The sequence below is a fragment of the Gymnogyps californianus genome, chromosome 5 (assembly GCF_018139145.2).
Source record: "Gymnogyps californianus isolate 813 chromosome 5, ASM1813914v2, whole genome shotgun sequence".
In the NCBI taxonomy this organism is placed as follows: domain Eukaryota; kingdom Metazoa; phylum Chordata; class Aves; order Accipitriformes; family Cathartidae; genus Gymnogyps; species Gymnogyps californianus.
Window position 1 is genome coordinate 11,297,296 of NC_059475.1, and position 576,716 is coordinate 11,874,011.

The 576,716-nt window shown below is 38.7% G+C and overlaps 3 protein-coding genes across 13 annotated transcripts; 2 read left to right on the top strand and 1 right to left on the bottom strand.

The window, feature by feature from the left end:
- The first annotated feature begins 24,244 nt into the window (after positions 1-24,244).
- On the top strand, positions 24,245-54,642 carry DKK3 (dickkopf WNT signaling pathway inhibitor 3). Its single transcript, XM_050898361.1, has 7 exons — positions 24,245-24,433; positions 26,526-26,663; positions 27,169-27,252; positions 46,717-46,809; positions 48,874-49,018; positions 51,537-51,693; positions 53,929-54,642. Exons 1-7 carry the CDS (start codon positions 24,245-24,247, stop codon positions 54,170-54,172), a joined length of 1,050 nt encoding a protein of 349 aa, XP_050754318.1. The 3' UTR covers positions 54,173-54,642.
- Positions 54,643-58,390: 3,748 nt separating this feature from the next.
- USP47 (ubiquitin specific peptidase 47) lies at positions 58,391-116,775 on the bottom strand. Of its 7 annotated transcripts, none has more exons than XM_050898358.1 (28): positions 116,730-116,775; positions 98,632-98,835; positions 97,668-97,781; positions 96,381-96,519; positions 94,638-94,734; positions 93,961-94,106; positions 93,068-93,147; positions 92,073-92,222; positions 85,243-85,338; positions 85,000-85,152; positions 83,409-83,576; positions 80,982-81,113; positions 80,194-80,270; positions 79,823-79,878; positions 75,539-75,651; positions 74,529-74,633; positions 73,298-73,502; positions 72,748-72,863; positions 71,571-71,690; positions 69,500-70,277; positions 67,534-67,709; positions 67,273-67,353; positions 66,086-66,201; positions 64,577-64,695; positions 62,040-62,170; positions 59,861-59,908; positions 59,640-59,770; positions 58,391-58,626 (listed from the first exon to the last, which is right to left on the bottom strand). In XM_050898358.1, exons 1-28 carry the CDS (start codon positions 116,766-116,768, stop codon positions 58,452-58,454), a joined length of 4,065 nt encoding a protein of 1,354 aa, XP_050754315.1. In that variant the 5' UTR covers positions 116,769-116,775; the 3' UTR covers positions 58,391-58,451. The 7 variants fall into 7 exon arrangements, with proteins under 7 accessions (XP_050754315.1, XP_050754312.1, XP_050754313.1 ...); XM_050898355.1 differs by having other exon boundaries at positions 73,295-73,502; positions 83,409-83,573; positions 97,668-97,784; XM_050898356.1 differs by having other exon boundaries at positions 97,668-97,784.
- A 77,656-nt stretch (positions 116,776-194,431) lies between these two features.
- On the top strand, positions 194,432-474,183 carry GALNT18 (polypeptide N-acetylgalactosaminyltransferase 18). 5 transcript variants are annotated; one of them, XM_050898152.1, is made up of 12 exons: positions 224,209-224,344; positions 224,486-224,751; positions 343,256-343,448; positions 355,506-355,672; positions 392,144-392,327; positions 393,254-393,451; positions 395,972-396,086; positions 413,075-413,260; positions 418,638-418,775; positions 422,775-422,870; positions 455,334-455,498; positions 473,712-474,183. In XM_050898152.1, the coding sequence occupies exons 2-12, from the start codon at positions 224,517-224,519 to the stop codon at positions 473,856-473,858; spliced, it is 1,824 nt and encodes a 607-aa protein (XP_050754109.1). In that variant the 5' UTR covers positions 224,209-224,344; positions 224,486-224,516; the 3' UTR covers positions 473,859-474,183. The 5 variants fall into 5 exon arrangements, with proteins under 5 accessions (XP_050754115.1, XP_050754109.1, XP_050754113.1 ...); XM_050898156.1 differs by lacking the exon at positions 473,712-474,183 and adding an exon at positions 462,400-462,460; XM_050898155.1 differs by lacking the exon at positions 473,712-474,183 and adding an exon at positions 460,059-460,394.
- Positions 474,184-576,716: the final 102,533 nt, after the last annotated feature.

The following is a 576,716-nucleotide window of genomic DNA, read 5'->3' on the forward strand; positions in this document are numbered from 1 at the left end:
TCACATTTCTAGATGTGTTGAAAACTACCATGTGCCTAAGACAGCACAGTCAGTAAGTGTGACTAAATAGTCATTAAATTCCTAATCTGAAATTCTCCAGTACAGAAATCCCATCCTGTTGCTTATCTGCTAATAAACAACAAACAACTGTGTATGAAATATCACCAATCCCAAGCATTCTAAAATCATGGCTCAGGCCCCCCAGTCAGAAGTTTTTTCACAATAAACATGCTTTTAATTTGCTTTTCACATACAACTGAGCAGGTTATTAAGTGCTTTTCTGCACCCACAAGAGCTTGATATGTAAGCTATTCTCATGTTTAATTTAAGGAAAAAAATCCAGAAGCTGGAGCTCAACAAAAACCACCAGAAATCATGACACTCATGATATTGTGAAATCTAGTGACGAGACATATGGAAAAATGAAGTGATACCTGACATTTAAAAAGCTGCTGATTTAGTTTCGTCGTGGCATGTCAAATACACCTATCCAACAATTTTAGCATGCATGATAAAAGGGCTCTTTTATCAAAAGGAATTAAGGTAAGACAGGCAGGCTAAAAAACAGAGTCCTGAGAGATCAGAACGAAAAAGAAAACAATTTGCTTGCCTGCAGGAAAGGGAAAACCTCATTTAACTAAACATCCAGCAGAAAAGGTAGCATGTACATAGCTTGACAAAGTCCATCAATGGTACAATTTATCTTCTTGATTTCACCAAATGGTAAATGATTGTACATACACATAAGGACAATCAGCTACATTCTGTTCTTAGCTGTAGTCACGCAACCCAGGCGTGAGCAACTAGAGCTTAACCAGTGATTGCTTTTCTACCTCTCTCCGTTCAAACATGTTCATTGTTTATGTGGATGTAAAAGACAGCAGTATTTGTCCCATATTTCTTCCATTGCTGCATCTCAAGCCATTCTTGTAAGACAGATTCAAGGTACTGTGGAGACAAGAACAACTGATACTTGGATTTTAAATTGGGGATTTTAAATGGGCTCTCCACTTCCCTGAAGAAATGCTGTAAACATAAGCCATAACTGCTCAGCCAGTACGAACAGGCTGTAGTCCAGCCCTGTACTCACACGTAGCCTCCATTCACTACAGCAGGATTTCACAAGAGCAACTGGGGGCAGAGTGCAGCCGTTGTGTTTCAAAACATTTGCAGAATGTTTGGATATAATTCTTTGAAGAGGATTTAATTTTCTTAATGAGTCTGAGTAAATCATTAGCCTCCACAGTTGCACAGGGAATACTTCAGGAGATTTCATGAGGTATACTTTAGAGAGCAAAACAACACAGACAGTGTCATACTTGCTGGACACAAGATCTCAGAACAGAGTGAGCTGTTCCTCTAATATTTCTACTGCATGGTGTATTTTTAAAATACTGAACAAACCAATCGCACTGATTGATTTTACTGTACCAGAGACTATACATAAATTTTTTCTTGACAATATAATTAATATTCCTTCTCATATCATGATTTTACCATAAACATGCATATTGAAGTGCCTTCATTCCTGGAACCAAATTAAGGAATTATTTTGATAAGTGGAAACGTGGAAGAGTGGAAATCTTAAGCAGATGCCTTTGGAGCCAGGTTCTTCTCAGTGTTCACTCGGCATACAACATTTACTTGCGTTCTTTTAGTGACCAAAGATCTGAATATTGTGCTCTGGAAAACGACTGTCACGGTGCCTGGATGAATTGCATTGGCCATGAGTCCACCAGTTCTGGAGTCCAAGTGAAGGAAGCATGATTTAGTTGTGCCGTTCTCCACATGCTTCTCTCTGCCTGACTCACCTTTCTGATACTTTCCCCGCCCCAACTGGTCATACTTGCACTCTGCCATCTGCTCAGCCTATCTCAGCAAAACCCATGTCTTGTGCAAGCAGCAGTCTGTTGCAATCTCTCAGTGGGAAGCAGGAGGCCCATGGGAACAGCGGGCATCCTCCAAAACACTTCCTAAAATAACCACATCTATGACTATGACCCTGTTGTAAGAACTGGCTTTCCTGGGCTTTATTCCTCTTTGCCTCCTGTCTGCCAGCAAAGAACCTGACCCTTTCAAATCAGCACCGACTTACGTGGCAGGGAGCTATAGGAAAGCTAGCACTTCAGGTTAGCACTCCCTTTCCCCTGCTTTAACCTTTATAATCAAATATCAAAAAGAATGAAAACAAACTGTGGCTGCAGTCATTGGTGCATTACATTTTCTGTTCTCACCAGCACATTTTATAGGTCACTGTTTGGCCAATGAAACATAACATGGTGTTGCTTTACCACTTCCCCCTTGCCCCCCTTTTTAAATTTGAAAACAGGTATCTTCTTCCAAGCTAAATACTTTTAACTACTGAACTTCACAGAAGAAGGTCACAAGCTGACTCATCAACAGCCGTAATAAACGTGTTGTTAAAGATCCTGGACAGGACATCAGATCATATAAGTTATATAAATGCCATGTACAGAGATACTCACCACCCAAGAAAACAGGAGTATGTGTTCTTAAGGTTTACTATGATTTATGAAGTAATAAACATATTACTCCAGGCCAAAATGTCCTGGTCCTCATCTTCCACTGCTTATCATCCATGTACATTTATATACATCTTCTACACCCCATGCACAGACTGAGCTTTCAAATAAATCAGAGCAGAAGGGGGTTATATCCTTTTGTGTGAGGCATAAACACACAACAGTTGACTTTTGAAGCTGACATGCTAAGTTCACTGAGAGAGAGAAGGACAGTTGTTAAAAAGAGTCTAAGAAACAACTGTAAAGATGCCTTTATCCAAACAATTTATATTCCAAGCATTCAAAACACAGAAAAACTGTCCTTTGCAGTTACTATTTGGCACCACCAGCTGGATGGTCTGAGGAACTAAGATACAGGTTTTTACTGCTTAAAACTGGAAATACCGGCAACGTGATCTTGTAGTTATGGTCCCATACGCTATTTTGTCTTGCTGGTAAAGCGTCAGTTGTAAATACCTGGTACCTTCTGCACAAGAGAGTGACCCTGCTGAATTTTATTCGTTGTGTCGAGCAGCAGTCAAGTGAAATCTTGGAAATACCGAAGGATGCCCATCTGTATGTTGTGTGCCTCTGGTGAGATCTCATGCCAGTGGATGCAATATATACCAGGGTCCCACATAGAAAGGGATTGTCCATCTCACCTGCCTCCTCACCCCTATGGATGCAAGTGTTAGTGCAGAAGGACCTTGGTCTCACTGCTTCCAGCCATACCAGTAGTATGTTCTGGACAAGCAGCCGAGCACCGTGTGTCAGGGCAGATGCTCTAGTGTTGAGAACGTTTCACTTGGACAGATTGCTGTAGCACGTTGTCGTTTCCTGCAGGGCTGTTTCTTGCATCTGAGCTAGTAGAGGGTGCTAACAGTGACACTGGGAAAGTAAGGGAAAAAGTTTTAGAAATCTAGCTGTCACCTCACCAGACTTTTTTGCAAAGCCCATCCTAGTCCAGTTGGAGTCTATGAAAAACTTGCACTTTGTTACTGTCATAAGTACTTGGCATATGTCACTCCTTAGGAGGAGTACACAATGTGAACTAAGTAGGAGCAAAATGCCTGATTCCATTTTGCCTGCTGGCAGAAAAATCCTGAAAGGATTAAGTTGTGGGTAAAAGAATATACTAGAAGTGTGTAACCTAAGTGATGCAAAAACATTACTTCTTAATACAGAGCAGCACAAACATATCAATTGCTCAGCAGGGTTCTGCTGTCCTTATCCCTTTGCCAGGGGTGATGAATGGCATGAAAGGAAATAAAAATGACCTCCTGTAGATTCAGAATAGGTGTGGTGGTGGCAGGAGATTGTATCTCTACTCCCAGTCCTGGAGGCAAAACTCCTGCATACAAACGTCCATTTTGTCTGAAACTGGATACTCCTCTCTACTTAAAAGACAAAGCAGTTCTGTTGCAAGCACAGGAAGGGAAGGGTGAGTAACTGCCTGAGATACGAAGTTTTATGTCCAGTGAGTTCAAAGGCATCATCCCTTCTCCCAATGACTTTTGGTCTGAGCAGATTTGGCCCCTAAAGCTTTGCAAGAATCATTTCCCCTTCCCAGACTGGATTCCTGTGCAATGTATGGTGGAGGTACATAGTCCAGCCCTGAGGAAGCAGGTCAAGTGGCACAGTGACAAAGACTGAGGATGGAAAAGGGTTAGAGAGGCTGAGTCAGTCATAGTAAGCAATGATTAACTTCGGGGTTCTTTGCTTTTGACATTCAGATCATGTAAAATCATGGGATCACTTCAGTGCCAGTCAGCCCCATGTCTGGGCCCTTCCCTTCATAACAGGCACCATGGACAAGACAGATCATACCAGCAGAGTAAAAAGCAAAAGCTGAAAATGAGTAAAAGGTATTCACAGTAACTTCTGCTTCAATGAAAACATTGGTATACCTGTAAACAAATAAACTATAAAATTTGGCACAAGAGGGACCCAGGACTGGAACAGCAGGAATGCTGCAGATCAAGATTAATGTGCATTGGCAGAGCTACGCGAAGAAACATGCACAGCACCTGTCTCCACGGTGCCTGTCTTGAGCTAATGACGTTAATCTCCTGATTTCATAACCATAGTATTCAAACCTGCATTTTGAAACGGTACCTTGTAGATTGTAATGTAAACTATTTTGAGGGAAATTTCGCTGAGAAGAGAAAACATGCGTACATGTGACAAGCCAGCTGAATAAGAAAGTAATATATATCTATAAATGTGTTCACAGAGAAAGGATCTTACCTATTCTTAGGAATATATATACGTGTATGTGTGTGTGTGTAAAACTATGTATGTTCTATACATGTTGATAATAGGATAAGCATTAAAAAGTGTGACAAGAGAGATGAGGACTTTTTACAATCCCAGTCACCTGAGGTGCTGCATAGTTCCTCTCAGAAACCCTTCTCATCTTCTGCCTAAAATCCCAGAATATGCTGCAGCCTGGCCTTAAGACAGAAATTCCTAGCCTGGATGGGATGCTGGAGATTCTGAAGCCTTGCTTACAAATATCAGCAATAGGCATCTGATTAGCTAGATGCCATTATGTTATTCAACCATCCTTAAATAACTATTACGCTATTTCAGCCACTAATCCTTTCTGAGAAAGACAAGTAAGAAAGCATTAATTGGGCGACCATTACATGAGTACTATACTTTCTTTAGGACTGAATGTACTGCAGGTTTTGCTGTGCTGTATTCCTTCCTGAAATATTCCTCACTAAGCCCTAACTCTATTAATGTCGAAACTCCTACTAATTTTAGTGGGTCTAGAAACAAATTTTCTTTTTTCACCAGCTAAGAACAACTCCCTCAAAAAGATAGGGGAGAGAGTAGATACAGGATTTTGTAGCCATGTCTCACGTCAGGATAAAACTGTATTTTCACATTGCCCTTGCATGTTTTGTCTTGAAGATAATAATGAATACTTACAAACATACCAGCTCTCAAATCCCAATGAACTCCTTCTTCTTATGTAAAATATATTCTGAGAAAAGCAGTACCTTTAACTGTGGGAAGGGTATGTCAAGCCTGAAAACTTTTCAGTGTCTTTCATTTCTTTTAAAACTCATTCTGAAAATTTCTGGACAAACCATCAGAGATATTTTAGCTTATTTAGGCATAATGGACTCAGTATACCCTGTAGTGAGAACAGCAGAACAGTCTATCATTGAAAGACCATATTAAATATTGTACGTGTTTTTAGAATACCCATGTAAAATCTGAAATAATTTTACAGATAATCGGAGGTTCCTACTTTCTCTCAGGAAAACAGATGTGCAACCACTATAAAAACAGTGGACAGGGTGTCCTGGTATGCCAGAGGAGTGTCCTCAGCCCAGTGATACCCACTAGATGGGGATATTTCCATAGGACATTCCTGGATGGCGCTGGCCTCCCCAGCAGTGTTCTGTGCACCACGCCTGTACCAACACCCGCTCATATTCACATTTCAGATTCTCGAGTTTTGGATACGATCAGAGTTAACTTGTTACAAATACTAATTCAGAGCAGTGACATGCAGTTTGGGACAGCCTGGGGACATTTTCTCTTTAAAGAGCAGCAGATCCAAATAATTTTTTTACATTAGAAAGAACAGATTAACGTGCCTGTGTACACACACACACACACACACACACACACATACTTGCACACATAGATGTATTCAAGAGCCTAAATGGAGCACAGATTCTACTGCTTCTTAGTTGGAGTAGCACTTCTATAGCCTTTAACAGTTATGCAACTCAGACATGCAAGACTTTGGGCACAGACTAATTTTTCAATGGCCCTTATGTGTTTGGTATTAGTTAAACTCAGTTACAATTTTAAAAAATATTTCAGGTTTGCTTGAAAATCAGACAATTTGATTTCGTTTATGTGTGTGCTTATGTGTATGTGATGTGCAAAAGACTGCACGATGAGTGAGAGACATCTAGTATATTAAACAGTCATCAATTACAGTGAAAAAGGCACCAGAATGCATTAATGCTGTTTGCTTTTTGTAATTTCAGTGGTCTGATTTTCCAGGACTCCTTAGTACAAGCTACAGAGATCAACTAACCGTGGTGATTAACCAGCCACAAGAAGCATGGCTTTTCCTATCTGGTACTCCTAGTTCTTTGAAAGGCAATATTCACCCCCAGTTTAAATCTTCCGTGGCTCACTTTCTCCTGTATGTGTTCAGCCAAGGCTGATTTGACCATGTGCAAGATCCTTTCCCGCAGCCTGGTATTTTTTTCAGTCTGTAAGAATCTGGTCAGTACTTCCTATGCAATGGGGTCCACAAAGAATAAAGAGTTACAGAAATGCTGAGCTTTATGAGGTCTTATGTTATGTATAGGTGTTAACTTCAGAACTGGAAATATCCCTTATTTTCACCCTATGTTGCACGGGTTTGCGGAGCTTTGGGGATCTGCTAGATCCACTCACTTTCTGTTTGCAAGGATCATAGAATCATAGAATCATTGAACCATTCAGGTTGGAAAAGACCTTTAAGATCATCGAGTCCAACCGTAAACCTAACACTGCCAAGTCCACCACTAAACCATGTCCCCAAGCACCACATCGACACTTTTTTTAAGTATCTCCAGGGATGGCGACTCAACCACTTCCCTGGGCAGCCTGCTCCAATGCTTGACAACCCTTTCAGTGAAGAAATTTTTCCTAATATCCAATCTAAACCTCCCCTGACGCAACTTGAGACTGTTTCCTCTCGTCCTATCACTTATTACTTGGGAAAAGAGACTCATGCCCACCTAGCTACAACCTCCTTTCAGGTAGCTGTAGAGAGCGATAAGGTTTCCCCTGAGCCTCCTTTTCTCCAGACTAAACACCATATAGTCATGATTTTGAAAGATTTCTGTGTTCTTTTACCAGTATTTCATCTGTGCTCTCTCCACCTCTCAACCTCTCTGTGTTCCTAATGTGTCATACGCGAAATAACTGAAGAACTAGTTGTTTGGTATTTTTTGAAATCACTTACAATTAAAATGGTCTTTCCGTGAACCTCAGGGAAACCAGGTCGTATATGAACTCCACAGGTCCTGTATGAACTTCATACACTCCACAGCACAAAACAGATTCCAGAGACCTAGGAAATCATCACACACACCACTGAGCTGAATCACTATATAAATGTTACCTTCGTTAGCTATTTATTCTCTTACCCCTACAAGCTGGATAAGAGCACAGGAACCCACACCTCACTATCAACAGGGCCACACTGCTCTCTTTTTTGTCTCACCCCTTTTCCATTGCACTGATAACTGTGGATTTTTGCCAGCTGCAAGTAGTTCTTGGCTGGCATTTGAGAAATAACTTGGCTGGTGGCTGGGAAAAGTATGTAGGGATGATCCACCAGAACAAATTAACTCCTTGGTCTCTGCTATATTTCTTTGACACAGTTAGCTTTCCTTTAAGTATTAGGTGCTATTCAAATTCTCTGAAGTGCCTTCCTTTGTCCCCCTCCTAATTTGTTTATTCAAAAATATTTCAAATGGCAAATTAGAGGCATGCATTAAACTAGAGTGTATAACATATGGAAAAAACAACTTACGGCCCCATCTCATTACTTGTATACACCATGAGTAAGAAAACTGACAATTTATCCACAGCCTGCAGTTTTTCTGAAATAAACCATCAGTCAGTAGTTGATGCAAGCTTAATTCTGGACAACTTTCCAGCATCAGTGATATAACCCAGTGGAACTGCCAGAAAAAGTTGTCCAAGACAAGCTAAATCAAATTTTTATTATAAGGCAAGATGCTCTTTGTAAAATCATGTTTTCAGAGAAATGTTTGCCCAGTCTCTTTGTTTATCAGCAAATTGATACTTCTTCAAACTGTAACACTCATTAACTTAAAAAAACACTAGTGTATTCAATGTGTTGTGGGGACATCTTATATCTCAGTTTGAGTACACACCATTGCGAGAAAACAATCAGAAACTCCATTTTAAAAGTTGTTCTTGGTACTTACATGGTGTTACACGTACTTTAAAAAAATGCCTAAGTTAACTTCATGCATGTGCAATGTTGAGATCCTTTCTCAAATATGTAGAGTGAAAGCCTTCCAAAGACCAAAATACCATTGGTGAAAGCTTGCTATGAAGTAGGTAGGCAGTATTAGATATAAACTACAAAATAGAACGTTATAATCACAGTCCAGCAGCTGTGACCAAAGGAAAAACATTCAGCACCACGGGAGAGGCAGGATGGTAGTACCAGGCACACAGTTCAGCAGTCTTTACATTAAAGCAATGATGAGTCTGTGCATGGTGCCGACTCTCGGGTGCCATGCAGCCCTCTGAGACGTGCTCAGGCATCAGGGAGCTCAGCCTTGCAGTTCAACAGAGGTTACAGAATCCCTTAGATTAAAAACCATTTTGTTTTCCTATAGAGCCGAAAAGAGAGTCATGCACAGGCAGTTGAGAATCTAGCCCAAACCAGCATATGAAATTATACAGAGACAACAGTAAAGACAGTGATTTCTAATGATTAATTTTTTAACTCTCACTGTCATTTACAACAAAATATTAGTCACTAGAAAATGCTTTTGTTACAGCTTTGTTGTGTTCCACACTGCAAGTATGACCCTCTCTTATCTTTTTATAAAAATGCTAGCAGTATCATGGTTTGTGTTGTTCAACAGCAATTCTCATTTTCACAGTCCCTTATCACACAAACACATCTTTATGCTTCCACATCATTCCCACCACAGGAGGGGGAAACAGTTTTAATCAAAGAAGCGCAGAGCCTACAACAACTGTTTTGACTGTCATTTAAAAGCCAACCTCACCAGCTGAATAGCTGTAGAGATACCGATCATACCAGATCAATCAGACCCAGTTCTGACCCAGGCTTAGGTCCAGGAATGAGCTCAGTGTGCTCCACTGATCAGTCTTCAGCCCACCCCTCCTACCCTAATTTCAGAGACGTCTGTCCGTGCCAGCCCAAGCCCTGAAAGGGAATCTCAAAAGAAACAAGAGGGAGGCTGTAACTAAAATCAGCACCAAAAGTTTGCATGTTTCTTAGTTTTCTTGTCAACTTCAGAATATCTCAAATAAAGAACTGGATGCCACACCAGTGAAAAATAATTAATTAATTAGGGGAGTAGCGTAGATGTGCTACACCAATGTTATGGCTTCTAGTTTAATGGCATGCTTTTTGTGTCTAAACACAGGCTCCAAATGGAGCAGCCAAGAGAAAGAAAGAAAGGAGAGCTTATTCAACACAAACACATATAGGAACGACAGACCAGTCCATGGAAACATTCTTTGCAGGAGCTGGCAAAAAAGTATAGAGTGGTCATTGCTAAAAAAATTCAGAATGGATTAAATATAACATAGCTGCAAAAGTCGATAACTTAGGGTGAAATCTTTTTCCTTCAAAGGCTGACACAGATGCATGTGCATGCAGCAAATGTATACAAATCCACCCACTTGTGTGAATTATGCTGGAAAGAAACAGATGCATGTTAAAAAGTTGTAGGAAAACCCGTGCTTTGCGTAGTGTGTAATTTTACTGAAGTATATTAAAACCTTGAGATAGATGGCTTATTAACCTATCTTTTGCCCTAAACGATGGCAATACTGTAGCCTTCTGGGCAATGAGATCTTGCCACATCTGTATTACATATATATCATAGAAGGGATGAAGGATATAGCGCGATCAGAAATAATTGTGCTTTGCTTTTGCAGAACTTGACATATCAATACCATTTTGAAAGTGTTTGTCTGACTGGAGGCTTGGGAGCAGCCAGTCAGAGATATAAGAAAGGATGCAGTCTTGTGAAAGATAGAAGCTAAAGTATAAATGCTTTGTTCCAGCTAAGTAACAGTGACATCTTCCTAGTCAGCTCCCGGCCACAGGGCTGCCTGCCTTGGGCTGCGTGAGTCTAGAAAAAAAGTGAAAACTTAACTCGCAAATCACAAGGCAGTTGCCTTGAAATATGTAAGGATATAAAAATCATTATTGTAAATCAGAGCAAGATTCTTTGCAAGCTCAGTGGACTCTTTGTTCTGATACGGAAAAAACTGAAACTTCTTCCTGGGGCATTTGCTTTATTACTTGGTTTACTCCCATAAGTACTTACAGCAAGATGTGTTTTCATGACACAGATAAAATAGAATTATCAGGTAATATGGTCCAGTTTAAAGGTTACCAAAACCCAAATAAATGAAACCTCTTTTTATTTCCTTCCACAATTTTGTTCCAGAGTAGAGACGTTAGCAAAAAAAGTTCTCAACACAGAATAGAATTAACTCAAGTTCCTACAGGGCTGTGCCCTCACTGTTTATTGCCACACTGCAGGAATTGTTTTCTGTCATTGCTACCTTACAGGTCAGTCAGCTTATAGGGATCTGTGGAGCTGTCAGCCCACTTTGCAGATGTCAAACTCCTTGTTGTCCCAGGACAGGCTCTGCACAGTCATTAGACTACATTGCAACTGGAAGGGCAATTAAAACCTGAAGCATTCACTGTAGCTAGCAAAAAACCATTGTAGTAAATGCAAAAGTTCAAGGCAAGTGTAGGAAACCGTTCTATCATCAGATGAAGCTGCATTAAAACAGAAATCACCTTTTAATATGCTGGACTATAATAGTGAAGAGGTTCTGTAATATATGCCCTTTCAACATCCATCAGTGCCATTGACAGGTGCCATTAGGAGCCACTGTTCACAACAGGAACATCCAACATAGTGCACATATGAAATGGCACACCAAAAGAAGTAGCGGTGTAAAGAGAACGAAGCAGTTAGTTACTTTAATTCATTATTTATCATAAGACATATAAAGAATGCTTAGGAAATTTACTACTGTTATATTCATTTTATTGAGGGACTAATCGTTCATGCTTTAAATACATTAAAAATTATTAATGTGCTCTCAGCATATACATACACACAAACACAGACACATACATACATACATACATGTATATCTACTCCTTCAACCCAAGAATTACAGTCCTATATTCCTCATTGTCCAGCAATCCTTGTAAGGTAAGAAGAAAGTTAGGTAAGAGTTTTAAAATAATCCTGTATGTTCTTTGTTTTTCAGTCAAGAGCAGAAACCTGTTAAATTAGTAATCACAGTAGGTAGCATACTAAAATCAGTTGAACAAAACAGCCTACAGATTGATTAGTTGAAAAAATTACAGTTAAATACCTTAAAATACATGCAAACTTTGGAATTGAATGTAATTTCCATTATGAAATGGTATTATAACTGAAGAGATATTACCTAAACAAAACAGAAGCAGGAATACATTTTATTAAAATAAAAGTTATTAAAATTGAAATACAGAAGGAAAATATGTCTTCAAAGTCCAATCTTAAATCCTCAGGAAGCAGGAAGGAGAGAAACTGCAAGCTGATTTTTAGGCAAGTCTGAAACAGAAGGCCAACTCTGGACCTGCTGACTAATGTCAGCAGAGATCTTCCCTGGGGGCAGCCGCAACATGATGCCAAGGGAATAAAAGCAGAGACTTGCACAGGGGTATTAGGGTGGGCACAACAAAGAAAGCTTTGAAAGAAGATGATGGTGTGTCCCTTACCCAAGCTGGCTCCTAGGTGCTAGGCAGTCCATTTGACCACAGAGAGAAGGGTGTGACCCAGAAGAATTCAGAAGTCATGTGAAATCTGGCCTCTACCAGATTGCATAGCATTGCCCTAAAAAGGCTTTCAACAACGCGGTCAGTACAAGGGTTGTCTCCTAACCCCAAAGTAGGGCACACAAATCAAAGATCCTCAGCAACTGATATTCTTCATAAGGGACAAGGATATAACCTGTAGCCTATTTGCAGAAAGAAGTTCAAAGGTGCTGAAATAAAAAGTATGCTCTTGGAAGACTAATGCACTTCCAAAAGCCACAGAAGTCACATTAGTCAAAAATTGAAGGGCTTCATAGGTGAAAAGAACGTGATTTGAGTCACTGGCCCAGTAAATGATTCACTCATCCTGCGCAAACCCACAATGCAGATGAGTCCTTCGTTGCACTGTCTCTGTGTAGTTGTCTCACATCTGCTCTGCACCCGTTATCTCATCTCATTAAAGCATGATCTAGAAAGTTACCATGACTTATTTTGCTGCAGGCTGACAACCATGTTGATTCATTAGTTTATTTCAAAATATGACTGATAGTTGTATGTCTGTGTTCGAATCAGTCATTGATTGCCTGGCTGTCGGACACATCATTAATGTTCCCTCAGTTCCCCCAGATTCTGTCTTCGTTACTTTGCACAAATGGTAATTTCTTTCATCCATTCATTCATTTTGGGCCAATTATGGGTGTTTCTTCCTCTCTCGCATAAGACCATGTTAAAGTGGCCATTGTTAATACTTTTGAGAAGTTCTTGATGAATTTTAGTTGAAATCAGTATATTCTCTTCTTTCAATAATTGCTCTCTTTCCATAACTTGTACTTTTAATTCCAGTTGTTCCCTACAGCTAATGAACATGCGATTTTATTGTTTTTTCTTTGTTTAAAGCTTAGTCACATCATGTGTCTTTTTTTATTCTTTCTGACAACCTGTTTCTAAATGATAAATTTGGTGATACAACGTAAACTTCTTCCAACTATTCTTACTTTCCCTATCTTTGCACAGCATACTATCAGCAACAGGAATGTATCTTCAGGGCTTGCAGCTTCCTGGCAAGTCACATTTTTGTAACTTTCAGACTAAGTGCAAAAGCTAAATGCTTGTCAATAATGCTTTTTAACAGTCTGTGATCCTCTTCAACCATTGCTGCGCAGCCACACATCTACTGATAACATTTATGGCACCTGGCAACAGTGGCGAATCACTCCTCCTCCATTTGAGCCGCTTTGGTGTCACCACTCTGCCACTCCTTCCAGCTGCAGTGTTGCACCATCTCCTGTTTGTAAAGCTTCTCCTTTTAGTGCTTATTTGTAGCTTCTGATGATCGGTTTTAACAGTGTTTTATGGACAATGACAACCTTCATGTTCTGGGAGGTCTTGTCCCAATTGCTTTCATGGTACCACTTGCTGTTTATTTTCACAGTTCTTGCAGCAATTCAGCTACTCTTGTTGCCACTGCTATCCATATGGCACTCTTCTAGCACATTTTACCTCTCCTCTGGGTCATTTGTGATGTTAATGTCACCTAGATTTTATTTTGTACAGGGCTGACAGCTCCTCTTCCTAAAATGTGACCACAAAAATTTATTTGCGCTCCACAGTACCACTCTGGCCCACTCACAGTTAAGTACTTGAAAATAACTTGCAAAACAAAGTACTTGCTGTAATTTTCGTAGTTTGGTCATTGCCTCTGCTCCCAGATCCCTTCTGATTCTTAAATAACATAGGATTCAGGCCTCCCTCAAAAGTAGAATCCTCCCTTGTATTGAAGTACACAGAAGTATTGGATTTTTTAAAAATCAAGATGCTTAGTAAAACTTTTCCATGTAGATGACCCAGTCCCAATTCTGTTATTTTTGTAGGTTTATATTCCATTATGTAAACAATAAGAATTTAGTTTCAAAATCTGCAAGAGATATCACAGTCCATTACTTTAAATTCTACATTACTTTAAATTTTAAAATATCCTGAATTTAAAAGAAAACTCTGTTTAAAAATATTTTGTGTGCATAATAATTTTGTATTAAAGCTAAATAATAATAACAGCCCCAGTAGATTGCAGATAATGTGAATTTAGAGGGATATGCAGTAATATTTTTTTCAAATGGTGTTCCATATGGATTCTGAACTTTGCCCTTCATATTTCAATAGGAATTTAAGTAAGCGTCTTGCCAGAAGAATATTGGGAAAAAAGCTAGAAAATAGCCGCTGAATACACATTCAAGACAGCATGCTGTTTTGAGTTCTTTTATCTTATCTCAGAAAGTACATCTCAGAATATCTATGAGTGTTGCCAGCTCCTGCAATTATTTGTTGCTGTTTTTGCAAGGGGGTTGGAGCCAGTGATGCCAGAACTGATGCCTTCTCCCAAATGCCACTTTTTAGTGGAATCTCACTCCCATGCTTGGAGACGAGCAGCAACCAAAATGCTGTAGGAGAGAGGCAGATCTCTCCAAGGCAGCAGGTGAGTGGAGGGCATGGTAGGAGATGCAGAGAGGGACACAGGGAGGGTGTATCCCAAGTCTTAATGGTCTGTGAGGAGGCTACCAGGGTCCACCACCTTTTCCTTTCCCTTTCCCTATGCTCTTCCTGTGTCCTCAAATGTAAGTGAGAACTTGAGTCACCTGTGATCATTTCTCATCAGAAAAGGAAAATTGCAAGAGAAATTCAGTGAACTGGCTTCCACAGAGGAATCCTTGTTTTGTTGGCTTCAACAACCACCTTGAAAAGCAGATAATGTGGGGAAATAGTGTGCTAAAGTAAAAAACCATACCCGTGAAAAAAATGGGTCATATAATGATTCACAAACTCAAGTAAGGCACGATGCAGGGAGCACCTATTTTTTCTTAATGAAATACATTTCTTTGTTCTGAATCGTTCAATGGCTTTTTCTTGTCTACTTTAACAAGGACCATATGCAAGTTAAATATCAGTGTATCAATGACTTTGTACTTGCACTAGCAACTTTGAAGATACCCAGTCAGCTGAGAATACTGGCTAGTCCTAGTTTGAGCAAATGGATTAGAGCATCTTTAATTCATGAATTTTAAAAGTCAGATCTTTCCAACTGAAGGATTCATATGTTCTTGTAACCTCAGGGAAGCAGCCAGCTGTGAATGGCTAACCTTTATTGTGGGATTTCTGTCCTCTTCTATTTAATACACAAACTTATTCACCATAACAACCACTAAAAACTGTGTGGCATGAAACAGTAAAAAAACAAAAGGCAGCAATACCCATCCTTGAAGGAATACTAATTCAAGCAAACTTCAATTCCATAATGGAAAGATGTACAAAATACCATAATTCAGAATGGCAGGCAATTTTAAAACTGGAAATATCGGAGCTGTTCCTCTTACATGGATATAAATAATGATAAATCTGCTAAAATCTGTGAAGGTAAAGTACAATGCCCAATTTTAACTTCAATTCTTTTCTGTCTTTTGTAAAATAAATAAATTGTAATGCCCTGTTATGTTAGATACACAGACACAGGGGAAATACATTCATAAGATATATTTAGCATAGGAAATGGAAAATCAGAATATAGGAATGACTGGATTTCTTATAAGGTTTTATCACATTGTTTGCATTTTTCTTTATTTTGAAATGACAATGACATTAAGCTAAGTTTTGACTATGTACTAAACCAGAAAAATTGAATAATGATGCTCAATTACAATGTACTATTTAGAGAGAGTGGAAATCTGGTGGAGAAAAGCTATATACATTACAGAAGACAAATTACCTTGTTAGGTCTTAATCAACTATACCTGATGTTTTTGATGATGTTTTAATATACAATTTTGTATTTCTCCTGACTTCATAAATGTTTAAGATATGTGGCTAAACACCGTCTAGCATAATATTGACATAGCTTCACTAAATCTACAAGAGGGAAGATTGGATCTTGTATGATTAGGCAAATCCTTAGACAACCTACTGGCTAGTGAGTCATCTATGAAATTGTTGCTGCCAAGCTGCAAACTTCATGTGTATTTTGTCATTGCTTACTTGCTTATCGTTTTCAGAAAGGCTTGAGGAATAAATGGTTGTGTAACCTTTGGGGGATTTCTTGAATGCGTAGCATCTGCAAAGATCGAAGTGGATGGCTGATACATGATCTATAATGTTTTCCTAACACAACTATTATCTTTGCAGTTTTTGGTAGCAGCAAGTGCAATTTGTAGCATAAAAGAGGAGAAAACTGGCCAACGTACGACACACATTCTTGGCCAAGGGATGAAAACATTTTTATCCTCATATACAACCAAAGCACTATTACACATTAGATTCCCTATGTTTTGTTAAAAAAAGAGGCAAGCAAACAATTTTTTCCTCAAATTAAATGTCTCTTTTTGTGTATTACATATATGACAAAAGTTCTCCGTTTCTCACTGTGCATTTGGTTCTTTCTTCTCCTTTGTCCTTTATTCCATGCAAGCACATTTTCTATTTTCATTCTCCTTTATACTAGCTTCAGGTTTCCCTTCCCCCAGTCATTTGCTTTTCTGAACTAGCTTTTTTGTTTCCCTGCTAAAGCTTCACTGTTTCGTCCATATGACTTTCTTTCATACAATCGCTCCTAAGCACTTTTTCTCTGCAGCTCTTCCTTCACACTGCTTCTCTCTTCCCACGTCCCAACCCAGTCTTCTCACTATTACTTCAAAAAACCTCCCTGCTGCTCTAGGGGTTATCTTTTCAATTCTCCTTGTATGAGTTCCTGTCTACCTTACTTCAATTCATTTAATCTCTTACTATATTTGGTTACTTCTCTTGCAGGCACCTTCTTTATGAGTTACTGTTGGCCCAATTTCACAGCAGCTCTTTGCCCATTTCTTGATTTTTTTGTCCCAACTCTCATATATACATGTTATGTTTGCCTATAGCACAATTTCGAGAAGCAGAATAGGGGACCTCCAGCTAGGAGATGAGATCTGTACCAAGACTTAGGTCATGCCTAACTTCATGTTACAAAGTGCTGAAGCTAACAGGACTGGTCACCAAGTAATGCCATGAACAGACTAAAATATTTGACTCTAGGATGGCTTCTCTCTACACATATCACCTCTGAGCAAAAGGGGACCTACTTCCCTGTGCTATCCAGGCAATACAACTCAACAGTGGCCTGGAAGGATCCCCTCTGACAATGACAGAATGGCTTAATATTTATTGATACCCAACCCTCTTGCTTTTTGGAACTAGTGTCAACAAAGCTATCAACTACCTATCTACTACAAACTGAGTGGAGACATTGATTCATTTCATATAAATCACTAAAAACTTTCTTACTGATTACTTACTGATCTGAAATACACTCTAAAAAAGATCAGGAGATAGAGGTTCTGTATTTCACTCCCAGTTTTCTTAACCACCAAGTCTTAAAAGAATGAAATACTATGACAGTCCTCATGAGAGTGTTTGTAGCTATGGACTGTCTGTTGACACTCTCCCCCCTTCCCAACAAAAACATACGTGCACACTTCTGTAAAAAGAATTTACGTTTTCATTTATCAGACAATATTGGTCTTCCTGGATAGTTAGAATAATTTGGCACGCAGAAGTTTTAAAGTGTAATTTGATTGTATAGAATCATAGAATCATTTAGGTTGGAAAAGACCTTTAAGATCAAGTCCAACCATAAACTTAACACTGCCAAGACCACCACTTAACCATGTCCCTAAGTGCCACATCTATACATCTGAATGCACAAGGACAATACATTTGAGCAGCAAAAAGATTTCCATCCACTGTCATGGACTTATGCATTACAAACAGAAATAAATACTTTCTTATAACTTTCAGAACCTTATTGCCACAGGTCATTATTTTTAAACAGAGCCAATGGCTTGGAGTGGCATTTAAAGTATCTAGGACATGTACTAGAATACAGCCATTTGCCTATGTACATAATTTGCACTTGTGATTGTAGAAAAGAGTCCTTACCAGGCTTTGCAGTTTGTGTAAGTCAAAGCAAATTCAATATGCTGTATTTCCGTGGTCTGGAAAGCAGATACAGTTTAGAGGTTTCATCTGGTTTCTTGTTGTCACATAATGTCTGGTAGGTGACTCACTGCTCCATCTGCTCTGGTCATGAGTAACTGAGACAATACAAGGCACACTAAAAAAATAGGCATTGTTGATTAGTTAGGTCTTCACCAGGAGTACCTTAAAGTAGTACCTGGAGTACCTTAAAAGGAAAATACAGTCCACAAAGCAATAAAAATGAGATCAAAGCATGTTCATATTTCAAATGCACAGCTGCTATCTTGATAAATAATGTGCCATTAAAACTGAACAATATTTGTATTTGCATAATTCTGCTTTTCCCGAGTAAAGTACAGCTGCCACATGATGACTGTGTTTGAAAAGACTGTCAAGGATTTACTGTGTGCTGATAGGTCAATATTTCATAAGTCCTTGGCATATGATAATCTAACTTCTAGAAAATTTTATGATCATTCGTGAGAAGGCCAAAAGGAGATAATAGAGCTCCACTCTAAACTCTGCAGCTGTGAAAGTAAAACTAATACAAGTCCCTTTCTTCCTTAAGAAAGTAAAATTAGGCAAACCACAAATCTCTTCTTCAATCTGTTAAATAAAGGCCCACAAGGTGTTCACCTACACCTGAACGTTACTCTGGTTCTGACAAGGCATGAAGTTAAATACAATAACTGTTCATAATCAAATCTATGTGTGATACTCTTGCATTTTTTAAACAAGGTCTTACGACTTTGTAATTTAATCAACTTACAGAGCAAGTTAAATTAAACTAGAATGAGGCACAGTTATTCCCAAACAGTATTAAATTAGGAATTTTTCAGGACCCGTAATTCCAGGAAAACTCTGTCTGTTGATATTCCTCTCATTGCAGTCAGGTTTCTCCCAAACATATGTTAGCATTTCAGTGTCCTTAACACCTATTTACTTGAGCAAGACCTGACAAAACTATGATCATTAAATGATTCTGCTCTAATTGCTTTAAATCCCTAATTCTTTCATAAATCTTTCCTAAAGTTCCTAGATCTCAGATTGAGCTTAAAAATTTTATATATGTTTAACGTATAAAAAGGGTCAGAAAGTTAAACACTGAGCTGAACCAGCAACATAACTCTGTGGTTTTTTTATCCTTACAGTTATTCAGTCCTGACATTTACAAGTTTCCACACTGTAAAACCTCATGTGAGTAGAAAAATATTTTTACTACAACTCAGAGCTTTGTAAGTCCAAGCAATCTGATAAAACAAATGACCAGTAAAAAGAGTAGACAATAAATACTGTTATCACATCTTGATCCATCTGGATAGTGTCTCTCCCATGGAAAACCCCTAACTGATACTGTTCTAATAAAGCAATCAGTTTTACGGGGGACTTAAGCTTACTGCTGACATGCTAAACAATATTTTTCAAGACTGTAGTATGGATATATAAATTCACTGTAGACCATAAGCATTCAGTTTGTCACTTGTTGTTATTCCACTTTGTCAGTTAGCTGCACTCAGTTTCATTTGCCCTTGGCTGCTGTCACACCTGGCCTTTCAAGCTGCTGTTAGCAGGGGCTCATTGGCACAATACAGTCTCCTGCAGGACATCAACTATGATCCTCCACTGACCACTCGTCACTGAACTGGCCAGCTTTCCTGTGAGACTCATACCAAAATCATCATGGGCCAAAAGCCACAAATGGCTGCTTTGGTGTAGGTGTCCTGCATACTTGGGGAGTAAGGGAAAGGAGCACTGCAGGGAGTAAGGGGAGTAAAGGGAAGTTCGCTCTGCAGGTGACAGGGTCAGCCCGGCAGCAAGGGCGATCCCTTGGCAGTATCAGCCTCAGCAGCCCTCCTGGCCCGACTCCGGCCGTATGGTATGGCCTCTGCGGGGAAATTCACATCAACAGCTGAGACACATACGGCTTAAAATGGTAGAAACTGCAAACTTCACTGATGTTAATTCCCTCTCCTAACTCTGCTCTCCCTCTCTCATGCTCTCCTTTCCCCTTCAGCAGGGAATTTAGGCTTTCAGTTTCTGGAATTTTTGCCTGCTGGTGATAAATTTTGTCTTTGTTGTACAGATGTTTGATGTTGTTTATACTTACATACTTCGGAAGGCTGCCTTTTCTTCTCATATTATAGGTTGTACATTAGCCAGACATCTTGCTATTCTTTTTTTCTGCAGCTAATTGATTGATTGTTCGCAGTACAATTGTTGGAAAGGGAAAAGAACTCAATTAATTGGTAAATGAAAATGCAAAATAACAGATGTTTGAAACACAGAAAAGAGAATATAATATACTGCCTTTAAATGAATAAACAATGTGTGGGAAAAAATAAATCAAACATGCACAACTCCCTACCCTGCTGCTTTCAGGAACATGGTCTTTTGTCTCAAAACTCATCCAACCAGAAGGTGGTTTCTATTCTCCAGAATCACTGATTCAAATGATATCTGCCTTTGACAAGAGTGCATTCAGCATGACAGGGGGGCATTTTTGCCTCAAATCCACCTTAACGGTCTTGTATTGAGCCTGACCTAAGTCTTATAAATTCTTTTTATGTAATATCTCTGGGATATGCTTTTCCTAACTATGTTTCCAGCTAAAATTATTCCAGCTTATTATGTCCTTTCTAAATTAATAAATGTCTAAGAATAAACTATATCTTGGCAAAAAGATCATATGTGTTTTTGTATAATGTAGGTTTTTTTGTAATACATGTGTTCAGGAAGAGATGCTCTTTAGCTGTGTTAGTTTGTCTTAGAAAAATATCAGCTCTCTGGGCTGCACCTTAGCTATGAAAATTTGTTATAGTCCAAAACGTATTATCTGACATCTTTTACCTAATATAATTTTAAATAAGACTTTGCACTAGTCAAATATAAGAGCATACTATTCATAGTTAATCCTATGTCATCAGAAGCACGCTTTTCAACAGAAGCAGTTATTTTCAACACAGACATGGCTTGCTTTCTGCTGTAAAAATGCAGTAGAGATAACCTGATTACAGGGTTATGTTACATTAAATACAGATGAATTTTTATCTTTTTTGATTTTTTTGTGGTTGTCACTGTTGCTTTAATCATGCAAGATAAAAATGGTAGAACAAATGACCAGAAGAGGTGATCAATACTACAAGCTCCTTCTGATCCTCAGTAATTCTGTTTAGAGACAGAGTGTAAATCCCACTGAAATTTATGGGAATTTTTCCACTAACCTCAGTGGGAGATAATCTAGGTTTAACATTTTCAGTATAAGTAATTAAAGTACCTAAGGCCCTGATCTAGGTTGTATGTCAGTATAATTATACAAGTGTAGCTATTTTCTGTACTATTGTATACATAGCTATAAAGGTGTAATTTTCTACATCGGCATTCAAATCCTGCTGAAAGAAAAATGAACCAGTAACAGCTCTCATCTTAGCTGCATGCTGTGCTATGACTTAACTGTAAATCAAAAAAGTACCTGGGTACTAGAATAGGAGTACAGACTTGGGGGTTTATAGCAATGCAACCATATTAGAATAAATGTGCACCCCCAAAATTTTCCATGTAGATAAATCCTTTTGCGTAGACACTCAGGACTGAGCCAAGAAGGAAGATAAAGATTAATCATTACAAATCCTAAGTTTTAGGTGCACTACCATCTATGACAATTTTTCTCTCTTAGTTTGCAACGTCCCTATACCCAGCAGATCAAGTGATACTGAGGGGAAAAGCACCTAGCTCCAAATGCAGGGAAGAACCTAATCATGCCAGGAATCACATCAGGCTGCTAGCATAGCACCGTGCCCTAATGTATATACCTGCCTTTCAGTAAGGCTAATGAGCTCAGGCACATCATGGGGTCACCGTGAACTAGACCTGGTTCATGTCTCGCCAGCCCAACGTATGAGCAAGGCACACCACCCCTGTGCCCATGGCTGTCCTTGCAGATACAGTTACGGGTGCAGGGGACTTCAGCAGCTCCAGGGCGAAGTGCAAATCTAACCAGGTGCTCTAGGGTGCTGCAGGTTGAGCTTAGAAGACATCATTTGCCTCACCTGGCTATAATCATAGTCAGTCTAAGGCCTTGTGTACACAAGGAAGTTATTATGAAGTAAACCAAGGTGACAGTGGAAAACCAGAAGAGCTATTCTGCACTGACTTCAGGTGCAGATCTTCCATTCTGGGATACAAGTGCACCCTTACCTCTCAGCTCAATCCCTGTCAAAGAAAGCTCATTCAAAGGATATGACAGGAAAACTGAGTTAAAATCTGTGAAAACAGTCAGAAGTAACTGTGATTGCATTGTAAGCATATTCCACAGTATTTCTCCATATTGAAAGATGAATGTAGTCTTAATTCACTGCAACAATACTGAATAAAGCATATGCTGCAGCATCTTGTTAATTGGTCAAACAATGCATGACTTTATATCCTGTCAGACCTGTCAACATCAGGGTTGGTTTTTTTTAAACCACATTCAAAAGGCAGCATGGGAGTGTCTTGCCAAGCCAGGGTCTGGGACTGTGGCCCTCATCTCACTGCAAGAGAGGGAGACTTTAGCTCTTTAGACCTACCTCTTCTAAAGTATTTAGGCAATTAGCACTTACATATGTTTAGACTGTTTGGAAAATTGGTTTGAGGCCCAAATTTACAAAGATGTTACAAAGAAGTATCTAGCTTCTATTCTGTTTCCTTGGGAGTCCGATGACCTTTGGGAATTTGGGCCTCAGGTCTTTTTTAAAATGTTTTCATTGTGTGTGATCTAACTTTCAGTCACTCCTCAAAGCTAAGAAAATTACAATTCTAAATGTTACTTAAGTGTTTCCTATACTTTGTCAATATTATTAAGCTGATTTGAGGCAATGGATGAACTGGAAACCTAACCATAAAGACAGAGGCGGAAGAGAAGAGTATGTTGTCTGAACATTTCTCTGCCAATACAGGATTGTATAATATGCCATACTTCCTGCAATGTGATGGAACATAGTTAAACTATTAATTCATTCCAGATAATTCCTAACATTCTTTATTAAATTGTGTAGTCCAAGAGGTTTACATTCTAAAAAAATCAAATTATTGTACCAATAAACTAAGATTTATGGTGTGTCCAGAATGAAACCTTCTGTGGCACTGAACAGAAGTATGATGTGCTGTGGCTGGGAGACTGAGGGAAGGATTTCCCTCTGGGGACACAGGGGCCTTCCCTTCTCCACTTCTCTCTACTGCATTTCTGCTAGCATTCAGAGGTGACTGAAACTGCCTTAGACTGCCAATAACACTGGATTTTATATTGGTGATTATTGTAATAATGCACTTGCAGGAAATTTTCAGGACTTAAATAGTTTCTGCAGAAATACTTTACTATTACCTCTCACCCAGGCTCCAAAATAAAATGAGACTTAGAGGTCAGTTCTCTCTTGGCACAACAATGTTGCCCTGGAGCAGCAAGCTGATGGCTGCAAAAACTGTCCATGAAATTCTTGTGGTGCAGCATGAAGAGGAAAAATAATGTGGAAATTGGGGAAGATGCACACAGATACAAAATTATGATGCTGTCTGAAGTTTTTTAGAAAAACGTTTGAAAGGAAATAATCAGGGAGAGTGGGGTGCTGGCCAGCCAGATGCAGGCTGTGTCACCTCTCAGAGACCTAGCTGATCCTCGGAGCTGAAAACATCTTTTTGAAAACCTTCGCTGAAGACTGGAAAGCAAAACACATAATGGCGATGTCAAGCAGCTCCCACCATCCCCTTCGCATTAAACCTGTTCAAAAAATCAACAGAAGGAAGGTCTCGGGTCTGAACGGGAAACTCGTACTGCTGCTTTCCCTCAGCCTCTCTCCCCCCCTGCCCTTCCCGCTCCCCGCGGGGCGAGGCTTTCTGCCCGGGGTCCCGCGCCCTGCCTTGCATCTCTTACGCCCAGGGCTGCGGGCTCCAGCGGGGGGCTACGGGGGCCGGACCGGCGCTGTGGAGCCGGCGGGGGGCTGCGGGGGCCGGGCCAGGCTAATGTGGGCTGGCGTTGCGGAGCCGGCGAGAGGCTGCGGAGCCAGGCCGGCGCTGCGGAGCCGCCCGCTCCCGCCCCGCCCCACCTCCGCGCCGCCAGCCCGCACCGTTGAGGGGCAGCGGCGGGAGCGGCGCCACCGGGATGCGGCGGGGAGCGGGACCGGGGCCGCGGCGGCGATGGCTGCTGCTGGCGGCCCTGCTGGGGTCTCTGTGCTGCGCCGCGGCGGGGGGCGGCGGCCGGCGGCGGGCGGCCAGCCTGGGCGAGATGCTGCGGGAGGTGGAGGCGCTTATGGAGGACACGCAGCACAAGCTGCGCAACGCGGTGCAAGAGGTGAGGGGGCGGCGGAGGGGTCCGGGGGGACCCCGCGGGGTGGAGGGCCCCTTCCTCCCTCACCCCGCCCGGGCCGGGCCGGGCCGCACCTGCGGGCAGCGCCGCGCGGCGCGAGCCTCTCACCCGCGTTCGTCGATTCCTGTCAGCGGCCGCCTCCCCGCCTCCCCTGAGCGGGGCCGGGCCGATGCGGGCGACAAAGAAAGCCGGCGGCCGGCCCTGCCCGCGCCCCTCCGTGAGGAACCGCTGCCCGAGGCGGCGACCTGCGCGCTTCTCGGCTGGGGGAGCGCGAAAATCCTTTCAGCTCGGTGTCCACCGCCCTAAGCTCGCCCGGTGCTGCCGCCCTCCTCAGGCAGGGAGGCGGGAGGTGTGGCGGGTACCGGCGCGGCCGCCTGCTGCGACGGAAGGTCTCCCCTCTGCTTCTGGCGCTATTTCTTCTCGCAGGCAGGCTTTCCCGCCCCGTTTCTCACAGCGCCCACGCCATCTCCGCGCCCTCCGGCTGCTGTGCGTCCCTGCGGCTCGGGGTTCGCCGTGTGTGTGGATTGCGGCGCTGGGGATTGCACTGGAAAGCCACCCTCTTGCAGCAATGCAGGCAGATAGTGAGGCAAAAATGCAGGCAAATAGTCCGTCTGGATCCTAAAGTGAAAAAGTAACAGTATGTGGCAAGGGGAGGAGTGAAGAGTTGTTTTATTGTCTTTGTACAGCAGGAACTGAGACACAAGAGGTTATCCCAAACCAGGATTCAAAGGTGTAAGACAGTCGTGAAAACACCTGTGGAGAACCGGCTGGCTTTTGATCTAATTCTGTGTCTTGATCTCAGATTGCTTGCCCAGAATCGCACAGGACCTGTTTCAAAGCCAGCAACTGAGTCTAGACCCCGAGCCATTGTCTCGTAGCGCTATCAAAAGACCTTGTTCCCGCATTCCCCTTACTTCTGCGACTTTTTTCCTTTCATGTTAAGAATCTTCCTTCCAAGTTCTCTTTTCCTCTCATTCAAAAATACGTAGTCTGAAAAAACCTTTTACTGACAACGCACTGGGGAAACAGACCTTTGTTTACTATAATTAGATAATTTCTGAACTTTTACTGTCATCTGGACAGTTGCTGAAATCTACCTCTGTCATCCACTTCATTTAGACTGCAAACACACTGAGACAAACCATTTTTTTTTAAAGTATTTACAGTGCTGAAAATATGCTTAGTTATAAATAAGGATGTAGTCAAAATTTCTGCCTGTTTTACCTTCCTATAGTCAGTTCTGGATTGAGGAATGGTCTGTATACAGCACAAAATGTGTATTGTCTGAGCTGCGTCTTAGCAGATAAATGCTTTACACTTAAAAAGATTTGCAGCTGTCGTTTAAAATAAACAGGCACACCACAAAGAGAAATTTTGTCTTGGGAAAAATTCTGTTGTTCAGCCTGGCTGAACTTGTGGCCTCCTAGCTCTGTTACAGCAGTTGCAAATAACAAAGGGACACAGCTTCTTCAGAGTTTGTGTTGTTTACAAGACTCATGCCCTTTTGCTGAGCTTACTCTATTTTCTGATTCAGAGAGCACTCCTGTTCTGTGTTGAGTCTTCATCTGGCAAAGAAAGACAGTGGGAACTGAAACAGAGAATGAAATTCTGAATGTATGCGCCCTGATCTATAGGACTGCTTCTGTTGCCTTCAAGGGGCTTTGGCTATGTCTCTGTCCTGCCAGAATATTTTCTCCTCTTTGTCAGATGGGAAAGTGTGTTGTAAGTGTTTAGTGGTATTCTGGGAAAAATAAAAAGCTGGGCTCTTGATCGGCATCAGCCTGTGCAGATACCAAATTGTCACTAGTCTGTGCACATTTTTTCCTCACAGGAACTGACTTTGGCTTAAACAGTCCAGAGCTCAAGGGTTTAGCTCACCACTGTTTTTCTAGTCCATTAAAAGCGCTGCTGTGGTCACTGTCTGAAACAGCTGAGTAAGCATTCCCATACAGGGGGATCTGTACTAACAGCATCACATAATTAAACAGGGTGTTACTGAAGGCTGCACAGGAAGCGTTGCTTGTTCTCTTTTGTGTGATTGTTGCTAATTTTCAGTTGGTTTATTTAAATTTGGCAGATGGAAGCTGAAGAGGAAGGGGCAAAAAAACTGTCAGAAGTAAACTTTGAAAACTTACCTCCCAACTACCATAATGAGTCCAACACGGAAACCAGAATTGGTAATAAAACTGTTCAGACTCATCAAGAAATTGATAAGGTATGAGAAAACATATATAGCAAGCTGCTGGTTCTTACACACATTTTCTTCAAAAATAAGAACAATTTTGCATGTTTTGGGGAGAAATAAGATAATTTGGAGCATAAACTTTCCTGATGATAGTTCTTTGGGGTTTTATTGTATCTTATTTGCTTGCCTAATCACTGTGTAGGGGCACATGTCATAAAAGGTTAATGTGAAATAATTTATTTTGAAAAAAGTGCTTGCTAAAAATAGAACAGAGGTACAGCTATTACATGGGTCATAAAAGAATGACCATCTCCCGCTCAGTTAGCTTCATTACAGTGACATTTTAAATAGATAAGGAGGTAGCCTTGTCATCTACATTTCCCCCCCAGATTAGGATTTTATACGAGTGACAGCAAAATGGGAGAAAAAGGAGGGGGTGGAGGTGGGTTAATTATTGCAGAACGCAGGACTGAGAGTAACAAAGGACTAATAAAAAAATGTAGTTTGATATTTTGTTCTTCTTTTGCCGTATCAGGTTACAGATAACAAAACTGGATCAACAGTTTTTTCTGAGACAGTTATTACATCTATAAAAGATGGAGAAAACAAAAGGAATCATGTAAGTGAACACATTTTTTCCTTTTGAAAATTAAACAAATACTTTGGATTCATCATTCAGAAGGTAATACAGTTCATCTAGCGAAATTTCTGAATGCTTTAAAACACAAAAACATGGGGTTAAGCAGTCAAAAATGTTTTTGTTTTTAAATTAATTTAACTTAGGAATATTATATATGAATTGGAAGCAGACTTTCAGTGTTGTGGTTAACTGAGGTGCTTGATCTGAATATTCAATTTGTCTGTCAAATGTAAATGTTGTACTCAAACAGCAAAGACAGTTACACAGCCCTATCCAGTGAGTGTGAATAAACCCTTAGTATAAGAGTGCTTCATGTATGTCCTCTCTGTACTCTTGGGTTTCATAAAAAAATTGCTTTATAGACTTTCAACGCTAGAAAATAACCCCCAAATTGTCTATCGTGAGGAGTCTGTGGAACAATATATGGCTCTATTTGCTTTTCAGCCTAACCTAGTGATGGACAACTGGTTATGAAATGTCACCTTGGGGAGGGGGAGAGGGGCAGGACAATAAATCCCCCTCCCCTCTGGAAATATGGTTGTTTAAGGATTCTCAAAGAAGTTTAAAAGATCAAGGGTATTCTTGACCTGAGTCTTGCAAACACAGGTACATTTGCTAAACATCAGTAGTCCCATGAGAAATTCGGCATGTACCAGTACTTAGAACAACTGTTAGGTTTTCTTCAGTTATAGTCTTACCAAAATGGACTTTTTAATGCTCTTACTAAGACGGGACTTGCCAGTGTTTCCTCTGATAGATGGCTTCATCTGACTAATAGTTTGTGGTTTAATCTACTTTAACATGCCCTGGCTTTTTTTAGAGTAGCTTTCTTCCAGTTCTTTCACAGAAGCAGCTCTTTAACTATTTTATAAAACATTAAAAAAAAGAAAAAATTATGGTGGTAGTTCCTGTTTTTAATGGAAATAAAACCTGAAATTAGTGCATCTTTTCTGCTATTATCCTCTACGTTTTCTCTCTTTCAGCTCATGTTTTTATACTGCTATTAAAGTTTGAGAATGGCAAGTAGCAAAGTAAAGTTGCTTGTGTATGCTATACTTTTTTTTTACTATTTTGCAAAGTTTATAGATTAAGTGGTAAGTCAAGGTACAAAATAAATTGCAACTATTCTAAGGTGCAGCTTGGTTTTATACAAAGTGTTAACATATTCCACAATGCTTTTTAATAATGAGATATGTGTAATGAAGGCAATCCAAATGTTTTTTTCAAGCAAACATGGTAATCATCTTCAAACCCAGTGTACAAAGGCAAACTTTTCAACCTTCTTAGCACTGGGATACAACACGGGAGTTGTTTCATAATGTATTTGGCTTGCTTGTGGTGTCTAATCATTCTTCACAGCTGTAAAAAATATTTCTAAATTAGCTTTCTCCAATGGTCATACAAGTTCCTTATAAGCTTCATATATCAAGTGACATCTGCATTTTCCTTATGGGAAGGTTGCCTCACTTACCAAGCTAGTGCTGCATCCAGAACCAATACCATTGTTAGTCTTCCAGCTGAAGAATTTGAGGGCTGAATACAAATTTTTGTCAAACTTAATGGTGGCAGTCTTTATTCAGTTATGAAGTAAGCATAATCAGAACTGATCACGTTAACTCCTAATCATTTAAATCCTGGGGCACTTTATTCATCAACATCCTTACTGCAGCAGCTGCTGAAACAAAACTACATTTGTTAATGTTTATTTCCCCTCTCACACTCGTTTTGAACTTTCAGCATGCCCATGGTACAAACACCTTATTTAGAGGTTGCCAAGTTAGAGAAAAAGCTAAATGGGAAAAGCAACCAACAGATGTATTTGGTTGTTATTTAAGGAGAGCGGGCAAACACGCATATATTAATTTGACTAAGAGATGCCTAACAGAAGTAAATCTGAAAATACTTGAAAAATTTAAACGTTAAGGAGGAACATGAATTACTTAGTGTACTACAAGGGTGAAGAACTATTGTAGGAGTAATGGCATGAGATTGAGAATTGGAAAATTTGGGTTACAGCAAAAAAAACGTGCTGCCGAGGAGAGATCTACCAAGTGGAAGAAAAATTTTGTCCAAATTAAAAAGCACTATTGCTTAGATCTGTAAACTTAAGACAAAAGTATTGGGAAAATGAGTTGCAGAAAACTTTGCACTGGCCCCTTAGGTCATTTTTATATACATAAATTTTCATACTTGAAGTGTTGTGTGACGTTGTGGGATGTCCCAGTCACTTTCCAGGCCGTAGGCTTCACAGACCGCTGGATGGTGGAAGAGTATTACTGCTTCTTTGCTGCTTATTTTAAATGTTAGCAACAAAGTAATACATGTATAGGTTTTGTATTTGCCAGGCAGTTAAAAATGGAAACCTTTTAAATTCTGTTTGGAGATTATCTCAGTGGATCTCTAAATACAGCTAGTATATGCTGTTCTGTAATACACATCTTTAATACCCATCAGTGATTCATCCTGCTGTGTAGTATAATGCAACAAGAGGTTTGTATAATTGTAGCTATAAGTATTGACAGTCATTTGAAAAAGGCACTGGTGACATTTTGTTCTGGGGATGGAGAATTTGGTAGCAGAGGCTGTAGGGAGCCAGCCATTGGGAACAGGAGCTCTGTTCTGATGCTGTCCCATAGCCTTCAGATTGGTGCCTCTTTAGAACAGCACTTTTGTTTTTATTTTCAATCTGCTAAATAAAAGAAATGGGCACATGCTATCACACAAGCTCAACTTTTATGCTTGTAGGGAAACTGAATGCTGAAAACCGAACCTGTTTCATAGGTTCAGTTTATAGGCTTAGCTTATAAAAGTTAAGGATTCCCAAAGCTCCTGCACTTTAGGTACAAGATTGGGTGGTAAACATAAGAATCCATTGAACACCTTAGCAAACCACCTGCTCTGAAATGTAAACTCTATATAATTTATTACTGCAGTAATTAGTAATAACTGGAACCCTACAACCCTCAGTTCACATTTATTCTCTGAGCTGAGTTAAAAGCCACTGAAATCACTGAAAGTTTTCCCAGTGACATTTTTGGGCTTTGAGACACGACACAAAAGGCTCACAGGTAGGCAAAGATGTGTCTTGCGGCGGGTCTGTGTTGCAATAATAAATCCACATACTGGCTGGAATGAAATTCGGCACTGGAGAAGCAGCTTCATGGAAAATAGGTTGTGTCTGCTTTTTAAATCACAGTGCCTGTGCAACCCCTATGTTCTCCTGCAAACAGGTACAAATACACATATATATATAATACATATAAATATATGTAAGTATATACACATACATATAGTACAGATACATTATTACAGAAACATAAGGCATAATCTTCCACACACACACTTTTCCCTCTCAGACAGTATTTCTTCTTGGCTTTGCATCATGAAAGTATTCTCTTTAGACTGTGTTCTTTGTTACTGACTGGCTCACTTGACAGTATTTTGATGGCCAGAAGACTATCAGTATTTTAAGTCTCCAGAAGAGGAATTGGGCTGCTTGCCATTTCTGGCAATGCAATCCAGTTCTTCAGAGGTGCTGCATTTTTTGGAGGCGCCATTTACATTCCCAGACTAACATTCACTTTCTCAGATGTCAGTGAGGACTGACAGTCACCAGCATAGATGTCAGGCTTTGATCCAACAGTCTTGTATCTTTAAAGGGGCCGAATACAGGCAAGAGGTTGCTGGATGTGCATGTTTTTATGTCTATGCAGGGTTTTACATCCACTTGCTCCTGGGTTTAAGGCTCAAATACTCTGTAATTTACTTCTCTGGGGAACATTGGTTAGCTTGCAAATTAATAAGAGTATTTCCAGTAGTAAGCTCAAGTATAGAACACAGATAAAGTAACAGCACTCTTTATTGCCATATGAAAATCAAACTCTTTTCTAGCTTGTTGACTAGTCCTATTTCAATTGTGAAACATTAGCCTAACCAATGAAAAGTAAGCATGAATAATAAAAGGAAAGAAAATTGGTACTGGTAAGATTTGCTGCACAAAGATCAGTTGCATTTCTTCTCAGTTGCGTTCAGAGTAGTATTTTATATAAGCTCTCTCTTCTGATTCAAAGCTAGTGTCTAAGATTTTTTTTCTTGTCTGTATTAATTTGATAAATAAAAATAGCAACAGCTTTTCTTTAGCAAGTTTGTTTTTCTTTTTTTCAAACTTTAATAGAAGTACATCTGGTTGCTTTCAATTCTCTTTCTTGAAAGAGATTTTTGAAGATGCTAATATCTAGGGAGAGTGTACCAGGGAACTAGAAGAGTATCATGCATTTCTCATTTGGCTTTGGCACTATAAAACCCATTCCTTTCTTTTGCCTGTCCTTGATGGTAGAGGATCTAGAGGGCATGACTGAGCCTTCTCATTAGTTACACAGTACAGGTCAAAGTTTCTTTGTGGGTGAGTAAGGAGAGGTGTCTTCAGTGTGATTCTGTGCAAGGTGCTTGCTCTTTCTCTGCAAAGGTGGGTGTTTGCCTGTATGCACACATGTATTTGGCACCCACCTTCTGCAAATAAAGCAGCTGGTTAGTAAGTAATTTCAAACACTCTCAGGTCCTTAGGAGAGAGGCCCCGTGATACCAGGCCTTTATTTCCATGGTTAGAGGCTGCTGTTTGGATCCCTGCAGCTCTGGGCAGGGAGGACTGTATCACTGTGGAACTGCTTTTACAACCTGACTTGGCAGGTTCTGGAAGTGACTGTAAATCAGGTCACTGGTTTACGTGTAGAGATAGAATGGATAGCATCCCCATTATAATGGCCTTATTTAAAGCATTTTTCAGCCTTTATCTTTGGTCTCACAGTAAAATAGTAAAAAGAAAGAAAATAGTAGAAGAATTAAACATTAATCTCTGGGGTTCTATTTCCCCCTTTTCTAGAGAAAAATCTGTTTTAAATGGCTAAGCTGTAGCACCTCATAACCAAGCTTCCCCTTCTCTGCAGATATCCAGAACTGCTAAAGTAACTGCCTGATTTCTATTTTTGAGCAACTTTTATATGATTTCACTAGGCATGTTCTCAGCCACATATACTGGAGTAACTCTCTTTGAGATTCATACTGCTCCAGGGAGAGGAGTCCCTACCAGAGAGAAAAGGAGCTTTGAAAATTGAGAAGGAAGCATTAATGGAATGGAAATTGCAATTTTTCCATTAGCACCACTGCAGGAGAGCAGCTGATGGCAGAAATTTGAACACGCAACATCTTGATGTTGACTTCTACTCCCTTTGGCATGCTAGTGTCTCAGGGAAGACACTTGTTTTGGGCATCCCAGTCCTACATTTGGGTCCAATTTTTTTGTTTCATTTTTCATAGAACTTTTAGTCCCTCGTGACTTGCACTCAACAACCTTAAACTATCAATAGACACACTAAGTGCATTCCTGAGTTGAAATCCTGGTCTCCGTCTAGCCAAAAATCCCATAATATCTAAATCTGGTAGTCTTTGTGTACTTAATTTAATTCATTAGCACTCTTAGTTTGCTTTTCTGTTAACTGTCCAGCCTGCTCTGTTGATGTAACTCATTACATGAATCATGTCTTGACTAGTACAGTTCTTTTCAAAACAGCCCACCTTTTAGGTAGTTCTTAGTGTAGAACTAGATAAGGCAAACTGTACTTCCTAGCTCATGCTCCAGGAGAGAAGTAAGAGATCTGAATGAACTGTGTCACTGTTTTTCAAGTTTATATACTACACAGTTACTTGAATAGATTATTACAGTTATAATATAGGCTAAAGCTTTCTGAAAAAAAAAAAAAGCATGAATAGCTTACAATAGCAATCAGTTAAAAAAGTGAACCATAGTTTCACTAGCCTTTTGTAAGCAGAATACCTGCATGCTATTGCACTCTCTTTTGTCACATTCAGTTGATATTTTTTAAGTAGTACCTCTCAAGTGTTTGCAAGTCATAGCTTACATTTTTAAAACAAAACACCTCTTGTGGGCTAGGTTCCCATCCAGTCCCAATCCACCTAAACTCCTGCAGGAAAACTAGTAGGCTTTTTTTTTATCTTACCATGCATGAAAAACTATTGCTTTTCACTAGCAAATCTACCCTCAGTTCTTTCAGTCTCTTGCACAACCTCTCCAAGGCAGTGTGACGTGTGTTTTGCCCTTCTGATGTTTTAAGTTTGCTAACCTGTCTGGTGCTAGCAATCTGCTCATAGTCCACACTTACTCCACTGGAAAAGATACGAAGTAGCCATGCAAACTGAAGCTAGGTGTTGAGCTTTTTGAGCCCAATTAGTGAAAGAGCATTCTGATGGTGATCCTGAGAGGCCTGAATACCTGTGTCTTTGTTTTGAAACAAGCAAATCCATCCCCTGGCTTGTTTTAGAGAGCCAGGGCTCTTCAGCCAGGCAGGGGTCAGACATTCTGAACATTTTACTGAAACCCCTTTTTTTTCCCTTTTCAGTTTCAGTCTTGGCGATGTAGAATATGAAGCTGAGGGGAAGGTGCAAATAGCTCATGAGGACAAGTAGCTTGTGTTTGTTAGAGTAGAAAACGATGTGGAGAAGGGTGCAAAGGGAAAGAGGATGTAGCCAAAGATGAGAAGAATTGTGCAATTAGTATTTTGAATTGCTCTTGTTAATCTGGAATACTTTTAGGTTATGAATCTTGTTGTAGAGCAAGGGACATATCCTTCTTGTATGAAAGGTGTGATGGAGTGTGCGCATACCTCTGACTGTTCATATGTAACTCCATAAGAAGCAAATGCTTCTTAGTGATGCAAAAGCTATTAAGAGATTTAATTTAGCTCATGGATGATAGGATGGCCTTATTGTCAGTCACAGTGTATCTCTAAACCCAACATTTTTACTGGTCATCTGATGTTCACTGGACTATAGCCAAAAAAATCTGAATGTTAGCTCAATGAATGGAAAGACTTTTCATAAGGAGTTTGAAAAACATATGTCGCCTCTGATCCTGCATGAAGAAACTTCTCCGAGGAAGAACGTGGGAAGTCTCTGTAATTGCCAGCTGAGGTGTGTGTCATACAGCTCAGTGTCCACATCTTTATTTACTGAACTTAGTCCATTCTGAGTTGGCTTGTTTTCTCAGAGAGAATGCTGTGTAGAAAGTTATGGATCCACACAGAGAATCAGGAATGGATAGTGTGTACAAATGTAAGATGTTTTTGTAATACTATAGTGCTGCAATGGCCATGATGTGGAGAAAAGTGAGACTGCAGTTTCCATGGACTCAGATATCATGCTTGGTGACCCTGAGCAAACAAGCAGGTGTAAACAGCTGCTAGACCTTATCAGAGTGAAGAGAAGCAAGGTGCCTTTTGCTGAGAGGTGAGGCAAACCAGGCAGGTGTTTTGGCTGAAAACACAACAACCAAAGGTCAGAGAACACAGATTATTATCACATTTCTTTTGTCTTAAATAGTGGCTTGGATTTACAGGCAAATAACTGATGCAACAGCAAAGGGGTTACTCCTAATTAAAGGTATCAAATCCTGCTCTTGTTTGTATCAGTAGGAGTCTGAAGTAATTCAGATAACTTTAGTAAATTTACTTTGCTAGTAACGAAAAAAATTTAAAAGAATGACTAGGATTTCTTTCATATTTCCTATTGCTCTAGCTTAGTCTAAGTTTTTTTCTGTCAAGTTAGATAAACAAAACTCTGTAGTACTAATAGATATTCTGAAAGTAACGTTCTTCATTAGTAATTCAGGTCTATGCTCGTGTTTAGAATTGTTTTAAAATTTGTCAGATCCTCATGTGTAAAAATGTGGTATTTCTATTCCAGTTAAACGACAAAGAAAAACAATACTTTTATGCAAAATCAAGTTGGCTGAAGAACTGCCTCACCATTTTTATCCATCTGGACTGTTACCCTTTAAGTAGCTAAATATTGAAGAGAGAAAGATTTTCTTGGAATAAATTTCTCCTCACCAAAAATAAGCTATTACTGTAACACAGTAACAGTGCCTAGAATTGATTCAATGTTCTAGGTGATGGTTAGTAAAAACACAACAGTAAACCAGTAAGTTTATCTCCAGAAGGCTACAAAACAGACTTTCTCTTAGAGAGTCAGTGCCCACCCACTCTTCATCAGTGTCCATCTGAGAGCCATGCACCACTTCTAAAGCTTACAGCATTCTTGTTAGTTGTGGAAATAAATTCTGGCTTGTCTGAAACTTTTCATCTGTGGGGAAGTACGCATCATGTTCAGTTATCTGCCTCTTCCTTGTTTGCATATTGGTTGGTACAACTCTTCTGCAAACAAGCCGTGGTAAGGGAGTAGTATGAATCAAAGAGCAGTTGTTTACCTTTTCCCTGGTTTTAGTTCAGTCTTCTCACAGATAACATGCTGAGTTTAGGGAACCAAGGCTGTCCAAATGTCTTTTACAGATCATGTCCAAGTTGTAGGGAGATATAAAAACCATGAATGCTTTTACTTTCTGCCTCTACTAGATCTACCAATTTATCCTAAGAGAAATTAAATGTTTTTTTATCATCTCTGTAAGGTAACAGATACAGTCAGGAGAGTGAATCTTTTCTGTGGGCTGGTGACAATTGTGTGATCTACTGATGTCTGTTAAGAGATCATAGTATGGACTGTCTTTAGACAGCAGTGAAAGTTCATCAGCAATGTTTCTTTCCTCAGGTCAGACCCATGTAGCAAAATTAATCACATGAGAGGAAAAGCTTTAAGGCAAAGAGAAATTTTTTCCACAGGTTTTAATTGCATGGTTTAAACCATTGGCTCCAGCAGATGCTTATTTGAGATTTTAGCTGAAACCATGTTATCTAATTAAGCAGTAAGCTTTAGCTGATAGGGTAACAACAGTAGCAAAGGCTTTAGGAAATACAGGCTACAGTTCTGGATGTAAAGTATAAATATTTTGTCTTTTAATTTTTTATTTACATCTGCTATAATCTTAGAACGATTGAGATACAAAGGATACAGATGAATGGATTAAATCTGCAGCTGGTTTACATCTGTATTGTCATATGTACGGTGGCAGAATGGTACCAATTTACCGTGGCTGGGAGGTTGGCCCAGTTACACATAGTTCCATATATGATGAGCCTAAGTCTTCTCTAACCTTTTCCTGGACTGTAGGAGGGGTGGATTCATGAAAATCAGTAGAATGACACTGGTTTTACACCAGTGAGTAGGTGAAGACAGAATGAATGTGATCTCTGATCGCTTGGCCTTCTGTGCAGTTGTTTATGGTCAGGAAGACAGGTGAGATGCTACTAGTCCAGCTTGATGGTGTTTTGTACTATGATTTACTAAGGTAAACCACAGAAATTGAAGGAAAGTGGTGAATTGAAGTGTGTTTCTGTTTAGTTCTGTTTCATCAAAGATTTGGCAAATGTGAGAAAAAAAGCACTGTAGAATGGTGGCTTCAAATGTATTCCCTTGAGAAATGCATTTCTGTATCAGCTGAGTAAGTCTCACTTTGTCCTTCCTCCCATCTGATTCAAAAACAGCATTTTGGCATCTTTTGCGGAGCTGGTGTCTGCCTGGCCTTTTGAGGGACTTGAGTCACTTTGATAGTTAGCACTGAGGAATACCACACCATTGAATGCATTAGCTGTCAAATCATGGTTGTTCACCACTGCAGCTTGTAGAGAGAACCCCCCTCCATCTTTTCTACCTGTCCCGATTCTTACCTTAATAACAAGGCCACTTCTCCTTTCCAATTAGTAATATATCATAATATAGCATAATTGGTAAAAAGATCTACAGGGTGGGGTGGGAGTTTCGGATTTGTTTACTTGTTATTCTGTCTGGAAATGACTCAGAGCCTTTTCTGTGAATTTATATCACATGAGGACTCCCTCAAACTTGTTCCCTTAAAAAGTCCACTCATCCCAGGGGGAGGAAGAAGCATCTTATGGCATGTAGAGAGGCTGACATCATGGTGCCAGGCAAAGGGGAACCTTAGTGGTCTTTCTGTGTCCAAGGTATTTTGTAGCCATCAGCAAGGGAAAGTTTTGGTCCCCTAGTAGGTGTTTGTCTTGGACTTCATACATGATAAAAATCTGTAATACTTTCGTGTTCTTTTGTCCTTTTTGGAAGGACATAGAGTATGCTGAAGACCCTTTTTCATTTCTTCTTCATGGGAGTTTGTTTAGGAAATGGAATGAATATTCATGAATAGTCATCCTCTCATGTTGTTGATAACCTCTAGACACGTGATTTCAGACAGAGAATTAAATAAAGGAAAAAAAAAAAGGCTCTGTTGTAATCCCAACAAATGCCCCAAAGAGGAGGTCTGGAAGAAGCCTCAAAAAGTCAACATCTGCCACCCAGATGCCTACTCCATCCTTAGGCAGACATTCATCTCGTGTTCTCAAAATCCTCGAGTGCTGGAGACAATTTATTCCAATGCTTTTCTATGCTCACTCTAAAGTCTCTATTGCTGTAATTTAAACCCCTTCTTCTTCCATCTACAGCTCATGGAAAATAAATTATTCCCTTTCCTCTACAGTAACAGCAGTCTCCCACACTGTAAACTCTGCTATAGGCAAAATCCATTGTAGATGAATTCTTACCCATGTATTTCTGTTCTAGTATTATTATCTTTGGCTGACACCTTAAACACATTAAATAAGTCTTTTGAAACTGGAAACTACCAAAAAAGTATATCATATAAGAACAAAGCACATAAGATTCAGGGACTGAAATAAGTTCTGTGAGGGACTGGGCGCAGGTTGGCGTCTTACTCTCAGTGTGCTACTCTTAATTTAGTGATTAAGATTAGCAAGCAGCTATTAAGTACAGAAATCTTGTTTTCAACTGTTTTTCTTTTTGCACAGCTGTTTCACATCCTTGCTGTGTACTGCTACTCTTGTGTTGTTTTGCTTTTATAAATTTTCAAAATTTACATAGTTTGGTAGTGAATCATGGAAACTTTGTAGCTGTCAATTGTAGAGAGAAGAGACGCCTGCATTAAAATTCAGCCCCGGGCACACAATTACATCAAAGCTGTATCTTTATATGATTACTGACTACTTAGAAATAATGACACTTTAGAGCTTTGTAGCACAGTTTTACAGTGTTTCCGTAACTGTTACTGTATTTCAAAACATTCAGAATAAAAACCAAGATCTTTTAGACCACAAGGGTTTAGACACATCTTCTGGTTATCAAAGGTCGAAGAATTGTTGTTTTCCAATTAATAGATCCACAGGTAGATGCATTTCTTTATTAAGACAATTAATTGCAAAATCATTAGGAAAACTTTGTTTATAAACATGCATCAGTATTTTGACCTCATTGGATAATCTCATACTATGTGAAAAAGCTTTTCTTAACAGGGAGCAATTAAACATGGAACACATGGCTACTGGTTTTGGGTCTCAGATTGTCTAACTTCAGAATATTCCTTCTCTGTCTGATTATGGATATAGAAGATTATAGAGTGTCTGTGTATTTAAAAAACAATGGATTGAGTGTATAGGATGGCACCAAGTTTCCAGAAGGCCTAAGGGAAGATTTTGTGGTCAGAATTTCTACGATCCTGCTCTGCCTACAGTACACCTGACAAACAGGAGAAAACAAGAGAAATTTCATATTATAACCTGTCCTGCCTGCTCTAGGGCAAATGTGTGGGATGAGTGAGACTTCTGCTATTGCAGACAGTCACTGCAATATGTAGCCCTGTATACATATACATATATATGTTTGTGTATATACATATACACAGACCTTTGCTCCTTTCTTAGTTGGATAGCTCTTAGTTTCCAGACTACGTTAATTACCTGTCAGATTATAATTTGTAGGGGTTTTCTACCAAATTTGAACAGGTCTTCTAGTGTGCCTCCTCTGATACAGTTGCAAAATAGATTGAAATAAGTACTTTGCACTGTGTTTCCTACTCAGGAGCATTTGCAGAGGCTGTAGTCTTGCCAGGATTAAATTATTACATTGCTTACTGAGAAAAAGAGGGGGTGAGGGAAGAAAATAAAGTGACTGCTTCTGCAGAGTGACCTGCCATGAGATTATTACATGACATACAGAGATTTTGACCATGCGTGAACAGAATATGATCTGATAGAGCATCTAAGCATCATTTTTCTCATTATCCTGAGGCATTTGTCAGGAATCTTTTATTTTTTGCTTTTGTGTGTAGTTTCTTCTTTCATTGAAGTCTCAATTCCTTGAAGCTGTGGATAATATGACATTTTATTTATTTCTTTTTTGACCTGGAACATTAACTGCGTAAGAGTTTGATCAGTGACAGGATCACTGTATTTGTGGTGAGAATAAGCAGATGGTGTAGAAAGGGATGGACTTCTTACACTAGCTTTGGTGGTGGGCACTTTATTGGGTGACTACAACCTGCCTCAATTAATTCCCTAGGCTTTTTGATGGCGTGTTAAGGCTAACGTGGCTATGTTGCTTTTGGTACCTAAAGCCAAGCTCAAGTGCCTTTGGGCCATCTTCAGTTATGTCATGTAGACATATTTTGCATTCATTCATATTGCATCATGTGGAGAGCCAGAAATGAAGTTTTTCCAATTAAAATGTTTCTATTTTCTTGACGGGGGGAAAGGAAACACGTGGGATTAATTCTATGGAGAAGTTCAAGATAAAACTGAGGGAGTCACTTGTATTTTCTTATTTATTAGTTTTGAGCTCAGAAGTCACATTCCTGTTGAACAGCCACACAAATAGCTGACTTCCCCACATAGCACTGGGAGGTGACTAATACCATAGCTTGCAACTCACATGTCTGCTCTTTTTAGTATGTCTTTTTTTCACAGTAGTCCTTGTTTTTATGAGTGCTCTGTACTTGGCAGGACAGCAGTAAGAGGTTTGGTCTGCTGGAAAGTATTACAGAAGTTTTGAGGTATTTCAAGGCAAATTAATTCATATCTCATTAAAGACAAATGCATTATGTGCCCTGTCTAGACAACTAAGAGATTAGGAACTGGAACACTACTGCAATTCAAACTATGGTAGTAGTTTCCATAAAACAATATTCCATTCTATGTCATTCTGCCATTTTTCTCATACATGTAGTACATGTAGGATATAAAACAGTTTTTATGCTTTTTTTTTCCTTACTACTCAGCAGGTTTTGCCATCTGCTGCAGTAATGGAGACCAGCCCTACCTGAAATGACTTGTAGAAATTAAAACAAAACCTAGAAGGGGATATGTAAACACAGAAGTAAATATTAACTCTTAGAATTGCTAATTGCTAAGAAATGTCAGTTTCAACGTGAACAAGTGGTTTTGCTAGAGCACTTCAGCTATGGCTGAAATTATCATTGTCTCCCAGATACAGTTGGGTGAGCTCTGGAACTGTTTGGGAAGGATCTGTAGCTACCATTTATGGAGGTTAACATTGAGTTTTACTTGAGTTACAGGTTTTTGAAAAGGAAATTTCTTTATATCAGTAGCTTTTAAGAAACACGTAAAGCGGCTTTTTGTTCAGAGAAGCTTTTGAAGCATAGTTGTCCCAGTAGACTGCGAAAGGTGCCCCCATGCATTTCCAAGGTTGTAACTAAAAAATATTTTCTAATTATTGCACCAACTGCTTTTGTAGCATTGCTTCCTATGTTGTGTACCTGCTGGCAAAACTTCCTTACCTCTCCAAAACCGGGGAATTTTTCCTCTATACTTTATGGCTTGTGAACTTGAAGTCCATGGAGGGTTAGGAATGAACACTTTGGAATGGCTGTTTTGGCTTACAGCTGTACAGACAGTGCCAAGGCAAAAAAAAAAAAAAAAAAAGCCTGCTTCTCCTTCAGCTCTTAGGCAGTTTCAAAAGGTTTGTAGTCACAAACTGCAACTGAGTCAGAATAAGCCAGCAAACTGGGCCATATAGCTTACACAAAGAGGGGAAAAGTGCTTCTCCTATTTGAATCCCACTTACTGTTCTCACGTCAGAGCAGTCCATGACCTTGGCAGACAACTGCTACTGCGTTTCTGCACTACAGCTGCCCCTGACCCACGGGGGCGTTTTCTGTTCCATATACCACTGCCCCACCCCTAGTGTTCTGTGTCTGGCTTTGACAGATGTATTAATCATCACTGAGAAGTTGTATATAAAGTCATCAACAGTGCCTTCCTCTGCTTTCTTGTGTTCTAAGCTAAAGTGTAAAGAGCCCAGAAGGAAAGGAGAGCTCATTCCGGACAGTCATTTGCCTGTCCCTGACAAATATTGGCTGAAGATATGAGTAGTGAAGGGAGAGTTTTGTTTAAAGTTATCTTTGAAGAAGGACTTTTTGAGAATGTGGGAGGTAGGGTGAGTGTGAGTGGGGAGACGGAATAGACAAATCAAATGTCAATTTTGAATTTAAAATCAATTATTCCATTTTGAAAGTCAGACAGTATCAGAAGAGACTTGAGCATATTTTCTATTCTACACTTAGGGTGTTAATTAGGAATTAAGGGGAAAAAGAGCAAAGCAAAATGAGCATGATTGCAGTACATACTATATCACCAGCGAAACAGAGTATTAAAAATATTGCCATAGTGAGGTACAGAAACCAGATGAACAGTGCAAATGAAAGTGGGTTTCTATGTGAAAGTAGGTTAACTCTGGCGTTGTAGTTCTGCTTTCATAATGTGAACTGAGAAATTCTTTGCTTCTCCCTCTTTATCCTTAGTGTGTTATATAGGCAGAGGATAATGTGGTCCACACCACAGTTGGCTACACTCCACCAGTCAAGTACAGTCTGCCAAAATAGCCCATAGCGCCTTCTAGGTCAAAGGCGTGCTATTGGGTGGACTGTGAAGATTGTCGTGTCACATTGAAAGAAAACTTTTTTCTTCTGTGCCTTTCCATGTGTATGTAAACATTCAGCCCGAAGGAAAGTACTCTTGTCAAAACCTGTTATACCAGTTCTGACCTGTACACTCCCGCGTCATCTTGCACTCAGGCGTCTTTCAGTTTTTTAGTAGTTGTGGTCCTACCATACTTCACTATCACTAACATCAGTCGCTTTTTTACTAACCATTCTTTAGGAAAGCAAACGATAGCTTGACATAATCTGCCAAAGACAAGAAAATTGAAGTTTCTTTCAGCAGCAGTTGTTTTAGCAGTCCTATAATACGGGGAAGCTTTTCTACGAGTTTCAGTGTTTTGTTGGTGGTTTTTTTTCCCCTGTTGGTTTTGGAATAGATCCTAACCCCCAAATTGCTTTCAGGTGTTGCAGGATATTCACTGCAGAGTACAATATTATAATAAGAGCCCACAGGATGCTGAGTATGTACTTACAGGTACATAGCATGCTCTTCTCCATCCTGGCTTCTGTTGTTTATGGGTCCTAATATACCCATTAATAAATAGGCAATCCTGCTTTCACTCTGCATTGTTCTTTAGCACTTAAACAGCATATTCCTTTGCTGCTACATTAAATTAACTGGTGTAACATCGTAATGGATTTCAGAGAGATGTACACCATTATAAGTGTAGCTAATTCTGTCTTTAAGCTATCTGCTCAACTTGTATGCTCTGCTGCATGTCAGAAGCCAGCACCTCTTCTCCTCAGTTTACACAGTTGCTCCTGCAAAGACAAAATGTTCTGAGAAATAACTTAGTTTGCAGAATTCCAGAAAAAAAATTGATTGTTCAGAATCTATTGCAGCTGATGAAGATGTTCAGGTTTGCTCCTTGTCTAGCAACTGTTGTGTCTTAAGGTAGCCTGATTAGAAAAGGTCTGTAGCCTAATTAAATTAAAAAAAAAAAAAAGAGAGAAAAAAAGGATAAACGGTTACACATCTGCATGTGTAAGCATTACTGAGTTCTGCATTGAGTATGAATTATAATACCTGGTGAAGGAAGTTGGGTTTGGAGTGTGGCACAAAATTTCACAGAGAGCATATGAAAGCAAGCTTTTTCCATGCCAGGAAAGAAAACCGTGAAGGGATTTTTTCCCCAACTGAAAACCCTCATAAAACTGGAAGTCTGAACTGGTGGGACACAATTCAGTAAGAGGGGAAAAAGAAGTTTTTTGGTGGGGGACTCATTATTGCAGGAGAAAGCAGTGACTGGAGAATTGCAACTTTGGTGTTAGGTGGTTTTAGAGCTAGAGAGAGAGTTATTCCATGAGCTTAAAAATTATTATGGCAAGATTTCTCCTTTGTGGAGAGGGACAATTGGAAAAACTGACTACACTGAGACCTGGCTGCTTGCCTGAAAGCGGATGGAACAGGAATGAAACAGTATAGTTTATTCTGAGTATGGTTTATACAGAGGGATTCATAAAAGAAGCTGACAAAGCTACAGACAGAAAATTGGCCAGAAACAGCATGGCTGCTGAAGAGGAGAAGTAGCTAACTGCTAACTTGGAACCACAAAACCTCAAACATACTATGTAACGTTTGGATTTTGACCCACCTGATTATGCAGCAACACAAACAAACAAGCAGAACACACACTGTACTGGAATAATGAAGCTGCAAAAACATTATGATAATTTATAGCAGCCTAGACCCGGTGATACTAATGTCTTAAAATAGCTGAAATGCCTGCTTCTTAATTATAAACATATAACCTGAATGTCATGTCATTGACTTGAAAAGAATTGGGCCCTAGACTGTGTTTGGCTTCTGTTCTATGGTCCGGGTAATCAAACTGTTTTAAAACATCTTAGGTGACCAAAATGCATAACTTAGATGAGGCATTGCTCTTCATGCAGAGCAGTCTTGTCTCACATAGGGCAAGAAGCTTCCATAAGGTTTAATCTGGAGAAGATCTGAAGACAGTATAGCGGTTTAATAATGTAACCTTTTCCTCTTTTCAGTAATTTAAGAGCTTCACTTAAACTTCTTGCTGAGCTAATTTTCAGCCCAGCTGAAACACAAAACCCAACTGGGATGGGGTGGAAGAAGTCAGCAGTTTGGGGAGAAACGATCTAAAAAATTAGAAATAGAAAATTGAAAGCTTAGTAGAAACTTTCAATAAAGGTTGCACAGATGACAGTTGATCTGCTCCAGCAAGTGAGATTAATATCTGCCAAAGAGCAGTCAAGTGGTTTCTTCAGAGAATTCAGGGATTTTTGTATAACTCCTTTTTCTTTTTTCTTTTCTTTTTTTTTTTTTAAATTAATTGACTAATAGCAAAAAGATAGCATCAGCCTTATGATGGTACAAACCAATGATGGAGTACAAGTGACTCAGAATGGTACTATGATTTATTCTTCTGTTGGCTAGATTGTTTCCAGCCTGGAGAAAACACATTTTAGAGAACAGGGTTAATCACATGATTTTTAAGAGGTAACCATTAGATGGGAAGAGAAAACACCCCCTCTCTGTGAACCAGACACATCAGGGGTGCACAAACATATACACTTACCCTCTGTATTATCCTCACTGCCATACCTGCAGAGTTGTGTTCTGACAAGAACTTCTGACCAGTTTGTATGTTCACCCTGCGCAGCATGGATGAAAGGTGAGCCATCTCTACCACAGTGCTTGTGGGACCTCTGGGTGAAGAAACTTCAGTCTGAGTTGTGATTCAGATGGGAACTCAGGTGTCCCTCTCACATGAACATTTTTATTAAGGCCATGAAATGATTCCAGGTTTCAAAAGCTAAACGTGTGCTCAAGCAGCTTGCTAGCTTGAGGCCTACTCTAGTGTCTTAGCTGGGTAGCAAAGGTTGATGTATTAGGGAACTGTGGGGCTTTTTTTTCCCCTAGGATGTATGCGGCTCTTCAGTACTTGTCAATCTTAAATTAGTGTTCAGACCTGTCTGCTGAATGCTTATGTGCAGCAAACAACGGGGGCGGAAACATTGAGTTTGTTATGTGCATTTCAGAAGTGTGCAATGTGGAAATCAAGTTCTTCGACAGGCTAGAACATTACTAAATGTAAATTAACTCCATCGACAGCAGGGAGATGCCAGAGGAATGATGTCAGCTGAGAATCTGCTCCTGCATATTTTGCAATATTCAAATTAAATTAAAGTAAGGATTTAAAATTTACATGTGTAGGTATTTAGACATTTGCAGCTGTGAGCTTGCAGGTGATGGGCTATGGTGATAGGTACATGAGAGATATGCCATCAACCAAGAAAAAGAAATCAAATGGTGTATGACATCTACTGCTTCCCAGAAGTACTGGCTGTAAGGTAGTGCTGCTGTTACCATAAAGTCCCAGGAACGTTTAACATTACCAGTCCGGTGGAAAGAAGCACTGCATTTCTCAGCATAGAAGTTGTTGCTGACAAAAATGCTCAGGCACTGCAAAGATTGCCTGAGAAGAATTTGTCTGCCCCTTGCAAAGGGGAGCAGAGGAGCAGTTAAAAGGAAAAGGAAACGCATTTCCCTTCTCCCTTAGGGCTGTCCTTGCTGGCTGAGGGAAGCTAACCATGCTGTGGAGTTTCTGAGGTCAGCACTAATGTTGCTGGGGAAGAGAAGGGAGGACAGCATAAAGCAACCTGGCCTGGGATCAAGAAAGCTGTTGCAGAATGGTGTCCCACAGAGCATAAAGATATTCTTGGCTGCTGCAGCTGCTGTAGTGTAGCCTCTTTCCTTTGGTCTTGCCCCCTATCTGAAAAAAAAAGCCGACAAGTAATGAATCACAACTGTACTCTAATACAAGTTGTCCTGGTTTCGGCTAGGACAGAGTTAATTTTCTTCCTAGTAGCTGGTACAGTGCTGTGTTTTGGATTTAGTAGGAAAATAATGTTGATAACACACTGATGGTTTTAGTTGTTGCTAAGTAGTGTTTATTCTAAGTCAAGGATTTTTCAGCTTCTTGTGCCCAGCCAGCAAGAAGGCTGGAGGGGCACAAGAAGCTGGGAGGGGACACCGCCAGGACAGCTGACCCAAACTGGCCAAAGAGCTATTCCATACCATATGACATCATGCCCAGTATATAAACTGGGGGAGCTGGCTGGGAGGGGTCGATCGCGGCTCGGGAACTAACTGGGCATCGGTCAACGAGTGGTGAGCAATTGCATTGTGCACCACTTGCTTTGTATAGTTTAATTCTTTTAGTATTACTATTGTCATATTATTATTATCATTATCATAGTTTTTCATTCCTTTCTGTCCTATTAAACTGTCTTTATCTCAACTCACGAGGTTTTTTTCCTGATTCTCTCCCCCATCCCAGGGGCGGGGGGACAGTGAGCGAGCGGCTGCGTGGTGCTTAGCTGCCTCCTGGGGTTAAACCACGACACAAGTAGAATAGATCTAATACAAATGTCTTCAGCACCCTCCCCCCCAAACCAAACCCAAAAAGCCTGCAGAACAAGATAATTTAATTTCTTGAGGTTGCTGTTATTAATATTTATACAAGAAGTGAAGCCACCTAACACTTTGAGGCCACAATATTTAGGTATGCCAGGGAGATAGCATTGTTCTGTTACAGAACTGTGGTTGTATGAAGAACCGAAGCAAGCTTTTTTTCTTGGTTCCCAAATAAGAAATATAATCAATCAAGACCTTCTGGTATTTCAAGAAGAGGTATGGATTTCTGTCACACAGTGGCAAATTACACTTTTATCCTTTTCTTCAGGAGTGTATCATTGACGAGGACTGTGAAACAGGGAAATATTGCCAGTTCTCCACCTTTGAATACAAATGTCAGCTCTGTAAAACCCAGCATACAGTAAGTCCTGAATGAGATGTGATTTTATGTGGCCTTTAGAAACTCAATATATAAGTTACTGTTGCTAATGTCAGCAAGTCAAAATTGATAGAAAAGAAGATGCAAAGCTTTCTGCATGAGGTTAAAAAATGGAAGTGTAGAGTGTTTTGGGTTGGGGTTTTTTTTTCTGCCTGTTAACACAACTAAGTTTTAAGGTTTTTGTTATCATATGCTTTAAAACCTGCACTCCGCTCCTCCTGGCTCAAGCTTGACTTGTTAGGTAGCCTAAGGACAGTGTGAACTGACACATTGTGGGCAAAGAGGAAATACTGTGCCAGCTCCTAAGGCTCAGCTGACAGTTGGTCATTTCCCGCTCTTGATTCACAAAGAGAACTGCAGCAGCCTGCGCTCTTCCCTTCGTTGACAACTTGTACAATGCTGTAGTGCAATTGTTACTGTAAATGATCCTCTTACATGGATCATTTACAGTATTTGAATCTGTGAACCTCAGGAAGCAGTAAATTCCTGTCTTTTGAGCTGAAAGATAGATATTCTTGGTAGTAGCTATGGTTAGATTATCTTCTGTAGGTGACAGGTGCCTGAGAAGTTCAGGCTTTTTCTGTGGTGAAAATCCAGCCTGAGAGCAGTCTGTCGAAAAAGGCCTTTTATCTGACTGTCTCTCTTCATCTAACTTCTGCTGATGGCCTCTTGTGAAACAAATTAATTCCTCAAAGCATTTGCAGACAGTTAAGTCTACAAGCAAGCAAACCTTGCTGTAAAGTCATGTAATCAATAGGATTATTATAATGTAAAAGCACCAGGCTGTTCCTGAAATGATTTAAACACTTATCTTGATAACTTCAGGGAGCTCTGTTGACTTCAGTGGACTGAATGCTTGCTTAAACACAAGTCCTGAATATATGCTGAAGTGTCATTAAGAAAGGTTATTCTTCGTATTTTAGAAAATGTTAAACTGATAATTTTTCACGTTAACATGGAATAATTAAAAATCAAGATTGGGACGACCTAACACCTACTCCCCTCCACCCCCCCACCCCCCTTCTTTGCAGTCCTCAGTATAACATTTGTAGGACAAAGAAAGTAAAAATTGGGTCCTAGCTACACTCCTGTTGTAAGTGAGCTCAGACTGAAGATGGTGGGATCAGTTCCCTGACCTAGAACCCCCACAATTACAAAACATTTTTCTTTTTAATTAGCAGGTCTTAATAGTGCTAGCGTAGTCCTACTTCTTGCCCTGTGTTAACCACTTCCTGTGGGATCCACTGGAAGAGAAATTCTGATTTTGTACAGCTGCCCAGACAGGGCTTTACATAGACAGAAAAAAGCTGTTAGGATGCTGACCTACTAGGAATCTTTAAGATGTTAATCAGACTACCTAAAAAAAGAAACAAAGTGACACACCACTTTTATTAGGTTTATTTATTAGGTGTGCATAGTTGAAACACTGGGACAATTGTCATACAAAGCTATCTTTAGCTAGAGATTTGCATTTCTGATTTGCAAAGAGAATTTTTTTTCAAAGATTCTCGGTTACAAATGAGGTCTGGTTCTTACTACAACTAAAAATTGGATTTTAGTAAGATTTTTTTGCTTTGCTCTTTGAAAGCAATCCTTCTGAATAAATTGTAAATTCCTGAATGCATTTAACAATGGAAAAAAATCAGTACTGTTTTCCATTGATAATGTTTCATTAATTTTTTTTTTCCTTGATTGCAAAAGGCTACCCTGAAATCCATATTACACTATAGGATGTCTGGGTGCTGATCAATTTTGATGTAAATGCCAAAATAAGACTTCAGGTTTTGTAAGATTGAAAGTATAATAGTATAGGAGTGCTGTTCCTCTGCTGCAGAGGTTCCTGTTTGGCAAATAGTTCTATGTGTGCTTGAAGTTGAGAACCTATGCAGTTCTGTTTAAACAGTGGGAATATGACATGCATATATTTAAAGCACATATATGCCATTGTCTTCAGGACCAGGGTCTAATTCTATGTTTAGCCATCTGTTGATCTATGCAATTAGTGCTAGAGTGACAGCTTTGTCACGTGCTTTTTCCATTTGCAAGCATTGCTCACGGGATGTTGAATGCTGTGGAGACCAGCTTTGCGTTTGGGGTGAGTGCAGGAAATCCACTTCAAAAGGAGAGAACGGCACCATTTGTGAGAATCAACATGACTGCAACCCTGGAATGTGCTGTGCTTTTCAGAAAGGTACAGAGGTTTTGCTTTTTATCCTATTCATTTTATAATACAGGAGTGTTAATATTTAGCTCTTTTGCCCAGGTGAAGTGGTTAAATCTCTACAGAATCAATAGGTCATTCTCCCTTGGCCTGTGGAGCGCACTGTGTTAACTTCATTATAAAACTTTAACAGAATTAGGAGTGAGAAACAGTCTGATAGGGGTGCACAATGGTGAAAGAAAAGCCTACTGCACGCTACAGATGAGACCAGCATGAGAAGCACAAAAATCTACTGTTTCTAAAGGACAGTCTCAGACATTTAAAAGTAGCCGAGCTCTGTGTCAAATTTTCACCCAATAGAGCACAAATAAGAGAATTAAAAATGTACAAAATAAATTAATGAGATTACTGAAAGTGGTTTTTCCTTCATATCAGCAAGCAGACCATCAGAATCAGACTGCTGATACATTTCATATTCTGAGTTTTATATAAGCCTTCCAGGGCACCACGCTATGCAATACTGACCAGCCAGCCAAGATATGTAGAGGAATGATGTTCCAGATTATGTTGTCAGCCCACATGGGAACGTGAAACTTGATTTACAGAAGGGAGGAGAGGAGGAGAAGGTATCGGGCCTGAAATCAGTCCTAAATCCTGCTTGGTCAGGGCCCAGCTGCTTCTGCTGTTTTATACCCACTAGTTCCTCACTGCTTTTATCATAGTTCACCTTAATTTTGTAGTGACTGGATACAATTCCAACCATCTTTCTACACCAGGTAGATACTTTTCTAGATAGCTTTTTTTCCCCTGGCTCTTGTTACGAGCAAGAGGTGACCTTGTACCTTGACTGATAGTTGGGCTGCCTGTTCTACCTTCAGCCCACTGGTGGATCAGGCTACTAGGGCGTTTCAGGAAAACAAAGGAGAAAGCTCAAACACCATTTAAAGGTTCAGCTTTTCCTTGTCAATTTTGAGCATTACATAGTAGACCTTCGATGTTAAGTTCGATTTCAGCAAGTTTTGGTTAGAGCAGTTTTATTTTCCTCTTCATCAGGTTTCTGCCTAAAGCATTTACAGGTTTTGCCAAGCTCTATCAGAGATTTCTTTGTACTCCGATTCTGAAATGAGATAGAAAGGGCACTTTTAATAAATGCCTATTACTTCTACCTTGCAGGACTTTGAATCTCTGCTTATGCTGCAGAGATGAGTAAATCAGTAGTATGCATCCATTGGTGTTAGTAGCACTTGGCTAGTCTACTGTGAGGGTAATACTGCTTCTGTAGGCCTGATTTCCTATGGGATCCAAACAAGCTGTGTCTTCATGATGATTATTTCAGCTGCAGAAGACATTCACACTAATTTGAGTATAAGTTAGTGCTTGGCTTGAAATGAAATTTAGTACAAACCTGTAACTCAGGAAGGAACAATACAATAGATAAGAATATTGACTAAAATTGATGGAACACTGTTATTAAAACTTTAAATAGAGCTGTTGATTAATATCAATGGATTTTTATTCTCTACAGTTGTCTGCTTTAGCAGTGCTTTAGGGTTTTTCAGGTTAGGCCTAACCTCAAGGCCTTTCTCCATCACTAGAGTATTGCAAAAGGTTGTCCTAATAAAGATTGGGCTGTCTTTACATGTGTATTTTTTTATACAAAATTGTACTAAACTATGGAGCATTCGCTGCTTAAGATATAATCTGTTTTGGAATTAGGAACTGATAAGTCATATACATTAAAGCATATGTGTGTGTCTGTGTATATACACACATACATGTTTTGACCAAGCCTGTTTTAAAAACTTAAATGCTGAACTCTTCACATATTTTATTCTGCCATACCACAAAAAATGAGGTGAATGAAGGCAAGAGGAGGAAGGGAGGTTTGATAGGAACATCTGGAAAAGCTGAATTCAGGATTGACACTGTAAGTTACTAGCATTAGGAAACCCAAATGATATATCCTTTTAAATAATTTCTTAGGTTGAAATTCACCCCTGTGCAGAAACAAGGGTGCCAAGCCCCAAAAGCCATCAGACAGCTTTGCCTATTGTAGAATTACTGTAAGAAATTAAATGGCTGAGTAGTTCTTGTAACCTCATTATTTAGTCTCTGAACAATTGCTCTTTATTTGTTAGCTCTGCAAAGAAATAGGAAAAATAAGAGAGTTCTAAAATAGATATTTCTCTATTCAGATTTTAAACCATTAATGCTATGCATTGCAAAGGATTCATTGTAACGTTAGTCATCTTGGTTTTAGAATAGTCTTTCAAATCTCCAAGGGATGGAGTTGTGCAGTACTACTGTATTGACAGTAGTACTTCATGAAGAAGTAGGAGTTGATCTTGCCCATTAAGCATAAACTTCAAATGTCTTACTCCCACCTAGTGGAAAGAGCATTAATTTATGGCTCCCTAATACATAAGGGGACTTAAAAAGAGGTCCAGTAGGTCTTTTTATATCTTGTGTGTAGACTTAAAGATTAGGTCATCTCAGTTTAGCAGACAGCTAACAACAACTCATAAAATTAATTTACTCTGGCATGCAGAACTACTGTTTCCTGTGTGCACTCCATTACCTGAAGAAGGTGAACCCTGCCATGATCCTTCCAACAGACTTCTCAACCTGATCACCTGGGAACTGGAACCTGATGGAGTACTTGAGCGATGCCCATGTGCAAGTGGCTTGATCTGCCAACCTCAGAGGTAAAGATTAAAACTGGGCAAGCAAACTGCTTGGAATTTTTGAGGGGTCTCTTTCTGCGGTAAACAGATACAGAGCTTGCAGATTCTTCCACACTATAAAGTGTTTTGACAGCTTTTCTCATCAGTAGCATTGAAACTTTCTCAAACTTACTGCTGTGTCCCACACAGATGTGCCTAATTGAATCTGGCAACACCTTAATCCAGTGTGAATTAAGTTTGTGTATCAGGCTGGAACTGCTTTTTAATCAAAGTACTAACAGCTGTTGAGATGTATCATTCCAATTTAATTCTCTACATATAGCTCTTGTCTACCAACTTTCTATGTGAGGTTGGGCTTCTGTTAGACATTTTGCTTGCTTTCATACATAAGACATATTAAAGACATTTTAATACATGCAGTAAGTATAAACAGGCATGTTCCTGTACTACTGATCAGCTTTACAGAAGGTCACTTAAGGTATCTCGCTTGCACTTTCCTTCAGTTTCAAACTAACCTGAGAAGCCAGTTTCCCTATCGCTGACTTAAGATCCGCTGTTCAGACTTGAAACACTTCATACTGTGCAGACTTCTTCAGTCAGTATCATTGAGCTTCATGGAACAGGAAGCGGGCTGACTCCATATTTTCTGCCAGAAGCTAAAACTTTTAATATATCATGCTTTTAATCATTCTTTAAAAGGACAGTTATTTGCATTATCAGCAATTTCATTGGGAGAAAGTGAGATCATTTCAGTTTTGCACTAAAAGCATTTTTAGAAAACCTACATGTTATCTATGAAATAAGCTGTCCAAGTTTGTTCTTACACTACCATTTTCACTATATTAACTTTCAACAAGACAGCATAGCTGTGACAGAGATGTAGATGAATATTTCTCTTCTGTGTCCAACTGTTTCTACTTTTTTCCATGCATGAAAAGTAATTGGACAACATTTTGTTTCATATGTGATCTAAGGAAGCAAGCAGAGTTGATTGCATCCTTTCAGCACCAAAATTTTAGTTAATGTGCAAGTACCATTAACCTCAGGGAAGGTATGTCAGCAAATGTCATGTCCAGTAAGCAGGAAAACATTTCAGATGAGGATACAGAAACACAGAAATGAATTGGGGTGTGAATATAACTGAACTGTCCAGCTTTACTCACAAAAATTACTCATCTGTTTAGGGTTATCACAAATACAGTAATACAGTACATACCACCTGCCTGTGACTCGCATGGACAGTAAAGCTGCTTCTGTGAATTTACATGGTGAATTTGAAGATTCAGATAACATTTTTTATTAAAAGAAATAGCCCATCTCTGCTTGAAGTGGCCCTTGGCTAAATATTACTAGTGATAAATACTGAAACTATCAGATTATATCCTAGAGAATATGAGGACAGTCTGCCCACAAATGGAAGTCTTAGAACTCCTAGAAAGCAAAACATACAAGAATTCAAAATGTACACAAAATAAGCTTCAGGAACATCTTTAGTTCATTTACCCTTTGTTTCCAGTGAAAGAGGCTGCAGCTTTAAGCAGCTGTTGAGGGGTGCCTGGCACAAGCAGTGGTCACCTTGCACTCCGTCACAGGACCTGTAGCCCTGTTCTGTCCCATGCAGTGCAAAGAGATAGCGGGTGCACCATGATCAAGTTCTATTCCCCTGCCTCCCGTCAACAAATATAAATCATTCTTGTTCCCTTTTAAAGTTCCTACAAGTGTGGGATGTTTGTTTCCAGGCAGCTGAAGCTACTTTTCAAAACAAAGACAGCAGCAAATACAGCTATTACACTATCCTATTTAGAACCAAACATATAATGCTCACAGTTTTCTCAACTCTATGGCTTGATGGCAAACAACATTTTTTCTGCATTCCTCTTAAGCTGGAGTATCACGTTTCTTAACTTGGTATTATGACATGAACAGAAAGGACTAGTCATCACGATTGCTTGTAGGCAGAAGGGCCAGATTGTGCTGAGGTCCACTGCCATCTTGTGTCCCAGTATCAAACACTTTTTGCTATTAGGATCTTTGTTCTAGCTCTGTATGTGAAAATCTCATCTTTAACTCTCCAGCTGTCAAGCATGTAAAAAAAAAAAAAAAAAGAGATGTTTATGAAGTCAGCTGTGGTAGATCTGACAGTATTATGCATTTAACATGCTTTCATGTGGGGAGGGAATGAAGACTTATTAAGGAACTAGCAAAAGAACATGAAGAGATGTACTATATGACCAGATGTCTCTCTTTTTCCAACAGCCACAGTACTACATCTGTGTGTGAACTATCTGCCAATGAAACCAGGAATAACGAAAAAGAAGATCCCTTAATCATGGATGAGATGCCATTTCTCAGCTTGCTACCCAGAGATATTCTTTCCGATTATGAAGAAAGCAGTGTCATTCAGGAAGTGCGTAAAGAATTAGAAAGTCTGGAGGACCAAGCAGGTTTGAAGCCTGAGCCTGACTCAGCTCACAACCTGTTTCTGGGAGATGAAATTTAAGTCCCAACACCAGACAGTTTAGTTAGTTACTTCTAGAAATTTTTGTCTAGTGTCTTGCTTCTATAAACCCTAAGCACATACTGCTGGATAGAAGTGCAATAAACAAGGTCTTCAATGAGCATCCTTTTCTGTGCACCAAACCTGCATGTTCAAATTATTGTTGAATTCATTCAATCCTTGGACCAAACTTTCTGTCAAAGACAAGTGAGAAATATATCAGTGTTTCTTCTGGATTAGTACTTTCCCCTTGTACATTAGAAATAGACTTATCCATACTTGTACTCATTAAAAATACACATAAGCATAAATAATCTTAAGTTATTAGTGACTGTAGAAGTGACTTTTGAGTATGTATGTTTAGAATCGTTTATTTTTCTAGGGTAAGAACCATCTACTTCGGACTGTTTTAGTCATTGATTTTAAGCATTGTTTTATTTTTTCTTTAGAAAATATAATCAGTGAAGCTGCAACATACAGATTCTGGGTGTCATGTCCCCCCCACCACATACACATTGTGGAAGGACAGAAACGATAAAGGATGCTTACCCTTTTAGATGAATATACCCAGAGCTTCTTTCCAGTTGTGTACAATGGATGCTATCTGTCCTGCAGCAGCCTTCATGAACTGGTGCTCCATAGCTAGAGTAGCCCTTGAGTTTTATACTTTCATATACAATGGTCGTTGGCCTCCCCCACTACGTAAGGGGCATACTGTCACAAAAAAAGCCTACATTTTCCATATAAATAACAAATAGTGTGTACATACTTATATCCATAGAACACATTGGTTTCTATATAGGAACTTTCAACTTGACTGTTGAGGGCGCTCTCTCTCAAGGGCAAAATACACTATTTAAAATTGCAGAACAGACAGTTAACTGGGCTGAATACAAAGAATATAGATTCTCTGTTGTACAGTGAATATGTAAAGTATCAATATATAGGAGAATAGTGCAGCTGCAGTTACAAGGCTATGCCTAAGCTAGAGCTAAATACAGTGCCACATATATGGCAACATTCTGCACTACATGAACATACCTTCTTGGGTAATGTTGATTAAAGGATCTGTGGACTATACTCCATCATCACCTACCCTTTTTGAGAGATAGAGGCAGTGAACATAAATTCATTACTTCAGTTTAGCAGTAAGACAACGTAAATAGCTTCTTGCATTTAGAGACTTGGGCTTCTCCTACTTGATTCCATTACATCCAGAGAAAATTCTTTGAGAAATGGTTTGTGCTTTTAATACACTTCATGGGCATAAATCTATGCGTGTTACAAAATGTGATTATCATTACCATCTTCAGAGGTCATTGATTTAAGAAATCAATCGCAAGCTAAGACTAAAACCTGATCCACCAAACTCCCCAGCTCCCAGCTGTCTCAACAAACAGTTGATACAATGGCTCTTCCACTATTACTGGGTTTTTGGGGTATAGATTTCACCATCTGTTACTGCACATGGTAAAAGACAACATGAGGCTCCAGCCAAGTAACTTTCTGTGGAGCTTCTTCCCAAATAATCCCTACTGCTTATGGTTAATTTGGAACAGTAGAGCACTGATAACTTAACAAGAGCAGCTACAAGACTGTGCTACTAGCCTGCAAGTCTTTCACCACTTCTGGTCTGTGAAAGCTTTTCAACAAATTCCTTGAGTACCAGAATTAATGTTAATAACCATTATCATTATCAACAGGAAGGATATTTCATCAGAACGGTCTGACTTTTAGTTTAAGGATTCATAGCTACCACCAATTCTCACACCAACACATGCACACGTACACATGCTCTCAGAGTTCACTGGATTTACCTTTCCTTTCTATCCCTAATAAAATTACTGTGCTTTAGACAGCCCATCTATACAAAGAGAAGGAATTAAATATCATTGCAATTTTCCTATTAAAAAAAAAAACTTCCTGAGAGCATTGTCTATAAATACTGCCCTACTTACGGACAGCATTATTCTCCCTTCAAGTTTCTTGATGCCTCAATCCCTGAAAGATAAAGTGTTAGTATTCATCAGAAGTTCAGTAAGACTTCTGCTGAACTAAGCAAATTAGAAACTCAAGGCTGTTTGTTTCTTTAAAATGCCCATGCTCAAACTCAAAAATGTTTGAAATGATCAGAATGTAAAGCAGATGCTGAAAAATGAACCACTCAGAATATATTCCGGTACACTTACGCAGAAGGAAGTGCACCACTGGACAGGAAATCATTATAAGGATGCCCCGCAGTCCTCTCTCCGGATTTCTGCCAAGACTTAGAGGTTTAAAATTAACTTCTTCAAAGAAGTTCTCAATGGAAGTTTCCCAAATAGGGCTAGAGATTAAGCAAGCAGTTTTTGGAATTCTTTTCTTAACCCTACTTTATTCCATCTCTAGATTTTTGCCTCTCCAAACATCCAAATTTGAAGAAAATTCATGACCCATTTGACAGTTCATTTTTTTCTCTCTTCCAAAACCTCCAAGGATCCTTCAGCAGTCTATGTACATATGTAAATGGTAGTTTAGTGAAGTACTTTACCTACTGGACAGTACTCACTCTATGCTTCCTTTGCTTCTGCTTCCACCTCCTCTATGTTGAACAAGAGGTGGCACAGGTCAAACAGAAGAGGAAGAACGAGGGAATTCCTCTGCACAGTGCCTGCTTCTCAAGCTGCCAGACTCCTCAGGATTTTTAGGTTGCTGTGGGTCAGCATGCAAGGAAGAACTGAATGTTCAGTTATTGAAAACCTTTTTTTCTCTCTGGAGCAGAACTTAGCTGCCAATCATATCCGGAGCTTAGAAGTTTCACTGGTGAGGAATTCAACTCTGGAAAAGGAAACTTATAGTTGAAGACAAATTTGGTGTGAATATAAGTAAAGAGGAGCAGCAGACAGGCTATAAAACACGTCCTCTAATACTGTGTACACGGGGGGGTGAGGGTGCATATACACACATATATGCACACAGCCTTACAAGTCTGTATTTCCATTAAATAATTCCGTAATTTTTCAAATAAAAACCACAGCATTTAATGACTAAAATAACACAACAGAATGAACAAATGTTTTATTGGCATGTTCATTGTTGTAAACAGCATCTGGCATGAAAAAGTTTACCAAAATCTTTTGATTGTTATAAATTAGGTGGTTTTCCAAAAACTACGGAGAATTGTTCTCTATTGATCTTTATGGACCAAAGCAAAAAATTGCTGTTCCTAGGCTTTGCAATGAAATCATGTTGACTGCATCAGTCTTTGCACCACAACCTGAACTACCAAGTCTGTATGTTGAGGTGTTAGAGGTTGCCCCAATATTTGACTACACGTAGCTATGGAATCAACTCTGGGAAAAATAAAACGACTTTCAGTGGGTGGAGAAGATGCCAACTTGTAATAGTCTCAAAAACAAAATGTACAAAAAGTAGCTGAACAAAACAAAAACTTCATTAACAAGGGGAAATACAACCCTAAAGTACCCAGCATCATCAAACATAAAATGAATACAAATTTAAATAGGCAACTATACTTCCAAATGTACACAATGAATGTTGATATCTGAAAAGAAATACCATGGTAAATAGCTGAACTGCAGTTCTGTTAAATGGATAGGGCAAATTTTATTTACACATTGAACGCAATATAATAGAGCTGCTCATCGGCTTCCGTAACCTATTAAAAACCAGTTTACCTTACAACAGCACTTCTGCAAAATGAACCAACGCCTGCTGGCAGCTTTCTGCAGACACCTCTCAGACTACCTGTTTTATGGAAGAATATTCTAAAACCTTACACTTGCAGCACTTCCATTCCATCTTCGACCCTTTGCTGCTGCTTTTCTAGAACCAATGTGTTAACATTGACTTCAGACTCTCTGATGAGGTAATGCGTGTATCAGTGAAACAAACAGAAAAAAGGATTCTTTCATGGCCTTTGCACAGCTTTTATTATTAAGCTATGAGTATCCTGTTTGAGGCTAGTTTCACTAGCTACTGTATGCACACTGTCCTCAAAAATTTCCACTCGTTTCCCTCCCCGCCCACTTTTTAGTTCTAATCTTTTATTTGCACATCCCTTTTAGCTTTACAGTACATTTGACTATAGTGCACAACATGATTCCAAGTCAAACAGTGACCCAACGGGGCACTGCGCTTCTGATTGGTAACACAGCCCAATCAGTGCTGGTGTCAGCGCTTTACACCTAATGAATGTCCTGCCGTAATGGCACTACACAGTAGTAGTGAACCTTTTTATTTTAAACAAAAAAATTCCCCAGGGAAAATGCTATAGCGAGTATCAGTCTTGAGTCAAATCTTTATTTGGTGCTCCATCCAGATAAATTTTTAGTGCTTTTTCTTTACGAGGAGAGTAGGTTACCCGGTGTCCAGTTTTCTGGAGTCTGCTGCTTTCTTTTTTCATCAGTTCATTTCTCTGCTCATCTGTTAATTCCATTAATTCTTCAGTCTTATCCCTGAAGTGTAAATATATGTTAAAATTCAGATTAATACAATAACCATAATTAGATTTCTGTCATTTCTCCCTTGGAGCAACTTAGTAAAAACTGCAACTAAGCATAATACTCCTTACAGATTATTTTCTTCTTCTCCAGAAACTAACAACCTGTCTAAACCTGCTTTTCTAACAGAGACATTCAGTATTCTAACTGACAGAAGGCCCAGAGGAAAGCGGCAAGAACAAGCCTATACTCCTCCATCTACCTGGTAACTCCTATTCTTTATAGACAACTACGACTCTGCTCTTTATTCGCTCATGGTGCCAACCGCTGGAAGCAGCATGTCAGCCAGCCCCTACTAGAAACTACCAGCTGATCTCCCAAATCATTTTCTTCAAGGCCAGCCCATTATCAACCAGCTGTTTCCCCCAAACTCATGTGTAATTATGAAAAATACTGTAGGAGCAATGTGTTCACAAGGTTGCCCCACCCGCCAAGTTTAGCAGAAATGGCAATATTCAAGCTCTTAGTCCTCAAATACTGCCTTTGGGCTACCGCCGCCAGCTGAGGAACATTTTTCACGTTAACAAAATTTTTATCATAACAGCGTTTTTTCCAGAGAAGCCATACTAATTTCTCAAAGAAATAAAATCAGAAAATAAAATCCTTGCTCTCTAAAACCTGTGGCAAGACTCTCACAGACTCCACAAGGGATATGGTTCTACTTGAAGAGATTAAATCCAGATATACACTCAAGCATAGCAACTAGGTTTGCATTCAGCATTATTTTCAATGGTTTGGGAGGGAGGATTGAGTCAAAGGGTGCAGTGTTTGTTTTCTTAAACAATAAACATAATTAATATTCAGGTTTTTAGGAAGCTGAGGAGCACAAACATTTCAGCTCAATGTTTTAAACCCTCTTTCCGTTAAGACAATAGAAGAATATTTTTATGCTTCTGTTGATTACATCACCCCCAAATGTCATACACAGACTTTTTGCACGGTTTATTATACTGTAATAAAGTACATACCTATAAAATATTACTGCACCATCATCACAAATGTACAGAGGCCAGACATTCAATGTAGATACTTTAGGATTCCAGTCCAAGTCTTGGTGAATCTCTAGTATGGAAATGTCACATGGAAACGTTCCTCTACCCTGAGAAGCAGCAATTACTTAGTGAATAAAATAAAACTCAATCACACAGCCATGCCATTAAAAGGTAAAAATAGACAAAATCTTACTTACCTTAGCAAATTCTATGTTTTCTAAGGGTATTCCACTTATTTCACTCAGCTGTAAAGTGAAGAAAAGTGGTGGATTTAATACTATTCCACAACAACGTTATGCAATGTCTACATAAAGTCAATAGACCTGCCAAATCTAGAAGTCAATTAAAATATTCAAAAGTCCTCCAGTGATCCAAAGTATTAGTACAAAATTACAGTGACAAGGTACAAATTTTTTACATTTTGGAAGTTATTAGTGTGTCACAAGTGACACTTGCTGTGATAGTATTTCATCACACTTCTGTAAACAGTGGAGAGGTGACAGAAAAAAGTTATTAGAAACAATGAATAACATCCAAGTTCCAAGATACGAAGAGACCAACTGCCTCATGGTCCATCAGTTAGCCCTCAGCAGTTTCCCTGTATGAAGTGAAAGCTATTATCCAGTCAACCTGGGAGCAGGCAAAGCTGTAAAATATGCACGACTAAAACCCATCTAAAACCCGTCTCCACACACGTGCACTTCCCGCCATAAGCACCCCACAATTCCCCAACAAGCACCACTGGCTGCTCTTCCCCCTTGCAACTGCTCCTGCCGTGCGCCTCCCCGCTGCCGAGTGCGTCGTCCATCCCCTGGCCCCTGCTGCCGCTGCCCGGTCCTAGCACCCGTCACAGGGTCACCCAGCTGTGCTTGGCACGGCCTTGGCGCAGCGCTCCCTCCGCTGAGCAGTCTCACAGCGCACACGTGCTCATCGCTGCCTCGCCCTTAAGTGCGGGCTGCAGTCTCGTCTCCGCAGCAATGCGGACACTAACTTCGATTTGTGTTTATCTCTGGCCGCTTATTTTCCAAAAACTTGAAGAGATTTCCTCTCTAAGACTCCTGTCTCTTTCAAATCCACTGTTAAAACAGATGTGTTCAAATTAAACTGATGGTGAGAAAAGACTAACAGCCAGTGTGATTTTCTAACTCTCATTTCCTTAGGAAACTAGGATAAATAAACAATACTGACAAAAGCCAGACAAATTCTGAAATGTATTAGCCCTACACTCTGCTAATAAAATTTGTCTGAGAGAGAAGAGCTGGCTGGCTGAACACATCTGTTACTACAGATGTGTCAAATTCAAATTTCTCTTATTACTGGTGAGAGTAAAAAGATTAAGGCCTCTTGGAGAGAACGCTGCTAAAATTGCTCCCTGCACATCAATTCTTAAGACAAGAAAACAAGAGCAGCCAACTCTTTCTTCAGTTACGAGTGCAGAGGACATCTTGAAGACGGCATGCAAGAACCTGTAGTCATAACTTCATTTCTACCTGAAGAATACAAGAAACCAGTCCATAGCTTAATCTGTGTACATACACAAATCCAAGGCTGTTACATTCTATGGTAGCTGAACAATGTTCCTCTTGCCAGCCTATGAACTAAGCCCTAACTTACAAATGCTGAGTGTTTTAGTAAGGTAAGACTTTGGCAGACTTCCCTGATACTAGGATTTTTGCTGGCCTCAACATCCAAAGTGGCCTTCTTACATCTGGGTATTGCCACACATAAATAACCGTTTCTCTAAGAGTGGAACCCTGCGATATACTGGATTAATGAAACAGTCTTAATAGGAGACACACCTCTACTCTAGATTTCTGCTAGGATGGCACATGTCTGCTTACCTGTTAGAGGGTTCTGGCCTTAAGGAAAAAAAAAACCAAACACAAAAACATACCAATGCCATATTTCTTTCCAATCAAAATATAGTTCAATCTACTTGGTACAGTTACACTGTCCCTGAGCAACAGCTCTCAAATTCAAATACGAAGAGGCTGAAAGGTTTGGTATTTTGGAATACCAAAATACTAGCTTGAAAAAACAAAGTGACAACAGTTACGCTTTTCTTTCACCTGTGTTTTTCAAGGATAAGGGACACAGGTAATATTATGCTTCTTAAACTTCAAGATAAGACTTTTTTTGCATGCATGCATTCACCTGAATACTTTGATACCAGACCATTATATGAAACTAAGTAGTAGAGCTGATAATTCATATGGCTTTGATAATAGAATGGGACAGGTTCTCAGTTCCTGGGAAAAAAAATAATCACCATGCAATAAGATTTTTGTAGCTATGACATCTCTGTGCTTCCCAACAGGGGACATCAGTAAAGCTCTTAGATACCACAAGAAACTTGCATCATGTTACACATTTTACCTTCTCTTTTAATTCTTCAACACTGCTGCTTTCTAGTACTACTTCCTGGAAAGAATCTAGTTTCATCTCTGATGGCCTCCATCGTCTCGATAAAACAGCAAGTTGTGACATGGATTTCATCTTTTCTACTCCTAGGAAAGAAAGAGAAATTTATTATATTAGCATCACAAAATATCCTATTTAAAATTAAGGGTTTTCCATAGCATAAACATACTCAAATATGGAAAACTGCACTACATATACATACACAAACTAAGTAACCCAGTGAGTGTGCTGCAAGTAGTCCACCAAAAAAAAAAAGGGGAGTGGGGTGGGGGGGGGTGGGGACAGACTAGGATTCAGTTGAACTTTTCTTTGTTATCAACTCCTTTCAAGGATTTTTTCATAGGCAGCATCTCTTAGAAGCCATGCCATTTATTCTTCTTCAAGGCACATTTTTCCATCACACCCAACTTGGTTATACACACAGTATCTACCCACCTAACCAGAGGCTGACCGCCAGATCTTGCATTTGCACAAGACCTTCCTCAGCAGTCTGATATTTATTCATGTGCTTCACTTCCTTTACCAAAATAAGCTTTCCACATTTGACTTCTAGATTTCACACACTAACTACACACTTGTTATTAAAGCCTGCTTTACACCTACCACCTTGAAGAGTTTTAGTATGTACTGCCTCCAGCCTTTTTATATCAGTTTCAGGTAACAGAGCTTTCTCTGGCTGACAGGGTAATACTGTTAATGTTACAATCAGACAAGCAGAAGTGATATCAAAGGGCTGATTTTATTTTTATTTTAAATCAGTCTATAATTTTGTAATTTAGCATGCTGAACTTGTGGCTTAAACTTTTATGTCTACCATTACATACTTGTTTTGCATGAAACCACCACCACTGTTTAAGCTTCTCCCTAAATACCTTCTACAGTCTTGCCTATGACCACATTTATGCCACCTTTCAACACTAACCTATTGTCCAAAGTGAAGATACAGCCACCTAATGCTTCTTGGCATTTATTTCAAGTCTGAAGCAATTACATAAACTTTCTTCAGAGCCAGAGAATAACTAAGTTAAATATGTCTGCAACAGTGTGATGTAAAACTGCTATGCTAAGAAACTTAGCAACTTATGCTAAGTTGCATTATTTACCTGCCTAATGTCTTCAGTGTTTAGCTGAAGAACAAGACAAAAGCAATGGTGATGGTGGAAGGCCTTACAAACCTTGATTTAAAGCAGCTGCCTTTACACTCATCCAACAACCTCTGTGCTAGCAGCGGGTACATACAACTTAATTTTCACAGAACATAGTGGGATCTAGCTGCATCTCCTACTACTGGATTAAAGTAGCACCTTTTGGGCAGAGCTAGACAGTTATACAAAATATTACAGAATACTTAGAGGCCCTGTAGTCTATAATATGGCATGTCTGTGAAGTAGGTGGGCTCCAGTGGTCTAAAAAGCAGCACCTCCAAGACCTACTCAGTACAGAAACAGTACAGCAATTAATCTAATCCAAAAATATTTAAAACTGTAAAGTTTTAACTGAAGTGTGAGCTGATACATATGTTTGTAGGAATCTGCAGGCCTGAACCTCCCATGTTCATTTCAAATTTTGGTACTTGCATTGGCACAATTTTGTTAAAAATTAAAAATACCAGGATTGAACACAGCTGCCAAAATACTGGAGTAACAGCTAAATGAGACTTCTTAAGCCAGGTATGTTTGTGAGGAAAGTTCCTGAGTGAATGGAATTCACATTCTTCATCTATCCATTAACAGCAATATCTGTTAATCTAGAGGAAAAACAGCATGGCCTACTTTTTTCCCCACTAAATTGCGCTTTTGCATTCAGAATCAACATTTTAAGTGTATATGCAAAGGATAGCTTAAATGCCATATTTTTAATGATATTTAAGCAGAATTTAAGAAACAATCTGCTCTCTAACATTTGATTCCAAAGCTGTTTTGATGAACAAGGTCTGTTAAAAAATTTAGCACTTCATGACAAAAAGATGAGTGTTTTTTCATTCCTGTCTGAAAACTACTAAATGACTGAACAGCTGTGCTGACTTTAAAAACAAATTATATATGTATTATGTATATATACACACATATATTTCAGCTACCTATGAACACCACCACCACTAGTCCAAAAATTAAATACAAATAAAAGCATAACATATAGGCATTCCTACAGTTTTATGTACAAGAAAACACAGACATGCGAAAAACTGCCTACAGTACTACAGTGTGTCCAAAAGCTTCCAATAAACCTACAAAACAGCACTGCTATTAGACCTTTAGTACATTGCAGCCCCAGGAAATCTGCACTTGCACAATCCCCCCCCAGCTTCATGCAGAGCTTTTATTATTTTTAATTCTTTTTGCTTCTATTTTTTTCCTAATAAAATGCTATTAAAATGCCAGTAATAGTCTTTAAAAAAAGGAAAAAAGGGAAAGTACGTTTTCCAATGTTCTCTAAAGAAAAAAAAAATCTCTTATCATTATCTTTACTTTTTCTTGGCACTATATCATTACCATCAAGTATTTCTAAGAAGACCTCCCAATTGCTTGAAATATTGATATCTTCTTCATAGATATGATAATCCAGAAACACAGTGCCTGGGTTCTTCCAGGTTTTCTTTCGCAGGCGAAACCTGTAAATACATCACGAAGAAAACACTGAGTTTCTATCTGCTCGTAAACACTTACCACTGCCAGAGATCAAAACTGAATTACTTTCTGACAAAGCTGAAATACAACTCATTTATGCAAGGTTTGGTTAGGTTTATCAGGAACGAGTTTAACATTCTGAAACAGTCCTGACAGCAAGGTATCACTACTGGCTCTTAGTGCTGAATCGTTCATAAACACAAGGAAAACAAGTCTGTATTGTGCTTGTTCAGTGCAAGAAATGTGTAGGGATTTAGAGGAAGAAAACAGTTTCGTATTTAGGATAAGAAAACAGAATATTCTCAAACACTTCTGACAATTTTGCTGCTCCTCTTTTTTTTTTTTTTCTTTTTTTTTTTTTTGAGGGAGAAGTGGGGAGGAAGGGGAGAGGTGGAGGATTAGAAGAGGATTGGTGTCCGATTTATGTACTTAGTTCTACTGCATCAATCCTGTCACAATATAAAAGCATGAGCTTTGATTTAGATACAGAGGTAAATAAAGGTATAAACAACTAAAATGAGATTAAACACGAGTACAAAACTTTACTTGTAATGGTTTCTCCACACACAAAGGTAGGCATAAATTTTGTGATGTGCCCCATAACTATACAGCACTAGAGAACATAACCCATGCGGGCAGTCAAAAATCCTTTGGCCCAGTCATGGTGAGGAAAGGAGAAAAACCTGGTCCAGATCTAGATTTCTGCTCCTTTTCTCAACAGGAAAGGGCCAACACTTGTATTCCAATGTTTTGCTCCAGCCTGATTTTAGGTATATGTCAAGGCCCCACCAGCTTGCTTACCACATCTTACAGGTTTTTCTTAATTCCAGTGAATACAGAGTGTCAGCTATTTCACAGTAAATACCACATCACTTGTAACTGACAGTAGGGAGTATGTGGAATCAAGGGCCCAAAGCAAGTTCAGCCTTGATGAGATAACCGATTACGGGTAAAGGGAAGACGGTACTGGATCAGTGCTGTACACATACCCTATGATAACGCACAAGGCAGTTTGCTGCAGTGATCTACACTGGGCCTGCCTCTAGAGAGAAGGTGGCTTTTTTGTCAAATGATTTACTTAATACTCTCCTTTCTGAAGACAATCATCCTTAGAGAGAATAAAACTTCTCAGATCTAAACCTGTAGATATGTTGCACACAGGCATTTCTATGTAAATATTATTCCCTATATCATTCTATATGAGATGAAAGCCAAGAATTGCTAAATTGATGTTTGTATTCACAATCTGATTCAAAAGACCACAGTAACTTATTTCTGCTCCTTTCATAACTTCCTTTCCCCACAAGATTAAAAAAACCCACATTTTAAAGTAATACTTAATCAGGTAACTTCAACGGATTGCAGTCTCTTTACCTGTCAATTGTCAAGTCTAGGCCACATTGTTCTCGAAGCTGGGGAAGCAGCTCCTCTTTTGACTGTCGGACAGTCATTCCTTTAGCAAAAACTGCATCTAGAAGAAACTTGCACGGCTGTGAACGTAAATAGAAAGGGATTAAAGACAAATTTTTTGAACAGAAAAAAGCAGATTTGCCTCCTGTTCATGTTTTGTGACCAGTCCCATCCACCTAGCAAAATAACCATTAGAATGCTTTTCATAAACAAGGTAGGCAATGAATTGATTAAAATTAGGTCTAACTACTTTGTGTAGCAGCAGCCCTTTGACAGATCATTCAAACACTCTGAATGCATGCCACTGCAGAAATAGTGTCTTGTGTCTGTATTATTAATTGCTACCATTATAGTAACATTCTAAACAATTTGAAAGGAGCTTTTAATTTAAGTAAGCCATATGATAATAAAAATGCCACTTTCTTGGCTTTCATTGGTCAGACAGACCAGAACTCCATGACTGGAAGTTACTTTAAATTTATCTTATTCCCTGCTTTATCAGTTCAGCTTCAGTCTCTTATGCTTATCCATTATTAATATGTATTCTGCAGTTTGGTTCAAAAAAATAAAACCAGAGAGATTAAGGTACATACAAAGTCAATTTTTAAAGACTGCAATCTATATAGTGAAGTTACATTTATACTTTCCATGTCCCAAAAGATGTAACAAGCAAGTAAGCTGCATTATTGCAAGAGAGGCATTTTCGTTTCAGGCTTGTCTTACGCAGAGAGTACTATTATCCAGCTAACCATTCTGATAAGCACTGTCTGCAGTGCATGAATGCGACAAATTATATCAGTACAATATTACTGGAAACTGCAACCATGAGCAAAAACAGTTTCTTATTTGGAAAGAATTCTACATGACTTTCATGCATTTAATGAAAACAAACAAACAATTATTTTCATCTGTCCTCCATTTACACTGCAGAAATAGAGACACTTAAGAGAGATACTGTAGATCACATTCCAATTGTATACTTGGAACAGCATAAACAGAAATAATCAAGTTCCCTTTCTAAATCCAGGAAAACTGGCAGGAAAATGCAGAGAAGAGGGACTTTCTTTTTTTCCAAGATTTCAGAGAAAAACCTTGGTCAAGGCACATATTAATATATTCATGAATCAACCTCGAAATATTCAACGTCCTACCTCTGGCTCATTTACCAAAAGTTGATACACTTTGACTCTGTATTCACCCTTCTTAAGGGCTCTTCCAAGTCTAATAGTTATCTAGAAGGCAAAAGGAGTATCTGTTAGAATGGATATCAAAATCAAAATTACACTTTGTAACACACGACCAATGTAATGATTTCACCTGACAAGTTAACAAAAAGTTGTAAACTGTGTTCTGAAGTTTGTCTATATTGTACCAATATATTTTCTAATGATTCAAAATAACTTCTGAATAACCTTATTGTCATCAGAAAATGACGAAAGTGTCTCATTCAGCCGAACACTCTCAAACTCTTGATTGCTGGCGTAGACTCTAAAGACTTTGAAGTGAGAAGATGGAACTCCAACAAAAGGCTCCAAATGTTGCTTGAAGGCAGACAGTGTAATTCTTTTATCAACATGCACCATCAGCCCTAAGCAAAAATAAAGATTAAAATGGCATGAAACGCCGCACTACCAAAAAAGAAAAAGCACTCTAGTGTATTATTTCCATATATTCACAGTTATGACTTGCAGAAAAACAGTACTGAAAAGTCAGAATTATAGTTAATGGCCACATTTACATTTTATCTGAGGGTGTTACTGTAACCTTTAAGAGCTTTGCTGTATTTTAAGTGTTTATGGGTAGATATTCCTGGAAGACATAGCAGTTCCAAACTGTCTGCAATCAGTGGTGGAACAAAGTAGTATCTTCTTCATTCATTAAGACAACAAATAGAGAGAATCAGATGGAGCGTTTGCAGATAATCCCCCTACAGGTTTCCCCTGCCTCAAAGTGGAGACAGAAGTGCTTCCGAGTTGGGGCTGGCCAGGCACATGCCACCAAACCTTTTTTCCTCCTGGCTTTCAGGATTAAAAAGTTGGGTTAACTCTGTGTTCTAGAAGGCCAGAGGATATCACAAGGCATGCTCAAGTCTAGATTAAGGGACTTTTTCACAGAATAGTTTCGTAATTAAGGAAAAGCCACTGTAGTAATATGAAATTCTGGAAAGTAAAGTAAATAGTTTATCTTTAGAAATTGTTTTTCTTTATATATGCAATTTGGACTACACTACAAACTACAGTATGATTATATTGTGTCATGACTCATTAGAATAAGAAAATTGTTATTCAGAATATTTAACTGAACAAATAAATTATTTGAATTATAAATCCGTTCATGTCGTCATACTAAAAACACATGAAAGTTTTCCCCTCAGAATAATCATTTATACAGCGTACTATGAAAGCATCAAAATTACTGTAAACAAATAATTCCTGCATCCAACTAGTCCTACCAAAAAAAGGGAAAAATTAAAGTAGTTCAAGATTAGCCCCAAAGAAAGATCCTTCCAAGCTAAAGGAGTAATTTTATTAAAACTTCAGTAGCTGCAATTAAATTTCTCTGTGGTTTTAAAAATGAAAATATTTGTTCACCAAAAATAAATAAATAAATAAATAATTCAGCAAAAAATATTTTACTCTATTATTATTACATCAGGATTTCTGGATTGACAGGAAAACCTTTGCCTTTCAAAATATTTATGTTATATCCTGTTATTCTTTAATTATTCTTCTGTTAGTTATAAAACATACGCAGGTACTGAGCATTGTTTAAATGATTTATCTTTATGACAATTAATATACTACTTAGGCTCTTACACTGAACTTGTTCAGACATTTTCATGTCAGCCATACACTTCGTTGTACCTATTGTACTTCAGTCAATGAAAAGCAACAGTCTACTGAATTAAATGATCAATATCAAGTATGTTTGAATTTTCTTTACAGTCAAATGACTAGGAGTTTTCAGATTTGTTAATCTAAATATTAACAGAATTATTGCTCTGTGAACCACAGTAAATAACTGCATTCTGAAACAGGTGAATCATCATCATCAGATGCAACTGTTTTCCTTTCACTGGAAGACAACTCAGCTTGCTCTCCAGAAAACACTTTCAATGTGAGGAAATGAATGTATCATAGAGGTAGCTTTTAATTTTCTTAAAAACAAAAAAGCAAGACACTGTTCAAATATGTAATCACTTATTACAAGATCAAAATTAAGCTAGATTTTTGCTGAATGCAACACCATGTCCCATCTTTGCACTTTCATTAGCTTTAACTTGACATATAATCAAGTTTTTCAATAGTTAACACAGCGTACGAATTAAATAGTAATAGAAGCTGGCTTATTTTAAGGCACTTAAAAAAGAATACATACATTTTTGCCCTTCTCCCGAACCTTCATCTGCAGTGTAGGGTTCTGACTTAAAGTACATATATTGTGCTTCTCCTCTGCTCTTGCCACTTTCATCGTATTCACTGTCTGTTCCAGAATCTTCTTCTGCTGTGTCCCACGTTTCTTTCTTCCCCTGATTTGCTTTTGATCGCCTACTACTTGTGATACTATGAGAATCAAGTCCATTAGCCAAGGGAAGTGGGGCATTGTCCACGTTGCATAAAGTATCACTGCTATGACTGGAGCTGAGGATATCACTGTCCACTGAACTTGTACTCCTGTCGTTATTTACATCTGAATCTGACCGTTCCTCAGACTGGAGATTTTCTGGATCGGAAATCTGAATTTGGTTTTCAAGTTCTCTGTTTTCTGCTGATGCTGAAGAGTCTATTTCATTTAAAGGTGATTCAATGTTTTCAAAATCACTGGCTTCTGTGCTTTTGCTGCTGTCTCCATTATCCCCCTCCTGCTGCTGCTGCAAGGACAAGCTTTTAAGCTTTTCAGTGCTTTCTTCCAGAATTGCCTCTACAGATTTCATATTACCTACAGGTCCTTTTACTCTTTCACAGGCTTCATCCAAGTTGCCTGAATCTCCACTAGACTTCTGATAAACTGCTCGTCTAAATTGAGATCCAGGTGATTGCTCTGGTAATGAAACATACAGTCTGATTGTATTTGCATGACGATCCAAAAGTTTCCATAAATGAGAATCTGTATATGCCACATGACGATCTAAAGACTCTGAGCTTTCAATAAATACCTGAACATAAAATAAGTGTTTTATCATGTAGTGTTATTTTAAATAAAAGTAAAAGCAACAATAGCAAACAGATAGAACTGAGCACACATTAGAAATTATGTCACTAAGAAACATTCCATTTTATAAAAAATTAAAATTAAAATACATGTTCAGAAAAAGATAGACTAAGGAATCTGTAGTTTAATAATGATTTCACTTTTCCTTATTTTCATAATCATGTTAAGATTGGAGTGAACTGTAACCAGACTGACCAGCTACAGTGAACACTTTTATATTCAGAAGTGTATTTATATATCACTTCATGTGCACCCTTCACCTGTACACTAGTTATGGTAGTAATGAGACCCACAACTACAGCTGGCAGTCTTTCTTTATTTTCCAGTATAGCATCATAAATAAGGAATCTTTAAATGTAGACATGGGTAAGCAATAGTGCAAATTAGAACACAAGGGAACAAATTTCTCTTTTCCCTTTGCCAAAGGCCACTGTGTTGTAGTGACAACGTGAATGCAAATGGGCTTGAAGTAACTGAATAACAAGTCAATGCCATTGTTTTGGTCAGCTATAAGCCATCAAAGCCTTCGCTAATCTTTCTTCATCGAGGATAGTGTGTTCTTGAGCTTAAATTTCAGAGACAGAGGATGTGCAAAATGTGCTAAAAGATGTGCTATTACTACTGTAGTAAAAAGGGCAATGCTACAGATGTTTATTTAAGTTATTTAAGTACTAAGTTACTCTTTGTCTGAATGCATTACATAACTATTATTGGAAACATTTATTAGAAGTCTTTTTGGGAAAACAATATAAATTTGGCTAGGGGGAATTTGCATAGTAAAAATTACTGAATTTAAGACAAAAACCCACCAAAAACTTCTCTTAGTTTTGACATTTGTTTCTTAAGAACTTTAATACTGAGAGCAGACAGCTGTTCAGAAGTTTTAGAAAACAAATTAAGCAGGCTTCACAGTAATATGCCAACCTTTGTTCCCTAAGGGTTGACTTTTAAAAATCTTCATCGTAAGGTTGTTAACCTCAGCATCATTTGAACCACTCAGTACCAACCAGATGTCTGATTCTAAATCTGCTCTACCTTGTTATATACACTTGGTTTCATACAGCCTATAGTATTCATCAGCACAATATTTGCTAGTTAAAAAACCCACACAGTACACAGTGAAATACGTGACAGTTATCCATTATAAATTCTATACAGATATCCATACCTTTTATATAACACAACGGTGAAGTCTACAAATACATGAAATGAACAATTTAAAAACCAGAGCATGTACCTTGTTGCTTCTGAAAAAGCCTTCAGCTTTCAGTGTTTTGCTGGAAACATTCAGAAGACGCAAGTCATTGTAGCAACGTTCTAATACTACCCGCATGGTTTCAGCAGGCAGGTGTGTAGCCTAAAATAAGATATTGACAGTAAGGCAACATGCACATTACACGTAATTTCAAATACTCGAACAAGTATTTCATTTTTTGAGATTATTCATAGGGAAAGGAGAAGGTTTGTTTATTGACTTATCAATTGCAAAAGACAACGTGGGGGAAAACCTCCCAAGCCTGTTCAGTCCCAGCTCCTTTCCTCCATCCTTTGATATGTAGCAAATGTTAGTTTTTCCAAAAGGTCAGTTGACTAAAAGGGCTTGGCTTTGCAGAGAACTGGCAAATTGTTAATGACCAGTAATATAAGGAATCAGTCTTATTTAGGGTATGAACCAACTGAAAATAAAAAAAATATTCTTGAGCATCAGGTTTTGCACACTGTTCACTTACTTCTTAATTAGACTGAATTCAAATTACTGAAATCATGTTTCATAACAAATATTATGAAGTTACACCAACCACTGAACTATTTTACACAGAACTGACTAAAACTTCTATCTTCCAATTCAATGGAAGCAGTAACATCCCATGGTTTAAGACCATGTAAAAATCAATCTGCATCTTAATAACAAGTGGCTGCTGCGATGAAGATGAGGGTTTGTAGGGAGAATGTGGACAGCTTTGGATGTTAAATTTCAATTACTGAAGCCAATGGGGGAAGTTACATGTCGGATTCAGTTATATGGTAACAGTTCACTAGTTCTGCCACGGACTGGATACTCAGTGAGGTGGTTCAAGTTACTAACCCAAAAGAACATGAACCCAACTCTTCAGCTTCACCAAAAAACTTATTATCTGGTAAGCTAGTAAGCAATATGGCCAGACAGTGACTAAGCTTGTGCAAAAGCCAGGGCAGACTCTGGATGGAAGCAAGAAGCAGACTGCTGCTTTTAGCAGCACTGGGCAGATAGACAAGCTCCACTGTAACAACTAACCTAACCCTACCAGACATGACACACAGTATGAACTGCAAAAGGTGCAGGCTCTCATTTTGGATATTTAAATTATGACACATTTCCACAGTAAGAATGAATGAAAACTCTGTAACACAAGTCCTTAATGACTGTAAATTACCTTTGAAATTAGCTGTTTAAATTCTGAAACTGTTTGATTTAAATAAGCTCGTACACTTATTGGAGGAGCAACAGATTCAGTCTTTAGGTCAACTACGTGAACCTTTACCATGACCTCTGTAGGGAAGAGGAAAAAGAAAACAAAGCCACATATATATAAGAGAGAATTCAACAGGCAAAGAAAACACACATATGCTTGTCTGATGTACTGATTAAGGGGTTGCATTAAATACATACAAATAGTAATTAATTTGAAAAGCAGTCCAATTTCAGAATTTCATTTTCAGATCAATTTTAATGCCAGAGGCAAAAATGTTCCACAGTTTGACAAATTTTAGTATACCTTGCAACTGCTTCAATTAGAAAGAAGTTGGCAACACAGCACAGTACATAGTTCTGAGTACTGACTTCGTAAAATTTAGTACAACAAAGTTTTTCTTCTTTCACACACTATAACAAAGTTCTACGTTTTACAAGTTTTATTTTCATGTCATCACGCAACATACGATTTTAGTCTATCCTTGTCTATATGTAATTACATGTCTTACCACCAGGTTTATAGCACTGGAAAATCTGGTCAGGTTTTCTTGTTTCCAACAGTAAGTCAAACATGTACGTTGATTTGACACCTCCAAGTAATAAACCCATTGGTGTATCCTCTTCTCCTTCATAAGATCGTTCCAAGTAGTCATGAAACTCATCGTATTTGACAAGACGACAGCAATCCAAAGGAACGGCCTCTTCTAAATCCATTAGCTAAATCATGCACACACAAAAACCCCCCAAACATTTAATAATGGTTTATTTGTGAGTTTAGTTTTTCCCTTGTAAGCTAGAAATACCTCAGTACATGTACATCCAGGAATCCTTTGAATTCACAAATTTCAATTTGGTTTTAGAAAAAACACACGCATACATCATATATATTATATACATACACTTACAATATATATATACATGTTTTCAAAATCAAAAAGGAAGCCTGCATCAAAATGCAGAGAAGAGGAAAGTTTGAGAAGTATGTATATAAGCACATGAAGTCAGGTCCCGGAAGTATATTGAGAGGAATACATTGTGTATCAGTTATACCAAATGGCATCTCAGAGGCCTGAGGAAGTCATATCCACCAATTATCTTCCATGCATTTCAAGGAGATATTAACACATTCCAAATCTGTAACTGCCTTGCTGGTACTCTCCCAGCCAAAGACATATATGGCAAGAACCAAAGAGTACAAGTAGGTAAGCAAGAATAGAAGTCTTCAACTTCTACCTGTTTGAGGAAGGCAACAATCAACAGATGCTTTGGTGCCCACTGATGTTATTGTATTAGCTATGCAGGAAGTTACTTCAAAGAATTCTCTTACTACATATCTAATACAACATTTTCACTGCAATACAAATATAAGCATTCATAATTCTTTCAACTTACTGAGGCTATGGTGAGTCTAACAGCAGGTCTCACTATCTGATTTTAAAATAAGGGTATGGAGAATCATACTGCCTTTTAAAAGGGCAGGCTATATCATTCCAATCAGAAATCATCTGATGGCTACTAACAGAAAACTCAGTCAACAATCCCCAACTAGAACACCTCTTAAAAAAAACCACCCTACCACAAAAAAACCCCAAAACAACCCCCAAAAAACAACCCACAACAAAAAACCCCACAGCCAACCCCCCACAAACACTCCCACAGCATTAGAAATTTAAAAACTGAAGATACACAACAGCAGAAAAAATTATATCTAACAATTAAACTATTCTGTTATGCACAGCAGACCTTGTAAGCTATTTCCACAGCTTCCTTCAGTGTCCTGTCCTTATGAACCTCTAATTTGTTCTCCATCATTATTTGTTTTGTAGGATGCATGCAGAACAATTTAATCTATGAAATACAAAAGGAAGAAAAACGATCATGAAGGCATTTCCAAACACCTTTCATATTAGAGTACATTTAAATTTACAACCCTATATTCAAGCAATCTAATATAAAATACATCTTTACCTCTACTTCAGCTATAGGACAGTTTCCTTTCAGCTGGTTACACAACTGCAGATAGAAAACGTCAAAGGCACAGTAGATAGCACTAGTGTGTATACATGTGTATCTATATCTTTTTGCAAGCTAGGGTACAACGTCTATAACCAGAACATCTTTAAACTGTAGGCAGCGTGCAAATCCAAAACAAAACGCACGTAGGAACAATGAATGTGAAATTCCTTTTTCAGATACAGAGTTACATATTTCACAACCATAGAGAACCTTCTAATAAAACAATCACTTGATTCATAGGTAGACCAGCTGACTGTCATGGTTGTAAGTCATAGATGTCATATTTTGTTTGTTACTATTGAATCTATGGTTGGAAAAAGATTCTGCTCTTTCTGCCAAATAATTATTTTAAATTAGTTTAAGAAACATCATTTCACAAAGCAAAGGGCATATGAAAAGATTTAACAGTACGAAACACCTAACATACAGCATTACATACTCCTTGGAATTCATTTTGCTGAAATCAATTGATGTCAGATTAACTATAGTTTTGTTTTGGTTTTAATACCAATTCAAATTCACATGGAAGACATGAACTCAACAAAAAATCTCTGGTGAATACCTCTAACAGATGCCTCCACTGTGTGCAGGCTTCCAATAGGTGTACAATTCATTTTAAAGAGTTATAATACATTTATCACAAAAGAGTCCTTGTATTATAGTAAAAAATTACTATTTAGTGTAGAAACATTTCTTGCTAGAAATGTATTGTTACTTTATTCAGCACAAATTCTAACCTTGCAAGTGTTGCGCTCAATTTCACGTTGCCTCTTTTCTTGTTCTTCCAATTCTCTCTCTTTCTGTACCAACTGTTTAATATGCTCTGGATACTCATGTGCCTCAAGAAACTCTGCCAGTAAAAACAAAGCAATAGTTTTAAAAAATAATTTTTTCCAGAGGGCAACAACTTAGGAATTATGGGTATATTTAATAGTTATCTTTCTTGTCTTCTTTCCTCTCTCTTCTCCACCCAAATTTCCCACTATACTATGTCCTGTTCTCTTTTTCATGATTTAAATGAAACCAAAGTCAGCCTTTTATTCCCCCTAATTATACATCAGCAACACAAAAAAATGCTATTAGCACAAGATTAATATTCCAGTATCAGTAAGGGAAGCTTTGCTGTTGTAAAGAAATACACTAAGACTGATGACTGCACTTCAGTCTGTTTTTACAATAAAGGTAAATTCTGTTCTAGAAAGTGAATTAGCTGATAATAAAAGTCACAAGGTATCATCTATATCATGATAAAAATAAATATTGCACTTAATACAGATTAGTGTACTTCATGAGATTTTGTTTCATACAGAGAAACAAGAACAGAACATGCAATACTTCATCAAGTTTAAAAAAAAAATCAACTTTTGCAAATACAGCTGTCTTCCAATCCTGGTGCCACTCCTATCGCAAGGAATTGGGCAAATAATTTTTCAGATTCAAAAACGGGTTTGGCATGTTCAAGAAATCTGAAATAGCAGATTCAGTTTCTTTTACTTGCTTGTTGAGGAATTAACAATCATAGCACTTACAGGAAAATCTACTTCCAAAGACAGCTCTTGACCCAGACTCTGTTTATGGCTGCTGTTTATTATGTTTATTACAATCACTTCTTGTTCAGAATTAATAATATTGCTTCAATGATTCAAATATTGAAATATTATTTTTTGTTGCTCTGAAGACTTACTATATCAATCTGTTGATAAAAGGCTGTTTTGACAGTATCCTTCTTGTGTTGAATCCACTTCAAAACTATATAAAGCATCTACCTGATTTTAAAGTAACAGTATCTGAAGTGATATATTTTTATAACTGCACTGTCCCCTGTATCATGAATTCTCAGAAACAAAGAGAAGCCAGCAAAATTGATTTTGTGAGATACTTAGTTTTTCTCCTCCCTTTCTCCTCAAAGAAAATACCATTGTTCAACTTTATGGAGAAAATAGAAAAGTAAAAGAAAATAGTAGAAAAAACTAGAAAAGTAGAAAATAACATCTGAAAGTACTCTATGTATGATGAAATAGATTGCTGCTAAAAATAAATGTGGTTTGTGTTTATTAGGATGTTGAAATAATATGACAAATTTGCTCCAAGTATCATAAAACACTTTTTAGAACATACTGATGTAGAAGTAGTTGCAAGTCTACTTTTATTAATTTTAGGATTTTTAAAAATAAAATTTAGTATAAGCTTAGAGGTTTTTAGTTTGTATTCTAAAAAACATTAAAGCTTGTTTTACTCATCCTTGCTGTCCTGGCTTCAGCTGGGATAATTTTCATTCTAGTAGCTGGTATAGTGTTATGTTTTGGATTTAGTAGGAAAATAATGTTGATAACACACTGATGTTTTTAGTTGTTGCTAAGTAGTGTTTATACTAAGTCAAGGATTTTTCAGCTTCTCATGCCCTGCCAGCAAGAACGTTGGAGGGGCACAAGCAGTTGGGAGGGGACACAGCCAGGGCAGCTGACCCAAAATGGCCAAAGGAATATTCCACACCATATGACATCATGGCCAGTATATCAACTGGGGAGAGTTGGCTGGGAGGGGTGGATCGCTGCTTGGGAACTCACTGGGCATCGGTCAGCAAGTGGTAAGCAATTGCATTGTGCATTGCTTGCTTTGTATATTCTAATTCTTTTAGTATTATTATTGTAATTTTATTATTATTATCATCATCATTATTTTTCTTCCTTTCTGTCCTATTAAACTGTCTTTATCTCAACCCACGAGGTTTGGGTTTTTTTTTCTTTTGATTCTCTCCCCCATCCCACTGGGTGGGGGGAGTGAGCGAGCGGCTGTGTGGTGCTTAGTTGCCGGCTAGAGTTAAACCACGACACTTGCACTGCTAATTTCTTTTCTTATTCTTAGGAACAGTCATTCTCAGTTTCTCATGTGGAATTCAAAATTTTACCTCATAAGAAGCAGTTAAGGAAGCAGACAACTATTCATCTCCCTCCTAAAATATTTACAGCAGCAGAATAAGATAAATGTTATTTTCAAAGATCTTCAATTCCCTCCTCTACTGGACACGTTACAAGCTAGTGTGTTACAAACTCTCTCAAGTATACAAGTCTTTTCTATGCTTGTATGCTCTTCAAAAAGAATGAGTATGCCCCAAAAGGAGCTACACAATGCGAGGTGCCAAAGGTTTCAGTTGTGAGATTCTATTCTATTAAGTAATATGTAATTTCAGTTTACCAATTAAGAATAAAATAAATCCAGCTATCAAAATACTCTCCCTAAAAAAGGATGATTTTAAGATTCTTGAGAGCTTGAATCTATTCTTTCGGACACCCAACCTCTTGAGCACTTAATGAAAAAGAAAAAAAAAAAAAAGGAGGAATGCAGAGGTATTAGAGGTTTTTTACCTGCCTTTGAAAGTTTATGTGGCTTCTCATCTGCTCAAGCTATTAGGAAAAATTATTCACTGACTAGATCTTCTTCTGCACTTCAGTGCATTAAAGTTCTGGCAATTGAACTATATACACCCCGAAAACTTCGAACAGTCTACACTATTTATCAGCCTAACTTCAACCAGGCTACAAACCGACAAATTTCCCTTTATAAGGGCAGACTGCTGAATTTTTCCTTTAAGAAAAAAATAAATACAGCTTTGATACTGTAAGCAAATTAATCTTTGGCTAGATTCAACCAGTTAGAATATTAACAAAATACTTGGTTCTTCCAGGCACACTGCTGATGAGAGAAAGTGTGGCTAGCCACTGCTCTTCTGGTTTCCTTTCTACAGCTGTGCTTCTAACAAGGGATTAACAAAAAGGGGAAAATAGCAAACTAACATGCTTCCTTCTATTCTGATATTAGTTAAAAAAAGTTCTATCAAACTTTCATTTACTACTGCATCATTTAGGTGCGCTCAGATTTTAAATGAGAAACGTTACGTGTTTCAGCCTGGAGAAGAGAAGGCTCTGGGGACACCTTATAGCAGCCTTCCAGTACCTAAAGGGGGCCTACAAGAAAGCCGGAGAGGGACTTTCTGCAAGGGCATGTAGCGATAGGACAAGGTGTAATCGATTTGAACTGAAAGACGGTAGATTTAGATTAGATGTAAGGAAGAAATTCTTCACAATGAGGGTGGTGAGGCACTGGAACAGGTTGCTCAGAGAGGTTGTGGATGCCCCATCCCTGGAAGTGTTCAAGGCCAGGTGAGATGGGGCTTTGAGCAACCTGATCTAGTGGAAGGTGTTCCTGCCCATGGCAGGGGGGTTGGAACTAGATGATCTTTAAGGTCCCTTCCAACCCAAACCATTCTAGGATTCTATGAAATAATACAGTATTATTAAAAAAAAAAAATCTACAACGAGAAATCCTGAAAGTTTACAGTTATTAGTAATATGAACAGTCTAAGACCCTATGAAATTAGCCAATACTTGAATGAAGCCTCCAACCAGACATTCCTGTTTTGAATTAAAATAGAATCTTCATTTTCCACTGTATCATATTTCAAAGATTAATCAACCTGTCAGGTATTACATAGGGCCAGGCATCCTCTAAGCCTCGGTGAACTAAATCAGAGATGAGGGGAATAAAAGACCGTGAAATCCAAGATTTGTTTCTGCCTATATAACTTATAGTATATTGTCTCACCTCCTAACTGAAACACAAACAATAAGGGCTGGTTATAAAGTGTAAAACTTTGTCATTATGAAGTTCTTACATACTTATTTTTAAGAAAATTTTTTTATTCTATCAATCATGACACTATATAGCATTACATTACAGTTTATTCAGTGTCACCCAGTATACCTGTTTTTCATTTCCATGATATCCAAAATACCAAAAAATTACACAATTTATTTTGTGACAACCTCCTAATGATCCATAAAGGTTTACTATAAGAAGAGTAATGAAAAGCTATGAAAGGCTTCCTTTATGAAAGTTACTTTAGCTTACCCTAAAAATACCAATACTACCATCCCTCACAAAAATCGGTACTCATCACATGTAAAACATCTCCTTATTCCACAACAGAATCTTACTATTTAAGAACTCCAAAGCATACTTACTTGCATTTCTCGTTGGATCCTTCAGTCTATATATCAGCATGTATGCGTTTGTGGAGCTGGTGGAGAAAAGAATAGTTATCTGAATTTATCAGATAGGAGGACAATATTGACTTCAAAAGTTGTTTTGGTTTTTTCCCCAGTAAGGAGTTATGTCATGTATATCTTAGCAATACACTAACCAAAAATGATTTTCAAAAATAAATATGACATTATTTCAATGATCTGAAACAGCCATCAGGATAGTTCTTACAATTATTTGAAGCATCTACTATTAATTTTAAGCTAACATGTTAAGCACATGCATCTTGGCCATTCATTTGATTACGCTAAACCACCACCAGAAAGAAAAGTAATATTACAGTACTACTAACCTAGCAAAAGCACTGGAATAATAGCCTCTGCTTCCAGAAGATCCACCATATGTTTTCTTAATATCTTCCTGAGTTATCTAACAGAAAACCAACTTAATGATTATTTGAGAAACTGGCACTAATCAAGACGCATTTATTCTCATTAGGAAAATGGCATTACATAATTAACACACAATATTAATCATTCTAATTTTTAAAAATATTTCTGCTTATTTGCTGACTGCAAAAAAACCTGTTTCCAAGTGATCTGCCTCTTCATTTTACAACGAATGTAAACTTTTTTTTTTTAAAGCAGGAACCTGTTAGAAAAACAATATCCAGGTTCTTGATTGTACTAATGTTTCTGGATACATGTAACACCTGAAATGCATCAGCAGGACAGGTTTAACAGCACAATCTGGGTTGTAATATGTCTACAAATACACTTCTCTAAGTAAGAAGTACTCTTCACATGTATAAAAGGCAAAATTCTAAATTCAGCCTGGTCTGTACACGAATAAAGGCCTCTTTATGAACCATCCCCCTTCACCATCAAGAAGAATCACTCCTCCCCCCCAACACACAAAAGCCCATACATAAATAAGAAAACCCCTAGAAATCAGTTAAGCTAATGAGTGAAACATATGTATACGGCAGGACATTAGGATGAGAAGATGAAACGAAGTAAATGCTTGAAATACCTGCACATAAAACCAGATTCACTATATGTAAGTGAAAAATCACATATAAAATAGGAACTTATTGGTTCATCTATGAGTACACAAGATAACTAAAAATACTATTTTTACCTTGCTAACATGCTGATCATTAAAGCTGTACCACTGGTCATCACTAAAAGATTTTATACAGGCATAATAATGGCCACCAGCAGCACTTCCAGAATGAACCATAACAGAAAAGAGCTCATACAGTAAAGAACTCTGGGGAGAGAAGAAAAAGGTGTGATATATATTAAGTAAAGAAAAGGTAACCAAATTATCATTTTAGAAAGTTTTAAAACAATTAAACGAACCCAAATATATAAATAGTTATATGTTACAAAACAGGTCTGTGTAACAGAAACACATTAATGCAATAGACACTGAACAAAATCAGAACTCTGATACGCTAAACATTATACAAGAGTATGTAACAATGGAAGTAAAGAGAATTTCCCCTTTTGCTGGTGGGAAGAGAGAGAGAAAAGACCAAATGACTTAAGAAAAAAAACCCAAAACATGGAAACATTTTTGAACTGGCTTAATGCATTACTGTTACTTCTTTTCTGTACAACCTCTGAATTTGTGAATTCTTAGCTAGATAGGTATTAAACATATCTCCACACAAAAAACAAAAGTAATGACCAACTTGCCTGTAGCTACAAAGTTTAGTCTTATTTGCTATCACCCTTCTCTGCATTCTTGAAGATTGCTTTTTGCGCCTTAATGTATACCGCAAACCAGCAACACACCATTCAATGCTTATCAGCACTCTGCATTAATTTATTACACCACTCGGAGTTTGCTGTCATAAACCTTTCTTTTCATAGATAAAAGGATGGAAATAAAGGGTACTAAGGACATACCTTCAGTGTTGTGTATACATTAAAAATAAAACTGAACAATACTGACTCACACAAGTGTTACAAGAATAAAATATTTTTAGTTTATATAGAGGAAATGCTCTGTAAATTCTTAGCATAGACTGCATCCATTATTAAGATATCCAAACCAAAAAGCTAACAACATGGCTTGACAACTAGTTTGCCTTGAGAACAAGTAGTATGAATTAACTGGCCAAAGGTACTGTCAATACTAGGACATGATATTTGCATTACAGATACATTACAATACTTTGTCCCTGTTCCAGTCAAGTGACTATCTATTAATTTCTTTCTTTTTTTCCAGCTAAGATTGACAGTATTCAGAACATTTATCAAAAAAACCTCTCAAATCGTTTAAGGTAAATTTAAACAGGGACAGATGTGCAGATTAAAACGCAAGACAGCCATTAAATAGTTATGAAAGTAACAGTTACAGCCAAACAGCTTCCTAACAAGTCTGAATAAAAACCATTGGCCAAATTTCAGATGAGCTCACTGAATAACAAGACATTAAGTACATACTGTAGACATTACCATAAAACTCAGGATTTTTGATTAATTTTGTATTGGCAAGAAAACTCAATCAGGTTTCTTGAAGATCTCTGCTAATCTTTATGTCCCACAGAAGGATGACTGCTATTCTAGACCAATTTGCTGCTCAATTCCTTTATATTAACTCAAGATGACTGAATGAATATTTAACACTTAGACCCAAGGCCTCATCTAAATGACTGCTTTTATAAGGACAAGAAATGGATGGCAGAGACTGATCAAAACTTTCCAATCTTCTCCTACTAAGCTGCAAGACACTTTTGCAGCCAAAGCTAGTAGGCCTTTGACAGTTGGCCTCAAAGAAAAAACACTGCTCACAAGACAAAACAGTCTTCAATTCGAGGGTCTACTGCCAAAACAAGTTATCTGGGAATTCTCAGTCTGATAAGCTGGGAAGACCTTTATTCTCAGGTGACCTCCAAATCAGTTGCATGCTTTCCTCTGCTGTAGTGTCAATTTTTGGAATTTGAATAAAAACACACACTCCCACCCCCTCACCCCACCCCCAATATCAGAATTAATTATATTTTTATCATTTACATTTGTGGTGGGTTGACCCTGGCCAGCAACTAAGCACCCACCCAGTCAGTTACTCACTCCTCCCCTTGACTGGGATGGTGGAGAGAATCAGAAGAGCAAAAGTGAGAAAACTTGTGGTTGGAGATAATGACAGTTTAATAAGCGAAGGAAATAGGAAAAAAAAAAATGATGCAACGATGCAAAGGCATTACTCACCACCTCCCACCAGCAGACCAATGCCCAGCCAGTCTCTGAGCAACAGCTACTTCGGAAAGCCCCCAGTTTTTACTGCTGAACATGACATTACACAGCAGGGAACATGGCATGGAATATCCCTCCGGTCAATTCAGGTCAGCCATCCCAGCTATGTTCCCCTTCCATCCTCTTGCCCACCCCTAGCCCTACTCATTACAGGGGCAGAATGAGAAACAGAGAGTTAACACACTGGTGTGCTGTCAACGCTGTTTTAGTCACAAATCCAAAACAGAGCACCACACAGGCTGCCATGAAGAAAATTAACTCCATCCCAATCAGACTCAGTAAAGCATTTTTTTAAACATACCTTTTCACTGCCAGCTTTAGAAATTCTTTCTGCTGCACTATTGCTTTCAAGGCAGATTCCTTCATCAACTCCATCATCATTTGAAAAATCATTGCTCATCTGATCACTGTGACAACTGCCTTCATTTTCAGCTCCACTATCAGTGCAACTCTCAGTCTGAGGAGACTTCTTAAAAAGAAGACATACATACTAACATTATACAACTTTTAAAGTTACATGGAACAAGAAATAACAATACGTTTGTGAAATGAAAAAATTCCAATCTGCAAAACAATGAAACTCCTCAAAAACCTAGAGACCTCTGCAATTCAGCATGGAGAACGGACTTGTTTCTGCTAGTAACTGTCTTCAGTCCACCTCTTAGTTCAGTATTTTCTGGTCTTGTATGCAACTGAATGGTAATTACCTGTTTTCATACTTGGCAAAATTCTATCTGTTACTAGCCTATTCCATTTACTAGTTAATTCAATTAAATACCTGGAAGTCTAATATCAGATAATAAATCCTATTGTAACATGGCCCTCTTAATCAGAACCGATTTGACTGGAAATATTTTCATCCACAGTCAAAGATTTTTCTCCATTTCAACTCATTGGACAGAGTCAAGGTATTACAGTAAGACTGATTAGTGTTCTCTTAGCTTAAAAGCATGATGTCAACAACACTATGAATGCAGTTCATTTAGTACACGTCAGTATATCCACCTCTTACCTGATCCTCTTTCCTCTGGATAATTCTTTTGATTTTCTGACAGTTGTTAATTTTGTCTCAAGTTCTATTCTCCCAGATCAATCTTCATTCTCATTTAGCGTCCCCCCACCCCCCGTAACACTTTGAGAGGCATCAAATTGCTTAAATGGCATACTTCATAAAACAAAGGTTTGTATAGAGCCAGAAAAGCCTCTCCATATGCGTATCAATGCAGTATTTCTCTTATACCACTACAAGCTAGCAGTGTGACATAATGTTTTCCGGAATGGAATTAGAGGAATAAATTTAGTCTTTAATGCAGAAGGCACATTAAATACTTCTTGGTGAATGTAATTGCACAACATGAATTGTGGCCAAAATCAGAAGAGTTAAAAGCCAGAAGAAAATTGAAGTGAAAAATAAAATTTAAAAAATTTCATTTCTACAGTATACACAACACTGAGTCAGAGGGAAGGAATTAGTGATTAATGTTTTCTGGACTAACTTCAGTGTTCAGAGTGTCAAAACTTTACATCACCTCTTGTGACCAAAACAGATTCAGACACAAGTTTAAGAAATATGTTTCATTCTGGATTTGCAGGATATGTAGAAGCCCTGAGACTTGTGCTTTTAAATCACTCCTGTGAAGATACAAGAAATCAGAAACAGCTTCTTTATGGAAGCATAGAAACCCTATAGTGATTAGAGAACATACTTCCTTTTCAATATAACAAAAATCCACGTGGACAGATTTAAAAACTTCAAATTAAAACATTGCATGGCTAAAGAATATTTAGATAAATAATGTTGTTAAAATGGGTTTATTAGACAGACATTTTCAGTTTCTTAATGAGAAACTTCAAGAAAGTTAAAGACTTGTCTCTGAAACCAAACACTTTACCTCATCTTCAACATCAATGAAGACACTCATGTCTAACTCCTCAGGAAAAGTCATACGATCATTGAGTTTAATTCTGTGCATAGTGGTATAATCGAAGTCAAATCTCTTCAGCTGTAATGTCAGCAGATATGGAAAATGCAAGAACCGCAGACCCTAAATGAAGAAAAGACAAGATTATGCTACCATTGTCAGGATTGGTATTTACCAAGAGTAATTTTTGCAAATGATTTGGACAGTCTTTACCTTCCTTGCATCACATTTCTTCTTACATCGTTCACAAAAATACTGATTGGGGCCATCAAGAATCTCAGGCTGAATGAAAGCATGCAGTGCTTCTTCCTAATAATAAAAAGACAGTACCTGATTTTTAAAGATGTTTGCTATGCAGGTATAAATCAAAACAATAAATTTACAATGAGACTACAAACACATACAAATTACTTCAATTAAATCTACAACCAAAATTTGATTGACATAAACTTTGATACAGACACAGAGTCAGGAAAACATGACTAGAAACCAACCTTTCTACCCAGCCCAAGGTTAAACAGTCAAACCACAATTACTCCTAAATATATTTCATTCAGTATTTGATGAATCCAAATTGTCTTTGTTTTAATAAACATACAATATAAAATGACATTTACTCCTGTTATCTTGCACATCACATTTAGTCATGTCTGTTCAGTCAACTACTGCGAAAACAAGCTTATTTTTTAACCCTGCTTTGGCCCTGTTCTGCCAGAATTCTGAGATGGTTCTTCTGCATTTCAATACGCGTTTTTCCCAACAAATACCATCCAATTATTGTGGGGGAGGGGAGAGGTGGCAGGAAAAAATGTTACTCGGTTCCTCAGTGCCCTGCCTAAAGACAGCCTTAGTCCCATTCTACAAAGGGACCTAAGAAACTACATTTGAAGATACTACTTTTAAGTGAAAGGTTGGGAAGGACAGAGGAAGAGTATTTGAGCTTCACTCCCAAAGGAGTGAGAATCAGATACAGCCATCTCCTATAAAGACAGAACTAGCTTCCTAGCGTAAACCTTATGAGGTAACTGACCAATAACTGGAATCTTGTCCTCTGACAGCTGCCTAAAAGTTCTGTCACTAATGCTTAAATCCAGGAGTTTAATGATTTCTACTTTGCTCCTCTCTACAGCAAACAATATTCAAAATACAACCAAACTGATCATTAGTCCTCCCCCTAACATCGTTTGCAACAATGATATTGCAGAAGCTGTACATACTTGAGAACAAACTTGTTAAAACAAAATTCACTAAGAATATTGATATGGGTTCAGTGAAGAATTTTACCCAGAGATTTTAAAAGTTAAAACCTTTAACCTAGTCAGCCTGCAAGCCAATAGGCTCTGGGTTTCTGAACTCCGAGTGGAACCCAGAAGCTCTCTGTTCACCTATGGAGGTGAAAACAAATACAACTTGCATATTTAGACATTCAGTTTAAAGCAAAGAAGATCAACAGAAACAATGTTTTTAAAATTGTTATCTCTTACGAAGGACTGTAGCTGTTCTCTGAAGTCTGAATAAGAAGGGGCTTAACTGGGCAGAGTAAACTCACCAATAGTAATGTGGCTGGCACAGAACTTAAGATTACTATCTAAACCATGTTGTTTGATAAGTCACACTGTGGGAGGAAATCAAGGATATGCCGAGTTCTTCAAAAAGCCTCCAATTCTTCCCTTCTCCCTTCTTTCTTCCTGAGAACTCAGGGAAGCAGCAAGAACAATAATAAAACAAATGTTCTACAAAAGCTCTGTTGCTGTTCTAGGAGAAAGGACTTTTTTTAAAAAGGACTGTATTCCAGGTGACAACTACTCACAAATGAAAAATGTGCCAAACTCAATAGAACAACTGTCCATTGAAGGCAGTCATCTCATTTTACCATTTCTGGATCCAGCCAGAAAAGCCTTTGAACAGCCCTGAATCACAGCTCTTAGGCAGAGAAACTCTCTAGACATGTGAAAACATTTTAGAGTGTGAATTGAACTGCTGTCTATGTATTTACTTCCTAAATGCTACAGAGGCTGAGTTGCTTTTTACTCAAGGGCAACTGTTGTGGTTTAATCCCAGCCAGCAACTAAGCACCACACAGCCGCTCGCTCACTCCCCCCTGGTGGGATGGGGGAGAGAATCGGAAGGGTAAAAGTGAGAAAACTCGTGGGTTGAGATAAAAGACAGTTTAATAGGTAAAGCAAAAGCCCCACGCACAAGCAAAGCAAAACAAGGAATTCATTCACCACTTCCCATCGGCAGGCAGGTGTTCAGCCATCTCCAGGAAAGCAGGGCTCCACCACGTGTAACGGTTACTTGGGAAGACAAATGCCATCACTCCAAATGTCCCCCCCTTCCTTCTTCTTCCCCCAGCTTTATATGCTGAGCATGACGTCCCATGGTCTGGCATATCCCTTTGGTCAGTTGGGGTCAGCTGCCCCCGCTGTGTCCCCTCCCAGCTTCTTGTGCACCCCCAGCCTACTCACTGGTGGGGTGGTGTGAGAAGCAGAAAAGGCCTTGACTCTGGGTAAGCCCTGCTCAGCAATAACGGAAACATCCCTGTATTATCAACACTGTTTTCAGCACAAATCCAAAACATAGCCCCATACTAGCTACTGTGAAGAAAATTAACTCTATCCCAGCCAAAACCAGCACAGCAACAAAAAACTAATGTTTAGTAAGATTATGCACTGAAATGTGAGGAATCTCATTCTAAAATATAAGAAAGACGACTAAGCAAGTTATAGCCCTGCTTAAAAAGGGGAAGAAACAGATTACCGCATTTTGACTATTCTGTAAACTAGTTAAGGAATTAATATTCAGAACTATTTAAATGAAAGCAAAAAAGTTAATAACCAACACAGAAAACATGAAGTGTAGAAAACATCACATAATGACCACAGAACTATCTCTTATGAATCAAATGCCAGTTAAGACAATAAAAATATATTTCAAGTGTAAGAAAAAAGTCACAATTCATGCATCAATATGAAGATGAATGAATGGGAATATATGAATGATGGGACATAAATCATTATGTAATGCTTACATAGACTCATGTGATGTGCAATTTAACAAGGAAACATACTATAAATTTTTACATATGGAAAAAAGTGATGATCCTTCAGACCCCCAAAAAATGAAGTATTATTACATTACTCTTGCGGTTTCACTGCTTACCACACATAGCAAGCTGTGCTTTGAAAAACCTGATTAACGCTCTTGAGAACTCCATTATTTTTGAGCTACATGAATATCCATGTATTTTTCAATCCTTGTATAAGGAACATCACTGTTCCTCAGGTTTACTCATTTGTGTCTCCTCCAGTTTTCTCCTATATAATCTTTACACCAAAGTTAGTTCTGCTGATTAGGATGTTCCTTAATACAACTCCTATTCTAACGCAGTTCACCATTTTCTACTCTGACAGTTTACTCAGCAAAACCAGTGACAAAGCTTCTACACTGCAACCTATCACATGACATCCCCCATTTTTGTGGGACTCTACTTTTAGAGTAAATGTTACCTTTGAAGTTATCTTCAAAGAGGTAACTATTATGTAGCCTTAGAGCTACTAAGCATTTCCAACATCCCCAACACACACACATTTCAAAATATACCATAAATGATCAAGCAATAGATTAATATGACAAAGGCTATTTGAACTTTTTTATAGTTCACAGAATCAAAAGAACAATATAGGACGAAAGAGACTTCTGGAGATCATCTGATCCTGACTCCCTGCTCAAAGCATATCCAACTTAAAGCACATCGCTCAGGGCCTTGTCCAGCCAAGTTCTGAGTATATCCAGTTTTTAATATTCTGATTATGAGATTTATAACACTTAGCATACTAAAATGCCATTTCAAACTAGTTATTGTCTGGCTAAAGATAGGCACTTTGGACACACTCTTCTCCACAAAAACTCATTATGATATAGTCAGTAGTTTGACAGGTATCTTACTGCAAGCATTTGTAAATGTGTAAATTGGTAAAACTCGTGAACAGGAGCAGTAGAACCTTTATGAAAAGTTACATAATAAATAGCAATAGGCAAAACTGTTCTTGGAAAAAACTAGAAACTAATTGCCATCAGATTTTCAGAACTCATCTAGTTTTCCCATGTCCAAAGAATATGCTCAACTAAAAATACAAGACCTTGTTGTTACCAATCTAGCTTAAAAAAAGGTAAATATCACATCATCCATATTCTAACTGCCTTCAACATTTTTAGTTCAGCAATGACTCCACAGAAGTCCATATTAATTTCTGCCCAAAAAAGGTCTACTTGTATGCATACTTACACCCTCAAAAGAAAACAGAACTGTACTTGCTACATCTCCAGAATACTTGCATTAATAGTCTTCTGGAAGCAATTTCCACTGTTTTCTAGTAACATAATTTCAGCATGCCAGCTAGTTCCCCGTTGCACCCACTCTTCTTTCTGTTGTTCTTCATCTTGCAAAATTTTTATGTTTTGCAGTCAGAAAAATCTTTTTAGCTTATGTCTAATGCTGTTAAATTCAGGTATTTATACAAAAGATACTAGTACCTACAAAAATCAGTATGTGAATTGCTGCTCCTGTTTACCTCCCTGAAATAAGCTATATATTTTTATGTCTATATTTCTACTGACCTCAAGAAAAGACTGATTCAGGTTTTTTTAAACCATGCCCTTGAACAATGCAGATAGTTTCTGAAAAAGTACTTACACTATCTTGAGATACATACTGACAAGATCTCAGTGCCCCAGAGCTGTCCTAGTGAGTTTGTAGCTATGTAGTCTTACTACATGAACTTAGGGGATGGAGTGAGGAATCAGAAAAAAATTTCAAAATGCAAACCTTAAAAACATACTGATGAATTTCAGAATTAGTTCGTGTTAGGAAATAAAGAAAGCATAACATTATCCTTCCCAGTTCTTCAATGTTCCCATATATTTAGAATTAATACATATATATTTATAGATAAATGCAACATTTCACATATCTACATTTTTTTGATAGTACACAATGTCGAACAGTGGGATAATACACTTTATGTGGCATTCTACAGATTAACCTTACTTAAAGCTCATACATCCATTCTCTCATTAGAAAGTAATGGAAAATCACTTACCTCTAACTAGAGTTCTTTGAAGGTAGTATCCTCCTTAGATCCCCTATCTTGGGTTGTGTCGCCTGCTGCAAGTTCCCTCAGGAGCTGACTAGCAAGGTCTAAAGAGTTTTACATTCCCTTCTATAAGCCCTATTAGCGCATGTGTGAAGTTTTTGATCTCTCACTTATACCCTTTTACCTACACCTACTAAATCACCATCATCTATGGATCAATGGAGGATACTACCTTCAGAGAATTCCATTTAGAAACAGGCGATTTTTCCCTTCTCCAAAAGCAAGTATCCTCCATATCTCCCCACTGTTGAAGACTACAAAACTAAAAATTACATCTGCTATAGATAATACAAATGCAGGGAGGAGAATCAACTGAATATGATCAGAATACGAATTAAAAAGGCTCAAAAATTGAAGCATCAATACAAATTGCAACCATGTAACTCCGTAACAAAAATCTTAAAACTGTTTTCCTCAATGTAGTAAACCCAGTAAATGCTGATTTACAGGAGAAATATCAAATACTACTAAAAGTAATCTGATATTTAAGTTCTTAATTGTTCAAGCTTTCTGTGTTTTTACAATTATACGAAGTCTTTTTTTTTTTAGCATTCCACTATAGACTTCTCTACCAAAGAAAAAAATTTTGATTTGAGACACATGTACAATGCATTGTTAAATGCGGAATACAACTACATGAACTGAATAGTTTTCATTACTTTAAATAGATCAGAAAAATCTCATTATTGAATAAAAATTACAACAAAAAATTTTGGTTTAGGGAATACTTCTAGAAATTAGTTTTAAAAGGTGAAAAGGGAAGCCATCTACATAAAGTATCAATCTGTATCAATACAGCATCAATTAGCTGGCTAGTTCTAAAAAATTTTGATGCAATCTTAAAAAGAATTCAAAAGACTAACTTGAATCCTTTTTGTGAGATCTGTGTCTCCCATCTTTACTACTTCTCATGACTGGTATTTAAAGTATGAAGTACTTTGAACCTACACTGCAGTTTAACCTAATTCTAACAATTCTTTTCTTAACAGAATTACTGTTAAGAATTACAGACTATTAGTGCTTAAAAAATATTGCTAGCATACTAAATACAAAAGGAAAAATACTTTACATATAATAAATAATCCTGGTAAGCCAATTACACAACAAGTGTTTGTTTAAAACAACCTTTACCAAAAGACTTGTTTGATTTATTCTTATTCATTCTCACAACTTCATCCGTAGTACAGGTATTTTAAGCCACAACAGTGGAATTTCACACTTTGTAATCACTTCTTTTCAGGGGGGTGGAAAAAATAAAACAAAAAGTCTTCCACAGATTTACTAAGCAATATATATGCTTGCCAACATCAGTAATGCTGGAGCAAAAGTGACCAAGAACACTGATGTACGATAGGATTTTTTATTATCATTAAATCGCTTGTTAAAAGCATATGGTATTTGAGACGTGAACTTTAAAAAGCACAGCAACAACATGGCAATTAAACTAAAAATTTTAAGTCAACATTCTGTTCTTTCACTAAGATTTTCAACAATGCTATGAAAATTTAGCAGATGTGCCAATAAAGAGAACAACCCGAATAAAACTTAGTGATCTCATAAAAATATCTCGAGTAAATGCTGAAGATTTTATCAGGAAGAAAATAATCGATTACTGCAGCCCTAAGGCAATAAAGCTGCATTTCCCCTCCCCTTATACATGCACCAGTAGGACTCATTGAAGGGCAAAAGAAAAAAAACAAAACAAAAAATAAACCAAAAAGCCAAAAAAAATCTTCTAGAACTTGCTAGCTGGTTCACTGCACAAAGACGAACACCCCAAGATGGAGTATCTAGGATGATACTTACCATGTAACAAATTATACCACTGTCGCATTATGTATTCTATGTGTGTATGGATGCACTATTAGTCAGCATAATAGTACACACCACGCTAGCAAATGCCTGGTTGGAGCCATACGGCCGGATGACCAAAGGAATATCCAGGTAGGTGTCGATTCTCCAGCCTTCATAGCCACATTCTAGACATCTTACATAGTCCTTCAGTTTGCCTTGATACAGTTGATTTATAAGATCAGCCTGAAACAGATATTCAGCAGAGCTTTAAACAAATGAAACAGAACACATTTCCTTTCTTCAGTTCTGCAAGAAAATGCCTTTTTTTAATTAAGTCTTAATTGCAGAGCTACACATTTAGAATACCATTCCCCAGCAGGACATCCATCTCTTGATTTCTTGTTTTCCCCCGCCCCACCACTGCACAAAACACGTATCAAATGAGCTTCTCCAACCATGTTATATAAGCTTCACAGTGTACTTTACAGTCACATCTTAAGAGTGACTACAAAACTACCAAAATTGAAGTTTGTTTTAAAAACAAGCCTGATCTTGCAGACATTGTTAACAGATTGATACCGCAGTCCTTCCCTGTGTCTCCAGAAGTAGGTGCAAAAAGATAAAGGAACTATTTGCCAATCTACAAATCTGAAAATTGGCCTACAACAAGTTGGCTGCTTATCAGAATGTAGCATGTGTTATGAATATATTCCTAACTTTCTCCTACATTAGATGAGTGTGCTTGAGCTTCAAGAGCCCGCAACATAGCCTAATACTGACAGCAAGGAAGCTATCACAGGAGTTACACAATCACTTTCTGTGCTTCAAATAAAGACTAAGTATCCAGAGTTCAGAATATTCCACTTTTAATTGGGGGAGGAAAACATAAGCAACACACTCTTGAAAGTTGTACATTATAATAGCTTAACTATTGCATCAAACAAGAAAACTGGCAACTATTGCAGACTTCCAATAACCTGGTATTTAAAATTCAGTTACCATTTTTCATAATCATCCTTAAAAAAACCCAACAAAACCCCACAATGCCACACCACTGAATGAATGGAAGGAAGTTTTTACACGCTTACCTGTTCTGTTTGCTTCCACTTCTGCTCCAAAGCATCAAACATAACTCTACAAAGCTCCTGTACATCATGTTGCTGCCATGCTGTTAGAAATTGAAATTAATCTTAATTAAAACAAGAGATGTTATTAGCCCCAGTACTAACTGTAGCCTGAAAATACTTCCTCAAAAGCTACCAATTTTAAGTCTGTACCTATTATTTACTACATTATTCACTATCGGGCCAGTGTTCAATTCCACAAGCAGCTGCCTCTCAAGTTAGAAAAATAAGCAGCCAGCTTGCTCACAATGTTTATACATAAACAAGAATTGCATGCATAAGCAAGAATATGTAAAAAAATACAGAAATGCTAATATGCACTGTTATAAAATAAACTGGCTCCGACTTATTTCCCACTTTGCGCTGATTCTCAAACTCAATTTTCAACTCCTTATCATCATGTGATTACTCCATGGAAAAATCAGCAGGTTATAGGGCAAAATTATACCATACAAGTGTCAAAAAGCCAAATAGAGTGTTTGATTTTATGGAATTATCCATATTATTTTCTACTTAAGTGGAACATGTGCATTTGACATTTGTGATTCAAAACAGATGCAAGTTTCTCATAGCAAGCTACTTCTTTAAAAACAATTAACAACTGTAATGATAGCTTAATTACAAAAATATAATGCTTTTGACTTTAACAGCTTAAAACTCACAGACATCATTTCTTTAAAAATCAAACACACACCACAACAAAGTAGCCATTTAGGCTATTTTGTTTCCATTGAAACAAAGTGGATTCTAATAATTATTTTGAATTATTCTGGTATTTTTCCCTATCAACAGCAGTTTAGGCCCCTAACAGGCAGCTGCTGAAGCAAATCACACAAGCTTAATAGCTGCATTATTACCCTCACTACTATCCCATCCAAAACTCCGTGTAACATCTGTTGTTTCAATTGCTCTTTTTTTGCTGGTCTGCAGTAAAACAAACAGTCTTTGAAGCTGGTAGGGGATACTTGTCACAGGATCCTCTTCAGATTCTTCAAATTCCCATCTATTCACAACACAAGATATTTGACAATCAAAAATGCTTTGAAAACATTACTCAAAAAGGTATTTAAATTAGCATTTATTACATTTCAAGAGGTCTGCCAGATCACAGAGGTTAACTGAAGCTCTGTTTCTTGGGAAAAGTCAAATGAAATTGCTTTCCATTTCTGCAGTAAATGACAATACTATTCTTTAAATGTACAAATTAACACAAATTAATGAAATAATTTTGAAGCCATTCACTGCACAAATACAGACATGAACTGCACTTAGTAATAATTTTAAGTTTGATGTTTTCAAGATGGAGCAAATTCTTTAAAAACCTTGTCCATGCCACAACCAATAACATATCTTAGTATTTCACTAAAAATCTGAAGCTTTTAAGCAGATATAATTTATGAGTCTATCCAGCTTGACTTCAAGTACGCTTTTCAGTATCCAAACAAGGAAATTTTGACAGGAAGAATTCAAAAGGGTCTCCTACCAATATATACCAGCACAAACTTAAGAACAGGTTTTGATTCTATATACTCACTTATATAATGCATTTCTAAATTCAGGAGTCATGAAAAGTGTTTGTAGAAGGCTGTTCAAGTAGCAAGTCATTGCTTGATTTACTAGCCCCACATAACCTAAAAATACAAGAAGAATGAGATGGAAATAATGCAAAAAGATGGGAAATCACTTTAAGAGTTAATGTTTTATTTTTCTTGTCAAATGTCTTATCACAGAATTGTTAAGAACTGCATCTGTTGTCATTTATACTATAAAAATTGAGGGAATATTACAATTGCTCATTTCTGAGAGCAATAGAGAGTAATAGTTTACACAACAAATAATTTCCCTGAATGACACAAAGCTGTTTTAGTGATCATGAATTATGTTTCACAATAATAACCAACATTTAATGTTCAATACTGCACCAATAGGGACATAGGTAACTGTAAATATTTTAATAGTAGATTTAAATATTTTACAGAAGAAACTAGAATTTGTTAAGAAACAATTATGTACTAGCTTATTGCCTGATGTAAACTAAAAATATCCTAGTTATAATGTAAATATAATTTGTATCTGCATTGGTTTGTACTATCATCTCAGAACTATAAAAAAAAAATCTCTAAGGTGCCCACACACACGTATCTTCTAAAACCTTCTCCCATAATAACCAATTAAAACAGCTACTAAAAATCAGTGTCATTTTTATTAGCTGAAAAGGGAATTATTTACTTATAGTCATCTTACTGTAATTTTAAGATTTTCTCCAAAACATACAAAATTAACAACAGTTCATAAGTAAGCAGCATATACTGAAGCATAGTGTAATGAAGAAATTAAATGCGCCTATTTATACTCTGAAGCTCTTAGTAAGTATTAAAAAAAAAATCTCAGTTCCATACTAGTAATGAAAAGGCAGCTACTCCATGCAGAACACAGGCACTTTCTGTGAAGAGACTGAGTTAGAACACGTGTATTTTATTTATTACTCTACTCTATACAGATCATCTTTTCACAGTTACATTAAATGAAAAAAGGCACATGGCAGATAAACTTCCTTATCTCTCAAAAAATCTTGAACATGCACGAATTGGTGTAATATGAATGTTGTCTTTGTGTCTGCTCAACAAATTTAGTATCGGGAGTTTGTCTCATTACTGAGCTGTAACTTGCTGTCTCCTCCTGTCCCCCTGTGCAGCAAAGGCACCCAGCCAGCCTCCCGGGATCTGCCCTGGCACTTGCCTGCAAGGCAGAGCTGCACTTCCCTTCCAGAGGGAGTCTCTGCTTGCTGGTGGGGAGCCAGGCAGCAGAGGATGAATCTCTTGGGGAATCATGGAGCACGCAGAGAAACTGCAGCCGGGGGCTACAGTAGGAAGACTTTAGTCAACACGCGGAGTGCCAAGATTTGGCAACAGCCCCTCTATAACAGAGTACCAAGTACTCATTAAGCTGTGAGTGAACACAGTCTGAGGTGAATACTTTTTGGTAATACAATCCTGACTACTCAACTAGGGATGCAGCAGCAGATAATACTGAAAAGGAGGGCCCCTGACAGAGAGTGTGAATTGCACTGTCCAAGTAAGAAAAGGATGGATACAGCTCTTCTGTTCCCAAAGTGATATGAGAATACTGTAGAAAACATGATGGAAAATGTAGTAGTGATGTGAGTTTTTTTAAAATAAATTGCAATTTATTTAAAAAAATCTTGAAGTGCTGCTATTTGAAAATATGCTAAAATAATTACAAATTAGCATTGCCTTTACAAGAGAGAACACTATACCTGTCTCCGATTTGCTCAGGACTGAAGAATAAGAATAGCTTTGACTGACATAGTCATTGGTACAGCCAACAGAGCCTTCTCTAGGAAGAGGGCCTATAAATCTGTCTTGTGCACTGTCGTCTGTTGTACCTGACTCCTCCTGAAAACATAAATACACTGATTTTACGCAAAAATTAAGACAACAAATTTTTACTGAAGCACCTACAAGTTTTACTGCTTTCTCTCATGGCTAAGAAATCAATTTTGCTAAGCATATCACACAAATTTTACAAAATTGCAGATATACAGTTGCTTGTGTAACTTTAATTCTGCCCTCCAAATTCTCAACCCCTTGAGAAACCGTTCTTTGCATTAGTGGAAGCAAATGCACTTTAGAATACTGTATAATCAAATACAATACTATAATGCATACAACAAACAGGTTTGTAATTTAGCATCTCCTGTGTCAAGTTTTCTGCGCTGAAATACAGAATGAGATTTTTTTCAGATCTAAAAATTACAATTCAATATTCTTTCAGAATCACCCTCAAATTCTGATCTTGTGCACAATTATTTAAACGTGGGGTTTTTTTTCCCTTTGCAGATAATTAAGTCCACAACAAAGGCTAAGTAGGCCAGCATTATGCTGACATGAGAGCTGAGTAATAAATCTTAATATATCACTAGTCTATCCAATCTGTGATTTAAATAAACTGCAGCTGTGTTTATCTTTCACTGCATCACATATTTGAGAAATAGGAAATTTCAAATATTTTGTTATGGCAGACAGTTGCTTCTAGTAACACTGACAACTCTTCCTTTATTTTATCCATTTCCCCCCCCCCGGTAAATTTGGAAGCAGGTAACTGCTGTTGATACAGGACTGTCGTTTCTGAGAATTCTGTCAGTGGCCTAATATTGCTTTCAAACACCCAGAAGAAAAGGATTAGGTATATGATTAAACCTGTGTTGTTAAGACTTATCTCTAAACATGTCAAAGATTAATTAGTTATATAACCTTAGGAAATTACTCACAGCAAAGCATTACATAAATATTTGACAAGCATGAATAAAAAGTGACAGCAAATCATTACTAATGGAATTGGTCCTACTCAGGAGAAAGCTAGAAGTGTAAAATAGTAGTCTAAAAGTCTGTTGAGAAGGTTCCTGAAGCTTATTGTATGAAATACACAGCCCAATTTTATTTCATTTTCTGCTCTCACAAGAGCAATACACAGAACATACATCTCTCACATCTCTCTCCTCCCAACACTATAGGTTATGTAGCTGAGTGAAGATTTTACTTACCGGCATTATATGAGGCTGCTCACCATCTTTGTCTGTCAAATGCAGAAAGTTCTTCTTCCCTGGCTCAAAACCAGCATCAAGAATAGTTTTGTCACTGTTCTGATCTATTGGAGTCTGCTAAAAGAAAAAAAAAAAAACAAAAACCCACCACTTTTTATTTTTTAAAACAGATCTATACACAATTAACAGATTCCATCCAAGTACATTGCTTGAAGTAGCCTCTGACACAGTAAGATGAAATGAAAATAAATAATTTTCCAGTATAAACAAAACATACTCATCATTAATACTGAAAGAACTTGGGAACAGTTTAAGAAACAGTGTAAATTAAGTATTTTAAAGAAAAAAAAAAGAAAAAAATTTCAGGAAGCATAAACATGACCTGAAATAAATTAACGTCTATTTCTTAAGGAATCTTACGAAGTTCTCTAGGAGCATCTATAGAAATCATATTAACTGAAACCAACACTGATTTACAATAAAGCACAGAAGTGATATTAATCATAATTTTTTTGTATATAATAAATTCAAATAGGTGTAAGAAACATGGGAAGTCACTACACAACATGCTTCAGTTGAGAAGAAAACATTTCTCAAACAAGACCACAGGAAACAGAGGAGATGAATTATCATGGGTATTATTATTAAAAATACATACTGATAATGAAAAGTAGCATTACATCTGAATGATCATATTAGTTTCTTTTGTTTAATGATTAAATACATATATCAATTAAGAGCACATTTTGAGACTAAAATGTAGATATAATACAAAATAAAATTCAGTCAAATCAAAATATGTTGTCAGTCTGCTCTGGTGCACCTACTACAAATTTTTACAGGAATTAAGAACAAATTTTTACAGGAATTAAATGAGCACTACACAAAACACATAGCACTTTTCTATAATGTGAAGATTTAAATGTTTGCTATCAAGAGGAAATAAAAAGCACTTTTGCCATACCGTATCAGTTACATTATCTCCATTTCCCCACATTAAATCAAAAGTTCCATTCACGTAGCCCACTTTTGAAGCCACATCTTCAAACAGCCTTTTAAGTGGTGTGGAAGCGGGCAGGTTCAAGGTAACACGCTCGTTCACTGTTTTGGAATTTGTGGTATCTTGTATTATACACAACACCCTGGGTTCCTCAGCAGCGCTTTCCACCTGAAATGACAGCAGACAACAATTCATGAGTAAAGTTAAGAACGTTCTGGAGCTTAACTGAAAAAAATCAAAACAAGACTTCGCCAATAAAATGTAGTATACTTTTACAACCTAAGGATCCTAAAACTGCACTTTATTTTTGAAAGCAGGCATAAAAAAATTAAGAACCTTCCAGTTTTGGAAAACATATGTAAAAACAAGTTCCATTTTTACAGAACAAGAATGAATTTGTATGGGTGGATCACTGTGTAGAGAGAGAAACCGCTCAAGTTCTGCACAGAATTTCAGCCAGTAAGCAGACAGACTGCTTCAAATCAGGAACAGACTTTCAAATCATCACTTCAAGCTCATATTTTGCTTTGACATGATCATAAATCCTGCTGAGGTAGAAGTATACCTTTTGTGATTTTTAGGAATGCAACCCAGAAGATCTGCAAGCTTCCAAATAATCTTGGAAGCTGACCATTAAACAAAAAGTTTCATAATCAAGCCACCAACTTTCTTCTACTAAATCCACTGCTGCATGAGTCAGAGGAGAAATTCTTCTGCCTGAACAGAGTAAGAAAATTAACACTGCCAAACGGCTACTAGACAAGAGATTTTAAACAGCAACTTCAATATATCTGAAATCAGAAAAGTAACAATCTTAAATGAAGGTGGCAATGGACTAGTGATAAAATTTTACAGACCCAGGTAAGCCAAGAAAATGGCATTTTCCCAACGCTTTGTAACACTGAAAACCCAGGAAGTCCAAAGATCTAAGCACAATCAATTAATTCTCTCAATTATCCAAAGTTGTAGAACAATAAGGAATAACTAATATTTAAATATAGCTCACACAAGAAAGCATCAGCTCAGTAAATGGAATAATTAGTCCCCAAGGACTCAGCCTTTTCAACTTGTAACACACAGAAAGCATTAGTAATGCTTGTCAGAGCACCCAAATCTCAGTCCATGGCTACAGGGTACATCATCTAAAAAGGCAAAAAGATACATGCAGTACTATCACGATTTTCAGTGGATAAAAACATTAATAAATAGCAAGAACTGTGTTCATGCTGAAACTGTCAGCCATGTCATAAGCATCTTCTAGAGAATAAAGAACTACAAAGAAGATCTAAACAACTTCAGCATCCCTTCTATTTCTACACAACCAGCCTCACAACACAAATGACCATCACCGAAGTGGTATAGTCCCTTATGAGAGCTCTTACATCACCAAACCTTTTAAAAAGGAACAGAAACATTTTAGCTGATGCTGCATCCCTTCATTTTACAAAATTTCAAGGTCAGCTGACAGTCTTCACACAGCTATAAAATAAAATGTTAGCTGACTGCAGTGTCTATTCCTACCTTCATCAGGAAAAAGTTGTCAGAGAAGGGCAAATAAAATCACACACCCTCCAATCTGTATTACGTTAGTTTGCTTTAGACTGTGATTTTTCTTAAGACTTTAAAGCCCAATTTGTCCAAGTTTATCAAATGTAATGTCCTGTGTGGAAATCTTCATTAACTGCATGCTCAAAAAGATTCAAGGCGCCATTTCCAGCAAATCTGCAACACTTCATCTTCATACATTTAATCTTTACTGGAGAATTTTAGGTTTATTAACTACTTTCCAAGAAGACAGACAAAACTATTCCCGAAACATTAACCACACATTAAGAAGAAAACATAATTTAGAAGTCAAAGTAATTTTGACATATGATATCCTCACTTTCATCCACAGCACCCACAGAGACACACAGGGCTGTACTTCAGTAGACTAAAATTAAATTTCACCAGTGATTACTTCTCCTGGGTTCCTTCCTTTAAATTTCCCAGCATAGCTTCATCTTCAATTTTTTTTTTTTTTTTGCTAAACGACAAGCACACAATTTGTCTCTTTCATTGTGTGGTTACCAAAGAGAAGATGAAGCTTGTTCATTGGTCTACTTTCTTGATTTTTCTGGAGAAGATGAGCAGCAGCTAAAACCCAACAAACTAGTAAGATCAGCCTACATTTATGACCCAGATTCCCCAGCAATGATAAAGGCTTGCTCTGGGTGGAAGCCCACCCTCCTCTATAGAACAGTGCAGAGAGGTTAAGAGGCATTTGCTACTATTCATACAGCTTCATCTAGGAAAATGTAAGTTAACACAGACTTAATGATTCCCACAGTAATTTTGTACTGATCCTACAACTTGACCTGCTACTGTATATGAGCATGTCAGGAACAGAAGTTCTCCATTGGAGACTCAATTCCTTGTTGTCCTACTGCCTTTACATAACCAACACCTTAACTCCCCTCCTCTCTGCAGAAGATACCTATAAATTTAACTCCTCCTACTCACACTTTCTTCACTACCTTTGATAGTGAATCAGTTATGACTTTATTGGAGTTTCTACTGAAAATAATTAGACACATAGTATCTGATGGATGGTAATAACATTAAGCAAACAAATTACAGAAGATTACAGAAGATTTGGTGGTTGGGTTGCTGCATGTTCCATGCCAGACAAATCCTCTCTTCCTTGTCCACGGATGTAATTCTGACAGACTGAACTGGTTTAACTCAGGGTTAGTATAGCAAAGGGTATTAAGCCATCATTCGCGCTGCCACTGCTTCAAGTCATTCATAGTAAACACATAGAGCAAAAATAACCTCCGTCCAACTCTACTCATCACAAGCATTCACATATACCATCTGAACTATCAGACAACAACGTAAACATCTTGTTTGTGGCTACTTGACTAGAAAAATAGTATAAAAGGCAATATTGGCCAGTGATAGGCCTCTAAACTATTTTGACAGGCTGTTATCAAACTGAGTCCACAAAGTAAACACAAAACTTAATTTTAATCATTACATAATCTGATGTGACAGCTACACAATCCCATTTTTTTAATTAAAAGCTACAGAGGGCCAAAAACCCACACACCACTGTAAAAGCACATAAACACATACTCAGTTTGAAGCTTCTACCGTTAAGACTGCGTTTAATACATACATAATCTTTGTATTCAAGAACATGCACAAAAAATTCAATAGCTCATGCTCATGTTAAGAAATAAACAAAAGCTACAGCATCATGCTGTTACTATGTATCTTGGTTATAATTGTATAAAGTCGATTTCATCTGTCTACCTGTGAAAATTTCTTCTTCATTTCAGCAAAGATACTTTGTCTGCAACTCCAAAACATATCCTATAGTATATAAAGACAAAATTAACAGGTCATAATCCTTTAAAACAGTAAATTGACTTTTTTTTTGCATAAAGTCAGTTTTATAGTATAAGTAAAATATTATTACTGAGTTCCAAACCACCACTCACAGAACAACTTTAAAAGGAATAGTCTCCAAATATTGTAACAAGTTCTCTATTAACACGAAGTTCAGTACACTCTATTTTAACATTTAAATTGTCATAGGAGCAGTGTTACATAAAATGTTAGTTAAGTTGTAATACACGACAGACTACATTTCCTAAAGTAAAAAAAGAAGCGAGTGGGTAAGAAAATGTAAACAATTCAAGATACAAATTCATACTAACAAATTCCTTCATTACATTAAAAAAGCCTTCCAGATGTAGGTAAACATTTTATCTCAAATGGCTCAAGCACAAGATTAACATATAACCCTGTAATTCAGTTTATTACTGCATTTATAAATTATGAAGCTATCCAGTTTCATATGAAACTGTTTCTTCATGCCTGAATTATTTCCTGTAGGAAAGTTTTCATTAATATGAACCGATTTTGAAGTACGCAGCTGAAAGTAATAAAGAGATGAAGTTACTGACTCTTCTTATTCCTAACACTCTTAAAAAAAGCCTGCCTTAGTATCTCTGTTGTACCATCAAAAATGCAACAATAAACATTACCTGTACAAAACCGTTTTCTGACTATGGACAAACATCAAATTAACTAGTTTCTGAATCTGAACCATTACACTTTGTATTTTTCCAGAAAGGAAAAACAGGAAGTAAGAATGAAGATGCTAATAACATCATTGCTCTTTTCCAAATTTCTTCAGCTGCGCCCTCAGTCAAGATTATTAAAACATAAAACACTGACATAATCTTTACTGACATGCCCTATTTGCCCCACCAAATGACCTACAAAAATAGCCCAAATTAGACCACTGCATTTAACTTCAGGAGGATGACACACAAGGCAAGATTTCTTTCTTTGCATACAGAGAACTGAAGTTCCAGTTCTGAAGTTTTAATAATCCAAGATTAGCAACTGTATCTAGCAATTGTTTTCTTTACACACCAGTTTGTAATTTCAGATTTGACAGAGGTTTTAAAAACTAAAAAAACCAACCAAACAAAAAACCCCACAGAAAACACACACTACTACAATTTAAATGTTTTGTTCCTTACTAGCTTTACCTGCTGTCAATTGAAAGTTACATACATTCTGCTAAAGTGACTTAAATGTTAAGAGAGTGCCCGAAGCATAATTTTGAAACTGCTGATTTATAATATTATGATAGTCATCAAGTATATGGCCCTGTGCCGAAGACTTAAGTCTTCCAATTTTCCTCCTAAACAGCATCTCCAAAAAGCCCTTACTTTAGCCTGAATTCCTTCTCCCCAGAGACAGGCAAGTTAAGTCCAGTACACACAGGGGCATGTGTAATTTTCTCATGTGCTATTTTACTTGGTGCATGCAGTGGAGGGTGGAAGGGGAAGACAGGCTCCAGGCATCACCTGAACTGCATAGAAATATCTACAGGTTGCTTCTTTTATAAGAATGCTCTTATTCTGGGTTCTCAGCTCTTGATTTCTTGGTAAAGGACTGCTGGAAGAGTTTCAATAGTTATTTCACTCTAAACAAATTCTGAATGGCAAGAGTTGATTTTCAATATTCCACATAACACAAACGAATCAAATTTACAAATTGTACTTTTTATATGATGTTCAGGAATTTTAGAAGTAACAAAGAGCCTTCAGCTGCTCTGACAAGACAAATCACAAATCACACAGATGTGTCAATCCTTCAAATGTAGCATTGCCTACTTTTCAATTAAAGCATTCACTCTACCACTCTATAAATATACTTTATAATAACCACTAGTTCAATTCTACATTTTACAGAAAAGCTCCTTTCACCATGGAAATTTATGCTTTAAAGTACAATTAAGAGAACAAAGATTGTACTATACATAAAGTTGCCTAAATTTTACCCTGATAAAAATGACTCTGGAATTCACCAAACCAATTATTTATTACACCTCACAAAATAGATGAGCATATTAACTACACAGCTCAAGGGCTTCAAACTAACATACACATGATATTCATAGGTACATACAAAAATATCCTATTGCCTTTTCCTCAGAAGAGATAAGAGCAACAACTCAGGTAGCAATCACATCTGTCCTGTACTTGTGAGAAGTCCTCAAAGCCAGATGTTGCTACTTTGCCATACTGTGACACAGTATACACATCACCAGTAGCTTAGTAAAACAAGTTGCAGACCCTCATCTGCACAAGCATCTAAAAAGGCAAATGACTGTTACTTAAGGCTACAATTTAGGAATTTAATCATAGGATGGTTCCTATGATTATTTTACCACAGAAATCTTCTCAAGCTAATCTTTTGGTCAATAAATATTTGAAATTGTAATTTCAAATGTTAACCTTTTAAAAATGGTGAAACACTGACACTTGCATCCCAAGGCCCTCCATCTTCTACACTCTTCCATTTCTAGAAAGGAGATGATGTTCTCAAACCTGCATGTAGATTTCTAACTATGTATTAGACCAGACTTGCAAAAGACTCTTTATAATACAAACATGCAATCAACACACAGGTCTGACATGGGTGGACATTCTAGAGCGCCATTCTACATTAGCATTTACCCCATATACCTTTCTAAAAAAATACTTCACCTTTTTTACACGAAAGATCTGCATCTAAATTGTAGAGCATAAAACCTATTGTAGCACTGAAGTAATTCAAGCTGTAATTCTGAATATACTAACAAAGGAAGCATTGTTATTAGTGCCATCTGCAAGACTGAGACATTAGCTTTGACCATATAGGTTCTGTATTTGTTGAAAATAGAGGAACAAAAAAATTAGTGTTACTAGATCTGTCAAAACAATATTCAAATGCAAAACTGTAGTGGTTTTAACACTGCATTTAGATGTGGCTTGCTATTTTTCAGCTTTGAATCACTGAGTTCATTAAAATTCTATAGCAGCATTTTACTAACCTTATGAGGACAAATCAACACAAACATTTTGTTTTTCAAATGACAGAAGATTCTCCCAAGATTTTAACTCCTGCTTCAGTTCTTTTATAAAATTATTTTCAGAGATTGAAAGTGAAACCTAAAGCTAAGCTCAAACTTCATGTAGATTCTACCCAACGTTTCCAAATTCCAGTATTTCCAACAGGCAAAAATATTGACAGCATGAATTAGTAAGTAAAATCACAAGTTTCAGGTCAAGAGTTTAAATAACAGATGTGCGAAGTTTGACTGCCAAGTAAAGTTAATGGCCTATTCAGACTTAAAATGATCACCAGTAGAGAAGTTCCTACATGTCCACACCCTATAAATAATTCTCACAAATCACTGCAATACAGAGGAAAGACAAAGAGATCAGTAGCAAGTGGCAATGGCAGCCATCATGCTTACATTCACAAAATGACTTGGATGAGTAAGCCTAAGACAGCAATTCTCAAACTTCATGTAGCTTCAGCAACTTAAGACTACTATATGAAATGCACACAAGTGACTACTGCCTATCACATTACTGCTGGTCAAACTTTGGGGCGTACATTCCAAGTTTATGTAACTGATTGGGTGCACATTTCCGGCAATTACAAGTATAAAGTGAAATTTGGTAGCTTCAATCACAAAAAAGTAGTCTGCACTTGTACCTTTTACTTTTAAAGCATCATCACATAGAAATATTCAGATATTAATTACAGTTCAACTGAACAGAAGTTCGTTTCAACTCTCTTTCTCAGCAATGACAAATGGCTATCACATCAGCTCCCTGAGAAACCACAACCATATTTCAGGAATTCCTTCACCTATTCAAAGAGGTCCAACCCATTAAACACCACACTGGATGCATGCTGACAGCATTACATTCTGCACAAAATGTGAAGGCCAAAGACCTTTCAAATATACAGCAAGTAAGGGGAGAATAATCTGAGAGAGCTAGGTTACCATCTCCACTCCAAGAACTCTCTCTTTACTATGTGCATTTTGAACTATGGACTTCAGAGAGTCCTTACAGCCCACAACCAGGCTAGTCACACTCCATATTTTTCCCAGGCCAACAAAGCTCTTTTTACAGAGGCCAACTTCCCTGATACAGCCAGGTGAGCAGGTCACTCCCCTGGGAAGTAAACAAGGGGTGATAAAGGTCCTCAGAATGAGCGAAGCATTGAGCAGGTGGTCTCCATCACTTTGGACACTGCTGTAGTTACTCATCTACGGAAGAAAAGAGAAATCTGACTCACATTTGGCTTTGTTATAGAGGAAAGAAGGAACTTCTTTTTGAAAGACAGCTTACTAGACTAATTCTGTCAGAGCATTGTGAGTTTTTACTCAACACAGGTGCCTCACTGCAGCCTAGTTTGAGTTAATGAGGGAACAGTGCACTTAGAACTCTGTTACAAATGCCTGAACCAAAATATACTTTACAAAGAAGTATTTTATAGTACACTTGTGGCAAACTGAATACACTTTTTTTAAACACTGATCCCAGGAGATCTCAATAAACAGAATCATTTTGAGCTGTTAACTTGATATATCTTGTGTTGGAACATTTCCTGAGGCAAAATAATTCTGAACAACCTTTAGACACAATTATTTAATTTTGAATCTGACTGACTTTGTGGCATCAGATTTGTGAGTACCTGAATAACATAATTTATCCTCAACTTCAAATTCTTCATTATACCTGGAGAGACTTCAGGCAAAATCCAACAACTGTGCTTTGAAGCCAGTGAAACTAAACAGAGGTTTTCTGTCCCATTACTAGTGAGGAAAAAAATACTTCCCACCAAGCCTAAAATACCATCCACATTCAAGAATATGTACCAACTCTGACCACCTTCCTAATTACTGAAACTTTGCCCCCTCCCTTTTTTTTTTTCCCTGGGATGGGATATCAAGGATTCACAAGACTTAGGGAAACCCTTTCAGTCTATCCTTTTGACTAGGAACAAGACTGGAAAATAGGAAGGAAAACTACCAAAAGGGTGTGTACTGGGCCAGGCTGGCGTAGAGATAATTTTAGTCATAGAAGCCCCTAAGGTGCTGTGTTTTAGACTTGTGACTGAAAAAATGCTGATAACACAATCATGTTTTAGCTCTCACTGAACAGTGTTTGTACAGCGTCAAGGCCTTCCCTGATTCTTACTCTGCCCCCGCAGTGAATAGATTGGGGGTGCACAAGAGGCTGGGACGGGACACGACCAGGCAGGTGACAGAAACTAACCAAAGAGATATTCCATGCCATATAACACCATGCTCAGCAACAAAAGGGAAAAGAGGAGGTTTAGTTAGGTTTCATCTTTGCTTGGGAATTGGCTGGGCATCGGTCTACCCATAGGACATGGTGAGTGATTGCCTTTGCATCCCTTGTTTTGTTTTTTTTCCCCTCTATTCTTCCACTTCTCCTTCACTTATTAAACAATTTCATCTTGACCCCCAAGTTTTCTTGCTTTTACTCTTCTTTTCCTCTTCCTCCGTCCCACTGGGGGTGGGAAGTGAGCGAGCAGCTGCATGCTGCTTAGCTGCTGACCAGGGCTAACACACAACAGGGTGATTTTAAAAAAAAATAATCTTGAAAGTGATATCATTAGTGTTTTAATTTGGCACAACTGAAGTGTGGCTTTATTTTTTGTTTGTGTTTTTACCCTCATTGCTTATCAACTTTTAATACCCATTCACCTCTGCTGGATCACAAAGATTTCAAACAACTTCTCCATCCCCACAATTACAGTTAGAGAGACTTCAAAGACAGTGCAAGGAAAGGAGAGTCAATAAAAATTGACAAAATATTTTTTAAAATTGTCACTAGAGTAAAAATCTGAGAGACTTAAAAAGACACATACAGGCTAGTCCAATTATGTCCCCCATTACAAAGCCTGAACTCCAATTTCAACCTTGTGAACCCTCATCTATTTCAGTTCACACAAACTGCTTCACTGTTTCACTTAAACACATTTGCAGCATTATGTCCTTGGTTATACTGTCTCCCCCTCTACTTCAATCTATGGCATTTAGCTATGCTTTCCTCTCATAGTATTTGATATACTTTAAAAGAACGAAATTGCTGCCTGAGTGAGATACCTCATTAAAACCACTGCAATTAAAAAATAATTATGATACCCTTATACAATAAAATGAACATACTCGTCTATTTTCCAGCCTGCTGTAGATACACAATAACTGCTAGAGATCATGGAAGAAGGCCGGGGCCATACTGAGACTAATGGCCCTGGCTAAGTGAACCCTAAGAATGCTTTCCTATGGTGGATGACCCGATGCAGAAAGGAGAAGTACAAAATAGAATTCTGTAGCAGGGCCTCTGTGATCTTGCTCCTTTTGGAAAAACAGGTACATGTTTTACCCTCTTCTCTGTCTCACGCAGATTATGGATTCATCTGTTGTTTTCAAAGACCACCTCCTCAGAAATGCTTCTCTAGTAACAAAATTTTGATTTAAAAAAATTAACACAAGTGTTTCCCACCTCACTGAAACAGAGTTGCATGCCAGCTGTTAATTGTCACTCCTGTAAAATGCATACGGACAAATTATTTTTATAATACATACACACTTCAAAGTCAAATACTTCCAACTTTCTAAACATGAAAAATAACACCATGCCTCAGAAATAAAGAGTATGTTATGAGAGTATGTTATGAGGCTAGCATTTACCTTTGAGAGTTTGTTTCTACTATTATGGATTACTGGGTCATCTGTAAAAAGCGTTTATACAAGAAATGACAACCAGAAAAAGTTGGTATGGGGCTAGAGATAAGTACTTGTATCCAGAGTGTTCAAAAGACTATAGAAAAGGATATGGCAGTGGGGGTACATGTCTGGGGACAGCTGAACTAGAGATCAAAACACTTACTTTTCAGTTTTACAGAAGCTATTTTCCATCCAAGTTCTGTATTTTGAAAGACTTTAAATGTCTTAAGAACGTCTTGAAGAACCAGTCTTCTTACGCTTATCTCCTAATGGTCTTTTAAATATGGTAAATTAAGGTGATTCAAGATTAATTACTTCCCTTAAAAATCAAACGTAGCAACTGTCAATAGCGAAAGAGTACAAATATTTCCTGGTCATGCCTACAGATCACACAAGAACTCTAACAGTTTCCTGTTATTAAGTTAAGGAAATTAAGGGGTAACAAAGAATACAACCACAGTAGCAACAGATGGAGTTTTAAAATCTAAACAGTTTTCTCTTAACCACTGGACACTGAGTATTTCACTCTCTTATTCTTAAAGGTTATAATTTCAACTGATCGTATTTTCTTTCATCCTATGACCCTGAATTGTTTAATTTCCAAGGGCTTTCATAACCAGACTAAAATAATTGTGAGAATTAAATGTAAATTAAGTTCTCTATATTTGCAAACTATCTGCCAGCCTCTATATATTCATTACAGTACAAACTTTATATTCAGATCTGAAACAGCCTCATCTTTATATGGCTTCCTTTTGTTTGTGTCTTCTCTCCACCTTCTTAATCAAGGAATGCTCCTTGTTTTTCCTTCAAAAAAAAAAGTGAAAAAAGGGGATGCAAGAACATCACGAGATACTTATTACACTTTTATATATTAACCTATAATCACATCATTTGTTGCCTATGGAGAGTCACAGAAGCAGAGGATGTGCTTTCACACTTGCCCTCTATTCCTTCAAGTATGGAACTACCATGAACTTTACTGAAACATTTTCCTATGCTGCTAATATTCTAAAGGACTTTCTGCTGGACTGAGCTACAAATGCAACGTTAACATAAAAACAAATTAGAGTCTGAGCAAAAATAATAATAAAAGAAGAGTTTTCTCTTTTTGGAGAATTTTGAAATGAAGGTTTACTTCACTACAAAATCACCAACAGACATGTATGCTAAAAAATTAAATTACTGTACTGTTTAGAGATTAAAAAAATGTGAATACAGGGGTAATTTTTAAATCTTTAATAACTCTCTGATTTTAAACTGTCCACCTGCTGCTGGGGAAGGATAAAGAGAAGCTGAAGAGTGAGATGGGTCTGCAGGGATTCTTTGTGTAGTTCTCTAGCAATATTGCACAGAATGAAGGATAACAGCTAAGAATGTAAGCACCCATGAAGCCTGGGCATAAACTCTATCTGCTACCACTACCGCAAAGGGCTCCAGGGAGAACATGGAACTCTGAAGCACAATATCTTCGTCTAAAGGTATAGATACGACAATGTACATAGGAGAAAGGACCTAGATGATTTTTCCGTATATTAACTGATGAAAATATTTTATTTACAAAAAACAGATACTACTTTAAGTTGTCATATCTGCTATTTTTTTCTTTTCCTTCAGTCATTGTTACTGATCTTTACACAATACCTACACAAATAGTAAACATACCTGCCTTCCATTCCTTTAGCTCCTGCTGTACTCTGCCAGACTTCTTCAACAAATGCTATTTACATGTTTTCAGACATTATTTACAGTGAAAACTTTCATAGTATATCAAGTATATTTCTCACATAGCTTCAAAATAGCATTCACCAATCCAATGCAATTCATGCATGCTTCCTCATGTTACTTAAAAGGCTTTCATCACATGTGATTATTGAGAAGATATACCTGAACTGCAGCACAATAACCAGTTCTAAGCTATTCACAGAACTGCCAATCTAAAAATAATCTGTTGTCATTTTTCAGAAGCACCTAAAGTATCCTTGTGGTCACAATCTCAAAGATTAAACTGAATCAAGTGATTTTTACCAATTTTACCCCTTAATTTTTTAGAACATGGCCAATACGTCCTTTTTAGAAGTTATTTCATCTGCCAATGCTGTGTAAGACCATTTGTTCAGTGCAAGCTGCTGACATGCCAAACATTGCAAAAACCAAAGAAAATACTACACATTTCACAGTGGCTGAAACTGTGATCAAGTTGGTTATCATTTTATCATAAGTTTACAAAAAAATTTGAAGACTTACTGGTATTTTCAATTATCAGTTCTTTAGTTACTACTGGCATTGTTTTGAGAATATTTTGTTCAAGACAAGAAAAATAACAAAATGCTAAATAGACAGCTCACCTGAAGGTATACCATATTAATTCTCAAAGGGATAAAGTGTAAAATATCAGCTTTAAGTGTTCACAAAAGGGATCAAAATTTTTTTCAAATTTAATAAAAAGGCTGGATATGTATATGTAACTCAATCACTCAATTTTCTAGAGACATAACTTTCACACTTAGTTTCTTACATAAAACCCAATCTATTTTCAAATACAACAGAAAAAGTGGAGCTGTGACTGGATATATGAACATCTGTACATATTTTAGTGCATTATTGTATCAATTGTAATGTACTAGGGAAAAGGTTTAAAATAACATCCCCCCTCCCGCTCCAAGTTTAATTCTGACAGGACTAAAACATGTAAGTCAAAGGCAACACGACATCAAGGTACTGGTCTATTTCAGTAAGTCTCTGCAAGTTTTAATCTTATATTAATATCAATACATTCTATAAGCAAAAGGAAGTTGGATAATAATGATTTTCATCAGTATTTGTGTAGTAGGATGATTCATATTTTAAAACTATGACGCAAGGCCACATTGATCTAAATCCACAGGTACTTAGGTTTTAAAAACAACAGAAAATAGTATTAGTGGACTTTATTTAAAAACGGCAACAAACAAAGCACCAGAAACTTTTTTGTTGTATACTGAAATTCTGAGCTCAAGAAAGACAGTGCAGAATGTAACATTGACAGATAAAGTATTCTCTGCCTCCAGATAACTACTTCACAGCTTAGGAAAGAGTTCATTACTAGTTTGAGAAACAGTATGTAGCTGCACAAAAAAAATCAAGGATTATATTTATACTACTGTACTTATTTGATTTAGAAACTTTAATCACCAGTGACTCACAAAACACTTGAAAAAAATGCATTTCTTGTTCATGGTGATGTTCAAAATGTACTACCGCACCAAAAAAAAAAATTAAAGTGATATGTTATTTAGTTGTCAGATTATTCTACTGAGTAGTAACTTTAGCTAGCAGTATTTAAAGACTGAGGTTCCAGTACCAAGTACTACTTAAGAGGTAGCTGGTACCTCTTAGGCAAAAACTTTTCATCAGATTATCTCGAGGTGCTATTGGATAATTATTCTGATCATCTTATACTGCAGATTAAATACCCAGATGTATATAGCAAGGGGAACTAAACTGTGACTGAGAAGCCCAGTGGCTGAACTAAGTAGGGAAAGATCTTGCATTCTACTTTCATGCCTTTTTCACCAAACTAAATTACTACCTGAAGAGCATTCAGAAAGCGTTTGTTTGCAAGGAACAAATGACTTGGTGGAATTCTGTATGGATTTTCTGTTTGTTTCCTGAATTTGATTTCCAGAATATCTGCTCAGTCAAAGCAGTCAGTTTCTCTATTTGTCACAATCATAACTTTAAGTTTTACAACGGAGCACACTAGAAGGAAAGCAGGAAAAACTAATAAATTACACAAGGTGTAACCACTTGTAGAATCCCTTAATACACAGGAATGAAAGAACAAGGATGTCATCAGCATTGAAAAGAACAGCATCCCTTTACTAAACAGAATTGCAAAATATCTTAATCGGATTCCTGCTCTTCTAATGAAGAAGTTAGAGTGATACCCATCAAGAAACATATTTTATTTGTTCAATGCAGAAGACTAAAATGGATTCATTAGTGTAGGGATGAAAAGACTCACATTAGTTAGCTGAGAGAGAACTCACACTACCTTCTTTGATTTAATGGCAGCAAGTACAAAGCATATACATATATATTTACCCTGACAGGTGTACTTTGGACAGTTCATGCTGGAACATGTTGAGAAAGTATCTGCACAGCATTTATTTAATTAGTGGCACAGACACTTCAAAAACCTCATAGCAGAACATACTTTGTATATTCTGACCAATTCTTTTTATATTCTGACCGATTCTGGGCAATATTCACTAAGTTCTGATACATCTTGATTTTCAAGAAAAATCTTAGTAAAGTTCACTTACATTACCAGTAAACAAACATATGCATCTAACTTTCTCATCAACTGTGTTGATCAGAATATTTTACTATTTTCTATTTGAGGTAGATTTGCCCAAAATAAGTTTCAAGTCTGCTTCTCCTCTAAGAAACACTGGAAGCCACAGAAGTGTCTTCCCTTCTAACAGCACCACCTTCTTCTTATTTCCATTATTATCTTAATTATACTATTCCCCCTCCCTCCCCAGGGTTACTGTTTTACTAAACTAATGGGGGAAAAATTGACACCTAATAACAAAGCAATTTTTAAAGAACTTGCTTAGCATTTACTACCAGGGCGCACCAATGTCTTGTATGTTACTCAACGCCTTCTGTTTTATTGGCTATAAAAGAAGACTAAATTGAGTGACTTATCTTCAGAGAGAAAAGGAATTGAGGATTGGCAGGAAAAGGAACATGGACCAGTTCACACTGAACCCCAAATCTAGTGAACAGGGATTCTCATTGTCCCCACCATAAGGGATTATTGGTCACACAATTACAGGAATAGTTGAGAAAGCATTAGGCAGTGGTAGGGATGCAAGAACAAATTTACTAAATGCCTGTATAACTTGAGCAAAAATCTTAATATAAAAAGAAATCCCAACACTGGGTTATTAGAAACTGCTTTAATACATCTGTTCCAAATAAAAAAGAACTTTATGCCAAAATTATGAGCAAGAGAAAACAAGAAGGCCCTGATTACCCGTACTTCAGAGATGCAGCTGAACCTATGCAATGTCCAAAAGAAAAATTTTCTTAAGAGACTAATAAAAGATATTCTAAGTGCAGCAGTGAACTACTAGTATTCTGTATCCATGAAAACATGCTATTACTTTTTACAAAAGCTAGTGAAAAAAATCCATGCAATACTTTAAAAACAGCAATCTGAGCTCCTGTTAGCATACACAGATATATATACACACACACACAAACATGAACTGAAGACTTATAAACAACCTAATACCTATCTTTCCATTCTTGAAACACAGAGGCTGTTAATGTTATAGATAACTCCTACTACCATATCTATCATGGCATCACGTAAACTTGTAGACAAGAACCAAAATCCTTTTCCCATCCGCTCATCTTTAGCGGACATTGGTTCACACCCCAGTTTAATCTTTGAAGCAGCACAAGACAGTGAGCTGTACAAGCGATACCACTCAGCCGGTTGGGAAGGGACAAAAAACATGAACTGTAATCCTTTATCCACCCCTAAAGGGCAGAACTGAAACTCCAAACGATCTGCTTTGCCTCCAGCTGCTGATAACGGCATAATAGGAATATTTAGGAGAAGGCTGTTGAGAACTCAGAGACATGGAGAATTCTGTTCACCTGTAACTCACAGTGTTCTCTGCAATGAGACTATTAATGAATCTCAGAAGGACTAAATGTGAATGCTGTAGCATAACATTTGTTAAACTTCCTATCACTGAAATAAAAATGAGGATATACTGAAAAACATTGGAAAAGTTGAAGATAAACTTCTATTACAACATATATATATAATCAGATGGGCTTAACACAAACAGTTAATCTGTTTTCCTCCTCAGTTTGATTTTTCATATATTCTGTTCAGTTTCATTTACTTACAAAACACATAGGGGCACAATAAAAAACTTGAGGAAACTTGCTGAGAAAAAGCAACTCACACTAGCGTTATCAATGTACAAAGTTTATAGATTTCACACTGTGTATTTAAGATATGGATATCTATAATAACATGTATTCATCTTCCTTTACCCATACGTCCCCTCCCTACAGATAAAAGTGCATTCAAAATCCTAGTCCAATGAGTCAGTTAAAAATACACATCTGAATCATATGTATATTCTGAATACAACTTTAAAGCCAACAGGGATACTATTAATACATATAACTAAAGAAACAGCCTCAGCTAGCTGCTTTTATTAATCACCTTGTCTGTTCCAGTTAACCACAACTAATGCCACAAGGTTTCTCCTGCCAGTCTCCTTTATCTCAATGTTTGTTTGTTTTTAAAATGAAATATTTAAGTATACTAGCTACTATCTTCTATCCCTGGTCTTACATTTTTGGAGATTTCGTTTTTTAAAGCAAATATTTAAGCATACTAGCTACTATCTTCTATCCCTGGTCTTACATTTTTGGAGATTTCGTTTTTTAAAGCAAATATTTAAGCGTACTAGCTACTACACTCCACCCCTTGTTTGAAGTTTCTGGAGATTTCTCTTTCCTGTAAAAAGACTTAACATAGTCCTATAAACCTTAGCATTTTAAGAAAGCAAATAAGAGGTAAAATTACCTTTGTCCTACATGCATCCTGTACAATTGTATGCACAAAAATTTGTTTCTAAAATTCAGTATTGGTATTTGTTTCACAGTTCTGCTGAAGCATACCATTTAAGGATCAGCACCTCAATTTGCTAAACTCTACAAAATTAAAGTCCTTGCCTCACAAAGCTTCCTGTAAGAATACACAACAGAACAGGTAGATGTAACAAACCACTGACATTTGATGAAAAACAACAGGACGGGTTTGAGTAATTTATCAGAAGAGTAAAACTGTCAGAAAAGTTGGCTGAATATGTAAGTGTACCTGCTCATGAGATAAAGTTTCTGCTAATACTACTCTATGAATAACTGTTTCCAAACATTTCACACCATCACTCAAAGACTCCTTTTCCTGAACAGTATCGCTCTTACTTGACACGTGTCATTTGCCTATCGCTGCAGGACAGAAGCTTAGCCTTCCTCTTTCACGCAGGCTCTTATCTTTAGCCTATGGCCAAAACCAAGCCTTCTCCCTTCCTCCTGCAGCAGACATGAGGGGCCCACAATAAAGAAAACTCAATCCCCTGCTGACCCGGGCCACATTTTCTCCGGCACCTACCGCAGGCACTACCGCCCGTTTTCTGCAGCGCTTCGTACCGGCGCCGGGGAGGGACGGAGCTGCCCCACAAACTCGGCAGCGGCCCCCCCGGCTGCCAGTTCGCACGCCGGTCCCTTTCCCTCAACCGAGGACGCCCTCGGTCACCCAGAGACCCGCCTCGCCGCCGGGGCCTGCTCTTTGCTCTGCCCCCTCACCGCAGGGCCCTCACCCAGAGCCTCCGCTCCTCCCCAGCCCGGAGGCGGGCTGCCCTCCCGGAGGGCTCCACACAAGACCTCTGACACGGGGAGCGGCCCGGCCCGCGGCCGAGCGCAGGCGCCGCCGGCCCGGCCCCAGCCCCGCCGCCACGCAGGCCGGCCTCCCCGCATGCCGTGACACAGACAGGTGCAACTCCCCGGCCGCCTCCGGGGCCTTGCGCAGCCCAGGCTCGGCCCCGGCCTCCTCCCCCCCACACCAGCCCACACGGAAAAGCCTCCCCTTCCCCCCCGCGCACCTCCATTCACCCCCGGCCCGGCCGCCCGCGGGCCACGGGCTGCCCGGCCCCCTTACAAAGACGGGCCCTCCCTCCCGCCGGGCCTCACAGGGAGAGCAGCGAAGCCGAGCCAGGCCGGGCCTCCTCCGCCGCGCCCCCCCAACCCCCCCCCCCCCCCCCCGCCCCGGCCGGCTCCGGCACCCCAGGCCTCCCGCACGCCGCAGGGGCTGCCACCACCTCCCCCTGCGGCGCCCGGCCCGACGGTCCCCCGCCCCGACCCCGCTCCGCCTCACCTCTTTGGGGACGAGCTGGTTCTCCTCGCTAGGCACCATGGCCGGTGGCGCGGCGCGGAGCCCGCAGCAGGCTGAGCTGAGCGTCGTCGTCAGCAGCGGGAGGCGGGGGCACGCCAGCGGCTCATCCTCCTCCTCCGCCGCCGCCGCCCCAGCCGGCGAGGGCAGCGCCACAGCCCCCACCCCCTCCGCCACCGCCAATCAATGGGGAAAATGGCCGCCACCGCCGCTCTCGCGAGAGCCGAGCCGGCCCTCCCGCGGCGGGGCGCGTCCTGCCGCCGTGCTCGCCTTCGCCGCGGCGGCCGTCGGCGCGCTCCGCCGCCCAGCGCCGGGCTTGCCCGGCGGAGGTGCGCCGTTGTCGACTAAGTACGAGGAGCGGTGTAGGAGACGCAGCGTGTAACCCCTGCAGGCGGCCAGGGCAGAGCCGCGCCGTCCCGTCTTCCCGCCCGCTGCCGCGCCCCGCACTCGGGGGCCGTAAATGGCGCTCGGCTGTCGCCGCCTTCCCCTCGTGTTACCCTGCCCTAGAGAGCAGCGACGGGAAGCGATGTCCGTGGGGAGGCTGGCACGGACCATAGGGCAGGCCGGGCGGGGGGGAGGATGCTGCTGCTGCCGCTGTTTTGTCTCCTCGCCCCATCTGTGGCGCCGCGGGGCCCCCGGGCTTGCAGCGGGTGCAGGAGAGAGTAGCAAGTAATTAACATTAAGTTGCACTAGGTAAGTGGGGAGGTAGCGTGTCCAGAGGTTATGGCCTGCAGGTGCGGGAGAGAGCTTATAAGGGCCTCTCGTGGGCGTGGGGGCCTTCAGCCGCTTGTAAGAGCATGGCCCGCCAGCTGTGCCGTTAGTGTGCTCGGGTGTTGGGCCTCTGTCCTGGGGTAATGGGAGGCACAGGAGCCAGCTAGCCCCCGGCACCACGAAGGCCTGCTTTCCTTCACACAGTTTTCCTGCTCTGCCACCTGTGAGGGGCCCTTGGCAGAGCCAAGGGGTGCGGGGGACACGGGCTGCCGTTTCAGTTTGTTTCAGTCGTGTTTTTTTCCTCACATCTGGGTGTGACTTGGTGGTGCTTGGCTGCGGGGTTAGGAGACTGGCAGGAGTGGAAGAGTAAGCACAGCCTGATCCCGCTAACATGCAGGCCCAGAAGTTGTTCTTTGAAGTCATACTGTGAAGTTAAGCATGTGCTTGCTTCCCTGTAAATTTAGGGTTAATAGTTCATTTTCAAATGAAATGCAAGGCTGTTTCTGTGGCATCACTTAGTTGTTGATTTTTGTCTACAACAAGCTGAAATATAGCTGTTTTTCATGCCACCTAAGGCACACTAAAAGCCAAATATTAATCACTAGAATGACTAAAATGCACATTAGTAGAAAAGTAACTATACATTAATGTCTACTTCACTACAAAATAGTTTTTAAGTGAAAAATGTTCTACTTGGCTAATGAAGAAGAATGGTACATGGTAGCTGTACATTTTTGTACAACTATTTTTGTCATTATTTTAGTGTCCTCTTGTGGAAAAATGCAGAATTGAGGATACTTTTTGGTTTTGTTCCCAAGAAACTTTGTGGTTTGGGGTAATTTTTGAAACCCTTTGTACTGAAGGTTATTGGGAATCTATTGTGAAGATTTAGTAAAATTAAATGACCTCTTCTCCCTTTTCATGTTTAAAGTATGTAACTTCTCAGGTTCCTCTCCGTTACCCACTCTGCTTTCTCAAAGGTGAGATTAAGTAGCACGTTTTGGAGTCAGGATATGTTATTAGTATTTATATTAGTATAGTATTTTAACACTTTAAAAAAAGGCTTCAGAGCTGTCATTTCTGTGAATAACAACATCAGTAGTTTTATTTTCATCTTTCAAGTGTGTGTATTATGGTAGGTGCTCAGTTGGGGTTTTTTTTGGGGGGGGGTTCAGTTCTACCCCTTGAACCATGCCCAGAAATCCTCTCATTGAAAACTTACTCAGAGCAGTTTTTAAGTGTATTTCTGACCTGTTTTTCATTACATAACTTAATGGGATCAAGTTATTTATATAGTAAAGGTCAGGACGTTCTTTGAGACAGGAGCTCTTGCCCTCTAGTTTTAAAATATGTTGCACCTGAAAGCCCTTCACCTTAGACATTTGAGCTCTAATATGATGAAATCAAGCATCAAGGCAGGAACCTCGGAGTCTCTTGCTTTTACTGATACTTTATGTTAAGCACAGGGTTGTGTAGAGCTACCCCTCTCCGAGAGGGAAAGTATGTAAAATAGTTGGGTTTTTTAATAGGAAAGACAGTATGGAATTAATGAACTCATGTCTTTTAGAAAAAAGGTTTTTTATCAGCTGTGTGGTTGATTAAAAGATTTGGGATTTAATTGGGGTTTTTTTGAGGGGGACTTTTGTAAGCATGTCAGTGTGAGAAAAGGTATGATTGCAGAAGCAATGAAAAATGATGTTGACATTTGTAGATATTTGAACAAACACAGCTGCCTGGTGATATTCTGTTGTCCAGTGGTGTCCAAAGATCCATGAGATTAGCGAGCAAGTACTTGAGTTGAAGAGCCAGAACAGATACATAAGCTTGCAATAGAAGGCAATCCAATCATCAAAGCACTGGCTGGGAGCCTGCAACAGTGGTATGTGACTGATGGGCCTGGTGTTACTTCCCCCCCCCCCCCCCCTTTTTTTTGGCGAGGACACACACCGAAACCTCTGGCACTTGGGGGATTCTTCCTCTGTTTTGTAAGGAATCCAGAATTCAGGAAGGAGAAGCTTTCAGAGATGTTACTTTTGAAAGTTCTTTTGACTTCCTAAACTGTTGCGTTCTTACGGGGTTTTTTTGCTGCCATTTGTGCTTAACAAGGGGCGAAGCTATGGGACTCAATGACTTTAATTAAAATACATTGTTCTATTGGGATAAAGAGGTAGCTACCACAAATAGGTGCCTACTAGATAAGAATCAGGAGTTTGTTTTTTAAAGAAATATTCTGTTAGATCCTCCTGCCAACCTTTAAAACTGTGCAAACATCTAGTGTAGCATGTGTGCATGAAAAATCTTTAATGGAGTAGTAATCTCTAGTTAATAATTAAATCTCCAGGAGCTTTTGTAATTTGTGGATGCTACAGTATTTAATCTCTTTATGTGAGACTTCTTAAAGAGGAATATTCAGAATTTTAGTTTCATGAAGGGAATCCTAGCCTTATGTAAAGACTGATTTAACATACCACAGGTTTAACTTGTTATTAGTGTGAAGAAGAAGAATTGATATCTTGGACTAAAAATGATGCTGGATTTGTAGTTACAGGTAAATTTCTTAGGCTGTTGATTGTCAAACTATTGTTCAGAGATGCATTAATGAGAGTCACAAGTGTGACTTCAGTCAATGACACTTGGCTAGTTTTAGTTAATACAGTACTTATCACACTAATGTATGCATCATATTAATGGAACTGTAGTTATGCAACATCAGTATGCTAGAGTAAATAGCAGGCCTTCATTGTAAGAGATGATGAACTTTTAAATTAGTCTGTGGGAATGGGATACCTTCCCCCCTCTGCAGCCTCTTTAAAATTTACACTTTAATCATTTCTCCTTCTCTGTAAGAATTCACTCACTCCTGTCCCAACATCCATATCCAGGATTTGACAAATAGTGAAAAAAGTTTTAAAAACTAAATGGAGGGAGTGCTGCCATCTAGCTCTTTCATATGCGCAGTTACATGCTAAGAACTCTAGGGGTGCAAAATCTTAAGAAAACAGGTAAATGTCAGAATACAAAGTAATGTTGTCTTTCCCAAATTAATATTATCCTACCTGTTTGAAATAGAAAGTCTATGTAAAGAGGATTGTGTAGACTAATACCATTGATTTGGGATGTCTTCTCTGAAACACTTCAGTTTTGATTTTTCAAATAGGCTGTTGGTGGGAGATCCATTTCCCATTTCAGAGGTTGGTGGCCATATTTGTAGAGCCAGCAGTGCAGTGCTTGTTTTCTTCTGTATTGTTCTGTGAAAAAACAAACAAACAAAAAACCCCACCCCACCCCCCAAAAAAACCCAAAACAAAACTCCCCAAAACCCAAACCTGAAGTTTGCAACCATTGGCAAGTTGCTGATGAATTATCAAAATGACATAGCCATTCTGTATTTGCCAGCAGTAGAAATGTAGCCAATGCTGATGCAGTGTCCTTTTAGAGCTCTTCTGCACTGTCAGCACTTCAAGGAAAACCAGCTGAAGGCCTCTCCCCTTTTCAATCTTTGGCAAGTCCATGTCTACTGATAGAAGAAGAGATGTGTGAAAGTTCAGGATATCACAATCCAGCAGTTCATTGCACTGCTGGTTACTTTGCTGTTTGAGCCTCAAGTAGCTTTTCCAGAATTGCACAGAAAGCTTTGAAGCATTTCTCTGAAAATCTGCAGCCTACTGACTGCACCATCCAGTCCTTACAATAAGGAGAAAAAAAAAAAATCAGTAAATTTGGCCCTTATATGGATGGAGTGAAGGTAGGGTGAGGGGAGAACAGGGGAGAATTATTAGGGAGAACAAGTAGAATTAGTACAAGGTAAAGAAGGGAAAATTATAGAATTCTGCATCTTTAAAGGTGCTTTTTGCTAGATTTCCATTTCTTTGATCTTAGCTCCCCAAATATGAAGCAGATTGTTGTGGTTTAACCCCAGCTGGCGACTAAGCCCCACACAGCCACTGGCTCACTCCCCCCTGGTGGGATGGGGGAGAGAATCAGAAGAGTAAAAGTGAGAAAACTCATGGGTTGAGATAAAGACAGTTTAATAGCTAAAGCAAAAGCTGCACACGCAAGCAAAGCAAAACAAGGAATTCATTCACCACTTCCCATCGGCAGGCAGGTGTTCAGCAACCTCCAGGAAAGCAGGGCTCCATCATGTGTAACGGTTACTTGGGAAGACAGAATACCATCACTCCGAATGTCCCCCCTTTCCTCCTTCTTCCCATGGCTTTATATGCTGAGCATGGCGTCCTATGGTGTGGAATATCCCTTTGGTCAGTTGGGGTCAGCTGTCCCAGCTGTGTCCCCTCCCAACTTTTTGTGCACCCCCAGCCTCCTCGCTGGTGGGGTGGTGTGAGGAGCAGGAAAGGCCTTGACTCTGTGTAAGCACTGCTCAGCAGTAACTGAAACAGCCCTGAATTACCAACACTGTTTTCAGCACAAATCCAAACCATAGCCCCATACTAGCTACTATGAAGAAAATTAACTCTATCCCAGCCAAAACTAGCACATTCTCCACCCCTTATTCCATATGTTATGCTCAAGTACCACACTATCAATACAACCTCGTTAACCACCATTCCCCTTCCCATCCTTTGATACAATACACAGATATCATTCCCTTAGTCTATGGACCACCCCTGTAAAGTGTCCATAAAATGTCTATAAAATGTCCATTGAGTTCATTTAGTCCATGACTTTGGGCTGCACTGTTATGGTGGTCACTCAGGACAGGAGGGGCGGTGTGTTGCGTGGAGTTATTGGGCACCAAAGCCACCTCAGGTTGGGTCACTGCTGCACTTGCACTGCTTCTTGTAAGGCTTGTCCTCTATTGGTTCAGGTGGTTCCTGCTATAGTAATTCCTATAACATGCAACTCAAATCATGGGTTACAACAATTTAAAGGTGTTTCCATTACAATCTCCACCCCTGGTCCCTTTGGGCCAGGTTATAGGGTTTAACATTGCAATGAATTCCTCCTCTTGCTCCTAGCCTGGCCAGCAACAAGGGGTTCTTGCTATAGTAATTCCCATAATATGCAACTCAGATCCCAGGTTCCAACAAGTTAAAGGTATTTCCATTACCATCTCCACCCCGGTCCCTTTGGACCAGACCATCGGGTTTAGCATTGCAATGAACCCCTCCCCTTGCCCCTGCTCCGGCTTGGACTTATCCGCAGACTGCAGTCCCTTAGGGGTGTACCTGCTGCGGCACAGACGTAACCACGGCCGCAGGCGCTTCAAGATGTACCTGCTCTGGTGTGGACTTATTCACAGCCACAGACACTTTGGAGTGTCCTGCTCCTGTGTGGACTCATCCATAGGTCACAGTCCCTTCAACTTGAGTTCACACTGTAGTTCCAGCCTGTCCAGTACAGCAGCACAGAAACAGCAGCGATGCCCTGGCCATCTGCCAGCCCAGGCGCATTGCCATTGCTGTTATCAAAATGTTCCCAGGCACAGCAGAGTAAGATGATAAGCAGTACAGCAGCACAGCAAGCAGCGAATGCAAAAAGCAGCCACTAATGAGCACTAGACCTTAATATACAGTAAGGCAAGCAAGGCCCGTGGCAAGCACAGGAGCCTGCCAGTTAATAGCTAAACAGCAATAACAGCTATAAATTTGATCTAGCACATTCCAATCAAATCTGTCGTTATCTGGAACCCTTTGAGCCCCACGTTCGGCACCAAAAAGGACTGTCGTGGTTTAACCCCAGCTGGCAACTAAGCACCACACAGCCGCTCGCTCACTCCCCACCCCGATGGGATGAGGGAGAGAATTGGAAGGGTAAAAGTGAGAAAACTCGTGGGTTGAGATAAAGTTTAATAAGTAAAACTGCGCACGCAAGCAAAGCAAAACAAGGAATTCATTCACCACTTCCCGTCGGCAGGCAGATGTTCAGCCATCTCCAGGAAAGCAGGGCTCCATCACACGTAATGGTTACTTGGGAAGACAGAATACCATCACTCCAAATGTCCCCCCCTTCCTTCTTCTTCCCCCGGCTTTATATGCTGAGCATGACGTCCTATGGTATGGAATATCCCTTTGGTCAGTTGGGGTCAGCTGTCCCAGCTGTGTCCCCTCCAAGCTTCTCGTGCACCCCCAGCCTCCTTGCTGGTGGGGTGGTGTGAGGAGCAGGAAAGGCCTTGACTCTTTGTAAGCCCTGCTCAGCATTAATGAAAACATCCCTGTATTATCAACACTGTTTTCAGCACAAATCCATACCATCGCCCCATACCAGCCACTATGAAGAAAATTAACTCTATCCCAGCCAAAACGAGCACACAGGCCAATAAAAGGCTAAAGAGCAAATTAATATCTTTGAAAAAGGAACACTGATTATTTTTAATTCTTCTGTAACTGTTGTTAGAAGGGGTCTTTTATATTTTAGCATTTTGGACTGTTTCTTGAATGTGTTAAGCACTGGAATCAAGGTATTAATTTAAAGATAAGGAATCATTAAATAATTTTCTATGATCTGTATCTTTCAAAAGAGAGAGATTATAGTCTTCCATATCTAAAGAAGTGTATGCAGAATTTTAGGAAATAAATCAGTTTCTAAGATTTGAGAATGCTGTGGGAAATAAAGCTTTAAATGGGAGATTTACTATGGAAAAAGTATTCTTTCACTTTAGAAAGACCATTGTAGTAGGTCTTGTTGGTCTAGTAGGTAGGTAAGCAGCCCTCTGAAGTTAATGAGATTAAGAAAAAAACTCAGTTTACTAAACCTTGTGTTCTGCTGTTCTTAAATAGTGTTTTCTGCTATAATCTTTGAGCATGCAAGTGCTTTTCTGTCCTCTGACATGGTAATTCATGCCAAGAGCTTTTCAAGCAAAACCAGTAGGGGATTATTTTAATTAATTATAAATCAGCAGCCAAGATTCATTGACATTTCTGTTAAAGATTATCTTTTTACTGTGGTTTCAAGACACTGAGTGTTCAGATATTAGCTTAGGAAGTTAGTTTTCTTTTCTATGATAGCATTCATCTTATGTATGAATTCCCAAAGGAGTTTGAGGCTGAAATTACAGTTGTAAAGAGAAATAGAAATCCTGTAGAGAGTTTTGCAGGACCATGGATTCCTTTATTAACACTGAATTCTTTTATCAGCTTGACTTATGATTTTCAACACTGTGTACTTAAAACCACAGAGCAGTTTCTAGCATTAGTAGTCTAAACAAAACACAGTTCCAGGGTGTTTGACCTCTTGATGCACTTGTCGAAACCTTCCTGGTTTCATTGGGAGTAAAACACATGCACTAGCAGGCCAACTTCCACTTTGTGCGGTGAGGGTTTGGAAACAGATGTGGGCTGTATCATGCAGAGTTTGAGATACAAGCAAATCTCACACGGAGTTTGCTGGCTTAGGCTCATGGCCAGACTGTAACTCGTCTATCTAAAATGTGTGCAGTAGCTTGGAAATCTGCTGTCTTTTTAAATGTGCAGACTAGTAGAGTGTACTGCATACATCCTTTCTGGAATATGGGCTAGTATGTTATCTAACCCCCTCCTCTAAGGCTGGGGGGTGGCAGGGGGGAGGGCGTCTCTATGCACAGCAACACAGCAAAGGCTTACCTATGGGAAAGCAAGAAGAAAGGAGAGTTGCCTTGAATGCATACCATGATGGTAATGTCAGTCACCAAAATGGTTCAGTTATTTCAGAGGTTCAAAAAAAGCTCACAGTGACGTAGCCAGTATATTTAAAAACATTGAATTAACACTTATCGCACATGAGGAATTGCTGTTGGAGGGTCACGGTAAGGGTGCAAAGGCAGCACTAAATAAGACTATGTATGTAATGTGCAAAAATAAGAGTAGCTTAGCTTCACATGGGGCTGCTCTCAGTGTGGACACTCCAAGTATTTGTAGCTGCCCTTGGGACCAGGGGAGTTAAATAGTTCAGGTTTGCATTAGGGGTTCCCAGTGACCCCTCAGATTAAATCTGGTGATGTTTAATATTATGAGCAAGTGCTAATTATACTGCTTACAGCTCTTTGGGCAAGCAGGAAGTGGTTTCCCATCCTCAGCAAGCCCTAGCGCACATGGAACATGCCTTCATCCCAGATTTAAGTTCCTAGGTGGCCTTCCCCTGGATGAAACATGTTTTCTTCACCTTTTATTTGTAAGGTGTCATGATTATCAGTGTAAAGCAGTAGCTCGCAGCTGCCTGGGCTTCACCCCATCCCCTCACTGAGGGGAGGGAAGGAAGTGCAGCAGTTGGCATCTTTTGAATGTGCTGTCTCATGGCTTTGAGCGCAAGGGCAGTACCTGCAGCAGGATCTGTGCCCTGGGCTGCCTTGTGGTGCGGTCTGCCTTTGGCCTCTCTGCACTGCCCAGGAATAGAGACCTGCCAGCCTTCTCTACTGGGGCAGGGGTGGAAAGCAGGAGGGAGCTGTCACCTCTCTTCCCATTTCTCCATGAATGCTGCTTACTGACAGTGCTTTACACCCCTCTTTCTGCTTTGCTCTGTGCCCTCACTAATAATTTTCTTCCACTGGTGATGGGAGGCACTTTGTATTTTGAGGAGTGTTGGGGTGGGCTGGGTTATTTTATAACTGTTTTAGGATCATGGGAGGGGAGGAGAGTTGCTCTTCATCTGTGGTCATTCCTCGTGCCAGGGCTCCCTCCTGTCCATCACAGGAGGGCCATGTGTCTACAGCCCGGTAGCTTCCTGCTTGTGCAGTCTGCATAGCATAGCAAACATTGTGTCCCCACAGTGGCAGGGGCTCAGAGTGTCCTGCAGTGAGATGTCTCTAAAGTAGCTTTTGGGTAGTATGTGCATAGCTGTTGGGAGGCTTGGTCTAAAACGTGCTGCTGGCTCTGTGGTTCTCCGAGCTCAACCTTGTCCTCGTTTTGCAATAGGCTGTCCCCTGAACATCTGCAGCTTTCTTGGGCTTTAAAGGCTAGTCTGCTGTGGGGGTAGCTGAGCTCTTTCTTGCATGAATTAATGTAGCTTTACCTTTGGCAGCAGCAAAGGGAGCTGCCAGAGGTCTTACATAGTGTTTAAAATGTCAGCTGCCAGTCTGGAGCAGCTGCCAGCACTGGAACTCTGGCAGGGGCAATGCTGTCACAGGGCGAATGCAGGGAATGTCAGTGTGGACACAGCGTGAGTCAGGCTGAGCAGGGACTTGTGTGCAGAGTATCCTGACATTGGTAAAATGCCCTTTGAAATCTCCCAGCAAGTTGTCTCCTATGTTGCTTGGGTCATATATAAGGAAATGCTACTGGCTCTTGACTGTTGTGTTTTGTATTCAGACCTGACTGTAAGTAGCCTGTCAGAGTGTGGGGTCTACATTGATAAAGTAATCCTGCGGAACTGGTAGTCTCTCCTGTGGCTGAAAGATAAAGGCAAAGCACTAGACAGTGAGAGTCTAAAGAAAGAATGTAGTTCACAATCATTTTGTTCACATGTATCTCAATTTTAAGCTTTTTTAATTGACTTTTTCTTTTAAATGTTCGGAATTCATCTGTCGGTTGGACTGAATTAACATGGGAAAAATAATTAAAAAAAATTCGTATCTACTGTCCTTGCTTGTCATCATTGCCTTTGTGAGAAGATGCCTCTGGAGAGCAGGTGTGTTTCCTGAACATTTTCATTAGAAGGCTTGGCTGCCGAACTTTGAAATGTGTGCACATTTATGCTAATTTGAATCTCCTATTTGCTGTTAGTGCAGGAAGTAAATTTCTTTTTATACTGTTACTTCTTTGCAATGTATTGTGCCAGCTGTTATAAGTTAGATGCATACCCATTTGCCTATCACCTGTGATTTAAACCAGGCTTGTTAATTGGGCCTGTTAAATGTAAGCTTGTCTACCAGAGATGCCCAGATAGGTAGAGACAAATTCCAGATCATTTGGATTGGATCCAAATCCATTCATGAGACTTAGCTTTTCAGCAGAGGGTTCTTTTATATGGCAATGTTAAAGGAAGAGGGCTTGTTGGGGTTTTTTGTTTGGCTGGTTAGTAATGTAGGGTGCATCCATGGAACGCAGGGGTGCGTGAATTAGAAGGGTCTCAATGCCAGGCTCATAGATATAATAATAGACTGGGTACTGTAGTATTTACCACAGTGTTTTACACCTGGAATTAATCTATGCCCTTCCTTGCGCTGGAAATGGGTGGCTTTCATGCCCTGTGCCTTTGCATATATGCTGGTTTTGTGTTCCTTATGGTAACAAAAGATTTACACTAAGCAGCCCAAACCAATTTTAAATACTAACAGGCATATAGAACTGTGCTTTAGATACCACCAGTAATGGAAATACTGGAAACCAAATTCCAGACTTGCTGATGGGAATGCTGTCTACCAGGATAAGAGTGAGCCAAAAGCATCCGTGAAGTTTTTGATGTTCTGGGTTTACTTCTATGTACAGGAAACTTGCATATACAATAAAGCCCCCATCCTGTTCTGCATCCAAGATCTGGGTTGTATTGCAGATTTTTTCCTAAGTCTAGGAGGGTTTCTGAAATGGGGAAGATGCAAGCCTTAGATCATCAAAACTGCCCAAGAAATTATAAACAAAGATAATAAAGTCAGTCATATTTGTCTTTTAGGTTTTTTGTCTGTTCTGACCATTGAATTCCAGGAAAAATAAAAGCCTGACTATAACATACTTTTCTAACTGCAAAATTTTTGCTAATACCCTGACCATCCTTCAATCTGGTCTTCCCTATTTTATTGCTACTCCTTCAGCCTCTTCCTGTTCTTGCTGGCCCCAGATTTTTTCAAAGACAGGCTGAAACTATAGTGGCCTGTCTTTTGTTAATCTGCTTTTTGTATTCCCATGTTATTTATTTTCATGTCTTTGAATTTATTCAGGATGGCACTCATGTAGTATACAAGTTTCAGGCATGAAGAGGTTAATGAAGCTTTAACTACCTCATAAAAACATTCATGTTCTTGGCAGCCTTGGGATGGTAGTTATTGCCTGCAGTCACATACAAGGACTATTATCCTTTTTGATTGCCACATTTCTATACAGCCAAACTAGATTTAACAGAATCTTTAGGGTCTTTTTGTACATTCCTCAGCAGTAATAGCAATTTTATGGTGCCTCTTTTGAAAATTGAAAGGGCAACTTTTAGTAAACAGTTAATCAAACCAAGAATTCCTATGTTAAAATGAATAAAATAGTGTTCATGACAAGGTGTTTTGAAGATGTTTTTGTGATTTAATTTTTGGAAATAATAAATTCGTGGCATAAGGAACAACTCTCAAAGCCTCACTGCTAGCTGGATTCTGTTTCTTTGGCTGCTTAAACCATGGCTTTAACTTAGAATGAAGTAACTAGCTAATTTTTTTTTTTAATCTGAGGAAGGGGAAAACGTGAAAGCAGTAAGAATTAAAGTGGACAGGCTATTTTTTTAATCTCCAATGGAAGTGAATATTTTGGGGAATTTCAGCATAATTACTAGTTACTTGTGCTGTGCTGGCTAGTTCAAATCCATCATGTGACTGAGAATGATGCCACTCAATGCACTTGGATTGCTTAATGACTTTTTTCTAGGCAATGTTATGTTGTAAAACAGTAGTTAGGTAAGATGTTTCAACCACAGTTAGTTTGGTACTAATATGCAGTATGAAGAAATCTTGTTAAAGCGGTAATACCTGTGGGACATTCACAGGCAGAACTAAAGAGCTAGATACAAAGTAAAAAAAGAAGGCAGTGTTTCTTACGCAGTACTCACTTCATCTGTATAAAGTCTTGAGATGTGAGAAGTATGATTTTGAATACATGGCTTTGTTGTTTGGTCCTGTTGTTCCCATGACTATTTGCTTGTATACATTTCAGGAGTCTGTAACTGCTACTGTGAAATACATAAGATGTTTAATGTATCAGAGTGTTGCTGCAACCTTAAATCTTAGAAATAGCTGAGATTTATGATTTTGAACTATCCACTTACATTTCATTAGCTATTTTGCATCTTCTTACATTTTTAAGGGAGGAGTGCTTTTACTTATTATATGCTACTTTTTATTTATTAACATTAGCTAGTACTAATTAGCAAACATATTCTGTCATAGCTGAAATATCTAAACTTAGAGGTTTGTATCAAGTATGCCAGTCCTGAGATAATTAGAGTATGGGTGAGCGCTGCTATTTTGAACCCAGAGAAGGAAATCTCTGATTTTTAAAACTTGAGAGTAACTCGGGCAATCTTTTCTACTGTAAACTAGATGTATCTCTACATTAAAAGAAGCTAGATGTTAGAATCCTGTTGTGAAATGTTAACTGCAGCATGATGTCCTTTTGTTTCTTTGAATTTATAACATGTCTTAATCTTGTTTAAAAAAAACCAAACAACTTAAGATTTTCTTGAGAGCACAATTAGACCTTCCTCTATCACTATCCTAAGAGGCTTCATGTGAGTAGATTAACATGTCTCTGGGTATGCAGAGATACTATTTTTATTTTAACAGTATGCTCTAACATCATATTAACAATGCTTCCTTGTGCTTAGTGAACATTATCATCAGAAAGCATGTGAAAAGAATATGGAAATTCCAGATATGGGAACAGCATGACATAGCTGCGTGTGAACATTAGACTTTACTATGCATGGTGTAATTCATGACACTTAAAATTTTGCACATTACTGTATATACTAGATTTTTTTCACATCAATTTCAAGACTTTTCTCTTTTCCTAAGCTCTCCCAGTTAAACCCAAAAGAAGGAACTAAACTTGCTTATTTTATGTAAATCTGAAGCTTAGCTTGATGATAGAGAACCCTCCAGAAAAGGACATGGCAAAGTGAAAGACAAATCCAAAAAGTTTGGAAAAGAATGGGAGGCAAAGGGAGAAGAAAAGAAAAATAAATCTAATCTCTATAAAATAAAAGAGAACCTGGATGCATGAGGGGGATGCATGGGTAGCCATGACACTGATCATAAAAGGAATAAACATCTTTAAAAGAACAAGCATGATACAGTCCAGCTGCTTGTTTGTTTGTTTGTTTCTGTATCCAAAGAGATTCTGGGAAGAACGAAAACACTTCTCCATGGGCCTTTATAGGAAAGAAGGCAAAAGCAATAAAGCTACTTCCTGGTACTGCAGTAAATAGTGATAATTAAGAAAGCTTTTGATAAGAAAATCTACTATATTGTAAAAATGCTAAAACATTAAGTTGAGCAAACCCATCTCTGCCTCCTTTCTTTATCACAACAGTCTTTTGTTGCTGAGAAAACTGCACCTAATGTACTGAATCACAGAGACAGCTCTAGGTGTCAGACACCTTGCAAACAGGAGGTTCATGATTCTGCTGTGAGCTGTTTTGGTGGTGGAATCAGAGCGAGGTTTGAGAACAGGAAATTGCATAAGGACGTCTCTGTTGGCTATTTACTAGTAGCCAATGCCACTGGAATAAACAGCTGTACTGGCAGTACAGTGTCTCTTTTGTCATCTGGTCTAGCAGCACTGGAGATGAAAACTTAAAGCTCGGGCCTTGAATTCAGCGAAGGAAGCCTAAGGGATAAGGGAGCTTGTCATATGACTTTGAAAACTGAAGCAATATGCGGTAGTTTTGATCATAGACAAGGGCTTTTTAAATCCAGAAGTTGTTTTTGCCAGTATTGCTCTGTAAACAAAACTTTAATAGACAAACATAGACATTGAAAGCCTTGCCCCACCCTACCTCCCCCCAAAACCACCTCCCACCTCTCTTCCCCTATGCTGTAGAGGTATTTTACAGTTTTCTTAGGGGTCTTTGGACAGATGATCTCTTCACCTGTGATGAAGAGAGTCAGGTTTCTCATTGCAGTATGACAGCAAGATGGGGAAGAGGAATTCCTCAACAAGAGAGTGTGCAATGCAAACAGAGACCTTTCTCAGTTCTCCAGCCTTAGCCACCTATTTATTAAGTAGGAAAATATCTGCAGACTGACTCAAACAGTGACTAGACCTCAGTTTGCCTTGCAGAATTAGAACAAGTGGTGATAATACAGGAGTGCTTTCCTCATTAGAAGCTACTGGTGATGGTTTCACATTTTTTCTAAGCATATGTAAACATTTGGATCCACTAAACATCCTCCTGCAAGTGTAGTGTTTTCACAGGAAAGGGAAAATCTTGATTTCACCGAGTCACAGATATTTAATGAGGTAAATTATGTTCAGATACTTAATTAATTAATCTTCTTTCTTTACAGTGAAAGGTAATTCAGATGCTGAGTTTTCTAGAACACCATGCATTAATCCAGTGCCAGAAAACAGGGGGAAAAAAAAACCACCAGGAATTTAATAAGACTAAAACATCCTTGTTGTTCCACTGCTGACCAAACTAAAAGGAATGTATTTACATGGATTCACTGGAGGTTGTTAAGGCTGACTTATTTCAGTATAGTAAATGTAATGAGTGGGTTGGAAAGAAGTATGCTCTTATATTGAAATTATTACACCTCTAGCAGAGATAAACAATGCTTGATTTACCTTACTGAGGCCTGTATTCTCCCTAAGCCTTCTGGACAATAATGTCCAGAGACCTCTGTGCTCCATTCTACATCATCAGCCAGTTAAGATGTGTTATAAGAATACACCTTTTCATAGTTTCTGAGATGGGAATAGTTTAATTAGGTTCTTAGCTGAATAACTGAAGTTCAGTGACCGTGTTTCAGTGTTAATGTTAAGTTCTGTATTGGAAAGAAAGGTCAACTTAATAGGGAAGGATTTTGTCAGCACTATAGAAAAACCTTTATGCTGTTATTTTATGACACTGTAGGAATTGTCCTTGGTACCACGTCATGTGTGCATTTTGAGTATCTTTGAAGTCCTAGAATAACTTACTGTAGGTTACATTTAGACCCTTTTTTTTTTTTATTTTCAAGGAACACCTGGCAAGTCTGTGTTTCTGTGTAGTTATAGTGTTTTGACTTTGTTTTGGGGAAAGGAGAATAAGAGAGGCAGAAAGTTGAACTGAATGAAACTTTGTTGGATTTAGGTCTAGCAAATTTAAAGGAGTTTAAAGTAGGAGAAAGAAATGCTGTGTGTTCTTGCTATTTTAAAAAATAATTTAACACTAGTCCAAAAATAACAAAGATATTATGAAAGCATTTTACTTGTCTTGTTAATCTTTTATTTTTGTGGCAAATTAGTTTCTTTTTCATTAAAAGAATTCATACTAGCTTTTGATTTAAACATTGCAGCTATTTAAATAAAGTTCTTATTTACTGCTACTTGTATGTTTTCTACAGAGCTCTATATTAATTTGAAATTCAGTATTTCATTTATATGCAGGGAACACAATCCTTCTCCTTCATCTAGCAATCTGCACCACCCGTATATTTTTTTTAATCTTCACATGTAACCTTCTTAAATACTTAAGGCATAGCTCCAACAGAACAGTGGTAAGCTGTTCTTGTGTTAACTTTGCACTCCCTCTTTTCTAGGTCTTAGTGAAATACTCAAGGTGCTTTACTTTTCATAGTCTGAAGACCTTGTTATTCAGATGATAAGGCACTTGTGTTTTCTAGTCCGACTTACTACTGGTTTTGAAAGTGCAAATAAATATTCAAGAAAGGATAAGGTATTAAATGCACTTTGTTCAATTTGTAAAATACAGTATCTTCAGATTCCTACGTATCTAGATCTGTCAGATTCAATGTTGCTGATGAAAGGGAAATCATGTGCTGTCCCAGATGTTAAGAATAGATGGGAAGGCAACACAGGGATCCAGAGAAAGGAGCAATGGGGAAGTGCAGTTTCATAGCTCTGGTTTTCTGATCTCAGTCAGGTTTTGTGTGCCTATTCCATTTGTAGTATTGAGGCAAGTAACCTGTTCCCTAAGCTATCGCTGATTTGTGTGCAATGTTTGTGTGTAGAGGGAATATGGAATACCTGGGATAGCATAGTCACCGTGGCCAAAATACAAGCTTCTGTAACAATCTCTTATTACAAACTTGCTATCTCCAGTAAACTAGATTTTGTTTTGTCTGAACAGATACATGATAAGCCTTTTATTATTTAAAATGGGGTAAGAGTACCTGAACTAGCAAGGCCATACTGAAAGGGGTTAACATCCTTCATTGACAACAGTGAAAGTGAGACTTGTTAACAAGTTGAGCATAAACAGATTTGGTTAAATACTGATGGCAGAAGCTTTCCTAATTAAACAGGTAAGATGAGGATAACGTGGGAAATAGAGAAGGCAAGAGAAGATATTTTAAAATTTGGGAAAGTTACTATCGAAGTGCAGAAAAGGTGCGGGCATTCTTACGTTTCTACACTTCTACTCACTGCTACTGTGCCAACTTATCTGCTTGCTCTTTTTGATCTACTTTTGATAGAGTTCTTATGTACAGATAGTATTTTACGATTCTTATATAGCAACATTTTCAGAGTAGAAATTCATCCTTTGTTCAGTTAGCACTTAACATATTGGAATTTGGATGTTTAGATATTCCTGTAATAAGTTTAATAACTTTAAGGAGTTATTCCTCTGATAGTTTTTCTAAGTAGTCATTAAGCTATTCCTCAAAAGCTTGGTGCTCCAACCTTATGGAAAGGACTGTTTATTTATCCCTTATTTTTTTATAGAGACTTTGCAATTAATTTGGTAGCACTTTGAAGTGAACAGGCAGAAGGATGAGACCTCAGTTAAAAGCAAAGGCCCATCCAGATGGTCTCTTCAACATGAAGTCACTTATGTGTTATGGTCTCTTCAACATGAAGTCACTTACGTGTTTCCACCTAATTCTGGTGGGACTGAACCAGATACAGGGACTGAACAAGAGTATTATAAAGACAGTTTCTTTGATCATCTCTTCCTATACGTCAATTTCTAAATTTCTAAAATATGCAGGGTGCATGTACGTTTTAGTTCAGATCGGCAAAGTGTTTTCGGAGTAAATCTCCTAGTTAATACTATATACTGTTGTTTGGCTCTCTTCATCAAGCAGTCTCTTCAAATGCATATAGTCTGTGGATGCAAAGTCCTCAGCACCACTGATTGGTTCTACAGACCTTGTGTTGGATGGGTTGCACTATCTGCAGATTCCCTACTGTTATAGAGAAGTTCTGCAAGTGATATCCTACATTCTCCAAAATTCAAAGTAATATGGGATTCCTTTTTCCTTTGCTTCTATGGTAAAACCTTTCAACAGTTTTTGGCTCCTCTGTGATTATTTCGCTGTGTGTACTCAAAATATTTACTTGCTGTGCAGATATATTTACTGCAGCTAGGAATGGTAACCAAAGAAGAAATGAGTAAAGAGAAAGTAGTTCAATATGCAGTATAAGCCTAAAGTCCGAAGAATAGTTCCAGTGAAGGTCATTTATTCTAGGAATCAATGTTGTTGAGCAGCCTAGTCATCAAAAATATAAATTGTCTTTTGTTTTGTTAACTTTTCTTTGTACTTTCTTTTCTTTAATGTATGTTGCTTTTCTTAAATCTCATTTTGGGCAAATAATGTTCTTTTTAGCAGTGATATTGGTTGTGTGTAACTTTAACAATTGTGGACATGTTCAAGGGATCTGTAAGAAAAGATCTCTTTAAAAACCTCAGTTTAGATAAGTAGTCATTCTTTACTTGATGTTTGCAATACATTAAACTATACCTGCAAGGTGAAATACTTGGTATTTTAACTTAATTCTTTGAGGGAGGACCAACTATACCCTGAATAGATCCGAATTCTTAGCTTTTGATTCAGGAAATAATTTCTTTTCAGAAACTCTCATGGAGATTCTTCTTAGAACTCTGCATTCCTTATCACACTCTTATAAATGGCTAAAAATATTTTCAACATGCACAATACATCAGATAATAGATGTATGGAAAATTCTTACTACAGTATTCTCAAAATGCACTCTGTGAATCTGTTGGAATAAGATGTGTCATATTTAGTCATGGTTTTGGATGAGCAAGGAGCTATACCTTAAATTATATGGATATTTTAAATTGCTGAATTTCGTTACTGAAAAATGCTTATAAACATTCTCTTGCTGAACAGTTTTGTGGTAAGAATTCTTCCAGTTTCAGGAAGTGATTTTTCATTTTGCTCTGATAATAAAGAAGTCCAGTTAGAATAAAAGCCAGCCAGTTAAAATCTGAATATTCACGATGGATTTAGAGGCTGATGATAGTTGCTTCTCACTGCAGGTGTGCTGGATATTTGGCTGAACTCAGCTTGTAGATGCTTTTGTAGATCTCCCAACAAACATACAGCCATAACTGACACTCCTTCAAAAGAAGAAAGAAAAAAAAAGAGGCTTTGAAGAAAAAAATAATAGAAGTAGAGTTTTGTAACACTAGAAGTAGCTTAGTCTTTTCAGCCCCTTTTCACTTCAAAGAGAGTTGTGAATTTTCACTGCTTGCCAAAAAAAAGGTGATTCCGACATGGGAATTCATGTTGGAAGGTCAGATCAGCTCAGAGGAGCTCAGGGACTCAGACCTCTCAGCTCTTGTTCTGGTGCCCAAACTTCTGCACTGCTTGGAGCAGAGTTTGGGTCATCCAGGTAGTAAAAGCTGTTAATGGCACTTCTAGGAGGCTGTCTTCTTGGGGTTGACAGTGAACCGAAGGCTGCAGAGGTGGGGTGGGGGGCATAATGACACCCAGACTCTACTAGCTGATTCCTCTGCTGGGCATTTCCTGACTTTGGAGATGTTCTTAGTTGGTTAGTTAGAGAAGCTTTATGGCTTTTCATTGTTTGAAGGAAGCACAGTGTATACATACCAGGAGCGACGTCATGGACTGTTATAAAACTGATCTAACTAGAAAGGTAGTGAAGCACTGACATTCTTAGTTTGGACTGTACCATAACAGGTGTATTTATTTTTTTAATGTGTCCTTCTGTATCAATGAAAATCTACAAAAAATCAGAAAAGACAAATCCTATATATTAGATCATTAGCTTTGAATTTATTTCTTAAATTCATCCTCATTTAATAGCCTCTATTACTAAGTTCCTACTGCAATTATCCCTTCCTTTGAAGGGCTTCTGCAGATCCCGACCACTTCTAAAGATGGGATTCTCAGTAGAAGGCTAATTGGTCTGCTCAGCTATGTGAATTTGTGTAGTGTAACAGAAATCTCATGCTTTATAAAACATCTCACCCATGCAAACGTGTCCTCTGTACTCCACAGTTCTAATGCTTCTGATTTTTTTAATAGGTTCAAGAAAGCAAAGTAACCTCGGGTGTGTAGGAGAGGCAAAATATATGAGGGCAGACTAACATTCAGAGGTGAGATACACAGATAAAACACATTAAAACCAAAGCCCCTTAACTTTAAAGGGACATTGTCAATGCTTACAATGTAAGGTTGCTTTGCAAGTGAAATATGTACATCTCCTGAGTCCATTTTTTTAAGAGCTCTCAGACTCCAGCAAAGAAAAAATCTCAAATTGTCAGCTGGGTAACCAGTATCAGGAAATATAATGAGCAGTTTTTGTTTGCAGATGTGGGTAAACTTACACATGCTTGTGACATCATCCCTCCTCTCTCCTCATACCTGCTCTTAGACCAGAAGCATTCATATTTACAGGAATTAAAATGGTTTTGCAGAGCATCAAAGGATTCAGAGGCTATTACCCATGAATCCAAGACAGCTTTGCAGAGGGAGGAGAAATACAGCATATTCTAATCTCTCCTTAAACACGATTTGTTTTAGGCAGTGGTTTCAGATTGAATAAATAACTGAGAACAGACTTTAGAGACTCCAGGCACCTTAAGTATATTGCATTAAAAAAATTAGGAGGCATTGTTGTAGTGAATAGAAGGCAATATGTTTTACAGAGAAATGGGTAGGATATGTCTCTTGATTCAGTATGCTTCCAAGCAATTACTAAGAGCAGATCCTGCTGCTAATTCAAACAACAAAAACATTTTCTAATTATATAGGGCCAGATTTTCTGGTTTACAGTTTCCCAGTGAAGAACTCTTCTTTGGGAAGCCTAGGGTAGAATTTGCCCTCCTCTGCCTGTCCTTCTGCAGGAGCATGGAAGTAGAAAAAGGTGTTCTTGGCTCACACGATGCATGCTGAGGTGGTGATGCAAGCTAATAAATATGTTACACCTAGTTTTTAACTAGTAAGTGCCAGAATGTCTCATAATTGGGGCTGTAGTTCCTTTCCTTCAGAGATACCAACACATTTTACATTTGTGTAAGTAACTGTGTTACTCAAATACACATAGCAAGATGGTGTTTCATACTGTTTTTCAAAGGAATAAATGAAGACCCAGAGCTGTAATAGACTGTGACAGAGCAAGAATAAAATCTAACATTATGCAGCAATGATGGAAACCGGTAGTTCTCTGTCTACTAGCCAGTTGCTTCAACTGGAAAGTAACAGCTTCATTTTAGTAACACCTGTAAGGAATTATTTTAATAACTCCTTGTAATATCTTATAACAAATTTACATATTGGGAGAGTGGAGCGGTTACTGCCTATAGCTACAACTGTAAACCCAAAATAGCATGAAGCTGTTTCTGATGTGAGGGGTTTGCAGGAAGACATGGATTTTCATAGAATCATAGAATGGTTTGGGTTGGAAGGGACCTTAGAGATCATCTAGTTCCAACCCCCCTGCCATGGGCAGGGACACCTTCCACTAGACCAGGTTGCTCAAAGCCCCATCCAACCTGGCCTTGAACGCTTCCAGGGATGGGGCATCCACAACCTCTCTGGGCAACCTGTTCCAGTGTCTCGCCACTCTCACAGTAAAGAAGTTCTTCCTTACATCTAATCTAAATCTACCCTCTTTCAGTTTAAAACTGTTACCCCTCATCCTATCACTACACTCCCTGATAAAGAGTACCTCCCCATCTTTCCTGTAGGCCCCCTTTAAGTACTGGAAGGCTGCTGTAAGGTCTCCCTGGAGCCTTCTCTTCTCAAGGCTAAACAACCCTAACTCTCTCAGCCTGTCCTCATAGGGGAGGTGCTCCAGCCCCCTGATCATCCTCGTGGCCCTCCTCTGGACTCGCTCCAACAGGCCCATGTCTTTCTTACACTGGGGTCCCCAGAGCTGAACGCAGTACTCCAGGTGGGGCCTCACAAGAGCAGAGTAGAGGGGGAGAATCACCTCCCTCGACCTGCTGGCCACGCTTCTTTTGAGGCAGCCCAGGATGCAGTTGGCTTTCCGGGCTGTGAGCACGTGTTGCTGGCTCATATTCAGTTTTTCATCCACTAACACCCCCAAGTCCTTCTCCGCAGGCCTGCTCTCAATCCACTCATCGCCCAGCCTGTATTTGTGCTTGGGACTGCCCCGACCCACGTGCAGGACCTTGCACTTGGCCTTGTTGAACTTCATGAGGTTCGCACGGGCCCACCTCTCAAGCCTGTTAAGGTCCTTCTGGATGGCATCTCTTCCCTCCAGCGTGTCGACCGCACCACAGAGCTTGGTGTCGTTGGCAAACTTGCTGAGGGTGTACTCAATCCCACTGTCTATGTCACTGACAAAGATGTTAAACAGCACTGGTCCCAATACCGACCCCTGAGGAATGCCACTCATCGCTGGTGTCCACTTGGACATCGAGTTGTTGACTGCAACTCTTTGAGTGTGACCATCCAGCCAATTCCTTACCCACCAAGTCGTCCATCCATGAAATCCATGTCTCTCCAATTTAGAGACAAGGATGTCATGGGAGACAGTGTCAAATGCTTTGTACAAGTCCAGGTAGATGACGTCCATTGCTCTTTGCTTATCCAGCAATGCTGTAACCCCGTCGTAGAAGAGGGTTTGCAACCAGGAAGAGCGGGTGATTTTTTTTCTAGCAACATAGGAAATCTTTAGGCATGCTAATAAAATTAATTTTAGGAGATTTTCAGTATTCCCAGGTGAAAGTTGAATATGCACGCAGACTCTGTGGCATATGGTCATTGTAATACTATAAATTTTCTTCTTACTTTCACTTTGATAAAATGAAACATTTTAAAATTTTATTTTCTGCATTACACATTTTAATCATGGAAATAGAAGATTGAAATATTCCATTCACAAAGGTGAAGTCAGAATATTTTGATCTTATTAAAGCTACTTTATTTGTTTTCGAAACAGATTCCTGCTGAGGGTGTGTAACACTTGTTGAAGTGACATTTTCAGCTGTAAAAACATTGTTAGAAAATTTCACTCTAGATTTAATAGCAGTTGGTGTTTCCTTAGCTCATGCTATTAAATTCAGTCCAGCTGTAGGTGGTCATAGTTCTTGTCTTGAAATCTCTGTGTGTGCATTAGAATTAGAAGATAGAGAATTAGAGAAATATAAACTATTGTATTAGCATTAGAGACAGAATGTAGAGGAAGGACGTTAGTACACACTCCTGACTTCCTGGTGAGAAAACACAGGTGAAAACATCTCTCTGTATACAATGGCCTGCTATTTGGTCAGTGACTTAAGAAAAGACTTTGTTCCCTTAAACTGCACTCTGTCCCTTCATCCCTAATGTCAAGGATGGATGTACGTAATTTTGAGAACTGAGTTAAATATCTGACCTTGAAAAATCCTTTTTTTTTTAATTGCTTGGATTTTGCAATCCAGCAATACAAGACACCAGCTGCATAGTGAAAGCTAAAAGAAAGGAAGTGGAATTCACCAACTTTTAGCATGGGCTGTCTGTAGTTCCTTTGCTTTCATTTTCACCTGAAATGCAAGTTCACTTAGTTTTGAATTTACCACTGCAACGTTGAATGTTCTGCTTGCTACTGAAGATCGAGGTTACTTTCAAGAATTCTTAGTTCTTGGACAGTATTGCTTATCATCTCCACTGTGTTTTCAGACAAAGACCTATTTATGTCCAGTTCACATCCCTGTTGATTCCATACCTCTGTGTCTCATAAACCCCTAGTCACTTAGGATAAATGTAGAAAACTACAACTTTGGTTTAAGCATTTCCGTCGCAAGATGGCAGCATTGCTTCAGGGAATAAAATTGCCTGCACTGTTCAGGATGACTTGAAGTTTTTAATATTTCCATTTTATCCAGCGTGTGAGAGAAACTCTGACAGATGTGTTCATTTGTGTTATCTGAGTTTACATATCAACATTAGTCACGAGACTGGATGAGTTTCATTCATTTGCTGCTATGTTTGCAGGCTTTGTGATGAAAATAAGTTACCAGGACTGTAATGAGTTTTGTGAATTGTATTGAAACTATATCATTATTTTGATTCTTTGTCATTATTATAGTGACTGTAGTTAATACTGTAGTTGCATTTCTGAGACGTCAGCTGCAAACCTGGAATTTGATTGTTTCAATTGCAGTAAGCAGAAATATCTTACAGGAATTTTTATTTCAGATTCATATATGTTTCCCTTCCTGTCCACTGAGTGCCTTTATTTTTCAGGGCTTGAAGCTGCTCTCTTTGAAGTCAATAGCTGAGTCAGAATTTTAGGGTAAGTCAGTCCTGTAAGGAGATAGGAACAGCAAATAAGAAAGGTGAATAAAGTAATTTTTGATTTTTTGTATTTTGTTCCCTATATAAATAATCAGGAATGATGAAAGAGCTGCTGTTTGAACCATTAGAAGCATCGACCTTTAGTTACCCCCAGGCAATCCCTTTATTTGATTTCAGGGCAGCACTGATTAACTTCTAAAGGAATTAGGTCAAGTTTATTTCTGATTCTAAAAACAGGTGTACCAATTTGGCCTTACCTATAAGGAATAAAAAGCTTGGAAATACAGGAATCCTCACTGTGCTGTCTTGGATGCAGTTGAGCTTCCCAAGAATATAGATACATATTTTTTCTTTTAGTTATCATTTTGCCTGTGATTCTGATTTTACAGCGTGAGTTGTGAGCTGAAGGATAATATTTTCTAGTTCATACGGCTGTTTTATAACTCTGTTCAGATATTCCACTTGGCAAAAATGGTAACAAGACCATTTTCATTCTTAAATCGGGAAAGCATTTTCCGTGATTGCCTGGAGAAATGTCTCTTTTATACTTAAAGTACTGAAGGAAATATACGTTGCTATCCTGAGTAGCAATGGTTATTATTTCAAGGAAATATTGGGTGATATGTTATAACACTTTAACAAAAAAAGATGTAAAGTCTTGTATTTTCATTTTCTTGAAGATTTTATGCTGAGCACAAAAAAAAAAAGCTTGTCTTTCTTTTAATTTCTCAAAATCCAACATGCTAAGATATGGTTTTACGGAGAGGTGGTCACTTAGTTTGCACTTCTAGGACTAAGGTAGGTTTAGTCTGCAAGTATAACTTTCTACTAACAGCCCAAGTTGTTCAACTTAATGTTTAGAGATATTAAAATTCATATCTTTATACTTTCCCAAACTGGAATGTATGAATTGAGTATTTAATTTCTTCTTTAAGGTACCTAGAGATTTTTATTGGTGCAATTCTGCTCATCTTCAGCAATTGACAGTACAGCCTCCCAAACACTAACTTACCATTAGCATCATTTACATTTCTGGCTTTGAACACATTTTCTAAAATTGCTGAAGGAAGAAAGCCATGGATATAAATGGTATTAAGAGAATTAAGTCAGGCCCTTGTGTGATAAAGAATGCTGAATTCTGCTCTTTCCTTCCTACCCTAGCATAGAGTCTAAGTAAATAGAAGAAATGTACGTGATGGTATCTTCATTTGTAGAGGCTGGTGTCTCCACTTTAACATATCTTTTGGGATGTTGTAAGAACTGAACTGGAACACGTGGATAGCAATGTGTGAGAGCTTTGGAAAAGCAGGTTCAAACACTGGAAGTTGTTTTGGCTCCTGCAGGTCAGCACACCTCCATCATCCCAACTCTCTTTGGTTAAAAAAGAGAGCAAGCATGAATCTAACCTCCTGGTCACATAAAGCCTGTGATATTCTCCATGAGCCCTCTGCTGCTTGCCTCCTCACTCACTCATCCTGGCAGTAGAACAAGTCTGGCCTTATCTGCTTTCAAAGGAAATTGAAAGACATTCTGCTTTAAAGAGGAAGATAATTCAAGGGCTAGCCTGTAGCAGAAAATTAAGAGAGATTGTTTAAGGAAACTAAATAATTGAGGTTATTGGTGATGAAATGCAATATTGATCACATGCGAATCTAACCCACACCATTAAAAGTCAGAAGCTATTTTTTTAGTAGACTATATGAAATGAATTTCTCCTCTTTCTAGTGGATGAGAATTCTTGTTATAAATGAGTCTCACTGGTTTAATCAGCAGTGACCATATGTGTGGTCCTTTATTCTAGAAGTATTGATGTACATGTTTAAGTCAATTTGTTTTTTTAGAATGCATTTAAAATGTGTTTGGCTTTTACTGTGTTTTTCAGGGCTATTTAGAAGTGTCCTTGAAAGACACTGGTGAATGAGGTACTCTTAACCTTTATAGCAGCACTTGTAAGAAAAACCTAAACTTTTATGATGTAGCTTTTATCACTTGTTAATTCCATAAGCATTTGTGTCTACCTGACCCACAAACAGATAGAAGATTTCATTTTTAAGGACTCAAAAGTCAGTACTTTTCACATATGCTTAATAGAAAGCACAAAAAGAAAGAAGAGAGATGTTATTCCCTCTAAGTATTCAGAGAACATAATAGAAAAGCATGTAACAAAGACGATACGCATCTTAAATGGTTTAATGAAATGCTGAATTTTGGTTTTATTCTCATTTTGAGTATGGCCTATTTATTTGCAGTCCTAGAATAATATTCATCCAAGTTTATATTATGATCCATATATGCAGTTTTCATAGGATAGCTTTGTAGTTGTTTGCCACTCTTGAAAGCCATGTTGATTGACTAAAAATCATCAGAAGTAACATACAAAGAACTAGAAACATCTCCTTTTTCAATCACTTCAGTCATGAAAGAATTTGCAAAGATACTGTTGAATATGACCAGATTACCAAAATTTACTTCTTACTCAGAAACAGTGAAATGTTCTGCTTCAAATTCCCATCGTGTTTTACTTCTCCATGCTTTAAGGATTTATGTTGGCATTACAAAGATAGGCAGAGATGAACATTTAAATTTCAGTTGGTTCATATCCTGATAAAGGTGTGCCATTAGAAAACAGATTCTTCAAAAGCATATGTTATGTTGTAATGTTCATAAAAATGCTGTTCAGTAGCTGAGTACTGCTCAAAATCATTGGATGGGTCTGCATTTGGCTTCTGTTTTACTGCAAATAAGATGTATTGAAACCCCAAACTTTTAATTAAAGTTTCTGACCATTATATAATGCAAATGTGTCAAAAGAAAACTTACTCTGAAATGGATAAGTAGACATATGGCCAAAATGTCATTAATACTTTTGCTCAAAAACATAATTAGAGGAACATATGTTGTATTGTGAATAACAACATTTCTACTAATAAAGGAAAGGATTTATTAGAAGTAATCTTTGGGCCAGATTCCACTTTCTCTTTCTGCTACAATAGATGTGGCATAAACTTAAAGCAGAAAAATGTCAGAAAAACATGAGCTATTGCTTACAAAGATTTTATATTGGCATGTTTGAGATTAGTATCTGTTCCATTTGATGTATATACATTTTTAAGTGGTAATACATGTGGTAACTACAATACATATTACCTAGTCCTAAGCATTGCCTATTATATTGGCTTACCTGGAAAGTAGCACAATAAATAATTTTTATGCTTTATGCAGTATTGCTAAGAAGAAATTTGGTAATATTCCATCATTTGGAGGTTGGGGAGAATTAAATAAAAACCTAAAAGCAGTAGTATTAAGGTAAAGTGCATTTAAGGATAGGCTGTTAATGTAGACGAATATCTAAATTAATCATATAAAAAAGAATAATTCTAATTCAAGAGAGTTGAAATGAGAGCTGTCCTGAAGAGTAAAATTTTGTGATTTGCTCAAGCAAAGGGCTTGATATTTATCTATGATATAGGCTACTTCAAAACCCATTTTCAGATAGAACACGAGATTGTTTTAACAGAGGAAAGCAGGGCAAAATGCTCTGAGTAACAGTTTGGCTTGTTTACATCAGAAGAACCTGTATAAAGTAAATTCTCTTTATTAAGTCCTCAGATCTTTGGGCTGTTTATTCAGAAATAATCCATAACAAATTAAGCAAAACAGAAGTTTGTAGGCTGTGGAATAGCTTTTCAGGAAATATGAGCTGTTACTGGATACAGCAGCAGTAAGCCTTCCTAAGAGACAAACTTCTTTATGGTACATACCTTTCTGATCAGAGCCATAAAGAGAGACATAATTTTAAGGTTACAAATTAATTATTTTAGATATTAAAAGTATATGTCCTAAAATTATATATTAAATATATATTTATAGTTCATCACACTTGACAGGTGAAAGATTGTAGATACATACATTCAGTTGCATAGTTGAAAAAGATGTATAAAAGAGAAGGAAAAACAGATCAACTGTGAATAACAGTAAATTGGGAGATATTGGAGAAGAAGCTGAAGGGTCTTAGAATAAAAAAGAAGGTAAATTAAAAGTCATAAAGGAGTTTGCAGATAAAAATGAAACCAGGAGAAAGGCAGGATGAAGGCAGAAGTGTCTGCATGAATCATGAGTAATGGAAAGAGTGGACAGAATATATGGGAATATGTGATTGGAAAAAAGGGCGGGGGTTGACAATATTAGGAAGCTTTCAGGAATCTGGGCAGAGGTGTAAAGAAACAGGAAGATTTAGGAAGCTTTCAGTTTTTAAAATGTAAACTTAACTGAAAGAAGTCTTAACATCCCAGAATCCATATAGGCCATTTAGGACTCCATACAATCCTAGCAAAGGGCAGATTATTTTGCTCAGTTTGCATGCAGGCCTATGTGGAAGCAACGTATTAAGGAATCGCAGGAGGGTTCTCAGCAGATTTGGAGCAGGAATAGAAGCTGTACATTGGAATGCAATGGTTTAATTGTTTATGGTTGGGCTGTTGCAGAAATCCTAGATTATAAAAATACCTGTCACTGAAAGATACTTGCAATGAATTTTCTTGTAGGTGACAAAATTGAGCTAAAATATCTGACAGTATCCTAACACTTCAGTTGAAGCAGGCTAAAAAAAGAATGTGCCTTACAATGTTCTAGAGGCAGTTGCTTCTTTGTTTCTTTCTCAAATCCCTGTGCAAGAGTAAAGACTGAAAAGCAGAAATGCCTTGGAGTATTTGCACCAGAAGTGGTCAGCAGAAGGTGCGCACAGAAGGAGCAGTCAGAAGAGAAAAGGATATTTGTTTCTTGCACTAAGTATGGAAGGCTGTATTAGTTTCCACCATTATCAATAGCAAGCTTAAGTGGACAGATATTTTTGAAAGTGAAGGGCAAAAGTACAGCTATTCAGAGACAGAGGGTACTAGAAATAGAGGCTGGAGGAAAATTAGGAGAACAGTTTGGAATAGAAGAAATGGGGTAGCTAGGTGGTACATGAACTGTTAAGGAATGATGAATTAGAAAATATGGGTAAGAGGCAAGAGGATCGAAGTGGGAATCAGAAAATTGGTGGAAATGGAGAGAAGAGAAAAACAGAATGGTCATGGAACGGTGAAAGTGAATGAAAAGTAACTATAGGGAGTTAAGGCACAGAAGAGAGAGAATAAGCAAAGATGTTATAATTATTGCATGTAAGAATAAACAATGTTATGCTCTGCGTGATCCCCAAAAGGACTGTCACAGAGCATAGTCTGTGATGTCTCCTAAAAATCCTTACTGTCTGCTCAAAGGAAAGCCTGCTAGGACTTCACATCACAGAGACTTTTCCATGCCTGAAGTAGAAGAGGCTAGGCAAATCCAGAGAGTATCCATGGATTAAGAGGAGCACGTATAATAATGTACCGTCAAACAGTTCCAGTCTGCATACTTTCCTATGTACATTTGTAGATACCACTCCTGCTTCTGGCATCTTCCTCTGCTGTGTTTTGATTTCCAGGGAATCCATTCCTGCAGTGTAGCTGTAGGATGGCCCCTGGTTTTCACCAGAACTAATCTCCGGTTAGTTATGGTTAACTCTTCTTGTCTGCTGTCCCAGCTCCTGTCCTCTGGGATTCTCCTACTAGTATTTGTGTCTCAGGTACCCAACCACATGGTTATGTGCACTTGGAAACAGAGGGAAGGGGTTGATTTTCGTACAGAGAAGTGGAGCTAGCATAGAGAGCAACAGTTTTGACACAAGCTGAACACATCTTTCTGTTTCAGTTTTTTGACTCCCAGTAGCATATTTAACTAAGCTAATGTTATTAAAGTTATTAAAACTAAAACAAGGCGTGGGCTCTGAAAACTTCCCTGCAAGATACAGAGCTGTGCTACATATGCAGGAAGAGCTTTTGTAATTCCAGTCTCAGAGAGGGGAAAAATGGAGCTGTGTACAACTGATGTATATCGATGCGTGACCTTGATACTTTCATTGCCAACAACCAAAGTTTGCAGGCAGCATGTTTTGTGGAGAATATTTGAAGTAAGATTGGAAGAACAATCAACTGAGAAACAGAAACCTTGACTGTATTGTGATAAAAACAAGCACTAACACCTGCTGTGAGTCTAAAGCCTTTAATTGTGTTTTTCTGAAAGATAAAAACTCCCCAAACTATCCAGTATCTGAAATAACTTTCAGTATAATAGCAAAGAGTAAGCAAATGCTATGCCTTTCATTTACCAATTGACTTTACATTTTTGAGAGACTTTGCTCAAGAGTAGTAGGTGCATGATGCAGTATAGGTTTGTAACAATCTATGTAACATGCTAATCCCTTGCTAAGAAATTAATTGACATAAGAAGACTGTAGCACCTTTATGATTTCTCTTGAATGAGTAACATGTAGTGGTGAAAGATATGTATGGTACTAGCTCAGAGATTGCTAGAGGAAATCTCCAATGGTATTTGCATATAATAACCTGAAATTCTGTCTTAATGCTGACATGTAGAGTTAAGATTTACTATTGGGGTCCTGACCTAAGACACCTGATATTTATCCTGAATACAAAGTGGATTTTTTTTAACCATTTAATGTTTCTGGAGACAGTTTCCATGTGTTTTCCATGTTACTCAGTTAGTTCAGCTCTGAAATGTGCTGCTCAATGGCATTGAAGTATGTTGTTCTGATTTGTTCCATTTGCAGGTGAGGAAATAGATCTTCTAATTAACCAGCCAGAAATTCAGCGCTGGAACCAGAAATAAAGTTAGTTCTTTCTAATTTGTGTCAAGAGGAATAAAGACTTTGCAGACTACATTCTGCCTTCATGGCAAATCTTGTCTTCTAACTACAGTTGAATAGGGTGGTATTCGTAAGCATTTGAAATGAACAGTGAAGGTTCTCTGAAGGAAATGCTCTGTGGATTATATAAAGAGTTTAGGTTCCTAACTGTGGAGACAGTAGCTTAACAAAGATAGTGTGAATATTTCTGTTTTGGTTCAGACCAGCTGCAGATGGGACACCATCAAATATATTGTTTAAACAGGCTATAAAAACAGAGCCTTGCTAAATCTAAGCATTGTGATGATTCCAGCGACCTCACTGAAACAAGTTATTTTTGGCAGGAAACAAAGAAGATAGGACTTGGGATCTGCACTGAGAACCTAATTTTCTGTTTATTTAGGGAACAGGAAATGAGAAGCAACGTTACAACTCAGGATAAAGCTAGCACAAAACAATGAGGATGAAGAACTAAGATAAAACTGACCTCTCTTCAGGGGAAGAAATCAGGCTGATAGATGTGTCTGGATGACTTGGTGGAGAAGAGATGATAGGAAAGTTTGTTTTTGTTTTGGATTGGATTGTTGTCTGGAAAAGGCAACCAGTGAGGTCCTTGCGGGGGAGTTTTGTTTAGCTCTCTTACCCATATTTTCTATATAACATCTTGTACTTTCTGAGGTCCCTTTTTAAAGCATTGTTCCAGATAACATTTATAGTCCTGTCACCTAGTGTTTGGAAACCCTGTGTGAAATTTTGATAGTAATGAAACGCCTCTTGTTAATTTAAAATACAATGATAATTAAGTTTATAAATTTCCAATATTCTGCGCTATTGAATGTTCTTAAACTAATCCATTAGTAAGGATGAAAGAACTGTGATTCTGTGATCTATGCAATGTTTTCACTGCTATTTCAGCACCAGTACTGAATTTGTAACCAGGAGAACTGAAGTTATGAAATTAACTTCGAAGTAGAGCAAAAGGCTAAGGAACATAGAATTTGAAAATGGATCTTGACAAATTCAAGGAAGGAGTTATGTGGCTGGCTAGGATGTTCTTGAATATTTTAAATGGATTAGGAGGAGTTGTTAAACTGAGTGTGTTTTATTTTTAATGAATTATCTATTAGTTGAGGATTGCCACTAATTACCTGAAGGATCGAAGAAGGATTCTTTCCCCTGTCTCTCCCTCAAGCATTCTTATTTTTTCATAATTACATTTGTTGTTTCTTTGGTTTATCTTTGCTGGGAACTAAAGATGGAAGTCTGAACATGCTATACTATCATTCCTATGGGAAATTTTCAGGATCCTGTTTGTGTTTTCCACCCATTCTTGGCAATGCCATCTGGCTTGCAGTTGCCAGATTTGAAAGGAGTAAGGAATTCTTTTCTCCCCCCATCCTCTCATCCTTGTTTACACTGGCAGAGGCTGTTGGGATTTTTATTTTTCTGTGCTCTTCTGTTTTATGGAGTAAAGTTCACTTCCTGGGCTTAGTTCAACTGCTTCACTGTAACTCCCTGACAGTGCAAGACCTATAGTGCTGCTAAATACGCTTGCTCTTTATTTCTGTGTGATGTTTGAGGGTTTTTTTTTTTCATCTTTTATACTGAAGATATACATTACAAGCTGTCAGTGTTTTTCAGCTGCTGTGTATGTATGTATGGGCAGAATGGGCGTTGATGTTAAATTTTAATTTAACATCTACTACATATGTTTAGGACTTCAGGGAAAACTCAACTCGGTGGTCAAGGTAGTCCCTCCCATAATTTAGGCTCCTTTTCTGCTAGGAAATATCTCTGCCACAGTCATACAAGCAGCAAAATCAATATTGTGCTTTAATCCTGAATGCATTTAAAATTTTGCTTTGAAAAATCTGACATTTTAGGCTATTTCTTTGCTATGCAATACTGTAGGCTGTACACCCTCAATCCGGTTTATATGATTGCACCAGTAATAGAATGGAACTGTTTAAAGTCAGATTTCTCAGTAAAGGAACTAGAGTTCCAGTGAGAAAATACATGAGGATCAGTGATCTTAAAACTATTGCCCAAAAGGCTTTCAAAATCTAATAATCCTAACATTTTTACTTTTCAAGAAGATCAAAGCACTCCGAGCCTTTCAAATACCTGTGTGATTTAGAAAGCAAGGATTAATATGCAAACGTGAAGGCTTTGAGCTAACTGAATATGAATTACTTTCTGAATATGCTACTATTGAGAAGTGTGAACATTAAGCACATTGGATATTACATAATTGATAAAAAATGGCTCAGTTAAAACAAGGGATTGCGTGACTGTTGATGAATGGCTTAAAGTCATATTGATTTCTTAACGGTCTCTGTCAGTATGTAGTTAATTTTTGAGATGTAAGGTGATATTAGGGTATTGGATAGGAGGTTGCAGAACACTATGGTAGTGTAATACCAGCTCTGCCAGTGTTGCTACATTCAAGCATAGTGCAATTTGGCAGGGGTGGGGGGAAGCAACTATTTTTTTGTGCTCTGCTTTCAGCAATTCTATTTATATTTTTATAATTTGCATGATTTCTCTTATAAAAGTCATAAACAGTATGATCTGTTAAACTTCTAATGTGCAGATGTGCTTGTTCAGGGACTGTGCTGAGACAGTGAATAGGAGAGACCACCTCTGTCATGCAGCTCTGAACAGGACACAAAGCTGGATTTATTCTTGCATGACATGAAATCCTAACTTTGCTCTGGCTTCCTGCAGCCACCACGTGGGACCTGGAAGCTGAGGAGAACCTGTGGTGCAGCACTAAAAATGTCTCAGTTCCAAAACCTAAATGAGAGAATGAGGCTTAGTTGATCACCAGCAAATATGAGCCTGGTGCTTAGTAAAATGGGGTCTTTAGTGACTGTGATACTTGCTTACTAAAAACAATAAACATTGATATGTTTCCAGACTGAAGAAACAGGACAAAATGAGCAGGAAGAACCTATGTTGCAGATCAGGTAGAACTGATTTCACTGCAGTTAAGTCACAGAGTAATTTCTGTTGAAAGGGATGCTTGGCATCTGAGAATTAGCAAGCTCCTCTCTAAAGAACTGGCAGACTTAACGAGGGAGCTAAAAATATGAATTATTGCAGTGTGATCTAGCGTGAAGATAGCTGCCAGTCATTGGCTAGCATGGAAGCGGCCCAGAGGGGCCATCTTAATGTAAAATGTATTTACACAGGATGCTTCAGAGCAGTAGCATATTTGCAAAGAGAAGACTATTACATCACACATCTGTTAGGTGAGTCAGACACATTGGTGAGCGCCAGCAGGGAAGAAAGGAACTAGGGATACTCAGGACCTGAGGACTGATGATCAGCCAAAAGGGAAGAGCCCATTTATATGAGGAGCAGTAGCACAAACTAACACCTGCATTGACAGAAGTTTAGGACCAAATTCTTGGGTCTCATGTGAGTGCGCAGGCATGCAGTGTGAGAGCAGAGACAGCAGAAGCAACAGTGTTGAATACTTGCTGAAATGGTAGAAGGGCAAAGCAGAACTGCAGTCCTACTGCCTGGGAGCACGGAGCCCACCTGAGAGAAAGCGCAGGGAGATAGAAGTTGCTTTCTTCAGTCTTACCAGAAGAGATGGATTAGGGGCAGGACAGAGTCAAATATTTCTCAGCCATTTCCCTGGCAAACCAGAGAAGTTGTTTTATTTGACTTGCCTACAGAAAGACCATACGTGAGCATTAATAGATGCATTACCTTAAACACGCTTGAACTAGAATCACTACAATACATTTTGCAAGTACAGCTTGCAGCAAGTATAGATTCTGTGTATAGATGCAGAAAAGGATGCAGTTCTTGAACCTGTTTTATTGCTTTTGTCTTTGATGATGTGACATTAGAAAGAAATGTGATACCATAGAAATATTTTTCTGTAATAAATGACTACATCAAAAGTATTTATAAGGTAAAGCTGAAAGATAAGTATGGACTCAGAGCAAGAAGACTCATCAGAGAAAATGTGTAGCAGATGTTTAATGTATACTATGATGTGACAGACATTTTTCTTGTTTCCTATTTCAAAATATATGAATAAAATAACATATGCTGAATCAGGTAAGAATAAACTGCTAGTGCTATACAGCTGTCCTTGCTGAAGGATAGCCTTTATCTCACATAATTACATTTACAGTTGTATTACAATAGAGCTGTATACTAATGGGTTATTTGGTCATAAATCCAAAAGCCATACTGAGGCTATTATAATGTTGAGGGTGTCTGGCGTAAGTCTCCCTGGTGCACTTTCTGGTCGCCATCTGGAAGGAAGCCAACTAGATGCAAATCAGCTGTTGTGGGAATAAGAGCCTAATGTGTGTAGGGGTCACACTCCAATGTAAAATATGTATGGATTTATCAGTGGGAGTCATTACCAACATACCTTACTGCTTCTTTTTTGCTTTATTGTGTATATTAGCTCAAGTGGAAAATCAAGTGACAGATTAATGCTATGCATTTGCAAAACCCCTTTGAGAGGAGCAGACGCTGTTGCCCATAAATTTAAACCTTTGAAGAAGTTAAAATGGGTGAAGGTGAAACAAATATTATTGTGCTTATCAACATACTACTGCACTCTACAGGGCTTGATTCTCTTCCCCCTTGAAGTCAATTGCAAAGCTTCTATTAACAATCGGCGCAGGCTTGGCCTATTTCTGATCTATAGAGGGGCTACACAGAGAGCTCTTCAGTGTTTCGATTAAGTACAGAAAGAGAAATTTAAAAAAACCCAAAACACCACAAACAACCTACATGTTATTTCCAAAGCATGGTACTGAAATCTATTTTAGAATTAAAAAGGGGCTAGGGAGAGGGTTGTTGATATTCTGTTTATTGCTGCAAAATAAGTCATCTAGTGGGGAGGGGTGAGTTTTGATAGCTGGCCTTGGTGCACTGTTACCATGGTGAGTTGCAAACAATTCCTGTCTGGATTCTGGTGGTTTTGTGCACTTGCTAAAGTTAACGCTGTTACTGAGTGCATTATTTAGTTCAGATTTCCTGGCTTATAACTTGCTCGTTGCAGAATTCTGGCACTAAAGTTTCAGTCTCTGAATGGTTGGCTCCTGATAAAGCAGTTTGAGGTGGTGTCCTATCCTTAAATAAGCATCCTCTGGAAGGTGTGAAATGTACCAAATACGGGAAATGGAAAAAAGCCTCTGGCATTCCATGAGATTTTTGAGTGTTCCTGACTGAGTGTTTGCCAAGGCTCATTCAAAATAAATCAGATGGGTTACTTTTTAATAGTTCATGGGCAGTGACCCATATAAGAAAAACTTCTTAAGAAATCATCAGTGTTTCGTTTAAAATTTAAGTACTTCACTTGTGTTACTTATCTTAAAGAATTTTTGGAAAGGGACCTGCTACAAACAGATTATTAAGCACATTGTAAATTTATATTTGCTGCCTTCTTGCTATCAGTTAACTGTTTCAGGTGGGACAGACCAACCTGGTAAGGTTTGAGCTTCTGTTGTTGGAGAGAGGAACCAGGATATGACCTGAAGGGCATTAATCCACAAAGATGCAAATAAACATGGAAAATGGGAGCTGTCCATACAAGGACAAAAACTGGAAGCAATGAACTCTAATGTTTATCTGTTCTAGGACTGGAAGCAGGCCGACAGAACAAAAATCTAATTTGGAAAACGGCTGGTCACATCTCAGATTCTGGGTTAATGTACAGACCTTAATCTCTAAGAGAAATCTGGAAGTCAGCCCTGAAGCCAGCTATACAGGCTGGCTGGATATCCAGCCTGTAAATGCAGTGGAGTTGCAAATAGTAGTGAACTTTATAGAGCTGTTTAGTTTTGGTTTATTGTTGGTGGATTTTTTACTGTCCTTGCAGATGGAAGAACAATAAATAAGTCATCCTGTTCGTTATGCAGGACGTTATGTGTCACTTGGACTTGGAGAAGTGCTGGATTTGAGACAGATCCGTGGAAGGATCTGCTTTGTCTCACTGTGCTCCCTTTGGTTTCACCTGCCCCCATGGCAGTGTGGAAAAAATGAGTTCTGACTCCGATGTTTGTATGGCTCAGGTTGGAAATGGATTAATGACAGACTGCAGTAATTGGCTCTTTAGGACTTGAAAGTGGGAAGGAAACAAACAACAGTTTGTCACCAAAGTTCATGGCTAGATAGGCTCTTGATATGGTGAGGAAGCAGATATGTAAGTGAAGCAGTACATCCTCATTGTATATAACATTGTCTGGATAGATGGCTCTTCAATTGTATGTCCTACATTATTGTAGGCAAGGAAGTCCTGAATTCAGATTTTCATATCTTAATATGATATAGAACGGTGTAGGTTTTTTCTTACTTTTTTCTAGGCAAGAGTGCACATGTTCTCCCAGAGTAAAATATTTAGGATATTGTAAATAACTACTCAGCAATGCATAGTTGTTTGCATTAAAATGGAACTATGAGAATAATGAATGTTGACTTGGAATTGCAGCCAGTATGGTAATGAAATAAGGCCCCATGAGATACAAGTAATTTGCAAATTGAGGTTGTTTTCAATTAAATAATGATCTCCCTGGCTGATCTGAGGAAAGGGGCATGTCAGTCAATCAAGTAGGAAGAAGGACTTTTAAACAAATGTAAACTAACATAAATGTTAAATTATGGATTCATTCCATACGTACATAGTAGTAAATCCTCACTAGTAGACAGCTGTCAAGACTGCCTAGAAAACTTTGGTTATAAGGAAGTCTCTATAGGCTCGATTTCCTTTTTTTTGCTACAACATTTATCTTAAATGTGATCATTCTCCTGCTTTTGTTCTACTTTTGGGAAAGCTATAGGTAATTCTTTTTGTGTAAATTCCAACAATACATCAGTTTATCACAATGCTTGTGTTAGTCAGATATACTTGTAATTACTACAAGTTATTCAGATGCTAAATAGGTGCATGTATTGGGCAGCTTCTAGATCAGTTTTGACTTTCTTAACTAGAGCCTTACAAAAGAGTAGGCATAAGTAATATTTGAAAGAAGATTCATCCAGTGTATCCCTAGAGTTTTAGTAAATGAGTATTTTTACCTGAAGGAGATGTGGGAGAATCAAAATGCATCACAAACCTCTGTGAACCAAGAGAGTGTTTCTCCCCTTCTGTATAATCCTGGTTGTGTTCTGCTGTGGAGTTTTAAGCCAATGTTTGTTGCCACTGGGTTTCCTCTGGCAGAAGATTTGACCAGGGATCTGTATAACTATAGAGCATCTGGTCTGTTTCTTTACCTCCCTTAATTAAAATCAGATCTATTTGTTAGAAAACATTGTGGAAAACCTAGAGGCACCAAGTGGGAGCCTCCAATACAGAAACTCACTGCAACCCTCTGGAAACTTTGAAGCTCAAAACAATGAAAATCTCTGCAGCTATGGCAAAGCAGAGTATCAAAGAATAGCAAAGTCACCCTGACAGGTCAGTAATCTGCAAGTAGATACAAACAGAACCTGAATTCTCTTATTGTGCCAACTGGGTCCAGTAAAGTGTTTTATTTTCTAAATAGAAATTTATCCCATGATGTGGTTGATCAAATATACCTGTCAAAAAGCTACTCAAACAAGAAGTACTTAGCTATCCTTTTTCAGTAACTGTGGCTTTTGCAAAATTTCTGTTCTGTCTACATTTTTCCCTAAGTATGACATCATATTAATGGTAAAAAATTTGGTTGAATGAGAGCGCTACAAAACTGTCTGAGTGTATAGTATGGATTCCATAAGCCCTTAGTGAATAGAACTTGAATTTGGCTTCCTGCTAAAACACACCAGTCTCTCCATAACTGTAGAAATGCTGATATAAGTTTGCTAGCCTTGACTTCTCGCTGCCTCACTATTTATGGAGTTACTTATGCCTCCAAACAGAGTGTTTAAAATGCTGCTAAATCAGAACACCTGTTTGGCCACACCGGTGGTAGCATGGAGGCAAGTAACTTTATAGGTGTGACAGTGGAGCATGGGGCTGTAATCCTTTTTTCAGTAAGGACATTACATTGTAGAATTGCCTGTGAATTACTTGAAGATGGCTTAACGTTACCTCTTCTTTGTACAATATCAAGTCAGATATCTGGCACTGGCTGGGTGTCCCCTGCAAGGCTGCTCTCCGTTCCAGTGGTTCTCCTGTGCAACTGGCTGTAAACGGGACGTGATGTTTCTTCACACACCTTTTCTCTTGGCATTGAACACTATAGCTGAGAAGTGCAGGTGGAAGAGGAATTTGCTCCTTGCCAGAGGAAGCTCCAAAATGGAAAAAGGCTGAGCTAGGTGATTCACAGGGAGTTTTATTTTGGTTTTTGTTTGTTTGTTTTCCCTGAACGGCTGCCGTCATTATGTGAGAGTCCAGGGTCAGAGTACTGAACCCGCTGTTCCTGCTCAAGGTGGACCTAGCCTGGGATTACAGTGTTCTCCTCATGATAGTTTGAAGTTGCAGATTTATGATCTCTCTCTTTCCTTTAGACTTCTGTTCTTTGAAAACTGATCATAAAGCAAGAACATTAACTGAAAATTAGTGGGTTTGGAGTATTTTCTTGAATCAGTATCTGAACGGTAAAGCTGAGGGGCTGGTATGTCACGTGTTTGACTGGTCACTTCAGTTTGAAGTGAGTATGATATCACTGAGTATGATATAAATTAGGGTTATGGCTGAACTGTGGAGAGTTAAGGAAAAATTCAGTTAAACTTCAAACATTTTTTTCTCTCTGCATATGAATGTGTATATTCTTTAAATATTAACTAGATGTTCTGTATTATAGTAGTCAAGGATGATTGTTGCTAACCATTCATCTTTTGCTTCCTTTCCTATATATAAGAAACAATTGCTATAGCTACATTTTAAATTATTAATCTGAGACTAGATGGCCACACAGTTCTTTTTCCTCTCTCATGCCTGAGCTTCATAGCCTGACAGAAAGACAGGTGGCCTAGAACTACTGTGATGAAGGAAGCATAATCAGGGGCGAGGGGTCAGTTACAGTGAAATTAGATAGACAAATAACCACGGGTTCAAGGATATGCTTAAATGAACAGCATAGTTTGTACTATCTGTTGGCAGTTATTTTAAGATGCATAAAATGCTGAGTTCACAATGTCCTAATTTTGCAGGGATAGGCTGTATAGACCATAAATCCTATGCACACTATTGAAAAGGGTCAGAATCTGATTTACAGGTCTGATTCAAAGCTTGCTGAGGTCAATGGAAATCTCTCTGTTAAGTTTAGTAGGGTTTGGATCGTATCTTTAAAAAAAAAAAAGTGCTGAGAGAGTGCTAAGATTAAATGAGAGAAGTAAAAGTTATCCCAGGATACATCCACTTTTGGTACATCTATCATTGAAACAGGAAAAAACAGTTTATAAGAGTGATAGACTATCTCTTACAGTTCCATTTTAACTTTATTTCAAAATACAGTGAGACTAATGAGTGAAGATGTGAGACTATTCATTACCTGCTGTTGTACAATAAATGGAGGTGCATGTTTGCCCCAGGGATCTGCATGAATAGTAGATTTGGGAGGACATTCCCTGCAAGAATGTCCTTTCCAGTACAGAATAAACCAAAAGTGCTGTCGGAGTTATTTAGCCCATTGAATATACAATCCTGTAGCTATCCTCTGGCTAAAAACATGGGATTACATTTTCTGGTGATGAAAATGCATGCCGCTCCACTGACACTAGTGAGCCGTATCATCACATTCTGCAAAGAACTTGGTCTGTTTTTATTTGCTGCTGTTGTTTAGTTGTAAAGGTCCCGCTCGGGACTTGGGCTTATTTGTCATACATGCTGAAGAAAACAAATGGTAAGATGAATGCGGTGAAAGGCACTGTACGAAATAATCATTAATGCTAGTCTGCATCAGCTTGCCTTACAAAAGAAAAGTGGTCCTTAAATCAAGCACCAGAAATAAGATCCTTTTAAAAGAAGGAAAAATAGTCAATTTTGTGTTTCCTCTTTTGCAGCAAAATATAAATTTTAATGCTCCTATAATCTCAGGCCAAGACAGACTTTTGTAAGTAAAATGGGACATAAGTGCATTTAGTTCTGCTGTTAGTAAAAGTAAATTGTGTAGCTGTCAAGTTGTGGCACGTCTGTGAAGTGCTGAGTAAAACCATTGCTGGGAGTGATGAAATTAGTGTGCCAAAGGAGAGGGAAGAATGCAGATCCATCAAGTGAACCTGTTAAAATTTTGAAGCAAGTTTAAAACAGTATAGATGCCTTGACCATCTGCTGAGGAGTATGTGTGGACATAATTGCACAGAACAACTGTCATTTCATTTTTTAAAAAACCACCTCATTTTACAGGAAGTGTGCAGCCAAAGGAAGCAGCTTCTCCCTCCCTCCAAAGCCCATGTCCTTGAAATAGCTGTATGTTCTTTGTTTAACACTCAGTTCCAAACGATCTGATTTATTCATGGCTCTTCTGTTGTGTGTAAGGATTTACATCTAGCCTGTCCTTTAGAAGAAGTTGGAGCCTCTTGCAGTTTAGCATGCCTGAACAGTACATCAGAGTTTATCACAAAAGTACTGAGATACTCTTAACTGTCATGATGCTCCCAGGGCTTTGTTCTTGTGGCTTATATCACTAGAACCTTTGGCAGAATTATATCTTTGCATTACGTGGCTGCTTGTCCATTATTTTTATTACAGAAAAAGAGAGTGTGAGCTTAGATCATGGGAGTATCACTATCCATTTCAGTGCATGTCAGAGCTGTAGAAGCCACAGAGATGTATTGGTAAACAGGTGAGATTTAATAGAAGCTAATGAAGGCAGTGGACATTTTCTTATGCTCAAGTATGCCTTAATGGACAATTTAAAGTATTTAAATTCACCAGTGGTTGCAGTAAATTTCAACCACCATTTTAAAGGAGGGATTTTTCACTCCAGCTTCCTAAGCACAGACACAGTTTTAGGTGGAAGCTCAATTTTATGTGGTAGGAGTAAAAAGTAAATATCCCATGACTGGCCTCTGTCAAGTGATTAAATGTTTCTGAGCGTGGAGCATTGCTGTGAATTGTTCCCAGTTGCTGGGTTTGTCATAGTGCCTTCGCTTATTTATGATTTATATAATGAAAAAACTAGAGAGATGTGGGTAAGTAGGTAAAATAGTATTGTTTGTCTCACACAGACATTTTTGCATCTACGTTTTACATTTCTGTTACTTGGGTGATGACTTTTGGTCTCTGTATTTTTCTTTCTTTTGGAATAGAACATGTATTTGCAGAGACTGATGTTTTTCAAAAGTAGATCCATTGTAAGCATAGGAAATCAATAAAAAAAAAAATGTTTAGAGAAAAATGATACAGCTGAAGAAAGTGTCTGGGATCACCCTGAGAGAAATGTTTAGGGTTTTTTTTTATTTTACTGTCTTAGCAGTTTTTGCTAGTGTTACTTTAGCCATATGATTTTATCAATTTGACTTCAGCTTACTAAAATAGAAATATATATAGATAGATACATAAATTCTAAAGTCATCAAAGTGTTTCTCCCAAGATTCAAAAGTGAGTCAAGAAGCCAATGACCTAAGGCTCCTTTTTTCTCATAGTTTTCTTTTCGTTACGTTATTTGTGTAGGCATTGTCTTTTTGCAGCTGGCTTTTTAAAAGCTGAATTATTTTAATTCCTTCTGAAACAATGAAAACTGATTTAAATATTGTATATATAATATTATTATTGCTTTTTTGATCTTACTGAATTAACATTTTATGTAATATGCTAAAGGAAGAGAAACAGTGAATGCAGAAAAAATTATAGTCAGACTTGTTTTCCATGCAGATGTCTCATAATACTAGTGACATGGGCCCTTGTAACACGAGGCTAGTTCCAATATTTGAGCTTTCTCTTCAGAGGTTTTTTTAATGACAGTGCTCTTTTAGGAAGGAAAGGAGCAACGTTTGTTTCCTTTGCACCACATTTGTGGCTGCATTGTAAATATAAACTAGCTCTTGGTGAGATCTGCTGGCCTTTGTCCTCAGATCTGTGGGATGCAACAGGTAAGCTTTTAAGGTAATAGGCAGGTTTTTACCATGTGAATGAAGCTTTCTGTTTCTCCAAAACCCTTCCAACCACGGAAACTTTCCAGTAGGTATCTGGAAAGCCAAAGTAAGCAACTGCAATTCCTGCAGAAGATAGTACAGAAATGAGAAAAATAGAAAATAAAAATCACTACTGGCTCTCCGGTAAAGCCAATGTTCATTGATTCAGCCACTTGAATATCTGGCTGTCACTTTATGCACCTTTGTTGAACATGTAGATCTGCAGAGTCCACATTGAGCACTGCTTAACTGTGAGGATATGTTTTCCTTGTGACTGTTCCCAAGGCACTTGAAGTGCGTCAGAAGTGTTGGCATGCTCACTTACGAGCTCTGGTCATTCCTGCTGGGGATATTTAAAAGGTTATTTTTCCCAGCTCTTCACCAGAAGCTGCTGGGAGCCTGTGCAGCTCAGGTGGCAGAAGGGCCGTGTGTGGGCTTCTGGGCTGCTGCCATTCCTAGCCTGAATAATTAAGTTAGACCACCACTGATGATCTTGTATATTAAAATATTGATCTGGGAGCTGCAACAGTTGGGAGATCAAATTTTCACAGCCCCTGTGAAGCTGAAGTGATGCAGAGATCACTGTTCCCAATTATGTCAGCTAAAACAGAAGGACTGCAAATTGGTGCCACAGATCAAAAATGTTTCTTTTGAGCGTCAGAGCAAGATTCATGAAGAACTGCTCTCTTAAGGAAGCTCAATCCATGAATTCTTAAGAAGACTGGGCTGCTGAGAGCTGGGGCTTTGCTACTTGAGGCATTATGCTCTACAAACAGATGCTCAGACTGGTACAAGTTTGGAGATAGCTTGAGACTGGTACAAGTTTGGAGATAGCTTGTGACTGTCCCTCCTGTTGAATTTTAGTCGAGCGACAGTAATCTGCCTTTCCTCCTCCTCTATGAGTTAAATGTAGTGTAAGTAACTGACTTGAATATTGTGAGTTTTTTGTTCTCTGAATTCTCTGAGTTTAGAAGTTGGATGCAGTGACACTGTTGCTGCTGGAGACATTAAACAGTGAGTAAAATGGAGAATCCTTAGTGACGTGATGCACAGAGCACTGTGGAAACAAAGGATCCCTATGGGATGACTCGTGTAATGCTTCCTCTGTGAACTTTTCCAAGGAAATGGAATTAGTATGAAACTGTTTTGGAAAAAAATATTTTATAAATTAATTTTAATGTGCGTCATCCTTGCAAATCAATAAAACATAGAAAAGCTTGCCTGTAGGGTCTGTTACATCATACTTACACATAGTAATGTATTAAATGAAGCTAAAATAATCTACAAAGATGTCTGTGACATATTTAATCTTATTTAACATTAAGGAAAATTGTAGAAGGAAGTGCAAAAATCTCTTTTTATACTGAAAATCTTGAGACAAATTTGCCTACATGTATAAACAGTCTCTGGGGTCTTGGGGGAGAAATAGTTTGAATCCTCCCTCTTTTCACTTTCTGCTTTGTACATCTCCATTCTTCTATTCATACACACTCATTGCTTAAAGATCATTTGTATGCCATTTAAAACTGGTCATTTAGTTGCACGTGGATTGCTGTAGGAGAGGGATGTTTGGAATTTGTGTTAAGCATTGAAAGAGGTTTGATAAGGATCTTGATTTATTAATTATGTTGTCAATATTTTTTGTGAAAATGGGAATTTTTCAAGAGGTTTTACTAAAAACAGTTTTCCCAGTTCTTGAACAGCTCCAAATACCACATTTGTAGTTCACAACATACCTAGGGTTATAAGGAAATGTATTTCATGCTTGAAATACTCTGTGTCACCATGTGCAGAGCCAGATGCAGCCCCAGTCTAAATGGGAAAATAGGTACCCACATCTGTATCTGATGCTGTGAGCACAGGCAGCACTCCTTGATGGCAAGGAAGAGGATGGAAAGTTTGCCTGTAACACCCTCAGGGAAGTTTCTGCCTGACCGTATCGCTCAGTCATGGGCTAGGTTGGAGATACATCTTCATTTCTGACTTCCAGATTGCATGTTGTTTTTTAAATAGTTAGGCAGTTAGTTCGTATTTTATAGCTTTTTTTCATTTACTTTCTTTCTGAAAACCCTTTCCAATGCCAAAATGAGCTCACTTATGTTTTCAGTCCTCATTCTTTAGATTCCTAGAGTACCATCTTTATTAAAAAACAGAAAATATACTTTGGAAAGGTCTGCTCTGATTCTTAGCAGCAAAGATCTCTTACGCAGACTGTATGTCAACTGCTTAATAAGGGCTTTTTATACTGTCTCCAGACATTATTTGCTGGTCACCCTTGGAGATACAGCACCAGCTGGACTGTAATTCAAATATCGTACATAAATTGTGTTTCTGGTTCTAAGATACATCTTCTCAATTCTTCCATTCCCAGTATAGAAGCAGGGAGGAAGCCTTTCAGTCTGATCCAACATAATTTAAAAAAAAAATCTTTCACGAGTCACTGTCCAGAATTATTTCAGTTTTCTTTGTACTGCTGATGGTGACCAAAATCTGTGTCAAGACGTGCCCTTTTTTTCCCTTCTGGTTAAAAGTGTATTTAAAGACCATGTTTAATACGTCAATGTGTTCTGTATTTATAGCTGTTAACTATGGCATCATTCCAAGTTCTATTTTAGGACAACTTTTGTCCAGTTTCTATGTGGTGCTCTATTTTTTTTTCCCCCAGTGAGATGGGGGCTTCTGTTTCTCTGCTGGTATTGTAAGTCTTATTTTAAGCTTCCTGTAAAAGCTCAGAAGATGTATCTTTATCATTATGGTGATTATCTGACATTGTTGAATCTTTTAGTGTTTAGAAGGTAAAGCTGCTCATCAGGCTTTTTGGTCTAAACCTTCCTCTTCTCATATTGATCTTTTAAGAAATGATACCTTGCTTCTCCAATTGTTTCTAGTATTTTGGTATTTCACTGGGATGTTTGGTTTTTATTTTTTATCCCAGATTTCCCAGGAAGTAAAGATGACATTTTTATCTAAAATATATACCAGAAACTTGCTGATGAGGTTGTGGTATGTATGTTTGTGCCTTCCTACAGGGATTATTTTTGAGCTAGAGGTTTCCAGATCAAGTTACAGAATAGGCTCCAGATGGTCTGGAATCCTTCTTTAACGATCTATAGCTAATTAAACATTCAGCAAAAACTACTCTGTTTCTAAAACTGAGCACAGTCTTTCAGAAAAGCAGCATATTGATTTTTAGCTTTACTTTCCATAATTTATATCTTTTGTTTCATTACTTAGTGTTTTTCATTGCTGGTCCTTACATCTATTTTAGTAGTCTCTTTTATCCTGTAGTGCAAGGGCTGCTAGGCGCCTTGTATCTTACTTTTCAGTCAATAAAAGAAATTAATAATATCTTTGTGGGCTATAGCTTTTTGTTTTTCTAAGTTACTGTGAAGGGGAGAAGAGTAACATTGTGCTGTGGCCTACACTTGCAGTAATCTCTACTTGCCAATCGATATCATGGAACAAGAGAAAGGGAGGTGGATCTGTGCATTATGCTACGGAAGGTGAAGTAGATTGTGAAAACGGCATTCATTTACTCTCATGGGCCTGATTTTAGGGTAAAATATAATTAAGCTATATGCTGGCTTGGACTAAGCAGTGTCTTTTTTGTATCTGAATGCAAACAGAACAGTACAGTTAGTACAGGTAGTCTTTCTGACTACCTGTAGTCAGAGAGACATATCAAGGAATAAACACTTGCACTCATCTCTAAGGAGAGCAGATTCTGCTCCTTAATGAATAGGATCAAACCAGGGTTCCCAATGAGATTTTTCTGTCACACAGTCAAATCAGGATTAAGTATTATCCATTATTTATTAAACAGTGGAAGTTATTAAACAATGACTATTATTTATTCCACTCTGGAAGCATTGTTATAGAAGTGTTTCCTCACTATTCTAGAACTGAGGGGCCACGACTGTGAGAATATTTTTGTAGTGCAAAAATAGGCAAATATCAGTAAAAGTTAATAAACATTCTCTCCGCTTCTTACATGCCCAAAGATTGTTCATAGCACTATCCCTATTGTAACTCCTTGAACAAAGTTTGACTCAGATTAACTCTAGATCTGATTCAATAAAACATTTTCAGGCTTCTGTGACAGAGTTAGGACCATGCTTATTATATAAATTTGCTGATTAGAAGCCAGCGTATTCTTCAGTTCTTAAGATAAGCTTCAGAAACAGATATTGGATCCACATTATTTTGCAGTTTTTCCATAGGAATGGTTAGGTGAGTTAAGAAAATAGCTACTGAATGTCTTACAATGAAGTACTAATATTCAAAAGCCTGCAGAGTGATTGGTACATAGCACGCTGCTTCTGAAAACTCAGGTCTCTTCATGATATTTTGCTGAACGTTGAAACATGGTGTGCTCTGGGAATAACACGGTAGTTTTGGAACAACTTAGGTACACGATCATCCCTCTAAACATTACCTTAAGGCATTTTAGTAACACTTAGAAATTTTCTTACTACCAAGATTTCTGTTGAATAAGTGTCTGATACCAGTATGAACTATTTCTGCTGAACCATTATCAGGTGTTGTGATAGAGTTAGAAAATGGTACAGAAGGACACCACCATATCCAGAAAATCTTTGACACTAAGACAATTCTGCATCGCTGCCGCTGATGTTAATGGTGACATCAGCAGAGAGAGACAGCCTTAAATGAAAATAAAGGAGAGGAATTTTGAGGTTTGTCTCTTTTAGAACGCAATGTTCCCGGGACATCCGAATAACTTCTAGAAATATCAATAGGATCCCACTGGACCTACCTTTTTGGAAGAGTGCTTAAACATGTATTTGATTCCGAACACAATGTTACTGCTGGCTTCCCTTATACTGCCTGTCTTTCTGAAGTTAAGCATGTGTATTTGTGTTTTAAAGAAGTGAGGCTTAAAAAAAAATCCTGTGCAAGTCATTGAGATAGGTAGGTGCTGTCTTGAAAATATTTTTCATTCGCAGTTGATAACTGGACATAAATTGACCATAGCAGTCCAAGGCGTAAAGCTTTCACATTGTTACACGTATATTTACTCGGTTGTCAAGGTCAGATAAATCGCATTTTAAAAAATATTTATGAATTACTTTAAAAATGCCTTAATATATGAAAAATTATATCCCTTATAAATGTGAAAATAAAGTTGTGGGGTTTTTTTTAATAGTATTTTAGTTCTAGAGGCCTATGGGCCACTCTGTGGCAAAGAAAATAAGTTAGCTATCAAGACAGTCTCTTACAGGATCTGATTTAAAGTGTGTGAAAGTCACTGGGAGGCCTTCTGTTGACTTAGGAGTTCAGAGGCTACGTGCTGTTCTGGGACTTCTTTCAGGTTTGACTGTGAGAGCATATTTATTTAACTGGAGGAAAAGAGAAGTTTGAGAGTAACTGGCGGCAAATTCAGACATGTATAGAAATATGCAGTGTATTGTTTTCAGTGTAATTGAATGCAAGCTAGACTTTATAAAGTTTCTGGAGTGTTCAAGTTATGACATTGCAGTTGAGTTGCTTTTTAATTAAAAATTTAATGTACATAACATCTTAAAACTAGTTGGGTGAGATCTGAAAATTTATGACTCTTTAGCCTACAGCAAATTTTAATCACTGATCTCTGGAACAAATTCTGTTGTAAATAAAACATTGCAGGGACGTATTATGAAGGCAGAAAAACTTTTTCCTGTGGTACTGCACTACTAAAAGTTAAATAATCTTTTGTTTTTAATAAAATGGGTTTTCTCCCTACTCAAAGGAAATGTGTGAAGAACTTTCCATTGGATCGCAGAGTGCAGTCAGTGAATGGCTCTCTGGGATATGAAGTGCTGGAAAAGCATTCTGGGTACAGGCAAGCAAGGCAGGCTTCTCAGTTAATCTCTGGATGTTAGGAGCCAGCGCCCAGGATTTACTGCATCAAATACATGGTAAACATTGAGGAAGGACAGAACAGAGAAACAGCAGTACAATGTATTGGGTTGATTGTAATTGTCCAACTGTTTGTCTTTAGGAACCAGAAAGGGTATTTAAGAGCAGAAAGGAGGAATTTCACTTTTGTAATCTATCTTGTTTCCATCGTGGCCATACATGTCAAGAAAAACCATGATATTCAGGGGATTTGTGGGAAAAGAACAGAAATTGAAGCATCTCTCAGTCTCCAGGTCCCAGATAGGCCAGAGATAAAGCTAGGAGAGCTAGAACAACAGCTGTTAAAATAAAAAGGAGAGAGAGAAAGTTCTGAAACTGCCACTGAGAAGCCTGGTTCAACATGCTGCATTGCTTATCCAGTCCAGACCTAACTTATTGTTCATATTGATTGTAAAAGTAAATCAGCATCCTATATGTCTATGCACGTGTAATAACTGATTTCCACATACAGGCTTGCTCTTTTCTGTATACCTACAGGTGTACAAATACACTTTAGGTGTACAGTGATAGCTGATGTCCCAGTTTACAAATGGGATGTCTCCAGTATTTATTTTTAACCCTTATTACTAAAGGGGCTTATAAGAGAGATGGGGACAGACTTTTTAGTAGGGCCTGTTGCGATAGGACAAGGGGTAATGGTTTTAAACTAAAAGAGGGTAGATTCTGACTAGATATAAGGAAGAAATTTTGTACGATGAGGGTGGTGAAACAGTGGAACAGGTTGCCCAGAGAGGTTGCAGATGCCCCATCCCTGGAAACATTCAAGGTCAGGTTGGACGGGGCTCTGAGCAACCTGATCTAGTTGAAGATGTCCCTGCTCATTGCATTTAAAAGGGGTTTCAAATAAGAGAGTCTTTTAGAGATACTTAGCAATAATTAACTCCAAGACAAATTAATAGCATTGTTTATGCTGTCAGTGTGAACAGTGGGAAAGAAGACTGCGTAATCCCCAGATATCGCCAATAGAAATTTAGACTGTAGATTAGAAATGTAGATTATCCTGACCTGAGCCAGCCGTCTGCAGAAGAGCTGGCAGAAAGAATGGAGGGCATGGAAGATGAGGAGTATCTGTGCAATGAAACCCTGCTCTCTGATCTCACCATGGGAAGGGGCGGTCATGATTTAAGGCAGACAAAGGACGAGGTGACTGGCATCAGTGAAAACGAGAGGGACCTTTATCACAGCCAAAGCGTTGAGGAGTGCTGTTGTTAGCAGGATGACGATCCTGCTGTCATAGCGGAGAACGCTGGATTCCACTCTGAGAGCTGCAGTGAAGCAGAAGAGCCAACCCAAGAGGACCTGTCTGTCGAGCCTGAAAATGAAAATGCAGCACTGGAAAAGCAAAAAGCCAGTAACTCAGATGAAACAGGCATATGGAGAAAGTGCACCATGAAAGGACTTGAGTAATAAGGGCAATAGTGGATGTCATCTAGATGGTGAAGGTAGAGGTCATAAACTGTCATTTGTGTGTTTTTTGTTCCTGATAGACACTTCTCTGCGTTCATCTCCTTGTACCAATTTCATTCCCATGGTAACAATCAGTCACATCATCTACCTGAACTGGAAGCCAATGCCCTCTTTCCTGCAGTCTTGTCATGGCTTACCATGACATTGCCAACAGCGCTTTGTCCTTGCTTTTTAGAGACTGGTATCTTAGAGCAGATTATTCGGTTCAGATATTTGTGATTCTTTCCTTTCTGATTCTGAATAAACCATCCTTATTTTTGCCCTTTGTCATCCCAGAGTTAACCAAATGTTTCTTCTGACTTTCTCCAAAATACCTATTTGTGTGCTACCAGTTATGAAAATTAATCAAATCCATATATATTTATGAGATTATCAGAAAGCTGGAGGAGAAAGTATGCCTTCTTTCTCTTACCTGAATGTTAACTGATCAGCAGAACAGACCATATTCACACACGTGACTCTTTCTCAACTATGTCATTGCTGCTGTAAGCCCGAGAAACTGTTGTCACTACAGTCCACAAAATTCATACGCTACCCCAACCCACAGCCCGCTTGCCAGCTTATTGCATGCTGCAGGACCAGTAGCCTAATCTATGTTGTGTTCCAGGAAGAGCGTGAGCAAGACTGAAGTGTTATCAGTTCTTCTTTGTCTTTGCCATAGCTGTGGTGAAACTTCTTAGTCAAACTCCCAGATGAGCGCAGGAATCGGACCGTACTTTGTGTTAAAGAAGAACACTAAAAACATGCCCAGGTATTAAGAAAAAAAAAAAGCAGTGAGAAGGTTTGTCCTTAAAAGTAGAAAATAGGGCAAGGGTGAACCTCAGACTGAAAAGAAACCCTGCCACCTCCAGGCCCCAAGGACCTCCCTCGGTGGCCTCCGACAGACTCCTCGCGTGGCGCTGGCACAGCGGCCCAAAGAACACCAGGCCCTCTCCTCCCCTCTCCCTCGGGGCTCCATGCGGAGGAGATGGCACCTCCCCACGCTCCAGGGGCAGGGCAAGGGGACGGGGAAGAAGGGCCCACGCAACACTTGGCAATCAGCAATTCTTTTATGGAGTGCTGGGAGACCTTGGGCAGTCCGGCTACGCCTCCCTTTCCCGCCAGCGGGATGTCTGGAAGCTTCGCCCCCTCCCAGCCACTGTCAGGCATGGGGGGCTGCGCCACTTGCAGGGAGCTGGGTCGGTGGGGGGTCACCGAGGACTCCCGACCCTCCTGGAACACTGTTGCCACCATCTCATCCAGGGGAGCCCAGGCGCGGGACGAGGAGGGGGCTGGAGCCCAGGCACACGGGGGGAGGTGGAGGGCAGTCCCTGTGCCCAAGGGACAGCAGAAGGGCTCAGGTGAGTGATCCCCAGGAAAGGGGCCCTCAGCCCCCCCGACCCTGCTCCTTCTCCCAGATGAGGGCATCGTTCAGGCCACAGGCCCCCCAAATCCCAGAACAGCCATATTTGGCCACATGCATTGCCATCACGGTGGCCTGATGTCATGAGCTACCTCACTGCCATTTGTTCTGGACCCCATAAATACAGGGACCCTGGCAGCTGGCCCACAATTCGCTGAGCTTCGAGGCCCTCGGATTCTAAGGATGATTGGATCAGTGATGAGTGGTGTCCCTCAGGGGTCCATATTGGGACCAGTACTGTTTAATATCTTCATCAACGACATAGACAGTGGGATGGAGTGCACCCTCAGCAAATTTGCAGAGGACTCCAAGCTGAGTGGTGCAGTTGACACCCGAGGGATGGGATGCCATTCAGAGGGACCTGGACAAGCTTGAGAAGTGGACCCATGTGAACCTCGTGAAGTTCAACAAGGCCAAGTGCAGGTCCTGCACCTGGGTCAGGGCAACCTCTGCATCAAGACAGGCTGGGGGATGAAGGGATTGAGAGCAGCCCTGCTGAGAAGGACTTGGGGGTACTGGTGGACGAAAAACTGGACATGAGCTGGCAATGTGTGCTCACAGCCCAGAAAGCCAACCATATGCTGGGCTGCATCAAAAGAAGTGTGGCCAGCAGGTCGAGGGAGGTGATTCTGCCCCTCTACTCTGCTCTGGTGAGACCCCAGCTGGAGTACTGCTGCGTCCAGCTCTGGAGTCCTCAGCACAGGAAAGACATGGACCTGTTGGAGCAGGTCCAGAGGAGGGCCACAAAAATGATCAGAGGGATGGAACACCTCTCCTATGAGGAAAGGCTGAGAGAGTTGGGGTTGTTCAGCCTGGAGAAGAGAAGGCTCCGGGGAGACCTTATTGCGGCCTTTCAATACTTAAAGAGGGCTTATAAGAAAGATGGGGACAGACTTTTTAATAGGGCCTGTTGCGATAGGACAAGGGGTAATGGTTTTAAACTAAAAGAGGGTAGATTCTGACTAGATATAAGGAAGAAATTTTGTACGATGAGGGTGGTGAAACACTGGCACAGGTTGCCCAGAGAGGTGGTAGATGCCCCATCCCTGGAAACATTCAAGGTCAGGTTGGACGGGGCTCTGAGCAACCTGATCTAGTTGAAGATGTCCCTGCTCATTGCAGGGGGAGTTGGACTAGATGACCTTTAAAGGTCCCTTCCAACCCAAACTATTCTATGATTCTATGATTCTCATAGATAAACCCCACAGCAATACTTCAAAGTGTGTAGTTGCCGGAAAAATTGGTTGGATGTTCCTGCAATGTAAATGCTTAGCTATAAGTTAAGGATTTTAAGAGTTGGGCCTTAACTACTGTGAACCTGTAGGTCTTCCACGTGGTAGAAGTTCTACTGTAGTGTGAGTTAGCAGAACATATGTCTCCAAAATACAATAAATTTGTGCGGAAATACCTACAACTGTAACTCAGGTGAGTTTCAGTAAGGTAAGTGCATTCAAAAGGAAACAACAGAAAAGCAACTTCTTGGATAAGTGCTTAAATTAGTTTTGCTTGCCAGAAGTCATTAATTGCACCAGACTTTATTATCAGGCGGTCCACATTTGCTTCATGTTTATATTTGTACTATGTTTATGTGCAACTGAAAAGGCCTTAGTATTAGATTTGCAGTGTGTAATGCTAATGAGTCTTATGAGAAAAAGTATTATAAATTTACATCATGTTGGTTAACATGATTTTGAAGGCGGAAAAAGGTCTCAGGAATTACTGGTAAAAATTGCAGACAGGGATGTTTGTTAGTAAAACTTCCCTTCCTGTGGGTGTTGAAATATTGCTGTACAGGCTGGGGTATTCCAGTAAATCTTAGTGAGTCTGAAAGTCAGTAGCGTACTGTTGTGCGAAGCGCTTGCAATGAATCTTGTCATCTGTAAATCCAAGTTCTTTCTTTTAAAGGTCAAAACTGCCAGGAAGCATTGGTGCACCTGGTATTAACTTTCATTATTTCCATTGGCATTGAAAGAGGAGATACAAATCATCAAGTGTTTCCAAAATTAGATACAGTATTACAATCTTTCCTAGGTCCTTGAGTCTCTCCTATGACTCATTTCTTTGTGTGCATTTCTGTTCACATTAGTACAAATAGAGCCTGTATTTTTATCCCATTCCTGATGAAATTTAGAAACTGAATTAAGCAGAAAGGGTGTATTTCAGTCTGGGCACCTTCATCATCTTAGCCCTGTTGTTAGGGGAGTGGTGGTTTTGCAGAACTCCCTCTGACAGATCATCAGATAAATGCTTCTCACCCATAGAGGGGCTGAGCTGCTTTAACTTAACTGTAACTTCATCTCAGTGATTAAAATTATGTCCTCCTCACTGAGCAGAAAAAGGCTTAATAACAGGGTGGTTTAAAACATTGTCCAGATACGATGTACAGAAAGAACAGAAATGATAAATAAAATGAATGAGGAATATTTCCTACTCCTCCTTTCTTTTTAGTTAAGCTTCTTTAATCATGTTGGGGAAGTCTCTGCCCAGTATCATCCTGCACTACTGTTTGTGGGAACAGTCTCACATAAATCTGTGAAACTTGTATGACCAGTGTTTTCACTGAGAACATTGAAGCGAGCACTCTAACGAAAGGCATTTGAACCACAGTTATCACCTGGGTCATGCATTGTCTGTCTGCATTTTCTAAAAATGATGGGTTTACTGCTCTGAGCAGGACTGATAAGAGCTAGCTGCTATCAGAGTGATGGAGTTTAAAGGTGGAAACCAATGAGGGTCCATAATGGCTTTTCTCCTTTCCAGTTTTAATCATCAGTAAATTTCACTCTTATGAATGAAGTTAGATTGCCATTGAAAATCCTAACTTTTTTTCTACTTCAGTAGACTTCAACTTTTAATACTGTTCCTATAATTCTTGAACACCCCAAGACAAAGTTGACCTCTTTGGGTAAATCCTGATGTAGTCTCTGGTGTGGCATGTGCTACTTGTGAAATCACCACTGTTGTCACTCACATGTGGATAGCAACCAATAGATAATAAATGTATCGTTCTAGTTGTATATGTTAATTTTAATAATTATTAAGTCAAAGCTTCATGACTATATAAAAAGTAAAAGGAGCATCACCAGTGTTGTTTTGCAGGTTAATATCACACAGATCAGGAGAAAGTTTTTCATAAAGAAGTCATTTTCTTTGCACACTATCCACAGGATTTTGTGGTATGTTTTGGTTTGATCGTGGGTCTTTTGGACTACACTAGAAAAAATTGGATGTACATAATGGTCTTCATAATGTTGCTTGTCTAAGAAGGCATAAGCACTCTGGTGTTGATCCATGGAAACATATTGCTGTTCTGTATTTTTAGTTAATACTTAGATGATGACAGTGTGTGGTGGGCTGCCAGGTATTTTAGGGCTAGTAGTAAACATCAGGGAAATATTACTGTAGAGGATGTGAATAGCAGCTTATAAGTGGGTTGTCCTGTAACACCTATGACCATATGATTCTGAAAGATGTATAAAATACTCGTGAGGCTCATGGGGCGGGAAGCTGATCAGCATTTGAACTATTTATATAACCATTAGAACTAGAATTGTTTTCTCTGGGTCGTCTTAAATGTAGAAGCAACAGCTCTGATGTTTCTAGGAAGTGTAACTCTATCCTGTATGCCTAGAACAACTATGTAGTAAATGAACAGTAAGCCCAAAAGGTTTCACACTTAAATGAATATGAACATGGTATTATAACCAGAGTATGTACTGTGGATGTCCAGGATCTCCGAGGCATATGTTCTCCACCGAGTATACTTACTGTGTAGTAATTCCTCTCACTCTGGATAAGACTGGGGAAAAAGCATATGTCTACTTTTTCTAACAATATTCCTTCTGCAGTTGTTAGGAAAAAAAACCAACAAACCCCAACCCTGTCTTTTTACAGCAGTTTCATATAACTTAATATTAATAATTCTTATTTTTCCCTATAGGCATTAACACCTATTTAGCTTTTATGAGCCAAATAGTTGAACATAAAAGTGAGCTCAAGTTGCTGAACTTTGCCTGCCCTAAATCTGACTTCACTGATTATTATTGAGCTGAATGTTTTCTGCTTCTGAGAATGTTAAATTAGTTCTGAGCTTGCCCAAGCAATGCTCACTGGGAGGGTCGCAGATATTTCAGTCTGACTTTCTTGTCTTCTTCCCAATTATATTTAGGGAAATGTTTCTAAAAGTGGTTGCCTATGAGATGGAAAAAATCATGTATGTTTGCAAAGGTGGGGCTTTACACACAGTACTAGATTGAATCTCAAGAGTTTAGTTTCTGATTCAAGTGAAGTATTGTATGGTTTCATTCTGAACATAGATCTGTATGCAAAGAACTTTTCTCAAAGTTGTTTCTCTCTCTCTCGGTTTTTGCATCCCAGGTCTTCTTTGAGAGATCTTGAAATATTACATTCTCTGTAGGGTATTAAACTTCTGTAAAAGCTTTGGGTCACCTATGTATGAAGAATGAAATCTTGACTTGCAAGAAAATCACAAGCAAGTTGTTTCAATAGCCTGTTAACCTTGCATTTTATCTGCAATCTAAGTATGCTTAGCCTTGTCTCTGAGCATACCTCTTGGTACTTGGCATACATCTTTGAACTAGATTCTTGGGCTTGGCCTATTAACCCTGGGTATGTATTTGTATATTAAGATCAAATAACCTCTAAAATTTGCATTGGCTGAAATGAACAGACCGAACAACTTTAGCTGGTTGTTTTCCAGGCCTTGAAGAACTCCAAATTGTCAATATGTAGAGGTGCACTGATGGAGCACTCTGTCACAGATTTCCCAGTATGTAAAGGTAATTAATACATTAATTATGTTACAACCTTTTGTATGGTCTGAAGTGCACAGTAACTTACAGCTCTTTTAAAAATGTGTTCTAATACATTATCTTAAAAATCTAAAACCTTGACCATGTAAAACTCATAGTTCCAGCATTTGTGGGGGGTTTTTTTGTTGTTGTTTTTTTTTTAAAATCTGGATTGCCTTTCTCTTCCCTGCAGTTTAGATTATAAATCAACCCCTGGTGTTGGTAATAATCCTACAGTGGAAGGGGATTTTTTTTGGCACTTGTAATCTTAAATAGCTAAATAAAGTAGAAAAAAGTTGTAATGAAAAAAACTAGCCTTTAGCTGAGACCTTTTTATACTGAGCTTTAGCCTGGAGCACATTCTTATAGCTGAATTATAAACCTGTAAAACAATGTTTCTTGTAAAGCAGAGCCAATGATCTACAATAGCTGAAAGCAGACCTTACAGTCTAAAACATCCTAGAATTGGTTTGAAATACTTAATACATATTTTAAGCACATAAATTCTAGAGCTGTGTGAAGTTTCACTGGCTGTTTGATTCTCTGGGGGACATGTTTTGGGTGACTAATGACTATTTGTTGAAGTCAGTAAAAATTAATTCAGCTCGTAAGAAATGCATTTCTGGTGAGGGACTCTGGAATCATCTTTAAGAAGTATTATTCTTTAAAACAAAAAGGGAGTCTCTTATTTAAAATACATGCTAGTCACAATTCACCATCTTAATATCACATCACAGAAATTTTGGACATGGAGAGGACCTTGTCTGTCATGCAGCTCACATTCTTCCTCGTTCAGCTGATTCTATATTTATTAGTGCTTTGCTAATATAACTGTATTTTTTATTTAAAAGCTTCTGATATTTTAATCACTGTTAATTAAAAGGTAGCTTCAAATAAATAGGATGTGTAAAACAAGGGCTCATTCAACTTTAGCTTAGGCAGCATTCTTCACTGGGGCAGAACTTCCACCAAAATCAGTTCAGCTTAGCAGCGCTCAGCTCAAAATCAGGTTAGCTTGAGTAGCGAGTGCAAAACCATGTCCTGCCCTAGGAAAGCTGCTTTACTGATCTATACTAATGACATTGACTGGCCAAGATTATGAAGCCAAAATCCTATTTACGATTCAGCTGGAAAAAAAGAGGGAACAGGGAACCCTTCCTCCTACTTGCCTTCCCAAGACAGGAAGGAACATCGAGGACATCTCTTTCCCCTGAATTTCTTAGCCTTTGTTCAGATTTGTGACCCAAGCCAATGAGGACGGGAGGAGATAGGCCAGCCCCATACCAAAATCCATCTGGGCAATTGCCAGGGAGCCCAGGCTGTGTGCTGCCAGCCAGTCCCGTGGCCGCCCTGGTCCCGCCAAGCGAGAGGAGCAGTCCCTGCCAGAGCATGGCCTGGAGCAGGGGGGGTGCAAGCTTGTGCTTAACCCCCATGCTATAGCCCCTCACTGGGACTTATGCAAGCAAGGAATGAACAGGCCTTAAATTCTACATTTTGGCTTAATGTTCTTGTTCTTATGAATGGTTACTCAGAGACAGTCAGGTGAAGCAGGAGAAGGAGGGGTGCGGGCAGCATTGGTACAGTTTTTTTCCTTAGAAAATGCTACCCCAAGTAAGATGATTTCAGTATATCCATAACAGACAGGGATTGAGGCTAAGATGGTGACAAGGAAAGAATGATATTGTCAGTTACTTTTAATAAAACTTTTCTTCAGTGATAGATTAGAGATATGAAACCATAAATGAGACTGTCGACTGACAAGGCTTTGCCTGCAAATGCAATATTATGAAGGTAAGCTTTTGGTAACATTCTCTACCTCAGGCTACCGGCAGATTAAGCAAGTAATTTCTATTGCTATTGACACTGATGCAGTATTGTTTCTTTCTCATATCTTTTATACGCCTTGTCAGTAAAAAATACGATAATTCCCTTCACAGTCACCAGAGGTGGTTCTACAAGGCATCAGAGGATGGTGAGTCACCTTCCTTGCTCGCAGCAGAGTGGGCACTCATGGCTAGAAGAGCCTATGTCCAGGAAATCACTGATGACATGAAGGGCTGTTACAGGCTTCTGCTTGGGATGCACATAGCTAAAACAATAGAGGATAGCAGACAAAAATCAGTCTTCCCATCTATATTCTTTACATTCAATATATTAGTTAAATGGCCACAAGCTTGTGAATTTTGTTTTAAAAATGCTCTTTTTTCCACTTTGTGATATATGAAGAGAAGCTTAAGTGGGGAGGATTTTAAAGCATTTTTTAAGAAGTTCTAGCAAGCAGTAGGGGGAAAATGGGATCTTGACATAATCAATGCCAAGGAACATTCTCTAGAAATTAAATAGAAAGGACTTGTATGCAAAATCCCCAGCTCTGGCGATAGAGAGGAAACAGCTTAATAGAGAGGAAACAGTTTAGAGAGAGGAAACAGCTTAATAAATATCCTTGCCCATGGCTGTTTTTCAAAGACGGGAGAGGGTAACTCACATAATGGCTTACACCAGCCCTACTTCTAGCCCTGACATGAGGAATATATGGCAGTATAAGAAAAATAATAGCCCAAGGGTGAGATGGGGATGTAGCTGAAGTATACTGTTCTGCAGCTGTTTCCCAGGGCCTGGAAAGGGGTTCTGAGAAATAAAGTATAAGCTAGGGCTAACTAAGCCTGTACCAAGGCCTAGGAGGAACCACAGCCTCACTCACAGCCTGAGGAACACAAAGGGGGTTTCAGAACCGCTTTTCTCATGCTCAGTTTCTGTCCTGAGCACCTCATTTGGAATAGAAACAATTTCTTATCCAACTCTAACTGCAAAACAAATTGCTTGAAGGCTATCAAGTGTATGTGGAGGACCTGAAAGCTTTGACAGATGAAAACTAACTTTGCACATTTCTATGGGAAATGCAATGGCAGAAAGAGTTTTCAAGATGGATAGTATCTATGGATAATACCTTATTTTTGTACGTTTTGTTTTAAGATTTCTAGTTTTCTCTGTGTTCCAGTCTGCTGCAGTCACTGCCCTCTTCAGACAAAACCTGGGAGAATGAATCTGTCATAACGTGACATGACAGGCCCGTGACATGACAGGCCCATGACATCTGTGTTGGAACGTTATTCTCCAGAAATGAGAAACAGAGCATTAAAGAAGCCTTGTTCATGTGGTATACCAATCACTCCCTGACAACCTCCCTTTTAGTTCATAAAGAGACTATTAGGGATGGTGATGAACCATGCTAGTCCATTTACTAGCATAACAGGAATTATTAACTCTAATAAATGTATTATTATGTAGCCATTAGGTATCAGTTATAAAACTGCTTAATGTCTGCATGATTACTTGTAAATGGATTTGGAAAGGAGCTAAATTGGTTATTTATTGACCATACTGAACAGCATTATTTATTGACTTGGCTCAGTAAGTTTGATTTTTCAAGCCAAAATGAGATTCTAACTTTGTAACGGTCTAGCCAGTGTGTAAGTTGATTCAGGAAAATGACATTTTTCTGAAAAACTGCTAAACTTATGGTAAATAGGATTCTAGAATGAACTGAGTTTCTCTTTCCTTTCAAGTTTATTAACTAATTACTTTTAAATGTGCTCCTGAGACAAAAATCTGAGAAACTAGAGAATTTAATACTAGCTACATTGAGATATTGCTTCCAAGTAGCATGTGGTCCTTTGAGTCAGCAGTAGACAAGGCTATCATCAGGTGTACGCAGACTGTATCGCTGTAAAGCTAGGGCACACATCACTTTTGTCTGGGATCTCTGCTTGGTAGATCATTTGCTGTATCAATACTTTAAAATTTGCTGCTACAATACTTTAAAAGACTGAAGCAAGTAAACAAGTTTAATTTCATGGGATGTAGCCTTCTCACTGAAGTTGATCATATTTATCTCCACTATATAAAAACTGATTTTGGTCTGATTATTTTCTAGAAAAGAAAGACTGAGGGTACAGCCTACTGATTTAATTCTAACAGAGAAAGGCAAGGCAAGAAGAATACTGAGGCAAAGTCATCAAGTGCCAGAGTTCAGTGTTTGCTTCTTCAGTAATATTTAATGCAAGTTAAACATTTAGTGCATTTAATCCAACAGACAGACATTGCAAATGCATATGCTCCGAGACTATCAGAAGAAGAAAGCAGCATTTTAGCACTCTGGAAATATGTTGAATTGCTTTTAAATACAGAAGACTGCTGACTTTCATGGACATAATAGGGACTTTGGAAGCTCTTGCATTTTGGGGATTTTGGGGTTTTGTTCAGTAGTAAAAACAAGCTGTTCTTGTGAAGCAGAACAGTATTATTTGACTTCTATTTCTGGTGAGTACAGAGCTCAGATTCTAATTAAATATCGTGTAAAAAATTTCTACAAATTGTGGTAGGAAGGGATAGAGAATTGACATCATAGTGAAAAGACTGCACTTGATGAAGTTGAGCATATTAAAGTCCTTCAAAAGGTCAGAGGGTATGCAAAAGCTCATGAAGGTTGATACTTAAAAGGCATTGCAGAATTTAAGCAAGCGTTTGGATATGATGTGCTGGCAGGGTGAAGCCACTTTTCCCTCACTGCTCTTGCCTGCTCTTTTCTGTTTCCTTGCTCTTGCCTTGCAACAGGAGATAGGACAAAGGCCATACTGTGGTGTGTTCTCGACTATTACAACAGATACAGTAAGGACAATCACTGCTTTAAAAACAAAAGCAACCACAAGAACAAAAGACCAATATTATGAGGCCAATCCCATGTGATTGGTGTCTTTTTATTTCCCCTGGGCTGCAGACAAGGTGGCAGAAGGTGTGCCTGACTTGTTTCTAAAGCCACAGCTTCTGGGAAAGGATTTGAAGGCCTACAGAGATATTGCTGAATCTCTGTGAGTATTTGGCCTTTTCCTTGCTGCGTCTGCCAGTATTTAGTGAAAGATGGAATAGAGGTCTGGTGTTCCAGTTGTTTAAGACTTAGAAATGGTTGGAACTTTTTCAACTATATGCTTTTTCTTTTAAATTAAAGACTAAACTTTTTACATGACAGAATTAGTTTCAACCACAAAAAATAAATTTATATTTTTAACAATGTTTGTGTTGAAATCCACCCCCTCCCCCCAATGAAAGCCTACTATTATGTGCAATAAAAGAACATATTTGCTTCAATGTTGAAACAAACCTGGAGCAAAAAAATGCATCAAACCCAAGCTGAATATTTTCAGGTAATTGAAACAGAATGCTCATCTAAAGTTAGACTCTCCTCACCCCAACTTCTATCTCCAAAATGCCTTGAGTTGTCCAATTTTAATAACTCTTAAAAACAGAATCTCAAATACTTATGTCATGGCTGAAGTTTTAAGGTTTTACTTTTAGAAACTGGTTTGTGCCTTACAAAAATAAATTAATCATGAGTGAGAACTGAAGTTATCATTTGAAAACCTTTACTATCTTACAGATGTTTACAGGCTCAAGCCTATGTGCAGCTGCCAGTTGTCTGCTGCAGGCTGCTAGATAGCATCTATCCTTTTCCAATGCAGCTTGCTTTCTCTATTTCACAGCATAGAAGAGTTAACTAGCAAATGTCCTGTTAAATTTGCAAGGATGGGAAGAGGGAAGGAGAAAATCTAGACAGAAATGGTATGACATGCCAGAAACAGTCTTACAAAGAAAAAAAAAGGCAGGTAGTATGACAGTGATGTATTTAGATGGAGGGAGAAAAGCAGTTAAGGAATCTTTTGGGAATTATAGAGGAATTATACACATTACCAGCACTTTATATCTTGTACAAACAATTATAGACATTGGTAGCTTTCTGAATTCTGTAAATACAGAAGCACCAAGTGATTGCAAAGAATTTTGTTTTTGCTATATGGCTGGAGAATCCTTTCTTGTTTTAGTGCATTGAAGCACTGTTTTTAGCTCCCTTGTACTGGCTTCTTTCTGTTTTAAATTGAGCAAAATGTAATAAAAACCACGTGGGTGCTCCCTACAGATGAAAGCAAGGGCACCCAACATTAATGTTATAAGGCTCTGTCACCAGAATTCAAGGACTGTGTCATGTAGCTAGAAATCATAGTGGTCAGATTTTCCGTGGGCTGCTGACAGGAAAATGTAACATATGCTGTATTTCACAAGTACTTATATTTTCAATTCTGCATCAGAGCTTGTTGCCTATTATTTGCTTGTAGTTCACTGTTAAGGCTTGAGGAACATTTTTCTTGATTTACAGCTCTATTAAACTGATAAATCAATCACTTGTGTGAGGGGAGGCAGTTTGCTGCCATTTGCTTTGCCAACACACTGCCACCCACAACAGTATTCACAGGTCCTCAAGGATATGGTAAGAGGGAGGAAGCTTTCCCTGTAACTTAATTTTTAAAACATAAAACCGGATCCTGGTGCTCTGAGCAACTTTAATGAGAATATTTTTGAAGAGCTGTCAGCTGCTAATCCAATATTTAACTTGCTTTGTTTTTACATTGCTGTTTAACAAAATAGCTGCACTATAGTTTAAGAGGTAAAAGACCTTTTTTAAAAAAAGTCCGTGTTAGGCTTTTTAAATTCTAATTCCCAAAAGGGGAGAAATCAAACCAAATATTCTTGGGAGTTACACAGAATATTTTTGCCACTGTTTAAGTTGTCTTGCGACTGTACTCCGGGATTTGCTTGTCTTTCCTTGAGTGTATGCTTACTTCTGGAACAAAAGTGTCAAGGCGATTCTTTTTAGAAGCGTCTTGAGACTTTTGTCTGTGGTGCTTAAGTTGCTCTGCTGTATGACCATTGGTTTAAGTAGTGGTAGACTTTTTTTTTCTTTAACCACACAGTAGTGAGGTTACCAGAATCAAGTAGGTAGAGTTCACCGTACTGTGCAGGAGACTTCCAAGCTCTACTTATGAGTTGCAGAACAACAGTGCCAGGGTCTGAAGTAGAGCAGAGGAGTGTCTGTGGGAAAGGAAAGTTCTTGTTGGAGCTTCTTTTCTAGCAGTGGACAGTACAGATACAGCAAAAGAAAGGTCCCTTCTTGTTAACTCAAACTGAACAAACACAGCCAGATTCCTTCTGTTAAGTAATTTTGCGTAGTCAAGTAGAAAGGATCATATATACTGTGCTATCTGTTCTAAAACTAGTAGTCTTTTCCTTAGACAATATAGATAACTTTGGTTTTAAATTTTATTATTCTGATCGACCAGTTTTGTCAAAATCAGCTTACTATGACATATTGCCTCTTAGTTAGAATGATGAATTTATACAAGCTTTATTGAAGTTATTCTTCTTTTGCATGGGTGTAATTAATGGGAGACCTGGCTGAGCGTCTTGGAAAGAGAGAATGTAAAAACATAAAATGAGGAAGCACGTAGTCTGTCAGCAGGGTTTCTCATATAAATAAGTTTATGTTCATGTTATGTTTCATCATTTACCATAATGTCAGGATGAATCCTTTCATGCCTACATAGGATTTAAATAAAATTAGTGAGAACTTTTGTATAACTTCTGTAGTAACACTGAAGGGAACAAATGAATGTAATGTGCATAATTTTTTTCCTGTGATTGCAGTGAGAGACTTAGTTGTTGGTCTTTTATTTGCATTTGACACATAATTCACTTCTCTAATATTTTCCCATGCCATTCCCCCAGTGTTCTGCATTAGACAAATCTGCGTCTTCAGGTAAGTGCTATTTTCAGCAGTGCAATTAGAATATTGCAGAGAGCAAGAAGGAATGCCTCTCTTGGTCTCCTGCTAGGTTGGGTTGTGCCAGTACTGTAGGTTATAAAGCACATGCGACTGCTTGGAGCAGCGAGCTTAGTGACTGCAGTTTCCTTATCTAGGCAGCCATTCAAAACATTGGGATGGTCTGTTTGTTCTTTGTATTAAGAAAGTAGATTCTGACAAAAATTTAGGTTGTTCAAAATGTATCCTGTATATACACCAATGAATGAGGCAAGATGGAAGAGAAGAAAAACACCTCAAAAAGGAAAACGCAAGTCTGGGTGCAATAAAGTGATGTTTTGTACTGCTGTACTTGTTAACAAGCCTTGCTTGACTTTCATATCCAATTCAGTCTTGTAGTCCTTATTTAGAGAAAAACTTTCAGGGATAGCAGTAAGATTCTCGGCGCTTTTGAAAATCAGGAGCATAATTAAAAGTTTGTCTAGCTTTCAGTAGCCAGCTATGAACAATCTGTACTGTGTGATAATATTCTAAAATGTTTATTCTAAAGCTTGGGAAGAGCTACGGATGTCATCTATCTGGACTTCTGTAAGGCCTTTGACACAGTCCCCCACAACATCCTTCTCTCTAAATTGGAGAGATATGGATTTGATGGATGGACTGTTTGGTGGATAAGAAATGGGCTGCACGGTTACATCTAGAGAGTAGTGGTCAATGGCTCAATGTCCAGATGGAGATCGGTGACAAGTGGTCACTGACTTAGGGGTCCGTATTGGGACCAGTACTGTTTAATATCTTCATCAACGACATAGACAGTGGGATCGAGTGCACCCTCAGCAGATTTGCAGATAACATCAAGCTGAGCGGTGCAGTTGACATGCCTGAGGGATGGGATGCCATTCAGAGGGACCTGGACAAGCTGGGCTGCATCAAAAGAAGTGTGGCCAGCAGGTCGAGGGAGGTGATTCTGCCCCTCTACTCTGCTCTGGTGAGACCCCAGCTGGAGTACTGCTGCGTCCAGCTCTGGAGTCCTCAGCACAGGAAAGACATGGAACTGTTGGAGCGGGTCCAGAGGAGGGCCACAAAAATGATCAGAGGGATGGAACACCTCTCCTATGAGGAAAGGCTGAGACAGTTGGAGTTGTTCAGCCTGGAGAAGAGAAGGCTCCGGGGAGACCTTATTGCGGCCTTTCAATACTTAAAGAGGGCTTATAAGAAAGATGGGGACAGACTTTTTAATAGGGCCTGTAGTGATAGGACAAGGGGTAATGGTTTTAAACTAAAAGAGGGCAGATTCTGACTAGATATAAGGAAGAAATTTTGTACGATGAGGGTGGTGAAACACTGGCACAGGTTGCCCAGAGAGGTGGTAGATGCCCCATCCCTGGAAACATTCAAGGTCAGGTTGGACGGGGCTCTGAGCAACCTGATCTAGTTGAAGATGTCCCTGCTCATTGCAGGGGGAGTTGGACTAGATGACCTTTAAAGGTCCCTTCCAACCCAAACTATTCTATGATTGTGAATTCTGAATGTGTCTCATTTCACTACATCAAAACGCATCTTTAGAGAGAGAGTTGTTTTTAAACCCTCTTCTGTTCTGCCTCTTCACTCGGCTGCTCTGTTACTGTCTATCCTAAACTGACTCTCTGTACACTGTGCAGTGAATTATATAATCGTTCCTTTTCAGTGAAGATCAAACATAAGAAAACCTATTCTGATTTTTAAAAGTCTGCCAGGTTCTGGTGTGCCTTTGCAACCACATCACCAGTGAAATTGTCAGAAGACCATGGTGTGTGAAGACCTGTATGAGCTGCATCTTTTGCCATCTGTTCTGCTATTAAAACAAAATCTTTTGCTTTCCTGACATTACTGGAGATACCGCTTCCACAGGTGGGAACTTATAAACTGAGGTCTTGTTACAGGACAATATGTTATTTGCTCTGATGAAATATTTAGGTAGTGGTGACCCATCTCTTTAACATAACTTCTCTGGGCTGTTGCTGAAAGGAGAATTTAGCGTTGACCACTTCATTCTGTTGCTTTCTTTGTGCTGGCATGAGCTTACGTGCTATATATGGCAGCTGTGCAGAGTAATCAACAATCTGAAAAATAAGTTGAGAAACTGGTATGTTTAATTGGCTTGAGCTCACCTCCCAGCCTCATGAATACTGGAGCTTACACAGAGAAGGTGATGGGACCAAGTGGCTGTGCTCAAGGCAAAGGGCAGGTGATGGGATCTTGCTTCTGAAAATTGCATCATTGTGGCAGGAAAAATATGGTGTTCGGCTGGGCAAAGAAAGGCGATGAGAAGAAATATGTGGAAATGCCCAGTGTATTGAATATCAATATTCTTTATGTCACTAAGTTTCAGGAGAGACAGCATGCAAACCATGCTTGGATTTTGAGGGATGTGCAAGAACTCTAAATCTGGATAGAAAGATTTAATTTTGAGAGAGTGAGAGTTGCTTATTGAGGATAAAATGGATATTGCAGGACTGAAAACTTCACTGAAACTTTCAGCTCATTAAACTCTAAGACATTAGTTTCATTCTTTGAATCAATATGTATATATCCAAGAAAATCCTTCCTTTATGATGTATGGGTATGATGCTGAAGTCAAAACACACATGCTGTCTGCAGGCCATACAGAGGTGAGAGATGACAGACTCACCGAGCTACTTTTTTTATTAAATGTGTGGTGCTTGAAGGGAAGTGGTACAGATTATGATTATTTTAATTTTATGGATCAGTAAGTATGTTTCCCTGTTGCACAACAAGCACTTCAAAACTGATCAGTCTTCCTGCACTGTAGGCTTCAGATTCACCATTGCTTACAGTACCCAGCACTGCTGGCTGTTACCATCCTGGAAAATGTCACTTTTCAAATATGTTGTCAAATTGCAGGTCATACATGAATCAAAACACACCTAATCCCTTAAACAGCCAAAGTACTTTCTTGTAAATCTTTTTGAAATTATCCTTGGCCCATGAATGCAAACTGTGGCATTAAGACACAGACTTGCTTTCAAAGTTATAAATATCTTAGTTCTTATTGTCGTCATGGAATCTGTGGCATATTCCTACAAGGAGTAATGTGCTTGTCACACCAGACAATACAATGAATGTTTTGTTTACTCCTTCTCCATTCTGATTCTTAGTTTATAGCAGTGCCTCGTCCAGGTGTGATGGAGGCTTTATGACATTTCTCTGACATGAAGATAAGACCATTAACTCTCACCTGTCTTTCAGAATGCTTTCTGCAGCTCTGGCTTCCCTTACCTCTTTTCACTAATCTGATCTGACTGCTATGGAAATCCTTTTTATATTGCAACAGATACTCCAAACCACAAATTGTACAGATTTGGAACATTAATTTATTCATTCCTAGTGTTCATCTAGCCCATGACAGTTACCATATGACTGAGCAGCTCTGGGAAGTGATTGGACATTTTCAAATGGTGTACTTTCTGTTGAATAAGATGATTTTTACCATATACCTTTCACATCGTAAATCAGATATGCCACTGTATATGGTTTGATGAATAACTCCACAAGTCAAACTAAAGAGACAAAATGAAGAGGGGCAAAATAACTTGCCTATTCTAGTCATAGGAGTGGTAATTCTTTCAAGAGGTGCAGAGATAGGATTTTGTTTTAAAGTTGAATTGCTGTTGGCTACAAGTCATTACTGTTTGTGGTATGCCTTTGTATAGATGCTATACCTTTAACAGTCCTCCCCCTCCTGAAAGTGCCTGTGATTTCAGAAGCTAGGGCCCAAATGAGAACACAGATGTGCAGCAGGTTAAAATGTATCTATCTGCTCTGCTCTTAAGGAACCATTTCTGGGATAGGATACTCTTTTTTATTTTTAATTTTTTTTATTATTAACCAACTAACCTGAACTTCCCCTTCTACACACATGCTGGAGTGTGGTTGTCACCCTGTATGGTGAAGCTGAAGGACCAGTGAATATGTTTTTTGCCTGGTATTTATCTGAACTTTGCAAACAGGCGCTGGTTGTTTAACACCCTATTATTCCCCACCTTCTGGATGCTGCCCCACATCCTTTTTTCCCTCTCTGAATCATTATCTGTAACAGCTTGGCATGAATGACGCTTCATGGGACTCAGTACAATTCCTTTTTCCTATTGGAATTTCTCCTGGGCATGATGGAGATAAATTGATAGAGTTTATGGGAAAAGCTTTCACTACAGTACTGATACTGTTATTGTCTGGACAAATACTGGACAATACAGATGATACTTGCGCTGCCTGCTAATAATCTGGCAGCTGCCTGTTAATAACCTTTCATAAGTTTCAAACATTTTAGAAATTCTGTGCTCTGGTAGCAGTCTAATCTGTAATAGATGCGGAGTTTTTAAGATGATGATGATCAATTGTTGTTCATGAACAGAAATTAACACAATATTCAGTTAGGAATTATTTACTTTAGATATTAGGATAAGAGATTTACATACATTAGGAACTGGGGAACATTTCAGAAGAGGACAAACAGGAAGGAAGTGTTGAAACCTTGGTTAGAATGGAGCAAGGCTGCTGGCCCTTAAAACTTCAAAAAGTGCTAAAAACTGGGAGGAAGCTGACAGATGTAGAGGAGCACAGATGTCAGATGGCTGTGATCCCCCAAAATGGCCATGGCTAATGTTCAGTGCATGTCTGAAAAGGCTGGGAAGAAAGCAGCACAATTGCAATAAGTAGGGAAAGCAAATCGGACTCCTTCCTATGTCAGTTGACAATGTGACTAGTATAGTTGGCAACAGACCAAGGGCAAAACTTGCCAGTGCTAGAAGCCTGGAAAATGAGATGGAAGAGCTGGGATGCTTGGTTTCATATGATGAGCCTGACAGAGAGGCATCTCAGAGACCTTGCAGAAAGAGGGTAATCGGTGGATGTGATGTTCCCAGGCTATCAACTTTACACAAATTGACAGAATAAGATGTGCATGTGGAGGGGTTGCATTGGTTTTGCAATCTAAAATGAAGTGTAACAGAATGAGATTATTGTTGAAAAAGAGAAAACGGTATTAAATCCCTGTGGTTGGAAGTATCACACTGTAATAATAAAAGTGTAGGGTTAGGACTGTATAATTAACCCCACCCTCAATCAGGATATAGACGGAGGATAGAGTTTAGACAACCTGCAAATTCAGGACAGGTACTAATATTGGGATGTTTCATCTACCAACAGAATTAATGCCTCATCGTCTATGACAGGACATAGAAATACATTTTTTGGAGGTAGTAAATAGCTGCTTTCCAGAACAACTAGGCTTCGATCCCAGAAAAGATCTGTTCTGGCTTTGGTCCTGAATAGCGCACAGGACCAGCTCAAGAAGTATGTGGGAGAGCTGATCTGTAATAGCAATTACAGTACGATTAGGTTTAACCCTGCAGCAGGAGAGACTAAACAAAATAAATCCAGAACACAAGTGTTCAATTTAAAGAAAGGGAACTGCATAATAATAAGGCAACTGGTCAAAAGGAAGAGAAAGCATTAAGGGAGGAGCAGGCTAAAAAGCAAGAAGCCTAGAGGTAGCCTAGACACTTTTCAAAATTACTGTATTAGAATTCAAGACAAACTCCGTGCTGAAATTTGAAAAGAAAACAGAGTGCTCCAGTAAAAACCCTCCATGGCTCAATAGAAAATTAAGGTGATTATGATGTAGAAAGGACTGGCATTTTTAATGGAAAGTTTGTCCTCCAGAAGAGAACAGGAAAGTCCATAACTCATGGCAGATCAGATGTAACCAGGAAATTAAGAAGGCTAAGAGAAAATTTGAGGAGAACCTTGCATAGGATACAAAAAATTTCATACTTAAAAGTTATTTCAATATAAGAAAAGCAGGAAGATTGCAGAAGTCTGTCCTGTCCACAAAAATGGCTCTAGAAAGGATGTCGGGAATGATGGACCATGAGTCTGACTTCCATCCTTCAAAAGATGGTAAACTTGATGTCCTGGTTTCAGCTGGGACAGAGTTAACTCTCTTCTTAGTAGCTGGTACAGTGCTGTGTTTTGGATTCAGTGTGAGAATAATGTTGATAACACTCTAATGTTTTAGTTGTTGCTAAGTAGCACTTGTCTTAAGCCAAGGATTCTTCAGTTTCCCATGCTCTGCCAGAAAGCAGGTGTGCAAGAAGCTGGGAGGGAGCAGAGCCAGGACAGCTGAGCCGAACCACCCAAAGCGACATTCCATACCATGGAACATCATGCCCAGTATATAAACGGGGGAGTTGGCCGGGAGGGGTGGATCGCGGCTCTGGCATCGGTCAGCGGGTGGTGAGCAATTGCATTGTGCATCACTGGGGTTTTTTCCCTTTCCCCCCCCCCCCCCTTCTTTTTTTCATTATATTCCTTTTCATTACTATTATTATTATATTTCATTATTATTATTATTGTTAGTATTATATTTTACTTTATTTATTAAACTGTTCTTATCTCAACCCACGAGTTCTACCTTCTTTCCCGATTCTCCTCCCCATCCCACTGGGAGTGGGGGCGGAGTGAGAGAGCAGCTGAGTGGTGCTTAGCTGCTGACTGGGGTTAAACCACAACACTTGATAATAAAGATTAAGATTACTGAGCATATAGATAAACTGTTGGGAAAAAAGATCTCCATCAGAATTGGATAAACATGAGAAATAAGAGAAATCTGAGTTTCCCAGCCACCCTTTCAGTTACCTGAATTGGCTCAAGGTGCCTGTGGTTACTATACCAGGTACTCGCACGTGCTATGCAGTCTCACCCATGATGACTTTTGTCTGTCTTGTTTTCATTAGTCTAAAGCAAGACAAAAATCTGTATTTTCAGGAGTCACTAGGGAAATAAATTATGTTTCTCCAGGAAGAAGGTCAAATAAGAAGGGAGTGAATAGCAGGGTATCTGTATCTGTAAAGATGTAGAGTGTGCGTGTTGTTGGTGAGGAAGGACTGGGTGGTGCGTAGACCAGATGGCAAAGGAATTTTGGAGAATGTGTCTCGTACATAGGAGGCAGCAAAGCAGCTGGAAGGATGGATGGAGACAGAATCGTGTGTGTATGAAATGTCTGTGGCATATGCAGGAGCAAGGAGTGCGTGTAATATATGAAGGAAAGGAATTCCTTAGATGGGTATTTTCTTGTGTGGGGCTGTCGTGGCTGTCCTTCCTACACGCAGCTGACCACCTGGCCTCCTGGGCTGTTATGTGTGGACCCCATGCCTGCTTCTTTCCCAGTTGGTCTAACTGTAGATCTGTGCCTGTCGTTATTGCACTCATACAAGAGGCATGGATGATGGGCAAAAGGGATGGTGAACATAAAGCAGAGACTGAAGGTAGCTTCAAATGTATGGACAATGAGGACTCTGTGTTCTTGGATCTTGGGTTTTGCCTGCTTTGGACTTATAAATAACCCTTGACAACACTGAGCAGCTCCTTAAGAGATAACATTTTTACATTTGTAACTGCAGAGGCTGCTGTGGTAACTAAATATACAATGAGGTCATAAGGTCTAAACAGAGCTCAGGATCTTAGTAAAGTCGATAAATTTAAAGGAAGCATATTTGTAAAGTGTTTGGACAAATAAAACAAATACTACACTGCAGTTATTATGGAATGGTCAAAGCTAGCATCTCTGGTATTCTAGAATGTGCTCTTCAAATAGCACATTTATTACTCAGAGGAGGGTTAAACAGTGAATTCATTTGTGACTAATACCACAGACCCATCAAGGAAGCATACATGTTTTTCGATTGTCTGAATTATCATTCTTATCTAAACGGATCTATTGATCATTAATGATCTAGAAACCCTTAGGGCATGACAGGCAAGTGAGAAAAATCCAATAAGCTCTCCACCATTGCAGAATACCAAAAAGCGAAAATGCTAGTATTGTGTCCTTATAGCATGCCTGGGAAACACTGCATGAATCAGTAAACAGGATCTTCTGGATGTTACAGGCTGACCTTCAGTTCTCTTAGCATATACAAAGATCTACTCAGTACAGACTTTCATTCAAACAGTACCTATTTTCAAACAATGTATTATAAATTAAAATTATATTTATGAAGATAATGGAATGTGTAACACATACAAACATACTAATTATTATTTAGGGTCTTAAGAATGTCTTTAACAGGAACACAGCATTCCCGACACTATTTTTTTTAATTATTATTTTAAGCAAACTCAAGCATTTTTAACAAATGGGTATGTTCACTTATGTGAAATAAAGATATTGCCAATGAAGACATGACTGAATGTCATGATTACCTTCCATGTGTTACAGAGTTAAAAATCCTGGTGTGTGACCCCCTACTACGTGACAGTGAATGGGATGAGGAAAACCTAATTTGATTCTTCCATCAGATGTCACCAAAGATCATAATTTTCTGTTGGCTTTCAGACATTTAAGCATGTTTATCTGTTTATTAAGAAGCAAGAAGTTCCTGTTTTAAGGAACTGCATTAATAAGAGGACCTCTTAGATTTACCAGTAAAAAATAACGGTATTATACCATAAGTTGTAATATCAAGAGGGATTGCTGGTCAAGGGTATCTGGGGCTAGTCACTCAAGGCCTGATTCAGACAAAGGGTCTTGTCTACTGTCCAGTGTCTATCCAGTAATTTTTAATGTGTTTCAGACCAATAGAACAGTCTCTCTAGTTCTAGAGCTCTATTGGAAAATCTCACCACTTCCACCAGAAATGCCACTGGGATTAAACCACTTTAATTAAAGCATACTAATTTTGATCTTTTCCTTAAATAATGCCTTTTTCTAAAATATTTTGCTTTGTAGGTGTCAACAGTATCAAAGTTGATGTGTGGTCATAGAGTTTAAGGGATAAAACTTTCTGTAGATTTCATCCTCCCTATAATAACCAGGCTTGAGGCCAAGAGCCTGTCAGCCCTCTCCATATCAGTGCAGCACAGAAGACATTTCTCAGCCATGTCCGGCACTGCAAGCAGGACAGCATGTCAGTTCCGATCAGCTGTACTAGGAGTCAAGCGTTTTAGTATGGGCGTGGTGCTGCTCTAACCTGCCTTTGGTACCCAAATTAGTTTATCCTCTGATGTGGACAGCATGAGCTGTGTTTGCTATGGAGTTACTGGAATAGTCAAATTAACTCTGCATTATGCTCCATTGCATGGTACAGACATGCCCTCTCTCTGCTATGAAATCATTTGTATGTAAGAGGAGAGGGAGGAAGATTCATACCCACTAAAGTCCAATATTCCTCCTTTAAAGCAATAATGGAATAGTGTGTGCTGAGTACAGTACTGGCTTTTGCCCAGTGAACAAATAAGAACAAAATCAAATAGTGGATAGCAGTTCAATAAGAGAGCAATCAATCTGTCTTAACTCCGAATAAGGCATGGGTCATGTAGAAGAAATAGAAGAAATACCTTAATGATACTGTATTCTTCATAATGGTTTACTATTTTTTTTTCATTTTTGAATAGTGATCTGCATGGTTTTTCTTGTACTCAGGTGCATATACACCTGAGTGTATATACAGAATAGCAAATGAAAGAAAGCTTCCGATGTACTTTTTGCATACAACTATGTTTGTCTTGGGTTACTTATTTTGTCCAACATAAACAGTGCTTTTCAGGATGATATGCCCCAAATAAACTTGCCAGATACCTTTTAGACAACACACTAGAAAGAAGACCTAATCCTGTGAATACAAATCAACCATGTTTTATTAAGCTAACCTACTATTTAATATAGTGTAGAATAAAGCAGTTTAAAAATCTGCCAGGAATGAAACAAAACAAATAGAAAAAGGGAACAGGTGATATGGCACAAGAAGCAAGAAATAAGGCTTGATGCCAAGGAGGACATGACAGAATTCTTGACTGGAGAGAGGAAATGGGCTCTGCACAGTAACTGGGAACCTTGAAGGAGCGAACGATGATGTGAGTGGAGGAGAAAGTGGAGCGGAGAAGATCCTAATCCAACAGCATCAGGAAACAACACAAGAACTCAGTCTCCCTGCTTACTTGCAGTAGCTATTAAATAACTTTTGTGCATCTTGTACTTCTGATAATTGTCACACAGTAAGTGATGTGATACCTTACTCATTTTAGGGGCTTCAGATAAGCCAGATCAGTGATTCACCCTGGTTATAAGAACTTCTTTGCACACCTCCAAGAACCAGTCAGTGACTGGACCAAAAATGTTCCCTCTGTTGGGTGTTCTGGCTGGGGAGTATTCCCTTCTTCAGCTGGCCAAGTTGGTGGGTGGTTGTGCTAATTACTTGGCATGCAACAAAAGTCTAAAGAAGCCTTTTGTTTAATTTTGGATAATAATAAAACATTCTCTTTGATTAATGCAGATGTCTAATTCATTAATCCATATCCACTGTTGTATTTTAATCGAAGTGTGTGATACATATAGATTTCTGCTTCTTGAAAAAACAAGCACTTCTTTCTTTATTATTTTCTGATAAATTAATAACGAGTATTTTGCTACCTCTTTGATGTTGCTGGAATCAGATTCTATGTGTGGCTTTTACTTGGACCACTGTATTTCAGGTCAATTCATCTTGTTTTGTCTGATTCTGATATAACTCAAATGTTTTCCCTTTTAGTCCTCTGGTAAATTGTTATTGTCTTACGCCATCATCTTTTTCCTGCTTAGATGCAAGCATTAGGATAGACATGCTGCATTTGAAGAAATCGACACCCTTCTGCAAGTACGGCTCACTATAGCATTATTAATTCTGTACTTAGCAGATTAAGATAAATCACACACTGGGTATTAGAATGAAGCTTTGGGATTTAAGGATGTAAGGTGAGGTTGGCACCTCCTTAAGAGGAGTTATGAGGTTAGAGGGAGTTTGCTACTAGAGATCTTCAAGGAATTTTCTTGGGGCCAAACGTGATGCTTTCATTAATGACCTTTGTGCAATAATGAAGAGTTTGCTAATGAAACCTGCTGTTGGCATGCAGCTGGGAAACATTGTTACTGTGCAAGAGAATTACAGTGTGATAAAGAGGAACTGAATAACCTTGAGGACAGGCAAGAGATAAAAGAGAAGAAATTCAGCAGCTGAGAGAACAGGTTGATGCACTTAGAGACTGTTTGTAAGAGCTTTCTCCTATGAGACAGTAGCTGCCACCTAACCCAGTCAAGGTCAGGATCCACTGTCAGTCACTATTCATGTGAAAAACTGCTTACAGCTTGAACATCATGCTACTTTTACCAAATCAAAGCTGATGCAAGTTTTACAAGTTATATATTTCCCTGTCTTTCCTACTTGCACAGCCCTCCTGGAAACACAAGGGAGGTGGCAACACCCAATAGACACTGAATAGCACAAGCTTGTTTCACCTGCTTAGCACAAGAAGAAAAGAGAGGCTTAATTTACTTGCCCATACAATTTGGAGACAGAATCTGAGTCTCTCAGGAGACTATGTTAGCAAATAGGATCAAGAATATTCTGTTGCAAGTTTTCTGTATTCTCCAGTTGAAATACTTTCACTATATATAAAATAACTTAATACTAATTGCAACAGGAACTGCACTTGGTCTTACAAACAAATCATCCAGCTACCAAGCTGTGGGGTCATTTTCACTTTCTGGCCCAAAGACTTATCAAAGTTCTTGTTTGGTTGGTTTTGACAGGTAACTGCCTTTCTCAGTGTTAAACTGACTGGCAAATCCATTCCTCAGCAGACAGGTTTCTTGAAGAAGGGCTTGAGTGTTTGAAACTGCTCGTTTTTTCCCAGCTGCATTAGGTCATCTAATAAAAGGTGTCATATGCCTTGACAAACGTTGCTTCCTATTTTCTAGGTTTCCCAGCTGGCTTCTGTGCTACTGCTGAAAGCTGGGGCCTAGTTCCCACTCGCCTCCCATATGCTACTTCTATCATTTATATTGCATTATGGTGAAACTTGACCAAAAAAAAAAATGTTACTGCCAGGTCAATTGACAAATGGTGATACTAGAACCAGAGAAGGGATGGAAATGTCTAGTAAGCAGAGCGGTGCTGCCCCTTGGGCCAGCATTGGCCTCGTGGACGTGATGAAACTGTGCCCAAAAGATCCTTGTTCATCATTAATGTGTTGGAAACACATAGTACTGTGCTGCTTATGTTCCTGTTGAATTCGGACCACAGTCTTTGCACGCCAATTTTAATTTAGAAGAAAAGACCAATGAAAATGCATTTGAGATGTCCATTGTAACAGCAACAGCAGTAACTCATAATCTCTGCCAACAATAAGTACTGTATCGATCCACAAGAATGGGACCCTGGGAACAATATGCTGCCCAAAAGCTGGGTACTTATCTTTTCTGATTCTTTCTTAAATATCTTCCGGCTGTGGTCCTGCAGTGGCATCTCTCTCTCATTACTTTTCACAATTGAAAGGCTTTCTCCCCTTCTCATGAGATCTTTTGTGCTGTACAATAGGGCTCAGGTTTACTGTTGTTTCAAGTTCCCTTGTGGATTTTTTCCTTTTCAAAGAGTTTCAAAGTAATCCTTCTTTCCTGATCTTTCACAATCACTAAAACATTGGAAGAGCATACAGACTGTGACAGAAAACAATAAAGTTAAGGCAATTCTCAGCTGAGGATGATATGGTACCATATGTCCATCACATACATTTAGGCATTAGAGAGAAAATTAAGCAGCTTGTTAAAGTTGCAGCATTGTGCCTGGGTGTTGGAAGGACATACAACACTTCCCATCATTAAATGAGGATTTAATGTTTGGGGTGCTCAAATGCTTCTCATTTTTTCTAAAACAAACCTTCATTAGCATGTTTGTTTAAACAGTACAAACTGTCCTGTCCCCGCTGACAATGGTGGCTGTGAGGGTTTGGTTGCAGCTGCCAGTCCGCTGCGATAGGCACTCAGACGTCATCTGCACAACGTGTCTGCTTTGCTTTGCACTGGGAAAATATGATTTTTAAAGGGTCAGATTACTGACTGGTGAAAAGTGGAAATAGGTTCATAAAACCGGTGGTAGTAGGTGCAAAACTGTGCCTCTGTTTTAGTTCTTTAATTGCTTTCCACAGAGTTTTATTTCTGCTTGCAGGACATTTTTATTCAAGGGTAGTAAGATTCTGGAAATCAGTGTTTGTAATGGAAATTGTGACCTGACTTTAATGTTAGTCTTGCTGGCTGTCTGCTGAAAAAGCTGTACCTTAAGAAATACTGACTATGACAAATCTGTCTCTACAGTGAAACACAAAAAAAGAAAACACATGTATAAATATAGAGCCTGGTATGGGACCAGAACAGCAAGAAACTTGAGGAGGAAAGCCTTAAAACTCTCCTGTGCCAGACCCTGGAAGTAACAAGCAATATTACCATGTTAATGACACTTAGCCTATACAGACAAACTCTATTGTCCCTACAGGACCATGTTGTGGAGTGCTCAAGACCCTGACTTCAACAACTGCCCTAGAGAAAAAACAACTTTATTTTTGCTTTGTATTCACCTGCAGTTAAGTTAAAGTGTGTGCTTCGTGTTTGCTGAGGGATATCCAGCAAAATGCATGCACCTGTGTGCAGGGGAGCCCAGCTGAGCCTCCACGGGGAGCGGCCGGCAGCTGGGCTAATGGCCGGACCAACCTGGCCCCATGCTGCCAGAACTTTCAGGGCTGTCCCTGCACCTGTCACAAGGCAACGCGTGAGGAAGAGCTCTGTTGCTTTTGCTCCAAAAGGAAGCGTGGTCTTGAAAAAGACAGTTGTTGAGGTCTTGCTGCTTTGCCTGGAGCTCCAGGACATTTTTGACCCAGAAAGATGGAGTCACGTGATTTCAGAGGAGAGAAAGCAGCTGTGCTACCCAGAGAAGTTGCTGGTAGGTGATGAGGCTAAATTATGGGGGGCAGTATGATCAACCCTCTTTTAATCTCTAGAGTGAAAGTGGAGTGTTTTGCTTTTACATTTTGATACTGCTTTTGTGGTCAGGACTTCTCTTTGTGTAATGGGTGAAGGGCAGCGGGGTGAGGCTTTCTCCTGTACGGTTGGGCAGGCAGCTCAGCCCCACCGCTGCCTGGCTGGGGAGCAAGGCGCCCAGAGGACGCAGGAGCGCTCTGCTGCCCTCGCTGTTGCAACCTCCCCAGGCGTCGTGCCTGCTTGGCCTGCTTTCAGAGGGGGGCCGGCAGCCTTCTGCGGGGTCCGGGCACCCCGGCCTGCGCGCCTGGAGCTCTGCGGGAAGGCTGCCGCTAGCAACAGTCCCTCATACCGACGCCGGTAAATCCGGACGAGGGCCGCAAGATGGCGACGGCGGGCGGCCGCCCCGCCTCGCGCTGTCGCCTCAGGGAGCGCCTGGGTTCTCTTCGACCGGGGAAGCAGGTGCGGTAGCTCCGGGCTGCCGTCGGCGGGAGGAACTAGCGCTGCATTCTGAACTTCCTAAGTCCCTGAGCACTTGAAACAGTAGTTTTGCACTGTGTATGAGCACAACCCACGTTAAACTCTAAATGCTGCGTGTGGTTTCTAGTCCGGGATTCTGGGTTCAGCTTCCATTTTTAATGCCCCTTTGCCTTAAAGCTGTAAGCAAGCTTCTTTTGAAGGGATTGACAACATAAACACTTCAATTTGTAAGAGTAAGGAAAAGCACTTGATCACAGCTTTAAAGCAAGGCTTTCCTGTGTTGTTTGTTCTTACACAAAGACATGATAATATCAACAAGCCCAGGATGGTTTTTTGGAGTATCTTGAATTTGTCTGGTGGTAGTACCTGAGGAAAAGTGTTTCCTGGGGGAGAAAAGAACTTCTATCCTGTTTACTTTTAATTCTTTAAGAGGCTTGAGAGAGGAGAAAGCTAGGTGTGGAGGTTAGGTTCTTCCCCTCGCCCCCAAAAAAGGTTTCTTACAAGAAAGAGAAGAAACTTTCGGTGGACAGTTTGAATAGGTGGTTCAGCCTAAGCGGGAAGCCTGTAGGTAACTGGCTGAATTCAGTCTTTACCAAGGACACTAAAACCAGGTTTGTCCGTCTGTAGTAGTTCTGTTCCTGTCCTTATCATCTTCATTAAGGTAGGTATGGCCTAGAAGACATATTAATATTATGCCTGAGTCTTTATGAAGGATCTTGCTGCCAAATGTAGGGACCCACAGCAGGGTGGCAATGAGGCTATGAAATTATTACATCTGAAGTAAAACCAACTTCAGAGCTGGATGGTAAGGCTGGGGAGGAGGATGTGAGCAGTTCTTTCAAGCCTGGCAGGAGAAACTAGTCTAAAGTGAGGATAGCTTAAAATCTTCAGTTATGACTGCCGGAGAAACACCTAAAACAGCCTTCTGATGTGAGGAAAATGCCAAAAAATGCGGTTAGCTAATGGTGTCCAGTCAATTTTTGAAAATAATCTGAGTTGCTGTGTCTGAACCGAGTTTCCTGTCATCCCTAGAGAGTCTATTCTAACTCTAAAACCTTATTTTAAGAATTAACTCAACATTTCAAAACAAGCTGTTGGAATTTCAGTGGTGCTGCAATTGGCCATCTGCTATTTTTCTAATTCTAGCTTATGTTCGAATAAATCTGGCTCATTTTCACAAAAGTATGTTCTAAGACTTGCGTGTTCTGTCACTGCATGATTCTCTTGGTTTTATTCATAGATTGTGTGGGTACTTGGGAATGGGGTCTCAGGGCTGAAAAGGTTTCTGAGGTTTGTTCTTACCCTTCCCTTTTTCCAAATTTAAGAAATGGTTCTAAATAGCACGTTTTATTATTCTGAAAGGGAAGTGAGAGGAGGATTGGTCATGGTAATCTCTGATTCTGTGTAGCTTTTTGGTGATTTGACTTCCACAAAGAGTACTCTGCTATCATAACCACTTACACTGCTCTAAATAAAAGGATATGCTCAGGGTTTTCTTTCTCTCCCTTTTTTTAGATGTTGTTGCTGTTATGAAAGCATGAACTGCATAACTGATGGGCAGATTTCCAAAATGTATGAATGCTTAGCAAGGTTAACATTCCAGAGGAATAACAATATGGAGCACATCTTGATTCTGGTTAACCTAGCAGTTGTCAAGAGTTGGCTCTTCTCTACATTCTAGGTTACTGTAATGATTTCCTGTATTTCTGGGAGATTTGCACATACCATCTTTTAAGTTGGTTTTCCTGTTACTGTATCCAATTAGATATGGGCTTGTGTTCTAATAGTTGTACTGAAGTTTCACACAAAGAATAGGGATGTTTGGATCTGAGTCCTTCCCTGGTGTGTTATGCCCAGTCCTTTGGCATCTAGGTCCAGGTGACTTCTGTCCCTGTCTTTTGGATCACCTACTTTTAGTGTAACTTAAGTCTATCATAATATTACTTACACTTTACCAGAGAGTTAGCTTCATGAAATGCTGCAGGAAGGACATACTTTTACTCTTTTATGGGCAGAACACCTAATCCTGTTTCCAGTCACACAGTTATAATGTACTTTGGGCTGCCTGAGAACAGAATCACAGCCATAAGAGAGCCAGAGAAGGATCTATGTTTTAACTGTTGTACTATGAAACACCAGGTACATTATGTGTGAATGCTATTAATTGTTAAAAAGCAATTTAATAGTAAGCTTTGTACACTGAAGCAAAATAAACATGTTTTCTTCCTCCCCTCCATAAAACCAAAGCTGGCTATCTGGAGACTTCTAAAATGAGCTGGTATTAGGGAGCTCCTTGAAGAAAAATTAAATGTGGGGTAACTAATAGAGTTTATTTAAACTTGGGAAATTGTATTGCCTGTTCCCAAGCACAGTAAGCTGTAATACTTACTCCATAAGAGAGCACTGAAATCACTTGACTGTTACAGACTTATGCGATAAATGTACATCATAAGTTGTTGTGGTTTAACCCCAGTCAGCAGCCAAGTACCACGCAGCTGCTCTCTCACTCCCTGCTGCTCCCAGTGGGATGGGGAGGAGAATCAGGAAAGAAGGTAGAACTCATGGGTTGAGATAAGAACAGTTTAATAACTAAAGTAAAATATAATACTAACAATAATAATAATGAAATGTAATAATAATAGTAATGAAAAGGAATATAACAAAAAAAAGAAGAGGGGAAAAAAGAAAACAACAGTGATGCACAATGCAGTTGCTCACCACCTGCTGACCGATGCCAGAGCCACGATCTGCGCCTCCCGGCCAGCTCCGCCCTGTTTATATACTGGGCATGACGTTCCATGGTATGGAATATCCCTTTGGCTAGTTCGGGTCAGCTGCCCCGGTTGTGCTCCCTCCCAGCTTCTTGTACGCCTGCTTTCTGGCAGAGCATGGGAAACTGAAGAATCCTTGGCTTAAGATAAGCGCTACTTAGCAACAACTAAAACATCAGAGTGTTATCAACATCATTCTCACACTAAATCCAAAACACAGCACTGTACCAGCTACTAAGAAGGGAGTTTACTCTGTCCCAGCCGAAATGAGGACATGAATGCACTTCTTGTCTAGCTGTAAACCTGTAGCTGACACTGTACCTGCAAAACCACACCTTTTAACACCCAAAAAGGTCAACCGTAGCTTTATTTGTAAGCTAGTACCTGAGATTGCCATGTAATTTACACTCACCCCCTGATGGGGGGAGCTTGTTTTCCTCATGCCTAGTATATGAAGAAGTAGCCAGGTTACAGAGCAGTCAAGTTCTCACAGTTCTACAGAAGCTGAGCTTTTTACTGCTGTGGCTTTGTCACTGCTCGTCACTATACAGTCTCACCCTTTCCTTTGCAGTGACTCTAATGCATGGCTGACTCTGCAGTGAATTGACTCGGAGAGCTGAACTGTCTGCCAGAAATCCTCCTGAGCTCACTTCTTTTTGGGTTAGACAGGTGTCAGTTCTAGAAAAAGAGCTGACATGCATAGCCTGGAGTAGGCAGTTCCTGCGTTGACATGCGTATCTGCCCTAAACATTGTCCTCTGAACAAGGGATAATCAGACTAAGATGGAAGAGAGGCGACTGAGGTGGTCGATAAAGAATGCTTGCTGACTGTCCTCTAATACAACTATATGCATCAGATGGTGGAAGTTTGGGAGAAAGAAACAGAACTAAGGAGGGAAGCTACTCTGTGCATATGCATTGAACTCATCTGTCAAGGGTTGGGCCTTCTCTACATTCCATGTTACTTTAATAATTTCCTGTATTTCTGGGAGATTCAGTCAGGGCTGTAGGACACCAGAGCACTACCTATGACTCAGGAACTCTGCCTACTGTAAACCTCTGGAGGCTGGAAGAATATTTTGGAGAAAAAAAATAGTCTGTTGCGTGCTCCATATATGCTCTTTCTGGGCTATTTGCTGTTGGCTGCTGTAGAGGACAGGTACTAAGTCAAACAAAGACTTGTTTGGACCTGGGTTGTTCAGAGACACTGTGTCTGAACACTTAGTGGGCTTAGGAAAGGAGTCAGATTCCCAGGAGTTCTGCTGCCTTACTCATAGATGATCTCCTGTAGTAGGCTGGCTGTATGCAGGTGCAAGGGGCTCCTTTTGTACCCTGCTGCAGTTAACACCTGCTGGGTTTTAATCCTCTGAAGTGCTGAGTGCACTTTATCTAGAGATAAGTAACCTCTGTACTTCAGGCATCTAAAATAAAGTAGGTGGCTATAGGTGCTACAAAGGAAGCAAACCTTGGCTGCAAGAAGGAAATGGATTCAGTCTGTGTTTTCTTTCCCAATACTACATTCCTCATTTTTTTTTTGAGGGTCATATGTAACACAGTGCCTGTGCTTTATATATGGATGTGCATACAGGCATGTACGTGACCTCTGTGGGTGGTGAGGTGCAGAACGAAATAATACTAAAATACATAATTTTGAAATGTACTTCTTGATAGTACTCAGTACCCAACTGGAATAGTGCAAAACCAAAAAACTTTTAAGAGATAAATGAAAAGCAAAACATGAAATGAGAAGAGCAGCCTGCCAAATGCTGCTCAATTGTGCTCTTTGGCAAGGTGATTTCTGTAGGTGTTGACCTTTCAGAAGCTAGCATTTTGGTTAGCAAATGCAAGGAGCACAAATACTTGCAGTCAGCAGAAGGTTTGCAGTGTCAGGCTACCATACGGAGGAGCAAAGAATTCAGTACTATCTACATTCCTTCTCATTTGTGAATTTTCAAGTGCTTTGCATCATTTAAGTCCAAGTATTGCCAGATGTTGAATATTTTCAACCACCAGTGAAGTCACTAGGAGGTGAGGTCAATTAGGACATAATAAGATGCTGAGCTCATAAGGTCAGCCCTATTCTGACTCTTCAGAAGAAACTCCACTGAAAGACAATCGTGTCACTTTAGTCCTCATCTTCTCCTGTATTTGTTAAAAAAGGCTACTACCTAAGCAGAGAAAATCTGTACAGGTAAGTCTTAAGCAAAGGAGAATGGTTATTAAAGAGCGGTTATTGTTAGCATTGTCTTGGACACCGGTATAGTCTGGATTAGCATAGTCATGTTGTGATTAATGGCCTTATCAAAACTCAGAAAAATTACAGAACTTACACAAAGGACTGCAATATCCGCTACCACCACAGAACTTAATAACAAGGCAAAGCATGAAACAGTGTTTGATGTCATTAATAAAATCTATCATGGGATGCAGAGAAGTATTTGAAACTGCATCAGTCCTTGAGGAAAAAGCAGGTAAGACAGCTGTGGTGATAGAATAGATACCACATTAAAGAAAAATTAACATATCTTTGGGGATCTTTCTAGCAGGAGGTGAAGGGAAGCTTTTCTTCATGAAAGGAAACTGCAGTTGTCTGAAAGCATAGATAACATCACGGTTAGAAATCTTCACTCTTAAAGCAAGCATTCTTAAAATAGACCCCCTTACAGGTGCCTGCATGTTTTACGTAACCAGTGCTAACCGTTCAAATAGCAGTTTCAGCTGCAGTTTTGTTTTTACCTTTGTGTCAGCTAATGACTCTGTATAAAGAATGCACCCGCTATTTTCCTCATCTATTTCAGCTGATAATATCCCACAGTAATGAAAATCCGGTGAGTGTTCAGGTCCTTAGTTCTTAGTTGTAGCTAAACCATACCATAAAACTTCTTACATCTTCAGAACTTTGAGTCATTGTATTCTTGTCTGGCCTAAATAATTGTCTGGCTTTGCCTTTCCTTGAGCACTGAAATATGCAAGTTTTGTGGCCTGTTCATTCTGTGTTGGCTTCATCCCCTTAAAAGATGGGCATGCTTTTGTGATTACATGATTGCACATACCTGTGAAATAGAAGGCAACAGGCATACTGATCAAGTCGTGCAAGTTATGAGGCACAAGTGTCAAACATTACATCTAGAAATAGCCTAAGATCATCTCTGGAAGGAGGCTAATTTTAGGGTCCTGCTGCTACAATCACTTACCAGATAAGATGTGCCCAAACTTGAAGAGAAAGAAGTCCATGCTGCCACTGGCATCAAATGAATATATGTGGCACTGAGATAGAAGCAAGCCTTTCAGTCACTTGAAATTTGGCACGAAATAGAGAGGCGGAGATTGTAGAAAAGGCACAATGGTTGTCTTGCAAAGGTAGACAGTGCAAAGTTGAGAGAAGCAGGAAGGTCTACAGTATGCAAGATGTCTACAGATTTTTAACCCCCCAACACTGGTAGAAAATACCGAGCACGAAAAAATTCCAAGATTCCCTGTGAGAGGTTCCTGCTGTTGCCCAAGTTCTTAGTAACCTGACCACCATCTGTGTTAGTGCTGCTGATAATGATGGTCACCATGTGTATAGTGTCCTTGTCTTGAAGGAAGGAATCCTCTCACCTGAGTTTGGCTAGTAGTATAGGTATGATCAAGTCCTCCACTGGTTCAGGAAGTAAATATTTTTGAGCCCAAATATTCTTGTACTAATGCAGTCTGCTTGGTCTCATGGCTTTGGGCATTGATGAGATCATCTTGATCATGTTCAGAGGAGGGGCAGAGGTCGATTTCCAGTGTTTCTTCTGTCAGCAAATTGGTGATACTCTGTCCTTCCTAACACTGTAAACTGGCACTGAAACATCTAGTTCTTATCTCATTAATGAGGAGATATTTTCATTGCTGTAACTGAATGACTTAAAATAATTGAGAGCTCACTGGGCACATGGCCAAAGCTCTGAGCTAGAAAAATCAAATCATTTATGGATTTTTCTCCTTATTCAGCCTACTTGAACCACCTACTGATGCAAGGCCTGGAGGTCACAGGCTGTCATGAAAGCTGAATGTGAGATTATTTGAAAGGAATCTCATCAAGTGGGCTTAGATTCATGTAAAACGGTGGTATATTCCCTTACCCCAGCTAAGCTCATCTTTCTACAGAGCTTTCTAAGCTCGTCTTTCTTTTTTCTACTTTCTATTTGTCAGTCTGAACCGTCCAGTTGCAGAGGACTTGCAGAAGGACGACATAATGAGTTGTATTTTGAACAAGAAACCTCACAACTCATTAGTAACAGTCAAGTGTGCTCTATCAGTATGTGGGCTACATCTGTTGCTTGCTTCTTGAAACATTTCCTCAGCTGGGACCTGTTCACTGACTTCTGAGATGCTTGCCAGAAAAAAATGCCAAATGCTTCTAAGATCCTGAAGAATGCACATTAGCTGCCTGTGATAGGGTCCATTTCACTGCATGTCTGAAGGAGGAATATCTGTCTGATAGTAACCGTGTTCCTCTGAGGCAGTGAAGTCATGCACCTCCGTTATTCTGGCTTGAAGAGATCTCTGCAACCAGAAGCTGGGTTCTAGCTGGAGTGGTGAATGATACCAAGGTTGCTTCAACTCTTGGACTATTACCATTAGCACAAGAAGGAGCGGAGTATGGGAGCTGTGTGCTGACCTGAAAATGAAATGCGTGGATGTTCTCACTTGATTTGCTTACTCTGCCATCAGTGTGGTTTTAATGCTCTTTTTTTTTAGTATGGCACCATTCTTGGGCACTGTTAAACATAGCGCATATGTCCATCAGCATAATTCTGGTTCATTCTCTTCCAATTCTCCTGATTATTTTTCAGGAGGATATTAAAAAAAATTCTGAAAGGAAAACACACCTGCTAGGTGAAGACAGATTATTCAAATGTCAGGAGAGAACCTCCTCCATATGTACTGTAATAAAAGCAAAGAATCTTAAAATAGACTTCTGTGACTTGCATAATAATTGAAATACAGTTTACTAGGGAGGCAGCATCAATGTAACTAAGGAACCTTCCTTGTCTGATGGCCCTGGATGAAGAAATGGTATATGAAAGTGCTTCAATTACTGCTTGAAGAGTATAATCTGTGTCAGTCAGATCGAGAACACATTACACATCCTCTTTCTCACCATCTGCCCAACAATCCGTTGAACTTAATCTGCAAGAGATAGAAAAGCAGCCTTCAGTAACTTGAGAACATGACATTTATCACATTTAATATCTACTGAAGAAAAAGTCTGTTAATAAAAGGGTGCTGAGTCTACCACTAAAATAATAATGGAGAAATTCTTTGGGTTTCTGTCTTCATTTTTGTGTAAAACCGTCAATGAAATGCTATCATCTTGCTTGTCAGTGTGTAATTGTCTTTTAATTATTGGCTGTTAAATAGTCATTTTTTCACGTTTACTGGTTTCAAAGGCAAAATCTTTTCATAAGACTTTCCCAGCCTGGAGGAAGTGAAACTGCTTCACTGTCTTAAACCATAGATGTATCTTAGGTGCATCTTGTGTTCACCACAGTGAATTCATTGTGTGTTGCCTGATGATGAATGAAGGTACACGCATAGACTTCAGTCATCGTCATATCATAATGTCAAAACCTAGTGTCCTGGTTTCGGCTGGGACAGAGTAAACTTTCTTTTTAGTAGCTGGTACAGTGCTGTGTTTTGGATTTAGTGTGAGAATGATGTTGATAACACTCCGATGTTTTAACTGTCGCTAAGTAGCGCTTAACTTAGGATAAGGATTTTTCATTTTCCCATGCTCTGCCAGCAAGCAGGTGTGCAAGAAGCTGGGAGGGAGCACAGCCAGGGCAGCTGACCCGAACTAGCTAAAGGGATATTCCATACCATGGAACGTCATGCCCAGTATATAAACAGGGGGGAGTTGGCCGGGAGGGGTGGATCGCTGCTTGGGCATCAGTCAGTGGGTGGTGAGCAATTGCGTTGTGCATCACCTGTCTTTTCTTGGGTTTTATTTCTCTTTTTTTTTTGTTATATTCCTTTTCATTACAATTATTATTATATTTTTATTATTATTAGTTAGTAGTATATTTTATTTTACTTCAGTCATTAAACTGTTCTTATCTCAACCCATGAGTTTTACTTGTTTTCCTGATCCTCCTCCCCATCCCATGGGGGCGGGGAGGGGTAAGCAGATGCGTGGTGCTTAGTTGCTGGCTGGGGTCAAACCATGACACCTAAGTATTCCAGCTGAATAATTTGGAATGGGAGGGAAGGATGAGGGAGGAGCCGATGTTGATTTTATAATTGTCAGCTATGGCTATCTTGCAAAGGGTTCAACTTCCCTGAAACCTTCTATGTGAAGCAGCAGCACAACACTGCAGGGATGGTTCTTGGGGATAGAAGTCTTTGGGAAGCAGGGGCATGTTCTGTCTCTTGCCTTTCTAAAGACTGGTGTGGTAACATCCTCTTTATGACAAAAAACAGGTATATACATTGATCTGGACTCTGAACGCTAGTAGGGAATAACTAAAGGCATTGGCATGAGAAATGTGTTGATGAGGCAACGTTTGAAGATTTGATTCATCAAGCATTGGAAGTTGGATGAATGAGGGACCTGTTCATCTCCCAAGATGCTGGCTCCCTTGCCCAAAGCTCCCAGTATGCTGCCGTGGTTCTCCTGCAGTTGAACAGATGTATAACACAGGTCTGCACTCAGCGTAGCATAATGTGGTAACAGAAAGCAGACGGGAACTGATGGTAAGAGCAGTCATCAGCCCAAGTGGTGGGCACACACTTCTGCTTTACAAGCATGCTGTGTTACCTGTAGTATATTTATATGGTTAATGCCATCCTGGGCTTAACTGAGCTTTTGTTTTGGTTTGGTTTTTTAATTTTATTTCAAAGGATAAATTAAAAATATTTTCTGTAAGCTAGTTTTTCTTTGGCAGCTTCTCAAATGAAAACTAAGTCTTGATGGCTAGGATCAGATTCCCTTAGATACATGAACACAAAATCAGATCCTAGAAGGCAGGGAAGTCATGCTGTTCTATCCCATTATTGTGTGCAAGGAAGGTATTTCAAAGACTTTTTCTATTAAAATTTACAGAAGAAAAGTCAATTTTTTGCTAAAGTCTTAATGACAACACTAACCAGTCAAATCCTGAAATTACTTTAATGAGAACTTAGTTGACAATGAACAAACATTCCACATGGTGATCAGTACTTTTACAAGTCATTCACCAAGACTAGTGGCGTGCTTCTACTGATGCTGGATCCAACTGCAAACGTTGCTATAAGCTTCAAGCTCTTAGGAGGCCAGGAACCCAAGACTTTCAGGGGACTTTTTTCCTGGAAAACACTTGGACTCTCTTGATGAGATGATTTTTTAAAGCATAATATTGAGGACAGGCTTAGCTATATTAAAAGCAATTGATTCTACTGGGAAAATTTCAAAACATAGTATATGCCATTGACTTTAAGCAATGTATAAAGTTTTCTTTTTAAAAAATATTATTAAATAATGTTCTTGCCAACTGTTTGGAACTTCATGATACTGACTCATGCTTCATCAGCTTCTCAGTATTCAAGTGAACTTTGTGGCTAGTTTTTGTTTGTTCTTTTTCTGTCTAGAACTGCATATGCAATGGTGAAAAGACAACACCTGCAAAGTTAAAAATCCTGAAAGAAAGGATGGCTTTCAGCAGCTCATGTTAAAATGTGCTCATCAGACTTTAGCTGTTAAGCCATAGTATCTGAAAATTCTTACTTTGTTGTAGGATGAAAACATAAAGCAACCTGTCTCTGTTGGTTCTGTCTCAGATCCAACACATAGTAATAGGTCAGCCTTTCCTGTATGCTCTGGCTACAGCAGCGCTGAAGTAATTGAAATGTACGTGAATGCATGTGCATGCACATGCAAGTAACAGGAGTCTGTGTTGTGGGTCTATGATGAGCACCCGTATGTTAACTGGCGCTACTGAAGTCTTCTCCTGCACAACAGGAAATTTTCTCTTACAGAGAGAAGTCCCTTTGCAATTTTTGCTTGTGTTATTACGGGTCATCTCTGTATCATAGTGACTGCACAATATGGAAAAAAGTGTAAATTTTTTTTTGGTAAACCTGAGATTCTTATTAACAGTCTTCTGGGTTGTTTTGCCTATGATGCCTGTCAAAAACAAACTGTAGAGGGAAGAGCAGGGGGGAGTCTTAAAATCAGTATTGAGAGAAACCTAACTTGAGTGAAATCTAATTTGAGTGACATGTTCATTTTCCTATTTCTTTTAAATAAGAAGGGTGAAGTTTCTGTTGCAAGTAAAGAAAACTAAGTTGACCTATGCTGATTTGTCAGTTAGGATCAGTCCTTACTGTGTGCATAAAATTAGTTCAAGGAACAAAGAGCTGGGTACTCTGTATCCTTTGGACCTGTTCTACAGTGTACATGAGCACTCAAAACACAAATATTCTTTATGGCAAACAAAAGTAAAAATGGGTGCTTTGTTGCATGAATGTGTAGAATACCAAATACAACAAAAGCTAGGAGAAGCTACTTTTCATTTTGTAACTTTGATGTAGTCATACATTTTTCCTGTTGTAATTTCTTGCAAGTTTTGTAAATGGTTTTTTTTTTTTGGTTGTTTGTTTGAGGGGGAGTACTAGCCACAGAAAGCATACTTTAGTGTCACAAAAGAAACATAGTACGTAAAAAGGTAAGAGTCATGGTTTCCATGTATGACACTATAGGCTTGATCTGAAAGGGCATTCCATTAAAATAGGTTCTTGGTGTTTCTGGGCAATCTCAGGTTTAACAATATTGTAATTCTCTAACTGTCCGACAATCCTATTAATCTGAAATAAGAAAACTTTCTATTTCCAGCTGCAACTAGGAGAGAAAATCAGCAACGTTTACAGCCAGTGTACATGGATTTCATGTTTACGTGTGGTTAGTGGAGACTGCCCTCTGGGAAAGATAGTGCTATAAGATGAAGACGTGTAACCAGTGAAGGACAAACATGCAACCTTAGATTCCTGAATAGTAATTTTGCAGCTTAGTGATTGCAGAATCCCTTTCTTCATACTTGAGCTGTCAGCTACATATGTTTGGAAAAATTTTTTTCTTTATTAGATGCAATAAAATTTACTGTCCATTAAGTTTCTTCATGAATGAACTCTGCTTCACTCAGAAAACTGTGTAAATATGCACCCTCTACTTTACAGTCTTGCCAAATCTTTCATGTTCCAATCCAACCAAGCTTCAACCAGTTAATGAAATTATTGGTCTCTGATACAGATTCATTGTGTTAGCCTACTGGAAAGAAAGCAGTCTAGTGAAGTGCTCAGCAAAGTCCAATGGCAGTGATGCATGAATTAGTGGTGTTAAGCCTCCTTTAGCCTCCATCTGTATTCTCTTTCAGCTCTGCTAGATATTTATCTAGCAGGAAGAAAAAAATGCAGCTTTTGGCAATGGCATCTAGCAAAATTTCAGTAGGGGTTCTAGATTTCTAGTGCCAGTGACACAAGTTAGAAGGTGGCATTCACAGCAACTTCAGTGGTTCTTATCTTTCATGAATGAAAGTAGAGAGATAATTGTAGTTGCAGAGTTTGAGAGGTTTTCCCTGTTTTGTTTTGGTTTTTTTTTAATTTGTCTCCACTTGGCATAGTAATTGCTATAGTTAGGTTTTATCTGATTTAGCTGCCTAACTGGAACTCATTAAAACTCCTAAAACATTGGGGGAATTTTAATGGTAGGGGTGGGGGAAGTGGACAAAGGGAAGGAGAGAGAGGAGTGGATCAAGGATTTTAAGGGACATCGTCATCTTTTTGAAGGGAAACTGAAAACAGAAACTCTAAGCATGATTTCTTTGCCAATTCTAAAACTTAGGTAAGACTTTAGGTGTCACAACTCTCTTCTCTATAGAGAATTACTTAACATTTAACAATACTACTATACCATATGTTAATCTTGTTTGGAGTATCATTCCTATAATAAGTGGGTTATGGTCAAAGATTTATTTATGTAATAGGAAATAGTTGAATTCATGGTTTCTTACATATGTGAGGCTATCAAGCCTTCTATGGTAGGTGATGGAAACCTTCATTGTTAACATTAGAATTAAAAAAAGGTATATAAAAAAAAAAAATTCTGACCCCCCCGAAGATGTGCCCCTTTGGGTAATACAGTGTTTCTCTGTAAGTGGTGGCTGAGGCTGGATCATGAGTTGGTGCCACTCATCCCCGTTGTTCTTAATGAGTACTTTCAGAATAGTGTCCACAAATATGTCAGAATACTGAGTAGTATAATTGGTCTGAAATACTTACTATATCATCTCCAATTTGGGATGTTTCTGCTGGTGTTCCTTCCAGCCCTCCATGAAAGCTCACAAACACAGGGGGAACATGTCCACTGGTTTAAGATCAGTATGGTCCATTCAGGTTAACAAGGCTGTGCCAGTCTTAAGAATTGTTGCTTAAGAATTTTACTCTCTGCTGTTCCACAATTTTTTGAAACCTATCCACCTAGTGGCATTGATGGACAATAGTAAATAATGCATAAAAGATTCTGTTCATGCCAGTATGATGGATTTGCCAAGAGCAATAGCAGTTGCAGTTAGTAGGGTTTTTCCAGTATGCCATGATCGCTGTCATAAAATAGCATGCTCTCTCCTTCCCCCTCAAAAAAAAACCCCAAAAAACAACCAAACCCTGCCCTTCTTTTCCCCCACCCAGTATAGTCAAGGCAAAACCCTTCTAGCTCTGTTCAAATAGTTATGCTCACTGGAGGATTCAAACAAATTTCAAGCAAACTTCGCTGCTTTGTTGCTCTGAATATTCCAGTCTGGACTGAATCTTGGCATAATGTGCACCTGTATGGTCCATAAGAGGATCTTTTCTCTCCTCTGATCTTGATGCCACCTCTCTAATTGTTGAAGCTGGTGCTTCTTAATTGCTCTCCTGTTTATTAACAAAAGTGGGATTTTTTTTTTTTTCTTCCTTTCTTTAATGAGAGTCTTGCTCTAGGAATTCCTGATCTTTTCCCATGAACACTCTTTATACCTCTATAACTACTTTGGGGGGTTGTGCTGTTGCCTGTAGACCTCAGTAAAGCTTTTCTCTGTTGTAGGGATAAATTTTTTTCCTCAGCGCTTCTTGAGATAGTCCCATTTAACAAGGGTTTTGTATATTTTCCTACTGCAGCATCAAATTTCAGTGCTCCCTAAATTCCTGTCTAAAATCTGCAGAAGCTTTGACCTCTTTTCTTCTCTCTTCTAGTTGTAAGCTCTGTCTTAAGGAAGTCTTATTCTTGTGCTCTGATGCCTATATAATGCTCCTTCTCTAAGTCAATAGCAGAAACTAAACTGAGCTGTTTGAGCCTCTGCTGCCTGAGGGAGAGGAGCATGCTTTGTTGATCAAAGCAGTAAGCACGATCATTAATCTCTCTGTGAGGCAGTGCCATCATTAGGGAAGGACAGACGGACACAGAGACTAGGGAGTGTTTTACCTTAGTTATCTGATCTAGATACCTTGCTTGGCAATCAAGTAACAAGGAACAGGTATGGGGGAACACCTGCTGTCTAAGGTGATCCCTTCTGTGGATTGTGAGTGGCTGTATTGCTATAAGAGAAGTTGTAACTCAGCTCCTTGTCCAATAAACAAAACAAGGAAATAAACTTTATTTAACCTAATTAAACTCCAGCTGCAGAACAAGATGTATTCAACTTTGTAGTGTTCTCCAACACCGAAACAGTGCAAGAACTTTTTATCCTATCTGATATGAAAGATATTCTATTTCTAGTTCATGAAGATGGATATGAATCATGTGGCATCTTATGTCTTGATTTAGGGTATCCATTAAAGATGGCTTACAGGTTGAAAGTAAATGTTTCAGTTATTTTCTAAAAGCTTAGGTTTTGAGATACAGGAAAGGAGTGGGTTTTTTTTCTTTTTGTGGTGGTGTTCTGGTTTTGTTTTTAAAAGTGTGATAGACTTACTACAGTTTCAAAAAAGTCTTGTTAATATTCTACAGGGTTGTGAACCTACTCTTGGATTAGTTTCTTTCTAAACTGGTCCATAGATTCTTTCCTCTTTATTGCAAACAAGTATGTCCTTTGACTGACTGATTTCTTTTTATTTCACTGTAAGAATGTCAAGCTGTTTAGAAGTAATACAGCATAAATATACAGCATTAAAAGTACCACTTCATTGGAAAAAAATAAGTTAGCATGGTGGTAATAAAATAATATTTTGATTTTTTTTTTTTTTTTTTAAAATTAAAATGCCTTTTCCCACAAAAAGGAATGCTTTCTGTGGAAATGCCTGGGGGGGGGGGAACCCGCACCCAGTTTTTAGGCAAAGGCTTTAAAATCAGACTTGAGACTAATGCTTTTCATCTTTGTTGAAATTGTCCCTGGGAAGAAATTAATGTTTCTTAATGAGCTATTAATTGTATTTGTGCTGCATGTTGCCTAAAGTTTATGGCTTTAAAGAAATCATGTAGTTACTTTAGTCATATTTGGGTCTCTTGTCTCTTTTTTTTTTTTTTTTTAACCTCATTTGAATAAATTAGTATCTTCTTAACAGTAGACATGAATTAGTTTGAAATATTTTCTGTTCCATGTTGTCCAAAGTAGTAATATTCTCTAGCCTTTGATCAACAAAGTGATATTTTGTCTCACTATGACAGTGCTAATGATAAAATTTTGATCTGTTAGCCAAAATGTAAGCTATTTCATTGCATATACCCACACGTCAGAGGAGAAAGAGGATTTTCTTTCTTGCTGCTGGATTGATGTATGTTCCGTCATTTAAACAAAACAAAAATAATGAAGCAATGCTGGCATTGTAGAGATATTCCATGACTCTTTTATGAGACAGAGACCTGGAAAACATGCTTCAATGAAGGAAGCTTGCAGCACTACTCTTGCTCCTCCTTTTGCATTTGTTACAGCTATTAAGTTGTTTTGCTTTAAGGAAAATAACAAAAAATAACAAGGACAGTTATTTCCTATAATTCCTAATAACAAAAAATAACAAGGAAAGAAAAAAAAATTATAAAAATGAGTCCAGGAGGACTGGCTCACTTTTTCCAGAGTTTTCTGAGGGGCTTGGCATTTATATTGCCCTTGAAGATTTAAGGACATTTAACGTCTATGTTCAGGCCTTGTAAAAAGGACCTTGCAATTGAACTTTCAAGATAGTAGAGGTATTATAGGATGATGTCAGTTTGACTTTTCTGGAAAATGCAGCAAATCTAAGTTGCTAGCACCATAGAAGAAGTATTGCCTGTCTCAAGAGTTCTTCTCTTTGCCACAAACTGGCTTTAAAACATATTACCAACAGATGTCCTATTACATAACACCAAAGTCACCTTCTTGCTGTATGCTGAGTGCCATTTGATGATCAGAATGGATCAGAATGCACTTACAAGCATGAAAACAGATCTACTGAGAGAAATGGATAATGATGTACTTGTGTTCAGATTCTGAGTAGTAAACAGAAGGTCCTGCTTAACAAAAACATCAATGATAATAACTCCCAAATTATGGCTACCTATTTTTCCTATCATCAAAAATGGCAACTAGAATTATTACTGCTCTTAACAGCTAGCAGTGTATTCTGCAGCCTGGCATCACTCAGTTCTGCAGATATTTTACAGAAATGTTATTTGACTGATGAGTCATCCTCAGAACACAACATTTTAATGAAATGATGCTTGGCATGTGATAGATAAATCTAAGTTAAAACTGGTGGAAATTGCTTGAGCTGGGGAAAAAATTATATTAAAACATGGCTGGGTTTTTTTTCCCAAGTCTTTTACAGCAGGAAGTGAAATAAATGAATATCACCAGAAAATAAACAGCAGATTAGATGCTTCTCTTTAGTCCTTTCAGTGGTCCTTCCCTTGAGAGAAAAAACAAAGCATAGAGTTGTATCTTGTGTCACTGGTGAACACTTAATACTAAATGTAAAATTTTTATTGCACCTTGTTTTTTCCCTTTGCTTACAGGTTGAGTTGTTTTCCTATTTTTTCTCATAATCCTCCACCTTCTGTCTACCCTTTGTTCTTTACTTTCCACTGCAAGAGCTTAAACTGTTCCTTGTATGGATTGTTTACCATGCAAATCAGTATGTGAATCTTGATTCTGTATCATCTTGTTCCTGAGGGACTTCAGTTGAGAAGTCCAGATGCAGGAGGAGGAAGGGCTGTCATCAGTTAGGAAGTTACTAGTAGTGACACTTTACACTACTTTTCTATGGCATTAGTGACCCATCAAGACCCACCAAGAACTGACATTAATTCTCAGAGTTGAAAACTTTATTTCTGAAGCATTTGCAGTGGAACCTTTCGAACACCCTGGTGAAAGAAACAGAAGTTTGCTGAGGCAGGCCCTGGCGGGGGCAGGGGGTGGGGAAAGCGTGAGGCTGTTGTAAATAACACGTGAGCCCTGAGCAGAATTTCTGTTGCTAAAGTAACTATGTTATTTACAAGCTACAGAGAAGCAGTGTCTGCTGCGGTTTCCAAACTTTACAAATTGGCATCTATGGTCTATATTGCACTTCTTTATCAACAGCTAGGTAGAAACACCATCCAAGTTGTTTAGCCTTAGTGAATTGTCCTCATTAAGTTTTCTAGTCTGTTCAGTAGTTACCACTAACTAAAAGGCTGATGGCAGGATTCAACTTGTCTTGTTTTCTTCAGTAGTAGCTGGAGCATTCTTGGCTCTAAACTGGGAATTGGTTTCTACGATTGCTATACAACTGACTTTGGAGTATCTTACGGCTACCTTGCCAGTTGGAAACGTAGCCAGCTTGGACACCTTGCATTCACTAGGGACTTGTCTAAATTGTAAAGCAACAAATTGCATCCTATAACAATAACTACAACAAATTATAAGATCTTTTAATGAACAGGACATTAAATAAAGGAACTCAGACTGTTAGCTGATAGAGACTCATGTTCTTTTATGGTTTCAACAGATTTATGCTGATTCATTTCAGCTGAAGTTCTTTGCCCGTCTCCCCATTGTGTTGAAAAAGGCTGCTGTGGTTAGCGCTATTTTATGGTTGAGGTTAACCTGAGTTCCTGCTGTGAAGATGGCATTAAACACAACAGTTCTGGCCTATGTTCATTGCTGGTATAATGATATCTAAGTCTCAACGTGAAGTGATGTTTAAGATCAGTGAAATTTGTGTTTTAGCACAGTGCTGTTTGTAGATGTCACGCTGCAGTGGTCTGAAGATATGTCAGCTACACTATTCTAGTTGATGGTTGAAGATTTCAGCTCTTCTAGTCTGAATGTTTTTGGCAAGAAGCCAATGGAATGTAATCCTATACAGGAAAATATCTAATGAAACCAACACCATAAAACTGGGTAGTTGAAAACACACAACTAAGAGGTGCTAAGGAGGAAGAGACGTGGTATGATTTAAACGGATTGCACCTTACTCTTAAACCCGTATTATCTTGTAGCATTTTTGAAACTGTATAGGTTGGCAAACACAAGCAACAGCAGGCTTTAAAGTGTCTGGATGCCACCTCAGTGGCTGAAAAATAATTACTTAGATGTCCTCCAAGACTTCATAATAAGTAGTTGGCCAGGTTGCTGGATTTCAAAAATTGCCATTTAATTCATTAAAGCTGTGGCAACCTAAGGAACTGAACCAATGTCTCTTATGTGGACTATTTTGAGGTAACTAAAAAAAAAATAGAATTTATAAAAATCTCTGAAACTCTTACACCCCTTCCTGTTGTGAACTTATACTTTCTGATCCCATCTCCTGATTAGTACTACAGATCTAGTGCATAAATTTATACTTCTGAATATCTTTTGCTCATGAAATTTCCATAGTAAAGTCATTCTGCAGTTGACTTTATTCTTTAAACATGTGGTGTTTGGTATTTCAATAACAGGAAGGATTCCAATAGTTGCTTGAGCTCTTACTTTCTGTTCTAGACCCCAGGAGCCAGTAATGTTTTTATGGAAGGTCTCTGTAGGGCAGAAGGGAATTTGGAAGAGACTGTTCCAGCATGTATGAAGCAAATACTATAATGAACAGGAAGGTAAACTGGGATGCCCACACAGGGAAATTCAGCTGCTTGTTTCTTTAGAAGATCTTGTAGTATTGCTAATTGGTGGTAACTTACTCTGTGACTGGACATACTGTGTGCTGGCATTAGCAGACGCAAATAGAAATTCATGCCCTTTCCTGTCTTGAGCTTTATAAAAGTAGGTGATTTTATAAAACAAAATTATTTTCTTAGTGTGCAGGCTATTTAAGACCAACAAAGGAATAAATAGTTTGATGTTTTTCTGACATCCAGTATGAATTTGGCAACGAACAAAACGGTAGCCATAATGACAATGTGAGTCCTGTTTAGTTCTGAACTTGACTAGAAAAGAAAATACAAGGAAGGGTGAAACCACTTGAGCACATTTAAAAAAAAAAAAAATTATTATTTTTTTTATGTTCTCACTTGCAGTCCTCCAGTCAAAAAAGCCTGGGCATTTCTGTAATCCTGTCATATGATCATTAGAGTAAAAGCTGTGGGTTAGTGAACTGCTGGGTGCCTGTTACAAAATACTTTTTGTAGCTTTTATGTGGCCTAAAGAAGCTGTGGATTGTGTGTGTGTGTTGTGCTGATAAAAATTCAAGCTGTAAGTTAAGCTGTAAATAATGTTACAACTGGAGCCTAGTTGATACTTGACTGTATCTGAAGCCAGCTTCTAGACTGGAAATCTTCCAAATTATGTAACAGCATTTTATTTCTACCTGTTGTACCATCAACGCACAGAATTACAATGAAGCAACGTTCTTCCTTGCTTCAAATAACTCACAATCACCTCAAGCTGTCATCCAGTGTTTTTGCACGGTTATGGCAGTATTTCCAGTTGCATGATAACTCTTCGCTCTAAAATCCTTATGTTGTTTGTTTTCACTCCAGCTTTTCATGCTTACACCTTCAGTGGCCCAGTCCTTTTAATCTAAGCAAAATCTCAGTGAAACTGGTGCTCCATTTCTTCATGTTACAAGTACCAAAGTATTTTCCTTGCCTTTTTTCTTTTTGACCAACTTATAATTCTTTAGGCTTAAAGAGATATGGTAAGTCTCTATAAAAGTTAATGCTACTTTATGCTTTGAGCTTGCTTTGATTTGTTAAATCCCTTTGCTAGTACCTGATTGGTTTTGATTATCTCGGTAACTGAGAATTTGTTGATTCATATGGACCATTCAGAGATTTGGTCAAGCCTAGGTCCTTCAGGCCTTTCTTCATTTATACAAATAACTCTCACTTATGCTGTGTTTCTCACTTTTGAAACCAATGTCTGATGGGGCTGCAGTCATTGTTTTTATGTAAGATCTCCAAATTGCATTGCAGACTTCAGGAAGCTTTCAGTAGGTAGTTACTTTCCCTTCAGCCAGTGTTCAAAGGCTATCGTTCCTTTGGCGTATTGGGGATCTCTGCTGCTAATTGTGCCAGGTATGATGTAGAATAGAAGAGCTGATTTTTCAGGAAGACAAAGACACTTAATTTTTAGAAGTAAATGCTAAGATTTTGGTGGTCTAGATCTGATTCAAGGAACAGTTCAGATCTGTTGAACTATTCATGCTTCATGCTTGATCTTCGTGCTTGAAACATGAACTTATTTGTGCTTCATCTCAACATGTTGAAGGATGTTCGTAACCTGTGTTGACTTCTTAATGCCAGTGTCAAACACTGAGATCTTTTGATTTGTGGCTCCACGAAGGTGTGACAAAATAAATATTTGCTGTCTGTTCCCAGAGGAATGCAAGTTTTAATTAATGGTATTTTTAAAGTGCTTTTTAGAGCCACGGATTCTGAAAATGTAAACTAGGAACTTTTATCTTTAACTGATGTAAGCATACTGAAGCCAATGGTTATATGGAAGCCTATTACGCTTATAATCTAATCATAAATCCTTTTCTGACCCTCTTTTGGAAGATGCAACTGATACAAGCCTACCTCAGGATGATGGATTGAGATAAGAGACTGCATTAAAAATGAACTTTACTGCCATGTTGTAACTCAATACTTCCGCACTTTTGAACAGTTCTAAGATGGAAGGGGGTTAGCTTGATTTGTTATGCTGAAGACCATAGAGCATATGTATTCTACTGAACAAAATGCAAGGAATGTGATTGTTGCACATCAAAAGAGTATGTGCATATGACTCAAATGTATACCATCTGGAAGATTGTTATTTAGTAAGGAAAGAATCTCGTTGGAACTGCATGTGAGATTCTTAAAATGTTTTTTTATGAGTACCAACCTTTCCTTTATTTAAAAAAAAAGGGGGGGGGTGTTATAAGTTGTCTGAAGTTTATTCTTTGAAATATACTTTTCAGCAGTTCTAAAACCAGGAGTGCTACGTGAAGGACTAAAGACTTACGTATAAATTTCTGAATCATATACTGGGTGAGCTGTACCGGCTGGTACTGAACTGGCTGTTGAAATAACTCTTGGCTCTAATCCATTGCTTCCTCTGGGGGCTTCCTTTTGGATTACTTGGATAACTTTTTAAAGTGTCTCTCTTTTTTTTAAACAAAAAGAAAAGTCTTTTGGAAGTATTAATACATTGCTTACTTCTGTTAGACATTCTTGCAGCACAGACCAGTGTGATATTCCAGGCCCAACCAAATAAAAACTTCCACCTCTTCTCATACTGTGAGAATTGTTATAATATCAAGCTGGACTGAAAGCTTTCTTGTTGTGAAGTCAGTTTTGTTTAAAAGCGGCACAAGGGCTTTTTTGTTTGTTTCAGGGTTGTTGTTATTGTGTGTTTTATGCACTGAAAGGATCAGAGAAGAGTTTACTCCTGGGCATCATCAAATCCTTTAAAAAACAAAAACAAACAAACAAAAACACACCCAAAACTGAAGACTTTTTCATCTACCTGAAAAAGAGAATGAATTGCTAACATACTCTAGGTATTTTAATGTAAATTGTTGGTTTGCTTAAGCTGTGGCTGCAGTACCTGATGAAAGAAGGTGTTATCCAGAAAATTGTTTCAACAGTCACAAATTGTAGAATCCATGTTTCAGCTGAATTACATGCCTAAATGTGAAGTTAGCAAAAGAACATCAACAGAGGGTGTTGTGCGTTTACTCTAACCACTGGCTGAAGGACAGCTGGCCAAAACTAATTTTTAAAAAGACTGGGATAATGTTGATTGGGAAATGGAAGAATTAAACCAACTGATTTCACCAGCATTGTCCTTCAAGGGTGTCTGTCCTACTTAGCATTAAACCAGTAAAGCAGAATCATCCGGATTCTTTATAATTTGTGGTTGAACAACAAACTGAGCCTACAGAAGTCATCCATTTTTTTTTCCTAACCATCAATTCAGATTAAAAAGGACAATTACTTTAATGTTCCATTCTCTCTTATCTCTGTTTTGAGTTTACAGTCACTTCTGAGGTTCTATCCCTTAACTCAGTAGTGGGTTTTATTACCTGTCTTTACTCTGACATAATGCTCTTGAATGCCTCAGTGTCCGTTCCTCTGAAACAAAATGAAGCTCCAGGCCTCCAGGAAGAAAAAAAAAAATCCTTATAAGAAGGCTGAAAATCTGCAATGCTCCTTTTCCTCCTATTCCTGTAAGACAGAGGGTGATTGTTTCTTCCAAATTCTATCTAGATAAATAGTTCTCTTATGAGCAATTGAAGGAAGTCACTTTCCACCTATTTACTGAATTTTTTTGAGACATCAGAGAACATATGGATAATGGTGATACAGTTGACGCTAGATTTAATTGGTACTTGGACTGCAAAGCCTTCCTAGGAGTTTGCTCTCCAAAGGCTCTTGATGCCCATTATGCATAAGGAGAAGCTCCATTCATGCATTAAAAACTGATTAAGACAGAAAGAACAAGAATAGGAAGAAATAGTTAGTTTCCAAAAGAAGATAGTCATGAGTAGGGGAGGTTGGGGTCTGTGTTGTTCAGCATATGTAGACGTGATCAGACAAGCATGTAAATAGTGAGGATACCATATTCACTATAGTAATTTCTAAAGCTAACTTCAAAAGCTGGAGAAGCCATGACCCTGAATGACAAGTTGATGAAATAGCAAAATGTGAGGTAGCCGATACCTAGAAAGACCTACAAAACTATATCTAGTTTATTACTGGGCTTTATGTAACTGAGGAGATCTTCGTGACTAGTTCACTGAGGTTAACTTGAGGCTTGGTGACAGTTGAGAAAACTAACAGTTTAGGAATTATAAAGGAAGGAGCTGAGAACAAGATACTGTATGAAATGATGCATCAATCTGGGCTGCCATGTCATCCCATCTCAAAAAGAAGAAAAAACAGGTGAAAGTAGAAAAGGACAAAAAGTAATTGAAGTATGGAGTTCCTGTCATGTGAGAAGGGGCTGCATATACGAGACTCAGATTGGCCAAGAGTCATCTAAGGAGGAGTATGATAGGCCTACACAATCACAGATGGAAAGATGACTGCAAAGTGATTGTTCATGTTTCTTTGGAGTATGAGAAAGTACAGGTTCAAAAAGGGATTAATTTGTGAATTTGTAATTGTTTACATAGCTAGTGTAAGCAATTGCTTGGTTGCAACCACCAACACAGAAAGTCTTTAAGTCATTAAATGTGTTGAAGCTTTGCCAGACAAAGCCTGGCAAAAGGACTATTCTTGTCCCTCAATGTTCAGAGCTAGACAGTATTTGGAAATAGGCTATTCAGCTACATCAGTTTTTGGTTGATATAGTACAATGATTTGTATTATTATAGTTAAAGATAGAAAAAACAGCACTGAGAACTGGGTTGAGAAAGCCAAGATTTTTAGATATCACAAATGATTTCATGTTTACTAATTTTTTGCTTCTGAACATAAAAAGATTCAGAGATTGAGTGGGCCGCAATCTCTGGAAATCTGTTTCAAATGTATCTGAGGTTTAACACCCAAAAATGAAGATACTTGAAGTTGCTTAAGGACAGGGTTGTCATTGGGGGGTGGGGGGTAGACACATGACTGCTTTGAAAAGAACAGAACATAATGCTTCTCTGAGTAACTGTAGACATGCCACTTGCAAAGGACCATATGTTGCATCTTTTACTCATGCTGGTGAATTTCTGGTCACACGTGATTCACTTGAGATGGATTAACTGAGAGTTTTGCGGCAAATAGTGCTGTGTAATCCTGCCAGAAAAAATAAATCACGCCAGTGCATAAAAGTAACTAATAAAACAGCATAGCAGAGATCAATTAAAGTATAAAGTGATTTTTGATGTTTTGGATAGAAAAACACTTTGGAAGGACAAATGGACAAGATAAGCCTGGCAAACACTGAGAAATGGAAAATGCCACCTGGAAACAAAAAATACAGACATAAATTTTATAGCAACTGTATAAGAGGCATGGCAAAGGTCTTCTAAGGCATTAATCTGGTGATGAAGGAGAAGACAACATGCACCCATTTGCCCCCATCTCTTGCAGGTTGCTTTTGTACATAAGTTTCCATTAGATGTTTTAATGTTCCTGTACCTCTGTTCTGTTCCCTTTGCATGAGGTGTTTTCTTTTTGCTTTATGTGCAGTGAGAGCTCAATCCAGTGAGAGCTCAATCCAGAAGACAAGATCCAGTTCAGTTTTCAACTTGAAACAGTACACACTCTCTCTTGTTTCTGTATCTTCTGTATTGTTTCATTTCTTCCTTTCAGTGCTAGGTGAATGATTTTGAGATGATGCTTCACGGATGTTAGTTATCCAAATACCATTGAATGTCTGTGAGTTGGGCACCACATGACCTTTCCTCCTTAGGAGACTGCAGTATGGTGAAACGGGGCTGAATTTCACTGTAGTTGATGATTTGCTGAGCAGTCTTTGCCAAGCAGTGAAAAATGAGGAGTCCTGCGTAACCTAAATGAACTGATGATTCATAAAAATGTCACAAAGGGTGATGTGTAATAGAACTAGTGTAAACTTAAAAGTGGTTATTTTTAATGAGGGATGGGAAAAATGACAGGGAAAAACAGAAAAGGAAAAAAGCAGATAGGGACCCAAAGAAGGCAAGAGAGAAAGAGTAGCGGGGAAGAGAGAAGATGCTAGAGAAATAAAGATCATGTTAATGTATCCCAGCATAACAAGGAAAAAGCAATTTTTATTTTTCTCTTGTCTTCCTCCACCCCACTTTTCATCCATTCAGCTTTTTTTTTCCTATTTTCCTTCCCTTTTTTTTTTCATTCAGTTCATGTTCATTATCTACACCATCCGTATAAGAAATCCCTTGCTTCAAAACCCAGCTCCAGAATATGCAAAGGTATCTCTGCAATACCCGCATATCTCTTTTTATGATTTAATAAAAGTTTCAAGATTGGTTTAAATTTAGTGAGAGAGATGACTAGGGACAATAGATACCAAAGATCATCAGATCACTTCCCTGGGGACTGAACTCATGACCTTTACCTTCAAAATACAGAAAACTATCTCTTTTGGGGAGCTAAAAACCCAGCTTCATAACTTGAACTGTTGGGAAGAGCTCATCTGCAGAAGCGATAACCTCTGCTGAAGAGACAGATAGTTTTTGATTCATGTGTGTGCAGATACAGACATCAGAGCTTAAAAAAAATTACCTACTCAGGGTAATTCAGACTTTTCTACATGCATTTGGTCATCTCTCTCCACAATGTAAAATGCTGTTGCTTCTTGAGTGCTTTTGGAATTTTTTATCATCTTTCCAAACAAAAGATGTGATCATCGTGGGTGAGAGGGAAGGAATAATAGAAGAAAATCTACTCAGACTAGATAATAATGAAGATTATATCTCCACAAACTAATAGGATTTCAGCTAAGAATATGAATACAATGCAATCAAAATAATGTTAAAAAGTTAAGTTTTTCATTAATTTCTAATAAGGTATAAGAAACCTGTTCTTGTAAAATGGGATGTAAATACTGTTGGTTCTGATGTTTCGCTACTGCTTTCTTCAAGGGTCCTCTTACTACTAAAAATGTTTTAGCCCACATCAAAATGCACCAATAAAAATGTAGTTCTTAAACGTATCTTTCTTTCAATCATTTCCCTTCCCTGAACTGTAATGATAGGTTAAAAAATACTAATTGAATTACTTTCCTTACAGAACACTTTAATGCAAGATAAGTGGCGGCTGTATTTACTAGGTTAAGAGGTTAATATTTCCTTAGGACTGGTTGAAATGGTGTCTTATTAGAGTAGTGTAGTTGGGGGCAATCCATATTGAAGCCTGGGATACATACAAATTTTAAGAAACTTTTTTCCATTATCTAGAGTGAAACAGAAGTGAAGTAATTTGCATAGCATGACACAGCAGATCAGTATCAGGACAAGGATAAAATCAGACACCTAGTTTAATGACCTGCACAGGAGATGGTACTGCCTCAAGCACCTGAAGTATAACTTTCAAAAACATCACTGTGATTTAAGAGAACAAATTTCATAGACCTTGTGCTCCCCTATAATTTAAATGTTCAAAAAAAGAACCATTTAGGGTTTTTATCACCTAATTTTCTCCCCAACTATAATGTGAGGCTGGCAGCATTTCTATTCTCCTATTGTTCCTTTTCCTGTTTTTGTTCCAATTAAATTATAGAAGTGGACTGCTTATGTATTTGTATAATACCTTGCACAAAGGAGTCTCATCTGGATTGTAATACTATACAATAAATCAAAATGAGAAAACCAACCAATTTCTAAATGGCATACACTTGGATACCTCCAACTTTGTATAAACTCGTAAAAGATGACTTCTAAAGAGACCAGTCCAGAATATTATTACCAGAGACATGAAAGTAAGCGTATTTTTAATGTATTAAAGCATCTGGAGGTTCTGCTATGAAGTCAGAGTTTTAACACTAGCTTCAGTAAAATCAAGGCTCAAATGAGGAGACAGGGAATTACTGTTCTGCTGTTGAGGAGTGCAGCTTTGATAGTAGGAGAATGTAGTTATAAATGAAATTATATTTTAAACATGATCAGAAAACTGTTGGGAGCAAAGGGCTAATGAACTATTAATAGTTACTGTAATAAAAGGTTAATCAATTATGTGCTGTTATAAGCAACCCATTAGGCCTGTGAGACACATTAGCCATCTTTTTTCAAACCTTTATGTCACTTATGGATGTGCTGACAGTCATTAGTAACAAGTACTGTTCATACTTGTTTATAAAAGCAGTTAGTTGTTCGTTAATATTTTATAAACTTCCATGGGAAATATGACTTATTAATGATTGTTATTTGTCCCTTATCTGGATTGATTTCAGATAAGTTTTGCTTTAAATTGAGAAGTCCAAGGCTAAGTCCTGGATTCTATCTAAATTGCCAGGGCTGAAGAATTCGTATTTTGTGACTGCAGGCAGAGTTTACAAAGATTAAAGCAAGTTTAGATAACACTATTATTAAAGACTTCAGTGATACGTGCTTACTGCTGTCAGTTGCCACTAGATGCGAAGCTGTAACACTGAAGTACAAAGATAGGAAATAGGGAAATAAATGATGCTGTAGACGAATGTTCATCGCAGACCAAGCAGGATAATTGACTTATGTGATGGAGCTGTACTAGTATATTCTGTCAATATTTTGTCTTTTATAAAGCTTGAAATTGCTCACTGACTGGTTTGTCTAGCAAACTTTCCTGTATTACTAAAAATATTTTTTTCTTAACATGTAAATGTGTACTCTTTCCCACGCAAATACCTTGTGTTATATTTTCTAATTTCCAAATGAGTTCTGCTGGGCTAGCCTCCTTTAGTGTTATCACTGGGGAAGTACTTATAAATGGGCCGAAATTTCAGTTAGTTTTCAGAGAGGCTTAGAAGACTGAGGAGACAGCTTGTTTTTTTGAGTTTCATTGGCAGAGTTTACTGCAGCGTCTATTGGTGCTGGTTTTGTATGTGTTTGAGTATCTGTAGTTTTTACTGTTTCTATGGAGTACCAACTGATGGAAAGGAAGAAGTCATTCTGCCTTTTGGCAGGACAGTTGCTTGCCTTCTCTCTTGAATACTGGATCTTGCTTATAATTCATTTTAAAAGTAACAACCCCAAACCCTAAGACAAATCATCTACTTTTACTTCTATTAAGATATTGAAATGTACATTCAAGATATTGCAGGGTTTGAATGCTCACACATGTATGTTTCAGAGTAGTAAGTCCTGGTATCTGCTGTGCTTTCTGCACACAGACAGGATAACCCTAGTGTAGGGATCAGTTGTGGAGGGTGACTGCATACTACAATATGATCCACAGCATTTGTTACTTCTTGCTTTCACTAGATAGGAAGTACTTAAAATAATTTTAGTATCTTAATTAACAGGTGCCTCATTGTTCCTAATACTGGTCATGCTAATGTTACATTTCTGTCTTGAGACTATCAAAAGAAAATGATTTCATTTAGTATGAAAGTCCCTATCTAATAGGAACAGAAGAGATTCATCTATTGTGTGCCTTCTCTCAAATGAGTGTGATTTCATACTGAGAGGTATTTGCCTTTTTAGTGTGTTTCCAAAAGTGTATGCAAAATGGGAGGTGAAGAGAGGAAAGCAGCATGGATATGCTGAACTAAATTGTGAGTTACTGATATTGTTCCTGATGCTGAAGCTAATTCTGGACAGGGTATACTCTGATATAGTGTCTTCCTGTGGAAGTGGGGAGGCGATGGATGGATACTGGGGCTTGCTGGTGTGGATGCAAGCAACAATTAGCTATTAATAATATAACCTCCCCAGGGAGGGGGCACGCAAACAGGCTAAAAGACAAACATAGTGTAATAGTGGGTGGTCGCCGGGTGTCTGGAGCTGCGGAACCGATAGCTCCGATGAGCCAAAGGCTTGTCTCCGGTGTCACCCCCTCCAGGCAAATGGATGACTTTCTGTGTGAGCATATATCTTAATGATACCGGCTGCTCTCTCCAGCCAAGCAGCCGAGCGTTCACCTAGCAGCAAACGGGAACTGGCTGCTGCTTCTTCCTATCTAGGCTGGAAATTCTTTGCAGCCAGCTACAGAAATAGCAGGGAGGCCGCCGTCCCCGCCCTCCCGCCCCGGCTTGCAGCACGGCGGAGGGGCCCCAGCGCCCCTCTGTGTGTGTGTGCGCGCGAGGAGCAGGTGGGCCCCGCGGTAACCCCGCCCCGCGCGGGTCCCCGTCGGCCATACGGTGATGGCAGCGATCTCCGTGCCAGAGCAGGCTCTTTATTGGAGGAGGGGGCTGTCAATCCGCGGCCGAGCAAGCCCCACTCTCCGGCAAGCTGCTCCCAAGGTCTGATTCTGGAGCTGTGGCCGGTTGCGATGGGAAGCGGCGTCGGAGGGAACAAAGTTTGCAACACTTGGGCACTTGGCTGCTGGCGTCCTTGATGCCCCTGGCAGGAGCCGGCGCCTAAAAGCAGCGGGCAGCCGGGCGGCTGGCACGCCTTGCTGGTCTGCTGTCGGCACTGCTATCGCAAAGTTTCAGCTATTTCAATGTACTCAAATCCAGGATTCTAATTGTCAGCCCTCCCCACCCCCACCTCTCCTTCTAGGTAGGCGACAAATATTTTTATTCTGTGGATTAGAGAACTTTTTGCATGGAAATTTACTGATTTCTGAGTGGTCTCCGTTTCGGGGAAAGGGGGGAAAGGATTTATTTTCATCGCAGTTTATTTCTGTTTTCTGGATCACAGGATTTTTGGAGCTATATGGAGGGATCTCAGGATGGTGTGCACCAGGAAAACCAAAACTTTAGTGTCCACTTGCGTGATTTTGAGTGGAATGACTAACATCGTCTGCCTGCTGTACGTGGGCTGGGTCACCAACTACATTGCCAGTGTTTATGTGAAAGTGCAGGAGCCGATCTCAGAAAAAAAGTTAGAGGAAGACAAAGGGGACACTTTAAGGATTATAGAAAGGCTGGACCATTTGGAAAATGTCATCAAGCAGCACATCCAAGGTACCACCTTACCCCCCGCTTGCTTTCCCTCCCCACCCCGCCGCTTGCCGTGTGCAGTCTCCATCCCCTCCCGCCGCGTTTGTTGTGTGCGCCTGTGACATTTCTGTCGCGATCGGGGAGAGCCATTCCTCAGCCCGGAAGAGCCGGGGGCTGCGCGGAGGCTGCGGTGCGTGTGGGAGTCCCCGGCGGTCCCCTCCCGGTGCCTGGCGAGAGGAGCGGCGCAGGCGGGCGGCGGGGGGGGACGACCTGCCCCGCTCCCCTCCCTCCGCACGGGGCGGCCTCCGCACAGGCTGGCGAACGGGGGCCGCCGCCTGCGGGAAGTCGCCCCCACCCCGCGGAGAGCGGGCCGTGGGCGCCGGGGCGGCAGGGGGCGGCTCGGTGGCGGGGCGAGCCGGGCGGCGGAGGGCTCCGGGGCGGCTCGGCCCGAGCACCCGGGCGCTGGGCAGCGGCGGCAGCGGCGGCAGCGGCAGCCCCGCCGGGCTGGGCTCGGCCTGGTGGTGTAATAAACCTGATCTCAGCTCGGTGCCTGTCTGTGTCTTGCTGAAGTAGGGGGTCCGTGGGGAGGGCTCGGCGCGAAGGGCAGGGGAGCCTCTTCCCATCTGGCTGTTACCGTCATTGTTTTTTATTTGTTATTTTTCTTTTCCGAAGTGGGTTGCTGCGAGGGGAATTTTTGTTCTCCCTGTGTAAGCCTGACTGCTAATCCGTGCTGAGAGTCTGTGTGTGTCCGGGTGTGCTCAAGGTTTTCCCTTAGTGCTGCTGTAGTGCTGGGAGCCACTTGGGATTATAACTGGGGCAATCTCTCATTTGTGTAATGCCTTTTTAATTTCATCTCCTTTTAATGGGAGCTCTGGGAGAAAGGTTGAAGTGGGCAAGCGGTAGGGGAGAACATGATTATTTCCTGGGAGTTTGGGATTTTACATGACTTTGCTTTGCTGGGTGATCTTTAGTGTCTTCCTTTATATTTTCATTATCTGCATGGCATCATATAGTCATTCCCTCAGTCTGCTAAGTGGGTTGGATAGTAAAGAGGCTGAGGGCAGGGGTAGATGAGAGCTCTTACAAAATCTAGAGGGACCATGTTTCTCTGCTTTTGCATAACCTCTACTGAATATTCAAATCCCAATTCTAGTCACTCCTAAATCTGAAAAGGGAGAGCAAACCATTTGGTAAAGGATACCTATTACCAGTGCAAAAAATCTCGCTTGCTTCTAGGCAGCTTTGGCCAACTGATCTTCTGGGAATACGAAGAAAGGTGGAGAAGGCAGGGTGGCTAATCCCGTGTGAATTGGGCTTCCCTTGTTTGTCAATACTCATAAGTTTGCAGCACTATTGAAGCCCAGCTACTTTGCTGTGATTTGTATTAATATTTTTTTTAAATATGACACATCACCATTCAGTTTGTATATGCCTTCACTTCTCAGTCTAGTCGTCTTGGGTAAATTAGTAAAATACTACTTTTTTTTTCTGGTGGATGAGTTATAGCAGCTCCTGCAAGTTTTAAATTCTCTCATGCAGTCCTTAAGTTTTTCTTGATTCCTGAAATGGATTTTAAAAAGGAAATATATTCTTGTCTGTGTGCCAGTGGAGTGCACTGTGGAAGCATGTATGAAGGCAGGGATTTTTCACAAGGCGCTGTTAAGAGTTAGATACATGAAATTAATTGACTTTCCATATGAGGTTGGAGCATAACTCCTTCAGGTTTGTTAGTGTGAAGCTCAGATACTCTTATTTTTTTTCAAGGAAAATAACGATGTCCATATAGGCATGTTCCTTTGGTCAGTGGTTCTTCTCAGAGTAGTAGAGAAAGGTATACTTAAATCAGGGGAGAGTATAGCATGGATTAGAGCATAAACTTTTTTTGTGACTTTTTGTGACTATGCATAAACCAAACCAGAAGATATTTTCCTTAAATAACATTTGTATGAAAGTTGAAGAGAGTCTTCTAAAAATAATTAAGTGAACAGTTTGGTGATAAATACTAAAATATATTTAGGGGAAAAAAATAAAGTTTACAAAGTTCTCACACCCCATTGAAACCACTTACTCTTTAAGATAAATAAATAAATAAAATAAAAATCACAGATCATTATCCCTAAGTGGATCTTCTGTGCTTTTACTTGCCAAATGATAACAACTGGGGTTCACGAGGAACTCCTGTGGCAGAGATTGCAGAATAAGATGTTATTTTAATCAGATTTTGCTTAGCACTGTGAGATGCTGTGAATTCTGGGTCATAGTGCAGAACTCACTGAAGTCATTGGAAGGAATATCCCAAGCTTGACTGGGTTTGGGATGAGCTTGAAGGTCAGCTTTAAGAAATGATAAGTTTGAGATTCATTGCCATAAATTGGGTAAACCAGCTGCCATAATGGTTCTGGACAAGGTTATAAGGATTATCTGTAGTTTGCTATTAAACTTTTCCTTGAACCACTTTTTTTTTTTGTATTGGAGAGAGGTATCAATAGCTCAGATGTTCTGCAGTGCTGAACAGGCATGAAATTAGCAAGGGTAATAGAATTGCATTCCATAGGATATCCTGCAAATACCAGAGCGCTTTAACTGCCACATTTTACACATGGGGTTACGCTAATATTTCATTTTAATTTGTTTTCTGATTGCATTGTTTAATTAGGTGCAATCTGGGAATTCCTTTAGCATATAAATTGCAGTCTTGTAATATTTTATCAAGTGTCCTGGAAATGAGAAGGAATAAGAGGTGCCTTCATATAAAACACTTTTCAAAGTATGTATTTTTAAAAAGACATTTTCATGGAAAGAAAAGTATCAGACTGAAAAGAGATTTCCAGATAAGAGAAGTTCAGAGAGAATGAAAGTATGCATGCCTCATGTTCGGAAAGAACAGTATGGAAAGGAAAATATTAGTATTGGTACTGGTATTGGCCAAGAATGGAAAAGCTTGGATGCATGAGTGTGTACCTGCCGTATTGCACATCTTACACCACTGTGTATTCACACTTCTGCAAATGTTGAGGGATATCATTTCTCTGCACACATTTTCTGGGTGCTGGAAATGGAATAAGAGCATGTGTGTCTGCTCTACCTGTGTGGTACTTCTCTGCTTCCTTCTTTCCTCATTATGTGTTAATTTATGCCTTGTAGCCTATGGGTGTGCTGCGCAAGAGTCATGCGTCTGTATACTGACTTCTGTGGTAGGCAGTTTGAGGCAGGATTGGCAGCATTGCAGTCTAGTTGGGCAATATGGAACACAGAAAGAAGTATTTTGTGGAGAGGAAGTGTGATGCTGGAACTTGAGCTTAAGCCTGGGAATCACGAATTCTTGGCTTGTGGCCTGCCACAGTTTACAAGATGGTTTTGGTCAAATCACTTTACCTTTTTACAATGATGATGACCTGCATGCTTTCCTATGGCAGTGTGTTGTGGTGGTTGTGGTGTTAATTACATCTGAATGCTACATGGCTAGTAATAAAGAGATTCTGCCCCCCCCCCCCCCCCCCCCCCCCAATCTTTAGTAGCAGGCATATGTTTTATACTAGCAGGCAACCCACTGAGAGAAACTTTTAGTTTCCTCTTCCTTTTGAGATTGCAAACAAGATGGTGTATTTTTTGAGATTAATTGTGTGTGTGTGTGTGTGTGTTTTTGCGTGTGTGAAAGAAACCGAGGAAAAGACCAGTGGATAGTTTTATGCAAAATGCAGTCCTTTTTAATATCTAACAAAGGTGTGTGGCACACGTATAATCTAGTGCTATTGAGCTTTATTACCAGAAAGTATACTTTAAAGGGCTAAGGTTAATGAATATTGTGTGAAATGAACTATCTGTGGTTCCAACCTAGGATTTGAAATCAGTTTTTCTCAATTTTATTTGAAAACAGTATATTCTGTTGAGTTCACAAGGAACATACCGGTTCAAAAAACCCCAAACACTCTCATTTTATTAAAATCAATACAAGAGTGCTTCAGACAGATCACAACACATTGTTCATCTTAATAATGCATCATGCATTGGCTCTGTCACTAAAAAACTGCCCTAAGTGCATGTGCAGTTGGAAGATCATGTGAGCAGGCAGGCTGCTCTTAATCAGATACTTAGTTTGTAACAATGACAAGAGGAAAAACACTAGCAAGAAGGGAGCAACTTATTGTTTTCCGCAGCCTAGCTTTGGGCCATCATAGGTGATGAGATGAACCTTTTTCTTGAAAAGCTATGCTATGGTTAAGCTGATATCACTTAAAACACCTCATGCATACCGTCCTGTTTGTCTTATTATGCAATATCATTGTAATATTTTTCAGCCTTCGTAGTTCTAATCAGATGATGTTTGCATTCCAGCATTATCTTAAAAGATTATGGACTATGAAGTCTATGAAATGAACTTGCTTCCTTGCCCCACCCCCGGGACCTAAACAGAATTAATAAATTACATGCAGTTAATACATAGAGTAGATCTAAGTTAAAGTTGTAAACACACAGTTCATTTCTGGACCTTGAATTCTTAGTTAAGATCAAGGGATGATTGCTAAGACATCTGTGTTGTACTAGGACTTTGGTCCCTCGTCTTTGCAAGCTGCTGCATCTGTTGTCATAAATGGAATGTCAAGCACTGTGTGGACTCATTTGGGAAAATTTGTAAGAGAGATGTATGTGTTATCTCTCAACCTGCTGCTTAGGATGATTTGTTCTGTGGATTTACTTCAGCTAATGTTAGGTATCCCATAGCTGGATATCTAATCACCCTCTGTGGTCAGTTGGGGGAGGGAGAGATCTCCAGTGTGTGATTCGTTCCCTGTGTCTTAGACAGGTGTTAGGGTGGAATGATTTGCTTTCAGAAGTTGCGTATTTTGAGTTTGGGAACTAGGTCAACCCAGATTCTTAATTTTAGCCATCTGAAGGTTTGGGTGAGTAAAGTCCGTGTTTCATATCTGCCCTTTATTTATTTCTTGATCTCAAACGTAAGGAAGAATGTAGTATATAAACCTTTGGTTTGTGATAGCTGTCCTTTGCAGCCTGGCTAGCTAGCTGGGTTCCATAAAGTCAGGCTCACTAGGATTCGCATGGCCATTCCACCATGTCTCTTACTCTTGTGGTACTTCCCTTTTGGGAATAATTAATTGTTAAATCCCCCCAGCTTATTTCCCTCAAGCTCAAAAGCAATTAGGCATGTTTGTCACTCACTGCAGTGTATTTATTCTACTGAGAAACAAATCAGCAGTAGACAGTAGCCCTGGGAACACAGCTCTTGCTCCACTACAGAGGGCCCTATATTCACAGTCTCTGTACAAGTAGAGAGACCTGCTGTCCCAATGTAACTAATTGCAAGAGAAGGAACTACTTGGATATGTAAGACATGCAGGACTAATCCCATTATTTTTTCTCTTTAGTCTGTGACTCTCAAGTCATTCTAGATTGCTGCATGTCAGTGCAGATTAATTTGAATTTAACTTTCATGTTCTTCCATGCTTAGGAATAGGTGCACTAAAGAAAAGCTTAATATAGTGATTTCAGCTAGAAGACTTAAATTGCTGTAAATTTTCAAGTATTGCTGGAGGTGCAGGTATTTGAAGGACCATCTGCTGAAGACTTAATGATGTTAGTTATGTTGACTACAACTTGATAATTTATTATTACTATTATTAAAGTTGATTTTTAAAGCTAGCTCTTAATATCTTTAGTTCTCTTCTAACTATATTCTTTCTTGGTGGTTCTTCCACTGAGGATTTATTTTGGCCACTGCATCCTAACCATAGCAAAACTGGGGAGTGGTAGTCTAGCCTTATTAAGGTAACTGTATTTTGTTACTGGAGATTGAATGATTCCTTTCATGATTAAAGTTGTTTTTTTCAGAATGAGTTATTTTTCCTTTTTTTTCCCTGATTGTCAGCTAGATTGCTCTATCAATTCTTCAGGTTTCTACAATGGGAATAGCATACCAGTTGTAATTTTTTTTGAGATTGTGTTTTTTGAGCCAGAAACAAGAAAAGTTTTATTTGGCTACAAAGTGAGAGTGAACAGTAGCTTTGTAGTTGGGTAGGGAATTGACCTGGATTCTGTTTCCTTCAATCTAGGCAATTTCTGTAGTCCACATGAAAGTCTTCAACAAAAGGTTAAAAAAATGAATCAGGAGCAGAGGCTGGAAACTGTGGCTTCTGTGCCCTCCACAAGTTCTCTTATTGCTAAGCTAGAGAATTTTGCCTTTTCTCTCTGAAGAAGTTCACTTTTGTTAAAGTTTGTTATCTGTGCATAATGAATGGCACAGCTTCAGTGGAAAGAGTGGATTGTGTACTGCAATCTTTGAGCAGATGATTTATGGGCTGTGCAGAGATGGAGATAGCTATTCTGCTTAAGGTTCTGGACTCAGCTCAGTGCTTCATTTATGCTGGCTAGATGTCACTTTGGAAAATGTTGCTCAGGTTGACACAAGCAGCCTGCAGCTGTGCAGAGATTCAAACTTAGGTCTTTTGACTTTCTGCTAGACTGTTATTCCCATTTTAGTACTAATAAGTGATTTTATCTGCATGACCAAAATATAGATAAATACATATGAAAAGAAACATAAAGCAAGATCTACACATAGCTGCTGGGAATTGTGTATTATGTGTGAGATCAGCTTGGTCCCAGTGTCATGCTCTCTCATAGCAATATCTGCCTTAGCAGTCCAGTGTAAAAAACACTCTTCCACTTGGGCATACCGTGGCTGGGGGTTGATTATGATCTGCCAATTAACTGTTGTGCATACAAGGACAGGCAAAGAGAGCAGTGGGAGGTGTGACTTCTCTCAGGGTCTAAAACTCAAAAGAGCCTTTGCTCAGAGGACCCTGGTGCTGAGGCTGCCATATGATGTGAAACGTCTGTTCTTGTTTACTGGGTCAGGAAAAGATGGCTATATCTGTACACAAGGTACACTCTCTGTATTTCTGAAACAAATGCAAGAGTGTTATTGTACGTTGAGTTCAAGACTATGTTTTAAGAGGTGGCTCCTACATGCTAATGATACTTACTCTCTGTGTTTAAGGAACAGGACAAAACTCTAGTCACATCTCAGTATATTGTTTGTTTGTGGCTGATACAGTTTATTTTTCTCTCTTGCATGAGCTGAGTGCTTATGAAAGAGTCTAGTACTCTGCATCCAGTAGTACAGGATCTGGACCTGCAAGCGCATGTGTGCAAAATATGAGGCTTTCCATTATATTATAAAAAGAAACTACAAACGCTTTTTTATCAATGAGCCTGGCATGGGCTATGCGGTTTCTCCATTGTCTCTAGGGCCAAAAGGCTGAAGTTGTTGCGTGCCTCTACCTAACGTTGCTCCCCTGCCTGTGAGAAGCCACAGAAGCAGTTTAATTTAATTGTGTTCAACAGAAAGGTCTGGTCATCAACATTATACTATGAAAGCATGAATAAGCTGCAGTATGATAGGATAAGCTAGTATTATCCATCTGAATGTTAGAGACATGATACGTAAAGAAAAATCTATGGTGATATAAAAAAGTGAATATTGGGCTCAGATCTTGAGACAGCAGTGGCAGTTGTGAAGATGGCTTAGCTGCCTTCCTGAGGATGATGGGGAATCCTTGCTTGCCATTAGAACAGCCCAGGAACTTGATCATCAGCTGTTAATGTATGGAGTGTGGCAAGGGACATAACGGGACATGAATCGTCTTTAGCTGTTTAACGGCTGTCCTCGTTTATTGTAGCCATAAGATCACGTTGTTAGTTACGCTTGGCCCAGAGATTGGAGACTGGACTTAGTGCAGCGTGCTGTGGTGTCTTGGGATTGTCCCTGAGTCCAGAGCACGTATTGTGTGACTGCTGACAATAAGTAAAGTAATTTACTGGTCCACAACTAGCAAAACTACTTCTTTAATGAAATTAAATTTCTGTCTAATGCAAAAGTGAAAACTAATTTCATATCTTGTCATGCCTCCTCTGAGATGAACTCTTTTTCATTTGTCTGCTATATTATTTTCCTTTTAATTGCCCTTATTTTTTTTGTATTTAAAAATGTCTTCTAGTCTTCCTTGTTTTGTTCACTAAGCCATATTATGATTAAAGTCCAATGGCACTTCCATCATCTATGGAGGAATCTTTCTGTGCTGCCCTTGGCCTTCCAGTGCTACCTCTGTAGCCGCTTTAAAAACTTCTGGGCTCCTTTATTTTAGGGACTTGAGAAATAGCTCAGTAACAGGCTGTTTGGTGGGGCAGTGTGGACAGATACACTGAGCGGATGCTGAAATTGCCAGGTACCTGAAACTTAATGCTCTTGTCTTCATGCTGCTGTTACCATTAAATCTATTCTGACTCCAGTTGTGCGTGCAGGTGTGTTCTCTGTGTAACAACATTGTTTTCATTTTCTTCATGAATTTTCTCTGCTCAACTGGTGTTTTGTAACCAAGATGCTGTGGTATCCTGAGTTTCCTGAGGCAAAGGCAGAGATCTTTAGGAGCCAAAACCTTGACTGTAATTATTACAGCTCTCCAGCACCTTCTCTACTTGGCTTTGAAAATGAACAAATGAGAATATTCTAATTTATTTTTTATAATATGGAGATGGAAGGTCCAAGTTGCTACCTTGAAATTGTCTGCCTTTAAAACGCCAGAATGTGTCTTCTCAAGTCCATAATGGATTCTTACTATATTCTCTACTTAAGTTATATGATTTTTTTTAAATTTACTATTTCTATGACCATAATGCTGTGGCAGCTAGCTGAAATCCCACCTGTATTGGCATCAGTGCTGTACAAATATGTAGTGGAACCCTTGACTTGGAGATCTTCATCTCCATGGATAAGATCTGCAGGAGCTCGGCAGAGGAGAGGGATATAGAGAACTGATATGGCCAAATTTATACAGACTGTTGGTGGCAGGTTTGATTCACTGCTGGAGTTGCTCAGATGAATCAGACAGAAGGTCTTCTCTTCTCCCATAAGTAACAGCCTAGAGAGAGTGTGTGAATCCTGCAGTAGGCAAACGTCGCAGTGTCGTGTAGTAGCCACGTCTGTTCTCCCACCATAGATCTTGGCCTCACGTATGAACTTGAGACTTGGCAGGAGCTCTGAAGTATGAGATTAGATATCTCTCCCAACATGCATGTTATAATTAGCACATCTTAAATACCACCTAATTGCCTAAGTCTCTGGTTGTATCTTGAAAACTCGTGATCTCAGTGACCTTGTGTCAGTAATGTCGGTGGGGGTGTGGAAATCCTATTGTAGTTTTGGTTTTGCCGTTTCCTACCTCCTAAATCAAACCCCTTATTTTAAATGTGACTGTTTGGATTTTCCTTTTATTAGAGCTGTCACAGGTGATCTCTGAGAAAAGAGGATTTCTATAAGCAGCTTTCTGAAGAATATAAGAAAAAGAGGTAGTATTTCTGTTTTTTTTTTCTTCATAGATAAATGGTCATTTTAGTCTTCATTTTAGGGAGATAATATAGATTTTTAGACTGTGTTACTTGCCCATATGTAATCTGGATATAGCTAGAGATCTATTTCATGAATCACCCAACTAAAGCAGTGATTTACCTGTCCCTGCTTTCATGGTGGATTCAAATTCCTTTGAAGCTTTTCTTTCTGCATGGAGTCATGACTTGCCAAAGGCTTTGCAAGAAGGTTTGGCATGCTGTAGGTAAAAGAAAAACTGGCAGATAAACTTTTCCAGCACAGCAGACTCAGTGAGTCTCTACCCATCCATTACAGGATTATCATTGCAATAAAGTTATGGTTAGAGAAAACACCTTTTGGGATTTCTCTGTGCACAGAATAAATAGGGCTTGCAAAAGAGAGCACAGAATAGTTTTTAAAATAACTTTGTTCTATTTGTTTGTTTTCCTCTGAGGTATTTATAATTTTACCAGCTGTATGTTGCATGATCACATGATGCCAGCCTTTCCCTCTTCTACTTGTGCTAACAGGAATATTTTAAGTTGCTCAAGCAAAGGGTGGGGGAGTAGTATGCCGTAATTTCTATGGTATTTCTGATTAGAAGACGTGTTCACTTCATGTGTAACAATTTGGAGGATGGAGGAGGGTCAGGGAGGAAGGAAGTATAGAAGAAGCTAAAGGCTGCATGAGAATACCTGAATGTTTTATTCCTTTTTAGTTAACACGAAACTACAGTTATTGAGTGGAAACTATTGAGTTTCCACTAGCGTTATTGAAACTGGTGAAACTAGTGCTGTTGTGTTTCCATGGAGTGGAAAGAAGCAACACACCATTTCTGATTCTGTTCTGAAAGCCTTTTACTTTCTTGTCACTCTCAAAACCAGTTTCACATCTAGTAGGTTATTACAAATATTTGCTTGTTAATTAAAACCAAATCTAGCATTAAAAAATGCAAGACAAATCTATTTGATTTAGTTTATGTAAACCTCTTAAAACGTGTAGTATCTTTAATGAAGTAAGAAATATTTGGCTTGCATACAGTCAGAATATCATAAGCAAGATACTGGTCTTGGCACCAAAATTGTATTGCTATTCGTCTCCAATATTATAATCATGTATTGTTGTTTTGATCCTGGTTTTTCAAGAGGCAGTAGAGTTAGTACTCTGTGACTTTACAACATGATGTCAGCCATAAAGGATTATGACATCATTAAACTTAGATGTAATTGAATGAGATATTTTAAGCTTGTGTTTAGCTAATATTTTCACATGGTTGTAAAGCTGTGTAAGTTTAAAATTAATTTCAGACTGTTAGACATAAATCAAGCAAACCAACAATAAGAAAACCCCACAAGTTCCAAAGGGATGTATAAGGCCATACATAATGCCAGGAAGACTAGTGAATTTATGCACTAAAAGCAGCAAGGCCAGAAAAAGCAGTAGCAAAATGATGACAGAAGACTTATGTTTGGATGGATCATTCGCACTTGTGGCTTTCATTTCTCTAAACGCAGGCATTGTAACAGGAATGCTTTTGGGATAGAAACATTTTAATCTCATTGATTTATTGTTATACTTCATATAAATGCAATTCTATCAACACACATGAGTTTTTCAGCACAGCTTATGTCTTTCTTACACGAAAATAGTTTAAAAGCACCTTCATAGTGCTAATTCTACTATTCTGTTTTCATTTGAATACTGAGAAAAATTTTGCATGCAAATGAATATGGAAATATATATGCATGTTTGATATATAAAAAGTATTCTATGTATGATAATATCTCTCTGTATAAATGTATGTATGTATTTTTAATGGTTACACTAAGGATCCATATGTCTTGTCTTGAAGGCGGGAAGTCTTCACCGTTGCCTGATACAGGCTGACATGGAAGAGTTTGTAAATGGTAATACAAGCACTGAAGCAAGAACTTGATTAGAGCAAATGGGAGCATGTTTGCATAGTATCTCGTTATGGTGACAACAGGAACAGACTCCTGCAGTCTGGAAATGCAAAGGACAGAAGTATTGCCTGAAGTGCGTTAGAATCAGGTTTTCAGACAGTTGTTAGTGCTTTCTGCAGTAATTGAGTAATAGCTGATGGCTAGAGTGAACCCTGTACATTTCATCACTTATTAGTGGAGACTGTTTTCAGGATGATTGACTGCTGTAGAAGCAGGTAGACTACTGGGTCATAGAGTGAATGGGGAGCCACACTATTGATTTCTCATTTGAAGAAGCAAGCAAAGGTAAAATGTTTTATATTGCAACTTCTAGCTCTTGAGAGTAGATTTTTAATCATTCAGCCCTGGATTCTTTTTTCATAATTAAGAAGTAAGCTGGTGTTGGAGAGTTTTTAAATTTATGAAAGAGTAAAATTCCTTTTTATGAGGAAGCCTGGAGACTTGAAAACACGTAAAAGGAAATTTAATGTCATAATGTGTGAAACATTCCTTAGCTGCTTGCAATAACAACATGTCAATATGTTTTTGTCTGCTTGACAATATGTAGGAAATGCCTTTGATTTTGTAAAATTGCATGTAATCTCTCAACATTTCTTTTGATTCTATTGATTAAAGCTTTTCTGCCTTGCCTAGAGACATTAAATAACAAACCATCTGCTAAAAACGGATTGGCAATGTTCCTGACAATTAACATTAAAAAAAAAAAGAAAAAGTTTAGTCTAAATATATTTCAAAGAATGTTCCTATTTGTGTTCTGAGATGAAGAGGAAAACAAAAGCTTCTGTTATAGTCTGCCAAAAGGTTGCAGTACCTGGTCAAATACTGGTATTGTCTTCATACCGTGGAGAAAGAGATGACCATGGCAAAAAAGCACACAGGTACCAGATGATGTAGTGTAAGAGTGTCATTACAAACACTGTCCCACGTGGTTGTGTGTTTACCACCTGTATCAGTTATACAGCAATCGATGGATAATCAGCCATTCAGCCCAAAGTACTCTTTGTGTGGCTGCCAGCAGTGAAACATGCTGATCGCAGTTGCGAGCTCTGTGGACATAAGTGTAGGTTATAGAGTAATCCCCATCCCCCCAAGTTCTGTTAATATAATGAGGTGGTAAATATAAAACTGACATGATCATGGAGAGTGATTTTTTTTTTTTTTTTTTTTTTTTAAATTATACTTTGTTGTACTCGCCAATGATTTTCTGATTACATTTGTTACTATCTGTGTGTGAGCAGCTTTTAGGCTGTGAGTGGCTATGCTGAAGTTGAGAACATGCCTATATGAATAAGAACTCTCAGTATGTTTGCAGTGTTGGGACGACAATAGGGAATAAGTTTCTTGGCAGGTTAAGACAAAGAGCTTGTGCATTTAACCTAGCTTTTGTGGCTGGTTTTGCCAGGTAAGAGTGCCATGTAACTTTCATAAAAAGTCGATTAGCTGCCCTAGGGAAAGAAGGTACAGGGAGGAAGGTGTACTCAATACTCTGTGTGTGAGCACAGATTCAATGGAAGATAATTCTGGATACTTGCTTCTCCAGCAATTGGATTATCATTTTAACTGTCCAGTTAAGACAAACTTTAAATAGTAAAGCCATCTATGCAGGTACCATGCATTTGCACCCTTTCTGCTACTAAAAAGATAGGAGGTCGTTATGTGAAAGTGAGAACAAGGAAGTCCTGGTAGGGGCTGTTCTGTCTTGAGATTTTCCCTTACATTAAAAACCTTAAGATATTGATAGGTATTAAATTATTTTTTTGGATTACATTCTTGCCACATAACAGAAGTTCCCTGGGCTGAGTTCTCGGTCAGTGTGAATGTACTCAAAATTCTTTCCTCTGTTGGACTCGCATAAATTGCTGTCATTGCCATGCTGCTGTAATTCATACATCTGAGGTATTGTGGGGCTTGGAAGTGAGTGGAATGATATGTGCAGAACAGTATAAAAAGCAATAACTCATTTCCTCTGTCCCCTCTGCTGCCTCAGAATTCTGCCCTGGATATCCACAGGCCAGGTCAGGATCAAGAAGGGTGGCTCTTACTTGCCTCACATCTATGGAGTTACTTTTTGCCTACCACCATGTAAGCAACTGGGTCTGCAGCATAAAGAAGGGGATGGGAAAGAAGAATCAAAGTATCCACAAGTATAAAAAAATAATGTAATTCTTAAAGAGATTATGTAAAACACTAAGTCAAATTACAGGCAATGGCAAAAACTTAGCAGTGTGTTCTCTGTTGTCTGTCTATTTTTGAAATTTGTGCTTAGCCAGCGCCTAGCTAGCCAGGCTGTTCTTGCATGTCAGTGTGTAGCCATATAATTGTCTGGCTGTTTTTGCAAGGAACATGGTGCAGAGAATGTGAGAGTTTTAGCCACAATGACAAATTCTGACAGTGCAAGGTATGACAGAAAAAAATGATAAGATAACAATGTAGGATGTAGCAGCTTATCTTTGCTACATTAAGCTAATAAAAAAGCATATTGTTTACTTTTAAAAAAATTGGTTTTAATGTATCTCTTTTACTGTCTATTTAAAGTGACTTTGAATTTGCCTTTCTGCTATTTGATGAAAACAGATGTTATTTTCTCCCAACTTCTCGACACCTGGAACTGGCAAAATTCCCCAAGCTTGTTCAATGATCATCCAACAAGCAGGGTTTATTCAAGCAATTTACCTACAAGGGCCAATTCAACACAAGGTGGAAAAAAAATACCCTTTTCAATGAATTTAAAATGAACTCAAGAAATCCTACTCATTTCATCATAAAGAGTAGCTGTGTCTTTTAGATTAAAAAAAAAAAGGCAATTTTATGAAGTCGTACTCATGCCCTTCTTCAGTACATGAAGTGTACGGAGCTCAATAATTTTCTCAAGACTCAAATTTAAACATGATAAACCATAAGCTGTTGTTGCTTCTTAGGAAGGAAGATCAACAAAAGCTCCCTCTTTGTAGGGTGTTTCTTCTCACTGAACTGCACACCTGTATAAATATAGTGCTTGAATCATTCCCAGTTTACACCAGAGAACAGTGAAAGGAGCGAGATGGGAATTAGCCCTCTTGAGGTAAACTGGTGGGGTATTCAACAACTCTGGCATAGCTTTAATGCTGTTGGCACAACCCCTCCTTTCCTGCGGCATCTGGAACCTGCGGCATCTGGAACCTGCAGTCACCTCAAACAGTGCGAGTAACACTGCGAGTAGAAGGCCCTGGCTTAAGAAAGTTACATTTTTAAATTTCACATCTTTCAGTTCAGGCTTCATAAGGGGAAGTTGTATATTCTCCTTGAGTGGACAAATGAAAGTATCAATCACGATATTTACCTTTAGGAAAATTGAGACCTGAACGTGGTGTTTTGGCCACATAACTTTTCCCAGCACTGTGTGGGATATCTGTTTTCAAGATACCTCATGTCTAGCAGTGTTCTTGTTACAACTTGCCTTAGCAGCTCTAAAACCAAAATATAAACTGAGTTAACTAGAGATACAAACAAGGTTGCAGTCAAGCAATTAGAATTTGGATGAAAATTTAAATAGTTTAAAACACTGCAGCGGTGCCATGTGGCAGAATGTACTTATGGCCCAGTGAAGAGCACAATGACTTCCCCCCCCCCCCCCCCCCCCCCCCCCCCCCCCCCGCATTTTGCTAAACTCTGCCAATGTCTTTGTTTTCTAGGAGTGTTATTTTTACCTCTGTTATTAACCTTACTCTAAACTTTGTGGACCTGTATCATAATAAGTTAGGAGTTTTCAGCTAGTGGACTTTGGGAACCTATGGATAAAAGTGGTTAGGAAAAGGTAAGTTCAGTCATGGGATGTCTCTTACAAATGTGTAGGAGTTCCCATGCTGCCTATCTCTTTGAAAAAAGATTAAACAAAGAGATTTTTTAAAAAAGACTAGGTGACTGCTAAAAAGATATGTTAAACTATGTAATCAGCCAAATTTCAATGAGCACTTATAATGTCAAATAGTGTAAGTGGGAATGAAAATTCATTTTTCCCCATCAACTTGATCCAGTTAACTAAAAAAAGAACCCAGAAATAACAGTTAACCCTTGCAAGTGGTGGCAGACTTCCTTCATGGTGCTGGAGGCTCCTGTTGAAGAATCTCATCAAAGGGACAATGATCTTGCTATAGCATTGACTTCTAATAGAATGTCTTTCTGTGAAACTTGTGTTCAAGTTAATTCTACTTCTTCAACATATTTTCGTTCTTTAGGATCACCTTCAAATTTGTGAGTTTTCCTTCTTCCAAGATAGCTAAGTCCCTATTCAGTTCACAGTTTCCATGTGTAGAACAAACAGGCTGTATGTATAGATAAGGTCTTTTTTGGTAGGTTCTCTCACAGACAAGATGTCTAAATACTCTAAAGCTTTTGTAACATAAATGTCTGCCCCCTCTTATTTAGTCTGCTATTCTTTGCCAGGCAGAGTAACTGTGTGCTGCTTAACCAGGAAGCTTGCATGTATTCTAAAAAGGGAGAAAAGAACAGGGTGGACATGGGCTCATTTGGAGCCTTACTCTGTGTGCCAGTTAGTGCAGTTGCCCCTATGTACCTTTACGGAGGGTGGACTCATGCACGCATCAACAAAATAGTTCACTTTATTGCGATACTGTCAAATTATTCTGGCTTGTGTGTGTATGGTTCTTTCCAGTTGTGCAAATTAAGCTCAGAATTTGCATTATTCGTGGTTTTAATTAAAAATTTAAACTCCCATTTCTTGTGTGTTTGAAGGTAAGGTTAGTCGCCTTATGTTCTTGTTATAACTCATTTTCCAGAAGTCTGGAAGCAGCCTGTGTGTCCAACACACTTTCTTTCTGCTTCTTGAAGTAGAAGTTCTTCAGCTTTGTGGTTGCAAAGCCTTACATTGTGGTCCGGGTGGGTATGATAGATAAAAGTTTCAGTGTTTGAATTCATGGAGAGTAGTTTCTTTCACCATCTGAAGATTTTTCCTGTTTGCTCAGGATGTGTGATACCCTCCTATAATAAATTAGCATTTTACAGCTGAGGATGACATTTTGGCATGCTTCAGAGCACTACTTCACCACTTAAGTTAGCCAGTTGATTTTTACATAATCATTTGCCATTATACAGGAACCTGAACTTGAGAACAGATCTTCAGTAATGTTCTTTGCCGCTGGGCAGAGGAAGGTAAGAATATCAGTAAGACTTGCTGATGGCCAAGCTGCAGTTAAAAAGTTTGATGTACTATTCCCTGACATCTATGTTTTTTAATTATTCTTAAATTAAGGTCAGCTTATAGGATAAAAGATATTTTCAGTGTAGTCAACACTGTCTTCACTCTGTATTAAGGTGCAAATGCAGGCCCCTGGACCAGTCTAGAGGGGAATTATAACATCTATGTGGATTTGCAGTTCTTAGTTTGCAGAAAGCTATTCCAGATTTCAGTTTGGATCTCCACAGCCATTAGAGCAGGATCATTATTGCTAATAGAGTGATCAGTTACAGGAAAGATGAGTGTCTGGTGAAAGCCTGCCACTTCCTGGGAGGCTGGGTTAATTCTTTCAATTAATGGTCCTGCCTCCTTTTGAGATTACTGGTGGTTGTTCTGCCAGTAGGTGGGGATGATTTTTCTTTCATTCTGGCACAGGTGACATGTTTGGCTTGCTGAGCTGATTGATATCCCTAAACAAAAGCTTCAGTGTTTACTGTTCTAGAAGGAGGCTTGTCAAATTCAATCAGTCATTATATTTATGTGGCAAATTGTGTTTGGGATACATTGTAATCAGCCTGTGTGTGAATATTTTTATGAAAGAAAGCACAGAAACTTGACACTGTTTGGGGCCCTCTGCAATGAACAGAATTGCTAAAAGAATGTTTGCAGCAGGAAGATAAGCGTTGTTACATTTTTAGTAAGTGCATTTTTTGCTTTGATAATGGAAATTCTTTCCCTGTTTTTGTTACGAATCTTCTTTGTCAGGGGACATATTTGTCTCCTCTTGCCTAGGGTCAAATTATATGCTAACTGCTTTGGTAAAATGCCAGTTGACCTTCTGACAGTTTTGTATGTAGGCACTGAGACTGGCCATTGGGACTACGGCCCTTCTGTTGTTCTTTTCTGTCACTAGGTTGGATGAAGTTCCTTTCCTTGCTTTGCATTGCACAAGGAATACTACCTTATACTTTTAAATTAATAATTAAGAAATAAGGATTTGCAAGAAAGGTGCTGTACTTCTTTTTGAGAGCAGCTTTTTATGGTACAGAGGTAGTTTTATTCCACCTTTTTGAAATTGTGTGCTATTTCAAGGTGATTAAGCAAGCACATTTGCAGGATAGTGTTACCATGTCCTGTTCAGAAAAAAAAAAAAAATCGTGAAGTCTGGCATAGCAGACTTCTAACTCTGATAGTCCATCAGTTTCTGGTGTTGTCAACTCTGCTACTTTGTATTATGTTGGCAAAATTTCAGCTAGCAAGCTTTTGTAGAGTTACGAATTGTCTTGACAATGACTGAAACGTCTAAAAAATCTTATTTAATTTGCTGACTACAGTATGGTTGCTTTGTAAACCATATACTTTCTGTGATTTCCTGTGATTTAATTTAGTGCTATAGCAAAGGTTTTATATCTTGTTAGAACTTCCTCAAATAAAGTCTTAAAAATCACTGTAAAGGCAACAAAGCTATTAAGAATTGTAGTAGTACTATACATGAACAAGAATTCCTGTTCTTTAGAGTAAGCTGATACTTATCACAGTAAAATCCAATTTAATTCATACCTTAGTAAGAATTGCCTAGCAATTTACTGACAGAAGGCAATTGTTTTTATTTTAAAATTTCACTTTCATTGAAGTCTTTACATGTAGATCACAAAAAACCCCCCAAAACCAAAACCCAAACCAAAACAAGCCCTTAAATCTTTGACTAGAGGAACAATAAAGATAATTCTGGTAGGTAACTAGGAATATTTTGTGAATGACTACAGGCTTTAAACATAACACTGTAAGGAACTACAGTTTAAAAAGTCTTGAGGTTAGCATTGATTTAATATAGTAATGACAGATATGAGGGATGTAAATAGAAATTCTTATGTGTGAATACATAACCTCTGAAACCCACGTTTGCCAATTTTTCAAGGAATGTCTGATCTTAATGTATATTATTGATTGGGTTTTCAACCCAGAAGCTCTGTTTAATTATTAATACATCTCTCTCCAGGAATCACCAATTTCTAATGTGTGCTTAAATGCAAAAAATCTTTCCTTCCTCCCACTGCCTCTGAAATCCCTGAAACACTGAACCTTATGCCTTCATCTGACTAAGATGGTGTTTACTCAGAACTGCAGTATGACTTACAGAAGAGCTGTATTGCGGTTTACTCTGTTAATATCTTAATTCCATTAAGCTTGTGCTAATGGCCTCAGTTCCTTGAATACTTCCCTTCTAATGGAATGATTGAAGCTATTGATTCTTCAGCTGACTTTATTGTATGCCTTAAGATACAAACAAAGTCAGGGTGTCAGCTCTTTGTTCTGCAGATTTATTCCAGAAGTGCTTCTGTACAGTTCAGAATAAGTATTCCAAGTCAAAGGTGTCTACCCCCAAGTTTCACTGAGTTTTAGGTGCTAAAGGAGTTTAATAAATGGGCTTTACTGAGAAGGGAATTTAATTAATGGAAATGCTCATTCTGTACATCCATTTCTTCTTCCACACATAGAGTTTCCCATAATGACTGTCCAGAATATAAGCAGCCAAGATTTGCATGTTTGATTTTCCTGATCTGGAAAATGTATGCTGCATTAGATTAACCTCCCATCATGCACAATTCCCTACTAAAAGTTACTTATTTCAATTTCTTTTCCTTGTATTGGACCTGGAAGCTTTCCAGACAAAATATTTTTTTCTGAATTGCATAGTACTTTACTCTTTCTTTAATCCTAGTGACTCCTGCAATCCTACTGACTTGGTCAGTAAGGTAGTAGTCAGCATGAGTGAGATTAGTATAGTCTGCTCCACTATGCATTTTAATAGAAATTAATTCCACTCTGACCCTGTTGTTTTTCCAGACCAATCTGTAGCCTGTTCCTTGAGTAATTTTTGGAAAGCTATGGCTGGAGCAGTCACTGTTGAGTTTTTATGAATACAGAAAAGCCTGGGTGGTTTATTCTGTATATTCCAGATTATTATGAACATGTAGTATTTTCCTTCTTCTTACAAGTTTTCCTTTCTCAGTCATGTAAGAATAAGAAAATTAATGTGTGTGCAGAACATAGTTAAAATTTATTATGACAGTGGAATTGAAGAGTTCAACTTGTCCCTGTGTGCCAGTTAAGATGGAGAGGGCAAATGTTAGTCATTCACCTTGGGAAAAATGCATTTATTCCCTTGCAAAAAAGTCCGAGGTAAACTTTGAAAAACATTTTTATGAAATAACCGTCTTGAGAGAGAATTCCAGTGCGGCGTTTCTACATCTTTATTTACTTGTGCAGCTGAGAGGAAGAAGGAAAGAAAAATATCCACACGCAAATGTATTTGTACAACAAAATGGAGAAAAACACATACTAGGAGCTTGCTTTCTTCCTAGTACATTTACTGAATCAAATCAATATTTTTACTGTGATATCTTTTAGAATTTTGCCTGAGGTTTTTAAGTCGATCACAACTTAATGGAAAAAAAAACCCCACATCAAATCCACAGACTTGGCCAAGAGTCTGTCCCCTCCTTTCTTTGACTTGATAAAGGCCAGGATATATTTTAAAAGGTATACGTAGCCTGGAGTTGACTTTTGAATTGAATTTCTTCTGCCTTGAATGCATGCGAGAGTCGTCGTTTGTAGCTTGGGAACAGTATATAGAGTAGTTTTCTGGGTGTGGCATGCATTTAACATTTCTTACTTTTATTGCTTGCTTGTATGAGGTTTGTCATGATTTGCTGTTTTAGGCAAGTGTTGAATTAAGATTATCAGTAGGAAAACAGAGTATTTCTCTCCATTTCTACATTGTATGGTGTTGACCAGTAAAAGGAAAGAGGAAGACGAAGTCCCAGTGTTGCAGAGGGTCTTCTGTTTCTCTGTAGTCTCTTGCTTTTCTTCCTGAAAGTTTCTGTGAGACTGAAACCTACCTTAGTGCAAAGTTTTGTAATAATACTCCAGTGACAATTAAATGTACTTGGGTCTTTTGCTAATTCCTTGCACAAGTCTGCTGAATGCTACCCTAAATGGTTGGATTTTGCATGAAAGCACAGAAGATGGAAAAGATGACAGAAATGACAAAACCTCATTTCTTGTTCCCCCCCCCCCCCCCCCCCCCCCCCCAAAAAAAGATAAAAGAAAACCCAAGAACTTAGTTTTTAAAGGAAGTGTATGCTTAACTGCTTCAAATTCATTCTAATATGGTTTTGGTTAGCAGTTTGGGTGACTTTGGGTCTCACTAATATTTAACTACTTTGTTTAGCTTGAGTAACTGATTATCTTGCATGATAACTTTAAAATTATTTGTTTTAAATCAGTGCTGTACAGGAACTCTTCTGAAGCACCAACAGTCTTTATTCTGCAGAATGAAAAGGAGCAGAACCATGCCCAAAGTGGACACTTTTAAAAAGGGCCTCCACAGGTCTAGTGTGAGCTCTGCTTATCTTTCTTCCTATTCAGAGATGTCTTTGTTCACAATAGAAAAGAAAGGGAAAAGGCTATGCATTGTATTAATTGTTTTGCCGTAAACCCTAAACAGCACTGTTTTTCACTTCCATTTCCCTTATGTGAGCATTATGGAGAGTAAGAGAAGGATTTAGCTGACTGAAAGTTTGTGTCAAGACTCCCTGTAAAGGAAGAGGCTCAACTCAACCCAACATAGAAGCATCTAGATTTCTCCATAAAAGCAGCTGCTTCTCTCCACAAACTGTAAAGGGGACTGAAGTTTAATAACCCACGTGTAGATGCCTGCTTTAAAAGGAGCTTAAGCTGACTAACCCACATGTAGATATCCACTTTGTAAGTGTTTACAGTTAGATGAGATGAACCCTGCTTTAAAGGTTTGTCAGTCTAAATCTCTTGAAATCAATAGAGCTAATTACGTGAGGTTGGCCAGTTTTAAGCTATGTCTTCTAACAAGTAAATGAAGCTTGTTTTTTCTTCTCTGTATCAGCTAACCAATATTTTGTTGTGCGTTATGTTAGATATTAGCTGCTCTTATGAGGTTGTGTAGCCTTTTTAGGTTGGCTCAACCAGCCATATATAAGCTGTATTGTTGAAATAAATGCAGTCCCAAGATGTTTATCTCAGTATTTTAGCATGAATATCGTTGTCTGTTGTAGATGTGAAAGTATATATAAATGCATTGACATAATGGCTGTGTTCTAGTTGCATCTGTAATAATCCTCTATTTCACTGGTAGTTAACTGTCTTCATTGTATTGAGCCTTTTACTTGGGATACTAAGGCTCATTAAATAAAACCCTCTTAAACATTAGACTTAGGATGTGTTATGCACAGTTGTGGTAATGCTGCAGAATCTGGACCAGAAAGTAATATATGACAGGAGGCTAGTAAGCAAACAAAATATTTCTGTGCAGATTGGAGGTATTAATTCATATTGTATAAGAACTACAGGAAATTATTTCTATTGCCATTTGGGAATTCTGAGTGACAAGCTGTTATGAGTGCTAAAACCCGATTTATAGTAATGCTTCAGTTCTAGCTTTTCCTTTAGGCTGCTGCTTCCACTGGCTACTGGGAATATTAAATTGGATTCATTTATTTCGTGCAGATTTCAGTGCAGCATCACAGAGATGATATGTTGTGCATGTGGCACAAATTCTCATGGTTTTTTTTTTCTTTTTTTTTTTCTTCTTTAATTTTGAATCCTAAAGCTATTTTGGTGCTATTTGATGTGAGATTTATATATAAATAGGTGCATAGAGCTTCATGGTGGATATTATCCTTTGAAACCTAAAGAGCTTTCAGGTAAAGTAGCAACAGTTTGACAGCTCCCAGGTTGATGCAAGAGGTGAGAGGGAAAGGAGCCCAGTGGTGGGTTAGCAGGGGTATTACGGTAGTGTCTGGGTCAGCTCAGCCTATTCTGTTACAAGCTTACAGTTAGGTTACAGCTTAGCTTAAAAAAAGTCCCAGTATTATAAAGAACTAGTACCGAACAGGAGGGATTTGTTGTGTTTCATTCTTTATTTTGGAAGTTACTAGGAACAGGAAGTCTTTCGTCTGTGGTACAGCAGGGACAGAGGCAGTGTGTCCCGCTGTGCTGCCACAGTGTGGGTTTCTGGTTTGTAGTGTACAGCTGAAGTGCACTTCCCTTACCAAGGTGATCACTTCTGCTCGTGGAGGGTGGCTGTATGAAGTTACCATGTTGTCCCTTCTCTGATAGCGTGGAAAAAGTGAAAATGCAAAGCACAAGGGATCAGGACCCTTGACTTCAGTGGGAAGCAGATTTTGGCTGTTATGGGCACCCTCAGTGCAATTTGGGTGGTTGCCATCCTCTGTTTATATAACAGAAAAACGAAATCACACACTCTGAAAACAACTTAATTAGACTTGAGTCTCTAGGGCTACTGATCCGATGCCTTTCACAAACACTGAATGATTTATTCCATTAAAAAAATGAAAGCAGGAAAAATAATAAAAATGGAAGGAAAAAGAAAGCTTTTAAATGCTGCCATTTAGAAGGAATTTGTAATGTAAAGATCATGGAATTTTTGGATTTTTAAAGGCTTTACATCTAAAATGGGACAAAAAGCTTGAAGCATGAACTGTTTCACAGATAACCTGAACCTCTGTTGAGGTTGTTTTAGTATTTTGTGTGTCATCTCTTACCCGTTGGAGATTCAAAAGGGCAGCTGTTCTTCAAGCCAATACCATATGCTAGCATTTGAATGTGCATATTGTTTTTAAGGAGGATAAAAGCCCACAAAACAACGATGAACTAGAAGCAGCTGATATGCTGTAATTAACATATTTTAAAATTCTTTAAATAGTCTCCAGCTCTGTTGAGATCAAGTGAAAAATAAATTTTAGTCTACATAGTTAAGAATACATTATGCTGGGTGTAAATCAGCCTGCCTTTTTAATTATCAGGATTTTATATTACAGTCATCTCAGTGGTGGTAAATTGAAGCCTTAACTGGGTCAGGCCTCATTGTTCTAGGCATTCAGAAATCATACTATAAGTACCTGCTCCCAGAGAATTTAGGCTTTGCCCGCAGCATGCAATGCAGTGGTGATAGGATACAGGGGCTGGCTGTGATACCAAACGAGAGTGGCTGTGTTGTGCTGCTGTATGCCTGGACTAACCAGACCTACTTCTCGGCAGGCTGCTTTCCTAATGGGGGCCATCCCTGCCTCTGGAGATCGAGCCTTGCCCTGTGCTATACCAGCAGACCAGCCTGTTTGCAGCTAGTTTGGACTTCTCTGTGTTGGGTTTTAAATACTCCTTTAAAATCAATGCAGTCCAAGAAGGGTGGTTCCAGTAGTTACAATGCTAGCCTGCAATTTAGGAAACCTGGATTTAATGAAATTCCATAGGTGTATATATATTTTTTTAATCTGCAGATAAAACAAGCTAATGAGCTGGACTGGGTAATGACAAGATGAATATATACAGGCCTGTGCTTTAGAACAGCGTAACATTATGCCTAGTTGCCAACTGGTTGTCACAACTTGTTACCTGCCTTGGCAATATCAGATTACAGTTTTTGATGTGTTTATGACAGGAGAGAGTCTGAAGGTCGTGCAAGTTGCACCTCAGTGCCTTTTTATTAAATATTTATCTTTCATATTTTTTTTATTTCCCTGAAGATCCCTTTTAAAGTTTTTCTGTCAGATTAATTTTATTCAGTGTATTTATTTAATTCTAGAATGGCTCCACATAAAATGGGAAGATTCAAGGCAAAAAAAAAAAGGCAAGCAAACACAGAGAGAGAAATAAGATTCTTGCACATTGTACACCTTCAAGTTAAATGGACCCATAATTTGAGACATTGGGCAAATTAAAGCTGGTTGGTTCCATCCACTTAACTGTGGTTGCATACAGACAGTTAAACAGTTGCTGCTTGTTATAAGTAAGATACTAATTAGGGGTGCTTAAACTATGGGGGAAACAAAATATGGTATGTCTCATGAAGGAGTTTTTTCTGGTCATAGGATTCATTTAATATTTAATAAGAAAATTTATGGACATCACAGAATGAATTAATTCAAATTATTTTTAAGACTCTTCTATGAGCTTTTTTACATGTGGCCACAGCACAGGTGATTTGTCCAGAGGTTGCCACCAAAATTTTAATCTAAAAGTTTTGTGAGCATGCAGCCTTTGACACCTTTTTTCTTCAGGACTTCTTCAGTACAGAATTAGTTCAGTTCATGGTGTTCCAAACTCTTAACAGCATTAGATGCATCAATGGAAAAAAAGTATGTGATGATGTTTGCTGGTGTGAAATTAAGGCCATCCAAGAAATCGGTGACCAGTACCATAGAAAACAAATAACCTGTTTTTCAGGGGCAGATGTGACATGATGGCTTCATTTGATTTCAAAAGTTTTGTTGATTAGGTCAGATTATTAAATTCTGTCCCTTTTATTTGTTTCCTAATTGAGGCTTCCTGCCCCACTAGTTTGAAATAGGAGGGGGAGAAAAGTATGTCTGTGCACTAACTGTGCATCTGTACTTTAGGCCACCAGATCTTTTTTCTTCATTGGCTGCCTGTTCCTAGAAGATACAGCAAGATACTGGTTTAGGAATCATGATGGTTAGGAGTGAACTACGTTGTTTAAATTCTACTTCTGATAAGGAACGTTTGTTGAATTTCTTGGTTTGATGGGGCTGAAGAAACATAGGCTTTTTCTGAGCTCTCTGTGGAAGAAAGTGGTAGTAAAAAGTTTTTAGTCCAGAAACAGGTTATGCTCTTTGCATATGACATTAAGGAAGAATAGGTACTCTTCACCTATGTAGCCACGCATGACAATAAAATTGTCCCCAAATGCGATGGGAACTCCTGCGAGTATCGTGATACAAATAAACAATTTGTGTTAAGAAATTAATTCTGCACAGTTGGGGCTTTCCTATAAAAATCTTGTGGGATCGCCAAATTTTGGTAGACGTTTCAAGGCAACAAGCTATCTCTCGTTATTTTGAGGCTGGCAACTGCGGTTGTCTGGGACTTTGCAAGAGCTGCTTATCACAAAGTGTTTTTCCTTGTGCCAGCCATAAAAGTTGTTATTGAAATGAAAGATGTTACAAAGATTCATCAGAAGATTTGCTATGCTCTGACTTTATTGAATTTCTCACCTCAGACAGACAATGACCGATGTACTGACCTTGTCTCATGGGATTTTCTGTAGATTGTCTTCTGTACTTTTTCTCCTTCTTTTGTCCTTCATCCTTCCTTTAAGTCCTGGTAGCTAACTGTCAGTACATAGAGATATTCATGGATGATAAGCCCTTGAGATTTTTATCCCAGCAACACCCAAAAACCAAGTATAAATTCTGAGTTTCAAATTGGTGTAAAATATAGTGAATGCCCCTGTAGACGAGATAAAAAAAATGGCTGTGGTTGATGTAGGGTTTCCTTTTGCTTGCTTGCCTCCTGACTGCTGCGTGTTGGTACTCACCTCACTGCTGCGGTCTTAGCTTAGGTAATTGGGCAGTGCTAGCTTGAAGCACCTGCCATTTCTGGACCCCTGACTTAATTAAACAAACAACCTGCATTCACCTTCAAGAAGGTATGAATTCTCTAAGAAAATTAGTTTTATTTTGATGCTACAGTTTTGGCAGACTGAAGAATCGAATCCTTCCCATTTGCAGAATGGGCTTGGGAAGGAAGTGGCTTCTCTAAGGAAATCATTCAAAGCCTGGGAGATGTTAGTATTTTTATGGTATTGATTATTAATAAAGTCAAGGGAAAAAAAGTATGACTACATATTTGGTTTTTAAAGGAAGTTCAATTTGTTTGCAAAACGTCACCATTATTCTTATTAACAGATTGGCACTATCCTTCTGGCAGCTAGGACTGTCTGCACAAAAATAAAACATGGGTTCTTGTCGTGGTTTAACCCCAGCCGGCAGCTAAGCACCACGCAGCCGCTTGCTCACTGCCCCCCCACCCCTGGGATGGGGGAGAGAATCAGGAAAAAAAACTCGTGAGTTGAGATAAAGACAGTTTAATAGGACAGAAAGGAATGAAAAACAATGATAATGATAATAATAATAATATGACAATAGCAATACTAAAAGAATTAAACTATACAAAGTAAGTGGTGCACAATGCAATTGCTCACCACTCGTTGACCGATGCCCAGTTAGTTCCCGAGCCGCGATCCCCCCTCCCAGTTAACTCCCCCCAGTTTATATACTGGGCATGATGTCATATGGTATGGAATAGCTCTTTGGCCAATTTGGGTCAGCTGTCCTGATGGTGTCCCCTCCCAGCTTCTTGTGCCCCTCCAGCCTTCTTGCTGCCTGGGCACGAGAAGCTGAAAAATCCTTGACTTAGTATAAACACTACTTAGCAACAACTAAAAACATCGGTGTGTTATCAACATTCTTTTCCTACTAAATCCAAAACACAGCACTATACCAGCTACTAGGAAGAAAATTAACTCTGTCCTAGCCGAAACCAGGACAGTTCTAATCGTGCTTGTAATAAAACAAATGTCCCCAGTTAGTGTCTGCCAATTTCTGGTATTTCTAGAGTGCAAATCAGTTAAATCGCTACATGCTACAATGTCTAGGTTAGTACCTAAAACCCCAGGCTCTTAGTTTAATAACAGTGAGGACTTAGCAACGACAGTTTTCTTTGAACTCTGCATTTCCCTTGTACATGGTCTTCTTAGAGTCTGGTCTTGCAAGTCTTGCAATTAAAGTGTCACTGTCATTGCAATGGAAGTTGTCAACGCAGAGAATGAGAGACTGATCTTCTAGTTTGTGGTTTTAAAGCAGTCTGAATCCCTTTTTATAAAGTAAAAGAAAATTGCATATAAATATGAAGAGCTTTTTGTATAGCTGGGATGTTACACAACAATAAATCTGACATGCTTCCTGTTGTATAGAATATATTAATATCTTATTTACGAGCACTCAAAACAGATAGAATGATCTTGATTTCATTAAGCAGTCAACAATTAAAAAAAAGGAGAATTCCAGATTAAATGTAGATGAAGTGATTTGAATTGTAAAATAGAAGAAGAGAGAAATTCAAGGTGGTATAAAGCTTGACAGTGTTGCTATCTTATAATGTCAAAAATCTTTTAGCAAGCTTCTTGAGATTATCATGGAAACTGTTCTGCACACTAACCACTAATGACAGAACAGTTCTCTTGAAAGACAGTGCCAATAAGAATTAACTGGAAAATTAATTATAAAGCCCAATTAAAATTCGGGAGAATATTTTTTGTAACATCTGGCCCATCAGTCAGAATTTCCCTTTAGAAATCTTGATGTTATTGTGACATTAGATTTCCTAAACTCTTTTTATGGTCCTACCGCACCATTATGGATAGAAACAAAATCGACAATAACATCTTTTGCTGAATGCATAATGAAACTACCTTGTCAGGAAAAATAGCTTCTAGTAATATCCCTTATTCTACAAATATTTAATATATACATTATGGATGTATATATGAAATGTGTAAATATGTACCTATAGTTATTATGTTCTGTTAATATTCCTGTGTAACAAAATCGGTTTACTACTATTACCTTAGTCTGGTGCAAAGTGATCTCACGGTTAAATTACAGTGCTTTGGTAGTGATCTGCTTGAGAAGGACCTTTTGCAACTTAATTTATGGATGTTTGTAAAGGACCTGGTTTGTCTAGGAATGGAATGTTAAAGAATAAATAGAAAACTTGGAAGTGGACCAGAGTTTGATTAAAATGTGTAATTTTTTTTTTGCCTCAGAGGGGAAAGCTTTTTACTTGAACACTTCCAGAATTCAGTTTTGTAAAGAGGTGCAAATTGACTAGTATCGAGGGCGGCACAGAAAATAGACGAGTTTGTGTGGATTTAACTTTGTAAAAAGTGTTCTACTGATAAATGTGCAAAAGGTGGTGAATATCAGAGCATAGGTAATCTGGAAGAAATGACTTCTAACACAGGTAGAGGTTGTTTGAATATTAAAAAGACATTGGTTGAACTTGGTGTGCCATATTTAGATGCTGGAGGTTCAGCCTTGAACCTGCAGGTAAGAGTCTGCAGTTGTTGCGTGTTCCATGGGACCAAATTACCCTGTGTGGGTCTCGGACTTCAGCAAAGTCGCCCAAGCTCAGTCTCTGATTGCCTGGAGTTGAGTTCTGGAACGTTTTCTCCTGCGGAAGAGCTGCTTTTCCTTCATGACCTCTGACTCACTTTGTTCATGTTTTGTAGCACGTACTCGACCTGTTTGGTCTTCTGTTGCCTAAGCTGGCTATGCTATTGGGCTGTCATCTGCACTGTTTCAGTATTTCTGCTTTGAAATGCAGGGACTTGGTCATTCTGTGCTTTTTCTTGTGTGCAAGCTTAGAGTAAAAATTTTTGCATGGTGCTTAACAGCTGTGAAAGGGTGGTGGTATTCTAGAATTAGTCAACATAATTATTTCAGTGTACTGGATTGATAGACTGGGTTTTGAGTGATGTCTGTCTGTTCATTTGTACCATTTTGAGTTGAGGATCCCTTCCTCTCACACGCGTACATTGAATTTAGGAGCATACATTCATACTCACTCACATGTAAATTAATGCTGACATTAAACTGTCCTATCTGGCATGTCTGAATAATTAATGAGGGGAAAAAGAGAATTGTGCAATGGAGCTTCTGTTTGGAGTTCCCTAAATTTAAATTTCTACTTCTGAATTTATCACTGTACATTCAGCTTCATCTCAGTCTCCTTACAAATCCTCTTGCTTCTGGTCATCACCACATAAAATTAGTGTTTTCACATAACCCTACTCTAAAGCCTTAAATTATCTTAAATTTAAATGCTTAGGAAATAATTTTGTTTCAACTGGGAACCACATAGTAAATTGAAGGGGAAAATTAAAAATCTAAGTTGTCTATGTTGTATAACATTAGCCCATGGAATTGTTCTAACTTTTACTGTGTGGTGCTGAAACTTGTTATTCAAAACATATTACGCATATAGGCATACACACATTTTAATATTATTTTTTGAAAAATATTATGATGCCCAGAGTGACAGGTATATGAATGAATGAGGGCTACACTTTGGGTTGACTAGCATTGCTAGGTAGGAGGTTAGGATGGAGGAGTGGAGAGTGGCTCCTTCCATGCAGCTCTTTGATGGCATCAGGTGGGACCCTTGTGAAAGCGGCCCAGCCTGGTGGCAAAATGGGTCTGTGATGTGACAGTCTCTCCCCGATGCAGCTCTTGAGTAGAGAGCATGAAGGCTGTGCTTCCTGCTTAGGGCTTCAGATAGTCATGATTCAAACCTTCAAGACTAATCCAGCTCTCAGTGGGAGATTTTTCTCAGGTGCAGTCTAGCTTCAAATCTTACTATACCAAAAGTAAACTCTGAATCTCAGCAAAAGATGCTCAGAAGTAGAGCAGGCATCTTCCTAGTCTTAGGGGACAGAACTGGAATGGTAATTTGTAAAAAATCTACAGTGAACAGGAAGTATAGCATGTCACTCTTACTGCATGTGCACTCCATATTTTTTATATGAAACAATACTTTGTTTTAAAAGTTCCCTTAATTTGGCCAGAATATTTTTTTTTTTAACTAAGGACAGTTAAAGAATTAGAACTAGACAGACTTTTGCACTGCAGTGCCAGTTTTTCCTTGGACTAAATACTGCTCTGCATCATGGGAGTAGCTGCTGACAGCTGTAGTGCTAAACATTTTAGTGGTTCTTCATTCAAATTTATTTGAATTTTCTATTCAGTGAAAAATATCATTTCAGCCTTACAATTCAACTGTCAGTCTGGGGTGAAAACAAATCTCATAAATTAAGTATTTCCTGTGTGACAGAGATACTAGTATCTGTAGTTTTACTAAATGCATTATATAGTACCAAGGTCTTCAGTTAATTTTGTAAGTATAAACAGTGTTTTCGGTATAAACAATTATGCTATGAACCATGTATAGCTATTGGTACCAACCCTATTATACGAAAAGAAGAAAGATGCAGCTTAGTTGAGAAAGCCATTGAATGTTTGGAAGAAATTTAACTTGCAAGATTCTGGGATTTGGGGGTTGGTTTCTTCTGGTAGGTCATACTAACAAACTGCAGGTTTTGCCTGTGAAAGATATGGAAAGGTTTTATGAAAAAAATCTTCTGTAGGCAGTAACACAGAGGCCTGGAACAAAATTTTAAAATGATGGCTCGAATGAAAGATGATACCTTTATCTGGTATTCGTTAGTTACAAGAGAGTGTGTATTAGAGTTTGCCACTGCTAGGAAGACTTAGTTTGTATTCAACCAGCAATCAATTTCACAGATTCAGATGGCTAAAGAAAATGTTACTTCAGTGTTATTTGTCAAAAATGTGTACTATACCATTTTTTCAGGCCTGTCTTTGAATTTATGGAGATATTAGACACACATCTTGAGGGTAAGTGAAAAATAAGGTTGAGAAGATTGCGTGGTTCATTTTATCTAATTGGAATTCATTTAAAGCTCTTCATTTGTTCAGCCAGCTCTGGTAGAGATGTACCTTCTTTGCAGGGCATTGCATCTTAGAATAGTGCCTCTTAAATCATTGAGATTTCTACTTCTTACAAATGAACACATTTGGGCTTTAAAAAGAGAACTGTGGTTCGGGACTGCTGAATAGTCTCTATGCGCAGGTTTTTCTGCTGCATGATCTCTGTACTCTGCTCAAATTTCCTTTCAAAGTTTTTCACTTACATTGAATTTCAGTCTTTAACAATTTTTTTTCAAGACTGTCAAAGCTACTTATTTCCTAGGGGTGGCTTTGAGGAACTGAAAGAAAATATGCAGTATTAAAAATACAAATATATGCACTTTAAACTAAACATTAAATGCTACACAAAACAAAATAATATTGGAAGTAGAAACTTGATGAAGGCTAGAGGAAGAACATTTTGAGAAACAGCAGTTACACCATTTGTGGAGAACTCAAATAGTTAATAGCAAAGAAAAACTCCACTTAAGTAAGACAGCGATAGCAATAGCAGTATTAATAGAACAGTATCTTAAAACACTCTTGCTTTTAAATAGTTCATCAGTAGTTTGCACAGAGGTGACTCAACAAAATGTGTGTAAACACAGAGTATGATGAATAGAAGAGGGTTAGTGGAGGATTATGATACGTACAGTGCCCTCTATGCTTTTCTGCTGTCAGTCAGTGCGGATAAAGGTAAGATTATTAGCTACAGCCACTTAGATTTTTCTTGCAATCTGTGTCTATCTCTAGTGGGAAAATCACTTGAGCTCTATTCATTGCTGTGTTGTGCCTGAAAAAGCAGAGAGAGGTTATTCTGACTTTGGGTTGGTCAACATGGGATGGCTGGATGATGTTAGGTAGGTTTAATGATTTGGGACCCTTTTGAAAGTGCTGGTTTAGGACTCTGGAGTGTAAGACTGGTAACGTGATTATGGATCTCCGATTTTTCTTCCATGGAAGGCCTATCTAAAAAGAAACATGTTCCTTGTATTACTAGTAGTGAGTTCAGGTCTAGCGGTTGTCTTGTTATCTCACATCCATTGGTATAATTCAAAGCGTACTGAAAGAATGAAAAAATTCCTTCTGTTTAGTTCAGTGAGTGCTGAACCAGATGTTAGATGTGTCACTTCTGCCACTGACTTCTGGTTTTGCTAATTATTAGTAAGAAAAATGTTTTAAGTACTTTGGTGGAAAATGATAAAAAAAAGTGTGGAACAATGCAATTTATGAATCAAATCTATAAAACTGTCTGCATTTATTCCTGTGGTGAAGCAGATCTTTCAGATTGACATGGTTTAGTTACGGAGTACTTTGAGGCAAATTGAGGTTCTGACTTTTGGAGGCACTTGGTTGCAGTACTGCCATTCATACTGATGGGCAACGCCTCTGATAGTCGCATTCAAACTTGTGCAAGCACTTGCCTGAATTAAATGCTCACAGGAGGGTAAGAGCTGGGGCAGAGCTGAGTTCTGGGGCTTCCAAAGAGCAGCCCTGTTAGTAAGGGGGTTGTGAGGCACTACTTGAGCACATTAAACCCAAGGTGCTGTTTGATCTCTGTTCTGCCCTCCTGCACCTATTTGCATTTTCATTTGCCAAGGTGCTGAGGTTTCAGTGGTTAATAGGGTGACTGCTCTATGTAATTAGAACATCAGGTATATATTTTTCTAGTGTTTTGATTTGAAGTGTGTTAAATATTAGGCAATCATCAATATATTGCCTCTGATATCTATTGAAATGCATATTTAAATCTTGTGCTAGTGTGGTGGGCTGACCCTGGCTGGATGCCAGGTGCCCACCAAAGCCGCTCTGTCACTCCCCTCCTCAGCTGGACAGGGGAGAGAAAATATAATGAAAGGCTCATGGGTGGAGATAAGGACAGGGAGATCACTCACCAATTACCGTCATGGGCAAAACAGACTCGACTTGGGGAAAAAAATTAATTTAATTTATTACCAGTCAAATCAGAGTAGGATAATGAGAAATAAAACCAAATCTTAAAAACACCTTCCTCGCACCCCTCCTTTCTTCCCAGGCTTAACTTTACTCCCAAGCTTTCTACCTCCTCCTGAGCGGCGCAGGGGGACAGGGAGTGGGGGTTGCAGTCAGTTCATCACACGTTGTTTCTGCCACTCCTTCCTCCTCAGGGAGAGGACTCCTCACACTCTTCCCCTGCTCCAGCGTGGGGTCCCTCCCACGGGAGACAGTCCTCCACGAACTTCTCCAACATGAGTCCTTCCCATGGGCTGCAGTTCTTCACGAACTACTCCAGCGTGGGTCCCTTCCATGGGGTGCAGTCCTTCAGGAACAGACTGCTCCAGCGTGGGTCCCCCGTGGGGTCACAAGTCCTGCCAGCAAACTGCTCCAGCGTGGGCTTCTCTCTCCACGGGTCCGCAGGTCCTGCCAGGAGCCTGCTCCAGTGTGGGCTTCCCACAGGGTCACAGCCTCCTTCAGGCATCTACGTGCTCTGGCGTGGGGTCCTCCATGGGCTGCAGGTGGATATCTGCTCCACCGTGGACCTCCATGGGCTGCAGGGGGACAGCCTGCCTCACCATGGTCTTCACCACGGGCTGGAGGGGAATCTCTGCTGGGGCACCTGGAGCACCTCCTCCCCCTCCTTCTTCACTGACCTTGGTGTCTGTGGAGTTGTGCCTCTCACATATTCTCACTCCTCTCTCTTGCTGCGATTGCTGCTGCACAGTAACTTTTTCCCTTTCTTAAATCTGTTATCCCAGAGGCACTACCACCATTGCTGATTGGCTCGGCCTTGGCCAGCGGCGGGTCCGTCTTGGAAGCGGCTGACGTTGACTTTGTCGGACATGGGGGAAGCTTCTAGCAGCTTCTCACAGAAGCCACCCCTGTAGCCCTCCCACTACCAAAAGCTTGCCACGCAAACCCAATACAACTTGTCCACAGTAATTTGAAAAATAAAGTAAATATTTGACTTTTTCAAAAGTATTACTTCCTCTTAATCTCTGTTGAAATTTAATACAGTGGTTCTCTTAGTGTAGGTTTTCAATTTCTAATTAAAAAAAAAGGTAGCTGAAAAAGGTGTTTAATGAATTAGGCTTCATAGTAGCTATATCAGCAGGTATCTGTGAGTCTGGCTTCTGAAAATGTCCGTAAGTTCCGTAAGTAAACAGTGTAGGGTTTTTCTGATCTGGTTGGTTGGGGTTTTTTTTTCCATTTAAATCTTGGTAGTCCTCCATTATATAATCATTTCACACCACCAATGAAAATAAATTTGAGGGGGGAAAGAGTCATCAAAGCAAAATATCCTTCACTAGTAGGTAAGACAGGATCCTTGCAAAGGAATTTGACCTTGTTCCTATTGGGTAACTCCTAGAAGATTTTAATAAGTATTAAATATGCACTCCCATAAGCTAGCAGATTGACTGAAGGGACAATAGATGAAGATTAGTACCACTTCTGGGGGACAAAGTTTTCTTGGCGTCCGTCAGCAGTAAGGGCAGCTGTGCTTGCTATATCATGTTCAGGTTAGCCCAAAGAAGACAGGGCCTATATTTTTGAAGAGCAGATTTGGATGCGATAGCTGAAGCAGTAATGGTCCCTGACTGTTGTGGAAGTCATTATGCTTTTAACAGGGATGGTGGAAGAGGTGTATCCAGTCCTGAGACACCACAGGCTCTTTGGGGGTAGCAAATGCTGGGAGAGGGACGTGGAGAACAACTGGTTCTCTAACCACTTCAGCCATCTCAGAAATAGTTGTGAGTTTGGGTTGTATTCTTCTGTAGTGAAACTGCCCAAATGAATTCAAGTGATGTTGGAAACTTGGACAGTGTGGAATTGTGCCCTATTTTTAGAGACACAGTGTCTCTCTGAACCATGCTTAGCTGTTTAGAGGAAGGGAAAGGAGCTATGTACGTGCAAGTACAACACTAACTCTTCTGGCTGTTTTAGGGATATGTTTACTCCCGCTGTTATGATGTCTGAATGCCTCACACATTGTAATGTATCTATCCTCACAACATTCCTCCTGAAACAGGAAGATGCTGTTCATTGCCATTTTTCTGATAGGGAGCAGAGATGCATGGGTATAGATGTCATATGCCTGAGGATGTCTATAAAAGTGCTGCAAATTGAATCTGAGTCTCTGGACTCTGAGGTTGATACATTTAATTGCCGTCACATCTCTCCCCGTTTGAGCTGTCCTGTGTTGTTGTGAAACCGTAATCATGCTGAAGTGGGCTTGTTTTTCTATTGCTTTCTAAACCTTCTGCATGTACCTGAGCATTGCTGAAGTACTTACAGTCAAAGAAATTATGCATGCCAAGGTACGAATTTTTCACCCTTAGATGTTTTTGAGAACCTAACCTTGAAATGCACATTTTGCACTGAGCTGAGAAATTCTCTTTTGTGAAGAGAATCTACTGAGTGTAGATTTCTACCAAACTGCAGAACTTCTTTGACTGATGAAATTCTGTTTTTCTGGGATGTGACTTACATCTTTACCTGCTTTATCTTCCCAGTTGTCAATTTAGATTTTTTTTATTTATTTTTACTAACTTGTAACAGATTTTTTTGGTGGTTGTTTAATGAGGGTCTTAGCTTGTTACCATCCTGTAAATGGAGAAAGCTTCTGAAAGTGGATCAAATTAATGACTGACCAACCAATCTTCTGCTTGGGTGTGTGAAGCTACTTTAATATTACAGAAAGAAAAATATTTCCATAGCAACCTATTAAAAGCACAGAATGTTTTTGCTATGTAGGGTTTTTGTTGTTGTTGTTATATCCTTACAGTGGAGATTTCTGACTGCTGTAACTGAGCCATAAAAAAAAATCTAGTGATAGCACAGCAATGTTAGTTTGTTTAATTAGAAGTTTGTACTGCGTATATACTTTTAAGAATGAATGTAAGCAGCTACTAATGAAATTAACTCAGGTTTGTAAAACATTAAATTTTAAAATAGCTACATAATTTTTTTTCACGTTATCCAGCATTGCTTCTGAGCCCTGATATACCAGAATCATCAAACTTGTGGAGCGGAAGATGATAAAACAAAAGGATGTTAACCATCACGTAGGTATGTTCAAACAGCTGGATGAGCTACTCTCTGGTCTCCCAAAGCAGGAATATGCTTCAGCATTTATTTTCATTAAGGGGTGGATGTGCAGCTACTGTACCTGTGGTAGAGTGCCTCAGGATAATGGAGTGAGCCTAAATATTCAGGTTCTGCTTTGGTTACGTAAGGTGGTAATATATTCCCAGTCAAGGCAGCCCTGTTCAGTCTTATTTTTCATGGTGTTCCAGGTCATTTGCTACACCAGTCCTTATGGGTGGGCAGTAATAACAAGTAAGACTCTGAACTTTTCCAGTCATATGGAATGCTTTGATATGTTGCCAGATTAAACAAAAGTGAGCAACAAGATTGCATTTGGCTACATAAACAGAATAACAAAACAGTGCTGCTCGTGAGTAGCTTCTTGGTTATGACCCTGTTGGTTAGGTTTCCTGTTGCAAGATGAGAAATTTCTGTTGCTTGCCTGGTGGGTCTTCAGTTTCATACCACTCAGCCTCTCTTTTTATTAATTTTTGCTGCCAAATTATATTATTATTAACATCCAATTTTCTGTATTTAAATGTCTGTGTCATGGAGGAACCCAAGAAAACTATTTTGTTTTTTAAACATCTTTCCTGAGAAATTCTGTATCTGTTCAGCATCGTCTCTTGCTTGTTACCATACTACCCAATCCTTTGTTTCCTGTCTTATGCCTCTTTACAGTATCCCAGATGCAGTATCACTGCTCTGACTGAATTTACATCTCTTTGTATCAATGGAGACATGGTTTAGTGGTGGACTTGGCAGTGTTAGGTTTACGGTTGGACTCGATGATCTTAAGGGTCTTTTCCAACCTAACTAATTCTATGATATGGGGGAATAATAAAGAAACAGAAAAGGCAGTATGTAATTTAAAGGCTTCATTTGTTTTAAGAGAGACACAAAATGGTATTTATTTGGCTTAAAGAAATTGCTTCTTTGTTCATTCAGCTTATTTTGGTAGTAATAACTGAAATACGTGAATTTTGCCCCAAAGAGTCTTGCAGTTGACTTCTCTACTGCACTCTAACCCTTTTACCATTGCAAAACTTAATAGCCTTGCATAAATTTTTAAGTAGATAGTGGTCTCTCAGAAAAGAGTTGATTGAAGAAGTGTGGCCTCATTTTACATGTGGTGAAGTAACTGATTGTTGTGGTTTAACCCCAGCCAGCAACTAAGCACCACACAGCTGCTCGCTCACTCCCCCCACGGTGGGATGCGGGAGAGAATCGGAAGGGTACAAGTGAGAAAACTTGTGGGTTGAGATAAAGGCAGTTTAATAGGTAAAGCAAAAGTCCCACGCACAAGCAAAGCAAAACAAGGAATTCATTCACCGCTTCCATGGGCAGGCAGGTGTTCAGCCATCTCCAGGAAAGCAGGGCTCCATCACACGTAACGGTTACTTGGGAAGACAAATGCCATCACTTCGAACATCCCCCCCTTCGTTCTTCTTCCCCCAGCTTTATATGCTGAGCATGACGTCCCATGGTGTGGAATATCCCTTTGGTCAGTTGGGGTCAGCTGTCCCAGCTGTGTCCCTTCCCAACTTCTTGTGCACCCCCAGCCTGCTCGCTGGTGGGGTGGGGTGAGGAGCAGAAAAGGCCTTGACTCTTTGTAAGCACTGCTCAGCAATAACGAAAACATCCCTGTATTATCAACACTGTTTTCAGCACAAATCCAAACGATAGCGCTATACTAGCTACTGTGAAGAAAATTAACTCTATCCCAGCCAAAACCAGCACCCTGATTACCAAAGAACATGAGAAGGCAGGGAGTGTTACACTAATCCTATCATGTCCCTGTTACGGTTATGTGGAGCACTTGCTGATTTAGTTTGAATTGATAAAACTTTTTTTTTTTTAATTTGATGTCACTATTTATTTAATTAAAATTGCTAAGGGAGAGTTCAGAACAGTTGGGTTCACTGAGTGGGAGTGTGACTGTTTTGCAGCAAGTTACTCAGTATAACTAGAAGATACTGTTAATTTTGGTTTTGCACTTCTCTGTAGATTCATAGGCTGGTGTATTTTGAGATCAATACAGAAAATGCATACTTGTCATTCCTCAACTCGGCCATAATGTCACACCACTGGTATCAACCAAATGATACCATATTACATTTGTGTCTCTATTTAGCTTAGGAAAGTCATGGTGGTTGTTGAGGCTGCTTATGTAGCAATAATGCTGTGTTACATGTATGCTTGACTGGTGTTTGTATACTGATATGACTGACAAATCAAGATATGTGCATTAATTAAATTTAGAACATGATTTGCAGTTTCTAACTGTGTAGTTTATATGAAATATTATTTGCAAACTGCAGGAATTCAATTGTATATAATTTGCTTTTCTGAACCTTGTTGACAGTGAAACTTTAGGCTGAGAGAGGTAGCTGTCTGTATACGTTGGGCTCTTCATGTGGCCCATTTGTGAACCTCCAGCTTAGCTCAGCTGCTGTTAGCTCTTTTGGGATTGGTGTCCAGAGACATCTTTGAAGAGCTGTCAGTTTAGCTGGCAGGTGTTTGTGCTGCAGTGGCATTATCTCTGTGCAGTGCTGATCCCTATTTTAAAATAGCTGTGACACCAGTAAGCCCTCAGGCTAAAAATTCTGAGAGTAAATTCAAATAGCTTGATCTTAAAGGCTGCAGTATATCAAGGGAAAACTTGGCTTCTGGAGATCACTGTTAGGTTAGTAAATGGCTAACATGTTGCAGTTTGTCTGCTTGAATTGAGACTCCATCCATAGTTCAATGATCTTCTCATAGTTATTTGTAAGGCTTCTTCCACAGGAATCCTGGTACCCTACTCCTTCCATTCATATTGTGGGGTTCTGAGAAATATTTTTTGTCATTTCTGAAAGAAGAGTTTACTCTCTTATCTTTTTAAGCTGAAGATTTTTTTTTTTTCTCTTACCAACTCTTCTCTCACGGTTATTTACTATTAATGGATCTTCTTTATTTTCCTTTTTAGTGTTGGGGTAGTTTGCTACTAATTACCTGCGTCTTATACCTGGAATATGTCTGTCATGGTTTAAGTCCAGCTGGCAACTAAGCACCACATGGCCACTCGCTCACTCCCCTCCGCCCTAGTGGGATGGGGAGGAGAATCAGAAGAAAAAGGTAAAACCTCGTGGGTTGAGATAAGGACAGTTTAACAGGACAACACATGGAGAGAAGAAGCAATAATAAGAATAATACTAATAAAAGAATGTATACAGCAAGTGATGCACAATGCAGTTGCTCACCACCTGGAACCTGATGCTCAGCCCATTCCTGAGCTGTGATCCCTCCTCCCCCAGGTTATATATAGAGCATGACGTCATATAGTATTGAATATCCCCTTGGCTAGTTCGGGTCAGCTGTCCTGGCTGTGCCTCCTCCCAGCTTCTTGTGAAAATTAACTCTATCCCAGCCGAACTCAGGACAATCTACGTGGCTGAAACCACAGGGTATGGGAAATCACACTGTAGAGAAATAACTGGATTTGTGAAAACAAATACAGGCATATTTAAGCTAAAAATGCAGTCAGAGCTTTGTTCTCGGAAGATAATTTTACTCATATTACTTTTGAGCATGCTAGTTTTTCAAGTTGATACTCTCCTGCTAGCTTTCAGGGTGGTGAAAATGTGTTAAAATGAAATAGACAATGTTTTTGGCAGTAATACGTAATGCCAAAAAATTACATTGCTTTGTAGGTTAAGCAGCTGAACTTCATCCCATGGTGAAATGCATGTTTAGTGTGATTTGGTGTGAACAGAAACCAAGTTTCATGGCTTTGTAGTTCAGTTAGCATCGCATTCCATTATAGTGACTAGGAGCCCTCAGCCTTCTTTCCTTTGAGTTAAATCCAGACTTTTCTAAAGCTCAAAGGAATGTGTACTTTTTCTTGTTTTATCTTTATGCTCAGGATCTGCTAATACTCCCACAGCTGCCTTACATATTATTCTACTCTTCTCAGAGGTATCCAGGCAATTCCACTTTTTTTTTGTTGTTGTTTTCTCTGAAGAATTTTGAAGATCCAAAAACAGAAACCCAAAGGTTAGTTCAAGTGATGACAGAAGGTCTTTGTTCAGGTTTGCATCAGTTCTGTGTTCTGCCATAGACTTTTAAGGTCCTTGATCTCTGCCTGAACTCCCCACATGTAAAATTTTTGCTTGTTTTCATGAGAGAATGCTAAATTCTTATATGATACCCTAATGGGACTCACTGGTGTGCCTTTACTGTGGTTAGCTGCTGGCTCTTTTCTCAGTTCTGTGTTTTCACTTTGTCATTCAGACCCCCCAAGTCTTCTGGCTGATCAGAAGTCTATTAAATGTGGTTCTGGTTGGAAAGGAATGGTAATGATGTAGGAATGTAATAACTAAACAGGAGATAGATTTCACTGCATGCTACAGGTGAATCTCTTTGTGGTCATCAAGAGCTGTGCTATGACCAGTACTGGAGAGCAAGAATGTTAATCAGTTTATAATTATAGAAGTATTGTATGTGAAAATTGAAAAGTGTCTTTTACATTCTGAGAAAGAGTGATCAAGGGACCCATCATGAATGTGCTAATGCATTTTGTAAGAGTGAGTGTGTTCCTGCAGCACAATCTAGGCCGCAAATGAGAGGCATGCCAGGCAGTTTTGCATGGACGACAAAATTATTTGAATATAGCAGATGTGAAACTTAAAGGCAAACTGCTGTGAAGCAATTTCTCTGTTCTGACTAGCGCTCTTTGTTAGTTAATAATATCTGTGTCTTCCATAGGTGTATAAATATGTGTAGACCATCAGTAGCACTTGGAAGTATCACTAGAAATAGCAATGCTGTGTTTCAAATATGCCAAAGGTTGGAGATAGATGCATTCTGATTCAGCCCTTATAATTGGGATTAATATACATGGTTTTTCAGGTATATATTTTTTTTTTTTCACAGAACCTACTTGCAAAATTGTGCTCCAGAAGTCTATTACATCAAGCAGACCTTGCATGTATGAATCAATTGTATGTTTCCATAAAACAGTACAACTATTCCTCTCCTAATCAAAATAGGTTTTAAACAATGTGTGAAAGAGAACAGCATTATGGATTTGAATATTAACATATGTTCAATATCAAAGTTATTTGGCTTGATATTATATCTTAATTCTGAAAGTTTTAACCAAAGCTCTTGCCTGTTTTCATGTCTGTGTAACCTGAGGCAGGCAGAGTCCAGCTCCTTCTTGCTGTGGAATAGACAGCGCCTTGAACAAGTGAAAGATGGAGAACTTCGGAGACATTTAGGTTTGGCTTATGAAGTCCAGTAACATGTGCTGAAGTTGGGATCTGTCCTTTCTTTACTCAGTGGTGATCACACAGGTTTTCTGTGGGACAGTATGCTGTTTGCAAATCCTGTGGGGCAGTATATATGTGTATGTTAAAGAAGGTGTTCTGGCTAGCAGATCATATTGTGAAAGAGAGTCTGTAGCTTTTTCTTTGATGCCTTTTGCTTAGTTGCACACCTCCTGAGGCATTCAAACTAATGAAAGCTGAGAATACCATAGCTTTTTTTTGTTTTTGTGCTTTTTAAATCAGTCTGTTAGTTTGCTTAAAACACTTTTATGGTTTAAGGTAAATGACCAGTTACTCTAGGCTTTCATAGCATCTTTAACTAAACACTTTTCAAGTTATATTTCATAACCCCTACATTTCAGTCAACAGAGTAAATGCTGACAGGTCTTGGGGAAAAAGCATGGTTTTTTTTCTTTTCCCCATTGTAAATTTAGTAGGGTTCACTTCCTCATCATTCATGGTGTGTCAGCATGAACCCAAACTCCTCTGCATCTCTGCATCTTTTTTGGAAACTTCGCCTACACAGTGGGCATCGTTTGTCTCTGTCCTAATTCCCTTCTGACTCTAAATGCAACAGGAACATTTGCAAAGAATAAACCTTTTCAGTGTATTGACAAAGCTTCTTCTGTAATTGTGTTAGCTGAACCAGACAATGAGGCTGAAATCCTTTTTGAATTAGGGTTTATGTAACTCTAACCCAATTCCTGGCTAAGCCTTGCAGACTGATCCACAACAGTGAGCACTGACTGCTCGTGTGTTTTGCTGCAGTCTGAAATGTGTGGCCTAATGGACTAAGCCTGGGATTGTTCGGTCTGCTTTTACCAGCTTGGTTTTGCCCTGCTTTGCAGTCATTTCCTTGTGGCAATGTTACCTGGCAGAGAAGGAGAAAAGGCTGTTGTACTCGTGTGTGTAGTCATTTCCAAATGTAACAGCTTAGGATGTGGAGAGGAGGCTAGAGGACCGTGGTTGACTGCTAGATCAACTTGGTTGTTGCTCTGCTTTCAGAAGCTCTACGTGGATAGAGCTAAACTCACGTGGAAAAGTACAGTCCACTCATATATGTTTTCATCTGAAAGCATTCTCTCTGAAATCAGGCTGACCACTAACAGAGCACCTGTGGCACCGTGTGAGAAGGGGTGGAGGACCCTCACCTATCAGTGAGTAGACAGATCATTTACAGCCTTAGGAGTAAAGGCCTTCTATGCTTTGCTCTCTTTAGCCTCCTACTGTTATGTTCCTTGACTGTTGTATTGTTTGGAAAATGGTGGTGAAAAATAATAGAGCAGTGGCATAGGCAAAGAGATTAAATTTTACATGTTCTTCTGTAACTTTATCAAAGCTGTAGTAAGGAGTGAATACACAACCAAGTTGAATGGAAACGATAATTACACCAGTGTCTCAAAATAAAACCACAAAGAAAGAAGTCCTCCCAGACCTGCATCCTGACTTTACTGAAGCTCTAGAGTTGTTTTTTGGTTCAACCTTGCTTCTATTTCCAGAATACTATTGTAATGGTGTGTTTCCTGGCTACACAGAATTACCCAAAGTCAGTTGCACAGTGAGTGAAATACCTGACGCTGGTTATTAGAAAAGAGGAATTGGTTTGAAGATACAGATACCTTGATGGGTGTGAACACCAGTAGCACTTGTTATACAAATGATTTGAGTTTCATGCTTGGTAAAGATATTAAAAAAAAAAAATATATAGTTTTATGAAGAAAATCCTGACGGTCTGCATTCTTTGGCATTTTATAGACTTTGGTATGTGTAATTTTTTTAAAAAGAAAATATTTTTAAATGGCCAGGCCATTTTTTAGTTTTCAACTTTTGCAAAGGAATAGTAGTTAGAATGTTGCATTCTTTCTTACTGTATTTATTGAGAAATATTACAAAGTAAAAATTGAAGTTACAGCAAAAAAGGAACTTTGTGGAAAAAAGGGGATATTTTCTTGCCAGATGTTACTATTTAACTTTTTTCAGTTCCTGAATATGAAAATTTCAGTACAAAATAAAAAATGTAATTGACCTATTCAGTGTCTCTAAAAATTTTAGTACATATCCAGTGGCATTTAGTTTTGGACAAAATTTTTGGTAAGCAATTAGTAAGAAGAAAATCAGCCTACTTTTTCACTCATTTATTATTTGACCCTATACTTGGTAATTGTAAATCATCATGAAAATTTCTGAAAATTAGAGAACTCCCAAAGCTTCCATAGTCTGTATTTGAAGACTAGTAATAAACTCCCTATTAGGTTATAACTGGTGGTTTTTCAGCTTCTGAGGAAAGAAGGGATTAATTGGAAATGTCAAGTTGGGTTTGTTGGGTTTTTGAGGGGAGAATGGGAGGGGTGAAGGGGTTATTTTTCCTTCCACAGTTTCAGAGATAAGAATCTTTCCAGGTGTGATGAGTGTAAATTTGTAGGTGCGTTTAAACCGATCGTTGAGATTTACATACATAAAAGATTTTCTCAGAAATCGTTGAGAGATCTGTGGAGTTGAATGAGATTCTTATGAGAGTTAAACTGGCAGTGCCAGGCAGCACCTAGTGTCAAGCTACTGCTCAGGAAGAAAATGGAATAGAAAACTCCATCTGGCATCTTGAATAAGTTTACCATGTGGTAACTGAATCTGTAGTTTGAGGATGATGCTGATGATGTTTTTGTGATACTAGCAAAATATTTGGAAATTCATATTACAGGTTTACAGGAGGGATGTGTGATTTTGTTTTTTTTTTTTAATTGTACATGGTATTTATTAAATATTCTGATGAATTATTCTGTCATCCTTTTGCCTTGCTGAAAAGCTGACTTTCAGATTTTGAGTTACTAAAAGAGGTGCTGTAAGCATATTTCCCAAAGGTTTACAGTGGTGTTAGGTAAAATACAGGCAGTCTTTGACAGTGCCGAGGAAAACAAGTCAATCCTTGTTTTCAGTGTCACTGGACACTGACAGCAGCATGTCTGAATTAATATACAGAGCAGCAGCTGTATTCCATAAGCCTAATAGTCTCTCCTTATTGTTTTGACTGAGAATATTGATTTCCACATTCAATCTTTTCTCTATTTGCAGTTGTTCGCACTGCTAATCTAATGTGATGGTGTGAAAAAATGTACTGGAGCTTTTCTTTAAGATTTCTTAGGGCTTAATGTCTTTCACCTGCTGGGCTTTTGCCTAGAAAATGACTGCTTGTTGCAGTGCAATTTTGCATCACTTTTCTTCATGTTACATACAGATTTTATATATATTTAATATATATAATATGTAGATATAAATATATACATATATTACATGTCTATTATAATATGCATATAATATGAATATATTATAATCATAGACATACAATATATTTTTCTATATAATGTAAGTTTTTGTCATGTATTTCCTCACGTTTCTTTTCATCTATGGATGTATATACCTAATTTCTATGAATAATGACATCTTTTATGTATCTTCGCTCTTGAGTTGTTCTGTAGAGAGTATTACAGCAAAATTATCCTCTATAAGGAGTACTTCCCTGTAGTAATTTACTCTGCAGTGTGTAACCTGCTGGGACTTTACTGTGCAAATGCTAAATTTGCTGGCTCAACCCCATATTTTTCTGAAATAATGTTTTTTTCATTGCTTTGGAAAAAAAAGTTCTGGCAGGGTCAGTATTCACTTCTTTCCTCACCTATTACCCCTCTCCTTCCATTACGAAAAAAGAAAGCAAATTACCTTCCTTTGGTTGGATAAATAAGTCCTAATTACTGCATTGCTTCATCTCAGTAAGGGAACTGAATGCCCACATGCAGATAAAATAAAAAAAACTTGCTGTGGGGATGCAAAAAAACCTGCAGAGGTAGCCCTGTGTTTGAAAATATCTTTACGGTTCTCGTTATAAGGTCTGTTGTTTCATTCCTTAGCAGTAGTCAGCTGGAGACAGAAACATTGGTAGCTGAGATATAGTTAGATCCATGTCCGAAGGCCGAATACTTTGGCCATATGCATTATTTGCTTTGGAGAAGCTACAACACAAATATCTGGACTACAGTAGGAGATCTTGATGATGAAATGGGAGGCTAAGGAAAGTTACTGTCTTCTAATATTTTTGAATTACAAAATATGTTGAATAACATTGCTTAAGAATATGCTGTAGGCAACAGAAGAGTCTTAAAATTACCCTATTTTAACGCAAACATTTTCCTTCCTGAGTTTTGTAATAATTTCTTATGATCAGTTTTTAATTTTAAGCTGAGTAGCTTGACAGCAGCTGTAACAAGTAAATGCAGTTAGTGTGATTTTGAATTTTCTTGTGGCTTTGTTATGCTCTGGATTCATTCTTGACTTCTGTGTTATCATAAGGGCTATGTAAAATACGCTCTTTTCTCAATGTATCCACCCATAGGGCAAATGGATTCTGTTTGTAAGTTTGCAACTCCATAAAATGGGTACAATTCCTGTATATAAAAGTGCTTTGTGTTACTGAAGTGATGTGTAAATGCCAAGAGGGTTTTTTTATTTCTCTGTGTATATTTTTGTCAAGAGTATGACATCCGATCAGATCACTGGATTCTTGTGACTGGTGACAGACCAGCTATATAGCGTTTGACAAGCAGTGCATTACAGTTATTAGACTTTCATTATACATCATCAGTGCAAAGCCTACTGCATGGCGTGAGAACAGCAGAAATCACTGATCTGAAATAGAAACTCTCTCTCAGCTCAGGCCCATAGTAAGTACCTAAATGAGATGATCCGTAGTACTGTGCTAATCAGTATGGATTCAGCTCCCCGCTGCAATCATTTTCTGGTGCTCTGACTGGATCCTTCATTTCAGATGCTTGCACTTCTGAACGAGATGGGACAGATGGTGCCGTTGTTCCCACCCCCCCGGCAGACAAGACAAGCTGTATTGTCGGCTGAGCTTCCCCAGACTGCTCGGTGAAATAGAGGTGCAAATTCCTTAGCTGTTCACTGATCTGGCAGTCTGTGCTCACTTAGGGCATCCATCCCAAGTTTCTACAACCATAAGGAAACAAATCCATGCGAGTGTTTTGACTGAGGCTTCAGAAATCAATTTCAGTTACCATTTTGGCAAGCTTGGGGAGGGAGCCAGAGCTCTGCATTTGTAAAAAGGTAGGGTGAGAGAGGAAGAATGAAAGCTTAGTGCAGAGTTTGGTTTATTTATTTACTACTTTTGATCATAGATGTCACTAAATCAAGTGAGATGATACATTTTATTTTGGAAATATTGATAGCCTTCAAGTTGTCACTGTTAACTATAATCCGCTCATCATCTTTGTTTTTAAGCTTCTCCTTGCTGTCATTTTCCCTCTGATAGCATGAGGTATTCTAGAGCTTTAATAAGACTGCTTTGAAAGCTTTATTTTTGTCATTTTGTTCACGTGGCAACCAAGTCGTCTCATTTTATTAGCCAGCTAGTTGTTCATAAACTAGTGTTGCTTAGTTTGACCACATAGCGGCTGCTTCTTGCTATCTAATTGCTTTCCAAAGGTGAACAATATCTCCTTTTGTTTTTTAAATAAAAGTGTGGTTTTTTTAAAAGTGTTACAAAAAGACTGTATAGCAGAGGGTAAAGACTTGAGATCTGAAGAGGATCAAATTTTTTACTTCTGTGGTTGCTTGCACTTATTTCAGAGAGGTGTATGGATGATCTTCAGAATAGGAATAGAGAGAGTGAGTTAAAAACTGCTAGGAACTAACAGGCCATGTAATATTCCCCTTTCTGCTCACTTAAGTATTTAAAAGTATGCAAAAAATGCCATGTATGATAGAAGAAGATATACTACTATGCCACTGGAAAGAAAAGGCTTTGTATGAAACTAGAGTAGGAGTGAAGAAAAACAATAGGACACTGTGTTTGGGAGAGAAATCAGACAAGTTCTCTTTAACCGTGTTATTTTCAGACCTTGTATACCAGAGGATTTGAGAATGGTTTTCTGAGGGATCTTCTCCAAAAGATTACTTGTACACAAATCTCAGAGTTTAGAAAGGGGAGGAAGATGATTTGGTTTTTGTTGAACTGAGATTGAGAGCTTAATTCCCCTCTGCTATGGAACTCTTGTTTGATTTTACCTAGAGAATAGGGTCAGTAACACCAATTTAAAGAACATTTTGTGATGTTACATTAACATAAAGCTGTTGGAATCTACTTCTATTTGATAACATGCAAGTAATACGGCACAGATGGGATTTGAAGAATAATAAGGCCCAGAAATGTCATGAAATTTTGAAAATATTCATAAGGAAAGCTGTTCAGAAATCTGAGAGCTATATGAGAGAGCAGTGTTCAGTTGTAAGCCAAATTTAGAGCTAATGTGAATTGGTGTAACTTCACAAAGACGGATGAAATTACGAGTCCTTAATTTCTGCACTGACGTATGAGAATTTAACCAAATTAACAACATTTCTGACTTTCTAAGAATATCACCAGAACAAGTAGAGATTTTGCATCAACAGTGTTGTCAAAGTAGCTAAGTTTGGAAGTGTGTTATTTTGACTTTTTAGTATATTATGATGGAAACCAAGACGTGCAGCAGGAAGATTTTTTTTTTTCTTAAACACTGAAAACACAGTTTTCCTATGGTGTACTTTAAAGAGAGACCATAGTGTGTGTTCTGTAAATTGTCTTTGAACATTCTGATCAGAGACAAAACAATTTTCCTGGCTAATTTTTGTACTTGCTTCTTGAGGTGTGAGAATGCTAAACCAAACTGAAATCTGAGGAAACACTAAACCTGGACTTTTCTATGAGCAGTAAAAAAACCTGTAGAATATTGAAGTTAGAAATGGTATGAACACAAGGCTACGAAAAAAGAAAGGATCTTCATTTGGAGTCAGTGGCAGCAAAGCTCCCCTTGTGTTACTGTGATGCCTGATTACTGTGCCAGTTTTATTGCCTTCTGTGTATTAACATGAATTAAAGTGAATTAACAGTGGCTCAGATCTTAAGTTTACCTTACAGGCAGAAACAGAAGAGCCCTTTTGATGGATTTACTGTAGTCAGCTAGGCTGAAGACAAAATGGAGCAACAAGAGATGTGGAAGAGAGAAGCAACGAGGAGAGAAATTGGGATGTTGCTGGAGATGATGAGCATTCAGTTAACAATAAAAACTAAACTTGGACTTTATTATGCAGCTGATTTTTGTTAATATAGAATAAGTGAAGCTGCGGAGCATGAACGAATTACCTTTCAGAAAAAGTGAGTTTTAAGAAAGGGCTAGAATGTGAGGCATGTAGTCATGTGTCAGAGGTAAAATACCAACATGTCATTACCCTCAGCTGCTATCCTGTCTTATTTTATATCTTTCCTGTTTTGGTAGAGGCCAGAGGCTTCCACTGAATGCTACCTACTGTGTGAAGCCCTCTACAAACCTCAGTGATGGTTCCTGCCCTGAAGAATTTACACTGCAACAAACAAATCATAGTATGCAAATGAAACAAGCAAGTGGATGGGCAAGAGGACAGAAAAAAATGCAGACAAGATGAGAGGGTACTTTATTATTGACCTTGCTATGTCCACAATTCCTTTCAACAATCGTGTTATCCCACAGAAGGCTACCTTATTTGTCTCTTCAGATGGCAGTAGGCTGAGGCCAGTTGAGCCTTGTCAGATTGCCACCAACTTTCATTAAATTTGAAAGCGATTTTGAATCAAATGTTGTTTGGTGACAGATTCTGGGAAATTTTGGAGGCTTCTGTCTGGATTGTATCTTTTGTAGGCAGTGGTATGGCGCTCTTTGTAGTGTTTCTATCCAGTCTGTTTTCCTGTTACACCACTTTTCATTACCTAAGAACATAAGAAAGGCTGTACTGGATCAGACAAAAGGTGTCCTGTCTTGAGCAGCAAGTATAAACAACAAGAAGAAAGAATAAGAAGGTGGCAAGCATGCACGATAATGCCTTCCGTTTCCTTCTGAGACTTCAACAATTTTCAGCCCATGGATTTACTGAGATAAGCGTGGTTTCTGTGTTTAATAACTACCTGTGGTTTTCCATGCCCTGAACTTGTCGAACCTCCCCTTCGATCTGTGTAAACTTCTGCTCCTTACCACACTGGACAGTCACCTCCAAAGCTAAGCTATAGCATAACATTTCTTCTGCCAGGTCTTTTTTTTGGAATCAGTGATATTTTGTACAAATTTGATAGTCTGGCTAACAGACAATAAAAACGCACTTCACTGATCTTGTTCACATTAACTTGTGAAAATATCTAAGGTAATAATAATTTTGTTTGGGTTTTTTTGGTCACTCTTCCATCCCTGTGTCATGTAAATCTCACCTGTGCCTATTCACATTTTGCTCAAAGAAACTTTGATTTAAATGAATTTTTTAATATTACATCTTTCTTTATATAGCTAATGCTAGCATTGACAGCTAAGGATGGCATGCAAAAGAGGGTGACTCACTCTTCAGTGTGGCATTCTTGATGATGCTTTACATTACATAAAAATTATTACTGTCTCAGTGACTCTTGAATATACATCACTAGGTACTCTGAATTTTTCTCAGTCAGAACTGTGTGTCTCAAATATCTGTAAAGCTTAGGAGTGAAGAGTAAATGAAGTTCAGCTGCAGTCTCTCCTAGATGTTGTTAGACTTATTTCAAATGGCTTTTTTATGGCTTTGATTTTTATTATTCTTTGTTTCTCAAACTTGCATTTCTTCACATATTCTTTTCATATAACCTGCTCTCTACCTCCAAGGATGAAAATCTATTTGCTAAAAAGAAGATCAGCCAGAAAACTAACAAAACTCTTTGCTTTTTTTGTGAGATTTCACTACAGGTGAGAAGATAAGGCTGTATACACCGAAAAGGTTTCTTGTAGAGATGAATGCTTGCACAGAAACACAGCCTGCTTGAGATTTTGCTGTGTAATGCCCTCGTACATATTTCATCTAAATGTACATTAAATTTTACAAAAGGTAGCAAAAAAAGCATAAGTAAGTAGTAGTGTGATTGAGAAGCCAATGATGTCTGCAAGAGAATGCTGGTGATGTCATTCTGTTTGCCTTAGGCTGTTATTAATAACGTGCTGCCCTTCATTCCTGGAAGAAATGTAGAAGCCTCAATGCACTGAATGTGTAATTCTGGGGCTGATAGGTTGCAGTGCAAGCTTTGCATTCAGAGATAGCGTCTCACTGCTCTTGTTGCAATGCCACTTTTTCTTCTCATCCTGCATATTGGGGATCCATTTTTATTAAGTATGGGAACCTGTGAAGGAAGACAGTGCTAACTGTTGGTCTGCAAATCTGTGAGCTTGAGAGGAAAGGATGTCACAATTCGTTGAAAAAGCAAACATTATTGTGGCATTCTGATGCCTGTCATTTGATATCCCAGATGAGATAAATGAAATGTTGGAAAACGTGTAATGTTAGAAAACATATAAAACCATATTTTGAACACCTTCAAACATGCTTCTAAACAAAAACTGCAACTCTTCTCCCAGGATGGTCTATGTAACCTATGGTAGCAACACTGCAGAAAGTAACTCGTTACAGATTATTGAAATAAAGGTGTTTGAATAATTACTTGTTGATTTAGGCCTGCCTTGATCTAGTGAAATATTTACTGATTTCCATTTTGAGATAGCTCAGTGCTTTTACTGACTTTAAGTGTATGAGTAGCTATGAAGTTAGGCTGCTATTGAAAGGGTTTTTTGGACTGAGGCCTGGAAGACAATGAACAAATAGCATACAGCTGGGTAACTACTACTGTTTGGTCTTGCTAATGTACCCTTATGCAGTATGTAGTTGGCTTTGTGCCTTTTTCCCCTATTTTAAAGAGGTATAGCATTATGAACAAATTTTCTGAATAATGCTAATTGCATCAGTGTGCACAATACCACGTGTTATTTTAAAACTGGCTTGTTTCAGTAATGAATAATTATTAGAATAATTATGCTTTGTTGAAATCTGTCTTGAATCTGTGAAACCAAAAGAAATAACGTAAGATCTGGTATGATTTCAAGATACACCTTTCTTCTTTTTCTGTCTCTGTGTTTAGTTATCCTTTCCTGCTATTCCTTGTCAGTGATTTGGCAGCAGTGTTATGATAATAAGTGGAAAAATCAGCTAAGAAGAATAATTGTCACTAAGCAAAAGGAGCTTGTTACATGAAGTGCCTACTCAAAATACCCCTTTTTATTATTTTTTGTTTTTATATTCCAAATTTTTGTTACTTTTCTAGTTTAACATACTGCATGAAATGCAACGGAGAAACAGAGTAGGCGGATCATTAGAAAGACCTCTGAGGTACATGAGGAGGACATACTGGGGAGGATGAGCCACTGTAACATGCTCAAAAATTGTAGAAGGTGGAGTACTCAAGTGTTGTTATTCACAGCGGAAGCTGATGGATTGGGTTGTTTCTGCGTCATGCCCTTATTAAGGTCCTAGAAAATGTGCTTGAGTGTGGGCCTAAGAGGGTCTTCAGGATTTATTTATGAAGGCTTTTACAGTATTACTTATTTTTAGCTTATGAAAGACATAGAGACATTTGCAGAGGCAATTAGTCAACCTCATAGAGTTTGAGGCTAAAATCGGTATTGTAACCAATCCTCCAACTGGTTGAGGTTTCTTGCTGCTTATTACTTTTATTCATAAGTTGATTTAAAAAACCCTAGGTGTATAATACTTGAGAATAATTTTTAAAACCAGTCATATCTGAATGCCTTCTGGTAAAGCAACTTCTGAAGATTGCCTTGTGAACTGCACTGAACTTAGTATGGAACTGGTAGAGTAGGGGTTATTAAATCATTTGCAATGAAAGCTGTGTTTGAGTAAAGTGTATGTTAGCTGAAGCAAAGGTTGAGTAATGGTGGGTTAAATCTTGCTTTTCCACTCTTTGTCTTTGCTTAGTGCTCTCTGAAAAGGGTTAGTCCCTTACTTAAATTAGATCTTTGAGGACTGATCTTTGGCTTCAAAATGTTGCCATGGGCCAAACTGTAGGGGCAGTTTGTTGCACTAGAAATTGTTTCTGGGCTAAAAACTCTTTCTCTTGCTACACTACACTTTTCTTTCAAAGCTGCTAGGGAGTCACACGTTTAGCAGAGGAACTGGTTGTCTCTAAGGCAGCTACACTGATTCCAGGGCCAGCTTTTACAAGTATGTGGTATAAAGTCCTGCTCCATTCTGTGTGATTTGTAGGCTCTTGGACGCAGAGAGATAGCAGGCATGTGTTAGTGATACTGCTATTACGATAGTACTGTGCCTTCTGATGTGGGCAATGACATGATATCAGTGATACACAGTGCTGCTGCTGCTGCAGTACCAATAAATTTATGATGCTGTGCCTCAGCCTAGGCCCCCAGCCCAGCTTGTCTCTTACCCCTCTCTCAGCCGTTTTACACAGAGCTTGGGGTGCAGGCGTGGGGAGAGCAGCTCGGTTGCTGAGCAGAGAGTTAGGCTGCTGGAGAGCCAGTAAGTTCCCCCGACACACACCAATCTATGTCCTTGACACTTTTTAAATAGCTTTTGCCCTTCTGGGAAGAATTTAATAATAATGCAGCATTAGTGCTATTGCAATACTTTTGTTGTTAATTTAGAATGATCAAAAGGTATTTCCTATCCTGTGTACAGAATGGGTTGCTGATCGGGAGCACCAAAGCACTAGAAATACTAAAAAGCATACTATGAGACTGTAAACTTACTGAAGTGTTTCTTAAAGTCCATTATTGTTGCAGCTGAACATGTTGCCTGTCTTCAGCTACTGAAACTTGATGTCTTTATGCTTTTAGCATTTGCTTTCATTCATTTTTTCTTTGGAGAAAGCTGATTTTGTTCTGCATTTCTGACTGCAGATCATCTTTTCTTTAGAGTCTGTTTTCTGTTTGCTTGACAGAATATAGTCTAAGGGATGATAAAACATGTGGGCTACATGCTTTCAGACTGGAAGGCTAAATGTTCAGGAGCTTGCAGTGTTTTTGCAGTGTCTGCTATGTTTGCAGGTGACAGCCTTGAGTTTCCAACAGTTGTTTTTGCAATGTTCAGTGCATGTGTTGGCAGTGGTGAGAAGCCTGGAAACAAGAGCCAGCAACAGATGGACAACTTGTTACTTAAAACACTTAAGATGTCTGAACATGAATCATATCTCTCTGCAGAATGGCTCATTATTTTCTGCAGGTTTAACTGTAAATGACAAGCTTGTGGGCTGTTTTTTTTCCCTTCAGGTTTGACTTGTTCTCACCTTCATCTCAACACCCTTTTATCCCTTTCTTAACCAATTCTATGCACTAGGGAAATGGCAAATGTTATTGGTGTAGCTGGTAGGGGATGTGGGAGAGAAAACAAGACATTTACTTAACCTTCAGCTCTTCTTCACTTCTTCAAATTCAATTACCAAGTACATTAAGGTTTTCTGTTTCAAGAATGGCTGCTTAATATGTAAGTAGAGGACAGAGATATTTTCCCCCTCTTTGACTTGATTTATACTTCAAAGTTTAAGAGGTGCAGACAGTCTTAGCTGTTTTCGTGAAGTCAGTCTGTAAAGATGATATTGCTGTAATTGCAAAATACATCATATAATGGGAATGAGGATTTTAAAAAAAAAAAAAGGTGGAGAGTTTTCTATTTTTCACCATTATGGAAAAGTAGATAAAGTGCAGTTTAGTGTCCTGAAGCAGTAAGGTTGCCTATGGGTATAAGAACGTGTTCATATACAGGAACTTTTGAACCTGGCTGGTTGATTGTCAGCTAAACTTTACGAAGGGGAGATCTCAAAGGTGCTAAGTTCTTACTGCTTTTTGGAAAATAGTTGGCCAGGTGTAGAACGGCCTCCTGATGTTGTCCTGTGGAAGAAAGTGTTGGAGTGTGAGCTTGCACTGAGAACAAGAGTTTGAACACACATACGCTCTATCAGTGCCTTAGCTGACAAGCAGTCTTAGCTAGAGCTTGTCTTATTAGAGAATCGAAATATCAAACAGAAGGTGGTGGGAAACTAGGTGTCATTAGTTCTGGTCATTATGGACCCACTTATTTATGCTACCTTTTCATCCTTTTTGCCCTTTATTTGACTCATCTTCTGAATTGCTGAGACCAAGCTGAATTTCTGTTAAATGTGCCCAATTTTCAGGAGAGTAGTGAAGAGTGAACTGGTGCATTAGATTTGGCATATGGATTAAGCATGTTTTTTAGTGTCTCACGTTTGTGTTTTATTTTTGGCTCTTAGCATGAAATAAGCAGGCCTTTCTGTGAACTGCCCTTCAAAAACGTGTCTTCACTAGCAGCACCACAGCAGCCCAGAGAGAGAATACATCTCCTGGAGAGTAATATGCAAGTAGAAGTTTATAGAGGGCAAAGGGCCTGAGATTGTATTACTAAAGATTTTAATAAACTGTTCTTCACCAAGTCTCCTCACTTTTTTCATGATTCTTTCAATTTAGTCTCTTCAGTAATAAATTATAAACAGTCTTGGATTTAGGTTGTGCTGAGTACCTACAAGAGTTACCATTGTACATGCAGGGCTGATGAATTTAACATGCATGGCTAGGTTTACTCATTTAATATTGAACCCTCAATTGCCCTTCCGTAAACACTCTTAAAAATAGACGGTGATCACATCGAGCAGGTCAAGCCATCTGCATTTGTTTTTTTTTTTCTGGTTTCACACACTCCCACATACATACACACGCTCTCTTTCACTTTCTGTGTATTACAGAATTAATTCATATAGGGGCTGCAGTGGAGTGTCTGCTGCTATTGCACAAACTATCAACTTTGGATTTAAGCTAGTATCAAATGGCCTTTTTAAAGTCAATAGAGAGTCCCATCACTGGCAGTTATATAACTCTCCTGTTCCTCTGGGTTATTTGTACCTTGTCTTTAGCAAATCTGTTTGCTTCCTTTTATACTTTACAGAGGGGAAGAAATTGACTTTCTGATTTTATTACATTGTTTTGTGTTCTCAGTAAACTATTGTCAGTTCTGTGGCTGAGACATTCAATTTGGTATGTAGGGTGACAGGTATAGTCTCACCAGTGCTATATGAATGAGGACTCTAACAGAAAACCTACTTTGTTATAAGGCAACTAGATATGTGTAGGGGAAGGTGCATCATAATCATTATTTTTGTGATATGCAGTCTAACCACAATAGTTGTATTGACCCTTAAAGTTACACTCATATTTATTTCAAAACTTCTGTCAAAATGCTAGAGCTTTTCTTTAGCTTATATCCCTCTTCTCATTTTGCTTTCCAAAAGATGTGTTGCTAATGCATGCTCCTTTCAGTGGCTTAGTCATGTGCTTGTCTTTGAGGTTTCTGATGTCAGTGGGGTTACTCACATGATGGGCATTATGCACATATTCTCAAGCAGCCTACAGTCTGGAAAGATGTCTGTCAAGGTTGGAATGGGGGAAAAAAAAAGGTCTAAGATGGTACATTATTCCCATTAAAAGTGTGTTATCGAAATAGTTCTTTAAAATTAGTTTCCCTTGGTGGCTCTTCACATTAAAAAAATTATCTTGAGATTCCTGTGCACTGAACCACATTCTAGTGTGATTATTCCCATGTGATACCATTGAAAGGAATATGACTGCACAGATAAAAGCAAAATTTGTCTCCGTGTTTTTGGTCCAGAACTGAGGAAAGTGAGGGCAATTTGGTTGACCTAAAGAGGGTTTACACAGAGTCTGAATCTGGTTTGTGATGCTCATCTTCTTTCCTGTTGCAAAACAGTTCTGAAACCCGATTCATTTACAGCAGCAACTAGTGAACAGACTGGAATTCTTTAAGGTTTGCTCATGAGAGCCCCTAGGGCTGTTCTTTGCCCCTCCACCCCATGCTCAATAAGTAAAATCCTAAGATGAAGGCAGTGAGATGAGCAGCCTTTCAAGATGCATCAGATTTTACGTACTAGTAACTCTGACTCCTTTTAATGGAGTGACATCCTACCACGTGACTCATGGTACTACTGCCAGATGATCTTGGGTAGGTGAAGGAGGGACTGTAGAAAACAGTGATTGAATTATTTTTCTGCTTTGAAGGCATCTCTGATAAAGTTGCACAGGACTTCATGAAATGTAATTATTAGTTCACAAACAACATCTTCCTTCTTCTAGAAGAAACACAAACACACATAGATATAGCATGGACCTGAGCTACAACCTGGGTCATTTCCAACTATTTGACACGCATGAGACCACTATGGATTTGTGCATAGTTTACAGTACTATTCTCGTTTGTACTAATGAATGCTGTCTGTAGAGAAGGTAGACATTGAAAATTTCGGTCTTTTTAAAGAATGTTTGACAACAAATATGAAACAAACATCTTTAAGCGGTTCCCACTGAGAATAATTAATAAAGTTTCCACCTTGGTTTTTTTTGTTTGTTTGTTTGTGAGCTCTAAATGGGAGCAGGGGCATTGCTGAATTGCTTTTGAATGCATGCCTTCAGTAGGCCAATAGAGTACAAGCCTGGGTTGCTGCCAACAGACAGCCGTCCTGGAAGTAAAGGTAACAGCCTTCTACATTTTTATTATTGTTTGTATTTTGAATATGGGAAAGAAATAGCACTTTTCACTTAGTCTGTGTGCTATCTCACCTTGTATGCAACTGCTACAAAGAATCGCACTCTATTTTTAAGACACGCAAATTGGTAAAAGGTTATGGCTCTTACTACATATGACTGATCTTTATAGAGGTTTCCCAGACACTTTCTATAGAAAAGAAATGCTGCAGAAAGGAAAGTATTTATGAAGGAGTTTCAGGGGGCTCATTAACTTCCAGAACATGGATGAACTTCAGGTAAAATAAACATTTAAAGGGCAGCCTTGCATTTTAAGGGACAGGTGGCAAGGGTAATTTGTATCTGCAGTTACTTTTATAAACATGGCATTTAAGAAACATCAGAAGCTGTAGAAAAGTTTGTCATCACTGTTTGGTTGCTTACCAAACAGGAAGAAAAATTGCTAGTAAGGAAATTATGTGAAAATAAGAGATACGCAATGTCAAACCTAAGGAGCAGAAATGGATAGTTTGTTTCCTAGGTCGCATTAAAACCAACAATAACAGCAAATCAACAATTTTACTGTCCTTCTCTTGGTTTTGATTTTGATTTTCTCATGCTTACAATGGGAAATGCTACAAGCAAAGTGGAATATTTTTGAATTGTTAGGAAGATATTTGGATGGGTCTCATTGCCAGTGTTAGCTTTACAGTGAGGATACCCGTATTTGTGCAAACTGAAGAGCAAACTAGTGATATTGAGTTGCTTTTTAAATTTTTGCTCTAGCTATTTCTGCATCATTACATCTGTGACTTGAAGACAAGTACTGGATTAATACCTTTGCATGTGTGGCAAATTGTTTCTTGTTGGAAGAGAAAGCATCAGTTGTTAATACTAATGTCTCTAACTAAAATTAGCAAGTGGCTATTGGAGAAGGCCAACAATCTGATTTGCCAAGTGAGGTCGTTCTTTATTTCTGGCTTGTGTGTCCCCCAATGTAAATGCTCAGTGATCAAAATCTAGTTAACAATTTTGTTGAAGAAATATTGGTCAGTAGAGAATTCAGTTTGTTTTGTCTTTCCAACACTGGCATTGGCTTTGGAATGCTAGCAGGGAAAAATAAATCAGAGTCAGACTTTCATCTGATCTTGTTTTCTCTTAATACGCACTGTCAGGCCTGTGGCATAAGAATAGCCATGTATTTGCTATGCAAGGTATTATTTATGAAGCTTTTTTCTTCAGGGTGAAGCTATGATATCAAGGTTGATTTTTGTCAAATGTTTTTGTTTGCTGTGTTGGTGTTACAAACTACCAAAGGCCTAGACATCATGACTAGCAATGTCTCTTGAAGTCAGAGACTTGAAGTTAAGTCTATTTTTTAATTGAAAAACGCAGGTTAAAGGATGACCTTATCGTCCTTTACCAGAGTGTTTAAATGATTGAGGGGTAGTTGTATGTTCATTAGATAAAAAGCATAGCAAGATGCAAAGGTTTGAACCTTAGACTAAGTAAATTCAGATTAGAGACTAATTTTTAATGATCAAAGTAAATGACAGGAGTACTTTTTAAATTTAACTTTAGTCCTTAATGCTTTTTGTCCTTAAGTAAAGACTATCATAGTTGAAACACTGAGTTCGATGCAGAATTTACAGGGTAAAACCTGATCTGGATTAAGCTTTGGGAAGACTGTTTAAGATATGCTGCAAGTTACTGGGGTCAGTGCAAACCTGGGTGAGATTAGAGAGCTGCTATGTGAGAGGTATAACTTAATGAGCAGTGGGGCTTTCTGGCCTTAGCCTGTAAATATAAAGAACTCTTATAAAATTCCTTTGTGCATGAAATTGAAGTATAATGTTTTGCAGGTATAGGAGTTCTTGGGTCAGTATAAGGACATTGGTTACATTGTTCCAAATGAGTTAAATGTTAAAACAATGTCATAAATTAAAGGCACTGCTTTTGTTGTCCTTGCCATGAAGAAGCTGAGTTGTTACTTGTGGTGAATTTAATGTCTACCTAGCCATCAGAATGGCTCTAATGCTGTTACTTTTGTAGATCATAATAGTCTTGAAAAGTAAAGAGTTTATACAAACAAAAACCTTGAAGGAATTTACAGAAGGCATAATGGCTTTTTGAGATGCATGCCTTTGCATCCACCTGTGGGGTTTTTTTTTAAATCCAACAAAATTAAACTGGTCTGTTAGTTATTCCTGCACTAATTTTTTTTTTTTTTCTTCCCCCTCCTGGAATCCAGCAAATTGAAAATGAGTGTTTGTCCAGTCAGAGCAGCAGCAGCAGCAGCTGTTGATAACACATTTGAAGCACTATTTTCTAGTTCCAGATCATTTTACCTAAGAACAGATGAATTAGTCTTTTTGGTGGTATGTATATGAGAGAAAAATTCTAGAACATAAAATAAGACAGAGGAAATAGAGGCAGACTTTTCTGGCTTTTGAAGTAGGGAAATGGGAACCAGCCATGCTTTGTTTTACTGCATGACTGTGTACAAGCCACTGCCTGTTTCTGCCCCACTACCTTTCCCAGTTTCTCCGTCTGTAAGAGAAGTTAATGATATCTCTTAATTTGTGAAGTGCTGGAAACCTCGGTGTTATACAAGGGTGATAGAGGTTGTGGATAAGCATACATTAACCCAAACTTTCTGATGAGGAGACACAGAAGCGCTGACTGTGCAAAAAGACCTTTGTTATCATGGACAGTGGAAGTTCAGACTTGTGAACTGGAAATTCCTTGATGCAATCCCCATACCCTCACCCCCCAGAACATTGCTGTAAATACAGCAGTGGTGGTGTTTGTAGTGTTACTGTTGCCAGAATATTCCAGTTTGGGGGAGGGGAGGAGGGTGTCCTCAAAGATTTTTTTTTTTTTTTCTTCTCTTCTTTTTTTAAACATAATAACAATCAAAAGAAAAAGGGGGGGGATAAATAAGAGCCGTTCTCTGCTTAAAGTTGCATTTGAATTGTAATTAAAATTTAGAATAAAATGGAGAGCTGTGGTTAAATAAGAAGACAATGACCTGCTAAATTAGCTGAAGGGCCCCACTCTTGTCATTCTTGAAGGCTTCAGAATTCTTACTGGCTTTATCCCCACTGCAGGCGGTGACGTGGGGCAAAGGTAGCGCATACTATTTTATAGAATTGGATGCAGTGAGCTATAGTTCCTTGGGCCAGTGCCTGAAGTCATCTCCAAATTCTTTTTCTCCTGTGTGCCCTCATTTTCCTTTCTGCAATATGATTTATGTCTCATTTCTCTTAACCACCTTCTTGTGTTTTCCCTTTGTTGTTCCATGCCACTTTTCCTCTTCCCCACATGCTCGGGTTCTCCCAGCTTTCTTACCCATTGAATCTCACTTGCTGAAGTAGAATAATTTATTTCCTCTCTTTTTGGGAGAGGATTATCCAGACAACTGGCATGTTAAGTGCCTTTGGAAGATGGGTTGCCTGGAACGTTCACCAGCTATGGTATTCAAAAGTTATCCTGTCACCTCAGCTGACAAAGAAAATCTTGTTTGATCGTGGGTCCTAACTTCTCTTGAATGACAGCATAAGTGAGCAGGATCTGGCTGGGTACTGCTGCTACACTTATCTGTCAATCTTAAACAACTCTGATGTCCGGAGTCACAGCTATCCTTCGTTTTTCACAGAGCTACTATTTAATCTAAGAAGTTGGGGGAGAGCGGGGGCAAATAAATTAGTTGTGCTGAAATGTCTCTAAGAAAACAGACAGGTTGCTCTTAGAGGACTTTTAGGATGTGGTTTTTAGGGTTTGATTGTTCCCTGCTGCAGTGTAAGATATTCCAGGGGAACTGGATGATGTAGATAGCAATACATCATACACTGCACCCTCAAAAATGACTGATTATGGAACATAAGACCAAAAAGAGCTTGTACATTATGATTGTTTTCCAGTTTTTGCTTTCTCGTGACCTGCATCTTATCTTGCTCTGTGTGCTATTAGCACATGGTTTGAATTCTTTATAGCAGCAAATTCAGAGTTTGCTACAGGGAATCATGGATATTATAATAACAAACAGGAATGGGTAATAGACTGTAGAGGTTAGTGTGGAGAATTTGCCCCACTCCACATACCACCCACCCATTTATGTGTTGAATGCTGTAATATTTATATGAATGTATATTGATAGTTACATGAATATGTATATGCATCTCCCTAATCCATTCTTCTTTAGTGTACATGGGAAAGAGGCCTTCACATTTGGAGGTGAAATGCAAGGAAAGAGTTAGTGTATTAGTTTCATGCACACATATAAATTGGAGTGTAAGGATTGTTAACCACGTATCTGATCACTTTAAAAAATTTATAAAATCTGGGCACTTAGAGAATTGAAAGATGTATACAAATCCATTGCTGAAATAACATTTATCCAGGGCAGCCATAGGAGTGCCTTATGAGACACCAGCTTCCTGTGAGATGCACAAGGAGATATAAATGATCACCAAGCTTCAATATGTGTAGTAAAGCTCTTCAGCCATTCTCTGTTTCTAGGCCTATTCTGTTTTTCAGGATAGTAACAGACTTTCAGTGGGTTTTCTTGCTCAGGCCATTGGTGTTGGGAAACAAAATGAAAGCAATTCCGTTTAGCATCTTGGTATAGTTCTTTTGGTTCATTACTGTGTTTATTAAAGTATGTCATGATTCCCTCATGTATCATGGGCAAACTTAAATTTTGCTATGCTAACTTTTCTGCAGGTTTACCCCAGGTTTGTGTCCTAGGGAGAAGTGTGGGACTGAGTGCAAGAGGCTTATGTACCACCTTTCTTTCGAGTCTGCAGTTTGTACCTTCTTCTGAACAGTGCGGTGTGTCTAGCAGCGCTGGGGTAAGGGCATTTGCTGATCCGTTGGCATTTGAGATGAATGCAAGATTTTTAAATTACTGCAGCTAGTTCTTTGACCTGTTCTTGCTCTTGTATTAAGTACTTAATGAGTTTAATGTTTTTTTGACGTAAAGAACGGGAAAGCCACATAAAAATGTAGTGTAAATTAAGAAGAAAAAAAAAAGACTGCAAGATTTCAAGGATATTTGCCAAATGTATGGCAGTTGGCCTTGGAGGATTTATTCTATCTCATCAAGAGACTGTGAAGCAGTCTCTTGTATCTGCAGAGAGAACCATCAATGTTTGTTGTCTTATGCAAGGGTTGGTAAGAAGCCAGATGCTTTGTATCTTCTATGTTTTTCAGGGGTGTCCTTGACTTTGCCTGAGAATCTGTTTCTAAATTGTGACCTCCACCAGTCTAGACTGATGGATTACCCATGCTCTGTCAGGCAGCTGAGAAGAACAAAGCCAAGAAGCACTGCTCTCCCTTTTTTTAGCACTAGCAAGTGCTGAATGCTTGCTTACCTTCTTCGTCATCTAGGGGATAGATTCTGATCCCAGCTGCAGTAATAATAATTTATATTAACTTAGGACACTGACAAAGTAACTCTGGGCTAATATTAGTTTGTGAAACTGTATTATTATAGATAGTTTCATATCTTTACTGAATCCCAGTTCCTTTCCGTGAGATGAGCAGTGGGAGGGAGGAGTTTGAACAATTTCTGTCCCATTTTCTAAAAGTTTTCTGCCTGTTCCCTTTCTCTGTTTGGTATATTCCTGTGCCTGTTCAGTGGACTTTGGTGGGAAACATCTCAAGATATAATTCCCTTAGTTCATGTTCTACAGAATTTATATTTTCATGTATTTTATAAGCTATATAAATACCTCAATTCAAAGGTGTTCTTGACTGTATTAAGGTTTTTCTATATTAAGACTTCTGGCAATTATGATTATGGAGGAAACCATTTTTCTAAACCAAACTGGTTTAGAAACTAGTTGATTTCTTGACAAGTCTACTTAAAAGTCTTCAGCATTTCATTTCCATGAGGGACATAATATTACAATTAATAAGAATATATGCACTATAGTTTAACTTTGGAGAAAGTATGTTATTCCCAGAGTTGAAAGGGTAATTCATCTTCTAATAAGCCAATATGTCAAGTTTAAATCTTTGTAAATTCATAGTGGAGATGTTTTAGCATCCAGTATCCTTAAGGCATGCCAAGAATAGAATGCATGTTCAAGATTCTGGCCAAGTTAGTGTTTGAAAATATTGTGACTTGGGTGAAATTGTAATGCAAGAGCAGTGTTAAAATAAGCCAAGTATATTCTGAAGTAGCTAATTAATAGGTGTAACTTGCAAATTCAGATGTAGGTCAGAGGCATTAGCAGCAAAACCAAACAACCACCACCCCTACAGGTCTGAGAGTTGGAGAAAGGGTTGTTTCTGTAGGATAAGGTCTCTTTTTATTGATAATTTTTTCTTGCTCCTATCAATACAGAGAGATTTTCAATATGATAGCATTGAAAAAATGGAACATTTCTATTTTCTTAGATGCACAAGTTGTATTTCTATCTTATTTCTCCTGCTGGGCAAACTTACAGTGTTTCCTCTAATAACGGTAATATTTCCATGTAATGAGTTGGATGAATGAAAAGATTTTTTAAAAAATCTTAGTCGGCACTCCCTTTTGATCAGTTTTCATCGGTCACAGTATTATATACAAGGTCATTAACTATCACTGTAACCAGCTTTCAGATGGTATTCAGAGTTGTATATGGACATCAAGTTTGAAGAAATTCTACTTACGACTTCTATTCTCTTCCATGCAAAACCAGCTTTTTATGTAAACAAATATAAATCTATAATCATAAAGCCTGTGAACCACTTAACATGGTGTTTTCTCTCCAGTCAGCAGTCACATTTAAAACCACACTACTTAAAAACTTAGGACATGATACTGATGTAAACAAAGTAAATGCTTATTTATTTGGTGTGCAGACAATATAGAGAGGTCATGGACAAAGAGGAGATGCATTTCTTAAGTGATTTTAACTTAAAATAGTGAAATAATTGATTTGTGCTGGGGATAGGGAATTCTATATGATCTGTTTGGCTTTGTACATTTGAAACTATTTTGGGATTGAAAACCTACCAGAAGACATGTTTAGGCAATAAAAGTGAACAGTGAGATGCAGGACTTCCCCTTTGTAATACATGGAATCCTTCTATAGCTTTTTTTTTTCTGTAGAAGGTGCAGCAAACAACCTATGGAAAGCTCTTGCTTTTCTCTGTTGTGCTTTGTTGGTCTGAGTTTTTTTGGCTTAATGTAGTGTGCTGAGAATCTGTGGTTGGACTTGTCTTATATATTTGTCTATGTACCTACCCCCAGCCTCTCACACTGACCGACTTCCTTTGAAAAAGAGTGCAAGTCAATCAGAATCCTCTGGTAAAGTTGGTAATTCCACCATTCATTACCAATGCTTCAGTCGCTCATTTTTTTCCCCTCCAAACTCTTCTGTGGACTGGCTTCTGCAGCTGTGCAAACAGTGAGAGTTCAGTGGTTCTGTTTATTCCATAGACCAGCTATCTTCTTGGTGGACAGAATAAGGAGGAGATTTGTCTACTGGCTTCCTGGCTGATGTTCTGCGAAAATAATGTACTGTGTTCAACCTTGCTCTGGCATAAAGTGTCCTTTAAGCAAGGTTGGGTTTTTTTGCTTTTTTATCTTGTTTTGTTTATTTTCGTTTCAAAATGCTGACATTTGCATAGTAGTTTTTCTTCCAGTTTGTTCCAGGAATTGTCTGTGCCTTCGAAATCATGGTGTGACCACAACGAAGCTCATTCTGTCCGTGGTCTCTGAACCACTTAATAAACTGGTGATACTTTGCAATGGTAAATTTTATTTATTCACCATGAAAAAGCCAGACCTAATAATTTCTGAAAATGTACTGATACAGCTTTGCCTCTGTGATATACTACAATATATTTTGTGGGGTAAAATAAAAACTTGCATTTCTTTCTGTTATACTAGTAACTTGCTTTTAGCCTCTTCATTTGTAAATGTATTGTACCAGTTTTAACCAGGTGTAGCTCATATGCCTAAGAGCATCATTGTTATTTTACAGGCAAAAGTATGCAGGAATTTCCCTGTGTGTTTCCATTTAGTCGTTGGAATAGGTGACCTGGGGGAGTCTTCTCCTCTGTGTCAAATAGGCTGCCTGTTTTGGTCCTACAAAATACTGTACGTGGGTAGTATGGCATTGCTGTTTTATCTTGCAGACTGTGTTGGCTTTGTACCTGTCTTTCATGGAACGCACAAACTGGATTTTGATGCTGGTGTGCAGAAGGTTCTCTGTCATGTATTGGAAACATCAGAGCCTCTCTAAACCTGCCAGCAGAGAGATTCGTATGTGTCAGTGTTGGCTGTTCTGCCTGGAAGGTAAGTCAGGAGGCAGGACAGGTTGTTCGGAATGTAGCTGGCAGAGCACACTGGGCAGCACTGAGGTGGCCACTGTAGTGACCAGGTTGATCCTTTGTATCAGAGCAGACCAGCAGTAGGACACTGTTTTGAGCAGTGTTTAAGAAAATTCTTGATAGGTATTGCAGTAATAAAATTGGAGAACAACGATCCCATGCTATATTAGCAGTGACATAGTGTTTTTCTGTTGCTAGAAAAATACAGCAGCATGGAACAGCTTCGGACTTCCAGTCCATGGGCTCAAAAAGTGACTGAACACCCTGCCTCCTCCAGCTGGTAGTGTGAGAGTCTTCTCAGTTTGGGGACACTTACCATTTGGCAGATTTACCAGGGATGTGCAATGGAGAGGATAAGGTAGTCCAGTCCCCCCACTGCTGCCCAGTTGCCTTTCTACTTCCTTTGGATTCTGTTGTTTTCATTTCTGAGACAGAGTGACTCCCATTAGCAGAGGCAGTAATTCATTTAGTGTAGGAATTACTTACAGTACAGCTGTGCTGTTTTGATGATGCCATCTGCCATCCATGGGTAAAAGCCAGCTTCCCGCAGCCAGCACATTGCAAGAGAAACTTTTCTTAGGACACCCAAACATTCGTGCGTAGAGCATCCATGCCTCATAAAACATAAGAGCAAAGTAAACTGGTGAGCTGTTGGGAATCACTTAGTTGATATCTGTATCTTCAAACTGTGGTGCTAGGATCTGGAATAATTATGTCTAATTGAGGTGGAATCATCAGAAGCAACCCTGCTGGCCAATTTTAATTTCCGCTGTTTTAGATTAACTACCTAATTCAGCTTTGTAAGATACAGCAGGCCATGTCTGTCTGGGCATAGCTAGAAGAGCGAAATTACGAATTGCTATCTAAATATATCATCCCCTTAATTGCAGCAGGCCTTAATTCATATTTGATGGGTGTATTTTTACATTATTGCTTAATCAAAAAGCTACTGGAACAAAATATTTTTGTGAATATATCTGTGTCCCAGATCTCTCCTGGTGTTTGCTATATTGCCTGTGTCAAATAAGGGTTCCCAACTCTGTTAAATGGATGCATTGCAGCCAGGGCCCAGTGTCGGAGGAACTCGGTGTGTGCAGCACAGGCAAAGCTGTAGTGTTGTTTGCCGTTTCCTGGGCCAGGTACAGCTGATGAAGTGAAAGCACCTGCTGGTTGGTTCAGCCACTCAGCTTATGCTGCCCTGTGCGCTGGGTAGTGAAAATCTTATCAGGACCAAAGGGCAGTGCCAGTCAGAATCATACATCGGTCACAGATTAAAGCTGTTGATTGTTACATGCTTATTTTACGGTAGAAGAAGCTCGTGTTCCAGAGGGCAGACCTCACGGACATCTTGAGCTATACAAGTCGAGGGAGGAGATTAGACATAATCTGAAGTACGTAACAAATACTTAAAACTTGGTCGGTCTAATAAATGGGAAAATAAGTTTTGCCCAAGTCTGTGTTTCAGAGAAAGCTAGTGAATGCTTTTAATCAACCTGTTGTAAAGTCTTGCTTCAATTGATTCCTTATTTAAAAAGAAAATAAATGATTTTTAGAAAGTCGTATCTCCTTTTCCACAGTTAGTGAGGGTACTGATACTTTTCCTCATAGTTTGGCAATGCTTACTTGGCTTTTCATGTCAGCCAGTGCTTGCTGAGCTGAATTGAAATAGATATGAAAGTTTTGTCTGAAGAAAGCTGGCTGATGAGCTTTGCTCTAAATACAGTTCATTTGCATGCACTTTAGCTTCTTAGCAATAAAATTTACATTGGCCACGTTCCTCTTATTTTGGAGTTAATCTGCCCCATCCACAGTGTGCAGAAGGACCACAGTCCCTGGACTGAGGAAAGACTGTATGTTCCTGTGCTATAGTCCTTTTCCAATATACTGCAATTGCAGAGTTTTCCCAGTGGAATGAGGGTCTGTTTGTGGAAAGAAGTCAGCATGGACAGTAGTGAGTGGTGATTCAACTGGAGGCTGATTAGGTACATTGCAGACAAAAGTTGGTTTTCTTCTGAAGCATAAGTTTCTTTGCTGTTGCTGGAGGCAGCATGCTGGAGCTGATTGACCAAAAATCTTGTCTGATATGGTAACTCCTTTGGATTTTGTTTATAATATTGAATAATAGTCTTGACACTTGTGTGAGAGCAGTGTCAGTTTAGAGTGATGATTTAAGTCATTAATAAATGGCAGCTATTTCCCATCTGCCATTTATATCAGCCCAGAACCTATATGCAACTTAGAGTTGGTTGAGCGGACTAACTTTCTCTTAATATTTTTGCAATAACAAGCAACCGTGTCCCATTTCAGCTTCAGGCTTTTTTCTCCAGATGTGGTTCTTCTCACTTTTGTGAGGAAAAAAAGGAAAAAAAACCCCACAAAAACGGTAGACACTGAGCATGTGAGCTGTGTTGTTGACTTCTGTGGGACTGTTCATCTTCCAAAGCAAATGTCTGTGTTTCTCCGAGAGGATGAAGAAAGGGCCAAATGAGGCTCCTGTTTCCAGCAGCCAGGCAGTTGCAGAGCCTTGCTGTCCCATTTGCCAGTAAGATTCAAATTCCTACAAAATTCATGTGGGATGGGGACTATTGAGGTTGCTTGCAACCGAGTGATTCCAGGATGGCAATTCAGCTGTTATGGAACAGCTGTTGCAAATCTGAAGACAGGTTAAGGGTGTCAGACCATTAATTTCCATAGTCTGTTTTTGAGTTCCTTAGTTCAGTGAGCTAGCTTATACTCAGAGAATACCTATTTCTGATGAACTCTGTCTTGGACATTAAAAGCCAACCTACTCTTCCTGGAGTTCCGTACCATTTCCAGAACTAAGTAGGCACTCCATCTCAGTAATGCGATTACAGTGGCTCAGGATTAAGGGAAGAAGCATAGCTGAATCCCTATCAGAAAGTCAGCCATGACACACAACACCCTGGGATAACTGGGAGATGAGCTTGGCTGACTTTGAAGTTGTGGCTCAGATGCCTTACCCTCAGTGATCATTTCAAAGAAAACTGATCTCTGATGGTCACCCAGTAACAGTCTTCAAATATGAACAGCAGTCCAGCTTACTCATGTCATTGTGAACATACCAGGTACTTAAAGACTGCGTTGATTTCAGCAAGCATAAATGGATGTAAGAAGCACTTACAGAGATAATTTGGAGTTATATTTAACCCGCGTGGAGATAATTAAGGTGTGGCTGTATTTATGGATATAAAGCTTTTAAAAAGCAATGTATTATTCAGTCTACAAGGCATTCAGCCTGCACTGCTAGTGTTAGCTATTCTTCAGCTGCCTGGAGCCTGACATTGCTTAGTCTGGTGGTCTCTATTTGAGTAGCATCAACTAAAATAGGATTGCTGTGCTGGGTAACTTTTATAATAGATTTGTGTGAGAAATAGGAAGGAACAAAAACTCTGCTTAACAAAAAAACTTGCTTAATTGCATATACACAAGGGACAAAGTACTGTTTTTCATGCAAAAAATATTGTGGTATGTCAGCATGTTGGCACTGGTAGTAAGTTATTTAAAATATACATCTCAGAAATGGAAAATAAGCTAAGATATGGTATTTCAGACTGGGAACCTATCTTAGACGGTTTAAAAAGGGCACAAAATGATACCACGTAGTTAGAATTTTGGACTCTAATGAGAAGTGAATAAAAAATGATTGTGGACTCTTTCTGCAGGCAGCTGTTAAGTAAGTTTTTAAACACTTTAAAAAATTTTGACTAGCAAAACAGCACACTAGTAGTAAGAGTTGCAATTTCAACTTTATGCATGAATAAATGTATAGATATGCTTTAATGGTATTTCTGAGGGTGGTGTTGCATTAACCGCCTTCATTAATGATCTTTCAAAGCTAAGTGAAGGCATTATTACAGAGGTGAAATCATTCTCTAAACAGCACAAAGGTAAGAAGGAGTTTTCAGTTTAGGGGATTTTACATTGGTGGTGGATTTGGAAGGCTGCTGCGTAAAGAGAGCACCAAATTGTGCAAGTTCTTGGATATGGTTGTGAAATCTCTGTAGACTTAAAAGCCCATTTCTACTGTGTCTGACTGCTTTCCAAGCAAGCATAAATATGTTTTGCTAATCAACCTTGCTGGAAGCAGGAGGCTTACAAGTTACTGGTGGAATTAATTCTGTAATATTTGTATAGTGTATTAGTGCTCCTGAGAAAGAAAATAATAACTAGAGAAAGTGGCCCAAATCTATCTCCTGTGAAGACTTTTTATTTTCCAAAATGAAAGCTGCAAGTAGCTTTTGATTGTTAGGTTTGGGTTGGTTTTTTTTCCTTCTTTGTTTGATTTTGTTTTTGTTAAATCCCTTATGTAAAATGAGAGACCTCCATGTCCTCCACTGCCTTTGATTGAAGTATAGCACAAGTAATTTATGCAGCTGGCCTTTGACGCATCCTTAGTCTGTTGAGACATGAAGTGTTTTAAGTGGAAGTAACTAATGATGTGCCCGGTAACATGGCCCCATAATACTGCATGGAGGAAATGTTACCCACTCACCTTGCAAAGCAACTGCAGTTTAACCAAGATGGGACAAGGCATGGAGAGGGCCCAAAGCTGATCATTGCTCGTGACCCGCCCCCAGCTGTGTACCTCCTGATACCGATCTCTGTCTCTCTTCGACTAAATGTACATAGAGGTTCTGAAATATGAAACATGCTATTGGTTCTATAACAGCTGCAATGCCACTAGTAGCATTAAGCTATTAAACAGGGAGAGGACGTTTTTTCCCTTGGATCTTAGCTATTGTATTTAATTGTGATTTAGGGGATAGATCAGGATAGTGTCCCATAAACACACATGAATTTAGTCAGGGAACATGCTTCTTGGGAAATTGAATGAATTGCCCTATAGATAACAACATCTCTGATTTTGCAAAGTAATTTAGCACTCCTCTTTGACTATGCTTTATCAATGGGACTTAACCCACAAATTACACATTCCTGCTTTTTTAACAAGCACACTCTTCAGGCTGTGTTTGAGAAATATTGAGAAAAAGGTAAATTTGGAAGTATGGTAATGTAGGTCACTATTCAATTAAGCTAATTTGAAGTTTATATTGAAATGAATAAAAGCGAAGTAATTGTTTTTAAGAACGTACTCCATTTTGATGAGAATAGGTACTATTATTCTTGTTTTGGATGGCGTAGAAATGTATTGCTGTTTAATAGGAAAGGAAAAACTGTTGGAATATTTATGCTATGACTCAAATCCCCTGTGTTTTCAGTGAATGAAACCTGGGCAAATTTCCTGAACAACTTCAAGGGGGACATTAAGCCTTGTTGAAAGAAATGATTTTTGTAAATGTTGAATTTGTGAAATGCCCTAGGAGTGGATGTCTGCAATTTGTGTTGTTTTCTTTCAAGTAAATAATTGCTATTGAAATACAATAATTGCACATTTTTAATTATAGAGTTAGTCCTGTATTTTAACTAATACTGCAAATACTTTCTAATGGGTTTAGTACATATAATTTAATCTCTTCAGGCAAAATTAAATGACAACACATGGTGCTAAGGACTTACAGCAAGGTGTAAAAATCTCTGGGATGAGGCTTTGGTGTTTGTGCATCTGAGGCACTTAAAGCTGATCATAAGAGTTAATACACTTGATATTGTATCTAGATATTGTTAGTGACATTGTAAGACTGAGGCCTTAATCTGTCAGTGCAGTGACTGTCATACCACAAGAACTTTATCTTGATGTGAGTTTTCAGAATGTATTAATTGATTTGAGGCTTGTAACACCATTAATTTTGAGTCTTTGAACTGAGGTCTAGGAAAAGCTGGAAGGGATTGTATGCTACTGGAGAGGGAGTGGCTTTTCAGTGTCATAGGTTATTTTACTGTGTTACTTCCTATTCCATTAGCGTAATGCTGGTGCCTTCAGTGTTTTAGAGAGGTTTAGTTATCAGGTGCGTGCATTTTCAGGAGATCCTAAACTACTACTGTAATAAGAAAGTATGTGTTGTTATACATGTCTGTTGTCAGAGTAGTCATAGTTTTAATGCAATCCATGAAGTGTGGATTCCTTTTTGTTCTGCTGTGTTGGTTCCAGAACAAGGAAATGCCGTGTGAGATACTGCAGTATGAATTGAATTGTCAGGCCTGCTGTTTGTAGGGTTTTCTTCATTTGTTTTGTTTTCCTTTTCTGAAACAAAGTTATCTCAAGCCATGTGTTTTGTGCTGATTCTCATTCCTGGTGGATCTCATTATCAGCCATCAAACCAGCCTGTGATTGCAAAAGCATTGTACATGTCTGATGCATCCAAGAATAAATAAAAATAAAATTGCATTTTGCCTCTCCGCTCCCTCCCCCCAACAGTTGGGTTTTCATTCTGAAGGTGATTGATAAATTCAAGAGTAGCTGGAATGAAAATTATTTTGGAAGGAAAGACAGAACAGAAGTTTTCGAAGCAGCACATTCAGAGATGTAGTGTTTTTACAAGTACTACTGTAAAATGAGTATGAGCAAATACCATGAAGATTTTTCCTATATCAGTGACACACATTCTCAGTAAATACCAGCAAGGAGAGCACTGCCAGATGAAACTATTATGCTGAAGTTCACAGTAGGCATTTACTTAGGTTCTGCTTTAATTATGTAGAGAGTTTCAGTTGTAAAGTTGCTTTTCAATTCTTGCTAGATGCATTTATGTAGATGGAATAATCCTGTCTTTTTGAAATAGAATTATTAAAAAATGACTGTGTTAGTAATGCAAATTCATCATGGTTTTTAATTTAAGAATCTTGAAGTGCAAATGTCTCTAATTAAAAGAAGAGCAAACTTGGTGTAGAGCGCTTAGTTTGCAAAGAATTCAGCATCAGAATTTAGTATTGCTCTTGAGTGCAGTTATTGGGGAGTGAAATGTGTGAAAACAATAAAATACAAATACAACACATTTTTATGGAGAAGTCAGACAGTTTAAGAAAACTGGAAATCTTTTAATTAATTTTTTGCAAAACCATTCATTAAAATTTGTAAGTGCTTAACTAAACAAAACCTTAATTGAAAGTGTCAGAAGTGATCCATAGCTGCATTACAATTTTCTTGTTCATGCATCATTTCCTTTACCATTTAGTTGGATAACAACCACTGCTTATCCGACCTACTTGGTTTGGACACAAAATGTCCACCTTGGTTTCTTTGTGCTCTTTAAGGAGAAGAATTAATATAGGCTTGGATTGAAAAAGATATGAGTTTATTGGCTATTTTTTCCATAAACCAAAATCAGTGTTCTGAACAGGTGGCCACAGGACAGTTTCATGGATGCAAATGGCTTTATTCCATGTGTACTCTTTTTATGCATGAGTCTGACTTATTAGTAAAACGTTTTCTGCAAAAGGTGAGAGAAAGGTATTTTAACTACTCTAACAACGGCTTTGTTAAATCCAGATGACTGTAGTAAATGGATGATATAAAAATCCTTAACTGGCATAGATAAAGATAGCAATCTAATCAACCAGTATTGTTTCTAATTAATTTTAGCCAGTATATCTTGCTATTCTCACATAGATTTTTGTGTACAGCATAAACATTTCTCAAGACAAATGTTAATGAATATATATTTTTGATGAGTGTGCTACTCACTTTGTGAATTTATGAAGCAAGAGTTCAGTTATAAAGCTCGCTTTGAGCTTTATACTGTACTACACCATAAGCTGTTTACTACTTATTTAGACAGAGTAGGTTCTCATCAGGCTCTCTGTGTAGTTTTACAGAATTAGGTGGAATGATTCTGCTTTATGCCAGCTAAGAATCTAGACACACAGCGGTGTAGCAGTCACACAGTTCAAAGAGAAGGGTTTTTTTCCTGGGGAATCCCAGCGTCTGAGAGCATTGACGGAGACTGACCTTGTCTCCCGCTACACTTGTGGAGAAATGGTACGTTGAAATATAAGCAGCTGTTAAATGGTCCAGTTTATTGAATACATTCTCGGGACTTTCCAGACCTTGATGCCTTCCTCTGAATTATGGGTACATCTTATAAATGTCTTGCAGCCTACCTGGCAACACCAGGACAAACTTGTTTTTAGCAACTTCTAATGGAGTAAAAGTTTTTGTGTGCTTTGGAAGCTGTCAGGCAAGTTTGCCCTGTGCTCTCCTGAGCTACTTTGCTCTGTAATGGTTAAAATTAGGGCTGAAAAGTTCTTTCTTTGAGACGTCAGCAGGCAAAACAACACCTCATAACCCAGGAGAGGAATCTTATCTGTTGTATCCTCGCCCTGATCTGCTTATCAAAATGTTTTCAAAGACTCATTCAGACAAGAATATTTTAAAGGGAAATTGCCTGAGTCTTGGCCCCAAATAGTCTTCCTCAGGGCAATATAGGCTTCATCTGTCTTTTGAAGTTGACAGTTCTATCAATTTACATCTTTTATTTTACACTTGCTTTATATTTTGAAGAATAAAATTCATGATCGTCTTTCACAGAAAAAAACTTTCTGGTTGTCTGTGCAGTGAGAGATAAAGAATGAGTTTTGAAAATTATAATAATGGGAAACTAGGCTAGCAGGAAAGTTTCCACTACGCTATTTTGCTGGAAAGTGTGGAAATTGAAGGTTTGAACCTGAATGGAATAGGCATGAATTCCAACCCTTTTAACCCTAGTGGTTCATCAGGTGCCTGTTCTCACAAATTAATATAATTGTTGTATTCTCAATATGTAGTTTCATGAAAATACTGTTAAGGCTTAATACAGTGAAGAAATCCAGTTTTTGTTAATGGCTGATAAATGCCATGCCTATGTTTCTGAAGGAATCCTATATTGTCCACAGAAATGGTCCTGTACCAAGCGTATTCCTTAACTGTAAGCTTTGCTGAGAAATGAATGCTAACTATAGTAAACAATAGATCCAGGTCTCTTTGCATATTGTCATCTGGACTAAAAATAAATCCCAGCTGGAACATGGGATCCAGGGAACTTGGATCCTAGAAAAAACTGAATATGGAAAAGCATTATATAGTTGGATCTGTTTCAGATGGAGGTTGGTGAGTGCAGAAAAAATGAAAGCTCGGATCAGTAATTTCACATTCTGGCATGAAGATGCATGTAATAAAGTCTCTGGGTTATAAAGAGTTTGGCATGTGGAGTTCCATGAAGAAACTGATAGTCATCTCTCTGCCTAAAAGCAAAAAACCTTTTATGTATAAACCAAGCTTAAACTGGGAATTGAAGCACATTGCGGGAACATAAACTGGTTTTTATGACTGTTTCTAATGGCACTTAATGGAAAGCTATTTATACAAATCAAATAGCACACTTGTGTGTGTTACTGCCCCCATGCAGCTTTTTGTCTGTGTTTATTTCTTTGCTCATGGAGACAAGGAAAGGTTTACTGACATACCACCTCTGAAAGGTGCTTGCTGTTCATTCAGCAATGGCCTTGGGATTTCCACAACAAAATTTATTCATGAAGGTCCTTCAGTGGGCCTCTATTCAAGAAGGAGGTGAGAGTTCCCTTTGAAAACAAGAGGTGTTTTACATTTGCATCCTTAAGAGGTTGTTACTAAACTTGCCTTTAGAACCACGGAATGTTGTACACAGGAAGGCATAAAAGCAAGTCGCTGTTGGCTTGCGTTTGAATGCAAGCATACCCAAGTGACATATAAATTTAGTAAGATGTATTTTTCTTGGAAATCTATCTTATTTATGCTGTCAGTTCCACTTCTTATGAGGTGATGAGTTGTGCTGAGTGCCTCTCCCCCCGCCTCCTGTGAAAGCATTAATCTGCAGGAACTTGAAGACGTCTTCTTGTGATTCCCAGTGCTGACTATTTTCTGTGTCACATGGTAGGAGTCACTGTAGGCAGGTCGCACAGATTAATGTAATCTGTGTTGATCTGAAACACCACAGCACATACTGCAGATTAGTTCGTCGCTCGCTGATTACAGCTGACCTCTTTTTCTGACATGCCCTTACATTTTACCTTATAAAGAATGTAAGGCACAACCAAGCGTTGTATTAATTACCCTCTTTAATACCTGTCATGCTTTGACCTTTTGGCACAGCCTCACTAAGAAAGTATGGTACAGAGATTCAAAAGGATGTCTTGTGCAAAACTGGAAAGAGATCATGTGGTACTCTGCTTATTTTGCTTTGTTACTAAGGCTCTCATCAACGAATATCTCACTATTATGAATAGTTAATACCTTCCTTCTCACTAAAGTGCAGAATAACAGAAATACCACTGAATTATAACTCACTACTGTAACAAAACACACTAATAGCTCTCCCATTTAAGATAAAGTGAAAGCATATGCATTTTTATTTAGCCTCTTTCAGGCCAGTACACAGGACTAGAATGTTATTTTTCTGAATTAAGTCTCTGTGAATACCTACAACTGATGTGTTATATGCATTTAGTTTGTGCGTGACCAGCATTGCATGAGAAACAAAGGGGCTTGCGTTTCTCTGGCCAGATCTTCTGATGAAAATACAGTTCTGGGACTTCAGCTACAGCTTTTGCATATCTGACTCTTGGTGTCAGAAAAATATTGATTACCAAGCAGAATTAGATCAAGCTCCTATTCCCAATTTTCGTTTTACTTTGTTACTTTTTAAAAATGCCTAATCACGTGTATTTCACAGGATCAGAATTTGCTGCATGGATTTTGGTGGATAAGTTACGTTGAATGGTTACCTGCTTCTGAAATTGTCGGTGTGTTATATAATGTATGCGTTGTTTAGTGGGCACTGCATTGCATAGTGCATAATACACGGTATAACGTATGCATTATATAATGAATATAAAGCTAATCATACGAAGGTTTTTCTAGTCTGTTGCCCTGCCTCTGGCAGCAGCCAATTCTTATGGAGGAAAGAAAAAAAATGTGTTAAGCGGTAGTTTCACTGGAATATTCTTCCGGCTTTCAGCAATTAGTATTTCAGGGAATTACCGAGGTGGATACCACACACAGTGAAAATAACCACTCAATGAACCTGAAAGTATCTGTTCTGCTTGTGAATTCATGTATACTATTTGTCTGAAACAGCCTGCGATAATGAGCTGTATGACATAGGTTACACCCTTCTAGTACTGACACAGTTAAGTGGGCACTGAAGTAGCAATAAGTAGGTAAAGCAGACACACCTGTTTCTTTGTAGAATGACCCCCACAGGGCAATGTTATCGTATCATACTTTCATTGTATACTTTATATCACATGGAGTATTTTAATCAGCATCATGAAGAATCTTAAGCTCACGCCTGTTAATTTCTTCAAAATTACAGAGAAAAAAGGAAAGAAAGTTTGGAAGATTTCTCATCCTTGCCAAATTTTGAGTTTTAGTTTTGAAACACAAATAAATAAGCTTTACTGTAGGCTGTCATACTGCACCAAGTACTAGTAAGTGTATTTGCATGGGACATGCATGCTAGCCATTATAGTACATTATGTTCTTTCTCAAATGGAGTTAGATGGTGGGCAAATATATAGTTATGTGAAAAGGAATCAGAATATCACCTAGAAGAGAAAAAAGTATGGATTTTGCTATTAAGTTTGAATAAGTATTGTGAGATAAGTTTTTGTTCGGTTTATAAGAATCATAAACTCATAGAAAATCTCAAGTTGGAAGGGACCCATAAGAATCATCGAGTTCAACTCCCTGCTCCTCGCAGGACTACCTAAAACTGAATCACATGACTAAGAGCATCATCCAGGTGCTCCTTGAACTCTGACAGGCTTGGTGCCGTGACCACTTCCATGGGGAGCCTGTTCCAGTGACCGATCACCCTCTCAGTGAAGAACCAATCTGAACTTGCCCTGATGCAGCTTCATTCCATTTCCTCGTGTCCTATCGCTGGTCACCAGAGAGAGGAGATCAGCACCTCCCCTTCCGCTGCCCCCTGTGAGGAAGTTGTAGACTGCGATGAGGTTGCCCCTCAGCCTTCTCTTCTCCAAGCTGAACAAACCAAGTGACCTCAGCCGCTCCTCATCAGTCTTGCCCTCGAGACCTTTCACCGTCTTGGTCGCCCTCCTCTGGACACACTCTAAGAGTTTGATGTCCTTACATTGAGGTGCCCAAAACTGCACACAGTGCTCGAGGTGGGGCTGCACCAGTGCAGAGTAGAGTGGGACAATCACCTCCCTCAACCGGCTAGCTATGCTGTGCTTGATGCACCCCAGGACATGGTTGGCCCTTTTGGCTGCCAGGGCACACTGTTTACTCATATTCAACTTGCCATCAACCCGAACCCCCAGGTCTCTTTCCATGGGGCTGCTCTCCAGCCTCTCGTCCCCCTGTTTGTATGTATAAGCAGGATGACCTCATCCCAGGTGCAGAATCCGGCACTTGCTCTTGTTAAATTTCATACAGTTGGTGATTGCCCAGCTTTCTGGTCTATCCAGATCTCTCTGTAAGGCCTCTCTGCCCTCAAGGGAGTCCACAGCTCCTCCTAGTTTAGTGTCGTTGTAAAACTTACTTAATGTACATTCGATTCCTGCGTCCAGATAATTTATAAAAACATTAAAGAGCACTGGCCCTAAAATCGAGCCCTAAATTCCATCCTTTCTGTTGTCTTGTCTTGGTACTCATGAAGTTAAATGTCAGTTTCTGATTTGTAATCTCAACACTACTGATTTCTCACTACCCTGTCATTCCAGGTGACGGACAGAGTCACAAAAAGAGAGCTTTACAGAGACCTCAGGCTGCTTAAATAGATATTCCCAATTCCTTGCAGAAAACGAAAACAAGGCAAGACTTCATCTGTTTTATTTAAAATTAGGCAGAGTCCTTCCACTGGATTACTGCAGCAATAAACAAAGGAAAATGTACAATTTCAAGCTTTTCAATTGGTAATATCAGTTATCTGCTGAGGTTATGGGAAAAGAAAATGAAGTAACTGTGTTTTCGTTTTATTTTAGTTCTAGTGTTTTCCTTCTGTTTCGGCTCACAGATACTTTTCTCTTGCTTTTTAACATTTTATCTGGAAAATTGTAAGAGAAAATCTAGAAGTTTAATTTATGTTGTTAGGAGTTTATTCCAATATTGTCTCTTTTTCAAATGTGAGAGAATGCTCTCCCTTTTTGTTTTGAAAGCTCTGGCCTGGACATTTTGGGAGAGGAAAAAGAGAGAAAAAAGATGCAATATGAGAAAAGAAAAAACACTAATGAAAGAAATATTTGTTTTTGCAGAGAAACAAAAGCTATAGAAAAGAAAGTAACTTACGAAAGTACCTGTCTCTCCAGAAATAGCTACTTTATCACAGAAGCGGTTTTGAAAATCTGTTCCCCTCTTCTTGTTCTATAGATGCATTCAGCTTAATCCATACCAATGTGTCTGTACTGTTCATATCGACTGAAAGAAAATGAGATTTTTTTTTTTTCTCTGAAAGATTTTAAAAACTACTTTTCTATTCCGATTTCCTGAGGTTACGGATTCCTTTGAAGCAAAACAGTCAAATATCAGAAGAACTGAATGCAGATACTTGATTCACTTGAACATTCATGTCCTGGTTTCGGCTGGGATAGAGTTAATTTTCTTCCTAGTAGCTGGTATAGTGCAGTGTTTTGGATTTAGTGTGAGAATAATGTTGATAACACACTGATGGTTTAGTTGTTGTTAAGTAGTGTTTATACTAAGTCAAGGGTTTTTCAGCTTCTCATGCCCAGCCAGCAAGAAGGCTGGAGGGGCACAAGAAGTTGGGAGGGGGCACAGCCAGGACAGCTGACCCAAACTGGTCAAAGGAATATTCCATACCATATGACATCATGCCCAGTATATAAACGGAGGGAGTTGGCCGGGAGGGGCATATCGCTGCTCGGGAACTGACTGAGCATCGGTTGGCGAGTGGTGAGCAATTGTATTGTGCATCACTTGTTTTGCATATTCTAATTCTTTTAGTATTATAACTGTATTATTATTTTCTTCCTTTTCAGTCCTATTAAACTGTCTTTATCTCAACTCACGAGTTTTACTTTTTTTTTTTGATTCTCTCCCCCATCCCGCTGGGTGGGGGGAGTGAGCAAGCGGCTGTGTGGTGCTTAGTTGCCAGCTGGGGTTAAACCACAACAATTCACTACAAGTTCCTTCCTTTTCTCCCATGTTGCTAGCTAGGATTTAAGGTCCACCTAGTTCCTGTGATATGGCACAGTCTGTATAAGTTTCTGCAATGAGAGTGAAATTCCATTAGTTCTTTCCCGGCTGCTGTTCTCTAGAAGATTAATTTTGGTTCTATCTGGAGATATTCTATCACACTGCAGACTATAGGTTTGGTACCTAACCCTGTGCAGCTGAATTTTGCTTTGGTAAAACAGTGTATCAGCTGAGAGGGAATCTCTTGTGATCATGGTTATGGCTGCAAGATTGAAATACTACCTTACCGTTAAAAAGACTGTACTCATTGTGGCTCTGAATAATGGCAACATGGTCTAGATTAATTTCTTTGATCATACAACTGTGAAGCTGCTGGAAGAAAAAGAGTATATACATTCATAAAGTGGAAAAAGAGCTGTTGTATTAAGCCAGTCAGTAAAGGCAGCAGTAGGCTACCTGAATGGTAATGCATTTCTGAAGACTGAAATAAAGCCAACATTGAGTGGAATCTTATATTTCAGGTTGCTGGTTCTCAGTTGGACTGCAAGCTGCAACTCAAAATTTGCCTGAGGAGCCTAGCTTTGTAGGGCATGACTGTGATAATAAGTTCAGTTCATTCTGCCTTGAAGTGTCAGCAAGATGTTAGCTGGTAATTCAGAGCATCCAAAGATGCTGTGTAACTTCAGTGGTTGCCCCACCTGGTGGGATTTTATTTTCAGAAAGCTTAAGCATTCACATCTTGCATTGCTCTCAGTACTCAACACCTCCGAAGAATTTTTCTGTTACTGTCAGTGGGATTTGCATCCAGTCATTCTCTTTGATTCAGTGCAGTAGTGTTCAGATCAGGGACTTTCTGACGTCTGCAACCTTTTAGTAAGACAAAGGACTAGAACAGTACATACCCAATACAAATTTTGAAAAAAGTCATCCATGGAAATACATCATCTTTAGAGTTGTGTTACAGAGGAAAAATAAACCTGTAGTAGTATGCCTAAATGAATGTTTGTATGCCTTTCAAGGAGGAGTATGTGTTTCAAATTATATAATTAATACATTCTGTATTGCGTACGCCGAGTCTGATGCTAACACCAGTTGGCAGGTGCTGGCCTGCCACCCAGTAGTAAGTTGAAAATTTGCAAATTGCTTTTCCATTACTGCTCTTATGTGTGAGAGTTCATGATTTAGTTGGAGCCAGAGGATGTGGCATTAGTGTTCTCTCAGTAACTGAGAAGTATATGACATCCAAGTCTCAAGAATTGTATCCATTTTGCATATCTTGTTCTCTTTATTTCTTTAGCAGTTTGTTGCATTTATGAAAAGCAGACATGTTTGGTTAATAAAAAGGATAATTTTCTTTGAGCTTCATTACCTTGAAAAATCTGTAAAATAGGTAAGTTGGATCTTTAAAATAACATACATAAAAGTGCAGAGCATTGCCGGTTCTCCTGGATAATAGGAAAGATGCTGCTGTTTAACAGAGTTCCTAAATTGATTTATGCTACTCATGCGTACCCTGTAGCAGTGTTTTCAATGCTTCGGAAAGTACGTAATAATTTCAAAATTAAGACATTCTATCAACTCTGATCTGGTGGGATCAGATTTTGTGTGTTGTCCTAAAATTTACACAAGTTTTGCTTTGGGTCCTTGGAAATTTTGACATTAGAAGAAAAGCAGGCTCTGAACAAGAGTTTTGTGAAACTACTGTGATTTGCCTTTTGTAACTATCTCATAAAGTTAGATAGTTCCCTCTCCTCAAGCAATTATAAGTTAATTTCTTTATATTAATTTTGATTCTTATTCAGAGAGTTTTATCTCTTCATTACATAGTCTAGCTGTAATTTAGCTTTTAAAGTGTTGCTGATTAAGAAGAGATTTATTTCACTGAGTTCAACATTATTTTAAAATGGATATAGAGGCATCTGCTAGCATGCCTCCCTCTTAATATTTTTCACTGTATGAGTAGAGCTATGCAGAAGTCAATTTTGTCATTACCAGAAACTTTCAGGGATTGCAGAAATTTTCATTTAATGACTTTCAAGAGTTTTTGCCATTTATCATTAAAAAGGGGCTTGAGAATAGGTTTATTCTTCAGGTAGTAACCAACCAGTAGTCATGGTGGTCATATGGGATGTGATTTTGAATCTCTGATATTTCTTTTTTCTTCTTTCAGTTTAAGGTTTAAACTTCTTTTTGATGTTGATGAAAATTTAGCTTCTAGAGCTCAGAAATCATTCTTGATGGAGTATCATGACTGAATATATTTTAGCAAAAGTTTTAGTTCTTTCTGGTGACTCATTGTCTTACAACAAATATTTTGTTGAAAATTTTCTGATAGGCTGTAGTTACAGGTAAAATAGCAGCTTATGTATCTGTTAGACTGCTTTAAATATTTCATGAAAAAATAAACTCCATAGATGTGGCTTTCACTTTAGGAATATTAATGGGTTAATTTTAGGTGGTTTGTGTGGTGGTTGGGGGTGTGTGTGTGTGTGTGTGTGTGTGTGTGTTGGATGAAACAGTCTTTGTGTTTCATGTTCACATTTTGGATGAGCTCCAGTTTGTGTGTGATAGTTAAATTCATCAAAGACTTGGCATTTAGAAAAGGAAAACAGTAGCAACATATATGTAGCCTGGAGTTTTGTTTCATTTATGTAGTCGTCGGAAAAAATAGTCAAATCAGAAAAATCAATCCAAACTGTATAGTCTGTAAAAATTTATAAAACTAAAAAATAGAGGAATTCTGTATTTTCATACAGAGTCTGCCTTGGAAGACGGTGTGTGCAATATGAAATTCAGCACTTGACTGTGATCCTGTAGAGAGCATCAAAATTGAGTTAAAATTAAATCTGAACTGCCTAGACTTTTATAGAGAAAGTTTTTGATTACTTGAATATACCCAGTATCTTAATCTTTTGATAGAATGTCAGATTTTAGCATTAAGAAATCTACTTGAATGATAGCAAGATGAATCAGTAAAATAAGTAGTGTTATTATCCATGAGGAGTATGTGTCGATAAGCATCCATTTGTATGCTTCGTCTCCATTATTAACATGCTTCAAAGTAAAAATCTAGCACAATGCCTTCGTAATGTGTACTGAAAAAAAAAATCCATGTAAGATTTTTTTTAATTAAAAATTATTTTGTCTTGCTGAAAGATATATCTGCAGATTATTTGTTTTATAAGGTGAAATTAAAGATAATTCAAATTAATACTTCACTTTACTAATAGTATGCCATCATACTAGTTTAGTACCTTCTCTTGTGTTTTAGGGTCAGTTCTGTCTTTGAAAATTAACAAAGTGCTGGCATTTTGTTGTGTCTTGTGCTACGTGTTTTAAGTTGTGTAACGGTAGCTGATTCTGAATGAATCATGCAATGACCACTTTGTTTTTCCAATGTATCTATTCCAGAATAAAAGTATATTGTGTAGAAACCTAGAGAAGAATCTTAAGGCGTTGAGTATGCACATGAATATGAATAACAAGAAGTGCAAGGTGAAATGTTGTATTGTCTGCAGACTTGGTGTCCCTAGTGGAATACTTTTAGTACTGCTATCAAAAATACATTATTAAAGGCTTAGGTAGCCTTTAATGTTGTGTTCTACATCTTGGGCCAGATGCCTACTTGCTCACATTGTTCAGACTGGAATGCTATGAATCATGAAACGGCCTGCTATTTTGTTGCAGCCATTTGAATTTGTGAAGTGGGTATGAAAGGCCAGCAGACCAGTATTCTTCAGTCATGGCCACTGGTGACAGTAGTTCACATCACATTACACAAGTGCAAATAACTGTTTAAACCAGAAAGCTGTGGAGAATCAGGTGCAAAGCTAAAATCAGATATGATATCTTTGTTTTACTTGCCAAGATATTGTATAAGCCACTAATAGAATGTTATCTCCTTAAAGAGAGGCTATCCTTGTGTTTTAATCAAGAATAAGTTATGTTAATTATAAAATAATTAGTTATTGACACTGATACTTTGTTGATCAATAATTTCGCGACCTATACCACTGGAAAGTAGGGGTACAGAGCCAGGTAGGTATCTGGTTTATACTGTGCTGCGTGCTGCAGATGATTGTTACAAATAGTGTAGGACAATGTAATTATTAGTACAGGACAGAATTACTACAAATAGAGTAGGCCCCACAACCTTCAGATAATTTTTATTGTAAAGTCCTTTTTCTGGCTGAAAATTTGAGAAGGGTTTATTTAATGAATTTGCTAGTGATTGTGGCATGACAACTTGTTTGCTTACAATAGCATTTTTTTCTTTTACATAGTTGTGTAAATGATATCATAATCATATTTCTTATATATTAGATGATCTCTATTTTAAGTGTTGCTAAATGCAGTGATAATACAATTGTGTTTGTAAGGAGGTTATGAAATAAAATAGAATGAAATGAAAGAACGCATTTGAAGCAGCAACGCAAAGATGGTGAAACAGCCAGTGAATCTGCCTCTGGGCCTGTTGGGGCAAATATAATTTTAAATGTAAACAGTACTGAGTGCTTGCCATGGAAGAGGGTAAGCTGAGACTGGTAGAAGGCTTGTTGTATGAGTAAGTAATCAGGTCACTTGAACACCTTCCCACAATGATTGCTACGTGGGCTAGAGTTAGGTTATGAGCCCTCTCCTAGGGGACATTTTGTAATGGCTTTAGCTATGTATGAAGAACTGCTTGTCCTACTGCACCATAAATAACAAAGAACCAGGCAGAAAATCAGTGTGTTCTTGCCAAATGTTTTGTGAACAGCACAGATAGGTATTGACAAAACCGAGATGAGGACTGCCCGAGAGAACAAAAAACCTGCAATAGTCTTGGTCTTGGCACAGGATGCCCTCAGCGTTTGTCCTGAGGTAAGAGGTATGCCTGAAGAGAGACTGGCTGGGAGCAGACAGCAAGGTACTGCTGCGGTGGGAGCAGGGAAGAATGATGCAATTATGGAGACATACTTAAAGTTGGGAACCTTTATATGAAGGAAATCTGCAATGGGCAAATGAATAAATAGTCAAGATGACAACATACCAGTATGCAAAACTTCTCTGTTACGTTCATGCTCTTTGTTTCAGAAAATGAATTACAGAGTCTCTCAGAGGAAGCAAGAGACTGCTTCACATCTCAGTAGTGGCATATTAATGCTGTGTGCTGTACTAAAAGCTAAAAATGGCTTCTGGAGGGAGTATATTTAAATTTAATTTCTTTACAACCTAGAGTCAAATCTAGTGTTTAAGTGTAAGCGTGTTGTATGCCAAAATGAAATATTGTGATTAATAAGTATAGCATTATCAAATCTAAACATTTTTAAGTCAAATACCTGAATCACAACATTGACAAAAAAAGGTATGATTTTAAAAATACTGAGTTTCCATGATGCATTTCAATTTGTGAGCGCTCTCTGTTACACATTTCAGGACTTGCAGATTTACTCCGCAGTCAGTGCTAGAAATTTTCTTTTCTTAAGGAAAGCTGGAGTGGTCATGAATTTAAGTGTTTGCGGCTAAAAGAAACATTACTAAGGAATAGAAGGCTTGCAATAAACCGACAAGAACTGGTTTTCCTACGTATCATGCGTTGCATGCATGTGAAGCACTGCATATGCTTCATTTCTGACTTGGAATGGAAGCTAACCCCAAGGAATACATCGACTGTCACATTTCACTCTTCATTCACTGTCATCCTCTATGTGAAGGGGTCACATCATCTGTAGTGTTAGCGGGAATTAGGCTGTTTCTGGTGCTGGAGCAGTGCCAGTTTCCAACAGCTGAGAATCTGGAAGTGAGGTTTTCCAGTTCGTAACTGACAGAGAAGATGAAAGGTTGAAGCTTCTTGAAAACATGCTATCGGTTCAGAATCAGGGACAGAATGTCTATTGAAGTCTTTATTAAAAAGAAGTTTCCGTATTGTTTAGTCAAAGTAACTGAAGAGTTAGGATCCCTTCTCCTGTACCATTGAATAATGATTGGGCTATGGTGTGATCCAGCCTGTTTGACTCTGCAGGCTATCAACACACTTCTGTTACTCCTAATCACTCACCATCACACATGTCTTTGAGGAAGCTGACTCCTTGTCCTCCTCTGATTACACACTTGGCTTTTTTTTTTTTTAAGTACAATTATCCTTCTTGTTGGAGCTTTATTTTGGTCATTGTTCTAAGCCTGGAGATCCCAGGCTTGACACTGCTCACCTCCGCTCTCTGTGGTTTGCCACCCCTATTCCAAATCTTAAACCTGTGTAGGAAGTAATCCCTGAGCCATTCCCCTTGCGCAGCCTCCAGTGGGCTTGCGTTCTGTTCCAGCGTGGTCCTCTGTAAACTAATGAGAATCCTCCTGCTCTGTGAGGTACAGCAGACAGCTTCCACCACCACTGTGTCTGCTGACCTTTTGTATACCTGTCTTAACAAAGGGTGTCCATTGATATGGGATGGTTTGACAACCCTCTGAAGGGGCCAGACCCTCTGTTTCAGGCACCTATCCTCTTTGGCTTCTCTGAAAATCCACTGTAGATCAAATTAACTGGATATAACTAATTTTTGACATCTAGAAGAAAATGAAAAAACATTGACGGGAATTGCCTCTGTGGCTTAATTCTGTCGACAGGTATCAATAACTTAATTAGGTGTTGAATAAAAAGTCTTCTGGAATAATTTGTGTGCTCCCAGTTTAAGTGAGTCAACTAAATTCTCCTTTTTGTCGTATCTCAGTGAATTCAAAGTGCTTAGCACTGAGTCCTGCTACAAACCCTTGTGTAGTGCTCTTCTTGAGGGAGTTCTGCTGCCAGTTGAAAATGATCTCAACATTTCCCCTGGGGTAAAAGGATTCTGAGTTGAAGTGTAAAAGTCCTCTCTCTCAGAACCTTCCTAGGCATTATGCGTTGGTGCTCTGCCTGCCCTGCCTCACAAGGTTGCTTCTGTGCAGGAATTCTTACCTGAGAAATTACTACATCACCTAATTTTGAGAGAGACGGCCATCAATCAGCAGCGTCCCCTGACCTTTCTCCATCAGGTCTCATGATGAACTTGCGCCAGAAGATCTAGCTGGGAGAGCTGTCAGTCTTCTTCACTCAGTTCGCAATGACTGTTGTTGGGGAAGTTACAAACTGCAGCTGAATAGAAGGGCACACAATTTGATTTTGTGTGTTGAGAGAAAAACAGCTGTGAAATCTTGTGAAAGATGCTTAGGACAATTTTTTTTTTTTTCCCCACCCTTTCTTCTTGATTCATCTTCCCAGCGGGAAGGAGTGTGTATAAGTGGCTTGCATGATAATTAAGTGCCAGATATGGAACCAACTCCTGGTCCCTGGAAAACCACAAGTATCAAAGCAAAGGGAGAAGTCTGAGTTTAACTGTAAGGCAGAGCTCCACAGAAGGGCTGCAGATTTATTGAGTGTTAAATGTCAGTACCAATGTAATAAAGATGGTACACAGTAAGTGATGAGCACTGTTCTGAAGAAGAACCATTTTCAATAAGTTGTCAACCTGTCTGGAGTTGTGAATTGTTATTAAAAAAGAAAAAGACAAAAACCAAAAGACGGGTCAGGGAGAGAATGGAAGCACCTTCTGAGCTGCTCATCTTTCAGAGGCATTTCTGCAAGCTCAGTCCAATGTCCGTTACTATGGAATGTTGATCTGTTTTGATGATCTGCTGATTTGGGAAGGGGTGTATCTTAAATCTATCATGTTTCACAGGTTGTTCTTTTCTTGAGCAGAGAGGCATGGGTAAAGCAGAGCTGGAGTAGAATATAAGGCTATCTATATTGTTTGGTCTTTATTAAGCAAAATTGCCTTGTATGAAGTGTGCTTAAAGCACTACTGCCACAATACAGTCTAAAAAGAACACAGCAGATAATTCTGTGCGTACTGCTGGGGATGGGAAGTTATTTTGTTCTCACAGGTTATGCTTTAGATACTGAAAGTTAAAAAAAGTGTATATAACTAGGAAGGCATTTTAAGAAGCGAGGATGGGGAGTACACAGTTGTGCTGTGAGTAGGATTGGAATCCTGCTTCAGTCTGTCAAACACCACTGTGCTGTCTCCGTAAGGCTGACCGAGTATAGGTTTTCAGTGGTCTAGGACCTAGCTCAGCGTCTGCTGGTCTAGGTAGGGGAATTTGGGACAGGATGGAGCTGGCAGATGCTGTGGCTGGGTCATGGTCAATATTAGAGGAATCCATTTGTAGAAAGGCTTGCTGAGATGAGACTGTCCATTACCATCTGTGGCTGTCAAGAAGCAGAGCCAGTTTCTGTTCCTTGCAGGCAAGGAATCTGATTGAGGTTATTCTTCAGTGTGTGAAATGAAAAAACCACTGTATAATTTATAACCTCTTCTACTCGCAACTCGCTTTCCGTTTTCTAAATTCTCTGGGCTGGTGGTAATCTTTCTTGAGTTTTTTTGTTACTCCATTTGATCTTCTGAAAACTGCAGATGACAATGCTTTAAACAAACCTAGCATTTACAAAAAATGTTTAAGTCCGCATATCGGCTCAACTAAAAATTTGATTTCAAAGTATGGAGGGAACTCTTGGATTTTTCTTAAAAGATGCTACATTTTGATTTGACAGCCTTGCAGAGTCCAACAGATTGAGAAGAGAGCTGTTAGGTAGGTACAGCTGCATTATGCTTGAGGCTCTTTCATTTCAGTTGCTGTATCTCATTTACTCTTTCAGCATTTCTTCTCCATTTCTGGTCCCAGGTTAGTTCTTCAACATAAATATCAGGAGCAAGAAAAGCTAAATTAAAAAAATCCCTCTTCTAGACCATATTAAAGACATTATTTATTTAAAGGGTTTAAATTTACTGCCTTATCAATGCCAATACCATGTGCTAATTATTAGTCAGTTCAGCAGCAACTGCAGGCTTCATTTTTGGAATGCTTTGTCTACCGCTTGAGGCTGAAGACATTGCTGTGTTTTGATCACTTACAACATGTGAATCACATGCTAAACATACCTGTAGTTTTAGAAAATAGATCTTGAACAGAAGAGCTCTTTTCTTTACCTGAGCACCTGATAGATGATATTTTACCACTAAAGAACAACAAGCTAAGAATTAGAGAAATACAGGGCTTTCTATTAAAAAGGAAAAATAAAGCAATATTTAACGTCATGGAGTGATGAGGTTAATAGCCGTAAAGATGCAAATGTTTTGCTGAAGATGAAACTGGGCAGGAAGCTGAGGCAACCTGCTGCTATTGCTTGAACTGGAAAATCAATGCCTTTGTCTGTTTTGCTGTAGGGAATACTGGATGAGGCTGTGTGTTTCCAGCTCCCAGTGGGTGTCATTAGGAGCACAAGTACAGCTGAGCTGTATAGAGGTAGCTAGCATTGTATGTTTGATGAAGAGAAACTAAGAACGTGTGTCCCGATACTTGAGACTATAAGAGAGCATTGGAATCTGTTGTTCCTTAGAGCATTTGCCAAAATGCATTCCTAATCAAGTCACTGAACAGTGAGGATTTAATAATGGTACAGCTAATGAGTGAATTCAGCTTTGTGTGTGGAAGTGGAAATGTTTTGGTACAGGACTAAACTTGTATTTACTCTTATGGATGGATTATGGGTTGAAAGGATCAAAACTGAATCCAACCCAGCAAATTTGACTTACACAAGTTGCACTCATGTCAGTTAGTGTTCTCCTCTGAAAACAAAGTTGCTTGTTAAATGCTTGTGTCAAGACCTGATGCTGCTGTGGTCACTGCTGTTGCTCCCTGTAGGAGGGTTACCTAGCTATCAGAACACCTCAAAATCACTGTGGATATTTCATTGACCTTCAAGATGCTTTGGAAGAGTTAATAGGTTATCTGTCTGCATCAGCTGCTTCTTCCACCCACCTGCCAAATCAATGTGTATTTGTGGCACAGCTTCACAAGCCAGGTGTATCTTGTGGAAGATAAATTCATTCTGCTGTCACTTTTTCTCAGGTTGTCAGTCTTTTTTAGTTGGCCAGTACCTTCTTGAAAGCTATTTGTTACAGGTTTTGTTTGCTAGCAAGAGTGATGGCTATGCAAAAATTTAAGCAGATAATAAAATATGAATAATTTCCCATCTTCTTAATCATTAGAACTAATAAATTAAAAAACTTTTTGCAAGTAAGCACAATCGATAGCTGGTCCTATAAAAGGCATCCTAGTGCTCTTAACACTGCTTTTTATTCAGTACTGGGTCTTGTTCAGTGTGTCTTGTGGGATTTGGCAGAGTGTTTTAACAAGCTGCACTGAGTTTTCAGAATGGTACCCTGAAAGTTCTGTCCATGTGTGAAGACAAGTTGTTCTGGCAAGTTGGACAGAACTGGTATCCTGGTATCACTTTGCACCTGTCCTTGTCCACCTGGTACAGTGGAAATTAAGGCACTTTTGTTCACGGAAGGAGGAACTGCAGATGGCAGGAATCTGCACAAGAGCTGAAAAAAACCCAGAGCTGTTTTCTCTGGTGGTTCCTTTAGGGGATACAGCAGTTACAGAAGACAGAGCTTGAAGGGAAAGACAAGCTGTCGTGGTTTAACCCCAGTCAGCAACTAAGCACCACGCAGCCGCTTCCCCCTCCCAGTGGGATGGGGGGGGAGAAGGTAAAACTCGTGGGTTGAGATAAGAACAGTTTAATAACTAAAGTAAAATAATATATACTACTAATTAATAATAATAATAATAATAATTGTAATGAAAAGGAATATAACAAAAAAAAAAGGAGAAACAAACCCCAAGAAAAGCCAAGTGATGCACAACGCAATTGCTCGCCACCCGCTGACTGATGCCCAAGCAGCAATCTGCCCCTCCCGGCCAACTCCCCCTGTTTATATACTAGGCATGATGTTCTATGGTATGGAATACCCCTTTGGCTAGTTCGGGTCAGCTGTCCTGGCTATGCTCCCTCCCAGCTTCTTGCACACCTGCTTGCTGGCAGAGCATGGGAAACTGAAAAATCCTTGACTTAAGATAAGCGCTACTTAGCAACAACTAAAACATCAGAGTGTTATCAACATCATTCTCACACCAAATCCAAAACACAGCACTGTGCCAGCTACTAAGAAGAACATTAACTCTATCCCAGTTGAAACCAGGGCAGAAGCCAATGTGTCTCTCTCTTAATTTACACACTGAGTCTGGGCTTTTGTCTGATCTAAAATGATTTCTTTAAGCTGGAGGGGTCTGAGGGTCCCTTTGTACCGGGACCAAAGGATTTATCATCTTCCTGTGTTGTTTTTGTGCCACTGGCAATCTCCTCCAACCCTTTCCAGATATATTACAGCCACTATGTTTTTGAATGGTGTACAAAGCAAGTACAGGTACCAAAATAAGGTCCTGATCTCTTCAGGGGAGAACAGGCATCATTCCAAAGGAGACTGGAATCCTGACAAGAGAATGAAAGAAAAGAACCATGAGAAAGCCAGCCTAACTGGTGGCATGTGCACCAGAGGAGACTATTGCAGAGAGCAGTATTTGTGAAGAGATAAGCTTCAGGTGGAGGACAGAAGTTCAGGTGAGAGGCTAAGGAAGTTTATAAATAAATATTGTGACTGTAAAGTATATCTACAAACTGAAGAGTAGCTGGGAGAATGGTAGGATGATGGTTCTGTAGTGCATGTAGAAGAGTAGCATCCTAGTAGCATATTCAGAGCTGGGGAGAAAAAGGGAGAACTTTTCACTGAAGTGTCTGAAGGACAATAAAAGCAGCTTTTCTGCTTTTGGCAGGGAAACGTATTTGTTTCAAATTCTACAGGAAAGCACCAACGTACCTTGTTGTTTAGTGGAGCTTTGCTTACTTATTACCTTGTCAAACCTTTAAAATGGTGTGAAACTTTTCCCCAAGACGTATCAACTTTCCAAATTTAATGTCCATCAAGTAAAATTTTCAAGTCAGAGTTGGGCTTGAGTAATATAAATTAACAGTAATACTCATTGGAAAGACTGTTGTCACAAATTGTCTTTGGGATCGTTAAAAAATGTGATAAATATGATAAAGGTTTTAACCGCATAGTGAGAACATCACAGAGCTATAGAGATATTTCCATTGTACAAAGACATTTAAAAAGAAGCAAAGCATAATTGCAATTGCAGCGTATGTGCTAATTAGTAAGCTGATGCATCAGCATCATCACCAAGTTGCTCAGTATGGGAGACCACAGTTTCACAAGTTGCTTTATGGGCTCTTAAAAAGAGGCATAAATAGCATCATCAAACTCATGGAAAATGCTTTTAATACTTTTTTTTTTTATAGATCACTTTAATTTTTGCAAGGTACAGAATAGACAATTGCACTTGATAACTACTAAAATCAAGTAATCTTTTCCTTTGTATTCTGAGGAGTACTCTGTACATCTGATAGTCTGACCTTGCAGATAAAATCTCTGGCTTTTGCATGTTTTTCATCTCTCGTAGCCATTGACATAAAAATCATCATCAGTAGTGTGTCACCAGAGAGCATTCTTGACTTAAAAGCTGTTTCTTCTGAGTTGCCAGTTGGTTTTACTGGTTAGATTGCCCTTGTTAAGTAATGAGCTTGATAGTGCTGGTGGCTGTTAGGAATGCAAACGGCTTTCCTAACTTGAGGGCGGAATTCTCAAACCTAATCTAAATTCTCATTCAATAGTTGCTCATTGGCTTTTCATGAAGGCTTCCATTTATTAAGAGAACAATCTGATATTTAATTTCACAGAAAGAGTAATGATATTTCTAAAAGTTTTTGAATTTTCATCCAAATAATTAATCCCATCTATGCGTAAGCTGAACACTTGCATGAATATATTTGTTTCAGTGAATTTTAACTGAGTAGAAAAATGTTTTCATTGTAGAAATTGTAGGAATGTTCCAGTTATACCTACCCTTTACTATTCCAAATTACGTTTTTAAGAGGTAGGTTACAAAACCTTCTTAAATATTAGAATATAATGGATTATGATATACCTAATGAGTCAAGCATAAATTAAGATGTATTTAAGTTGGTATATAATAGACCTCCAATATACATAGCTTTCAAAATGGAGAATTTTTTTAGTAATAAACCCCAATATTTTCTTGTGGCTCTCATCCAAATTTTTTGTCCCCAATGGTTAAAGTAGTTTCTTTGCTTAGAACAAGCTCTCTGATACCTTTCTACCCGACATCCCCTTTTTTCACACATTCAGAAGTAGCTGCATTTCAATGTTAACGGAAACATACATCACGAAGAAACTAACATTCAGCAAGGTTGTAGGTCATGACAGTCTGTAGGATGTAGTAAAGACAACCTGATAGTCACTTTTTTCTACGTATTACAGATTCAGACATATGTAGAATTACAAGCTGCCTTTTTGCAAAGTCTCTTTCTATAAGGTAAATATAGGTATGGTCAGTCACTGGGACAGGCTCCCCAGGGAAGTGGTCATGGCACCAAGCCTGTCAGAGTTCAAGGAGCATCTGGACAATGCTCTTAGTCATTATGGTTTAGTGTTAGGTAGTCCTGCAAGGAGCAGGGAGTTGGACTCGATGATCCTTATGGGTCCCTTCCAACTCAAGATATTCTATGATTCTATGAGATATTTTTTAACAAAAAAATTTATTCTAGGACTGCAATAGGAAAACATATCCAAGTCAATTTTGCATTAAATACTGAGTATAAAATAAGCTGTGAAAAGGGTAAGTTTGGGTATCAAAGAATATTTGTCTGAATGGAAACTGGAGACCCACCAGGCCCTGACACAGAGTTTCATTTTTGCTGTTAAGATGAAGACTGGGGGTCAGGTTGGTCTTTGTGATAACAGAGAAATTGCGGACAGTTGTGGGTTTTTTTATCAGCTACAGAGTCATTAGCTTTCTTGATCTGAGGGAATGAATTCATAGATATGACTTTGTGTAAATAGACATTAATCTTCCATAATAATGCAGACTGGCCTCCCTGACCTTGGAAGGAATCCTGAGTTTGCCTGGCTTTATCATGTAGAATCAACAGCAATTACAATGAAATTGCAAACGTCCTTGTGGGGCCTTCAGTCCTCTGGAGCTGGTTTTCCACAAAGTAGCAGAGGAGAAATATTTCAGCTTATTACAGTGGCTTGTATGGAAGCTACTCTGAGGAAGAAGAGGGGAAAAAATGAGATGGGGGGCAGAAAATCCAGCTTGACTGCCTGGCTGCAGAATCCATATGTGTTTTCATGCTCAATTAACTATGCTTATACTCTTGAATACTCTTTATTTATACTAAATGAAGACTGTTTTTATTTAATAGGTAGAGTATGATTTGGGCAGCATCTGAGATAAAAGAAATACTAATGATTTTAGATCCAAATACAGAGCTAGTTCCCTTACAGGGAAAGGCATTCTTTTAAATATTTGAAAAGATGAAAAGAAAAAAGCTCCAACAACTTAACCTATATGGTTGTTTATAAATAATGCACATGGACTCTAATATAAAGTATTAGTAAAAGCTGCATAGAAACCTATTTAGGATGGTTGGAAACATCCACATGAACATTTGGGATGTTGGATGATACAATACAAGTCTTCTACCCTGCTATTTTAATACTATTAATACTTTTTCCCCACACTGGCCAGCTGGAAGTGGCTCAGATTGAAGGTGGGAAGAACAAGACTGTAGCAAGTGGATGCTAACAGGTTCTGAAATATGATCACTACCAGCTATTTGAGATTCAGTGGCTGTAATATGATAATGAACTATTAAATTATGCAGATAGAAATCACTGAAAGAGGAATGATATAACATAGCATTATATGACAAATACGACAAAATCTCATTCCTCATTCTCCTGTTCTTTTCTAATGGGAAATATTAAATAAGAAATTTGAATTTTGTGTTTATAAATGGAAATTCTGTGAAGAAGCTAGCAGAAATCCAAACTACTTAATTTTATTTGTCAAGTACAACTAGAAGACAAACAGCTGATCATGTTAAAAGGTAGACCTTGGAAATCCAGTTAAGCATCGGGAAGACACGATCATCCATCAGTCAGTCACAAGTGAAACGTGTTTTGGGCTATACCATAGTTTCCAGCACTATTTTCTTCTGTCAGTATGTCTTGTTACCAGTTGGGAAGATATATTGTATCTTATTGTAAGCCTTGTACTCTGAATATACTTTATGTAAAGCTGTTCATTTAACTGGTATTCATGAAAGAATAACACCTTTTCCTTAAATGTTAAAACAATGTAGGAATTACTGTTCCAATATCCCTTTTTGTTTTATCTTCTCCATTAAGGACTGTTTGCCTCAAAGGTGTGGTTTAGAAATTAGTACTTATTTAAATTAAAAATTAGCAAGTTAAAATTAGCTGAGTTGGTCCCCAATAGGAGTATCTGAGTAGTCATTGCTGAAAACTCGAGAAGGAACAACATTGTGGCATCTACAGTGTCCTTCTACTCCAACAGAAAACAGATTTATATTGACTTTTTTTCCCTGCATAATTTACTACTTTCCATGCAGTAGCTGTGTTTTGCTGTTTAGTATATTGGAGGGAATGTAATGAAAGCGCTTTCTCTTCTGGCTCTTACTTGTTCTCTGCTTCTACCATTCCCTACACTGGCAGCAATATATTGTAAGAGATATATTAAGAGATATCCTAATACTTAAGGTTAAACGGAGATTAATGTTATTAATAGAAAATGCAAATTCAAAAGACGTCACCGTCATGTTTTACAGAACCTGGCTTTTCTTAAGGGTTGGAAGCTGTGAGCATTAGTGTGTGAATGCTACCAGAAGAAAATACCTTTAATAAGAAGCTACTCTGAGTCTGTTGAGTGTATTTAAATTAGATTTTTTTTTTTTTCTCTCCACACATGGCAAAAAGGGCTCTTTTTATGAGTCAGGTTTGGTCAAAAGTATGTCTTTGCCCCAGTTGCAACACTTGTACTTTGTTGTAAAGCTGCAAGTCTTCTTTACACCGGTAGTATTCAAAGTAAGATTACGTCAGTGTTTCTCTTGTAGTAAAAGTAGTCTTGTTTACTAAAGAGATGTTTTGGCTGGTGGTATGACTGTATAAGTAACATCTCACTTTAGGTATATGATTTGTACATTTACTAATTTAATTTAAAAAATAACACAAAGTATTTAATGTAAATCTCTAACCAGATTCCCAAAATATAATCTAAGAGAAAACAGTGTAAAAATTTAAATTAAGGCAGACACTTTCAGAGGCTGTATAAACATGCTTTGGTTTTTTGTGGGCCAAGGATGTATTCTTTTGACCCTGGAATCTTCCTCTTCAGAGATGGAGAATTTAAATCCCCTGGAGTTTCTTTAATTATCCCGAACACTTAAATCTTATTAAAAAAGCGATAAAAATAAGCATATGTTTCTGTATTATGCAAGTGTCATGAGAATGAAATTTAAGTATCTTTTCAGTAAAAGTTCAGAAAAGTTTTTAATGGTCTAGCATTATAAGAACAAATCATAACACTGTTATTAGCTGTTTTAAGATGAAGATTTTTCCCTTTGTCAATAAAGAAAAATAGTAAAAAAAAAAAGTATGAGCTATTGTTTAGTGGTGGACTTGGCAGTGCTACGTTAACGGTTGAACTCGATGATCTTAAAGGTCTTTTCCAACCTAAATGATTCTATGATTAGCAAAGTGCAGAATATATGGAAAATATATGTGCTGGGCAGTATGTTGAGAATAAGTGCCAATATTTCTATTTAAAATAGATTTTATTAAAGTCAGTGGAAAAAACTGGTCTTCAGAAGTTCTCTCAATATGGGTCTGATGTCTGCTGGCCATTGTCTCTCAAAGAAATGAGAGATGTGAAACTCAGTTAACTATTTGAAATACTGGCGTTTAAACTCAAATACTGTGCTCTGGTATTTTAAGATCAAAAAAATGTGCAGGTATGTTTGACCCAAGCAGAAGTATGGGACCCGTGGAGTCTTAAGGTATTTTCTTGTATTGTCCATGTAGAAGGACAGGGAGCGAGCAAATCAAAAAGACCTTGTGATGTGCAAGCCTGCACTCCTGCAAGCGACTGGTACTATTTGGCCTTCCAGCTTTGATAATGTCACTTTCAGGGAAACAGATTTGCAGATAGTTATTAGACCATGTTAGCTGCACAGATGGTTTGCATACCTCTGAGCAAGAAAAAACAAAAAGGGGGAATGGTAAAAGAGAGGGCTAAAGCAGGCTGTGTAATTAAGTAAAGAAGTGCACATTTTGTTAGGGCTAAATGTATAATTTAAAGAAAGGATTTTGCCTGAACAAAATTATTTGAGTGCAATATATTCTAACTTGAAAATTAGCATTTTTGCTTCTTTACATGCTGTACGATTAGGTCAGTTGGGAATGGATACTCTCTTGGTAACAATTTAACATTTGTTGTTCACAGAACCAAATTTTTATCAGGCTGTAAGACAATGAACGTCTGAGTCCACCTGACTCTTTGCAGGGAAGATAGTTCTACTGAAATATTAAATATTCCTCACAATCCAAACACCAAAGAGGTTGGAAAATCTAGTTAATCTCCTTATGCACAAAACAAATCCGCTGTTACTAGTTAAGGAAATGGAATTGTAGTAAACATCTGCTCCTTGTAATAGAGAGAGTGTTAGAGGCAGGTGGCTTGGAAACAGTGAAACCGACATCTTCAGTATTAACTTCTTGTGGGACAGGGACAAGTAATTGAAGATCGTTGCTGATGCAGAGGAATTTGTGAAATATGGCTGCTCTTAACATCTTTGCTAATGAGAGGAAAGAGGACTTTTATTGTTTTTATAGGCATTTCAGTGATGGCTGGTACTGAGTAGCTCAGAAGCGTAGCTTTATTTTAATACTCCTGGAAGGCAGGGGAAGCAGTGCTATTCCTGTTTTACAGTGGAAAGATGTGATCCACGAGGAGGACATTCTGACTTTTCTGTAAGTGCTCAGTTGTACAAAGATAATTAAGGAATTATTTTAGGCAGAAAATTAAATCCTCTTTTTCCTTTACCACTGTTGAAGGATACTATGAGCAGCAACAGGAGAAAATTACCCTTAGTGTAAGTTCCCAGTGCAACAGTCATCCTCCACAGGAGGCTAAAGGATGTGCTTGTGGTTGTAGACAGTTTGGCTCTTAAGTTTCAGCATTTTCTCCTTTTTCTTCTGGTCTGAGGCAACAGGCTATCTTGGGAATAGCTCTTTGCATTGAAGGCTAGGCTCTTTTTGTTAGGGTGGAGATGTTTTGGTATCTAAGTAACTTACCCAGTGTTACGCAGCTTTGCACACTCCATGTGCCCATAGGTTGTCTTCACAGCAGTTTGAAAGCAGACCAAAGTCAGGAAGTAGAGATGTCAGGAGGAACAGACGAAAAATACTGAGAATGCATCAGAAACACAAATAGAAAGTTCTGCTTATGAAGACCATGTAAAATTAGACTGGAGAGTATACAGGAAAATAACAATGGCAAATATTCCATTGACTGTATGTGAAACTGAGGATCTAAATAAGTGGAAATCTGGTATCTGCGGTTCCATTTCTGGGAGCATTGGGGAACTGGAGAACCTGGTGGTAGATGAAGCCAAAAAGAGTGGTGATGGCAAAACAGACTTCTGTTCCTCAACAACTTGCTAGGTCTTTGGCAGGGGAGTACATAAACAAGAAAGTGTTATCAGAGCAAATGTCTGAAGGGACAGAACCTTCTATAACAACATTCACTGGAGAATAAACCATACAAAATTGTGCTCAGTTCTCTGATTCTGATTAAGCTACTCTCATGTAAATTATATGAGATGAGAAAGGTCTCATCAGTATTTCCTTGCATGTATTTTTAAACTTCTGCACTGACATAGGTACAGCTGCAGAGAGACGCTAATAACAGTCAGAAGCCCTCCTTCACTGAACCTTTTAGCAGGCCGCTATTCTGAAACTAGGATGGAGTGAAACTAGTGTAGGAATTTTCTTGGTGTCGGTTTTTGCTTCTTTTCAGCAGTGTTTGGATAAGCATTGGCAAGCTTACTGGCCCTGGGTAGCATACCAAAAACTTGCTATCTGGGAGCATTAAGCTCTTAAAAAGGAGACATATTTTTCTGGTAAATTACCTTAAAAAGCAAAAGCAACCTTGGAGTTAAATCTCCAACTCCCTTGTGCACCTGCTGACCTCTTTCAGACAACGACCATTGACTAAACATCAGTGTGGGGCAGAGAAGCAACCTTGACATAACTTTTGATCTCAAGATCACACTGAAAAAGTCTGAGTCAACAGTATGGAGAGATGAATTACCATCTCGGGATGGATGTGCACATTTTAGTCAGATGGAAAGAGAGGCAGATTCATTACAATGTTCCCAGCCAAATTGTGGCTCTGCTCATGGAGAAAGCAATGCCTCCTCAGCAGGCTTACTGAATCACTCTTCCTCAGTGACACAATGAACACTGTGTGGGGCTTCTTTAGGAAACTTTTCCAGCTAAGGTTTGGAGACGATGATTAGGACTAATGTAATGAGCTTTAGTTCTCCTGCCAGGGAAATTACCTTCTGCTCTCTAATTGGCTTCAATTTCTCTCATAATTATTCCTTTTTCGGAGATTGCACTTAGAAAACAACACAGGTAAAACAGAACATTGGATTAAAATATCCCAGATTCCATTTTCCAGGTAAGAAATTTAATTCTCTGGCATTGCCTTGCGCTAGGATTTCTCTACAAAATTCCTGGAGCCTTTACTGATTTTTGTCAATCTGTGCCAACTGTGTTTAAGCCTCAAAGTATTAAAGGGCAGCTTTTCTCCAGGAGTGAAGACTAATTGGGAACAAACTGTTAAGACTCTTCATTTGCTGTTAGAGAAAATTACTTCCACTGTGGATGCAGAAAATCCTTGGTTTCATTGATGAATAGCTATTCCAAAGTAACATCAGCTCCTCTCAAGTCTTCTCTTCAGAGCTGGCTGCTTCTAGAGTTTCTTCCTTCACTACTACTCTGCAGCTAATACTAACTCTTTTGGTAAAAAGATTTGTTCATTCTTTTCTTATTCAAATAGAGTTTAATTAGCCCATCCCACCCTAGTGACTCATCAGTAATTAACTTGCAAGCCCTGCGGATTTCAAACACCTGCTGGGCAGGTGGAGCAAATGAAAAAAATACTGTGTTTCATTTTGGACATAACCTCAGGATTAATGAAATCTGTTATCATGCATAACAATTCCTAAAAGCATTATGTAAATTCAAAATTGAATGTCTCACAATTCTCTGGTGTTTTATCAGAGTATATTCTTCTGCTATCTATCCTAATAGTCTCTGCTAAAAGTAAAGATAATAAATAATATAATAATAAAGTCTCTGGTCCTCTATTATTAAAAGTATTCCTCAAAATTGGTGGAAATCTGTTTTCATTACCCAGTTTTTTAGGCATTTTGCTGACGTTTGCTAACACTCCTGGATAGTTCTGTTTCTATTTAGAACAACTAGGATTAGTAACCACCTGTCTGGGATTATATGTATATGAGATATCTGCTAAATGCACTCCTTTATTTAATGCACAGACTGTAGGATCCAGGTCTGATTCTGCGCTCTTTTACAGTGAAACAGAAAAATTGGTAGAAAATACTTCTGTGCAATTACATGAAATGTAACTGTGGTATCCTTCGGCAGCTTTTTTAATTTAAGCGAATTCTACTCCCGTCTGTTTTAATATAGCTGAGATGAGAATTTATCCTATAACAGACTATTTAAAATGTTCTTCTAGATTTTATCTGGTACAAATCAGTAGCAGCACTTGTGCTTTCATTCATTTAAGCAGTTTTGTCATGGGTCCCAGTACAGCCTTGATGTACATTCACATCACTTTACACAGGAGAGAGGAGTAAACCTGAATGGTTTGTATCCTGCAGAGGTGCTCTTACTGTTGTAAGAGTAAATTGAGTAAAGAGGAAGACCTTTTTCCAAATTGTTTAGAGGGGAAAGTCAGGCCTAGGAGGCTGTTTTAAAGAGAACACGTGGACACATAGATCCAGGGAAGTGTTTGAAGTTCTGAATCACAAGTGAAAGAAGGCACTTCCTTGCAGAAGGAAGCGTGTGAGTCATTGCGGGAGACAGGATTCAAGGCAAGGCTCTCTGCCCTTTGCATTTTCTCTTGCCTGCCTGAGTGGCTTCATAATGGGCCTGCTGACATCTGAGTATCACTTGTGTCCCACCTGAAGGGTATCAGTGTGGTAAGATCATTAAGTGCCTAGAAGTTAAGCTGTTTCACAGTCAGTATTAGTAATGCCTTTCCAGGCTATTTTCTGTTGTGTGGGTTGTTTTTTTTTTTGGCTGAGAAACATAAGAGAATGTGAAATGTAATGATGTTGATCAAGGCACTCGAAAGACTTTCCAGAGAAGCAACAATATGAGAGTAAAAATGCATTTGCTGCTGGGTGCAGTCTTCTCTTTAAAGCATACTGCAAACATGATTAATTTAAGTTACAGCAATCATAAAATGGTGCTTTTCTTCAATAACGTGTCCAGCTGTGATTTCTGTCAGTGTTTCTACAGTGAGTAGGTTTGGACCATATTGGTGATAAGCATAACTTGAAAAACAGGCTTTCTGCAGAAGGGCTAACTCGGTAAGTAACAGTATTTCTCGGTAACTCAGTAAGATGTTGATGTTTTTGGAGGTGCTGTGCAGTGGGCACAGTACTCCTTTGCCCTGGCTTAAATTGGGATGCAGTACTGGTGAGCACCATTAAAAGGACTGGAACAATTTTTATCGGAGAGTCTCAATTTTCATCTTAGACAAAATGAACAACTGTTAATCTTTAATTAACAATTGCATTTCCCTTCAAGATGTATGATACACAGGGTTATTAGAAGGAAATAGAAAAGTAGAAAGTTCTTGTGTAATTTCAAAATATATATCCACTAAGGAGTGGGGTTTTTTCCCCTCATCTTTTTTGCTTTGTGGGATTACCAGAAGCTGATCTACAGATGTGGAATGAGGACAGGAAGAAAACAGACATGGCTGAATTTTGGCAAATTATAACTTTGTTTTAGGTTGCAATAAAGGTAACAAATTAAAAATTTCAGAAGATGTTTCTACTTGTGTTCTTCTGTGTGGATTTAGCACATTTGCTAGAGGTTGATTTGTGAATTTCAGCCCTTTTCAATAACACTTCTCACGCTAAAGTCATAGTAGATCTACAGGGAAATCTGTAGTCCTATGATGAGAAATTACTAACTAGAGTGCCCATTGTATCTTGCATAATAAATTGAATTTTCCTTGATTTTTGTTCAGTTTCCTTTTTTTGGCAGCAATTTCAATTTTTCTTTGCTTCCTCATCTTTTTCCTCTTGCTTTTTACTTCAGTTTAAAACTGAATTTGTAGCTATAAGTTTGATTCATTCTCTAATCTAGCTGTATTTTTTTTTTTTGTTAAAATTCTGACAAGGCTGTGATGACACTTAAAAAACAAAACAAAAATAACCAACCATCTCCGTATGTCTTTAATTTCTACTGTAAATGATAGTGGAATTTGTCTGTCATTTTATAGCAATCAGCACCTGTTTAAGAAGCTCCTCGTATGTTCTAAGCTTTTAGATCTCTTTCAACAGTAACGATCATGTCACTGCACCTTTTTTCCCCCTGTAATGATCATTCATGGCTTTGTAACTCCCCTATCCGTAAAACTGCACAATATCTCTTTTGAGGAATCAACCTGGTGTGTTGTAAAGAGCAGTATAAAACAGATACAATTTTATCTCTTCAAACTGCTTACAAACATGAAATAATTGAGCCTTGCTGTTCTGCAGGTTTTATTAGTTTTATTGCCTTATTTTCCAAACAGAGACCCAATTGTGGATGCAAAGATAGGGCTTTTAAAAACTGTATGTAATTGCCTCATGTAATGGTCATCAAAGTCTATGGACAGTCATGTGCTTTGATGAGAACTGAGTGCATCTTTTTCCTCTTGTCTTGAGGAATAAGAGTGCTTATGCAGTTTCCCACTCTTGTTCTTTCTTCATTACAGTCCAGTCTTTAGAGGAGTCTCATGACCTTGACAGTGGAGAACACTGGGGAGATACCCTCTTCCATAGTGTTTTTTTTAAGGTATTTATCAAATTTTGGAAATATTTGTGTAAACTCAGCAAAAAGTACAATCTTGCTAATGGAGCAGGACCCCACAGAGCCGACGTTGGTCAGACACTTCCTTTCTTCACACAACTGAAGCAGAGGAAGAGTAGAGTTAATGCAGCTTCAAATAAAAAATATTTTTAAAAGTTATTCTGGTTTTTAAAGCTGCAAAGGAAATGCAGAATGTTGTAAGTTTTAAAGCCATTTTATCTGCAGTTCTTAAAATAACAGAAGAGGAAAAAACCTCAGGTAGTAGATATTTCTCAAAGTTCCTAGTTGTAGGATAGACAGCGCATACAGCTGAGAACAGTAAACAAACCAAAGTGTTTGCTTGGGTATAATCTAGAAAATCCTCTTTGCCTCTATTTATGCAGACTGCTAGTTGTCTACATGACTTGTCATCTTTTAGCGTGTTTTCGACTTACTATCCTTTTTCAAAACTAAGTTAAAGATAGCTATAGTCTTACAGCGTTTACCAAATACCTATTAAACCTGAGGACTTCATTTAATTGCATTTTCTTTACTTTTTCTTACTATTTCAAGGAGAATTCACGACATCTTGACAGTCTCAGTATATTATTGCTATTAACATTAGCACAAATCATCTACTTGGTATGAAAGATGGGAGAGTGCTTTTAATTTGTCATTCATGTTTTTCTGCAAAGAGGAGAAGCTATATTATGCTTAATTTTCTTTTTCTATTGCAGTGTAGTTTGCAAATCTTTAAAATGTACTTCCTCCCTGCTACTGCATTTGTGTATGTCTAGTGCTTTAAGCATGAAAAGAGCAATGGCAAATGGGGATGGAAGATGCTTATACAGAAGTGCACGTGGGCTCTTCTTCAAAACTGCCCTGTTGTTCTTCAGATTTCTTCAGGTTTCATTTAAAACTGAAGCTCATCTCTGTCTCTTGGGGTAGCTTAGGAGAAATCTTGCAAGTGTGAATTAACTCCAAGCATGTACAATTACATCTGCAAGTGTTTGAAAAGTACTTTTGAAATAGGAGCCCTGTCAAGCGCAGGCCCGCTTATCAAAATGGGTGTTTACTGAGATGTCAGTGATATACTTTGGTGGAAGTGGTGAAACCGCTTACAACATTTATCATAATGTTGAAAACATTTATGAAAAGTGAAAAGGCTGTCTTGAGTGGGGGAGCTGCTGCTCTCTAAAATTTTTGTGTTTGTGAAGAAGGGGCCAAAACAAAATTCCTCAGAGGACTAAATGGAAATTGGTGAAGGAGAACTAATCTGAGGAAGCTCAATACAGCCCGGTAAGCAGAGAAAATCTCATTTTATGTGATTACTGAAAGAGGAAGCCTATTTTTGGTGCTTTGAGTTGGGTGAGTGTAGAAGAGAGCTAGTTTCTGTTTCCTCATGTAGACTTTACTTGTGGTGTGACTACTCAGTTTTGTATGAAAGTAAAAGCTGTACGTATGACTAATTAGCGTCACAGCCTGACAGCTCTTGGCAAAATAAAATTTTCAAAATAGTTAAGTGCTTTCGTGTTTACTTCAGGTGACATAGATTTGGGTTTATGATATAAAACGCACTGAGCTTTTAAATCCTCTCAGCTGCACAGATGCAAACTCCACTAATCCCAAAGAAAAATGTGGTCTGCTATTCATTAAATGCAGATGAGATTCCTTTTTTAGTAAGCACATAAGCAGATGCCTAAATTTAGGAACATGTGCAGTTACAATCAGTGGAATATTCTGAATCTTTTTATCTCCTTTCCTGCGCTGGAACTCACTGTGCTGTGTCTTTGAGAGGTCTCTGACCCTAAGCCTTACTGTGGAACCTGGTTTATTCTGTTGCCTTTGCAGACTGCTCTTTCTATGTGGATTGTATTGACTGTACATCTGTACTCTTCAAGCTTGCTTTGCAAACCTTGCCGTACTTGCTAAGAACTGAGGAATGCTAGTGCCTGGTGTATTCAACTGTGGTGACAGGAGGATGTAACGAACAAGTATTTTCATTCTTTTAGTAACTGTGCTGGGAGGAATTGGTTGGGTGCTAGTGGGGGAGAGGAGACAGGAGGAGGCTGGAAGTCAGCCTGGAATGGCCACTTCTTTCCCTGCCCACTCATTCCTGGGAGTCCAGCTGTGGAGGGTCCATGGGCTTGCTACTGCTTCTCCTTCTCAAAATCCACTGTTCTCCTTCTCTTTTCTCTCAGAGAACCTCTGCTCACCCTTTTGGCTTGCTGGGAAGAGGAGGGGAGAAGAGAGGGCCAGGACAGGGTCGGGTCAGGAAGCTAGAGGAGAGTCTCGGGCAGGAGCAATAATTGCAGTAGCCTGTCGCCACATGATGGGCCGTTGGTGGAGAAAGTCATCCCCTTCCTTTTGAATAGGTGAAGTAGGTGGTCTGCCACCCTGGGCAGCTATCCACTCTGTTTACAATTTAAGCTGTCCTCAAGCCATGGTAATTAAAAAAACCCCGAAACCCAGAAGTTATTTGTTTATCATCTAAACTTTATGTTAGTTCTAAATACAGAATAAGCTGGATTTTAAAACAGCCTTTACACTTGTTAACCATTCTACCAGTAATAATAAAATTCCCTATTGGTGAAATGCAGTTCTTTTGTTTGGTGGAACAGAAGTTCCACAATGAGCAAGAATGGATCAAAGCAAGTTGGGAAAACATGAAATGGCATTCAGTGCAAGTTGCAGGAGGACTTTTGGCATGGAGCGTTTTTGTTGTGTTGGAATTTGCTCAGGGCATTACATGACCAACATGTCAGCTCCTCAACAAAGAATAAAAGGAGGAGGTATGGATTTTAATGTGCATGGGAATGAAAGTTCCAAATAATATAGCAGGCATCAACATTGATCATTTGACCCAGAAGAAATAGTTGTGTATATTAAATGTGAAGTATCTACAGAATCTGAATGTCACCTTTGAAATGAGATTTTTAGAGGGCTCTGTGTCCACTGCTCAATCATCCTACAGTGGTCAGTGATGACATGTCCACTGTCTTCTGTGGCAGTGGTGATCAGAGGAGTAAAGATGTGAAACCTCTGCCTCAGTACTGTATGAGAGATCCTCTTCCATCCAGTGGCAAAAATGGTGTGCATTTGAGGAAAATTCTTTATAGCTTTAATCCAATGACCAGTGCTTAGTTTACTGGTCTTACTGGTTTTACCCAAGAATGTTTGATTAATCCTATCTGACTACAGTTTAAACTGAGGTAAATCTCTGAATTAAACAAGACAAAGTTCCACAATAATTCAGTTGTTTTACATCCATTTACAAATAAAAAAATGCTTGTAAATGCGGTAGTGTAACTGTATAATACTAGGCCTTCCATAAATGATCTCCTGTGTTTCCACTTATTTCTTCCATGGTAACGTGGAAGTGAGGGAAGTTGTTTTTAGAAATTCAGCTTTGTTACTGAGCATCAAGTAGAAGCAGTCTCTATTTATGGCACCTCTCTGTTTCCTGGATGCAAACTGGTCTCTCATCTGTGAATTTCTGTTGTCGTCCACTCTTGCCTGGAAAAAATACACAGTGTAACCAACTTACCTAATGACAAACTGTTAGGCAAACATGAGGTTATACACATGGAAGTTTGTGTTTGTTCAAGTCCTCCTGAAGGTGCCAAAGTCACTGGAACTTCTTCTGTGTGAAGGTACTGAACATTTGGCTGTTCTGTAAAATTAGGGTTTAATTTGTAAATTATTTTCTTTTTCTTTGTACAGTGCTCACTATAATGAAATTTGATGGGAATTTTGCAAAATGTTATCACAAACAACTAAAAAAGTGGCCATTATGTGCGATAGCATGCTGTCTTTGGTCCAAGACAGGAAACATGTTAGGCCAGTGCCATAACTCTCACAAAACAGCAGAGATCAGAGATGATGAACTTGAACTGATTTAGCACTTTAGTTGACAATCTGATCTAATCAGCATTGCAGGGGGGTTTATTCCTGCTAACCAGAACCATGACTTGGAACGAGACTATCATGCTGCTTATCTGAAAATTTAGATTGGTAATTGTGCCCATCTTATTCCTCTGTTTCTGTTACGGGTACCACTACCAGTTCATGGCAGTTGCACTGCAGTTTGTAATGTTGAGATCTATGTATCACAAACGGAAATAAAGTCACCAAATTAATTTTCAGGCAATTTTTTGGCAAATTATTATTGTATCATTAGACTATTATTCCAAAAATTGTTGCATGTTTGCCTACAGGTTAAGTTAGTGCTTTAAGTACAGAATTTTTTTGAAATGAGAAAAATAATTTTGCAGTTTAAAATGTATTTCTTGTGATGAAGACAACGGTAGTTCTTTAAGTGATAGTCAATAAATAATTCTTCTGACCACCCTTTATCTTGAAGGCCTGTAGTTAAGCAATTATGTGTTACTTTAAATGAATCGATGCTTTTTTAAAATCTCGTTTCCAAGTATGAGGAATGCAGAGAGGTATTGCTTTTGGACAATCTTAAAAATGCGTTTTGGAAAGTCTGAAGATTTGGAACTTGGTACTCCTTAGTCTTCAACATCCTTATAGTGTATTGTTTGAAAACCAGCCTTTTACCCATTTGAGAAGACAAAATTGGTCTCTGTCAAAATATTGGTGTCAATGGATACAGAAAGCCTTAAAAGTGCAGTATGGGTACCTGTCAGAGAGCTCTATGTCTTCATCTGGTAAATAATATCAGAGGAAATTGATTGTACTTGGAAATACATATTTCCTTTTATAATCTCTTTCCAGTAAGTTAAAAGCTTTTACCCTAGTTTCAGCTTGTCCAGGCTTGTAGTAACTTCATGTTAACTTTGCAGAATGATGTAAGGACCTGACTCATATCCATGGTACAGTTATGGCTAGAGGGGAATTTAGTAGGCTAGTAGCAAGAAGATATCTAGTAGAAACGACAATGGCCAGGATTTATAGTGTTTTTGGATCAGAATAGGCCAGTTCTAGTGTATACAGGAGAAATACAGAGACTTTACCAAGACCTTATTCCTATAAAGTGTTCTTTGCATGCACCCACACAATATAGTTTAGTGTTTGCTTGATGACTTAATAATAATTTTATTTTTCTCCTATATGTTTTCTTACCCTTAGGAAATAACCACTGTAATAGAATTTGCTGGTTAATTAGCAGTTTATGTTTGCTACTTGCAGTTCTGAGAGCTCTTTAACAAGTTCTTAACAAGTCTTAAAAACTTCAGATTTCTCTTAGAAGACAGATTTTCCTGTTTCTTACACTGCCCTCTAGCGCTGAGCACATTTTGAGTCATCTTCAAACATCTTTCTTCAGTGTAAAGTAACTTTTGTGCAATGACTTTTTAGGAAGTTAGGTCATCAAAGTCTGCCAAGGCAGGAAACGTCCAACTTCTCTACATGAACCCGTGTTTTTTGGGTGAACGTACTCACATATATATTATGTAGAACAGGCAGAGTTTTGTACAAATGAGACAAACATCCAGTTGTTAAAACCCGAAAGCTGCCTATGTTTGCAGCCTGACATCTCCACCAATCAACAATCAAATCAAATGAAGTTCAGGACACATAGCCCAGGTAAGTAGAAGGTCTTGCAGTATTCTGTACCAGTGACCTGCAGCCTTCTGGGACCAGTGCGTTCTTCCCCTGTCTCCTCTTCGGGAGAAGCATCTGGATCTCTTACATTTGCAAGTGCCTTGATCCTGAGCAAAATGAAGCGAGTCTTAGGTGACTCTTTAGCAGAAGTGAGCTGCCTTCTGACATTTTCATGAGTTGGTTTGTCGCTGCAATGACTCACATTCTGTTGCTGCTCTACCTGCATTACTTGAAAACCAAACTTAACGCACCCAAGCTGTCTGTTTGCTGTGTAAGAATTTGAATTGCTGTCACTGGCTTTCAATAAGTACATGTTAGCATCCCTTTTTCAGTCTCTTGCAATATATTAACTCATTCCATTATTTAAGATCTGAGAAGACTTGATAATATGAACTTCTTAATTTGAATTCAAAGATCTCATGGATCTTTCTATCACCAAATGTCTAATATACCCTGATATTTTTTATAGGAAGTCCCTGAAAGGAATGACAAATCAATACATTATTGAGAATGTGTGGCACAATTAACTTAATCCCTTTATGAGCGTGTATTTGATAAATAGTTAGCTCCCCACAGTCTTATCTACTGAACAGTTAATGGGAAAATCTAGGTACTATGAATACAGGGGAGAATGCTGTGGAGACACGTGGCACCCCTGCCCTGGGGAGCTGTTCAGGCTCTCTGCGTAGTGTTCGTGTGCACTGGTGTCAGCGTGGCCCCGGGGGAGACCCAGCCGGATCTGTCCCAGGCTTCCCAAGGGCGCAGGGTTCCAGGATAGCCTATTTGGCCAAAAATAAAAGAGAAAAAAACACAGAGCACTTTGGTGCAGCCATGAATCTGGGTCAAGATTCCAAACACCCCTCTCTGGCTCTTAGTTTATATCTAGTTCTGTCATTCGTATAGGGAAAATACAGTCTGATGTTTATGTTTCTAGAACTTGTAAGCGACTTCAGGGAAAGAAAGGGCTTCCGCTAAGCAGCAAAACGCGACTGAATTTCCACCTTAATACACACAATAAGCATGGGATTATTTCTCAGAAAAAAATCAAATTTCTCCAAGAGATTTTGGTTTTTTAGAAACAAATGAAAATAAATGTTAGCAGCACTGTAGTAGCTTACCATTATTATGTGTATTGGCTGCATTAAAATGCGATAGTGATAACATATCAATTAATAATAATAAATTGTGTTTCAAGTTCTCAAAAATGTCAAAAATTTGTTGAGAGAGTTTTTGGCATTTCCTTCTATATGTGCTGTCATATATAGTTTAATCTTTAAAGTTTTATACTGATTGTATACTATTCATAGTATTATCATGGCTTCTTGTCAGCTTTTCAGGAAAGGATCACCTTTTTGTTTTTTTCCCATTCCCTGTCTGTCTGATCTGTCCAGTGTTGACACTAACTACAGAGTGTGCTGGAATATGCAAAGACTGGATATTGAGTTGAATCCTCTCAGGGTGGTTGTGTGTTTTGTGTGTAGTTTGGATCAGATTTTTTTTTTAAGATTAGGGCTTCACTGCTCTTCATACTCTGTACAGGCAGACTCTGACAGGCTCTGTCAGCCTCTTTGAGGAACCCTGGCAACTTCAGTATGACTTACTGAGCTGTAAGTAAGCAACGGTAGCAGAATTTAACCCATTTCATTTTTTCTTAGCTGCACTTCCATTAAAGTCAGTTCTTTCGGAACAAAACTAGACTCTAACAAGGAGAATTAGCTTAACTTGAATATTCAAAACAGTAAAATTCACTTTGCAGCACAAAATAGTATTAATGTTGACACCTTGTCAGCAGTATTGTGATTTTTTGGGGGTGAGAGAATACGTAAAATAACCTTTCTGAGGGAAGCTCTGTCACTGTCACTGTAACTTTAGATTTTTGTCTTCTAAGTATACTTTTCTCCATGGCTGATGCAGTGTTGCATCTTGGTGAGCTGCTTCTGCCGTTGCTTGTTGGTGTTTCATCACGCTGTACAAACACGGAGATAATGTTTTCATTTCAGAGGTTCATTCATCTGATAGAGGATTTATAGCGGTGTCCTGCATGGGATCAGCCTTCCCAGACAGGTAGAGACTGTAATTTTTAAAGATGCTGATAACGTGTTTGCATTAATTACAATAGACTTTGAAAGTGGGATCTTCCTCTGTGTATCTTCCTGTGTGACAAAATTTAGGTAAAGTTTTCACACTTCTAAAACCTATATCAAGGCTCTATGACTCAATGCAAGTCTAGGATTTTTACCCATTGTGTACAGTAGCCTCTGGTGAGAGGGTATAGAGGGTATAGATTGGCTAACAGATGAAGGGCACATGTAGAGGAAAAGGATCCTTCCTTCCACAGAAAGCTGAAATGCTATTGCCTGCAGGAATTCGAGTACAGATTTTTTTGAGTGCTGGGAGCCAGAGTCTGAGGCCATTAAGCCTATGAAGAAGTTGGTGCTTGAAATCCTGAAACAATTCCCAAAGTACCAGCAGAGACAATCTAACAGATAAAGTTGCTGTGAGCTTCTTCATGATTGTCTCAAGAACCTGAAGGCTGCTGAGGTTGTGTGAGAAAGTCAGTTCCTTCAGTTTCTTCAAATTATGGTACTCTTTCATAAAAGCATCTACTAGATTATCTTGACTTCCCAAAAATCTAGCTGCTGGACATCAAAGAGAGCTGAGGTTTATTTTGTCTTTAATGATAGTCTACTTAGATTTACATCGTGAGTCCACCTTGTAAGGTAAGGCATGGTTACTGCATTACCTCTTTGATCATTGCATGCTCCTTCCTTTCTAGGCTCATAAATCAAAGTGTCAAGCACTGGAGAACTCAGAAGAGCACATGATCAAAGCCTTTCTGCCTACGTCCTGGCATCACTTCTAACTCCTTTTTCTTATGTGAGCAACCTGTTACACCTGAGCATGTGCAGTTTTTCTCAATTATTGATGCCTTGTGCATGTCTTTAGCTGACATAGGGGTATTTTTGCAGATACGGTATTTTTGCTGACTTACTGTCTATCCCTTCTTGTTACTGGTACTTACTGAAATCAGCATATAAGGTTACACTGCAGATTTTGTAAAGCACTTCTGATACCATGGAAGGCATTTTCACAATGGTAAAGCTTTGATATGAAACACTGCTGCTTTTGTGAGTAGGCCTGCAGTCAAATGAGGGGTAGAACCGAAACAAATCTTATGGACTAGTAACAACAAACAACATGTCTGAATCTGTCTCTGCAACTATTTTTGCAGCCCTTTTCTGGCTTGATCCATTCTCTTAATTGTAAACCTGTTCATGGTATCCTTTCTTAGGAGGAAAAGTTGAAATCCGAATGAAGCTGAAAAAAATGAGTATTTCTTAATGAGCTTGAAAGTTTTTTATGGAGATAGCACTAATGATGTCAGTGTGCTCTTCTGTTGAAGCTGGCTATTTTGTTAGTCCGATCGTTCTCAGCAATGCTGGTCTGAAAAGAGTTTCCTTTTTGAGGTATGCAATACGCATGTAAGTGAGTATTTTACAAAACTAACTAGTTCATAGTGAAGAACTACATTCATTTAGTTACCATAGTGTAACTATGTTACCAGAATTTCCCAGTTGTCATTAGGGATGGGCCTTTCTGCTGCCATTTTCTGTTGCATATTTTGATCCAGGTTTTTACTTCAAGGCCTTGCGGTATGTGGTGGGTTGACCCTGGCTGGATGCTAGGTGCCCACCCAAGCCGCTCTATCACTCCCCTCCTCAACTGGACAGGGGAGAGAAAATATAACGACAGGCTTGTGTGTCGAGATAAGGGCAGGGAGAGATCACTCACCAATTACTGTCTTGGGCAAAACAGACTCGACTTGGGGAAATTAGTTTAATTTATTACTAATCAAATCAGAGTAGGGTAATGAGAAATAAAACTAAATCTTAAAACACCTTCCCACCACCCCTCCCTTCTTCCCAGGCTTAACTTTACTCCCGATTTTTCTACCTCCTCCCCCCCCAGCAGCACAGGGGGACAGGGAATGGGGGTTGCAGTCAGTTCATCACAGGTTGTTTCTGCCACTCCTTCCTCCTTGGGGAGAACTCCTCACACTCTTCCCCTGCTCCAGCGTGGGGTCCCTCCCACGGGAGACAGTCCTCCACTAACTTCTCCAACGTGAGTCCTTCCCACGGGCTACTGCTCTTCACAAACTGCTCCAGCGTGGGTCCCATCCATGGGGTGCAGTCCTTCAGGAACAGACTGCTCCAGCGTGGGTCCCCCGCGGGGTCACAAGTCCTGCCAGCAAACCTGCTTCAGCCTGGGCTCCTCTCTCCACAGGTCCTGCCAGGAGCCTGCTCCAGCGCAGGCTTCCCATGGGGTCACAGCCTCCTTCGGGCCTCCACCTGCTCTGTCGTGGGGTCCTCCATGGGCTGCAGGTGGATATCTGCTCCACCGTGGACCTCCATGGGCTGCAGGGGGACAGCCTGCCTCACCATGGTCTTCACCACGGGCTGCAGGGGAATCTCTGCTGGGGCACCTGGAGCACCTCCTCCCCCTCCTTCTTCACTGACCTTGGTGTCTGCAGAGTTGTTCCTCTCACATATTCTCACTCCTCTCTCTCTTGCTGCAACTGCTACTCCCCTATAACTTCTTTTCCCTTTCTTAAATACGTTATCCCAGAGGCACTACCACCATTGCTGATTGGCTTGGCCTTGGCCAGTGGCGGGTCCATCTTGGAGCCAGCTGGCATTGACTCTGTTGGACATGGGGGAAGCTTCCAGCAGCTTCTCACAGAAGCCACCCCTGTAGCTCCCCTGCTACCAAAACCTTGCCACGCAAACCCAATACATGGTAGTATTTGTACCACGCTACTATTTGTAGAAATGGGGGCTAAGGAGGCTGTTCTTATATGATGAAACTTCAAGGAGAGATAGACATGAGAAATAATGAAAAACATGACAACAGAGTCAATTTAGCATTGGTCATAAACTGGGTAAAAGCTATGCAATGTACAGCTTAGGAAAATAAGAGAAAAAGTAAAAGAAGGAAAAAAAGTGTATTGCTGGCAGCAGTTGATGGTCCAAATGAAGCAGCAGAGAGGAGGATAAGGCATGTGCAGTGTACTGACTTGTGAGGTACTGAACTCTTACTGTTCAGGGCTGTCTTTATGCCCTCTTCAGTAAACCAAGTAGTGGTTAACTGCAGATGCATATTGGAAGAGAGGACAACTGATTTATTTTAAAGCTTAAAAGCTTCCATAGATGGAACATGATACAATACAAACAGCCACAGTGCCAGTTATAGATTTAGATGCTAAATTGCTTTAAGAACTATTCCTTATAGATGGTTTAGTGTCATTGTGCCTTAGCTAACACTGAAATTAGATTAAATATGGCAATATTCCTTACCCATTTAATCTGTTAAATGCCAGCTGTTAATGTTATTACATGAGTTCATGTACTTGTTAATTAAGGCCATTGGAAACTTGAAGCAGCCACTGATGTTCTCATGGTCTTTCTTAAATCTTGATAAGGAAGTATGAATGGGCAGAATCAGCACTTGCATAGCAGATATGCAAGAAGTATGTTGAGGCAACATGAAATTATACTGTTGACAAAACTGAAGACAATCTTTCAAGGAAGGTCACTGCTAAACCTTTGCATAGCTGATGCATCAGTGCTGTTAGAGGTGCCATTCATGGTTCTGAAACAGAGATATGCATTTGTTGGGTAGAAAATATCCCCATGTAATTAAATAATTACATTATAATAATGGTAATTAAATAATTATATTTTGCCAAGATGCTTGAAGACTACTACAGTTACAGTTGGATACAATAGTCTTCATTTCCTTCCTTTCACAACTTAAGAATGCTGTTGTAAATTAAGTGGTTGTCCTGTACTACCCTGGAAATAATTGCGCTTTCATGGTGGGCAGAACGATTCCTGTGCCGTTATTAGCTGTTATCAAACGATGCTATAAATATGCTTGGTGGTAATCAAAAAAATCGTTTCCTGAATTTCTTACTGTCTGATCAGTTTTTTTTATTATGTTGTTCTTTGAGTACCAGTTGTATGAGTTGCCTTACAAAATCTGGCAGAGTGTCCTGGTTTCAGCTGGGATAGAGTTAATTTTCTTCTTAGTAGCTGGTACAGTGCTGTGTTTTGGATTTAGTGTGAGAATAATGTTGATAACACACTGATGTTTTAGTTGTTGCTAAGTAGTGCTTATCCTAAGTCAAGGATTTTTCAGTTTCCCATGCTCTGCCAGCAAGCAGGTGTGCAAGAAGCTGGGAGGGAGCACAGCCAGGGCAGCTGAGCCGAACTAGCCAAAGGGGTATTCCATCCCATGGAACGTCATGCCCAGTATATAAACTGGGGGGAGTTGGCTGGGAGGGGCGGATCGCAGCTTGGGCATCGGTCAGCAGGTAGTGAGCAATTGCATTGTGCATCACTTGTCTTTTCTTGGGTTTTGTTTCTCTTTTTTTGTTATATTCCTTTTCATTACAGTTACTATTTTAATTATTATTATTATTAATTAGTAGTGTATTTTATTTTACTTTAGTTATTAAACTGTTCTTATCTCAACCCCCGAGTTTTACCTTCTCCCCCCCATCCCACTGGGAGGGGGGAGGGGGAAGTGGCTGCGTGGTGCTTAGTTGCTGGCTGGGGTTAAACCACGACACCGAGGCAAATGTGCATTGAGAAAAACTAACAAAGTAAATGTAGGTTATAAATAGATAACAAATGAAGGAAGGGAGAGGAAGGAAAGGGATACGCTGGTACACTACAGCAGTTGAGATCAGTAAAAGTAAATGCATAACTTGATAGGATAGGGACTGTCTCGTCTTTTCTTGTTGCTGCTAACACATTGCTTGTCTGCAGTTCCTTACTACTTACAAGGGATAGACATTTTGTTGGCTGTTTGTTTGCTGCTTGGTTGTACAACCTCTGAAGAAAGCAAGTATTTAATTTATTACCAGTTAACACAAACATTTAATTACAAACTTGGGTATTAGGCAACAAAGACAACATGGGGCACCTCCGACTCTCCTGACTTTGGTCTTCTCTCATTTCCTTGTTTCCTCTGTTGTTCTCTTTGCTGCTCCCTTGTACCCTTGTTCCCTCTTCCTTTCCATTTTCTGCCCTTTCTTAAACATTTTTTCACAGAAGTGTCACCAATTTCACTGATGGGCTCAGCTTTGGCCAGCAGTGAGTCTGTTGGGGAAGTGGCTATGTCTGGCACAGGGCAGCACCTGATCTTCTCCCACAGAGGCCACTCCTGCAGTCCTTCTGCTACCCAAACCTTGCTTTTTGTACCCAATACACTAGAAAAGGCTATTGAAACCTGTGTGTGTTTCATTACAAGGGCAGTGTTAACGCAATTTCATTCAAGCTTCAATTACTAACAAAAATACTTTTCATTACTAGGAAAGAATTGGTTTCATATCATGTACAACCTGGATTTCAGCAGTGTCTTCTGATTTGGTGTCTCTGACTTATTCTATATAATGAGCAATAGAAAGAGGAGAGCGAATTTCTGTCTTGGCGGCTGGTCAGTGAGATCAGATGAAGCAACAGATTTTATATTAAGATTAACTGCATAACTAGTAAACATGATCCAGAAAATATGAGCTAAAGACACACAGATGCTTTTGGAAAACAAGCTGTGAGGTTTTTTGACTCAGGTGTAAGCAGTGTGTGACCAACCCCATGCTGATGCCATGAACAGCCAGGCTTCTGGAAGGAGACTTCCTCAGCTCAGGTGTACAGCCAGCTGACATCTTGTGATTTATCTCTGGTACCAATTGATTTAATGGCAAAGCGTCAGTCTGCCAAGAGTTAATACCAGGCTCATGTCTGTGTACAGTGCTGCTCTTCGCATGGTGTGAAAAGTTAATGTAGAGAAGACCCAATGTTAACATTTGCAGCAATGTGCTGCAGATGGTAAGCTTTCTTCCCACAGGAAAAATGGAACTGATCTTTCCTTTTTAGTAATAACTGAGCAGATAAATGTGCCTACCTTTGTATTGCTTCAGGCAGTACTACTTACTGGTTCACCTTTGAGCCTTAGCTTCCCGTGATCATTCTGCGATTGTAGAAGCAAGTGGTAAGAAGAAGAACTGGCTGTGAGACTGCAGGCCAAGATCTGTTTACAGAGACTAAGGCGTCAAATAAGCTTGTTGACTAGTCAAAAGGCAGCTGATGGTCTTATAATAATTGTTTTTATTTCTTGTGAGAGACTGGCTGAATGAAGTCGCTTCCCCAAGGGTTTTCAGCCAAATAAAAGGAAGAAAGACTTTGTCATCAGAGATGCATGCTTAATTCCATTGATTGGAATTGTAATTGAAAGTTCTTGCTAATGCTTTTTTCCTGTGGAATAACGTATTGAAATAACGTGTTTGCTTAGTATACAAAAAAATGGCTGCATTTGGCAAGTGGTTTATTAGAGCTTGTAAACTAAATTCACAGATATCCATTGCTGGAAAATCTTAGTCTTGCAGATACAACCTGGATTACTGAGTGCTTTTTCAGTCAGAAAACAGCAAGAGATTCATAGATCACTTTAGGAAATACTCTCGCCCACAAAATCATTAGATAAAATTCAATAGATGCCTGTGTGAGTGTGATTCTGTGAAGGTGGTTGTTTCTGGGATGGCTCTTCGTCCATGGAAAATTATCCTTGGAACTGCCCATAGTTACAAATGCATATGCATGCACTATTCTTACCGTGAGTCTTATTTTTATTCAGATGTCTTCATGTGGGTGGATCCTACAGTCTGCTGTCATAAGTGTAACAATAAATATAAAAGTTAAAACCTTCAGGGGAAGTGTGCTTGACTTGGAGAAATGCAGATTAATGTAACACACAAGTTGAACAAATACTTGTGTAGTTTTCTTGATTAGCATGAATGTACATGTTCTTGAAAAGTACCAAGCAATGTTAGTTTCTACTGAACAGGATCAGGAACGTACCTGATGTAAATCTCTCTTACGATGTGAAGATAGTTTGTGAGATTCTTTGTGTAAATTCAAGTTGTTTTTGTAGAGATCACATAATTCTCAAACAACAGACATACCTGTGACTTTCCCTGTTGGTGTGATTTTTTGGACTGGTATTTAAAAACTATTCTGCCTTTCTCAAGTTAGGACCTTCTAAAATGATCTGCATTTGTCAAACTTTCTTAATTTCCATTGCAGAGTTGTATGTGAACTCCCAAGCTCCACTCTGTCACATTTATCTGTGTGGTAGTAGGGCCTGTCAGAGTAGTTTCCTTGTTTGACTGAGGGTTTACCATGTCTTTCATCTTCGAAGAACTGGAGCCGATTCCAGGATTCAGGCTGGGAGGCAGTACTTTGACAAGTAAAGAAACATTATATATTTATAGAAGTTGGAATGTAATGTAGGGAAGCAAGTGTCATTAGTTTCCTGTCAGTATTGTCAGGGGAAAAAGGAAAACATCTTGAACAAATCAAACAACTTAATCTTCTCAATTTATGTTTTTGCATTTTGGGTTCTTTTTAGTAAGAGATCAAAGAGTGTGCTTCCTGGCATTCTTTGGGAGTCAGGATTCTGATGGTATATACTACTAGTACATAGACTGTTGTCTTTAGGTGTTTCCATGCAGCTAGCTTAAGCCCGTCTGGTCTGTAGGTGACTGTATGGGTGCTGAGGAGGACTTTGGACACAGTTGAAGTTTCTGCCTATTGGACACATTTGAAGACATTCCAAAGATTCGCTTTTATTTTCGTAAGTCTCTGTATGACCAAACAGTTATGGTTTGTGAGTTACAGGTCTTGAGAAATGAGAGTTTTTATTTAGTTGGTTAGTTGTTAATGGCTATAGAGACTGTTCATAAATAATTAGAACTTCTAGAAAATTAAGACATTAATTTGTGAGGCTCTAGTTTACGATGACAAATCAGGGTCAAGTAAGGCATTTGATCTTTCTTTATTAGTGTGCTGTATATCATAAAGTGTTTACAGAAACAAGGGGTTCTCTGGTTTAGATTGTGTGATAAACTGCGTAAAGATTGAAGGGCTGGTTGGAGGGGTGAGACGGTGCTGTTACAGAGAGCCTTACAAGTCACCTTGAACAGACCTCTTGAGGAACTAAGTATTGAGAACGAATGCTGTGATTTCATTGTACTGGAGCTCTTCTTAAATGAAGTTCTAGGTATATAATTTCCCATCTTCTCTATTAGCAGCCAGAGATGTGGCCTTGTGGAACAAAAGCATTTTATAATGACACAAATATTACAAAGTGACGATCCCAGTAGCATCATTGCACACACCTAAATATGGACTAAAAATTCAAATAGGCTGGATTGGTAAAAAGGACCATAAAATTATTGTGTGACTGAAACTGGTTTGCTATTTAAACATGGATGCCAAGTGCAGTGAATTTTTTCTCTCTGTTGAATCTGTAGTTTGAAAGAACTTATTTCACGCACAGACTTTGCCAGCCATTTTGTGTGTTCTGTACAGAATCTCTCTTCTCTTCCTTTGTCTTTGTTTTTCCCCTTCAAAACTTTAATCTTTTTCTAGCAAGATAATTCAGGCTGAAATTAAATAGTTCATCTTTGCATATAAAATCAAAATAACATTCTTGTTGTCTGATAAGAATCCTTTTGAAATTTAATACGTTTAGATTTATCAGTCCCAGCCTTTAGTCTGATTGTGATGAAAAAGAATTGTTTTTAACTAATTGTATTTTGAATATTAAATTTTGAGCCTTAGGTGCTAGTAGTTACACTGCCACAAGAGGTATGTGAGGGCATGTTATATGAAGACTTACAGGCTGCTGTAAGCTGGCAGCATGTGCTGTTCTGTGTGGTGGTCTCCCTAAAGTTACTCTTTTTAAAGTAACATACCCTAGAGCCTGTTGGAATGAAAGTCTAAAATTGTTACTTTTTGTCTTTGTCTTTTGTAGAGGCTCCACCAAAACTGGAAGAAAATCCTGCTGAAGCGTTCACTGACTCATCTCTCTTTGCTCACTGGGGCCAGGATCTCAGTCCTGAAAACAGACGTATCGCACTTAAACAATTCCAGTATTATGGCTACAATGCTTACCTGAGTGATCGCTTGCCACTGGACAGGCCCTTGCCTGACCTTAGGCCGAACGGGTGAGTGCTGTAGTTCAACCTAGCATTGTAGGTCCTGAATTGTAGAGTCTGTTAGCTCTTTTTCACCTGGAAGTGTTATGTTTTGTGATCATGTAGAAGGTAGGTTACATACGGTGGCCAGAATGAGTAATTTCTATCAAATATATGAAGGTTGGAAGTTTCAAATGTCTCCTGAAACACTGGAGTGCCCAAATGAAGTGCTGTTAAAATCCCACGAAATATCCATTAAAAGTTCCCCAAGATCCTTTGGAACCTTAATCTCACCTACAATTTACATTAGATAGCAAGTGTTTTATTGCTAAAAGAATAACCTTTTTATGTTAAATTTCAGTTTTATCACAAGATCTGACTAAGATAGGAAGAAAATAAGAACTGCTCTTTTTGAAAGTCCAGAACTGTCTGATAAAGATCAGTAAGCAGGTGAAACTGTTGAGCTCTAGTGGTGAAATATGCAATTTAGTCAAGCAGCGTGTACCAGCTGAGAGCCCACGGAGCCTCCTTCCCTGGGCTGTTCTCTGCTAGGGAGCATGCATGTCAGGCAAGGTAAATACGTCCACTGTTATTCCACAACGGCTTGGTGAGATGGATGGGACCAAGGGAGTGAACAACCTTCCCTTCAGTGCATTAGAGGCCTGTTCTGGTAGGACCATTCAGAGACAGTTAATGCTCAACTTTTTTTCAGCCTTGGTGATACATCTGATCCTTTGAACAAACAGCAGCTCTGGGGATAGGGAAATGGGTGGAGGGAAAACTGCTTTTTAGCAGCTCATTAAAAAAAATAAATTGTTAAAATAAACATGATGGGTACTTATTGAATTGAACATGTGATCTTATTCACTTATTTTAACCAAATGTTTTAATAACTAAAGCAGTAAGCAGTGCATTTTGCCATATGTTAAGTTGTCTGATATTAATGAAAAGATATGAACAGCATCCCAGGCAGCACTTTAGCAATTTTAAATATATCTATGCTATATATTATTATACATTACATTTTAGAAATATTTGTGTTGTAGATTTGCTGAAATAGCAACTTTAAGGAAATCAGAGTCCATGCAGTTATATTTGTATTTTGGTTAAATCGGTTTAGCGCTGTCTGTAGGGACAATCTCTTTTTTTTAGTTGTAAACTAATTTAGAGGAAAAATAAATCTTCTGTCACTAAAAAGACATCAATGACAGAAATGTTTCAGTTCTTGTGTCTCTTTTGAAATGACTCTCCTGAATGATTTCAATCTAAATTTTTTATAACTATAGGTTTTAAAAATTAAAAAGACAGAGAAAATGAATGTTACTGTAGCTGAAAGAAATAAAATAAGGTTGGGGTTTTAAAAGAAACTCCAGTTAGAAATGAATCATGATCCCAATTTCTGTGACATTTTTCATCCTTAATTAACTATCTGCCAGAAACATGTTAGACATTACAATATGTTTATGGACGCATGCATGCAAAATAATGGCTTAGTAATGGCAGCTCAGGAAGATTTCCCCCCCTCCCCTTTATTATTGTTCAGGAGCAAGCAGGTAATCTGACACTGCAATGTAGTAAATTCTGATACTGAAGGAAATGAAGTGTGTTGTCAGGTAGTATGTAAACTGTTTGCTGTATCTACGGCACCCTGTGGAGTACACAGCTACAGGGTATTCTGAAAGTCATGTTGCTGAAAAAAGAATTCCCACTCCTGATAGGCAAATTCTCATTTGTGTGAGAGCACACACATGGCTATTGTGGGAAAAAACCCTACCCTGCGAGAGTATGTCTTCCACTATAATAAAAATTTTTAGGATTTGTAGCACCTGCTTTTAAAGCCAATTGCATTAGTCTCTTCCAGAGTCTATATAGATGTATTTAAATTATCCATGGGCAGATAACTAGGCTCAAGCAGCATAGCATGAAAGCCAAGGACAGCTTGGTCTGAAGAGAGCACACAGCAAGTGGCATGGAGACCGAGTTAATCAACTTTGCTGGACCTTAGTCAGTTGTGGTATTCCTGTTCTGACTAGAAATGCATGAAAGCACAGATATGACAGAGGTACCACAATAGCTCTGGACGGAGTTAGCCTGGGTCTAACCAAGCTCATTAGGCTGGATTTAGCGGTGGTTCTGCAAGAGTCAGCGTGACATTAGAATCCTAGCAAAGGCTTGTGGGCAGGTAGCTAAAGGAATGGAGTTCATATAGATATGTCTGGGCTCAGTTGTGGTCTATCATCTGTATTCATAACCTATCATATGAAATATAGGAAGTTGGAAAGACAAGAGAAATATATGTATACTGAAGTCTAATGTAATTCATATATGGTTGGCCCCAGTTGACACTGGGAGAATTAAGTGATCTGCCAAGAGTGTGTGGTGTTAGTAGCCCCTTTTATATCATACTGGTATGACTCAGCCTTGACCTTCTTTCTGCCTGCAGTGCTCTGAGAATTCACATCAAAATAACTTAGCAGAGGAGCTCAGCATTTCTTTGCAAGGTTCTGCAGTGAGAAAGGCCACTCCACATATGTAATAACCCCATATTATAGCATAAAGGATTTTCTAGGGTTGATATTGTCAACATTTAATGCCATGAGAAAACCAGAGGACAACTAGAGATTGCTGAGCCACGACACATGTGGAGGAGAGGGCAAATATTCAACCTTGCCCAGTCCTCCAGTGTGGGTGGCATGCAAAGGTGGGAGACCACATTTAGTAGTTAGGGCAGTGCAATCTGCTCAAGCCCCTGAACTCTGGCTTCTCTGGAAGAAAATGACCATCAGTCAGATGGAAACATCCAGCAGATTGCAGTTGGGTCAGGCTGTGGCAGTTGTCACACCTTGCAGTGGGACCTTGTCGTGTTTTAGGTACTGCAGAGTGGTTTCTAACCCTCTGTACAGCCACGAGCCTCATGTCCTGTGATAAAACGTTCAGAATTTGATTACTTTTCACTGTGAATATGTGCACTAGCACAGTGGAGTCCTCAGCACAGCCCAAAATAATCTGTTATAATACAGATTGTAATAAATAACTCCCCTGGATATCCCAGCCTCCCGAAGTAATCATCACATCCTGAAGCAGGCTCCGTTTTTGCAGTACTTTGTAGATAGTACAAGCAGTATTGTGGAGTATTGCTTATACTGTCTCTCTCAAGGCCTCCATTTTTTTTCTGCTGCTGAAATTGGGTGCTCTGCTGTTTACCACCCTTATGTGCATCTGTTAGCCCGTAACTTATCTACATCACAGACTAACAAATAACTACTGGCTCTAATGAGCTTGGAAGCATTGAGGAAGGCAATGTTGCCCTTACTGTGTGCAGGAACAGGATAATACTTCTGTGTTAGCTGTAATTCTGTTGTGCTCTTTACTTTAAGTAGGGCAGGCAGTACCCACAAAGCTTGTCGTGAGTGAAATGTTGAACAAGCTCACACAGAAATACATTATTAAAAGTTAGGTTGTTTAGGGATCCTAAAGCTGCGTACCAAATCTCCTTTCGAGTGGATGCACTTTGGATTCTGCTTTGTTGGCTTGTAAATTTTTGTTGCCTGATCCAGTGTACTGAAGCACATGTGGGAAGGAGAGATAACATTCTTTGCTTATGTGATGAGAGAGTGAGGGTAGTGGAAAAAGAGGTGTGCAGCAGGACCCCAGCAGAGGAACTGTTTTGCAGAGTTTTGCTCCTGTATAGCCGGTATATGAAGGAGCTGACCAGTAGACATAAAGCAACTTTTTCAGTCAGTGTAACTGCAGTCAGCCAAACTTCTTTTGCGTTGGTAAAAACAGCATTTGTATGAAGAAGCAAAGGCAGGAAGGGTGGAGGGGGGAAAGGAAACATTTAAAGTTCAGATGTTTTTTCTTCTTTGGAGATGGCTAAATAGTATGGTATAGCATTTGGCTTGCAGCAGGTTTGCCCTTTGCCTAGCTGAGTCAGTGCTGTTTGGCATCTAGACAAGTGCAGAGGAGATGTCCTGTTTCCTGTGCAGAGAAAGGCTTTAGCCATTTTGTAAGTACTTCTTGTTTCAAAGAGTTCACTAGTCCCAAATTGTATTACTTTGAGGCTCAGTTCGGCAAGGGACAATGGTAGAAGCCTTGAAGAGCAGCAAAATTAGGTTTGTGATAAAATGGGCACAAACAGAGCAGGCAGGAAATCTACTGAATGCAAATATGACTACAAGGGAGAAAAATTAAGCATTGACTGGTTCAGGAGAGTGATGCATTTCAGGACAAAAGCTGTTTATGTGTGTATGTCTGTCCAAAATGTCCATCAGTATTATGGTGGTATATGCAATCCTGGATGTAGTGTGCAAGACATCAGACTTCCATAAACCTGTAGATTTTCCTTTATTGAAACTGATGTAAGAAAAACATGTGATCTCAAATTGTGAGGTTCAGGCTGGACATTTGCATGTTAGCTCTGCTTCTCCCCAAAAGCCAGCTCCTACAGACTTGCATTCCATAAGCATTTGCTTCCATATGTGTCTGTGAAACAGTTCTGTTTTGCTGGGCTTATGTTAGTGACAGATATGGCTCCATGTTCATTTCTGACCAAGTTCTTTGGTTTCTACTAATAAAGATACCATAAATATTGCATGTTGTATTTGATGTTTCAAAGGAGTCCTTTAAAAAGAGCAAAAAAGCCTGGTACTTTACCTATTGTATTGTTTTGGACAGAAGTCCTAAAATTACCAAATTATTCAGCATTCTTGTTAAATACCTAATGTTTAAATCTGTCATATTTCCTGCTCTCTTTCACTCATCTCTCTACCTTTGATTCTTCTTTTTCTTGTCTCTTTTGCCTGCCTTCAAACTGACTCATAGCAGTGGTATGTACTGCCTGAGTAGCCACCCTCTGTGATTCTGATCTGTGCTTCAGTTTGTCCTGTCTGAATGTACGTCCTCAAATGGCTGCTCTAGAAGTATTTAATATCACTAGCAGTCATATCAAATCAGCTGCAGTCTCCAAGCTGCTATAATAACCTAAGTTAATAATGATGTACACTTGTTGGTTTTGATTTTCCCCATTGTCTCCTTTAACTGAAAGAAGATGCGATGCAGTAATCTGCACACTCTCCCTCTCTCATTTTCTCTCTCTCTGTCTCTTTTTAATGTGTCATAACATGTGAATGTTCTTTCACTTGACATACATTTACACTAAAACATACTCAGAATAATCCCTGGCATAATACTATGAGAGGCTAACAATTTTTGGCCAAATAGCTATACAGAATTCTTCTCATGTTCATCCAAAAATGAGTTTTATTGAGATCATCAACTCCCAGCTTACTGTTCTTATTGCTTTATTCAGAGAAAGGTCTTGGTTTTAAGTACCAAGGAAAAAATGAACCTTTATTGTATAATTTTATCGACACGAACAGCTTTTATTAAAAGGAGTAAGGAATCAATCTGTTACAATTAAATCTATGCTGTAAGATGCTTAGGAGACCAACAACTAATCACTCTTGTATTACAGTCTTGGAACTTATCTGCATATTTATCAAGTTCCCTGCCTGTTATCTAACCTTTCCTTATTACAAATTTTTTGTTTGTTTTTAGGGATTAGTGCCAGGAGAAAAGAAAATGCTAGCCATGTTTGCTTACAGTTATATGGTAACTCTGTATTCAAGTTCCTCACACGATTCTATGCCTGCCTTTGCTCCCTTGTAATAGAAGATGATGACCACAAAGATTTCTGGATTTGCAGCAGTAGTACTGTCTTACTGGCTGTACTTCTGTAATAATAGATTGTAATCCTCAGAGATCAGGAAAAAAGCCCTTTTTATATGTTGTTCAATGCCAGCCTTGTTAGCATAGTTCTGTTAACACTTAAAATACTGATAATAACGAAAGGAAAAATGAAGAATGATCACAAAATAAAATTATAAACATAAATAGTTGAGCTGGAATTCTTACAAGACTCAGTTCTTTTGCAAGAGTTTTAGTGCTATTTATTTCATTTATGCCAGAATGGGATTTTTTTTCCTCCCATACATCTTGAACATTTGCCATTTTGGCTGATAACAAAATGTTACCAGATCTTGAAGAAAGTACAATTCTGTTTCTGCTTGTGCTTCTGAGAAATTCTTATTGTGTTGGAACTAAAGCTCCCTCCCACATATGTTCTTAAAACAATGCTTTAACCCCAAATGTTTTAGTAATATGCTTTATTGCATCCTGTATTTTAAGAAAAACATGGAATAGATGACATAATTTAGTGATTAAAACAAAAAATGTGTTCTGTTGCCATTGTTGGCTGCGATATCCATGTAACTCTTGGTGAAAGGTTCTCAAAAATTGCAGAAAATAATTCTTTTTCATAATTTATATACATATTTGTAGAAGGTCTCAGAGATAAGTTATTAATACAGGAAATCATTATTGCTCTGTTGTTCTTACTGCATAGTTATGCTAAACTAATTTTAATGTGACTGGCTAAATTGTCTTATCACAGTGCATATATTTTAGAGGAATATAATTTTCTTGTGGACAAATATTTGAAAGAAGATTCATAATGTATGCTGTCCTCTACTTACCAGAGTTGTGCTGGAAATAGAACACCAGGAGTTTCTCTAAATTTCTGGTAACCATGACAACTGTTACTTTAGTGTTATTAGCCCAATGTAATTTAGTGGAGTAGGTTGCTAGAGGTAATTTTTTAGCTACATTGGACCGATACTCGTTATTGTAATTCTAAATAATATTTAGAATTTATATTTAAAAATCACTTAGTCATAATACTGAAATATACTCTATACTTTGTGCGTTTGCTTTTTTTAGCAAGAGCCTCGCTTCGTGGAGGGGCAGGTTAGGGGTCTTGTCCGAGGCCCCTGGATTGAGTCCAAGGCAGAGCTGTCATTGAAACTTGTACGTTGCTGGTTGCCACGCAACTGTTCAATTCTTAGAGCTTAATGGATCTAAGATTTTGATCTGTACAATTTCCTCCCTTTTTCCCCCTTCAGCATGTTTTATACACATACACACGCACCCTTTCTCTGTAGCTATTTCTTGTTCGTTCCTAGAATTATGGAATTTTATTCCTCATAAAACTTGGCATAAAGAAGACAGGCACACTTGCAAAACTGCACAAGTGCTCTGCATTCTGTGCATGATCTGAGGTGTGGGGGTTTAATTCTGATTTGTTTAAATAAAAAAAAGTAGGTAATTTTTATTGTCATCATTTGATATGAAGAACAATGTAGGCAGGAAAATGCATTTTTTAAAAACTCTACACACATTGAAAAAGAAGTGAATTCAGGCTGGAAGTAAAGATGATAAATGAGTCTGAATGGAAAAAAGAAAACATGAACTTAATTTAGGAATGTACCCTCATTGAAAATGAATCCATTTGAAAAGACTAAGGAAATTAGACACAATGGGAGCCTAATTCTATTCTCTTGTATTATATGTAGTTATCTTTTAATGTATGGTGGAGCAAAAAGGAAGTCAAGTGACATTCACGGCATTAAACGCTTTACTCTTGTCTGCACAAGGTGCCAGGCAATGGAAAATCTTGTCCAGTGTGATCCAATTTGAAAAGATATAAATGAATGCAGGTAGGAAAAGCAATACAAATAATTTCCTTTAAATGGATGGAAGACATGTCAGAAGCAGAAATTTTGTTCAAAAGTTCCAGTTTATGCATGAATTTATGGTAGGGCAGCAGTGTTTTGGGGGCTGGTTTTGTCATCTGGAACATTTTTGGAACATAGTTTGTCACCAATTTCTTACAAAAGTATATTTTACATATATCTCAACCTTAGCTAAATTGATGGAGGAGGAAAAAAACCCCAGTTTTTAAGGAAGCAACTTCTTTGAACTATTTTCAGTGTATTTTCATTGTCATTTAAAATATTTTCCAAAATCACTGTGTTGCTTTTTATCTGATAGGTGACATATCTTACCATTTTTGCTAGAGTTTCATTTTTATCTTCTTTGTACGTTGGTATGGCTGAGGATAACAAATATTACTATGACTAAGCTAGACAGCTAAAAGATAGATTGGCTGTAGCTTTGCTTGCTGGATGATTTTATATCTCAGTGCATTTTGGCTGCAAGCGAATCACTAAAATGACAGGCTTTGTAGGTTCTTTACAGGCTAATACTGAAAATTATTTCAGTATATTTAAGCCTGTTAACTAGTTCATAGTCTGTTTGAAGCTCAATTTTCACAACTTGGATGACATTTCAATTATTACATCAAACAGAAATGTGCTAGCTTTATAAAGGTGTACAGGAGACCAGAATTTTGTTAGTAATTTCTCATTATGACCATGCAAATTTGTACATCTAACTTGCATATAAGAGGTGACATCCACAAAGTAATAGTATCCAGATTGCATATGGAATTTTTTTTGTCAATGCAGAATGGCATAGACATGCACACACACCATGTGCCATGAACAGGTCTGTTCTTCAAGGAGCCGGATCTGTAATGGTCTTAGCATCTTTTGGAAAACTGTGAGGGTTAGTATTTAGAAATTGTAGCGTGATCATAAGTACAGGGGCCTCCCAGCCACTTTGAGCCTGAAATATACACATTGAAAATCCTATTTTCAGATGCCACTTAACCCTAGTGGCACCTAAAATTCACATTTGCCAAAGATTCACCTCAGATTTGACAGTGCTGAGCCTGAGTCAATTTGTGCCTGCTTCACCTACTCAGTCATCTAGACAGTGTTTTTAAGCAGTGCTTTTAGAGATTGTTCACCACAGAAGATTACCTTTCTTTAATGAATGATTTCAGAGGTTAAAATACTCACTCTAGGGTATAGGAGGCAGGTGTGGAGAACTATCTTTTCTCCTTAAGAAGATTTGAAACCCTATGTGTGTATGTAGAGTTGGGACTGTTTAGCCTAGAGAAGAGGAAGCTCAGGGGGAGTGTCATCTATGTTTATAAATATCTGAAGGGAGGCTGCAAAGAGGACAGAGCCAGGCTCTTTTCAGTGGTGCCCAGTGACAGGACCAGAGGCAATGGGCACAAATGGAAACATAGGAGGCTCTGTCAGAATATCAGGAAACACTTTTTTACTGTGAGGGTGACCAAGCACTGGCACAGGTTGCCCAGGAAGGTTGTAGAGTCTCCATCCTTGGAGATACCCGAAAGCTGTCTGGATAGGGTCCTGGGCAGCCGACTCTAGGTGACCCAGCTTCAGTGGGGGTTGAACAGGATGACCTTCAGAGGTCCATTCCAACCTTAACCATTCTGTGATTCTGTATTGCTTCCCGGTAAACAGTCCTGACACCTGATTTGCAGGCTCTGTGAAGGTGCCTTTATTCCTTCAGCCAAAGCAGCACTTCTCAAATGAAAACAATAAATATTAGCTTGCAAAAGAAAGAAAAAAGTGATCACAAGAGTTACTGTGGCATTATAATCTAGAAGATTGGACATAGCCATAAAAAGTGAAATCCAGGGTTTAAAATGTGTGAACATCCATTGGAACGGGTACTGCAATACTGGTCCTTCCTCCAAGGAATTTGCCCTAAAGACGAGGCTAGAGAGACTTACTTGGTATCACTCCAACTTAGCGTACATTTAGTTGCTCCACAGAAAGTGGAATGACTCTGAAACGGGGGACTGAAAATAATCACACCAAGCTGGCAAGTAGTTCGCTAGCTCTCTGGGGAGATCAGAGAAGATTGAACTCACGCTACTGTCCTGGTTGAAGGTTTTAACTCCTGAACTACTGGCTAAAAGAGAAAACCAGTGCTGCCTTGCACTAGTTGTCTTCTGGAAGAAAAGGCAGCTCCCTCTGCCTCTTGTTGTAGGGTTTTATTTTGCATAAAAACCACTCAGGTTCTTATCTCTAGGCAAGTACCTATGGCTCTGATTAATTCAGAGGGCCCACAGTGCTTCATGGAGAAAGCTTCTTTCCTGTCTTGTATGTGTGCTTCTGAGCAGCTATGTACTTTACAAGTTACGTATCACTCTGCTGAAAGATGCAATATTTAGATTTTTATTTGTATTTCCTTTGTGAATCTGTTGATCAGTCCTTCTTAGAAAATCTTGATTGCCAGCAAAACTCCCCGAAACCAGTAAGAATCATGACTGCATCTGCTTTTAAAGGCCAGAGAAGATGTCCAAACGTAAGCCTTTATGAGAATACATGCTTTCAGCTCTCCTGAAAGCTTCAAAGAAAACTTTTCAGTCTGATGCTTAAAGCTGAAAGCTCTCTTACCAGTGTAAATAGGGGAGTAACACACCAGTAGAAATACAAACTGATTTTGGAAAGTAAGTTTTGATTTGTTATGCTGCCAAAAGATCAAGCTACAAGTGGTAATTGGTAAATCCAAACACTATTTTGTTTCTCTCTTGTATTGATGCCATGGAAAAAAAAGCTGTGGATCTCTGTGAACAGGTTTCTTATTTGTTTCTGAAAGATGAGTGAACCAGCTTATTAAAAAATACAGTGTACACTTTTAAAGACTAAAACTGTTTGTCGTTACTTTTTCAAGACTGTGTTTTCTGTTTTACATGTCTATATAATTCTTTCACATGGTGACAGAGAGAAAAGTACCTAAAATATTAAATAACTTCTTTAATGTGATTTCCATCAATTTCAAACTAATGACTGAATTGAGAAAATTAGTTGACCAGCTGAATTTTGAATATTATGTGTATCTCAGTGGGTTTGGATGTAATATGTCCTGCGCACTGACTCTTTTCAGAAGCTTTAAAAACATACATGTAAATTCATCATCTTGATTGGACTTAACTTTTGTGCAACATCCAGCATGCAAAGAGGAATGCTTTTGCGATACTTCTCTATTTATTGACTATACAGATTGAAATACAAAATCCAAAAAAATGCTATGCTTTCTCTTCAAACTGAAGAACAAACTTAGTTAAGGAGTCATATTCAAGCATGATTTAAAAATTCTGAATCCATCCATGCTTTCTGTATGCTAAACATCAGCTGTTAGTAATGCTTTCCACAGCTTTCAGGAGTTCCTGGATGTAGTGAATCTAGGTATCTTGAGAGAAGATAGCCACTTCAGTGTTGTCAAGAGGCAGAGAAGAGCATTAACATCAATCATTTCCATCTACAGACCCTGTCTAGAAATGATGCCTGGGTCAGCCTGTGGCCTAATTTCATCCTAGTAAATAGTTTCAGATCTGAGAAAAAGGTAGAATTAATTGTTGTTTAGAAACATTGCATTAAAATACTAAAAGTTTCAGAGAAAAGTAGTTAATTACTTTTACTTGATTAACTTGTGGCTTTATTAAAAAAGCAAAGATTTTGCTGACAGTTTAAAAGATATAAATTGGTAAAAGGGCTTTCTATTCTTCATAAAATTACAAAATTTGAATCCTTTTTGAAATGAAGGAGGGAAAAAACCAATAAAACAGTAAGGAGCTTCAAAGTTGTGGGCAGCACTCCCATACTGCTGTTTGCATAAGCAAATTGGAATGTGGCTAAAATATATATATTTTTTTTAAAAAGCAAAGAAAAATCCACTAGGTTACGAGGGTATTCCTCATTCTGATTAAGCCTCTTGACTGAGCTTACAGATAAGTTCTCCATACTTGTACCTGTTTTTCTGGCTACACTGTCTGTCTTGGCTTTTGCAGTAGGATGTTCTTTGGAGCTGGATCTTTTACTGTGTTATTATTGAGTTGAGAAAGAAGCCTCTAATTTTGGCTGAGATAGATGGTAGATTCTGTAGCAAAAATAATTAATGTGGCTATTAAGAAGATGCTTTTTAAAGTAAGGGGCTAACTGTTTATTCCTGTCTGCACTGTCCAGAAAGACATTGTGAACAACTGCTGTTGGAAGCTGCATTTAAACAAGAGTTTGCATCTGGTTTGCAGTGTTTTGGGCCTCGGGTGGAAAAGTGGGTTGCACAGGCAGATTCAGGAGACTGTTTTCAGGGATTCCTTTTTTTTAGATAGTAATTCGTCTGGTTCTTGCCTATATGTGCTCTGAACAGGTATGAGGACCTTCTGATACATGCCTACAAAAGCTCCCTTATCATTCTTATGGCTGGGGATAGATTTCTCTGAAACAATTTGTGTTGACATCATGACTTCCAACAGCTTACTTTTTTTTTCTTTTTTTTTTTTTTTTTTTTAAAAACCTTTTTCTTCAGGTGCAGAAACCTTACATTTCCTGACAGGCTTCCTGAGGTCAGCATTGTATTCATATTTGTTAATGAAGCTCTCTCGGTGATTCTGCGCTCCATTCATTCAGCCATTGACCGGACTCCTGCTCACCTGCTCAGAGAGATTATTTTAGTTGATGATAACAGTAATAATGGTAAGAGGTTTTGGTTCTTTTCCCGCCCCCCAGAGGTTGGATCATACATAAGAATCCTTGAATTCTGGCTCCTGCTCATCCCATTGGCATTTCAAATGCTGTCAGTGTATTTTCTCCCTTCTTCATCCCACAGTCTCACTGGGCTGTCTTCAAATATGCACAAGTGGGGCATGTTAAAAAGAGTATGTACAAAGATAGCATATTGTTTCTATATGTTTAAGGTGTCTGATAAGCAGAATTTTGAGTGTAACAATAGATTGGAGACCTAAGAAGTTTTAGTACTTCAGAGTGCTTTCAAGATTATATGCTTTCTGTGCTCTTCCTGTTTCACTTGTATGATTGCATGTGTGTACTCACTTTCTCTTTTGTACAAAACATCTTTCTGTGTTTTTTAGACATCTCCTTTAGATTTCCAGTTCTCCTCTCCTCTCCTCATAGACAGCATTCACCTTGCTGCTTTTCTACTGTAGGTACTCAGATTTTGCTCTTCATGATCTGAAGGACTGGACTGCCCCTATCTAATTGTTCAGTACTTGCCTAGGTGTTTGTTGACGAGGCCATGCTGGGCCTTATTTACAAGTCTTATTTTCTGGCAACTTTAGCGATGAAATTTTAATAAGCACAGGATGCTGAACTTAAAGAAAAATTTTGCTCTGCTGGGGGGTTAATTCTGAGCTCCTAAAATACAAGGAGAATCTGAATTTATCCTGTTGAAGGAAAATGCTCAACAAAGGGCTTCTCTTATCCTTGCCATCATTACAGCTGTTATGTGATCCCTGTAGCTAGATCCTGTGACTCACTGCTGATCATAAATGTATCTCAGATTTGTACAGAAAAGAAACTTATTGGGAAACAAGTAAATAAGTTCCCCACCCCAGGCTACGCACTTCAACGTCTCCTCTTCTGCTGACTGTCAATGAAGGAAAAAGTAAAATCCTGACTCTTTAAAGTACACACAAAACCCAACAACTTGATGTAGGCTTATGTCAAATCTAATTCCAGTCCCACTGAATAATACTATGTTTAGAGTTACCTAAGGCTGACCAAGCTTTTCTTGAAACACCTACTCATGGAATAGTGTGGGTAAATTGGCATGCAGGATTTATGAGTTGCTGTTCTTTGTTTATGGCACAATTTATGATGTAGCAATGCAGTGAAGTAAAGGAGAAATCACATGAAACAGTAAACTATGAGCAAAGAAAAAAAAAGATCAACACGCATGCACACGCATACACATGATTCAGAAACATCTTGTGAACTGAGGTAGACTTCTGATTTGCTTCAGCGTGTAGTTCAGTCATTTGACATGTTTTACTGATGCACTCTTGGTGGCCTTAATTTTTGCCTACTCCCTCATGCAATACATAGCAGTTTGATAGAAAAAAAAATTGAAATACAACTTTGACTGGTGGACTTGGGCTCTGGAATGTGTTTGTAGAAATTCATTCCTGCATCTTTCAAACAGGTACAGTTAACGTGATGCCGGAAGCTCAATGAATCTGAATGGCTAGTGGTGCTGCAGGGCCTGAGGCCTCGACAGGGAGGAACTGGCCACAAGACAGCCATAGAAGAAGAAAAGTAATCTGGCTGAAAAAAGTGTTTTCTAGAGTTTGAGTCTGATTTTCTATAATTTACAGGCAGTTATTCCAGTGGGCACATTGCAGAGCAATGTCAGAAACATGGGTGTTGCTGAGAGTCTGTCATAACTGTGACGAGCTCACTAGCAAATACACTTTGCACTGTGCTCTATGGGCTTGTCAAAATTATTCTTTTTCATTATTTCTTACTTGAAATAGATAAGAAATCACAGGAACCACTTAATCTTGCAGGAAGACCTGTTCAGCCACATTTTTTGTTAGTATCAGTACTGGTACTGTACAGTATCATATTTTTATGGTTGGCTGTGCCTTTTATTCAGGCTTGCCTTTCTTACCCTCCAGTGCCTTATATCCTTAGGTTCCTGGCCCCAAACAGGAGGACAGAAATTGAGAGGAAGGTAGCCTTTGGTTTGGCCATCTTGGCTTGGTGTTGCACGTCATTCTATACAAAATCACACTGTGCGGTGTGATACTTAGTCTCCTACAAAAATTCAACACTCTCCAGGATTTTCTGCTACTCCTCTAACCCTTTCTCTGGCATCTCTTCCCTGCAGTAGTAAATTAGATTCCTACAGTCCTCTTTATCCCATAATGTATGCTGAAGACCTGGTAATAGGCATCCATTTGGAGAGGATGGATGTTTGGTAGGAAAGGGAGCGATTGTAAAGATGATTTACGGGCTTTTCTATTATTAGTTTAAAACCTGAAATATTTATTTTACAATTTACTTTTGCTTTTACAATGTTCTATTTTCAATTTTTTTCTCCCTTCTAGCATTGCTGAAACGAATCCTTTATATTTAATGTCATTCTATGGTTTTGTTAGTAGCTCTTTAGCTTGCAAGTGTTGCTGCTTGTAAGATAAGTGGGTTTCTCTGGGTTTCCCCGTAATGTTACCTGAGGGGGCGGAAGCTTGCTTTGTGCTTGCATCTGGCTCCAGACTCTGCTTCTTGCAGGGACCTGTCAGAATCCTACTTATAAGCGGTATGTTTACTCTCAGGCTTTCGCCAGGGATGGCAACTTTTATAACTTGATGTGAGATTATTTTCTGTGATGCCACAGCCATGGATTTCAGAGGCAAGAAACATCGCACTATGGGAAGAGACTAGAAAGAAAAAGTGAGAACAAAGATCAGGCAGAGTGCAAATGAACACATTTTTTATTTTGAGTCTCTTGCGCTATTTGGTTGGATTCAAATAGCATAGTGGTTTAAAATAAAAGCAGATACGATGATTGGCACTAGAGTAGGGCACCAGAATTTCCTGCTTGTGAGGGAAGCGATATACTGGTAAACTGGTATAAATTCTTGCTGTGGGCCAAATTCTGAATCTAGTAATGAACACCTGGATTCATCCCTAATTTCAGTAGATCTGTGTTTCAGAAAAGAGCAGTGGAAGAACAAGTTGCTTTTTAAAATTCCAGAAGGCTGATTTCAGAAACCATATATTCAAGTGTACGGCCAAAGTCTGTACATGTGTCTTGAACAATATAAGCTATAGTATTTTATTTCATGCACTTCAGGGTATGTCAAGCAAATTATCTATGACTTTCTGTAAACCTCAGTGCAGTTTTCCAAGTTCCCAATTATGTTTCAGGAGACCTCAATTAATCTCTTTGTGAAGTTTCCCTTTTTTTAAATAAAAGTTTCAAGTTAGGAAACTGAAAATGCCAGTGTGCGCCATTTAAAAGCAGAAAATAGATTTAACTGGTCCCAAAATTTTGATCCTTTATTTTAATAAAGCCATTTACATGGCTTAATGTGTGTATTTCACCATACCATCTTTTCCGGTGGAATTCTGATAAGCATAACACCGAAATGTTTCATATGTGCTGTTAGGTACATTAATATTAAAATTTAATTTAATTAAAGGTTAAAAAAAGTGCATTTCAGTGACTGCCTGTGTACTGTATAACGAGAACAAAAGATTTATTAAAAAAACCAAATATCAGTATTATTCATTTGGATCTCATTCGGGTCTCAGTCACATTGGTGTGAAATAGAGCAACTGCACGGATTTCAGCTGTTTTACTGTAGTTTTAAGTGCTGTCTGTCAGATCAGAACCTTTCCCATTCTCCTCAGGAGCACTGTTTGCTTTTTGGAGATAATCTACTCATTATTTTATAACTTGGCAATAAAACAATTTATTCATTTTTGCCTTCAGAAGTAGCAGAGTTTTCCAGCTGACTCAATGCATTTGAGGAGAGGGATTTGCAGAGAAGAGGCTTTAAAAAAACTTTAAGTGACCATGCCCATGACTGCTGGTAGTTAATTAGACCTCAGAAATATATTTAGAAAAAGCATTGCCTGAGCTGGAGACTACTGGAATAGTGTTTTATTCACTCTCTGGCTTGTTGCATCCTGCCCTCTGGGGACAGGGTGGTGACCTCTGTGCCACTGGAGTCCTGCCTTGGCTTTTGAGACTTTTTGCTGGCACTGAGCCCTGCTGCATTATGAAGCACCTCTTGAAGATATTTTAAGATGATTTGAAATCTCTCTAAGAAAGCTCATTGTGAGCCATGATGTGTTCAGCTTCATGGGGGGGCAGTATGCATTAATGTGTCCAGAGTGTGCCTTACAAAATTTTATATTATAGCAACAATTATCATGTTCTATGACATTTTTTCATATTAAATTTAATAATAAATGTTGCAATAGAAGCTCAGATTTCATAAGGTTTCTTCCTTTTTCTTTGAATCATTACTTATGAATGAAATATTCTAACATATTCAGTTTAACAATTCGCATTTTGTCCTGAGATTTCCATGAATACAGCTACTGAATTGCAGTAATAATGCTGGATATCACAGAATGCTAATTTTATGACTTGCAGTGTTGAAGAGAATTAGCACAGAGTGGTAGAAAGTGGGTCAGATGCAACTGTTACCACCTTTGAGAGATTTGCAACATTATCCTCAAAACACTGAATAAAAAGAAGCTTTTCAAAAAGCATCCAGAGCTTTTCATTAGAAAGGTGTATTTCTTCTTTGGTTATTTTTAAGAGATATTTGGGAATAGAAGATTGTGTGCCTTTTTTTTTTTTTTCCTTTACAAAAGCAGTGATGAATAAACCTCAAAAGTACTGTTCAAATGCATGCTAGATTTCATATTACAGCATAATTTGAAGATTTTGAGGAAAACTTTAGGATTTGCTGTCCTTCTGTTTGGCTTCTTGTTATTTTCTTACCTGAATGCCAGCAAAATTCAAAGACAAATAAAAACATTTAAAAACAAGGAAAAAGCCAAACTTTACTCAAACCTGCATTCACTTTTGGGTCATAGTTCATGCGTTGTGAAGGCTTTGCTTTATCTGCCTAGATTCATTCCCCCCATTAGTTAAAGGTCTTGATGCTGAAATCCTTCTTATTGCACAGTCTTTACACAAGCAAGCTTTCAGTAGTGTTGGCAGGGATTGACATGAAAGAGGGCTGCGTAATGCTCTTTAGGAATCAGATGCTAGAAAGCATATATTTATATATAGACCGGGAAATCTGTCTCCATTGTAGATTTGAGAACAATGTTTGCTGTCGTTACAAACTATGCATTTTACTTGCATAGTAACATTTAGCACTGAAACTTGAGTAAATGAAGACAATTCTTTGAGCATATGTTTACTGCTACATGTTCTGTGCTGATGCTAGGACTGCAATGAGGTGTGTCTTAGCTTGTGTGCCAGCTACTGTGGATGCATCTGAAAATATGTAAGAAGAAAATAACCAGGAGCAAAACATAGTCCGCTGGCCATCTGTTTCAGCATTCAGCAGAAGTTAGCAGAATGAGGAATGTTGTTCTTATTCTGAGGTGTGAGAAAGTGGAGTATGTGAACACTTTGGTTCATGTCCCAACAATGCCTGGCCATGCAGCTGAAAACTTTTGTGGAAGAAATTAAGAACCACTAATGTAAATGGACTGTGAGATTTTAATAAGGACAGTAGGTCCTGAAGATGATGTCCTGGAGTGGCTGCAGACTGTTCTCTCTTCTTACTTGTCCGTCATTATGACATTGTATTTGATTCCCGCTTTAAAGGGAAGAGGTTGTGGAGTAGGATATCAAAAGGAAGTGAGCAACAGAGCAGAAAAGAGAGGGACACTGCTGATGAAGGCCATCTGTCCCAACTATTCTTGCCCCTCTTTTGCTTTGATTTGTCACTCTTCACACCTTTTTTTCCTCCTGTGTTTGCTCCTTCTTTTTTCATCCAGGGGTGGTCTATATCCTTGGTCTTTATTCTCTCAATCCACTTTCATTTTCCTCATTCCACCCTGGCAGTCTGCTCCTTTTGGATGTTTGCTTCCTCACACCCGTTCCATACACCTCATCCTTCTTTATATGAGCTTAAATCCTTCAGTTGGGATCTCTATTTTCCATGTTCTCAAATTCCAGTGTACCCACGCCTGTTATCTTCTCCCTGTCTCCTCCACCCCAGTATTTGCTGCTCTTTCTCACAAACTGCGCTTCTCCATTTTTCCCGTCTCATCATTCAGTTCCCCTCTTGCCTTTAGCCACAGGAATTAAACTCCTGCCTGACTCGTCCCTCCCTCCCTCCCTCCTTCCTTGTGGCATATTTTTATCATTCTCCCAATTGCCTCCTTTTTCTCTCTGACGCTTCCTTTTCAGACACGTTTTTCTATTTTCTTTTGCCTTCATTTAAAAATAGTTATGTTGTATTCTTTTATATCAGTATTTCTAACTCTCCCATACCTGAACTCCATACTGCGTCAGACTCAAATGTTGACTGGCATTCAGTCATACCTGGGGACGGGGATAGCATCCCTTGCTGGAGGCAAGACTCTGATTTTTGTAGCCTTGTAATTATAGTTGTATGAAAGCTGTTTGATAACCAACATGCAGTTTGCTTTGTTTTATAATGGGAACTATCACATTCTCCATCCTTTATAACTGATGTGGAAGGTCCTTAGCCTTCGTTTTCTGGAAGGTTAGGAAAGCTCCAGCACTGTGAGAGTGAGGTGGGGCTGCAGGACCACTGCAGCAAGTGTGGCTCTTCCAGCGCATCCCAGAGAACTCACACGTCTGTTGGACCATTTGCCTCTGTGGAAGTGTGTGCTCAGCAGGTGTTTGCAGTGACAAAGTGGCCTTTCAAAAGAACAGTTATTTTAATCATCTGCAATATAGTATAGTTCAGTCTGTATGGTTGGAAAAGCAAAATTTCAATATGTGTGCAAGCTGATAGCATAACCTCTGTCCACATCAGGGGTCAGCAGTGGGCAGCAGAGCTTTTATTGCGGTCTCCTAACATCAGAGTTTTTGATTTAAACGTTCATCTAATACTGTGAACTGAACCTTCCCTAGCCAGCAGTTGTTGAAAGTTAATATATGGTTGTCTTATCTTTTATTCCGTCCATGAGGTAATTTAACTCATTCAGTCCTAATACGCTTGCAGTGTTGCAGTCTAATAGATACCTTTTTCTATGTCAGATTCAACACAGCAAGTCCAAGAGGACAGAGCAGCCGCTTCTAAAACCAGCATTTTCCGTACTTGCAGTTTAATGTAGGCAGCAGAATAGAGAAAAAGTTATTTTATGCAACTCCAAACCTTATCACCAGATAATTCTTTTTTTTTTTCCGAACAAGACAAGCCCATTGCCATTAAACTAAGCTTTAAGATTGGAATAACAATGTATCTGATTTCAGCGTGGGAGGAACTAATTTAAGTGTCATCTCAGTGGTATCTACATGCCATATTTAATCCTAATGGAAGGTAGTAAAGTGGAGTATCTGAACTACAATATAAGAAATGCTGAAAAACTGGAGCTAGGAAACAAGATCCAGGGATGATTTCAGCTGCAGTTTTACAGCTTTCTTATATATTCTCTTTTTTTCGTATAGCAAATGAAGCTGAAAGCTATATTGGCATTTTTTCATCATGGTTTTGTTTTAGCTTGAATGCCAGTGTACCAATTCATGCTATATATCTGTTTCACATATGCTGTGTACCCTGTATATGTCCAGTAGCGCAATGCACAGTGAGTATTTTCTTGTTCTTCATCCTCGCATCTGTTCTGCCATCCTCTAATGCCACAATCCTTAGTGTGAGCACAGTCATACGTGCTCTCAGGTTACTGATCATATCAAAGCCCAATACAGACAATACAGCTGAAGTTTCTAGGTGATGATAAACAGCTGCACACTGGCACTTTGGAATCTTTTGGAAGAATGATTTGGGCCAACTTATAGGAAATAGCATCACCTGTGTCAGGTGTGATTCAGAAACCATATGTGGCTCACAGTGTTAAAGACTGCGGTCAAATTCAGTGAGAACAGGCTAGTTTTAAGCTCTTCTGGTAGCAATGAGGAATTCACCCCATGTGCGTTGGAAGTGCTATGGGCTGGTGGCATCCTGACTGTGAGAATGCCAGTGTATAAATGCTGCCTTGGTCCACCTCTCAGTACCATCGCTGTGATTTTAGCCTTAAAATTAATTACTAGAGAGCTCTGAGAAATTGCTTGATTGAAAAAACTTTTTTTTTTTCCATTTATTTTTCCTTCTCTCACATTTGTGGGATTATTTTGCCTTCAAGAATGCTTGAACGGTTTCTGTTGAAAACGTTCTCAAACACGTCTCACTAAATTTAAGTAGCAGCCATATGTATAGGTCTGGTGCAGTGACAAACAGTCATGTAGAACTTGTAAGAGAAGTGCCGATATCTGTTGATGTCAGTAAGGTAACTCTGGTTTGATCAGATTATTTCCTTTTGACATCTTTTCCTGTAAAGTATCCAGAGATCTCCTGGCATCCAGTAGAACTTGTATTTGAGATGTTCTAGTAATGTAAGCTGTTAAGAGCCTGAATGACTTTTTAAAGGATTTCTTTCTCTTTCCTTATCAAGAGAATGGTACTTATAATTGCAAGAGTTTGACAGGGGGTGGGGAAAATACCCTGTAGTGTTAGGCAAAGGAGTTAAAAGATGGTGTCCTATGTAAAGTAAGAAATACAAATTGCCTTTTAAATGAACTTTATTAAAATTTACCTTTTCTTCCTAACCCAAGCATACTTTTCTTAAAAAGAAAAATAAATAAAAAGATAACTTTCATAAAATTAATGGCAATTTCTTAACTTAAACTGGTAGTAAAACTTCCTGCCAGAGCTGATAATTTCAAACACTTCCATTTCTTTGTGATAGAACCTGAAAATTCTTAATATGCTGAAGGGTCCAAGACATAAGAAATTTGCCTAAGGAAGTATTTAAGGGTGTTCGAGTGTATCACCAAATGATAAAAAAGCAAAAATATATGAATAAATTACAGACTATTCTATGTTCACCCAATAGGCATACACAAAGGCACATGTATAGGCATTGCTAGATGTTTTAAAGACATGGTGGAACCTACTGTAAGTCTAAAGTTCAAGTACAGAACCTTTTATCAAAGGATATTTGAATCCTTGTTGTGAATAAAAAAAATCAATTCATGTTGACTTTTCTTTTGGCATACTTTTTCTGTAGATATGCTTGGCATTTAATTTTTGAAAGTGTTCTCCAAGTATATTGGATGACCAAATTTTAAATTACTTGACTTCACTTGTTCACTGTTAGTTATTTGTGGGGCCGTTACTTAAATGGTGTTCTTCCCTTTTGCACTGGAAAAGTAACATATTTTAAGTAGTATGCTTCAAATAGCAGCCTGGGAAGCTTTGGAGAAGCTCTACTTAAAACCTTATGGAAAGTGTGATTAAACTAGACATAAAAGCTAAAATTTTCATTTACGATGGTGGAATTAACATGGGAAAAATGACGACTTAGAGGTTAGGCTGTGAGAGAGTGAAAATTTCTGCTTGTTTTTCCTCGCCCAGTTTATTTGGAAAAGATGTTTTGTTTTTCTTGGGCCTCCATAACCAGAGTCCTTGTTAACACCACTTACTGGAAGTCTGTTTAGAGAGTCTGAGGAGAGAGAAATATAGATGCGAGTCCATGTAGAAGGAGATACAGGTTATATACTAAAAACTCACCCTTCATGTTCTTTATGATCTTCACAAATGTCTAGAAGTCTGTTAGTTTTTTGAGTAAGTTCTGCAACCTACTTCCTACAGGACAGGGCAAATCTTGCTCTTCTGGCAGTCTGATAGGTGAAGACTTCTGACTGGGGGACCTGCATGGAGCTGTATTCCCCGTTAGCCTCCTGCCACATCTCTATGGCATTTTGCAATGGAATTTGCGAATAAACCAATGATTTTTATTTTTTTTTAAATATTAGTTTCCCTTCAAGTGTAATCTGAGAGGAATGGTAGATGCTCCAAAGCTTTCTCACAGATGTTTTTGATGCCAACTCAAAGGACAATTTGCCTTTCATTAAATTTAACAGGGTTTGTCTGCACTGCAGTGTAAACTCTCCAATAAATGATTTAGAATCATGATGAATGCTAAATAATATGGCAGCATGAATCATTGTTGTTTTCATTTGGCAGCAGAGAAAATCTTGATGGAATTGCTAAGTGCTCTCAGTTCTCTCAAGATAGCTTACTGTCGGCTGCTGCATTGTTCCTTTGCTCCTAACTGACACACTCCTTTGGCCCCATGCCTGTCTAATCATTGTTTAATGTTTCAAAAGCTGCCATCTTCTATTTCAGGCAATCTTTTCAAGCAGTACAAATACCAGCAGATTTGCATACAGTAGAAATAATTGGAAAAATAAAGTAAAAAAAAAAAAGTTAAAAAACCAAGAAAATGAGATGCAAACAGCATTAATGTTTTATGAAGCTGAAAAAAATATCATATACCTCATCGAATTATGGTGAAGTTTTAGGAAGCTTAAAGATATTTCTGTAGCTAAAAACATGGTCTATCAGTTTTACATGCTATGGAATGATTATTCCTCCTGACCTATTGCCCCTAATCTCAATCCTTGCTCATGTGCACAAAGTGGAAAGAGAACAACAAGGTCTTCTAAAATGGAAAACAAGTTGACAACTCATTTGCCAGCAAATAAACAAGTTGACAACTCCTGTGCCACCAAATAAACAATGATTTCTATTTTTTATTACCATGAACAAGTGCAATGTCAGTACCTGAAAAATGTACTTACATCCCCATGTCAAATAAGTGACTATGTCTCCCTGCCTTGTAGTATTATTATTACTGTATGAGCAACAAGTTTAAAACATTTCCTTGTAGCCTGCTTCTTATATGAAATGTCTAGGATTACTTTTTAGTGATATTTGTGCCCTTGAAACTTCTTTGTGTCTTTGACAATCAGTTTTGAACATACAAGTGAAATTGTCTGGTTCTGTGTTCTCTCATCAGATATCTCTCAGTTTCCAAAGGAATGTTTCTTCTCTTTACCCATTTCCCACACAAACAAGTAGATAAAGCTTAAGGAATACTGTGGCAAAAGTTGTGTGACTGTTTCTGTGGTTTATATCACACGCAGTATCTTATGTACTGAGACTAGCCCTGATGTAAGACAAAACATATTCCACAATGCAGCACTATTTGTGCTGCACAGCATCGTATAGAAGGGCAAGAACTGGATGAGGATGTGCTATGACAACCTCTGGAATGCCTTGTGTGCAAGACAGATTCTTGCTGAGACCATCAAATTGTCATCTCTGGGAACACTGTCTCCAAGATGTGGGAAGCTGGAGAACTGCTAGATACTGAAGGTTCACATTCAGTGAGGAACAAATCTTATGGCGGCTCAACTTAGACCATAGTCCAGTGTTAGAAAAGACATTTGAGGAAAGCTTTTTCACCAGAAATTGAGCAGAGAAGTTAGGAATTCATAGTTGTTGTTTACCAGCATCTCTAGCAAACTGGAGAGATTGAGAGAGACAAGGAAGAAGGCAGTAGGCAGAAGCAATGCCACATGCTTTCATATCAGAGGGGAATGATTTAGCTGTAGTATAGCCAAGAAAAAAGGTAGGCTGTGTAAAAGAAAGGGAGATTTTATGACTAAGAAACAAAGCGGTGTCCAGAATTCCCTTCTCCTGGGGAGCCCAAAGACTATGTAAGGGCAAGAAAAACACTGTCAAGGTTATTTTGCCTTTTTTTGGTCTAGATCTGCACAGTGCTAGAGCTATCTGAAGTAAGCAGTGTCTGACTTCTGAAATTTTCATTTAGTCTGTCTCTTTTCTTCAGCAATTACATCTTCCAGAAGAGAAGAACAGCAGAAAGTAATGACGTTACAGAAAACCTCAATGGCTTGGTAAAAAGAGCATCATCACATGTGGACATAGATGGTGTTCCAGGAGAAATGATCACATTGATCATAAGAAGAGGAACATGTCAGATGAAATAAGAGAATTTGTACTTTAGTTTTATCCTACAAGCCTGGAAAGATCAGTTGTTATACAGTGATATAGCAGTACTTTACAGGTTGCCTGAGATTCAGTTGACCCTGAAACATAGCAGCATTTTATGCAACTCTGACTAAACTTTCACTGGTCCGCTCTTCTCCTAACTTCGCATATGAAATCTGAATAAGTGGCTTTATTACTGTATGCCCCAGTAGGAGCTCTGGAAAGAGTTTGATGGCAGGAAATATTGGTAGTTCATATCCTTGAAAATACATTGAGCATGTGAAGTACTGTGTGTTTCTCTCTTAGATGGTCCTACAACAGCCTGGAATACTCTACAAAACTTCAGGTGTCATGCAGGCATGAGCACTTCAGCAGAAGACAGATCAGTAAATCCAGTTTAAGGCAGTCAAAGTTACCATTTTACTGCACACTGTAGAACTGGATTTTCTGTTGGTTTTGCAGATGTACATTCATAGTCCCTGAGGTGAGAATGGTACAATAATTGTAGTGTTCAAGCTTCCATCACAAACAGCTCTTTTAAGTTGTGGTGCACTGCCTTTCTCAAAATGATGCTGAGATTAAACTAGGCATGATATCAAATCTAAAGAACAAGATTAGATACATGAAAGCTCTTAGATGAAAATTATTCTTAAAAATGGAAGGAGGCAAAAGAGGATATTCCCTTACTTAAAAAGTTTTGGGGTTTGTTTTACCTTTTTTTTTCCTATATGAAGAGCTTTTTTACCCTTTGCTTATGTCAACACTATACCTTTACTAAGTGTCTAAAGCCTTTGTGTTTTGTTTTTAGTTTAAGGGCTGATCTTGAAAGATGTTGACTGCCTCCTAGGACTTATTTTTTCATTAATAGGTTGCGTTCTACAGTGTGATGTAGGTTCTTTCTTGTAACATAGAAAAATATTATCCATAAAGCCATATAACTAGCCCAGAGGAGCGTTACCACAAAATGAAGGAAATCCAGTCCTTCAGTGATGTTAGGTCAGTATAGAAGCTCACATATCCCACCTCCTCAAATTAGAAATGGTTCGTCATTAAAAGCAAGAGTTGTCTTCCCAAATGGTTGTAACTGGAACCTCTGTGATCCTGTCAGTTCTTACCAGAAGTTTCGGCTCCTTGGAGCTCCTGTCTGAGGGACTGGCCTATGGAGACTACCAGGAAGATGAATGCAAAACTAAGCCTCAGTCAGTTTCAGAGATATGTAATTCTGACTGCATGCTCAGCATAGGTTAGCCATGTCCAATATTTGTTCTTTTTAGCACTCTTTTAATAAGGCACAAAAATTAGGAAGTCAGGGGTCTTTTAAAATAGCTAAAAAGAAAAACCTCAGGGGAGGTGAGTTAATAAAATGGTCTGTTAAACTAACCTCCATTTTATGGCCCTAAACTAGGAACACTGAGAGAGATGACTTACAGTAAAATGGAAAAAAGGGTCTAATCAGCTTTCCTTATAATGGAAAGCACCCTAGAAAAATATACCTGTTGCATCAGAATATATCAAACTGAGTTTAATCAACTGTGGATTACTGCACAATAGCTCAATCAGCTTTAGGTCAGGAAGAAAGTAAGTAGGGGAATTATTTAGTAGAACTGTAAAAGAAGATGTATGTTCAATAGTTCGTTTGACTTCCTGGGATTGGATTATCAAAGTTATTGAAGTAACATGAAAAACAGCAGTGTGTGATTTATCTCTCTCACACAGGATCTTATGTAGTGAGACTTAGCCCTGATGCATGACAAAACATATTCCACAAATTGCATTAATTTTTATGGTGCTGCACAGTGTTGTATACATCCCTTGGTTTAGAGTTCATATAGGGTATTTTCTTGAAAAATGCAAAGCTCTCCGGGTGCACTATTGTCTGCTACACTGCTACTCTGGCTGACTTTTTATTAGAGCAGTAATGGGGGCGATTCATTTAATCCAGAACAATGATCACTTAACTTATACCAGATACAGCCTGCGTTAGCAAATCTGTATGCTGGAGATGGATTTTATTGCAACTAAGTTTCAGTCCACACTCAGAAACTTTTAATCGCAGCGGGTTACTTTGGTTATCAGAGCCAAATTTTCTGCTGGCTTAACTTCCCCTGCCTACCCATCTCCAGTTGAACTAAGTGGATTTCTGATTCTGGCAATTTTTTAAGTTCATATCAGTGTGAAAACTGCATTTCTGTCTGTGCCATAGGTACCGATTATAGTACAAATTCCTGTGATATATATCACTGGCTGTGATAGGGGAAAAGTGTTTTCTCTGCTTTTGTATTATATTTTTAAAGTTTGATACCACTTTCAGTATCATGTAGTTACCTGTGTAGTCAGTTATCTGTTCAGTAGTTTCCTGACTAGAAAAGGTCCATAAAAACATCAGTAAGTATAAAATAAATATGTTCCTATTTTTTAAGGGATTCTTTTAGAAATGGAAGGGCATTCTTTGTGAGTTTTGGATAATTTGCTTAAAGATATTGTTGAAATTGAGGGGTAAACTCTGCCTTCATTATCCTATTAACAGCAGAACCCTTGTTAACATAAGCTTCAGCCCAAGGGCTCGGTAGCATGCCAAAAGGGGCTTGACTAGTGACAGCTGAGAAATACACAAATTACATAGAATAAATAGCCAGTTTTGAAGGGAGTATCGAACAGATTCTTGACCTGGCACTTCATTTCTAAAAATTCCACTATGGGTGCTGTACATTAATCCTGAGAGTACCTGCATAGCTGCCTAATAGTTCTGTGTTTCTTTGGTAGTATGAGGCACCAGCTATGCTCTGTCTGGTATTCTTTTGGAAAAATTTAGTCTGATTTCTCTGTACATATTCTGCAACACATACCTTGATACAATTCTGATTCCAACTGTTCATCTCCCCCAGGAGACAAAAAATTATGTTGTTTCTGTGGGTGAACTGCCTAGTGAGAGAAGTAAGTGCACAGGAGTATGCAGGACATGCCTCCAGAGCAGGAGGACCCGGAGTGCTAGGGGATGGATCTATACTGCTCACGCTGCTTGGAATAGGTGAGCCTTCCCAGGGCGGGGAGGAATGATGACAGATAGCTGTTGTGGCCATGCAGGATATTCCTTCCTTTCTCCCTAGGAAATAAATGCCTCTCCAAAGCGTGCCAAATCACAGTTCCGCTGAAGAAGGCTTGAGCAATTATACTGCTTGCTCAGGTCTGTCCCTGGAGTCAGATTCCAGGCTCCTCAATGTGTTTGTTTGGTATTTCTGTCAGTAAACTCATTTGCTGTTCCTGGCACAGATGCAAAAATGGGAACAAGTCTGCTCAAGACAATCTCACTTTTGAAAGGTATCTAACCCTTTTAACTGTCCTGTTTTGTTCATTAGGGACTGAACATTGTGTCACCCTAATCGTAAAGCCTAACTAATTCTTCACAGCCAATTGTGTATATTTATAATAGATTGTAAGCCTGATTTAATTGCATGATTTATATTATTTTGTGAGATATCACATGGAAACAGTGAGGTACTTCTTGGTTAAGGTGCTATTTAGCAGTTAAACTCATAATGGATCCCATCCTCCTTAATGCCATTACATTCAATGAAAATATTTACATCATATGGTACTGTAAGTCATGAATAGGAGCATCAATGTCTTAGCTTCCATAAACACAGTGCTAGTTTACCACAGATTTGGTATACACATGAAAAAAAAAATTAAAAAATCCAAGGGACTGTAAGTACTGTGACAACTGCCTGGAATATTTATTGGACAAGCTACAGATTCTTGTCAACTTATTCCTTTTAACATAATTGAGAATAATTGAAATAACCAAATTATTTTTTATCTGAAAGGGAAATCAATGCAAATCACAAAACAGCTGTAGACTTTTTATCTGAGATGGTAGATCAATTTCATTCTTAGTCAGCTGATTTTAGTAGATTTTGATTTTTTTATGGACTGTAAAATACCTTTTGCTGAATCAGTTATGTCTGTGGTGTGATTTGATGTATTTTATTTTTTCCTGGTTTAACTTTTAAGTCTTAAATGATTTTTTTTTTTCTCCTTTTATTGAAATTAATAGCTTTATATCTTAACACCTTCCCTGTCTTTCTCCTGCAGTTTAGTATTTGAAGTTTTTTTTCTCAAACTAGTTCTTTGCTTTTTTTTGGTTGTGTTCAAGTGATTTGGCAGTGAGCAAATTTGAACAGTTTTTCCGTGTTCTGTATAAAAGCTGTTTTTTAAATGTTACTGATGACTGTGTAGTGTTTAGAGCCAGCTATCCGTCTTGCCAAATTGTTAAAGCTATCATCCCTCCCCAGGCTGCCGGTGTGACTAGTCAGTATTGCTCATGGGAGGATACTGCATTTTCCAGTGAACTTCTGTTAAAAAAAGGTCTTCCAGCTTGGCGATGGGAGATATTGCTATCTGTTATTCCATTTCCCTCATCGAAGGATGATCCTGAAATACCAACTCTAAAAGTAAAATTGGTGCAATGAATTGTCCCTCTGAAATATGTTAATATTTATGAATGTTCAAAAGGGCTTGTGTCGTGGTTTAACCCCAGTCAGCAACTAAGCACCACGCAGCCGCTTCCCCCTTCCCCCTGCCAGTGGGGTGACGAGGAGGAAAGAGGGAAAAAAAAAAAGTAAAACTCATGGGTTGAGATAAGAACAGTTTAATAACTAAAGTAAAATATAATACTAACAATAGTAATAATGAAATATAATAATAATAATAGTAATGAAAAGGAATATAACAAAAAAGGAAGGGGGGGAAGGAAAAAAACCAGTGATACACAATGCAATTGCTCACCACCCACTGACCGATGCCCAGTTAGTTCCCGAGCCGCAATCTGCCCCTCCCGGCCAACTCCCCCCAGTTTATATACTGGGCATGACGTTCCATGGTATGGAATACCCCTTTGGCTAGTTCAGGTCAGCTGCCCTGGCTCTGCTCCCTCCCAGCTTCTTGCACACCTGCTTGCTGGCAGAGCATGGGAAACTGAAAAGTCCTTAACTTAGCATAAGCGCTACTTAGCAACAACTAAAACATCAGCGTGTTATCAACATCATTCTCACACTAAATCCAAACCACAGCACTGTACTAGCTACTAAAAAGAAAGTTAATTCTGTCCCAGCCGAAACCAGGACAGCTTGTTACTCAAGAGTTCCTCTCAGTCTTCAGATTTATGAGGAAAAAATATTCTTGTCAGCAGAGAGTTGCGGAAAGAGTTTTAGATCTTTTATTGCAGTTCTTTTGTTTTATGGCTCATGGTTCTTGTAAGTAGTTAGTCTGAAGCAAGTTATTTTTATGGTTTCAAACGCAAATATCTAGATTTAATCACTGTAGGTTTGGGATATTGTGATTTTTAACTGTGCCAGACAACAAACTAATGTGTACTGTTAATGTATTTGTCTTTACTGTATGCTTCATTTCATCCATCTATAAAGAGCATGGGACAATATTTACTGAGTAAACCTAAAAAGAGATGAGACAAGCTTCTGTCAGGATTAATTGAAACATAGTTCGCTCTGTGCTGGGGCAGGGAGAAGGACCAGACGATCTCTCAAAGTCCGTTCAGTGCTGCAGTCTTTGATTGTCTATTTGTCAAACTATTTTTGGTCTTTAAACGGAAGAGCTCTAAGGTGCAGTTTGTAAACACTCAGTGATTAGTCAGCATGTGGATTCTCAGGGCAGGGATTTCATATTCTAAGAAACCTGTTATAGTTTCTGACAGTCATAAAAATATCCCAGGAGCTGTTTTTCCTGTTGAAGGGAAGGTGGAAAAGTTGCAAACAGTAGTAGAAGGTTCTCTCTGTATGTGGTGGATGTATTTTTATTCTACTATAAATAATTTCTGACCTCAAAATTTTGTGAGGCTTAGACAAATATGGAAAAATTAGATCCTCTGAAAGCCCTTAACAGTCCTGTGAATGTTCCTGTGCCAATAGGCAGAACTAGAGATATCTTTAGTATCTCTCATGTTGTAATAGTCAAAGTGGTTGGTAAACATTGACTGTGTCCACACCACCAAATTTTTCTGAGACATGCTTTTAAACAGAGATTGCTGTATATGAAAGAAAAACAATCAGTCAGGCTCTGCAATCCGTTTGAATTGTATATGGAGAATATACGTAAAAAGGTTCACAGCTTGTTCTTTGCATAACAGCCTGTGGTGCATAAGATCACCATATTCCTTTGCATTAATACTTTCTCATTTACCATCTGCAAACAAGTAATTGCAAAGCTCAGTTTCTTTAGCAAACTGTTGCTGTTGGAAGACTTGTGACAGAACTTCGGCTTGATTTGTATTTCTTAACTGATGTATATAGTTTTAAAGTGGAAGGGTTTTATAATTTTACTTAGTCACTGATACGCAGTTTCGTAAACATTAGTGAAACAAACTCACTCCCATTATCTCACTACTGGTGAACCTGTTGATTCAGCTGAATGCTGTAGTGTTTAGTCTCTGTGCAGATCTATGAAAATCAGAAAACGTCTATTCAATCACCTAAACATGGGCTTAGGAGTCAAGCGTCAGATATCTGTTTCTAAAACCTTCACCCTACAGCTTCAGAAACGTGCACTTAGTTTCTTGGCAAGGTTTTACTTTGTCTATGAAACTGAAAATATATTATTACTAAAATCAGGTTTGGTGACATTATGACTGGACGTTGCAAGCTCACAGAAGTGTTCAAGGGCTAAATCATATGCATCCCAATTCCTGTATTGCTCTCAGATCATCTACTCAATGTTGTCATTTGTTCTATGGCTGCTTGTTTATTTTCTCAGAAGATAGGTATGCATCAGAAGAAATTAATGCATTCTCTCCAAGGCAGATGTGAACTCTATCACAGAGTCACAGGATGGCTGAGGTAGGAAGCGACCTCTGAAGATCATCTAGTCCCACCCCTCTGCTCAAAGCTGGGTCGGCTAGAGCAAGTTGCCCAAGACCATGTCCAGTTAGGTTTTCAAAATCTCCAACATCAGTAATATCTTTGTAACACTAGTAAAAAAGATTTAAAGTGACTGGAAGTTTAAGCCAGAAATACAAAGTTAAAACATAAAAAAATTTGACTGCATTTTTGCATGTGGACCTAACCTCTTTTGATCTATGAGCCCAGCTGAGCCTCACTGACTGTATTTGCTTAATTCAGACACTGGATAGTTCTCACCAAAGCTGCTCTTGTCATCTTAATTCATAGAAGTATTTCTGATGGCCAGATGCTAAGGAGTGGTAAAAGTGCCTTCTCTTCAACAATTAAAAGGATAGAGCTTCAGACCAATGTCTCATATGACTAAAATGTTGTTGTTATTAAAAATACAGATTCAAAGAGAATGGTTAGTAGTATTTTAAGAATGGCATATTGACGTGAAAAATTAAAATGATACTGCACTTGTCAAAGAAATGGACCTGAGATAGCTGTGCATGAACTAACTCAGGTGGTTTTATACCATGCCTCAGGGTCTGGGTAAGTAAAGTCAGCCCGAAGGGTGTGCCCAGCCACAGGCACGAATGCTGTCAGTCACTCCTTGGATGGACAGCTGTAGTGTGAGATAGGTAGGGGTGGCGTCTAAGGGAACTGCCACTAATTCAGAGCACTGCAGTATGTTTCTTCAGCCACAGAGCTATATTATACTGTACATAGCAGCCCGTCCCATGCTCTGCATGAGCTTCTTTTAACAATTTGAAGTGGATCTAAGGTCTCAGCCTTTATCTGTAAGATGTGCTGCATGACCTGGGTCCCGAATAGCTAAATATTTGTTCGGCATTCCAGGCGGAAGACCATAGCTGACAGATCCTTTCCTCTGGCATTACAGAGCTCTCTGCCAGAGCTCTAACATGTCTGGCTGGACTACAGTCTTCCAAGGGAAATGCAGTCAAAACCTGTACGGTGGACTTCGCTGTGAACTACTGCTATTACAGATGTTACTGTTCTCTTATACTGGAAGGACCATTTCTTTGTCATTGCCACCTTAAACATTAAACATCTGCAAACTCTCCTCCCAATCCTGTACTGTAGGCTCAGTCTTGCAAGTAAATCAGTCAAGCTGCTCCCAGACCTGGAGGCGGTACATCTGCACAGCGTTCCCTGTGCAGGCATAGCAATTCATTAGTGCTAGCTCAGGTGGCTGTGTGTGCTGTGAACCGCACAGTATAGCTGTGTCCTTGGATGCCATGGTGCCCTGTCTTTATAGGACAGAGTCTTTACTTGCTGAATGGTAAATCCCAATCATGTACACTTGATAATACTATGCTAGTGGATATTTTAGGCTTTCAAACAGAGAGTGATTGGTCATGTAGTAGTGAAATACAAAATGTTTATGAAGAGAAAGAAATGACTGGATTTTAGTGAAGAGAGTAGTGAAGAACCTTTAAGAGGTGTGCCCTGGTACTCCTGCTGATTTTGTTCAGTACAGTGTGAATCAAACCAAAGAGATCAATGAGTTCCAAAACCAAAGTAGCAGAAGGGTGGAGAAAAATAAGGCATTGTTTGATAAGTATTGATGTTACGTGTGGATACAGACAAGAGGAAACAGAGACATAGCTCATCTAACTTCTCATAAATTTTACATACGTTTGATGCCAGCTAATTTCAGAGGGATTTGTGAGTGCTAGTGTATATCAAATATCAGGTCCATTTCTCATAATTAGGGAAGGATAGTCTTGAGGAGAGCAAAAGGACAGGGAAGACTAGTTCATTAGGGAATGGTCACATGGAAGCAGTGGTGGCATGGGTTAGTATTGGAAGGATACACAAAACAGTTTTGTTTTGAGATGAGGAGCGAAAGTTTACATCAGTGGAGTATTTCAGAATCTGCCAGCTATGTTCGAGGTGGCTGATCACAAGGTAGCAACAGCTCATTTCCAAACTGTGACCAGCCTACTTGTGTGGCTTCTGGCATGCACTGACACCTTTCCAAAAGTGGTGGTGCATGACTATCTTCCCCAGCAATATGCTTTCCCAATGCTTATCTTGACATCTCTTTGTTTAAGAGTTGTATGTATCTGGGGATAACTTGTACCAAGGTCCCTAATTAACAGCTTTAGATTTAACTGTAAAGAAAGTCCTTTGATTAGAAGAGAATTGCCACTCCCTCTCTTTGTTAAGATACAACTGATATGTTCTTTGTTTATCTACCTGAAGGGATTAAACAAAGCATGTACAAGACAAATCTTTATTAGGATTTGATACAAAAACCCTTTTCTGAAGCACGATTGCAGCACAGCAATTTTAATTAGTTTTCACAAATGCTTCCAGTTACCACCCACAGTGTTTACTTTTTAGCTACAGAGAAGATTCACTCACACAGCAAATAAGAAAGGAATTCTGACATAAGTTTTCACATGCAGCTTAGCAAAAAGACTGAGAGTTACTTCTTGTGAGTTGGTGGTCATCTTGCGTTTCAGGTTATTTGCTTTTGCTGTGAAGTACGTTTGGGGTTTTTTGTTCTTCTGGATGATCTAACAGAGAAAAAAAACATCTGCCGTGTTTTTCAAAGAGATCTTATGAAACCTACTAGCTCTCTGTGTTTTGTTTTTAATCACCCTGATTTTTCTGTGGTGAAAGACAGGAACATTGACTAGTCTGCAGCTTGTAGTATTTGAACTGTGACCACTTCTTGTTTACCTCTTCAAGCATTTTATCTTCCTACATTTATGGCATTTACTGGAGTTTCTTTTTTTTCTGGTTTGAGTTCCCTAACTGGAATTGCAGCATGTGGTTCAGGTTCTTCACGTGAACTGCAAATGTAGCTGTAGTAGCAAACGCTGCCAGTTCCTTTGACAACAGCTTTGCAAATAGCTCTTCTGAGGAGTTTATAAACTTCTTTGGTGGAAATATTGTGCAGAATGCAAGTGGTCAAGGACTGTATAAAGCTGGGCCACTTTGCTGTCCAAAGGCAAAGATTTGCGTGGTGATAAATTAGGTGTAATTATACCCTAACTTTAGTAAGTGGATGTGTTATTATATAGACTTTTTTTTGGTGCTTTGTAGATTGAAGTAGTAGCTAGCCAGTGCTAGTAGGGCAGTGAACATCAAGGCAGCATCTCCTTTGGTTTGGTCAGATGAAATGTAACCTGCTGGCTCATGTCATGGATGAGGTGACAGTCTTGGGATCAAGGCAGAGTCCAAAATGTCCATGTTATTTTGATCTGTCTTGCCCTCTCCCAGTGTGGCATGGTGGCTATAATTGTAATCTCCAGTGTTGGTGACAGAGAGTGAGAACTTGAAAAAATGCATCAGGCTGGCTGGCTGTGTGACGTTCATATACATTTATTAGTCTGACTCACAAAACATCACAGAAGTTTTATGTTAACTTGCAGTTTGTTTAGGCCACTTAACTCTTTCCAACATAGGTAGCATGGCCATGTTTGCTATGTAGAGTACAATTTACGCATTTTTAACTTCTCATATCAGGGCAGATTTAGAAAGGAGGGTGATGTGAGGCCCTTGAAGATGGAAGAGTCACATGCCTTGAGGAGCTTTTTGCTATTCAGCTTTCTGAGACACCCATGTCTGACGCTTTTTGAGCTTTGGAAAGATCACCAAAATTTTTATGGAATAAACGGTGCTCAGGATTTTAAAGATTTGGATATTAATTATAACTCTGAGTTTACTACCTTCTGGAGCAATCTCCTCCTGTGACACAATAATAAGAATATAGCTGTATAATAACCCTCTAAGGTTAACCAAGATGAATGCCATATACGAAAATGAGATCATTACCCAGTCTGAAGTTGTCAAGTGGTCTTTAATACAACATATTGCAATATGCAGACAAGGTAGAAATTTAACGCTCGTAGTTGGAGAGAATTTAATCATGGAATTTCATTACAAAATTTAGCTGTGCAAGAAGCGTTCTTTTGAAGATGCTAAAAGGTTTAAATCTGAGAAGTCAGACAGTAACTATTCTGAAAAATGTGGGTATAGTGCAAATCAAATTGCAAATCATTGCAAATCAAAATCCAGTCCAAGGAAATTAGCCCATATCTGTGCAAAATCATTATTCATAATGAAAGGTTAAACGGTATACTGGAAGAATTGGATAGGAGGTGATAGTTTCAAGCCTTTGAATCTCTGTAATAAATGGAGTCTGGTAGGTTTACGGTGCTACAGACCACATCACAGCTAGCTAAGCAAGATACAGACAGTACTTAATGCTAACAGTCCTTCGTAAAAAGATCTGGAAAAGACCTTAAAATTCCCGAGCAATATTTTACATAAATGTCAGGATTCAGAAGTATAACGTGTATAAGAAATAATAATGTCAGTAAAAATTATGCTGGGAGCTCTTCATTTAAATTTGCTGCATTTATTGAGAAAATGGAGCTATCTGAAAAATGTGACAGGGGAGGGCCTGGATACAAATGCCTCTGTGTGTAGTTTTCCACATGAACAATAAGTTTGACACATCCTGAGTTGTACTTACTGGGCAGTGGCTGATGGGTCCCGAGAGTCTCTCTGCTTTGACCACAGGTGTTAAAGCGTTGCTTTAGAAGGTAAATTTTGAAGTAAAGAGCTAAAATTAAATGACAAAAGATAATGAGAAAGGAAACAAACTAAATTTAATGTAATCTTTACCACAACACAAATGTTGAACAAACTTGTTGTAATATATCTAAATATTAGTATGAGAAACTGTAATTCAAGAATGGTCTTCTGGACTCTTGTTTTCCTAATAGTGAAAAAAATGTAAGTTAGAAGCTATTTAAATGTTTTGGTTAAATTTAGGCATTGTCTTCACCTATGGAAATTTTCTTTAGTGAGATCTCCCAAGATCTAAGTCATTTCAGTGCCCAGTTTGTGCTTTTGATTTCAGTCCATTTTCTGTGACCGTTATCCTCAGCATCTCATGAGCTGCTGTGCTCGGCAGTGTCAGGTGTTGATGTGTGACCGATTCAGAGAGAGCACTACTACCTGGTGAATCCCAGGCAGCAAGTCCAGAAGTGCTGTGTGTTTCCTCGTGGGTTTCTCAGCCAGCGCCAACCAGCTCTGCTTTTGCTGACAAGATGAGAACTTGAACTGGTAGCCCAGCCTGCTTCCTGTAGTCTGGAGCAGGTACTGTCCTTCCCTGGTAGTTCCAGCCATCTGCAGTGTAAAGCAGAAACCTGGAGCAGCCCAGTCACCTGAGCCTCCGGCTGCTTACTTGGGTGTAATTCCAGGAGGGAGCGCTGGAGTTGGTGAAATTCTGTCCTATCTCAGCACAGTGAAAAGACGCTTTCACTGCTTATAACGTCAAAAAATATTGACACTACTGCCGGTTGTTTCTGGGGAGCAGGAAAGGCAAGACTGGTGTGTGTTCTTCTGTGTGCATGTTTTATGCAAGCAAGGCTTCCACCCTGCTGGGAAGCAGACTAGTAGCCAGATTAACATACTTTAGTTTTAAAATAACATAATCCCAATTAAGCAGGATTTAATCAAATCTTTCCCAGACTGCAGTAGGATGCTAGTAACAATGCTGTTCCTGTATTGTGAATTGAAAAGGTATTATAAATTTTAGTTTCAAGTTACTGCCTGGGTTATTTTTAATGCCTCACCTTTTTTTCAGAAAACATAAGGGTTGCTGCTACTGTTCCTTGCATGTTTCTGATGCAAAAAGGCAGGGCATGAACAACAATTGTAATATAACAATTAAACCCCAAACATTTCTTTAAAACTAATGGATAGATTGTGATTAGATGCCTACAGAGAAATTTTCTATAATAGCTGATGAAAGACTTGGAATAATTTGTTGCATGCTGATATATCTCATCTAAAGATACAAATTGTATGCTATTGTGTTCTCTTAAGACTTGGAGTTTGGGATTTTTAGAAAGCAGTGGATGATACACTATTATAATAAGCAGTCCTTTAGTTGGAGATCATATATGCCGCATTTAGAGGTTTTCCAGAGCTACCAAAAGGCACAGTCCCAGCACTGTGTTACTCCTAATGAGTAATCAAATATGCTGGGAAAGAAGCAAGCCAGAATTTGTTGCTTTAATTTGAAAGTGTACATACTTGATTCTTCCAAAAAAAGAGTTTCTATCTTTAGATAGAAACAATTCCTACAGCTCTTATAGTATTCAAACCAAATAATTTCTGATTTGAATGGGTGCTTTACAGGAGTAAGAATTGTTTGGATTTTGTCCCTATTTTTAGGAAGTTTCAAAAAGGAGAAGTTATAACTTCCAAGTTATTCAAATGATGGGAATTAAAACCCATGAGTTAAACAGCACAATCAGATACCTACTAGATTGTCCCAAATGAACTCGGGAGTGGTCTGTGAGGTGACATTCCCTCTAGGATTGTAGTGCAAGTGCACGCTGAAGGCTCTTCTTTGCTTCCTTGGTAGGTGATGGGGTAGGTCCTGCTCCTGCTTTTTATGCCAGGTTAGCAGACTCTGATGGATGTGTGATGTAATACATTGTGTTCGGCAGAATTTTTCAAGACTGTATGGTATAATACAAGGGCATGTGAGAGCTGGCTTTTACAAGGGCTAACTATAACTTGCACTTGCTGTCACGTCATGTGTGATGTTGCATTCAGGGCCTGGACATCTAACAGTTTTTTCTGAAAAGTTCTCATTGACTTCAGTGATACCGGTATTTCGCCCTGTAAAATTTTTAGTTGCAAGTGGTATTATCTGATCTATTCTTGTTTGCATTGCCAGCAACGTGTTAGCCATTAGAATAATGAACAAAAATTGCTCATATTGGTACAATTTGCTTTTTTTTTTTCCCCTTCTGTCTGTTGACAGAAACATCTTGTGTGAATGCAGCTCTGCTGATGTAAAAACAAGTCCTTTTTGTGAACTAATCCCATCTGTTGAAAAGAGCCCTCCTGCCCAGGCAGGCTGTATTTCTCCTTGGTGTACTGAGTGCTGTTTTGCTATTGCTGTGGTGAATTGCATTCTTCTGCAAGTGGCAGTCCACCTTTGAAAGGAGAAGACAATAGCAGGTCACACATAACATGATCACAGGTAGTCAAGAAATCAGTCTTCCTGACCTGGAATATGGACAGAACATTTTGCATCTGATGTGTAAGAGTTGTCTGGTAGAGTAGGAGTCATTCATTCAAAAGAAGAGCTGGTAACTCTACATTTGGACGAGGTTAAAAAAAAAAAAGGCACCACAGTAGGTGTTTTGTTTTGTTTTGTTTTTCCTTAACTGCAGTTTCATTTGTAGAGTAAGATCTCAAAAGGAGAAATAGTGTTATTGCTGTTCTGACCCTCAAGGATGCTCTCACAGTATCATCAGGTTTGGTGCCTGCTAGCTACTGTTTTGCTCCCAAGGAAGTAATTCTATGCAATGAGTATAAAGTTGGATTATAATTTCTGATATAAAGTAAGATTTTCATAAAAACCAATGTGGCTGTATTGGGTTTGCATGGCAAGGTTTTGGTAGCGGGGGGCTAAAGGGGTGGCTTCTGTGAGAAGCTGCTAGAAGCTTCCCCTGTGTCTGATAAAGTCAATGCCAGCGGGCTCCAAGATGGACCCGCCACTGGCCAAGGCCGAGCCCATCACCAACAGCGGTAGTGCCTCTGGGGTAACATATTTAAGAAGGGGGAAAGAAGTTACAGGGGAGTAGCAGTTGCAGCCAGAGAGAGGAGTGAGAATATGTGAGAGGCACAACTCCACAGACACCAAGGTCAGTGAAGAAGGAGGGGGAGGAGGTGCTGCAGGCGCCGGAGCAGAGATTCCCCTGCAGCCCGTGGTGAAGACCATGGTGAGGCAGGCTGTCCCCCTGCAGCCCATGGAGGTCCACGGTGGAGCAGATATCCACCTGCAGCCCATGGAGGACCCCATGACAGAGCAGGTGGAGGCCCGAAGGAGGCTGTGACCCCGTGGGAAGCCCACACTGGAGCAGGCTCCTGGCAGGACCTGTGGCCCTGTGGAGAGAGGAGCCCAGGCTGGAGCAGGTTTGCTGGCAGGACTTGTGACCCCGCGGGGGACCCATGCTGGAGCAGTTTGTGAAGAGCTGTAGCCCGTGGGAAGGACTCATGTTGGAGAAGTTTGTGGAGGACTGTCTCCTGTGGGAGGGACCCCAAGCTGGAGCAGGGGAAGAGTGTGAGGAGTCCTCTCCCTGAGGAGGAAGGAGTGGCAGAAACAACGTGTGATGAACTGACCGCAACCCCCATTCCCTGTCCCCCTGCACCACTCGCGGGGAGGAGGTAGAAAGCTCGGGAGTAAAGTTAAGCCCAGGAAGAAGGGAGGGGTGCGAGGAGGGTGTTTTTAAGGTTTGGTTTTATTTCTCATTACCCTACTCTGATTTGCCTAGTAATAAATTAAACTAATCTTTTCCCCCAAGTCAAGTCTGTTTTGCCCATGACGGTAATTGGTGAGTGATCTCCCTGTCCTTATCTCAACCCATGAGCCTTTCGTTATATTTTCTCTCCCCTGTCCAGCTGAGGAGGGGGAGTGATAGAGCAGCTTTGGTGGGCACCTGGCATCCAGCCAGGGTCAACCCACCACAGTGGCATGCAAGGCTAAGTCCTATTTATTAAAACCAAAACCTATCTTTTAATGTTCTCTGGCATTCTTTTAAATAACTCTTTAATAGTGTATGTTACTTAGTGTTGTTTAATTGGATCTGCTTTGAGTCGAGGCTTGGATTGCAGAGGTCCCTTCCAACCAGAAGTATTCTGTGATTACTTTCTGTTTCCTCTTCCTTTCATAGTCCTGTTCTCAACTTCCTTGCTGTTAGAGAGAGGTTTGATCCAGAGAGGAATGTAAGCAGCTCTGTTCCATACATTTCTAACTGCAGATTTGCATATTCCTTTTTTAATGCAACTTATGTGACTGATTTCCTCTGAATCGACTCCAGAAATAAAATAGTTACACTTGGACAATTGTGTTTTAATTGGCAGTTTCCTTTTCCTTATGAATCTGTTATCATAACATGAACTGCCATGCTGTTTCTTGGAGTCATGATTATTTATCAAGTTTACAGTACAGCAAGCGGCTTGCTGCGTCTTATGGTTATAGAAATACAGAGTATTTCTAATGTGCTCTTTAGATTGTATTTTTCTAGATTTATACAGTCTGCTCTGGCTCTGTTCAGGCATTTAGTTTCTTTTTCTGAATAGTGATTTTTCTGTTCCGTACACGTCCAAGAAATAGATTAGAATTAAATACTGTATATTGGAAAAAAAAAAAAAAAAAAGCCGCTTGGATTACTGGGAACAGCTGCTATCCAGCTGGGACTAGAATGCATTTCTCAGGCACTTCTCTTTAACATTTAAAGGTCATTTTACAAATGAATCCAGGAACACCAAGAAATGAAATTATGAACTCAGAATTTTGGCAGTGGTTATTTCAGCAGTGTATTGTATTCACGGTGTCAGCTCTAATGCATAGTCTTGGTGCTTGTGTACTTCTCGCTTTATGGCCCCTTTCTAAAACTGTTGTATCCAAATAAACATCAGAAGTCGTTCTTGCATCAGATGTGATATAAATATCTGACTTCAGTGATAGTGCTTGTTCCTGACCAAGTTTAACCATTTTTGTGATCACATTATTGTAGCCATAATATATCCAGTAACAGTCCCTAAACGGGAAGCAGTCATACACAATGAACTGGAGTGGAATAGTGTTCCTGCTGAGATTAAGTCAAGCATCCAGCAATCAAAGTTGAGTGGAACAATTAAGATTATGTAATTACAGGTCTGTGTTTAAAGTTATTTTGAAAATTTGAACACCTTTCTGTTGAAAGCGTTCTAGGTATTGCAATGAAGAGATACGTAGCAGCCTCTGTACCCTTGCTTTGTTGTTTGTATGGCAGTTGGTAACTATTGACAGTACTTGGAAAGTCCCTGTTCTACTTTTAGCTTGTGTTTGCATGTTTGCTGGTATAAGCACGTACACGCCCAAATGGCTTTTATTGTCCGTTGTGAACTTTCTAATTTGGGAATTTTGTAATCTAAGACACTTTGTGCTTTTTTTTATTAGTCCTGCCTTGCTGCATACACTTAAATTCATTAAAGAGCTGGAAGGAATGTTCACCTGAGAGCAGATTTATTTTCTTTTTCTCTCTTGACGTGAACACTTACCTTTAGTAAGCTCTACTCTGTACTCAGAGGTAAGCATGTGAGTCTCTTCCATTGTTAGGGGAATGGAAGGGCCATGTTTAATTCCTTTGCTGCAGTGCATTTCTGTTGACATTAACAGAAGCTCCAGATATCAGCTGCCTCTTAATCCTGACCCAGTGATGTGGATGAGCTCTTGCATCTGCACAGAGTTCTCTGGGCTCCATATGGGCCGTGGCTCAAACTGCAGAATCACAGCCTCAGGGAAATCATGCAGTGTTAATGTGCTGCCCTGGGATTTGGAAGATCCAGGTTCTATTTCTCCCCTTCTGCAACTTCTGGTGTGACCTTGCAGATTCATCTGGCATCTCAATTTATCTCTCTGTCTTGCAAAGTGTTGTGAGACACTCTGCTGCTAGAATGTGGGCTTGGTGATACTCATGACAGGATGCACCTTTAGGACAGAAGTTGAGTGCTGTCTCTGAACAGTACTCAATAAATAATAAAAGGGAAATAAAAGGGATTTACAGCACTTATTATAAAGACATTACTACAAGAGAATAGAACTAACAAAAAATAACAGATGTAATATTTCTTTCTCCAGTCTCACCCTCCTCCATAACATGGTGTTCAGCTGTCACAGTTTCCAAAAGATGATTTTCATTGTTCTTCCCATACTATTGGGTTTTATTAAGATGCAGCAATATTTGTAGATAGGACTTAATAATCTGGAGGATGGTATCCCACTTTCATGGCTGGGAATGGAACTATGCATCATTTAGATAAAAACCGAAATGAACCCCAGTAGTATACGTGTCTGTTAGATCGCTCAAGGAATAGTTGCTGGCACAGGTCTCTTCTGCAAAGCCTGTTTTGTGTTGGGAGGTGTGCTAGTTTACTGATTACTGTTTTGAAGTGGAATTATTTGCTGGTATGTGGTTCTCGTGCTGTCAGATTCCCAGGACCTTACAACCAGCAAGAGAATTCAGTGAAGTGTCCACGTAAGCTCTTTCCATGCATAGACATGATGTTTGTGAGAGGGCCTGAGAACGGATCAAAGCAGCTCCCATCAGACCCTTTGAAAGCAACGTGTGCTTCCCACCCCTCTGTACTAGATTCTTCTGGGCAATTGAAAGAGTGTGTGTTTGTGTGTAGGGGCTGAGAGGGGAAATGTATATTTTTTTCTGCCTTTATTGTGGGAGACGGGTGCTCTTCATGTGCTAGACTAAAGAAATCCTTGGCTTGTAGTCCGAGGTGTGAGCTGGAATGAATTGTTGTAGGCCTCATTTATCTTAATAGACCTGGGGAGGTTTGGCAGCAGCTGAGACTTTGGATTGCTGAATGCAAAGGTTGTGACTGTGAAAGTTCATTACGCTATCTGGCTGTACATGTGGATAGCCTGAACTTCTGAGATTAGATTATGCATCTCTGTCAACAATACAAGTTAGGTATAGTAATGGAGGAAAAGGACTATACTGCTTTTTTGTTTTTGAGGTCTGTCCAAATCAATTCCTTGCATCACATTGGTAATTTCCCTTGGGTGGTTTATCTATTACCAGATAACATGAGGTTATTAAATACGTGCGCACAGCAGGCCCTCGTTATCTGTTTGTGCATTGTTGCCCCCTGTTGCAAACATTCTATATACACATGTGCATTACAAATGACATGCCTCTATCTGGTTATAAATATTTTCCATTTGGAATTATCAGCTTCTGCTACAGAGATGAGAGGTGATCACTTGAGCGTAAAAGATAAGGGGCCAGAGGAAAGGAAAATAAAAATTCTGAAGCATTGAGCTGCATACAAAATGAGTGACATAATCCAATGTACAAACCTATTAGATAAAGTGCAGCAAACAGGTTTTCTTACATGCCTAGCTGCTGCCATGAATTCAAGTTATTACATGAATTCAGGTTGTATGCCTACAGAGTGACTGAGAGGGAAGAGAGGGGGTTTTTTTGCAGCAAACCTGGTATAATGTGCTTTATTTGCCAGAAAGAAAGTTAGCTATGTTAATACATTCTGTTTTTCTAAAGGCTATAAAATTGTTATTGGAAGAGTGGAAAAGCGACTCTTCATGTTCCTAAGACTTTGGGCCACAAATAATCAGATAAAGAAGATGGAAAAATCTTGGTTTAAAATTAATTGGTTTGTGCGAATTCTGTCTTTTTTCCAATTTACTTGCCTTTCATGCAGAAGCAAGATGCACCTGATGAGATGCTCCTAGCATGGCAGCAGCTCTCATGATGTACTGACTTCTTGTGCTCTGCCAGTTGGCTGTTTTGCCTTGGTGCAAGGCAGTGGATCCCATTCTGACCTACTGCACAGGGCATTCAGGAACGCCCTGGGATCCTTGCCAGGAGCAAACTAACCAGTGGTCTCTTGGCTCTGAGACAGGCAGTAGCTCCGCTGTATTCCTGCAGCTGCTGTAATGATTTGCCTTTAAAAGTGTCCTTTATGATCCAAGAAAATATCCAACATGATTCTTTACCTGAGGACCAGTGTGCCTTCTAGGCAGCTCAATGAACACATAAAGCTAGAGCATAAAAATAATGAATTGGCAGGATTTTGCCCCTTTCAGATGTGTCAATCCACAATTTCTGGCACAGGGAGGACAATTGTACGTTAAACCCTGTTCTGTATTGAAGAATAATTTCTTGCCCTTCACAGTAAAAGAAGCCATGTTTGTGCCCAGTGCTAAGGTTAAAGAGGGACGTGGTAATTCCTGGGCCTTTGACATGGAAATAAATTTTTCCCTAAAGGTAAAAGCACAAGGCTTGCAGAGATGGCAATAACATCCAGTGTGCATTCTGCTGCACCGAAGTCAACAGGGACTTTTAGGCTTTAGAAAATGCATAAAGTTATGAGAGAGCTTTTTTTAATTTATTTATTATTTTAGCTCTCTTGGCAAACTTACAGCTAAGAAGAAGAGTTTTAAAGTCAGTAAAATGCATATGTCTCAGCAAAGCATGAGTGTCAGACTTTACAAATCTAATTGTTCTGAGAGATGTGAGGACTCATTTAAGCACTCAGAATGGGAGTACATTAAAGCATGAAAGTTACTGAAAGCTTAATTGACTGTGCTTTAAGCTACTTCTCTGTGAATGTGAGGCAGTAATTTATTATTTATGACAACACTGTTTGTATCAATAACTTTAGAATTTGAAGTCCAGGGGCAGACCCACAGCTGCTGTAGGACACTGGAGTAAGGGGCTAAGGCACCTTACATCATTGAGCATCTAGCCTGATAACTTCCCAATTTAGGGAGGGTAGAGGCATACAAAATGTAGGCCACTTGCATGCGACTGGATGAAGGGCATGATCTCTAGATGGCTTTCCTTGTGAGAAACTCCCTGGGGCATATGTGAGAAATCTTTTCCATATTGTATGGCCTGCCGCAACCCCCCGGCATTCAAAGAGGAGGCAGGACTGTGGTACAGATTGCTCTTCTGAGCTAGGACCGGCCACTTGCACAAGCCAAGCAAGCTGCAGTATTGCAAGGAGAGCAGTTGCATTGCCAGGGCCTCTCTCAAACCACCATTCTCTCAGACCATATCCTGAAAGGAAGATGGCTTGTGAAAGGATTTTCATGAACTAAATGATCCCTTCACATACAATCTCTGTAGCTGTGGGATGGCTGACATCTTCTGACTCCTTATGTTCCCTGCCTCCATCCTGCCCTGCTTCTGCCCCTTCCTAAGAAGGCAAAGGTGCATGAATTCTTTAGTACTGCTTTGTCATGCTGAATAGGGAAACTTGACAAACAAAATCTTTGTGGATTTGTTAAAAAAAACCAAACAACCTCTTAGAAGTATTAGAACTGAATTATGTTAATATTAAACATAATTATGGCACATTAATTATGTTTTCTGCATTTATGAGGAGAGTTGTGCTGTGCCCTCCAGACATCTGTACCATATAGAGACAGGTGGTAGAGTGCAACATTTCCAAGCACTAGATCGGCACCATTTTCCCATTCCATATATGGCTGCTCTTTCTCTCCAATTGCAGATACTCATTCAGCTTAGTCAAATTGAGTCCTTATTTGAGAGATTCCGTGCTGAAAGGCAAATGCGTCTATCTTTATAAGCCTGTTTGTTTCCATAATTAGAAACCAAATCAACAGTGTATTGAAGATGACACATTTGCTCATTCCCTTTCTTCTCCCTATGGTGCCATAAAGCAGTGAAGCACAATAATTAATGGAGAAGACTGTTTATTATTCAGGCAGCATATCAGAAGTGGAAAAAAACAGAGCATGGGTTAAAAATATATTGCTGAAGACCATCAGTGCCATCAGAAAGTGTATGATCAGTTCTAGGGGGAGAGTCCCATCATTCAGTCCAGTTGGGCAGGGTGCTCTAAAACTGCCAAAGACAATTGAACTCAGATTTCTCATATAAAACTCAGGAAAACATGGAATGCATGAAAAAAACGGGACTTAAGTATCCTGCTAGGGCATCTTTAATGTTCTTCCCAAAATAGTGACTTTTTTAGCTTCATTTACATGTCTGCTGTGTCCTGTGGCTGAGTGAAAATGATACTTTTTTTTAGTAGACTTATCTTTTCTTCTGGGAGAGTCTGCCCAATAGGTTTTGTAAGACAAAGGGTGCACATAATGCTCTGCTCAGCACTCTGCCTTTGCAAAGCAAGGCTAATCTGTTTTAAATAACAAAGGCCAGAAAACGCCTGACTGCAAAACACTGCTTTGTCTCCTGTGGACATGCTACAGAGTAAGTCACTGCTTGTAGGCCAGTATTGAAGATTAGGTAAAATGCAGCACTTTCCTCCACCTCCTGAGGCTGATACTGAAGTCCAGGGAAGGATTCCTCCATACTGACTGACCATGGGTAAGCCTCCAAGGTTCCCCTGAGACTCTCTCAGGTCATTCACTTCATTTGCAAAAAGCTGCAGTGTAACCAGAAAATTAGAAGTGTGTACTGCCTAGCAAATGTGACAGCTATAATGTGCAGCTGACGTCATGCTGGTGGCCAGCCAAGATTTGGGTTCTGTTCCATTTCCACCTATTCCCGTACTACATCTAGCTATGAAAAAGATTTTGTGTTTACTCAAGCTTATAAAGTCAGTCCACATTAGGAAAAGTGTATGACAGGAGTAAGAATAACCCACTTGCTAAAAACCAAGGTGATTGAGAGAACAATGACTCTCAAGGGTACTGATTTTCAAGTCCTTGATTAGAGCCTGCTTTCCTTTTATATATTTTATACTCAGTGGTGATTCTGCATTGTTGTGGCAAATAAAGCTTCCTGGTATTGCAAAGCTATGAACAGCCACTTACACCGAGAACAAAACTTTGATCTTCATGTTTTGATATTCACGCTCCACAATGTTACATTTTGGGAATAGAGAACTGTTTGGCACTATTTTTAGGTGGGCACAATTTCAGTAACGTAAATGTCTTCTTTTGAATTTAAAGTGCTGTTAGCTAGTGATTGGTTTGATAGTTTTGTGCTTGCTACAAATCTCTGTGTGTTAGGGGATGAACAATAAGAACATGTGGCTTTACACAAACATGATAGAAGACCTGAATATGATTTTTTTACTTCATAAAGGAAGAAAAAGTGTATTGATGAATACGCAGCAAGTCTAATACAAAGTAGAATAGTGCTCTATGCTATGTGTGTAAGTGCCTCATATTGTTTATTCAAGGCGATGCAGTCACAGATAAACAACTTGAATAGATATTGGCAATATAATGTGGAAAATTCTAGGAATATATCGAGTCCATTCCTAAAATATAGCTGCAGTTTAAGTACTGTGATGGACATGGTCATGAAATTATTTCTTTTTAATTCTTGTTCTTTATGAAAAACTGTAAGTATCAACACTTTTCTTTGGTATTCTCTCACTTCCATGCAGAGAGTTCATTTAAGCAGAGGTGTGTGGCATGCATAGTCCTGCAATGCCAGTGGAATCAGCTGCAAGAGCATCACGCCTGGTGGCTGTCTGAGAGTCTTTACAAAGAGGGACGAATTTAAGGAGTCTTTGTACTTGACCATCTCGACCTTTCCTCCATATCCTCAGAGTAGTAGTTCCACTAAGGTCATATGGGTTGTAACAGTCTCTAGGTTAGAGGACCCCTTGTGAAACAGCTCTGTTCCTCTTTGTCAGCCTAAGAGAGGACACATCCACCTCCTTTCCAAGGATGAACGTTTAATGTGGCTAATAAAGCGTGCTTGCTTTTAATTTTCTGTTGCGTTAACCATTCTGGTGTGCATGTTGTCCAGATCTGTTTGAGGCAACCAGTTCCGAGTGGTTGGCTTATCATGTTGAGAAGCTACCTGGGCTCAATGCAGAAACGTCCTCCTGGCGCGTAGCTGGGAACAGGTTGCACTGCTAATGCCAGCAAAATAATAGAAGAGAAAATCTCATTGGTTAGATTTAAAAGAAAAACCCTGTTGTATTTTATTGGGAAGCAATTTGGGCCAGCCAACATGACAGAAGTTGTACTCCCTCCCACACTGCTGACTACTGGGTGCTGCTTCTTCCTCTGCTGGGCTCTGGTGCCATCCCTTGTCTGATGCACGGTCCCCTCAGCTCAGTGCCCCAGGGTGCGAGGTACTGGCCAAATTCAGAGAAAAAGAAAACTGCTGTTCTCTAGAGTTTAAAGTCTAAATAGACTGAAAAGAAGAAATAAGTGTGGTGATCCCATTTTGCAGATGAGGAATTGATTATGGAGAAGTTAAGAGGCTTGCTCAAGATTTCACAGAAAGGGCTAGGCAGCATTGAGCTTTTAATGCAGATTTCATGATATCCAGTTTAGTATCGTAACCACAGGAGCATTATTCTGCATCACAGCAAAGACATTTCTGGATTTTTGGAGAGATTTGGAAGAAAGGGAATTTAATAACAGCAAGGGAATTCTGAGCGGTACCATCACATAAATAGAGCATAGCAATGCTAATAAGGAATAGTAGTGAACAGTGTTTTCAGTTAATAATAATAGTGAACAGCATGTTTCAGCTCTACATATTGGATTTTATCATGCAATGGTCTTTAAACCAGAGATATGATAGCCGTTGATTTAAAAGTTATCATATTTTAATTAGGAATGATTCTCCTCCAGTACTTCTACTGGTCTTTGTTCTGCTGAGAAAAGAGCAGAAGTCATGGAACTTTTTAGTAGAGATAGAAAAGAGTTGTCAAAGCTTAGAAAGAAAAATGGAAAAAGGATAAATAATTCATTTTATTCTTACCTTTTTTTTCCTTGAAATATTGGTAAAGAAAGTTCATGGATAATACTTGGGCATATTTTTCTGGAAATATAAGGTAGTTATCTTGTTTGTTGCTACAGTAACATAATATGCGCTTATGTAGCTATGGTACTTTATGATTGAGTGCTTTATTTTGTGGCATGTTAATGTTAAACAGTGGCAGGATTATGATGTCAGTCATGTAGGCTAAATAGTTACACCTGGAATTTTCTATTACTGTATAATTTATGGTCCTTCTACTTTTTATTTGCCTCCTTTTAGACTTGACTATTTGAGAATTCTTAGCAGTTAAATCAAAATGGAGTATTTCCATGTGTGAAGACTCCTGTTTTGCTGAAAGAACAGGGTTTTACATCTTGTCGAGCTGATACTTCTTGATAACATCTAACTCTTTCCTTTCCACAGAAGAACTCAAGGAGAAACTAAAAAAGTATGTTGATGAAGTGAATGCCCGTAAGCCTGGTTTCATCAAGGTTGTTCGACACAGCAAACAAGAGGGGCTGATTCGATCTCGAGTTAGTGGATGGAGAGTAGCCACAGCACCAGTAGTTGCTCTCTTTGATGCCCATGTGGAATTCAATGTGGGATGGTATGTGTCTCCTTGAATTTCTTTGACCAAGGGACCTTTTCCAAGCACTGTTTATAAATTACTGAATGGCATTTCTCTTGCATATGGAGGGCGAGTTAGCATTCTCATCTTTCTAATGAAGATTCAGACACAATCATGGACACAAGTATGAAAAATGTATTTGTGCTGTGTAACAATCTAGATCCATTTTTATAGTGCGAGTTATCTGCTGGTCTAATTACAATGTATTTAAACTATATTGGAAAACTGCACGTTAAAAACCTCCTCCGATAATGTAGCCCTTTGCCCGTAGGGGCAAATTTATCTTCTTTTAATTAAAAATATTATGTTTCTTTTATGTTCTGCAGTGTAAACAAAGAAGTGTCATTTTGGCACTGAGATTGCCGCTCTGTGCAAAAGTAGCACATAACTAAAACCATGTATTTTAACTTGTTCAGTCTGGATTTAATATCTCTGTTGCTTCTTGAGTAAAAAAGATGGTAAAAGGCAGGAGCTTCTGTCCCTAGGATAGGTCTATTATTAACTCTGATCTTGACATCCTTGATAATATTGAGAGCCTGAAGTTATCGTTATTTGGTAGCAAGGGTGTAAATGCTCTGTGATATGCAGATACTCATTTCTTCCATTCACCAGCTAACATCAAGTTAATAATAGGGCATCCTAGATAAAATATTGCAGTGTGTTATTTTGGGGCAGATCCTGCTCTGTCAAAACTCCATCTCAAAGCAAAGGGAGCTCTGAATGGGTAACAGCTGTCGACTTTGCCCCTTCTGAAATATACAGCATAAGCTGCTATTTATTTGGGGGATTGGACTAGATGACCTTTAAAGGTCCCTTCCAACCCAAACTATTCTATGATTCTATGATTTCCACCAGTGCTATGCTTCTACTGACATAATCTTAACATTTTTTTTTCTTTTTTTTAGGGCGGAACCAGTGCTCACTAGGATAAAAGAAAACAGAAAAAGAGTCATTTCTCCATCATTTGATAACATTAAGTATGATAATTTTGAAATAGAGGAGTATCCCCTCTCAGCGCAGGGGTTTGACTGGGAGCTGTGGTGCAGGTATCTGAACCCTCCTAAGTCATGGTGGAAACTGGAGAACACAACTGCTCCAATAAGGTAACGTGCAACTGTGACCTAGATTAGTGTGTCACTGGCAATGCTTATCTAGATGTGACAGATGGTGAGTGGTCTCAGCTACGTAATAGGTTTTACTGACTGTAATGTTAAATTAGTTAAATGTCCTTGAGCTGTCCTCTTCAGCTTTTGTCCTTGACCCCTACACAGTCATCAAGAAAACTGTTGTTTTCAGTAGATCTTTTTAAATAGGTTTCCTTGTTATTAGCATGGGGCAAAACACATAGACAAAGTGAAATGGTAGACTTGAATGCTCAGCAGTATTGCTTTCTCCAAATGTCTTATCTGCTAATTTAGGGGTAATGGGCCAGAAACAGAATTTTCTTTACAAATGCATTATATAAACAGAACTGATCTGACAGTTGTATTCTTCATAATACTGTCACCTAGCTTTACAGCTGTATTATGTCCTAGGAGTTAATGCTGGTCCACTGATAGTGTGTGAGCGAAGACTGTATTAGGTCCTTGCTTTGGTACAATCTAGCTGTGTACTTTCTTATCACATCTAGAGTATTGTTAGGCTGGTACAGAACAATACCCTTATCTCGGGGAGGGGAGTAGGTGCCTCTGAATCCCCTCAGCAGCTCTGCTGAGATTCCAGGCCTTTCTTCTAGCTATGCGTTCATACCAAGGAGGTCACTGGTACCTGTACTCTAGCTCTCTGCAGAAAGAAAGCATGAAGACTGTTTTCATCAGCTGCAAAGCAGAACCTTAAATAGCAGTGGCAGCACGAGGGGGTTATCACTACCAATCAGTTTCCCTGCAGTCAGTGTAAGGGGTATCTTTCATCCAGTAGTTCTGTCTTTTCAGGCAGACAACTTTTTTCGGGAGTTGTCAACTTAAACACTCTGAACTGCACTGACCTACATGCTGGTCATTAGAACAGGACCTAGAATTGGAAAGTAGGAGATAAAAATTCACAGGTTTGCCACAGACATATGTAAAAAGGGGTGGTAATTTCCACATCATTAGGAATGGTTATCAGTGTTAATGAACTCTGTTAACATTATGAAAATGCTTTGAAATACTCTACTAAGTCCTGGAGAGGCAAACCTTCTATATTAATTATGGTGACTTTTTAAATGAAAAGTATTTAAACTCAAAATAAAGACCAAATCTACTTTTCCATTTTACCCCAAAACTCTGTTCTTTGTGAGGATTGTGGAGTGAATGTCCTTTATGAATATTGGATGCTTAGGTTTGTTCCCTAGCCCTTTCCCTGGCACCTTCAGTGCAATAGACTGCATGTGTGTGCTGGATAATTAAAACGAACAAACAAAAAAAGCCACATGTATTGATTGATGGCTTCTATCATACCTCCAATATGCTTCTAGAATTATAACAAAGGGAAGCAGGTACCCTGAAAAACAGTTTAAAAACAACACCAAAAGCAAGAATACTTTGTCATAAAAGAAGCATAATTTTTGAAGTGATATTAACTCCGGTTTTCTTCATTAGTAAGTACATCAGAAATAGTCTTTCATTGTTATAAAGTGGGCACTATAGCAGTTCAAGTTAAACGCATAAATGTATAGATTTCTGTAGAATTGTACAATTTGTGATTAAGACATCCTATAATCTGTTTGAAAGCAGATGTCTACACTTAATGCAGCTTGAATGTTCCCAGTAAATGCAAGATGATTTCCCCTGTACTGCTAATTAATATCCTGTTGTTACCAGAGTTCCTGATACCAGCATAATAATCAGAAAAGACATTTTTATTTCTTGCCATTGTGGATTATAAGGTAGGAGAAAAATGAAAAGGCTAAATTACTCTGTGTTCTCCTCGACTGCATCTCATAAAGATAAAATTGTACTCTCTGTGCCTGAACTCTTACCTTCTTAAGATTGGCTCTGCATCGTAAAAGTTGGTTAATTCAGATCATGACATAAATAGAGCTTACTGATTCGGTAAAGATATGTGACTTGTTTAAATTTGGCTCAGGACAACGGACTAATGTTACAGTATGCTGATAAGGGCAAACATTTCTTGATTCTGTATTACAAAACCTTATCTGGATGTTCCTATTCAAGAAATAATCTCTTCTTTTACATAAGCTTACAGACACAAGTTTTCTTAGCTGTAGATGAACCTAGCTTCTGGCTAAACACACAAAACTGTGCATCATTGGGTATCCTTGTTAATTATCACAGACAAGAAACCTGAGGACTTAGCAGGGACAGAGACTAGAATGGCTGGTGCCTCAGAAACAAAGTTGGGGCTCCTGGATCTAGTATTGTTAGCACTACAATCCTACCTGTTCTGGTGAATATGTATGTCCAATAATTTTGAGTCTATTTTCCTTCAATGGTGCTTATTTCACCATAGAATCAAGAACATTAGAAGACAAAGCTGAATAAATCTGTTTGAGAAATACCTCCCTAAGAATCTGTCTTGATGCACCATTTGACCCAGCAATTATAAATATAATCTATTTCTGAATAATAAAATTGTTTGTATTCTGTCTGCTAATTTTGATTGCTGCTGGTTTATTCTTCTAGAAGTCCTGCATTGATTGGATGCTTCATAGTAGACAGAGAATATTTCCAAGAGATTGGCTTACTGGATGAAGGCATGGAAGTATACGGAGGGGAGAATGTGGAGCTCGGAATCAGGGTAAGGAACATAACCAACCAACGCTGGTGGCTTACATTTAAAATACAGTTTGCTTCTTACTGTGGGGAAAAAAACAGTCAAAAATGTATGGATGATGGCATGCAAACTAGATCCACAGCTCTGCAGTAGTATAAATTGTTGTATAGGGGGGGAGGAGGGGAGGAGGAGCAAAAGCTGCTATAACTTTTTAAAGAACTTATCTGGGACAAGGATAGAAATACAGAATTTGGTATTATTCTTTCATTCAAGTAACAATGCTAGAATTCTGCAGAGATGATGCCTAAAACTCCCTGCTTACCTGTGATCCCAGACTCGGTAAGGAGGATAGTTTCTCACAGGTGTAATGGGAAAAGCCTTTCTAGATTACTTGGTTTATTTAAATTAGGAAAATCACTATGGAGCAAACTGGAATATATAGGCATTTATGCTGCCTTCCCTCTGGAGGGGATTAAGATATTCATAAAGTTCATAAGTGCACATATTTTCTTCTTCCATCATACACTCTTTATCTGTTTACTATATGCAGTATTGTGTGTGATTTGTGTACTTCTTTCTATATCTCTTCACAGCTAAATACCATTCTGAAAATACGGTGCTGTTCTGTTTGAGAATCTTTCAGATTTTTGATACAAGAGAAATTCTTAGATAGATAGGTGGTACTGAAAAATTGTATAATGTGTGTTATAAAATTAAATTCTGAACTCTGCTATGAAATGTTACTGGAAGCTTGTATTTTTTTGCTTTTTAGTTGCTAGAATAAAAGCATACAGTTACACAATAGCAAAAAAAGGAATTTATTTAAAAAATATAGAATTCTCTGCTGAGACTGTGAGATTTAACAAAAAATACTCATTTTTACTTCTGGGTTCCTGAAATTCTTTTTCTCCCACCTGTCAGAGATAAAGTGTTACTGCAGCAAGACTGAAGCACAGGTCCCCTCTCAGTTACATTAGAGCACAGTTTTAAGGAAAGGCAGAGAGAAATGCAAGACTGCTTCTTTTAATAACACCATTCTCCTCACTGTGAGGGCCAGAGAGCTGCCTTCTGTTCCTGAAACCTGATTTTGCAGCTCAGTGTTGCGATGCGTTGAAAATTAGTGTCACTTTGATTTTTCTTTTATTTTTTCAACTGACAAAACTATTGTCTCGTTGTGAGCATGGGGAGTTTTATCTAGTTTTGCATCATGAGATATATACTGTCCAGTCTGCTATACTTAGCCTTGCAGAAGTTGATTGGGAAGAGTACTTTGATAGACAAGACCAGAGAGACACAAATCTCTGCATAATTGAAACTTTGGAGTAGACTGGATCACTGGAATAAGGCCCAACACTGCTCTGATTTCCTTATGGCTTTTTGTCTGTCTCCAGGGAAGCAGTGCCTGACCTACATAAAATACTTTCATCTGTAACAGGTTGTAGTGTGCAAGGTAGCATAATGTATGCTGCCTCATCTAACTTTACCCTGACTTGGATCTGTGTTCCTGACTATATCAAAACAAATTACTGAGCTGTAATGAACAGATTTTTCAGCAGTTTATTATCAACTCTTCTCACAATTCTCAGCATATCCCAGATAATACCAGGATGAATATAAATGTACAGTAAAATACTAGAGCTTCTGGGAAGCACAGTGTTATTTCTACAGACGTTAAGCTTGAAAAGCAAGCTCCTTCCCTCAGCCGCCTGCTTCTGGCGCACACCTGGGGCCGTATACCGCGTCTTGGCAAAATACAGGTGGCTGCTTCAAATGTGCTCTCATATTATGGTGGGCAGCCATGTCATTCAGGTGCATCCTAAGCACTTGTCCCTAGAGGTGCCGCTCCCAGGGGCTGCCTTTTGTTTCCTTTAGATAGGGCTATGTGGAAAACTGTAGTCAGCTGGTGATTTCAGGCCAGATGGTCTGTCTCTGCTGCTGAACTACATTTTCGTCTCTGCGGCACCAAACAGTCATCTCTAGGTTACTTGTGTTGCTTTCAACTGCGAGGCCTGTGATGAATCACTTAATAAAGACAGTAATTGTTCTACAAAAACTACATTATAATTACAGTATTAGTGCAATAAATAATGTTTCCATTTTAAAATGGTGCTCTCTCCAATCCATGACTACAGATTGCTCACTGTGCTTCACCTTTCATTGCCATTTTCCTTTTTTAAGAAGTATGTAGCTTCATCTAGTATTCTGCTCTGTGATATGCATTAACATGTAGGGGTGGAGAAACAGACACCGTGTGCCCAAACTGGCCTGGTACCCAGGCTAGCCAAGAAGTAGGATGTTGTGTATCACATTCTCTGATATGACGGAGTTGATATCTAGTGAAATTTCTTTAATTTTTTTCATGGCTTGAATTTCTAAGCAAATTTCACACAGCCTGTTCCCATTCTTTGCAGTATTTAGGCACTGGAAGTCAATTCTTTCATTGGGAAATTTTATGCATAAGCATGTAAGAGCAAACATCTACAGGAACAGGAGAGGTTACTTTCAACTACAGAAATAGCAGCAAGAGTTAGGATCATTTGAACTACCTGTTTATCTTAAACATGCTAAGTAGAGCATGGTCCCGTGTCCTTGTATTACTAATTTTGTTCCAGAGGATGTAAAACTACTGTGAGCCAACTTATATGCAGACCAGCTGCAGCATCATGTGATGACAGGACTGGGTAAATCGCTATCTCTGTGCCTATGCACAGAGTCAAAGCCTTATTCTCCATTTGCTTTGTTAGCAGCTGCATCTTCAGTGATGTGAGGTAAGATTTAATCTCCCTGCTGAGATGCTTCTGAGAAGCAAAGTCTACCTATTTAGGATTTCTTTTCCTTATAAAGGAGAAACCATTAGTGTGTCTTCTAAAATCTTGAAATGGTTTGTTTTCAGCTGAGCTGATGGGGTTTTCACTGTGCAGGGACAGGAATTGGACCCTGACGAAATGGAGACTTATCCCAGTATCCTCTCCCAGGAGGTATTTTTGTCACCTCATCATCTGCACAAATATCTAGTTATTTGTGTTACATGAGTACTACGTATATAGGGCTACGTATATTTGGTACTACGTATAGGGCTACAGCTTGATATATCCTCACTAGATAGTCCCCAACTATTGGAAACTGTATCTGAAGCATCCATTGTTGGTAAACCGTAACAAGCCACAGAAAACAGGTCTTTGATTGGAGGATTATTCTCTTGACTGATGAATTAGTTTCTCTACTCAGCTCTATTAGTCTCTAATTTGGTGTATTATTTTAACTTCTAAGATTTTTACCCTTGTCTGTGGCTTTGTAATAACATTTGTAAAATATTAAACATATTATTAAATAAATATTAATAGCGTTCTGTTGCCTTGAGCTAGAAGCTGACAGATGAGTTCAAAATATGAATGCATTTTGAATCCTAGAAGCAATGCTATATTTTTTCCTCAAGCAAATATTTTCTTGCAAAGCTATTTATTTGCCCCATAAGAAAATAAAGGCAGGCTGGTTGATGGAAGACTTGACAGCATCCTTTTTGAGCAGCTTGGACACTTTATCTGGGATTTTTGAAAGATTCATTTACTGTGCCCCAGAATCATATTCTTAAATTCATGTTAGGATGAGTAATGCTTCTTTTTGGTTTATGTTCAATCATTCCCAATTGAATGGACTTAAGTGTGCTTTTAAGGGACCAGTTTGCATTTGGAGGGCGAGCTGGAATCACATTGCTTATCCAAGAGACCAGATAGGAACTGTGTTGGTAACTGCCTTATAGCAGAAACAAAATGTGAGTGTAAGGCTGGCGTTTCTCACCATTATTTGGTCTCTGCTTCTGGGTTGTGCTTGCACAAGCAGTACTTGTAGTTACGGAAGCCCCTACAAATCCATTCCAATCAATTAGATGCAATCAATTAGATTCTGCATTAGATGGTTCAAGTCTAGTTTTCAGTAGGCTTCTTAAAGGCCTATTCCAATTCCTACTGAAGTCAGCAGAAGATTTTCTGTCAAGAGCAAGCCTGTAGCAATCATTTTGTCTTTAAAAGCAGCCTACATGTTTGATAAAGCTTCCAAATATCTGTTACAATGAAGTTGTTTGTACCACTTTTAGGGATGCCTGAACAAATATTCAGTGATTTGCCTCAGGTCACAGACTAAGTCATCATCAGAGTCAAGGGAATGTAAGCCCAGGCTTTGACTTAGAGTAATTATGTATGTCACAAAGACTTTGTGCTTGCAGATGAATTCGTGTTCACAGGGATATAATGGCTCTGTTAAATGGGTAAGAGGAAATTTTGTTAGAAGGTAATAGCTCTTTAAGGGAAAAGGAATAGATCTTGCTCCCACTAAATGATATATGAAGACTTTACATCAGCTGACCCAGGAGGAAAATTGCATTTATAGTTCAGACTGAGTATGGCACACTACTTTTATACAGTATATTGCCATAGTGAAATTAGTTGTATTTGCAATAAAATAACATTATAATAAATACATCTGCTTAATTTCTTATTAGTCTGGCGGTTTGTCTATAGAACTTATGTGAAGCTGATGCTTTTTCTGTTGGTGGAGAACTAGAGGAATGCAGTTTATGAACAGAGATGCAGAAATGAGTTATTTGACCAGAAGATAGTCCCGGTGTTCTTTGAGGTATTGTCCATACAATAGGGTCCCTCTATTGCAGAGCAAGCAGATGTGAAGTCTGTCGTGCCTCTCCCTGATCTATTTTTTTCTCAAATTCCAGAGGTGACTTCCATTATTTTTTCGTTTGTTTAGGGTTTTTTTGAAGGTGCTTTTGGCTCTATCTATCTATCTTTTTTTTCTTTTTCTTTTTTTAACCTCCCGCCACCCCAACTTCTGGGATCATGATTCTTCATTGCTGACTAGTTAACCCAGTCTCTTGCTGGCTTACATGTCCAGTCATTTCCAATCCAAAGTGTTTGTGTATCCTGATTGTTTCTCACCTGAGATCTCTTTCTCATAATATGCCCTTGCAAGAGTGTTCTTTTTGATAATCACGAGCAAGTGCAGATATTTACATTTGCCCCCAAATATCCATACTTATCTGAAAACATTTTGGACTTTTTCCTCTTTCCCTAGAAGTTTCCAGCAATTTTACCTGTCAGTGTTTCTAATACAGGCCATGAATTATATGAAATCGTGAATATATTACAAGTAAATAGATGTCTGTTTTTATTAAGGAAAGCCTTTGCACAGTGTACAAGCTAGGGTAGTGTTTCACAACACATAGGCTTAAACAGCTACGCTGGTTTACATTTTCTCCTTCTTCTCCTTGCCATCCTCTTGTTCTCACTCTTGCAGCACACCAGTGCTTTGGCTCTGCCAGCATAGTTGTCTGAACGGCTGCCCCATACCCACAGTCTCTGAACATCTCCAGTTCAGAAGTACACCTTTACATTATAACTTTCTTTTAAACTGCAGGGTTAATTTTAATGTTACTCAGTTTGTGATTTACCATGCTACCTCACAAACTGTTGTGTTAGGAAAACTGAGAGGCTGGTGTGCCAAGAGGAAGAAATGACTGGGAGAGAACAAAGCAAGCGAGGGGATTTTTCACTGAGCTGCTGTATTATGGAACTGTTTGTGCAGCGAGTGAGCAGTGGGATGTGTCATGTGTGCATAGCGTCCCTTTTTGTCCTTGCTGCCAGGTCCCCTTTCATGGCACTCCACTGAGCAATGTAGATCTTCTCTAAATTCCCTTCAGGAAAATGAATCTAGATGTCCCCCATTCTTGCACTTACAGCTACCGTCACTTGCTGTGGTTTCAAAGCCATGTTTTTAACTTGATTTTAATAAGTAGGCCATAGCCTTTCCTACTGGGGAATGATTTGCTGTACAGAAAAAATCCTTAGTGTATGATCACAGGTGCTGTTCAACAGTATTAGGTTGATGATGTGCGAAGGGGAAGGGCTGAGAAGTACAAGAATATTCTTATTCTTAGTTGCTACTTAGATTACATTTAAATACTGCTTTTTAAGATAGTGATTTCTCTTTAACTTTACATTAAAGCTTTAAATAGACATGTCTTTTTATTCATTTTGTGAATTAAGAAGAGATCATTTCTAGACTGAACTCTGTAAGAAAAATTTGTGAAGATTGACTAAATGTTACTTCTTACAAGATGTAGCCAATGCTTTTCATAGCCCACACTTTCACCAAGATAAAAATAATTCCTTGGCAGTGCAAGTATGGCGTAAGTACTTGCCTAGCACCCTGTGTAACCAGTAGTGGCCTCTCAGTGTGGCCACAATTATTGTTAAGGTTAATTTTGTTTTGGAAAGTACCTCACTGTGTTAACAACCTAAATCCCAAGATGACACAGACTAAAATTCTCTATTTACAGGGTCATAATTCCAACAGGAATAAAAACCCAGCCTCTGTTGAGAATAAAATAAGGAATTGTCATGCCTCCAAACAGGTGTCAGTCATGACATCAACAGAAACTGGCTTTCTGTGGCTTGTTCTGGTTTTGTGTTAAGCCTACAGTGGAATAATTGGTTTTTTCCCCCCGTTTTGCCCATGAATGCCTCAGCAGGTAACCTGCAGCTACAGCATGTGTAATTATACATACAGACAACATTACCAGTGAATCATTTTTGTGTTTTTGCTCTTTCTGGGGAGAGAACATTTTATTAGCTGCTCCCACAGGAAAGCAAATGATTGATACAGCACCAGCTAACATGTGGCATCACTATGCTCTACAAGGAAGGATGAGGAGGCACTTGGAGATTTCTCACAGATGTTTTTTCACCGGTTGTGCCTGTGTGGTTGCACATTACCAGCTGGGCAGGAATATAGACATCTTGATGTTTTATGAGAGGAAATTGTTGTTTATAGTGGTATGGAAAGAAGTAAAACAGTTTAAGTCAATATGCACTTACAAATCAGTGGACTCAGGTGAGATGCAAATTAATTAGTGCATTATTATAATATAGCCTCATGTTTAATATCTTTCTGCACTTTAAGTCATGGCATGGTGGCAATGCCATTGTAGCTTCTGGTATTGCAATTCTTCATTGCCTAGTCTGTGAAGATTCCATATTTGTTTTAATGTGATACTGAGGTGAGATCTCTCTAGAATTTAATTTCATGGAGAGTTTTTAGTACTGCAAGACTGATTTAGTAATCTAACAAAGATTAGAGGAAGACCAGTGTAGGAGACCAAGGGATTGTTGTGGTGTAACAGAACTGAGTAGATGACTGGCATGGATTCACCAGGATGGATCCAGCATCTTTGGGTCAAAGCTGCAAAGGCTGGATACTTTTACATGTGTCACAGCACCTTGCATCATAAGTCAAGCAAGTGGGGCAGAAGACCAGCTTGGCTGAACAGAGCTGTGGTCTGTATATGGAGGGAGACGACATGAAAGGCCAAAGCTCAATTAGAGTTGAAACTGGCCAGTGTTGTGTCAGATAACAAGAAGGGCTTTTTTAAGTACATTAATAGGAAGAGGAGTTCTAAAGAAAACATTGGACCAATACTTGTTGAAGATGGTCATCTGACTAATCGGGATGAAGAAAAAGCAGAAGCATTCAATGCTTTTTTTGCCTCGATCTTTAATAATACTGATAGACCTTGGGCTGCCCGGTCCCCTGAGTCGGAGGACCACGAGTGTGGGAGCATTGACTTTCCATTTGTGGACACTGAAATTGTAAGGGACCAGCTCTATCAGCTGAATGTTCACAAGTCCATGGGGCCTGATGGGATTCATCCCAGAGTACTGAAGGAGCTAGTGGATGTTATGGCAGGACCCCTCTCTGATCTACCACAAGTCTTGGGAGTCTGGGGAGGTCCCTGCTGACTGGAAGCTAGCGAATGTTATTCCAATTTACAAGAAGGGCGTGAGGGAAGACCCAGGAAACTAAAGACCTGTTAGTCTAACCTCAGTTCCTGGAAAAATTATGGAGAAGATTATACTGAGTACTGTTGAAAGGCATTTAAAGAATAATGCCATCATCAGGCACAGTCAACATGGGTTCACAAAAGGAAAGTCCTGTTCAACTAATTTGATATCCTTCTATGATAAGGTCAGCTGCCTAGTGGAGGAAGGGAAGGCGGTGGATGTAGTTTTTCTGGAGTTTAGTAAGGCTTTTGATACTGTCCCTCACAGCATCCTTCTGGACAAGTTGTCCAACTGTGGGATGAGCAGGTTCACGGTGTGCTGGGTGAAGAACTGGCTGCAGGGCGGGGCTCAAAGGGTTGTAGTGAATGGGGCTACATGTGGCTGGCGACCAGTCACCAGTGGTGTTCCTCAGGGTTCAATCCTAGGGCCAGTTCTGTTCAATATATTTATCAACGATATCGATGCAGGAGTTGAATGCACCATTAGCAAGTTTGCTGATGATACCAAACTGGGAGGTGCTGTTGACTCTCTTAAGGGACAAGATGCCTTGCAGAGGGATCTAGATAGATTGGAGCATTGGGCAATGATTAAGGGGATGAAATTTAACAAGTCCAAATGCCGGATCCTGCACCTAGGATGGAGTAATGCCAGGCACAAGTATAAATTGGGAGAGGAGTGGCTGGAGAGCGGCCCTCCAGAAAGGGATCTGGGGGTGCTGGTTGACAGCAGGCTCAACAGGAGTCAGCAGCGTGCCCCAGCAGCCAAGAGGGCAAACCGCATCCTGGGGTGCATCAAACACAGTATAACCAGCCGGTCAAAAGAGGTGATTATCCCGCTGTATTCAGCGCTGGTGCGGCCTCACCTTGAGTACTGTGTGCAGTTCTGGGCCCCACAATTTAAGCAGGATGTTAAGGTCCTTGAGTGCGTCCAGAGGAGGGCAGCAAAGCTGGTGAAAGGGTTGGAAGGCATGTCCTATGAGGAGCGGCTAAGGACTTTGGGTTTGTCTAGTTTGGAGAAAAGGAGGCTGAGGGGTGACCTCATTGCTCTCTACAGCTTCCTGAGGAGGGGAAGTGGAGAGGGAGGTGCTGATCTCTTCTCCCGCTATCCAGTGACAGGACGCATGGGAATGGTTCAAAGCGGCGTCAGGGGAGGTTCAGACTGGACGTGAGGAAGCATTTCTTTACCGAGAGGGTGGTCAAACACTGGAACAGGCTTCCTAGAGAGGTGGTCGATGCCCCAGACCTGTCAGTGTTTAAGAGGCATTTGGACAATGCCCTTAATACCATGCTTTAACTTTTGGTCAGCCCTGAATGGGTGATGCAGTTGGACTAGACGATCGTTATAGGTCCCTTCCAACTGAAAATACTCTATTCTATTCTTAGCTTGGTATTCTGGTACTGATCAAGTCTTTAGGTGTAGTGCAAGATTTACAAGATGGATCAAGCTAAGTACAGCTGTGGTAAGGGAGAGAAAGGTAAAAACATAAAAGATGGGCAGTGCAGTAAGTTGCTCCATGAATACTAAACCAGTGGTGATCTGGTTATTCAGTTGGCTGCTTTTTTGCCTTTTAAGATGAAAAGTGATTTCTTTTACTTCCTATTCATGACTTAAACTTGGCAATGTAGTGATTTATGTGTCACTTATTTGCTGTGCTTAGCAATGAGATAGACACATTTGAAAGAGAACTGAATGAAGCTGTATGCCTTCAGTGACCCTTGAAGCATGTTATCTCCTAGTAACACAAGGCATAGAGTAGTTCCTGCAATTGTAAACTAGCAACACAACATAGGTAGTTTAACAATACATTGTAAAAGTTTCACAGCTCATGAAGATATGTGCAAAATTAATCCCTGCAGAACAAAACAATTTAAAAAGTACGTAATGAAGCAATTAGCTAAAAGAGGAAGGAAACTACTGACAATTTAATATGGGAAGAATATTTACATGTATTACTTTTTCAATTAGAGTGTTTTATAAAGGCACAATTAATGTAAAATGAGGCCTATGAGGCAATTAATGATGACTTCAAAAGTAAGGTTTAAGGGATAATTTACGTTTTTAAAATTGAGAGCAGCTCTAGTTATGTTAAAGCCTTTTATTTCCTTTTAAAAAGTCTTTTAGATTGTGGGTGTGTGTTTTTGTAGGCTGCTTACAGTTTCACGTTAAGATTATCAGCTTGGTTATGGAAAAAAGCTATTCTCGCACACAAATAGATAAGTTTATCTGAAAGTATGACAGGCTTGTATGATGGTAAGTAGAATAGTCTTCAAAAACCTCACAGGGCGTCAGTAAAACAGATGAAGTAATTTTAAAAATCTCTTTCCAGTCTCTGATTTCTCTATGCATACTGTTCTGAGCTGTGACTATAGGCAGTCACCTCTTGAAATTAAGTTACTCCCTAATTTCCCACTCTGCAGGGGTAAATGCCAATGACATGATTCTCTTTTTCCAGCCCATTCAGCATCAGGAAGCAGGGAGTAAACCAGAATCATAGCTTCAGTAAGCAGTGTATTTTCTTTCTCTTCCTGTCCACCTGTATTTTCATTTTTCTAATCCTGAGTTTATGTGACTCAGGCCACGACTGTGTTTAATTCTGCTGTTTGGGTAGACTTCTTCAGTGAGAGGAAGCTATTTGAGACTAGTGGAATAAGCAAAGCTGTGCATCGCTTCTTGCTGAATTTGGGGAAAGTTAGCCAAATCCATCAGTACTTATTGTCACTACTGCAATTATTTAGTGAAGGTTATCTGACTTCAGTGGAGATATGACCTAAATAAAGATTAATGTATTTCATCCTGTGAGTATAGTTTCTAGGTTTACAGAGACAGATACCCAAATGTACATGACAATCCAAAAACTTTCAGGGTACGATCCAAAACCTACCAATTGCTACTGGAAACATGAACATTGATTTCCGTGATCTTTGTGTCTGGCCGTTCTCTCTGTCCTTTCTGCAGTCACCTGTCAAGATACCAAAATAAAAATGCAGACCCAAAATGATCACAGACTTAGCTCATGGTATTGAATAAAAATAGTCTATTCATACTTGCCTGTAAAGCATCAAGCTTATTATTGGTTATCCATAAACGATTAATGGTAATGACAAAGGTTAACAAGATTCACAAATATTTTTTGCATTAAATTGTTCCCCAAAATATATTTTAAAGATACTGGTGACTATTTTTTTGTGTCCACAGTAGTAGTTAATTCACACTATTTTTTTTATCTTCAGGGCATCTTTAATGAGTTCTTCTAATTTTGTCATTTGCAGACTTCACAGAAGCTAGAAATTGCTTCAGCTTTTTGAGAAACCACTTAATTATTAAAAAGTTTTGTTTGCAGTCCAAATGAAATGATGGTTTCAAACAAGGTCACATCAGTTCTTGGAGAAACTGCATGATCTGTGTAAATTTAATGAATGCAGTACATGCTAATAAACTGCTCAGCATCATGTAGGGTTTATTTTTTTATTAGATTAAGCTTCCACAACATGAAAAGAACAGTCAGTGATTAAGGAGATAAAAAGAAACTTTTAATGAAGTAGTGCTATATCATTTTATAATGAAGTATAAATTAAATATTCAAGAGAGGGATCAGCTTCAGAGTTGTAATTGTTTTGATTAAATATGCAAATTCAAATATGTTTAAATGCAATTGAAAAGGATTTACTAAAGGATGTGGATTTAAAAATAAAACTAAATAGAAATGGAGACCCTTTGTCTAGTGAAACAGATTTTCCAGATATGAATGGAATTTGCTCTAAAAAAAATTATAACCAGATTGATTTAGACATTTCTAAGGATGTGTGAGTCACCCGTCTCTGCTGCACACTGAAGGCTGTGCAAATGCTGTCACTACTGCCCTTGTTTTGGTGGGAACGAGTGAGGGATGATAGCGTAGTGGTATTAGGGCTAACGCCTTTGCAAAATGCTTAAAGAAGCCATTTGGTGCGTTACTGGTTCTGTAGCTGCCTCACTTGTGCCATCCCACTGGACTGCCCAGTACTTTGGTCCTTTACTCCTTTAACAGAGTGCAAGTTGCACCTGATCTGTTGTGCCACCACCTGTGTTCTCTCTGTAGTTTTGTGTGTCCTCTGCTTTCCTGGCTCTTCCAATGCGAAGAACATGTTTCCTGTTTGCTCTGTGGGGCTACTTTAACCTTGGTGAACATAAATTCACACAGATGTAGGGCCACAATTATAGCTTACGTGTAAATGTACCTTCAGTAAATGAACAGTAAGAAGTGCTTAGAGCTTGGACAAATTCTCCACATAAGTCATAACAACGGACGATTTAAAAGGGAGATCCACCCCCCCCCCTTTTTTTTTTTCCAAATAGATTCTCTGTATTCATTTAATGTTCCTATCATCTCCCACTTGCTTTGCTTAGTTTAGGTCATAGGCTTTGCTGATTTTAGTCTTTCAGCTTTGTAAGTGTTAGAAGTCGCCTTGGCACTGCTGCTGTCCCTTTACACCTTGAATTTTTTTATGGAATTTTACTACCTTTTGCTAGTGATGAAGGAACCCTTTCAAGAAGAGGAAGCCTTCTAAGCCCTTCTTGGGGCTATACCAAATATACGAACCTCCTCAGGAAATTCAAGAATAAAGAGCCCTTTCTAAGGTCCTCTTGGAAGGGAGCATTGAAAACACACTGAAGTGGATTCTGAGAGCTCTTTGGAAGGGAAACTCCAGTTGGTGTGTTCTTTTTTTAAAAGACTGTTTTTGCAAAGTGAACCAGGAGGACCAGAACCTCAAGAAATTCCTCCAAAGAAAAGCAAACTTTCTGCATTGCTGGGGCTCCCAAGTACTCCCTAAGTACTCCCAAAGATACACAGTCCCTCACAGTTGAAAACTTTCTAAGGTCTTTGCCTTAAGGCAAAGCCTGAGACCCGTTGGTACAGTTTTGCAATTGATGCTTTTACAGAATGAAATGTGAATTGCTATTTATTGTATCACAATGATGGAATCATATGTTATTTTTAACAAGTGTATATGTATGTTTAGGAATTTGGCAGGAAATTGAGACTATTGCTAGCAATTTCCACCTCTTGCTACCATAGGTAAAATATATTCATGGGCAACAGGAAAAGGTGCTGTATTTCCTTTTAACCATAGTTTAGGAAACTCATCAAGTTTCTTCCTTGCAATTTGTACGAGCAGGTTTGTCGTTAAGTGTTACTGATTGCAGTAACAGTATGCTCAGAGATATAACATTTTACTTGAAACTATTCCATGTGGTTAAAAAAAGTCTTTGAAGCTCTTTTATCTTTAGACTTCCTGCTAAAGTCATGGGTGATAATTTGGAAAAGCTTCACTGATTTTAAACTTTTGTATTTATTTATAGCCATCACATAAACTAACAGTGCTGGAGAACTAGAAAGGTGCTATTCAGTATGGATGAAGCTTGAATAAAGATTACTAATGACAGAAAAAAAATAGCTGTGAAATTCACAGGGGAAATGTGAATTTGTGAGGAATTGACCCCTCAATTGCTGTTCCTATTTCTTAACTATAAAAACAATCTCTTGTCTACAGGAATTTCATTAGATGAAGAACAGACCACTCTAAAAGGCTTCGCAACTTCCCTCTGAGTTGAGTCTTTAAGAAAATATATTTCTTAGTATTAAAATATTAATTAAAACCCCCCTAAAAATTGTCTTTGACCAAAAGGTGTTGGTTCAGAGTAATTAATGAGTCTCTCCTATGCACTTTTGATGTGAGATTTATACCTTTTCAAGTTGTCTTGAAAAACCATCCAGCCATCCACAATGGCTCCAACACAATGGTTGGAATGCCATGGATTTGTTTACACGAGTAAAGGAGATGGAGGGAGCTCGGATTGGTCAGATTCAAGTGGACAGTTGGTCTAAGAAGGAAGGAAGGAAAGAATGGATGGGTGTTCTTGACCTAGCTGTGAGAAATTGCCTTATTTCAAATATAATCAGGGAAGAATGAAAAAAACCTAACACTTTCTGTAGCAGTCAGTTAATCATGTTATATTGTTTAGTGTTCATATATCCTGTTCAGTATAGTGTTTAATATTTAGTGTATGACTAACAAAGCCCTTCATTCCTTGGCTGGAGGTTTTGTACGTGTTTTGGGGAGCTGGGAATCCAGAATGCCTTGAGATTCCAGGAGGGTTTCATGCCATTTGAAAATCCCACTTTAATGCCTAGCTACATTTTCTTTCTTTGTAACTGGCCTCTCCCTAAGTGCAATGAAAGGTTGGGCGAAAAGAGCTTTCTCACCGTACTGTAATCCCACTGGCAAAGAACGCTTGTGGGAGAGAAGGGTACTATGGCTTGTCCTAGATGTGACCAGCTGAGCAAGTCAGGACTGTGCTTTCTGCCCTTATGAAGTATTGCACCTGCTTTCACTCTGCAAGTGCTCTGCAAGGCTTCGTAGCCTACATCTAGGGTAGTGCTACTTGTTTAGTGCTGTAACTGCAAGCTCTGCACGGACCGTAACTTGTGATTCCCATATCTTCAGATAGCATGTTTCTCATGTCTTCCTCTTTAAAAAGTCATTAATTAAAGGACTTTTATTCGTCTTGATGTATGGAAACTATTAGCATGTATCTCTAGTCCAGTTTTGGTGCATGCTAATCACATTTTCATGGATTGCAGATTTTTGCCTAGAAATAATAGGATTTGTTTTTGAAGCTGTTTAATACAACCCGCCTGTTCTGTCAGCATCTGTATTGACAGCTCCCTCTTAGCATTAAGTTTTTAAGTGAATCCATGGTTCTTGCAGAGTAATTAATTAGTCTTTGGAAATAGAACAAAGACTGACAGTGTCTGAGAGAAAGGAGTGGCCACCAGATTTGATTAATTAGTGTTTATTCAGGTAGTGGGTAATTGTTATTTACAAACTATATTAAAGACTTTGTCATCTCAAGATGTTTTTTGAACACACATATGACTTCATTATAAAGTCAAATTAGATTTTACTGATTACTGAATCAGTACTAAAATTATAGATGAGTCTGCTCTTCAGATTTTCAGATCCTAGAAATTTACTTGGAAATTCAGCTTATTATAGACCGTGAATTTTTTGGCTCAGCTTGTCGTCAAGATGGCATTCAGACCTAACTCTGAAAATCCCACAAAAGATTTGGTGTTCACTTGTTGGACTTGGTTCGAGGCCATCCCTAGTTAAAATGAGCAAAGGCTAGGCAGAGTAGGCAGCGCATGCGGTATGTGAATTGTCTTGTCCTAGGCTAAGTTACGACCAGCTCTACATCTTCCTTGTCTTTTATGATACTAATTTAAACAGTGTACAGTGAGTAACTCTGAAACAATTTATAGCTGGATGTCAGTGCCCTACTGAGAAATGGCTTGGACCGAAAGCAGGCATTGTGTGAGCAAAGCCTGATGATACTTCACATTTAATCTTTATTAGGAAATGTAGCTGAACCATTTAAAATTAAATGTTTGACAGACTATTATTTTTGTTAGATCATTAAACTGGATTGCCCACTTTATATGATATTTAGAAAGACAGGACACAAATGTTGTTTCCAGATTATTTATTCTTGTGCCAGATCAATTGCCCATTTATTTTTAAATATTTATCATCATCTCAGTTTTGCCCTGATGTTGGTAATGGTTATGTTTATTTACTCCCACGGTTTTCCAACTTCTGGACACGGAGACACACTGAAGTCTTTTCAGCTCCCTTCTTGATTGTACAGTAGGTTCATGGGATAGCTCATCTTCCAGAGAGCTCTGAAAACCAAGGCTTTATCTCTTCTCCCAGCATATGCTGAATGCAATTAGGCACCAGTTCAGAAAAGGCTTTGTAAACATTCTGAATCCATGCCACATTTTCTGGTCTCAGGAGCTGCCAAATGCCTAAATGCTGTATTCAAGCCAGATGTCTAAATATATAAAATGGATGACTGAACAAAGTGCCTCCCTTAGTAGAGCATATGCCTATAGGATGGACAGACCTGAGGCATCTGAGATCAGCTCCAGAACATGATGTTCTGCCAACCCACATCCCTGGCCACTAGGAGGGAGACCAGAATATACTCTCTCCTGGATAAGCTGTACAAGGAAGGAGCACCCTCGCTCTTATTTTTTGCTCTCTTGGTATGGGATACCAAGCCTCAGGAATCATTCCTAGCAGTACCATAAGGCAAACTCTGTCACTTCTCAGTGAGTACACCTGCCTCTCGGACACTGAGGTACTTGTTCAGCAGGATCAAACAGTTTGAGTACATCTGGGTTTTCACCTGAGCAGCATCCACTCAACCATTATGAATGGGCTGCCTTGATCTTGTTAGGAAGTTTACATAATACAAGATACACAGAAAAAGAGCTTCTATGTAAAATAATTCAAGTACTTCACTGACTGTTAGGGCTGCCGAAGTGGTTTTCTCTTTTATTGAAAGCAGAAAGAGAGAAAATCAGAAATGAATGCAATACTTATGATTAACATAATAGACATTAGCTCAACTGCGGTAGTTGGCAAAACTGAAACATACTTGAGCAGGTACAGTAACCTACATTATAAATGTATTTTAATTTATAAGAGTAGTGTGTGTTGAAATTGTTCATAGAACATTTTCACTAGGCAGTCTTAGTCTTTGTTCACTCTTTCTCAAAAGAAATAAACCTGATCCTTTCTGAGCTATGTTTAAAGCAAAGCATAAGATGCATTTATATTCCTAGTCTTCCTAAAACCTGAAGCTTTAGTGATCTTAAAAACTTGATTGGCTTAGTTTCCCTTTTATGTAAGGCTGCCTAGTTTGAGATTCTGAATAGTGCATGTATGCATTGAGATGGACTGTGCACAATCTTAGAGAATGCCTGCAAAGCATTAAAACTTGAACCCAGACGCTATTGTTTTGGATGCCTATAAATAATTTTATTAATAATCTTGAGAATAGCTAAATTGATCCAGGAACATTGTGATGAGAGGCTACTGATAATGTAATAATTCTGTAGTAAGGTTAAGTAGTAGTAATAATTCATGGTAAAGCAAGGTAATAACTCTCTCTTCTCAAAACTGCCTAAAAAAACCCCTCTGTATGGTCAAGTAAGTCTTGAGTAGTTATTCTCCTTTGCTTTGACAAGCATAGAAATAAAATAATTTCAGTGTATTTACTAAAGGACAGCAGTGGTATAGGGAGCTCTCACTAGCAGAATGTCTTTTTTCCTCCTAGGTATGGCAATGTGGAGGAAGTGTTGAGGTTCTACCTTGCTCCAGGATTGCCCACATTGAAAGAGCACATAAACCATACACAGAAGATCTAACTGCTCATGTCCGGAGAAATGCACTAAGGGTGGCTGAAGTCTGGATGGATGAATTTAAGAGCCATGTCTATATGGCGTGGAACATACCCCAGGAGGTGAGTCACAAAGACTGGTGTTTGCAGGCTTTGGCTTTAGATCCTTTTGGGTTTGGTTCCTACTCTGAATTTTGATTTTTCTGCTAGGATTTTGGTATTTGTATACATGTATGTATGTTTGTATGTCTTGTATATAGGCATAAGATATGCCTATACTTACACACATATATAAAAACATCTGTGTAGTTGTGTCTTATTCTAGAACAATTTCTTTGTCTTCAGGTTCCTTAAAAATTAATTTCTTGTCAAGGTCATCATCCTCACTGATGACTCTTCATGGAGATTTTAATCTAGTAGCTGCAGAAATGTGGAAAAAAGAAGCATCAAATCTATATTATACATCTTATTTTGAATTTGAGTCTCTTATTTACCATCACAGAGAGCTATAATTCCACCAGATTTGTGAGGGGAGTTCTGCCAAGCAGCAAGGGGTGTTAACATCTATCGATTCAAGTGTGAGTGTATCACTCTTGAGTAATTTCACATCAGAGTAAGGATGGCTGGTGGATGTCATGACATATTGCAGAATCTAGCTGCAACTCCCTTTTGGCCTGCTTGTCCAGATTTCTTTTCCACAGATGAGCAATGGTTGATCTATTGTATTGAAAAGATAATGTCAGATGGCTAACCTGAGAGTTCAGTTTGACACCTGATTTCAGTTCTTCTTCATTTCTGCCGTCAGTGGTATTTAATCTATGAACTGTTAAGAGCTATAGGGCTCTGAGAAAGGTGACTATACCTATTCTGGAGAATATTCAGGATCCATGTAGAATAGGTTGTTTCCACCTAGAGGTTGGAAACCATGGCTGTAGTTGAATTTGAGGTTTGACTTACAGTGTGCAGTTCTCATCATTACAGCAAAAGCAAATATTCTAGACTTAAATGAACTTGGGCAATTTATTTTTTCTTTAACAAAATCTCTGTAAAATCTGAGTGATTTTGCAACTGTTCAGAGAAACTGGTTTTGCTGCCATTTCTGGTTCAAGAAATAAAATGCTGTACTTCTCCTCTAGTTTAATAAGGAAAAAAGGTTAGAAACCAAAAACGGGCTAGATATATGAATGCTGATGTTGATTCAGCTGCTTTCAATAGTTTCCTTCATCTCTCATGGTTAAAACTAGATAATTTTGGCAAAGTGGGGAAGTCATTGTCCTATTTTCAGGTTGCAGAATTAGCCACATAATATACCATGAAAGCACTGGGAAAAAAATCCTCTGTGATCTGGGATAGGGAAGAGACCTTTCTGGAAGTTAGTCCCATATTCACAGAATCCAAGCTACCCTGTAAGTGTCCCTGTTTTGAGAAGTCGCACAGCAGTGCATACAAGAATAAAGACATTTCTGGAAGATAGGATTACTTATTTTACATCAAAACAATTTCAAATTAATTTTATTTGTGATTAACCTGATAGGTTTAAATTTCAGTTTCTATTTTTTATTGTTATTTTCCTGAAGATTAGTTGATTTTCATTCATTGATCAAGTTTCAATTTTTTGACTTGCAAACATAGCATTAACACAAAACTTAGATATTCCTTTTGATAACCAGGATACACAGTATTATACATGTATTTGCGTAATACTCATCCAGATATGGTGGTGGTGGTGCTTAATCTTGTGCAAAGTTGAGATTTGAATGCAACTTGGAAATCAAATTCATAAAGAATACAAAGATAAGTTTCCATTTCCATTTAACAAGTAATAATAACACAGTCTTGACTGTGCCAATAGATCAGAAAAAAATAAGCCTGTTATAATAAATTTTAAAACTCATTTATTAAACAAAGGAAACAAATATATGTTATTAAACAAAGGAAAAAATAAATGCAGTGTGTGGATTGAACTGATTTCTTCAGGTCACAAAGTGCGTGAAGGTGTTTGCATGGTAGATCTTGTACTGCCAAAACTGATTTTGTTCATAGTTTTGAAGAGGAATAACAAGTTTTCTTACTACTTCAATCTCCAGTCATTTTCCCACCACAAATGTACTAATCATTGCACTGAACTGCTTGAATAAATTGCAATGCAGATTATATTCTCTCTTCATCTTCACAAAGGCTACTGCTGTCAAACCGTAGTGCAGACGTAAAAGCTGGAAATGGCAAGTACTAAATCAGCTTTTAATAGTGGTAGCCTCTTCTGCAATGTAATGAGATGCCTCTGTTGTAGGGAGAAATCTATTACTATGTGTATGTATGGAACCTGTAGCACAAAGAACCTTCATTTGTATTTCTCACTGCTGTAGAAAACCAAATAAACGTACACATGCCCACATACTTATTTAAAATATACTGCGAAACAGCTTAGTTTTCACAGTTGTAACAGGCCTATAAAGCCTGAATCTACTCATTACCTAGTAATTGCTGCAGGATGTTCAGAGACAGTATGGCACCTTTGTGACCATCAGAAGGTTTTCCTGTCAAATGGGGTCTGTGACTTACAGCTGAGTACATTCAAGTGTTGTTCACCCAGCTTCCATCTTTTGCCATGAGTGTTGGGACTCTGTTTTGTTCTGACAGCCTGACATGTGCTCAAGTATCCCAAATCAGTTGTGTAATTTGAAGCTGTTCTAAGCATCTTTGAGTTCATTGTGTGAGGCCTGGTGCCAAGAATCGGGAAGAACTCCGAAGACCTGGGACTTCCTTTTCCTTTCCCATGCTAAACTTTGCGATTACTGAACTGATTCTAGAGCAGTAGGAAACAAGTACATGTTTAAGGAAAGCTTCTGGCCTTTTAAGGGAAAGAAGAACACACAGTACAAAATTCCACTCCCAAGCACTGTAATTGAATCCGTCACTATAAAGAAAACCTACATCATTAGTGGGAGTCCTCTTTTATACATGAAAAGGCTAGGAGCAATGCAGTCTCTGGTTGGTATAGAAACATCAGTAGAAAGAGGGAGTATTCAGTGTAAAGAAGCAACCTAAAAAATATCTTAAAGCTTGTGGGACAGTTGTAATACAGACTTCCAGTAGGCAGGGGGCAAAGAGATGGTGGATGAGAAAGGCTGGCGATGGATTAGGTCAAATTTAGATATCAGACTGGATGGCAATATTTCTGTTTCATCTTTGCTTACCTCAAGATTAAAGGCGAAATACCAAAAAGGGACAATTTTCAAATGAAACCTAGCTTCAGCTTAGGCAAAAAGATGTCAAGACATCATTGTGAGAGACATGCAGAGAGGACAGACAGATAGCATGGCCAAATACTGTTACACAAGTGGATAACTACAGGAGTAATTCTCTGTCTGGAAGCTGATGAAATAGTGCACTGGTAATGGAGTGTGTAGGTAATAGAAATGTATTCAGTTATAACAGTCGGGACTTTCCATGAAATATGTTATTCCAAAATGTTAACCACAGGACCTGTTTTTTCCATGGAAGAATTCCCAGATCTCTGAGAAGCCCCACAGTCAGATGTTTCCAAAGATTTTAGTCTTTGAGAGCTAATAATAATAAAAAGGAGTTAGACTCATTTGGCAGTGTGCTGTGACTGCCCTCTTGGGACCTCTGTGGGTGGCTCTGAAGTACTGAGGGCTTCAAATGGGGATCTCAGATACCGTAGTGATTTCTGCATCGTAACTACTTAGATAAATAGATTCAGAAAAGCACTCAAAACCCAAAGGAAGGATTTTTCAAGTCCCAGAAGCAAGAGCTGTGCTCTCCATGTGTCCTCCCCTATGTTTTTGGTGGTGTTTTTTTCTTTTTTGCCTCCCGTCATATTCTCAGCTTTGGGGAACACACTGAGTTGTTGCTGGTGATAAAGCCAGTGTGCTACATGTGAGCTATTTTCCTTCTCCAGCTGCATGGGAGGATGTGATTACTGAGGCCCCAGATGCTCTTTCTTACCTTATACAATAAACTGTGAGGAAACAAGCATTGGTGCCTGCAGGGTTGCATGAGAAAGGGATGCACTGGACCAATTTAGTACCTGATCCCAGGAAGCCTTGTTAGTGCTGGAAGTCGAATGTCTGTGTGCCGACATCCTCCTTTTCCTTCACACAAGTGGCAGATACACTGGCAAGAGCAAGTGCAGCCAGAGCAGTGCATGAGCGGGATTTGTCCATGGGATCAGTTGGTTGTCTTACAGCACCCTACAGATAGATGTTCCTCTGTCTAGTCCCTTGCTAGAAAAGTCAGGAAAAAATAATCGCTTAAGGAGTAGTTCCACATGAAGTTTTATGAATGATGTAGGGCTTGAGGGGAGGGCAGCTACCATTTTTAAGGATTAACTTGAGATACGCCTGTTTATGCCAGACTTCAGTTTCCTACTTTTTAGTATACTTTGCTAATGTGGAAGTCAATTTTACTTTAGTTAGAAAATGCTTCCATAATAAAATATACTTATTCCAGATTAACATTAATTCAGTGCTTTGGGATGTAAGAAGCAGTCGTTGCTTCAGCAGCTCAGAAACCTAGATACGTATAAAGATACCTTTTTGATGTGTAACTAAGCAAATTCAATGCTTCCAATGTTATTTTAAAGTCATGTCTGGTGGCTGACCAAATCTTTGGGGCATTTATGGCCCAGTAAAGGCTGTTGTTTAGGTAGATAGATTATAGGATTTCCCTATGAAAATTTATTTATCCTGCATTTTGTTCTGAGGCAGAAGTGATAGAGCACAGTGTGGAACAAAACATCTCGTTTTACCGCCTGTCAAATAGCAGCCATGGATTTGCACTTAGATCCCTCTCTCAAAATTCCCACTGCATGATTTTAATGTGATAAATTATTGATTTTTATATACAGGGACTTTATGAAACTCACGCTTTATGATCTGCTCTTATGATAAGTAGAAATTAGGTTAGCCAGAAATGTAAATGAGGATAAAAATTAGGGGAGAGAATATTCTGCAATTGCTTTTAACAAAAATAGCAACTTCTCTTTTTACATTACAAGAGAAATTTAATAAGTGATATTTCAGAAAGGTGAGCAGAGCTTCTGCTCTTTGCAGTGAAGCAGTAAACCTAGACTTCAGAAATGGCCAGAACGTGTCGTATACTAATAATTAGGCCACAGTGGGACGCCAGCAATAAGGTTGTTTCTAGGGCAGCTTGCTACTTCCTGCCGATTACTTTTGGATTTGGAAAGTGCCAAGAGATTAGAGAACAACAGTGATATTCATTGGAAGCTAGATCTAAACTCCACTGAAGTCAATAGGAGTGGTTCCATTGACGAAAGCAGACTTTGAAAGAGACCCCACTGTGGCGATGTGTATCATATTGGGGCACTTATGGAGCGTGTGTGGGTAACAGACTCACTTCACAACCAAAAGCTGAGGTCGTAATCATCTTTGCAATGAGGGAGACTTCGGATGATTATTTTACACAGAACTGTATCACTGATGTCTTTTCTGCTTTTTCTGTCCTTTATGTGCAGGACTCCGGAATTGATATTGGTGATATTTCTGAGAGGAAGGCCTTGAGGAAAAAGCTCCAGTGCAAGACCTTTAGGTGGTATCTTGTCAGCGTGTATCCAGAAATGAGAATGTATTCAGATACTGTCGCCTATGGGGTGGTAAGGATCTTGTTTACGTTTCCCATTCTAAAAAGGTGGGGGAGAAAGGTGTAATAGTGGAAGTAATTCATGAAGACAATGCTTGGCTCTAAGTAGAAGAATCACTTGAAGTCACTAGTTAAGTAATTTGTTAGACTGGTTAGTTGACAGAGACAGCTTCTCTGCTGTAGTTTATGCTGAGGTATTCTGAACCTTATCTTCCTCCCTGATTTATTTGTTTGTTTGTTTGTTTCATGGCTTGCATTCCACTCAGAAATACTCAAGGCATGATTTTTTAGACGTGTTGGAGCTGTCAGTTCGAAGGTTTGTGGCAGCAGGTGAATTAACAAAATAGGCTCAGTATTTCAACTGCAAGCTTCTTAATATTGTAGTCAGAACTTAGTTTAGAACCTCAAATGCCTGTATTTTGGGATCATCATCATCATTACTTGTGTGACAGTAGTACCCTTGTCTATGTTGAAATTACGCTTGAGTTGTACTGTGCTAACTAAAGCAGAGACAATTCTTGCCCCTAGAAAACCGGCAATCTAAACAGAGAGGGCAGGTGTCCATGACATGGGAGATGAGCACAGTAAGTTAATACGGGCCCATAATGAGCTAGTAGAGCTAGGACGTCCTTTTCACATTCTCTATCCGGTGTCATATTCACAGAAGTTGATTCTTGTGAATTAAATTTGCCTTTTTGTATGCAAGTCCCAGTTAGGAAATGTAACTAGTAAGAGCAGATCATACAAGTGAAAGATTTGGTTTGAGACATTCCTCCTTGAAAAGAAGTCTGAGTTGTGCGGTTTGCCAGTATGGCTCTGAGAAGACCCTTGAGGGTGCCATAGAGCAGCTGCTCTGTTTTGGCAAATGAAGTGATCGCATGCCCCACAAAGTTCCATGACCCCTTTGATGATCAATTAAAATCATCATGCTGGCTTTTCATACCATCAAAAAAGAGACGAAAAACACTTCCAACAAAGGTTTAGGTCATTGTTAAATGCATGAGTTACCTTCCAAAACAGTTCAGAACAATGCCAGAATCACACCTGTGTGCAAGGAGCCTCTTCCATAGACTGTGTGGAATTGCCCTCAGCAATGCCATGATCTATTCAGGTGCAGAGTTTCCTGAGGAGAAGGAGGTATAGCAGCTAATACATGCATGGTTCTGCTTGTAGGTACCTCTGGCTAAAAAATCTTTGGTGGCAGGTAGAAGTGATACTAGATAAAAAAAGGAAGACCAGTGGAATAGCTAAGGTACTTGTTGCATAGTCTGAGGATTAACTCCACATCATGTAAATCAAAATGAAAATCAGCGAACAGGCACCCTATGATTTTATATTCTGCTGAGACTTTTTCATCAGCCTTTGAAGGTTGCTTGCTGGCAACATACAAATCAAAAAGAATCAGAAGAGTTTGTTACAGAAATACTGAACTCACTGGTCAGCAGAACATGCATATTTAGGTACTGCATAATAATGCACATGATGCAGTCTTTGTCTGCAGTATGAGAGTAGCCTCATCAGCTAAGAAAGATGTGAGGAGTAGGCCTTATTTCATTCTTTGTACTATCACAAAAGAAGTAGCAGACAGCTATGGCAACATATCTGTACAGGTAAAGGGGGAGTGTTTTATGAAATACTGTTGCATGAAACAAAAAAATAAAAGTGCCCCAATCTTTTCAGTAAAAGAATTGCTTGGATGTCTAATCTTCCTTCATGTCTGCTTTCCTGTTCACTTGAATGTCTTATAATGGAGAAAGGTGTGATATTTCAAAGCAAGTCAGCTGCTTGCTGATTCTCTAAGTGCTTCCGTTCATCAACTGTCTTCATTTTTTGTAGAAAATAGAGATATTGCTACTATAGCATTACCATTAATTTAAAAAAATACTGAGTAATTATAAAAGTTACCTGAATAGGGATGAGGGTTAGGATATAGGCATCTACAGTGTCACCACTCATATTTATTTCCTGAATCCTAAATTTCCTCCTGTTCTGTGAGAGTTAGAAAAATAGTTATCGTTCACGTCTAGTTTATGCTGTGGTATATAGCTAGGGTTAGGGTTGGTGGCAGAGTAAAGGTTTGGGAACCAAACTTCTTTCTGAATTCTACAGTACCCTTAGAGTTAGGAGAAAGTGATGTCAGTGGGCCAAAAGCTGATGTATTTAGTGCAGGGACTGGCTCCCTGATTTCAGCTTGATGTTTGAGATAATTTTGCAAATTCAAAATTTCAGTAGTCTAGTTTATCTCTAAGGTTCTAAGTTTGAAAGGGAGCAAATGGCAGTATTGACTAATTATTTCTGTTTTTCAGCATGGGGATTGGCAACCTGGTTATATTTTGGGTTGTAATTAAGATTAAGTCTTGGTAGTCTAAAACTGCATTACCCAAGTTAATTGTTGGTTGCCACAAAGCCACTAGATTTTGGAAAGGGATGGTTCCTAAGAGTCTGGGCCTCAGATTTTGAAACATCATTATTAGTTAACAGGTCAGTGGCTTCCTTGTTTTTCTGTTTTCTGTAGGGATCATTTCTCTACAGATAGTCTAAGTTAGTTGTAGAGTTGTGATTAGGATAAGAGTTTGAGAAATTAAATCTGAAAAGCTCATTTTATTTTTTTGTTTTCAAGGTTCGTAAGAAGAGCACTGGTGTTAAAATATAGTGTTTTGTCTTTTTTCTGTAGCGCCTGATCACCAGACAGCCGCTGTTAGCGTTAAGGTCATGTTTCTTTTTAGAGCTGGGGACTCTAAAGTCTCCGTATCTGTTTTACTGCTGCATCAGCCCTCTCAGCTAAGTTGCATGCTGATGTTGGTCGAGGCAGATTTTTTTGCTTCCTTTATTATGGGGATTGTTGTAGAAAAGGTTATAACATCAGGGCTAGGACAAGCATTAGAATTTGAGTTTGTGGAAGAGGTTTTGAAAAGCGAGAAGTAGTGATGGGTCCAGGCATGAATTGATAAGGCTGATATTTATCATTGGTTTGGATAGAGAGTGGTGCCTAACATCTGATTACGATTAGAATTGTGGTTGTGGTTATGTTTATGGCTAAGAAATACAAAGCTTTGAGAGAGGAAACTTTAATTCTTGAGGCTTGCAGCTAAGAATAAGGCCAGTATTGATACCTACTGCATATTTTCTCTTTAATGTTGAGATTTGTCCTGTCTATTACTGAATTTAGAGTTAGGTTTGGCGTTGGAAATCTTGTAGAGATGAGTTCGTGGTTTTGAGTTTATTCACTGCCTGGCTTCAGTCTCTGGCTTGTCCACACTTCTTACATACTAGTGCACTTCTAGACTTCCTTTCTAAGCATATTAATTTTTTTTCCTTAAAGGAGGCCTCTGTACACAGCTGACAGGACCGCTCAGTTCATCACAGGTGGTTGCAAACCACATCACCTCTTCTCTCCCTCCATCAGACAATTCTCTCATGTCCTCTGAACTGATCTTATACCACTGAACACCTTTATACATGCCCATGGGTATGCAATCCACATCTTTGGCCTCATACTCTAAAAAGACCTTCCAGCTATCTGTGCTCATTAATTTAGCACTTCACTTTCAGAAAATTCTGTCTCAGCATTGCACAGGTAATATATAGGGCTTTGTGATGAACAGGGCCAAGTACTTTGCAGTCTGTTCATAGCTAGATTGCTGTGCGTGGGTTAGCCCGGAATAATGCAAAGAAGAGCTGATGCATACCAATTGGCCAGAAGTCTCTAAGTGTCAGTAGAAAGGATTTTTCAAAATTATTTCCAGAAATCAGAAGACTCTCCTGAGTGATTCTGAAAAGCTGTTTAATTACAGGGCTTTCTCCTATGTTTGAAACTCCATCCATACTGCTCAGCTAGCGGCATTGGTAAAAAATTTGTCTTTTGTATACAGTGTGTACCACAGACTCATTAGACTCAATATTTAAAAAATGTATATAAAAAATTATTGCTATCTCTGAAGGCTTTTTGAAGCCTACCATCTTTTTCTCATGTAAGACTTGCTTGATTTCTTTTTCTTTCTGTTTATTTTAGCTGCAGAATTCCCTGAAAAGTGATTTGTGCCTTGATCAAGGGCCAGACACGGAGAATATCCCAATCATGTATATCTGCCATGGAATGACACCACAGGTTAGTTTTTCTAATGATCTCTGATATTGCTGCAGCTCTTAGTAGACTGTGTAGGAGGAACCATCTCGTACCTGTCGTTGTTTTCCTGCAACAGTACCTCCGTAAGCTGTTTAGTAGCTCTTTTATAGAAAGCTAGAACATTATTTCTGCTGTAAATTGAGAATCACTGGTATATTACCGCTTTAAAAATGAAATTTGTTTATTCATTTTGAAAGAATTTAAGGAATACGAGAGTCAGCACTGGCCCAGATTTGTTGATAAAAGCTTTCATTTCTGATCTTTAACTGTGCATGTTGTATGAATGAAACAATGCATTTGAAAACATTTTACATAGATACATATGTATACTCACAGTTTATTTATACATTATCTGAAGCAACATCTTTTTTACTTGATGTATTTTCTGTCTCATTTTCACAAATCTGAAATGTACAGCCACCTTCTTCACACCATACAACTGTGTCAAATTCCAAACCCTGTTCTTGTGAAAGCCCTTTTTCTAAAGCTCCTTTTTTCCTTTCTCTGCTGTTGTCCTGTTACTCTAGTATGTGCCAAAGACTCAAATTACTAAAACCTTTCCATTTTCTTACACAACAGCTGGATTTATTAACTTGGCAAACAAAAGGGTTAAGACATTGTATCTCCCCAAGTGGCTAAGTATATGGGCATAGGTGAAAGTGTTTCTAGGCAAATCTTGACATTAAAAATAATGTTACATGGTCTAGAACATGCTTGTCAAAGACAGATGTGCAGATTATCTAACTCTGAAAAGTAACGTAAGCAAAAATGACATAAAGGAAATGGATGTATTTGTGGGAGTGATCGGAGAAACTGAAAAATCCCTCCAGTTTGAATCATTTTTTTCTCTAACTACCTTTTATATTTGCTTTCTCAAAAGCATTATTATGCTCCATTTAAGTTATGTAATGTGGTTTTACCCATGGAATTGTCAGTTACGCGATTTGACTATACAGCAAATGAATCCTCCTAATATCTCAGAAATAAACACAGAGCAACAAAGTAGTCTTGTCCTGTGTACCTGGATCTCATAGGGAGCTGGAAACGCAAGTTTGGTGAAATGCAGATATGATTCTGTACTTCCTTGCCAAGTTACACATGCTGCGACTGTGTTCTGTGCTGGCTTCCTTCGCTGAGGGCCTTTAATATTGATCACTAGTAGCATCATGCTTGAGTAAATTATGAATGATGAAGACAAAAATATCTGAAAATCCCATCCATCAGACTTGCTCACTGCATGGGCTGTGGCTTATTTGTCACATAATTATGTGGTAACCACTGTTTGCCTCCAGGAGGTTTTTAAGCTAGTCCTCAGTGTTCGCTAAGGAACTGTGTAATTCAGCCGTGAGCCAGAGCCATTATTCTTCATCTTTTGGGAGGGCGCCATAACTCTCTTCTGGCATATCATCTCTGATAACAACACACTACAGGCACAGCTGTAAATTCCAATTAGAAATTTTAATTATAGTTAAGAGACAACAACAACAAAAAAAGTCACTTCAATTAGCACAGTTCAGTATTCACCAGATCAAAAACTACCTTTGAATGTCAGCTGAAGTTTTGTATAAATGAGATAGCAGCAAATAAATGACAGAGGGAAAAGAGGCAAGGGAAACTTTTCTTGACAAGATTCTGCTCCTTTCATAATTACAATGTTGTGTCTCCTTCCCATTACTATGTATTTAATTTTGTAACTAATGATGTTAAAAACCACCCCCAAAAAGGCCCATATATGAGCAAGATCCCGGTAATGAGTGAGAACTTTCTTTAAAAGAGGAGCAGACTTTATCTATGTTAGGGATTATGGTATTAACAGGGAAGGCACTAACAAACGTTATTCGGCATACTTCTACGAGATTTCCATTGCACATATTGCATCTCTTGCTTAAGCAGAGCTGCAGCCTTTTATATTTCCTCTAGCATATTGGAAATATTTGAATAAATATTCTTTTTAATGTTAGTGAACTTGCCAGTAACCACAATAGATACTGGTGAGATGCTAATTTTATTCTGGTGGTGAAATGCTATAAAAAGGGGGTTATTTTGCCCACCTGGCAGTCCTTATCAAAATAGATTAGTCAAAAAGATTAGTCCCCTGATTCAGGACTGCTTGTATGACTGAGGGTTTGGTAATGCCGTTCTTAGCTGTGGTGCAAAGTTTTACTGTTGCAGCTATACCATTTACGGTTTTAGAGCTGCCACCGTGGAGGGCTTTGCACAATTGCATCTAGATGTGCATTAATATATCTCGCTGCCAGGAACTATTCCCTCATATGCAGTTTAAGTTGCTGTTCTTAGTTAGTGCTATAGCCTCTCTTCTAAATCGGGTAACTTCCCTTTTTTTTTTTTTTTTTTTTTCCACTAACCTCTTTCAGATGTTTTTGGATTTTCATCTTTTTGCGTGGGAAATGGCTTAGATGAGCTGTTTGCATCAAGTAATAGTTTCAGAATTGTACGTACGGCTGCTGTTTCCTTTTAGCATGTTTTATACAAGAAAGAAATCATTGAAGTCAACGGAAAGGGAACTGCGTACCTGACATTAAAAACCCATGTGCCATTTTTTGCAGACAATATCGAGAACATCATGTGTAGCTTCATAATTAAAAGCAGTAGAAAATGGCAAGGAAATATCCTAATATTGCAATGAAATGATCAGAAATAATTTTCCCTGTGGTGCTTCAGTTTCATTTTAAATAGCTATCACAATTAGTGATGGTAAGACTTTTGTGACTCAGATTCCCCAACCTTTCAGCAATCCACTCCATATGTCTACTGTAACTAACATGAGCATATTCACAGTTCATTTCTGCAAGTATCTTAGAGCACTTTATAACTGTGTTTATTTTGTAGTACTGTTCTACAAATAGAGAAACTGATGCAAATCTTACATGTGGTTAAATAGTAGGATGGAATGGAAAATCAAAACATAATCTGTCCATTTCCTTAGTTTTCTGATACTACTAATGAGAAAGAATTTCTCACAGCAGGGTATTTGGCTTGGCCTGAAAAGACAGAGGGCACTTGAAAAACCAGAATCCACGATTAGGTATGTTTTGTACCCTCCTTCTGTCTGCAGAGAGTGCTTCCCAGGGTAGCTGTATTTTGTCCTGGTTCCCAGGAGCCTTGACACTTCAGGAGTTATGATACCATCCACTGAGTAGAGCAACTTGCATGTTCAACCAGTGAAAAAAACAAAATGGGTGGCGATCCTGCAATGCGTTCTCATGAATTTAAGGGAAGAATTACTATTACTTTATCTTTAGTAAGAATGATTTCATTACAAAATGTTGCCCAGGTAATTATAGATTCTGTTGAGAACTTCTTTGTCTTTCTAAGTGGTAGCATCCGAACAGCATAACTTTCTAAGTTGCTCATCCTCCCCTGATTCTGCTGCTGGAGTGTATTGCTTCCTAAGCATCACACTTCTGCCTTTAGTCACTATCTGTCCAAAATGAACACTGTCGTTACTACTCCCATATGTACAGTAGCATACTGTGTGTTGGCATAACTCCCCAGACTCGTCAGCAAGAACATCGCTATCACACCTGAGCATCTGCTATTACTTCTTGTAGCCACCACGGGTACTGGGCAGCTATTAGATGTGCATGAAGCAAGGCTTCAAGGTTTTGGTACTGTCCTGGTTTCAGCTGGGATAGAGTTAATTTTCTTCTTAGTAGCTGGTACAGTGCTGTGTTTTGCATTTAGTGTGAGAATACTGTTAATAACACGCTGATGGTTTAGTTGTTGCTAAGTAGCGCTTATCTTAAGGACTTTTCAGTTTCCCATGCTCTGCCAGCAAGCAGGTGTGCAAGAAGCTGGGAGGGAGCATAGCCAGGACAGCTGACCCGAACTAGCCAAAGGGGTATTCCATACCATGGAACGTCATACCCAGTACATAAACAGGGGGGAGTTGGCCAGGAGGGGTGGATTGCTGCTGGGGCATCGGTCAGCGGGTGGTGAGCAACTGCATTGTGCATCACTTGGCTTTTCTTGGGTGGTTTTTTCTTTTTGTTATATTTCTTTTCATTACAATTATTATTATATTATTATTATTATTATTCTTAGTTAGTAGTGTATTTTATTTTACTTTAGTTATTAAACTGTTCTTATCTCAACCCACGAGTTTTACTTTTTTCTTTCCTCCTCCCCACCCCACTGGGAGTTCTTACTACACTGTTCAGTGTAGTAAAAATAGGTTCTTACTATAGGTAAAAAAACCCCTAAAAATAGGTTCTTACTAAGTTATAAAATAGGTTCTTAGTACACTGTTCAGTGTTGGTAGAAATCATGTTGCTTTAATTGCATGAGAACAGCTCAGAGGCAAAGCACAACAGCCCACAGTTGTTCTTGGCCAAAGAGACTACACTGGAGACGGCTGGGGGGTGTGAGGAAGCAGCCCGCCTTCAGTGTGATGACAGGGAGAAACAGAAAAATTGGGACAGGAGGTGGACTGGCAGTAAGGGAGAAAGTGAGAGGAGATAAATGTAAAGGAAAGAAGGGAAGACAGAAGAATAGTAGTGGCAAAACAGAACAAAACATAAAGGTCGTGTGAGGTTGTGGGGTTTTTGCTGTTTTTTTGAAGTGGTTCACACAGAAAAGGATAAAGGTACTGTTTTAATACTTGAACTTGTTGAAGCAAAGCTACAATTCAGTCATACGTTTAGGCTTTAAAAGGTCCATTTCCAGCAGTGCCCCCATTTTGCATGGAAATGATGGTTGCTTGTAGTTGCAGTAAGTGCATGCCCCAGGCCTGACTGCATTCTCTTCCTAATTCTTGAACCGCCTGAGCCTGGATGTTTGTTGTTGTTGAAGACTGCTGTTTAACCAGGCCTGTAATCTTGAAGGCAGGCTGATGACAGTGTGTCACTTGCATTAAAACTACTCCTGAGTGATAATTTGGAAGATTCTTTGCTGAGAATGAAACACCACATTATTAGAGACTTCATAACTATTGTATAATAAACAAGTACCATCAGTCAATGAAGTGGTATTTTAAGTACAGATTTACCTTGAAAAGTGCTTGTGATTGAGGGGATAATGGGCAGTTCTGTGTTCCCTTGTTCAATAGCTTCTGGCTCATATATTTCTCAATTTATAAGCAGTTAAACCACAAAGCTCATTCAGGGATGTGAAAGTCAATACAAACCAGTTAGATTTTGAGGAATTCAAGTTGAGGACCAGGATCAGAAGACTAGAATGGGAGAATTACTAGAAAAGAAATGCAGGTGAGAAAGGATACCCGTTCATATCCTTTCGTATTCTTGCAAGAGATTGCGGAACTGACACTAAGAAACCAATGACTACAGCCCTATCTGGTATGCATTATTGCATCTCCGCTAAAGGCAATGAGAGGAAGTCATGCCAACAAGTAGAGCTATGCCAGTTTATACCGTATGAGGCTCTGACCTGAAAGCTTAATGTGGTATTCTAAGCACAGTGTGTGAAGTACTGGAAACAGCAGTTACAAAAACTCCCATTAATTTCTAAAAACTCTTTGTATGATTCATGAGTGCTCCTTTTTAAATGTTATTCATATATATTTTTGTAAAAACTATTTTTTCTTCAATGAAACTTCCTAGCATGGTGTTGTTCATATACAAGTATTTGTTAATTTGTAACCAAGAATATATATGACTAAAAATGGCTAGCACTGAAGGCATTTATATTCCAGTAAAAAAGTACAGGGTTGATCACAAACACTGTATAGTTATTAGTCCAATCTGTAAAGCCCAGGAGAGGGAACAATTCATAGATGTTCAGCAAATAATTATGAAAAGAATTAAAATTGCTTTGCAAATAATTTGGGGGAAAAAAAAGAGGAAGAAGAAATTTGTCAGTTCATTTTAAATGAATAATGCAGACATCTCCAGAGTAAAGTTAGTGTGTTCTTCAGGTTATTGAGACATTACAAATATAAACATCTCAAAATTGAGTTTTAGTAGAGCCTTAATTTTAGTAAGTCTGTTGCAATGTTAAAAATTTTCTTTAGATTCCTGTGCCTAGTGAAATTCACAATGTCCTGGTATTAGACTATCATCAATGCCAGGAAAGCTGGGAGAAGAACCACATGCTTTGTCAGAATGAGGGAACTTGGAAGCAGAAACAGTAGCCCTCTTAGGAGTGGCTTTCTGTGTATGTGAAGTATGCTGACCAAGAAGCAACCTATACTATTTTATGAGGAGAAATTAATAGATAAAATGTGATTGTATCGTTTACTACAGGTCAGACTTTCCATGACACCTTTCCATTTGCTTTAAAAAAAAAAAAAATCATGGTAATACTGAATACTGCAGCTGCTTTTCCTTGACAGTCTTAACACTGCTGCCAACAGAGCACCACAATACCGCTGTCCTGAAAAGTTTTAAATAAAGGAGTTTCTGAAGTTTAAGAACAGCATATAGCTGTGATGACTCAGATCCTGAGCTGGCTTATGGATGAATACGTATTCTTTTTCTCCTACAGCTGAAAATTAAACTTATAGTGAAATCATAATTATTCTAGGCCAAAAATACAGCATTCTAAGAAACTACTATGAAATACATACTTTTCAGAAAACAAGAGGCCTTTTGTTATTTAGAAGTGGGACCATGTTCCTAAATGTGTGTATAAAGCACATAAGCATTGCAAACCGAGACTGTGCAAGAAAGTAGTTAAACAGAAGGCCCCACATCTAGCAGCCGCTGATACTAGCACATTTCAGTGGTTGTCAGGGAATAAGGAAGAAGAGAACAAAACCTGCTGATGTGGATCAGTGATTGACCCTTCAAACTTGAAAAATCACTGCCCTGAAGATGAGATGTCTACAATAAATATTTTCAGGGAGTCTTTTTTAAGCAATAAAAAGAAGCACAGCAGCTGTTCTAACAGCTGTCAGTCACATGCAAACTCAAGGTTGATGTTCATGTTTATCTTCAAGGTAAATGTTAGACACATTCAACATCTGTGTGTAAGACAGTCTGATCTGACATCTGCTTTGCGTAGTATCGTTTCTTTCAAAGGACCTGCTAATGCATTGGTCTGAAGTTAGCAATTACCTGGTTTACAATGATTATTTTATGTATGCAGACACATACAGAGTGCTATACAGAAATTGAACTGTACAAAACATCCAATTACGTCCTGGTCCAGATACTTTGCAGTGAAAGTCACACCATGCAGTAGAGAGAGCAGTCATTTCTCTCTGTACAGCCAAAGTGAGTACGTCATTATTCATACAAAGTGAAGCAGCTGCATCAAGAGAGTGGCAGCTTAGCTGGCTGGCCTGATTCTTAGTGTCCCTGCTTCTCTTTGCATTCTTCCAGAGGCTGCATCTGACAGAGCACAGTCAGGCTCATTGTTTTCCTTTGCCTTTTTCACTAAGTCTTTTGGAATGATCTAAGCACTGGGCCTGACGCTAACTTTATGTACATACAACGTGCTTTCTGGCAACAAGGGTATTTCCACAGTAAATGCTTCTGGAACTAGAATAGCTGATTTTTTTTAATTTAGGTTGCTCAGTTCAGTAAAGGTCCAAGTAATAGAAGATAAAGTTACAGAGTTAGTGAAACTGCCTAGCAAGGATGGTTATAAGCATTAATGAATTCTAATTTTTATTTTAAACATATTCTGTGAAGGGCCTGCTTGCTATGGCAATTAATGTCTTATATAAGACATTCCTGCTGAGTATTTTATTGAGGCTATTTATATTTCTGTTAATTTCTTTCAGTGCATAAATCCTGATTTTGATCATAGTAAAGTTAATAGAAACTGTGACCTTGTTTTCAATGGAAACAAAATCTGGTGTTAGTTTTTTACAATCCCTTTCAAAGTAGAGAGTTCTTCTGATGTATGCCTGAGAAGCTAAATCCAGTGAACACTTCTTCAAAGCTGCAGCCTCTTTAGAATATATGACAGGTGCATCAGGGAGCTACAAAGATGTTTCAAAGGTTTCCAAAGCCAACCAGTCCTTCCTTGGCCTAGCACAGGCAGTACAACACTTTCTTCTTGGGGACATGTTGTGGATGAAGACTGTAATATATCATTTCACGTTGTATATTATTTTCTTTTCTAAATCTTTTTCCTTAAGTTTGATTCTGGTCAAATTTCAGTATTTACTTCAGTGCAAAGTTTCAGAGCGAGAATCAGTTAATCTGATTTCTAGTTTTGGAGCAAATTTTGTACTGAACCAATTGCCGTAAGTAAATTATTTCTGTACTTGCTATGGTTTGATTCAAGAGGCTTTCTGTTAATATAGATAGTATTACTGTTACCCAGTCTTCTGTATTGCTTGCCTCATTCAAATTCAATATCTATTGCCTGGTAGGAGAGATTCTCTTAGACTGAAGAGAGTTGTTCATTCGCAGGTGAAGATCAGTGATGTTGAATTACTAGCTTGTAAAGTACAAGTATGGATCTGATCACTAGGTCCATTGTCTGAGCATAGACTGGTGAGTGATTTGTAGACCGTATTTTGCAACTGACCTTAGGTCTTTATGATAGTAGGACCGGAGACTAACCTGTCTCTTCATTTTATGAAAGTGTCAGACATAATGAATGTCATTCTCTGTTCACAGGGTAAAAGATACTTGAATTCAAAAGAATGAGCACAGAGGTCCTTCTTCAGGTTTCAGACCTAGGATAGGTCTTTTGTGTGTTCCACTTAAAACAAAAGCAAAGAAAAAAAGCTTTGGAACTGTATTATTCTGGATCAGAGGAAATATCTTCTACATCCTGCAATTTGGAAATAATGGAATGGATATTGCTGCTTATTTATTTTTGTGTTGGAAACTACGTAGTGTAAAAACATTGTGTATGCCTGTGAGAATTGAGAAAGCTGATCACTTGGAATTGAAACTTCAACCATAGCGAAATGGAATAGTTGAAAAGCAATCATTTTTTTCCTAAGAGTAACATTGATTTTCTTATTTCGGAGCATATAGCGTTTATGTACTCTTGGAGCAATGATTTTGTTTCGAAGAAATTTTTTCTTTGTTTCGATAGGATGGCCTAGAATTTAAAGACTTGCAAAAGTCTTAGATGCTTTTGAAATCTATGTTCTTGCCTAGTGTACAGGATCACTGCTGAAGGTGAGCATGAATAATGAAAAAGGAAAATACTACTATAAGCTGAAACCAGTTGTGGTGGGTTGATGCTGGCTGGATGCCAGGTGCCCACTGAAGCCGCTCTATCACTCCCCCTCCTCAACTGGACAGGGGAGAGAAGATATAATGAAAGGCTCATGGGTTGAGATAAGGACAGTTTAATAAAGCAAAAGCAAAGGTTGCACGTGAAAGCAAGGGAAAACAAAAGATTTTATTCTCTACTTCCCATCAGCAGGTGATGTCCGGCCACTTCCCAGGAAGCAGGGCTTCAGTATGCGTAGCGGTTCCTCCGGAAGACAAACATAAATAATGAATGTCCCGCCTTCATCCTCCTTCTCCTAGCTTTTATTGCTGAGCAGATGTCATATGGTATGGAATATCCCTTTGGTCAGTTTGGGTCAGCTGTCCTGGCTATGTCCTCTCCCAAGATCTTGCCCACCCCCAGCCTATGGTGAGGGGGGGAATGTTGGAGAGAGAGCCTTGACGCTGTGCGGGCACTGCTCAGCAATGGCCAAAACACTGGTGTGTTATCAACACCCTTCTAGCGACCAATACAGAGCACAGCACTATGAGGGCTGCTGTGGGGACAATTAACTCCATCTCAGCCAGACCCAATACACCAGTGATCTGACTACAGTAGTAATCTTGACATTCAGGTTCCAGGACCTGATCTGAAGTTAAAAAGCAAGAATTCAAAAAGTAGTTCAATTCTTTTGAGTGCTATGAATGTTTAGGACCAGAAGGAAGAACACTAAGAACTTGAATTACTTGAAAACTTAGAGCCAAGAAGGCTCGAAGAAAACAAAGGTCTTTTTTAATTAATATTGGCTAATCGATAAGCATTTTTCTGACTGAGAAATGACTGCTTGTTTTATGCAGGTAGATGCAGCAGAAGAGTCAAAGGTAAGTTGGCCAGTGCCACAGATGATGTGTGTTTGAAAAAGCAAATAAAACCCCTAACCACAAAATATAACAGGAACAAAAGCAGTTGTCTGTAATATGCCGTATCTGTTCAGTCATCCACTCTTCTAAATAAAAGGGAAATGCTTATCTGAGAGAATGGATAAGAATTCTTTTAAGATAGCTGTACTATTTAATATTTTACAGTAGAGGTACTGGTGCAATTTTACATACGTTACAAGATGTGCTGAAAAGATACAGAAGCATAAGTTGACCTTTAATGGGCGGAAAGATTGCAAATGCTGATCAGAAGTAATGTCAGAAGGGTACTCAGAAAGTGCTATCAAAGACGTTCAGTTAGAAAGCTTTTGCCTAGTAAAGCAGGATTTCCATAGAGATAATAGAAACTTCAACTGGCAAAAATTCTGATGTAACTTACCTAGACTTGATAAACTTAGCTTTCATCACCTTACTGCAGAAAAGAATAATGCATCAGGTCAGCAAAAAATAGCAGTAAGCAAACTTGTGGAGCGCACAAAGTGCGCTGGGGACCACAAGGAATGCTCATGCACAGAAACAATAGGATTAATAAATTGTACACCTGTTGTACCGTACAGCTCACAGATCTGGGGCTTTTTCAGTTTGGGGTTTTTTTTTTCCCCCCCTAAGAAAAACTGGTTAGTTGATATTGCTGTACATTACAGAAGGTTCTTCCCAGAATTTTTTTTTAATAATTTATGAAGTATTTCCACTTCATGTTTTGTGTATCATGTTATCATTACCTTGCATGTTTTTGGCATTGCTTTAATTTTTGTACTTGCCTCTCAGCCCTTGGGTTATCCTCTTCATCTTGAATTCTGTTGCCTTTCTATATGACTAAATCCTACTTTAGCATCGTTATCATCTTTCCTGGTTAGCTTGTCCACTGTTGATATGTCTGTTACTGATATAGGAGGAGAGGGACATATATCTGCTTTCTCTATAGTTTGACTGGAAACAATTTATTCAGCATTTTGTTAAATAGGTGAGGCTGATGCAGGAAAAGAGGGTAAGTGGAATATCAAAGGAGTTGGTTTTCAGGCTATTTAAAGTTGATGTCTTTTGATTTTTTTTGCATTTTACAAGATTCAAATCATGGTTATTGAGCTTGTGATGGTCACTGTAAGAACGTTCCTCCCTAGTTTACATTTTTAAGGCAATTTTCCCAGAATATCTGTAGTAAAAAACCTGCATTGAAAATGTAATTGAAACAAACTGTTGTGAGCAACTGCAGTGCCTAAGAATTTAAAATTATCAGAGCATTTCAAGCTCTCATGTAATGTTTTAATTTAGAAGAGATTAGAGCTGTTAGCCTGAATATTATACAATAGTTCAAAGCTGTTCTTATCTGGGAAATAAAAATGCACATACATTTCCAGGCAGGTTTTTTTCTTGTGTTACAGTAAGTAATTTTTTGTATGGACAGTTTTAGCCAAAAGGATTTCAACAAGTTAAAACATCAAAATACTTGAAAACATGAAGGTCTGTCCTGGTTTCAGCTGGAATAGAGTTAATTTTCTTTTTAGTAGCTGGTACAGTGCTGTGTTTTGGATTTAGTGTGAGAATACTGTTGATAACACACTGATGTTTTAGTTGTTGCTCAGTAGCGCTTATCCTAAGTTAAAGACTTTTCAGTTTCCCATGCTCTGCCAGCAAGCAGGTGTGCAAGAAGGCTGGGAGGGAGCATAGCCAGGACAGCTGAGCTGAACTAGCCAAAGGGGTATTCCATACCATGGAACGTCATGCCCAGTATGTAAATGGGGGAGTTGGCCGGGAGGGGCGGATCACTGCTTGGGCGTTGGTCAGTGGGTGGTGAGCAATTGCATTGTGCATCACTGGTGGGTTTGGGTTGTGGTTTTTTTCCCCCCCTCCTTTTTTTGTTATATTCCTTTTCATTACTATTATTATTATTATTTCATTATTATTATTATTTCATTATTATTATTGTTAGTATTATATTTTACTTTAGTTATTAAACCGTTCTTATCTCAACCCACAAGTTTTACTTTTTTTCCCGATTCTCCTCCCCATCCCACTGGGAGCAGGGTAGGGAGTGAGGGAGTGGCTGTGTGGTGCTTAGCTGCTGACTGGGGTTAAACCATGACAAGGTGAAATATTGCTCAGCTTCTAGATGATAAGCCTGGCACTGGATTTTTGGATTCAGATTCTGTGCTTTTCATGTTGAACACTAAGCTGATTAAAGATAACACTGCCTTTCATATTTGGTTCAGTTCAGGAGTATAGGCTTACAATAGTCTATTACATACACCCAGTGAGCTGGTGCCAAAGGGCTTTGGAGCTAACACCCCCAAAATATACTGGCTGTTGTGTTTTTGAAGTTGCTGCAGACTTCTGCAGTGGTTGGCTAATACCCTGATCTTTCAGCCCAAAGTTGGCCCACTCAGAGATCCCACTCAAGCACTTTGCAAATGAGCACTACTTGTATGAGAGATGAGTGATGTTTCCTCACCATGGGTACTAGACCCGCTGAAAGTAATAAAGGACTGCCGCAGAGGGACCACATATCTTCAGAAAGGAATATGGCTTGTAGCTCAGCATCAGTGAAGTGGTATTCACTGGCTTGAGGCCATCAGCCATGTTACTACTAAGGCTGTAAACACCTTGCCATCTCTTCAACAGAGAAGTGCAGGCCTTGGGACAGCACACCTGTGCTACGCTGCATGGTACTCGCACCCAGCAGGGCCCTGCAGAACACCCAGCCTTGGGAGCTCGTTAATGGGCAATAGGTACGGTATGCTCTGCTGTCCTGTCCTGGTTTCAGCTGGGATAGAGTTAATTTTCTTCTTAGTAGCTGGTACAGTGCTGTGTTTTGGATTTAGTGTGAGAATAATGTTGATAACACGCTGATGGTTTAATTGTTGCTAAGTAGCGCTTATCTTAAGTTAAAGACTTTTCAGTTTCCCATGCTCTGCCAGCAAGCAGGTGTGCAAGAAGCTGGGAGGGAGCAGAGCCGGGGCAGCTGACCTGAACTAGCCAAAGCAACATTCCATACCATGGAATGTCATGCCCAGTATATAAACAGGGGGCAGTTGGCCGGGAGGGGCGGATTGCTGCTTGGGCATCGGTCAGCGGGTGGTGAGCAACTGCATTGTGCATCACTTGGCTTTTCTTGGGTGTTATTTCTTTTTTTGTTATATTCCTTTTCATTACTATTATTATTATTATATTATTATTATTCTTAGTTAGTAGCATATTTTGTTTTACTTTAGTTATTAAACTGTTCTTATCTCAACCCATGAGTTTTACTTTTTTCTTTCCTCCTCCCCACGCCACTGGGAGTGGGGAGGGGGAAGCGGCTGTGTGGTGCTTAGTTGCTGGCTGGGGTTAAACCACGATGCTTCCCCAGGGTAGAGCTGGCCTTACTCCCCCTAGAGGTATGCTTTTAATGTCCAGACAGAACAACTCCTCTTAGGTCTTGTTTGTACTAAAGCATTGTTGTCAACAGCAGAGCAGTTTCGAACTGCTAGAAGCCATACCTCCTGTCCACACGTGAAAGCGGTAGCTGTCTCTGGCCTTGGATGTGATGTAACTGGTGAAAAGTGTGCTCCATCTTATTCAGTTGTATCTTAATCATTTCACAAGTGTCCATGTATTTTTTTTCTCTTAAAAATATATTAAGTGGCTATCCTGAGGCCACATACTCATAGTACCCTGATATTCCATATGCTCCTTTAGTGTTGAGTTGAAGTATTTTTTAAAAGTAAAATTAACTTCCCAGTTTCTATTAACAATCTTTCTCTGCCAGGTGGAATAGGTGTAAAAATTTCCATACTTCAGCAGATTTTAATCTCAAAAATATATAGTGCAATCAAAAAAGAAGGACAGGGCTTTCCTTTGCTAAGTTGAAAATGTTTTTAATTAATGCTTTTGGAGAAATAAAGCAGCTGTGTTGGGTACCTGCAGTGTCTCATAATCTAATACTATTTGAGCTTTTCACATTTTGTAAGTGCATTAATTTGAAATAGATCAGAGCTGCATATTATGTAGCAATTACTAGAGTTATCCATATTTTAAAGATGTCTCTTCTCATTGCAAATTGGCATTTCAATCAGCAGTTTTTAAAGCCAATTGTCGCTTACAATATAAATTCAGCATAAAACCAACATAGTTGTTGGAACACATGTATAGCACTTGGAGATTGATATTGTATAGCACTTGGAGATTGATATTGTATAGCACTTGGAGATTGATATTGTGGCAATTGTCGGATGGTTGTCAATTTAAACGTTCTTTTGACTGATGTTATACCATCTCATTTGTTACTTCATCAGAGTTAAAGTTCTGAAGGTCAGATTTTTGTTTCTCAAATTTTTGACAGTATGTGATTAACTGTTAGAGAAGGTAGTTAGTACAGTAGATGGAAGATTCACTTTATAATTTCTTTAGTTTTATTGATATTTTATTATGTCATTCCATTAATTGAAGTCATCCACTGGCTCATTTAGAATTCATGGACCAAATTCAGTCCCATGAAAGCATATTTAACTCCCTCTGTAATTACACGAGCCATATTGCTTTCACAGCATTCATTCAAATTCTGATCAGCAATACAGTTTCAGCTTAGTTTCTCTCTAGCATTGTTCACCACTTGCAGAGTAGGGTTATTTGCAGAAATGTTTATGGAATGATTATATCCACAGTGTGTTTCTTTGAACAAGGGATTTTTTTGCTCCTGTTCATTAATCAGCATTTGTCCAATCAGGAAGCAGAGAGAATATCAGAAATTATTCGTTCACATAAAATCTTGATCGAATATTTATGAGTAACTCTGAAAAAAAACTGTATTGATTTGTAAACCAAGAAAAGAGCTATGTTTGTCAGATAATTTATTTGAAATCAGCAATCAAACTAGCTCTTAGCAAGAGTTGAGTTCAATCTAAACCTGGTTATATTTACAGAGTAGAGGTATTTTTCCCAAAAGAAAATATGGGATACTAGAGACTTTAATTTAGCATTGTTTCAAGAACAAATGGCTAGAAATTAAAGCCAGTTGGATACAGATTAGGAATAAGGTGCATATTCATATCAGAGCAGATGACTAGCCATCATAAGAAGCAGTGACAGTAACTGTTGAAGTCATCTAAGGTGATACAATTCTGGAAACTATAATTTAATGCAATACAAGTTATTGGACTTAGAGGTAAGCAGGTGGAAGTATATAGCCCGTGGCATATGGAAGATCAAAGTAAAAAAACTAATGGTCCTCTCTGGCTCTTAAATCTACTAACATGTCAATTAAGTGGCAATCACAGCTAGTACTTCTTTGAATTTCAGTTCAATTTAGAATGTACAGAAATAACACTGAGTGTTACAGTAGAAGAATAATGGTATGCCTTTAAAGAAATTGGTAATTTTTTTACATGTTTTTGTAATGTAAAGAACCTTATAGCTTTAAAAATAGTTGCTAAATTTCTTGAATAATTTGCCGCCTTTTTTTTTCTTTTCTCTTAAAGTGTGATTAAACAAATTTTACAGGGATAGCTCTGTTATGCCAAGCCTATCTGCTCAGCTAGCTGTCCATAAAGGCTTAGAGCAATGAAGTGAAAAAGCTGATGAATGCATTTAAGTCATTCAGATGTTACTACAATATCAACTTTGTATTTGTTTAGCAGGGAACTGCACTGATTGTGAACATTGGAGCCTTGTTGCTCTTGCTATGTTAAAGATGTAGTGATTTATTCAGCATGCATATTCCATTTCAGCGTTTATTTTTAGTGCTTTCGAACTCTGAAATTAGCCTTAAAACTGTGAGGTCTGCATTGACTGACTCACTAATGGCATCAGTTTGGGAAGGAAAAAATAGCAGTACAGCTTATGAACTCACAAGTTTTGTTAAAATAATGTGAAGTTTAAACTGTTTCATCTTCAGTACAAAACAATAGCAGCTGTGATTCAATAGTGTGTACCACAGTCGGGATGAAGCCTCCCGGCTGATAGCAAAGGATAAACTCTGAGTACTTTAGGCTAACAGGACAATGACTAAAGCTCTAATTTGAGTACGGCTGGCCCAAGGATTTCAGTCAATGCCTAATGAAACGCTATCTGGCTAACATCCATGAAATATGGATCAGGCTTTAAATGCAGAGCAGCTTGAGACAAGTCAGAGAGATACTTTGTGCAACCAGGAGACCTATTAGGAGAGTGCAGATCACTTCATGTACATATTTTGAGATAATGAAATCTGAGAAAGTTTGAGTTCATTAGTATTAGGTTGATTGTTGAGGGAAGAAAGCATCAAAATAATGTAAATAAAGAACAGTACTGTGAATAGGAAACATTTTATATCACAAGTGCGAATGGATGCAAGTCGTCCAAGAAATGCTAATTAGTTAAAAGGATTCCCTTGCAAAAACAGGCTTTGTGCAGGAGATTCAGGAGTGCTTATGAAGAGATGCTTAGGGAGAGACGTCAGAATTTGACCTCTCCTACTCAGAACAGCTAAGTGAAAAACCTACATTAATGTATATGAAAAGGCTGCTTAGGAGAAGTTCTGCCTGCATGAAGTTCTAATCTTACAAAATGGAAGAACTTTTTCTCCAGGTTTGTAAACTAAAAGCTGGAAAGCTGGATCAGTGGTGGGAACATGTTGCTTTCACTTCCCTTTGATGCAAAAACAGATGGGTCCACATGGACTCAGATTGTTTTTCTGCCCAATCTTCAAAACATTTTGATTCCCTTCAATGACCACAAGCACAAAGTTATAATAAATCTCTACAGTCAGATCTTAACAGGTCAGATTGTGCTCAACACCATATTGGGATCAGCTACGTTAGTCTGATTCAGCATCTCAGGTGAGGATGTAGCCTGTCACCTCAGCTTCCCATTCATCTCTCAAGTTGTTCTTTGAATGTTGCAGGAACAAAATTTTCCGGTACCTGCTTTTAGGGCCGATGCGGTTTAGTTCACAAGGAAAGGGCTCTGTTGGCTGGAAGCAGACCATGAGATGTCATCTGGAATTTCCGAAAAGTTGGTAGTGTAATTTTTAACTCTCCAAGTTTCTTTCCTACTGTGAATCTGACAAGTATAAGTCACGGAGTGAGTTGTACTGGAGATTCTCTGACAAATTGCTCCCCTGTGATTCTGCTTATGAGGATAACAACAGTGTTTTTTGAAAGGAGCATGCCGAAGGAAATAACTTGTAGTTGGTTGTAGTTCTGTCCTCCAGATGCATACCAAGGAAGGATCTGGACCAGCAGTTTGTCGACTGAAAATCTGACATTTTACTCCAGTCTGTTTTTGTTTGGGGGAAAAGCTAAGTATAATTAATGTGGCTTTAAGTTAAACTTAGCTCTGTTCTTTTGTGGTTTTGCTACACTTAATTCATGTCAGAGACCAACATAGTATGTACAATACAGAGAAACCCACTCAGTGAAATAGGTATTCCCATGTAGTAATCTTATTGTAAGCAGAGGTTTAGTGTAGCAGAAACCTCCCTTTTGCTGAGAAATCCAAGAGCCTTGAAGCAGTGTGAGGCCAGCACGTGTCTGCCACAGCATAGTAAGGTTTCCAAAACCCACAGCAGGAGACTGTAGACCCCACGATCTGCAGTCACCTGCTCCATTGGGGTACCCAGGAAACTCAGGACGTAGCTGCTGGTTCAATGGATTACACTCGCTTTGTGGTCATGACAACCCAGTTGTGGAAAGGATAGGATGCGAGTATTGAATTATCTCTTTCATAAGCTTCTGCACAAGCTACCTGGGCCTTGGAGCCGAGCGCCTAGGAATTGAGAGGGTCACTCCTCTCCTTCCTGACAGTTTGTCGTGGGTGCGTGGGTCAGGACTGCAGTGGTGTGTCTCCCCTTGGCAGTGTCTTAGCACGGCATTTCCTCTGTTGGGGGCATGGGCCATCATCCCCTGGGAAGGAGGGGAGGAGCAGTGAGGGAGCGGTTAATTACCAAACCACCGTTTCTCCGGTGCACGCCCCTGCCACCCCTGCACTCCTAGGGAGGATCTGGTCCTAGAGGGCCCGTATAGGGACACAGATTTGCACTTTGGGGAGAATGAGCTGTGCAAAATAGTACAAATCACTGAATAGTTTAACGTACAATAGACAATTGTAATAATCCTTCTTAGTGTTTTTATTCATATGCAAATTAGGAAGCTGCTAACAGTAGTAATTGTTGTTGTTTTAGAACAATCAAAAGGATGTTGTAAAATGAATTTACTTAAGAAAGTCCTGAAAGAACTGTATTATTTATATTGCGGATATTCAGTGACTTTTAATTATGAGTGACTGATGTGCCTAGTTTTTATATTAGTTCTAAACAGCAAGACAGAGGGCTTTTTCTTTCTTTAGGTCTGTGTCCTGCAGATACCGTTATAGGATAAACTACTTCAGATAATAAAATAAAGGCTCCTAAGACAGGCAAAAAATGCGGGGGGAAATCTGTGACATAATCTGCCTTTTGTGATGAAGGTGGCTTAGCCTCACAGCCTAGTGATACCTCGGCAGCCTGAAGCTTAGCATAGCTATTTTAGCTATTCACTGTTGTACTTGAAGGTCATTTAAACAACCTGGTTTTAGAGTTGTTGGTTTTACTTTGCTGCCTCATCCACCTGATAAGGTGGTACTCAGAAAAGCTGAGCCTCTTCTACTTGGCCTGTGGGTACCTGTAAGGCCTAAGTTTATACGCGAGCCTTCACAGTACGATTGAAGGCCCCAGAAATCAAGCCCTAATGAGTGAAAACAGCTGGGGAGGTATCGTACTATTTGCACAATTAAGCAATGTGCCTTTGCATATCACAGTATTTACTGTTTCATTTCTTGCCAAGGTTTACAGCCTGATTTGTGCAAGGGGCACAATACGAAGTTGGCAGTGTTCTTAGTCGTAGGAGAAATGAAGCTTACTCTGCCAAGCACAGTAAGGCTTCCCACACAGCTAGGACAGTTGAATTGGCATTAATGTCCTGCTTGACATGAAAGCAATTTTCTGCTTTTTAAACAGCTTTATTTATTTATTTATTTGTTCCTAGTCTAGAAAGTCTTTTTAAGACTTAAGTACTCATGGTAAGAAATCTTGGTGTATGGTTACTTCTAATGTCTTTCCTCATCTCCATCTTTCCTTGAAAAAGTGTCATTAGCACTAAAAGTACATTCAGTGATGCAAATGTATCAGGTGATGCTCTTCTTTACCCTTTTCTTGGGGACCAGAAGAGCAGAAGAAAGGAGGAATCTCTGGGATGTGAGCACAGTATTCCAGCCTGAGACACGTTTTGATTTTATTTGCAGAGCTTTGTGAACTTTGCAATTTATTCACGAAAACAGGCAGGATCGAAGCTACAGTTTTTGCACGAGGTCATAGTATACAGACTCTTCATTTAAATTCTAGATGCTGACTTCTTTCTCTGAGTGTCATTTGCTGTCACCCTGCAAACAGTGGAGCCACTACTTCAAGACATTTGGTGGGCAGGAAAAGTGCCATTTCTATTAAGGTACATATATTCCTCCACTTGCCTTGGAAGGCTTAACAATGTTTCAGGAAATAAATTTTCTTTTAGGATACAGTTGGGTTGGATAAAAGTTCAAGAGCTTCTGTTAGTCTCTACAGAGAGAGCAACAATAAAGATTGAAACAAATCAGTTGAAGTGATAGACTTTGTCGCTTGAAATGCATCCTCTACAGCTAAGGAATAATGTTTTTACTTTTTGTAGGTTAGCGTAATTAAGGATTTGCTTTGATTTTGATGCTGTCCATTTAAAATACCAGAAATTCTTTTCTTAAGCTTAATGGGCTTAACTTGGTTTAAAAGGCGAAATACTACTGAAGGAGCCAGGGTGGGAACACTGAGTAACTTTCCTTTGTTCTCCATGGTACTGAGAGCTGCACCAATCTGCGCCTCTCACCCCTAACCACTGAATAACCACGCCACAGGCCCTCGTCTGTTAAAGCAATTAGCACAAACTTAAAGTGAAATGTAAATGACACTTTGACCTTTTATAAAAAGAGAAAAGCTTAACTGTTGATGACAGAAATGACCAGCAAAAAATGGTACAGGTGCTCTTTCTTTTCTTTGGTGGTTATCAGTCATGTCTGCATCATCAGTATTCAAACTAACTCATCCTCCATTAATATATTGTTGTGAAGTCGGCTGTTAAGTCACATAAGTCATTTAAAGAAAAGGAAGTCACAGCATAGGCATCAGATGTCTGAGATTTTATTCATATTATGACAAAGTGCCACTGGTGCTTTTAAATACTGAATGTATGGCTACTAAACCTGGCAGGGATTTCATTTGTTATGGAGTAGTTTATTAAAAATAATGCTACTGAGCATGAAAGTAGGCCATATATATAGTATTTGCCTATTCTGTAATTATTAGACTATATATGACGTGAAAACCTGAGGCAAAATCTCTGCAAACTTCAATAGCGTCAGGGTTTTACTCTGAAAAATTGCTAATTCTAACCTGGGAAAAGACTACAGAAGTATCCACTGAGCAGCTCAAGTGGCAGAGCTTGAGTAAGAGAGAACTGCTTGGTAAGAGAACTGCTTACCACTGAAATTGCAGCACTAAATGTTCTGCATATGGAAATGCACAATATACCTGCAAGTAATAAGCCTTTAAGATGGAGTTCCCAGCTGGCAATGTGTCACAATCTCAGCCGTACGACAATTCCTGAAGCCATGCGAGAGACTAAAAACTGAAGAAAATTGCCTATGCAAGTGCTGTGCATCTGTGCTGAGTTTCTCTCGCACTTCTGTGTTTAAACAAAGTAAAATTCTTTTGCTTGTTTTGGTGTTTGAGGTCCTCTGCTGCACTGCAGAGGTTTTTCTAACTAGTCACTGTGTTAGAACATTGATAGTACTCCAGATAGCTAGTGCTGCTCATCTCACAGGTCGCCATATCGCATTCCTAACTAATTCACGAGTTTAATAATACCCATAATAAGACTTTTAGAGTATCACTATTTAACACCAAGCACTGAGAGGTTAGGAGGTCAAGTGGGAGGTTAAAACTGCAGCTGAAGGAAACACTGCTAATAGGACTAGGTGAAACCTTCAGAGAAACCTTTTGTCAGAGAGCCATGACAGACTGTGGGATGTCCTAGGCTATTAGTTCAACTTTAATTTGCACATTAATTTCAGCATATTCAGTCCATTGTAACTTGGGTTCTTTATAGCTTGGCATCAGCTACTCTGCTAGCCTAGACTAAATGGAATGACAGGTAGCCCACCTTCCCATAAAATCTGGGCTGATTTTAAAAAATCTCAGTATAAGGCACCTTTCACTGTTCTACATTCTGTGAGTCCTACAGGATCTTTAGGTTCCAGCTTTACCTCAGTCTCGAGAAGATGTTCCACTTGTGTTCTGACTGCAGCCTTTGTAGAGTAAAATCAGCGTATGTTTTCATTTAGGTCAGCGTATTGATGCTGCTTGTTATATATCATCTATAAACTTTGTCACATGCAAAGGAGGAGGAGGAAAGACTCTCTTGGATCCTGACAGTTCATTTGATTTCAGTGGAATTATGTCAGACTTATTTTAGGTTTGCTGTGAATGAATCAAGCCCCATTCTTCTTGCTATGGGATTTACTCCTTTGCATGTTGTAGAAGCAGACTAAAAAAATACTGCTAAGACTTCTTAAGACATTAAGAGCAGTTGGTTTTGCATTTCAATTTGTTCTTCTCTCAAAGGTTCTTGCAAGAAGGTCACTTTATAAACTTAAGTTTGACTGATGAACTCTTGTGGGTGTTTCATTTTGTTTTGTGGGGAAAAATAAGTATGTCCTTGCTGGTAGCCTAAACAAACAAACAGAAGATAATCAGACTTTCACTAACCAACTTAGGTTGAAATGTGCTGCCTATCTTTTTGTTTTCCTTTTCTGTACATAATGCCTCACTTCCATGTAGATGTTTTAATGTCTGTGTTTTATTGTCTTCAGCACCAAAATAATTAATTTTTAGACAATTTTTCTTGTATTTGCATATGTGGTGTCAATGTGGTACCTCTGGAAACCTTAAATCAAATGCATGCATGATCCTAAGAAGAATGGGTGAGATCTGGCTCATCTGAAATTAGAAACAGATTTGTGATTGCTTTCAGTGAAGCCAGGAGAGCCAGAAGGCATAGGGGTTAAGTAATATCTGTAGGGAGCTAGGAATTCTTCTCAAAGTTGTACGTGTAACTACCTTACTTTGTTCCCTTCGCAAAATGATGAAAGTTCACAGCACTTGTGGAACACGAGGAATTAAAGGACCTCTGTATCCATAGTCATTACTCGCTACCATACAGGATTAAAGATGACAGGACTGGATTAAAAACAAACAAACAAAAAGAACCCCCAGACCCTAGAGATCAAAATTTTAGTAGAGTATCTTAATTAAGAAGGTGTGGTACTTGCTTGTAATTTGCCTGACTTGACTTATCAGTTGCAGACACAAAATTTTATCAAATTCAGTTTAGAAAAATGTAGTAATAGTAGAAATAACACAATTTATTTTAACAAACATTCAGAAGGTTATACCACTAGAAAAAACACATACATTTTTTCTGAGAAGTAGTAAGCTACCTGACTCATCCCTGGCACGACATTTTTTTTATTGTTATGCTTAGTATTGTAGTTCTAGGCATCCCAATAATGACCCAGAAATCTATTAAGTGCTCTACAGCCTCATGTATGCCCTTGGCTTGAAGAGCTAAAGTCTACAAATAGAGTATTAGGAACAGGAGATTGTGGCAGAGAGGAGAAGGGAATGCTATGAGGTACTGACATACAGGGTCAACTTTGAGTGGAAAAGCTGTATTTTAGAGACGTTTTGCAGGAAAAAAAGGCTGTATAACAAGATTTGATGATTTTGGAAGAGGCTCAAGATGAAGATGCGCATTATATAAACACATGATTACCTGGATGTGACTACGCCCATAGTAATGTGAAGCACTTGGGTATAGCTGTGAAAAGGTAAAAATCTGCTTTCAAACCTGTTGATGCTGAGCTACCAAATGCTTATACACAGATGGCAATGAACTAGCTCAGATTTTAATTTGGTCAGAAGGAGTCAACTCTGGTGTAAAGTATGGACCCGTGCATCAGCATATGGGGACGATGGCTGAGTGTGTTTGCAGATGAGTATGTGTTGAAGAAACAGGGTAAGAAAGACAAGGGATTCTGTAGGAATCCACAAAGAAAACTACGAAGGGTAAAGAGGGATTGATGGGAGGGGGAGAAGGAAAATTTGGATAGGACAAAGTCACAGGAGCCATAAGCACGCTTTTTTAAAAAAGGACACAGTTGTCTATGCTAGAATGGTTCTGATTTTTTTTTTTTTTTTTTTTTTTACTGCCTTTCATTTTTTTCCTGTGGAAGAGTTGTAAAGATCTTGTGCAGAGATAAAAGCAAAACCAAGAGAAGCTTTAGGAAGTGAATCAAGTAAAATTTTAATTTATCCAGGTCTTGTTAATTCTGTAGTTACCAGCATTAGGAAAACTATGGAAGTAAGTACTGAAAGCATATATAAAAACAATGATTGACAGTTCTATTCAATTTAAGAAGTGGAGCTTAAGTAAGAGGATTTTTATTTGCTTGTTTTGAATAAAACCAAAGCAGAGTACCAAAGTAGGCAACAGCAGAATTAGATATTCCACTGCAATATAGGTTCATGAATTTAAATTAAGAAGTCTGGCATTGAGTTCCTGTCTGTTTTCTATTAAAATAATGGTAACATTTTTGTGTCTTTAAGTCTGTATTTATAGAATCACACTATATTATTTAAAGTTTATGAGCAGCTTGGCTTTATTGCTATCAAATATTGATTGTTGCTTAGAGTTCAGAAGTTAATTAGTGCACAGGCATGAAGAAGAGCAAGTAGGTCAGATAATCAGTATGCTGGTGGGTTAATTCAGTAGATAGATACAAATCTAAACACTGAAGTGAAATAGTGAGTAGTTTCCTTTTTACATGCTTTACAATTTAAGTCTAAATTATGGTGTTGCTACGCTTGGTATACTAGCTGTTTGTCAGCTCATCAGTAAGACAAGTTTCATAGTGAACAGATCCTCAACATGGATAACATACAGTTATAATTGTTTTAAAGTTGTATCATCAGGCTGCACCAGCTGAAAACCTACCTCACAAAAATAACATGAATCTTCTACAGGTTGACCTATGGCTTAGGGTTAACTTTCTGTAATTCTCAGTCTGTGTTCTTATGCTTGTACTTCTTCAGCAGTAGGTCTTTTAGGGCAGCACAAGATGCTGCTGATTGTGGCTACAGGACAACACAGCCTCTCTCTCCTGTCACTTCCTACATAATAGTAAATGGGAAAACACTTGATTTTTCTCTTAGTGATGTATTTGTTTGTGTTATTCATAATGAACTTGGATTCTGTTGAGAGTTTCTTATCAGGGTTGGAAAGTTCTTTCATTCAGATGTGTTTATGTAACAAGAAATGCTGGAATAAAAGTCAGGAACAATATAAATAGCCAAGTAACAGCAATGTTAGCTAAATCTGGATTTACTGGAATCCACCAGACTGCTCTTTAGCTGGAGTTGTAGTCAAGTATGAATCTGCTGTGAGACTTTGGACCTAATATGTTAATATATTACTCCTGACAATAAATGACTTCATGGATTCATTTGAAGAAAAATACGGTTCGAAGAAGGAATAAAGTAGTAGTGAATCAGGCTTCTTGTCCCTCATAGTTATTATGCCAAAAGCAGGGTAGCAAATAAATACTGCTGGTGCTGAGCATTAAGTTTGCTCATTATAAATGCAGAGTCATGTACCAGTCTCCAGCGTGATTTCATCTGGGAACATTGCCATAAGGATTACAAATGGCTTTCAGCCTGAAAATCAGTGTGTATTGCTTTAAACTTCCAGTGGGGAGTTGGCAATTTATCCTTCAGATAATCATCTTGTGTTAAGTTGAACATCTTACTGTAACTTTTTGCTACATGATAAACCAGCTCCTATGAATAATTTACTGCAACTGGCAAACCACTTCAGCTCTGAAGTCTTTATAAACTGTGGTGGCTTTTTGAAGTTTAATAATAAACTTGGAGCCAAAAATCTCATTGCACTTAAAGTCAGCGGAACTTCAGTGTTAATTGCAACGGGAATCACATTTTGACCTTTCAGGGCAAACTTCTCATGAATAGAAACACTACATCACATCATTGTGAGGACAAAGCCGTGTATTTGTGTCCAAGTAAGCAGAGCTCATTTACCTTCCCTTGTACTCTACAGCATCATGGGGTTTTGTGCAGATTTTATTTCATGTAGGTGTTTGAAATATTTTCACTGGGCAAAAAAGTTGGCTGAATTATTTGGGCCTTCATTGCTTTCATGGCAGATTTAGGATGTGTTCTGTACTGCACCGCTGCAACACAGCACGTAAGATGTGCATATCCCACCAAAATTATCGTTCTAGCCCTACAGGAAACCTGCCTCAGCAATCCAGTTGGTAATTTTCTAGAAAGAGCAGCAACACCTTTCAGTTTGCCAGGCCCTGACTGACTGGCTGATCTGTACTAGTGAAGTGTGTCCCAAGCTTTTGGTCTGCTCCATCTGGCTAGGCTGAGCCTCACTGCTATTAAGAAGGAACTGAAGTACTAACTGGGGATTCTGCGAATTGTGCTTAGCATGATTCCCCCCGTGTAAACAAAGGTAGCCAAATCTTGTCAGATGAGCTCTAACACCAGGAAAGAAGTATCTGCTACATGTATATGCTAGATTCAGTATGCATTATCTCAGCTCTAAACATTTATAAATCACAAACTCATTTTTTTCCGATTTTGAGCATTCTTACACAGATCTGCTTTTTGCTATGCCCACTTTATGCCTCTGGCACTTGCATGTGCTGTGCATGTGTTTTTCGCAGTGAGCACTAGATTAGCAGAGGATGAACTCTTTGGCAGTTAGATGGCTGACTGTGCAAGTGATATTTCAAGATTACAGCTGAAAGCAGAATTTGTCTAGGAGGAGATAGGTGGAATAGAAGGGCAAAAGGACCCTTTGTTCTGCATGTAACAACTGAGATTTAGGAGAGACTGACTCCAAGCGTGAACTCTCCTTTTCCTCTTCCATGCTGATTTGCTACTTGAGATTGCATCAAGATGGGGGGGAGTCCCTGCATTCCCCAAAAATGAGCAAGGGTATGGCTTGGTCCAATGGCAATAAAGGGTGAAGCTGCTTCTCCTTTATTCTGGAGTTGGTCTGAGTAGCAGTACTGTATGCAGCTTTTGTTTTCATTGCAATATTGTATTGTAAGTTTTCCTGATAGTCAAGCAAATTTTCAGAAAAAGTTAGGCTTAGAATATTAAATAGAACATGTAACATACAGCAAATTAGTTCACCTGAAATGCAGGTGGGGAAAATATCTAGGACACTAAATTTTCTCTAATCATCTCTAGTCATTATGAAGATTTCTTAAGAATCCTAGGCTATGCAGCTCTCAACTACCACTCATTTGTGTTTTCATCTTTTAGCTGTCTCTTTAGGACAAATAAATTTTGTTCTTAAAAAAAAAAAAAAAATGTTTAGAAAAAATAACAAGTATGCCTTGACTAAATGATCAGGGGGCTGGAGCACCTCCCCTATGAGGACAGGCTGAGAGAGTTGGGGTTGTTCAGCCTGGAGAAGAGAAGGCTCCGGGGAGACCTTATAGCAGCCTTCCAGTACTTAAAGGGGGCCTACAAGAAAGATGGGGAGGGACTCTTTATCAGGGAGTGTAGTGATAGGACAAGGGGTAAAGGCTTTAAACTGAAAGAGGGTAGATTTAGATTAGCTATTAGGAAGAACTTCTTTACTGTGAGAGTGGTGAGACACTGGAACAGGTTGCCCAGAGAAGTTGTGGATGCCCCATCCCTGGAAGTGTTCAAGGCCAGGTTGGATGGGGTTTTGGGCAACCTGATCTAGTGGAAGGTGTTCCTGCCCATGGCAGGGGGGTTGGAACTAGATGATCTTTAAGGTCCCTTCCAACCCAAACCATTCTAGGATTCTATGATTCTAAATCTCACTCTTTCACCTTATGAGGATTTTGGGAACCATTTTATTATTTTTATTAATGTGATACCAATCTTAGTTTGCTTGTCTTCTATTTTGTCTTAATGTGAATAATCAGAGAGATTATTAGGTGGAGCAAACAGGAAATGAAGCAATGGCCTTAGATAGGACACTCCTAGGAAAATAAATTCAAGCAAGCTACGGAATTCTTGGTCCTTTAGTTGGAAGATGCCATTTTACAGGCACAAGGATATTTACAGGCCAAGTTTCTCAGCAGATATAAAAAACCCCCACCTTTTACAGTCCAGGGGAAGATTAGTTCTGCAGGTGATTAGTTATGAGGTTGTTCTCTGAGAACACGAAAGAGACTGAAACAGAAGCCTTGTGGCAGAGACCTATGTCAAGCTTTGAAGGCAACTGATATGCTTTTCGTCAGACACAGGTATGAAGCTTTTGTTACTTGAATCATTTGCTTGCTGTAAACCTTCAGATTAATAACACAAGGTTTTGTTTTGAACAACTTCTTTTGCATCACTTCAATCTGCTGCAAGCCCCAGGCTTCCAGAGGAAGTTTCTTGAGGACACTGAATGCAGCTGGACCTGTATTTCCCTGTGAGGGCAGGGAAAGCAGGCAGCAAGTGGCAGCCTCCAGAGCCAGCCTGTCAGTGTGTGAACAGCACTCATCGACCCTTGAAAAGCACCTGGTGGGAGTGTGGTTGAAGGACATGTGGAAGTGCCCAAGGCTCAGGCCCCACATTGACTCTGACACTTTGCAGATCACAAATTCTGCCTACATTTTTACAGAGTTTCTAACTGACAGTAATGCTGAATCCTTATAATTTCACTTTTTGAGAAGGTAAGTGCCTTTTGTCGAACCTAACTGATTTCCTGAACAAAGGTGCTCCCTTCCAGTTGCCCAGGAGACATAGTTGTACATCAATACTGTTATGGTGAAAGAAATAGGTGGTAAAGTGCTGTGGGCTAGAACAGACTCATGAAATGTAAGGAGGCTTATTTTGTTACAGAACAAGGGAGTTGTTTGGGGTTTTTTTAATCATGTGCTTTGGTACCAACATCCAAGCAAGATTTTTTCTGTGGCAATTCAGTAGCTCCTCAGGGAGTATGTATGTGATGGTGATCTGAAAATGTGTGGTTGTGTTTTGCTGAGGCTGCGTCTTCAGTGAAAGTGCAAAGGAACTTTGAATGAATGCTGTAAATCAGCGTAGAGCAAGTGTCTTGACTTCAGTGAAACTAAGCAAATGTTTGGCTATTGAGTCTCCAGTCCCTTAAACGAGGACTGCTGTGACATTTGCTGTTGTAGAAGAAATGAAAGGTCCAAGTTCTCAGTAAAATTTTCAAAGTTACCCTAATGACTTAATAGTCCATATTCAATATTCGGTCATTTGGACTTCCAAGAAAGTACTGGAGTGACTGTTCAAAAGTTCCTTTCCTAAATTACTGCAACATTTCTATCTTGTGTTAGTTGATGGTGATGTTGCAATACTGTAGGAACAGATGTGCTGGTAAAATGTGTTTTGCCTGTGTCTTCTGAAGTGTTTTAAACAAAAGTGCCTCAGTTGTCCATTTTGTGCTGAACTGGACTGCAAAACAGCTAGCGTACTTGTTGATGCTTGTTAAAAGCATCCTCTTGAAGCAGTACTGCTGTGGGCATTTATCTATTTAACAGCTGGTTTAAATCACAAGTACAAACTGTTTTTTATAGGGCTACACATAAGATGATAAAACATGAGCATGGTTTTAATCTGTAAGATTGTATCTTACCTGCAGGTCAATTTAAAGTATGATCAATAAAAAGTTATATATGTGCATACCTAATAAGTACATTATGAGATGGTAATTCAGTTCACGTAACTCAGCTGGTTAATCTCCTACTGCCCACTCCAGAAAGGTAATTTGTGTACCATCTTTAAACTAAAAACAAACAAACAAACAAAAAAAACAACAAAAAAGAAACCCAAAAAGTATTTTGGAAAATTAAAATAATCAAATAGAGACAGGGAGATATAGTGTGAAAGCAAGTAAAATATTTTTCTTAATATATGAAATTATTTAAAGGGAAGCTTTACCATGGTTTAATGTTTAATAGCTTTAGGTTTCAGAGTAGAAGAGCATTTCGAGTTTAATCAGTAGTGTCAATAGTTAATTCTGTTTTACCAAATGGATGTCCTCCCTTCATCCTGACATAGTTACTATTATGCTGTCTCAGTGCAGGGACTGTTTTATCCTCGGGTTGGGGGAAAGGAGCCAGGGACTGTCCATAGGTTTTAAGAAAACTTTTCTGGCCAAGTGCAGCACAAACCGATACCTCGCTGTTTGCTAGCATGCTGCTCAAGTAGAATTTGTAGAGGGTATGTGCTTTTGATGTGATCCCTCCATTAGAAAAACGTAGTAGTCAAATTACTAGCTTGTGCAATGTTTTCAATTCTGAAATAAGATATGGTATTATTGGATAAGATACTAAAATATTTATAATAATATAGAGAGTAATTAAATAATATCCATATTACTGGATAAGCAAAGCAACATCCTGAAAGAGCCTAGTTAGAAGGACTAACTGCCACCGTACCACAGGCTGTTTCAGTTTGAGCTTACTTTTACATGCCACTTAAGAGCTGAAAGGTGCCTTTCCCAATACTAGGTGAGAATACAAGATTTCACACCTCTTTTTCTAAACTAGTCCACAATGAAAAATGAAGTGATATTAGCAGGTAGGGTGAGCTCTCTAAAGATAAGCAGCAACCTGCTCATTATCTCTATTAAGCATAATTACATTTGATTGTTCTATTTCTGTACGGTTTTGCCAACAAACAGAATTGGGTAATTCCCCCAGCCAGAGACATCATTCTGCTTCTGCCCAGAAAGATCCTCAGAACTGAACCATTGCTGATTTGACGTAAAAAAAAAAAGCTGGTGGAGTTGCACTATGAATTGGGCTTGCTTTATCCAGGAAGATGAAATGATTACCTTCAGGCCACTCTGTGAAAGGCTGAGGAGACTGAGCTAATAAAAACAGCTCAGCCCTGAGGGTTTGCAGGTACACCACTTTTTTTGCACAAGCAACCCTGAGCTATAGTGTGGAGTTCTCAGAGTTACAGGCAAGCCTGCTCATTTGTTTTCAGTGACTGATGTGTATCTTTCTTTAAGAAAAGAAAAGAAAAAATGCAAAAGCCCTTGATTTTCTTATACTGTGTTTCCTGTAGTGACAATGTGCTGAAAAAATGGAATTAACAAATCACTTCCTATTAGTAAAAAGTGCAAATAACTGACAATTTCCCTCTTATGTTTCTAGTAGTAATTTTAGGCAAGAGACAAACGAGCTGCAACAAAATGTTCGTCTGTAGAGACAATGTGTCCTAACAATCCCCTTTAATGATCATCTTGATCTTACTGCCTTGCTATATCACTACCTCAGTCTCTCCCCAAAAAAAGCATCTGGATAGGTCTTAAACCTATCTAAAATAGTTGCTGTTGGTCTGTCTAGAAAGTGCGTTCTAAATGTTTATTGCTCTTCTAAAGCATCAGTTCTGTTTGCAGGAATGTTAGGTATCTAACTTATGGATGGAGTCTGTTGGGGTGTGGTCTTGTTAGTCCTTCCACAGTTCTTACAGTTTACTTCAATCAGTAATAACCAAACATTTTGGAAATGTGCTCTGCTAGGTCCTTTTATTTACCCTTTTCTTCTCCTCTAAGGCATGACTGAACTATTCAACTTTTCTCTATTCAGACTCTTAAAACTTAGACTCACCTCAGTTCAGCCAGCTCAGATTTCTGTTACCACTTCTGTGAGGTGAAAATAATGAAGCTTGATGAAGGGGGTTGAACCTTTGATTAGTGTAAACCATTAATGCAACTTCATTAACTTTTATGCAACTATGTCAGTTTACATTTGGTGCAGATCTGCCCCGGAAGTGTTCCAGGAGGGTACACAGAGGACATAGTCTTGCACAGAAACACCACCATTTGTTTTGATCTGTATTTAATCCCTGCATTGACGGATTTCAGCATTCAAAGTTGTTTTTTTACATTAAGCTCCCAAATCTCTCCTCAGTCCTGGTTTGTTCTGTTTCTCTGCTTTCTCTCCTATTTGCAATTAATATTTTATCAGAGTTTTCACAAATAAGAACATGCACAAATAAAACAAGCTACAACATCAACAATGAACAGATACCAGGAGATAGTACCATCAACCTCTGGAACAGAAAAGATTCCCAAATACACACAGCATAATTTCCAGCTCCCCTTTTGTTACAGACACATAGAATGGATACAGTAAGATGACGGGGACATTAATTTGGTGCTTCTGTTCAGCTCTTGTCTGTTGTGACTCTGATACCACTAGAGTTGTCAAAGCCTTACACCTACCCTTAACAGATAAGGCTGCTAAAGCATGATGTTGCCATTTCATCTTTCTCATGGTCCTCTCAAGAAAAAGGTGTGATTTTAGCAAAATGAATTCTGTTTGTGATTAGCAAACAGACAATCCCAGCATAGTCCTGTGTTACCTTTCTCGGCTTATATGTAACCTGTTACCTTCAAGAGGACAGATTATCAGCTCTGTCTGGCAAGCTCACCTTCCTTCCCCTTCTTTTTCTTTCTTCTAGAGAAACCACCCACATATCTGTTTGTAGTCAAACAGAGTGGAAAGAATTTGTGTAATAGAATAGTCTCATGCCTTCGGCCATAAGTGTAATCACTGAGGCCTATGAGAGCACTCCTTTGCTACAAGTCCAGAGCAGCCAGTGCCTGGTCCCTTTTTCCAGTCTTTTGTGTCTGTGTGTATTGACATATACAAAATAAAATGAGAACAGATAGCCTGAAACATGGCCATTCTGCTCTCTCTCCTGCCGTGTATCTGTCTGTCACCAACTGCTAATAACTTTTCATTGTATATACTGGATTCTGGTTAGCTGCCTCAAATTTGTTTTTTAGCATTTGTTTGTAGAAAACCTTCATTTATCTTTCTATCTGTTGTATAAAAGATCGAGATCCTTCCTGCTGAACTGCTGTGCTGCCGTTCTCTTTTCTTACCTCTCCAGTTAGGTATTATCCTCAGATGAAATAGTCTAATCAGAGTTGATGGCAATATTCAAACTAACCCCACTTCCTGCTAGAGGGTGTACATCTTGCTCTTTGAAGACCCATGGTGCACGACCATATGAAACAGAAGTAAAAAGGCACATGATGAGACAGCAATCAGTTTTGTTTGCGTATTTCCAATTAAGTAGTTAACCAACATTTACTTGTTGGTAACAATTAATTGTTAATTTAGAACAACTTTTAAAATGTTGTGTTGCCTCCTGCATGAAAGGAAATAATTTAAGAGCCACTATGGGGTCAGCCTACTGCTATTCAGCATATTTATCTTTGCCATTTGCTTTTTGGTAAAAGTGCTGCTTCTGTCTAGAGGCCACAAATCTTGTTTGTGCTTCCTGTTGCAGAATGTTTATTACACAAGCAATCAGCAGCTCCATGTGGGTGTTCTGAGTCCCACTATCGACGACGATGACAACAGATGCCTGGTGGACGTGAACAGCAGGCCCAGGCTCATTGAATGCAATTATGCCAAAGCCAAGAGAATGAAGCTTTACTGGCAGTTTACTCAGGTAATTCTTGCTCAGCAGACATTTCAGGAAGTTCAAAAGCTCTGTTTCTTTATCCGAACTGTGAGTAATCTGTTTACTAACAGAACAGAACCAGATCTATCCTTGCTTTCTTTGCATGGAGCCAGGAAGCTATGATTACATTTGATCCCAATGTCAGCTACCTCAGGAGGTTATAAAACTTGTCTTATGTTTTCTGAGTTCACAAGAAATTATTTGTTTCTAAGGCAGAGTGACTGCTACAGAATTATCTCTAATTTTAAAAAAAAGTGATTTTGGTAGAGTCAAATGCAAAGTAACCTATTTAGGAACAAGAAACAGAAAGCTTTTTTGTTGTTGTTTGGTTTTTTGGAAGTAGCAGCTCAGAAAAGGGGGTATTGGATCATTGGTGATAACAGCCTCATCATGAGCTACTTTTGCAGTTCCTTACTTAAAAAGGCTAATGCTTTTGTGCGCATGTGTGAGAGAGAGAGAGGATAAAAAGAAGTGCAAGAAGAGGCTGAGAAGTGACTTCACAGTGATGAGAATGCTGATAGGACACTGAGTCCAGGCCTGGTGTCTGCACTTCATAACCGATTTAGAAATACAAGGGAGAACTATAAAGAAGCCACAAAAGTTCTGGGGCTAGAAAACACGCTCTGCAATATAATGCTTGCAGAGATCACTCTGTTCAGTTTAGCTGAGAGGAAGTGGCAAGGTGACTCAAAGCATATCAGTGTTTCCACAGAGGGACATAGGTTATCCTGAAGACAGAACAGGTTCCAATGGTTGGAAGCTAAGGATAGTCAAATTTGGTCTTTCAAAGGAAGGTAAGATTTTCCTAAGGTAAAAATTACGACATGGAAGTTTACCATGTCAGGTACTGACATGTCGGTTGCTTAGGATAAATAAAATGAGATTACAATACTTTCTAAAATACCTGATTTAGCTTCTATGAAAAATTTAATAGCTTGTGCAAGTTTGACTGGTCACAGTTGCTCCTCTGCAGTTTTGAGGCTACAAATCTAGTTGTGTACTCCAGCCCATGGGCTGAGGCTCATCATTAAGGTAATTTTATTCCTGCATTTAATTTTTCTCTATCATCCATGTGGGTTTGCAAATATCTTTTCTGCTAACTCATTAGGTTTTTTTTCTTTGACTTCAACAGCCATGATCAGTATATTTTAGGACATTGGTAATACAGTTTAGCATCTACCTTAGTGCAGAGAGCATTTGGACAGTAATCAGTAAAGCATGCTATTAACGTAATTTGTATTTATACTTGGAAGTAATCCAGATCTTTGTCTTTAAAGGGTAGCTCTCAAGCAGCAGACCTTAAATCCCTAAGCTGCAAAGACATCCCAGCTTTCACTTTCAGTCTCCTCAAGGGAAGAGTTTTAATTATGTCTTCTCTCAAATTGTAACAATAGTCTCATCATAAGGGGGGGCCTCACTGTGGCCATCTCTCCACTTGATTTTTGGTACCATTTTTAAAAAGTATAATTAACATATTTATTTAAATAGTATTTCAGAAACATTTTAGTACTGCCCACCCATTCAGTGATTGCTCTGTATAACCCAACTCTTTGGTGACAATTAATGGTTTCTACTCCAGAATACTGCTGCTGTTTTGTTATACTAATTATATTAGATCTGATTTGGGGGGCAGCAGTAGAATGCATTGATAATTTAACTATTAAAAGCTTCAAAAATGGTATTTAACTACTTTAGGTTTGGTTTCTGTCTGTATTTCCATTCCATGTTCCAAATACAATCTCCCAATGAAGGTGCAGTGCTGTCAAACTAGACTCTATGGACTGTACCTAAGTCTACTACAAAGAAACTTCTGCACAGAAGTGAAAGCTAATTAGTTGTTTCCTTATGATAAATTTAGAAAGAAATGAAATAATTAAAAGCTTGCTGTTCAAAAAGGATTTTGTTAATACCCAATGCAATTAAAATGCCATTATTTCTCAACATATAGCATGGTACATAGCCCCTTGTACGTTCTGTAAGCTAGAAGAAAGCTAATGAGAGTAATCAAGGCTTGCCAAGATCAACCGATTAACTCCATTTGAAATACTCCCATTTAGTCTAGTGAAAGGATGTGTTTCTGTGAATACACTGGAAGCTGTCTATCTGAAAAGAGTCTTTTTTATTATGTTTTTAAGGCTCTGGTATTTATTTTCCGTATTATGCAGTGAGCAGAACTACTGAAAATAAGCAGGCCTGTAAGTATTGATACTTATGTAGTCTTGAAGTTTGTGAAATATTAATTAAAACGTAGATGCTGGCCATAGCTTTTTATAGCACCTTCCTTTGGCTGCAAGTATGCTTTGACTTCTCTGGATTCTCTAGCCATTCAACAAGAATGGCTGATGATATAGATAATTAAAAATAGAGCAGTGCAAGTAGAGAATTGTCTCAGAAAGGGAATGGGAACAAGACTTACCAACCAGAGCAGGATAAACCAATTGAACTAGGTTTCCCTGACCAGCACAAAAATCAGTATTTGCCCTGCATTCCAGACATGTATCTTAAAATTTGAATGAGGAAACTTTCTCATTTTTTTCTGCAAAACACACTATATTCTGAGAGGCACCATGATAGTCTGTGGTGGGACATGGACTTCAGTCTGGTTGATAGGAGACTGTACAGCTTTTTGGAAAAAGGATTCTTCAGATAATATTTTCCTCCTCCCTTGCATTGTTGAAGTGTAATGATGAAAGAAATCCTTATGACAAAAGCAGAAAATAGGGGTCATCCTCAGCTAGTGGTCTTGCTTCTGTAGCTCTAATACAGAATTATTTAATTCTTAATTTGCATCTTTGATTAGAAGTCTGTGTGTGTGTATACACATATATAGACATGTGTGTGTATATATATCAAACGGGTTCTGTTTTTAAAATTTATCTTTTACTTTGGTTTTAAGTTATGTGGCTACATTCAATTGTAGTCAGCTGGAGTCAGACACTCAGATGTCCACTGCTACCTTGTGGACAAAATAGTGGTTTAATGGGCATTCATATGGAGGGAACCACCACTAGTACCTCAAACTGTTTTCATTATTCATCGTGCTGGCTGACTGGAGAGAGGCCTTGGGAGACTTTGTGGTATCTTTCTGAACCAGACAAACTTGCATTGAGCATTCAAAGCTTGTATTATGTGTTTGTATAATCAGGATCCATCTGAGCAAATTTCCATGCTCCACAGTTTTGTACAGCTGCCAAATGCAACGAGACCCAATAAAATGTAGGCTTCAGTGACATTCTTCTGTCCAAGGCTTCTTCAAGTGTTTATAACTGTGATTATGTCAAATTATGTAAATTAGCCCTGAAAAGACTCCCATCAACTGGGTAGTGTTCAAGAATTTTATTGTTCAGGTTGTTTGTCAAGTCTTCTCTTAAGGAAATGCTTATTTTGGGAATACTTTTATGCTGAAAAGTCTTCTAGGTGTTTGACAGTTCACCTACTTCAGTCTGTCTCACCACTTTTTCATTTAATCAGAACAAAATTAGACCTTATAGCAAAATAGTAAGTAATCACCAGAAATTACACAAGGCAGAGAGGATAGAATTACAGGAATTACTTGGTAGTAAAATGGTCAGAATTTTACTAAAATATTAATTTAAACATGATACCAAGGAAGCTGCTCTGGCATCATGAACCATTAGGAAAGCAACTCACCTCAGTTGCCACTGAGTGCCTCTTATTTAGTACTAAACAATTAATCCTGCTTGCACCCTGTGAGCTCTTTATGGCAAGGAGCAGGTGCACATGCAGTGTGCTGGTGGCAGCAGTCTGCTGGCCCGTGTAACCGAATGCTCGCGGGAAGCATCAGGGCAGCAGCACATCTGCATGACAGTCACTGTCCACATGCTCAGTAAAGCTGCTGTCCTTGGGACTGCCGTAGCGATGGCATTACATGGTCTGTTGTGTGACAGAGAAGGGGCACTGAGATGTTGGAGATGGAGGCCAGTGCACCTGGACAGATAACTCCTTCGGACATCTTTCAGTAGAAACTGCTTATGGCCAAAACCATGCTCTTCTGACCTGACTATCTGATACTATTAAGTTTGTTCTGTGTGCTAAGAAATAGCACATTCTAAATGTTGCAGTCAGGTTTTTTGGAGGGGTGTATTGGTTTGTTTTTTTAAGACATTTCTCAGTCTTCAGTCTGGTTCCTCAGGTTTATTGCTGATAGAAAGGCAGTTGTGACGTAACACCTGCCCTGTGAGTGAAATTCATCTCTACGTACATCACCTGGGTGACAGCAGGTCATCTAGAAAATACACTTATGGCACGTCAGGACTCCTCCAGCAGCATAACAAAGGCAAAAGGAGGAAGTTTTTCCATAATTACTCTTTATCTTGAAGTGTCTTCATGTTTATATTTAGTCAGATAGGGATGTGACTGTTTCTTATGCTTCTAACCAGACTAGCTACGCTGTCGCTATTTGCTGTTGTGAGAAACGTGACAGATGAGGGCTCTGTGTAAAAAGAGGTATCAGAAAGGACACGAGGCAGAGCTGAAAACCTGAGAGATGAATGCTTTTAAGGGTGTTTCATGTTGAATTCTTTTCAGGACAGCAAGCTCTGTTAATTTACGTAACTCAACTAACAGTGTGGTTGCCACAGAAAGGTAAGAAGAGCATGCATCTATATAGGGATGGACGCTCATCGCAGACCTCATGAGAGGGAGAGACTGTGCAGAGCCTATGCTCAGCACTGTCGTGTACCCATATCCACTAGCAGTCGCATCTGCCTGCAATGCTAACATTGCTTTTACACGTTATGGAGAATTGTGATTCTAGTCAGTGCTGGAGGTTTTCACGGGAAATATTCCAGTTCAGAAGTGTTCAGAGGAGGTGGTTTATGCTATCCTGAAAGCTGTAAATAAAATTTGTTGCTGACAACTGTAGTTACCATATGTATAATTTCCAAAATATCATAGTAGGAATTGCTTTGGAAGGAAAAGGGAAGACAGACGAGAGCAAATGAATTAGTTGTTACAGTATTCCACAGATAAACATGATGATTCAGATCTCATTTAAATAGGTATTAGATAATAGATAGATTAAATAGATACTCTATGTAGCTACATAAAGAAAGAATAGACCTTAAAATTACTGAAAGCATTTACATCTTGTTCCTCCTACAGATTTTGGCCTTTGCCAGACAGTCATTCTGAATTATTCTTACCTGCCTTTATCTTATGAAATTAAAGGATGTGCAATACTACCGCTAGCTAGAACCATTACCCACAACCACATCTCAAACAAGTAAGGGAATGCAGGGTGCAGACTGCATGGCAGGATTAAACTGGAAGCCTGTGAAGCAAGCAGAGAATCTCTGTACCAATTTCATATGCCTCCTTGCTGAGCATACACAGTGCAGAAGTGGAGGCTAACACCATTAAAGAGCAGACAGTTTCCTTCTAATGTCCACTCCCAGTTTTCAACCCATACATTAGCCAAGGACATTGGTGTACAAGAGGGATTAATTTCAGTAGAGCTGTGCGTCTAAGGGAACAATTGTCCCCATGAACTTCTTCAGATTTTTCCATTATGAGAGCCACGGGGTAGAAACACGGCATCATTAATTTATCAAGAATTTGAATTTATGCTGTACTTCTAACCCCAAAGGATGCAAATACACTCAATATGTATTTGCAGTATAAGACATGCTGTACTGCTATACAGCTATATAATTATGCAGTGCTATCTGCCTGGCAGCTCAGAACAGCAAGTGATTGTGATCCTGTTAAAAAAAAGAAATACAGATTTTGATCTTGCAGGAGAAACATAAAGAAAAAGAGAACGTAATTATTCAATTAATTGAGCCAACAGACTAGGTTAAGCCCCGGGTTTTTAGTGAGGCTATCTCATTTTTAAATAACCAGTGTTGCCAAGTGTTCAATTTTAAACCTCAACCATAAAAGAGCACTTCCACAAGCCCCAGGGGACCCAGTGCAGTGTTGGTGTATGGGTCCCATACTGATGTAGCACTTTTTTCTATAGTTAGCTACTCTTTGCCAGTCTTTGATCAAATATTACCATAGCTTGCCTGTACTTAGTATTTTAACTAACTTGGTAACTGCACAAGGTGTTATAGCTGGAGGACAAGGAACCTGAACCATTGTTCTGCTTAGACATGACAAAGTGATAGTTAATGTTTTAATTTTCTTTTTGCTCTAGTAAATTTGTCCCTAATTCATGTGCAACTTTACCAATATTCTTGTCAAATTAAACACTTTTTAAAAAGAACAGGTGTATTAGAGTATTTGTTTTTTAGCCTCCTTGAACTATGTCTTACTATATGCCTACAAACTCTTTAGTCCCATTTATGCAGAATGGAATTGTTTAGAAGTACAAAAATCTGAAAGCATTCAATCTTTCTCCATTTTGAATACCTGACTTCAACTTAAATATGAAAATGTATATGCAAAACACATGCAGAAAAAATATTAAATACAAATATTACTATGTAATATTGTGTTCTAACAAGTGGTGTTAAATTTGCTTGCAGTTATTGCTGTAGTTAGCGGTAACCAAAACTTCCTTGTGTAAGTTTAGTCTTCTATTTGGAGTAATTTTCTAGTAGCAAGTTTTAATCTTTGCAAATTAGGTGTAGAACTTGCCAGCTAGAAAGTTTGTGTGTGAATACAGCAGTAAAATGAGCTTTTAGTGGGTGCATTTCAAGTCTTTTCCAGCATATCACATTATGCAGTATTTACTCTCCCAAGGACTATGTTTAAGCTCCAAAGACACTTTTGCTGAATTAATTTAGAAGGAAGTTAACACATACCCATGTTTTTCCTTCAAAACAGATACCCTATCTGCATATTTTAGCATATAATTTTAAACACCACATTTATTTACAAAGAAATTATTTGTTCTAGTTCCACCTGATTTTCCTAATTTCAGATTTCCAGATAGGCTCCATCCAAAAATCGCAGATGACAGCTGCTGCTGACAAGGTACTGCATGGCATTACAATTACAGACATGCAAAAGAATCGCCAAATCCAGAATGTCTTCTACAACTTGACTGATAACCAACACTTACCAAATGAAGTGGCTGGGTTTCACGAGATCTGAGCTCTGTTCTTGGTCCCTCCTTTGCCTTACTGGACCAATCACTTCTTGGGTTCTGCATTCCTCAGCTGTGAGATGGATGGAAGTATTTTTCCCTTTAGCATACATCTTTTATTATTTCTAACTTCCCAGACAAAAACAAAACTCTGTCCTGATCAGATCAGTAGAAGTTGCATCTTTAATTCCCATGGAGACAAGAACAAAATATACGTAACCAAGGTTTGGCTACCAAATAACACCCTACAATCCAAGATGCAAATACTTGAGAAAAATGTTCACTTGGAAGGCAATTAAATCAGGATGCAATAATGATATATATGACAAGAAAAGAGAGTTTGTTATTTAGTGAGATGACAGTTATGATACCGAGTATGAGACAAAAAAAAGATTATTTCCATTATTGTCTGAGTAAACCGCAAGGTTTGCACTGCAGCTGCAAGGACATTCCTTTCCCAATATCAATTATAATCAGCTAACAGATTTGTGTGGTTACTAGGGAAAAAGCCATTTTCAATAACTAGATTCTGTGACCAAAGTCCCAAAGAGCCCAACCTAAACTCCCATGGTAGAATATTCAGATCGATTGAAATACTACTGCAAATTCATATCTTAATTTTCTTCAGTTGGCACTCAATTTATTTCTTGGTCTCTAGAGATTGGTTTAATCATAAGCATATAATGACAATGCAAACAGTTCAGTTTCTGGGTTAAAATGAGTTAGGAAGCCTTCATATTGAGCATTCAGATTAGAAAACCTAGACTAATTGAATAAACCCCCCACACACAAAAGAAAAAAGAATTCTCATTCAGTATTTTGGTTTTCCAAAGGAGTTACATTTTAGTAAGAGTTACGTCTCACAAAGGAATAGGAATGCATATTTTCTGTCATCTAAAACCCATAAATGTTTGGGAATCTTAAGATCTCTAGGGAAAACTTCTCCTCTTTCCTAGGGAAAATATAAAATCTTGGGTTTTCTAATTGTGCTGAAAGGAGTTTCTTATTTGTCTGGCTGAAGATGAATAACTAGGTATCCCCCTATGCTAAGGTTGGTAATAATAATATGAACTTTTCTTCTTTACATTAGTTTTATAGGTATGCTATGTTAGAACAGTATTTTCATCCATAAGGAGAAAAAGAGAAAAAATAAGGCAGTAAGGTGCTCTTAGGCATGATCTTCAGTTGCATGCTGCGAATGGATTTTCGTTAGCAAACTAATATTGCATCTTGTGCACACTCAAAAGCGGGGAGGGAAGACATATTAACAAGAGTTTTGCACAGACAAGCAATGCAGAGTGAGCCTTAGAAAGCAACATATACAGACGTGATGATTGCTTCAAAACCAAACGTAGAGGCAAAACCTAGGAATACACAATTTGCAACATCACAGATCAGAAAATTAATTAACTAGATTAATTACCTCATCTAGAAGACTGCCTCAGGCTATGCTCAGTGTTTGTTGTTTCACAGAAATGAGCTCTATTCTGAGCCAGCAGTTCACTGTAACACCAGGAGGATTCCCTTCTTGACCCCTAAGGTGCTCTCTTCATGAAGACCAAGATTTGACTTGTCTGAATGATCATCTCAGCATGCCTATAAAAAGTTGTTTTATCAGCACTCTTAAAATTAACCCAGCCCATTAAAAACATCAAGTCACTCATTGAACATTGATGCCTGTGACAATGAATTCAACAGGTTTCCTATACCCACATAAATCACAGTGGTTGTTGCAAACGTCTAAGTCTAACATTCCTTTTTTTCCTTATAAAGTTCATTTGCCAGTTTCACATAGGTATGCATACTTTTGATCACTGAAGTCAGATCCCACCAATTTTCATTTACATGCTAAGGAAAGTCCTATTTTTATTTCATTTTAGCGTATTTTGTAATTGCCCACCATCTGAATATTCCATCACACTTTAAAGCATCTTTGTTGCCTTTCTCTATCTTCTACTTCAGACGTCTTGAAGCAAGCCTAGATCAAGGCAGATAAATCAAGCCTGACTTGTTTGCAGAAGTCATTTATATGTAATCTCAGAATGAAAGATAAAAAGGTAACTTTTCTAAGCTTTTCACAAAATGTATTTGTAAAACATGCAAATAAAGCCAATGTATCCAGCACTCCCCTCTTTTTCCTAGTTACGTCATAATATTGTTTCTCTACACAGGCAGCTACTGTATGGCACAATCCATGAAGAGAAAGATTCTATAAGAAAAACATTTCTATTTATTAGTTAGAGCAAAATTACCCCGCAGGAAACATTGGTGCAGAGCGTTATCTTTGGATTCTTTTCTATAGGCCAGGTCTCACTCAAGACTCCGGCTGTTTAGAAACACAGGAATTTCCTATATCTAACACACCTGCCTAGTAGGAGGAGGTATAAAATGCAGCAGTTGTTGTTGTTAACTTATATAGTGTGTAAACACATCTTAAGTTCTAATTCAGAACTTTAGAGTATAGAAGCTAGAGCAGTAAGTAGCCAGTGACTACTCAGCATAGCAGTAGGTTCTGCATTTACAGTTTTCTGAAAGCTACCAAGTAGGATAGTAGGCAGTATATGGCAAAAGGAGGATGCAGGAGAGACTCTTACAAACAGCAGCCCCTTTAATGGGGGGGGGGGGGCGCGAAATCAGAAAATATCAACCTATGAATCATATCTCACCAACATGCATTTCTGGAGCTTACTCTTTTATGACTGTCAGTTCCCAAAAAGGCATTCAATTTATTTCTAAATGAACTGTCCTGTTAACTTGTTACTCAGGACAGCAGCTGTAGTCAGAAAAGCCATGCTCATCAGTATCAACTGGACAGCATAAAGCTAGTTTTTCCTTTACTGCAAAGGTCTTATTAGGTCATCCTAGCTATCAGAAGATCAACATAATACATCATCATCTGGATTTGTTGCCAAAACCAAACAATATGTTCAGCTGTAAATTCTGCATTTAGCCATAATGATCAGGGCTATGTACAGATAAAATATTCCCTTTTTTAACTACTTCCCACTCCCCCCACGCCCCCAGAACCAGTGTTCAATAGTTAATATTAAAAATCATATTTTATACCTAGAATATTTGTTTCTGCAGATGTTTTTCTAATATGTCAGAAAGATTTCCTGGCCACTGCTGATACAGTAATGATTTGTGTTTACTTTCTAAAAAATCCCTAATGATCTTTCTAGTCTGACTAATGTATTCTATTCCAAAACCTGCTTCAATTTTCTTAATTTTATCACCATTTTTTGTAGTAAAATGTGTTTTCAGCTATCATATCCTGAAGAGCTGCTTTGTATTTCAGTGAAGGCTTGAATTTATTTCTTTGTGAGTTATTATTTTCTTAATCTTGCTATTAACCAGTGGGCCTGTGTAATGTGTTATAAATCTGTGATAAAATGTTATATGTATGTGGAAAATATTACTGATAGGTATAAATCCATACATTCAATTTCTGATTTTCATGCTGTTTCTCTGTAATTTGTTTTCTATTCCAGTTACATTCTCTGTATGACACTGCATTTCCTTTTGCCAGGTTTAATTGCTTTTATTTAAATACTTTAATTAACAGTATTGTGTATTTTCACATCCTGAAGATTTAACTATTACACATTTAGAGGGCTGTGCTCGGAACCTAGACCGCTCTACGTTCACATAGCCAATCTAGATTAAACAAAACAGAAAATGATTGCACAGTCCACTAGTTACTAAAACCTAGATTGGACATACAGATAAGGCTGCATCATTTGGGTTGTCACAGCTGCAGTATTAAAAAGTTGTTGCAGCAATACAAAAATTTAGCATTTATGATTATGTGAAGAAGTCGTGGTAGTGGAATGAGGCAAAGTGTGATGCAGACATTAAAATGTTGTAACTGTTGAATGATGCATCTAATTCCATTGTCAGAGGACGTTTCACAGTATTTACTCATTGGGTACCAGCGAGTGGATGTAAGACCAGTGCTCAGATGGCTACCTGACAACAGAACCTGGGTGCAGGAGAAGCAGCGAGGAGGAGGAAAAAAAAAATATTTTTTTTCCTTAAGAAACGGTTTGGCTGATCCCTATTATAACTCCACCTAAGTTTATGTTGTACGCAGCAATTAGTTTGGGTTAGTATTGGAAAAATAAATTCACATTTAAAAAGTGTCTGGTAAAGATTCTCATTTGCCTATCTTAACTGTAAATAGTGATCTAAATAACTGACAGACAACACCTTTTTAATATATAACACTGCTGTATATAATATTTCATACACATAATAGCAGTTAAATGCACCTTATTTTCACAGTAGTCATATCAAATATATTAGTAACCAAGTGCCTTTGAAGAAGAGCAACAGCTAACAATGTACTTCACTGAGGAATTTTTCAATGTAAACAAAACTAATTTTTGAAAGATTTGAACAACAAAGAATATGTTATGGAGTCTGCTTTACTTACAGAGCACCTGTTTGCCAGAGTTGGAAAATTTGTCATACTGCTTTAGATTTGAGAAGGAATTAATCAATTACCTATATATACCATTATATATACCTGTATCCTTTATACAGCTATGAAGCAGAAATTCTAAACTCAGTAACATCATCCAGTATTTCCAAGCAATGGGCAATACTGAAAATACATTAACTACTGTATGGGATAAATTATTCACTTTTTCCTATGAACACCTTCTCACTGCAGCAACATCCATACAGAAATGACCACATAGAAGACAAAATGACTTGTAAAAATTGAGTAATTTGGGGGGGATTAAATTTGGTGTACTAACAGTCACTGAAAATTTACCCCAGTATTCTGGGGAAATGAATGAGAAGATCAAGCATTCTGTTTGGAGTGGAGATTATCTACGGTATATATACCTCAGCATAATTCTTTGATTCAAATGTATCAAAGCAATAGTGAAGATTAGAGTTTCTGCCTCAAAGGTAGAGCAAACATGTAAATATTTGAGGTCACTGATTGAGGTGCAAATAGAAAAATCATACACTTAGTGAATGCAATGATCTATACAGCATATGTGATACGAGACTGGATACACTTGCTAACCTTGTAAGACCTTTTTCTGAAATAGCCATGGTTAGGCAAGCTGGTAAGAGCACTTCTTTTTTTCTGTTTTAGGTAGAATAACATGAGCTTTAATGTGATGAGCAAAAAGTAGGTTTAAACTCTGTAACAAAAGTGTATGCTTTATAGTAACTTGTTAAAAAGAGCTATCAGTCTGATTTTCAGTAATGCTGATAACCTCCAGCGTTCATTTAATATCCCTCATTTTTACAAGTGATCAAACCCTGTCTTAAGTTTCATGCCCAAGAGCTTTTACTAGCTTATGAAGCCCTGCTTCAGTCTAAAGCAACAGCCTTACTTCCCCATTTTCCCTTTCTACATTGCTTTTTCCGGGAAACTTGGAAACCCAGTACAACAACTTGCAGCTCACAGAACCCATCACACCTACCTAAACGCCTGGAATGTGATGGATCACATCTAGCAGATGTGTCAAGTACAAACAATGACTAAATTGACCAAGTCAATTAGATGTTGTGAATTATTTATTCAGCTTTAATGATGCCACATATCCACATTCAAATCCTTCCTTTAAAATACCTAAACTATGTGAAGTAGCATCTCTCTTCTTTTCCTGCCGAGTGCTTTTTTGTTCATGTATCAAAACACAACTTTGGCAATCTGACTTCAGAGTAACAAAGAACAGAAAATTACTTGATTCTTGCTGAAGAGAATTCTTACTGAATACAATTACAGAGTAAATATAATGGTAAATTTCTATTAAATACAGCCAGAAATAAAAAAGATTTTACACTGCGACCAGTAAAACGTCACCTGATTAAAAGGCCTGTCATTCAGCCCAAAAGATAAGTAACCATAAGGTGAGATTTTTGGCACAAAAATCCATGAGCTGTTCAGAACTTTTTGGCTAGGTGTATGTTTACAGAAACTTCTTAGTGCATCTTTTGTCATGAAGGCAGAACATGCTTTGTTTTGAAGGGAGTTTATCTAAGGAGCATACCATGGTATATAACCCCAGTTCTGCAGTGGCAATGGTATGGCGGGGCAGGAGTTCCAGGTTACATGGGTTGTGTACATTGTACATATTTCTTTACCAAAAAATTGTATTTAACCTCTCTGGTATTTGCAAAGCAAGCTGTACCAATGCTCTGTCCCATTTGTAGCCCCCTGGATAGGAGGCCTTCTAGACATTAGAGAAACTTTATGACAGCTTCAACTAAGCCTGGTTCTGCAAGGACCAATATTCCAGAGAGGACCCATCCCACTTGACTGCCCTGCAGAACAAATATGGGGAGCAGGACATTTGGGAACTGTGCGTCCCCCAATAAACCAAAACAAAAACCATAGAACAGTTCAGCAAAGTCTGTCTAATTACTTTGCACAGCTTATTAGCACTCCAGCTCTAACCTAGAATATTTAAGTATATACTTGCAATATGCTGCTTTTTCTAAAAGCTAGTTAGTTTTTATGTACGACAGACTTGCATGGGACTCCCTGCCAAGCATGTTGGACCATCCTCGTACTGCAGTCGTTTGCAGGCACATCAAATGGTGTTCTTAGATGCCATATTATTAGCTAAATTCTACTTTAGTGAAAGACTTGAAAGGAAACCTCTTTCATGTGGCAGATATGCAGAAAGTACAATAATTCTAAAGGAAGTTAAAAGTATTGCTTTCCACTATGTGTGTTATGTCACGTTCCACTAGCTATTGGTCATAACAGGATGCGTGACTTGAGATAGTGTTCACTAACAGTATACTTATGAAGCACGCCATCAGTTTTATATGTGTCTAAGGCTACCAACAGGAGTTGAGAGCATTTGTGCTTCTCACAGGAACTGCTTCAATTTGCGTTGCAAAAACCTATCAGGTTTTCAGTCAAACTTGTTAGTGCTGTCACATTCAGTCTATTTTTATAAAATAGTTGACCTGGATATTTATTTGTCCTCTTGAGATGTCTACTGCCATTGAGCTGCCTCTCATCATCAATGATCTTAATCCTAATTCTGTTCAACTGGGCAGAATTCCTCTTTAACTTGTTTCAGCCTATAGCATTACATTTTATGTATCAATCATGATTAAAGATGTTACCCTAGGCTATCAATTTTTTTGCCTTTAAATTGGAAAGTAGAGGCCTTACCTAGGATGGGGAAAGGGAACCAGACAGGCAACTTGCCTTTCACTTAGCCTGAAGTGCAGTATTACAATAAACCATTTTGCTGAGCAAGCGGTAAACGTGACTGTCAGTTTTATACCAGTTTTACTAAATGGCTATAAAAAAAGAATTAACTTTGTCTGCATTTGGCTTTAGGGTTCCAAATGCTGACGACCGACTGCAGAAACCAGTCAGGAATACTGTAATTTGGAGGCCAAGCCAGTCAGAGTAGCAAAATGTAGCGTTAGCTTTCAGTGCGTCAGTCCTGCTTGCTTGCTTCTTTCGGTGGAGTTTCAGTTCATGTGCTTTAATGATTAAACAGCTTGCTAGTTCAGGCCTTGCAACATATAGTGGGTGCACTGTCATCACCCTAGAGATAATACACCAATACCACTGTCGCAGGCTTGCATTAGGCATATGAAGGGGAAAAAAAATGAACACAATTAAGTAGGCTAACAACAGGAAATTTTAAGTAAGCACTATACAAACCCTTCTCCCTGTACTTCAGAGCAGTTCTTTCATTTATATGCTTACTGGAAGGAACCAAAGCTCTGTAGACTGCAGCCTCTGTGAGGGATTAAGCCATGGTTCTGCGCAGACTTCACAGCTCTTAGGAGCTAAGTTGTTCTGTTTCTAACAGGACTTGAGCCTTTAGGTTTCTCTTTTGTGGGAAAAAAAATCATCCTGCTAAAAGCATCTGTGCTCTCTACAACACTCAATTCACACATATTAGCCACTACTTAACTTTGGTGTCTCTTTTATGTTCCATAGAGCAGCTCCAATGTACTCAGCAGGGTGATTTTCAGTAGCCACCGCAGAGTGCTTTGCAGCACATCAGAAAGAGCTTCCTTGGCTTTTTATCTCCTGAGTCACTTGTTTCTGTTAAATAGAAGCTGGATGTCACATGAGGGCATATCAGGAAAAGAGAAGGGGTGTGTGTGGGCTTTTTGTGTGGTTTTTTGGTTGCTTGCTTGTTTTGTTTTTCCTTAGGAGTGGTTTACACTTCATGTAGCTGCCTGTATTAAAGTATTTCACATGAATACATTTACTGTAATACCTATGTGTGCTCTACATGATTCAGAATAGAGGAAAAACATTGTCTCCACTGTGAACATCCTCCTTCCTCTACCCCGAAATCCTTAATGGGAATAGAAGGCATTTGGGTTCATTCAGGTGAAAGAAACCCTTGACCACTGAAACAAATGGGAGTTAGGCAGAAAGAAATTCCAACTTTTAGCATGGCAGTATTTAAGCCTTAGGCTTCCTCTACCTAACAGAGCTCTAAGTTAGGTGACTAGGCCCCATACACAGTCCTTGGGGAGAAAAAATAGGCACCAAAGAATGGGATTCACAAAGTGCAGCCAACAAACTAGGTGTTTGCCCCAGCCCAGCTGCTGAAGCCAGCTAGACCTGAGGATCCTAGCTCATTCCTCTTCATAAGCGTAAAAGCTGTTCTCAAGATGGACACCACAGAGTTCATTTCACAGAGTTTGGGCAAGAAGAGTTGTACCACGGAAACACTTGTGTTCTAGCTTTACATAAAATGGAGAGAGTTAATTCTGCTCCTTCACTTAGGCTACTAAGTTAGAAATGACAGGAGAGGTATAAAAGTACCATAGCCAGATTCATATCCCAGGTCCAAAAATCAGGCAAGTAATGGAGCTGAACTAGTCTCCCATAACTGGTTAGTTTTCTGACAAGACAGAAAGTGGGACAACATCTTTCTCCTGCTTCCTTAGTGCAAGATCTGAGCTGAGGATGTCTTAGACACCAAAACTGAGACAAGGACTAAGTGATAAATGAAAGGATACAGAACTAGTTAACTTAAATGACGGCAACACAAGCACCTCCAGCATCAGTTGTAAGCACAAGGAAGTTGATCTCAATTTTGGGTTTAGGCAGAAACACTTGTGGTAAATTGTAATTCCCAATTCCCAATTCAAACCCAGGGAGCTGACCCTGGGTGCCATGCAACACTGAGTCTGTGCAGAGAAAAACCATAATCAACAGTTTTCATTAAGAATAGAAACCATATGTTTTGCTAGAAGAAAAAAAAAAAAAAACAACACAACTGTTTCTTTTGGCAATGAGCAAATATCTATTACCTTAGAGTTTTATATCTGAAGGACCTAATTCAAAGCTCATTGAATTCATTGGGGGGGGGGGGGGGGGGGGGGGGGGGGGAATCTCACCACAGTGAGCTTTAGGCCAAAGTAACTTCAGGGGGTAGGGGGTGTGTATAGGATAAGGGAACAAATAGCATATAATAAAGCTTTGACTAATTTCCCATCCTAGTTTCTTCAAATTTCTTGTATGTCAAGCAGTTTTATTGCTTAGAGATAGCTTAGAGTTTATGCTTCCACCAGACACCCAAATTTAACTACCGTTATTAATATAAATGTCAATAATAGTTATACAGCAGTGGGAAAATACAGTTCACACAGCATTTTGTTATGGAGGTATATTAAAATGGCTGCTGTATGCTTGTCTGTCTAGTAAAGTAATCAGTGAAAATTGTATCTAGACAGCACATAGGCCTATGAAGGAGGATTTATGGGAGCCTCACATTTTTAACTTTGTGGATTATTCTAGAAATGGTCTCTCTCTTACCCAAAGCCATATTTAAAACTTAGAGCTTTCAAACCTCATTCTGTATTTCATTAGCCAGGTCCAAGACAATGTTTTTAGAAGTCACTTCTCAGAGGAAGTACTTGCTAAGTATTACTGGTAGGATAGGAGGAGAGGAGACCCCCGGTCACCTGTCTGAACGAAGCAGAACCTGTACTGAATGGCATGAGCTACCCTTGCCTGAGGAACAGTCTTCTCTGAAAAAGCAAACTCAGCATTTCTATGGGATTTCTGCCAATATCCTTATGATTATAATAGAAATCTATCACAGTTATGACTTTCTAATGCAAGGTATAACACAGACTTGAACACAACAGATGAGGTGGGTTTTTTGTATGGGGTTGGGTGGTTGGGGTTTTTTTTTTTAATAGCAACTATTTTTTCCCCATTGTACAAATAAGTAATTTAAATGTGGCTGTTCTTTCCATACTTCAGCTGTACTAATCTGTACTGACTTACACTCCGTTCTTTGATTTGCAGATTTAGCCAGTAATTCTCTACTACACAAGTCCAAGATACTCTAGAGAAAGTCAGACTTTCAGACTTCTGTGCGAATTACTCTACCCTGTATATCTTGGAAGACACTTCCCAGACACTAATGTGTACAAGTTATCTATTATTTTTATTAGACAGGAGAGAGGGTGAAAGAACCAACTGAAACCAGAATTAAAGGAAAAAAAATGTAATTTCTGTCACCTACATGATGCTTTAATTGGAACTGAGGTCTATAGTTAACTGTGTGATAGCCCCAGTGATTTAAGATTTGCTGCAACTCAACAGTGAAGGTAGGGCTTTAATATGGCAATATTAAGCTGAGAACTGAACAGTGAGTCAATACTGAGCGTTAGCAACATAAGATTATAAAAGACAGTTCATTTCAGAATTCAAACAATAAACAAATTTTTTGCATTTTATTCTACATACAGGACACCCCTGGCCAAGGCACTGGTCCTCTTTTGCCTTTTTTTGATGTTTCAGAGCTGCAGCAGAGCCACTAAGCTAGGTAACTGAAGCAAACAGGAAAGCTTTTGGCTCATGGTCAAAAAGCATGGCTAGAAACATAGCTCGATTCTAGAAACCCCATTTGCTGAAATGGTAACCCGGCAATTGAGGCTGTTCTAAACTGCATCAGAGATTAAACCAGCCTGTGACAAAGGGAACCTTCACTCCAAATACAACCTAGTGCTTATCTTGTCTCTAACTGAAACATGTTTCACAGTAGCAGTGGACTTTAGTAGATGGACATTGGAATGTTCTCTAATCTATATTATCACACAGTAGCAATGCAACAAGTTCACAATGTTTAATCCAAACACTTTTTTTTTTTTTTCTCTTCCCATCTTTACAGGGAGGTCCAATCCAGAACAGGAAATCCAAACGTTGCCTGGAATTGCAGGAAAACAATGAAAATGAATTTGGATTTCAGCTTGTCCTTCAGAAATGCACTGGACAACGCTGGTCTATAACAAATGTCCTGAAAAGCTTGTCATCATAGCAGACTAAATTTTTTACCCATTTCTTTTGCTACTGTGTAGCAAATATTGCATTGTTGCCTGCTGTACTGTATTCCTCTCGCCCCCCCCACCTCCCCGGTTCCTTCTCTCCTCTTTTTTGTCCCTTTGATTTTATTTTGTGAGTGTGTGGAAATTGGATTTGTGGGCTGAAAATAAGACATTTTTATTTCACAATGATGTTTTCATGGCATTTATAGAGATGTTGAATGACAGGTGACGGGTAGGCTATCCTAAAATATTTTACAACTGTAAATAGGAAACAAATGGAGAATATTTATAACTCAAACTTTTATTGAATAAAAAAGTCCAAACACTATTACTGTCTAGCTGTCTCCATGGAAATCCATTTGGAAGTTAAGCGGTGGTTTCATTGTTTTCATTAACCCAAGCCTGATCTCGGCAAGTTGTTGCCAAGTATCAGTATTCTCCAGACTTGTGGTAAGAAGTCCTACTTGCACACCAATAGCTACAGTGAGGGAGGATTTTCTCCTTTCTCCCTCTAGGGAGACCTGTCTAGGTCACTGTAGCTACTAGTGTGCAAATATGGGGGGCGGCGTGGTGTGATGTGGTGTGTAGAGGTGTATAATATGCACCCATGTACTCTTCCTCACCAGTACTACTAAATAAAACCACAGAGAGAACCCCAGGGCTCAAGTGAGGCAGGGAAGAGAATGAATTAAAAAGAAGGAGAAAAAAAAAAGCTACAAGAGAAAAGCAGTAGCTACAGGAAGAATACAAAAAAACCCCTGACATTTCTCAATGGGTTGGCCTCTGTTTCAGTGACTGCACTTTCCTTGCAATTGTTCATAGTTCTTACAACTTTTTTTTCCTTTTTTTACATGCGCTGCTCCCTGGCTACCACAGACTTGTATAAAAATGGCTCCATCCAAGAGCAACAGCAAAAACTATGAATTCACTCTGTCTTTCTCCCTACCTTTAAGGAGGTGTGAATGCAATGTCATATCACTTCATCTCAGCTACGACTGGGATGAGGAGAGGAAGAAACAGTCTGATGAGATAAACCAGAACACTAGGATTACTGGCCTCTATTTCCAGCTGCTTTTATTTGTATGTAAATTCCCTCTCTTTTATTACTCTATTTGTTCTTTTTATTCTGTTGTTTGTTACCTTAAGTAACAGTCATAACCTCTTTTGGAGCTGGTTATGTGCCAAACTGTCTTTTACAGACTGGCTTCACATTCAGTAGTATTGTTTCTTAGGACTGTTTAATAAGTCATGTGGCACATTAATGATATGTGTTCAACCCTCTGCTATATATAGTTACCATACATCTGCTTCTCAGAGAAGAAAACGCTGAGCCAACAACAGGAAAACAGTAACAGCCAATAAAGACGGGCTTAACACCTGCACTTTGACCAACTTCAGAGGTCCCTCAGGCCTGTTTGAGTGAAAACTCCCATTAAAATTAGAACCCCAAAAGAGCATCAGTAACCTGAGTGTCATGGTACCACAGCTAGACAAGATAAAGCAGCTTTAATTTCACCCTATAGAGAAAACAGGAGGTTGCTACACAAGCAAGCCAAGCCTCCTGCACACTGGAGCATGTGCCGTGTCTGGATGGGAGAAGGCTCAGTACATGGCATACAGAGCCATTTTGAGCATTCCCAAGTTCCGCCACTGACCAAGTGGACTTATTTTTCACAGGCATTCCAGATGAATGAGGAGGAAACTGCACGCTCAGACAGAGAAAAAGCACAGAACTGCTACAGAGTAGCATGAGATAAACTAAGCTTCCTTTCAGCAAAGATACCAAGAGTTCAGTGCATGGAGATGCAGCCGTAAGGGAAAAAAACAAGTAGGATGGATCAAACCAGTCTCCTCCTCTTACAGGCCTACTGCACTCTGAGCAGTCACTTTCTGGTTTGTTTTGGTTTGCTGTTTTTTGTTGTTTTTTTTTTTTTAAATAAGCACTAGAGGGACATATCGGGCAAAGACTTGACAAAAGTGAAAGGAAGGAGCTGAGCTCTAAACTGTTTTATTTCATACCAAAACAAATATTATATGTCTAGCATTTGCCCAAAGAAGACTGTAGTAATTCCTGATTACATTGCAGCAGTGTGCTGATGTTCACTGCTAAGTGAAAAAAACCCAAACCACTTAAGTGAGCCATGTAGTCTCACCAAGCCACATTTGGTGCTATCCCGCCATACCTCCCTGCTACACACCAGTTCTAAGGCTGCTGCTGCCCTTGATTCCCATAGGGCCTGCACTGAGGAACAGTTTTCTTCAGCTTCTTTAAAATAAAACAACATTACTGGGAAGCCCTCAGAGGTAACTGTGGGTTTAAGTTTCATCACACTGCAATTCTAGTAACTAGAGTGGAATTACCAAAATAAACTGGGGGGTGGAAGCATGACACATGGGACACACACACGACTGAACATAAATCCAGACTTGAAACATTACTTTATGCTACAGCAATTCAGCTATATGTAAAATAATATGCTTTTACCTTGTTTTGTATCATGGAGTAAACATTTTTATGTGATAACTTACAGAAAAAGGGAAATGGGTTTAAATCTGTGGCTAAGCCTACTAAAATGGTATAGCAGAAATTATGAATGTACATAAGCTGCGCCATTATTGTGCACTTTCTGAGACCTAAGGTCTCGGAACAGATTTTCTTTGACTTGCCTCTTCTCTTGGAAGAGAGAGAAAAACAGAGCAGAACAAGCAGAACTGAAGTACGTAGCCATGTTTTGCTAGACATGCGCTCACTCTTAGTCATGAACTGCCTCATCACCACTTTCCTTTTCAGATGCACGGGAATTACACAGATGTAGCAGCAGTGCCTCACACTGTAAAAGACCAATAATCACCATACTAAGTGAAAAATAAAACTCATCTTCGCTTTCTGGAAAATTATAGAATATTATTCAATCATCAGTTGCCTCAAATGATCAAAAACATTCCCAAATCTGCCTTTGCAATAGTTTGAGGTTTTTTTAAATTGTTTGAAAGATGGAAAGCTAGCACTTAAGGGCAAAAAAGAACACTGTTCCAGAAGTCATATACCTCGTCACCCAAGTATGGTCAGAGATGAAGACGACCAGAAAGATCCAGTCAGCTCCCTCTTCCTCCTGCTGCTATAGAACTGCTCCCAATATATTTTGATGAGTTTTTCTTGACAAGTAACAAGAGTCTATCTACCAGCTGATAAGGATATCCTGACAATTAAATGAAAAAGAAAATTTCAAGAAACCGTAAGCCTTCCTCCTACTGTACTTCTTCAAATATTTATGGACAACATACACTTATTTTCCTCTATCTCCTCAGCTATCATTCAGCCAAATTCTTCATACCAGGATGTCACCTACAGTGGTTTCTCAAGGCTATAAGAATTCCACTATGCGTCTTCTCACAACATCTGCACGTGGGGCAAGGCATCAGCAACAAGCAGGAAAGGGGCTGTGCTGATGACATGAGCGTAACATGCAGAAAAGAACACTTTCACGTCCTTGGGGAGAAGATATTAGGGTTTGACTTGTATCAGAGATCCCTAGGTAATACTTCTGGAGATGGGCTGTACAGTCTTCAGAAGAGATCCAGGTTCTAGGAATTTATTCATTTATTTGTTTACATATTTATTTTTACAAAGCTAGAGGTATTCAGGAGCATGGAGTACCAAGACCATACCTATTCATTCCCAGCTAGAACTCAGACAAGAGAATTCAAGAGTGCCCTCACCTGCCTGGTCTTTCCAGGCTTGCTAACATCTGTTGGGAGTGACTGTGCAGAATAGGGCTTAGCATTGTCCTCTTTTGCTATGGAAGAGGCAGCTATTTTTGGTTTCATCTTTTTGAAAGACAAAAATTTAATCCACCAACATCAGACCTTAGTTGTACTACCTTCTGTGTCTTTGCTAAAAAGAAGTTAATCAGTCAACACTCATCACTGAGCCTTTTTATATATGTTGATCAAGAGGCAGTTGCGAAAGTGATAAATAAGCAAGTAGCTGTCACGTCATTCTATACTGGGTAGCACTGAATACTCAGCTGCAGATACAGAGAAAGGGAAACATTGAGATTTCAAGGTCACACATCAATAGAATGCACCACAATTTTGTTTACACCCTAAATTATGTATACTTGTGTGTGTATCTACACCACTAAATATATATAAATATATGTATCTATTTATTTTTATATATATAATAAATTTATATAAGTTTATTTGTAAAACATAAGCATGCATGTACAGACTCACATACTGACTGTTTACCGGCAAAAAAAAAAAATTTAAAAAAATCACATTAAAGTGCACTTCATCCAACCACAGTCTTGAAGACATGGAAACACACCAAAATGAAAGGTTTGAATCACAATTTTATCAGTGTGCTACCCAGAATACCTTCAGCACTATTTCCATTTTTAATGCTGACAAAAAAGCAGAACATAACATCATCATACTTCAACTTTTGTTCAAATAAGTGTTAAAGGTTTTCCACAGGGTTAAGTGAGAATAACTTCTCAAAACCAGAATACAAAATAGTTGTGCTAATACAGAGGCTCAGGAGGCAATCATTAAGGCTTCTGAATAACAGTGTGTTCTCTATTGATTTGCTGTAGTATTTCTTAAATTCCCCCCCATACACACACCTCGCTTTTATCATGAAAATACTTAAAAGTGCAGAACGTGATGCTCAGGAATGTCATTGACAGCTATATTCTGAAACAGCAAAGCAATGTATTTTTGTTTATTGACTAACGTTAGCTTTGCATTGTCAGGTGGAAGTGACTATTTTACCTGAATTCAGTCTTGTTATGCATAGTCTCAGAAGGGGATCTTTGTGATACACTGTCTGAAAACTTCTTGTAACACCACAGAAATATACTTTTCATCACAATATATTATTTCCAGTGAAGTAGCCTCATTTGAAGTGCATATATGATAGGACAGAATTTTTCAATTAAAATAATATATATATTTCAATCTTACGATATGAAAACAAATATATATTACTTGCAAAAGGCTAGAGGTAAATGCAATTTTCATTCAGCTTTTAAAAGGAAGAATGATTCTAAGGAAACTCTGAACCACAGTTTAGAAGATGATGACTGCTCAGATCTAAAAGAAAATATTAAGAGTTTAAGTCCATCCTTTAAACTCTGCTGACATCCTTGGTCAGTGGTCCTCCGTGTGAGTGGTATGGATTTTTTATAAACAATAGCACACCAAATTTTTAAAATACTGATGCTTTCTTACTACAAGAAAGCTCTACAAAATCCTGCCTCTTCTGGCAGCTAAACGTGGGTGGCCCATAACCCAAGTCCACGGCTATCCAGCAATCTCTTGCTCACTCATTTATCCACGAAAGGGAAGTCAGATTGTCCAGCTAAATCCAGGGGGCTATTCACATCTCAGCTTTTGGGGACATAAAAATGCACCTCCTTGGCCAAAGGCAGCAACTTGGTAAATCTGTAGTAGAGTGAATCTAGTCCCCAAACCTCGAGCACAGGACAGAGCACACTGGCTGCAGAGGTTTGCCACCTCTCAGCTAGGCCAGATGAAGAGAGACTTCTTGTCAGCACACACAAAGAATACCGTAAGCCTCAGCTTGTCATTTTGGCTGATATAGTTCCCATAACTTCTCTCACTGTTAAAATCACTCGTATCTCAGTGTTTTATTTCCCCATCTTTAACACTTGCTCTAGAACTGGCACTCTAACAGTTAACCTCAGGAAGATCTGTTCATTTTCTGAAAACACAGATAGGAAATGAAATACCTGTATTTAAAGTGCCCATATGTGACTGATTCTCATACCAGCTGTGAATATTTTGCTGCAGATGACATTGACAAAAGAGCACTCAATTCAAAACAAACCACCAAAGGCTACATTATCATCTTCAGCCTCTGTTAATACGGGTTTTCTGTGCATTGTATTTTTTCTATTTACCATTATTTTATAATTTTCTATATTCTCCTAGACGTTGTTCAGCTATATAGTGAAAAGTAAACCTTTTATCACTTGAGTTCCAAATGCTCTGGAAATGCTCACAATTAAAGAGGAGATACTAAAAATATGTCCCGAATTTCTGTCCCACATATGTCTACAGATCATCTTGAATAACCAGTGACAAATCACAAACTGAAAGCTCCTGCCACTTCCCACAGTCTGAAGATCACTGAGCAGTTCTTACTCAAATCCAGAGCCAAACATTAGCATGAAAATACTGAAATGCTGTGCGACCTGCTGTGCTAATACCTGCTAGTAACAGGCATGAATCCTCACCTAGTATAAGTTAGCACACATACATTGACTCTGAGGAACACCATTGATTCCATATTATAAGGAATTGGCCTGGATCCCCAAAGTACACCTCAAGCAAGACTCATGCTGAATTCCACAAATAACCCGTTTATACATGCGTGTAAGTGGTGTTCAGAACTCACACATGCACTGTAAACCTATACAAAAAATGATCTTACCAGCCAAATTGGATGCTGAGAATACCTTTCTAAACAGTTGAAAAAGTACAACACAAGTACTGCAAAGACAAGAATTAAAAGTTATCCTATGGACAGCAACTTTCCAAAACAGATCATGTGCTCTAAGTATTTATGCTGAACATATCTAGTCAGATTTGGCAGCCATTTGGAGAGAGCTTGTTTTATTAAGAGATGAAGACAGATCATCATCATCCTACAGAAGTGAATCACCTGGATTTTTACTGTTCCTCACATGCTTTGCTATTGAGCACATTTTACCTGGGCACACATCACACAAGAAGAAAACCCAAACCACAAAAACAGTATCAGTAGTAACTTTAAATTTCTGGCAGGTATCACTTTTCTAATCTGTCTTTCCTATTCTAAAAAAGTAGAGTCCAAACTTAAACTGAATTACTTCGAAGCCACATTGGCTGGCTACATATTAGATACCTAACCCTTCTGCCTGCAGCTGAACGCAATGCATGCCATCTCCCATTTTTCCAATCTGTGTATATTGTGCCTAGACATCTTACTGTTATGATTTCTGTGTATTTAGTAGCCAACAAAGTTAAAGAAAAAGCCTCTCTACTCTCAAATTTGATAGCACAGAGACACAAACATTCAAGATGACACTTCAGACTTAAAACAGTTAATATTTAAACCACTGTATTGTTCCATAGCGTGACTTCATCTACTTGGTCTCACAATCAATAACTGCTGTCAAGGATGGCAAATTTAAATAATTCTGCTTCTTAAAAGTGATACTTTCAGGTATTAAATCCTTGACTGAAGTTTCCTGGGAGAGATTGAATCACATGGAGCTTTGATCGTCTGAAGAGATCTGAAAAGAACATTGCGTATCATATCTAAGCTCAGACAAGGTTTACTGACGTTTCGGAAGCCTGTCTATTCACTTGGACTTTGGATTGTCTGCAAAAACTATCATTTACGTTATGGAAAACATCCTCAAGCCCTTTCATGAAAGATGAATATTATCAGATAATCAAATTAGCTAGAGAGCTATCATCTGTTCTTGTATGTCAATTTCTGTGGGACCACTTGAAGAGTCACATGCTTTCCAGGAGGAACATGGTTATTAAAACCTGACTCTTGATTATTAATTGAATTATGGCCTATTGATCCATACCTTTCTTTTACTTCAATACAATGTCTGGCACCGTTAAGGGCACTGTAGAATCAACAGACTATTAAAGATTACTACATGAGTCAGAGGTACAGGAAAATTGAATTTTCCAGCAGATTTGCTGACAAGTCACACCTCACACTTCCCCACAGAGCACACTGATACATATATATCACTGAAGATTTTAAAAATGATCAGCTGTGTCAAGAGTTCAATAGTCTCTTAAAATCATGGCTGCTGATTTGCCTTTTTGATAACGAGACTGCTGGAAGGAAGCTGCGGGAGTGTAATCTGCCAGCAATTCCCTCTGTATCCAGGCATGGCTGGGACTGCATGAAGAGGGAATAGGACAGGGTATGGGGACACAGACTCAGGTTGCTCCATGGTGCAACTCCTAGGAATCCTTGGGTGCAACTACAGTTTCTTCCTTGCGTGATTACATAATGCTGCACATTTTGCTCTCCAATTTCCTTTATCAATTGATCTTTCCAGATCAAAGTAGGAGCATGCTAGCCTTAATTAATTAATTGTGTCCCGCCTCTTATGCTAAAGGAACATCAGTTTGTGCTTAACAGTTATTTTTATTCAAACACTGAAGAACAAGAGAATTAAAGTGTGCTCAGAATTATAGCCTACTCATATAGCCAAACTTTACAGCTGAGAATGCACTTTGCTTTTTTCCCCACTGTGCCCAAGAAGACATCATGTACGTGAGTGAGTGTTCTAAGTTCTCTAGCTTCTTCAGTACGTTACTTATGGGTTCTGTATATCACAGAATCATAGAATGGTCTGGCCATAGCTTTTCTCCCTTTCGTTAAAGAGATGTTACCATGGGATGAACAAGGAGGTTTGCTTGCAGTCCAGAGCTCACTTTTGCCTTCTAAAACATTCAAGAAAATGGGTTTCATGAGAGCTAATTTGTGAAAATCTTTGCATTTGGCTCCTAAACTAGTGTATATTATCAGAGACCGCTCTCTAGTTCTTTGATCCAACAGAAAAGTTTGAATAGTACACAGCATATGGCAAAAGAAACATATAGTCAATGTTTTATCATCTTTATAAAAGTGGTACTAACATGACGGATGTGTCTTCGAAGTGGTCTAGAACTTCTCATCTACGTAAAGACAGAACATAAGACTTAGAAGTCAGAGAGCAAACAAGAATACTTTCTTCTGCTATCACAAATGTCTTTTGGAGCTCATAGCTGAAGAAGCAAAGCACAATTGTAGATATTGATGACTTAACATTTACCCTAGCAGAGAGGCAGTTATCCAGTTAGAATCAAGGTGCAGAAAAACAATATGGAACAGAAGAGGAAGAAAAGGCTGATCAGACAGCTTACACTTGGCTAAAGCTAGTTTATTTCCTGACATAACAGACAGCACAAAGCCACGTACGGTGAGACAGGCATGTGCTGATATTCATGTAGCTGTTGAACCTCTGCAACTTACACATTTTTCCATCCTTCCTCCAGTCATCAAGTGCTGAACTCCTGATGCTAAAGCTAGAAATCCATCACAATGCAGATGCTGACCCTAGCTGTTTTTCCACATTGCACCTTACAGGTGTCCAGTGTTTAACTCGGAAATAGCACCTATATTACCCTTGCTTTTAAAAAATGAGCAGAAATCCCTCTGGCACGATATGTGCCAACAGTTGCCTGTGAAACGACAGTGGTTTATACAACACCTCCCTGACCTCTGCAGGTGCTCTACTGTTACAGTAATAACCACCACAAAAATAGTATAAAACAAAGTTGAAAACTATAAAAGGAAATAACCAACTGAAACAAAAAAATGAGGAAAAAATTAGTCCAAGTCAAACCTTGAAGCCAAACAAGCACACACAAGCTTGCAGGTAAACTGGAGACAAACGTCCAAATGCAAACCTAATTTCACAACTGGAAGGTATTGCACTTGAGGGACCATCTACAGAGGTAATACAAACATTGCTGCAGAGTATTCTTAAATTACCCATTAAGCACACAGGCAACAGTTTCTGTCTGACTCTTGTCAGATATTTGGATAGGACCTGTAGACACTTAATAAATGACACACGTCACACTTCCCTGAGAGCAGCACATAGAGATTTGGCTACCAAGATTGACATGCGAAACCATTTGGCTATACTTTCAGCCAGGCCTTCTGGGTACCGAGAGGTCTGGAAATAGTGTTCTGATCCTACGTCTATCTGTACGCAATCTCTGCATTTATGGGCAGCCCTTGCTTCCCTATCTGGAGGTTAACTGAAAACCCATTACCAGAATCCTCATCTTACTATTTGGCAATGGGGAGCATCTCGGTCTCCCATTCTATCAGTCACGTGCAGTTGAGCAAAAGAGGTTTTTGCCTCTCCCAAACAGTACAGTAGAAATACCGATAAAGATACTGCAATAGTTGCCATAACAACTGCTTTTAACTGCAATTCTAGTAAGGAATACAATTTCTTTTTTGTCCATAGACTAACAGTATCTTTTATTATTGCTAAGTAGACCTTTGTAAAGAGCTGAATTCTTTTAAAGCTCTTACTGTTGAGCATGTATTTTAGATCTGCAAGAATAAAAGGGGGGTGCCTTTTGCTATTCAGAAAAATAACAATTCTAATTAATACCTTAGGTCCTGGTATATGGTTCTCCAACTGCCAGCCCACATATATACATAAAACCCAAGAATTTTTCAGCAGATGAAATTTGGCTCTACTGAAACAGAGATAACATCCATCAGCTTGTTGGTAGGAAAACATTGCTTGTACTTCACAGGTAGCTTGAGTCCATTTTTGTCTTCTACGTAAGTTCCAGTGATCAGTAACAGCACAAGGCGACACTGACCATCACAGAGATCAAAATATTTTCCTTTATCTCTTTATCCACCAGACTATAAAAAGGGGGCAGGGGCTGAATTTTGCTTTATATTGTAATTTTTGAAGACTGCACTTTTCCCAATCCACTCTACACAAACAGGGAATGCTACTGCAGCAGCTGGTTTGGCCTGCTACAGACCAGGAAGGGAGAACCATGTACAATTATGGCTGCAGATACTCATTCCTCCTGCTTAGAAAGGGTCAGAGAGAGCGAGCTGAGAAGAGAAGCAGGTTTGTTGGCAAAGGGTGTGAGACACACAGGGGTAACAAATCTGTCCTCCGAAGTGCAACATCTTGCAGGAGAAACATGGAGTGACAGCTTCATAGATCACAAAACACAAAATGATTCCCAGTTCTTAATGGTAGGAGGGATTCTCAAATTGTTCAGTCTTACCTCTTGCCTAACGGAGGCTGTGCCACACATAAGACAGGATGCTGAGGGTGAAGTGTTAGGTGTAAGCAGTGGATACAAAGTGCCTAGGATACGAAGTCCACTTTAAGGTGACCGAAAAACTTCCAGTATGTGGGTATGTGTATGGTGGAGAGAGGGACTGCACACAGATTGTTGCAAAGTCTTGGAAGAATATAACATGTTTAATAGCTGGTCACTGAGAACACTAGCTAGCACAGCCCAGACTTTAAAGTCCCAAAGGCAATTATCTGTAATTATCTTGCAAATTCTTTTTAGTGCTGCATTCTGTCTACTCATAGCACCTTAGAAAATGAGTAATTCCATGTCCCTTAGAAACTGCAAGCACCATAGCCACTGGCTATACACAGTGGGGATCCAGCTGATTTTTACAGCTGTTACTAGAAGTAGCTAACAACCCAGTTCTGCAAATAACCATTCTGACAACTTGGTAATTCAGGGCCAGCCCTGCTCTCCTCACTCCCACAGGTACTTGGACAACTTCACAACAGTGCTATCATTTCTCATGCAACAGAAGAGAATACCATTTTAGTTTTTTAACGTATTCCGCAAACTGGTAATTTAACACAGCCTATGCATTCAAGTATGACTTCCTCTGGGAGAAACTCCCCAACAAATTATCCCAAGGAATTGTTTCATGGGATATATTACATCTTATCGCTATATATATTTACATACAGCAATTAGCAGCCGCTGTATACAGGGAAGCATTTGCAAATGCATTTGAAGAGACAGCAATACAATATGCATGAACTATTGTTTTCTACAAACCCCTTTTCCCAGTAGCCAATCTAATAGACACTGATAATCTAACAAAAGGTTCCTCAGCTTGTCTATATTTAGTCTGTATGCTGGCCATTGACAGGCCAGATTACTTACGCTACTGCCTTCTACATCAAGAGCACTTCATAAATTCTCTTCTGTGAGCTGTATCTACTAAACATCCAAAATTATCTGCTTCTAAATACTCCTCTGTAGTGATGCATTCAGACCAGCTAAGTCAATATACCTAATTCCAGTTATTTGCTTTTGAATCAGAACACCACATTTTTGTAAATAAGCAATACACAAATAGTCGTTCAGAGTTTTCCTAAAGACAGATTGGGCAAGAACCCAGGACAGACATGAGGATTCAGTCTCTAACGATGTCATATAATTATGTCTCTAACGATGTTACATAATTGTAAGACCAAGCACTATAGCTATTTGAACTTAGCAATCATTTACCTTTTCAGAATTGATACCTTGTAATTGCTAACCATTTTGGTACAGCAGCAATTCCACAGAAATACTGAACTTAATTTTATATTATTATAATGAAGTATTTACACTTACCATAGATTAAAAAATAGAAAGGACACATAGTAATGTTTCAATCTTGGAGTCAAGAGACTGGATATAATTAGTCAGGAAAAAAAAGAAAATAAAAAAAGAAAAGCTTTTTATCTTTTTTCCTAAATTCAGACTGTTGATAAACAGTAGTATTATATGACATTATATGGTTTAAAGTATTTCTGAAGAAGTACTCAACAGGCCTCACAGTTTAAAAATCAACCAGTCAATCAAAGTACATCTGAATATCAAGCTGCATTGTTCTGAATTCCTTCTCAGACATTGGCAAATACAGGTTCTCAAGCCTGAATGAAATATTTACTCATTGAGATTTTAGTCACTGTTGTCTATTGGCCACCTTTGCTTTGCAGGCTTTCTGTGAAACCAAACTTAGAACACTTGCAGGTTTTGGTATGTGGAAATTGTTAGTCTACAAGGACTTTCAGGGAAATTTGTCAAGAAAAACTTAGTGAAAATTTATGTTAAAACATTAAGAAAAGAAAATTTTGGACTAGTTCAAAGGAAATAAAGTGCTTAATTTCAGTAATTAGTTGATTAAACACCAAATCCTGCCCTGACCCTGGTTTTGCTTAGTACATGCTCATCTTTCTACAACGAAAAATGTCTCTGCTGCACCTGGTTCCTTTTTCAAGCTTCAGCTTCACCAAAAACTTATTAGGTACAGAACTATGGGATGTAATTCCTGAAGATGTGACCGGGTATGTTCTCTGAACCCTCACAAAGGTATAGTCACTACTCAAAAAATAGCTGGAGGAGAAGAAGGTGCGCCTGTTTTCCCTTTTTATCGGCAGTTAAGACCATTCACCCTGAAGTGGCAGTTACATTAAACAGCCTTCTTTCCGGAGGAATAAAAGCCCATTTTCCCTGACTTTCAGGGGAGTGACTTTCCTAACAACACCTTTTTAAAGTAGTCCTGCAAGGGTTTTCTCCTCTTCAGTGTATTTTATCACACTGTTTCTAAGTTATTGCAGTGGAACCATACTTCATGAAGAAAAATTAAAGCTACTGCTGCCACCATCTCAGCTAACCCACAGATGTCTGGTGCAGTGCTTTATCATGAGCTAAAGGTTTCAGGGGACCTACTTTTTAAGAATACTAGCAGCATGTTCCTATTGTTACCATGCCAAAATATCCGTTCATCAACATTATTGATATTCTGTGAATAACACTGCTAGCTAACTGATGCTGTGGAGCTAGCAGGTGGAGTGCTGTGCTAGAGATGTGGAAAGTTCTCTGATGATCTTTTTTCAAAGTCTAATTTTGGCCAGAAAAACAAAAATCCGTGCTGAGGGAAGTTCTCCTCTTAGTCACACTGCTGCTAATTTGGCCCCTTTTTATTGACTCCAAGTGTTTTCAACTCTGATCATCTGGACATCTTCTAAGGCATTTTGAACAACTGACCTCACAGTGTTTATCAACCATCGTATTTAACTTTAGTCATGGTTGGCAGCCAGTCAACATTTGAGTGGCTACTATGTTTGTGTAAGATGCATGTTAAATAAGCATTTAATAAATTCTTTTTCCCTCCCATTCCAATAAGATGTTTGGCTTGGTTTTCTCATCTGTACATCTTGAAACAATAGTACCAGTATGCTTAACTTTGCAGTTCCTTTACCATACAGTGCGTAGCTGTCACATAAGAACGTGAAGTATAAATCAATGTCACTTGTAAGACAAGTGTGGATCATATCCTCAGCACATGTCCAGTTCTCTGCCAAGTAACTTCAGAGTATAGCATAGGATACGTTACTTAATTAATAAAATTGATATTTGGAATAGAAAGCATCCTTATCATGCAAAATGAAGCACAGGCTGAAACCTTTTCAAAAAAATCTCAGATGACTTACGACAACTCTAATATGCTCACTGATAGTGCTCCTCTCGTCTGAGCATTTCAAAGCTCTTTGCAGATTAAATGCCTTTGAGGTACATCATTAGTCTTCCCATTTGGCAGAGAAGTTAAGTAGCTTCCCCCAGGTCACATGCTATAGCAAATCACTACCACCGATAGCCAGGGGAAAATTTTCAGAGGCAGAAATGGCTGTTAAGTGTCCAAATGCCATTTGTGCATCTGAATATCTTCACCATTAATACTCATCACTTACTTATACCAGTGCTTTAAAGTGCTGCCTAAATAATTTATTAGTCTTTATAACATCCCCATGAAAGAGGCAACTAATTTATCTCTACTGTACAATGAGTTAAAATGAGGCATAGAGAAGTTAGGTACTTTGTCCAGACCATTCAGCAATCTATGAACTAATCCAGAATAAGAAATGAGTAGACCATGATTTTTGAAGTGTATGTTCAGTTTACATCACCATAAAGACCCTACTCTAATATTTTAATATTCCCTCCAAACATATAGATGCTGAGTTTCATCTACAAGCAGTGAAGCAGAATTTTAAGAAAAAACTTGTAAGATAATGCATCTGACTACTGAAATACGTGCATGCTGTATTACGCAGATAGAAACATAAGTAAAATTACACTTTGCTAGGATAAGAGACAGACAAGCTCATTCAAATACATTTCATCATTGGAAAAAAAGTAACTAAGTGAAGCAGTACAGAATGATTTTATACTTCACTATTAATGGGAATTAGAATCAGACAGGAGTACAGCACTAAAATTTGGCAAGTTTCTCCTTGAGAACATAGAAATATGTACCCTAAACTTGTAAGTGACTTTGAAAATAAACCCAGGGGAAAAACGCAATAGTTTCTCACCCCCATCACATCAGGATGCAGCCACGATTTTACATCAAAGTTTTGGGGGGTGGGGGGAGGCAGACCTAGGAGTGGGGGATTAGAAAGAAGAAAGATTGTACGGCCCTTTTGTTTTTCCTCTCCTAGAGCTAACACCATAGATTAACACTTTTATGATTACGTAAGAAGTGCATGGAAACTTGTACTGCATTTTTATTGTAGACAGCTCAAATTCTGTGAAGCTCATACACTCATCCAGTGCATTCATGGCAATATAAGCCAGTGCTGCTTTGTCACAGAGCAACTGCATATAACTGACTGCACAGGCCTGTTGGGAAAGGGCTGCCAGTGGTATTGCAGCAAGAAATCCAGAACTGGAGAGTACCTTCCTGGTACCCTCCAGGGATGACAACAGTGCATTATTCATTGAATTGCCTCCTCTCAGGGCATTCAGTCTGAGAGGAAGTGCTTCTAATATATATTATTGCAATAGCACTTACAGAACGCCCACAGCTCTACAAATATATAAGGAGTCATCATCCTTGCTTTGAAGAATTCACAATTTGAAACACAGATAAAAGCAGAGAGAAAGAATACCACATGCACAAAGAATGAAGGGCACTGGCTGGTCTCAGATGTTCTTTGCAGGCAGGCAGGCATACGCATACACAGGCACAAACCATCCCTGCACTTACATTTCTAAATAAGTGTTATCACTTGGGCAATGAAATAAAAACAGAAGAGTATATCCAGCCAAAGACAGAAATGGCATATGAACCTTTGGGAAGATGTTTCAGGTTTGAAAGAAAGCAAATGATGATCGTAGCAGCCTGTCAAGATCTGTATCAAAAAGAAAACAGTAGTGGTTCTACTGAATGCAAGCAGGACTAGCAGAGAAAAAGCCAACAGCACCAGCCTGACAGAGTCTAGAAGTATTTGTAATGCACGAGCCTTTATTCTGAGAAACCTAGGCTCAAATACAAAGACACTACCCAGCATTAAACCAGGATGAGCAATTCAGGCACCTGCATGATCAAGAGGAAATGCTATTGCTCAGAGCAAGACCTTTGAAGAAAAGGCTATATCTGCTGAAATAGGATGACAGGACAGAGGATGAAGTGAAAGAGAACTTAGATTAAAGTTCTCTGGTGTCTAGGGGTACAGGAGAAAGACGGGGAATAAAAAGCTGGAAGACAGAGGAAGAAAATTCATTAGTTCCAGACTGCTTTTGTTGTTGATTATTGGTTTTGGGGGTTTTGTTTCGTTTAAAAGAAGAATAATTGATGAGATGCCACTGGTTCTAAAACCAAAAGATTCTGAATTCCCTCTGGTTAAATACATGCCTTCAAGTTCCTTTATATACAAAAATCCCAAACCTGCCCCAAGACTACCCCAATTCTGTGTTTCTGGCCCCAGTTCATCTATTTACACTTGTATTGGGGTCACAAATCACCTGAAGAATAGAACACCTACTTTGAAAAATATTGGCCAAGAATGCACAAAATAAATTGACAAAATATAAAGAAAAGGGAGGGGAGCTGGAGGCAAGTGAAGAGAAAGTAAAGCAGTGGAGCAACTACAGGAACACATACATTGTTTCTTCCAAAGAACAAGCTAGGCAGAAGGACAAGGTGAGGAACTGGACACAGAAAGCAGTGAAAGAAGAGAGCTGAGGGTGTTGACCTGTGGGAAAAGAACAAGGTTCTGAGGAAGAGAATGGCTGTTCTGGGTACAGAGAACAGTATAAACAAGACTTTAAAATGCTCATAAGAAAATAATTAACTAAAAAATATAGCTCAAAGTCTAGTTTATACCACTTCGTACAGTTCTGAGAGCTGAAATAGATAACTTGCTTCCCAAGCAAAACGAAATACCTGACTGATTTTTTTTGGCCGTACACAATCACTGACACACAAAGGTATGATAGAACTGAAGGGAAAAATAAAACATAAAGCAAAAGCATAACCAGAGTGCCATGGTCCACTCATCCTTATTTTCCCATATGTATGGTTTCTTAATAAGTCACTATAAAAAAACCCAAGCATACACAATCTGAAAACTTACTGGTCTACAATCTTAAATGTTCTACTTTACTGTGTCATGAAGGCAGTCGCTTGTTTTCATCCTAAATAATAAAACATGCAGAGCATATCAGGTACAACTAAGCAACAGTACATTCTGATACATAAATGTAGCATGGCATAATACAATGTCCTAGGCACCATCAAATGTCTGCTGAGATAAAAACATAAAACTACAATTTTCCTTAAATCATACAATATCATTAGGAGTCCAGTGAGAAATAGTACAAACACTACAGTGATTTTTTTTCTGGTGGATTTTGTTTCCCTAGTTGTTTCAAATAACACTGAGTGGCATGCATAGTCTGAACTCTGTAATAAAAACCAGTTTTCATGCAGTTTAATTTCCATAAGCTAAACGTTGAATCCCAGCACTAATAATTAGAAAATACAAAGCTAAAATGGGTTTCAATATTCTTTTTCATGTTTTCTGTTGTTGCCTACCCCAGGAATTCAGAGAAGCAGAGTTTACAAGTACCACGCATTCTCATTTGTTATGCTGTTCTGCACAGCCACAAAACAGCTACAAGATAGGGATTCCACACTAAAATTGTACTGTCAGTCTATTGCCTTTGCGTTTCCTTTTGGAAAAGTCTGCCAAGCCCTCTGGGATCAGAAATGGGTACCATTAGAAGATGGAAGGGAGAGGCTGGAGAAATAAACAGAAAATTCAATCATTCTCAGCCTGGTCTAACATAGGCAAGAACGTTAATAGACTTTTGCCAAAACATTTTATTGCTTATACCCGACCATAACAAAACCCCGGAGTGTGCCTAGTGTGCCTTATTGCTACAGTAGTAGTACAGTTGCCATCTTATGCCAAGAGCAGGAGAAAACATCTTGCTAAAAATTTCTGCCAAAGATTATATGTGACCTCAAGCAAGGTACATGGCTTATCTTACCCTCGGTTCCCACATCTTAAAAAGAGAGATCAAAAAGATTTCCCTTGGTGTTTGAGAACTAATTCATTAAAATTTGTATAGGGTTAGTGGATAACTGATCACCACTATTTTGAACACCTCCAGGGATTGAACAGGGGACCTTCAGAACAGAATGTGAGTTTACTGACTGAACTAAGGGACATTTTCTATTGCTAGGATCTTTAATAGATCCATAACCGATGACCGAAATCCATATATCAGTACAAACTGCAGTTCTTATGCTTTATTCTGGCTAGTAACTGCAGAGGAACATAAATAAGGCAGGGACAGAAAAACTGATAGCGAATGTACACTGTCTGATTTTTTTTTATTCATTGTTATGGGATGATGACAATCTCCCTGTGGAATTAATTCTGTCTTCTGCTGCGTGTGCCATCTCCTAAGTAGCATGATCTTCCAGTATGACCACTACTGGCTTCTTCAAAGTGTTCTTTTTATGTGTAGAAATACACATTCCCCTCTACCTGTAAAATCTGAAGTCTTCAAAGAATCATGGTTATCAGCACTTGTCAGTCTGACTCAGTCTATTCAAACCCAAGTTGGTCTGTCTGGATTTACAAGGAACTTTTTGCAAAGAAAATATTTACTCTTGCTGCCCTCCACTGTTGAGGGAAATGGGAATCTCATTCATAATTAGAGCTATTGATCTTTGAACTGCACCTTTTCACAGCTCCCTGGACTCAGAAGATAAGCCAAATGTTTTTTCCTCCCCTGAAGAACTCATGTTTTGTCACTCAATGCAATCCTAACTAGGACAACTGTCAACAACATGGACTTAACACAAACCTGTAAAGCATTACAAACCTCCAACGAAAACAGTACATATGACTTACAGATGTGACATGAGGCAATTGTCTTGTTTTAATCTAAGACTTCATAAACAACTTCGTCCAGCACTTAAACATCCTGCTACCCCCACCTCTATACGCTGCCAAAATGCTTCCTCCATCTGTGATGTCTAGATGCTATAAGCATCTAGAACAGTAGTGTTCCAATTTGACCTCTAGGCATAATACAACATAACAGAGTAAATAATCATAAGTATTTCCAGTGGTTCGCTATGCTAAACAAGCAAGCAATCAAAACAAAGAATAGGGAATAAGTCTGTTCAAAGATCTGCCAGCTAAAACAGGTAAGTAACAGTAAGGAGCACAAAGCAACTTTGAGAACTCCATCCAGTTTCTTTCTCCAGCTTATAACAGCTCAAGAAGAACTATTAGCTTGTCAGTAGAGCACAAACGGAGATTGTCACCCTGGAGTTTCTTTAGCGTGGACCCATGGGCAATGCCAGAACAGATGCTCACTTGGCAAGCTCAGTGTGTTGGACCATGCCCACTTAACAGAATTGTCCCTCTAACACAGCTCGGCCAAAAGGAATTCCAAATTAAACAGACAAAAGTGGGAGAGCAAGCTTCCTCTCTCAACTTTTGTATAGTGAATAATTTGGCATTAGATATCTATTGTTTTGCTTAGGAATGGTAATTGCAGGAATGAAGGGAGACAGAACAGAATCTGAAGATACGTAGTTGAACTATAACTCTGAAGAAAAAAAAACAAAACAGTCTATTTAGGCAAACACACACGTGAAAAGTGGAATGCAAATTTTACTTAAATAATATCTCCCATAGATGTACTTGCAGTAGCCATACATAAAGTCTTGATGTGCTGAACTGTATAAAAACAAATACAGTTAAAGAGACTACACTAGCCATCAAACTCCCTGACTAAAAGGGATCAAAGATTAACATCTCTGAACTATAGTGCAGTATATGAACAATGCATATGACTCTGGATAAAGATAAAGCTTGCCTGTACCTGACAAATTGCGTATTTTTTCCAAAAAAACCAGAACACATACAAACAAAAATCTTAAAAGTGAATGCTCTATTGTTATCTCAGCAACAGTTTCCTATTTGTAGTCAGACCCTTTGAGGATATAAACCAAGGACACCTGATTTAATGTTCCATGCAAAAAAAAGGGCAGAATGAAGGTTGAGAAATGGAGCACTTAAACCCCAGAAAATGACAAGTATTAAAATGCCCATTGGATACATCAGCTACATCACAGTACAGAGAGATGTATACATTTTGAGGAAAGAGGGTTGATTAAAAAAATTTTAGCACAGGTAGACATTACCTACTTGACTTAATCCCAGACAGAGAATGCTCATGTGAACAAAGATTTTACAGTTGCCTCACTTAAAACTTGAAGTTCAAATATGGACTGGGAACGAACACTGAATGTTGAGAGCTATTTAGGAAAGTCTGGTGCTGTAGATGCCAGCTGTCATATTTTGATGAGGCAAGAATAAAGCATCCCAAAATTCATCCAAGTGTGCTGAGCGAGGTTATTCTGTTCAGACTTTATTTCTCAGCACATACAAGTTTTTACATGTACCTTTTACTACATCCCTTTTACCTCCAAGGTGTTGCTATGTTTTTTGTGAAATCTAGAACACGTGCTAGTGGGGTAAGAGGACAAATACTTACTACTTAATAGCAGTTGTGGTTTGTATCAGGCTCATCTAAAGGAAAAACCATCTTAAAATTGCATTCTCATTTTGTGTATCAATGAAACCACACTGAAATCCATGGAAATATTCTGTTTCAGACAACCCGTTACAACAAATGACATGTTTATGAACTTTTTGTTTTATTTCACTTCACTGAAATGGCTACTAGCAATACAAAGCAATTGGAAGTCTTCTGCTGTCTGCCCTATCATGCCTGTGCCTGCTAAGGGTTCTAGCAAGACAGTTCCTCTGAGAATTTATTTAGTTATTATATGCAGGGAAATCTGGCACACTACAGCCAAGGAACATCTCTGGAATTTCAGAAGTAATCAAGACAAAAGAGGAGCAGGATACATCTGACTGATGTCTACAGCATTATTCATCTAAGTACAAAAGCTTGGGATCCACACACTGTATCTGTATTGGCTCTCTGCCAGTCTTGCTTATGTTACCAGCTAGGGACAAATCTTCAAAAATGCAGGTTTACTTCATCACTTTTTTGCCCTAGTATTCATCTTATTTTCCCCCCTCTTGAGAAAGCCTCCTTCTTCACACAACATTTTTAAATGCTGTGGACTAGAAATGCTGTAGAACTCCATATGCGTATTTCAGAGTTCACAAGCAGTTATTTGAATATTCTAGAGCTGAGAAAACTCAGGTACAGGATGAAAGCCAAGAGTCAGTTCTGGGGTTCCCATTGTAATCAGCTCATAAAGCACTTCTATTTGAAGCAACTACAGAAAACCATTCTTCAAACCTAGTTTCTCCACTTATAGCCGAGCACTTGGAGTGTAATCTCCAGGAGCACTTTTATCTGCTTTTTAAACACAAATACTAGTGATTGATTTTCTTTTTTTTTTTTCCCCCCTTTAAGTGAAGTTTCAGCTGGGAATGATTCGGGCATGAGAAATGCTTGATGAACTCATCAGCATTAACAGTTCTTTGAAAGCTATTCCATTTATGGAGGAAAATAATCAGATTTCTTTTCCCTTTGAGATGCACTGATGGTAGAACGATGTAGAATACAGCTCTGTAGCATGAAATAGTGAACTACCTAATTCCACTTCAGAAATAGCTTTCAGTGTTAATATGTACTATTTGGGTAATTTTGCTAACAAGTAAAATCATTAAAAGTGGGACAATACAAACGTAATCAACTAGAATGCCTAAATGAAAAACAAACCTCATTATAAAACAATAGCACCTTGGTTTGGAGAGAAAACAGTATAGATTACCTTAGATTCCTTGAGTTAGGGAAATTGTTGGCAACATGACACACACTGATGCAGACGAGCTACTAGTTGACATCAAATTTTTAAGTTCAAACTTGTAGCCAGTTTGAGCACAGCCAGGTAACGTGAAAGTTGGGGCTGCTGTCTGAACACCTGACATATTCAAAGTCCTTTCAAAATCCCAATCTAAAAAACATTAACTTTGTGGTTTCAAGGAGAATCCATATAATGTTAGCCATATTATTACTGAAAAATTGCCAAGTTGCTAAAGAACTTGACATAAATCCTCTTGGCATAAAGTTTTCTAAATACTCAAGCTTTTGTGCCTGAGAAATTAGGTGCACAAACAGAATCAGCTATGTATTCTCATGATCTTCACCAAAGAAGTGATCAGATAAAGTTTGTCAAATCAGAGACTCAGAAAAGCTACTTTGAAATCAGTCTTGAGGACCCAACTTTGAATGCTTAGTCAATCAATAGAAGTGACAAACACAATTCAGAATGAATATAAAACAGTTAAGTATTTTTCTAATAATCTCCTCTTCATTTCATTACAATGACCAATGGCAAAATCCACTAATATAATGTTTACATGGAAACTGGCTGAACAATTCCTGGAACACTTTGATCTTAAAATTACCAGATGTTTCTTTGAATTATTTATGTGCATAAACATCTCCTGCTAAATACAGTCCTGTCCTCTACAGTCGTCTTGAATGAAAACATCAGAAAGGAGGAACCGGTTGGTTAATATGAAGCTTCCTGTCATTAGACAGGATTTCCTTCACCAGAAGTAACAGCCATTATTAATAAAGAATTGAAAGGTGCCCCTAGAGTCTTTACTGTAGTGAGCTTATTTGAGACATACTTATTTTTCAATATTTTCAGTGGGTTTATATTCCATCTAGACATGAGGAATGTGATAGGGAAGGTTTTAAAGTAAATTGCAGCAATTTATTATTTATATGTCTTAGAGCTAATTCTCAACAAAGAATTCTTTAGTTTAGATTTACAGTACAGTGGTGAACCAGAGGATATAATAAAAAGCACACTGTCCCATTTCATAGTAATTTGTCAAACGTGATGTGCTGATAGGGGACCTGCAAAGGGAATTGTCAAAACTCCCTGGCCTTCATCCATGTGCTCTGAATATCTCAAATTTCCAGACTTACAAGTTGCTTTTAAAAGGAGAAGAGGAAAACAAAAACAGTACTTTTCCATTATGAAAGATTTTGTCCTTATGTAAGTTCTAAATTGAAGACCAGATGACAGTAGTTAATTAAGGTCCACACACTAGAAGTGTCCCAAGCTAGGTAAATGGAATAAGAGAAAAACAAGTGTTTAAAAAACAAACAAACAAAACATGAAGAATTAATATAAGCTTTGACCTAACCCAAATACTGCCAACCTTGTCATAGCTGAACTGGCAAATCCTATTACAAGCTCAGCTTTAGCAGAATTGATTTCACATGTGTTTTACTTGAGGGGGCCACATATTCCTCCTTTCCACACTGTGGGAAAGCCTTCCAGAGCAGTCATCAAGCCAAGAATGACTTCCAGAGCAGTCATCAAGCCTGGAAGATTTCACTGTGGGTGAAATTCACACTTACATAAAAAGTGTTCCTTGATATCAGGAAGTCCAGGCAGCTTTTAAAGTCCTAGTCATTGCCAGGTGAGAGGCAATAAGTACTCAGCAATTTCAAAAACAGGTTTCTGACTTAGATGTCTCAAGTAAAGGGTAAATCGCCCTGATTTTTAAGCTCTCATCTCCTGTCTGCTTTTTGTTTTGGTTTATTTTTCTGAGTAAAATAAAGGTTACATTAAATGTAGTTTTGTCTCGACTTTATTTCAAGCAAGGTTAGTAAAGGAAAAGATAACGTCTTCTTGACTGAATGATACCACAGGCAAGAGTGGATGAACTTTCAGACATGGAAGACCCTTACCAGGTTTGTTTGAAATATGTTTGAAAGGAGAGACAATAAGAAAGTGAAAAACACGAGAACAAAAATGAAAGGAAGAGAGGAGTAATGAAAACAAGTTACAGCCCTTGCAGATGTAGAAAAAAAAAAACATTACTAGCTGATTCACCCTGTAACACATTAAGCTTGATTCATTAACAGAGAAGAACTGAAGTCTGACATTCCAGCCACTGAAGAGCAGAGGAATTCTCACATCAGAAATAGACTTCTGGACTCTGGTGGAGGAAGGGAGAAAAGTGTTACACAGCAGAGAAGTTAGCGCATTGTTGGAGCTGCTTTCAGCAGCTGATAGAGAATCAGCCCATTTCTTGACCTTTTATGAAAAAGAATTCAGTACGTACACTTGCAGAGGGTAAGTCATGCCATATGTCCTACTTTAGGCATTTCCCTTCCTCTCTGAGAAAAGAGAGTATCAAAAGGTGAACATATTTCCCTTGCCGTTTAGGAGAGCTTAAAGCAGAACTCTTCATCACAGGCTCTATAGGTTATCTTCCACTTCACCCAGGAATTCTAACATCATTATTACTATTGTTTGGAAAATTCCCATGTCTCTTCTTTTCATCTAACTCCATGATTCTCTCTTGATTTCCCTATAAATCAGATACTAAAACCTGCCTTTTATCCTTTGCAAAACATGGCTCACCTGCAAAGCCGTTCGAAGCCTCAGAATACAAAGATCCTGATTCACGCGCTGATGTTCTGTGCCCCTAGTACAGAAGTCGGCCTTTCCCACATCAGCGTAATTCTCAGCTTGTTATTTTAACATGTTCAAAACCCTGCAGCTGGACTAATGACAGTTAAAATCAATGGATTAATCATAGGAAGGTCTCATACCTCTCTTCTGCTATACCATACCACCTTCTTAGCTCCTCTGTTAGCATAAATATGGCACCAATTAGCCACTTTCATGCATGACAGGACTCACTAATTTCAAATACAGAGTAAACAATTATTCTGCACAGATATATAAAAAATTAGATTATCAATTGTTTTCTCTTTAGTTTTCAGATAAAGAATAGCAGGTATAGTCCCATAAACTAAATTGACAGGATTCATCAATAACAACGCTATTACATATAGAGCACACATAGCTTTTTTGTAGTTTTTCCCCTATAAATGAGCAATTTAAAAGGAATATATCAAACAGGACAGCCTCAGACTTCATTTAGATTTTGCTAGGGGAATCTTAAGGAACACAATATTTTCCATAAACAGAATACAACTCCTCTCTCCATCTTTGAAATCTCAGGCCTTTCTTTCAGGGAATCTTTATCAGAAATTAGCCAATTTAGATAGTGCTCATTCCCAAGCAAGTAAAAAGTTGTGAATATATCAGAATGCATAGGACTTAAGCACACATTCTGGTGTACCTCGCTGAAAGTTACATGGTGTATTTAAGCAGGCATCCATTGCGGTCTAAGAATTACCTAGCCTTAAAACATTAGTTAATCTTTTAGGCAGATAAAAATCAGAGTTAGGACTTCATCCATGAAGCTACACATAGCTTAAGAAGAAACAAATGACGATGTAACTGAGCTAGTTCCAGAACCTTTCAGAAGCACTCATAATCCAATGAATGTCAGAATTGTAGGGTTTTAATCATATGCATCTGTTCTCATGACAGATGATTGCACATGTGCAGTAATTCAAGAGAAACCCCCTTTTCTGTCTATACCTCAAGACAATATTTGGTTGTGGCACAAGTGTTTCCAGAGTGTCTATTAAGTTATTACAAAAGGAAAAAACCTCTTCCACTGCGTACTGATCAACTGGAAAATTCTGTCTGCCAAAAATCCTACTGGCTATAGCAGAACTAGGATATCATCCTGGCATCCACTGGCTTATTGCATGCTAGTATAGTGTCTATGTCTATAGTCATCCTTTGAAATTAAATGCCACTGAATAGAAAGGTATTGAGCTTACCCAAAAAGCAGTAAGCAAAAATGAGCAACCATGAGATATGCTGTAGAGTCAGAAATCTGTGGTGCTGCAGCTCTGGGGTTTATGTTGCTCTAGAGACTATGATATCAGAGAATAATACTGTGGTGTAGATTCAGGGGAGAAAATACAGATAGATTAGACACAGTAAAGAAGAGACAGACAGATGATACTGCCATCCCCATCTGAAAGCTTTATAAATCATGACATTAGTTTTAAAAATGATATGAAAAGCTATTCACTTGTATAAATTCTCTGGCTTCTATGTATTCAGATGAGATTTTCCAAAGTACTTTAATTTTTTTTTATTTAATAATAAATACAAAAATAATAAATAAGACAATATTCTTATGAAAGTCTGATATTTCAGACCTGAGACTAAAACAAAACCTTTCTTACCACAGGAAATTATGACATCTGAAACATTAAGGAAAACTTATGGAAAGCTTTCAGGGTTTCTGTTCTGCCTTCTCCATGCTTTAGGAACAGCTACTTGCATTCAAAGGTAATAGAAGATAGCTTGGGAAAGACATAGTGGGTGCATGGAAAGGTAGCAAAGCCAAAAGAACATTTACTCATCAAAAAAAATTTGAAGGTAAGAAATCAATATTAATTTTCATGATATTGTCTCAATGTATATGTGTGTGTATATATATATACATATATGCTTTCAGTTTATATTTCCAAATGAGCTGGGGGGAGACGGGGGGGGGGGGGGGGGGAAAGGCATGAAATACATTTAATCCTAAAATTTCGCTTATGTAAAGTAACAAGATGTCAAGGGCTTTTTACTGAAGTTTCTTCCACTGACATTCTTAATGTCTGCTTTTGAAATTTTAAAATTATGTGCCTTGTTTCTATTCATTCTTCAGCCTGACCTTCCTAAAATGACCAAGCTGATATTGTGATTAATGAGCCAATTATTTTCTTCTGAGACATGGAACAAAACAAATAGCCTATTCCCCTCCAATTTACTCTTTTAATAAATAGTTCTCCCCCCCCCCCCTTTTTTTAACCTCTGTGTTCATACCTGAAAGTTTATGATGGATTTCCTATGCAATTCATTCCCTAAATTAATAGGATCTGAACAAGGCAGGCTAGAAATGTAGGCTTTTACTTGCCTTTGGTATTAAAGTAAGATGTAAATATAACTTTACTATTCTTAAGTGAGAAACACTCAGAAGGGAGGCTGACAGGAGTCCAAAAAGGAAAAAGCATGCACTTGAAGACAGTCACCCTCCATACAATGCTCTAAGTTATGAAGGCATCAGCTTTCTTCTCCTGTGTTCCTGATGTATATTTTCACAATTTATTCCAAGAAGTGTCCTTGACAAATTTGAGAAAGGTACAGTTGCAACAAAAGAATTTGAAAATTCTTTTTTATAAATGAATTTGAAAAACGACTTCTAAGCCACATGGGTGGAGACTGTACATTTAAAGGAGAAAGGAAAAAAGGGAAAGAAGGAAAAATAATAATAAAAAAAAAACTGTGGGAAAAGCTTTCTTCATCCAAGGAGCACTGAAGTTAAAACAAATAAATATGCTGTCATGGCATAAAGGGAAATGCATTATATTATACTCTTGGGAGATTATTTAATAGCAATAATGCAAACTGTACAAGGACCATGACTTCTAAACTACAGGTCTTGAGAAACTCATGCACCCTTGAACAGCTGCAAAACACCAGTTCCTCCTTCCTCTTTCAGCTATGAAGCCTTTGGCAATTTGGTATCTGCCAGTGTTAGCTGCAAAAGAACTCGACTTTTGATGGGTACAGACAGTTGTACAGACAGCACTGAGTCTACCTGTGATAAGAAACAGTTTGATATGCAGAGTAAACACATGGCTTTTCTTCAGCATTTTTTGTTTCTTCCGGCTAGTAGTTTCATTTTATTTTTGATAATTTACAAAAGACAGGAGAGAGAAGCATCTCTTAGGCAGTTGAGAAGATAACAGTGCACGACTCCCAGTTCAGAAAAATTCCTTATTATGCTCTGTGTACTGCTCTGAGTACCAGGCCCTCAGAAAAACATGATGATAAAAAACCAGGGTCCCTGTTCTGCAGCATTTAATTTGAGGATCTAGTTCCGTGCTCCTGTGGTGCCTTCCACTGGAAGACTTCCCTTTCCTCTACAAACTACAATGGCCTAATTGCCAATATACCTGTCAGGCTGACAATTATCAGCTTGACAAACAGCCAATCAAAAAACCCAACAAAAAAAACCAAAACCAAAGCACAGATTGGGGAAATAACTTGCCCAAGGTTACTTATCAAGTCTGTCAGAAATAACAAAAATCAGACTCAGTCTGAACTCCAGACAGCCACAAAACTTCCTTTCCTCCTGAATCTTGGTTAGTTCAAATGATACATAATCTGTTTGTGGAGTTAGCGCTGCTGTTTGCGACATGCCACAGATGGGAGACCACCATTTTGAACAATTCCAGGTGACTCAATATAGGGGATGCAAAATACTCAAGGCACAAACTTTAGTGTTCAGATTTAGAAATACCTTTGAATACAAAGGATAACCTATTGCTTTCCCCATCTATTTCAGAATCCAACAAATAATTTGTCCCCATTCAGTGCTGCAGGTTGCCTGGATAGCAAATTAAAATATTTATCACCTTTCTGTGAACCCCTAATCAATTCCACCTCTGTCTAAGTGGGGGATATAGATGCATGGCACAGCAGCCAATCTCTTCCAGCTCTGAATGAACAATCACATGAAGAAAAACACTCAGAAATCTTTCTTTTCCTATCTACTAAACACAGATCCTAGAAGTACTGAGCATTATAAGACTTTTGGTTGATAATTACGTTTTGGATTGTGTATCAGCCTATGAACTGTGAAGAATGCAAAGGTGCTGAAACACGTTTTAGACAACTTGTATCTTACAAGAATGTTTTTGCTACTGACACATAAAACTCATCTGTCCTCTTTTATTCTTAGCACCTAAAAAGAGTCTGTTATCCTCAGACTCTGATTTCGTACCAGTGGCTACGTAATCCCTAAGCAAAGCTTCATAGTGCGTATTTGAGGAATTCTGCTGATTAACAGTTTTCCTTATCAATTAATAATCAAGATATTCTACACGCTACAGGCCAGCCTGTCTTATTAATGTTTACATTTGTCAGTGTATTAACAGTCATACTTCTACATCAAAACTTGAGAAGTAAAATTATCTTACACAGAAAATGATAAAGACTCTCAAAAGCACACGCACAGATGAGATCAGTACTAGGGCACTCAAATATCTCCAGTGCTGAGTGTGGAAGCCAAGAACTTTCTATAGAATACTAAAATATAAAGGAAAAATCCTCATAATCTTTCAAGCAGAATTTTTGTTTGATCTTCAGTTGAAAGCAATTCAACTATTCTTTCTGATGAACTGCAAAATCCTATAGCTGAATTAAGTAAGTCATGCATAGTCTTTAGGAAATGAGAAAAGAACAGTTTGAACTTTGGAACTTCATACAGAAATTAGTAGAAAACTCATCTTGGTGGAAAGCTATTATTCAGGATGATTCTGTGCTCTAAATTAACACTGACTTTTGAAGAGTCCTGGAGAAACCTGTGCCACTTCAGCAAGCACTTATCGATATCTACAGAGTGCTGCTGGGTGGGGTTATGCACCATTTTAAACAGCTCCAGAAGTCTGACAGATAAACTGCAAGTTCAGGAAGCTTTCTCTTCAGTAGCTCTTTCTTGATGTAAGTGAAGTTAAGGCTCTGAAATTGCTTCTTTTTAAGAACTACAAAACTAAGAGAAATACTAGTAACTGTCTATGCCACCTCCAATGGTGAAAACTACCCTGTTTTAGAGGAAAAAGCAAGACAGCCTGCACCAAGCTGCTACAGACCACCTTTCCAAGTTTCCCGCATACTCAATCAGGTAGGAGTAGACTTTCCCTAAAACTTCAGCATTTACAACCTACCCTGAACCTGGAAATCAAAGTGACCCATTTTCAAAAGAAAATCTTAAGTCATTAGCAATTACTGAAAATTTTAACCACAGCTTTTAAATAAATAAATGGCCCATTTAAGACACTCAATTACAATTTGCTAAAATGCTGAGAGATGCAGCCCTTCTCTTCATCCTTCCCCCTCACCTCCTGAACTCCTTGAAATACACTAGCTGAATCAGTATTATATTAAACCTCTTATTTTCTGTGTTCAGCATCTTCATATTTTAGCACTCTTCCAGTATTCAGAGAAGAGCAACCATTTTGTTCTCAGACATTAAGCCCCTCAAACTAATAACACTGCTTGGTTTTTATTTGAAAGAACAAAAACACAAGCCGTTAATACCAAGAAAACAAAAACAAAACAAAAAAACAACCCAACCCAAACCAAAAACCCCGAATTCTGAATCTCCATGCTCATGACTAATGGAAAACCTATGAACACATGCTGGTCACAAGGACAGAATTTTAACCCACAATATGGTTAGAGAAAGAAATGGAAAAAAAGGGTATGATGTTCGAGTCTGAGCTACATTAAAAGAAAGCGTACACAATGGTCATGCAGGTTTAGCTTACTCTGTAAGGACATCAGAAAACCAAGTTTGAATTATTCTTGTACCCGTGGCACGTTGTTCAAAACTAGCTCTATTTCTATGTCGCATGGCAGTACTGAAATGCTTTGTAAAAATGAAATAAATTACCGCTATACTCTGAAAACCAAGGAAGGCATTACATGCATAGAATGGTTAAGAGCCTAGCCTCCGTAACTGCTCACCACCATTTCCTTTTCTGTTGCTGTGTATCTTAAAGCAAATAAAAGGCTCCTCTGGATAAATGCTGAGAAAAAGTTTTTTAAAAATCCACACTTACTGAGATAATTTTATAACATTCTTGTTGCAAACTATCCTTCTTTAATCCTATCAACACCACTTAAAGAAAAGGACTCCAAAGCACAGCAAATAAAAACAAGTTGGGGTGACAGGTCTTTAAAAACAATACAGGGACATGAGATCAACAGACTGGGTTTGATAACTGTTGCCTTTTAATCCAGTGTCCCTGCTCCCACAATAAGGCATGAGATTTAAATGAGATGCGCGAACACTGAAAGATAGGAAAGCAAATTTTTCTAACACTCAGTAGTTTTTAGGAAGAATATTAGTAGCTGCCCAATAGCCTGAACAGTTTCACATGATATCTCTACTCTTGCATTAACAACAACAAAAAAAACCCAACATATACACGCCCCCCCCCCTCCCCCAAAGCCTACAGCTCATCACTGTGATTCAGTACAGAATTTTCTTCCAAGTCTGCCTTTCTGTATTAGAAGAGGAGAAAACAATGAGAACTTGAATGTATGGCAGAGAGCTGATAGGCTGAGACAAATGACATATAATGAATCTTTTGAAATGAAGTCCCAAAAATACAGAAGTTAATTCTGTTACAAGGTAGTACAGAGTATTTAATTTGTTATAAAACAGGGTCTTTACCATGCTGGCTTATTATCTGAGATGTGCCAATCATTGCAGCCCAGTCTTCCCAGGGGTTTGAGCTACAAGCTCAGATCTTCAGAACCTGCTACATTCCTTATTCATGAATTGATACACTTTGATCAGCCATGCCAGTTACTCTTTCCTCCTCCCCATTTTCATCTTTCATCAGTCCCTTGACAAAATTCCATTTCAGACAAATGTATAGAGCAATGTTACATTCAGGGCAATTCACTGAAGATTATTTTCTATGGTAATTTCAGAAACAGATAAAAATCATAGACCCCGTCACCAAATTTTCCTGACAGTCTCTTCCTTCTTACAAAAAAGCCTAACCATGCTCTATAAAGATTAAACTAAAAAACCACATCCTCACACCCACCTGGGGAAAATATTCCTCATCTTTAAAGAGACTAAGAGTATGTAGCAGATGACATAAGCAAATTCAATACACACTATAAATAGATAACTTTAGCTGCACATTAAGGTACACTTCTTAACAAGAGTGGTAAAAGGCGTTTGTAAGCAGTTGGCAGATTTTCTGTTTAATTTACTGTTTCTGTGGTGATGGGGTTAACCAACGTTACTGAGGCTTTGATTAGATGGCAATCAATATTGGAATCAAAACCAAAATATATAGAATACAGAAAGCATATGAAGTGTACGGCCAAACGCAGTCATTGCGACTTCACAGCATTCTGCGCTACACATGATGGAGACAGGGCACTCTGTAAGGCTCCAGGGATTTTTTTGTTTTTATTATTTTATAATACTGCAAGTTCCTTAGACAAAGAAAATGAGAAACTATGGAATTCAGTGCATTTCAGAGGCAAGGGGCTGAGAGAAATTTCTCGTTTCCTGAAACTTTCCCCAGTTAGAGGGATCAACTGTGGATACCCTTGTCTCAAAGACCAAAAACGGACAGTTTTTTGTGGTTGCCCTTTTCTGAATAAGAGTAGTACAAAAAGTCCAGTTTTAACTTAATCATAACAAGAATCTGCTCATTTATTCTACTGGTATTCAGAGATAAGGAAGCACAAAACAGATGTGAACTATAGTTGCTTCTGTCTGTTGTTGCTGAGCTCAGTATAGCTTTTAGTGTCCGATAGAAATTATCAACAAAAAAGCCTTTCAATTTTGAGAAGAAATACTGTGAATCTCAGCTGGGAATTTTCAAGCTTCCAGCATTTTGTCACTGATTAAAAGGAAAAAAAGAAAAGAAAAAGAAAAAAAGTAAAAAAAAAAGTCTCGTTTTTCTCTCCTAAAATGGGAAGACCGTTTCCTTCCCAGCTATATGTACAAGGGGATAAGTAGGTTATAGATGTGCTCTTATTTTGTGCTCTTTAGCTCAGTACAGCTTCTGGGAGAGTAGGCATTGGCCCAAGAAAAATCAAGGTAAGACCATCTCCACTTCTTATATACAGAAAGACCTTACCTGCCTCATTTCCCTTTAAGTGACATAAAATTAAGTAACAAAAACCCATAGCTCCATAAGAAAACTATATCTAAACTACTATAGACACTGATTTGACTGCCACAGAATATGAATGCTATTGCAATATTGAGAAGGCGTGACCCTCTTCATTACTTAAGTTGGCAGTTTTATTATACTGTCAGAATTTAAAGTGTGTTGTTGTGGTTTAACCCCAGCCAGCAACTAAGCACCACACAGCCGCTCGCTCACTCCCCCGGTGGGATGGGGGAGAGAATTGGAAGGGTAAAAGTGAGAAAACTCATGGGTTGAGATAAAGACAGTTTCATAGGTAAAGCAAAAGCCCCATGCACATAAGCAAAGCAAAACAAGGAATTCATTCACCACTTCCCATCAGCAGGCAGGTGTTCAGCCATCTCCAGGAAAGCAGGGCTCCATCATGTGTAACGGTTACTTGGGAAGACAAACACCATCACTCCGAATGTCCCCCCCCCTTCCTCCTTCTTCCCCCAGCTTTATATGCTGAGCATGACGTCCTATGGTGTGGAATATCCCTTTGGTCAGTTGGGGTCAGCTGTCCCGGCTGTGTCCCCTCTCAACTTCTTGTGCACCCCCAGCCTGCTCGCTGGTGGGGTGGGGTGAGAAGCAGAAAGGGCCTTGACTCTGGGTAAGCACTGCTCAGCAGTAACTGAAACAGCCCTGTATTATCAACACTGTTTTCAGCACAAATCCAAACCATAGCCCCATACTAGCTACTATGAAGAAAATTAACTCTGTCCCAGCCAAAACCAGCACGTGTCCATTTTCCTCTTACAGACGATGGGCCTGTCAAAATCTTCAATCAAGGTTCAGATGTTATAGTCCTACTAGAGCTTTAGCAGCATGAGAGGAGAATAATGACACCATTCCTAAGCTGCTTTATTTTACCCTGAAGCATCATAAGAAGTCATGTAGCTCCAATTTCCATGACATAGCCATCAAATAATGGGATAATCAGTGTCACACTGATTGGGGAAATCAGACAAATCAGTGGCCACTGTTGTGTTTTAGAAAGAGTAAACTTAATTCTACCACATGCCTACATTTGTGATTCTTTTGCCTTGTTCACACACAATAATTACAATTAAAATCTAATTTTTTTGCATCACAACTAACAAATGCCAGAGAGATCCAGGATATGGGGCTTCTGTGGGATCCTTTCTATCTCGCTGACAGAATGACTGTAAAACACTGATGAAAAAGTAGATTTTCGCAATGCAAATATAACGCAAAGTTTCCATGTGAAAAATTACACTGCTAGGACTTCCTTATTCATGCCTGGATAGACCCTCTTTCAGATTAAAAAAAAAAAAAACAAGAGCAAAAAAACCCCCAAAATAACCCAACCAACCAAAAAAAACCCCAATAAATTAAAGTACGGAGTCAGCTCCTTGTGGGAGAGTCAGAATTGGAGAGTAGGCAAGAGTCTAGCTGCTTATGACTGCAAGACTTCAGTGTCAGCCAGTTCATAGAGGAACAGTCTCTAATCTCCAAATAAAAATCCTCATATTTAGCACAGTAGATTATAATCCTACATCTAAAATACCCTTTAAAATCTTTTTCAAGGTTTCATTGAGATGCTGTTAGGCCAGAAATATGTAGCGTCTAATAAAAAGCTTTCCAGGAACTGAAAACGAAATACCTCTGTTTATTTAGGTAAACATTTTGACCACAGCCTACAGGGACCTCAGCATACAACGCAATTAGTTGGAGAGAGATAGGCACATCTGCTCCTGCAATAAATCGTAACAGTTACTCTTGACCTTAAAATATGAGCTACAGTTTACAACAGGTTTTGACACTGGAGTAGTAGGGAAGAAAGCATCACTGCTGTTTTTCTGGTAAAGAATCTTCTTGGTTTAAAAATGTATTTGTTCAGAAAAGGTATTTGCTTGATCCAGGGAGCATTACATCTGTCTAGAATAGTTGGCACTGCTTATTTGCTCAATATATAAATATTAGAAGAGGGATATGGTACAAATCCAAACAGACGAAGACTCTCAAAAAAGTCCTTAAAGTATCAAATATATAGATAGAGAAAGATATATTGACATATCTGCCTCTATTTTCCAATAAATAAAACTAAGCTCTTAAGAATAAATGTCATTTGTGCTTATATATAAATATATAAAACATATATATTAAAAAACCAAACAACAGCCTTAGCTGCCTGGAGTTGTTCCAGCTATAAAAAGTGAAATTCATTACTGATGTGGTACAGGAGAATAAGTCACTACACCATCCACTTCAGTATCTCATTTCCTTATTTCAGATGCTCCACAGAAAGTGAGCTTTCTTTCTGTCACACCCAAAGAAGTATACACTACATTGGACTGGATGTATACACATTGCATTGGAATGTGTCCCTTAGGCTGACTAGATGTACTAATGATCAGTGGTTAACATTCTCTGCAAATATGATCTTTAGAAAAGAATCTGCAATGGTATTACCACATTTCTTCTAAAACTTCTTCCACATGTTACTAGCTTGTTTCACTGAAGTCTCATGCCAGTGGTTAATTCTCAATTGTCTTAAATCAGTAAAAAGAAACATTGATACAATGTTATCCCAATTTGGCTAGGTGTTTTCTTTGAATTGTTCATTAAAATGAGGAGTTCTAGCTGCATGGCTTCCATCCATTAAACTACCTGAGCTTCTTGAGAAAGCAAGCCACAACTCTGATTTCTGAGAAAAGAGAAATAAAGAGGGTAACTCATGAGCCTAAATGGTTGAAAAAGCAGAACAATCGATACAAACCTGAGCAGCTGATCCAGAGAAAAGAAATGAAAGCCATTTCCTGCTGCAATGAAGTGGGACAGTTTCCCAAGAGAAATATGTTAACATTAGAAAGTTGAAAGAGCACCTTGGATCCGGTACGTAAACCAAGGCATGGATTTTGGTTTATAATGTGTGGTGTTACAAGAAAAATAAAGAACATTTGCAATGCCAAAGTTTATATACTGTCTGAAGTATGTATTCTTCATGTACAGAAATGAAGTCAGACTGCAGAATCCACAGACTGTATTCTGAACATACCTGTGCCAAGTGTGCACCTAGCTCAACTTTTTTTGTTGTTTGACCTCAGTCTTAGCCTTCTTGAATATGAAATCTATTACTCCATTAAAATGAATAAATAAAAACCTTGAATATAAACCAAACTATTCACTTGAGTACAAATCTCTGGACTTAAACTCTAAGGTTGTTTAGAAACAACCTGCTCAGATAATCCAACAATAATCATAAAATACAGTCTTTTCCAAAATGTGTAAGTAGTCACTGTCAGCATGGATATGGGAATGTAGAGAAATACCTGCTTTAATAAATCCAACATACATGGTTCATGTTTCATAAAACCAATTTCTCATATTCTATTAAGTCATGAAGTGGCAGGATATCACTTCTGCAATATCAAGGTATAAATCCTGTTTTAGCATTGTCATGGTTTAACCCCAGCTGGCAACTAAGCACCACACAGCCACTTGCTCACTCCCCACCCCAGTGGGATGGGGGAGAGAATCAGAAGGGTAAAAGTGAGAAAACTCATGGGTTGAGATAAAGACAGCTTAATAGGTAAAGCAAAAGCCCCACGCACAAGCAAAGCAAAACAAGGAATTCATTCACCGCTTCCCATCGGCAGGCAGGTGTTCAGCCATCTCCAGGAAAGCAGGGCTCCATCATGTGTAACGGTTACTTGGGAAGACAAACGCCATCACTTTGAACATCCCCCCCTTCCTTCTTCTTCCTCCAGCTTTATATGCTGAGCATGACGTCCTATGGTATGGAATATCCCTTTGGTCAGTTGGGGTCAGCTGTCCCAGCTGTGTCCCCTCCCAACTTCTTGTGCACCCCCAGCCTGCTCGCTGGTGGGGTGGGGTGAGAAGCAGAAAAGGCCTTAACTTTGTGTAAGCATGTCATGGTTTAACCCCAGCCAGCAACTAAGCACCACACAGCTGCTTCCCCCTCCCCACTCCCAGTGGGATGGGGAGGAGGAAAAAAAGGTAAAACTCAGAGGTTGAGATAAGAATGGTTTAATAACTAAAGTAAAATAATATATAATACTAACTAATAATAATAATATAATAATAGTAGTAATGGAAAGGAATAAAACAAAAAAAAAAAAGAGAAACAAAACCCAAGAAAAGCCAAGTGATGCACAACGCAATTGCTCACCACCCGCTGACCGATGCCCAAGCCGTGATCCCCCCTCCCAGCCAACTCCCCCCCATTTATATACTGGGCATGACGTTCCATGGTATGGAATACCCCTTCAGCTATTTCAGGTCAGCTATCCTGGCTCTGCTCCCTCCCAGCTTCTTGTACACCTGCTTGCTGGCAGAGCATGGGAAACTGAAAATCCTTAACTTAGGATAAGCGCTACTTAGCAACAACTAAAACATCAGAGTGTTATCAACATTATTCTCACACCAAATGCAACACACAGCACTGTACCAGTTACTAGGAAGAAAATTAACTCTATCCCAGCCAAAACCAGGACAAAGTACTGCTCAGTAATAATGAAAACATCCCTGTATTATCAACACTTTTCAGCACAAATCCAAAACATAGTCTCATACTAGCTACTATGAAGAAAATTAACTCTATCCCGGCCAAAACCAGCACAAGTGTATTTACTGAAATTGATCCCATGCTTCAGAAAAAACAGCCCTTTACCATATATGTAAGTCATATTTGTCCTCTGATACTTCCCACCATAGCTGTTTCTGTCCTTTTCATTTTTTAAGTATTTAGACAACACCACAGTTCTAAGATATCATCACAGGATATCTAAACAGTGCTTTGTCATATTAAAACTAGAGGTTACATTAGTATATGGAGTCAAACTAAAAGCATCTCCAGAATATTTTCTAACGTCTCATCATGACTTTTTTTTTTTAAAAACAAAACAATACAAAACAAAAAAAAACCTGAGCATATGCTGCCATGTAAACCAAGGCAGAGTTTCAAAGCTGTAAAAATAGAACAGACAGCAAGCTGTTTTCCCAAGCTGTAATTGAAAGCCAGTTTGGCAGGATGCTGTGTTCTACTGGAACAGGACAATCCACACAACTTGTTTAATCTTTGCCATCACCAATACAACTCTACATCACAAAGCTGGGGACTTCAGGAGGGACCTGTGGTGCTTCTGCCACTGGATGTGCCTTATACCATCAAGATCACAGAAGGACAACAGCAATTTTCTTCTGAAGTAGCTTGGAATACTAATATCTTTAAACAAAAGTGTGTTGTTTGGTTGGGGGGTGGGTGGGTTTTGATTTTTTTTTTAATGCTTCAGGAATTGTTACTCATAGGCTTACTGCAAGAGTCCAATAAAACCAGGACCAGAACTTGCTAACCAATTAGCTTAATAAACCAAGCTGCTGCAACACTGCAGTTACTCTTGTATATTGTATGCTGCCATACTAAAAATATCTGCCCATGAGAGCACTAAAACCTGTTATTTATTTAAACAAGAATGAGAAGGATAAAGATGTGTAAATGAAATCCCTAGAAATGCCTAAAGTTCACAGAAAGCGAACAGATTCATTGCCAAAATAGGCCATTGATGTCTACAGGAAGAACGTTGCTTCCCATCTGTCGGTTGTTGACTACTTCACTAGTAATACATTAAGTGCCAAATGCTATCACAGCAGAGGATTAGATGCAGGAATAACAGTATGAACATGCCAAGTCCAAACTCTCTCACTGGAAATTATTGCATGTCTTTAGGGAATCTAAAAGATTTGCTACTCATCTCAGATAGAATTTGAACCAAAATTCACTAAAAGCAGTTGAGATCTAGACACTTACTTTTATTGAGTTGATAATGCTTCCAGTGAAGAAAAACAAAACACTGCAATTGACAGCTGTATTTGTGTTTAACAAGAAGAAAATGTTCACTGGCCAAGATGAAAACAATGTGTGTTTTAACAATTTATAAACATGACATTAATCATCTCACTTAGCTTTCTACATGCACTTCTAGAGGGGAACCCATTCGCTTTATTTTAGAAGCGCACCTTAGAGTGAAATGAATTACTCTTTCCAGTCAATTGAGAGAAGCAGATATAGGAAGGGAGTCAAGAAAACTAGTTAAGTGACTACATGTGAACCAATGAATACCATTCATGAGGACTTTGCAGTAGCCCATAGCTCAAGAATAGCTTTTCCTTTATTAACTTTGCAGAGTGCAAGAAAAGACCAGATATAAAAGAACGATATAATTTGTCTGGAGTTTCACTCTAAAAAATAAACAAGTAATGGATCTCAGTTTCATTGACAGTTTAATTTTCCTCTCTTTCAGCCTGAGGAAATGATAATTTAAACCTCCCAGATCACGTCTGGGGCAGCTTTTTGACCTTGCAAGTACTTTTGCCATCCTTTTGGAAATAAAAAACAAAACAAAATTAGTCACAATCCCATGCAAGAGAGCTATTCAGATCCGTGTAAGTTAAAGTTTGATGTGTCCCAAATAAAGTAACATTACCCCAAAATCATAATAGTGATCTGCACTACCTAAACTGAGACTTCACAAATTAAGTTAGTTCCCAGGACATGCTGAGCACACGCATGGATGCCTCTTGTCAGTGCCTTATACAGGCCCTCAGTTCTGTAGCGCTGATGTATCATTAATTAAACCAATTTCTCATATAAGCTGAATAGACAGGGGTTCTGAAAAATCAGTTCCACATACTGATCCATCACTGTGACAGCTGGGCCCAACAACTTTGCAGTTATATGTAGGGGACCCTGGGGCAAAAGACACCGTTGGAGAAGAAAAGGGAGTCTAATCCCAGTTACATGCCAACCTAAAGAGAGGATAAGTCAATTCTCAATGCAGATAATACAATTAGCCTAAAGTCTGCCACCACAGCTCAAAAATGTATTTGAACTAATGTGACATTTTAGGAGTGTTTGGTTTTTTGTAATTCTATTTGTTAATGTATTGGGTTTGTGTGGCAAGGTTTTGGTAGTGGGGGGGCTACAGGGGTGGCTTCTGTGAGAAGCTGCTAGAAGCTTCCCCCATGTCCAACAGGGCCAATGCCAGCTGGCTCCAAGATGGACCCGCCGCTGGCCAAGGCCGAGCCAATCAGCAATGGCGGTAGCGCCTCTGGGATAACATATTTAAGAAGGGGGAAAAGTTACTGTGCAGCAGCAATCGCAGCTGGAGAGAGGAGTGAGAATATGTGAGAGAAAGAACTCTGCAGACACCAAGGTCAGTGAAGAAGGAGGGGGAGGAGGTGCTCCAGGTGCCCCAGCAGAGATTCCCCTGCAGCCCGTGGTGAAGACCACGGTGAGGCAGGCTGTCCCCCTGCAGACCATGGAGGTCCACGGTGGAGCAGATATCCACCTGCAGCCTGTGGAGGGCCCCACGCCGGAGCAGGTGGATGCCCGAAGGAGGCTGTGACCCCGTGGGAAGCCCGCGCTGGAGCAGGCTCCTGGCAGGACCTGTGGACCCGTGGAGAGAGGAGCCCATGCTGGAGCAGGTTTGCTGGCAGGACCTGTGACCCCGCGGGGGACCCACGCTGGAGCAGTCTGTTCCTGAAGGACTGCACCCCATGGAAGGGACCCACGCTGGAGCAATTCGTGAAGAACTGTAGCCCATGGGAAGGACTCACGTTGGAGAAGTTCGTGGAGGACTGTCTCCCGTGGGAGGGACCCCACGCTGGAGCAGGGAAAGAGTGTGAGGAGGAAGGAACAGCAGAGACAACATGTGATGAACTGACCACAACCCCCATTCCTCGTCCTCCTGCACTGCTTGGGGGGGACGAGGTAGAAAAATCAGGAGTGCAATTGAGCCCGGGAAGAAGGGAGGGGTGGGGGGAAGATGTTTTAAGATCTGGTTTTATTTCTCATTACTCTACTCTGATTTGATTGGCAATAAATTAAATTAATTTCTCTGATTCGAGTCTGTTTTGCCCATGACAGTAATTGGTGAATAATCTCTCCCTGCCCTTATCTCAACCCATGAGCCTGTTGTTATATTTTCTCTCCCCTGTCCAGCTGAGGAGGGAGTGTGATAGAGCAGCTTGGTGAGCACCTGGCATCCAGCCAAGGTCAACCCACCACATAGCTGTGTTTGTTCAAGTACCTGCATTGGTTACCAGTGTTACTCATGTCAGGACTCCCATAGAACTAAAATGACTTCAGCATGGTTAAATGTGTGAAGTCTCTCCTTTTTTTAGAATGGAAACTGCTGCTTTGCTTTTGCCTCTAAATTTTTATGAGGCACAAATACCAAAAATGTAACAACACACTACAATAGTGTAATTAACTCTCAGGTTGACAAGGGATTAAGAGACAAAGCACTGTTTGGCTGACAAAATGACCAAATGATGATCTATTGGTGTGAATTCAGTGTGCAGGTCAACAAAGATTTAGTGGAATGTAAGGTTAAGGGAAGATTAATGTGTAACAGTATTTAGACAGACATATGCTGTTTGTCACTTTAAGACTGAGCAATGATTTTCAAAATGAAGACATTCTATATATGTCATATTTTTATCAGAATCTCAAAAAGTTCATAAGATGAACATGTATATTTTAATCTTAGTTAAACAGAAACTTTGAAAAATAAATAAAAATAATGGAATACAAAGATTAACTGTTAAATCTATTCATACAATAAATTTGAGGATACACATTCAGCACTAATGACATAACTTTCTGATTGAATAATATATTTTCTCATTGTTCATTTTGACGACACAACAATATAAATTAATGTGGGGGGCTAAAGCTTCTGTATGACCTCCTCAGTTGTGTTGGCACCTAATTTATGTGCATATAATTCCTAGCTCAACAGGTGCATGAAAAGCAAGTCAAGGAGGGAATGTGCACTGTAAGTTGCATAAAGTGTTACCTAGAAAACCAACCTTAATAGAATACAAATGCTCACCGAGAGGGTAGATAGTGGGTCAAATATCATTATTAAACTGTAAGACTCCCTGAGAAAGAGGGATGGATAATACTGAAGAGCAAAAACTATAGCTCAGTTTATTTTTTTTTATTACTGTTCTATAGTTGTGGTCTTCCACTATTGTGGGAAAACGATTATGTCTGTTGCTTGTAATAACAGAAGTGTTTCTTACATCCATATGAAAGATGTGTTCTCTGTTTTGCAGGTAGAATCCAGTGTCAGCCCTCCTGTTAGATTGCTTCTTATTGAGCTAACATTTTTTTGTAAATGGAAAAAAACCCCTGCATTAACTACTTCTTTGTGACTAATCTCTTCAGAAGAAATTAAGAGAGTGCTGAATGTGTTGATTTAGCATAACTTCCCTTCATTCATTGTAGAAGCTGAAGAGCTTCACTATCCACTGTGAATTCTTTTGCTGAATGTAAGCTCCTGAGTCACTTTATTTTTGTGTCTAATGCAGCAGTAAGTTCTCCATTGGCAGTTAATCTGTGTATATTACATACTAGAGGGCCAAATTCAACCAGCTATAAGCAAATAAAATTCTGTTGATACTAGTGAAATTACCCAAGTGCTAAATTTGCTACCTAATAGTTCTTTACCATGTTGGTCGGCAGAAAATGGTACTCGCTTTCTAATAAGGCTGACTACAGGTCCTTTTAATTTTTTTAGTTTATTTGCTGTTAGCATGCTTTTTCAAATGTCTCAGAATGATCATATGAGATGTTACATAGACTTGTTAGACAATGCTGCTGGCTTTGGGAAAGATGTTTATATATTATATTTAGATCTTTATATATATGTTTATGTGTATGTTCTTTCTTTCCTCTTGTAATAAGATATTTACAATGAACTATTTTCTTCCTCAGGCCATTTTCCATGAAATAAAGTTGTCCACAAGCAAAAAAGCACCCCATGATTGCCTTTGACTATAGTAAATACTAGTTTAGATAAGCTTTGCTACTGATATAAAATCAAGCCTGTACTGGCTTTTTATTTGCTTTCAAGACTGAATACACCACAAGGAATCACGGAAGCAGGAGGAACTAGGGGTGGGGAATATGATGACAATTTTGGTAATAAATTCACTATCATTAGCATTTTGAGGCTACAATAAAAACTTAGAAAATCTTAATGTTTTATAGTGTTTTGACATTTTGTGGCCATGATGTCATCTTTTCTTGTATGTTCTGACAAATTAAATCCTTTGCAGCATTTATATGGGTTTTCAAGCTAACTGTAATACAGAGCAGTAGAATGGCTTGCTTTAAATGCTTAGAGTAGATGCATTTCAAATACAGAAAACACATTGCAACTAAAATTTATTTAGACTCTAAGATCACTATTCTTTCTCAGGCCTGGAGCAGCTTTAATTTGAAGTTGAGCGTGCTTCCCCCCCCCCCCCCCCTTTCTTTTTTTCCTCTTTCTTTTTTTCCTCAGTTGTGCTCACAATGAGCACAGTCAATATTAATATTGAGTAAGAAAGCACATTCACTGGGACCGAGCACAAGATGTTACACATCTTGGGCAAAGATTCTAACAGTTTGGGTGTTAGTCCCTTCTGGAAACTTCTTTTAAAAGAAAAAAAAAAACCACAACAGCCTGTGAAGAACCTGATGCTGTGGTCTGCTCTGAGAATCTGTACTGCAGCAGACTTTTCAGGGGACTTAAGCAAAAGAAACTTGAGCACGCTTGCTGGATGACATTCAGGCATACATGGGACCTGCAGCTGTTTGGGTTAAAATGAGATAACTGTTTCTTGAACTTATGCATGCATAGAATGGAGAGCTATATGTATATAAACTGAAAGTGTGAACTTATAATTTGTATATAAGGAACATAAAAATATAAATGTCCCTATACTACATGCAAAATACTTATTTGGGAGTACAAAATGTGTCTGTTTAAATGGTGGTATCTTATTAACTGTGTGAATATCCTTGCGTGTGATCATTCAGTCTTTGTGGCTACATTGACCTGCTTTCTCAAAGGTATAACTTTAAACTTTTCAAGACATCCTTTGTATGTGAAGTGTCATGCAATTTTTATCCAATGAATTAAGATACAGGACTGGAAACATAACTTAATTGGACAATTTGCAAATACCATAGTAATAGTTCCCTGACTCTCATCATTAAGATTTTTTTTTTAATATTCCATTATGTGGACAATACACAGATGACAGTGCATTAGCTCTTTAACTTCATTCCCATTTCAGTAAATTTGGAAAGTGTATGGCTATATAATGCCATTAAAAATCTATGAAATTGCAAGGAACTTTAAGACTGTGCTATGTTATGAAAAACAGTGTTTGTATAAGATACTTATGGCAAAGTATTAAAAACATGTTACTATTTCAAACCTGAATGTTAGTGGTAGCTGCCTGATACCCTGTGTAGCTAATTTTACTCTCAAATTAATTGGACTCCTCAGTGTTCTATTATTTGTAAAGTAATAGCCACAGGCATCAATTTTTTCTTTTTTTTTTTTTGGTTGTTGTTGTTGATGCAGTTTTTACATATTTTATCCAGTTTCAAAGGGAAATCAGGATGTTTTTCTCCAACAGCTATATGTCTAGTTTTACACATTCGCAACTATGATTTTCTCTGGAAATGTTAATGCTGGTTAATGTGTCTCACTTTGCAAAAAATACTACTATGGATAGTATATCCAAATTACCATTTTACTTGATTATGCATAGATATGCAAAGCCTAACTATGAACATAATACTGCTCTGACTGCATCTTTAAAATAATATTATTCTACTTCTATACGAAACATAGTCAGGAAATGGTAGCCAATGTATGCATCATTTGTTAGTAGCTCACTTACTAGTTACCTTGACCTATGAAACCGAATTGGTATGGGATTGTGTTCACTATCCTATGTATTAAAAGCCTTCTCAACTACCCAATGTTCACATTGCAACTGAATTTGTCCTCTCTCATACAATTTCTTAAAAAGCTTATGTAAAATATACCTGGTAAATTTCACAGTTTGGTCACAGACTATTTAGAGATAGGAGACCAAAAGGAATGTCTTTTTACAAGTCATTTAACCCAGCTTTAACCTTCTATCTCTATAGAAGGCGATTTTAAGACTGAGTTGTAAAGGGCTAGTAAGCAAGTTTACTCATTTAGTCACACGGATATCCCACCAACATGCATAGAAGTTTTCTAAAGCAATCGGTGTTATGCAATGTTTCCAAGACTGTAGGTTTAGGATTCTAAGTTAGAAGTACTTCGCTGAGGAAAGAAAGTCGACTTATGTGTTTAATAACTCTCTACAACTACCTAAAAGGAGGTTGTAGCAAGGTAGGCGTCGGTCTCTTTTCCCAAGTAACAACTGATAGGGCAAGAGGAAACGGCCTCAAGTTGTGCCAGGGGAGGTTTACATTGGATATTAGGAAAAATTTCTTCACCAAAAGGGTTATCAAGCATTGGAACAGGCTGCCCAGGAAGTGGTTGAGTCACCATCCCTGGAGGTATTTAAAAGACATGTAGATGTGAAACTTAGGGACATGGTTTAGTGGTGGACTTGGCAGTGTTAGGTTTACGGTTGGACTCGATGATCTTAAGGGTCTTTTCCAACCTAAATGATTCCATGGTTCTATGATTCTATAACCCTACTTACATAACTTCACTATAAAAATAATTCAGTACCAGTTTGGCAAAGTGAAGTTGATGCTAATTAGTTGATTAATTTCATTTCCACTGCCAGTATATTTTTCAGTGGTTATATACCAATATCCCGCGATTGCAGCGATAAAATATCTGTAACTGTTATACATATACAGCTATATTAACAACTTGCTTATCTCCACTGGCAGTGTGGTATAAATTAGAATCACGTATTACTGCTCCAGTATATAATCAGCTTCTCTATGACTCTAATATTAATGTTCCCTCTTGAACTTGCTTCATGATTTGTTTATTTAGGTATGATAAGTGATGTCAGATATTAGGCTTTGCTTCAAGATAGCAGCAATGACAATCAGCTCCAAAGATGAGAAGTGACTTGAGCTTTCAGACCTTGAAATAACCTGCTTAGCAAGTTATCTCTATGCGTGGTGCTATGTATTACTTGTAAATGAATATTAAAATGTATAATATCTCAGAATTGATATACTGAACTAAATTAAATCCTGACAATTATCTATCATGATGCTGCGTGTGTTTTTAATTGTAGACTGGTTGATTTTTGTGCTTAAGAACCAGAGGACAGTTTGCTACATTAACACTCAGTCCTTGGAATAACAGTAGGATAGCAGAGTAGGAGAGCAGAAATTCTCAACATCTGGTGAAATTTCTCACTTCAGAAACCAAAGCAAACAAGATCTTACTATCAGACATCTGGAGAAGAAGCCATGTGAGACCTCACATCGGTTTGTGTAGAGCTGCACAGTGGTTCCAGAGTGCATCTTCCTATTTTTGCTATCTTAACGGAAATAAATCTCCTTCCCTTTTAACTAACTTTCAGAAGAAAGGGCACAGGATTTTGCTTCTACCAGATTTAGTCTTGAAGATATTGAGGAACACAGCAAGATGGTGTGACACTTGTCCACAGTGTAATATTGAAAATGCCCTCTGTATGGGTTATTGGATTGAGGATGCATAAATGAAATTTCTTCTTAAGCCTTTTGTGCAGCTGTGCAAGGTCTTTGATCACAGTCTATTCACTAACTGCACTCCACAGAATAAAACTACTTTCTCTTTCTACCTGTTGCCTTTTCCACACAGCAAAAATCTAAACAGAGGTAAAGATATAAAGCAGCCTCTCAATCAGCATAGGGGCACAACAGGATGTTCTGATCATAAAGGCAGTGTACTCTTAAATTGTTATTTAAGGGACAACCCTGGAAGATGATGTGTTACATCCTTAGATTTTCTTCAGGTTGCTGTGAGCTGCTGAATCACTGCAAAGAGGCTGGAAAAGTACATCGGAGAAGTCCTCTCAGGTAAAGTGAGACACTGAAGACAGATGGAAGAGAATGTAAAAAATATAGACTCAAACCTGTCCTCTGCTCCATCATGAGTGTGAGGCTATGAAGTGTGAGACTGTTCTCTAAGAGCAGCTGAGTGTAGTTGGCTTCTGAATGCCTTGAAAGACTAAAACTTCAGCTGGGGACATCCAGCAGCAGTCACAGTCCTTAACAGAGCTCTGAGTGAGAAAACTGAGTACTTATTAAGCATATGAACTATCTGAATTGAAGATTTCCTTGGTCTAAGTGAGGTGCAGCACAGTTCTTTTCCATTTTTTAATTTCTTGCCACATGTCTGTGAAGCTTTACAGTCCAGGTATTCCCGGGTCTAGGAACAGAGATGCCTTCACCTCTGTGATTCACTATAGTTTAATCAGACACTTCTCATAAACTCCCCTCTGGTGAGCTAAATCTGATTCCTCAGTTGAGTTCCTAAATCTTAGGTTCCAACTGCATAGACACTTTGGCAAGGCAGATGAGAAATATCTTGTGACATAAGAATTTTCTGTTACTTCGTCTTCAACAGTTTTCCTTTCATGTGGCAAGAGAAAATAGCATGACCAATGGCTAAAAACACAACAAACACTTCCTTCTGAGATCATCTAGAATATTGATTCTGACTTTTTCAACTGGACAACTGGTAATAATCTCCTATAACTATGGAATAAATGAGGAAATAAAAATAATTTAAATCTAAGTTTGTCATTTACATAATTTGTTTATCTAGTTCACAACAACTCAATGCATTTTTACATGAGTTTCTCTCATGCATACAATTTTTTTTTTCCTTTTACCATTTTTCTGCCTTGCTGTGTTCTTTAATGAGTCCCTCTAAGAAATGGCTGTTATTACTGTTAGGTAATGGAAAAACAGGCAATGGCTTTTTTTCGCTTTTGAGCACAGTCACTTCTGCATCCAATAACCACTTTTCCTTTTCCAGGCAGTGAACACTACATGGGTTTCATTTTATAACCCAGAAAAAAAAGTCACAGCCAAATTAGTCTGTATTAGAAACACTGAGAAGATTCCGTTTTTCATCACTGTCTCTACACATAGCAGAGAGAGAGATATTACTTAACCTTGAGAACAGCAGATTTAATTGTTGACATATTTTTAGGTGAGCCTTTGAATTTACTTTTCTCATTTTTTGTGAACAGAATTCCAAGCTAGAAGCTGAAGCACTGAAGTTGCATATAGATAGATAGCATATTTGTCTCTGTATGACAGGCATAATTAGTCTTATCCATGCAATTATAGAAACAGAAATACATTCTCAAAGCTTAGACATATGCTTTCTATTTAGTACTTATTCACTGGAAAGGAAATCTCTCCCATCTTATTCATACATATTTATACCTGGGTTTTTTTTCCCCAAAAGATTTTGTTTAAAAATTATGTCCAACACTGTCTGTTTTAGTTTATAACACTAAAAAAACCCAAGTCACCAAAAACCTAAGTCACCAAGCCTAGTCACCAAAAAACCTCAGCCTTTCCTGTAGGCAGTGTTAACTGTGCTTCTTTTAGATTCAAATGACCTGACATTCAAAACTGCTGATTATGAACAGATCCCTTCAAAATCAGTAGGATTAGCAGCACCTACACCTTTGAGAAATTCAGGCCAAAATTAAGTGTATAAGTGTGTAAACTCTGCAATCTGCCTACAGACTAGACACCAGTAACCAAATGTGTTTCAAGACAGCAGTAAATCCACATTCATCTTTGTATTGTTACATCATGACATTTCCGATCTATGAAGACCAACAGAACAGAAATCTTGCTAATTTGTATCCTGATGGTTTTTCTTCCCCTCAGTTCCAGCATTACTAGCATTCAGGATAATTTTGTCATCAATCATTTATTTCATTTATTAATTATTTTACATCAACATTTAACAGTTATCATCACTGTGAACTGTAAAGTTTAAATCATCAACAAGACAGTGGTCCTTGCAGAAGACAATCAGAAGTACTAATCATGACAGAAAGTAGCTGAAATTCTTCAGGTGATGTAACAAACCTAAGGTTATTAGCAAATTGAGATTTAGGTGGGGAAAACATATTTCTAGTATAGATAAGACATAGGCAAAGCAGTAATTCTCTTTTCTGAAATGTCTGCTTTTTTGCAGTGAAAGATCATTTTCTTGCTAGCTTTGAGATAAAACAGAAATACTTGCCTAATGAGCAAATTATAAAAAAAATCCAACCTATATGTTCAAATGCAAAAGCCATTTTTCACACTTTTTAAACCAAGATCTCCTCTTTTTTTCTTGTTTTCAGCATTTAATAGGATGAGTTATTCCACAAGCACAATTCCCTACCTTACCTTTAAGTGCATAATAATGTCAGAACGTGCACAGGCAAGATAAATCCAAGTGTTTCTCTTCAATTTGAGTGTGGTAAGATTTCAGAGATTTTCTTTATCATGAAGCATGCATATTTTGTGCTACAAAGTTTTACAGCCTCGGAATGGTTTTCTGCAACATTTTGGAAAAGATACTAATAGTGTGCAAGTTGATATTTAAAGTAGACTTAAAAGAGCATAGAACTAATAATTACTACATCTACATAGTGCTGTCAAACATAAATAGTGATCATTGTGGTATTAGTATCAGTAATTCTTCTTGGAAGCATTTAAACTTGGCATTGCTATCATTACCAAATGTGTTTATATCAGCTACCGTAATAGTTTTTCGAATGCCATAAATTTCTTCAGTTAATTATAAACAAATTGGCGTACTTAATTAACGGGTCCTACTAATAATATATTATCTCAGATATGTGTGAATGATATCCAGTTACTAGCAGTGATGCAGCTCAATTAATGATGCCAAACACTATAACCTTGTTAATACCAAAAGGCACACTAGTATTCCTAGAAAAGAAAATCAGGTGTCTTCAATATAGAAACAAAGCAAGACTGCACTGAGTTGAGGGCAAAATGATGCTGTCATGTTAAGTTTAAGTAACTCTGAACTTACACAGTATAACAGAGAAAAATCTTGCCTAAGACTTAACTTCTCACAGAATAAACAAAATATATACTGACTGAAACAAAGTGTCATGTCACTTGTCAGCTCAATCGGAAATGAGCAACTATAGCTTTGTTCCTGTGTAGAACAAAGAAACATAGGGAAAACTAGGCATACGAAATTCCTTAATTCTGTTTAGCGGATCTCTGTTTATCAGAATTGATGAGCAATCTGTTTCTCAAGCTATCTGGACACAGTTTCACAGGAACATTTAAACTTTCTGTCTACGTAAGTTAGAACTCAAGGTTACACAGGTGGCTACATGGGAGATAGAAGTATCACAGGGCCTTTGGTAGCAAGGCCTTGCTAGTGGTAGGATTTGTAATATTCAAGGGATACTCCTGATTTTCATGCATACCAGTGAAGAGAATAGGGTGTCAACTACGAGGTCACTAAAGCTACCAGGCTGAGGCAGGTGACTTCAGGAAACTATGAAGAAAAGCTGAGAAGAGATTTTGGGTGCAATAAACCATGCTTTTCTTCAAGATTCTAGGACTAACTTTATTTTGGAAAGTTTTGATGATTTGTCCCTTTTTATTCATTAGTTCAGTGGTTAAAACCCTTACAGACTGTCGTGGTTTCAGCTGGGATAGAGTTAATTTTCTTCCTAGTAGCTGGTATAGTGCAGTGTTTTAGATTTAGGATGAGAATAATGTTGATAACACACTGATGTTTTCAATTGTTGCCAAGTAGTGTTTATACTAAGTCAAGGGTTTTTCAGCTTCTCATGCCCAGCCAGCAAGAAGGCTGGAGGGGCACAAGAAGCTGGGAGGGGACACAGCCAGGACAGCTGACCCAAACTGGTCAAAGGAATATTCCATACCGTCTGAGGTCATGCCCAGTATATAAACTGGGGGGAGTTGGCTGGGAGGGGCAGATCGCTGCTCAGGAACTGACTGAGCATTGGTCGGCGAGTGGTGAGCAATTGCATTGTGCATCACTTGTTTTGCATATTCTAATTCTTTTAGTAGTATTATTGTCATTTTATTATTATTATCATTATTTTTCTTCCTTTCTGTCCTATTATACTGTCTTTATCTCAACCCACGAGTTTTCTCACTCTTACCCTTCCACTTCTCTCCCCATCCCACTGGGTGGGGGCAGTGAGTGAGCGGCTGTGTGGTGCTTAGTTGCCAGCTGGTGTTAAACCTTGACACAGACAAAGAGGAAATCTGGTCTTGGTGTCCAGCTCTGCCTGAGCAGTATTTAAAATCACACTATTTCTCCAGCAAAGGGATTAAATGGCTATTGGCCCATTTAGGAGGGAAAAAAGGAAGTATAGGGATGCTCTCATAATTCTTGATGGAATTATTTCCGTTTAAAGCAGCCACTTTTTATTATAAATTCTATATATTTCCAAGCATAACTTTTACATACTGTATAAACAAAAATAAAAGGAGTCTGGGCCTCATTTTGCTGTCTTCCATGTAAAAGTCTCAGCACAATTAGTGCCAGAATCTTTTTCTGATGCCCCATCTTGACTTTCAGGCTTAGCGATGACTATCAGTAAGCACCACAACTCCATGAGTAATACATGACATATAAGCAACAAATTTATGTATCCTCCTGCAAAGGTCATACTGCACTTTTCCTCTTTATGTTAGCCCATACAATTCTAAGAGACTTCACCCAAACCTTACATTTTTAAAGGGTGTATAAAAGATATAAGAGTCTCATGCTCCAACAGCTTATCTAGTCTACTATGTTACCTCTGAAAGAGAGCAGCTTTTATTTTACTGCATTTTATGCAGTTCCCGTATTTTTTACACTTCTGTATTTAATAGTATCAACTCATTATTTTTTGTTAAATTCAAGTCAATTCGTTACTGTAATGAGTAATGAACAGAAAATATGAAATGTCACAGTTTTATAGCAAAAATCATCAATTATTTCAGCTACTTTCCCCAGAAAGAATAATCTGAACTTTACAAATTGCCCAAAATGAAACACTGCAAGATAAAAAACTGTTTTTCTCATTTTCTGTTAGCCATAGAAACTGTTCTTGTGAACTTTGTGCTTATATAGCGTAATTGTTTATACTCAAGTGCTTTGGGTTATCTACATTATTTAATCCTATATATATCTGTGAAGTATCTAGCACATTTCTGAGTGCTATAAAAAGGAGCACAATAAATGACTGAGTTAGCAAAGTAAAATTACCCTTTCATCAGTGCAGCCAGTTTATAATGATATGTGACTACTACAGTGTAGCGTAGACTGGTACTTGGATGGTTGAAAATTAGTTTGCTTGGTAACACAGTTCTATTATTTCCTTTCCTTCCTGGGGAGTGGAAGAGAGGTAGAATGAAAGAGAAGGAGGGATAAGAAAGATGGAGCGAAAATCCAGCTTTATTCTGGAAACACAAATCAGAACCCTTTAGTACAATCCACCCTCAAAACTGAGATGTTTTGGTATTTCCTTCAAATTGCATTAACTGCCAGCGAAAGGCCTACTGGAGATAGCGTATATCTGAATGAGTCCTTGGGCCTAGAGAACATGCCAAGCTGCATGCTCTTGTAGTAGGTAATTGGCTCTAGAGAAAGGATAGCTCAGGGCAGGCTTTGGCTCTCTGAACACTTTTTACCACTGACCTTTGAAATTACGTTGCAAATCTTAGAAAAACATTTGAGCAGTCTCTCCACTTCATTATCAGAAATTAACATGTCATTTAATGCTAAACAGCCTAAAATACAGATTCTACTAGATCTGCTTAGCAGATCTCAGTTATTACCTAGTGCATGAAAATTGCTTGCAACTTAGATTGGCCTTTTCCCTTTAGAAGGCAAGGACTTTATGTCCAAGTCCTTGTAATGATAAAAGGTCATAAAATGTCTCCTCATCCATGCATTTACTCTAGCAGGCCTTTGGCCAGTGCCATTTTCAGACAGCCAAATGGATTTATTTCTCTCTGCTTGCAATTTATTAAGAAAAGCAGAGTACTTCCAAATAGTACCGAAGATTGGTATTCTTGAAGGGCTAGCTGTGTGTTGGCATATATAAATCTAGTAATAAATTAGCAATAGTCAGTAATTTGCAGATGGCAAAATGAAATCAAGTTACTCTTCACAAGCCACCCAGCCTGAAATTTATTATCTCTACATATTTACAAAGGAATAAAGATCTATGGCTTTCTTGTGCATCACGTGCCACATAACCACACTGTGTACTGAAGCTCTCAGCCTGGAAGGCACCACTTGGAAAAATGGAACAATGTGCAAAAGAAAATACATTGAAACCATCCTTACAGTCTCCATTCTGGCACCAAACTCACATCAAGATGAGTCTACCATGCTATCCTCCTACTAGCATGCGTGTTGTATTACAGTATCCTATTGTGAATGGGAGCCCCAGAAATAATGTAAACTGTTTACAGCTGCTTTGCATAGGGCGTCCTACTGAACAGATCTTGTTGTGCTGACAAGTTTTGCTACAAAGTCAAAACGGTTTTACATTACTAATAACTTTTCTTGTATTTTCTGTCTTGAGAGAGCTGAATGTATGACCTAGCAGGTGTTTTCCACTTTTAATTTGTCTATTTGTCTCTCTCACTGGAAACAGAGGTATCAAAACGAAACTGCTATGGGCTAGGTCCACCTTGAATATTTCTGTCACCACACAGAGGTGTTTTCTAAAATGTCTGGATCTAAGTTTCAGTGACAAAGGTAATGTATTTAGAGGCTTAAGAGCCAGTGGGTTCTGATATGTAACAGCCCATCCAATTTTTTTTAACTTGGTTAAAAAGCATTTGGCATTTTCTCCACTCAGAACTGGTACAACAATTTCATCCTGTCTCAGCATTCTTAGAACAGTCAAGTTCATTATCAGGCTCAGAGATTTTCTGTCAAAGGTGGACATGAGCCACACACATTCATCCTCAGTCTCACCTGTTTTCAGTTCAGAAAATGTCAAGTTTTTTTGGCAGAAGGGACTCTGTCAACCTTTCTCTGTCCTCCACTATCGATTATCAAGCTAATAGTTCTCATAGATAGATATCTACACTTTAGTTTTTGAGTGCTCAGGTCTAGAGCTACAGTCCCAATGCACTGATTTATTTCACTGTTTGTTACAGATTAGATACTGCTATTGTCATTTATTAATGAAGTCCACATGAATAATAGCTGCTTTCCCTGCCTTTTTTAAATTACAGACCTGACCTAAAACATCTCTTATTCTAAGAACAGAGAACATTTTACTAAAAAAGTACTGAAAAAGACAAAGCATTCCCCACAACGTACCCATAAACAACATTTTATTACCGTATTTGAATCTAAGTTAAGCTCTAGGTCTAGTCATGTCAAATAGCTATATAATATGAAACCCTGCTTTATTTTGAAACAGACATTGTTCTCCAAATCTCCTTTTACTTTGCACTGATTCCACACTGCTCTTGTCTGACCTACTTCACAGCAAGATTTACTCTGCTTCTCATGAACTGCGCTTTTCTTTGTCATCTCATGGGATTCACCGGTACCACAAGAACTGTTACATCAACAGAATTACTACTAAATAAGGGAGCTTTTATATCAAATGAAGCACAAAGTATCTCAGTAATGCTGTAGAGATACAACAGAGGTATAACCTTAATGAGAAGGTCCCGTGTTTTATTCACTTAAATACAGAGAGTAATTTGGGCTGAATGAGAATCCCCCTGAGTTTATGAATAGCTGCATCTCCCACTTCCTACCAGTAACAATTAGGTAACATTTGACATCTTTTAGAAAAAAATAGGCACTTTTAAGATAAAACACTAAATCTTCAACAAAGTATCTTCATTAAAAGATATGCATAAACATTTCACCATGTAATAACCTGCTTTATCTACATGAAAAGTAACATGGTTACTAGCTTGTACCATCAGAACTGCCAGCAGCAGGTATCTGTGAGCCACCAATTTATACTTATTCAATTACTTTTTATCCTCCCTCTTCTTTTCTGCTTAACAATCCAAGAAACCTGCTGGTAAAAATATTACACAGCTTTAAATCAGTAGGTTTGCCACAGCAAATAATTCATGAAAACAGTGACCTTCCTATAACTTGTTTATATATGTACTGAGGGGGAAATTCTTCCTGGCATGAAACTAGACAGCAAGAAAGGTGCTTGACACAAGGTGTAGATTTAAACAAGAAAAAAGATTCAGTTCACTATCTATGCATAATTTCAAATTTAGGGATTCAAGAGTGCCATCAGATCTGGTTTATGAGTACTGCAGATCATCCCATGACTCTACTCAGTTCCGGTGCGTTGCACAGTACTAGAACCTTCATCAATGATGCCAAAGACTATTCAAGGTGTCATTTAAAATAGCGAGTGTTGCAATGTCATATCCCTTTACATATTTTGATCAAAGCCAGAAGAGCATCCTGCAGAACTTCTTGCATAGTATCAGTCTATAATATAACCTGTTTACTGAGAAGTTTTTTGAGTCATTATGAAATTCTACACTTTTAGTACAATAATTTATGGCTGCACTTACTACTAAAGAAAAACATCAGATGATCACGGTAATTACAAGCCTGCACAGAACAGTTCAATTAAAATTTAGGCAACAGAAAATGTTATTGATTTTCAATGAGCAACCAAGATGCAGATTCTACAACTGGAAAATCTTCCAGAGCTTGGTATCTGGGTCATACAGCTGCCAAGTTTGCCTTCTGCGTAGCAACATCGACAGAGAAAGCAGTTGAAGGGGATTCATACTTACATTTCTCACCAGGGTAAACAAGAACAGGCACTGCAGATTGCATGTTTAGGGAGCTGTATTTGGGGCTACAGCGCTACAGTGATAGCTGGTTTTCTTTTTCTAAACCTAGAAGTAATGCCCTGAAAAGACCAGCTATATTCTGTTCATATGTGTACAATATAAGGATTTAGAATGCAAGTTCAAAATGTTTAAGATAATATAATGGTTGTTAGTTCCTTAGGCGGCACAAAGATCAAAATGTTACTGAACAACTAGCGGTGTGAAACATTGAGACATTGGATTGTAACTCCACTAGGTCATCTGATCAAAGATTTTTCAAGAAGGGCTATCATTTTATGGTCACTGGCAATTCTGCCTCAAAAGCCTTAAATGCCAGAGGCTGCCAAATTTATATTGATAAACCTTAATCTATATTGTAATTCACTTGTGAAGTTATGCGTAACAGAAATATGTGCATCAGAATCTGGCCCTGACATGAAATGGATCTTTAGAGTCAAGTAGCTTTCTTATCTATTTCCTACCTCCTCACTACAGCAAGAATTTACTTCAAGTGATGATAATCATCAAGTGATGACCAAGACAGAAATTTAATTTTTAAGTCTGCAGACACTGAGGTTCAAACTAAAGATTAAATGGAAAAATGCCTCAAACTTACTCATCACAGGGACTAACTGCTAGTACCTTTACACATGTGTGTTTATTAAATAAAATTCTTTCATTAACTGTAATAATTTAAAAGACTGGGTATTAATTTAAGACCTAGATTCTCCTGCTTTTGGACCTAATCCTTCATTATTATGACAACTCAATTGAAAAGTACCACAATGAGCATCACAGTGTTGGAAAAGAGCCATTAAAAAAGGGCAACCTGTACCTCCACACAGTACAAAAAAGGACAAATACATGTGACGAAAGCTGGTATTACACACAGTCCATGATATATAATTCCAGTTTGCAAAAATAATGTCATAAAACGAGCATTTTCTTTTCACTGACTATCTATCTGAAATCTTGAATTACTAATGTATCAAAAATAAAGATTTCAGGTTTTATACTAAATGTGTACTGGAATATTTTATCTCTTCTCATTATATAAGTTCTGAGGACCTGGCCATAACTTAACTGATGATAAGCCTTACATGCTTTTGCAACTTTACAAACAACTGCATCCATGTAACAATGGGCATTTTGTGCTGCACAGATTTGTTCAGCGGATCAATGATTTGTGAAATAACAACTCAAATTCTTCCTGACATTAAAAGGTGATAGCATCTTTCTTACTCAACATTTTGACAAATCTTTCTCCACCAAACTAATCCTGCATACAGAGAAAACAGGTACCAGTCCATTCAACTGGTATGAAAACTTTACAGAAGCTTTTGATGGTGGAAGTTTACATTTTATTACACCAAGAGTATTTGAGATTTTATATTAAATATTTGATCATATAAGACATAAGATGTCTAAAGTACTTCACTGAAAAGCTATTTTAGGAAAAGTTTTCCATCCAGTAATCATTTACGACTGTCCATTTATGACTTAGTTCCTCCTAGAATTCATTAGACCCAGAGTACTTTCTCAATAATTTATTTCCATTTGGTTTTCTGTTGAATAGAGGACATGACCCTGATGAAAAATAAAGTTCTCAGGTAACCCATCAGAATGGGCTATTCCAGTTATGGTAAACATAATTTGTTCCCCGGTCTGATTAGAGTTTAATTACTACATAATTTACCTTTTCTCTTTTATTGTATACAGAAGAGATTTTGGGCTTTACCTCTTAGTGGTCAGGATGTACAAAAGAGATGGAGTAGGTCTTGATGACTGCAGGTTCTAAGGGACCTTTTGTGCAATGTCATGGTTCTTGAGTTATCTAGAAGCAGCTGAGGTGCCCAGGACCTCCACCAGACTGAAGGCTAGGGAGTGGTTCTGGACCACTTGAGAGTATGGATTAGGCCCTCAAACCTTCAGATGTCCTCTGCACCTTCTTTCTGTGGCCAAATAACAGACTTTTAGGACATTTTTTACTATATGCTTGTATTCCTGAGCAAGGACAAAGAAGTAAGAAGTAATCGTTTCAAATGGCACTCAGGAAGCCCATATAAGCAAAGTTAATCCTTTTTCTCACCTCTTCTCATCCCTCTGTTCATTAGCCTGGTATTATGAATGTTTAAAACTCTGCTGTCCCCTTCTAATTGTTGCCTTTTTTAGATTAAACCATTTACAGAACCTCTTCACTAAGGAAAGTGCTCCTCTTCTCTCTTGCTTCACCTGTTTCAATAGCTGTGCACAGGAAATAATAAACAATATTCCTGCTTTGTTATTTTACCAGCATGGAATAAAACCCATTTTAGTCCCATATCTTTTCATTGGACAACTGGTGAAGTAAGGGACGAATCACCAGAAGAATGTTAAAAATTAACAAAAGAAAATACTTAGAAATTACTTTGTCTCAATCAAAAGGCAGTCACAAGAGTGCAGATTAAATGTACGCCTTAAAAAAACCTCTTTATCAACAATTAAAGTCTTTGCAGCATGAATAACATACAGAAGAAAACTGTTGCTAACAAATGTGAATCTTTTGGAATCTAGTCATGTAAGCTGATCTGTTCAAAGATGCAACATACTTGGATTTTAATCACCTTTTCAAACAAAAAATATGAATCATTCACTTGTCCTTTGTCTACTTTTTGTCTCATGACACCATCAGTTCACACATTTCTGGCATCTCAGCTGTGTCTGGAGCTTGGAGTCCAGCAATTAGAGAGAATTCACTCCTCAGAGTAATCTGCCCCCTGGATTACAGCATTTTTTTGTGGCCCTTCGCCATCATGTGGTCCTACAGAGCAGAGAAGATGTGTGACAGCCTCAGGTGACACAGTGTGCAGTGCTTCACACACAAGACAATTAAATAGCTGAAGTCTGTCTTCAACCAGGGAAAACTGTTTTTATCATCAAAAACATGGTAAAGGAAGACCTATCAAATGACAGATTCTAGTCACATCTCACAAAGTGTTTCTGAGGAAGGACTGGTCTCAAAGAAAGTCTTTTATTTAACTATTGTACTGGTGGCTCAAGGGGATGACGTAAGATTCAATCTAAGCCTGCCCTAAAACTGTCTCCCTCGGGTCTACTTCTTGTTAGATACTTGCACAGTTCACAGCCTGGCATTGTGCCACTGCACTTCTCACAAAACAGCAATACCTCCAATGTCTGAACAATGTCATATGAAGGTAAAGAAATTGCCAAGGCCTGTACAGAATTCCTTGTTTACCCTTATAAACACAATTCCCTGTTAATAGATGAAGGTAGTTTTGTAGACATATCCATGCTGCTCTACCTTAAGCATGCTTAAACTTAGGTTTCCTCCCTCACAGACTGTTTGAATTATATCAAATATTGTAAGACAGAGACTGTGACACCAGGCTATGATGAAAAAGAAAAGACAGTACAGCTATACTACAGGCAACTGTGTAGAATAACAATAGTCAGAAGCTCAAAACCCCTCCAGTAAGAGTATTAAAAGATTATTTTGGAGAAAGATGTAAATAACATGAAGTCAAGACATGTATTAACACAAATTCACGTTGCAGAACTGAATGATGAACAGTACTCTCTTGTGAGTCAGAGGTACTTGCAAGCATTGGGAAAAAAAATTCATGAGAAATAGTACACCTACTTATTTTATGTGATCTCTCCCAAAAGGACCATCACCTATGATTGGCTCAGTTTTTTCTTCGATCACCAATCACCTAGAAATTTCAAAACTGTTAATGAATGACAGTTTGAAAAATTTTGCTTTGGAAACACTAAATAGTTTTATTTCAACCTTTTCCATGAAAATTAAACTTTCAGCAAGGGATCCACTTATTTGATTTCAATCCAGTTAACTGTTAAGTTGCATTTTCTAGATGGAATATGTCAGAAATGGATACATACTTAGGAAACTTCTTGTGTCCTTTTTCCTATATAGGCCAGGCTCCACAGGCAGCTTACCTATCTTACAATTAAAACATCCTATGACAGACTGCAGAAAGTAAGGACAAAGAAATTCACGAAGGAACCTTGAGACAGTTCAGGTTTGAGGGATGTAAATTTGAATTTCCCCAACAGGGAAATTCTGATTCATCTGTTATTTAGTGGATTTTAAATGAAACATTTCAGGGTACTTTTACAAAATGTATTCAGATTTACCACCAAGGAAAAAAAATGTTTGGTTTGGTTTGTTAAAAATCCCAGTTTTCACAGAGAAAAAAATTATTATGAGAGTCAGTTAACTCTCAGAGTATTCACTGGCATTCTGTTGCCTTTAAGCAGAGTGTTTCCTTTTCCTCTTTAGTTATTTTAGTTACTCACAGGTAAAGTTCATTTCTCTGGACACAGAGTGCTGTCTGAATAGGGGCACCCACCATCCTATCCTATCTTCTTCCAAGTGGTGGAAGATCAGCCTTAGGAAAAAAACTGTAGAAACATACTGTAGATGACTGTCCCTTCTATTAAGAGTTTGCCACATCAACAAATGGTGTGTTGCTACCTTCCCTTACAAATGGGATAATCAGTAAGAGAGAACATAGGAGTTGCCTTTTTCTTACAGAAAATCTTTAACAGCTGGAAAAGGTACCATGTACTCCAGCCTTGTGTCTGAACAGCATCATTATCTTTCCTTGGTGGCAAATATGGTTTATGCTAGAAGTAAAGTTTGGATTCACAGTAAAGAAACAAATAGGTAAGTGGAAAACTTCTAGCGGTGAATGATTCTCTCCTTACTTCAGTCAATCAGAACAAATGCATACACCTATTTTGCTAAATTATCACCTACCCATTATCACTTTAATAGCCTCTTCAAAGAGATTGTTCTCCCCTCAAACCAATTAGTTCCTTTCCTCTACTGTACAGTCAACAAACTTCCCTTTACTTATTACCTAAGTCATGATTTCAACTCAGATCACAAGAAATTAAATATTAGCACTTATGGCACCATCCAGTTCCAAGAAGCAATTTCCACACAACAAGATAATTAAAAGCTATCTTTCACAGCATAAGATTTCTGCGGGATAAGCATGGCAAAAAAAAAAAGATTCAGGAAGTAGGGTTTTTTTTTCAAAATAGCATTTCCATTAACAAAAAAAAAAAATGTTCTAGAGTATGGCAAAGAAATATATTTTATCCCTTCATATTCCTTCACATGTATACTATTCTGTATACAAAAACCTAACAAGTTTTTTGTGCATAATTTTAAAATATAAAACATTTATAAAGAAATATATACAACATAAAGGCCTCTACAGTGTGGGAAGAATTAAAGTGTAATTGGTTTTAAAGAGTACAGACTCAGGCAAATGCAGACTGCTTTTGCAAAATCTCATTGTACTTACACATAAAATGCTGAGAACTGCCTGACATGACAAATGTCAAGTACAAATGTTGAATTACTCCCCCTCGTCATCACTATGTGTATCATTTGACACATAAAGATAAGCCTAATGACTCAGATGAGACAAAGAAAATGAACAAAAGAAGGCTTCAGTAAGTACAGCCTGCAAAACAAAACACATAGAGGGCTGTGCTGCCTCTGTAAGCATCTAAACAGAACACAAAAACACTGCCAGGAGAAGCAGGCAAAAAAAAAAAAAAAAAGATAAAATCTCCAGAGCAAATGCAAACAAGTCTATAGCTGCATTTTTCTCAAAATTCTCTGGGACCAACCCTTTACAAACAGGTCAGTCAAGAAATTTGGATTTGGATTCCAAATCAAATCCATGTACATTTTATGTTAGCTCAAATACAGCATTCAAGCCTTTTTCAATGATATTCCAGAACCTTTTACAATATCATAGCTTACTGAAGCAACAAGTCACATACCTTTTAGGATAATAATATGATAGGGTTAGTTTGCCAGCCAACTGGCTACCAAAGACAAGTCTTCAGTGATGTATAGGGCTTGACAGCTCATTCAATACTCATCACAAATTGAATCCATCACAGACAGCCAGGAAAGCTAATTCTTTCAACTATGCTGGCCTTTTTAAAGGAAGAGAGAAAGGGTTTTATTTTGAAAATATTAACATCTTTTCTCTCTGCACATTACAGTTGGCAGGATAGCCTGTGCTGTCCTAATAATACCATACAAAAGGCATCTTGAGGAGACGAAACTACGAAGCGAAGTGAGAAAAACATAGGTTTCTGCTCCTCTGTCTGGCACGAGTATCTAAACAGAGACAAAACTGGAGTTCATAGGCTGCCATTCAGATTGTTAGTTAAACTGGCTAATTGATGCAATTAGCTTATAGGGAGAAGGTGCTATACAAAAGGTCAGTAGTAGCAATGAAGAGAAGCTTTGCCTCAGCAGTACTTACCACTGAACACCTAGTTTTTCTACCCTGCTGGTTCAGCACACATGGAGTTTGTTTTTTCTTAGTTTTGTAGAGTATGTCTGCCCTGACTGAAAAACTCCCATTTACTTCAAGGGCAGCAAATTGAGATTGATACTGTGTGCTTCAGAAAGGCTCATTTCTGTATCAGATGGGTGATACAGAAATCATACATAGAGGGCTGAACCTTGACATCTCGGTGTAGATGATGGTGAAAACTATGCATACAATTATTCAAATTGCTTGAGTTACTGTTGGTAGAGAAGGTTAATTCAGCTTAAACCCTTTTCTGAGGATAACCTGAGCCTAAATAGTACAATAATATAAATCAAAAACAATTACAGTAGCTGTCTTTCAAGACCTATTGTTTTATTCCCAGCCTAGAATTGCAAAAGCTTCCCATTATTTGGGACAACTGAAAAAATGAACATCTGTGGATCCTTGCAACAGAAACTTTTAATTCTAACCTACGTCAGATTTGATGTCTCAGCAATGTGTAACACTTTAAAAACTTGTATATGAATGTAACACAGATAATAGTTCAGTGAACTTGCTGCACTGTAACAACTTAAAAACTGAATGCATCAACAATACTAACATTTCTGAGCCAAGACCCAGCATTCCACTCCTGAGGAAAGGCAATGGATACTTGGTTGCACCAAGAGCATTGGACTATCTGATGTCAGGACTGTGTGAACAGAAGGAAAATCCTCCAGGACATTCCCACTGGCACTTTGCAGTAGCCAAACTCTGTGGAAGACTTAATGAAAACATTTGGGTAAAATTCACCAGGGACAATTCCGCGATAATAATAAATAACAGTAACACACCAGTACAGGTGACATTATAGTGGGGGTCTGCTACAGGCCACCCCACCAGGAAGACCGAGCGGATGAGGCCCTCTATAGACAGATAGGAGCAGCCTCACATTCACAAGCCCTGGTCCTCATGGGGGACTTCAACCACCCCAATATCTGTTAGAGGGACAACACAGCAGGGCATAAGCAATCCAGGAGTTTTCTGGAATGCGTTGATGATAACTTCCTTCTCCAAGTGACAGAGGAGCCAACGAGGAGAGGGGCTATGCTGGACCTTGTTCTCACCAACAAGGAGGGGCTGGTGGGGAATGTGAAGCTCAAGGGCAGCCTTGGCTGCAGTGACCATGAAATGGTGGAGCTCAAGATCCTTAGGGCAGCAAGGAGAGCGCACAGCAAGCTCACTACCCTGGACTTCAGGAGAGCAGACTTTGGCCTCTTCAGCTATCTGCTTGGGAGTACCAGGGATACAGCCCTGGAGGGAAGAGGCCCCCAAGAAAGCTGGTTAATAGTCAAGGATCACCTCCTCCAAGCTCAGGAGCGATGCATCCCAACAAAGAGGAAGTCAGGCAAAAATGTGAGGAGCCCTGCATGGATGAACAAGGAGCTCCTGGACAAACTCAAACACAAAAAGGAAGCCTACAGAGTGTGGAAGCAAGGACAGGTGGGAGGAATACAGAGAAATCGTCCGAGCAGCCAGGGATCAGGTTAGGAAAGCTAAAGCCCTGATAGAATTAAATCTGGTAGGGACGTCAAGGGTAACAAGAAAAGCTTCTATAGGTACATCGGTGGTAAAAGGAAGACTAGGGAAAATGTGAGCCCTCTCCGGAAGGAAATGGGAGAGCTGGTTACCCGGGATATGGAGACGGCTGAGGTACTCAATGACTTTTTTGCCTCAGTCTTCACCGGCAAGTGCTCCAGCCACACCGCCTGAGTTGCAGAAGGCAAAGGCAGGGGCTGGGAGAATGAAGAACCACCCACTGTAGGAGAAGATCAGGTTCGAGACCATCTAAAGGAACCTGAAGGTGCACAAGTCCATGGGACCTGATGAGGTGCATCCGTGGGTCCTGAGGGAACTGGCGGATGAAGTGGCTAAGCCACTATCCATCATATTTGAGAAGTCATGGCAGTCTGGTGAAGTTCCCACTGACTGGAAAAGGGGAAACATAACCCCCATTGTTAAAAAGGGAAAAAAGGAAGACCCGCGGAACTACAGGCCAGTCAGTCTCACCTCTGTGCCCGGCAAGATCATGGAGCAGATCCTCCTGGAAACTATGCTAAGGCACATGGAAAATAAGGAGGTGATTGGTGACAGCCAACATGGCTTCACTAAGGGCAAATTGTGCCTGACAAATTTGGTGGCCTTCTGTGACGGGCTTACAGTGTTGGTGGATAAGGGAAGAGCAATGGATGTCATCTACCTGGACTTGTGCAAAGCATTTGACACCGTCCCCCATGACATCCCTCTCTCTAAATTGGAGAGACATGGATTTGATGGACGGACCACTCGGTGGATAAGGAATTGGCTGGATGGTTGCACTCAAAGAGCTGCGGTCAATGGCTCAGTGTCCGAGTGGAGACAGTGACAAGTGGCGTTCCTCAGGGGTCAGTATTGGGACCAGCGCTGTTTAACATCTTTGTTGGCGACATGGACAGTTGGACTGAGCGCACCCTCAGCAAGTTTGCCGACGACACCAAGCTGTGTGGTGCGGTTGACATGCTGGAGGGAAGGGATGCCATCCAGAGGGACCTTGACAGGCTTGAGAGGTGAGCCCGTGCGAACCTCATGAAGTTCAGCAAGGCCAAGTGCAAGGTCCTGCACGTGGGTCGGGGCAGTCCCAAGCACAAATACAGGCTGGGCGATGAGTGGATTGAGAGCAGCCCTGCAGAGAAGGACTTGGGGGTGTTGGTTGACGAGAAGCTCAACATGACCCAGCAATGTGTGCTTGCAGCCCAGAAAGCCAACCACATCCTGGGCTGCATCAAAAGAAGCGTGGCCAGCAGGTCAAGGGAGGTGATTCTCCCCCTCTACTCCGCTCTCATGAGACCCCACCTGGAGTACGGCGTTCAGCTCTGGGGCCCCCAACATAAGAAGGACATGGGTCTGTTGGAGCGAGTCCAGAGGAGGGCCACAAGGATGATCAGAGGGCTGGAGCACCTCCCCTGTGAGGACAGGCTGAGAGAGTTGAGGTTGCTTAGCCTGGAGAAGAGAAGGCTCCGGGGAGACCTTATAGCAGCCTTCCAGTACTTAAAGGGGGCCTACAAGAAAGATGGGGAGGGACTCTTTATCAGGGAGTGTAGTGATAGGACAAGGGGTAACGGTTTTAAACTGAAAGAGGGTAGATTTAGATTAGCTATTAGGAAGAACTTCTTTACTGTGAGAGTGGTGAGACACTGGAACAGGTTGCCCAGAGAAGTTGTGGATGCCCCATCCTTGGAAGTGTTCAAGGCCAGGTTGGATGGGGCTTTGAGCAACCTGCTCTAGTGGAAGGTGTCCCTGCCCATGGCAGCGGGGTTGGAACTAGATGATCTTTAAGGTCCCTTCCAACCCAAACTATCCTAGGATTCTATGATCAGTAAAGCTCAGAACACTTTACAAGACAGATATCATTCATGCTTGCAGCTAGAGAAACAGAGATAAAGACAGTTACAATAGTAAGAGCTAGTTTCAAAGCAGTGAGAGTTGTTCTAACAGGTCAAAGGAATGGGTCAGAATTAAACCTGCATCCTCTTTACCTGTATTTACAGTATTTGTCCCAGATACTAAATGGGCCTAACCCAGAATTCATTGAAATAAGCTGCAAAATCTCAGAGAGCCAAAGGAACTTTACAGCAAATCTTACACACAGGTCCTGATTCAAGCAAGCAACTAAGCACAGACTCAAGAGAAACCACTCCTTGAATCAACCCCCAAACAAGAAAAGAGCTAACACCAGAAATAAAGTTCTCTATTCTGACAGAGAATCCTAACATCCACTTGATGACTGAATTACCTATCTAAAAGGTTTTATTGCCTGTGAATGCCACAACTCAGGCACTTGAGAAACACAAACCGTGAGCTTTATGGAGTAGAGTTACTTAGTTACAGCAAATGTAACCAAGTGAAACATTATTAATTTTACCATACCTTCATCTATTCACATTGCACCTGCATACAGTCTCTGGTCTCTCTATAGACTTCTCTCTTACAACATCGTGAGTGTGTTCCATTCCTGTTAAGTCTGACAGGGATGAGAGTGTTTGTGGTCTCCCATGAAAGTGTCCTATGATTTCCAAAAGCTGTGTATATCCTTTAAATAATAAAGGATGCATGCACTGCTGGTCTATTAGCAATATATTCCCAATAATATGCTCTAGTGATTTAATTATAATAACAAAATACAAAACGGAACTGGAGATAATAATTCTCATTTCTTAGCTCGCTACCTTGCCCTACAATGCTTCCTTCCACATGCAATCAAATAACCTAAACATTTAACTAAACAACAACAAGAGCAATGATTTGGAAACTGCTGGCATCAGTGATTTTAGACTATGAGCCACAGCTCATGACTTTTTTCCCTTAAACACTCTTGTTCAATAAAATGAAATTACGAACAAGGGACACAGAAGTTTCCTTTCTCCTTGTTTTCTACTAGAAAACAACCAGCTTAATAGAGAAAATATCAATACTACATTATCTGCTTGACAAGAATGCCAGGAAGAACAGATGTGGTGCAAGTCCTGAAAATGCCTTGACTTGCAGAACACATGCTTCATTCCATTTTGGACTCAGTTATCACTGACCCTCTATCCATCACCTATTCCTCCATTGTTGATGACTGACCGTGAATGTCATTTGAATATGTGCTAAATCATGAAGCTGAATGTACTGGTTCTGGTTGGGATGCCTGTACTGTTGCGTAGTACTTGCACAGCGTCAGGGCTTTCTCTTTTTCCCACCCCCCCGCCTCCCACCCCCCCTCCTCAGTGAGTAGGCTGGAGGTGGGCAGGAAGTTGAGAGGGGACAGAACCTGGACAGCTGACCCAAACTGACCAAAGGGATATTCCATGCCATACAACACCATGCTCAACAATAAAAATGGAAGGGAGGGGATTTTGGGGAGGTAGACATTGCTCAGAGACTGGCTAGGCCTGCTAGTCTACTTGTGGGAGGTGGTTAGTGATGGCCTTCACATCATTAGTTTGGGTTTTTTTCTTCCTCTTTCCTCCATTTATGAAACGGTCTATCTCAACACACAAGTTTTCTCACTCTGGGGGGAAGTGTGGTGCTTAGCTGCTGGCTGGGGTAAACCAGTCACTGTGAGATTAAAAAATAAAGTTCACATCTACAAGATGGAAGCTCCCACACCATATCAGTCTCCTGTAGCTACTGGGTTTGCAGGACCCCTTTCTGCCAATGCTAAAGATCTCCCTTCCTCCTTTGAGCAGTCTGGAATAGTGAGACACTATGAGGCCTAGGAAATAAGTGAGTCTCAGAGCCATATTAGGAACAGTATTGCCTTAGGTGTGATTGCAAAATAAACAGGACTCCAAGTTCTCTTTAAAGCTTTTACAGAGATTTAAATATGTATTTAAAATTACAACTATGGGCAAGTGAATTGGTAGTAAAAATGAGACTGTTTTGAATGACTGATATAAACTGATCTTAGTGCCATTCATTGCTCCTTCTCGAGTGGAAATACAGTGTGTTAATGAGAGATTCATTGGAGGGCACCAGATGGTTTAATGGAAAATGAACAAGACTACAGTTTGCCGGTCTGCAGTTGTTTTTCACACTGTCATTCCTAATATGACCACTCTGCTCAATGGAACTGGTCACACAAGACTTTCAGGAAGATGTCCAAGCTGTGCTAAGAAATAGCACAATTTTCAGTTTAAATCTTTTCCAAATGGCTCTGTAATTTTCAAAGGTGTTAGTCCAAGATTTTCTCTTTTTACTAAGAAAACGGTATCATTTTACTGTGTAGATGTTAGTAGCTCAAGCTAAATATACTGCTTCATTTGCTGAACATAAAAACAATTTAAAAAATAGTTTGTCCATGTTTTTAAATGACCAGAAGAATTTCATTATGTAGCTTGTCATTTGGATATAGCAACATCTAAATGCTAAGGAAGGTAGTAAGACAAACCCACCATCAGTGGAATGTCACAGAAATCAACAGGTCTCAGAGCTAGTGAGACTAAGCTAGTTAAAATCCTGCTGTTGCTCACCACCAGAAAAGGCACTGCTCAAATTTTTAGAAGAGAAGATTTTTTACAGATATCTAAAATCAATTATTCATATATTGAAATGCAAATTGCAGTATGTAACTACTGCTGTCAGGTTACAATAATCCTCTCAGAAGCCTGCAATGCAGATTGCAAATGTTCATTATGCATGTACCAGCTTTGAAGAACCAGCTATTTATTAGCACTGGATCTTGTAAGCTGCACTTCACTTTTTGCTATTGGAATTGCTTGAAAGGTTTGCAAATATTTGTGATTTATTGTTGATATTTTACTTATTTTGGACCAAAAAAGCTCTAAATGCTTTTCTGCATTCCCATGTGAGCTTATAACTTAATACAGACCAATAACTGACAAGATCAAATGATAGATCACAGGAAATATTAGTATTCCTATTGCATTAGCAGCAAGTTCAAAATAATGGGCCCCACATATTAAGGTGCCTTTGAAGCAGACAATATGTTTTGCAATACTAGGGAATGCACTATGCAAGACAGAAAGCACCTAAGGGAGATTGATGGTGAGCATGAGAAAAAGGGACAATAGTTAATCACACAGTTAGCTTAGTTAATCAAATTAAAAATTTGTTCCATGTATCTTTTAATTTAGTTCAGTTTATTGTTCCTTGGAAAATTGATTAAAAACATCAAATGCAAAAAGCTCTCAAAAAAGCTCTTAAATATAAAACTACATCCTTCATTACATTCTTCTTTTAATTTCCTCCAATTTAAAACCCAAATTTGAACGTACCTCTGGGGAAAAAAAATCACATGGTCAGAGGTTTCTTTTCTCCTTCTGAAACAACAGACTTAAACTTCCTCTTCACCTTTCTGTGAACATTTTATTGTAAAGTCACAGAAACTGGACATTTCCCTCCTGAAGCTGATCAGCTATTCCCCTCCTCACAGTAATTCCTTACTGGGTTTTCATGGTAGTGGAGCCCTGAACAATGCCATGCTGTGCATTGGTTTATAGATAGCAGGTATGTTTCACAGCTGGATGATTTCACAGTTCAGACAAGCACTCAACTAGGTAACAGATCTCAGTTACACTCCAGGCTGTCACAGGCGTCCAGGGTAACTCTGAAAAGTCTACTGGACAAGACAGTTAATACTCATTGCAAGCAACTCGCCTAGATAGTTCCAGTGACATTACTGAGACTTAATAATCTAAGTGCTGATTATTTTTCCATTTGTGTTTCCTTTCTAAAATAGAAATACTAATTCTCCCTTTTTCTCAACTTGAGTTTGTCTTGTATATTTACATGATAACCTCTTCTGGGTAAAGACTATGCGTGTATCAAATGTGTGTGCAGTCACTGATATAAATTGGTTTTGATCCTACTGTTTTCAAGTATGAGTAAAGCAAATACGTAATAAAAAGGAAACTATCAGTTTTGTCACCAAAAAAACCCCATTTAAACATTCCAGACATCTGTTCACAGATCTTGCAGAAAGATAGTTTCAGTTATAATAAATGCCTGCTATTCAATTCTTTCAATACAAACACTTCCTGTAGATTTAATAGTAAAGTGTTTAATTTATAATGCTGTTAATTGGTTAAATGGTGTGACTTTTCAGCCTTCAAGGTTTTTTGTGTGTGTTCTTCAGGGTCTAAACTAATCCTCATGCTCATCCTGTTTATTTGTTTACTTGTTTACTTCTCTTGAAGTAAACTGGTCAACACTGCAACTGCCAACTACTCCAACAGAAGTAATGGGTGTCATTCTAAGAAAATCAGAACAAAGAGATGCCAACTTCTGTATCCAACCATTGAGACATTCAGAACCATCTGTGGGAATATTGACCTCAATAACTTAAGTTACTGAAAAATAGGTTGCTTTTATTATTTTTTTCCAACTTAAAAATGACTGGAGAATTACTATTAAATTCCAGGTAAGATATTGATCAAACATGGTCAAAATGCTCTGTCCTGACATACAATTTATGGAAGTCATAATTATCTGTTAGGAACAGTTCCAAACGGGACTTCTTTAGTCATATAGACCAAGGTATACTAGTCATTCAGCAAATGAAATAGCTGAGTGTTTGTTGAAACTCACTGTTAAATTGGTAATGCTCGTAAGTAAGATTTGCTACCCTGCTATTCTGGGTAGTGGCAAACAGAATCATGGCCTCTCAATTTTACAATGCATTCTATTTCCAAGGATATTTCCAGCTGGCTATCATTTCTACTGAAAATTTTAATTAAAATTCCACTTCGGGAATAGTTTAAAAATAGCTTGAAGAGATTTGTAGGCTTTTGGTTTTTTCACCTTCTTTCAGGTGAAATAATCTGACAAAACAGTGTTGTTGCTTATTGAAAAATTAAACATCTAATGACTTCTGATAGGTCCCTGAGACTGCAAATATCATTAATTTCAGCAATTCACATCCACATTGCACTACATTACAACTCTGCAAAGCAGATTATTATCATGTTAATCTCAAATAAAAGTCATTTTAAAGGAATATTTTAGTAATTTTGGTGTCAATCTTAAATCTATTTTTAATTTTAGCAACCTTCTCTATACCTCATTTACTTACAATTTTCTTCCAATCTGCTTCTGAACTCACAACTAACTTTTGACAGAAAGAGACTAGTTTGCAAATTTTAATTTGTATGCTTCCTGTACGCCTTTTAGGAATAGTTATCAATTCATAACACAAGAAGACCTTTTTATGCAAAGAAGTGGAAGATAATTCCAGTTTTTAAAAAAATATTAAAGACTCAGATAACTCCCTAGAGGTAAAGAGGAGAATACCAGGAACATCAGCAGATGTAGTAGTGGAATTGTAATAACTCCTCATGTAATCTCTATAGCAGCTAAACAAATACAAGTGCCAATCCTTGGCATGTAGTGCAGTGCTATAGCAGTTTTACACCTGGATAGGCAGAGCCGGTGTGAGACTGTCTAAAGGATTCATACTCTCATTTTTAATGTATATGACTGAGGAAATTAATAAGATATATGCATTTGTTTTCAGGTTCAAATAACTAAACATTGTAGACTGAAAGACTTCATGCTAGCATGACTTCTTTCCAGAATATGTTCTGTCTGCAAAACCTAGTCTCAAGGAACAGCTCTTAGAATTCATTCTAATGAGAGCTCAAAGTAAGAAAATGTCTTCTGGCTTTTAGTACAGTCCATTTCCATAAAAACAATGCTGTAGTACAGAACCTTGGCATGGCAAAGCTAACAGCACCACAGATCTTCCCAATGCTGTAACTTATTCTGACATGAAAGAAAGAAACTAGGAAACTTTCTAGAAAAAGTATAAAATAGTATAATATTCCATGTAATATAATAAAATATAATAAAGTAAAATATAAACATTTCCACCACCTTTGAATTAACTGTAATGACAGATAATGAGCTATCAAAAGGAAACAGATGCTAAAACCTAACTTCGAACACAGTGGAAGGTCCTATTCTACCAATTGTATGTAATACAAGAGCATATATACCATACAAGAACATAAAGCCACATGACTGAACTCTCAAATGAAAAGACACTATTATTCTAAAGCTGCATTGAGAGCCCTAAGTCTGTCTTGCCTGTATGCTTGTCATAGCACAATATTTCACTGAACTATCACATGCAAATTATATGCAATTCAAAACTGTCAGTAGTTAGCTTACAAAGGGGTAATAGTATAATTTGCATAACTACCCCCATTCTCCTGTTTCTATATTGTAATAATCATAATTTGATATTGTAATAATCAAATTGGTCTCAACAGCTACTGCGTACTTATAAACTATACAAAATGCCCTTCTGTTGTATTTTGAAGGACTCTCATTGTCACCAAAACAGTACAAAAAGCCACAAATACAGACAGAATAGCTTGACAGTAGCATACTGCAGTAACTAGATTCAACTTCTGTCACAGCCTGTACAATATTTGTGAAGAGAAAGTACATTCATCCCACACAAATATCCTCTTGCTGTGGCTTTCTAACAACCTATAAGAGTTTCTATAGGTCAGATAGCTGAGACAGCTGACTTCTCCTTCAAACTTAGAGCAAGAAAGATCCACATGGAAGATTTCCTTTGATATATTAAATAATCACGTCATATCAAACCAAACCCCATAGAATCTAAAATGGAACCTTGTATTCCTGCTTCACAATTACCTTTTAAAGCATATTGCCTTTCTTTGTGAATCTTGCTTTTCTACTAAATTTTTGTAATAATCTTCATATTCTGAATGAAAGTATTGTAAAATACTAAATATTAAAAATGTTAAAACAATTGAAACAGCATTGGAAAGCTTCTTCAAGTCTGTATGAACAAAGTTCTGCTCTGTATTCTGTATCTTACCAAAATACTAGCAAAAAATAACCTCAAATAGGAGTTACATATTTCCCATAGTCATTTATTAGGTAAAAGTATGTCATTCTCAGAAAAGGAGTAGTGTTCTGTCACAGACAAGGATATAAGCATCACCACACCAGGGGGCTGGGCAGGGGGGGAAAAGAGAGGGGAGGAAGAAACGTCCTGAACAAACAGAGAGAATAAAGAAAATAAACAAAAAACTAATTACTTCTCCCTAGAAAAATCTAAATAGTGGAAGTATAGCATTCATGCCACACACAACAATATATTATTCAATAATCACTAGTGTTATTACTACTATTAATAGAAGTAGCAGTGTTCTTCAGTCAACAAAGTCCAATCCCAGATCACTATTTGTGCCTTAATTATGTATTTATTTCTTGATTAGAAAAGCATTTTTACTCATTATAGTATATAAGTACAGGCTTCATTTCAAGTGCTTAAGAATGCACTTCATTTTGAATTTTTCTTACGTCCTACTGAATAAATGCTTTAAAGCAGAAAATTATGTGCCTATCAGAAATAAAAAATTCTCTTTCTCTTGGGGAAACTCTAGGTACAATAAATAGTTAAGGAATCTTGAAAATCACAAGAGAAAAAAAACTGAGAATTTGATCTGGATGAAACTGTACAGCCATTTTGGACATTCAATTCCAGGCTTCATTTTGAGCTTTTTATAGAGATAAATACATCTGACAGATACAAACTCAAACATGGATCTGAACTTGCCAAGAATTTGGTTTGATGGTCTGCAGCTATGGTTTGTGCTCAACTCTTTTTTACAAGTTTAAATATTGGGACTATAAGGGCATCAAGCGTATAGACTTGCACTCTTCCATAAGGTTCTGCTCTGTCCCTGTCCCAGTTTCCTCTGTTCTTGTGTCCTTTGTGCTTCTTCCTTCTCATCCATCTTTGACCCTTAACCCCGTATTTCCCTAGGTACTTTGTTCACTCTGATCGTTTCCCAAAAATCTTACCTGTGGACTTCCACCTCAGCCCAGCAGTTAATGTTAATAGCAATATAACCATTGATGACAACAAAACAAGAATCTTTCAAAGGACAATGCCAACCTCATTCTTATGAACTTAACAGAAGACAGTAGTATCCTGTCTTTTTTGAGCTACAGATCCAGGATGTGTAGACAATAATAAAACATTTAGCTCACAGCTGGAGGGAGAACTGTGCAGAGCTGAAAGGTTCTTTTGCTAAAAGACTACTAAAGATTATGTTCTCTTGTGCCCATGGAAGACAGCATAGATATCTTTCTGCTGCCTGCATGGTATCTCTGGGCACAAACAAACTCAACCATAATTTCATCAGCCCGAGCAATCTTCTTCCTGCATGTTAAAATCATGTAAACAATGCAACAATGATTCTCGGAGGCGTGTGGCACAGAATTGTATCTTGAGATGAAACTGTGAGTTCAGATCCCAAGCTCAGCTCCTGTTCTGATGTACTGATGGTATTTCATGCAATACTCACCCTGTTTTTCCTTAACTATTCAGCTAGGTAAATAGATTGACTCCATTTATTTCATTATTCTCTTTGGCATCATTAAAACTATTTAAATAAATACAAATACTTTATGCATCATAAATATACTGAATATACTCAAAAGATTACTCAGGGAGAGAAGGGTTTTATATTGGGAGAAAAAGTAAAGGGCTTTTTGATATAGGTGGTGTTTGGGGTTTTTTTGGCGGGGGGGGGAGTGGGTAGGAATCAGAAGCAAAACGTGACTGCAGCTTCACTGGCCACCAACTTCCACAGCTTTCCCTGTAGTTTTGGCATTTTGCTAGCACTTGAAATCACCATTTATTTGCTCAGGGGTTTTTTTTGTTTCATTTATGCGGAGATAAAAGAAGTAGTAATCAAAAGTGTCTGAATACATTACCAGCTTTGGTGAAGTATTGCCTTTTCTCCCTAAGCATTAGTACACTTTATAAATAGACATGTGAACAGAAAAGATATAAAAATGCTCATAAAGTCATAGAGTGGAACAGGAAATGTTTTGGTTTTATTTTGCCCCATTTTCCTGTATTTGGAATAAACTTAATTTTTTATTCCTCTGGAAGCTTCCACCTCTTTTCTGGCATTCTCTGCAGTCTGTTCAGACATAGTTGAGATTTCAAAGTAAAAGACTACTACAAATCAGATGATTATTTTGGTTAATATCTGAGAAATTAATGAATGCTTGGCAATTAGCATTGGGAAATAAGGGGATTTTATTCCATAAATGATCTTGTGTTCAAACCACAATCGACCTCCACAGTTTAAATGTGAGATAGCACATCCTCTTCAATGTTGTAGTTCGTTAGCACATCGCATCTGTCCCCTTTAATCTTTTCATCAGCTTGCTTCTACATCACAGCTCTGCTAACCTCTCTCTTTATACAAACAAGAGCAGACTCTAGAATTTGAAAAACTTTCCTTGAAGCTAGGAGCTGCTTTGTAGAAATTGGTTTCCTCTGGGGAAAGCCCTCTAAATGCAGCTATAATGAAGACTCATCGTGAAGGAACTGTGCACAATTGAGGGTATCTGTCTATCTCTGAAATCACAATCTGTCCAATAAAGCCACCCATCCCAACAAACACCTATAAGGAAGCCTCCACATAAACCGAGTTCTAGCTTTGTCCCCAACATTATTCATGCACTGGATGTTCATCTGAATTGAGTACGATACCACTCATCTAGCATCTACAAATGAACATATTATTAAGGTCTTTTGTCCAGCATACTTCTCTATGGAACACAGCTTCAGTGAGTAAAAACACCTGTGTATGGGAGATACATCCTGGAGGGTTGATAGTCTGAGGAAATTCATCAAGGATAATTTCTTTAGGGGATCCTTATGAGGGCAGCGAGCCTGAAGTCTCCCTTCCTATGAAAAAAGTAATCCAGCTCATGATACTGTCATGACTTTATGATGCTAATTATATTTTAATTGGAAATCCAACTCAGGTGACTGTTTTCTGTTATTTTTATATTTTTCTGTACCGTACTAACAACCTTAAAAACATACGTCCAGGAAAACGAACTCTGTTTAAAAACGTACCCTCACAGTATGCCTGGCAGAAGGCATATCTCCTACAACAACAGATGAAGACCCTCATAAAATTTCTACTTCTGATGATGATCCTATGTCAAACCTCTTCAATCTTTCCTCCCTAGAACCAGCTCCTAATCTGCTTGGTACTGTATATATACTCTGCATATTAACCACATATAGGTGTTCTGTGTATAAATGGCAACACAGAAAGCAGAGACAGCATTTCAAAGGTTCAGATATTTTATTTAGAAATTGCAGCAATGGAGTGAAATGATGACTTTGGGTATGTAGTCAGTCATAGCTGGAGGCAGCAAGTTACGTGACCTAAAGTGGCTAATGAGATGATGAAGGACAGAAGAGAAGCAGGAGGCTGATGGATGTGCTACAGCTGGGTTGAAAAAATATGTTTCTGGGCACACCATGCTGGGTTGTTGTCAAACACTCATAAGGGAGCTAAACACTCAGGGCTTGATCCCATAAATGAGTCCAACACCCACACAATCAGAGAGTGGACAGGGAGTTAGCAGATCTGCCGTATAATGACAACAGCAGGACGAGTTATCTACTGCGTGTCCAGAAAGCTAAAAAGTGTCCTATGGAGCTCAGAGGAGATTCCTGATGGGCAGCACTGAAGCCTGAATCCATTCTCCACTGAACAGACACAGCAAGAGCAGCAACACTGCAAGCATTCCCTGATGCCTCTTCTATGGCACCTTTGCTCTGAGCTACTGAATAAAGGCTAGTGCATGAGCTAGATTTAGGACTGTTTAACTCCAGATTTGTCTACATTGCAACTTACGAGGTGAGACTGCAGTTCCTGCAAACATATCCATTATCTCTTAGAACTATCTAGATTAAGTGATTATAAAAGAACCACTGTGGCAGCACAGCCTTCCACATGGAATAAAGCCTTTATGTAGGCATTGCAAGTTTTTAAAAGTACTTGAAAATGATCAAAACCTGCACTATTAGTGCTCTAGTGAAATTTGCAGTATTAGACACATCTTCACAAGTAGCAGTTACACCTCTGGATTTTGGTGTACGTGTGCCCACCGTAAGGCATATACATTATTGTTTTAGTTCAGATCAGTAGCATACTTTTGAAGCAAATATGCCAGTTGTTGCCACTTATGGTGTTCTAGTTTGAATCATGGAACAGTCCCTGGAGCTCATAAAATGGATTTTTTTTCAGATTAAAATAAACTGGGAGATGTGCTTCAGAAGGTCACCTAACTTCTTATAGTAGGAAATGGGCATTCAGCCACTAGAACCAGACTAAAGTTACTGGATGTAAAAGGACCCTGCAATTTGTATGGTAGTACGTCAGGTCCTCAGCTCTGTTTTGCTCTAAACATCTGCTTCTTTTGGTTGAAAGGCTGCTAATGTATACAAATACAGACAATGGAGGAGAGGCATTCTGTTACCCTCAGGATTCTGCTCATTAAGTGACTAGCATTTATGACTCACCATTTTTTCCACATATTCCTCTCTAGGCTCATTCTCTAAGAAGAAAGTCCACAAATTCAAGTCCAAAAGCTATACAAATTGAGAATGGAAATATAACTAGCTCAAGAATTGTCTCACTCCCTTCTGTGCCACCTTCCCTCCTCCCAAGTTCTGCAATTACAAATTATTTTGTTCCTAAAAAGACTTGAGTTTTATCTTCTCAAAGTATAGTATAGTAAGAACATTGCAGGGCTGCAAGCAAAGACAGTGCAGAAGCTCTCAGAAAACAAATTAAATATATGAATGCAATATATTTACAATACCTGAGAGTAAACATTTGTAGAACCAAGAAGAATAAAGTCACGTACCTTAGATAGATACAGGGATTCAATGCTGATGACTGGCTCACTATGACACTACCTGCAGTGGCAAAATTTTTATTCTTTGAGGATAGATTCCATAGTCAAATACACAACTGGAAAGTTGGCTAGGATATTCCAATTTCAACATGTATTAGCTAAAACTCAGACTTGTTAAGGAATAGAAAGCAGCTGTATAACTGAAGGAAGACATTGATACGTTAATAAAAAAAATGACACATGTAAATTAGCAACTTCATTGGAGAATCTGGATTAAGGTTACAGATGGAATGGTAAAAAAGACAATGGAAGTGGTTATAGATCTCTGGGGCATGATGAAAAAAGAAATTTGCCAATGTTTACACAGCTAACAGAGGCTTTTAAAGAGACTGTATCATTGATCATATGGGATTTCAATTACCCTGAAACTGACGTTACAGGTAATGGCATAATATCTTAGGCAGGTTAATGTTTCTAAATGTGAAAAAACAGTTTCCTGCACAGTCTGTTGAGCAGTCAAAAAGATCAGATGTTATTTTGAATCCAGTTCTGGAGAAAGAATATGGCATGATAAAGAGGACGTGCATTAGGGAAGATCAGGGGTCCAGTAAGTGTCCAGATCATCACACTGTAAGCTACTTGCACACAAAGAATGTAGCTTGTTTGCCTTTCAAAAGGCAATCAAAAACTATTGAAAAACAGACACTGAAATACAGGAAATCTTCCAAAAGAAATGGCTAACATGAGTGAGAGAAGTGTGATGTTACCTCCACAAGGAATACCTCCTAGCAGCAAAAAAAAGTGTTTTATTTTGATAATTTGCTTGAGGTATATTTTTCTGGGACGAAACAAGTTCCTGCTTCCTGACTCCAGTCATGCTTCCTTTCCTGACTATATTAGATACATCTCCCATACAGGAAAATCCCAATTTTGCAGCAAAAAGAAGTGAAGGGACAGCGTTACTAAGTATTTTGAAAAGTGATTTTTCTCACATTTTAAAGTGATCTCACCTTAAATGCACATTCCTGTGGTAACTTTTGGTATTTGTCTATATTATGACTAGGGTGCCCAATCTTGGGAGATGCTAAGCATGTCGCAAGTCCTGTACCTTCATTCCAAGCCCTTTCTACTTTGACTTAGAATACTGCAACTGCTCTAGAAAATGGGACAGAATCAGAATCTTCTATTTCAAGTGTCTCCTGTGAACTAAAAAAATGCCCAAAGTAAACCTGAAGGGTCAAGTGGATACAGAAGCTTTCCGTGGATCTTCTCAGCACTTTTGTTGGCCTGGGTAATGTCCTACCCAGAGTACACTGTTCAGCAGCACCAAGTATTATAATGCAATGTACATTCTTACCAGTCTTACTATATACATATAGATTAAAAACTTTGATGACCTGCCTTGATCTTTGACAAGGAACATAAAAATGAAATGAAGTGATGTTTGTGTGACACAGCTGAAGTAAAAGATCACTAGCTCAACCTTTATTTTAATTAAATAAGAAGATTAAAAAGAAATTGCTAAAAGAGTATTTCAGCAGTAAAACCTTGTAAAAGCTCAAACCACTGCCTGACTCTTCACTGCCCGACTCTTCACTGCCCATGCAACTTTTCCCCTTTTTGAAATTATTATCTGTTGAGGAACTTTCAACAGTTCCCACCTACTAAATTAATTAATAAATGGAACACTAGCACGAGCCTGAGCGGCATTCTACCTGACTTTGAATACAGCCCATGATTCCCTTTTATTTCATTGGGCTAAGTCTTTGACTGAAGAAAACTGCCACAGTCTCATCTACACCTCAGGATCCAGCCATAGCTGGATGAGTTGGGCCAGCAGCTAAAAGGACTTGGAAAAGTGTCCAATATTTCCATTGTCACTGGAAAAATAGAGAATGGTTATTTAAAAACATATTCCTCAGCATGAAACACTCTAAAGGATAAGCAAAATTAGTATTTTGTGATATATAATCATGGCTTTCAAAATGTGTACTTCCAAAGAAAAGTTTGAAAGTTTAATATTGAAGAAAAGATGCTCACAGAAAAAAATTTCCGTTGTCTACAGTAACAAAGAATTCTCATTTTGGTAGCCTTAAGACACCTGACAGAACTAGAATCTTGTTGTGCATGGTTCCTTACTTATACAGAATGTAAGACAACTCTGTTAGATTTCTTGTGTAAAAAAAAAAAAATTGATAGGCTCATGAAAATGCAATGCTATATACAAGAGACCAGCACCAGCAATGGAAGACACACAAGACAATCTGCAGTAAGTTCTTCTCTAAAAGTTGACTGAGTTTCTGAGCTGGATACCAGCTAGATTTCATAAAGGAGTGTGGTATGCATGACCCATCTGATAGGCCCATGAAACAAAAGAAGAAAATAATTAATAGCATCTTTGCAACAGAGAGGGATCACTAGATTATAACGGGCCATAATACAAATGCTTCTGTTGCTGCCCTGGCTTTTTTAGTAAGCAGTAGTTACAGATTTTACATCCTAGATTTTAAAAGCACTTTGTAGATCTCCCTTGAAGACTGAGGTTTAGATTTGAGAAATGGGATGTCTGAGATTCGATATATGTGAAAAAATGTTCTCTCTGATAAGGAGTTGTCTATCCTTTACTGATTATCTGTGTAACTACATTCACGATTTCTCCCATCTAGTTCCTTTTCCTATCTATTTGGATAGATTTCAAGAAAGAAAATCAACACTCTTAGAAGGAATAAAGCATGTAGCAATACAACAGAATAGCAATTTCCTCTCTTTAGTTGTAGCACCAACCACTATACTGAAGATATGCAACTAGTAGTTAGTTCTGTCTCATCTTTTATTACTATGCAAATAAGATATGCCAGAAATACATGTACACTATTATTTCTGCAGGCTGATTCGAAATAAACTCTATTTAATTTAAAAAAAAAAAATCGGTTAAAGTAAAATTAACTTTTAAAGTGAATATTGTTATTAAGCCAGTAACATAAGGTAAGAATACTGTGGTGTTCAAACCTCATGAATATGTTAGAGAGCTTTGTATAATGCTGACACAGAACTGTCTGAAGAAATCTTTCATGTGGTATACATTACCTTTTGCTCTGCACATGGGTGTATTTAAAAGTTTAGATACTTTAAATAAGGAATTAGATTCTACTTGATATCATATTCCACTGAGGTTCCTCTAAATTATGAAAAGTAAGCCTGTTTCTGCAGGGATATAAACCTATGAGCAATTGCTAAGATACTTCTCAGATATTAAATATGGTGCCTTCAAGAGTCATATTGATTTACAGAAAACATAGACATTGGGAAAATATTAAGAATGAATCAATATTTTAATTTTTTTCAAGCCCTGTAACATTTAACCTAGTTAAATATCACTTGAAGTTAAATGTGACCTATGAAATATGTTAACAAGTGGCAGAGAGAACTTTTGATGAATGTTACCATTTGTTGCCAACTGTACTTCAAACACATTGTAGTTTAATACAATTCTGTACTTAGGATCAGTAAGTCAAAGTTTGAAAATGCTGTAGCACATGAAGACAGTGACACGATACCAAAAGAAATGTGCCAAAATTGAAACTGCTGACAACGCTGCAGCTCTTAGAACTATATAGCAAGTAACTGGATGCCTGCTTTGAAAATCTAGAGTTCACGAAATACCTTTTACTCCAATCTAGTATTCACAATGTTATCCTTATTTAGGTGACTTTTGGGTGTTTCTAGTTAAAGCGAACCTCTGTTCTCTTTTTCTGCTATGTAGAAATAGAAACTACTAGGAGCAGCTCCTGGGTACATGCTAGGATATCTAGGATTTAAATGTGTAAGTGCTGAATAACTGAAATGAAACACGGTAACACAGTGTGTCCTTCTCAGCAATGAATCATGATTTTGGATAACTAATTTGAAATACTCCTAAGAGGGCTTGATTTCCAAAGGTAGGTGCTTAATGTTTTCTAATAAGAATCACAGCTCTGTCATGTTTTTTAGTATGAGCAATCACACACTGGAAAAAACAGTCACTTCTGAAAATTGAAGTCTTAAACAAACTGTAAAGATGCAGGACTCAAAAACATACTGTTTAAAATTTGTTGCTGTTCTTCCTAGCAAATGACCACCCTGTAGAGAAGCTTCATTTACATAACACTTATGGGGGGATTCCTATCCCCTAACTTCAGGAATCACAGTCACCCATCAGTACCTCCTCTACGGTCAGTGAGAAGTGATAGGTAAATTGAGAGGGCAATCTGCCCCACAGATTCAGACTTTTCTTAGGACAGGACAGATTATTCTCTCTAGGCACCTCTCAGCTAACTGAACTAGACAAATAACTTCAGAGAGAGAAGTGCTGGATGTGGAAAAACAGAATATCTCTCATTAAGCCAACTAATACGGCTGGAAAAAAAGATTTCAGGCACACAAATCCTTTACATTAAGTAAATAATCAATTTCATCATAAGTAAATAGAAGCACCATAGAATAAACAAGGATGAAGATCAATAATTAACATATCTAATATATTTATTTGGTGGTCAGATCTCATTTACATTTCATTCAAGCAATGCTTCCTTAGTTGAATATCACTGATTAACAAGTATTAGAGAAAAGGTAGGGGTTTGGGGGTTTGGGATTTTTTGTTTGGTTGGTTGGGTTTTTTTGGTTCTTTCAATATAAAAGTCCTGAAAAATCATAAATCACCTCACAGAAGCACAATCCATTTCAGTCACTTAGTTTCAAAAGATATATTAGCTTTCCCTACTCAAGATTCATTAAAAAAACTCCACCCCCTTCACTGATGGTTAAAAGCTGCCTTGATCCCTTTAAGAAAGTGTTGTCTCATGAACATCTGTCACTGTTTCACCTGAGTGTATCCGGCATCAATTTATGCTTGAAAAGACTTGCGTTATACAACAAAGCTTTTTCAAAATTATCTCCTTGAAGCTGGCATAGATGTGTGTAAGAAATATATTAAAAAAACAAGACAATGACAGACAGCCACCTCCTTCACTTTGTTGTTAATGCAGAGAAGAAATAAACACAAAAAAAACCTTAAAATGAAAGGTCCCGACAGCATGCATGACAAAGAGAAAAAAATCAGTACTGCAGTTCCTCTGTCGCCGTCGCCCCCCCACCCCGCCCACTGGCTAGAAAGAAAAGGCCAGTTCTAGTTGCCCCTTGGGACTTCATGGCTTTAGGCAGGAATACGTGGAGGAGAGACTGTGCTCTCTGGCCTGAATTAAGCCAGTTGCTCTTTACAGTTAATGCCTCACATTATTTTGCAGCCCCACTTTCTACAGTAAAAAGATCTCCTCTAGGAATCTGTTCCCAAGATGGTTCATTAGCATAAAATTCATCCCTTTAAAGGTCATTTGGAAAGAGTAGATATATGTTGTATATGTCTCAGAGTTACTGTAAAGATGACTGAGGAATATTGCCTGAGATAGCTATTTAGTCACAAAATTAACTGCAATAGTTTGAAGGGAAATCAATTCACACCAAGCAAACTGTACTGCTAACTGCGGCATGGACCCACTCCACACTATTTTCTCTACTGTGATGGCATTAACAGCTTCTTAGCCACCTTGGTAAGCAGGCTACCACTCAGACAATACTATTAATAGGACTTTAGCACTGAGTGAGCTTGAATGCCACAACAATACAAAACACAAAAACATTGATATCGACCTACTACTGGAAAAACTAGGAGGGGAGAAAGGGGCGGGGGACGAATAAGTGAGGTGCTTTCATATATCCTTAAATTATGGCCAGTTTATCATGTTTCCTGACAATGCTTTCCTAGGATTTTGCATCTTCAGTAAGGCAATACGACTGCAGCGTTAAAGATACACCAAGCAGTTGACTGGGATCACTCTTGGCTCAGAAAAGAGAACAAAGGTGAGGAAAAACTTAACAAGCATCAAGGTGTGTGTGTGTGGTCTGTAAAAGTTTTGAAATTCTATGGATAAGCTTGGGTCTGTGTCTTGAAAAAGGAGAAAGTCCAACAAGCCTTGTGTTGGTGATCAGGCATTAACTGATACTGTTACCTGATTCTGCTTCACTACAAGACGCTTCTTTTTCCATACGTGAAGAATAAACACATGCTAAAACAACTGGTTTCATAAAGAAAATTATAAAGAAAGACTACTTTATAACAGTTCTACTGGATTATAACAGGCTAAAATAACTGTTACCATAAATACCATTTGCTTTCACATATTAGAAGGGCTCTTAAAAGTCCAAGTGAAAACAAAGATCCCTTAGTTTCATAGCTGCGCACACACAGTAGTAGGACAAGTGGATAAATGGATAGCGAAGGACACACAATTTCTCTTGCTTAGTGACTTTACTGTCCGTTGTCAAAACTGCAATAGCTATTAGGTGTGTACCATTGCCAGCTTTGTAGATTTTAGCTGTTTCCCCAGATGCATTTCTTTAATCTCCAACTGCTGTCCCAGTGAATGTATCTGAACAGAATTTAAACAAATAAAGTAAGTATTTCTACAACATGATATAGCAGAATATAGGATTTGCTGTAAGTATTTGTTTATTAAAATGTCTCTCATAGGTATAGTAGCATATTAACTGCCAAGCCACTTGACAAATCAAGGGATATATTTACAGTTAGGGTAACACATAAGAATAAGCAATAAACAAATTGTAAGAATATGAGGCATATGTAGAGTATGACTGAAAGTAAATGGTTAGCTGATACCAAATGATTTAAAGGTTTTCAGCTGTAAGGCATAACCAAAGGCATAAGTTTACTGAATGTGTGTGCCTCTCAGAAAAAATTACTCCTGCAGGCAAGATTTCAGCAGTGTATGTAGCTTGCTATCTTTGGGCACACTGCTCAGTACCACTTTCCTCTCTGCTCCCTTTGGTGCAAAATCAGCTGCCCAAAATGCTGAAAACCAGTGTTAATTGATATTCCACCAGTTACTATCCCCGAGCCTCTAATGCCACCTGTCCTTCAGAGGCAATAAAGTAGAGCAAAGTCATTTATCTGTACCATAGGTCCCACTCTCCAGATCAGCATGCATGCAGAAGCAGATGCACAGGTGTCTCAGCCAGGATTTGTGAGGTAAGTAGCGAGCCAGCTAAACAGCAGCCCCAGTGCTGGGGAATGCGAATAGGCCAGGTAGTTGTCTGTAGCACTGTAGCACAGTATTAGAGCAGTTTGCCACCAGAGCAACCTTCCTGAACCAGTGCTATGCTTCCTGTTCTTCCTTTAATTCCCAGAGACATTCTACATCCTAATGCTATGCATTTTTAAAGGCCTGCATGTCTTTCAGCCCTTTCCTCCTGTCTCCTGCTACACACACTTTGGAAAATGTTAACATTCAGGTGAAAGAATGTTCTTGCATGCCTTGATAAGAAGTGAAACAGTTATCACCTTTTGCTCTACTGACACTGAGCAGCTGAGTTAGCACTCTTGTACTTTAAAATTTTTTTCCATGTTCAGAAATGTATACAGAAGAGGGGGAAAAAAGCAGTTAAACCTAGGAAAGAACATCACCTATTTCTCAGACCAGTATCCTTGTCTTGCCTCCTTCTTCACTTGACAAAAAATCTGACTGGCATCAAGTTTCAAAGATGGAAGACAAGGTCAGATTCTGAGAGTATGTAACATGATACTCGTAAGAAAAAATACACAGTGAAGAAGACAGACAGATGAGAAAAAGACTGTCACCTATAGCTTCTGCTGCTCATGTTTTGTGGTCACATTCTGGCAGATTACAGATGTGCCTGGCCAAAACCCTGATTCATAATGCATTTGTTCTACTTCAGTCAGGTTGCTAAAATGCTCAAATGATGTATAAACTCACCCCAATTCTCAAATCCTGAGCAACAGGTTCAAGACTTTTTAAAAAAATCTTTCTTTCTACACGCTTTCTTGTAACAAAATTCTTACGTTTTCATGCAAGTTTCCATCCCCCATAACCCCTATTTAGAGTGGCTTAAAATGTCAGTCTTCTAGGCCCAACAGCGGGAATCTTTCAGAAGTCAGGAACTTCAGAATTCAATTACATTTGCAAATGCAGTAAGCTGGGCAGACATCACAGTCCAGTATTATGCCACCTGACAAGGTCATCTGTATGATATGAGGTATAAGGTAACAGGAAGCATGTAGCCTCCTTGAAAATCTAAATCTTTTGTCTTTTAGCTGTATTTGAGAAAATTACCCAACCAAATTCATAAATATCCACAATTTTTTTCTCTGCAGTAGAAAAAGCGAGAGGTTTTGTTCCCCCCTATCCCATCCCCATGTTCATTGTGATTAAGAAAGCAGCACTGGAGCTAGGTATCATGCCACACACAACCTTCTGCCAGATGTCACAGTCTAATCAGATGAAAGTTTGTCAGATCACATTCTGATGAAAAATAAAATGCTTGATTCAACAAAGTGTTCCCTTCATGGTGCCTTAGAATCCCACTGCAGAGGCCAAGCTCAGAAACCTGCTGTGCACAGCTTTCCTCTGCAACTGACTCTGGATTTTAGTGTAAATTTGTATGACCTGTCTTCTCCTGCTTTACCACCATTTCACTTTTGCTACTCCTCTTGGCCTTTACTGGCATTGCACGACTCATTTTCCACTTTTCTTACGCTGGCCTTTGTCCCTTATGTCTGGTTCCCATCATCCTCATAATCTGAAATCAAAATGCATGACCTCTGCTGCTTCTTATTTCTCATTCTGACAAGATGCAAGGCTCCAGGTCCTTTATCTTCTTCTGTCCCAGCTGCCTCACTCAAGTTAAAATGGCAAAGAGGACTTACCACACTTCCCAAGTTTCAGCTGGCCATAAATCCAACACACATTACAAAATATGTTTATCCCAGAATACTTACATACAACCCACAGGACAGTATATAGCTACCAGTAACAAACCAAAACCAAGCAAAACTTAAGGCAGACAGGTGAATATTTATAGTTTCCCTGAATATTACTGCTGTACACAGTTTACGCACATCAGCTACAGGGCTATTAAATGAATGAAAAGGCATTTTCCAAAATTACTTCTACACAAGTTACATTTTTCATTTGGAGACCAATTCAACTTCTAATTTCCCTGCACAGAGGTTTTGCTTGATGTAGCAACAGAATTTTGAGCATTTGCCATTCTTTCTTTCCAGATGTCTACCACATCTCCATTACTTTCACCATATGTGAATTAAATCATCTTTCTTTTCCAATTTCTCTAAATATACTGAAAGCTTTTGCAGACTGTCATCCTCACCGTCCCTTGAGCAAGGACTCTGTTAAAAAAAAAAATCCTACTTGGTTTTGGATTTGTTCTTAGATTTTGTATTTAATAATTCATTTTATAAAACTCACTGTATTTTTGTGAAATTTAACAATTTCATCAGTTAAGGTCCCAAAGAACATACCTGTGTAACTCTTCACTGACAATCCTCTAGGTAAAATCATACTACAAACAAACCCCGTAAGAAACAGATCTCTTTCATGGTTTTAACTGAAGAACAGAAGTATCACATTAATAAAATTCCACGCTATAACAAAGAAATCTCAATGACAGAGTCATCATTATCTCAAGCCTGCTTTGGACAGGAGTAGCGTGTTATGGATCATCTCAAAATCAGAGTTAGGACATTTTGGGAATAATAGTAGCTGTTATGAACATGCTATTCCTCCTCTCATAAGAATCTTAGTGAATGAAGGAAACTGGTTTATATTGCAGATTTAAAGTTGGCAGAAGGATTTAGTCTAAGTTACAGTTCCTAACTTCAGGGTCCTACATAATTAAAAGTCAGTTTAATATTTTGTTGTATTTTTACGAGAGACACCTGTTCTTTCAAATATTACTTTGATTTACTTGATTAAATATTTACTTGATTTAATTCATTTAATAGAGGACAGGAACAAGATCTTGGCAGTATAAGAAAAAAAATCTCCTATTACAACATTTAGAACTGCAATGATTTACGATTCACACACACAGAGAAATCAGTTCTGAGTAACTAGAACCACTCTGAAACGACTTGAACTATGACTGCAGCAAGGAAAGGCTCATAGCTCTAACATCAAGTTCAAAAGGGCATCTTTCAAAGAGCAGGATGCTGTAATTCCACGAAAGGATAGTACATGACGGTGTTCGCATTTCAACCCCATTTGCCACTCTACCACTTCTTAAAATGTTCAACATAAGAAAGTAACAAATTATTTTGTCATTTTTTTATCATCTAAATATTATATTACGATTGCGCATCAAATAGTTCTTTTTTTAGGCTCTAAAGACATATTTTTAATGACAAAAATATTTAACTAAAATTGCTGTAGCAAACATACTACGTAGGTATTGATTGTAATTCTGTTACTGGATAGAAATATGAATGTTTCCAAAGTTTTGAACTCACTTTTTGGGTTGCAGGGGGAAGGGAGTGTTGTTGTTTCTTTTCTTCACAACACATTGGTTCATTGTTTCCATCTATAACAGAGATATCAGGATCTGCCACACATTTGGCTTCAAAGAAATTAAGAAAAAATGTCAGCTGAATGCTCATTTTAAAAAAATGTTTTTAATTTAAATTGTCATAGGACTATTTAAGAGTCCTATGGAATTTTCCATTTAATTTCCTTCAAAATGAAAGGATTTATCCTGGCAATGCACAGCTTTCAATACACTGCTTTTTTTATACTGATTGTTGGCTGACACTGCTGTTGAGATTTTCCAGCATCAGTCTTTCAAATCTTGATTACTACAGTATTTTTCATATTAACTTTTCTTCACATGCTAGTGTAAACTATTTAGGGCAGAAAAGGAAAACTCATAATTTGACTCCTCCTGTAAGCATGAGATCTTTAGCTGGCATAAATCAGCTGATACATACCTGCTGAAACCTTGACCCATAGAAAGTTTGGGATTTAGCTGAGATGAGGGGTTTGGGTTTTTTAGAATATTTAAATAATATTTTTCAATCTTGCAGTTTTCATTTATTTACTAGATGTCACTCTAGTAATTTTGGGTTTCAGATTACTCATAAGGCTACTAATTTCTGATGAAGGACACATACTCCAGTAGGTGCTGATTTAAAATCCAGCTGAAAGATCATTGTAAAAATCAATTTAAAAGAAGCATTAAAAGATATGACTTTGGCAGCTTCCTAAAAAGAAAACTGACAGATCACCATTAAGAGCATTTGGCTTAATATTGATTACTCCTTGGGACTGTTCAATTAAGCTTCTAATTAGGACTGATTTGTTGTGTCCTTAGCAATGAAAGCAAAGATGGCACCTGAGAAAAATAAAAGGGTTGGGTTTTTTTTTTTAATTAATGTGAACATGCATGCTGTTCGAAGCAAGCAAGAACGTGCTATATCCTACACTTCTTTCTGTTCACACACACATATATACAATAAGCAGTATCATCTGAAAACGGGCTGTATCAGACTGAGACTACATATATGCAACCAGCTGCACCTTAGTCAGAAACCTCTTAATGTGATTCTAACTATCTGAACAGAAAGCACCAGGAGAATGTAATTCTTTTTTCTCATAGTGCCTGAAAGGACACCTCACACATTCAGAGGGAAAAAAAGAGACTACCAGGCCATTAAGTTTCCTTACAATTGATCCCCATGACATTGGAACCTATTCTCTTCTGTTTTGTGTCCTGCTGCTTTCAGCTATCTCATGAGAGAGTTAAAATTCACATGCAAGAAGATTAAGATCTCACAGTAGTTCCTAAAGAAATTTGCACCCTTGTTCCTCACTTTTGGACATCTATTTTGAAGCAACTATTTCTGTCTCAAGCAAGTTGCTTGCTCAGAAGAGGCAGACAGTCACTAGCCTGTAAGCTCTATTAATTATTCAGCTGAAAGCAGGGCCATTCACAGGACTTTGAACTTCCAGAGTCTTTATCCAGATTAAAGAGTATTTAGCACTTACTTCAGTCAGGTGCCACTTTCCTCTCCCAAACTAGACGTGATTATCAGCAATGTCTTTAACTGACCTTGAGAGTCTCAATCACTACTCTACTTCTACTGACTCTCCACCGTCCTCCAAGATTCTCTCTTCTAAATAATTTTCCTTGGCCCTCCTGTAACAAGTTACCAATTTCTTCATGTACTGGGGTGTGTTGGCTTTGTGTGGCGGGAGTTTGTGTAGCGGGGGAGGGCCTACAGGGGTGGCTCCTGTGAGCAGCTGCTAGAAGCTTCCCCGGCTCCAAGTCGGACCCACCTCTGGCCAAGGCCAAGCCCATCAGCGACAGTGGTAGTGCCTCTGTGATAGCATAGTTAAGAAGGCGAAAAGACTGCTGAGGAAGGAAGAAGAGCTACAGTGAAAAGCAGAGCAGGATGCGAGAGAAACAACCATGCAGACACCGAGGTCAGTGAAGGAGAGGGAGGAGGTGCACCGGACCAGAGATTCCCCTGCAGCCCGTGGTGAGATGGCAGGCTGTCCCCCTGCAGCCCATGGAAGGTTAATGGCGGAGCAGAGATTCCCCTGCAGCCCATGGAGGACCCCACGCTGGAGCAGGTGGCTGGGCCCAGAGAAGGCTGTGACTCTGTGGGAGAGGCCATGCTGGAGCAGTTCATGGAGGACTGCAGTGCGCAGAAAGGACTTGAGTTGGAGAAGCTTGTGGAGGGCTGACCCCCATGAGAGGGACCACGCGCTGGAGCAGGGGAAGAGTGTGAGGAGTCCTCCCCCCAAGGAGGAAGGAGCGGCAGAAACGGTGTGTGACAAACTGACCGCAACCCCCATTCCCGTCCCCCTGTGCCGCTGGTGGGGGGAGGAGGTAGAGGTATCAGGAGCAAAGCTGAGCCTGGGAAGAAGGGAGGGGTGGGGGAAAGGTGTGTTTTTAAGATATGGTTCTATTTCTCATCATCCTACTCTGATTTGAGTGGTAACAAATTAAGTTGATTTCTTCTTTCCCCAAGTCGAGTCTGTTTTGCCTGTGACCACAATTGGTGAGTGATCCCTCCCTGTCCTTGTCTCGACTCATGAGCCCTTTCGTTGTATTTTCTCCTATCCACCCTGCCGGGGGGGAAGGAATTAGTGAGCAGCTGCACGGTGCTTTGTTGCTGGCTGGGCCTAAACCATGACATTGGGGAAATGCAGAAGCTGAGCCCTGTCTCCAGCTCCCTGCACAACAATTATCCTCCTGCCTCACTGTCTTCGTTCGGTAATCCCACTCTGTTAACATTAATATATCTTCCAGTTGTCTGGAGGCTGTGACCCTAGTACCACCTTTTCATTTAAATGCTTCAAAACCAAGTCACCATAAACTTCAGTCAACAGTGGATTCTTTCATCACCTTAATGTAGTCTTCCTGGATTTGCACTGACATAAAACTGGGCATACTACTTGCTATTAATGTATAGCTACAACATTGCAGTGGCATAAACCCATGCAAAACTGATTTTGAATGCATAAAAATTTAAGCATTTACTAATAACCACATTCACTCAGATCCCCTCCAATTTTGAAGTATACTAATATTCCCGTAGTGACAGAAATTACTGCTATCTTGTGATATGTTGAGAGCTGATTAATTGACTTTGTACTGGCAGGTAAGTGTCATTAGCTTAGGATAAGGATGCAATAATTGTGCAAAGTAGTCAACGGCAGTAAGTAGCTTTTGCTGTCTGGAGTATTTAAAAGCAATTCAGGGATTCATTCCCGTTAATGGCAGTAACATTTGTGTATTCGGAGTAGAAGTAGAGCCTATCTCTGTCTATTTGATGTTATAATTCATAGAATGGTTTGGGTTGGAAGGGACCTTAAACATCATCTAGTTCCAACCCCCCTGCCATGGGCAGGGACACCTTCCATTAGAGCAGGTTGCTCAAAGCCCCATCCAGCCTGGCCTTGAACACTTCCAGGGATGGGGCATCCACAACCTCTCTGAGCAACTGTCACGTCCCACCTATGGGAAGCGGGGAGTAACTCAGATTCGTAGATCCCCTCAGTTTCAACTAAGGTGAGACAGCACTCAAGGTCCATACAAACACATCAACTTTAATGCAAAACTTGAGAAACTTCCATAAAATGGGTATTCTGTAAACACTGGCCCATGCATGAAATAATGTGTATACCTAAGCTATGTGGCTTTGCACAAAATCAAGGTAAGTCTTATGTTGTTAACTCCAAGAGAAAGGGGGGGGGGGGGGGGGGGAGAGGGGAAAGAGAGAAACAGAGAAAAGACAAAGAGATCACCAATCCTGGACCCAGCATTGAACCAGCCAATGGCAGGTGTGAAGAGTCCCCACATGGGGCTCGGACACATCCCTATTTATTGGCCCAGTCCCTGGACTTCTGGAACCTTCACTCACCCCAGTTTCAGGAGTGGCTGAGATACCAGTCAGTCACCAGGCCGCCTCCTGGGCTTCCTCCCCCCGCTTCTGGACTCTTCTCTCACCCCAGCTCCAGGAGTGGTTGAGACATCCATCAGTCAACTCAAGGGAAGTGACACTAGGCCCCTCCCCATGACTTAACCCTTTCTCGGGCATTTCCCGGGCTCACAGTGTAGTCACTTCGGGCCTGTCCCTTACAGCAACCTGTTCCAGTGCCTCACTACTTGCACAGTAAAGAGCTCCTTCCTAATATCTAATCTAAATCTACCCTCTTTCAGTTTAAAGCCGTTACCCCTTGTCCTATCACTACATGCCCTTGTAAAAAGTCCCTCTCCGGCTTTCTTGTAGGGCCTCTTTAGGTACTGGAAGGCTGCTATAAGGTCTCCCCGGAGCCTTCTCTTCTCCAGGCTGAACAACCTCAACTCTCTCAGCCTGTCTTCATAGGAGACGTGCTCCAGCCCTCTGATCATCCTTGTGGCCCTCCTCTGGACTCGCTCCAACAGACCCATGTCCTTCTTATGTTGGGGGCCCCAGAGCTGAACGCCGTACTCCAGGTGGGGTCTCACGAGAGCAGAGTAGAGGGGGAGAATCACCTCCTTCAGCCTGCTGGTTATGCCTCTTTTCATGCAGCCCAGGATGTGGTTGGCTTTCTGGGCTGCAAGCACACATTGCCGGGTCATGTTGAGCTTCTCGTCAACCAACACCCCCAAGTCCTTCTCTGCAGGGCTGCTCTCAATCCACTCATCGCCCAGCCTGTATTTGTGCTTGGGACTGCCCCGACCCACGTGCAGGACCTTGCACTTGGCCTTGCTGAACTTCATGAGGTTCGCACGGGCCCACCTCTCAAGCCTGTCAGGGTCCCTCTGGATGGCATCCCTGCCCTCCAGCATGTCGACCGCACCACACAGCTTGGTGTCATCGGCAAACTTGCTGAGGGTGTACTCAATCCCACTGTCTGTGTCACCGACAAAGATGTTAAACACTGCCGGTCCCAATACTGACCCCTAAGGAACGCCACTCGTCACTGTAATTGGATCAGGTAGGCTGTGTTGAGTCACAATTTATGAACCAACTTCAATCATACCATGACTTAAAATTCAAAATCCAAAAAATTTCTCATTTTATAGGCTAACTGAATCTCATTTACACCAGCTATAGACAGATTTAAATAATTTCAGGTAAATTTTGGAAATCCTTAATATATCTCACTAGCAGCTGTAAATATTATTCTTCAAAAGCTAATTTCTGCATAACTGTACTTAGCATTAAGGGTTGACTGAACAACTGTAATACCAGGCAAGGTTAATTTATCCTACTATTTATCGTTTATGAACTATTCAGACTATGGAAAGCTAACAGTTTTCCACATCCAAGGAAGCAGCAGATAAAGCATACAAATTTTAAAATTATTTCAACAGTGATATTTGTTTTATACAGTTTGGAATGAACTTGATAAATATTTCATAGGTAACAGTCCAGTATGTAGTGCATTATGAATCTGTGCTTCTGAGTGCTCACCAATTTGAGCAAAGCCATAGCAAAGGTCTCAAAGTTCTTGAAGGTCTTTGGGATTCTATTGTTCTGGACATCACTACCTATGATTTCTATAGGAAATTGTAAAGTTACTTAACAAAACCTAGAGTACAAGGACTTAAAAGTATTTAAAAAACAGTAGGCCCCAATATGAAAAGCTCCACAGTGACCTTTCTTAAAGCCAGGTGTGCAAGCAAAAACTGTAGGTGATTTTTCAAGAATTTAAGAAATCAATCTCAGACTAAAACTCCCCCCCCCCCCCCCCCCCCCCCCCCCCCCCCGGAAAGGATTTTGGGGTAAAAAAAGTGCTTTACTGCTAAAAGTGATTGCTTTAAAGGGAAGTGGAGTATGTGCCTGTATGACTGGTGTTCCTAAAATCACGGACTATGATAGGGTTAAAGGATTGTTACTCACGCAGATCACTGCAGCTGCAGAACAACTAAACTTTAACAGACATGCTGGGATTCTGTCCTGGTTTCAGCTGGGATAGAGTTAATTTTCTTCCTAGTAGCTGGTACACTGCTGTGTTTTGGATTTAGTGTGAGAATAATGTTGATAACACACTGATGTTTTAGTTGTTGCTAAGTAGCGCTTATCTTGAGTCAACGATTTTTTCAGTTTCCCATGCTCTGCCAGCAAGCAGGTGTGCAAGAAGCTGGGAGGGAGCATAGCCAGGGCAGCTGAGCTGAACTAGCCAAAGGGGTATTCCATCCCATGGAACGTCATGCCCAGTATATAAACAGGGGGGAGTTGGCTGGGAGGGGTGGATTGCTGCTGGGGCATTGGTCAGTGGGTGGTGAGCAATTGCATTGTGCGTCACTTGGTCTCTTCTTGGTTTTTTTCTTTTTTTTGTTATATTCCTTTTCATTATTACTATATTTTTATTAGTAGTAGTATTATATTTTATTTTACTTTAGTTATTAAACTGCTCTTATCTCAACCCACAAGTTTTACTTTTTTTTCCAATCCTCTTCCCCATCCCACTGGGAGTGGGGAGGACTGAGCAAGCAGCTGAGTGGTGCTTAGTTGCTGGCTGGGGTTAAACCACGACAGATTCTCATGCCTCTATTAAAAAAAAATGGGCACCACTCAAATACTTAAAATATTGTTTATACTAGAATTTGGATTCCAAGATAGTGAGAGAGCACTAGGAAAAGCATAAACCTTTGTTACACTGGGTCAAATTTCATCGAGGGTGAGACAAATAAAACATTAGGGCCACGAACAAAAGAATTTCATTCTCAGAGTGGTGACGGAGTTGAAGCTTGAGCTCCAACAGTATTCTCATTGCCCGCTCTGCTAACCATGGGTTTTGCAATGGGGAGGAAAAAGGCATCAGCAGTCACAAAGGGTGCAGCAAGTGCCCCCACTGCTGTTCTGGCAAAGTGCTTCTCAGTCACTTTCATTTGGGATGTGGATTAGTCTAAACAGATTATAGTTTGATGTTTCTCATTACTGATTCACAGTTATTCAGGCTGCCTCCAACTATGGCTTGAAATCTTCTCCAGGGGATACAAAACTCATGTAAAGTGGTCACTCTACTAACGCACCCTACATCTGACCTGCAACTTTTCAAGGCAAGGGCAGACAGAGACCAGACGTTATTGCCGGCTTTTCCTATTTCCTAAATTTTCATTTCTAACAACATTCTTTGTTACCTGCTCTAGGATTTTGTAAAGTCTCTGGATTAGAGTTCCTCATCATCAGAGCTGTGATCTCATCTGTCCATCACATTAGAGTCAGTCATTGTACATCACCCTACAAAACTCAGCATCCCTTACTTTATTGTACAATGAGAGAGACAATGGAGTGCTGTAGAAGCATAACTGTACTCTGAAATGAAACTCATAGGGCAAATTATAAACAAATAATTCTGATCCTTGGAGCAGAGGGATGTAAGAGTCCTGTACAAGTAGTAGATTGGTTTCCAGTACAGTCTAATAATTGGCTGTCACTTTGAACAGCCCTTAGCACAGATGAACACCTGGGTAGAAAACATGCTGACAAACAAACAAAAAAGAATGGGCTGTGTTTGAAATTCATTGTTAAGGCAAACTCCCCTCTGCTTAAAAAACAAATGGTAAAATACGGCCCCAGAAACCATGACATATTTTATCCTTTATAGGAAAATAAAAGCCAGTATCATCCATTTTTAGGAAAAATAACTAGATGTTTTTATGATGAATATCTGGTGGTCTTTTTTATACCTGAAACTTGTTGAGAATTAAAATCTGCACTGATCCTCATTAGTTTGCCCAGTGGTCAGAGACCCAGGTGCAGTACAATGTTTGTACCACTTTGAAATAGAGCACAGCATGCACACCATCCTTCACTCGAGTGGTGCAAAGTGGGTCAGCATCATGGTGCCATTTCATCTTCTGTCCAGTTAACTAAACTCTGACAGAGTGGTAGGCTGGAGAAATTAAGAAGTGGAAGGGAAGTGGAAGGAGAAATGGAAAGGAAGGAGTCTGTTAAATTGGTATGAAAGTGGTGGAAGCCAGTTGCAGCCTTTTCTCTCTGCTTTCAAATCAAAAGTTGCCTGAATCAATTCCTGCAAACAGAAGGGTCTGATCTGGAGTCCTGCTGGCAGTTTACCATGTACCATTTATACAACTGCCTGCTTACAAATGCGGTTGATAACTATTTGACGAATCTGCTTTGAAACAGTCTGGTCAAGGAGCTTATGCAACAGTCATGGGGCCAAGAGACTGATTCCATTTTTGCTTTACTGCTTATCTGCTGGTCAGCCACACACAACTCACTTTAATTCTTTGACTCTGCTTGCTTTCAAAACAAATAAATAAAATCTGTTTTCAGATTGCAGCCTTCTTCAACCAGGGACTACCTCCAATGTCACCATCCCCCAAGACTCATACCACTTTAAGATACTCAAAAAGAGATCTGAATCTGGGCCTATATATATGTTAAAGTCCAGCAGGGTGCATTGACCTGAGAGCCTCTAGGTACAATGGTAAAGCCACATTTAAGGAATAAATACTGTTCAGTTCTGCAGTTATACTCCAGCCCTGGATTTTCTCCATGTGGACAATCACTTTGGCTACCAAACTGTGCGTACCAGAATTACAGTGAAAGGGCATCCTCACAAAGAACCACAGGGACCAAATGTCATTCGTGAAACTGTGCGACAAGCAAATGTTGTGATAATATAACTCTGACAGGGGGTTAGTTTCTGATAAAATGATAATCTGGCTAAATATAATGGCATTCTTTTTTCAAGATGCTGTATACTAGTAAATATGTAAATAGCTTGCAAAAGGATCATCTTGGGGTTTCTCGGTTCCTCTTAGTTCCTGGATTTTCTGGGACTCATTAAAACTATTTCTCTTTGTAAGTGGCTTCCATTGTGCAACTCTAAATAATTCTCTAGTGTAAACTGCTAATCACTCACTCTCATTGTTAGTGTCTGAAAATTCCTTGGTGCTTTTTATCATAGTAGCACTGGAGTAGGAGGGAGTTAGATTGAAGAAGGAGCAAAAGGAAGGGGAATTTCTCCATCTACTATACCATGGAAAGGACAGGGAAGTTTCCCTCTGCTTTTCAATAGAAGAATGGAAGTTGCTGTTGCTCTTTTGCCCCTCTCTCCCAGCTGGCAAAGATGCATTGTTGTAATGAAACCTGGATGCTCTGGTCCCTGCAAGTAATAGGGCGGGGACGGTGAAAGAAAAGTTGCCTAGTTTGAATGAATGCATTTGTCTTTATGATTCACACAAGTCAATTGTTTCTGAGAAGAGCTCACTACATCCTGACCATGCCTCAAATGTCATCAAACCTGCCTATTAGAACATTACTTGCACACACCAGAGTTTCTTTTAAATCATCCTCCTATGAAAGACCATGCTTTAAAAAATAAAAAATACCCCAAATCCCTTAAGATTCCAGAGCAATTACCTTAAAAGCATTTATGCTAAAGAAAGTGCTATTGATTGTTGCTCATCAGCTTTCAGCACATGTACAGTACAACAAAAGGAGAATTAAATTTAGCTGTCTAATTATGAGGGAGGCACTGAGTTACCAGAAAACAATGCAGCAGCTCATTTTGAGAGCAGATATTGCATACATATGGCATTTGGCAGCTTAAGTACAAACTGTATGTCTATCAGTAAGGGTCTCCAGTTTTTCAGACAGTTGCAACATGATTTTTACATGTCATACAATGTATAATATAATATGCTACTGCTAAAAGCTAAAAACTAGGACACACAACTGCATACTATAAGCATAACTAAATATGCCACGTTACTTAAAACTGAATCGTATTTGTTTCAAGCCTGGAATACTAAGAATAAACATTTTTTTATAAAAAGGTAAATTATTTCTGAATTGAAAAAAATTCTCTCCAAACTGAAAAACAAATAAGATATGAATGAAATGAACCAGGACATCATTAAAATTCTAAACAATTACTTTCTCTGTGCATCGATCATTGATATTTGGAAGGAAATTTAAAAATGTATTTGTTATTTCAAATGTAATGTACTTGAAGCCATGTCCAAGTCTCTTAATCCAGTTGCATTAAAATTTGCTACCCCTAACACGTTTACAGACAGGTTTCAAAAAGAAAAAATGGCCATAGAAATAATTAAATATAATTTAAGAAAAAAAACCCACTAACAAATTCCAGTATTAATCACAGAAACACACAACCTTCATCTAACAAATCATCCTGAAAAGTAGACGAAAAGACTTGGAACATGTTGAGAATGAAGCCAATGCATCTGGCATACAAAGCTTGCCATTGGGTAGGCAGAGAAACATCCATAAGGATCTGACTAAAATAATCCCTCCAGTAAACACTACTTAGAGATGGAAAAATTACAGGACTTAGGAACAGAGAGGACAGAAAGAGTAGCCAGCAAGAGCTTGATACAGTAACCTTGTTTATACCATAAGCAGTCCATCTTGTGCCTCAGAAACCTCTTATTTTAAAATCTTTTTAGTAAAATTTGATGATGTTGTGGTTTAACCCCAGCCAGCAACTAAGCACCACACAGCCGCTCGCTCACTCTTCCCCCCTCCCAGTGGGATGGGGAGGAGAATCAGGAAAAAAAGTAAAACTTGTGGGTTAAGAGCAGTTTAATAACTAAAGTAAAAAAAAAAAAAAAAAAAACAACAACAAAAAAACCCTACAAATATAATAACAACAATAATAATTGTAATGAAAGGGAATATGACAAAAGAGAGAAATTAGACCCAAGAAAAGACAAGTGATGCACAATGCAATTGCTCACCACCCACTGACCAATGCCCCAGCAGCAATCCACCCCTCCTAGCCAACTCCCCCCTGTTTATATACTGAGCGTGACGTTCTATGGTATGGAATACCCCTTTGGCTAGTTCAGCTCAGCTGTCCTGGCTGTGCCCCCTCCCAGCTTCTTGCACACCTGCTTGCTGGCAGAGCATGGGAAACTGAAAAGTCCTTAACTCAGGATAAGCGCTACTTCGCCACAACTAAAACATCAGAGTGTTATCAACATTTTTCTCACACTAAATCCAAAACACAGCAGTGTATCAGCTACTAAGAAGAAAATTAACTCTATCCCAGCCAAAACCAGGACAGATGACCAGACCTGTATTGCTGAGATAATCATAAGACACTTACCAATGCAGATTAAAAGTGCAGAAAGAAAGCACTGACACAAACTATAGCCAGAGGATATCAAAGATGGTGAGAAATTTAAAGAGGTACGTTGAGAAGATTAAAAACACGCCTCAGGATATTTTTTGCTTAGTTTTCAAATAGAAGAATCCACAAATTTGAGCATTTATTGTGACTCAGCTGACACACAGCCAAATTAATTTACTTCCCATCCTTCCACCCTAGTTTGGGATGGAAAGTCAGGCAGATGCCAGTACATTTTCTACTTCAAATATTAATGAACTTAACTTCCACTGGAAGTTTTGTTCAGGATGGCCACCAGGGATTTAAGATGGGAAAAAAGTATTGTTGAAGGATTATCATCACATTCATTTTGATTTGACACTGGACTACTACTGCTGACTTTGCTGGAGTTATTCTATTTTGTGCTAGTGTAAATGAGAGAACTCAGTTTCATATACTTTAGGAGCTATCAGTTTTCACATCTACTGTAATCAAACCAGCTTCTTTTGCAATAGCTAGCTCTGTCCTATCTGCAGCACTTTTGTAGTTGACTAGTTTGATATCTGCTGGCGACAATTTTGAAAATGATCCACGAAACCAGCAGGTGGACACTTGGCAGATTTATACTCACTGCTGTTGCAAGCAACAGCCAGAAACAAAAATCAAAGCAAGGAGCAAGGAACCGAGGTATCACACTTTTAAAAATGTGTGTAACTAGTTCCACAAAAATAAATAAAAATATGTTTTCCTCTATTAGCAACATTGCTCAAATGAAACAAAAACTAAGCTCAGCTATTAGAATTATTATTATATATTGCTCAATTTTTATTACAATATGGCTCAATCTGATGCACAATTCCATGTCAGTTGGTTGCTATGAATATTATGGCACAACATAATGACATTGTACACCACTATCTGGAACTGCTTGAGTCGTAAATATAAGATCAGGACTTGAAGAGACAGTGATAAGCTGGAAGCTCAGAAGTACTAGCCCAAAAAAGAACATATTTTAGATTATCTAGCCATCTCCTAAAGCATGCTGTGTCACCAGTTGTACTCTGCACACGTGCATTTGGAAGCAGCTTACTACCACTGATACATGGGAACATTGTTTATTATACGACCAGTTTAAATGCATTGTTTACATAGACACTTACAAATCTCCTACAAACACTCCAGCAGTAACTTGCATCTTGCAACTGAAGATCAATGAGCTGTCACACCGGCCACGCTTCTCCCTTTTCTCAGGATATACTGAGTGGCATTCAAGTGCTTCCACAGCTGATTTTTCCATGGTAGAAAACAAACTTTACTACATTGAGGTAGTATAGGGCTGATAAAAAGATAGCCAAAGAGAGATCAAAGATTACACAAAAGTAATCACATTCTGGTACAGCTATTTATATATATTCGTGTTTCTAATCCATTGAATATTCTACATCTATTTACAATGACCCTATATTATTACTGTAAGACGCCATTACACATTATACAGCTTGATTCGATAGTAAATAAAGAAGGTGGCCCCCAATTTTGCCACAGACGTACAATTTGAGAGTTTATTTCCCTTTTCACATCAAAATTTCTTTTTAAGAGACATATCACTTTTTTAAGTTTTCCCAAAAAGACACAGGAAATAATTATTGTGAGGCATAAAGTTGTGAAAATTGTCAAGTTGTCAAATTTCTTTCATTTTGCAGGCATTTAAGTCGATAATTTGTTCTTTATTAACAATATTTTTCAGGTAGATCCATCAGGGATAAAACAGGTGGCAGCATGGAGAATGGACATCTACAGACCAGGTTCTGTGAGGAAAACCTGAAAGAACTAGCATTGTTTAGCCTACAGAAAACAGGTTTAGAGAATATATGATAACAGTCTTCAAATATATAAAAACTTCTGCAAAAATAAATTGTTTTCCAGCTATACAGTGGATATGGCAAAAATCAATGAGCTAAAATTTCTACATGGAAGATTGATATTGGACACTGGGAAAAAATTTCTAATGGTAAGGCTAAAGAAGCACTGCTCTATATTTCCTGCAGAAAAGGGTAAGACTAAAGAAGCAGTGCTCTGTATTTCCTGCAGAAACTCTGGGGTGTCTAGTAGCTCTTAGAAAAGCTGATAAACTTCTGTATGAATGACACCAATCCAGTTGGATTAAGTCAATGTTTTTGAGCTTTTCTAAATCAATGTGTCTGTAAGGTAATTCACAAACTATTTTTGACAAAATGGACACAATACCTTTCATCAAAATGAAGTTCAGATTCCAGATGTTTGTTACACATTCATTTATTACTCACCCTTGCTTCCCTATTCACTTTTTTTTTCATGTGTCATGAATGTGTAAGATTGTACTTTAAAAAGAAAATGCAATAGTTACACTGAAATCTTATGGACAACCAGTGGCAGAGAACAGAGTAAATGACCTTTTGATTTCTTCAAAATTTTTCAACTGGCTCTAATTATAACCTGTTTGCAGATTTATAAGCAAGAAAAACATCCCTTATTCATCAGCTAAATTATTCCCTGTGAATAATTCATTTAGCATGAGCATAAAACCATACTTCCTAAATTGAAAGAAAACGTGGGTTAGAATATGTAGGTGATGAAAAGTTATCAAATAAATATCTATATTTCTTGACAAGCTAGATTCTGAAGCAGAATGCTTGGATTTATTCAACTTTCTACGGGGCCTTTGTGGATAACAGCATCACTTACGGACAAAGAATTAATCTCTTTAAAAAACAAAACAAAACTGTAAGTAATAGCTTTCTGCCCCATTACCATCAATCCTTATTAATCTATGAGCTGTCCAAATTACATTAGAGAAGGTATCGTCGAATCAGACACCAAATGCTAACCCTTGACCTGAGGCCTGTCTCATGATCTAGGTCTCTGACCTTCACTGGAGTATGGCCATCACTATGTACCTTTGGTTGCAAGTAGCAAGATACAGTGAACAATGACTGGCAGAGACACTTGTTCTCTGATAGGCTTCAGCTTTGAAACAAACCTGGTGATAAGGTTTTATGTACCTTCCTGATCTCGGCATGGAAAAAAACAGTTTAACAGTGTAATTCAGTTTTACTCATCAATCATACATCCAATTTCAATGGGGATTCTCTAATCACCCTCATTGTAGGAGGCACCAATGATGTGAAGAATATCTAAAAATGTATAACCTTCCTATGCAGCAGAAACCTTTGACAAATGACATCTCTAGTGTCTTTCTTTTAGGCTGGAAGTCGTTCATCTTTCAGTTATCTTAGGTGTAAATTAATACAATGAAAGGACTCTGGTGTAAAGTTAACCAACATGCAACATCATACCATTTTTTTTTAAGCTCCAGTAATAATTAAAGCATTATGATGGCTACACTTCAGTGCTAATTTATAATTAACTTCAGGTGCTTCTTTGATCTTGCTGATATATTTTTTTCCCATTTTCTTATCAAGAGTCTCCATGCAGTCTGTAATTATGCTTCTTAGTGTGACAGCAACTTTGAATAAGTAGATGCATTAATATATGCTTTGGGAAAATATCAGTTGAGCCAAAGCAAGCTCTTACCGCTGAGCCTGAGTATCATCTGAAGCACTGCTGATTAAAAATGTAGTATTATATAAGCTCACAATAGGTTTGCCATAAAACAATGATTCTCAATTTTAAGGTAATGGATGACAGACGCAGTAAAGCTAGCACCCTACCAACAATACACACATTAAGGCATTCAGAGCATTAATATCACAACACTACAAAATGCAAGTGTCATGTTTTCTATCTGCCTAGGCTCTTCCTCTGAAGAGGAAGGTATTTCAAACTTTTTCTGAATAATAAAATATTGAACCAAAAGATTTTTAAAAAGTGTTAAAAGCTGTTATAACAATACAGTGATACAGCCTAACCTACCTGAAGCAACAAATAAATACATAATGCAAGGGAGCGGAGCAGTGTAACTCGTTTCCTCAGTGTGCTGGTTTTGGCTGGGGCAGAGTATACCTCTGAAGGGATTGTGGCCCGAGGGTAGGTCCATGCTGGAGAAGGTACACCTTGAAGCATCTGTGGCTGTGGATAAGGCCATGCTGCAGCAGGTACACCTTGAAACATCAGTGGCTGTGCATGAGGTCATGTTGGAGCACCTCAAAGTGTGTGGCCATGGATAAGCCGACAACAGAGCAGGTACACCCCTGGAGGGACTGCAGCCATGGGTAAGGCCATGTTGAAGCAGGTTCACTTCTGAAGGCATTGTGGCCCATGGAGAAGGCCACACTGGAACAGGTGCACCTCAAAGCAACTGTGGCTGTGGATAAGTCTATGCCACAGCAGATATACCCCTGAAGAGACTGTGGCTCATAGATAAGGCTCCACTTGGAGCAGGTACAACCCTAAGGGACTGCAGTCTGTGGATAAGTCCAAGCCAGAGCAGGGGCAAGCAGAGGAGTTCATTGCAATGCTAAACCCTATGGCCTGGCCCAAAGGGACCAGGGGTGGAGACTGTAATGGATATACCTTTAAATTGTTGTAACCCATGATTTGAGTTACATGTTATAGGAATTACTATAGCAGGAACCACCTGAA

Excerpts from the sequence above, each read along its gene's own strand:
- DKK3 (XM_050898361.1), top strand. The coding sequence starts at position 24,245 with ATGCGGCGGGGAGCGGGACCGGGGCCGCGGCGGCGATGGCTGCTGCTG. Across the intron at positions 26,664-27,168 it reads CTCATCAAGAAATTGATAAG|GTTACAGATAACAAAACTGG; the intron begins GTATGAGAAAAC and ends TTGCCGTATCAG. Across the intron at positions 27,253-46,716 it reads GAGAAAACAAAAGGAATCAT|GAGTGTATCATTGACGAGGA; the intron begins GTAAGTGAACAC and ends CCTTTTCTTCAG.
- USP47 (XM_050898354.1), bottom strand. The coding sequence starts at position 116,768 with ATGGTGCCTAGCGAGGAGAACCAGCTCGTCCCCAAAGAG. Across the intron at positions 94,107-94,637 it reads TTTAGAAATGCATTATATAA|ATGGGAATTTGAAGAATCTG; the intron begins GTGAGTATATAG and ends TGTTGTGAATAG. Across the intron at positions 80,271-80,981 it reads ATGATCAGCATGTTAGCAAG|ATAACTCAGGAAGATATTAA; the intron begins GTAAAAATAGTA and ends GTTTTCTGTTAG.
- GALNT18 (XM_050898152.1), top strand. The coding sequence starts at position 224,517 with ATGGTGTGCACCAGGAAAACCAAAACTTTAGTGTCCACTTGCGTGATT. Across the intron at positions 393,452-395,971 it reads AACACAACTGCTCCAATAAG|AAGTCCTGCATTGATTGGAT; the intron begins GTAACGTGCAAC and ends TTATTCTTCTAG. Across the intron at positions 413,261-418,637 it reads CGTGGAACATACCCCAGGAG|GACTCCGGAATTGATATTGG; the intron begins GTGAGTCACAAA and ends CTTTATGTGCAG.